The following is a 497,412-nucleotide window of genomic DNA, read 5'->3' as shown; positions in this document are numbered from 1 at the left end:
CATCAACCGCCACAGAGTATAAAACGTTTGCTTTCTCGCATAATTGGTGATAAATGTCACCTGATAGCTCATTAATCCGCTGTGACGCTATGTTCACTGGTCTAAAGTTACTATATTGACTCAATATTGACTACCTGCAGCTGAAACTGCCCTTCTGCAGTCTACAGTCTGTAGGGGCCCTAGGCAGAACATTTTCTTTTTGTTTTCACATTTTGTAAAAGTAAAATAAATCGATGCCGGTGAGCTCCTGACGGTGTTTTCTCCGGTAAGGGGGGGGGGGTGTTGGCCTCTTTCAGTCTTGGGCCCCAGGCAGCTGCCTGGCTTGCCTGGTCGTAAGCTGCGCCTCTGCCCTTCTGTAAACGGCTTTCCAGCTTTTGCTATCAACTCACTCACGGCATAACTGGCCTGCACTGCCGCCTCCAATGCCTGTGTCTGTTTTTGGCAGATTTTACCGCGCAGCCTCTCCCATCACTCCCACACTTCCGCTCAGTAATGGCGCTTCAGGTTGCATTCTTTAAGAACAGCAATTTGCTCCTTACAGATTAAACAGGTGTCATTTCCATAATCTGTTGTCCACTTCTCTTGAAACTGTCTGTGCTCTTGATCACCTTTCCTCTCAGCTTTAGAAAGAGACATTTTCAGTAATCACAGTTTTCTCCACTTCTAAAGTACTCAGCAATATAACAGTGACTGTTTGTTTCATAGCACGCTGAGCTGTTCGCTGTGGCTGATTTGCATATTACCCGCACACTGTGCTGTCTGTTGCACAGATTCGTGCTCATATTGTTGCATCTCACTGAGAGTATATGAAGTGATCTATTTTTGACATGTTCTATAGAAAACTATTTAATTAGACTACTCAAGACAAATTAGTCCAATGGAGAAAAAATATATACACTTTTTAATTGGGCGGGGGGATACGAAATTGCTCCCGTGGGCGTGGAGCTTTAGACCCCTGCCTTAAATTGAAACAATTATGAAAATAGTAGAGAAGCCTACATCCTAGAGTATAACCACAAAGCCTGACAATGATCACATACTGATTATATACAGTCCATACATTTTTGTCTGAACTATTGTTTCTTATGGAGATGTGTGTGCATTAATAAAACATCTGTTATTGTTTTGATATTAGGCACCCAAAATGTCAGTATGGTTAACTAGGCATTAAGCACCACCCCAGAGCAAGCAAAACCTTGATTTCATGATCTTCTACCCTTGGTTCAGGTGAATGCCAATATGGATATTTATATACCAGAGTATATTGTATTATTAAATTATGTGTGATTTTTCAAGTGGTAAATACATCATAAAATAACATTCCAGTTAGTTTGTGATATCCACTTGCAGCTTCATGTGGAACAGAATTATTGGTTTCACTCTGCACTTTTCCAAACATAGTTCATTCTCATGCAGCTTATTTGACTGGAAGCTCTGTCTAAAGAAGACATTTTTTTTCTTAAATTTATAATATTTTACATGCTGTAGTCTTGATCTGCCTTTCATTAACGTGGCAATTTAATTGTATAACTGCAGATGAAACGGAACTGTGATTGTTCGGAAACGGATTGAAACAGAACGGAAAGATTGTGCATTTCAAAGGAAAACTTCCTTTTAGACATTCATTAGTGACCTCTAAAGAATATTATTGTGATTGAGTATGTCACTTCCATAAAGACAAAAGCTAAACTGGAGTGGCTGAAGAATAAGAAAGTAATTGTCTGAGTGACCCAGTCAAAATCCTAACTTGAATCCTATTGAAAATCTGTGAAAAGACTTGAAATCTGCTGTCCATAAGCAATCTCTTAGCAACTAGAGAGAACTTGAACAAATCTGCCAAAAAGAATATACAAAAATTGAACCAAGCTGGTGTGCAAAGTTGGTAGAGACTTATCCAAAGAGACTTGTATCTGTAATTGTTGCTTTAGGTGCTTTCACAAAATTATAATAATTTTATTATTATTTATTGGCAGACACCATTATCCAGGGCAACTTATAGGTTACACAAGCATTACAAAAGTGCATTTCAATCCAAAATTCAAATTAATCATGAATACTTGTAAAGTACAATTTTAGAAATACAAAAGTGCAGAAGTACTGTTAATAAAAAAATACAAAGATCAAAGAGGTGCAGTCATGATGCAGTGAATTCCTATAAAAGAGCTAAGGAAGGGGGCATAGGAGACATCACAGTAAACAACAGGATATATAAAAATGTATAAGTAAGCAGCAGCATAATGAAGCATAGATATATGAAGTGCAAATTTACAGGATTGCTGAAGACTTCAGGATAATAAAATGCTATATTACAAGTTCATTCTGCAGGTGTGTCTTGAGTAATCGCCAGAAGATGGTCTGGGCTGTGCTGTCCTGACCTCAGTGGGAAGGTCATTCCACCATTTAGGGGCCAGGGATGAAAAGGAGCGGCTCTGGAGGAAGGGGAAAGTCTTGAACTGGATGTGACCCTAGGTGGTGTACCGTGCCTTTTGGCCATGGGCCTCGCACCAATACATTCACATGTCACACACCACCCCAGCAGTGCACATGCATTGCATATACCTCAAAAAAGTAAATGACTTAATCCAAGTACCAGAAAACGAATGCTCATGACAATCTCTACACTTGCACAGCAGAGCATCACTTGTGCTCTTGTCTGTCATATTAAATATCCATGGATAAGCCTAGCAAGACATGCAAATAATTAGCATATATTCAGTTATAACCAGGGGTTAAATTGGGCCAGAGCCCACCAGAGCCAGGCTCATGCAGCCTCCATGTTCAGAGTAAAAAACAGATGAATGAAAGATTATTTCCAATTATAGAGATCTTGCTATTTTAAGTCTTTAGCTAACAAAAAATGTTAGCTACTGTCCCACATTTAGCAGGGTTTTAGCAGACATGGATAATATCAGTTCATCCAAAATTGGGGCATGTATTACTAAGTATTAATTAATGGGGAAATGATTTGCGATAGATAATTTATTTTCTGCTGCGTAGCTTTGATTCCACTGAAAAGAAACATATTCAATCTGTTCTGGCTGATCCAATGCACAAGAACATGGGGGTGGTATAGTCATATAGAAAGGATGTTACTATGGACATTAATATGGTCTATCTTCAGCCCTAGAGATCTTATGTTTTTTTACCCAACCACAGACTGTGATTTCATGAATATCTAGCCAATCCAAAGGACCCTCTGTCAGCCCTAGGACTCAGCTGATAACGCAGGTGTCAAGTGAGGCATTGGTCAGAGGCACTGCTGAGAGTGCAAGGACAGAGAGAGAAACAGACTTTTACAATGTAGCTAATAAACAATATGCATTTGCTATGAACCACAATGTTTTTAATAGCTATGGATTCAGAACAACTTCAACTAAAAGTAATATGTATGTATAATGTACTTATAAGGCAGTATTTTGTCAGGTATCGTCAAAACCAAACATTCAAGCCAATAAACAATATTTGCTTTGTTGATGTAGAGCTGGAGGTGGTGGAATTGGTCCTTTTTCCCTTTTCAAAAATAGCATATTTTTCTGTAAAACTTTACCTTGTAAAAGGCAAAGCTAACAGGTCCACAATAACATCGATGGATTCTCCACAAGTCACCATATCCCTGATGTAAATTAGTAAAGCTAGCTAGTTAGCACTCACACATTCAACAAATCGGAAAGTTTCTGTTCAAATATAACGCCAACCTCTGGTGCATTGGTCTACAACACAAACTCATTGAAGGCCACAAATTTGAAAATAAAACTCCACCCACACATCAAAATATGATCATCTACACTCACCTAAAGGATTATTAGGAACACCTGTTCAATTTCTCATTAATGCAATTATCTAACCAACCAATCACATGGCAGTTGCTTCAATGCATTTAGGGGTGTGGTCCTGGTCAAGACAATCTCCTGAACTCCAAACTGAATGTCTGAATGGGAAAGAAAGGTGATTTAAGCAATTTTGAGCGTGGCATGGTTGTTGGTGCCAGACGGGCCGGTCTGAGTATTTCACAATCTGCTCAGTTACTGGGATTTTCACGCACAACCATTTCTAGGGTTTACAAAGAATGGCGTGAAAATGGAAAAACATCCAGTATGCGGCAGTCCTGTGGGCGAAAATGCCTTGTTGATGCTAGAGGTCAGAGGAGAATGGGCCGACTGATTCAAGCTGATAGAAGAGCAACTTTGACTGAAATAACCACTCGTTACAACCGAGGTATGCAGCAAAGCATTTGTGAAGCCACAACACGTACAACCTTGAGGCGGATGGGCTACAACAGCAGAAGACCCCACTGGGTACCACTCATCTCCACTACAAATAGGAAAAAGAGGCTACAATTTGCACAAGCTCACCAAAATTGGACAGTTGAAGACTGGAAAAATGTTGCCTGGTCTGATGAGTCTCGATTTCTGTTGAGACATTCAGATGGTAGAGTCAGAATTTGGCGTAAACAGAATGAGAACATGGATCCATCATGCCTTGTTACCACTGTGCAGGCTGGTGGTGGTGGTGTAATGGTGTGGGGGATGTTTTCTTGGCACACTTTAGGCCCCTTAGTGCCAATTGGGCATCGTTTAAATGCCACGGCCTACCTGAGCATTGTTTCTGACCATGTCCATCCCTTTATGACCACCATGTACCCATCCTCTGATGGCTACTTCCAGCAGGATAATGCACCATGTCACAAAGGTCGAATCATTTCAAATTGGTTTCTTGAACATGACAATGAGTTCACTGTACTAAACTGGCCCCCACAGTCACCAGATCTCAAGCCAATAGAGCATCTTTGGGATGTGGTGGAAAGGGAGCTTGGTGCCCTGGATGTGCATCCCACAAATCTCCATCAACTGCAAGATGCTATCCTATCAATATGGGCCAACATTTCTAAAGAATGCTTTCAGCACCTTGTTGAATCAATGCCACGTAGAATTAAGGCAGTTCTGAAGGCGAAAGGGGGTCAAACACAGTATTAGTATGGTGTTCCTAATAATCCTTTAGGTGAGTGTAGGTATACAGTCACTCCAAGGTTACATTTCTGTGTGTCATTTGGTTTGAGGATGGTGTACTGTAAATATAATAAATCAATACTTTCGCACCGTAACCCTGCCTTGTGTTTCCTGAGCCCTGTCTTTAGAGCCCCAGCAGTGCAGGCAAAACGCCCCACACTACCACAACCCTTTCCTTGATACAATCTAATTTAAAACTGGACTACCCCCGAGACACATTTGTATTTAGCACTTTAATGTTGGCCAAAAGACAGCTAATATAGTGTAGCAAGAGCCTCAGAGGTTTCACATATAGCTCCAAACGGCCTGAACAACTCTTCAATCTGCATCAAACTGTAGGTGTGAAAGTCCCCAAAGATGTTATCCAAACCCAGAGGTTTTGATGTAGCCTACAATTGTTGTACAACCACTGACATCACATGACACTTAGGAAAAATAAAAATGGTTAAAAGTCAACTACATGGTAGAGTTTGCTTGCTCTTTAAGTATTGTAATTATCATTCAAGTCATAAAACACTTTAAAAATACTTTTTCTTCTAATTGTCCAAAAACAAGTAAACAATACAGTAAAGAGTTACATTAATTAATCATGTGTGCAGTGGGTAGATCCAACATATTCAACATCCAACGTAATCAATATCACCTCTACCATTCATAAAATTAATGTATTAATAATTAATGGCATTTGAACCGCGACTTTATCGTACTAACAATGGCAAACAAATAAAGAAGATGAAAATGAATGCATATATAATGAATATAATGTTAATGTATTTCCGTTTAAAGGCTGCTATAAAATCCCATCTCATCTCAAAGTATCCCAGTCATATGGTCCCAGCACCACTGAAGGTAGCTGCTGCAGGGAAGACAAATCCAGTGCTATGTAGATGTAGTCTTTTTTGCTTTCCAGTAGGTATTTAGAGAAGCCATGATTGTGAAATTTAAAAGATACTAAAATTATAGAATTGAACAGAAAATTCACAAATTCACTCCGTACTAGTTCCCATTTAAGTATTACACATTTGCAGAGAGAAATATTGTTTCTTAATTAGGGTAATGTGCACAGCAAACAAGATTTTACTGTTCTTATTCAATAATCAGACCAAGTTAACAGCTGATAACATAAATTAAAATGTGATTTTAATTAATTCAAAATCAAAAAATACAAATGAATATGTAGCAATACAAATAAGTTATAATTCTTTATTTGTTATTTTTGTTTCTGTAGACAATCATTATATTATTATATATTATATATTATTTTGTATCTTACATTGACCGTTAGAGCCTTAGATACATGTGTAAAATGACTTAATACTGCTATTACTGTAAGGAAAATATAATTATATATATGTTTAATAATAATTCAGATATAAAAAGCACTTGTATTATTTGTATTGGGAAGCATTAGCAATTGAAATGCAGATGTGAGGACAAAACTATTCTGGTCTAGTTTAAACTGTCTATTGTAGTGTAAAACTGAGGCATTGGCAAGCCATTCAGATCAATCTGTAGTGATTGCACACTGCAGAGCAAGATCTGCAAGGTTGTGACACTGAGATAAAAATGTGAACTATCTGTTGTAGCTGAAACAAATCAGCTCTTATTGTCAAGAAAGGCAATAATATGAAGAAGTGAAATGCAAAACGACAGAAAATGTGAATGTGTCACAATGACTGGCTGCATAACAATGGATTAGATGATCATTAGATTTGCAAACTGTGATTTATAATGTTTTCATGTACAATTTGAGAAACAGGTTCATGTTAACGACTTTCCTATCCTCTCTGATGTTCCATTGTGAGGGTGTGGTCAGAAGTTCTCTCGGTAGGTTCAGGTAAAGACACATCATTTTACTGCTGTAAAAAGCTAGTGGCTCCTCTGAAAATAAAAATAAAAAACTGATCTATACTGATACACCTTGTACTAAGTGTTGCAGAAACACATTGGGGTATTTAACTCATTATTTTCCTTATTATTACATTATTATGAATGGCTTTTATTAGCTTTAAACACAAATTTGTAATAAAAGCAAATTCCCTTTTGAATTAATTCTCCCAGATGAAAAAAATATGATGCTACTATGCAGAAATGGGTTGGGACATCAACAAATTAAGAAAGACATCAGGAATGGCTGCCTGTAAAATCTGAACGTGATCAAGCTGTGTTTTTACAAGCTCAGCTCAAGATGAACAAGTTATTTTGTTTCTGAGTCATGTGGTTCACACAGAGGAGGTGTGGAGTGGCATCAAGGGAGATCTGATGGATTATAACAGGTTTTTTAATGAATAGGAGGATATTCTCTGAGACATAAAATAGATAAAATCTCATTGGAATATAGGGTCTGGAATGTCCAAGTAATCTGCTGCCAAGATATAAATATATATATACACTCCCATCACTCAAAAGCAGCTTTGATTTTTAAAAACTGGATTCAATTTAATTTGGAAATATTGATTTTTTTTACTTTTCTATTCTCATTGCAGGGGTGTTTTAATCTGCCATTGGAGAACGGGGAGGAGAACAGCCTACTTAAAGGGCAGGTGTGTGGCGTTGGGAGAGAGAGGGTGGGGGAATGAGATGATTTCCCTTCCGCCTGACTGCCGCATACTTTACATTTGTTGTTATTGTTGTTGTTGTTGTTTGATTGTGTCTTTATCAGCTGGTAATCAGTGAGTGCCTTCATTTTGTTCTTGCTCCTTTTTCTCTATGTTTTTGTATTAGGGGTGTAGGAGTAGGAGTGTATATTTATTTTATTTTTTTGTTTCGGATAGTTTATTTAGCGGTGTTTGGGTTTAGTGAGAATTGTTTTGTTTGTTAATTTTGGCATTACTCACCCCTGATGATATGCTTATTCTTTTATAATAAAGACAGTTAAACTGAATTGGCTGGTGTGCCTGTGTATATGTGTTGCGGAGGCTGGAAGCAGGGATAGAAGGAAAGGTATTTGTCTATTATGTTGCGATCTTCCTAGAGGAACTGTAACACCATCATCAAAATAACTTCACTAACTATAACCAAACTAATTTCATAGTACAGTCAAGTTGCACACATATACAAAATGTGTGAATGTCTTAATGAGTTACAGTTATATAAAACACAACATTACCTTGAGGCCATATAACCAGATAATCTTAACCCATTTACTCTATACAGTAGAGTATCATCAGTTTGATTTAAGTTTGAAGATCAGCCTGCCTAATCTAACTGCTGCATGAATCAGTGTTACTGAACTACTCAATGTGACCCCAGAATATAAAAGCAAGTCTCAATGCACTACCTGCAACATTAACTAAACAGACCAGTTATTTGCTAAACAAGAAAAACTGGATGTGTTAAAGGACAAAAAGGGTAATTATTTCTGGTAAGATTTTGAAACAATGTATGCTATACATGCAATGTCTCATAATGTGAATAATTAATAAATTAATATAAACAAGTATATTACCAGGTTTCATTTCTGATAATTATTATTTTTAAGATGTTAAAGTGAAAACCATAGGATGCTAATTTAAACACAAAACAAACAAAAACAATGTAATTATGTCTCATATAGCCCTTCATATATAATAATGTACCATATATATTCAGCACCCCAGTAGTACTCTGTTTGGATTAGCTGTGTCACTAATGCTGTAGGAATGCAGCTCGCAAAGAAATAGAAACAGAGAGGTTATGCTGTACCTGCCCTAATGAAGGAAGTGTTATCTGTTAAATTGGAAGAGAGAAACCTAGGACAAACTTGTTTCTCACTTACTCCTGTCGTTTTCAAGCTTACCTTTCTTTGCAGCTTGGGTGATGTACATACTTTGCTAAACAAAATATGTAAATGGTGTTTAAAATAAAGTATGACCTGGAAAGTGTTTTGTTATTCAAACTTATTTGTTCTGTTTTCACATGAAAAAAACAACAACAAAAGGAGTAAAGATCCTAGGCACACCTGCTGTGAGGTTTGTTTTCTTGATTGTTTTGTATTATCGTACATTCTGTAAATTCTGTTTTACTGAAAACAAGGCAAGACATTGCTTGTATCTTCTGTGGATACTGACTGCTTTCAATATCCTTAGGGACTACCGTTGTGGTTAACAGAGTTGTGCATTTTAACTCCTTGACTGGAACCCATTGGAATGAATAACCATTAAGTAATTCCATGTCAAATCACCCAACATGAACAAAACATGGTACATGTGTGCACACTGTAACAAAGAATTATGAAAATTCAGACGGCATTTTGTGCAGTGGCATTTATATAGCTACTGTAAACGTGAAATGTGTTACATTATCTTCCTGTCCCATTACATTCAATGTATTACATATCGTATGCAAGTATTAACCCCCAGCTAAACTAGTATTGCTGCTGTAAAGTGGGTTTTAATAAAGGCATCACCCAAGTGAATAAAATAAATATACAAACAAAAATAAATAAAATGTGGTTGCCCAGATGTGTTTAATTTGGACTTCATTTCAGGTATAAAAAGGAAATAACATGCGTTAATGTGTTCAGACATACATCTGCCCACAAATGCATTATTACCTTTAATCTCAATCAAATTTACACCTTGCTTAAATGTGGGAGAGGCACCAGAGCATTACAAATTAAATTAAATTCAGAGCAGCAGTTTGTATACATATTGCAAAACAACTTCTTCCTGTGGAATTGTAACATGGTGCTGGGAGGGGTACAGAATGGCCACCCATACATACTACTTCACCCCAGAAGGCTTGGGGAATGAATCAGTGGGGATCACTTGACTCACAGGAATCCCCTGACTGGCCCGGCTGCTGCATAAAGGCAAGAAGCCGGCGTGCCCTTCTTGTTGGGAAGTAGGAGCTGGGTGACCTACAGGCATACAGACCCACAGACCTACAGGCCCACAGACATGCCAACCTACTGACCACCAGCAATTTGAGTTATGCTTCAGAGGAGCTAGGGTTTTTCCTTGGTTTTCTTTTGCTTTCTTCCCTGCATTGTAAAATAAATACACCATCATTTTGCACCATATTCCCTGCCTTGCGTGTTTGTTTCCCTAGACCCTGCCTATTCAAAGAGCCTGGCACCATGGCAACCCCCCACGGTGTTACACATTGCTTAATTGAAAATAGGCCTACTGATAAGAATGGCTGCCCAGTAAACATAGCAGTTATATACACTACAAAATGGTTCAAGTAAATACTTCTTTGTAAGTTTTATTTCAGGATTTAAAATAAAGACCTTTATTGTTCCTGATTATTTCCCAAAACATTCCCAAATATCCCCAAATATTCAGGCCAAGCTTTCATGACAATGTAACAACATTCTGGCTGTGAAATCTGTTGAAAAATTGTCTAAATGTGCTTATTTTGGTTCACTACTTGTTTCTAATCTGGCATTATGACACTCCATTATATTAGCATCTTAAACAAAACATACAAAGTGTAAAACTGAAGCAGGTGGAAGATTAAAGGCAAAGTTTTATTTTATTTATTTTACATGGATAACAATATTTAGGCTAAGTTTCAACAACTATTTTGGTTTATGTTGTGGTCTCAGCCCACTATATGCTTTTCACTTTGATTCTTTTGATTACCTTAATTATAGTGACATGATCACTTTGCACCTTTTTAATTTGTGTTTTCCATCTACAGTCCCTATTCATTGCAAAGCAGATCATTTGCATAATTGGACTATTGAAAGCCTGTGTCACCAGTGACAGTGAGGGCACTCTTGAAACAGTGCAGGTGAGAGAATGCACAGAGCTGAGGTAGTGAGAGAAACTGAAGAAAAATAAGAAATAGTATGCATTAAATCCTCACTGCCTCCTTTTGCCTGCCCTGCTCTTTGGTTGATTGTGTGTCTGTTTCTCTGTGCATTTATGTATTTGAATTCTTTATTTTCATTGCTTTTAATAATGGAAATAAACTAATTTAAATATCATCCGTCTTGTTGCTTTCTCCCACAATGCCACTCCCCTCATTCACTCCCCTCGCCGAGGTCCTGGGTGCTACGATATCCATAATGCATGCTTCAATGGACACATTATGTATTACATAATGGCATTATACTTGAAAGCCAACTAATTATTACAATGCATTAAGAAATTACATTTTACGTTACATTTCCCTGAAACCAAGATCCAAGACTAATAATCTTTCCACTGGTCAATACAAAAAGCCTTTGGCAAAAGAAAGAGTAGGCAATTTTTTGTTGTTGTTTGGTTTTGAACATTCTTACTATTTAAATGCCCTTATTTCAGTAAACTTACATGGTTTAATTATGTACATAGTGTTATATTTATATAAAGAATTACAAGGATAACATCTGTATAAAATTAAATCTACACATTTAATAAAATGAAGATATAAGAGAAGGTAGAGTGATCAAAATGTGTATTCTAAACAGAGGCATTCTACAAAAGCACCAAAAGTTGTAAGACAATGTACAGATCTAATGCTCACAGGCAACCCATTCCATCACAGTTGGCCTGGAGAGGAGAAAGAGCAAGCCCAGGTAGTTGGATACCTGAGGGAAGGCATGATTAATCATGCAGATTTTATTTTTTTTCTTGAGAAGGCAAGAGGGGATTTAGACAGTAACTAGAGACTGGAGGTAGGTGGGAGCAACAAGATGGAGAGAGCAATGTCTAAGGCTAGTATCTTGAATTTGATAGCAATAGGAAGGCAGTGCAGAGCTAGAAAAGGGTGGTGTAGGGAGAATTGAAGACAAGAAGTAAGATGTTAACTCAACTTTAATTGCTTAGTTGGACCCTTTCAATTGTTTTAGGAGTTAAACAAGTGGAGCTAGTTCAGGTAGGGATTAATTAAGTAACTGAGAGCTCAGCTGGAACAAGAAACAGAAGACAGAACAGTACTCCACTGCTGTAGCCGTTTAGCTATCTATACAACATTTTGTATTAACTAACTAACTAATATTGTTATGTGAATGAATCAGTTATGGTGTGGATTAGAGTGAGAGAAGAAGGATGACATAGGCAGAGGAGTCTCTACTTAAATTAAAACAAGTAGATCTTTAATCCCTGATTTAATAAACCAATACAAACCGTCTCTGTGGCCCAAATTGAAAATAATAACTTCCAAACCATACACTACTTTACAAACTCAGCTAACAAGGTGAGGTTACTGAAGACAGTTTATTGTCAAAAGTCATACACCATGGTAATGGGAAGACGGAGCACAGCAATGAGACACAAGGTACTTATACTGCATCAGCATGGTCTCTCCCAGGCAGAAATTTCAAGGCAGGGGTTTACAGATGTGCTGGCCAAGCTCTTTTGAAGAAGCACAAAGAAACGGCAACATCGAGGACTGTAGACACAGTGGTCGGCCAAGGAATCTTACTACAGCAGATGAAAGACGCATCATGCTTACTTCCCTTCGCAATCGGAAGATTTGTTCGCCGAAGGGCTGGAGAGCAGTACACAAATGAGTGTCTACAGGCAACAGTGAAGCATGGTGGAGGTTCCTTGCAAGTTTGGGTCTGCAATTCTGCAAATGGATTTGGTCAGAATGAATGGTCTCCTCAATGCTGAGAAGTACAGGCAGATACTTATCCATCATGCAATACCATCAGGGAGGCATCTGATTGGCCCCAAATTTATTCTGTAGCATGACAACGACCCCAAACATATAGCGGAAGTCACTAACATCTACCATCAGCATAAAGAACAAGGAGTCCTGGAAGTGATGGTATGGCCCCCACAGAGCCCTGATCTCAACATCGAGTCTGTCTGGGATCACATGAAGAGAGAGAAGTAACTGGGGCTGCCTAAATCCACAGAAGAACTGTGGTTAGTTCTCCAAGATGTTTGGGTCAACCTACCTGCCGAGTTCCTTTAAAAACTGTATGCAAGTGTACATAGAAGAATTGATGCTGTTTTGAAGGCAAAGGGTGGTCACACCAAATATTTATTTGATGTAGATTTTTCTTCTGTTCACTCACTTTGCATTTTGTTAATTGATAAATATAATCTATTAACATGTCTTTTTGAAAGCATTCTTACTTTACAGCATTTTTCCCCACCTCCCTAAAACATTTGCACAGTCTTCAATATTATCTGTAGCAGTATTCTGCTTTTCTACTAACCCAGGTTAGGTATTACTGCTGTCTTTGCAGCTCCGAATATCCTTCATACAGTACAGACATGGAGTTAAAGCCACAGGCACTTGATGAATGTGTAGGAGCTCCAGACACTTCTATTGTGGAAAGCAACAGAATATGATGAAATTACATAGAGAAAAGGACTAAAGAACATACAACATATTGCACAACAATGCTATTCAACAAAATACTTATTTCTAGACCTTTGTATTACCAAAAGCTATCAAACATATAGGCCTACACCATATTACCAAACAACAACCAAACACCATTATCATACAAAATGGTTGTAGGTCTTCTGCATAGATGGAGCAACTTTACATAAGTTGCATATTACATGCAAATAATTGGTTTTCTCAGATAAAGACTTAGGTACTGATACAGTTCAGGAAGGAGAGATATACAGACGTGCTCAAATTTGTTGGTACCCCTCCACAAAAAAACTAAGAATGCACAATTTCCTCTGAAATAACTAAATAAAAGTAATTGGCATCTACCATTGTTCATTCCATATTTAATAGAATAAAGACTGTGCTTTTGTTTTTCTACATAATATTGTAAATAAATGAAAATGGCATGGACAAAAATGATGGGACCTTCAACCTAATATTTTCTTGCACAAACTTTAGAGGCACATCACTGCAATCAAACATTTTCTGCAGCTCTCAATGAGACCTGTGTTTAACAGGTAGTTTGGCCCACTCTTCCTGACCAAACTACTCCAGCTGTCTCAGGTTTAATGGGTGCCTTCTCCAGACTGCAAGTTTTAGCTCTTTCCATGGATGTTCGATAGGATTCAGAACAGTCCAATGTTTTGTTCTTGTCCATTCTTGGTGCGCTTTTAGCTGTGTGTTTTGGGTCATTATCCTGTTGGAGGACTCATGACCTGTGACTGAGACAGAGCTTTCTGACACTGGGCAGTACGTTTCTCTCCAGAATGCCTTGATAGTCTTGAGATTTAATTGTGCCCTGCACAGATTCAAGGCACCCTGTGACAGGCGCAGCAAAGCCGCCCCCCAAAACATAACCGAACCTCCTCCATGTTTCACTGTAGGTATGGTGTTCTTTTCTTTGAAAGCTTCATTTTTTTCTTCATCTTCGACCATAGAGCTGATGTGACTTTCCAAAAAGCTCCAGTTTTTATCTGTCCAAAGGACATTCTCCCAGAAGGATTGTGGCTTGTCAGTATGCATTTATCAAATTCCAGTCTGGCTTTTAGATTTTTCTTTCAAAAGTGGAGTATTCTTCCATGGAGGTCACTTTCGCTCAAAAAACGATGGATGGTGCAAATCATCTGACATACCTTCACCTTGGAGTTCAGCTTGTATCTCTTTGGCAGTTATTCTTGGTTATTTTTCTGCCATTCACACTCCTTCTGTTCAGTCTGGGGTCGATTTTGCTTGGAGATGGTCTTGTAGCCTTTAACTTTACCAAGCTTGTCTATTATTGTCTATCAGTCATCTCTCTCCTTTGCTTTCTCTGGTCCATGTTCAGTGTGGTACACACAATGATACCAAACAGCACAGTGACTACTTTCCTCCTTTTAAATAGGCTGAATGACTGATTACAAGATTGGAGACATGTGTGATACTAATTAAAGAAACTAATTTGTTTGGAATATCACTATAATCCAATTATTCATTATCTTTTCTAAGGGGTAACAACAAATAATTATATAGCTTTTAATTTCATCACTTTTTAGGAGGAATTAAGTATTATTTCAATGAGCTATAAAGGTACCAACAAATCTGAGCATGTCTGTATATATTGTCATTGCTATCAATGGAATTAGACAACCTCTCTTTAAAGATCTGAATCAGTACCAAAATCTTTATCTGAGAAAAACAAATATTTGTATGTAGTATGAAAGCTTAAAAATAATATGCAGATAAAAGTTCGATTTTATAAATAAAAAAATCTAAAATCAAAGATCAAGATACAGCCAGTGGTAATAATGTTTGTTGTGTAACACATTTAATTATTTTTCTTTACTTTTTTTTTTTTTGGGGGGGGGGGGGGTAATTAGTTGCTTTCTAATACTTAAAAATAGCTCACCTGGTATGTCATAAAATTAACTTTACTTCGGTTAATGTTATATAAAGGTTTCACAAGAGTTTCCACTCGATCCAAACTTGGCTCTGTTTATAAGAAACGTTATCCTCCATCAGCTGCTGTTTTCAACAACCAACTAAAGACTACACATGATGCAGAAAGGGATATTTCTATAACCTAACAGCTAACCTTTTTTCATAGCAGTGTGAAGCACAAGGCATTGACTACTGGAACGGAGCTTAGTTGGTGTCTTCCTCCCTTCCTCTAGATGTCTCTGCAGTGTAGGTGCCTGGGTGCTTTCAGGACATCTCCGCTTGAACGCTTCCCCATGTCGTTTTGCTTGGGATACTCTGAGCTCGGCAGATTGCCTTGAATGCATCCCTTACTTCTCCCTCAACTACTAACCAGCGACTCCTACCTGAGATACACCTGGGCACCTCAGTGGGGCCAGTCAGCGCTCAGTGCGCATGCGCCGTCTTCTCAAGGGACAACACTGTCATGGCGGAGACGAGCTACAGTGGGAAGTGAATCAGGAAGAGATGGCGCTCAAGACGGGTTAAAACGGATATTTAAACAAGTTCGCCGGCGTTCACGGAGCCGTCAGCGGTTGCTTGACCTCTGGGAAGCACTGTCGGATATACAACAGGACTTGCGCCTGTTTTCGGTTTCGTAGTTTTCCACCTAATCGACCGCTGGTTTTACCTGTATCGGCTACTGTAATAATATACTGCTGTTCCAGAAGAAGGGAAAGTCACCTACTTTTCTGTGTTATTTTGTTTCGAAGATACTGGGGATCGTCTAATTTCAAGGCTATCAACACATTTCACCAGGTCGATGCAATCCGAGTGGTCCTGGATGCTGTGTTGCTAACTTACACCGGAAGATATCTTTTAAGTTTTTTTGTTTTGGCTCTTAAGTTTCACCTGCTGTTGAGGAGTTGCGCCGGCCGACAGAAATGCCCCCCGAGTTCCCTCGCCGCTGACAGCCCGCAGCCGCGCTTTTGCCCCCAGGAGGAAATACGGATCATTTCTGATGTACCTACGCGCCTGCTGCTAATTGAATGGGGAGCGAAAAAAAGAAGAAACAATATCTGGGTCATTTATTGTATGATTAGCAACGAATACAGAAGCAACACTTTTATTTACAAATCCACGCCCTAAACTGAACAGGTATCTTACCTGTAGACGGCACTTTCCCTGAGTTTGCAATGGCCAGCGAGGAAAAACCGGTTCCTGGACAGCCTGCGGGAGACGGGGCAGCCAGGGACGAAGCAGCGGCCAGTTTAGCCCTGAACCCCGGCATCCCAATCCGGGGAATCAAAATGAAATTTGCAGTGCTGGCAGGCCTGGTGGAAGTTAGGGAAGTGTCTAACCGGGATATTGTGGAGACAGTCTTCAATCTGGTAAGCTGATTACTTTAAATAGGCCTTACTAGTACTACAGGTAGGCTAAGATTGCTTTTCTCATTGACTTGCACACGAACGCAGAAATATTTATTAAGTGTATTAATATGTACATTTAACATCAACGGCTTTAGCCAAAGTAATATTTGAATGAAACTACAATAATCACTTATTAAAGGTTCATTTAATCAAAAGTGTGTTTAAAAAGACGAGTATAGCCCATATAGCATTCACTCATTGTGCCTAATCAACAAATTATTAAGTCAAATAAATGAAAGATACTTTCACAAAAAAATAGTTTACATAAAGTATGTTATAACATTTTTACAGCATGTTACATTCTGGTAACTAAAAATAAACTTTAGATTTTTAAGGTTACTTTAAAAAAGCCACCTGGAGAAATGGGACAGGGCAAGGCTTGATATATTAGTGTCATCTGATTTTAGAGAAACATTTTATTTGTGTAATTACTTGGGCTAGAAAAATAGTAAGCTTAATATTTCTATTGTAATATTTGTATTAAACTATTCTATTCATGATGTGTATATATATTATATACAATTCAAAGATCCCTTAATTCACTAAAATATCTTTATATGTACATATGCAAGCATGTGTGTGTGTGTATAAGCAGAGGGCAGTGATCTATAGATGTAGTTATATCTTTGCAGAGTGTTAAATACATCCTTCATCATTTTTGTAATACACAAGTTTAGAGTATGTTGGAGAAGGAAAGCTTAACTTTAGTATCAGGATGTAGCATTTCCTGTTTCATGAACCTCTCAATTAGCAGAGCCAGTAAAATACTTTTAAAGTTCTCCATGTGATTTTCATTTTATTTCTCCCTGATCTTTTCTTTTCTTTTGAACTGGACTGATGTAGTTGTGTTCCTCTGCTCATCATGGCTGTGGTGTAGTACTTTATCATGCAAGCATGTTGTCAGGCTTTGCTCTCTATCAATGAAACGAACCTGGAAGTAAAATAGAAGCTCTTGAAGGCTGCTGTAAAGAGGAGAAACTCGTAAAACTGCTTTGTCACTGTAACGGCACAATGGTTTACACAACCTGGTGCTCAAATGATCCCAGGTGGCCATGCTTAGAACAACTGCAGATAAGATGGCATGCTGTTAAAATGTAACAATGTATTGATCACTTTAGAGAAGTGGGAAAAAGGCTTTCATTATATTATTAAAGTAATTTGTTCATTAGTTAGTTATCAGTGTCAGCTTCACTATAGTACTTTCCTTTTATAGGAAAAATACTGTTTACATTTTTTTTTTTTATTTTTTATTAACTGAACCATAAAATGTGATGGTTTGAACTTTTAACCCTCCAATGCTACATAATACACTTAAAAAGGCTTACATTTTGTATTTGCAAGCTATTACTCAGAGGTAACAGGTTAATAAACCAATGACAGACTGACATTTGGTCATAAGCCTTTATTTTGGTGTAAGTTGTGTGAGTAAGAGGACTCTGGAAGCCCTGACATGCAATAAAAGGCTCTGGATGTTACTTCTAGGACACATACCTAGAACTGAGTTCCTAAAATATTTTTTTGAAAAAGTATTAGATTTTTGCTAGGGGTGCACTGATATAGATTTTCCAGGACGATATCCGATATTTTCCCTGCCATATAAGCCGATACTGATACCGATATTGCAGGAATGTGGTACATGTGCAAGTACACGGAAAGCTCTACATTCAGGATACTCGCAAGCTCTTCCCACAACAGGCAATCGTGGACAAACAATATAATTGAAAAAAGATAGATCAACAACTTTTATTTGTTATTTAAAATTAAAACATCTTCGCTATATTCTGCTCAGAGTGAATTTGCTGTTATAATGCTGGTTGATGCTAACAGTGTTGGTATAGTAGGCTTACTCAATGACACGCATCGTTGTCATGGAATCTAATAAAGATTGATCAAAAGATGAAGGTCCTGCCATAATATAACCATTTACTCTTTTTAAATATAGGGGGTCCTCACAATCCGTTGATTTTGTTTTTACGCAAGAGTCTTCGTTAATGAAAATAGGATGTTTTTTTGTTAATCTTCGTTTTTCGACACCTGACCTCGCAGCGTCAGCATCGGCTTTTGACGTCGGTGCTGCAGAGACCGCTGATCTGCAGTGTTTAGCTTCGGTGTTGTACTGGTAGGATTTTTCTTCTCTTCAGTCATTTCCACATATGCATTATGCTCATTGGGGTGACGTACCTTCAGATGATGGATTACATTTGTTGTATTAATGTTCTTTGGGCTCTTTCCTCCACACGAGACAGTTGCTGTGGATGTGCTGCAAATGGCTGTTTTATCGTCGTCTTCAGACACTTTGAAAACTTCCACACTGCTGACATTTTAGAGAAGTTACTGGCTCTCAGGGCCAATGCATGTGGCATCATTTACTGAACAGTTTATGCGTCACAATATCGGTTTAAAATATCGGTCATAATAATGATAGTTAATTTCACAAGCCTTTATCAGACATGGTGGTTGATCCGTCGGTGCACTCCTAATTTTTGCAATATAGCCTAGACCTGTTTAAATAAAATTAAACAAACAATGGTTTAATGTTTGCAATAGAAGGTTAAGATTAGGGCTGTCTTAGAAGGTTTGAAGGTTTGTTCGGTAACCAGATTCGTCACTTGACAATCCCATCCATTTTTTTCTCTCTTTTTAACAGAAACTGAACAATGTTTCAATACTAAACCACACTTCAGATGTCCCTCTTAGCCTATCTAAATAAAAATATTTGATTTGTATAATGCCAGTTTCTTTTAAAAGTTGTTGAACCAGACCATTATGTAAAAAAACAAGGGTTAAATTAAAATGCTTACTGTACAAGTGTGAAAGTTGTTGTGGTATGGTAAGTATGAAACACAAAATATACACTTAAACTAATCAATTTAATCAATTGACCCTATGTACACATTGTTAACAAACTTAGTTATAGGCAATGCATATTTTACTCTCCATCAGGTGTCTGGATGCGATAAGATGCTAGGTGGAGTCAGTGCTCTCATCACAAGCAATTTAATACATCTCAAATACGGCATCCCTTTTCAGGAAACTGCTCCTGTATGTTACTTGCCAAATCCTCTATCATCTGGGCTTCTGTATACCTTGCTAGGTTGATATTCTGAAACTCTTTTCTGGAAATACAATCAACTTGCAGATGCACTCCTTTATAAAATCCTCTTTGGTGAAAGATTTTCCAAACTCTGCAATCAGTTGTGGTAAATATGTATTACCTCTAAAAAAAGAAAAAAGAAAAAAAAAGTAGGATTTTCAATCTAATCTATACACTAGTAGCTAATGTGACATAATCAGTAAGTTATGTAAATTAGCACCAGTAAAGCTCGAACCGTCCTTTGGTAATGTTTTCCAAAGGTAGCAATTGAGCATTCAGCACAGCCTCTGTTAAGATGTATAAATAAAACAAAGACTATAGCAGTTAATTTTATTATCCAAGCTTTCAAATTGAACCAGCTTCTATATTTATAATTTTCCCTTCAGTAATGTTTATCACTTATGCATCCCTATTTGTCCCATTATAATTCTATGAAATATACTATTATAAACATTCTTAATTCAGTTAAATTCCCTTTGGCTAATATTTGAAAGTAATATTTACTGGTCTACAATAGTTTCCTGTAGTACACTATAGGATTCATATGGATTGTCTGTGACCAAGCTCTGATCTTCCATTGCCAGCATGGTTTAATTGGCAGGAGTATCTGGATTCCACATTAGATCAGATTAACATTTTACCCATGTGGTGGGTCGTTCTTCCAGGTCATGGCTTAGCTCCATTGATGGTGTATTAAACCATAGGAGGGATCTGAACTGCACTGTCATACAACTTGGATTAGTGTTCAGATTATTGTATTCTACTGATGTTTTATGAATCCACTAATTACAACATTTATATATTTAAAGGATTTTATCTGGTTAATGACAAAACAAAATGCTTGCTCTGTGAAATCCCCCAGGTACTCTATCAACTTTTGTTTAAGTGAATAATAGTCACCACCTGCTGCTCTTCATGTGGAACAAACAATATAGATGTAAGCAGGTTATTTTTTCACCTCATTCTGTGGCCTTATAAACAGTTTCATCTGTATATGTCACAAGAGTGCTTCTCTGGTGCAGTCTGTCTCCGTAATGTTGTGTGATATGAAGGTGATTCAGTGAATTTTAATTTGTCATCATTTCACAGCAGTGTCCCAAGTTTTGGTATCTCCCCAAGTAACTGAAGTATGACCTTTTGTTTCAAATGTACTTTGTTCCCAAGTACCAGTATTTATATTTTCAAAGTCCAGAATTTGACTAAGAAGACCACAGTAAGAACCTAGGCAAAGTTGAGCTAACCTAAGTAATATTAAGGGATGTCTTTAAGTAGTCGTAGTCTTGGTCAATTGCATGTGATTACATATACTATACAAGTACAAAATTCTATCATTCAGAAATGCACTGTGAATTTATTTTTACTACCATACTTGTTTGTTCACCAGAATGATGGAGATAAAAAAAAAAAACTGAATTCTACCTAGAAATGTGCCTTCCAAATATTTTTTATATTACATCTAGTTATTTCAGAGATATATGTATTACGTATTTCAGTCTTAGCCTTTTATTGTGTAATGGGACATAGGGAAGAGTTCTGTTTTCTGCTTTGAAGTTCTTACTGTAAAATATTAAATTGAACTATCAAAAAAAAAAAAAAGAAATGCTAATTCAAATAAATATTAGGGGTGAGAGTAGTTGAACAGTCGACCATTCTTTAACGATGGCAACTATCCACAATTTAATCTGATGGTTACAAGAATTATAATCTTATTTTAAAGCCTATATTGTTGATTGGCTCTCTATGTAAGAGTAATTGACTAGAGTGGGATTTGTTATTTCATGACTGTGATTGGCTAATCTAGTACGTACCTCGGCTAACAATGGAAAAAATTGTTAATGAAAACAATGTTCAGGGTTGTGCTGATACACGATATTATAGTATAAGCACACTGGAAGGCGCTGCTAACTTTTTAAAAATAATATTTAAAATAATGATTTGTCACTCAAATACCAAGTATAACAAACATGTGCTTTCAGTTTTGTTGTGTGAGGAAAATTCAAAATAATAAAACTGATTTTGTAGGGCACTACGTAAACACGCATAAAACAAAAAATTTCAGAATTGTGCTAGTTCCCCTTTAAGATGTTTAAATAGTACCATTCTGCTCTTGGTACATCAGTGAATGTTTTTACCCTTTGTTTCTGTGCCAGTATTTGCTTCTCGGGGAAGGAAAAAAATCCCCTAATTTATATTTTTTCTTAATGTGCTTGGGGGTTAAACTGCTCTGGTTCACTTTGACAGTTGGAAGCAAAATTTGAGATATATTTTGCTGCTTGTGCTCATGGACAGTATTGCCCAGTATTTCAGAATATTTACAATCTCCACAGCCCAGATCTGGGAAAGCACAGTTGGCAGCAGATAAGCATAAGAATAAGAATTCGATTTTTTGAGAATTTGGAAGTTAAATTTCCCGATTACAGATATACCTGCCGATATATATATATATATATATATATATATATATATATATATTATTATTATTTTTTTTTAATTTTTGTTAGCGTGCAAAACAGACATTTTCTAGTATGGATCCCTTACATCTCTCCCTGTCACAGAGAAATTGTCAAATATGCACTGCAGTAAAAAAAAAAAAATGTATTTAATAATGCCCTTGAAAGTGTAACTTGTTTAATACATATGTTAAACGTATTGCAATTCGAATCACATTTGCCTTTAACTATTTTACTGTTTCTATTTCTTGTGTTAATATGATGCATCTTTCAGCTCAGGGTAGGCACTTTATTAATAGGTTTCACCACATTTACCATCTTCTTAGTAGACACCTTAAACAAAATCCCCAGTACTCACATAACTGCTTCTAAGTGTTTTTATTATGTTTGTTAAAGATGCTGTTTATGTCAAATGTATTTTAGAAGGTTAAACAATTTACTATGCTGATCACACATTTATGTTGTGTCCTGAGTGAATACAAGTGTGTATGTATATGTATATATAAAATGAGTTCCATTCAGATGTAGACATGCCAGCAATGTGGCTGTGTGGACAAGGCTTTATTAGGCTGCATACACCAAAAGAGGGGGATGCGATTAATAAAAATCTTCATTGATGATTTCAACATTTGTGATTTATTCCATTCATTTGATTAGTTGATTGATTTAATTTAGGGCTGTGCGATATGACGATATATATCGTATGACGATAGAAAAACGTCTATAGTTTCATATTATGCTCTATCGTTTATATCGTGGTGTTGCAAATCCCACTCTTTACGGTAATATTTTTCGTCATTAGGGCGCTTTGCATTCTTCCCGGTTCTTCCACGCATGTCAGATGCGGCAAGAGATGTGCATCAGAAACACAAACAGACCTGGAGGAGAGTGAACTGAGACAGAATAACCAAAATAGACAAAAGAAACTTTAATGCGCAAGCGCACACGTTCCGCCCTGCTCTCGTTGCCGGGCTAAACTCGATCTACAGGCACCCCCGACAATACGTGATCACTCCCCCCACCCCTGCTAGTTTAGACAGATATAATTTGTATAAAAATTAAAGAATAATTTGCGTTTTATTAAATTGCAAAGCAATGCAAACAAAGTTTCATTAGATGGTGAAGTGGTACAACAGCTTTTATTATTAATAATAATAATAATATGAACTATTTTGCATTAACACATGTTGTACCGAAAAGTAGAATCGAGACGCAGTGCATGTCTTGTGGGATTACTATTACTTGTGTTATTGTTGTTATGTGACAGTAAATCATGTGTGTGTATATATGCGTGTGTATATATGTATCCCATAACATAACACACGTAATAGTAATCACACACCACTTGCGCTGTAATATGTTGCATTCTGCATATATTTACTAAGACAGCCTGCATGTAGTATTTGTTATTTTTGTATATTTAATAATTAATGAAATACTTGTTTGAATGTCTTTGGTCTTATTTTGTAGCTTGATTGGATAAAAACAAGAAATATCGAGATGTATATCGTGTATCGACCAAACTTCTAAAATTATCGAGAATTACTTTTAAGTCATATCGCCCAGCCCTAATTTAATTGAATCATTGTAGCACTACTTTAAAATAATTGTTATATATTCTTGTTGAATCGTCTCCCATGCATCTTCCAAGACTTACCAAAGATCTACTTTGCTAAGATTATTTATGTATGCCACCTTTGTGTTTTTGAGGATTATCTTGATGTACAATTATTTGGACCAATAAGTCTTGCACCACTGGTGGGAGTGATTTAATTTGTCTGTACCTTGTTACAGTCACTATACTATACATTTTCAATAATTTTCCAACACCCCAGAAGAAGTACCTCCAAATTTCACTTGTATCTCATCCAAAGCTAAATTGTTGCCTCCTAGTAATCCTATACATACATTGCCATTGTTCACATCCCATCTTTGATTAGATCCAAATACTGTAATTGAGACATTGACTCGTATGTCTAAAGCACCATCCTATTTCTTTGTTGGTCACTGAGAATGGCCTTTTGGCTGAAACATGTTTGTTTGTCCCTTTGTTTTGTGCAGTCTCTAAATTTTTTTTGTATTTAAAATAATTGTACAATGAGTGCTGACATGTTGTCACTTTTTAAAACGTATTATTGTATACTTTAGTCTTCAGTTTGTTTTCATACTGCAACACCAATTTCAAAACAGGTCTTTGTACTGCTGATGGATGGAACACGACACCTGAGCCTTCTGCCAGTTTTGTTCTCAATGCAATACTCGTCATCTTTGTATTCTCTATGGAGAGTATCTTCTTGTGTTGCTTATTATTTTTTAGTCAGCTTGTAGTCCTGGGTTTGTCAATTACATATGTTTTTCTGTACATGTTGATTATGCTTTCAATGCTACTCCTTGAATATTGAGTGATTTTACTGGGCCATGTTAATATTTCTTGTTATAATAATTGACATCACTACTGGAGGCTCTGAGTAAATTGTTGTTGCTCACAACATCTTACAACATACAACAAGACCTCTGCACAACACTGGGGTAGTTTATCAGACTGTGATATCAAAATTATTCCCTGAAGAGTTTAAAGTTGTTTTTAAAAAAAAAAAAAAAAAAATCTGGAGAACTTTTTTTTTTTTTTATACCTACTGACTTAATCTAGGCACCAACAAAGCAATATTAGGTATTGCTTTCCTCGTAACTTCTGTCATGTTTGTAATGCAAAATTCATAGTTTTAAGATGGTGTTTCTTACTTCTTGTTTTTATTTTCTGTATGGCTTTGCTTTTTATCTAGCCCTACACTTTCTGTAACAAAAAGCACCTACTATGGGTGTATTTTACCCCCAAAAAGTTAAAATTAGAAAACAAGGGATTATAACGAGAGTTTGTAGCTACTGAAAGAATTAGTTGAAATGGTATAGGCCTACGTCCTATTAAAATATATTTTGTACATTAGCATAGAGAAAAGTATTTATTCCCTTTAATGTTATCAGGAAGTATGTATAATATTTGATATTTGTTTTATTCGGGATTACTTCTGGAAATAGACTGAAAGCTGAATTTATTTATTTTTGTTTTTTTGATAGAGCATGGGAATTCTTTGATCTTGAATTGTCACTATCTTTGTCCTTATACTTCCTTTCTACTATTTTTCATGGTGAAGAACTTCCTTGAGGCAGCTTGTCAGAAGAGAAATGAGGTGTCTTAAACTAGAGCAAATCTAACGGCTTTAAATAGAACATTTAGATCATTCCCTACTTCAATGCAACTGCTTCTACTTTCTTAATCCTAAAACTCGCCTTCTTTAAACGTTTTTATGTTAAAGATTTAAGAAAAACTATTTTCTTCTATTCCTTTATTGCCTACTTCTTTAGTTCTTTGTTTTTCATTTTGTGCTAAATAATTCAATTCACAGCATTTTAATAGACTTTCTAGCACTTCTACTGTCATGAATTGCTGCTTATGAATTAATTACCTCCCCATTGTGAATATAACTTTCATTTTTTATGTAAAAGTATAATTCCTCTCCAATTGTTTTTTGTGACAACCCAAAAGGTACAGTTCCTTATCATGCTCAGGGTACATTGGAATGCAATTATTTATATTCTAAATTGTATAATAGTGTCGCTGTACTTGGACTGCCACTGGTAGTCAAATAGGTGCACTTATAGTATTATTTCTGCATGCTGACAAATGTGCTGGCAGTCCTTTTATGATTTCAAGAATGGCCTCACTTGAATAGTTTGTACTTTCCTAAGAGGGATGAGCAATCTTCAGCAGGGCAGTTTGTTATTTTATGTTTACATTTTGCTGGTTTTACATAATGAGAAGAAATGGTTACAGCCAGTAAAATGAAGTCATATAAAACCATATTTTTATGTTAGTTAGTGAAATTATTTAAAATTAGTACATTTGCCTGAGAAAAGTGCAACGTTGATAGGTTCTAAAGTGGTTCAAAAAGGCATCTGCAAGATCTTTCTAATATTTTAGTTTTCTCTATTTTTAAGGGTGGACAAATCATTACTATGTGTGGTAGTCCAATGGGCTATCAAAAGGTAAACTATGGTAGCCCACCACAGATCTTGGTATCATGCACTTTGCAGTTGATAAACATGTCCATTTAATGCTCCATTAAACAAAATCTAGACAGATAGAACTTTAAGGTGGTAAATGATTCAGAAATACACAAACACTCCAGGTAAATAAAATAGTTTAGGTAATTTTTTTGTGTGTTTTAAACATTCCACATTTAAAGTGTCATTTACACTTGGGCTTTGGGACTTTACAGTTTGGTAGTCTGGTCCCATTTTTTGGTAGTCCCAGGTGTCTGGATTTTAGTGAGTTACTTGTTTATATAAGCTCACAATAGAAGATGGACTTTTCAAGATTGATGCATTGGACCCAGTATATCTACATATGCAGATGTTTAAGAGTTTTTAAAAATTAGAAACCATTGTTTGGTTTTTCCCTGTTTTAGATTTTTTTTTTATTTTCTAGTACAATTTGTACATTAATTTGAAATGAATTATGTAATTCTGAAGTACTATAAATCTGAAGGATTCATGGAAAAAAAAGGCTTTCTAGAACTTATTGTCCCTACAGTACATGTATTTTGTACCCACTTTTATGCATTGGTCATATAAAGGAATCTTTTTTTAGCATTATTTAAAACTAGTACTCTTCACTTCATTCACAATCCATTGAGAATTTTAAATTATTTTGTAGCATTTTGAAGAGAACTAACACATTTTGATTCAAACTATTGCATAGTTAAACTTTTAAATGCTAGAAGCAACACCACAGTACTTCCTGCTATTGTGGTTCTTGGCTACAATTGTTTTCTGTGGTTCTGAGCAAATGCATTCAACTTTGTTCAGATAAATCACATTTATTGTATTCATATTTTTGTGGAGCAAGCAAAATATTTTTTTTTAAATATAGATGTAAAGTACATATATGGTCTGATTTTTACTTATTAACACTTTTTTTTTTTAATCCACCTTGCACCCATACAATCTTAAATTAAAATCTTTAGTTACTGCTAAATGCACCTTCCATCAGTGACTTGTCAATATAACCTCTACTCTTCTGCATGTTTTTATACTTTTCAAATGTGCAGTATGTTATAAATTACCCATTGTAGTTCACTATTAATCGTCTCAATGGTGTTATCTTTGCTTCTCAGGTCTAGTGTGAAGAGAAAACAACAGTCCAGTTAACAATGTGATATTTTCTCAAAGTGAAATAGCTGGTGTAGCTGGCATACTCACATTTGAATGCAGTTGCTTCTCAATTATTTGCTTGCATTGTTCTGACCAACTGGCTTTGATATCACTTGAATGGGGCTGATGTAGTGTGAGTGTTTTTTTACTTCCCTTATTTGCAACTAATTTGGCTTATTTTGCCAGTTCACTTGTTTATAGATTGTGAAGAAATTTACTTGCATGTTTTTGGATTTCAGAGGGTGGTTATTCCTTGTAACAGACATGGCTTTGTATCTGCTTAGGCCTAGATTGTGGAGTGCTGGCTAGAATAATGTTGGCTTCAGCAACTGAAACCTCTGTGATTTTTTTTTTTTTGTCTTGTGATATTAACTGTTTTTGAAAATAATTAGACCACTCAGAACTATTGGAACATTTGCCACAAAAAATAAATAAAAGTTAGGCTAGACATTGTATGAGTTTTATACATTTTATAGTTTTCCCACTACAGTAAATGTAAGTGTTAAATAATCTTTTGTATATTCACTTATTTTCTTTCTAATTGGTTTAAAACTTCTCGTTGGCAGTCTTATGTAGTGCCACATTGATATTATCGCTTGAATTGTTTATACAGTTTGTGAATTTTGTTGATGTTGTTTACAGTATGGTTAAATATCTTATGAAATGTGTTGATAATCTGATTTGAGATGGTGGAAAGGCAAAAATAAGTGTAAAGTGTGTACAGAAAGGTCCTAGATTTCTTTAAATGGAAGTTGACCATTAGCTTCAAAATGTTTTCATGCTGCATGCAAATTAATTAGGCTTTTAGGGATCCATTAGAGCTCTTATTTCTGACACTTTATGACCTTTGTATTTATTCTCTGCATTTACTCTGAGCTTCAGGTAATTATTCCCATGAGTAAAGTCTGTCCAGTCTGTGTGATAGCTACTCTCCAATATTAAATGTATGGCAATTAATATATCAAATGTATTTTAATGTGTTGAACTAGTTTTATGCCATTAAGACATCAAAATGAGCATTTCTTAGTGTGTCAGAAAACTTAGCTCTTAATATATTTGCCTCTGACATTAAATTTAACACGGATACTTTATGCTTCTCCTCTTTATAAACTGACAACATGTATTTACCATTTTAATTAGCCTACGTATCTGCCCAAGACATTTTATTGAACACCTGAATAGATTTCACTTGAAATAGGATATTTAAATGTTCTAGGCCTTATTTGAATACATTATTTCAAAATCAAGAGCTTGTTCTCCTGGAACATGAAACAGGTTCATGCAGATGATTGTTAGCCTGAAAACAAAATCTGTGGTTGATAAGTTGTTTTAAGTAGTTTTTCATATCTAGTGCAAACAGCAAATGAAAAACACACAAACAAATCGCACAACTTTGTTTAGGTGAAAAGTAGATATTAAGTGCTTTATTGTTGAAAAACTAATTTGTAGTGTTCTGTTGTTCAATTACATTTTAAAACGTATGTTATTTTGTATTAAGTACAATATTACCCATCTGGCCTGTATAAGGTTACCTTTGTTTTGTTTTAATATCCTTTAATTTTACATACTTTTAGATATTCAATATTACTTGAACTTACCAATAAGGTATTGATCAGGCAAATCATATAGCTTACTTACAATTTCCTTCTAGGATAGATAAAATCTTAATTTTAAATTCACCTTTATATTTTCTATAACTTTTGTTTACATTAATTTATTCAGCCATTCTGTTGGCTGAATGAGCTAAATGTATTTTAATTTGCAGACATTCTCCTGGAACATATACCACTAGTGTTACACACTAGTAAACATTTGAACATGTAATCCTCTATTATATTCTTGTGTTTTTTAATTATTAAATGCCTTATCAAAAGATGTCTGTATGAAAAAAAAGATGATCAACCAGCTACATTCTGTGCGTGTGTGTGTTTTTATGACTACAAAGCATGTAACAAAATGGCATCTAAAAAAAAACTTTGTGATCAAATGATTAATTATTAAATGTTATGGATTCACTATTGAAACTGTCATTTATTTCTTCATTTTGTATGCCTGCTAACAATGTATTTTAACATCTGTATTATAGATTTTGTTTTTTGGAACTGTTGCCAAGTGAACACCCTCAGTGTAAGAACAACCAATTTGTGTGCATTGAAAAGCATTGTAGGTGAACAGTATGGGTCTTATTGAAATTTGTCATCTTGTATATATGAACGCTAATTTCAATTTCGACTAATTTCAACTCCACCTCTAACCACAGTTCTGATTTTGATCAAGAACAATCATTTTACTGCAGCCATCGTTTAACCTGTTCAGAGCCATACTGGAGATGCATCATAACCGGAGAACAGATAACTATATGCAAGTTTTATTTACCATGTGTTCAGCTAACCGCAGATTATCATGTAACAGACAGGAAATGTGGTCTCCTTGACTGAGTTTCCTGATCACAGTGCTACTTTTAAAGACGAGACCTAAACATTTGCTTCCAGATTTTGTAGCTTACTATTCCATTGAAGCCTTCCAAAAGGGATGTTTACATCTACCTTCCTGTATACCTCTCATCTGATCATGTAAAAATCATGAATGTTTTAATGACTGGGGTCACTTTATCGTGGAATTGCCCTGTAACAACACTACACAGAGCAACATTATGTTTTACGAATAATTTTGTTTTTCAAAAAACACAATCTTTATTTACAAAATCTCAAAATCTTGCAAGAGTAATCCATAGTTTTTCAGTTATCCAGGAATTAAGTTATATTCTGGAACATTTATAAAGGCTTCCAAAGGTCACCTGTTGCCACAGGGTATAATTGGAGGTTGCACACATTAGCAAATACAGTGAGGGAAAAAAGTATTTGATCCCCTGCTGATTTTGTACGTTTGCCCACTGACAAAGAAATGATCAGTCTATAATTTTAATGGTAGGTGTATTTTAACAGTGAGAGACAGAATAACAACAAAAAAATCCAGAAAAATGCATTTCAAAAAAGTTATAAATTGATTTGCATGTTAATGAGGGAAATATGTATTTGATCCCCATCAATCGGCAAGATTTCTGGCTCCCAGGTGTCTTTTATACAGGTAACGAGCTGAGATTAGGGACACTCTCTTAAAGGGAGTGCTCCTAATCTCAGCTCGTTACCTGTATAAAAGACACCTGTCCACAGAAGCAATCAATCAATCAGATTCCAAACTCTCCACCATGGCCAAGACCAAAGAGCTGTCCAAGGATGTCAGGGACAAGATTGTAGACCTACACAAGGCTGGAATGGGCTACAAGACCATCGCCAAGCAGCTTGGTGAGAAGGTGACAACAGTTGGTGCGATTATTCGCAAATGGAAGAAACACAAAATAACTGCCAGTCTCCCTCGGTCTGGAGCTCCATGCAAGATCTTACCTCATGGAGTTTCAATGATCATGAGAACGGTGAGGAATCAGCCCAGAACTACACGGGAGGATCTTGTTAATGATCTCAAGGCAGCTGGGACCATAGTCACCAAGAAAACAATTCGTAACACTATGCTGTAAAGGACTGAAATCCTGCAGCGCCCGCAAGGTCCCCCTGCTCAAGAGAGCACAAGTACAGGCCCGTCTGAAGTTTGACAATGAACATCTGAATGATTCAGAGGAGAACTGGGTGAAAGTGTTGTGGTCAGATGAGACCAAAATTGAGCTCTTTGGCATCAACTCAACTCGCCGTGTTTGGAGGAGGAGGAATGACCCCAAGAAAACCATCCCCACCGTCAAACATGGAGGTGGAAAGATTATGCTTTGGGGGTGTTTTTCTGCTAAGGGGACAGGACAACTGCACCGCATCAAAGGGACGATGGACGGGGCCATGTACCGTCAAATCTTGGGTGAGAACCTCCTTCCCTCAGCCAGGGCATTGAAAATGGGTCGTGGATGTATTCCAGCATGACAATGACCCAAAACACACAGCCAAGGCAAAAATGGAGTGGCTCAAGAAGAAGCACATTAAGGTCCTGGAGTGGCCTAGCCAGTCTCCAGACCTTAATCCCATAGAAAATCTGTGGAGGGAGCTGAAGGTTCGAGTTGCCAAACATCAGCCTCGAAACCTTAATGACTTGGAGAGGATCTGCAAAGAGGAGTGGGACAAAATCCCTCCTGAGATGTGTGCAAACCTGGTGGCCAACTACAAGAAACATCTGACCTCTGTGATTGCCAACAAGGGTTTTGCCACCAAGTACTAAGTCGAAGGGGTCAAATACTTATTTACATGCATATCAATTTATAACTTTTTTGAAATGTGTTTTTGTGGATTTTTTTGTTGTTATTCTGTCTCTCACTGTTAAAACACACCTACCATTAAAATTATAGACTGATCATTTCTTTGTCAGTGGGCAAACATACAAAATCAGCAGTGGATCAAATACTTTTTTCCCTCACTGTACATGACTATGATTCATCAACATGGTCAAAGTCTGAGAGATGTCCAAAAGTTGCAGCCAAAGGGTTATTAACCTCCACATTGAACTCCTGGCAGAATTTCAAGGAAAGCCTCTTCTGACCACACAACACAAAAATAAGTGGTATGAATTTCCCTTCTCATTTACTGCTTCTCAATGACAGACATGCTCATCAGTGTTATGCTTTGGCACAGAAAATGTGAAACTCTTGTTGAAAAGAACATTCCCTTGTGAAAAATGGAAGCAGATGTATTTTGCTTTGGGGTTGTTGGATATTCTGGTCCTGGTGGTTTTGTTAGAATGGAGGGAACAATGGATTCAGGCATGAACCAGGACATTTTTTGGCCTAAAAGCTGGATCTCTCTACTACGAAGCTCAAGCTAGGTTGACAATGCACATGTTAAAAAATGGTTAAGTGAACACACAATCAACGTTCTTGTACAGCCATTGCAATCTTCACACCTAAATCCGATCTTATATTTGTGGTAATAAATTGCTCATGAGAAGTAGTTAACATTATAAAAGACAATGGGAGAATCATGCAGTATGTGATTTTATTTACAGTATTCCGAATATTGGCACTATTTGAATATGTCCTATTTAACATTTCATGACATTTTTAACCATAAAAGATTCTATTAATGAATGAATGAATGATTGTAAGTGATGTAAAAACCATCAAAGGTCTTATACATATTTTCATTGTATTTTTAGTACTGGGGTAAAATTGGCACCATCCAGATTTAAAGGATTTAAGGAAAATATTGTTAATGCGTTTCATTTCTGGGACAACTTGTATATTGCAATTACTGTTTTTTTTTTTTTTTCTATTTAAAATTCTCCTTGAAATTGGAATTACTGTTTCACATTTGAACTATGAATCTCTCAATCTTCATATTTAAAGTGGAGTCTTGCATCTGGCTTATTGTTTTTTAATTGTGGGTGCTAAATAACACAACTGTAGATATAGGCTTGTGTCTTAAAGGTTTAGATTAAGCACACTTTTTTTTTCAGACTTCATAATAATGTAATTTGTTAATTCTATTTAGTGAAACATCTACCACATGTGAAATGAGGATTGGACTGACATTAATGTGATTCACAGGAAAAAGAAGATGCCACTAATATTTAACTGCAAACCTTGCTAAGATGTCATATCTCATTTGTAAACTGTAGATTACAAAACACAATGGAAAGTGTGCTTATCCTGAAACAAATGCATCCTAAAAAGCATAAACATGGGCACACAAAGTATTAGATTTCTGAAATGTTTTCTATTCTATTCTGTCCACACACTTTTTATTCTCAGTTGTGTGATGTTCAGCACACATCTTCATTTTATGAACTATATTTAATTACAGTAAGAGTAATACACCGGGAACTGTCAAGTCTTGTTTTTTTAATATATATCGGTATTTGGTTAGTTTTCTGCCACAAAGGCGAGGGGCTAGTTATTTAAACCTAGATAACTAGCCCCTCCCCCCTCCCCAAACAAAAACAAAATAAATCTGAGCTTTCCGTCTCTTCAATTGTTTTCTTATGTGGAGGAGGCAACCTCACAATTTATTGCTTTAGGCTTTGAGCTCTGGAGCCATGGTAACAACTGTACTGGGGATGCGGTAGTGTTTATTTGTAATAGTTGCCTTTATTACATCCACATCTCATACAGACAATTCTGTTTGCCTCACAGCAACTCTCCTTCCCTTGTTCCTTCAGCACATGCATTATCCCAACCTTCTTCTCATTGCTTAATTAATACACAAGCTTGTGGAAGCCAGAAGCAAATTGATATGGTACGATCAAAATGCAATTCATAAGGATACACAAACAGATTAATATGCTAAAATAATATATTGGTTACTGAATAATCAACAATATGAGTAGATCTGATGCCCGTTTGGCAAAATTCCAACACACCATTTGACCTTGTGGACGGCTTGTAGAAACAACAGGAAGGTTTTGTTTTGAATGTAACCATGTTTACCTCAACCCCTGAAAGTCAATGAGGCTTAAATATTATGTGAACCAAGTGTCTGTCTGCTACAGACTTCTCTAGACACAAAGAAAAACAGCTACATACGCCCTGTATAAGCCAAATTGATTGTTTTCAATAAAGTTCAATATAGTTGCTGATCAATACTGGAAATTATCACAATGTGAAAGATCTATTCATAACTTGTTAATGCTCTGAGTACTATAGTATGAGATTGCCACTCATCCAGCATTTGCTTTCAAGCGTAACACCAGTAAGATGTAACCTACTATTATCTAGCACAACAACATGATAAAAATGTCCCTAGAGCCCGTGTCGAGTGTACGCTCGAGGGGAAGACACAGGCTGAGCATGCAAAATCTAAACCAGTGACAAAGGAAGTGTTAAGGAATTATAAAACCCAAAAGGTTTTTTTGTTTTGTTTGTTTTCTATATTACATACTTGAGGAATTTTTTATCGAAGTAGTTTTTTCTGAGTAGCTCCACAAGAAGCATGTCTTTGGGATGTGGGAGGAACCCAGAAAAAAACCTGTGCTACCGTAGGGAGTACATGCCATCTCCATACAGGCACACAGACAAAGGCTGAAATTGAAGCTTGGTCCCAGTAGCTGTCAGGCAACAGTGCAAATTCTTAAGATTTTCATTCTTTTAAGTTTCCTCTTCACTGCTCTTCTACAGTGGATTGCATAAGTATTCACCCCCCGTGGACTTTTTCACATTGTTATATTACAATCTTGAATGAAAACTGATTTTAATTGTGGTTCTCTCCATTTGAAACCACATACGTAACACCTTAAGGTGCAAAATATTCTTAATATTAATATTGTAAAAATAAATGTGTTCATTGCATAATTATTCACCCCCTTGAGTCAATAGTACAAGGTCTCTTGCAAACTGAACCAGGTTTTCCTATATTTTGACTTCATCCGTTTTGCCCTCAATTTCCCCAGTCCCTGCCAATGAAATGCATCCCCATACCATTATTCTACCACCACCATGCTTTACCGTGGTATTCTCTGGGAGATGAGTAAAAAGTATTTAGGCCAAAAAGTTCAATTTTGGTCTCATCTGTCCACAGAACCTTTTGCCACATCTTTGCTGTGTCTTCCATATGCCTTATGGCAAAAACCTAATGGGATTTGATGCAGTGGATTTTCAGTAATGGCTTGCCATATAGCCCAGCTTTGTATTACCATTGGCTTCTTGGTGGCTTCTCTGACCACTGACCTCCTTGCCCGGGTTGCAAACTTTTGGTGGATGGCCTGGTTGTCATATTCTTTCAATTTTTTAAAAATAATGGTTTTAACTGTGTTTGGAGGATGTTCAAAGTTTGGGATATATTTTATATGCTTTTCCAGGACTTTTTCTTGGACTTTTTTTGAAAGCTCCTTGGTCTTCATGGTGTGGTTGTTTGGCAGTGCTCTGGGGCCTTCCAGAAACAGGTGTGTTTAATCTGAGATCTATTCAACTTCTGAATTGGCAATTGTCTGCACCACATCTTTAGCGTTGTAAATGTCTATGTCCATGTACGTGCACTGTTCAGGGAGTGGCTACTCCACACTGGCCACTCCACATGGGGACTTTATATCTTTCTACATTTATTTCAGTTATCTTACGTGGGAACATATCACTTCAATCAGATGGAATCTAAAAGTGTTATGATGTACAGGAGATGTTGGTTGGTCATTGCACCACTTGGGGGCGAAGGTGTAGAAGGAACATGGGCTCTGAAGGAAGGAGAGTGTGTGCCAGAAGATTCACTGTTCCCCCTCTCCAAAGACCGGAGTGGTCTTGAGGCAGTGTAAGAAGAGATGAGACTCTGGAGGTAGCTAACTGTACTCGTGTCAAGACAATGGTAGGCTGGAACCAGTCTTGAACTTGATACAAGCTGTGATCTGGGGCCAATTGAGAGAGCAGTTTAGTGGCGTAATATCTGTGAATTGAGGCAGAGAGAACAAGAGTGTGGTAGATTCTAGAGGAATAGAGAGAGGGAAGGGGCCCAGAGAGCTCAGAACTGATCCAGACCATGTCACTTGGTAGGTGTGTCCAGTGAGGAGGAGATTTCACTTTTTTATATTTGTCTTATGTTTTCCCCGTCACTGAAATTTGCATTGAAACCTAAATCAAACATTTGGTAGCTAACAGTACTACTGATATTACACAGATACATGGGGATAAGTTAAAACTAAATACAAATGTAAACAAACAAATTGTTTGCAAAAAAAATAACTTTTTATGAACAACACAGTTTTAGTACATTTAATTCCATAGATGAATGACCAACATTTGCTTCACAATAAATTTTAACAGCCATACCATTACCTGAATAATGTATAAGGTAGGTTGGCATGCCTTGTCCCCCCCCCCACAGAAAAAAAAAGTCAATTTTCCATGCAGGAAAATACACTACTAAAATTCCATCAGACAACACATTTTAATGATATTGTAGTCACATCCTCTAATGCTGCTGTGCTCTCATCCTATGTGTACTAGCAAATTGCACTGTATAAACAGGGAGTTATAAATACCATCACTTTTGTTTCATTTTATAACTGTGGTGTTTATTACTAGAGGAGAGAATACATTTTAATTTTCTTTCTAATTGTGGCATGACATTACTGCACATTAAAATAAAGGTCACTTTACCACCTAAATATAGAAATATTCCTCGAGGCTAAGTTAAAGATTCATTGGAGATAGACCTCTTAAAATTATTAGTTATTGGTTATTAGTTGTCATGAAACAAATATTATGAACTGCACCATAATGGCAATGTTTGACTGCTGTACTAACAAAATAAGTACTGTGTTTTGTAATACATGTTTTATTACTTTGTGCGCCATATTAAATTGTGTTTTTGTATTGGAGCAAAATATACTCCCTGTGTCATATGTTTTAATGTTTTAATTTGGTATAATCAACCGAGAGATTAAAATCACCTGCATTTGAAAGGTCACGAATGTGTGTTCCTATCTATTTAGTCTGCTGTTGATATTTGTGCATGTCTCTTCCCCTTGTTTTTGTTTTTGTTTTTGTTTTGCACAACATCCTTTAGACCAGAATACTCAAAGCTATGCCTAGCACTCTGTGTGGCCAGGAGCATGTTTGAGTTTAGTTTTGCATATGATGGCAGCAATTATTCTTATTAGTTTAATTCAGCCTTCTATATTGTATATTTAGTATGGTTTAAATGTTCCTGGAAGCCTTTGATAAAATGTATTTTGTTTCCGGCAAGAAAATTTGGTTTGCAAATGCAGAACAGAAGAAAAGACCCTTGATGATAATTTTAAAATGAATGAGACACTTAATACTTGAACCTGCAGTATACATTTGAGAAGGGGAAAAGCAAACTTGTCGGAAATTCTGAGGCTTTTGCTTTTTGATTACAAACCATCTCAATCGTATCTCATTACTGGGGCATACTTTAACTTCCTGACATGCAGTAACACCCTTCCTTCTCAGATTAGGCTCTTTGGGATCATTACAAAGCCAAGAATTGGGTTTATGCAGAACAAAGGTCATAATCGCTGTTTTCGCATTGTGGGTAGATATCTGAAATCAATGTAATGACAGATGTGTTTGAAATATATTGGTTAACAACAACTGGGTAGACTGATTCAGTTTCAAAGCTCATGCGTTATGGAAAATGTAAGATTTTATTATCTTTGTAATATTATGGGTAGGCTGGCTCTGCAGATTTACTTCTTTTATTGTGTGTTCCAATGTAATAAGTTATTGGTAGTACAGTACTTTTGTTATAATGTTGGACATGACCTTATTTGGGGTCAATTACAAATTGAATTGAAAATCTGTAAATTCCAGTTTAATTTTGGAATTAGAAGTACAATTGAAAAACATTGAATAGTTATGAAAAATAGTTAAAAAAAAAAGTCTTATTCTATATTAATCCATTTTAGTTCCAAACAATTCCACATATTATTGGGGAAAAAACGCATACATTTCACCCAGTTTTAATCAATTTAATTTAACTGAATTGAATAAATCTGTTGCATATATATATTCATTAAGTACTAAAGAAAGACTGTTACATTTGCAAAGCATTGTATTTTCCATTTTGAAATATTGCGAACATGGTCTTCCAGGTGAAACCTTAATAATGTGAAGTTAACACACCTGTACATGGACAAGGTAAACCTGGCATCACATTTGCAGTATTGTGTGTGTATTCACATCTGCAGTATTGTGTGTATACATGTAGCATTGTTGGTCTTTTTTCCCTTTTAGTATTTCTTGGATGTCATTTATAATAGAAGCATACAATAATACTACTGTATTATTAATTATGTTAATGGAAACAGATGCAATAAAAGGCAAAAGATGTGCATTGTTGTTGTTGTCGTTATTATCAGGCTTTTCAGCAATCCCATTTTTTCAAGGTGACTTGCCTGTTTTAACGATCAGTAATTTTCAACGTTCTACACATACACAATTTTACAAAGGTAACGAATTCTCTATGAAAATGCATCTACGCAATACAGTGAATAAAACTGAGGTATAAAATATTAGAATTTTCTACAGGTATAATATAAATGGATGTATCTTAGCAAGCATTGAAAGGTTGTGAGACAATATGCAGTTCTAACTCATTGCATCACTATATAGCCTACAAATCATAAGAATACAAGTTATTTTATTTAACTACTTTTTATTTAATTAAATGGAACTGAATATGCATGGCTTGAATGGGAATTTAACAGTTGAATTTAGGTGGAACTGGAATTGGATTGAAACAAGGAACTCACCCAGACTCCAAATGTGAGATACATTAGACTTAAATATTCAAGGACCTGCAAAACAGAGATCCTTATTGAACTTAAAGGTTTTATTGCTAAAATATTAAAATGCAAGTTCATTATTATATACAGTGTTAGATAAAAAAAAAAAAAAATATCCATGCCTTTGTCATTCATGGAATAATTTAATTTGATACATTTTGTTTAATTAGATTAATGATGTATATTACTATTATTTTTCACCCATCTTTTGATGGTGTGTTTGAACATCTATATAAATAAATAATTAGAATGGCAAACAGTCAATACCAACTGACAATGACCTGCACAAGACTAATACGTGATGAAAACACATTTCAATATCGCTTGAAAACTGTTGAAATGTTACTTTCACAGTAACTTTCCTGTGTTCAGAAGCTGGCTTAAATTGTGTCTTAGTTTTTAAACATCACAGACATCATAGTACTGGTATATGGTATTTCACAATATAGATTATTATGTGTTATTAGGAACAAGGATTATAGTGAAATCAATAGAGAGATTGATAGAAGAAAGGAAACCTTTTTTTTTTTTTTTTATGGAGATGAACCCTATATAAAAAGTTTTTACTGAACTTTAATTGCCAGCCCCTTTCACAACTAGACATTACAATTGTGTGTAAAACCAAACAATAGAAGTATACAAAATGGCCAAGAAAAGCACCAGTCTTAAAACAATTGAACATTTTAAATTAAATTATTACTTTAAGGCCTGGCTCCAAGGCTTGCAAGAAAGGACAATACTGAAGCACAGACAGAGAAAATAACATTCGGTGTTCTTGTGTATAACAGTTATGTCCTTTCTGATTAAAATGTACACCAAAGACCTTGTTGAAAGCTGTTTTTAATTTCCTGTCTTTGGAGATCGTTCTGAATTCAATTTACTTTCATTTACTGTAGTAGCCTACATCAGATGTGCTCCTTTAAAGTACATCAGCTTCCTTTTTGTCAATTTGATGAATACAGATTGAAAGAACAAAATAATTCTCCCATGGGAACCTTTGACCTGCACTATATAATAATTAGCTTTTTCAGCGGATGTTAATAGTTTGTCAATATGAAACTAGTGATAAATACACTAAACACCACTGCTGATACCAATGGATTTAAAGGTCAATTAAGGTACATTTTTGTTTTCATCTCATGAAACATGAAAGAGTGGATTAACAGTACAGAGATGGCATTTAGGGCCAGCCATTATGAGACTATGATACTTTATTTGCAAAAAGAAATGTTACGAAGAATGAGGATCTAAAATAGGTAGGCTACTGCATTTTTATTTATTATTTTTTAATTATGCAAAATATCAGATTTAAAACCTTCTGTCTTGTATGTTTCATTTGATAATTTAAATATTTACAGTTAACACTGAAGTTTTTCAGTAAACCGATGATAAGTAACACTCAAATTAGAAAGATTGGGGATAAGTGTTTTTGCTGTGTCTTTGTATTTAAGGACATCAGAATACACATGATACATTTATCTGCTTAATGTCAGGGGTTTTGGATCAGGGATACAACTATTATAAAAACACATTTTGTTAGTATTCATCCAAAGAGTATAAGACTTTCTTAATACATTTGGAATGCAGGGATATAAGGGAAGAATATACACATTAATCAATCTGGGTTGTCTTCAATGGAAATCAATCCTAAATAATCTCTTGACATAATGGTAAAACATTAGTCAATCATAATACTGCCTGTTGAGTTGGTATGTGGTGTGTGTATGTGTATACATATAATAATATTGTGGCACTGTGGGATGATAGTGCAAAGTGTAGGTTTATTCACAGACAGTGTGCTATGCTCGAAAACAGAAGTCCATACATAATATAAGACTAACACTAAATCCCAATCTGTTTTAACTTTTTGCTTATAGGAAAGGCATTGTCAGAATGCTGCTCATTAGAGACTTTTCCATTTGTTTACCCCCAGCAGACAATAGACATGTAACATCATAGGATGCAGTTACATTTTTCTTAATTGGGGGAAATTGCTACCACAGGCGGAATTAAGGGAAATGCTTTGTAAGCACACATAATTTATATCAGTTTCGTTTCTCACTGCTTTAACAATATGCTCTTTTACTTTCATGAACATGTATCAAGAAACATTAAATATAAGGTCAATATTTTCAGTGGCTGTCATGGAATTCTGCATCTAAATTTGAATCACAGGATCGTCGAATGCTAAAAGGTGTGAAAAATGCTAAATTACATAAAATAGCAAGTTTCATACAAATCTAAGTGTCTAAGTTATGCCCAGGGGCAAGTTGTTGTAATTTTAGATTTAAACCAACTAATCTTGGAACAATAAACCAAAGGAATATATTTGTGAAGTAGAAACAGGAAAAAAAGCTCTTTAAAAGTGTTTACTGTTATAACCGAATCTGTGGTCGAGAAAGCAATAAAGTGAGGTCACATATTGAGGATTATTTAGGGAGCCCATACCTTGCCGAGAAATAAAGTTTAACCTTAGTGACTCTGAGGACATTTGTTTTCTTGAATGGAGCAGGTAGCTGAATTCTGGCTAGTAAAGCTCATTTGTCAAGAATGAACTCCACTCTATAATTCCACATGAAACAATAGGTTTGCTTATTTTCTTGTGCGGTTAATAGATTAGCACATAACAGTACAGCTAGCTTTTCAAACCGAACAGAAACCATACCTTATTTATACAGTCTGTGTGTAGTACATTATTAATGTATAGCCTTCTCAGGGTGAACATTTAGTGTTGTCTTACTGTGAGGGATCTAATGACTACTAAAACAAAAGATCATGTTTAAAGGGGCCACTGTGACGGGCCCATTTGAAGAATGCTTTGTTGGAGGGTTGAAGTTCAAAAGCCAGCTCTCTTAAACTTCTTAGTATATTTTTCTGTGAAATTGAAAGCTATATTTCTTATAGAAAAGTTGGTTTGATGCTGACTAATTGCAGTGCAGTCTGTTGTATTATAACATTCCTGACATAATTGGCCTTGAAGAAGGTGGATGAAAAATGGAGGCATTAAACAGCCATTACAGCATACTGGAGGTAAATACTATACTGCTGGCAAGCCATACCTTGTTTCATCTTTGTCCATAAATACTTTTTTGAAACTTTATAAAATGGCTGTTGAATTACAGATGCACTTGTTGGTAATTACTTTTCTACTAAAAAGTGTAATTTTAGAACTAGTTACACATTTTTGTTCTTCAATTACTGGCTCTGAAACAAAACCAAAATAATAAGTCTTGTAACTTTTGGAGTACAATTACTTACCAGCATAAATTAAGATTATATTAATAGATGTTTGAAATGTAAAATGTGTAGTCTAATAGAATCAATACCCTGTTGCATGAGTTTTTATCAGTTTAAGCATATGTGGATTTGGAATGAGAGTGCTTAAAGGTTTTTAGGCTACTAAATGGATTCTGCTGCTGAGCTACAATTTGTCATACTCTTAGAAAGATACTACTTTTTTGTTGTATTCTATGGCAATTGTGTTTGATTATTATAGTATTTATAACAGGAGGGAGAACACACACTTGGGAGTACAAAGACAAAAATAATGTATTTATTGAAAAACAACGTTTCGGCACTGCCTTCATATTATTGTAGTATTATGTATGGTATTTTTTGTTTAATTAAGAATATATTTAATCTATAAGCATAGCATAATGGGTACCAATTCTTTGAGAAGTGGTCTCTAAATTTTGTACAGAGGTTATACAACACTGAATTTTATATTTTAGGTATATATATTTAATTAGCTAGGGTTACCAGTGGAATCTTTCTCCTTGGAAACTTGTCTCTGCATGGCAGTTAAGCCCTATGGATAGGGCCCTGCCTTTTCTTATGCTGCATTTAATTCCTCTCAGTGCAAGTTCATTTTGTTGTCTTATTAATTAATATTAATATGATTTAATGATTTACTTGTACTGGTGTGTTGAGCGTTAGCAGCTTTGGACATTTATTTAGTCATGCATCCCTTTATTATAATGTCAAATTCTGTATTACTTAAAATGTCTAAAACATTTTAATGTTTCAGTTTACTAGTAGGAACACATCATTTATCAAGAAAATAGGAGAAGAAGAAGAAAAAAAAAACGTAACCCTGTCTGCTTTCATAGATTGAGGTTGTTCTGTAAAAACGTGACTATAAGAAGAAACACTTCTTACACTGACAAATATTTTTGCCTTTTGGGAAAATCAATCCAAAATTCATTAATACTGCTGTTTTCATTTGTATATGGTAAGTATTTGTCCACTTTTGATTTACCGTCCACATCAAATCCTAAAATGGAATGTAATGGGAGGACTTCCAGATCCAATAACACTCTTGTGCTGTGATGAATATCCTTACTGCCATCAGAAAGTAATTTACTGTTTGAATAAAATGTGGATTCCTTTTGCATTGATCCGAGCTGTAGTAATTATTCTGTAGTCTGTTTTTCAGAAACATGGAAGGTTTTCACAGTTTTACTTGATTTATAAATATATAGTTATAAATAAAGATGGACTCTCTTCATGGCTTTCGAAGCATTGAATCAGATCCACCAGTCCCTTGCCATGGGTCACAGTCACAATCAGGGTGACTTGAGATTTTAATCTTTACACATCTGTAAGGTCCTTTAACACTACAGTGTTTAGTGAATTGTGCTTTATCTTTTCCACGAATCCTGCCACATAAAAAGGAGGTATTTTGAATAATATTCAGCAAAAGAATACCCCCACCATGTGCCCCATCATGTAGCCTAATACTTTACTCAGGTTGCAACGTGGTGTGTTATGTACAGGCATCTTTGTTGTATTGGTTCTGTCAGGTGGTCTTTAAAACTTAAATTTGTGCTTGGGCAATGTTTATCATTTTTAAACTGTTGCAAACGACTGGTCTGCTTATGGAAAATTATTTGCCCAGATCCTGCTGGCAAGAGCTATAATGTTGGGATTTTAAGTGAAGCTGATTTTGGCAGTAAACCTCCAATCATTTAATTGTATGCTTTGATCATGTAATTCACATTATTGGAAACCAATTCAGTTACCTTATTATAATTTAATACATCATCTTTACCAGTTGACCTGCTGTAGAAATTGCTCCAGCATCTGTACGTTTGTTCAGAAATGCACGTAGTTTGGGATTATCTAATATTAAAGAAACAAATGCCTCAGCATTTTCTTTCCCTTTACACTTTTACTGGTGAGTGCTGTCTCATAGCTTTCAGTCTCCATTTTTTATTTTATTTTATTTCATTTCTTTACTTTTTTTCTGATGATAAATGTTGGTCTATTGCCGACTTTTTCTTGTGATCCAAAGATAAATGAATAATTAATTACTGAAACAAGATTTAATATATATGTATATTCACTTAGTGGGGCAATTTTCAAATACCTATGTAGATTGGGCTGAAAAACAAAACTTAAAAAAGTTTAAAATTTTTAGAAACATTTTCATGTTTAGGACTTTAATTTGGCATTCAAATATTAGCACATCATTTGTTATCGATTTTTCTTATAAAGTTTACCAAGTCCCTATATAAAATCTCATAACCGACACTTATTACAAAATACAATTAAATCTGATGCTGCTGCATGAAAGTGTTACAAAATTTATTTCTGGAATGGTTCTTTTTATTCTCTATAATGTGCCGTATATTTTGTATATATAAAAACATTTATTTAATTTTTATTTTAGATGTTCTATCATAACTGACATCCATCAATCATTTTATGGTATAATTTTTTTTTTTTTGGAAAAACACCATTTTTGTTCTGTGCACAGACTTTAGATATATATAAAGTACTGTAGATACTGTAGAGCATTATATTTTAAATTTTCCTGTTATATTTTGCATAAGTGATATTTTTCATATGAATGTCAGTTATGAATGCCTGTTGTTGGCTATGACATCATGGTGTTGGTGATGACAATTAGTTTTTTTTAGATAGGTCTTGGAAATCAAACAACCATATGTTACAAGATTAAGGTAAATATCTCATTCCTATAATGCATAGAAATAAATACAACAATGTTTGCATAATAGTTTGATTTACATGAGGTTTATGAGCTGTAATTTTAAATATACTGCTGGTATGTCCAAGAACCTGCAGTTCATTAATCCTGAAATGAATTAAACTGCTGTTGAATGGGAGTCTTATATGTTTAGGGCAGAACCAAAGATGGAAAGGGAAGTCTAAGAGACCTCCCATACCAGCCTTCTGGTTATGCTATCAAATTGTTTCAGATCAACTGGGCAAAGGAAAAGACCATGTTGACCATTATCATTCAGTGGCAAATAATAAGACACAGTACCTCTTTTCAATGAAACATAATATATCAGATGTAAGGGTTCCATGATACGCATCTCCATCCTAACACACAACATACCATTGGCCTACAAGATCATCAGCTAGCTCTTCAATGGGTGTGATTGTCTGCTGCTGCTTCTCCATCTCTGTTCTCTATCTATCACTTCACTAACTGGTACTTCCTTTTACTTCTTTCTCTTTGGTTTGCTAAGTATGCACTATGTCTCTTTTTCTCTTCTCTCTGTACTTTCTACACTTCTCTACATTGCTAGCTTTACATTTCATGGCCTCTAAAATGAAAAAACAAAAAACAAAAAAAAAAAAAAGATTAATTTAATTACCTGTGTCTGTGGTGTTTATTGACACAAGGCCTTCATCTTTCACCTCATTCAGAAAACGGATGCTATGTTTTTACACAAAAATTCCTTAGGATTTTGGTTATGAGATTTTATGTGGAAAATGTTGGGACACACATTAAGGGTTTAATACAAATAAAATAAAACAAGTTTTATTTTTACAAGTTTCAGATTAATAACGTATTTTAAAGTATTTTCTAGAATTAGATGCAAAATCCTGCATTACTAAGGTTTAAATATGTAAAATGAACCTCTGAAGATCTAAATTCTAGTTTTGGGATGGGTCAGTTATGTGGTATAAAACTTAAAAAGGTAAAATATAAATAAACATATGATGAATGTTTTACTGTGCAGAATAGAGTAAAAACTTATGTTTACAAAAATATGTAAAATATCCTTAATATGTACTGTGAAATGAGACATTAGGACAGCAATCTACATAGTTATTTGAAAATTGCTTATTGTGTACAAAACAGTAGGAATGCTGCTCTTTCCATGAAATTGACTAGGTGAATCGAGATGAAAGCAGTGATTCCTTATTGATGGAACCTGTTAAATCCCTTCAATCAGTGTAGCTGAATGGGTGGAGACAGGTTAAAGAAGGATTTATAAGCTTTGACACAGTTGAGACATGTATTGTTTATATGTGACATTCAGAGGGTAAATGGGCACTAAAGATGTAAGTGCCTTTGAACAGGGTATAGTAGTGTGTAGGGTATTGAGTGTGTCAAGAACTGCAGTGCCACTGAGTTTTTCATGCTCAACACCACCCAAAGGACATCCGGCCAATGGTAGGCCAGTGGTTTAAAATGATGAAAGGGGCCAAAGGAGGCTGACACAAATTGTGCAGAGCAACAGATGGTCTACAGTTAGTCAACTGACAGTCCTGTACAACAGTGGGGAACTGAGAAACTCCTAAAACTCATCATACCTTGACACGAATAGGGTGTGGGTGCGACCTAACAGAGTTACAGCAAATCACAAGAAACTGCAGATGCAGTGAGCTAAGGAAAGAAAACGCTCTACACTGAAGGATTCGAAAAACATTGCCTGGTCTGATGAATGCCAGTTCCAATGGCTAGGATTGTCCAGAAATGATTCCACGAACATGACAGTGAATTCAGCTCAGCCTGCTCAGTCACCAGATCTCAGTCAAGTTGAGCATCTGTGCGATGAGGTGGAAGAGCTATTTGGAGTAGAGATCCACTACCAGCCAACTTGACACAACTGTAGGAAGCATTGGAGTCAACGTGGGCCAGCATCCATGTGGAATGCTTTCAACACCTTGTAGAATCCATGCCCCAATGAATTGAGACTATTAAGGGGGTGCAACTCAATATTACGAAGGTGTTTTGTACATTATGTTTATGCATTTATGTATGTGTGTGTGTGTGTGTGTGTGTATATATATATATATATATATATATATATATATATATATATATATATATATATATATATATATATATATATATATATATATATATATATATATGTTTCAGTAATTAATGGGAATAATTGTTATGGGATGTTATTACAAAAGAGTAAAAAATAAATTAAACGGGAGTATCATGTGTTATTCTAATATGGCCATTACTAATTATGAGAAAAATAGTCATCACATGGTTTCAACTGCAGTCTAACCCTCAAGTGATTTCAGGAGGTTGTCTAAGTGTGACGGATTTGTGATTCGCAAAAGTTGTCACAATCATAAATCACCAGATCCCTCAGCTTGCAGCCGCACACATCCATTAGAGAATAGGATTGTAATCACATTGTAGAAATGCAAATTTCCAAAAGGTGCGCTCTTTTCTAGAGCCAGTGATTTATTAGCTTTCACAGCAGGTGTTTGAAGGGGCAGGGGCTCTAATAGATATGTGGGGAAAAACTCATTTTCAGCAGGCACATCATTCACATGGTTTTATTTCATTGTATTTTTTTATGTTGTCAGTGTATGACCTGGTCATTTGTTTTCCACTTCATGTGTTAATTCCTCAAACAAATGAAAAAATGTCTTAAGAATGTAAAGGTGGAGAATTTAAAGAATTGTGAAAGCATACTTGGTGCTAATCTGTGTGTTTTGTCAAGTACAGTTTAGCCATGTCATTAACTTCTAGGGGGGTACAATAGCTATAATCATTACTTTTATATCTCCTTGTAAGCTTGTGTTTTGAGGTAAATTGATTTTATTCCTCCGTCTTTCATTTTAATGAGAACATTTGTCATCACATGGGAAAATAATTATTTATGTTCTAGGCAGTGATCAAATTGATCAAACTCCTTCATTTATGCAGTTTCTACATGTCAATTTTCTGCCTATCTAGACGTGATTTTCAGTATCAGTATTGTTTTCTTTGATTTAGTTTTTCTAAGCTAAATAAATAATAACCATATGAATACCTTGTAAAACCATACATTTTGCCTACACTTTACCACTTTATATGTAGCCTAATATATATATAATATAATTTTTTGTTTTAATATAAATGTAAGACATTGCTTACAAGAATATGGATACAATCTGATTTTGATGATGCTGTTTGCCAGTCTTACTTGTCATTTGCATAAGATGATGCATTCTCTGTAAACTGCAATTTAATATTTATAACTGTTACCCCAGGATTAAGAAAGGAGGTCACTTTAAATGCAAATTAAAGCAGTTGTGAATAGTATGAATTCTAAATAAAATTAGACCAAATTCATTATTATTATTGTTATAACAGTTCACCATGAATCATGAATTACAGGAGTTACATTTCATAGTCTTCGTAATTTCAGGCTCCACGTTTCTCAAAAGACCACCCCCCTATTAAGATCTCCAGTCCAAAGGATCCTATTTATCAGCCCTGTTTCACCTTAGTACTACTGCCTTGGTGATCATTTTCCAAAAGATAAACTATTATGAAATGAGGAAAACTGAAGGTGATTTAAGTGTTTTGTGTGAAATCAGCATCAATGCAGTGCATTGACTCAACAGCATGCTATACTATATAATTCCTTCTATATTTTTTCAGATGTGTTTTCATATATGAAAAGGAAGATTTTTGGCCTCAATGCTCATTTAGGTCAGCAGTCTGAGATAGCTCAAGGCCAGTGAGTTGGGGATTGTCCAAGTCTGCTGATCTCTGTAGCATTTGACTCACATTTTGTAAGCTGCAGTACATTGTTGGGTATTGATGGTTTAAGAAGTTTCCCTAAATACAATAATGTAAAAAGTATGCTGGAAGCTAAAATATATATAATATATACCGTTTTTTTTCAAACTACAGAATAACAGTGTAACAGGCTATAAGGATATTGTTGTGCTGCTGCTGAATGAAGGCCTCCCAAAGATTTTTCCCTCACTAGTTTAGATCTACAGCATCTGTTTTATAGATCGTAGCTAAGCATCTGATCTCATCCTGTCATACCATCTTCATTTTGGCTTTCTTGGTAATTTTCGTTTCTTTCATTATCCTAATATTAATATATATTTTTTCTTCCTGATATCACAAGTTTTGGATATTCACCATGTTTTCATAGAAGACTAAAACAAAACAAAGAAACATAGTAAATATGATATCAATATACATAATGTTCATGAGGAAAAAAGGCCTCCTCACTCAGATTTGTCATGTTCAACCAAAACTCAATTTGAGCACCACAATGTCCAAATGCTTTATTTAGCTGATGCAGAAAGCTTACTGGCATGACCCCTGATTTATTGATTTGCAAAATCATCTAAACACAGAAACTGACATTTCCATATTGGGTTTAATATGCATGTATAGTGTCCTCAGCAATGGAAATTTAAGTTCAACCCATGTTGTCAGTGCAAACAATCTAATCACAAAGGCCTTAGTATGGAGCCTTGTGGAATACCTGAGGACACCACCGCAGTATCATACCTAAATCTATCCAGTGAGACAAATTACAAATTAATTTCTCTCAGAAAAAGAAGAACTACCAAATCAGCTTTTTAACCAAGCAAAGAGGGTTTTATTCAAGGTGTCAAAAGCAGCACTATGATTGAAAAGAACAAAAACAGATAGAGCACTTGTGCACAAAAAAAATGATAGAGAGGAAAGTAGCAGAAAAGTAAGCATGATCAGCCTACCTCAAATTACAGAAAATGAGTGTCTTTTAGAGTAGTATAGGAGAAAAGAAGGCCCAGACTGATTACAAGACTACATCAGAAGTTGAATATGAGACCAAATGGCTACTAATGTTAAATAAGATGAAACCATTGTTGAGAGTTGGAGCGTTGTGGAATCCAGACTTTATTACAAATTCTGCTGCCATTTTTGAATGTTGGGAATCAATGCACTTATTAAAATCACCTACATTAGAATCATGTTCAATGTAATCAATTTCAGTTAAACAAAGGATATCAAGTTTACTGTCAGTAATAAATGTGATTACTAACAGAACCAAATTATTGGTTACATATTACATATTAGTGAAATACTGTAAAGACATTGCTTAACATACAATAAGTAAAATGTAGTAAACGCTTCATTCACAATTTTCTCTTATGTCACAGCCTTATGTGGTTTCTTCACTGCACCATCACAAGGAGTAACAGGGACTCTGGACAGGCTTTTTTATTCAGCACCTTTAGCTTGTGGATCACAATCAAAATAAATAAATAATGTTCTCGTCACGGAGGAGTCTTCAAACTCCCAGGGAGAGTTCAGAAAAAATAAATGAACACAAGAAACTTAACAAAACTGGCATGAGACATCTCTGTCATGCTCCAATGCATAACACTGTCTGAGGTGTTGTGGGAGCTCCTCAACAGGGAAACAACAGGGAGGTTAAATAAGGTGAGGCACAGCTGTGGTGAGAGCACTGATTGCCACCTGAATCAGCGTCCCACCTGCATCTGAATACCTGGAGCAAAGCACCTGAATGAGATGCAGCTGCCAAAGCTGATGAGAAGCAACCCACCCCCCACCAATAGCTGTGCCTTGACAGGGCTGACCTGTCACAATTGTATTTTAAAGCATATAATCAAATCTAAATTGTGAAAACCCAAATTGGAAAATGGTATTGGTACAACAAGTAAGCTGCAAATAAGTGATGTATGGTAGAATGACAAGGGTAATCAAATTAAATTATAGTTTTACAGCTGGTTTCACAGACTTCAGTTAGCATTATTAACTATTAACAAATAGCTGTGATATGTACAGTTACGCTCTCCTAACCCAGTTCTGTGTTTGTATTTTCTAGCTTGTAGGTGGCCAGTTTGACCTTGAGATGAATTTCATCATTCAAGAGGTGGACAGTATCTCTTGCATGGTGGAGCTTCTGGATAAATGTGATCAGACCTGCCAGGCTGAAGTATGGAGCATCTTTACTGCCATTCTAAAGAAGAGCATTCGCAACCTGCAGGCCTGCACTGAAATAGGTCTCATAGAGCAGGTGCTGATGAGGATTGATAAAACTGACAGTATGATAGCAGGTAAGTCTCCATCTGTAATTGCAGGTTTGAAGCGAAATAAATGTTTTCTTATTATGATCATGTTTCTCCTCGTAATCATCACACCATGACATTGCCACTAATACAATGGTGTGTAATGTGTATACTTTGCCATTTTTATTTTTAAAAGAGAGGAAATTAGCTTATAGGAGCCAAATTTGTGATTAAAATAAAAGAGGGAAAACCTAAATCAAAGGAGGATCTTTCCTGGCTGATTTAAAAAGGCCTACACATGACTTGACCACCTCCAACATGAAGCCCAAGTAAAAATAATTTGTGGTTGCATCAGCCCAAAACTGACTTGCAACCAGGAAATTAAGACTTACAGGTTTAACCTATATTCTCATTTAATTGTTAGTAGGGTTAGTTTAGTTAATTTCAGGAACCACTTCACTGACAGTAAAGTCCCTATTTTTTATTGGAAAAGCACAATATTATAACTTTCTTGTGACTTGACAGTTCTCAATTACAAAAAATGGAACAAAGTTGTTTCCTTTTTCACTTCACTCTTCACTTAGCATTGTATGTGCAGCTGATATGTGAAAGTAAGTTTTCCGGAATAACTAAAGTAAATGTATATTTGTTTCTAATTCTACCAGTTAAATGGAGCTTGCATAAAAAAACATTAAAAATAGAGCTTCTGTTGCTTAAATCTGTTGCTGTTTGAATTGGTGAGATGTGTTGCAATACCAATTATGTGAAGGAAAGCAAGCTTGAATGAGATGGAAAAAAACAGTAATCATTTAAGCAAAAGATGATATAAACAGGTGGCATGACCAGTGTTTTATTTTTATTTTCCTAAAAACGTATTGGTTCCAACTTTATTTCTATCCCAATAGAGAAGCTCGCTTTGAATAATTGTTGGTGCATCAGTTGCTGGATAGGTTTCTGTATAATAATGCTGTTAAATCATAACTTGTATGTTTTTTGTTTTACAGACTTGCTTGTTGACATGCTGGGAGTATTGGCCAGCTACAGTGTAACAGTCAAGGAGCTGAAGCTCTTCTTTAGCAAGCTTCAAGGAGAGAAAGGACAATGGGTACTTTTGTATTTTATTTATTTTTTACTTAAATACTACATAAGTTTTTATAATGATTGATTTATATTTCTACTTGTACAGTATCTTGTTTTCTGCATTATTTTTTAAACTTCTTACAAAGAAGTTTTGGGGAACAGAGGGAATACAGGATGATGCTTATATTATCAAGAATTATCTACCATTTAATTCAGCACATTGAATTGAATTGTAAATTAATTGGTCACAGTTTTTTTTTGTTAATATCAATTCATGTTTTAAAATGAAAATGCTGTCAAATTAATGTCTGTGTGTATGTGTCTTGTGTAAAATACTGTAATGAAAAAGTCAGGATTATTTTTTGTTTTGCTTTCTTACTTTGAGACAGTGAGTAAATGAAATGTAGGCACTTCAGTTTGATTAACATATTGGTATCAGAGATGTTTTCAGCATTTCATGGGGGATAAGTATTTAAACAAAGTAAGGGTTTCACAAGCCAGATCAGTGAATTACGGTACGTCATACTTTATCCAAACAATACCCAGCAAGGACAATTCTGCTTTTTAAAGATCCTAATGTTTGTGCTGTTTATATTTCTTCTTCAGCCTCCACATGCTGTGAAACTACTGTCAGTTCTAAAGTATATGCCTCAGAAAAATGGTCTGGATTCCTTCTTCAGCTTTCCAGGAAAAAGTGCAGCAGTAAGTATGTGTTTGTGGAAAACATGTTTTTTCCCCAGTGTTTTGATCTCTTAAGGTTGTGAACAGTGAACAAAAGGCATCCTTTTAGGCTACAAGATTATTGTTTACTGCCTACTACTTCATCTAAATACTTTTTCTAGATCCCAATGAATGGCTCCAACAGTACTTGGTAGAATATGGTATATCGATCATTCTCATTCTCTATTAATACAAAATAATTGCTTCTATTATAAATGTCTCTAAGACATTTCTTGTGAGGCCTTCCTTCCAAAAAAACGTTTTAATCTTAACTAAGGTTACAAAAAAAAAAGTTCAGTTAAATAGGTCTTGTTTATGTCCCCTTTTTAAGCAATGTTTATCTCCTAATAACAATACCACTGTATTGGATGAGAAGTGTTTCTGTTTATTCTACTTAAAAGGGGAATCGTGTTTTACCCCTTTCACTTTTTTTTATATGGAACTTGTTTCCAGTGTTAATTACAGGCACTATTAATACTTTAGCTTGAAAGGTAGCTTCTTAGAAATTTAATTGTACCTTCTCAATACATATAATTGATTGGCTATTGACAGAATTCATTTAGCATTTGTGGTGGACAAGGTTACAGTAATTCTTAGGAAATCAAAATTAGTCCAGTTGCTTCTCCTAACCATTGTTTTTAACATTTAAACCTGGAGCTCTTCCACTGCTGTAAAGAAGATAATTGGGAAAAGGGAGGGACCTTTTTGTCATACTCTTGCCTTTGCATTACTAGCACTTTTATTAGCACGTTTATTTTGATTTCCCTTAGCTCTTAACTTTGACTTAACATATTGTCTACGAAGTAAGACCTTATGTATTGTTTACTGTATATCTCGTATACACTAAATCAATTCTAAATTTGTAAAATGTATTATACCTTGAACTGCACTGTATTACAGTGTATTATTGCACTTTGTATTGCTCTTATATTTTGTAAGTCACCCTGGACAAGGGCATCTGGTAGGAAATAAAAAACATTAACATTCTTAACATTACTTCCCTTGTTTTAAATTCTACGCTTTTGATAATATAACCTAGCATTTTGTTTCTATTGTTTGGATGGTGAAAAACTCCTAGGTCTTACTCATGCGTTACTTCTAGTTCTATTCCTCCCGTGGTGTAATAATAGTGGACATTTTTATTACCTGCATGTAATACCTTGCACCTGCCAGGTGTCAGCCCACCACTGAATATTATCTAAGTCTCTTTGAATATGCTAAATCACATATGTGGGACAAGTCTCCTGGCTCAAATATGCTACCTATTTTGTTGTCTTTTACAATCTTAGAACTTTTGCTAAATAGGGCCTATATTATATAAAGTGTAACATTAGTATTAGTTTGTTCTGTACAACACAATAGTTATTTTTTTCTGTACAAGGAATGAAAGGGAAAAAAATGAAACTACAAATAGTCTATCCTTTGTTTTTGTTTTTTTCGTGGCTGCTTTACAGCCACAGGAGCTGTACCAGCTGTTTTGTTTCCAGAGCCACTGTGCCATAGTGTCACCTCTTTCTAAGTGAACCTGGGTTTGAGTTGGGAATACTCATTACCATGTTGAAACAGATTTCTGGTTCAGGAGGCTGCACAGTAGATATCCTGTGGTCTTTCAGGCAGTTCCAAAAATACCCTTATTCACATTGTGGATTTGCACAGCAGGATTGCTTTTATTTGTCAGACACTCTTACAAGCTTAGAAGCAATCATGCTGCTCGTGTGGCAAAGCTAGTAAATCTGTACCAGTCAGAAGATTTGATAATATTTGATCATATATTTAGCATATTGAATGACTATTATTATTAATGATTTACATTTTCTTGACCATAAATATAGTAAGAAAAATAGACATGCGTTTTGGACACTGGAAAAAAAAAAATCAATGGGGCTTGTTTGAATAGTGTAATTTCTTGTGGGGGGCTTCAATATTTTAGTAGCTCTGAATAGTATTTCTTCATTTATAGTTCAACAATTTAAGTTATTAACTATACAGGAATACCAGGATGTGCAAAAAGGAAGGAGGTGCATTTAGCATTTCAACTTTGCCAGTTTGAATAGGTCTTGTTTAACCACGTATATATACAATATAGTTGTAGGGATTACCTTGTTATCATTGTTCTTGCCAGAATTATTTTCTGAATTGTGTTATGTCCATTATACCAGTGATGACAGGGTAACATTTCTTTTTTCCAGAAGACTAAATATTGTAACTAATTTGCCTTTGCATTGATAATATGGATGGGAGTAGTTTGTGCACCTCAGATTGTTTCTGACACTTGTTTCTTACAGGCTATCGCTCTGCCTCCCATTGCAAAGTGGCCCTACCAGAATGGCTTTACCTTCCACACCTGGCTGCGGATGGATCCAATCAACAACATCAATGTTGATAAGGATAAACCTTACTTGTACTGGTAAGTCACATGGGATAACTTACAGGAAAGCAAGACATTATTTCCTTTAGGAAACACTGGGAAGAATTTGCATACAATGACTGCAGAAAATGTGTTAGCATTTTGAAATTGTACCATGTAGAACTATTGTTATTTAGGCTAGATTAATAAGGATTTCCCTTTGGCGTTTCCTTGCTCTCCTCTAAATTTAACCAAACCCAGCGTACAGTATGTCATAGAGTGATATTCATGGCTCTGACAGCTCAGTCTATAACAATTTGCATACCCAGATATCATTAATTATATTGTACTCTGTTAAAACTTTTATGTATGTCACCTTAAATAAATTCATTATTTTAACAACAAATGCATCTCTTGAGCCCTCTCAGATATGTTAATAAAATACTTAAAAATACCCATTCACACAGCACATAATTCTATGATCTATGATGGTATAATATCAAAAACCCGTCACAAAACCAAAAGGATCATGTGAGTACAACTTGGAAACCTGTTTGTCAACAGATTGTTCTCACTATTGGTAACCAAACTAAATCTACATTTTGCTGAATTTGTTTAGTTTCTACTTTCAATTTAATAGTTTGCATAATTCTAAAAATGACAAATGTGTGCAGTGTTTTTAACTCATCAAGTGATAATGCATGTTTGGCCCAAGAACTACAGAGAATCGTGAATCAGCCAATGAAAAAACATGGGTCAATCCCAAATACTCGAGTAAATGAACAAATTATGAAAACATGGGAAAAACACTACCATTTCCACATATAAATCCGCATTTCAGCTGCAAATGCTACTGAGATAATCATATATATACTTAAATTGGCCGCATTATAAAAGTGCAAGATAACTGGTCAGTTTGTGGGTTTCAAGGTAAAGTAAGTTGATGATGGACGTTTCATGGTTAGCAATGTTGTATTTCAGGTCAATGGCAATGCGTAATGGTGTTTTAATTTTTTTCCCCCTATTATCATTATGCTCTCTGTATATTTGTGGGTCTGTTGTACACTGTTCAGTACTGTACATCGTGTTGTAATCCTAACTTTATGAAATACTTAAATTCACGGCTTGCAAAAACAGCACCGGAGCTATATGTAGAGCTAATTTACATATTAATTTACACCTTTGCCCTTAATTTGCATGACGTGGGGTTAAGCAGCAGCTCGTCCCATGTACAATAAACTAATACCATGTAAATAAGAGAGGGAGAGGGTCATTTCATCTTTGACTCAAGCATATTGTCTCGAATAAGGTTAAACACACATGTAGATGATATACTACCGGTCAAAAGTTTTAGAACACCTCCAGATTTTATTTAAATTTTCGCAGTTTAATGTCTCGGTGTACTCTGAAATTAAAGTATAGAACAAATAAACAATTGTAGATGAAAAAGAAATGGGATCATGATGTTTAACAAGATTGAACCCCTTAAGCTGACAACCCCCTCTGGTACCCTTAAAAGGGCACCAAATCTGTGTGCTTCTCTTTAATCCCATGTGTGCTCTTCACTGCTGTTATTTGCCAAGTGTTTGGTATCCCATGAAAGCTGAGACTCTCAGCTTTCTAGTGATGTGAAGCATTTTCTGATGTGAAAATGGAGGGGTGAGGGGATACTTGGTCTGAGTAGGAATACAAAATCTCAGAAAATATTGACAATTATGATATATTCTGTAACCAGACAGTCTACTGATCAAAACAAGACAATACATGTTTTGGTAAAAGCAACACACACCTGTAGAGAGCTCAAAATGTCAAGATGGAATACTCTGTACTAATACACAACGATTTTACATAATTGGATCTGAGCTTCTATGTATTTGATACAACATCAAATAATATATACCGAATTAATTGTTAGGTTGTTCTGAACAAAACAAGCCTATTTGCAAAATCTGATCTGTGACTATCTGAATGAGACACCCCCCCGAGCAGACTGCACGTTAACCCCCCGTGCTCTGAATGTCGGCGGGCGACACGCAAACTGTAAATCGGATGTGTTTGAGAATAAAACGCGCTGGTAGCCAAGAGAATAAGCTTTTAAACAATGTGTGTATTGTAGGAATACAGTGTTACTCCTATGCACAGGAGATGCTCGTAACACTGCCAGATAATGCTTAAGAGGGTGTAGTAACACAGTATATAACTCTGAAATGTACATTATGTTTAACCCTCTGGCAGTTTACCACTTCCCTTTGTACCAATTCAGGTTATTCACTAGACTTGAACTGCTTACATTTCTATAAAAACTGGAAAAATGGGGGTGTTCGAAAACTTTTGACCAGTAGTGTATGTGGATGTGGATCATATTTTAGAGCAATATCCCCACTATATTAATGTTATCATAACTCTTTATTAGTGATGCATTAATCCTTATTACATCTTTCTTCATTTAAAGCTAGCTAAATGTCTCGATTTATTTCATTTATTAATATTGTTAATTGTATATTTGTTCATATCATATCAGTTTGTTGCTTTAGCTTTCAATACCTTATATATTCATTACAAAATAGGCAACACAGTAGGATCAAAGATAACTGTACTTGAGAAAATAACTTTGAAAACTGTAGAGGTATTGTAGATTAAGAGATCAATATGTTTTGTCGTGTTAACAGGATACTCTCCCTTACATTTGCTATGCAGTAATATGGCATACTGAATTTCAATCCATGCTGACTGTAAAATGTTATACATTGTTAACTCTGTTGCTGTATCGGCAATTCAAAGTGCTGCTTCAGTGCCTATTTGGAGGTGCAGAAATGTCCCTAGGTGCTTATGAGGCATGCACCACAGTATACAGATTAAAGCACACTGATTGTGGATCATATTATTTTCTTCTCTTGTATTCTGTTCTCTGTCTGTTTTCAGATTATAATGAATTCATATCAATATCCAGTTTATGCATGGTGGGAAGTGTATAGTTGTATGAAAATTCTAACCATTCATCTTCATTGTGAAATAGAAATTCTCTCCCATAGTCTGGTTCTGTGCGTTACACTGTTTATTATATTTTTGTAGAGATGGCAGGATTTCCCCATTTTTAAAGTAGATGCATACTAATTCTCAGATTTGCTTTTCAGGATATTTTGATACCTTGAGCTGAAACTGCTTTTTGTTTTGTTCTGTTTTTTTGTAGTTTTCGCACAAATAAAGGGTTGGGATACTCTGCACATTTTGTTGGAGGTTGCTTGATCATAACCTCATTAAAATCAAAAGCAAAGGGATTCCAGCACTGTGTGAAGTACGATTTCAAACCACAGAAGGTATGTGGTGTGTGTATGTATATATGTGTGTGTGTGTGTGTGTGTGTGTGTGTGTATGTGAATCAATTTGAGAAGTGTTAAATATTAAGGAGTCAATGTTTGTCCCTGTATCAACTAACGGTTCCTAGTTCTACTTGTGCATTAACAGTTTTCCTTAAGTTGTAATAAGTAATGGCCCTATAGAGACATACTTTAATCACAAGAAAAGACTGATCTTGGACCTACTGTTGAGAGTGATATGTGAATGTGCTGTTTGAAATAATGGATTCATTTTGTATTTCAGTGGTACATGGTGACAATAGTGCATATCTACAATCGCTGGAAAAACAGTGAGATCAGTTGCTATGTCAATGGGGAACTTGCATCATATGGAGAAATCACTTGGCTGGTCAATACTAGTGATGTAAGTGATATTTTGCTGTAATATACAGGAAAAAAAAGATTGAGCTATTGATAACCATGCATGCATTCAAATGTGTGTCCTAGGTAATACATACTTTGTCACATACTATCATTGCAACATGTTTGTTAGGAATTAAGGGAGACTTTTTTTTCTGTTCTTTTTTCACTATTTCTCAGTCTTCCAGCACCAAGATGCAGATATAGCCTCTGCATCAAGCTACCTGTACAGCATTTATGCATTTAAGCTAATTGTACAGCAATTAACAATCACCACATTGCATTTAGCTTCATCTAAATTTCTCAGTCTATATGCATATATTATACTGTCAGAAAATCATTGCTGTACAATATGTAACCCTGACATTATATGCATGTTATATAAAGCGAAATACATGTCACATTTGTATGAAAGAAAATATCTATTACATTTTACTTTTAAATTTTATTCTACTCAGTCAATTTCTCCTGTGGAAAAAATGACCATATGAAGAAACACTTTATTCAGTACAAAAATGGTAAAAAGTTAAAAAATATCTTTCTTTTGTGACAATTGAGAAATAATTAATCAACAAAATGCTTAGTTTTCCAAATATAAACTATATACTCATCCAGAACCCTTGTGAGAGTATTGGCTCACATCAGGGTTCTGGATGAGTGTATAGTTTGTGTAGAGGACTGCAAAACGTTGTGTGCAACTAGTAATATACTCTGCTTCACAAGTTGGCAGATTTAGCTTTTTTGTTTATTTACTGTGACAGGATCAAGACTATTGTAGCATTTGTATGGCTAATAAACCACTTTGTTGATCTGCTTTGGTGAATATCAGTTCACATATGAATAATACAGTTTTGTTTAGGGTTGATTCATTTTGTAAATTGTCATGTTTATACATTTGAATGATTAATCTTTTAAATAACTTGAATGCTTTGTGGCAAATGTCACACAGTATGCTACAGTTTGATAATTGATGATACATTTATAAAATCATGTAGCCAGTGTAAAACCATATTTTATGAAAACGTGGAAACTAAATGAAGCTGAAGCTAAAAACAGGAATTCTTACACAGCCCTTACTCAATATCTCTATAGAAACCACATTTTGTTAAGTTGGTGAAAGGCAGTTTCATTGACAGGAAAGATACATATGCTGCATTTGAGAGGGAAACTACATGTAAGGCAGCAATCATGATGTTCCCAGCTGATTGCTCAATTCATTATCACTAAGAACCATCTCAATTACATAAATTTGCTCCTTCCTTAATCACCTTTGCAGTCATCTGGGTGTAATGGTAGAAGATAATATAATGAATTACTGGTAGCTTACACCCAAAGGGAAACAGTTTTGTGCATTATTGGTTTGTCTTTGCTGCAACTTGAGTCATTATTATTAAGTCACCTGAGTGTTACTGTATTTGTACTCCATATTCCTACTCCTTAATAGTGTTGTTGTGTCCACGGCTGCAGGAAAAACAGAAAACACAGCAACACCTTAATTTTAGAAACCATGGCAGTTTCCCTTTAAGATACAAAGGTTTCATTCCCCCCAGGTGTATATTTTCAATGTTGTTTTTTTAAGTGGAAAATTGCATTGGCTCTGACTATATATATTATTATTATAAGTCAGAAAATATGAATTTATTTTATGTTTTATACATTTCTTTCTTAAAAGTCAGTGTGCTAATAGAGGGAAAAGTCTTACTCATTTGAATGACAGTTAGTTACAAGAAAGCTGTATTACTTTTTACTGAGGGAAGAAGTTAACTTTTAAGTAAACAGACTCTAATAATGGTGTCGGAACATGTGGGTTAGACAGTGCCCTGAAGCAGCACTGATGTTCATGACTGGTATTATTGTTCACCATGCCTTGATGTTAAAGACAAATCTGGAAATGAAGATGCCACTAGTTTGGCTTTGATGACAAGTAACAAAGACCCACATGACTAACTTGAATTTGTATAACAAAGCCGATCTTTGGCTTTCTGATTTCTCAGATCCCCTAAACTATATTTGCCTTTTGCAATATAAACTTCTGTATTTACGTGATATTCCCATTATACATCTCTTTTGTTCACAGACATTTGATAAGTGTTTCCTGGGGTCCTCTGAGACTGCAGATGCTAACCGGGTGTTCTGTGGTCAGATGGGGGCAGTGTACCTCTTCAGTGAAGCTCTCAGTGCAGCCCAGATACTTGCAATCTATCAGCTGGGTCCTGGATACAAGGTACTGCTGGAGTGGAATGTAGTGTTTGATGGATTATAATATTAAGACACTTGAATCCCCACCTGGAGAGGGTTCTGATTATCTGTATAAAATACCTTCTCTAGGGTGTAAATAAGCAGATTGGATATTTATAATGTATTAAAATTATTGACTGTGTGTTAATTCAAAAGTACCTTTTAAAAAAACTGGGAGAAATTAATTATTAAGACAAGCTACAGGAAAACAGTCAAACAAAATGTTTACTTTAAAGCCTGAATATATAATATAACAACAAAATATTAGAATCTACCTAGAAACCTTTTTTCCATTATACAGGATACAGGATGTGGCTTTAGAATTTGCTATATACAGCTATGCTGTACTTATCTATATTTTTGTTACTTGGCCTTGGTTTTGGTTTTGGTCACTTTGCATTTATTCTGTCATTTCTTTCATTATACTCTTCAATATCCTGACTTTTCTTTACAAATCAGAAACATAAATGGGTCACAATGACATTTAAATAATGCGACTGGGTGTCTAGATAATGCAGGGCTACAGTTGGACTGTATAACACTCATTTTCATTGCAGGAAAATGTGGAAACTACTACACAAATATAATCAATGTTGTTTGCATTTTTACAGTCATTCATCAGGCAGAGGTTATTTACAAAACTGTGTCCGTGGCACGTTGCCTCTTTCAAGCCTGTTAAATCTATGATTTTAAAAGTATTGCTAGTGGGTGATTATTGTGTATTAGAAGTCTGTAGCACACATGGATAACATTCTTTTGTCTGTCGTTTGACCCTGATCAGCACCTGTCTGTATGGATTTTATTTTAATGGATGATAAAGCTTGCTTTTACATAATTGAGCTGTAGAACTTCCTTGGAGATTAAGTAAATGACAGATTTGATTTGCTTGCATGATCACTTACTTTCTCTTTGAACATGTCAGTGGTGTTTTAAGATATCCATGTGCATTTTTGAAAGCTGCTGCTGGTCAGTGTCATAAGAGGACAGTGTAAAAACCTATTAATACTTGTCAACTTTTTGAGTGCATTATGTTTTTTGGGGTTGTGCTGCAGCTTGGTTTGACCACATGTACTATACTGCTGAGTTTTGTCTTAATTCTTGCCAAACAAAGTAGTACTAAACCTCTTGATTTTCAGATACATTTTTATCATTTTTATCTTTTGGTATTTTGTGTGGCTAATCATATTTTATTACGAAATAAACATATTGTACAAAGACTAATTGCTGCTTTTGAAGGCCATTTAAGGCTGCTTTACATTTTCCGATGTTACTCGATTGTTCATAATATGGCTTCCTTAAATTACAACACATCCTTTATGAACCACTGTTTTGCACTCTGCAGGATTACAGGGTGATCGATTCTCTTTTCTGTACATAACCATGAAAACAGAATAAAAGCATTTAATTAATGATTTGCACCTATTGAAAAATACGTTTGTTTACATGCTACCTCTGTCAAAAATGATTTCATATTGCCACATTGCCATACTCTCTGCCTAACCTTACATTAATAACTCAGAGTTAAATAACATTTACCTTTTCTCATTTTAGGGGACATTTAAGTACAAGGCAGAGAGTGACCTTCTCTTTGCTGAACACCACAAGATGTTGCTGTATGATGGGAAGCTGTCCAGCTCCATTGCATTCATGTACAACCCCAGAGCTACAGATGCGCAGCTCTGCCTGGAGTCTTCCCCCAAGGACAACCCTTCCATTTTTGTTCACTCACCTCATGCCCTTATGCTGCAGGTACAGTTTGTCTTATGTGTTCCTTATTTTACTTTATTTTACTTTACTTTATCCTCTTATTGTGTTGAAATACTTTAGGTTTATTAGTCTGAATAGACAGGCTGTTATTGCTTGAAGCAGTGGCTTAAATACATTGCTGCAGTAAATGACTAACCAATCATCTTCCCTTCATAATCAATAGCAATTTACTAAGTCAATTGATGATGAAAAATGTTTTGGATTATGACTTTATTAATCTTAAGGGAAACACATAGGCTGAGTTGGAGTCTAATTCCTTTGGAGTCTAAATTTATTTTAATGTGTTTACTATTGAAAGTCAGGGGAAATTTGCAAAAATGACTGTGGAAATCCCGCAGCTGCTTTGAAAGTGTAAACTTCCATTAGTAGTCTCCTACAGTCTGCAACATCTTATGGTATATTTATAGTAAAGGCAGAAGTGTACGGTGTCAATGTTTTTCTTGTTAGGTTCTATGAATTTTATGGTACATATTATTAATTGTGTGCAAATTAAATGCAAGATGATTGATTCTGCAGTTTCACTAACTCCTGAATACTACAGAGACCAAAACAATTTAGTTATCCCACCTGTCAGGTGAACATTTGGAGCCCTAATTTAAAAACAAATTGTTTCTCGCACATTGTGGTTACTACCCTCAAGAGCCTCTTCCAGCTCCCACAACTTTGATTTATCTGTTCAAACTTATTAAATGTGTGAATTCAACACAAGTAAATGCTTGATGAAGGTCATAGCACCAAAATATTACTGCTATTCTGGTCTGTAAATTAAGCCTCAGCTACTTAAATTAGAAAGTTATTTTATTTAGAAAATGCAACTAAATGAAGGGACTCTATCTGAAGGAGTGTAAAGGACCAAATAATAACTTTGAACTCAAGAAACAATGTACAGCAAATGTATTCTTCCTTTGGGTACAAATACCACATTTTGTAAATATAATTGTTAATCTAAAGAATTGCACCCTTCTTGTTTTCAGTAGGCTAACTGAGAAAAATATAAATGCTGAGTTTTTAGAGTTAGCCACGATTTATGGTGTATTATCTTGAACTATTTAACTAATGGAGTTCTTTATGCTTAGTAAACATTTCTTCTTATTTATACTTTTTCCATGATTTAATTAATTCTAAATTAATTTCATTACTTATTTGCTAAGTTCATATCATTTTATGCTCCTTTGTTATGCTTTATTATAAACTCTAAAATCTAATGTTCATGTAATTAAGAGCAAGTGTCGGAAATATACAATCTCTGCCCAGTCCTGACTGACAGGTCTTTTGGGGAATAGTGTTACACAATACAAATGACAACACATTTCTTCACCGATCAGCCATAACATTATGACCACTGACAGGTGACGTGAATAACACTGATAATCTCGTTATCATAGCACCTGTCAGTGAGTGGGATATATTAGGCAGCAAGTGAACATTTTGTCCTCAAAGTTGATATGTTAGAAGCAGGTAAAATGGGCAAGCGTAAGGATCTGAGCGACTTTGACAGGGGCCAAATTGTGATGGCTAGACGACTGGGTCAGAGCATCTCCAAAACTGCAGCTCTTGTGGGGTGTTCCCGGTCTGCAGTGGTCAGTACCTATCAAAAGTGGTCCAAGGAAGGAAAAGAGGTGAACCAGTGACAGGGTCATGGGTGGCCAAGGCTCATTGATGCACGTGGGGAGCGAAGGCTGGCCTGTGTGGTCAGATCCAACAGACGAGCTACTGTAGTTCAAATTGCTGAAAAAGTTCATGCTGGTTCTGATAGAAAGGTGTCAGAACACACAGTGCAGCGCAGTTTGTTGCGTATGGGGCTGCGTAGCTGCAGACCAGTCAGGGTGCCCATGCTGACCCCTGTCCACTGCCGAAAGCACCTACAATGGGCACGTGAGCATCAGAACTGGACAACGGAGCAATGGAAGAAGGTGGCCTGGTCTGATGAATCAAGGTGTTAACTTGGCCTCCAAATTCCCCAGATCTCAATCCAATCAAGCATCTGTGGGATGTGCTGGACAAACAAGTCCGATCCCCACCTCGCAACTTACAGGACTTAAAGGATCTGCTGCTAACGTCTTGGTGCCAGATACCACAGCACACCTTCAGAGGTCTAGTGGAGTTCATGCCTCGATGGGTCAGGGCTGTTTTGGCGGCAAAAGGGGGACCTAATACAACAAACAATAATTGGCAGGTCGTCATAATGTTATGGCTGATCGGTGTATATATGTTAAAGATATCTGAATATTCAAATTTAAACTGAAGAACATGTAAGGTTATGTACAGGTATTTACACAATGTGAGATTGAAAATTAATTCGTTGTATACGAAACATATTTGTAAACCTTTAATGACTTTTTACAGAAGACTTCCAGTAGCCACACAAAGTAGTGTGCAGCTGAAACATGAGATTCGGACATTTCAATTTTTTTTAGTTGTTTTAAGGATGAATAATTTATTCTTGGAATGCATGTTTGAAGACAAAACTAATTAATACAGAAGTTAAATAATACATATTTCGTTTTTGTGTTTGAAAATCTCTCTAACCATTTGGTCTTCGTATTGATTAAATCTACTATGTTAAAGTGGCTTTAGTACTACGGATCTACAGAAAACGAGATTCATCCCGTAAATCACATTTACATATAACGCACATAGCATGACATTTTCCACATCAGGTTAGAGTTGAACTAATTTAATATAATAACAATCATACAAAACATATTTGTACATTTTGTTGTATACAAACTTTTGTAATTTTTATTTTGCACTTATTCTGTACTGGTACATTATTAGCGACTATCATTTAATAAATCATTAAGGACGGGTCTGATCTCGACTGTCTTTCAACAGGATGTCAAGGCAGTGGTCACACATTCTGTTCAGAGTGCTATCCATTCAATTGGAGGAGTGCAGGTTCTCTTTCCTTTGTTTGCACAACTCGACTATCTCCAGCATGCTACTGATGAAGTGGACACCACTGTATGGTAGGAACTTGTTTTACTAGTCACACAATACAGTGAGGCAGCTTGTCCTCCTATCTTCACTAACCAGTGTTTTTAAAACATATTGTCAGACAGCTTGGTTCAGAGTAGGGTCATTAGCTAGAGGTGAATGTTCGATTTATTTGTTATTCTTTTCCATCCATTATCAATATGCAATGCAAGTCTCTCTTTTAACTTTTAATGAGCATATATAAACCCTGTGAGGTTCTATAACACTTGATATTACATTTTCAAGATCCTCACTATTTAACTTGTTTTTTTTTTTTAATTAAAAAATTCTGTTCTAACATCAGAAATGGACCCTTGTTAAGTGTTCATGCTTTTCACTACCACTGAACACCTCTTCCTGCTGAAACACATTTGAAAAGGTCCTGGGGGAACTCTTTATTAATGATAGGACATAAAATTCACAGTTCACATTGAATACATTCCCCTTAATGGCACAAATTGGACACTAGAAAGATATTTTTAATTTACTGCTTAAATAAAATTGTCATGCACAAGATTGTATTTATATGGTGCCATACATAATTTTTGAGTGTTCAGTAATGCACATAACACCTGGTTATTATATTGTCTTTAATTGCAATGTAGTAACATGCTGGGTCAGTTCTCTGGCAAACCAGGCACCAAATTGCTTTTGACTCATCACCCTTCTTTTTTAATACATAAAATCAGTAGGCTTCCTAAGTGTAAGGTAATATTTTATATAATCTCACTGGGTTCATATCAGTCTTTTAAAACAGCATTAATGAGGAAAACAGTTTCTCATAACACTGTTTAAAATGTTGCACTCTATTTTACATGCAGTATCTACATGTTTTTTAAAGGAAGTTGGGAAGTTCAGGGGAAACTGAAAAACTATTTATATTGCCCATTTTAAACTTAAATTGTAATGTAAATAAATAAGACTGAACAGTTCCACAATTTGTATGTAAGCACAGATGTTTCTGACTGAATTATATTAAAACGTTTGATTCTTTGAAGAACGACACTCTTTAAAAGACATACTGTGGAATAAAATGCAGGCCTCTCTATAGAGTTCTGCGAGATGGACTGCACAGCCAGTTACAATCTCTTCTAAAGCTCCAGCACATAACAGTATATGCTATTGTTGTGTATCACTTAAAAAGCAGCTGATTGTTTATTCTTTAAACACTTCAGAGATCCAGTTGCACTGATAACGTTCTTCTTCCTGTTGTCCCCCAGCTGCACTCTGCTGTCCTTTGTGATGGAGCTGCTGAAGAACTCGGTGGCTATGCAAGAGCAAGTCCTTTCCTGCAAGGGCTTTCTAGTGATTGGGTATAGTCTGGAGAAGGTAAGCAACGTCAGGACACCCTAGTCTTTTACAGTACTAAGATGCTTAACTTCTGCTTATTCATCTAGGTGCGTAAAACTGTAAGAAACATTCCCAAACTCTCCAATTACACAAATAACAAATAACTTTAAATAAGATTTAACTTCCCCTTTTACGCCTTACTGCCATTACTTTGGGCTATTCTCCTCAGAACAATGAGCTTCTTCATATAACTCCTTCTCTACACCCAGGCAAGCCTTTTTTCCTTCCTAAATCTTTTTATGAATAAGACTTTACAGTGTATAGTGATTTCCAAAAGTCGTTTAGAATAGATCTGCCATTGACTTAGTTTAAAAAAAAAAAAGATAAGTAGTGTGCTGTTGCTTTCCTCAAAAACTCACTCTGTTCAAGATATTACCTTTTTACCTCCCTCCCCCTTTTGTGTAACAGCCTGGAGTGAGTAGTGGTAATGTGGACAGATATAGCTGCAGCAACAGTGCTGTAAGTAGGACAGCCTTGGGAGTAGCCTGTCCCAGACATCACCAAGAATTCTCAACAGGCCTCATCATAATACACAGCAATTACAGTAAAGCAAATCGCTTCAGACAGGTCCTATTGCAGTATGCAATCCTAGCCCTGTACTGCTATTTAATAGGCATATATACCTTTTTTATTTTCTTACATTTTCATGTTTGGTCATCAGTTGGATACAGATTAGCTATTAATCTCATGTTTGAATTGTTAGGAATACATTTGTTTCATGCAGGTTTATCACCAAGTTTGCAGTATAGCCTTTTCATCCGTTTCCAATTATTTTCTATATGTAACCCGTTTAGTTTTAATAAAGTAGTCTGGTAAGTTGTGTAATTGGTTGGATGTGGCTCTTTACTAAAATGTATAAAGGGATATTATTTGCCCTATTTGACTTATTTATTTTCATGGTAGACTGAATGTGATGTTTCTTATTAATGAGTTATTAAATCTCTGTGTATTTGCTGATGAATATATATTACTGAAATACAGTAAGTGTGTGATAGGGGCAAGATAGTATCTTGTATATTGAAAATATTTTTAAATCACTATACAATCACTCACAGAGAGGGTTTTACTAAACATCCAAGCAAAAAATAATCTGCGGTGTAATAATCACTATATATTAAATAATCCACTTTATGAAATAAAATTATACATATATCTCTTGGTCAATAATATCATGTAGATAGTAGTGGATTTTGACAATGCAGGAGCATACACGATTCACTACAGGCAGAATGGCGGCCAGACACAGTACCTAGTGGTTTATGGAAATATATTGGATAAATTAATTACTTGAATGTTCAGTATAAGATATGTAGTATCAAAATTGCATATCACAGAAACACTAGTTTGATATTTAATCATATGAAAATAAAGCACAAAGAAGAAACAACTGAGGATGACCATAGGCAATCTCGCGCCACATCCTTCATTAGCAGTAGTGCCCGATCCTGTGGCCTTGACAGACCAAAGCAGATACACAGTAGGGCTGGGATGATGGATCAGTGCATCAAATCATTTCAAAAGCATCGATGGCAAAATAAAATCCTGGCAGAGCGAAAGGCAAAAATCTGGGAATTAGTAATTTAGTCTACTAAACATTACAGTGCCCTATGCAATTATAGTACTGTCTTAAAATACAAGATTGAAAGGCACACCCCAAAGCATTACACACATGTATGTTTTAGAATGTAATTTTCCTTCATCAGTAACTGAATAGACAGTATGTGAGACAGCAACTTAAAAATAAGACGTTTAAAATGCAGTGAGATATCAGGATTTTTTATTACCAACAACCAAACTCAAAAGTGAAGGGGAAAGGGAAGGGAAATTACTGACCTGGTCATGGATTTAATGACATCAGTCCAGTGAATATCATTGAGTGGTCTGGATTTTAAAAATCTGATCGCCATCCTTGCTATGAAACACCCCATCGAAAGACATTCTATAAATTAATTACGCTGAATCACTACCAGGCAAAAGAGAATCTCTGACAGACTTTAACTTGGTGTAACTCTCTGTCCATTTCAACTGCCGTGTGGAGGAGCATGGCACAGGATGCATTTCTTACAGTAACCTGCTCAAGTAACATACCTCAACACTGGGAACTCGAGTCAAAAGTGCTTGTGACAAGGACATTTAAACTAGACGAAAACTGCTGCAAATTTAGCGGAAGCTATCAGTAAGATAAATGCAGAATTTAGTGTGGCATCAAAGTAGTTTCTTGTGAGCATGACAATGCTGCAAATATGAGCAGGGCAGTGCCAGTACTTCTTACTGTAAATACTGCGTCACTTTTGAATGTTGTGCCTAGTATTCACATTAATTGTCCAGGGCGCAACATTAACCTCTGCATCCAGAATAGCTTGGAGAGTGGCAGCAGCAAAATCCCAATGTCAAGACGCTCAGAAGGTAAGACGTGAAATAGATATGATACTATTAAAATTCAACTCCTTAATATCCAAAATATAAAAATAATGCTACTGGGGCAGCCCTATTACAACAGCTCTTGATTAAAATGATTCCTCAAGATATCATCCCTCTAAGCTTTTTAGAGGGAGAGGGCTTCCACAAACTGATGGACTTTGTTGAGGCAGGGTAAAGTGTGACCTACAGAGTGCTGACAAGGTAGCTATTACTACAGACTTTTGGACCACTCTCACAACTGAGTCATACATGACTGTCACTTGCCACTTCGTCAAGGATTGGGAAATGAAGAGTGCTGTGCTGCAGACACAAGCTCTGATGACAGGCACACAGCAGAGAACACAACTGCCCATCTCAGGACAGCCAAGGAAGGGAGGGACGTATTGGAGAACGCAAGCAAAAACTTTTGCTTAATTTAAGTAATTTTTTCACTCAGATTTCAGTTGAAATTACTTACATTAACTTTTGACAGTTTCATAAAAAATGTTTTATTGTGCAATAGGCTGAATGTAGCCTGGTTACTTACGAACATCTCATTCCAAAATCATGGGCATTAATGTGCCCCCCCCTTTGCTGCTATAACAGCCTCCACTCTTCTGGGACGACTCTTCACTAGATGTTGGAACATTGCTGTGGGGATTTGCTTCCGTTCAGCCATAAGAGCATTAGTGAGGTCGGGCACTGATGTTGGACGATCAGGCCTGGCTCACAGTCGGCGTTCCAGTTCATCCCAAAGGTGTTCGATGGGTTTCAGGTCAGAGCTCTGTGCAAGCCAGTCGAGTTCTTCCACACCGATCTCGACAAACCATTTCTGTATGGACCTCGCTTTGTGCACGGGGGCATTGTCATGCTGAAACAGGAAAGGACCTTCACCAAACAGTTTCCACAATGTTGGAAGCAGAGAATCGTCTAGAATGTCATCGTATGCTTTAGCGTTAATATGTCCCTTCAGTGGAACTAAAGGGCCGAACCCAAACCATGAAAACCAGCCCCAGACCATTACTCCTCCTCCACCAAACTTTACAGTTGGCACTGCATTCAGGCAGGTAGTGTTCTCCTGGCATCCGCCAAACCTAGATTGGTCAGTTGGATTTCCAGGTGTTGAAGCCTCTATGCGTTTCCAATGGTGGTGAGCGTTACACCACTGCAGCCGACGCTTGGCATTGCGCATGGTAATCTTAGGCTTGTGTGCGGCTGTTTGGCTTTGGAAACCCATTTCATGATGCTCTTGTGTTGATGTTGCTTCCTGTGGTAGTTTAGAACTCTGTAGTGATTGTTACAACCAAGGAAACACTGGGAAAAGGTTTTGAATGTAAAATTAATACGTTTTATATTTTATTATATTCTTCACTTATTTGTTTGTAGAAACTTTATACATTAAATGTCTGCAATATTAATAATAATACGCAGAGAAAAGTGAAGCGCTTGAAACAAACTCAGTCTCGCTGACGGGGCAACATTGAAACCTGTCTGCTCAGAAACCTGCCTAGCCTTCTTCATCACAGGTGCAGAGAGTGGCTTGCCTTCACTGCATTTTCTTTGAACCACTCAATTGTCTAACTCTTTAGTAAGCAATGATGAATATGTGGAATCCAAAGATTTTTTTTTTTTAAGCCATGGGATGTACATTTGTTGATTATTGAAAGGGAAGTGCATATTCAAGAGATTTCAGGTAATTTCACATGGTTGAGGGCAACAGCCTGTGCCACGGCATGCACTACGCACTATTTACTATCCAGTCACTATGTAAATTTAGGATTTTTTCCAAAATGTTAATATATGATACCCTATACTTACAAAATATATAAATAAATTGTTCTGTACAGTTGTAGTTGAAAGTAATCAAATCAAGATTACTTTAGTTTAATAAACTATTTGTTTGTCAAGGATATATTTTCAATTAAAAAAATAAACAGTATTCAACCTAGAGAAAACTAATGAAACGGTACATAACATTGTTTCAAGTAAAGGGTATGAGTACGTAAATACACAACATTTTATGGCATTCTGCACATTGATTTAACATGTCTATCTTTGATGAAATTCTGAATTTGAAATATATTGCACTATTCTAAATGTTTCTTAGTCTAGGGTTTTTTGATATTTGTTAAGATGTCAATTCTCTGTCTTTGCAGTCCTCCAAAACCCATGTCACCCGACCAGTGCTGGATTTATTCCTGGCCTTTGCCAGGTACCTGAGTAACTTGCAGAATGGTGTGCTTTTGCTCAAGCAGCTCTGTGATCACATACTATTCAACCCTGCAATCTGGATTTATGCTCCGGCCAAGGTACAGTTACTTTATTTTGTCCATCTGATTTTATTTATTAGCTTTCAAATTGTCCTGAGATTTACATTGTCTGTAGTGATTTTTTCTAAACATTGGTCTCTGCCTAATGTTTCTATTGTCTTTCACTATAACTTTGTCTAGTTTAGTTATTTGTTGCTCATTTGTCTTCTTTTCATTAAATACAAATGATATTTGTAGGGAACAGTTGTGGAGTACATAATGTAAGTTGTTTAATCCCAAACCCTGTGCCTAATGTTGGTTTGGGCTGAATATATATGGCCTTATATTTAATATGCTTATGCCTGATGTACATACACCTGTAGAGGTTGCTTCCTGCTGCTGTACCACACAGAATATATTCTGTTATAATGTTGTTCTGTCTCTGTATGTGACAGATCCACTTCTCATAAATATTCAGTCTTCAGCAGTTATGAATGTATGTTCAAAAGCACAGCATCTGCGAACACTTTTCTTCCCCCTCTCACCTTGGTGGTTTATACAGGTGCAGCTAACACTGTATACTTACCTGTCCACCGAGTTCATCAGTACTGTTACCATCTACAATGCAATCCGGAGAGTTGGGACTGTTCTGCAGATCATGCACACCCTGAAGTACTACTACTGGGTTGTGAATCCACAGGACCGCAGCGGAGTGACACCCAAGGCATTAGGTGAGGGGTGCCTTAATGCACAACATATTGTTCTCCACTCTCACCATTACAGACCATTGAACTGGAAGATATATGTTTCCTATAGCAAATAAAAGCAGTCCTCACACTGCATCATCTTTTCTAATTTAGATTTTCATAATTTTCCAGGTGAAAAACACAACCCTGTTTTTTTCTATATTAACAGCCAAGTTACTGGGCACCTTCAGTCTTCTATGTTATTACACAAATAATCGTGTAAAGTTTCAAACATTTTATCATCCTCATAATACAAAACTTTAAGAAGTAATCTCTGAAGGATATATTTTAGCCATTAGACCAATTCTGTTTCATGCAATTGAAAACTGATTGAACATTTACAGTCAGCTGATTTATTGATTTATTCTTTTGTTTTACATTAAAAGTGGTTCACCATGGCAGTCTCAATGACTCATCTCATTCTTTTCAGATGGGCCAAGACCTAACCAGAAGGAGATCCTTTCTTTGCGAGCATTTCTGTTGCTGTTTGTCAAACAGTTAATAATGAAGGTACGTTTAAAACATTTCCACAACGAAATAAGCTTGGCACTCATCTTCTTTACCTGCTTAAACTTTAGACTATCTATTGCTGGTAATAATGAGCATTTTCTTGTAAGATTATATCTGTACCAATAGCAAAACTATTTTAAACAGCAATTGGCTTTTTTTCTTGTATTTCCACATGATTTGCTTAAGCTTATTGCGTATCATTTATTTCTGTATTGTTTTTAATCATTTTTTGGCCCAGAGGGCAATGGTTTTATTTATTAATTATTAAATAATCTGTAAAGGGTCAATGGTAACACTTTTCCAGGACTATTCCATTAGAAAAAAAGTCATATTTGTGTCCCCTACCTTTTTTAATGTTTTAAAATAATAAAGGTCATAATAATGAATAGATAAACCTAACCCCAGGCATCCTTATAATTTAGTCATACAAATTTAATTAAAGTCAAATGTTTTGTAATTTAGTTTAGGCCCTCCCAAAACGAAGGTGTTTATACTTAAGCTTCCTGTATTTCTACATCTCAGGTATCCAGTTGGGCACCAAAGAGAAAAGCTTCTGAAGCATTAGATATTATTTAAATCTGAATTTAAACTAACTAAAACATAAAGCTGCTACCCAAAAAAAATATAAAATAAAAAATGGCCTTGGCTTCTTCTGGTGCCAGAAGACTGGACTTTCTTCCAGATCATTGCAGAATATTTAATTTCCTTCAAGTGCACCAATAACTGATGTAAAGTGATTTATGAAATTCATGTATCCTTCCCTCTGCCTTTTGTTGTTATAAAACGTACATTTACATTTCAGACTCTGACTAAACATTTGTATTTATGCTGGTCCAAAGGCTGCAGGAGCAAATAACAATGCATTCATTTTTCTCACGCAGAGGCTCCAGTGATCTTCAGAACATGCTAGGGGTGCCAGACATTCTCTCAGAGTAACGTTAGCTGCTCTGACAGCTGACAAATGAAAACATTGAAAACCACAAAACAGAATTTTTACTTGGATAGCAGTGCCATTCAGTCATTTTCTACCCCCCCCCCAACTTTGTGCCCTGGGCGGGTGTCCCACTTACCCCTCCCTAGTTAGGGCCTTGCATGCAGCTTGATGTAACGTATTGGAAATGGAATTGAACCTCTTACTTCCAAAAAAACAAAATAAATCAGCGATGTTAAATATAGAAAAAAGCCAGATATATTACTTACACAGTTGTAATGACAGGTAGAGAAGTATTAGCACTCTATTTTCATAACCCTGTTATAATTTTTCCTCTGAGCTAGCTGGGCCCCCATTACTCATTGAGTAACAGTTTGCTTGTAGTTGGACCGAATGGAATTCATTTTGTTTTCTAGGGTTCAATATGATATAACAAATATATTTGCCTGTGAATTTGCTCAATTTGTATGTTTTTAGTTTTATGTTGTTTACATCTAACATCAATTATTATATAATGTTCTGTAACAATAACTTTAATCTCTATCATCTCAGTACTATTCCAGTTTCTGAATTTTGTCCTTTGCTGTTCACATCTTTCCTGGTGGACTGTGGTCAGTCACCAGGGTCACACTGTAAAGAGCAGTACTGTGGTCTTTTTTGTCTTGACATTCTCTAGACTCCTCAGACTGTTTGTTATCAACACCATACAGAGCTCAGTCAGAAAGCCATTGATTCCTTTTCATGTACAGGATTTAAAAACAGACCTGTTCATATCTCACATTAGAGATGTATTTATAACTATTAGTGCATTGTGACAATGAATGCCATTCCTTCCAGTTTTAAAGAATAAATTGGATTGATTTTCATTTTTTTTTTTTTACATTAGGATTATGGGGTGAAGGAAGATGAACTCCAGAGTATTCTCAACTACCTTCTTACAATGCACGAGGTAAACATAATAAGCATTTTGGCATCATTATAGTCCTAGAATATATGGATTAAAACAAATGATCAAAAACGTATTGCATTTTCCGAATGAACAGTTTTCCTTATCCTTTAGGTCCCACTGTGAAGAAGAGTGTCTTTTGAAAAAGGAGACTATTATCCCTTTTAATTCACTATGAAAGCTTTTTTCAATGAAGATATTAGATGTACTGTGGAATCCTATGTTCTCTACTTTTATACCACTAGGTGGCACCCTTGCCAAGCACCTGCAGTTTTATGGTGTTATAGTTCGGACACCTATAGTATTATGGTTCGCACATTCTACTGAAACTGCAGCATAAACTGGACACACCATGCAATATACCACAGAGCAAATGTGTTATTGGAAACTTCATTTAAATATTCCAAACTTAATAAGGTGCTTTAATTTGCCACTAGAACGGTTTTGGAGATATTTCCAAACACAAATCATCACTATATTAAAGCATATGTTTCTGTTTCTGTTTTACCCTCTTGATTTAGGTTATCAGTGTAAAGTATATTCTTAAATAACAAATTAATACATTTGTATCTTAACTACATTTTTTAAGTTGAAATTGCTCTTATAGAGAATTTTATATGTAAAAAAAATATTTACGTGATGAAATGTATGAAGTTATTTGAATTCAAGGCAATGTATTACAATTTAAAATCAGACCAAGTTGCATACAATTCCACTTTCTAAATTGCTGTTTATTCTTTTTACAAAGCAGCTTCAGTTTAAACAACTGTTATATGAATTTTGTGTGTATGGTAATAAAATATAAACTGTAATAAATGTGTAGATCAACAAGGTAAGTTTATAGTAATCAACGTTGAACATGAGTGTGGATGGTAGTCTCAACAATCAATCATGTTTAATAATTAATGCAGTGTACTTCTAGTGTGTCATTTACTTCTCATTTATGCTTATGATGCATGAACATTAAATGAGTTTATCCTAAACTGGGTTTGTTCCTGTATTTTGTGTTATGAAGAAATTGTCAAGTGAAGGCTAATTATACTCATATTAGCAGTGTGTTTATCATATCAGTAATAATGGTAATGGGTTACTGTTGGGTTTATTTTTATAGGATGACAATTTAATGGATGTGCTGCAGCTGCTTGTCGCATTGATGTCGGAGCATCCCGGCTCCATGGTCCCTGCCTTTGATCAGCGCAATGGAGTACGGTAAGGTTTCCTGAGGAAAACTACAGCTTCATGTAAATATAAATGTACCTGCCTTGATGTTAAAATACATTGATATCAGTCATGTAAAACTAAAGGCAACTGTTCCAAAAGCCAATAAACTGGTTTATTTGGTTAATTTAATATTCCTTTTTGCCGTTTGGGAGTTAAAGGTCTGGTTTTAGCTGTTTAGGTTTCTGCGATAATTTCTTCTGTGATTTATTTACCCCCCCTTTCAAATCTAATATTCCAAGATCCATAATCGTATTTGTTTTTCTGACCAGGGGATTTGAACTATATATTGTTACAGTGATCTAACAATGTTTGTGGGAATCATCCAATCTGTTATTGACATAATACTGATTGGACCATAAAGTCTAATCTACTCCCACTGTCTTCAGGTTAGGAAGGACTGCAGTTTTCTAAGAATTACAGTAATCAAATATATTTTTGTTTTGTTTTTACATTTCTCTGCCTTCAGTTTTAGTTTTTTGTTCTTGGTACAACATATTAATTTTCTTTCTTTTTTGTATGTTACCATATGTGAAACTTAAATATACATAATCTTCATTTATCATTACTCTTTAAGGCATGTTTAAAACTTGTTTTTAGTTTTGAAGAGTACAGTGCTCTTAATATATGAAACTCTAGAAACATGTTTAATTTCTCCAATTGATAAACTTAACTGGCATTTTTAAATTTAATTATATAAAATTACACTGTTTTTATTGAACCATATATAATATCATGGTAATTGTTAAAAACATATGTGGTGATCAATGGTTAATATCCTTGTATGCATTACTTGACTGCAAACATTTATATACACCTAGTGTATTCTACTATTACAATTAGTAATAAATGTAATCTACCTTTAAATAGATGTCAAAAAATCTTGCATCAGCATAGATGTGTATATATATATCTTTTTTTTTTTTTTTCCAAAATATGTCTTAATGGGTTCTTTGCTTCTTTCATGACAGAGTTGTTTATAAGCTCCTTGCATCTAAGAGTGAAGGGATCCGAGTACAGGCATTGAAAGTCATGGGTTACTTTCTGAAACATTTGCCTCCAAAGTGAGTACTGTTGTTTTTGTAGCTATTATTTATTCAGTGATTCAACTGATAGTCACAGTCAGTCAGTTATTTAGAAGTCTCAGATTAGTGCCGTTCGTATATGTAGTAACACTAATAATTCATGAATTGATTGAATATGTGGTTAAATGCACAGAAGGTACACTGCAGTATTTCTCAGGTACTACTTAAAAATTAATATATATTAATTTATATATATATATATATATATATATATAAGACTGACAGATGTATGGTAGTATGATGCACTATAAAAAAAAAAAAAAAACTATGGAAATCTTTTCCATGTTAATGAAAATTAATCTACACAAAGCTCTTTATTGGTTTGCAAAGCAATGAAAGACATGGTTGGAAGAAAACATTTGATTGAAAACAAGTAATGTTTTGTCCTTTTTATTCCTATTTGATCTTCTAGCTTTGATCAATATTTTTCAGGCAATAAAAGGTTGAGCAAGCTTTGAAAAAATACTGAAACACCTGTAACAGCTAAAGGGCATGCGGTGGAGAGGGGTTACAGCAGCTTCTTGGTTGGCTGAAATACTCTCTCCAATGTTGTAACTCACCTTAAGGAACTTTTATCACTTAAAAAATTAGAGTAAAATATTCACTTTTTTTATTCATGCAAATTTACAATGCAAAAACGCAAGGGGGAAAAAGATAATTTGGGTTTAGTATGGAGAGAGAGAATAAATATAAAACATTTAATTGTAGAGATGCCGGACCTCTAATGTAGGAGACTTAGGGATAGGTGGGTTCATCATCTCTCTCCCTCTCCCCCTCTTTCTTTTTTTTTATATCAGGTTACTTATGCTGAGTAGATGCTTTTTTTGGATTGAAATGTCTAACTTGTTGTTTTGTCGTTGCAGGAGAAAGGCAGAAGTCATGCTGGGACATGGCCTATTTTCCCTGCTCTCTGAGCGCCTGATGCTCCAAACAAACTTATTCTCCATGACTACATATAATGTCCTCTTTGAGGTAAAACAGGGCTGTTTCTTTTCTAGCTTTGTCACTTTCTTAGATTAGCTTAATATTTTGCAGACTAGGCAACATACTTTCCAACTTAACCCCCCGGCCTTCCCCCCAAAATGTAACACCTGACTTTGCTGGTAAGATACTATATGACTATGGATGCATCTGTCTTGCATTTTATAGTGTTTGGAATTGTTATTAATGAATTCTAATTTAATATTATTTTATTATGATTAGTAGTATTTTGCATTTAGTCTTGTTTTGAAATTTTGCATTAAATTGATCTGTGTTAACACATTAGTAGCGTCTTATTTTCTGATCACTTTTCAGATCAGGTGTTCTATAATAATATGTTAACAAAACAGTGTTTCTATTACATAAAACAGATTTACAATTTGATACATTTTTGTTTATTTATTAAATTATTTAATACTTCTCCAGATCCTCACAGAGCAGATCTGTACACAAGTAATTCACAAACAACACCCGGATCCTGACTCAACTGTGAAGATACAGAACCCACGTGAGTGCTCTTGAAATTCAACAGACACATTCACAGTGGCTGATACATTCATACTAAAAAGGCCACAATTTCATAGGTACTATTATTGAGCATGGAAAACTATACATATACCACTGGCTTTGTGCTAAAGTTTGTCCATTGTAAAATAAATGTGGATGCATTTTCCAAGCATTTACCTCTTTTACACACAGTAATGATTATCCCTAGAACAGAGTCTAAATTGCTCTTTAAGCCAGAATGCTGCAAACAGCTTTAAGAATCTGAACTTAGACAAGAAACCCATGTGAAATTTTAGGGCAAGCCACCTGGTTAGCTGGACAATCCGCCTGTTCATTCTTTAAATCTGGCAGCGTGAAAGAGAATGGATTCGGAGTGTACCGTTAGTTATGATTGCTTCAAGGAGGGAAGAAAAAATATAAGGCTTGTTCATTATTATTCTTTGCAAAGCGGGTTATTATGATGGAAATTTAATCCTTGTCTGTGTACCATGATGGAGTACACGTCTAAATCTACATGTACTCTATCTATAGGTTCCTTTTATTGAATGTTCAAATCTAATCAATTCTCAAAATAGTACTGTACTTAAATTTCACATTTCAACATATCAAAGAAAATGGTAAGGATGAGAAACGTTTTCTATGTAATGCCCTTGAATACACATTCTACTATAGATATATTTTAGAGTTGTAAATATGTGTATTGTTACAGATATTCTATGCCAATTCTTTGGACTGTTTATCTTGACAATTATTATGAATTATATTACAGAATATTAAAAAATATATAATTTCCATCCTGATGTGACTTATTTTATTTTACAAGTTGTGGAAATAAATGGAAAGTTCGCATATTTTGCTTCTAAAACAAGCAGTGATTTTAAATGTTGAAACCAGCTTTTCCAAAGACTGTTTACCATAGGCTCACATAATTTTGGGCATATTTCATAACAGGCAAAAAATACTTTGTGCCTATTTAATTTGATATTGTAGGACCATCTCATGTAGCGGTTATTTTCTTTATTCAGATTTTCAGTACACACTGAATTGTGCATTGTTTCCCTCAATTAATTTTTATGATCTATACATTCTGGTGTAAAATGTATATTTTTGTATGTGGTATGAACAGATATTTATGCTTACAACCTAGAATAGATATGAATTTAGATATTAAAAAAGAACAATAAACTATCCTACAAATATCTTTTACATCTGTATTTTAAGAGTATTCTCTTCATGGGGATAACATGTTTGGAAAAAGTTGCCAAACTATGGAAAATGTGAGCAGTTTTTTATTCAAAAATTAGGGTATACTATTGAAGTGTCTCGTTTATTTCTTCTTTGCTTCAAGACTCTTGATTTAATCTGTACTGAAGCCTCACAGTGTCTCTGATTGCAGTCTTAAGTAATGTCAGACTAAATTAAAATGCCAAAAAAACAAAACAAGGAAATACTGTTTCCCTTGAATTATCTTTGAAAAACACATACCAAATGTGGAATGGAAAAAGTCTAAATGCATAAAAAGGTAATTTCCTACTAGTAAGGTTCGGTGACTCATAATTAGAATGACTAAGGCTTAGAAAAAACAAGAATTAAAGAAAGCTGAAAGAAGCAAAATACAAGCCTTCTTTTCAGACAAATGGACACTGACATTGTCTAAATAATGGATCTAAACATGCAGTCTCTTTGGTTTAAAGTAACTGAATATTCCAGGAAGTAAAGAGTGGTTATTGAAATGGAAACAATAGCACATTTATGATAAATATATATATTTTTCTCCCCCAATTGCAATCCCAGGTGTGTTTACGTTATTTTAATATACATTCTGAAACATTCATTCTCAGATGCTTTTCTCTGTATGATTTTGAAATGTAGACTTTTTATTTTTTAGCATTTTTGACATCATTTTTAATTTTAGAGAGATTATTCCAGGATCATGAACAAGCCAGTATTAAAATATAGGGTTAATCTTTATGAATTTTAGGGATGATCAGTGGAACAGTTTGAATAAAATACCTTCATACTCTTAACTGTATATGCCTATTAAATGTCTATGAAACCAGAATAGATTTACATTATACTGCAAAGCAACTGCTATATTAGTATGTTAAATAAGTGCAAGGTTGTACAGATTAGCAATAGAAAAGGAAAACAACCTAAAGATACAAACATGTTCATAAAATGAAAAGGTATTAATTCCAGTAAAGTAGTAGTTTGTTGCGCTGCAGCCTTTTGTCATTAGACTTCTGCAGGGAGAGAGACTGGAAAGTGTTTAATTGGTATGGCGGGATCTTTCATCAGTACATCAAGTTACACAATCCTTGTGGTGACGTTTGGTGACTGCTATGGTGGTGCTGGTAACTCATAAGAGTCAGTTTTCTCAGTACAAGCATTGTGGAATTGACTACACAATCATGGGCTGCAACCCAGAAAGCTGACTGATTTTCTTATGTTTAAGCCAGAGCATCAGGTATGTTGAGAGTGGCTTTCAGTAGACCACATTAGAGGAGCGTTGTTCTCTTTGCTGTTGATATTGCCTTCAGTGGAGGAAGGGTGACTGTTTAAGTGATCACATCCTTCTATGTATTTTTGTCCAACATGTGTTTTAATGAACAGTAACATTCACACTTGCAGACCAGACTAGACTAATCACTACCTAATGTAGAAGAAATAGAATAACCAGGACAGAGAGGACTGCATGGTCACCTGATTTCACCAGCATTGAAAGTTATTGGGAATCTCCTGAAATATCTTATCATAGCTGATCACTGCCTTGTGTGATGAGTGGTGGAGAATTCTGTAATTCCATATGCACTCCTTTTTCATCACAATCATATCTGTCATGCTTTGCTGAAGATTCATGCAACAGTATAACTAACCTACATGCTTTCTGAGATTCTCTGTATTTGTGCTGGCTGGAAATTGTCAAAGCTGTGTTTGCTGTAGTAAGGAGTGGAAGGTTAATTATTTTGTATTTTTATATTATAATTGTTTGTATACTTAATTTATTCTTGCTAATAATTTTACATTTAAAAATATTGCGTATGTATGTACAAATAAATACTCTCTCCATGTGTAGTTTCATATATGCACATATATGTATGCAAAGAGAAGTAAATATTATTTATTAAAATTGTAATAGAATTATATACTTTTATCAACACAAAAACTCTTGATTTAGTATTGGTTGGATGCAATGAGATCTCAAATAATTAAATACATAATTTTCCTTTTATTACAGAAATCCTGAAAGTGATAGCTTCTCTTCTGAAGCATTCCCCTCAGTGTGCAGATAGCATGGAGGTGCGCCGAGTCTTCCTGTCAGACATGATCAAACTTTTCAACAACAGCCGAGATAACAGGAGGTAAGGACAAATGCAGGTACAATTTACACCAAACTGTAGTTTTCTATCAGTCTTCTTAAAATATATAAGTATTAGGTTTAGAAAATATGTATTTATATTGTATTAAATATATATGTTTTTTAACTTTTCATGCAAGGTCCTTATGCTGCAAGCTCAGTGTTTGTGCTGTAAATAATAATAATTAAAAAAAATATATATATATATATATATATATATATATATATATATATATATATCTCAAATTTATAAAATAAAGCTCGGGTGGTGATTGTGTCCTGGTGGGTCTCTTCTCGCTGTGTTTTGTAGGAGCTTGCTTCAGTGCTCAGTGTGGCAGGAATGGATGCTCTCGCTATGCTACATCAATCCAAAGACCTCTGAGGAGCAGAAGATTACAGAAATGGTCTACGCCATCTTTAGGATTCTCCTCTACCATGCCATCAAGTATGAGTGGGGAGGTTGGCGTGTCTGGGTGGATACACTTTCTATAACTCATTCCAAGGTATTTTTTAAACATTTTACTCTAGAATATAATATCAGTTTGAATTGTCTCTGTTTGAAAAAAAAATCTATATTAAATCCAAGGATTAGGTTAAAATTGTAAAAATAACAAATAAATGGAATAGAGGAAAGTATAATACGTATCCTACTTCTTGTAATATTAGTAATAATACATAATTTTTTGGTCTATCTTTTGTTATATAGGATTGTTTTATCTACTGAACTTAGTTTAAAATAGGCTGCATTGCATAATTCTGCATCGTTTTCATCAATAAATAAACAAATGTGTGTCTTTATATACAATTTTTATGAAAAAAAAATATCTACTAGTGTATTGAAATATTGCGGGTGTTTTGTTAAGGATTTTTACTTTACTCAAGTATGAATGAAAGTGCAGTTTCAGTGAGGTGATAATAGCTTGGGGCCACAAGAGGGCATAGCTGATCTTTGTGGCAGTGTGTTCAGAGGTCACTCTGCTTCCCACTTCCCTCACAGTCACACTCTTTATTATTTGAGTCCAATATAACAGATTACAATTTTCACCCATAAATTGAGCTTGCTCCTTATTTTGTAAAGTATTGGAATGACTATAAAAAAAGAATCACAATGTTCAAATCTGTACCCTGTCATGGTTTAATGTATTGTTTGAAGCCACTTTATACTGTTTTTAAACAGTTCTCTTTGGGTTTCTTCAGGTGATTGTTTCTGCAGTTGTATCGGGTATTTAGAGCCTGGTGATGCAACTTTTAAGTTTATTTAATCATTTATATTTGTTTCTTAGATCATGGAAAGAAATAAATACTATATTATAGTTTTTATCTTTTATACTATTATATATTTTACAGTTTTTTTCAGTGTCATTTAATTACAAAATGGAATCTTTTTTTTGTTAATAGCATGAATAAAAATTACAAAAACAAAGTCCAAAAAATATATAAAATTTTCTCAAAACACACTTAGAGAGAGCAGCCTTTTGTCTTAATTTTTCGGCTGCTTTTGTAGAACATGACAGAAAATAGTTCAACCAAGTACAGGAATGCAATCAACAGTCTAGTAAGTGTAAAGAAATTGATCACACTTTTCAGCCCCAGACAGGCTGTAATTGCTTTTTTCCTATAATTGTACAAGATTAATGCTGTTTCTGCTTTGCACTGTTTACAATACCCCAGTACTAATCTAAAAACACTGTTCTTCAACAAGGAACGAGACTTGCAGCATTCGATAGGTGCACCAGTGCTACACATCAAGATACATGCATCTGCTATAAAAAAGCTGAGGAAACTCAATTGCAATTTTATTGTCCAGTTTGATAGATTTCCTGCCACCTTTGTGGTAGCCAAGCTGTTTGTCACTGTAATCCACTCCTCCCAAAGCTGTAGGTCTATGAGACGTTTTTTTGTGTAGATCGGTGAGAACTCTACATTTCCTTTCTTGTTTTTAGCTGAAGCCATTTATAAGGTGCATTTAATATAAATTTAAATGTAGCTTTTATAGTCTGGAAACTATAGTGATAACATAGAACTATATCAAAGAAATAAATGAAAAGGGCAAAGTAAAGTACATAATTATGTTTAGGTAGGCATTTGGAATATATTTTAAGAATATGTAATGACTAGATCTTAGGTATGTTGGGAAACAAATCTATAGTTTACCCCTAGAAAGCAAATTAATGAATTATGTCTTTTAGCAGTTATAAAGTTTTTTTTTTTAAGAAGAGTCCTCTCCATAAAAAATTTCTCCTCAGGTTTTTAATGTACAATGTCAATGTGACGACTTCTCACATAACAATACTTGCAGTCACTGTACTTAAATATCAAACAAGCTCATGTTTTGTTTAATTTTTTAGGAAAAATGTTCTCAATAAACCTTTTTCAACCAACAAAACTAAAGACGAACAAAATATAATTTACTTAAAATGTATATATATAGCTCTGGAAAAAATTTAGACCACTTAACATTGATTTCTGAACTTGGAGTGGTCTCTTAATTTTTTCCAGAGCTATATATATATATATATATAAATAAAATAATATCTAAAATGATTTTGTAGCCGCACTCGCAATTGTAAGGTATTTAATAGGAAAATGTCATTATTTATTTTTGCCTTATTTGGGCTAGAACCTCAGTGAAGACACTGCAGTACACGGATGCTTTTAAGTAATATACACACATGCAATTTCACTTTAGTAAAAATGTATTTTAAAATCAAAAGCTAATGGTGTAATTAAAAAAAATAAAAATAAACGGTTCTCTAGGCTATTTAGTTCAGTGAGTAGTTCTGTCAGGAACATCTCCTGCTATTCCTTGTTCTGTCTGACTGTGCTGTAGCCTCATAAACTGCACATTTTTGTCATACTGTAAATTTAAGGCACCCTGGTTTCAGCGTTGTTTTTTTCAAGTTCTTAAACTTGCTTGAGTTCTTAGCATGCTGGCCCATGCTGTGTGCTGTGTGCAGACAGATGTTTCTGCTTGTGGGCATGCTGACACGACAGCCTCTCCCCTCTGCCAGTCCAGCATGCTGTATTCCCAAGGTGTCCTTGTTCACCTAGATTTGCTGTTCAAGCAAATACAGGGACAATAGCTTTTGGTAGAATTTAGTTATCATGGAGATCATACTGTGGGATTTTGATGTTGGTACACATTCCAAGAGGCTTGCCTGTATGTTATACATCACTCTGTGTTTAGACCTTAGGCTGTATCCTGTTTTTTTTTCTTCTTCTTATACAAAGACTTTTAATAAATAATGAATCAGCAGTTACGATGTTGTATTCCTACTATTAATGTGTAGGAAATATGTTGGTAAATGTCAGTGTGTGTGGACTAAAAATAGATTGCCTTGTATTCTTAGATGTTAGTAGCTCCCATTTATGCCATATTCTAAAGCCCTAGCCTTAAAAACAAGCATTAACAGTGGGGACTAGCAAATTATCCTGGTAAATGTATATATCTCCAGCTTAAAAGTTGTTTGGCTGGTGTTAATACTTTTCAAATGATCTATTACATAGTTGATTTCATCAGATCTCGATTTGTTCTGTATTGCTGCTCAGATAATTTTTTGGAGCAAACCAAACCTTTATTGTGCTTCGTGGCACACTGTGTAGTTTTTTAGTTTCATTTTCAGCTAGAGCACTTCTGCACAAATGTCCACATGGACTTCTTAACATCTTAACTAGCTTTCAAGATAATGATGTCTTACACAAAGTCCTCATCCATTACAAGCGGGGATGGATATGTTATGAAAGAAGATCCACCGACTTCTGCAAGGTTTATATTCTTGACAATAGGCTAAAGTTACCTAACTCTTGTAGAGATTTAAAATTTAAAAAGTATTCCATTAATGTAACTGTGACCCATCTGTTTCTGGCTATAACTAATTGTCACTTTTCTTAGAAAAGGTTTGAGCAATTTTTGTAGATAGTTTTGTAGAGTCCATAAATTAATTTGATTGAATGTTCAAGTTCCCCTTTCCCATTTCTTCCCTTTAAGCACCCTTCCTAAAGATGGGAATTGTGTAGATTTTCTCAGTTTTTTTCTGGACTAGGTCCTTAACTTTTTCAACTGCCATACTATGTCAGGTTCCAGGGGAAGGGAAAAAAAGTAGAATAAAAAAAAAAAAAAAAAAATGCTGGGCGGACTGCATCGATTTTTAGAGAAATTGTGTTAACTAATCCAATTATACTTCTTATTCCCTTTTTGTTTTGTGGTTTCACTGTATCTATTGATCTGAAATAGGGCTTGTGCTTTCCAACCTTGCTGAATGTCTGGAATCAGCGGCAAACCACCCTTGTTGCAAAGAATGTGGCTTTGGTAACTGATCTATGTTATGGGAAAGATAGCCTTCACTGATTAGAGTAAGACATGGAGGAATAAGCGCAAATATTTTATGACAGATCCTACATCTGTTTCTCTTTGTTTGCCTGTATTTGGAACAGAAGTGTCTCTGATTTGGACCAACAGTGTTAACAGTGTAGATGCTTGGGCAACTGTTATTGGCATACTGAAATATTTTGTTCACAAGGAAATAAACCAATTAAGTATTTATTTCAGCTTTCATATTTCATGATGCATCATTTTTATGTGAAGATTATTTTTTAATCAAATGCATTTTTTCTCTCGTTAATGTCACTTTTATCAGATTTGACCTAAGTTCCTAAGCCACCTAGTACTGATAATTTGATTTGATTTTTAAGCTGCCATCATTTTTTTCTGCACAAATAAATGTACATCTGTGCAGCAGCTACATTTGTAGGAAATTTGTATAGTCTATGATAAATAGATCAACACTGTGATATTTTTTAAGAATTCATCCCACTGTTTTGTAAATGTTGAATGTCAAATTAAGTTTAAATTAATGACACTTCAATTGCTGTGGTTGTTAACTTGAAGAAAAAAAAAGTATTTAACTAGTGGTGCATTTACAAGCTTTATGTACAGAGCAAACAGCTATGGATTAGCAATCAACTGATTTGGAAGATTAATGATGTTCCTTGTAACAAGCTAATTTAGAACAATATCTGCTAATTAATTGCAAATTATCAGGTTTTCTGTTACAATTGCAAATGCCTTTAGGAAAATGGTAAACTGCACATAAGTACATTTTCTTACCTTGGTTTGACTTCCTGTCTTCAGACCCCATTTGATTAATGTACCACTTACAAATGAAAAGAACAAATGCAGTATAACCAGATGGGCTTTCATGTTGGTACTTTGCAAATGCAAGAAAAATCATCTCGTGTTCTACTCTCATCTGAGATCTAAATTATATTATTTCCAAATTATATCCCTATCATTAGTCCTGCCATGCTTGTAGACCAGTTGGTTGTAAGCCATACCTCTTTCATGTAGAGTTCTGTAAAATCAGTGTGTTGATTAGTATCATTGTTCAGTTTCATGGTAAATGACTTGTCCCATTTGCGCCTACATTAAATGCACATATATACTTACATTTGCATATATATTTATTTTAATTCTATAGAAAGTATAAACACTCCACATGCTGTAATATACATTTTTGAACATCTATAAACAAGTTATTCCAAACTTCAGACAGCAATATACAGTAACATGTATTTATAGCACTGACTTAAAATGGCTTACTATAATATATTGTTAAACCATATCTTTTACTGACTGAAATGGCACAGCATGAAAATTCTGTTGAAGCTACTAAAAGATGATCTAATTATATTCAACTCACTGTTCAATTAAAAAAATAATCCACAAATTAGTAGATTCATTTGAACATCTACAGATGTGCCAAACCTATTACCATATTGTATTTATGTAAAAGTTCAGAAAGGTATAGTAAGGAATTTCCATCTCATGTTTGCTGATCGTTTGTGTTAATGACACACACTCTTGGGTTGATCATTTATAAAGCTGTCTGTAATAATTTGCATTGAATCACATTTGAGGTATTATGTACATTTGTTTAGGCTACTAATTTTATCTAAATCTCTATTTATTGTTTTAAGGTTACATTTGAACAACACAAAGAGAACCTGGCACGGATGTTCAGGGAGTACCAAAGATTGGGGGAGGAAAGTGGAGGACAGGACATCATTAGAACTGTTTCTAAAGCCAGCAGTGATGCAGAAGGCCTGACCACGGTCAATGGCGAAGAGCTGAAAAGCACTCTGAATTCACCTGAAGTCACCGGACTCCAGGATGTTGAAGAAGTAACTCCTACTGCGACTGATCTCAGCATTGTAAACACAGAGGAGGGTGCTATTACTGCTGATGCAAGTACACCTGAAGAAAAAGTGAAAGACAATACTGAGGATCAGGTTATAGTGACTGATCTATTTACCAAATCACATCTTAAAGAGTATCCCCATACAGCCAGTCAGGTACCTGTTGATGTTCCTGTAGCAGAAAGTTCAGAGATCTCCACAGTAAAATTCAAAAGCTCAGCAGAAGCCACATCTGAAGACATGCCAGCAGATGAAGCTAAAGCTGAAGATAGTAATGAAACTACTGCTGAAGACAATTCAAGGGCAGAATCTGCACCTGAGGCAAAAGAAGAGGTAGCTCAAAACAAGGATGATCCTTTGATTGAACCTGCTGCTAGCAATGAATCTTCTGCTGAAGAGGGAAATGAAGCTACAACAAAAGACATTCATATTGATGAAGCCAGCACAGCAGAAACTTTGGAATTCCAGGCTTCCACTGAGACTTCTGTGGATCTGGAAGTTTCTAAAGATGCAGAAGCAGGCACCTCGCAGCACAATGAAAAAGCTACTGATGTTTCACCTGTAAAAGATCAAGTCATGGCTGTAGATGAAAGCCCAGCAACTACAACAACAGCAGAGCAGGAGAATGAAGACGAGAAACAGGAGCTCAAGGTACATAAAGATGGTGAGGAGTCTCAATCCAAAGAGGAACCAATATCTGAAACAACCGAGCCTGCAGTGCCGGAGGGCCAGGATAGCTCACCGCTAGAAGTGGATAAGGCTGCTGAAAAGCTGGGGACATCCAGCACTGAAGTGGTGACGGCAAGCAGCAATGCTGATAAAGACCCAGCCGAGAGTGCTAGCAAGACTACAGTCAAGACCAAAGAGATTAAGATTGCGAGGTTGGATGTGTCTAGCGTGGCTTCAGACACAGAAAGACTGGAATTGAAAGAGCAACCGTCTTTGGTAAGATGCATGATCCTGGTTTAATTTAATTTTTGATTTGTGAATGAGGGAAACATATATATATATATTTGTTTGACCTGATCTATCTAGTCTTGACAGCATCTATTGGCACCTTAACAAATAATAAACTACCCCCGGTGATAGCTAATGCTCAGACATCAGAGTTAAGAATATTCTTTTAATGATGAACATACAGTAGTATGTATAGGCTATAATATTTGCACTTCTGAGATTTTTTGTTTTGATTTTTGTACGTTCTCAGCACAGCCATATTCCATGATTTTTCAAATCTGACTATTTAAAATGTCTTTGTTTATACATTTGTGAACATGTTGAATAAGGAAATATGGGTTTATATATATAGGATACCATATGTTGTTTTTTTTGTTTATTATTCTTTTTCAAAGGATTTCAGTCAAGGACAGTCCGCCGCCTCTGGTTCTGCGGGCCCAGGGCGAGAGGGTTCCTCGGGAAGATCCACCATGTTCCGCATCCCTGAATTCCAGTGGTCTCATATGCACCAGCGCCTGCTCACCGATCTGCTCTTCTCAATTGAGACTGATGTGCAGATGTGGAGGAGGTGAGCAATTATCAAATGAGAAGCATTGTAGTTACAATTTCAATCAGTACAAGATGATCACATTTCTGTTGGGCCAACAATTTTGTTAGATTTTAACACTATTTGATTATGATCCGTTTGTGATTTTAGGACTAAAGCATAATGGTAAATAAGCAACTGCATTTGTTTTTGTTTTGGGGACTAATATTGTTTCCCTATTTGTTGTTAAATTGTGATTAAATGAAATGAAAAGGAAAGGCAAGCTTCAACCAGTGAAGAGCTCAAATAAAAGCTGATTGCTTAATTTCCATTGATGCATCTTTTAAATTAGTAGTTATTTGATTAGTTATTTGATGAGTAGTTATTTATTGTTTAGTTTTTATTTCTGTTTCCATTTCTTTGTCCCCTTGATCCCTATACTCTATACCCTATACTCCCTTAGTCTTGTGTGGTGTTATTCTTTAAAATAAACTGTGAATTGTCCCGTAGTACAACAATCACTTACTACATAATTGAATGAGAAGTAAACAAAAGACATGATGTGAATGTATTCAAAGCTGTGTCTTAATGCAACCTGCAAGATGGGAAAGCTTAATGTATCCCTCCCCTTTTATGTAATTGGTCTTGGGGTCTGTGATGGCTCTAATGTTCCTACTGCCATGCCTTATTTTCAGCCATTCCACAAAGACAGTGATGGACTTCGTAAACAGCAGTGAGAACGTCATCTTTGTGCACAACACTGTCCACCTGGTCTCCCAAGTTGTCGACAACATCATCATGGCCTGCGGTGGCATCCTGCCCCTGCTTTCTGCGGCCACCTCCTCCACTGTAAGTGCTTGATGAATCTTGTAGACTTCGCTTGGGTTTCTATTTTTGTTGGATTCATGCTCCAAGCCATCATGAATGTAACCTCCTTGAAACCTGGGTGATCAGTGTGTGCGTCTTTTACAGTTATTCTCCAAGGATTCAATTCTTCATTATGTTGCTTTCAGCTTCATTTATACGATTACCACTACCATCTGTTAGGTGTGTTCCTCCCAGTCTTGCTCAGCTGTTATAGAGGGTGGACCAAAATATGATATATTTTTTTTGTATCCTTCCAAGAAAATGATTAATAATCTCTTGTATCATCGGGGGCTCCTTTGTTTCCTTTGCAGCATGAACTGGAGAATATCGAGCCGTCGCAGGGTCTCTCCATCGAGGCTTCAGTAACCTTCCTCCAGAGACTGATTAGCCTTGTAGATGTGCTGATTTTCGCCAGCTCTCTCAGCTTCACCGAGATTGAGGCGGAAAAGAACATGTCTTCAGGGGGGATTCTGAGACAGTGTCTTAGACTGGGTAAACCACTTAAAACACCACTCTATACAGGGGCTCCATTACAAATTTCTCTCCCTCAGATTGATCCATTGATTAAAAAACAAACAAACATAAAGAAACAGTCCTAGAGCCTTGTTTTCATTTTTTTCTTTCTATCTTGTTATTATAACCCTTATCACAAAACTGATATAAAATAGTTGGTATGGTTAGCCATTTCACATTAATGGTCTTGGATTTAGCCTTGGGCTTGTTAGGTTATATCCCATTACATTAAAGCTGCAATGACAGCAGTGAGGGTTGCTGAACTGAATAAGAGTTTCAAACAGCTGCATTATTCATTTTATTCAGGCTTTCTTCATTCCCTAACGTCAGCTAGACCATGAATTACAATGTGATAAATAAACAAGCAAACCTGATTGCTTCCATTTATGTAATGGTGAATGTAGTGTTTATTCCTTTATTTGTTTCTATTATTTTTTTCCCTTAAATACTCGTTAGGAAAAAGAGGTAAACAGAATGGTTTCAAGTGTGCTTACATGTTAAATGGAAGCCATGTTACCTTTAAATTTGTATTAGGCCATTATAGTAGTGAGATGGAGTGAAACGGATGTCTGACCTGACTCTGCTTTTAGAAAGCTGGTTTTATGAAATTAATATTTTATGAGGTATGCTCTCCCTTGTGCTGCTGTGTAATCTGATTGCTGGCTTGTAACAAGGTTTCTCTTGCTTCTCTTTATAAATGGATATATGAATGCTCTAATGGAAAAAGCTAGTCCATTCCAGCCAGAATAATTCTCATAATCTAAATGTTGCAGGGTTTACATTTGTCAGTTGTTAGATGCAGGGATAAAAAAAAAACAAAAAAACGTGTGCTTAAATATGGCATGTGATATATCAGATTAAGAACTCTTTGCTGTTGCCATGGCAGGAAACAACAAGAAGTTATTAAACACAAAAAGGATACAAGATATACAGAGTACTTTATTATGTCAGGCTGCACTCACCTTTTTATTGTGTTCAATTATTGAAATCCCAACCTATTGATACTAATGTGCTGCTCCTGCTATGCCTTGTAAGGCTTTGGAAATCATATTAAAGCCACTTATGCTATTGTTTGTGTAGCTTTGTGGTGGTGCAGTTATCGTAGTATAGAGTGGAATATGTGATCTCTCTCTCCTTGTTTCTGGCAGTGTGTGCGATGGCTGTCCGCAACTGCTTGGAATGTCAGCAGCACTCCCTCTTTCAACCTGGCTTGGAGAACACCAGGGGACAGAAAGCTATGCAAGGACTATTGGGAACTGGGAAATTTGCCCCTGCACAGGCAAGTCTGATACCAAGTCATTATGTGTCATCCATGTTTCTTAATACATTCGAATGCCTCCCATATTAAAATGGGCAACCTTGACAGAGAGGTAATATATATGTGACACAAATCCCAGCAGAAAATGGATAAGACACAAACTGTGCAGAATTTTACATCTTTACCTATTGTGCCATGCCAGCTGCAGATGCTAATGTTGCAGGCTCATATATTTGTACTACAGATAAAAACAACAGCAACAGCTGTCAGTCAGTATTGTAGGGGCACTTGTGAATCTTACAGAAATCGTGGGGCATATGAATATCTTGAAAACCCAGCTGATTCTTTAACATAGAAGTGTCAGAGTAAGTGAATTACTATCGTTTCCAGAAGGAAGATACCATTTAATTGTATATTTAGACTCACAAGCAATGGTAAGTGTGCAGTAATGATATACAGACAATAAAAGTTGTGATGCAAGCAAAAATCATCAGGAAACGGAGGGAAACCAGTGAAAGAGAAAACACTCACATTTTGTTTAATATTGAAAGAAACATTTGGGGACATATTGTGTCAAAGTGAGGATTGCAGCTCAAAGACCTTTATTCAGACCACAAAATGTATAGTCACATATCATGACATTATGTGTCATGCAATACCATTATAAAGGCTAAATCTGTAAATTCAAGAAAACAAATATTTTTAAATTGTTGATACAGCATAAGCAGTCCTGGTAGAATCCCAGAGTAACTGTGATTGCTAGCATATTGGGATATTTGTTATGATAAAAGTTTGCATTAAAATATCCCATGTTGCATTTATGTTAGCATATTTTATATAAATCTGTAGTTTATGATTTTTATTTTTATCCGTGTTGCCATTCAAAAAAATATTCTAGACATTCCAATACTTTGTTCTGCCAGTTTGCATGTACATATACTGTATAAACATTGTATTTTATTTCATCTATTTCTTAAACCCTTACACACATTAATTGATCCCATTTTTCTTACAAGCACATTCATATTTGTTTCATAACCAGGCCATGTATTTAGATGAAACAGCCTTTGGGACTGTTGGAGAGTTAACATGCATCATTTAAGCCACCTTCTTTGGCCTGTTACGGTAAACCCAGAATAGGGCTTTGGGGGCCGTTCTTCTCTGAAAAGCTCATTTTCCACAGCAGAAGTGAACAGAAGAGGAATACGATCATTGATTAGGTTTTGTAGTTTGCTTTAATGGGATTGCTGCACTTAGTGAATTGTAAGTATTATCCGTTCAGAGAACATGCATCTTAGGACCATTTTCACAAAGGGCAAAGAATGTCTATGCAAGAAAAAAAAATCCTTTGTTGCTTTCTTATATTGCAAAGCATTATTGCATTAGCCTAGATCCTATTGCATTACTGAGTTTCTGTTGTTCTTAATCTGAGAGCAATTATTTATAACCACTACATTTTATTTGATATGGTGATTTCCAGTAAAAAACATATTTATTTAATAACATAGTTTAAACAGTTTGTTTTTTATCAAAGACATCAATTAAATTTGATTTAAAAATAGAAAATATTGTATCAATGTAGGCTACATCAACACTATTTATACACTTTTAAAAGCTTGATGCTTATTATAACAACTATCTGTACACTGCACATTTATCTAAGGAGTGTCTGCCATAAGTTAATATGTTTATTCTGCATAAATAAGCCACCAGTTTATTTCAGTAGGTGATATGCTTTACCATGCAACCAAAACAAATAAATATTAAATATTAATTAAACGTATTAAATATGAATGTGATTTATTCACAGTGGTCTCCATGTATATTCATACCAATGAACAATTGAAACAGTATTTAACAGAAGAAATGCAAGTGTGCAATCTGTTTTTGCTCAACTAAAATATATACATACATACTATAGACTAACAACACTGTGCAGAGCAGCATCATATAAAAGGAGGTTACACACAGGCACAATGCATAAGTAGCATTCATCATCATGGTCACAGAGCTGTCTGTCATTGACCTCCAGAAGTTGGGTGATTTTTTTTTTAATGTATTACATAAAGCTTAACATACCGGTTTCCATGATCAAGAAGTTAAAGGCTACTGGAAAAGTCACTACCTTGCCAGGACGAGGTTGCAAGAAAATATTACCAAAACATGCTGTGAGAGATAAAAATCATCAGGCAAACCCAAAGCCAAGGGCAGTGGTTGGAGATCTCCAAGAGAGTGTCTGGCATCATTAGGATACAATACTTCAAAAAACGAATCAATGTTGGCTCCATAAATCTGGTCTTAATGGCAGAGTTACAAGGAAAACGCCTCTTCTGACAGTGTAACACAAACAGAAGCGGTAAGAACTTGTCAAATTGCATCTCAGTGACACTTTGGACTGTGCTTTATGGTCAAATGAAACCGAAATGGAGCTTTATGTAGACTGGCATTATATTTAGCACTGAAAAGGTGAAGCTCATGTTGAGAACATCATACCCTCTGTGAAATGTGGAGGTAGATTAGGGTTGTTTTACATCTTCTGGTCCTTATTCGCTCTTTGCAATTGTTGGAAAAATCGATTCAAGCATGAACCAGCAGATTTGGACAAAAACCTGGTTCCCTCTGATAAGAAGCTGCAGTTCGGAGGAAAATGGACATTCCAGCATGATGATGATGATGATGATTCAAAGGATGCATCCAAGTCTATAAAGAAATGCTTAAGTGAACGCAAGATCAATGTTCTTGAATGACTGTGGCAATCTTAAAACCGAAATCCAATAGAACATCTGTATTTTAAACCCAACATTACAGTTCATAAGCAAATACTAAGAAATCAGAGGAAGCTGAATACAATTTGCCAGTAGGAGTGGTCAAAACTCTGTAAAAGATTACAGTATTCTTGGTGTCATCAAAGTCATTGTATTTTTTGAAAACATATGATGTTGCTCTGTGCAGTGTTATACATTTCCTTTTTCATACATATTTTCATGTATTTGAGGAAAAAAATATTTCTTCTGTTAAAGTCTCTTTTTGTTACAATTTATCAAAGGTATGACTATATTTGCCACTGTATTTTAAATCATTTTCCTTTGAATATCTTTGAATTGATAAAATATGTAAAATAAACTAACCAATTGAAGACAGTATGTAATGGGTTTAATGCTCTTTTCACGGTTCTGTTTTGATTGGTTAATTCTTGGCATTATTAAAGAAGAAATGTATTTATTTACATAGTGTTAGGTCTTTAAAGGCAACTTGGACATGTCATGGAAATGTAAAGGACATTTGAAGAATCTGAAACATTTTATTTGTGTTATATTGTGAGCATGAAATTTCTCCCTATTTTACATTGACACTGTTGGAATATAAGTTGTTAAAAGTTTGCTTTTAAATGTTCTTCACCTTGGTTTTTTTCCAGAGTCCAGTTGATGTTGTAACTGGAGGGATTTCTTCAATAAGGGACCTTGATCGGCTGCTTCAGGACATGGACATAAACCGACTTCGAGCTGTGGTTTTCAGAGACATTGTGAGTTAACCAAGGCAAAGCAAGAAATAATGAATTCAGCATTAGTGTTTTAACATTTAATTTTATAATGCACATAGGTCCCTGCAATAAGTCTTTCAAAAACTTAATGCAAATCTCTCTTTTTCAATAGAAAAAACGTTTTCATTAAAATGATTAACTGAAACTAAAAACACATTTACTTCCTGGACAATATGAGCCAAACAATGACATGACATTTCCACAAAGCCTTTTACATCCTGAATTTTAAACTGGTTATAATTCATAATTATTTGTATCTTTCCTTAATCCTTTTAGTTTAAATAGAAGACAGCTATGAAAATGCAATAAAGTGATCACGCTTTTTCCAGAACACATGTGCAAAAACATTGCGCTCTATGGAAATAATTTCCAACATATTTAAATATAAAGTTTGTATTTAGAATAATGGACTGTTACATTATTTTTCGAGCCTTTTTTTGATCAAACTCATACTTTTTTTCCTTTGATAGCTCACATAGCTCAGTAATTGTTCAAAACTGGAATCTCATAAGCATTAAAAAGATTATTTTATTAATCTTTTGCTAAAGTCCTTTCACACTGGGTGTGTCATATCATACCATGAAACTTTTTTAATATGCAGTCCAAAGCATATTTTAGTTTTATTATCTGGATGCCTTGTTGTGAAATTCAGAAGTAATGAAGAAAATAACTGAAGATTGTATACATTTTTTCTTTAAAAGAATAACCAAAAAGCAAAGAGTGGGTAGACACTAAGGCAAGGCATTCTCTGGAAATAAAGATTTGCAAATTCAGTTTCTGTAGCAACATGGGGTAATAAAGAGAAAGAGAAATGTCAGTAGTCGGGTAATTTATGTTTCTTAGTAACGTTATTTTAGTTATTATTTGTACATAATTTTCTTATTTTTTAAACTATTACTGTTATAGGTGATTGTAGACCCTGTAGTACCGTACAGCAGCTCTGAAAATGCTCGGCTCTGCTCATACTTCACATGGAGAGAACAAGTGGAGATAGGACAATCATTATTTAAAATGCATTTTTGACAATAGAGGAATTGATGTTGGCACTGATTTCGCTCAAAATATTTTCTCATTTTAATAAAACCTGGTAGATTTTATTTTTTTTGTATCGTTCGCTATACATTGATTGGTCAGATAAATGTAGATTTTTACATGACTCAGCTAATGTGAAAGCTTCCGTTGGAAATATTGTATTATAAAAAGACTAAACATATTTAAATATACAGTGAGGGAAAAAAGTATTTGATCCCCTGCTGATTTTGTACGTTTGCCCACTGACAAAGAAATGATCAGTCTATAATTTTAATGGTAGGTGTATTTTAACAGTGAGAGACAGAATAACAACAAAAAAATCCAGAAAAACGCATTTCAAAAAAGTTATACATTGATTTGCATGTTAATGAGGGAAATAAGTATTTGATCCCCTATCAATCAGCAAGATTTCTGGCTCCCAGGTGTCTTTTATACAGGTAACGAGCTGAGATTAGGAGCACTCTCTTAAAGGGAGTGCTCCTAATCTCAGCTCGTTACCTGTATAAAAGACACCTGTCCACAGAAGCAATCAATCAATCAGATTCCAAACTCTCCACCATGGCCAAGACCAAAGAGCTGTCCAAGGATGTCAGGGACAAGATTGTAGACCTACACAAGGCTGGAATGGGCTACAAGACCATCGCCAAGCAGCTTGGTGAGAAGGTGACAACAGTTGGTGCGATTATTCGCAAATGGAAGAAACACAAAATAACTGTCAGTCTCCCTCGGTCTGGGGCTCCATGCAAGATCTCACCTTGTGGATTTTCAATGATCATGAGAACGGTGAGGAATCAGCCCAGAACTACACGGGAGGATCTTGTTAATGATCTCAAGGCAGCTGGGACCATAGTCACCAAGAAAACAATTGGTAACACACTAAGCCGTGAAGGACTGAAATCCTGCAGCGCCCGCAAGGTCCCCCTGCTCAAGAAAGCACATGTACAGGCCCGTCTGAAGTTTGCCAATGAACATCTGAATGATTCAGAGGAGAACTGGGTGAAAGTGTTGTGGTCTGATGAGACCAAAATCGTGCTCTTTGGCATCATCTCAACTCGCCGTGTTTGGAGGAGGAGGAATGACCCCAAGAACACCATCCCCACCGTCAAACATGGAGGTGGAAACATTATGCTTTGGGGGTGTTTTTCTGCTAAGGGGACAGGACAACTGCACCGCATCAAAGTGACGATGGAGGGGGCCATGTACCGTCAAATCTTGGGTGAGAACCTCCTTCCCTCAGCCAGGGCATTGAAAATGGGTCGTGGATGGGTATTCCAGCATGACAATGACCCAAAACACACAGCCAAGGCAACAAAGGAGTGGTTCAAGAAGAAGCACATTAAGGTCCTGGAGTGGCCTAGCCAGTCTCCAGACCTTAATCCCAGAGAAAATCTGTGGAGGGAACTGAAGGTTCGAGTTGCCAAACGTCAGCCTCGAAACCTTAATGACTTGGAGAGGATCTGCAAAGAGGAGTGGGACAAAATCCCTCCTGAGATGTGTGCAAACCTGGTGGCCAACTACAAGAAACGTCTGACCTCTGTGATTGCCAACAAGGGTTTTGCCACCAAGTACTAAGTCGAAGGGGTCAAATACTTATTTCCCTCATTAACATGCAAATCAATTTATAACTTTTTTGAAATGCGTTTTTCTGGATGTTTTTGTTGTTATTCTGTCTCTCACTGTTACAATACACCTACCATTAAAATTATAGACTGATCATTTCTTTGTCAGTGGGCAAACGTACAAAATCAGCAGGGGATCAAATACTTTTTTTCCTCACTGTATGTAGCTCCAGTGTAAAAGGAACTTTAGTATGTGGTGAATGAAATGTAATTTAATGACTCATTTTCTCATTCTAAGGAAGGACTTACCCTGAATTAGAATATTTCTTTGACAAAAAGTTGCAAATAAAAGCCAAATACAGTCCATACAGTTGTTTGAAATATTAATGATACAGCAAATTTTTTAATTCACATTTTATTTAAATGTGATATTGTATACTGTGGCTTCATTGTTTCACTTCCATGTTTATTCTAGGAGGACAGCAAGCAAGCACAGTTTCTTGCTCTGGCAGTAGTGTACTTTATTTCAGTCCTGATGGTGTCCAAGTACAGGGACATTTTGGAACCACAGAATGAAAGAAAGCAATCTCAGCACAATAAGTCAGTCAAGAATGGAAGTGATGCAGCAACATCTACAGGTACCTGTTTTCTCCTGTCTAATGAATTAGCAGAGCAGATTAATGATTGTTTTATGGCAAGTAAAACTATTCTAAACTTGTAGACTACAGCAATTATATAATACTGTATTAAAGAGCCACGGCCTGTTTTCAGTTTCATAGGAGATTGCAACATTTCCAAATAATGAATCTTTATACTTATGAAAGCATTTACCATATAGGGTGTTGTTTAACCTTAATATGTGACTATGAACAGAAGAGTTTATTCTACAATTTTATTGAATTACTATGGTACATTTTGAATTGTGGGATTTCAAGTGCTTTAGAATGTTTGCTGAAAATCTGTACAAATGTGATTTCCATTCACTTCAGAACTCAACAAGGATGGTTGTGTGGACAGTGCCCAGGCTGTGAGTGACCTTGAAAATGGTGCCTCTTCTCGAAGGAGAGACTCTGGCATTGGAGAGGAACAGGCATCCATTGCTGCCTCTGAGGTGGAGTCTGGGGCCTCAGCCAGGGCAGAGGGTGGTGTTTCGGGGCCAGATGCTATCAGTGAGGTGCTTTCAACACTCTCCTCCGAAGTAAAGAGGAACCAGGAGACGACCGATCAGGACAGCAAGATATCAGCCACACAGGGGAAAAATGTGAATGTGAAGGACATCCTGCGCAGCCTGGTCACGCCAACAGATGATATCATAGTGGACCCCAGCCTTATCCCTCCAGCGTTCTTGGGAGCAGTAGGAGATGGTGTCAAGGACCAGTCTGTGCAGTTCCAGTCCTTTGACAGGTGAGCCTTTCATCGCCTTTTTGTGCAGTCACTGAAGGGCCACTTGTGCAACAAATCATATCATTGTCAATACAGTGTATGGTACTTTATTGTTCCAATAGCTTTGAACCGTTCATTGAATTATGCTATATGATGAATATGAAAAGTTTTAATTCATTTTCATATTCTTCCTAGAATGACTAAAGCGCAGAACTGTGCTGTAGGTTCAAGTTGATGCTGACCTTCATAACCAAACGCACACAGTACTTAATAAACAAATAAACAACCAAAAAATTTCAATAAAAGTGGCTTGGTTTTGCATTTCCGCTGGGGATGAAATGTACCAAGTAGGGGTTGCTGCAGGAAGCAATTTCTTCTCAGCTTGTCACTATTATTTACGGGCATACTTTTTCATCTCATCCTCTGTGGATTGAGAGTTTTTTTTTTCCTCTGAAAGACTCTCCTCAAGTTCGAAGTATAAATTCCGTTCCCTTGGGAAATACCACAGCAGTTAGAGTTTAGTGGGAAACTGTGTATCAGCAGACATGACTATGTGCTATAGGATGGGCAGGGTCTGGTTTACATTTAAAGTATTGTTCTATGGCAGACACAAAGCACTGTGAGCTAACATGCTTTCAGAAAAAGGCACCTTGTTAAAAGTTCTCATGTTGTGGAAGGGGAACTCACTCTAATATCTCTGGGAATTTCAAGGCATCCCTCTGATCCTGTATTTATCTCAGGAATGCTTTGTCAGAAATCAAAACGCTCCTCATATCTAAGGATTATCAATCCTGGCTTGCCAGTCTCTGCTGGAAAGTATATAGTAACAGCTATGAAAAGGAAGCCTGCTGGGTCTGCCAGCACTGCAGCCCTATCCAAAGATGAAGGTGTGTGACTTCATTCCCATGCCAAAGTCTGCCTCTTATCTGTAGAAGGATCCACACGCCCAAGTTAAAAGGTGCCAAGTTATCTTGATGGCTCTGGTTTCTTGTCTAGTGTAAAGGCAAAGGACTCGCTTTGCTTTCCCTGTACAGCCTCTGAGGGTCAGAAATGCAGGCTGTACTTTGAAAAACAGCAGTATTAAAAGGCTCCTGAAGAGTGTAAAGCCACTCTTCTCTCTCCTAATCACTGACAATACGTGTCCTTGCACTTAAAATGTACAGATAAAATGTACTTTTATAATAATATCCAGGTATATAACTTACCCTAATCAATGGGCTGCAGTGCGGCTGAATTCATATTGATGCTGAAAGGTCTAATTGCTCACAATTTCTGAAATAAGTCCTTTTCATTATAGCCTATATCTGATTTATTTCAGCCAGCTAACATGCATACTGTCTACATGAAGCTTATTTACCATTTGATTCTGATTCCTTTCCAATTATGATGCTACAGTTGGTTTCATTGGACTTGTACGATGTTATTGTTTGCATATTTTTTGATGCCATATAATAAATAAATAATATGCGTTTGGGTTTGAGCATCAAATTTGCTACCCTAACAGGATATCTGCGTTGCCACGGATACCCCTGATTGACACGAATTGCATAATTTCTGTATCCGGAATAATATCACCAATTTATCAAAGATACATGGTACACGGTTTCTAGGGATCATATAGAGATAGAGGTTTTCCTCATATTTCATAATATTAATATTTCTATTTTAACAAGGGTTTGACAAACTTAAGCATGAAATTGACATTTATGTTCAAACATAACTGTAATGTAACTTATTTAATAAATAAATATAGATATCAACCTGGGATAAATATGGTTTGGGAAAATAACTTATTGAAAGGACATTACATTCACATCACAGAAAGGAACTATTACTTGAAAATACATTTTATTTGATTTAATCTTATATTTAAAGACCAATGATTTCAAATATTTGAGAATTAAACTTAATTTATACTTTATATTTGGGGATGCAAAGACATCAAATACTATATCAGGATAAGTTGCAATTACCCTTGTATATAATGCATTTTAATATTAAGGACAAGTTTATTTATAATTCTTCTTATCAGAAATTCTCCTCAACCAACAGGCAGTATTTCCACATAACTTCGTTATAGTTAATGTTTTCATTTTGCAACAACAACTATATTAGTCTCAGGTCCGATATTAACAATGTTCATATAAAAAGGATATCTTTAAATTCAACTGAATGAACATTATGTATTTGATTATTTAATTACTTATAAAGGATAGAGAGGTTTCCCATGCACTAGTCTTTTTCATTTGGTGGAACCCTGGAGCTAAAGATTATTATATTATGTTTTTGAGGAAGTGCTCATGACTGAAAATAGCAATAGCATTTCCACAATACCAATGTCTGCCTTACTAGTTAGACACATATCAAGGTACATACAGATACATAATTGCAAACTTGATGGAGACATTTTATTTTTGAAGTTTGGATTTATTTAAAACAATGTGTTTCTGTCAGTGTAAATGATGGCAGTGTTTGGTAAATGATATCTTAAACAAAAATGATTCTCTGAATTAGTTTGGCACTTGTCTTAGCTGGTAGCATCATTGCTGCTAGCTGGCTTCAGAAAGCTTTTTGTGCTTGCCCTCTTTGATTTAGCAGTGCAATAATTGGTAAAAGGAAGTAAAAAGCTATCTCATAATGAATCAAAGTAAAGTGGAATCAAAACAAAGGAGAGGGAGTCTAGAAAGAGAATCATTCTAAATGTCTGCAGACCAGGCCTTACAAAGACAGATCACATTGCTCAGGATTTGACAGAAAAGTCCCACCTTTAGACTTTTTAACAGGTTAGTGTCTGGACATGAAATGTGGTGTTAATAAATCATTCATGTAATCAGGGCCAAGTCCATGTAAGACCTTGTACTACAGGAGGAGGATCTTACAATCAATAGATGGCAAAAGTAGAAGTCAGTCCAAGAACTAAATCAGTGGGGGAGGTGTTGGTTAGGATAGGCGACTAGCAGTGCATAAACAGCCATACCTGCAACTTCAGCATTACAAAAATGTAGAAAGGATCAAATCTGATGTGTACCATGCATTGTCCCAAAAAATAGTTAAATATTGTATTCAGAGACGTATTAATTTCCTACAATGTCCCTAATCTATTAAGGCCTCCAAAAAAAATAATACATAATTGTCATTAATCTCCCTCTGTTCACCTCCCCACTGAGTGGCTGATGTGTGGTGAGCATACTGGTGCACTGTGGCTGTCGTCACATCATCCAGGTGGGTGCTAGACATTGGTGGGGGTGGAGGTGGGACCCCATAACAATGTAAAGCGCTTTGGGTAACTAGATAAAGTGCTATAGAAGTGTAATTATTATTATTACTTGTTCAGGGCATTGCCACAAACCTCCTTGTACTGGAAGTTTATTTATGTATTGATTCGTGAGAGCCTCTTGCTCCCAGAAATCCTTGACCTGGCTGAGTTCCTCCCATCAGGTTGTTAACAGGGTTGGACATTTTCCACAGTAACAATTTTGTGAAGGGCTTTTCATAGTTATAGAACTGTATAATTTTTACATTTGCTTCTACATTTTTATAAATCTTTCCTAATGAGCAGACAAAAAAGATTTATGAATTGTTGGATGGGTTCCTGTCCTTAGTAGTTAAAATTTGACACTTATGCATAACATAATATTTTGAGAGAGTTCTTCCTTCTGATCAGTGTTGGGAAAGAACTGAATTCAGTTCCTTCCACTGTCAGACTGTTGATATATTTGGAACAGCATTGGTTAAGCTTCTAAATAATTCAGTGACCAATGACCAGAAGCCAAATCTATTGATGCATTGGTAGTTCATTTAACAGATTACTTGATGGCTGATTAATTGATACTAGCATTTTGCCCACTGTTATATCTAGCTAAGTGTAGCTAATGATGTATTGAATAATTTAGAGAAATAAGGAGAGAACAGATGGACTAGCCCCCTGCCCTCACCCCCACTCCTATATCTTGTACAATAAGTATGACACATGGTCACTTGAAAGATAACCAATCCACTGAATATCTCTCCGATTACCTTGGTATTTGAAATCTACTGCAGTGTGTATCTCACACATTTCTTGCTTTCTTCAACACTTAGGTATAATAAATGTATAGTTTTCTTGGTAACATGATACTGTTTGCATATTTCTACATTGTGTTTTTGTCAATTTAAATTTAAAAGAAAAACTATACATTCTTGCAGTTTAAAATGCTTTTAATTAAGCAAATATCCTTAAGTAGGTTAAGTAACCTTGCGCTTGATAAAAAAAAAAAAAGAAACAACAACAAAAAAAGGAGTCGTGTAGTAATAAATAAAATAAAAAACACAAGCTATTGTATTAAGTTCCATTGTACAATTAATATATTTCTGTATACGTAAAGAATGTGCATTAGAGCAATAACTTAATGATGATGTCTTAAGCTTCTCTTTTATGGGCTAACGCTTATTGTAATATACCTTACCAAGAGCATTGTAAAAGTGCGATTCCATTGTTAAGTGGGGTTAAAAGCATTTTAAAAGTCTAAAGCAGACATTCAGCAGGGCTTTTTTAAAATGTAAGTATTTAAAACCATTGTGGGAATTATGTCTTGATTTCTTTGTAGCAAACCCTGCAGATCATGTAATTAAGTAAATATCCAGATGAATGAACCACATTTTCAGCTTATGGGTAATGCTGGGTAATTAAAATTAAGCACTGTTCAGGGAGTGCACAGTGCTTTGGCGGTAAGCTTTACCTAATTAGTAGGATTCTTGCATCTTTTATGGGTAAAAAAAAAAAGCTCATTAAAACAGTCTCTAATATCATCTTAATGAGATAGGTTAAACATTTGTTGTTTAGCACTTCAACTGCAAAACAGAAGGTCATAAATGAAAATGGGTAATTTGAATGTGTGCTGTTTTTATGTACTATATAACTGTAAAGATCAATCTGTTGTTGTTAGCATTCCTTTAAGCTCTATTTCCCCTGTCTGATTTCAACTTGAATGTGTCAAATCTTCTGTTAAGTCATTGTGGTCTTAACAGTATTACTTCAGCTCCTGCTGTTTTCTGTGTATAATAATTTTAGATTTTTTTAAGATTAAGATCATTATGCAATGTTATCACCATTTCAGGAGATGTGAATCAATTGTGCTATTTTCTTTTAAAATTTGGCACTTAGATACATTTAGGGTGTTCTACATTTTACCTTCTCAATGCCTCAAGGCATAAACTTTTATTTTGTTTAACATTGTTACAAAACAGCAATGTGTTTTCTAACAGTTTTCTAAATCACTTCAAGTGATGAATACTCTGCATATTTGGCATCACAAGATAATAACCTCAGACATTATCTTAAATAATGTATTAAAATAAAGTCTGTACATTGCTTTATCTACTCTATATTGATATCAGTACCAGTCCTTACAGTACCAGTCCAGCCATAAAAAATAATGTATTAAAACATCAAACTAAATCAACCTTTTCCCCCTCAAAATTGAACACCAAGATTGAGAGATTCTCCTTTACACTTTAATTTTGGAAAATATACCTAATAGTATTTTCAAGAATTCCCGACCCAAAACTCACCCGTTGGTTAAGTAAAGCTTAAAGGAATTGAAAAGAAAAACGTGAGTCAGACTTCAGTGAAAAGTTTTGAGTAATGATTGAAACTAGTGTTGCAGAATGCTCATTGATTTGAAAGAAGATTGATGCAACAATTAAGGAAAATTGTATGCTAGGAAAATGTTGCAATTATTGCTTCCACTGCCTTAAATAGGGTTTCAGTTTTATTTTGCAAGCTTGCTGTATCATGTCTGAAATTAAATTGAATGTTCAACAGTCAAATGGAGTTTTAGAATCTCAATGTGCTTAACTATGTTCTGATTGCAGAAAGGTGAGTTTGAGTATACATTGGTATCCATAAAGGCCCTGTCTCAGCATCTTTTCAAAATAATAAATGTATGTATTTATTTATTTATAACATTATTTTTTAAAGAGATGCACATTACAAGGAAATAAAAAGATCTCTCAAGAAACAAGACAACTTATGAAGAAAATAAGATGAAATACAGACAAGACCCAAAATCAAACGTTAATTACTTTGATCTGTCCATAAGGAAACGTATTACTGAAGATTAAAGAAACCATCAGAAATAGTGGAAACATCAAAAATGTAAAAACAATTAAGAAGGAATCAAATCATTGCATTGAAAAATTATGATGGTAAAACCATCAAAGAACAGAGATCCGATTTTCACGTGTGGAAGAATTCTAAATAAAACTATTTAATAGTGATGCCAACAGTACAGAAATCGTCGTTGTCTTAATGAACACAAGTGAAATACCAGATATAATTCCACATGAAACAGGCTATGCCATATAGAAGTTGAAAAATGGAAAAGCATCTGGAGATGATGGTATCACAGTGAAAATTCCAAAAGAAGCTGAAGAAGAAATGCAGAAGATTCTCGCAAGACTTTTCACAAAGTATCACAGAAATAAAAATACAAAATCCAGATAAATAGAATAATACAACTGTACTTTTCCTTCATAAAAAAGGAGACAGAAGAGCTGAAGACTCTGCTAACACACAACATTGCCACAACGTTTTAGTAACGTAATATAACGTTATATTACCTATAGTTCTAACTATAGGCCCATTAGCCTTCTTCAGAAAGATATTTACACATCACCTTCTAGACACACTGGACTTCAGCCAACCAAGAGAACAAGCTGATGCTGAAGTGGATTTAACACGATGGATCATGTACAAGTTATATGAGATGTATTGGAAAGATGCAAAGAATATGAGCTTCCTCTGAGCCTAGGCTTTGTTGGCTACAAGAAAGCATTTGATTCAGTATATACAAACTCAGTCATCAGAGCTTTAAGAAATCAACACATAACATAAGAAAGTTTACAAATGAGAGGAGGCCATTCGCTCCCCAAGCTGTGGAGTTTGTTCCAGGTTGTGACAACTCTCTGTGTGATGTCTCCTGTTTTCTGTCTTGAATACCTTTAAGCCCAATTTCCATTTGTGTCCCCGGGTGCGTGTGTCCCTGCTGATCTGGAAAAGCTCCTCTGGTTTGATGTGGTCGATGCCTTTCATGATTTTGAAGACTTGAATCAAGTCCCCACATAGTCTCCTCTGTTCCAGGGTGAAAAGGTTCAGGTCCCTCAGTCTCTCAGTAGGACATTCCCTTCAGTCCTGGAATAAGTCTGGTTGGTCTCCTCTGAACTGCCTCTAGAGCAGCGATATCTTTCTTCAAGTGTGGAGCTCAGAACTGTACACAGTATCCAGATGAGCTCTAACTAGTGCATTGTACAGTCTGTACATTACTTCCCTTGTTTTAAATTCTACACTTTTGACAAATATACCCTAGCATTCTGTTTGCCTTTTTTTTTGCTTCCCCACATTGTTTAGATGGAGAAAGTGAAGAGTCCACATAGACTCCTAGGTCTTTCTCATGCGTTACTTCATCTCGTTCTATTCCTTGCATAGTGTAATCATAGTGGACATTTGTATTGCCTGCATTGTATTACTTTGCACATGTTCAATTTCATCTGCCAGGTGTCGGTCCACAACTGAATATTATCCAAGTCCCTCTGAATAGCCTGTGCTGCCGAGATTGTATCTGCTGAGCCACCTATTTTAGTATCATCTGTAAATTTGACAAGTTTGCTAACTATCCCAGAGTCCAGATCATGAATATAGATTAGAAAAAGCACAGGCCCTAGTACTGATCCCTGTGGAACTCCACTAACAACCTCACTCCAGTTAGAAGCGACTCCTCTAATCAACACCCTCTGTTTCCTATACATCAACCAGTTCATAATCCATCTACTTACATTACCATGAATGCCTACAGCTTCCAATTTGAGGATCAGTCTTTGGTGTGGAACCTTATCAAAAGCTTTCTTAAAATCTAAGTAAAATATTGTATGCTTTCATGTGATCTACAGCAGCAATTACATTGAGGAAAACTTTATGTAGTGCCTTGCAAAAGTATTCAGACCCCTGATCAATTACTGATTCATATTACTGAATTACAAATGGTACACTGAAATTTTGTTCAGTTTGAAAATGTATTTTAAAACATTGTGTATTTACATATACCATTAATCATTTTTACACCTAAAGTAAATGTTAGCAAATGCTTAATTACACTCTTCTTATGAGTAACTAACATGTAGTTAATGAGTACCTACTAGGTTAATAAACTGTAATTAAGGAGACCTATTGTAAACTGTTACCCATTGGTTTTATGTTGTGAAATATTTGTAAGAAACTGAAATGCGTTGCTTGTACAAGTATTCAACCCCTGTGCTGTGGAAGCTCCCAGTTTACACAGGTGAAAGAAATTGCCCTAACAAGGACACAGTTGCCTTATTGGCCTCCACCTGTGTGGTGCATGTTTGAGTTTTTGTATTACTATTTCCTTTCATAAGAAAGATTATAATCAATCTGTACTTCTTCAATTTCAGATGTACTCGCTGCATAATTCCACAGATGTGACAGAATGTAACGATAGTTTGCGAATGCAACCCCAATTATCTGAAAAAAGAAGCACTGCCCAAGGGGGAGGGGTTTCGGCGCACTTCCTTAGGAAACCCCTTAAAAACGGCACTCTATCAAAGCTGCCCTTGGCCCCTGCGCTCGTCACTCAGAACAGGTCCTTCCCCCCTTCCTGTTCTATAAAACTTGATATCAGCGCAGGTTCGTCCTCTTTTGCCGGGAGCAGGACTTCCGCACCACCTTGCAATCCTTGGGCAGTGCTTCTGACTTGAAAGATAACCACCCTTTTCCATATTACATACTTAATATCAAGGTTATTAAGGACTCCACTTCTGTAGTCTTTGTTTTCATACCTCCATTCTTTACATATGGTATAGACCAGTGGTTCTCAATCCTTGTCCTGGAGGAACACCTACCCTGCTGGTTTTTGTTCCAACTGAGCTCTCAAAAAAGAATGAGCTGTTATGTACCTAAATACAGAAAGCAAGTCATGGAGACCACAATGTTCAGTATTGTTTAAGTGTAGCTCAAAACATGTTTTTTCTCTCAAAGAATAATGTGAGTGCACACTGACTAGTTAATTTCTCAGGTACATTGGTTGTTTTTTCCTGATTGCAGTTTTAAATATGTCCTTTAAATTTAAATTACATATTCATAAATGCTTAAAATTCAATCAGATTTAATTTTATAAAACACATGGATTTACAATGCTAATTACTGCTTTATAGGTGGATGGACACTGCAGAAATAATGGTATGCACACTGGTATTCCAAATGGGACACATTGCTTAATGTTTTTCTTCTCTGTTTCCTGTCATGTCATACCGTTACTTTAAAAACTGATCCTTAATAGTTAGCCACAATTCAGCTAAATATCGATACATTCAGTTTACTGTATACTTTTTATATGGGTGCATCACTAGTTTGTGCTGCATGCTGAAAAATAAAAAGTTAATCTGTTTCCATGCTTAGAAGAAATTCCTTTTGCCCTTAGCTGAATCTACCACCAGAAAATGTAATTGAATACTACTAACTTATTTAGTCGGTTAATGGATCTGAAAAAGTGTATTTTCCTAATATTGCAAAATAGTTCTAGCTAAAATGTATGACAGATTATTTAAAGTTCTAGCAATGTTTAGACTGTAGGTCTATGTGTTCATCTCCGCTTACTACCATGCTCTCAATTCCTTGCCATTAATGAATTAATTAATCTTTCACATTACTATCACATTAAGGTAACAATAAAACAAATTGTTTGCAATTCATGTAAAACCCATACTTTTTATACTAAGCTCATTCACTTTAAAAGGAAAATTATTTTTGTAGGATAATTTTGAATTAGCTTTTCTCATGTGTTATACAGTGCATTATAGTTATACAGTTACAATGGTGACATTTAAGACATTTCTCTCATCATGTTGGTTTTTGCTTGATTCATGTATTTATTTATTTATTTAAAATAAGGACATTTTACTGTTACTGCTTTGTTCATAACCTTTATAAACTTTTACCATCCAGACCATCAAAACGAGTCAAAGCAATGAGGGAAGAGTTCAGGCAACTTCAATTAAACTTGGATTGTATTTATCTATTTAATAATCATTAAATGTTGAAATCTCAGAATGACATGAAGCAAACAGTACATAATGATCAATATTGAATTATTATTGTAAGTTCCTTATTATATATCTTGATTAATTTCTGCGAGTGCATGCATAGTGAAGAATTAACTTGCACTGTAATAAGCTGTTATTCTAATGGTACACCAGTGTAAGTGGAATGAACTCCAATGAATTGTAGCCAGATTGTTTACTACTTTGATATTCTACTGCTAAACTACATAGTATGCTTTATCAAGTTGGAATTCAGTGCACGGTGTGCTTAATGAATCTGTACAATACATTATAGAGACAAACAAGGAGGCATAGGGAATGGTAAAACATCACAGAGAATCTTATACATGCCAGCTGAAATAGAGATTGATTGGGGATGCATTTTGCTCTACGTTTCTATTGTGGAAAAATAAAGTATTCGCCCCAACTTTGAATCTCATGGCATGATCCATCAGTAACGTAGGGAATGCTTAGCTAGCAGGCGCTGCTCGACTAAACAGACTCCACATACACAAGTAGCCCACCGGTTTAATGGTGTTAACTAGGGTTGTTCACATTTCCTGAGGATCTGTAGTGTTCAGAAGAAGAGAAGTTAGAACCAGAAGGTTAATGGCAACTTTAATATACGTGACGGCATAAAAATAATAAAAAATCATGGAATGTTTTATTTTTGCCGTCTCAAATATGTTAGTTACTTACTTATGTGTATTAAAAAATGCGCTTTTAGTTTATCTTTTGATCCCATCAGATCAGATACTTTAGAAGACTTGGGTCGTACACTGTTGTAACTGAAGCCTCCGCCATCTTTCAATGAGTTTTTATTTTTTATTTTTGAATAGCTGTACCCCACGTAGATCTAACTAATCAACATTGACATTTATTGCTAAAAAATTATATTTGACGACATTACCGATTAGTTGTGGATTTCATCACTGTATTTGTCAACAGTGTATTTCCTGCAGTGATATAATTTAATGAGGAGTGTCCATGCATCTACCAATATGTTAACACACCATGTCACAAAGCTGTGAATTGTCTTAAATATGCTGACATTATTCTAGTAGCCATTAAGGCCAAAGCTTGACTCTAAATGCTGTGAAATATACAGCAACGAGATTTTGTGTTTCGTTTGTTGCTTAAATATATTTAATAACCTATTATATATATATATATATATATATATGTATTGGTTTGTTTTCCCAGGAGTGTTGTGGTTGCACCAAAAAAGGCAGGTACAGCGTCTCCTGCCACCACTGCCTCTGCTGCCTCCCCAGCCACTGCCAGTGGGACACCTGTCAACAACGTCAGTGTGGTCTCCACAGATGATGCTTCCCACAGTGCAGCAACAGAGTCTGCTGCTGGTGAGTAAAGTATACAATGGCCGAGCGTTTGACCCAATATGAAACCATTTTGTACTTTGTAGGTACTTAATGTTGAATCTTGAGTCTAGCGTTGAAGATTTCACTAGAAGCTTTACATCTAATAGAAGTATAAAATAAGTAGAACTGGCTTCAAAGTCTGACTACTGGAAAGTTTTTAGTTGATGGTGTACCAACAAAACCTGCTTCCCAAAGTTCATACTCTATTATTTGGGAACTTTTGGTTGTTGTTGATCATCAACAATGCTATTTGTGATGACCATCTTGACTTCCATTTAAATAATCAAACCATCATGGATCTTCTTGAGTGCCTCCTTGCTAGATCAGACTAAAGATCTAAGGTTGAAATAGTCTTAAGGAGAAATTGTACAGTATTACCTACATTTACATACATATTCTATCAGTTATGTTATGCGAAGCTTGTACTCTAAACTAGGGGTATCCAACTTTTTGCCTTGAGGGCCAGGTAAGGCAATCAGGCAGTAAATGATGCACCGCACCATAGTATATTACACCATGTAGAACCCCAATTCCGAAAAAGTTTGGAGAGTATGGAAAAATGCAAAAAACAAACAAAAAAAAAGTAATTTGAAAATTCAATTCACCCTGTACTATATTGAAAACACATTATTTGATGTTTTACTTTGTGAATTTAATTTATTTTTGAAAATATACACTCATTTAAAATCTGATGACTGCAACACACTCCAAAAGTTGGGACAGTCGACTGTTTACCACTGTGTAACATCACCTTTTCTTTTAATAACACTTATTAAGTGTTTGGGCACTGAAGACACCAGTTGGTTAAGTTTAGCAAGCGGAATTTTCCCCCATTCATCCATTATGCATTTCTTCAGCTGCGCAACTGTATGGGGCCTTCGTTGCCTTATTTTGCGCTTCATAATGCACCAGACATTCTCAATCGGAGACGGATCAGGACTGCAGGCAGGCCATGCTAGCACTCTGCTTACGGTACCATGCGCTTGTAATCCAGGCAGAATGTGGTTTGGCGTTGTCCTGCTGGAAAATGCAGGGACGTCCCTGGAAAAGACGACATCTGAATGGCAGCATAATGTGTACATATCTTTCTGCATTAATGGTGCCCTCATGCAAGTTACCCATGCCATGGGCACTGACACACCCCCATACCATGACAGACGCTGGCTTTTGGACCTGACGCCGATAACGGCTTGGATGGTCCTTTTCCTCTTTGGCCCGGAGAACACGACAACTGTTTTGTCCAAAACCTATTTGAAATGTGACGTCTGAGGGATCGGAGATCACGCACATTCAGAAGTGGTTTTCGGCCTTGCCCTTTACGCACCGAGATTTGACCGGATTCCTTGAATCTTTTAATTATATTGTGCACTGTAGAAGGTGAAATGCCCAAAATCCTACCGATTTGTCTTTGTGGAATGTTGTTCTCAAAGTGTTGGATTATTCGCTGATGCATCTGTTGGCAGATTGACGAGCCTCGACCCATCCTTGCTCTTGAAGGACTAGGCCTTTTTTGGAGGCTCCTTATATACTGTGATAACACGATTGCCTCACCTGTTTCACATCACCTTCTTATTTCAACTTGACACATCGCTATTAGTCCTAAATTGCCCCTGTCTCAACTTTTTTGGAATGTGTTGCATGCATCAATTTCAAAATAAACGTTTACCTTCAAAGAACTATGCAGTTGATTAGGTAAAACATCAAATACCTTGTCTTCATACGTTTTTTGTTTAAATACAAGTCAAAGTACATTTTTTTATTTTATTCACATTTTCCATACTGTCCCAACTTTTTCGGAATTGGCGGTTGTACACACTGCCAAAATAAATAAATCCCTGCATAATATAGCCTGACCCGACATACATATTGTTAACAAATTTACATTTTACTCACCATCAAGTGTCTGGATGCGATAAGAAGCTGAGTGGTGTCCCTACTCTCGTCATTGAATATAATAAAATAAAAAACTGCATCGCCTTTGAGACAACTGCTCCTATATGTTACTCGCAAAATCCTCTGTCCTCCGGGCTTCTGTATTGCATGCTAGGCTGATATTCTGAATCTTCTGCTTCTTTTCTGGACATACAATGTTAATAAAATCCCCTTCGGTGAAAGGTTTTGTGGCACTTCATAGCTCGCATATGTTAATTTCTCCAGAGTTTCATTAACTCCAACTGCAGCTCCAACTCTTTTGGCTTTTGCATGCTTTCTGTTCCACTGTATTTCTTATACAACGCTTTGTGTTTCGTTTTGTAGTGTTTTTTGAGATTGAATTCTTTCATCCTGCCAGTGCTTCTTGGCAAATTAAGCAAACACATTTAGCTTTGTTCTGTTCAAAAATATTCACAGAGCCATTGGTCGTCTTTTTTACGGCCGCCATTAACAAACTAACTTGATTAAATGAAAAAAAAAAAAAAAAGCGCAATTTTGGATTATGCATGGTGCATGGGGAGGGGGGAGTGCAGAGGAAGTAGGAAGTAGGAAGTTGCTGAAAGAGTTTGAAAGGGAAACAGATTTTTTTATATTTTGTATTATTAATTTTCATTGTCCTTGTCACCTTGTCACTTGCATCCACTCAGTGATTGATTTTAGGATTTGCCATTTTTAATTATAACAAGTAATTGCTCTGTAATTGGTCCTGATGAAGACTGCTTGCGGGCCGTGTTTTACCCATATGCCGTAGTTTGGACAAGCCTGCTCTAAACATTGTCTCCTGGTAATTTAATTCCTTTGTCATGACACTTTGAGTAGTGTTTATGTGATTTCTAGATGCAATTTGATCCACTTTGTAGGTGGAGAAAGGGGAGAAAGTTAAAGGATTTCTGCTACTTCGTACAGAGCCTGACTATATGACCAAGCAGCAGAAATCTTTACCCAGTTTCTGATTTAATCAATATGACCCAGAAAGTCATATTAAGTTCTTGACAAAAATTAAACGGTAGAACTTACTGCCACAAAGTTAAGGATATATATTATATAATTATTATTTTTTTATTATTATTTTTTTTAAATGTTTTTCAGGGTAAGTGGAGTAGAGTCCCATTTGATCATCCATTTTTTAACTCAGGCTTCCTGTATCTTTTCAGACTTCACTGCAAACCCAACCTTTACAATAAACCCTAATGGTAAATTAAATTTTGAGTGGAAAACTTGTAACCATGTATCTCAAGCTATAAGTAAACACATTAAAACAAAAAAAAAAAAACACATAGTTACTCTGCTGACTTGAAGGGGAGCTCAGGTTATGTCTGTATGGGTTAAGACAAAATGTTTAAAGAGATTCAGTGTGTATGATTAATGTACTCAGCCCTTTAAGGCTCAGTCACTCTTTCATAAAAAAAACACAACTATATACCAAGGATATATACCAATCCTACACCAGCCTTTCACACTATTTAAGTCTGGGAGGTTACCATGTAGGAGTTGAGTTTGTGGTACAGTAAATGTTTAAGCAATTTTGCTTTGTTTAAATTCAATTCGGAAGGAAACGGTGCACTCCAGTTTAAACTTTCAAGTTACTGTATTTTGATATTACATTATAGCTAAGTGATGTAAAGATGACCAAAAATAGAGACTTAAAAATGTGGACGGTTATTGATTTGTTGAAGAAAGATTTCTGAGCTGTTTTAAGCACTGAAAATGTATGTATTTCCTAAAACCACAGCAGAAGTTTTGACCTTTATTATCCTGAGCCACTCAGATATTGGACCCTCGTGTATCTCTGTAAACAATGGCTGACAGTGGGTAAATACTGGACAGATAATCTATTTGCATTTCCTTTCAAGTCCTTGTAAATGTCTGTAAAACCGTCACTCTGAAGGAGACAGTTTATCAGGGGAGAGATGAACAGAGATAAGTTAATTTACTTCTACATGTTTGAAGTGGCTACTTCATTTACACCCAGGATAGGTTCCAAAAGCCACACACATTTGTGCTTCAGTATGGTATGAAAGTGAAAGGCACTATATACATGCTAGATTATTTTGTTATTTATTTATTTTTACCCCTCAGATACTGAAATGTATTTTCACAATGTTTCTAAGTTTATAAAGGTATGTTTTATGTTTTCTAATACAAAATACATTTTTGGTAGAAGGAAAAATGTTTTTCAATAGCTCAGTAGGAATCAGATCATATAAACCTGCATTCTCCTCAAATATTATATTATGAATGTACATATTTTATAATATGTTTGACGGGTATATTTTAAATATTTTTTAACACGTGCATTCACAAACATTAATACAAAAAATAGATATAAGCAGATTTTTGATGGCGATTCTAACTCTTTCAGGGATGAAAAGTGTCTTGTTGCAAATCAGGAAATTGAATGTATTCAGAAAAATATGAAAATAAGATGAATAAACTGCTTCAGTTCTTCATTCTTCGTGAGTCTGCTGTTGAAATCTTATATAGGCTTTACTCCCCTCTTTGCAGTCTTCCTTAAAGGATGCAAAGAAAGTTATAGACAATCAATCATTTTGACATTGTGAAACTTAGTATGTATTAACAAAATGTCCTCGTCATCCATGGTGTCCAGTTATCTTTGATCATTGACACATCATGCATAGAAGAAAATACTGTAGTCAGATATAGCTCATATGAATATGTACATTTGAACTTGAAATCTGATTGAGTTCTGTGTTTTCAATGGTTTTCAACTACATGGATAGTTTCTTAATGTGCAGTGATTTTACAATATACTATTAATTTATGTAATAAACTGCATATCATATTAATATTGCTGTACTGTATGTCCTAGGTCAGTATACATATTTTGAATTGTAGATTATTAACTGAAGAAAATGTCTTCTTTAATTTCATATAGGAAGTGGATCTGCAAGTGCAAACTTACCATCTGTCCCCACAGTGTCCCCCATCATTCAGGATTCAGCTTCAAATATGAGGTAATCTTGGATGACCGTTTTGTCGATATCACCATCTTTCTGTTTGGGTTATAATTTCTAGAGCACCTGGATTTACTCTCTAAGGGCTCAATTAATATTTTTAGTAATTTAATTACATTTGCTTTGGTCAAATTAATATCACATGGCCAATGTATTTCAATATTTATATGTTAAAATTACAATACATTTGAGATAACACATGTCACTTAGGCATTGTGTGTAGTATATGTATTATCTATATTAGATTTAATTGGGGGCACTGCATATCTTTATTGGTCTGTATTTTGGAGACAGTTTGAGAGAAGCCCATGTATTTATTTTCATGTACAAAGACTGAATTTTGCAGTGAGCTCTTACAAAAGCTCCTATCCTTGTTTTTCATTTATGCCATTTCTAGTGACCTAAATGTTTCAGGCTTGAATTTGTTTTAAAATTGCTCAGTGGTTTTTAAAAAAGGAAACAAACATTAAAAAAAAAAAAAAATGTTTTCTTTGTTGTTTTTTTGTTCCAGCATTTCTGAAAGGCTTGAACATGCCCTGGAAAAGGCTGCCCCTCTGTTGAGAGAGATCTTTGTTGACTTCGCTCCTTTCCTGTCTCGTACCCTTCTGGGCAGCCATGGACAAGAGCTGCTCATAGAGGGTACAAGTAAGTCATCCATTTTGTTTCATACACTCACCGAGTTGACAGGAATATTATTATCCTAAATTGATTTAAAACTAATTAGTTTGTTGTATATCCAGGTGAAGTTATTTGGATACTCTAACGATTTCCTCTACTACCACAAGTTACATGAAGATAAATAAAGGCATAGCACTGCAGTATGACCAATCTGAGCTCATCTCTGGAAATATGCTTAGGTTAAGCATATAATCACTGAACTTCACTGAGTTGTTTTAGAGTCATGTCTCAAAGACTGTCCTTAATGAATGAAGGAGTTATTTGAGCATAGCCTCTTAATATTTTGAAGCACTGTGGTAATCACATTTAAGCTGTAAACCATCTAAAGTATCTTTTAACTAACTGATTACAGTTCTGCAAAGGTTTTATAGAGAAAGGGGTTAGGGGTCATGCTACTAATAAGAGTGTTTTGGATGTCTGCTGCCACCAAACAAAATGGAAACTTGATTGATAGCTGGGGGCCTGAAGAGAGAGAGTAACTGAGAAAGCAAAGGTCATGGAGCCATTTCCCCTCTCTGCATATATAATAACCCCTTGCTCTGAAATGGCAACATGCAGATATTATGGATCAATAAGACATATGCTCTGCACATTTATAGCTGTAATACAAGGCACAAATATGTATTAGTTTACAGTACAACTTTGTTGGTTCATTAAAGTCATCAATACTTCTGTGTCCACAGATGCTGCAGAATTAATCTGGTATTTCATCTTGTTTGTGTGTGTATGAATTTCATGTGAAATGCTGATAAGAATGCAATTGGATATTGACACAGAACATTACAGATAAAGTGAAATAAAAACCATGAAGCTGATTGTTGTTGTTGTTGCTAATACCGCTTTAATTTACATTAGTGTATGTTTTAAGTTAAATGTTAAGTCTTGCACTTGCAACACATCAATTTAGAATTTTACTCTTGAGAAATATGGTTTAGATACAAAATGGTTTTCCCTTTTGTGTCACATTTATTTATATGCTTTTTCAACACTGTTTGAAAAAGCCACTCAATTTACATTAACATTAGGAATATGTTATTAAGGTTACTTAGCTAAATAGAAGTTTATAGACCAACATATAAAATGTAATATTATTATATACTTATACTTTGTGTTTAAAGGTAATAATTAGCATACTTCATCAAATTGGACCTAAATGAAATGTCAAGTACAATATAACTATCATTAACAACTGTGAAGATGATTTAAAAAAAGATAAAATATAAATTAAATAAGTCTCAAGTGCTATGACTATTTGGAACTTACTCAGCAATGGGAGATTTCAAATTGAAACCCTACCCTTTGTTATACAATAAGCAAATGCAGATTCCTGCAGTGGCTCAATTCAATCTGAATATTTTTTTATATTAATAAGTTTATTAATCTTGTATGGTGATATTCAATCAGTTGGGATTGAATAATTAACGGGGTGGCCTTTTGTTTCAGGTTTGGTTTGCATGAAATCGAGCAGTTCGGTGGTGGAGCTCGTGATGCTTCTGTGTTCTCAGGCAAGTCTCATTTTTACAGCCTTTTATAAACCGTATAGGAGTATCTTCATTGTGTTCACTGATTAATACCATTACTTACACACCAGCAGTAAGGTATGTGACTTATTGCTCTCACGTTATTTCCAATAAATAGAGAAGAATTACCCTGCTTATCTTTTGTGGACACTTTCAGCCCAGACCTTGGCTGTCAATACAACCCCACTTATTAGTTAAAAAAATGTAAAATAAGGCATTTTTAATGAGAGGGATATTGGTGCAGAGGTCAAGGGTTTCTGACCCATTTAAAAACCTTTGACCTTCATTTGCGGCCCTTATGGTTTACTTGCCTGACGAATAAGGATAATGCAAAATTAATGTTTTTTTGCATCGATTTGTTCGTTTTTTGTGGCGATGTTGCCAAATTTATTTAGGTAATGCTGATGGACAGTTCATGAATACAAATGAAAGAATCATAGCAGGTGTGAAAAATCAATGCTACATGTTGTCAATAACCTGCTATAAGAACTATGGCTTTAGGAGATCACATCTAATGGGTGTTACATTGGAGTACTGAAATGAATTAGGGTTGCAGTGGTGCACAATATGCTTCCATGCATGTGCGAAAAATAAAAACCTTTTTGTAGATGTTGTTGTGCTTACATAGACAATATATGAGGAACTAAAATACAAATAAGGAAGATGCTAAAATTTTAAAAAGATACAGAATTGATTAATTACACTTCACCTCCTTTTGCCAGAGTATTTTATCAGTTTTATTTTTAATGAAAACCATGCTTTCTCCTGTTTTTTCTCCCCCATTTATTTCACATTATTCACTACACTTATTCTCCAAAGGTAATATAGAGAGATTACACATCAGTTTCAGTGTCATTTGCTGCATATATTTGGGGAGCTGGGGCACAGGAAAGAACTGAACCTTAGCATCCAGAAGGGAGAATAAATGACATGGTCTAATGCACCTATTTGTCATATCTGTCAGGGTGTTGTTTAATGCTAATCTAATCAAACAGAGAATCTGGCAATTGCTGCTCAGTCCCAGGCACAAACTACTCCAAAAAAACAGACTGAAGTTCCTGAGAAAAAAGGGAAAAAAGGACGGGAAATATAGTGTTGATTGCTTTAATAAATCATCAAACAAAATTCTCTTACAGCCAATGCAAATGTAATTTTATTGTGGGGGAAGTGCTCCACCTTAAATTAAAAATGGATAGGGCCTAAATGAGTCTGTATTTATCGAGGGATAAATTATATACAGACAGTTGTGCTGTGATAATTACATTTTATGATTTGCCTGTGCATTCTTTGAGTGAGTCAGAAGAGAAAGGCACTGTTATGATTTATGTAATTATGAAGTGAAGTTACTTCTGGTAGGAAGAAAGTGTAAGCGATACAGAATAAGACATCAAATGGACATGTTGCAGATATAGGGAGGAGACATGGATGAATATGATTGATTTTTTTCAAGTAAGATAGGGTGGGACGTGATCCTATCTCCAAAATTTTAATTAATTTCCTTCCTGAGATGGAGTGCATCTGGTGTCAAAGATCAAAGGATCAGGTCAAAAAACGTTTTTAATCATTGCAAATATGAAAGATGTAAGCACGGACACTTCAGGCTGTTATTGAGAATTGAATTCTAAACCACAGTTTGATAGTCTTGCCTTCTAAAAGAACATGTGGCCTCTTACAATTAAAGATCAATTTTGATCATGAACATTAACTGCAGGATAGCTTATTTCAGCCCACTTGCTCACTATTGTATTGATTCCTGTATCTAAACTTCTACATTATGATATAAGAATCTCTTCTCAGTAGCACTGGACTCAAGGTTAAAGACTTTTGAGTTTGGATCTCCTTGTCATGGATTGTTGCATCAAGTGGAGTAATAAAAGTGATAGGCTTGCTTAAAGTGTAGATTATAATAAGCTTATATAACATGGAAGAAGAATGTTTGACAGAATTCATTGATATTGTCTCTGTCATTCAAATGCAGCTTTCATAAGAATTCTTTAGGATTTGCTGGAGATCATGTATTGAGATTAATGGAAGTTGCTTATTCCTGTCAGGTGTCTTTCAACATTTGTAAAACCTGTTTTTTGTTCAATACAGTTGTAATAGGAATTTTGTCTTCTCATACTGTCTCAGTGTCTTAGAAAATGTTAACATGTGGAAAAACATGTATTACTCTCCCAAGATAAGTTTACAGAGAACAAGGGTCTTTTTATAATGTAGAATAGATGTCTTGTATCATTAAGAGGAAAAAAAAAAAAAGATATCAAATCCATGCTGAATTTAAAAATACATGACATGTTCACATCATTTCTCACTCCCATATTTATGAAACTACCTTTGTAATTGTGTCCAATTGATTTCATATACCCCAATTAACACTAGTCTTGGAATTCCCCATCTAAATCGACATTTTATAGTCCAGGATTTTAATCTGGGTCTACAAAACTTGCCATGTAAGTATACATTTTTGTTATTCAATTAAAAAAACTAGGCAAAACGTGGCTGCCTTGAAAGGTGAGACAATGCCAGATGTTTTTTTCAAAAACAGGTCTATGCTGTCAAAAGCAGCTCACAACAAACCATGTCTCAAATTGAGCACTGTGCTATCATATATTTTCTATGTGAAACATTATGAATGATAATGTAATATATACATTTACACATTTAACACTTAAGAAATTGCTATTTAATTTATTATGTAGCAAATGTTATCATATTTAAAACAATAAGGAGATTGTCTCTGTCTCTGTTAGTTCAAGGCATGCTTTGAAAATGCTTTTAATTAAAATGTTTAACTGTGTAACTCTGCTTTTATGTTTGAATATAAATTTTCGCCTTAAAAACTAACATTGTTTAATTTAATATTTATTTATTAATTATAGGTATTCCCCCAAATTTAGATATTGAACATTTCACAATGAGAATGTCTTTCCAAAAATAGGGAGCTTTAAGTTTTATATCTAAGCATCATACTTTACAGGTAGTTCTAAATGACGTTGCCTTCAAAGTGAACTCCGTTATTAGACATGAATATCATTTGTGAAAGCCATCATCTTACCATTCAAGGCCACTTTATGAAAGCTGCTTTCTTGGCCTGCCCTGATTCAGTCTGACATCTTTTCCAATAACACCACCTCAATTCTAGGTTTAAAGCTAAATTTATAGCCTTGCATTCTGAAGTACATCATTTAAAAAAGGTTTCAACCCAAAACATCTAATAAATAAATAATGTGTATGACTACTCAGTAGTAGAATTTCCAGACTAGAAATCATTTCATCGGATACTCCACAGTCCACTATCTGAAAGTGCTGTCAGATAAATCTTATAGTAGCTGCATTTGTGTCCTGTAAATCACATGTTATTGTCTGAGCCTTCTGCCAGGTAATCTATTCTTTTCCCATTTATCAGAAATGCATCTAGTGAATAGAAAAAGGGTTGAATGTAGTAACATAAAGACTACCTTAATTAAAAAGACATCTGCTTTAACACTGCCAATAAGAAGGAGAGAAAAGTCAGATTTCAAACCACCACTTAGGATCTTATATTTGTTTAAGCGTTTAGGAAGGTGCTTAAAATAACTGGATACTCACGCCCCCCCCAACATTCGGACACAATTCTGCAGTTATATCAAAATGGTGGTTTGTTTTTAGGTTGTTCATAAAATTGACATTAGTAAGAGCTGTGCCAGTGGGAAATAGGTTGAATTTTAATTTGTAATATCAAAAGAAACAACAGGTGTTGGCTTATTTTGTTTATAATGATGATTATGAAAAAAGTACTTTAGGAAAAAAAAAACTGTTAGGCTTAATTTTATCAGGCTGTGCATTATCATAGAAGCTGTTTGAATTTTGATATGATATTGTCCTGCCTATAGTCCCTAACAGGTGTAGACTATTAATGCTTTCATTATTGTTTTCCCTAAGATACAGTAACCTCCAAATGGACTTGTACCAATGATGAAGTGTGTTTAAGTGAGAAAATACAAATGAGTACACTTGCATTACTATCACCATTTTATGTGTCAGTAGTTTGTCAAATATTGTGATTTTATTAATCTTCATCTTTTGTCTTTGATAAGATGGAGGAGGCTCTTCCTGTAGTCTTTTAATAGGTTCATCAACTTCTCAGGAGGGGTATTTGATCTCTCCAGCTCCTCTGTATCGTGTGGTTAATGCTTGTGGACTGCTTTTTAAATTTTATTTCTCACGTGGTCTACTGAATTGACGTCTGGACATTCTGTTGTCAATCACGAACATATCTTTTTTTTAACCATTTGGTCGTAGACTTCAATGTGTGGTTTGGATGTGGTAGTGGTAACAAATTGAAATTCCAGCATGATGATAATCTATAGCACACATCCGGGTTTAAGACTACATTCGTGTAGGAAAGTCATATTTTCTTTGTTGTCTGTACTTAAAATGCATATGGTGTTACTGTAAATATTTGTTAATGGTTTTAAAGTTGAAACCGCGTTATGTTTTGGCAAATAGGAGCATGGTCCACTTTGTTACTTAGTCAACACTATTATACGTAGATTAAGTAATATGAACTGTTAACTATTAAATATATTGAAAATGTTTTGGAGAAGGGAGTTTTTACTTCTAGAAAAGGTTAAAATGAAGCTAAAAACGAATCAATGGATTTAAACTGTGAATGTTATAACTTCAAGACTTGCAGACAAGAATGTTTTTATGCAATGCAGATTGCAGTGAAAGTAAAAAAAAAATGCAGTAAATGCACTCAGCTTTGTTTTTCGACATTCAGAACTATTTTTGCTTTAACGGGTTATATTCACATTATATTGGATTGTGTTATATTGGGGTAGACGTGTGTTAGATACTTAAAGAAATAACAGACCTCTCTTAGTTTTCTATTATTTTGATAATAATAATGTCAACCAGGTATGTGTAATCTGCTATTGAAAACATTTACTGTGGTTTGAGCATGCCAAGAGCTGCATGCAAAACTCGTGAAAGAAGCTCAGTAACCTTTTGGAGTGAGGAATGTGGTGAAACTCGGGTCGAATAGTTTAATCTCCTTTACACAGCAAGAATGACATCCTGCAGTTTAAAAAAACACATGTACAAGGTTCAAGATCAGTGCTATGTAAGTGTTTTGGGGCTTTTTTGGAAGTAAAGGGGCACAAGCAGAGCTACCCTGCGTCTCAGTTGTCTAGTCTAAAGGATAACATCATGCTGATTTCACAGCAATTTCTTTGAACAATATTCTCCAGTGTGGCAAATCAAAAACAAAGTAATATCAACTGGCACTTAATTCTGCAAGCTCCCTACCGATGGGAGCTATGCAGTGAAATGAAACTCTTCCTGACAGGAAGTGGGCCAAGGAGTACAGGGACCTCCTAAAATAAAGTGTGTTTTAATTTGGTACCCAACTGTTTTACAGTTTGGCCGCTTAGCTGAAGACATAAAGGAAGAGTGAAAATTGCTATTATTCATAAACAGTTTTAATAGTTTTGAAAACCCAAAAAGTTTAGAATCTGCCAGACACAATTAATAACAAATACAGTTTTTAAAACTGCTTCAGCTAATTGGCCTAGTAATGCATTTTTGTTTCTATTTTGTAGTAGTTTACCAGTTTACCAGTGTCCATAACTAATCCTATAAACAAGAATTATAAATAGGAATTACATACCAATACAGAACAAATACCAATTTGTTGAAATATAATGTTTCATGAAAAGATATAGAATTTTATAGAAAATACAGATAATAAAAAACAGATTTGTATATCAGTCAACATGTTTTTGGTTAGACTCGAATATAAACATTTATTTTCAAAATGGGCTTGTCTTTTGATAGTGCTCAACATGAAGTTTTTTCAAAATAGTATAAATAAATATGAAGAGCATACTAAACATATATAATGATACTGAAGTGCCACAGGCAATGGTTAATTAAATCAAATCAATTTATATATTTACCTTATTTATAAATGTTTGTTTCCCTTTAAAAATGTATTTATGTGTAGTAATTATCATTTCAATACACAGGAGAACATTTCTTTGAAATGCTTGTTTTTTTTTTACTAGATAACATCTCAGCTTGTGCAAGTAGTGCCCAGTTAAAAGGTATGCCAATCACATCAGCAATTATAATTCTGCTATCATGTCATTGTGGTATGGCAAGCAAATTAAGTAATTTGGCATAATTTCTTACAAATGTCTTTTCCACAAACAAGAGTAAATATTTTACACTAAATTAATCTCCACTAGATGTTTCACTCATTATTTTTTTAAATCGTTCATTTCATGTATTTCTATTTTGAGATTTAAAAATGTTCAATATAGTATGCACTGAAAAATTAAGATGTGCAGTGGCCTCCACAACACTGCACAGAGAAACATTAGATATTTACAAATAATAACAATACTTTGATCACATTTGATCACATTTATTAGCATCCCTGCGATCAGTATTTTGTGTATCCTTTGACTTTGAGCTTCTTAGCAGTGGAAACAGGTTTTTGGCCCAGAAGACCGAATTGCTTGAATGCATTTTCCCTCCATTCTAAAAAGGGCACCAGCAGCAGAACATGTAAAACAACCCTAAAGCAAAACAGATCTGCTACTATATTTCACGGAGAGGATGATGTTCTTCTCAACATGAACTTCACCTTTTAGGTGCCAAACATAACATTGTCTGTAAAGTTGCATTTTTATTTCATCTGACCATAAAATTCTGTCCCAAGTTTCACTTTAAAATACAAAAAAAGAAGAGATGTTTAAAAATAACTATTTAAGAGATATCAACAGTTTTGAATGGAATACACCTATTTAGAAGCTCAGCAAAACTACATGGCAATACAACAAAACAACAACAAAAACGTTCTCTAAATTCCTCAATATATTTACCAATACAACCTTAATACATTTGCTGCATTGTTCTTATACCATATTGATTGTAAACACGTGTTCATTCTTGTTTGCTGAGAAATTGGATGGTCGGGTTTGCTGTGTTGAATACATCTAGGACTACTACTTTTGTGTATTCCTTAATCTTTAATGTGGGTTGAAAAGGGGATTCTGACATGTATGTTGACCAGCTGAAATAAACATCTACATCCTACTCTTTATCTTCTGCATTCCAGATCGCTGTCATCACGGTCTACAACACTAAACAATTTGCTTAATTACGTTATTTCGGTCTTAGAAGTTTGAAAAATCTTAAAAATGTCCGCGTTTGAATCCCTTAAAACCGCACTCATTTACTGCACACATTCAAGCACACCCATCTCTAGGAGACTTTTTTTTTTAACAACACAACATTTTTTGTATTGGTTAATATTAACAATAAACCTATCTGCTATTGGTTAAGACAAATTGTTGCTATGTAAAATAGTCCAATAAGAACTTTTTTAGGGCTAAAGTGTTGGCCAAAGTGTTGATTTATAATTATTGATAGTTTTTTTTTTTTTCCATTAATGCTGGGTGGGCTTGCGTCTTTTTAAATCTGTATTTCAGCTGCTCTCTTGGTGCTGTAAGCATCTCTGAGTCTTTTTAAGAACTAATGGAAGTCAGAACAGGAATTTGCACACAATGGGAATTGGTGAAAAATATCATAACAAAGCTGCCAATAGACCTCTGTGTGCTGTCACTCAGACAAGTCCTCCTTCTTGTCTGCTTTATCTGTATATTACACAGACACTTTTCATCTTTTGCTGTAGCCCAATGGCTCACATGCGACCTCGTAACTTCGGAAGCGATGCTACCTTTCATTTCTTTGAATTTAAAAATAACTTCCAAAAGGGACTATGGGATACAGAGTACTCAAGCTGTCGTGAGGGAAGACTACAGACAGAGCCCAGTGAAGCCACTTCTGAGGTTCATAGCCTATACACATACAAGGGCATTGCAGGGACAGAAAGCATTCAAGAGCAGAGAGCCTCCAAGGGGCCCTGCGACTCAACAGAATGCACATAATACCGGGACCAAAGACCTTTATATGCTGACCTCTACCTGAGAGGAGCCTGTGACTTTACTGAAAAACATTATTGTAAAAGTAAGACCAGGAGCAAGGCCCATCACAGGGACCATGTTCAGCTGGTAACTTCAGGAGCATGGAACTTGAAGGGGTCCTGAGACTTGACTGAAACAAAAGTATTTGACCAGGAACAAGGGCCCTTCAACGCTCAAGCTCAACTGGAGACAAATATCATTAGGAGCATGGAACCCAAAGGGGACCCTGAGACTCAACTGAATAAAACACATAACAAAGATCAGGGGCTACCACAGGATTGGTGATTGGTGACCTCAACTGGTGACTGAAATGGAAGTATACAACCAGGAGCAGGGCTCATCTGGAGATCAATAAATCAGGAGCAGGGAACCTGAAGGGGCCTTATGACTCAACTGAAATAAAACCTATGACTGGGAGTAGGAGGCCTTGGCCCAAGCACAACTAGATATCAATGATATCAGAAGCTGGAAAAGGGCCTGGAATTCAACTGAATTATGACGCATGACCAGGAGCAGGGGCCGAGCTCAAATTAAACCACATAGGTTTAAATTGGTGGGCTGCACCAGGGATCCATCTGGGATCCGCAACTTCAGGAGTAGAATAACGCCCATAAGAGACTAAACTGGAACACTGAAGACACGCTCAAGAGCACGGACCATCATAGGGCTAGAGCTCAAATTGAAATTAACAAATTCAGGCACAGGAACCCATTAGAGAGCCCTATGACAAAGTCTGCTGCAGCACTAAGGTCCTTTCTGGCTTGAGACATGTCATGGTTATCGAGCAGACCCTCAGCCAGGTGTATAGAGTACAGTGCCACCAGGTTGCTGGTGTTAATAAAGTTAACCTGTCAGCCTGGACCCCGGTCAATTAGGCCTTTTGTAGGAGCCCCTCTGTAGCTTTGCACTGCCTATTGGTGCATGCCATTTCCTGTGGCGCAGCTGGCACCAGTGGAAGGGACACTGTAGCAGTGATGGATGAATCAACCAATGGAAAGCCTGCCAGGCTGGCTGCCTCTGCAACTTGCACACGGGAGAACAGCTCATCAGCATGTACTGGCTTGTCCCATGTAGTCTTGAGCTCTTTAAGAAATTTGGGAAACATGGGGCAAGGTACATTGGTGTCGGTGGGGCTGCTACCATGGCTCCCCCATGGCTCTGGGCAGGACAGGCCTATGGTCAGCTTTATTATGAGCTTTTCCCCTCACCAGTTCCCATTGCATACACAATGTCCCAGAGTTCTGTTTGGGAACGATTTTTGACTTGAAAGATAACTGTGGTTTGATCCTTGTGTTTTAAAAAAACATGCCATTATTTGCAAAACATGTTGTTACTCTGTGCATTGTTTTTAGTATTAAAATTGTACATATTTGAATTTAGTTCTTTTAAATCATCTTTTGTTATTTTATAAATGCATGTGTAGGCCACTGTCAATTATTCTGTGGTGGAATCTGTTAAAATAACTCCTGCCAAAACTCTATAGTTAAGTCAAAACTATTAATTCAGTTCTAACATGCATATCAGCTAACACATTTTTAGTTTTTGTTTTTGCTTAATTTTTTTGGTATTAGGCATATAGTGTTTGGAACATTAGAGGCAGGTTATGTTCCATTATGTTTTAACATTGAAATGTAAAGAATAGGTAAAGAATACAAATACAAAGTTTAGTATCACGATATTCGATATTACCACAATACCACACTCTTAGAACTAATGTTAAATTTAACACATTCTGTGTTTGTTCATCATAACTTGTTCAAATTTACCAAATTACAACACAATAATATGTATTTTTAACACAATACTGTGTTTTTCACACACAGACTTGTGCTTTGGTAACACAAACACAGAATGTTAAATTTAAGTACACCTGAAAATAAACCTTAAACAGTAATCAAACAAATTGAGTTCCTGGTAATTTAGAAATGATATTTCTCACCATATTCCTTTAAAACAACAAATCTTAACATGTTTTATTGTTTTGTTTAATTTTAATTTTCAAGAAATAGTGTGTAAGTCTATCTTCTTGTAGATTGCACAATAAATAACTTTCTTATGCTGATAACACATCAGTTGAGAAAGCAAATTGCACAATTTGCAATTAAGTGAGCTAACTCATAATTTCAGATGCAAAATAATAGTCAGTAAATTCACAAATTAAATGGGGGGGTCTAGTCTTCATACTTTTCACTTTATTTGAAAGCTACTGTATTTACAAACAATTAAAACCGCTGTGATTACTTTCTTACAAGTTGAGGAACATTTTGGTTGTTGGCTTCAATTTGTAAAACTGCACGCACAGTGAATCATTTCAGGATCGCCTTCCAGTAGTACTGTGTGGTACTGGTACTGGAAGTCCACAATATAAGAACTTCAACATATAGGTATCGTGGTGCGCCGTTAGTACCAGTACTGCACCACCACTAATATATATATATATATATATATATATATATATATATATATATATATATATATATATATTCTTTCTATTTATTCCATTTCAACTTAAAATAAATAACAAGCAAATGTAAAAGGTTAAAAGTAGTTCAAATTGTTTTCTAGTATTGATCTTTTGTTTTCCAACAGAAAAAGCACTGTTTTTCTCACCATAACCTAAGAGATTATTCCTGGTTGGTTTAGTGCAATTGTTAACTTTAAATCTAACATGAAAATAATTATCTCCTTTTCTGTGGCCTTCACGGTAGTGAACAGGCTTTCCCCTGGAGCTATCTTCTGTGAACAGACCCTCCCTCCTTGCCAAACTGTGTAGATTCCCTGTGGATTTGACATCATGCCTTTCAGGGCAGCAGCTGCCATTTGTCTTGGGGGCTGGAGTTGCCAAACAGTCTGACCGTGGACTAATAGGACACATTTACACAACTCCCATGTACAAAAATTGCAGAAAGGGTTTAATGACAGTCATCTTTCGTGAGCATGTAAAGTGAGGGAAAAAAGTATTTGATCCCCTGCTGATTTTGTATGTTTGCCCACTGACAAAGAAATGATCAGTCTATAATTTTAATGGTAGGTGTATTTTAACAGTGAGAGACAGAATAACAACAAAAAAATCCAGAAAAACGCATTTCAAAAAAGTTATAAATTGATTTGCATGTTAATGAGGGAAATAAGTATTTGATCCCTTCGACTTAGTACTTGGTGGCAAAACCCTTGTTGGCAATCACAGAGGTCAGACGTTTCTTGTAGTTGGCCACCAGGTTTGCACACATCTCAGGAGGGATTTTGTCCCACTCCTCTTTGCAGATCCTCTCCAAGTCATTAAGGTTTCGAGGCTGACGTTTGGCAACTCGAACCTTCAGCTCCCTCCACAGATTTTCTCTGGGATTAAGGTCTGGAGACTGGCTAGGCCACTCCAGGACATTAATGTGCTTCTTCTTGAGCCACTCCTTTGTTGCCTTGGCTGTGTGTTTTGGGTCATTGTCATGCTGGAATTCCCATCCACGACCCATTTTCAATGCCCTGGCTGAGGGAAGGAGGTTCTCACCCAAGATTTGAGGGTACATGGCCCCGTCCATCGTCCCTTTGATGCGGTGCAGTTGTCCTGTCACCCCCAAAGCATAATGTTTCCACCTCCATGTTTGACGGTGGGGATGGTGTTCTTGGGGTCATTCCTCCTCCTCCAAACACGGCGAGTTGAGTTGATACCCAAGAGCTCGATTTTGGTCTCATCTGACGACAACACTTTCACCCAGTTCTCCTCTGAATCATTTAGATGTTCATTGGCAAACTTCAGACGGGCCTGTACATGTGCTTTCTTAAGCAGGGGGACCTTGCGGGTGCTGCAGGATTTCATTCCTTCACGGCGTAGTGTGTTACCAATTGTTTTCTTGGTGACTATGGTCCCAGCTGCCTTGAGATCATTAACAAGATCTTCCCGTGTAGTTCTGGGCTGATTCCTCACCGATCTCATGATCATTGAAACTCCACGAGGTGAGATCTTGCATGGAGCCCCAGATTGAGGGAGACTGACAGTTATTTTGTGTTTCTTCCATTTGCGAATAATCGCACCAAGTGTTGTCACCTTCTCACCAAGCTGCTTGGCGATGGTCTTGTAGCCCATTCCAGCCTTGTGTAGGTCTACAATCTTGTCCCTGACATCCTTGGACAGCTCTTTGGTCTTGGCCATGGTGGAGAGTTTGGAATCGGATTGATTGATTGCTTCTGTGGACAGGTGTCTTTTATACAGGTAACGAGCTGAGATTAGGAGCACTCCCTTTAAGAGAGTGCTCCTAATCTCAGCTCGTTACCTGTATAAAAGACACCTGGGAGCCAGAAATCTTGCTGATTGATAGGGGATCAAATACTTATTTCCCTCATTAACATGCAAATCAATGTATAACTTTTTTGAAATGCGTTTTTCTGGATTTTTTTGTTGTTATTCTGTCTCTCACTGTTAAAATACACCTACCATTAACATTATAGACTGATCATTTCTTTGTCAGTGGGCCAACGTACAAAATCAGCAGGGGATCAAATACTTTTTTCCCTCACTGTAGCTTCGTAGAGCATAGCAACTTTTTATCGCCAACTGTGAAACTCAAATGCCTTGAACATAACTTGACTCTTCAAGCCTTGAATGCCACCAGTGTGCACCATGTTTTATTATTATGACCCCAATGTTTTACATTATTTTTAAAACTGTGTTTCAATCCTCCAGCCCCAAGAGGCTGATATATAGCTCCCCCTTAAGCCACCTAATGATTATTCATCCATCCTGTTGTGTTACTTTAATGATCACAATTAGTCATTCTATTACATGTATTAGCACATTGCGTAACATAATGACATTTATGGTTAACATTAATTTAATCATGATTTTGTTAACATGTTTTATTCAGTGGTATAGTATGTGTAAATAAATTATCAGGAACACATATGTATCTTGTCATCAGAAGAGCTTTTTAAGGGATTTCTGCTTTCAATCACTCATCCCTTATATATAAATTACATATCAATTTAATGATAATCAATTATGGAAAAAACATTTAATCTGTACAACATATAATTATACCATCAGAAAGTTGTGAGATTGTTGAAACTATTTTTAAATTGATCTTGGTTAAAAACGCATATAATTTCAAACAACTTAGTCCTATTTGTCAATAGAAAAGAACTCAGTTTCAGATTAAATGTGTCCCTCTTCTAGTAGTGCAATTGAGAAATGTTTGCACACGTTATATATATTTTTTATCTTAAATTATATTTTGAGATCTATAAATGACAATGTTGGGCTTGACATAGACAGTTCTGCTTCCGAGATGACAGATACTCTTTTTCCATAATTTCATAAGTTTTTATTCTTTGTGACATCAATAACACCATATGCACCTTCAGTAGTCAGGCATTTCTTTTTTTCTGCAGGCCTATTCAGTACTTTACAGCAGTTTTTTTTTTATTTATTTAACTCACAATCCCCGTATTTAGGAAGGTGAATTATCACAAGGCTTAGATGAGGATCCTTTGTGATGTTGCACCCAAGGTAAGGAACTGGTGGTTTGTTTCTTTTTGTGATGGCTAAGATGTATAAAAGCATTACCTTACATTCTGTTTGCAAAGAATAATCCTAACGATCCATTAAGGATCTTAAATATTTGTAATGGTTGATTTTCTCATTTTCAAGTTATGAGATCTATTTTTATGTTTCTAAAAATGTGTAAGTGGTAAAGGTGAATTATTTTAAGAACATAAGAAAGTTTACAAAATGAGAGGAGGCCATTTGACCCATCGTGCTCGTTTGGTGTCCATTAATAACTAAGTGATTCAAGGATCCTATCCAGTCTATTTTTAAATGTCAAATTTTCAGATTCAACTTTTAAAGATTGATTTTCAGATTCATTTTCAAGATTGAATCAAGTCCCCACGTAGTCTCCTCTGTTCCAGGGTGAAAAGGTTCAGTTCCTCAGTCTCTCAGTAGGACATTCCCTTCAGACCTGGAATAAGTCTGGTTGCTCTCCTCTGAACCTCTAGAGCAGCGATATCTTTCTTGAAGTGTGGAGCCCAGAACTGTACACAGTATCCAGATGAGCTCTAACTAGCGCATTGTACAGTCTGAACATCACTGCCCTTGTTCTCAATTCTACACTTGTGACAATATACCCTAACATTCGGTTTGCCTTTTTTTTTGCTTCCCCACATTGCTTGGATGGAGAAAGTGAGGAGTCCACGTAGACTTCTAGGTCTTTCTCATGTGTTACTTCATCTAATTCTATTCCTCCCATATGCCTACAGCTTCCAATTTGAGGATCAGTCTTTGGTGTGGAACCTTATCAAAAGCTTTTTGAAAATCTAAGTATATCATATCATATGCTTTCACATGATCTACAGCTGCAGTTGCGTGTTCGAAAAATTCTAATAAATTAGTAAGACATGATCTGCCTCGTCTAAACCCATGTTGACTATCTCCAAGAATATGGTTTTTACAACCCCAATTCCGAAAAAGTTTGGACAGTATGGAAAATGCTAATAAAAACAAAGAGGAGTGATTTGTAAATGTACTTTGACTTTTATTTAAACAAAAAATGTTAAGGTATTTGATGTTTTACCTGATCAACTGCATAGTTCTTTGAAGGTAAACGTTTATTTTGAAATTGATGCATGCAACACATTCGAAAAAAGTTGCGACAGGGGCAATTTAGGACTAATAGCGATGTGTCAAGTTGAAATAAGAAGGTGATGTGAAACAGGTGAGGCAATCGTGTAATCACGGTATATAAGGAGCCTCCAAAAAAGGCCTAGTCCTTCAAGAGCAAGGATGGGTCGAGGCTCGTCAATCTGCCAACAGATGCATCTGCGAATAATCCAACACTTTGAGAACAACATTCCACAAAGACAAATTGGTAGGATTTTGGGCATTTCACCTTCTACAGTGCACAATATAATTAAAAGATTCAAGGAATCCGGTCAAATCTCGGTGCGTAAAGGGCAAGGCCGAAAACCACTTCTGAATGTGCGTGATCTCCGATCCCTCAGACGTCACTGTCTTAAAAACCTTCATGAGTCTGTAATGGATATCCTGACATGGGCTCAGGAATACTTTGGTAAACCTTTGTCAGTCAACACCATTCGCCACTATTATTATTATTATTATTATTATTTTTATTTATTGGCAGACGCGCTTATCCAGGGGCGACTTACAACATAAGTGCAAAAATACAGAGAAGTACAAGGCATCAATCATTACAAGTTCAACTTAGCTAAAACATAGCAATTCAAAATACATTTTACAGATTCCAATTTACAATTTTCACAAGTACAGTAAGAGACTTCCTACATCCTGGACGGTGAAAGCTAAGTGCTGTCAAGATGTAGGGTTACAGGCTAGGGCTACGGGAAAGGGAGCAAGGAGGAAAACAATCAGCAAGGAGGAAAACAATCAAACAAACAAATCACTGCATCCACAGATGCAAGTTAAGGCTTTACTATGCAAAGCAGAAGTCATACATCAACACTGTCCAGAAGCGCTGCCGACTGCTCTGGACTCGGTCTCATCTGAGATGGACAGTAGCACAGTGGAATCGTGTTTTGTGGTCCGACAAGTCAACATTTCAAATAGGTTTTGGACAAAACAGCCATCGTGTTCTCCGGGCCAAAGAGAGAGCACCATCCATGCTGTTATCAGCGTCAGATCCAAAAGCCAGCGTCTGTCATGGTATGGGGGTGTGTCAGTGCCCATGGCATGGGTAACTTGCTCATCTGTGAGGGCACCATTAATGCAGAAAGATATGTACACATTATGGAGCAACATATGCTGCCATCCAGATGTCATCTTTTCCAGGGACGTCCCTGCATTTTCCAGCAGGACAACGCCAAACCACATTCTGCCTGGATTACAAGCGCATGGTAGCATAAGCAGAGAGTGCGGGTGCTAGCATGGCCTGCCTGCAGTCCTGACCTGTCTCTGACTGAGAATGTGTGCTGCATTATGAAGCGCATAATATAGCAACGAAGGCCCCGTACAGTTGCGCAGCTGAAGAAATGCATAACAGCTGAATGGGGGAAAATCCCGCTTGCTAAACTTAACCAACTGGTGTCTTCAGTGCCCAAACGCTTAATAAGTGTTACTTAAAAGAAAGGTGATGTTACATAGTGGTAAACAGTCGACTGTCCCAACTTTTGGAGTGTGTTGCAGTCATCAGATTTGAAATGAGTGTATATTTTCAAAAATAAATTAAATTCACAAAGTAAAACATCAAATAATGTGTTAATAATGTGTTTTCAATATAGTACACAATGAACTGAATTTTCAAATGACTATTTTTATTTTTTGCATTTCCCATACTGTCCCAACTTTTTGGGAATTGGGGTTCTATTAAGATGCTCCTCTATTTTCTGTCTAATAATTTTTTCCAACATTTTACAAGTGATGCAGGTGAGACTGATTGGTCTGTAATTTCCTGGCTCAGTTTTGTCCTCTTTCTTGTGGATTGGTATGACATTTGCTGTCTTCCAGTCAGTTGGCACATCCCCTGTTCTAAGTGTCATTTGGAATATTTGAGTTAGCGGCCTATAAATAATTTCCCTCATTTCTTTAAGTACTGTTGGAAATATACCATCTGGCCCAGGTGATTGGTTTGTTTTTACTTCTGCTAGTCCCTTTAGTACCTCCTCCTCATTTATCCTGATCTCTCTTAGGGTTTGACTGGACTGGTTGTTAACCTGTGGCATGTTATCCGTTTTGTCGTCTTTTCATTAACCTCATTTTGTTATTGCATGTTTTTATTGTTTTTCTTATACTATTTCTTAAAATGTATCACATATGTGATACAAGTCAGTGAGTTGACAACTGATTTTATAATCAGTGGACTGTAGCAATTATTCATGGAGAATCTTATTTTTGAACAAATATTTTCTGTAATTACTAGAATTATCACTGACTAGTATTTTTTTTGCAACACTATACAGCTCTTGAAAATATTAAAAGACATCTGCAATTGTTTCTTAAATCAGCATCTCTACATGTATGGCAGCCATTCCATTCCATTCATATTTTTATTTGGAATTTGGGAGAAATGTTGTCAGTAGTTTATAGAATAAAATAAAAATGTCTACAGTCATTAAGGTCAATGCTTGCCCTATGTCCTTTTAAATAAATTGTAAACAGCTTTATTATGTATTTTTCTGTGGTCTCAACACTTCTGGTAATGAACTGCATACTTGTACAAAAATGTTTATTAACTGAATTGAAATGACCAGTGTCTAAGTTTATCATATATATACATACATATATATATATGTATGTATGTATGTATGTATGTATGTATGTATGTATGTATGTATGTATGTATGTATGTATATATATACATTAAATGCATCCTTCATTCTAAATTAGTCTGTCATGCAGTGATAACTGGTAGAACCCTGTAACTTTTGGTAGAGGAGGGGTGAGTACTGAGATCTAATTTTAAGATAGGATAGATCAATGGCTATCATAATTGCTTTGTTAAATATGGTATTTCCTTCCATTCTCTGGAGAGTTAAACATCCACTATTTGGTTCAGTTCAGGAGAGGCCTTGATTATGGCCCCACTTCCTGGGTTGTTTGTGTAGAGTCAAGGCTGGACAAGCAGTTCAAGTGACATATCCCCAGGCTCATCAGTCAGGCCTTGTATTCAATGAAAGGGTCAGTTTAATTGGCCATGAGAAACCTTTTCCTTCCCCAGTTGAAACTTGGGGAACTTGTTCTATTCTTGTTGAGCCTACACATTGATTTTGGTGTAAACATGATCAAAGTTAATAAAGCTAAACTGAACATGAAGTACATCCAAGAAGGAGGGGTTTTAATGCTAAGTTGATAAGCTTAGACACTGGTCATTTCAATTCAGTTAATAAACATTTTTGTACAAGTATGCAGTTCATTACCAGAAGTGTTGAGACCACAGAAAAATGCATAATAAAGCTGTTTACAGTTTATTTAAAAGGGCATATGGCAAACATAATGACTGTAGACCTTTTGCTAGATGGCCATATGAATACAGTGCCATTCATCCTGCAGCAGATTTTCTTCAGCATGATAAGTTGCTCACTGCAGTCTCTTGAGGGCTCTGAGTAGGCCATGTTTTCTGTGCTATTCTTTTTGAACCACATCAGGAAACCTTGAAGCAGGTGCATATGTGTGTATGTATTTATTATTTATTTATTAGGAGACACCCTTTCCCAGGGTTACCGTTTTTACAAGAAACACATTCAAAATACTGCAAATGCACTATAAACAATCAGTGCAAAATGCATTAACCATACATCCTAGTACAAATGATCTAACAAGTGCTTGTGAGTGTGTATATACAGTGAGGGGGAAAAAGTATTTGATCCCCTGCTGATTTTGTATGTTTGCCCACTGACAAAGAAATGATCAGTCTATAATATTAATGGTAGGTGTGTTTTAACGGTGAGAGACAGAATAACAACAAAAAAATCCAGAAAAACGCATTTCAAAAAAGTTATAAATCGATTTGCATGTTAATGAGGGAAATAAGTATTTGACCCCTTCGACTTAGTACTTGGTGGCAAAACCCTTGTTGGCAATCACAGAGGTCAGACGTTTCTTGTAGTTGGCCACCAGGTTTGCACACATCTCAGGAGGGATTTTGTCCCACTCCTCTTTGCAGATCCTCTCCAAGTCATTAAGGTTTCGAGGCTGACGTTTGGCAACTCGAACCTTCAGCTCCCTCCACAGATTTTCTATGGGATTAAGGTCTGGAGACTGGCTAGGCCACTCCAGGACCTTAATATGCTTCTTCTTGAGCCACTCCTTTGTTGCCTTGGCTGTGTGTTTTGGGTTATTGTCATGCTGGAATACCCATCCATGACCCATTTTCAATGCCCTGGCTGAGGGAAGGAGGTTCTCACCCAAGATTTGACAGTACATGGCCCCGTCCATCGTCCCTTTGATGCGGTGCAGTTGTCCTGTCACCCCCAAAGCATAATGTTTCCACCTCCATGTTTGACGGTGGGGATGGTGTTCTTGGGGTCATTCCTCCTCCTCCAAACACGGCGAGTTGAGTTGATACCCAAGAGCTCGATTTTGGTCTCATCTGACCACAACACTTTCACCCAGTTCTCCTCTGAATCATTCAGATGTTCATTGGCAAACTTCAGACGGGCCTGTACATGTGCTTTCTTAAGCAGGGAGACCTTGCGGGTGCTGCAGGATTTCAGTCCTTCACGGCGTAGTGTGTTACCAATTGTTTTCTTGGTGACTATGGTCCCAGCTGCCTTGAGATCATTAACAAGATCCTCCCGTGTAGTTCTGGGCTGATTCCTCACCGTTCTCATGAACATTGTAACTCCACGAGGTGAGATCTTGCATGGAGCCCCAGATCGAGGGAGACTGACAGTTATTTTGTGTTTCTTCCATTTGCGAATAATCACACCAAGTGTTGTCACCTTCTCACCAAGCTGCTTGGCGATGGTCTTGTAGCCCATTCCAGCCTTGTATAGGTCTACAATCTTGTCCCTGACATCCTTGGACAGCTCTTGGCCTGGTCTTGGCCATGGTGGAGCATTTGGAATCTGATTGATTGATTGCTTCTGTGGACAGGTGTCTTTTATACAGGTAACGAGCTGAGATCCCTTTAAGAGAGTGCTCCTAATCTCAGCTCGTTACCTGTATAAAAGACACCTGGGAGCCAGAAATCTTGCTGATTGATAGGGGATCAAATACTTATTTCTCTCATTAACATGCATATCAATTTATAACTTTTTTGAAATGCTTTTTTCTGGATTTTTTTGTTGTTATTCTGTCTCTCACTGTTAAAATACACCTACCATTAAAATTATAGACTGATCATTTCTTTGTCAGTGGGCAAACGTACAAAATCAGCAGGGGATCAAATACTTTTTTCCCTCACTGTAGCTTCGTAGAGCATAGCAACTTTTTATCGCCAACTGTGAAACTCAAATGCCTTGAACACAACTTGACTCTTCAAGCCTTGAATGCCACCAGTGTGCACCATGTTTTATTATTATTAGCAGGGGATCAAATTAGCCTATTAATCCATTGCTGGATGAAGTCCTCTCCAAGATGTTTCCACTTTCGATCTACAGTTTCTCGTTTTCACTTCTTCATCTTCTATGTGGTTGTCTTGTAGGTCTTTTTTTATCTCTTGGGTATATCTCATTCAGTAACTTCCTTTGTCCATTTTTGATCTGTTGATCTTGCAGTGTGTCTAGCCCATTGCCATTTTAACATTTTCACTGTATCAATTATGTCACATATTTTGGTTTCTTCTTTTTATTCCATGCATACATATTTCTATGCTCCTTTATGTCATCTGCAGTTTCTGTATACTTTTTTCATTAAGTGACCAGGTTTTACATTCATAAGTGAGCACTGGTAGTATGCATTGATCAAATATTTTTTTCCTGAGGCAAGATTTCCTTACAGCAGTGTGCTGTTTCTTTCAAATGCACTCCATCCCATTTTTCTTCCAGTATCCGTTGATCTACTTACATTTTCTTAGACTTTTGTTTTACTCGGGTTACATATTGATATATACATGTATATTAATATTTGTATATGTATATCAATATCTATTATATAGATATCGACATATAGATATATGATAGACATATACATATATTCTAGGACGGTGTGGGTTGTGCTGGTATCGGGTTGTGGCTCTGGCTTGCTGTGTGGCTAAATCGTTTTAGAGGATTATTCATGGTCGTTGTTGGTGTTTGGTCCGTAGACGTTTTCCATGGGAGTTCGTCAGCCAGAAATGTTGTATTCCTTGTTTTCAGATCAGTTATTTCTCATCTCTCCTCTCTTTTACTCTTAGCTCTCCTATGCCCCCTCCTTGCATTTCCCCTCAGGTACTTTGCTGCAAGTGTTGTTGGTGACCAGCTTTTATGGCGGGGCTTGATCTAGTGCAGGTGTGTGTGCTTTTCTCGGTGTGACAGGTCTGACACATTGAACCCTTAATTTAACTTATATTTTCCTATTAATTATTTTAAACAGTAGAGCTTTTAAGCATAAGATTGTATAAGGAATTTATCTTATTAAGCACCAACCTTTTATCAGTTACACAATGTAAAAAGTCAAATGTAAGCAAATTATTAGTTAAATTAAGGGTCTAATTATGTAATTGAGCACTCAGAACTTTGGAGCAAAAATAAGCAGTGTAGGGGTTCCTGCAGGTCCAGGGTTGGGAACCCCTGCTGTAGTACCTCCCCTCGTGTACTATTCCTGGTATTCTGTCACCCTATATAGATTACATGTACACTTGAATACATGCACAGTATATTTCTTACTATAGATTTTTGTTGAGTTTATTGCTTTTAAATAAGCAGACAAATTCACAAGACACTAGACAATATTAAACTGTAAACTGTTTAAAACCTATTTAATAAATTAGAAGCTTGCTATGGTTTCTGGTCTGGGTGCTCACGTTTGTGCAAGGACACATCTTGACTAGTTAAACACAATTGCAGAGAGAGTGACTTTAGCCCAGATCCGTCTCCTGTTGTCAATGCAAATGTCCCTTTTCTCGTACTTCCGAAGGCACTTTTTGTTTATCATATCCCTGCTTAATGTATAAACATGAGCTTCCGTTCAGCTAAAGCAATGACAAGTGAAGAGTTAAACGCATCAGTTCAATTTCCCAAACATGCAACTTCTGGAAATGGAACCTCTCTTGCCACTTGAGATGTTAACAAAAGTTTTTTGTCTTGTTTATTTTAATTTTATTATCCATGTTTTGTTTTTCTTTGTTTTCCTTTGTTTTCCTCAAATCTATGCTACATATTTGAGCCTGTGTGAAATAAGCCACCTGCCATAATTCTATAACTTATTATAAACCTGGAGGAAATTATCGGCATTTACATATTACTTATTATAGGTATGGAATTATTGGCTGTGCTGATTCCTCTTTACAGCATTGTCTGTTCAGAATACTGAATTATTTGTTGAGGCTATATTGTTGCATTAGCTGTGCGCTTGAGGTTTTTAATGTATTTTCCTCCAGCCCCTTGGGACAAAGAGAGGTTAGAACTTCATACGTTCTGTGTATCACATTGTTTTATTATTCTACTGATGGCTGTGTATAAAGTGATGAAATATTGAACCGATCATGAAAGACGATGACCATTAAGCTCCTTTTTCACAACTATTAAAACTCACTTTAGGCTTCTCTCAGATGTGGTTTATTAAATTGTTTAGACTAACACCTTTTTCAGTGATGGTCTGTGAACAGCAGAAATGCTGAGTTATATCATGATAAATGCATTTTTCTCTTTTGGTTCTGGCAACTTCTATTTTCACCACTTAAAAAGCTAACACTTGCAATAGAGAACCTCTGAACTGTAGTGCACTCCTGGACATGATTTTACTCTGCTGGCGGATAGCTAATTGCAATGTTTGTTTCTGTACTTTTTAACATGGGATCAGTTTTCAAAATGATCCACGAGTCCTAGTTCACAATTTCCATCGGTGGGAAATTACAGAAATGGTCTCGATGCAGGATAGGACATCATTTAATTTATTTCAGTTCAAACAGAAATACATTCTCTTTTCAAATGATAATTTTAACATAATGGGCAGTATCCTTTGACAGAATGGAATTTAATTTAATTCCTTCACAATTTGAGGAAAAAAATGTGAGATGTAACAGATGAGGCTATGATATTGATTTAATTAGTTATGGGGTCATTGACTCAGTTTGTTTGATTCTGTTAGTTGCTCAGTAAAATATCTTTAAGGACACGCTTTTTAAATGAAAGCCTTTAAATAATAATGACAAATCAAATATAATCATCATTTTCTATAATACTGTTTTGAAATCATGGTTGCTAAGCAGTGGTGCTTGCTACTGTAGCACTGTACTGGCTCAGCTTTGCTATAGGTACACAAACACATCTTCACAGATCTGTTTTGGGGCTGGTTGCAAGTGCCTGGCCACTGACCAGAATCTCCTCACAATGGCGTGTCTGGGTCCCTCAGCCAAGTACACTGGGGGTGTGTTGACATTTTTGCTCTATCACTTGGGACTACAGGCCACAGCTGGTGTCTTTTGCTGTTCGACCTCCAGGCAGCAGGACCCATCCTGCTCTCGGTGAAAAGACAACACATTTAAAGAGCCAGAAAGATAATATGATCTTGCTAGCAATAAAGGATGTGTGATAGTGATAGATTTAATTTATTCTAGTACTAGTCCATCTAGTGATTGCCTCAATATAGGTAAGATTAAATGGGTCTACGCCTTCATAACATGACAATTTTAAACCTAAATGACACATTTCACATGTCAACCGCTTTTGATATTCAGTAATCTAATAATTTAATATGTCTTTAACACTCTGTTTTTTTGTTAAAATGTGTGTTACAGATGTGTCACCACAATAGTTAAAACAAAGGATTATAATAATTTCAGGGGGGTGAAAGCCACTGTAGTTTGTCTGGGTTCACTCCTTTATGGATGGAAGACAAATGTAATGTTTAAAGAACATAATTATATTCAGTTATATCTAGACTATTGCATGGAATGGGTGCAATTGACCAGAAGCAATTGATTGCAGAAAGTCTGAACTTGCAGTTGCAGAGCTGTTTCCATTGTTATCATCCACTGCTCCACCACATTTTCTCATAAAGGGTTACATTGAGTTGATTATATGTGATTATGAATAAAATCTAATATTTCAGTTGTTCTGACTGGAAAAGTTCTGAATTGTATTTAAAATTGAATGTTCAAAGTTAAAATCTACTCAGTTGTAAAAGATGTCAGTGCCAATATTATATTGAAACACTAATTAACTCTCTCTCAGATACTGTTCTCTATGCATACAATGGTTTCGATCCACCATTATACATCATTTAGCAGACCATTCTCTTATCAAAAATACATTTGGAAGGGAGCCTCCTTTGTTCGGGAAACTGGCAATTTGTTTAATCTGCCTTTGTGCAATTTATATTTTGCAGGAGTGGCAGAACTCTATCCAGAAGAACGCTGGCCTGGCCTTTATTGAACTCGTCAATGAGGGGAGGTAATTATAATTTGGGTTTTTGACCTTCTTTAGGCACCTTTTCATTATTCTGTTCGCTCTGAATCTATAAATTGCCCAAGGCCTTGAAAGTTTGTGCCCATATTGAATAAAAATCAATGATTTTTGGAAAGATGATCTGGGACTCCATTCCCAGAGTTCAAGTCTTCATCAATACCTGTGTGTTCCCTGGGGACTCAGGCAGAATGATAGAGCAGGTGACAGGGCCGTGATCCTTGACTCCCTGTGACATTCACAAAATCTTTAGGTCTTGGCTTTAGCATCAGGGAATCATATATATAGACATACACACGCAATTTTGTGATTCCCTGATGCTAAAGCCATAAATTATGTATACATTTTTATGAATGCAGAAACAAACATGTATGGTCATGCAATTTTTATCTTGATTTTGTTTTTATATCTACTTTTAGATCGTTATCTTGTTTTGTGATTTGCTGTAAATTCTTTAATGATGATCAAATAACAGAAAAACGTGGACAAAAAAGTAAGCATTATATACCTTAAACTACATCTTGAAAGAGGATATGTACAGATTTAACCTTAGATATCTGAATTTAACATATTCCTCTGATATCCGCAGATATATGATTGGAACGCACTTCTTTAATATTGTGATTTGCTACGTTTTGTGTTACAAGATCCTGGTCCCTGGGAAGAGAAAAAGAGCAAAGTGGGCTCAGTAAAGGAGGGTAGTAAAATGTTAATGATGGAGTGATCTTGCAGGAGCAGTGGCTGGGAGTATGGGGCTTTGGCTGCTACCAGCCCTGCTCCCTTGCGCCAGCAAAGAGAAACAAGAGTGTTGGGTTACAGTGCAGAGACCTTGCATGTTATTGTTTCACTTTGCACGGTCCTGACCTGTCTCGACCTCGGGTGGAAATTTGCTGTTCTGGATTTGGCCCTTGATTAATCTTTTATTAGTACAGATAACACTGTGATTTTGCACACATGTAGAGGAGTAGCTAAGGTCTTCTCCTGTCAGATGCATATCATTAACAAATCAATTAGTGTTGCTGAAGTGTAAGTGGTTTTTCTAAAGTTGACTATTTTTACGGTAGTTTGTTTTTATTTGTTGTCTCCAAATGGTTTGTATTAAGTGATTTTCTTAAAAAAAAAAAAAAATTACATAATCTAGTTTTGCTTTCTGAAGAAATTAACATATTTAAATAAAACATTTCTTTACTGTGCCTTTCACAAGTTATATAGCAAATCAGAGTGATCTAGCAACACTTTCTACAATTATTTTGTACTCATTTAACCACCCTTAAACATCGATAATAGCCAAATGTTTGTATGAAAATTTCAAAATGAAGATGTAAATAGCTCAAGTCAACCCCTTAGTTTTGTCACCAACATCTCAACATTTGTTAAGTGGCTGCACAGGTACCTCAGCTACCCAGGAAACATCATAACATCATAGATTATTAAAAGAAAAAATAAGAAAATAAAATTAAAGCCCCTGTAAAATCATATTTAAGCTTAAGATCATGGAATGTATGAAGGCTAGTTTTGTCAAATTAAACTTAAAGTTTATATATACATTTATGAGTTCATTGAGGAAAATTAAAAGGAACATTTCGTATGAGAAGTTAATAATTATGGAAGATAATTTGAGAATTTGTAAGTATTTCTATAAACTGACAAATAGAAATGTAGGTCTGTCATTATAGGGCAAAAATGGAAATTGCACTGTCTGAGGGGAACACAGCACTATATCAGATCCTGTAATCTGTAAGGGAAGACCAGGACATCAATATATAAGAGTGTCTGGAGAGAGTTCTACCAAACATTTGTTTTTAAATAGCTCCAAACACATACTGTACAAGGATTAGCCTTGAGTGAAAACCATTGTTATAATAGATTTATAATAGATTTAAAATATTACAAGAAAACAAATAATGGCTAGAAAGTTTTAGGGCAATCCAAACAAAAGTTAAGTATAATAAACTGAGTGATACAGGAATGTTTTATGTCCACCCTTTAATGTTTGTTAGTTACAGTAGGGTTTACAATGCTTTTGAGTGGTGTTAAAATAGCTGTTATGTTTATTATGCCCTTATACTGTATTATCACTATAGTTCAAAAATATTTGAAAATTGTTCACAGTTATCGGCACATTTTCTAAAATATTTATTTAAAAAATGTAAAGTAAAAATATTCAACAATGTTTAGAGCTCTGACATCTGTGCTGTTTTGTACAAATCATATTCATCTTAATATAATTGTGTTGTGTTTAATATATTAATCCTGAGTTGTAGCCATTTTTGCAGTTCTCAAATGCCTGGTTTTTTTCAGCAGATGACTATGGAGTAAATAATTATTTCCCAAAATTCCTTTCTCGGGCTGAGCACCTGGCATTTAAGCCCTTCAGCAGACTATCCTGCTTTTGGCCACTCTAGCATGTTACGCTATTAATTATTTAAACCTCTGCACATGTTTGTTTTTACTGCCCTCTAAAATGACAGTATACACTGAATCATTATTTTTCTAATCATTTTAATTGGAAGGTGTGAAAAACAGGAATAGAATAAAATATAGAAGAAATAACAATTTAGTCATCAAATAAATATGTAAATATAGGGTGAAAGGCTGTAGTCAGTGGAGGAGGGTCCCTCATTCAAGGATAGAAGATGTCAGAGTCAACCATGTAGACTTCTTTCACATACCAGTTTGATGATATCTACACTGTATAACTGTACACAATTGAAGGGTGTTTCAGTCCACATGCAGGCCCTCAAAATAACTTTCTGTATTGCTGTTAGCTTTACAATCCCTCCAAAAATGTTTTTTAATTGGGATTCATCACTAAGGAGTAAACCAGTACATAGCTACACATGATTACCAGATTTGTATAGTAGGTGCTGACTGACCGCTAAGTGCACACATGGTACAGAGAATCAGACATTATATGGTATGGGTCCCCAATTATTTTTCGTTGACCAGATTCAAAGAATGACATGACCCAACCCATCCCCCGACACAATGCCTTGGGAGGGCCAGCCTTCGTTTCTTTTCTTCCCCACCCTATCATATACAATTTCAAGAAAGGCACTCACCTTTTGGGTACCTTAAAAGACACGGCTCTCGTCCTTCCAGTTCTTTACTTCCTTGTGCAGTATCAGGTCTTTGTGTGCCACTGACATATCCTCCAATTTGGCCCTGAGGAGTTGACGCTGAAGACTAGAGGCTCCTGAATGAAATTAACACAGCTCATGACTGTATTCATGGTTTCCTGCATCGCTTCAGTTTTGCACAGGATGGACTGGTGAATTATACAATGGATGGACATGATCGCTGGTTTACAGCAAGTGAGCAGGTTAGCTATGCTGCTCTGAGAGCCGAATAGAGAACCACAGATGACTGAGTTAATTTTGCGAACATGCAAATTGTCCTTTGTAAAATAAAAAGTGCTTAGTTATTCAAAAACTTCACCAGTAGCAAATAAATCAGACTTAAGAGCTCCTCCATCAAGACTGGCTATCAAAAAGCACAGTTAACAATGGGATTTGTTTGACCAGCTTTATAATACTATGTTTTTTTTTTTCTTCATGATTTATCACTTCTTCCAGCATATATATAGCACTTGATTTTAAAAGCTCAGTTTCAGGGAAAGGTTTTTTGTGTTTTGCAAGACTCCATGCAATACGAAGGGATGCTGCTGAAGCATTTTCTTGGGTGGATATGGTTTTATGGATTGCAAGGACACAGTTGTGGCATAAAGAAATTAAACTTTCTTTTTTTGTTTTGTTGAAGCTGCCATGCTTTGATTCAAAATGTTGATAAACATTTGCAGTTTAGCATTATCATTTCAGCAGAACAAAGCACAAATTCTATTCACTCCGAATTGAACAGTATGTTTTTGCTGTCTTTGCACTTAGATGTATAAATGTACTCATTGAGTTGACTTAGTTTGCTTTTGAACTCTTCAGATAAACTGCAGGTGACTGATAGTGTAAACTCATTCTTTATTGTTTTTCTCGTTACCTGAATAATGTTTTTTTCTAATGAAATGTGGATATGGTTGCAAGGAGAGTTGTTATATTTTAAATCTGTATCCTCTTTGTTTTATAATTTCTTCTTAATTTGTATTGCTTTTTTGTAATTTCACTCTGCAATATGCCAAGAATCTGCCCCCCTTGAAAAAATCGAAGCAGCATGCGAGTCACTGGCCACATTCCAGCCACAAATGAACCATTCAATGCCCCCCTATTGGGGACCCCTGTTATATGGGGCTACATAGGATTTATGTTTAAAAGGATAATAAGTGAATTGATTCCAAATGATTGGCCACAGTATATTATTATATAGGATACAAGATCTCCTATAGTTGGTCTAGACAATTGAGTTCAATTGTGAATAATATTGCTTTCAATTGGAACCCCTGGGCTGAACTGATGCTAATGTACAAAAAAGAAGAGAACACTGCAAGTCTCTCTATGATTACCACACATAGAATTATTAACATTAGTAAATCTGTACTTGATAGTAGCAGTGTAGTCTGTATATAGAATTTCTCAGGAATTGTACATAGTAGTGCATAGAACTGAGCTACCCCAGTCAGGCTTCAGTACCACTATACCTTCTTCAGGATTTCATTGTTTTTTTCTTTTGAAGGTTGCTGAGCCACACAATGAAAGATCATCTGGTGAGAGTGGCCAATGAGGCAGAGTTCATCCTCAGCAGACAGAGAGCGGAGGACATCCACAAGCATGCTGAGTTTGAGGTATGTCCTGTCAGGACAGAAAAGACCATACCTGCTCAATCACTCTTGTTTATTCACACCATTGTCATTCTGTTTTAAAGGTTTGGCCACACGTGCAACATTTGTTGAAAGCAACCAGATGAATATTGTTGTTCCGTGTTGCCTTGCATTTTGGGGGTGTTCAAACGAGACGAATTTGCGGTTGATGAAGTGATACAAAACAATGGCAAAGCACATTTATGTCACTATAGGTTGACATATAACATAATGTGAATGAAAGTTGCTGACTCTGCTAAACTGCAAACATATTTTTTAATCACAAATGTATATTTGAAAGAAGGGGAATCTGCTTACATGGGCAGTGGTGTTTCAATAAATTAAAGAAAAGCTGCTGCACAAAATAAGATAAAATCACAGATATGGCCTGCCAAGGGCAACATTTCTTTAGCTGTATTTCTTAGGCAATTATCTAAATAGGAAAGGCTTTTCTAAAGAGTAATGTAAATATTTGTCCACCTGGTATTGGCTAAAGTGGACCTTTCGTCTGGAATTCTGTGAGAAAAAAAAAGTTGTATTATTACTGTTATTTTATGTTATTATAGGTCTTTATTAATTAAGGTGTTGGTTGTTTCATTTCCACTAAATCTGAAAAATATAATAGACATTTTAGAGAAAATTCTGAAAGTATATATGTTTTTCATAGTATTACACATATTTCTCTAACATAAAGATAATATTGAAACAGAGCTTAGTTAGCTTAGTTAATTTTGTGTTATGGAAATAGCATAAATACACATTTCATCATGGAATGAAACAATATGCATTATTCTTATTTAATTCATAGAACATTTATAAACAGTGTATTTTATATTTAAACACATAGATTCAAATTGGCAGAATTGTTCGACTCTTTTAAAAAAGACCATTTTACTGCTGCTTTGCTACTGTGAACACCATAGAGAACATTATAGTGATACTGGTAGAGAGGGAAATATATTTTCTGTGGCTGTTATGTAAGCAGCTTTTCACTCGGCTTTTCTACTTGTCTCCTTATCTTGCAGTTTACAGAATCTTGTTTTCTTATTACCAATGCCTGTGTGAATAACATTACCAGCGAGTGTAGTCCGCTAGCTGACCGAAGAAAGATATAAAAAAGAACCTGTAGATGTGAGATTTTTTCAGTCTGCTGTGAGAGGTCATAACACATACTGTGCTTGTCTCCAGTAGAGGGAGGATCTTCTAACTGGCCTTTATTGGTCGTTTCCTTTAAAATAACTCGGGTTTAGCCAGAAATACAGCTCAAAGGCAGCCACACTGGACTAATAAAATCTATCAATGATTTTAAGTATCTCCCATGAGGATATGCTTTTTTCCTGTTCACTGCCTCTGTGAAATGAATTACTTCTATCTCTTTTATTATTGAAACAACTTTAAGCATTTCAGGTGTAGTCTGCTCCACTAGGAAATTTATTTTCTGACCTTGCCCTTGAAGCCTCCCTCTCTGGTGCATGTTGGAGTCCATGGCATTGTGATTTTGGTAGCAATCCCTGCAATTACAGCCTACATTTTTAAAAGTTCTATAGATTAAATATAATGTACATTTTGCTACAACAAAGCCACCAAGTTGTCAATTTAAGTGCCTCCCCCCAACCTTCACCACCTCTACAAATTCACAAATACATCCTATTATGTTAGTATAAGCTCTATTTGCAAGGACTAGGACATGCCTGCTAATTTCAGTGAATAATTTCCTCTCCTACAAAGGTCTGTTGATTATTCTCCCACTGGGGTTGTATATTGTCATTGACAGGAATATAGCCGAGGCGCCTGTGCATCCGTATGTGAAGTTGTGTTCAATCCGCAGACCTCGCCAAACACTAAAACTGTAGACAGCGCATAAAATGGGGACTGGAAGTCTAGTTAAAAGTAGTGTCTCTGTTTTTAAATAAATGGTTTCCGCTTCAGGTATCAATGATTGTGTTTGTGTGATTTTATAAAACCGGTGAAAAATCTAAGAAGTGATTGTTTATTTTTGTGTATATATAGGTAGTTAATCATGAATTGATAAAATCATAAACCACTGATCTAACTACATGTTAGAAGGGCCATGTGTTTATTAGGTTTTGCTCTGGGCAAACCCCCAATGCCTTATGTATATGTAGTTGCCTCTGCCTGTATACAGTGATGTTGTAACCAGTCTGCGTGTCATTCTGTCACGGCAGAACAGAAGACTAGTTCCTTCATTATGTTGCTGGTTCAGGCAAGGAGATGAAATGCACATCTGTTCAGTTCGTTGCCCAATAATAATTACTAGTAAATAGGCCTGACTATTTATTTTATTTATTTATTTGTGTTTATTTGTTTGTTTAAATGCTAAATGTATGCAGAACCTTCATGCATGACATGGCATGCTTGATTAGGTGAACACTCCTTCAGTGCAGACAGAGCACCATCACAGACTTGCATGTGTGTGGAGGCCGGGCCTGTCATCTGAAACATTGACGAAACAGGCAGTACAGACAGTTGAACACAAATGAAAAGCACCAGAAATGAGCATATTTTGCCTCTGGTTGTTATGAAACTGCTTGTATGTCATTTCTGGTTTATTGTATTTTTTCCTGGGAAAGTCATATTCTCTCAGCTGTATTTTGAAGGGAGCTGTAGGGGATGTTTTGTCTTTGGAATCTAGAATGGTTTAGGCTGTGTGTTAGCATGCATGCATAGACACACTATAATTCACTTTCTTAGAATTGAGATTTCCAGAATACAGTTACACTGTCACTGCCATAGACAAATTAAGTGTGTGTATATATATATATATATATATATATATATATATATATATATAATGGAATATATTCCATATAACAATGGAAAACATTAAGAGACCACTCCAAGTTCAGAAATCAATGTTAAGTGATCTCTTATTTTTTTCCAGAGCTGTATATATAAGTGTAGATAATACACTGCAATTTCCATCAGGCATATAATAAGTGAAAGCACAAGTATATAGTTGGCACTGTGTACAGTAGTGTTTGGAATAAAAAGAACAGCTACTACAAAGAATAAGATAAAATCACAATGACACATGGACTGCCAAAGGCAGAATTTCTTTAGCTGTATTTCTTATTGCATTATCTACATATGAAAGGCTTTCCTAAAGAGTAAAGTACATATTTAGCCCCCTGGTATTGGCTAAAGTGAAACATGTCACCTGGAATTCTGAGACAAATTTTAAATAGTTGAATGAAGGTTGTCTAGTAATATTATCACAATATTGTGACTAATATTTTGCTTCAAAATGCCAGTGTCAACAGGATACCTCACTATATCCATGTTTTATGGTATTCAATGAAGACAGAATTGAAACAAGTGGTCACTGTTTTCACAAGGTTATTTAAATATAAAGACGTTTTTGTGTTTAATTCAAAGGAGCTGGGGAAAGCCTTAACAATGCATACAGTATTCTATATCGATTCAGAGGTGACTTAAAGATATTCTAACTAAAGAAGGCAAATTGTATTCCATGTTCTCAAATCCAAAATTTTCCTGATTTTCCTTAAACATTCTAGTCACATTACAAGTTTACCCAAGCTACATTTTTAGCTAGCCTGTATGTCCCCTGAAAAAACCCAATTCAAAATAAAATGAAATTAACCAAAAATGAACCATTCCAGAATGTGTGTGTGTGTGTGTGTGTATGTATATAGTGCCTGTAGAAAGTATACACAACCTTGAACTTTGCTTGCATTTTGATGTCAGTGCCTCAAGTTGCTTGCATTTAAAAAAGGATTTTGTTTTCATTCATCTACACACCTTACTCCACAATGTTAGAGGAAATACCTTTTCATATATATATGATCTAATAATATAAAATAATTATATTTATATTAAGAATACAAAACTGAAACTGAAACATAATTGGATAAGCCTCAACCCTCCTGAGTTAATACTTGGTGGAAACACCTTTGGCAGCCATTACAGCTGTGAGTCTACCTGAGGGATACCTAGATTTGGCAATTTGACCATTCTTCTTTACAAAACTCTGTCAATTTCCTTGGGGAGCCTTGATGGACTGCATTCTTTGAGTCCTGTCATAAATATTTGATAGGATTTGGGTAGGGGCTCTGACTGGGCCACTCAAGGACATTTACCTTTTTGTTCTTTAGCCACACCAGTGTAGTGTTTCCTGTTTGCTTCAGGTCGTTGTCATGCTGAAAGCTGAACTTCTGTCCCAGTTTCTTGAAGAGAGCAGCATGTTTTCCTTAAGGACTTTTCTATACTTTGCTCCATTCATTTCCCCTTCTAGTCTGACAAGATCCCCAGTCCCTGCCAATGAGACTTTTTGCCACATGTCTGCAGAATCTCCTGAGTTTTGTTTGGATACTTCACATGGGATTCAAGGTGGGCCCTCCTAAGTAATGGCTTCCTGCTTGCTACCCTAACATAAAGGCCAGATTTGTGGAGTGCCTGGGATATTGTTGTTGATCATAAAAGTCTGTAGCTCTTGCAAAGTTGCCATTTTGGTAACTTTGGTTTTCTCTCTGATCATACTCCTTGATGCTCGACCATCCAGACTGGAGGGAGGACCTGATATAAGCAGGGTCTTCGTGGTGCCATACACCTGCAATTTCTTAATAATGGTCTTGATCATGCTACGAGGGATGTTCATAGCTTTTGATATTTTTCTATACCAATCCTTGATCTGTACATTTCAACAACTTTGTCCCAAGTTTTTTTGAATGTGTCTTGGTGCTCATGGATGAGTCTTTGCTTTGAAATGCACTATCCACATAGGGAACCTACAACAACTGCTGAATTGATCCTGATATTAAGGGTTCACTAAAATGTATCTCAGGTGGAGAACACTTAATTTGGTTTGTGAATTTGAAGTCTTTTTAGGATTGATATTACAAGGAGGCAGACACTTATCCAACCAAGTTTATTTTTGCTTTTTAATACATTTTCTAAAAATTTCTAGAATATTTTTTTCACTTGTAAGTTGTATTGTAGCATGTGTAAATACTATAAGAATAATAACAAAAGGATTTTACTGCATTTTAAATACAGGCTATAAAGCATCAAAAGGTTACAATTTAAAAAGGGGATGTAGACTTTCTATAGGCACTGTAGATATAAATGTATCCCTCCTCTCTTTAACAGTCTGTCCTGCACACAATCTGTTCTGCTTTAATCAGATACCCAACATGGCCAGTACAAAGTATGTTTTAGAATTGAATTCCCCACTTAAATCAAGTTGCTCTGCTGTGACCTCTGAAGAAGTAACCCTCTGATAAGTGCACCACTGATATTGCTGTATTGATTTTCTTCCTTTTCTGTTTTTCCTGTGCTTTTTGAGCTACTGGTTTCATTTTGCAGCACAACAATAAAAATACCAGGCAAAGAATATCCCATGGGTAAAATTGTTTTGCTGTCTCCAATTCTTTTTTCATATATACAGCATTTATAGACACTAAAAATGTGGCCAAAACAGTATCTGAAGTATACTATTTCAATCAGTGCCTCTATTCCTGCACTGGATAAGGACCTTGCATTGAGTAAATACAGCATTTAATATTTATTTTATGCCATGTACAGATATATTTGTATACAATACATAACTTATCTAGTTAAAAGTTATATACTTTTCATGTGCAGTCAATATTTTGTGTTTGTTGTCCTTTTCCCTCCACAGAGTAGTGATGTTCTTCTTTTATGTATTTGTCTGTTTGTTTATTTATGGAATAAAATGTGGGGTACAGTCACTATCTTAATATTTTTGTGCTCTTACACTTACAATTTTAAAGGGACATTATCAAATAGTAGCACATGGCAAGTTAACCCGAATGCTTTATATGGAGTGTTGCCTGCTTAGCCCTTTTTCACTTCTCCTCCAAAGTCAATGGCCATTTATTGCTTGTATTCTTCTAGGAATTTGTAAAAGCCATTGAAGTCTCAAAACTCCTTTTATTTTTATATGGCATTTTACCACATGACTTGGCTTCCTTAAAACCTTCATTAACTGTCTGAAATGTGTATTAATGATCAGACCAAACGTCATTATTTGTTTTAAGTGGATGAGTGCTACCATGTAACTTTGCTTGAACACTGTGTATACTCTACTTTGCAAGGCTTGCAGTTTTGTTATTACCATGCAGTTTGGCATTGTGCTATTCCTTTACAAAATCTAACATACATGTAGCACAGTTCAGTGAAGGTAGTCTGTTCTATAATATATAACACATCACTTTGTGAAGTCAAATGTATACCACTATACAAAAGTCAGAAATTTGACATGTATTGTACCCTGATGCATAAGGACACTAATACACCTTTATGAAAAATGTATATAATAGATATATATTAATATAGAGTATTCTAATATTTATTTGCAAACCACTAAAATGGTTAGTTTGTGTGTAGTAGTAGAATGATTTGTGATGCTCCTTTCAAAGACCTTCCATCATCTAGGTTGCTTGGATTATTTTTTTCTTATGATTTGTCCATGCAGTCCCATACAACTTTAATTATATTAGGATCTTGGCTTTGAGTAGGCCATTTCAAGGATTGATATATTCCAGCTTCCTCTTTCTTTTGCACGTAAGTTTTTCTTTTCTAGCAGAGTGTAAATGCTTAATCTTTTCTATCTTTACAACAGAGAAAACAGAGAACCTAGCTTTATATAGGATGGAAACCAAAAGCTTAACGTGAATACATCTTTTAAATGTGCGACTGTCATTAGAAATGAGTGAAAGTATGAACTTAGTTTATTGTTTAAATGCATGTCTGCATGAGGCTGCTGAATGCACTGTTTTTGAATATCTAGTAGACTGTTAGTTCTAGACTCAAACTGAAAAATATAAAATAAACAGTTGCAACCTGATAGGTGCTACATGAACACTTTGTTTGCCATTCTGCTTTCTTTAATGTTTTGCTTATACACTTGCTTTAAAGTACCACCTTGGATAACAACAATCATCTTAAAATGCCTATGCAGTTGCAATTTATCTGAGACACTAAAGCTAAAGGCAGTAGTGTGTCCTGTTAAAGTTAGCGGTATTGGGGATCAAACAGTTTCCCTGTGAACATTAGCCCGGGTAATGGAATTTCTAGTAATGCACGGTTCTCGGGATGCTTTCAGTGAAATGCGAGACAGTAGGAAGTGAATTATTAAATAGATAAAAATAAATTTATGTTTGCTCCCTGTCAGAGTTCATATCCACAAGAAACCTTGATAGAGGACCAGAATGATTTAGACAAGTTTGCTTTGGAGATTCATAACATATGCTTGCTGGACAGAATTGAGTTATCTCTGCTCCTGAGAGTAAGTTATTATAGCAGGAGCTGACAGAGATGAAGATAACTGAGGGAAATCCAATTACCTTTTAGTGTTTTCTTTCTAATAGGATCCTTAATGTGAAAAAGATCTTCAGATGATGCTCCTGTGTAGCACTGTGCGATCTGCTTTGATACCTGCTATTAAGCAGAAAGAGAGAAAAAAATCGAACTCTTCTTTTATAGGCCTTCATTAGGATGAAATGTGGTGTTTTTTAGGGCACAAGGGCAGATTACATGGCCTTGATATAGATGAGTGAGGTAATTTCTTTCCTAGATTTGTTTTTAATATGATATAATTAGATAGATTAAAGTCAATCTGTAGATGAATACAAATAGTGACCTCTGTAACGAGCATTTAGTATCGTCGTCCTCCTTTGTTTAGTAAGGTGATATGAAAACCACCTTACATTGTAGACAATTTTTTTAAGGTTGGTGCTGACTTGTGTATCATGCTATAAAACAATGCTATATAGCGGAAACATCACTAAAATGAAACTATATTAACCCTGGTGTGGTACCATGGGGTCTCTGTGACCCCACCCCAATGGTACTGTCAATGTAACTTTTTTTTCATGGTACCAGAGCAGGGTTAAACAACATTAAGTACACCTCAGTCATGTAATTTCCATAATGAGACCTATTCCTGATCAATATTATAAATAAATAAATACAATTATAAATCTATGTGTATTTGCTTGGATACTGGGTGCGAAGGAATGCCCTAAAGATCCTTGGTATGTTAATGTATTGAGGGTTGACCTTGGATTAGGTGACATGTTCTTCAGGCATTCCACCTCACACTAGAAACGGGTGTCAGCTTGACTCCTCTCGCATCAAGACTGACACTTTACTCATGCCAAATGTAATTGCTATCGTGGAATACTGCTTTTCTTATGGCCAGAGGAAATGGACGTTTACAATGCATGAACCTCAGTAACATACGTGTAGTTCTGCCTTAAGTTATTTTTATGTTGTGGTTAAAAAAAAGATAGAATAAAGCAGTTGACTTGAAGTGCTAGAATGTTGCAGTCGGCTGGCTATGTAAAGTAAAGTGCTTGGAGCGGAAGTGTACGGGCCAGTGATGTAATATAGCAATAATTCATTTGACATGAGTCTAGGCTCTGCACTGCATAATTCATGATGTTGTGTTGCTTGCGGTCATCACACCCAGGTTAATACTGTGTAACTATTCATTGCCCAGTGCATAGCAGAATTGATATGTCTGGCAGTTATTCAGGAAATTAAAACCTTTTACATTAGACATTTTTGAGTGTTTCAAAAATTAAGAGTTTTGTAAGAAACTCCAATTTTAAAATCTTATGTATGTATAACCTCTGTTTTGTGTACAACCCTGGTCTGACACTTAATGAGACTTTAATTGACCTGTAGCTGATGTCTGTGTGGATCAGTGTGAGCAAACTTGTTTACATTATTAATGTAATTGTAGGCTCAATAGCCTGCCAGGAAACAAGTCAATTAGAAACATGCAGCTACAACATAAATATACTGCGACATGAAAGATCTTATTCAATTATGAGGGAAAAGGACATTGTTTAAAATGTACTACTCAAATATGTGTATATAACTTGATAAAAGTGGATGTAATGGTGTTATTATAATAAGACAAAACACGTTTTTATATTTAAATGATAAATCATATATTATAAAGGTTCATTGATCATTTATAAAATGAATTATTAATGATTCCTAAATATTTTATGAACTATTTACTAATCATGTATTAATGATACTGTAGGATAAAGTGTTACCTTACAATCTAATCATGGGAGGTTTTGTGACCATGTCATATGAATGTCATGTGATGTGTAACATTAATCAGATCAACATGGTTGGCAAATTTATCTCCTTGTTCCTTTTAATGCACTATTTTTTTTACTGTGAATCTGGGAAGATGACATATAATCTTCCATTTAAATCAAAATGAAACACTCCCACCCAGTTTGTCCAGTTTTTTTTTTAGAATACATTTGAAGGAAGTGAAAATTTGTATACTTTAACAAGATTGGCTGTGGTGAGTTACATTTCCTTTAAGTCCTTATCCAAATGTTTAAATTTAGTGAGATGGCAATTTGGCAATATCCAAAATAAGATTGTGCCTACATATTTATAATGTCAATCTGCATTTCATATTGAGAAACAATTTAAAATGCCTCCTGACAGTTGTCGATTTATATATAAATAAATCAAAAGCACTCACGAGACTATGCAGCAGAACCTAATTGTTTAAGAGCTGAGTTAAAATGTATCTCTGCAGAGAAAGCTTTAAAGGAATCAGTACAGACCCACTCTCAAGTTTGTTCAAATTACATTTCTGCAACAAAAACATGGCTCCTGTTGACCAATCAAATATTAGCACTTCTCTATTTTTGTTATATAATACACTCATTTAACTTCTTGTAGTGCAAGAACTGTGTAGTGCAACTACTCTCAATTTCTAAATAAAACTGATTGGTCGTAATTGTTTGATGGCAATATTGTTTTGTTTTTCAAATATTTTGGGAAGATCTAAAAATATCTTCTTCTCCAAAACCCATTGCGCACGCTATATTTTTTTTCAAAAAACTGTAGGTGATTGTTTGATTTGTATGGTTGCCATACTGACTGATATGACTGATAATTCAATCTCCTCTTCTCTGAAAGTACAAAGTGTATGAAACACAAACTTGACATACTTTGCATTCTATGGTACTGATTAAAGTTTGTTAAAATGACTGTTGAAAGTTTGTAGAGTGTAACATCTCAAAGTGGACTGGCAAAAATGGAAAAATACGATCCAGTGGCCATACTGATTTTAAAAAGTTACATTTTCTATAATCACATGCCAAAATTATTCATATTGCAGATGTAAATGATGGCTTGGCCCCTAGTAACTGATACATGCAGAAATGTTTTTCTTCTTATATTTTATATAAACACCAATGGTATTTAGTTAAAGGGGAACTCCACCATTCTATGTACCAGAAATCGGAGATCAAGAAATAGGTCATGACACCACGTGAGTGCTAACTCTGCAGCTGCTTTGCTTGAAGTCAATGGCAAAAATCAAAACATTTTATTCGAGGCTACAGCGTAGTGCGCAGTCCTGTAGCCTACACAGGTTTTTTAATGACTACAAAAAGATATTTCTACCAATGGATCTTTTAGAGAAATAGGCTGAATAATTTTTGTGACTTTTCAGATTTCCCCATTCACTTCCATCAAAGCAGCTCCAGAGTTAGCACCCCTGTGACATCATGGCCTATTACTCGATCTCTGATTTCTGGTACATAGAATGAGCTAGACATGAAAAACTCGCTGCACAGAATGTTTCTACTTGTAGAATAACCTGAGAAAATATGGATTTTCGGTGGAGTTATATATTTAATATTTTTGGGCGGGCTGGAAGTGATCTGTTATCTGTATTAAATTAAGAAGACAAAGAAGAGATATAAATAGATGCAGATGAAACTCACATGAAATTCTTGGTTGTAATGAAGGCTGTTTTTCTTAGTTTGGTTTGAGATGGAAAATTCAGCACTTAGAGGAGTAAACAACCTTGCCCCTCACCCCCTTGTCTAAGAATCGGAGATTGCTGTAGATCGGGTCCAGTACTGTGGGGATTGTTAATGTAAAGGAGCAGCAGCCAGCATGTAGTTCTCCCTCACACCCCCTTCCCAGTGTGTAATGAAGTCCCCAGATAGTTCTAGAAAGTGAGAGAATTTTACAGTATACATCATTTTACTAGGATCTTTGACAGTGAAGAAGAGAGTAGATATATAATTATTTATTTTTCTTCCCCTGTTATTTTTCATAACAGGGCCTTTATTTTTAGAATCTGATGTAGTCTGCTGTGCTGAAATGTATCTGGGGAGAACAATACTAATAAAAAAACCTGCTATGGTCAAAATGATGGCTCAGCAGATGCAATGTGTTCCTTTATGCTATATTTTTTTCCAGCTTAAGTGGTAATTATAAAAAGTAATTATTTATAGCCTACTTAAAGCAGCCTGAACAAATTCATGTTTTTCTTTGGACCTTATATATATGATGTGTGTGTGTATATGTATATATATATGTGTGTGTTATATATATATATATATATATATATATATATATATATATATATACACACACAAATTATTGGTTGAGAGAGAGATGCATACACACACTCTTGCCTCCATGTTTATTCATTACCTTCATAAATTGTAACAAAAAAATTGGGGGGGGGGGCCTCAAATAAAATAACTATGTAAAACTGTAATATTAATAACACTGCACTGAGCAACATATATATATATATATATATTTTTACAGATAATGCCGTGTTTGCTTACACCTGTGAGCATCGCAAAATAGAATCCCACAGAATTAATCAACTTTCTGTTGCGTTGAGGATAATAGGAAGTTTCTGGAACTTTTATAGAAGCTTCCAAAGGTAACCTTTTTCTATGGGGTATAAAAAGAGCATTTACACAGAAAAACAATCCATTAGTAGCATTCATGATCATGGTGTCCTTTTTAGAATACAAGGAAATTTGAATTCAAGCATTTGCCCATGTGCCAGGATATTTTGACCAAACACCTTGTTCCCTGTGCTAAGAAGCTTATGGACATTCCAGCGTGATAATGGTACAAAGCCCTCATTCAAGTCTACAAAATCAACATTCTCAAATGAGATTATTTCAGTTTCTCAACATTCTCAAATGACCGTCTCGTCAACGATCGCTGTAACATTCTTCCATGCATCCATTTTTAGAATTATATCTCTGAATGAAGCCAGAGATGCATCATAAATAATGGGGAAACCAGACACCACAATAATACATTTCTTGTCCATGTTTTAAGCTAGCGAGTAGAAAAGAGAAGGGACTTCAAGATGCAGAGAACATCTATCCTGCCATTGGTAGTCGCCGAACTCTGACAATGCCCGCTCGCTGGTAAAGACAATTTCTCAACTCTCAACTATCGCTGCCTCTGGGAGATTTTATCTCAGAGCGTAGATCCACCCACTGTCGCCGAGATTCGCTGGCTCTTGTTGGAAATGAATCGGAGCGTGTTGCTTTGTGTAGCGCTGGCAAGCAGGCTGTGTCCACGTAGGGTTAGTGTCATTAAAGCCAAAGGAGCATACACAAACAACTGATTGTGGGGATGCCCATACATTAGATTTTTATACACGTATATACAGTATGTGTGTTTTTTTCATGTTAAATGTGGTACGTGCATTAAAAATACCATCCCTTCCTACATTTACAATAAATGGGAATTTTAACTGTGTCCTAACAGACTTTCAGTAATCACTTGTGAGCAGTGGCAGCTTTTGAGTAACATATTAATAGAGTAAGAATATAGAGCTGTCTTGAATTTTCTGTTAGAACTCCCTTTTCAATTAAGAGCATTTACAATGCATTTTGTCTCTTTAGAGTTAAAAAGGTCCTTTCAGATTCTGATGTCATTGTGATTATTTCAGTTTGGAAAAGTATTGTGCACTTTCTCAAAGACAGTTTTTAAGAGGGACAGTACTGTTTTGCCATGGTGTAGCACAGTGAGCTGTTTTTAGTTAGGGCTTTTTCAACATGGATTACAATTTAATTTCCCTATTGGAACTATTTATAAGTGTGAGAGTAAAGTTCACCAATCTTGTAGCTATTTAATAATTACTTTGAGTACACCTGCTTTCTATATTGGATTAGGAAATCCATGTAAAAAAGGATCAAAGTCTTGAAAGAGCTTGGATAGACTCTACACATCAATACTACTATCCCAGACAGGACTCACCAATTATCTTGTGTTCCCCCAATGTTTGGAATCACTAATTGTGCGAATGCATCACGGCTCGTCGCTATGACTCCCTCCACCTCACGTGGGGAGGGTGAGGAAGCGAGACCATGATCCCCCAAAAACTGATCAAAATGTAAAATGGCACCTAGTTAAGAAAGGTTTGCTGATGTTTCAAGTCTATTGATGGGCATAACAATGAACACTTTTTTCTTACTAAATCATTGTGTATTAAGTTAAGCGACACTCTACATGGGTTTGTTTATTTCGGGCTACTACAGTTGCTGCATTTACAGATGTTTAGTTTATTTAGCAGGAGATCTTCAATATTAATTTAAAAAATAATTTTCTAGTGAGAGTAGGCCCCACCATCTCGGAATTATCATCCACCGTTGCACATAGGATGTATAACAGAAGTGCATTCCTATGATAAAGAATTGGGAACAATTGGGGTCATCATACATACAGTTGCTAAACATGCATGACTCCCAACAGTCACAGCTGATGACAAAGACATGCCCTTGGAGTTCAAAAACAAAACCCATACATTATTTTCCTAGTCCATCTCTAATTTGCCACTTCTCCTGTTTGTCAGTCTGTCCTCCTTCAATGCATCCTTTAATTTCCACAGCTTTATTTACACACTCATTGAAGTTGTTTCTGCATTCTTTCATGATTAGGTAATCCTAATTGAGAGTCTGTTTACAGTTATGGAACATTAGAAAACAATTTAGTTTCAACAACTAGGTCAGGTTTCAGATCTAGTGGGCATTATTTCAGCTTAGATGCCAGCTGGAATGTTGAAATGCTAAACTGTCACTTATATTTTGAATCAATCCTTGCATATACCAGCTTTACCATTAAAAAGGGAAAATATAAAAACAAAGAAAACATGCAAACAAAAAACAGCCAACATAAATGTCAATAACACACAAAATGTAATGCATTTGGATATCTCAATATAAGAGTGAATACATCTGACATCCTCACCTAGTGGAAATTATCCATTTAATGTTCAGGGGAATTCTACAGCTTGTCTATCTTGACTGGGATATGGGGAAACTGAGCTTTACTGGGTTTTGTGTTTCACGAGTCATTCCTACAATTAGCAAAAAGTGAAAGCTGTAAAATAAACATGGTTGTCCCCGTGCCTTTTCACAGATGTAATATTCTACACAAGAATGGTTGTCATCGGTGGGGGGGGGGGCAGAGGTGTGAAGTGTTAAATGTGAAAGGAACTGTTTTTGTGTGCTATAGAGATGTGTGAAATTATGAGTCTTAGGGTCAGCACCATGACAAAAGCTCCCAGGTATGCAAGCACATTCCTGTTTACATTAATGTTTTGCAGCATTAGTAGTATTTTCAAAAGCATTATTGTGCACAACATCTGCTTTAAGACCTTTATCATTAGTTTATAATTTATTTTACATTTTACAAATAACATCACATAATCATGTTTCCAATGTCACTTGATTCAGCATTGCTAGCTTTTCCTTCACCATGTTGATATCTCTTAATCTTCCAATGCTAACTTTGCTTCATGGTCATTACTACGAAAATGATTCTAATAACTTAACATTGACACTTAACATTGTCCCTTTTTAAAAAAGAAGTAGTTAGCATGACCATCTGCTTTTGAATATACTTTACAAAGCTCTATATTAGAAGGAAAATAATATGTGGGGCAGAAATATATTGAGGACTAATGCCTAAGATTTTTGACTGCCTATACACTGTATACATTTTGTTTGTTACACATACAATTTTGAAGACTTGTATTTCTCACTTAAAAATAAAAAAAGGGTCTATGCTCCAATTTTGTATCTCGTTCTGTAAAAATGACAGTTTAATACATATGATTTTCAACTTGCTTGACCTTGAAGTCATTGCAACTCAGAATTTTATTCTGAACATGGACTAATAGGACAGATGAATGCATTTTTGGGAAAAACGCTGCTTGGGGGAGATGAAGAAGCTGCCATTTCGGCATTGTGACCAGTCCATTAAGACAAGGAGTAGAAGAGATACTTTGATAAGTGTTCTGCCTGTGTTAACCTTGATGGCTGTTATCGAGGGGATGATGCTATATCTGTTTCATTGGATTAGATTCTTTCCATGCAGAGGAAAATCAATACTTGGAGGCGTTGGGTGACAGGGGCATCATTTCAGAATTGAAGTGGCTGTCAGACATTGTCATTCTGTGACTTTTGTTCGCCATTGTACTTTTAAGCCTTCATTTTTCTTAGTCGTCTTTCTTTCTCTCCTGGTGCCTTTGTCTGAATTCCCTCAGTGGCATTTTATGTTCTGATTTTAAACTTGAGGGCAAAGATCAAGTGCAAGAATGAAGAATCTCGAACTGGAAGATTCAGCTTCCCTGTTGTTTTCACCCTCCCTCCACCAACCAAATATCCTTATTTGCAGTGAATTTGCATCAGTTAAAACACTACAAGGACACTTTTTTTTCCAGACAGTTTTCCCTTTTAAATAAAATCCTTTGGGACCAGGTGTCCAATGACTTGAGAAATTAGAGACGAGTGGAAGGCAATAGCTGGTGTGTTTTATACGACAATGTCATGAAAGTGCAAATCAAGCTCTTTAATAAGATTCATACTGTTTTGTTCCACAGCTAGACATAACTTTACAAGGAGACCTGCTCAGTTCTTCATGTGAAGTATGTAAAAGCCTTTTCTTTGTGTGACAAATATGCAGGCTATATATGCTGTACAGCCTTCTGCAGAAATATATCAAACTGTTAACCATTTCTAAGTAATGTGCTGTTTTCACATGCTTATTACACTGCTTGACCCCTGACCTGCGGAAAAAGGTGCGTGGACACCCCAGTGGCTCATTTGACAGTCTTTGGATGGGTGCTCCATCTAGTATTAGGTTTATTAACAGCACATTTATTATCATGATCACCTTAGGCTTAGGATCAGTACTGTTAATGTATTAAAATTAGAACCATTGTTTCATAATGGCATTGTAAATTATAATATTATATCCATAGCATTTTTTTAAATTATTATTATTTAAAGCATCATGCAATACTTTTGTCTGATACCATAATTCCACAATTATGCACTTTGGTTACGATATTTAAAATGTTGTTTACATTTTTTTATTTAATCCTTAAAGAAGAAAAAAGAAAAACAACAGAACTTAATTAAAAAACAGGAAAAAAAAGCTAATGGAAAAAATATCATACACGTAGTATTAGTCTCTTTACAAGTACTAGTTTGCTCAGCAGAGTATAGCAGCTTTAAGACCTGCAGAATGGTTCATTGATCACTTGGCTGACTGTTTTTCTAACTGTTGACTTTGCTGCGTGTATAGGCTCCATATTAAATGTATATTGTAAGTTTGCAGTCTGTATTTAAACACATGAAGATTTTATTTGGAACAAATAATGAAAGGTGCCATGCACTGACATGCAAGCCTGCATATTACCAAAACTGCACTTGGCTCTGCATATCAATGAAATGCATGCTGATGTAGTTTTTATTTCTAAATTAATTGAGTGATATTACCATTTAAACCATACTTCACAGGAAGTATATAGGCTATATATTTTTTTTACTTAATTGTCACTCCAAATGTTTTGTGTTTAACGAAGATGTTATGTTTTCTGATAGAGAGTCTGGAATGCAGCTATATGACTGAAAGACCTTTTTAACTAGGCCTACATTTTAATTGCAATTTTTAAATTACAAAATAGGCTATGGGTGTGAGAAGGACAGTATTATCTAGCAACAGAGAACTCATTATTTATGCAGATATTCTGTTATTTTTGGTGAACGTAAAGAATATTCTTATGTTATTCATATTTTTAGTCTTTCTTCAGCACTGGTCCATTAATATAAGCTCATTAAACTGTGTGTTGGGGTTGTATGGGTATAATGTGTTGTGTGGTTGGTTGGAGTGTATATTATACTGGAAAGTCTACATTTAGGACTTTATATTTTACGATATATATTTGTAAATGTATTGAAATTACAAAATTAAGCTTTATTTTGAATTGCAGTCTTAGTACAGTAAAATGCTTAGTGACACTTCAATCTGCTTTCCCTCTCACCTTGACTTTGTTTCCTGCTTAAAAACGAATAATCTTGCCTTTCTTGAAAAAGGCTTCATTGATTTCTGTTTTAAGAAAGAAAGTTTACAAACGAGAGGAGGCCATTCAACCCTTCGTTTTCCTGCACATTTAAATGTATACCACATTAGTATCCAAATTTGTTTATGGAACAATGCAAGATGTTTTCACTAGCGCAATGCTGTCTGTATTGTGGATTCCATTTATCAGAATTTGTATTCAAATTGTAGATTGATAATCAGACTTGGGACCCTTGCACTTTAAGAACATAAGTACTCAATGCAATTATACAGCGATTCTGCAGCTTTGGAGAAACACAGTTTTTTAGTGTGTTTAGCTCCTGTCTCACATGCTAGCAGTACCAGATCCTAGAGATGGAGATTAATGGTAACAACATCCACTCAGGCAGTCCTCTCTGGTGATGCAAATCTTTAAATGGGTTAAAAGATTTAGCTGGTATTTCTATAAAATATTTTTGTTTGATTTCCATTTTGTCATGCTTTAAGGTCAAACTTGACTTTAATGTTCCACAAAGAGACAGAGATTGATAATTAGAAAAGAATAGCCTTCTAATGTGATTTATACCTATGGATTTTCTGTCAGATATGAAAAGTTGCTGTTCAAATTGGAGAGGAGGTTCCATTATAAAGCACTTTAGAGTGTCTACTGCTAACTTTATTGAACAGGTTTAATTTGTATAACTATGCATACTTACTAATGTACCATATATATCTTATGTGAAGCATTATGTTTATTTATTTATGTCCTGTAAATTAAATATAGAACATGTTTTTATTTTGGTTTAGTTGCTTCTTTACACTTCTTATTGTGAAATTGTAAATATTACACCTTTGGGAGGATTAACATTAAATTGGTCATAATAAAAAGTTTAACATGATTGTTTTTGATCAGGAAAGCCTTCTTTTGGTTCTTTACTATTTTCCAAAATTCAACGTATTTGTGTCTTTGTTTGTATTTATGGATGTATGGATGCCCATATGTTTGAGTACAATTTTGCCCACACTAGTTATGTTGGAAAATGGTATACATTTTTTAAGAGTTATTATTTGTATTGTTGTAGCACAGTGGTCCAAAAGGACTGCTTTGTCTGTTAGTTTTCCTTCCAAACACAGATTTCCCTGCAAGACGTGCATGGTTGACATTTTTAGGTTTAGTGTTTTAACTTGTCCTAATAATTCCAACTCCTGTATGTTCAAGTGCTTTTTTAATCCTTTTTTATTTAGTGAGGGTTAATTTACATTTTTGAACTTACACTTTATTTCTGTCTTTTTTTGTTATTTTGACAGTCGCAGAGTGCCCAGTATGCAGCAGAGAGGCGTGATGAAGAGAAAATGTGTGATCACTTGATTAGAGCAGCGAAATATCGGGACCATGTGACAGCAACCCAACTGGTCCAGAAGATCATCAACATTTTGACTGACAAGCATGGTGCCTGGGGGACCTCTGCTCTCAGGTAATACACACACACATTAGACTTTGCACTTTACATCTCCTGTTTGGCTTTGTGATGCTTTAGAAAGTGTCTATTACCTACACTTTCCTCTTATGTTACCTTTCAAGTTAAGTATACTGATTTTGACAACGGTAGGATCAAACGATTAACACATCCCCCGTCTTATGAATTGGGATATTTTACAGTTATCACTGTGTTGAATTAGTGTTCAACAAACTCTAAAAATATGTAGTCCTAATTGATAAATAAGTACAGTTTAAGGAAGAGTTTAGTAAACTAAAATAATTCCCACATAACATTTCAAATTATCAATACTGTTTGACTACAACTATATAACACATTATTTAACATTGAATGGTTTTAAATGCTTAAAATTGGATGTCTCCCATGACAGTGTGTTCAGCTCTGATCATTGATTGCTGTAGAGAAGCTTTGTGTTTTCAATTCAATGTAAACTCTGAGGTTGTCAGGGACATAGCACTCATCAAAATGTAATCTGTCCTTATCCTAAAGAGGTTAATTCTCCCAACTACTTTCTCATCTGTGGTTATTGTCCCTTCCAACAGAGACATGCAATGTAATTATATTTATAACAAGTTTAATTAGTGGGCTAATCAAATTTCTGCTAACGTAAGACCTGTTTGCACAAAATGTGTGTGATGTGAACATTTTAGGTGCATCTTAGTGAATGGGGAGAAATAGTTAAGTCCTTATTGTACTGAAAACACTGGACCCTCTGGATGACATGCAACTATCATTACTGAAAACATATTTATATATTTTCCTTGGTGTACTGGAGTCTGTCACTTTGTAGTAAATATGTATAGGATTGAAGTCTGGCAATTCCCTACATGTTTTTTGAAGCTTATTTTTCCTTTTTTTGGGCTGTTTTGAATCAGATTTATTTATGTATCAAAACGTATCTGTCACTATCTATGAACATATATATATATATATATATATATATATATATATATATATATATATTATATATATTAATCTCACAAGATTCCTAAGGTTGGCCTACTTTGATAAAGCGTTTTAGCCTGTCCATAGCATCCTGCGTTAGAAGTATGCATGGCTATTGAATACCGATTAAAAGCTTTCCAGTAATTAAATAAATTGGGGCGGGGAACACAGGCTGTTTGTCTTTGGCTTTAAATCACCTAATATGGTGTTATTAATTACTAAATCATCAGACGAACTTATAATTTATGTATTTATTTTTCATCCATATAGGTTAGAATACTTATACTGGAAGTATAACAGAATCCTTAAGAATATATATTTATTTATGTTTTTTTAACGTGGTTTTCTACTTCAAACTAGGTTAGGACTCCATACATTTATTTTCCTTTTTTGTCTGTCCACATGCACTTGCACACGGCCATATAATCTGCTGTGAGATCCAGCTCCAAAGCTCCAATACTTTCCCATTAATGTCATTTATTTTGTTTTGATATTGATGGCTTTCCTAATGCCATACGATCAGCAGGCTGCAATACTGGCAGACGGCCTGGGATCGGCAGTGGTTTTAATAAATCACAATCAGACCTGTGCCATTACATCAATATTTTTCGTCAATTACCGAGAAGGTCAGGTGCTGCATTCAGCAATGGAGCCCCAGCATGTGGCATTTGAGAAACATCTGGTACTGCAACATAACTGCAAACATGGGAGGTAGAGGGGAGGGAAAGAATGGGAATTAGAGACTGAGAGAGATGAAAACACACACACACACAAATCCAATTCTTTTTCATCAAACAAAATTAAATCTGCAACTGCAAGGGTATCAGCACAATGATTATGACCTTTTGAAAAAGTGTAAAATTTGCAAGCCCTTATAGCGTTTCATAAAGACATATTCCCTAAAGTTTCCATTCAATAAAAACTGAAAATGAAAATATTATTTTCTCAGAAGCTGATGGGAATTGTTGTTTCCTCACAGCAGGCATCTAATATCTTTTGACATCCAGTGACCTGTCTGAATGCAATTTGTGTCTTAATATCAGGCTTACACCAGCTTTTGCCTCAAGAGAGTAGAGGTGTTAGGTGCTGTTTTTTTTTTCTGTGCTTTCCATTGGATTGTTGAAAGTCCTGGGGGTTTCTTTCTGGCAAACAAAGGAAATATTCTTCTCGCAGTGCTCTGATAACAGCATGCCCTTTACTGTCATTGCTTTTCTTCAAATGCAGCATGATTGGTGGAAATGCAAGGGACAGCCATAGTACCTGTTCATCCATACATTACTGTCACCCAGACTTGAGACTTAGGTGAAAATAGAAATTACCTGATCCAAAAAATTCTAATAAACAAGATGATTTCCACAAATGAGCCAAGTGGCAGAAGTATTTATTTGGGGGGGGGGAGTGCAGTCTATGCAGCAGGCATTGTGTTTATTTGGGTCAGGAGACAAATCATCTTTCATGTATATGACACATTGTAAAGTGGCTGAATGTAAGAAAGATGAGAAGAGATGATGGAGAATGCCGGATTGAAGTCTCCGAGGACACACTCCCCTTTCCTCATATCGTCCTTCATTGCATTCTAATAGGCTGACTAATGTACCATGGAAATTCACTCTCAGTATTAAGAAAGAAGGTGGCTCATACCTTGTCAGAGCAAAACAGGGCAAGCTGGACTGGGAATATAAAATAATCAGTAGAACTAATACAAATACAGAGTCATTTTGTTTCTCCCCCCAACACACAATTCCTTCTGAAGACGCATTTTAATATTGCAATCCCCCAGTTATGTTGCAAGTGACGAGCATGCTTTTAAGTGCACCCAACCCCCCCCCCAACAAACACACACACACTTTTCCTTTAAGCAGCTCATTTTCAGCAGCTTCAGTGTGTTCTAATGGATGCCCTTAGGCTAGAGGCTTCCCAGCCAGAGGGACATTCATCTTTTTGTGTGTCACAGGCTTGCCGGAAAAATCTTTGTGATGCGCTCTCCAATTTTTCTTCAGTAAATCAAATCTTCCTTCTTTCAGAAAGATGAATGCTCAGAGGTTGTGGTGTTATAAAAAAAAATCAATGCTGGCAAAATTGAAACAGTATGCCTCCGTATTGATTGGCCTTGTGAAATCGAAACTAACAGCTTTGTAACTGTTCCAGTGGACAGTTAGCTGACCTGTAATGGACAAACTATCAATATTAGCATTACTATTTTATCTTGTAGTATGTCATTTTAGAACCAAACAGCCAGAAAGAAAAAAAGGGAGCTGAACTGTTAGTTTATATCAACACTCTTTAGTTGTCTTATATTCCCTCTAATTGTAAAACAGATCAGATTTTCAGATAAATTATTGTATTAATTATTCAGGAGAACACTGATTTTGGCTTCTGTTTTAAAACACCTGATATACATGTTTTCTTTTAGTTGAATCTCAGTCATACAAAATACTTTTTAAGTCTAAATGAACAGTAAACCAAGAACATTTGAGGTTTCAGAAATGTTTGTCATACACACACTTAGTTTATTAGTCCCAAATATTATTATTTGTGATACATTTATTTGATTATAACACTTTTTCAAATTATATTAAGGATTCATATTGAGGAAATTTGCTTTTTGAAAAAAGGACTCCCATTAGTAGTGCAAACTTTAAAGTATTAGAATTCAAGCGTTTATCACAGTACACAATAAAGGTCAATTTTCTGACCTATGTATAAATGTTTCTTTTAATTCAAGTACTTTCTGCATCCTTTCTGGCTTTTGAAATCTATTGCTGTAGATTAAACCATGACCATGTTTGGCATGTGATTCCCTCAGTATTTGTAATTATTTATTTTATACAGCCAAGATGGAAATTAAATTCCAGTGCCCACTATAGAGACAATTGAACTGCCACCCACCTCATCATCATCTTAACACACTGCACACACCTACTGTTTTAATTGTAATCTATTTTAAAGCTGTCGTTATTAACCATTTTTTTCAGAGTTGGTAGAAGCTATATATCACTGTTCCTATGGTTCATTATACGTGGACCATTCAAAAAGGTATAACCAGTATAGCTACTTTTTGTTTTAGTGTATTAAATACTTTGCACAAATCTCAGAAGCGAGAAAACATCAGCTCTATTAGCCCTAAACCTATAGTCAAGCTCTAGAATGATGTTGAATTAATGTGTTGTGTATTACTAGTAATACTATTACTATTAAGTAGAACTTAGATAAGGAAGTCTTAACAATACCCAGAAGGAATTTCTTTGAATGCTCTTAAAGGAAACTAAATTTTAAATAAAATTCCTTCTGTATCAGGCTTATTTGTATAATTAAGTGTAATACCCCTTGTCCTTTCTGTATATGTTTCCATCTGTAGCTCAGGTTGGATTGATTTGAAAACCTGCACATGCCTATTTTAATTTTGCTTTTCATTATATCTTACTGAATTAGTTATTCTACACTGCTGATTTATTCTGTATAGTTAATTTGTTTCCAAGTGTCTTAAATTATACCAGTTGTTATACCGCTCTGTGATAGCCTTTGTCTTAGTTATTATATGTATTGTTCAATTGTTCAAGTGAAGATCCTATTCGTTATGGCACTGCAGTCGCAACATATAGCTATTTTCACAGAAAACAATTAAAATAAAGTTAATTGTTAAAAACCTTATACATGCAATGTACTGACAACCATTAAAAAATAAACAAAAAATATTAGAAGCTCCTGGTAATTCAACAAAAAATAAGAATGTGGAATCAAAACAGACTGCATTTGACATTTAGATAGCTTGCCGTTATTTGTGTTACTGTACATGGTCAATATAAATAATGTGATACAGTTCGATATGTTTACTGTGCGTCAGTAGTAACTTTGCCTGTTAATGAAAACGTGAAACAAAACCCATATCTGTCCATTTTAAAGAATGCAAATGTCTATTCTGCATCAAATCTGAGACATTCTGCATATCCTCAGCTTGTATGGATACCAAACATTTATATCTCACTTTTGTTTGTAATTGGTATTATTCTTAACATAGAGACAGCAAACCTAAGAGTAAAATAAATGATATTTTTTGTACTTTACTCCGTTAAAGTTAAGATGTTTGCTGTGCATGTCTTTATTTCCGATGATAGTGAAAAATGTAATTGCATACTTTATTTATAACGTCTTCAATACAATTCACAAGCAGATGCAGAAAAGATTTTCTTGAGGTAAACAGAACTGAGACATCTGTAGACATAAGCGTTCTGTTGATATTCCGATCCTACTTTGGTTTTGTCCCAAAGTGAATTGTTTTTCACTAAACAAAAGCTTGATTTCATAAAGCAGTTGACCATTAATCTATTTTAATTCTTTGTAAACATATATGAACTACATAGAAGGCTTACATGCTTTTTTCTGTTCTGTCCTGTCCAGCGTTTAGTTCTAAATGGACCAGCCAGCATAGCAGGAATTTCAAGTAGTGTTCTTTAAACAGTTTTAAAACGAAAATCTTTAAGGCATTTATCATTTGCGGCGTCTCTTAAACAAAGGAAGACATGTGAAAAGGGGCATTATTAAATCCTAAGGGAGCATGTAAAGTTTGACAGGAGAGCATTACATAATTGATATAAAAAAGAATTCTAATGTGCCTTTATACAGTACAGGGGCTTACAGAATTTCATAAGAAACTCCTTTAATGAAAACATTTACCTTTAGAAGTATAAACAACACAGTTACTAAGATTGTAAGGAATACCAACAAAGTGTCAAACTGGGACATATTAAAGAGCCCTGAACAGCTGAAGCTTTCCATATGTTGCTGTAATTTATATTGCTTTAAATCTTCTTTCAAGGATTCCTCAGCCCAGCGCACAACCCCCCAAAAGATTAGCTCTTTTACATTTGCTATGAAAGTTAAGTGTTTTCGTCATTTTATAGATTTTCATTAAATTGTACTCATAATTTACAAGCACCTATATTTGTTGGAATCTTAAACATTAGTCCCTTCACACATTTTGTATATGCGATAGTGTTTTACTCAAACAACTAAGTAACAAGAGGTCCTCTAATAAATGTTCTTCAACCTACTTATCAGTCCTTTTTATTCTTTCTTGACTGTATGAGTGCTGCAGCTGTGGGCAGACCTTTATTACTTTGTACTTCGATTTGTAATGGGATCCATGTTGTAAAGTGTAAAAAGGAATGCCTTAGTGTGTAGACTCATTACATTGTTAAATGCACGGCCTTTGTTACGAGTTACAGATTTATGAGTTTCATATACCTTTAAGAAAGTATGGCCTTGGCAAGAGCAAGGTCACAATAAGGTCCTGATCAATATCTGAGTGAGCAAGCTATTTTGGAAGTTTTTAAGGGTTCAATTGTTTTTATTTTTATTTTTTTCTGAGGACATGGTATCTGGGGAGTATCGATTGTCAGGGTCCAGTAGTTAGTCAAAGGCTATCTCCTTTGACTAACCCCTTAGCGTGGTGTCATCCTCTCTCATGTGATAGATTGTTACAATCCCAGCCACTGTAATTACACACTAGCCGAGCAGGTCATTTATTTCTGCACTTTCACCATTTACCAAAAATCTCTTTTATCTTTGGAATACAGCACTTTCTTTTGCAGTGAAAGCAGAAAATGGTACATAAAATACATTGTCCCGAGATAGAGAAACAAATCCTCTCTTGCAGGACCTAAACTATGTATGTATGTATGTATGTATGTATGTATGTGTGTGTGTGTGTGTATACTTGAACCATACTGTATAAGTTTAAATAAGCTTAAGCCTACTTCTCAGTGTTCATTTAAATGGAAAAAATCTAAGAAAAGCCAGAACCCTTTATTTAGCAAAGCATTACTAGTGTTACTTTTTTGTTATGGAGGATATAGAAACTAGTTTTCTGTTACATTTTGAATTCAGTATATCTGACCATAGCAACACTATTTGGATTCTGCTTGTTTTTGCTTTGTTTTTACCTAAAACTATTGGACATTTATGGATTTAATCTCTGCCTATTGTATATAATTAGCTTTATAACATGTCTTGCTGTGAAGTGCTGGGACTGATAGTTTGCTGCTTTAAGGGAATGAGGCCTCAGAAAGGACTCAGCATGGGTGTATGATCATAAGAAAGGTAGCTAAAGAGGGGATGCCATGTGTGTTCTAGTAGTTAATGACTTAATAATGATAATATTATTTAAATACCCACACTTTGCATAAACAAGTATGTCCTATTTTCTGTCTGAAATACATTTATGCATGTGTCTATCTGTCCTGGAATTCCTTGTCCTTGCTTGATACCTGTATCACCTGCCCATAAGGTCTTCACTTTTGAACAATAAATCTATATCAATAAATACATCTTTTGACCTCTAAGTATATAAGATATATTTCAGTCCCAGAACTATCTTTATCTTTTATCTTTATTTATTTATCTTTTTAATCTCCGTCCAGAGTAGATATTTTTTGTATGTATGTATGTATGTATATATATATATATATATATATATATTTATATATATATATACTGAAGGCAGGAATCAAAACCTCTTTATTTTAGTTCAAGGTTCATGTCGTACAGACAAAAGTGACCATAAGCCTTTGCCAACATTTGTGCTTTTTGAAGTTTAGAAGTTTCGAATTTTTGGGGAAAGTTAGGGATGTCACTATTGATGACTTAGTTCCTATTATTGCTAAACCTTTGTAATGAAGTCGCTGATTAATGAAACTTGAGTGGCAGTAAGATAATATCGCTGTTGTCTACACTACTGACCCAATAACTAAATTAACCCACGGCCTTAAGTTACAGTTTGTTTGTCTGGCATGAATTAAAAAATCGCATTACCAGACTATGTAGATTAGTCACATTGTTTTGCAGGGCTAAAGGAAGGAATGTAGCGGGTAATGTAACGAGTAATATAATGCACTGCATTTTAAATGAACTAATATGTAAGACTAATATTACTTTGAATAACGACTAATATATTCCTTTTAATCAGTAATGACCCCTGCATTGTTGATAACAGCTGCAGTAATGTAACAGATGTTACAATATCTTGCAATAAATAATTTGTCAAATAATACAGTTTTTGTTTATATTGATGACATGGAGATCTTTCAGTGTTAATACTTATCTCCTGTTTGTAAACCTGTTATTTACCGAATCTGTTTGAAGAGATGATGAGGATGTTTCTCATGGACTTGAGATCATAAACATCACAGAAAAGATGTCCACATTCAGCTTGGTGTGTTGTCATTAATGCATTTCAAGACTAGTGAAAGTGCTGTAGTTATGTTGGGACCAAATAACAATGCAGACATTCAGAAAATAACTGTGTAGGCTATATCAAATGCAACCATTTCTTCAAGAGGGCTGTGTTGTCTATACCTCCCAAGTTATTATTATTGATTTCTTAGCAGATGCCCTTATCCAGACTTACTATTGTTAAAATATATCACGTTATTTTTGCGTACAATTATCCATGTGTACAGCTGTTTTTTACAGGAGCAATCTAGGTAAAGTACCTTGCTCAAGGGTACAAGAACAGTGTTTGCACACCTGGGATTGAGCCCACAACCCTCTGCTCCAGAGTCCTAACCACACTGCTGCCCATGGGTCAGTAAAGTTATAGTCTTCATTGCTAAAGTCAATGCAATATATTAAACAAAAAAATACTATGTTTTGTACTTTAAAATTGCCATCAGGCTATTTACAAATGTTGTCAGAAGAATATAATTTTAAATTGATTAGTATTAGTAATAAAATCTCCTTTAAAAAATAATCCAGATATTTTCTATGTGCTAGATAATGAATGCATATAAATAATGGAGTCGTGATGTGTTCAGTCTTGCATCACAAATATATGACAGGTTTGCTAGATTAACCTGTCATGTATACATACAAAGAACAGGGGATTAGAATATAGGATTAAAGGAGCACAGCTGCAGTGAGTGACAGTAAGAGGTACAATGTAATCTTCACGGAGGCCTTAAGTCCATTCACAAAGTAATCAAGGTACACAGTGCTTAGGGAGACAGTCTTACTATTTCTGTAAAATGAGGAAGTTTTGTTTATTTATTGTTTACTTGCACAAATCGTTTTTTTCTCAAAAGAAGTGTTAAAAATATATTTTTATGTTTTTCATAAAATAGCACATGTTAGCAGATGTTAGCATGATTTAGTGTATTTCAACATTATAAATGGCATAGCTTTGGTATTATAAATCTGACCTTTAAGATTAACTGATTTAGCTGTGTGTCACTCCCTTCCTTAGCTGACCTTGAGGTTTTAGATTTGTATCTTTATTTCAGATGTAGATTAACAAATGACTGGTTTGTTTTGCAAATAATTTTTTCTCATATTTATCAGATCATTCATGATCATCTCTCAGGTGTATAGGTCAAACACATCAGTGATGCCAAAAGGTGTACATTTAGAATGTGTGTGGTACATTTTCATTATTACCCTATTTATTATGCTGATCCCCTAACATTACATTCAACGTGTTCTAAATATTAGAAGTAAAAGCTTTATATATAAATATATTGATACATTTTTTGAGTTTTTCTTTTAATATTTAACTTAAACATTTTCTCCTTGCAAATTGCGACTGGAAATGGGATATAATTAGCATCTCATTTCCAGCCCCTTTGTCATGAAATTTACACTGACTTTAATTGCTGTTAATTGGAGGGTGCATCTTACTAAGCCGTAGGTAATTAGGAATCTATTTGCATTTTTCATCTCACAGACTTGTGTGGCACATAGAATGGGGCTTTATCTGCTGTCTTCCCCCTGGGGACCCTCTAATCCCCTGGAGTCACTAATATTATGGAGATGTGATTTCTACTCCTTCATTTTATTTCGCAATTCCCGATTGCTCATAAAAGAATTATCTCTGATTAATTAGAAAGACCGTAGCTTAAGTACGTTTTGCTTAAAGATGTCATTCGCCAGGCCCTAACTGTGGGATATTATAAACATGTATAACCAAGCTTGCAGTGCTCTTCTGTTCAGGTTATTGTTATTGCCAGTGAGCTGTTTGCTCTGGTAGTTTTCTTTTAGCACAGAAACTAGAAATGTAGGGCTCCCTGCTCACCACTGAGAAGCCTCTAATGATGTCTGGGTATGAACCAGCCTAAATTGGTGTGCCTGCACTAAAATTCACCCAAGCCAAGAAGGTTTTTTTCTAACAAGTTTAGTTAAATCAATGGTGATTTAGTTCTCTTGAGGGTCTGATTCCATTTTATGGTATTGCTGGGAATCTATTTGCCGGGTCACCTTAAACTATTTGTCTGGCTGTAACAGTCTGCCCTGTTCATTCTGGAGAGCTTTATCTTGTTAGAGTAAAGCATTAACACAAAGTCTGTGCTGTAATTAATTTATTGAAATAAACATTTTGTGCAGTGGTAAAATTGTAAAGAGCTGTACTCACAGATAAACTATGACTTGGAGACTTAATTTTCCATAAAGGTTGGTCATTTTGTGCAGAAAATCTCCTTTTTTTATTAGTGCATGTCTTGTTAACATGATGATGTTCATGTATTTATTCAAGCTAAAATAGACAACAATAATTTACAACAACGTAGCTTATAGAAAAATATCCAAAATAAAAAAGACTTAAAAAATATATAGGAATAAAATGCACGTCAAAGAAGGTGTTGTCATTGGAGTTCGAACTGGGCGGTGTTAGCCGAAAGAGGAAGAGCACCTCAAGTGAGATCAACAGGAGCAACCCTAGCAAGGGGAAGAGGAGGAGCTGCTGACATCCTCCGGGCTGAGAGAGAAGTCGCTGAGGTCCTCCGGGCTGATCGAGGAGGAGCTTCTGATATCCTCTGAGTCTGAGAGAGAGGGAATACCTGAGCTCGACTGGGAGGAACAATAGCCAGCATGGCTCTGCCAAACACTCTCCCTTGTGTTGATACCCTTACTTGTGGCGGACATTTGGCCATGGAATGGCCATCCTCTTGTTGATTTCCTGAGCCCTGCCTTTCAGTGCCCCAGCATTGTGTCCAACCCCACACAGTGCCACAATATATATGTATGTATGTATGTGCTTCTATATGACTGGAAAATGATCTAATAGCAGGGTCCTCTTTTTGTGCAGGCTATTTCAATATATATATATATATATATATATATATATATATATATATGTATATATTTGTATATATATATTTGTATATATTTATATATGTGTATATGTACTTTATGAGCAACAAGAAGAAGACCTACATGTGTCACATTTACAAGAGAATTTGGAGGAGCTAGCACCTCAGAGGAAGATGAAAATATCTCTCAGGAAACAAGATAACTAATGAAGAAAGGATAAATTAAATCAGACAAATGCCCAAATTACATTGAGCTGTGCAAAACCATAAGGAAATGTATTATTGAAGATGTAAGAATGTTTAATTGCAACCTATTTAAAATATCGAACATCAAAAATATTAAACAATGCCTCAGAATAGGAAGGAATTAAATTATCGCCCAACCATGAGAACAAGCAGGATTCAGAAGTGGATATAACATGATAGACCATATACACATTGTACGAGAAGTTTTGGAGAGATGCAGAGAATCTGAGCTTCCTCTGTGCCTGGGCTTTGTTGACTATGAGAAAGCATAGTCAGAGCTCTAAGAAATCAACACATCTATATAACTTATTCAATATATCTACAACAATGCTACATCAACAATGCGACTCCACCAAGACACTGACCAGATCAAGATTTGTAAAGGAGTACATCAAACGACACTATCTTTTCAAAACTCTTTACGAGTGTTCAGGATTTTTGACTTTGGAATCAAGTTAAATGGAACTCATTTTAAGACTTATTTGATGACATTGTCATATTTGCAAAAAAAAGACCTGCAGCTTCAATTTCAAGAACTCTCAGATGGAAGCAACAAAACTGGACTAAAAATGAGTAAAACAAAATTCATGTTTAACAGATCAACTAATACTCGAAGAAGACAAAATGTATGTCTGTCTTGGACAACACATCAGCACAGATGGAGATCTCATGGAAGAAATCAAAAGAAGAGTAAAAATGTGTTGGAGTGCATTTGGGAGAAACCACACACTGCTGAAAGGAAATCTACCCACTTGCCTCAGGAGAAAAATATTTGATCAATGCATACTACCAGTGCTCACTTATGGATGTAATCCCTGGTAACGTAATGCAAAAATGATACAGAAACTTGTGGACAACACAAAGGAATATGGACAGATGTATGCTGGGAAGTTCAAGAAGAGATTGAAAAATAGTGAATCAGAGAACAAACCAACATAATTGAGTTATAATGGCAATGGGCTGGACACAGAAGAACATGTTGATCAAAGATGGAAGTTAGTGAATGGATCCCAAGAGATGAAAAAAGACCTAGAAGATGACCACATAGAAGATGGGAAAATGAAACCATACGCTTTGCATTCATGACATGGAAAAGAGAAGCTGCAGATCGAAGCAAGTGGGAACATCTTGGGGAGGCCTTCATGCAGCAGTGGATCGATATAGGGTGATGGTGAAGATATGTATATATATTTTGTGTGTTTGTATGTATGTATTAATGTATTTATATAATTGCTTTGCAGGTTTAAAGTGTTAAGGCCAGAATACATATCTATGGTAAACAAGCATATTGTAATCTAACCCACAAAAGTAAAGCTTGATATACAGTCTTAATTATCAGTTTAATTGGATTTTCAGACCAAACAGATGATCAGCAAGGTCTCAAACATTTTTCAGGAAACACAAATATGCCACAGAACACTTAATCTCTGTCCAGTTTTAGGCTATATACCAAGATTAAGCCCACTTTTAATGTGAAATACAAACGTATTTCAACATTCAAGATGCTAACGGTTGTGAATCATATACTGTAATACATGTATATAGAATTGTGGATGAGAAAGCTTAATCATATGGCCTCGTTTTTTTTTCCATAGTAAGACATTTGTTGAGTCTCATTTTAATTTAGGGCAGGGATATGTTAGATCTCTGCCATAACTTAACAAAGAGGAGCTTACATCCAGAGTTAAATGAAAACTTCCAATTTTTTTATTTATTCTGTTTTTATAAACACATGGTTTATGCAAATCCAGAATAATCTTCCTGCTACCAGTAATGTTAAAGCAATTTAACTGAAGAACACCATTCGGTAACATTAATGAAAAAGGAAAAAGAGAAATCTCCTATGCATACTTGATATCAATGACTGTAACTGAATTAATTCAGCAGGACTGTTATAAATGACTGTTTGTCCTTTACAAAGTACCTTCCATTCGAATGATATATGAAATAATGTGTGTTTTGCATGTCCTGTTTGTAATGATAAAGGTCATATAGTATAATTTACATAATCTTCAGCCAGAAATGAACCCCATAATAATATCATCTGTATAACTTATACATTATCTGAGTTGCAAATCTATCATTATTCATGAAAGTTAATTTTATAGTGAGTGTAAATGATCTGTCTTGAAACTGTTCTTTTTATCATTCTATAAAATACTATGAAGCAAAGGCTACACAAATAGCATTAAAAAAAATGGTAAACACTGATGCATTTGCTCTGAGTCTCAGTATATCCGATTGGATCTTGATGGATGGCAATCATTTGTCTTTGTCAGAAAAAGATGAACATTTCAGACATTGAAATAAGACTATCAAACTTTCTATGCTGGCACAGAGATTCTATTAATGTGCTTTTACAGTGTTTTGTTTAGCTTTAGGGGACAGGTAAAGCATGTTTTGGCTAGGACATAAAAGCTAGAATCTACCTTTTTGTTTTCCCCCTTAACCCATTATTTGAGCCCATATGGGAATACATAAATAAAATGAAATCCATTCTTCAAGCTTTGTACGCATTGTTTGGGCTTAATTTCTTAAATATTTCCCAGGATATAGCGCTTCTGCATTCTTTCTACATTGTTGTGGTATCATTCACTAGACTATTTTGCTTCAGTTAATGATTTTCAACTGTACGGAAACAATTCAGATGAGCTTGTGCTCAGTTTCAGACCTTTCAGATTAAGCCGTATTATTATTAATATTCTTAAACCTTGAAACAAAATATATCATTGTATCATCATGTAATAGAAGGTAAAGTATAGACAGAATTCTGTAATGTATGTGCAAAGGATTACATGTTAAGTAGAATCTTAAATAGTTTTGCAAAACACAGTGATGAACAGATGAATTTAAGAGGAAGACAAGCACATTGAGAAGAACCACTCACAAATACATTTGGATCTTAATTCTTATATAAAAATGAACACATTTAATTTACTTTTGTAAAACAAGTATGGTGTTTAATACATTCCCTATTCTATGTACAGTATAACTCAATGCAATGATTTTAACATAGACTATGTAAGGGAAAACAGCTGAGAGTTCTAACGACATCTTTGTTATTATTAACAGTGAAAATTCAACCCCTTGTCACCTGCTTGTCTGTGTTCAAAATGCACATTTTAACATATTGGATATCCAGACCATTATTATTTCTAATTATCTTGCTTTGAACATTTGCTTCAACAAACATAAATAACACTTTCTTATGGATCATAAAGCTTAATGAAAGACATTGCAGTGAACCATTTCAGACAGCTTAGCATGGTTAAAGCTTTCACATTAGTCATTTTTTTTATAAACCAAGGTCTCTTTTTTTTTTTTTTTTTTAACCTGAAATGTTTCCTGTTTTCTATGTTCCAGTGCCTAATTTATAGCATATTTGCTGTATTAAGGCTTTCACAGAATTATATCTGCTATACAACAAGTCTAACAGCTAAGTAGTCGTTCAGGACTTCAGGTTCTAGGTTGCCTGGTGAAAAATCTAGAGTCTTTCACTGCAGCCTCATACTTTTGTATTTAGCACTCCATTAATCTGCAACAACTAACCTTTAGGGCAAAACACTCACAATAATTAAATATCTTGTTTATTATGTCACACTGCCATGCCAATGGACATGGGAAAAGCTGCTGTTTGACACAATAAGAAAATATATGGTTTCAAGAGCCAACGAGTGTCTTCTAGTTTCAGTAAATTAATGTTGTTAACTAAATATTTCTTAAATATATGTAATTTATATATTTAATGTAGCCTGTCTGTCTGATCATACCATTTTTAAAACTTGTTTTAATCATAAAGTTGATGGTGCCTAATTAAGATTCTTTTGACGCTAATTATCAATGCTTGTGTTTATCACCCAACATAAAATTACATGAGACTTCTAACGTGCATCAGTACTGGACAGCCGAAAACATAATTATACTTAACTGCTTCACATGGCAGAATTTGTTGCATTTTTATGTGCAAATGTGTTTTGCATTAGTTAGTTTTTTTAGGAATTCAGAAATGTACGTGTTAAAACAATCAAAAAATTCCTGGCCAAATTAGGCTGGTCTGCAGAAATGTATATGAGTGAAATAATTACTAATTACACAAGTGGTTTGTAAGTGAACCTGCTTGGTGGCCTTTGTAATTTTAATTGTTGTTATCTTGAAGAATGGCAGTGCATAATTCTACCGAGAATGAATGAGAAATTAATAATTTATTGTCCTTAGAAAAATACTCGGCATGCACAGTTTCAGAAGGATTGATGGCAGGAGAGGTTAACAAATTTTAGCAGCTTTCATTTGGCTTCTATTGTCGTATGTTTGTGGTGCTTGGTGAAATAAGCGTTGTAGAATATTTCTTGCTCAAGGACTAATTACTTGTGCTGATTGCCATGCTGATGAATAGATCCTTTTTGTATCGTTCCCCGAAGACGAGAAGCTGCCCGTGATTCACGGCTGCATCTCGCCAGATATTTGATAATAATTCTAATAGATGAATATAGGAAGCCAAAATGATGAAGTGCCTATTTGGGTTTTGAGACTATCGCAGTCAAACATGTAGCAACCATTGTAATTTGAGGAAAATCTGCTTCTGCACAGACCTGACTAGATGGAGGATTTTAATTTTCTCTCCAAGACGTTACTCTTAGTAAAAGTAAAAAAAAATAAAAAAATAAGTGGAGACAAAAAATAAAATAATGTGTATATTTAAAAATGTTTATTATTATGAATATTCAGTGTTTGTTGAATTTTCCTCTTGCTTTGTTTGCAGTACAGACGCATCATACGTGATGTTTTCCTTTTTTATACACTCAGCGGATTAAAAAAATATTGATTACAAACTTTCAATTTTAGGTGTGCTCCAGAGAATGAATCCTTTTCTGTAATGCGTTGGCCCCATCTGTTTTTTTCTTACAATACTTTTGCACATCTGCATTCTTTCATTGGTAATAAAAAATTGTGTAGTGCTACAGGTTTGAAATATTGTTCCAATAATGTTGACTATTGAATACACAACTCTACGGCTGCCTTGTTGGAAATGTTGCTTTTCCATAATGAAATATTTAATAGTAATGTGATCCCATATGTGTAGTTGTAAATCAGTTCTTTAAAATCCCCATGAAAGTAACTGGGAGTGGTAGTGTTCCGTTATATTTCCAAACCCTATAAAAAGAGTATTTAGATAAATCTTATTGATCGTGTTCATTAATCCTGAACTACAGGGTTTTTATTTTATTTTATTGTATTTATTTCCTAATTTGACCCCTACCACCTCCCCTCTTCAAGGCCCCAATGTTATAATTCCTGTTGGGGTTAAAGATTTGTTTTAAGCCCTTGGCAAGAATGTAGCAAGAGAGACCCCTTTTTCTTTCTCCGTCTTTGGTTCTTCATTTTTACAGCAAAAAAACCTCACAATGCAGCCTAGTTCAAATCTGGTATCATAAAAGAACACACGTAAGAACCGAAATACAATTTTATGTAAAATAATTTGTACTTTTTTTTTTTTTTTTTTTAAGGTCTTCATAGGTATTAACATCCCTTGTCCTCATTTCCCAGATTATTGTCTGGAACATTATAACTCCTTATTACTCCTGCATATTTTTTTTTCATTATGAATAGTGAGATTAACATGCTTTTGGACATTCAGTGAAATATGCTGACATAAACAAAGAGGCGTGTATCAAGAGGGTGCTTAAATGGCTATTATGTTGATTTATAAATCTCGGGTGTTTAGGCCCTGTTGTACTATAAAACTTATTCTCACTTCGACAAAGCAAAATGGACTTAAAGAGTTATATTTCACATCTCTGTTGTAAATCAGCCCTCAGAAGAAAGCTATCAGATTATGGTAAAACCATTTAGTGTGCACCAACCAAAATACAACTGTGTATGTGTCCTGTAAGGATACAAAACATAACATATTTTCATATATGTGAGAGTAGTTGGGAGCCATTTTAATTCATTATATACATAGTGCTCAAATCACTACCTATGGGTGAAGCAATGTCTACCTCTACATAGCAAATCTCTTCTCATCAAATTTAGATTTCCACCATTAATGTTGTTTTCTATTTGTAATTAAATGCTGAAACGCATGCATGTGAAAGGAGAAATAAAGCATTCAGTGTAATTTACTTTGACGAATAAATTGCTGTCCTCTTCAGCTGAAATGTGTTCTTTTAAATAAGCAAGGGGGAAAAAGTAATGGAAGGAAAATGCATTTCCCTATGTTGTGTTATGCCTCAGGGGCTAAATGTAATGAATATTTTAAAAGATTATTTTAATTAAATTCCTGCACGTCTAAATAGAGTAATATTTTATTATTGCACATATATCCATGGCTACAGTGCCGTTCATTAAAAGTTAACACTTTCTGGGCCTGCAGTGCCGCAGAATGATTTACTGACCTTGTGTGGTAAAAGGCGCAAATTGGGAAGAAAAATGATGGAAGGCCCAGACATTGATTAATATTGGTAATGCTATCCCATATTTATAATGGCCTTTTCCCTATTCTGGTTTATAAGTGCAGTCACAGCTAAAGGTGCCCTGCTGAGGCTGAAATGAGGCTGAAATCGGAGCACACGCCACTAGAGTGTGGGGAAACTGATCACTCTGTCAGCAGTTCATTTCAAAATGATGTATTTAGTGCTCATTTCACCTTCCTAGGAAAAAAAGCTAAAGGAGTTCCTAGGTCTGGAAGGTGATATTGTTATTTTCAAGGACATACCTAAGTTTAGGATTGTGTATAAGAGGAAAGAGGGAGCAAACAAGGAAGGCTTTATGCGGCACTTGTGTGCTAGCATGCTGTGTGATAATTGCTAACATATGTGCTACCTCTGTTTCATTGCAGCCGTCCTCGTGAGTTCTGGCGCCTTGACTACTGGGAAGATGACTTGCGGCGCCGGCGACGCTTTGTGCGGAACCCCTTTGGATCCATGCACTCTGAAGCCACACTCAAAGCAGCGGTCGAACACGGTCAGTTTCTTCAGAAGTGTTCTGAGCCTGTGGCAGCAGGTACATGGCAATAAAAATTAGAACTACAGTTGCCATAAAATTTTTATTGTGCCACAAGACACAGTAAAAAGGGCCCTCATTTAAATAGTTCACACAGTTCATTTTCAGACAGCCCTATGTTAATAAAGATTGCACTCTGCAGCCCCCTGTTTTACTTCAGTATTTATTTTTTAATTATTATTTTAAATCATGCACATGAAAATAATGAGTTAGAAAATATTGAATTTATGTATCCCTTTTTTTTCTGCATGTCAGTGCTGAGAATTCTTGGTAAGTAACATGACTAATGTCTCAATCAGGCTATCTAGTAGATTTTGTTTATCTAATAATATCTGATACAATTATTTTAAACATCTATTTGGAAGTATGTAGGACATTTGTTTGGGTTCTGGTTTCTATTTCTCTATCATATTTTCCTTTCAGCATTTACATAAATGCTGAATACTTTTTCACAACCAGAAATAATCTGGTAAGAACTTAACAAGGAGTGTATTTAAAAAAAGAATGGATACTTGGTGGTAGAATTTTATGCAAAGAAATGTTTTATAAGAAGCCAGTTAGTATTAGCGATTTGTTTTCTATTGACTACATTGTGTAGCTTTGCTGAGACTTTTCATTTGTACACCCTTCTTTTTTCATGTTATATGCTTTTGTAATAAATACATAGATAGCTCACAACGTGAGAGAGAAATTCTGAAATTGAGTTATTCACATTTTAAGAATACTGGGAGATATTATATAAGTAGGAAGTGCTGTATGTTGTTCATAAGGAGATCAAAGGCTGAATAAGTCAAAATATATAAATATGTACAACACCGGAAATGTGTTAACCTCACTATATGTAATGCACTAAGACTTCAGGTTTTCTTTGACTTTAGTTAATCTGGTGAAACAATCTATATAAATATTTGAGCAATTAAACAATCATCTATCCTTGCATGAAAAATATATTGTTTCAGGATATGATAGCTTCAGTAAACCACTGAAAATGGCTTAATCGATACAATATCTGTTCAATTCAAGTTACAGCAAGATGATCAACAGCATTGATTACACCTCTGTTGCATAATGATTTTTAAATTGATCTTATTTTTGTTCTTTTGTTTCTTGTGCAGTGAAAGACAAATAACCAAATCCTAATTTACATTTAATATTATTTTATATTTTATTTAGTATACATTGACACCCATTGAATTTAGATTCAATTAAGATACTCACTCCCAGGGATTACGCTTTAATATAAATCTGAACACCAAGACTTCAAAAAAATCCTTACTTTGCACTTATAATTAAAAACTAGATACATAAAGTTTATAACGGCTCAGCCAAAGAAAAACAGAATCCTTTGTTGCTGCTAAAATCGCATTGTCTCTTCCCTATCCAGACCAGTATATGCAATCAGCAACATTTTGGCTTCAGTTTTCCAGCTTAACCTATTGCACTCTTCCTTAAAGGGCCATTTCTGGGAGAAATGTCTACAATATGTCACAAGATAGCACACCAAATGTGACATCAGTCCTCAAGATAAATGACCAGCATGACAGAAGTCAATAAGAATGTGATCTAAAAGCAATAACTGTACCAAATCCCAGAATCCTTAGAGACCAGCAGCAGACGTAATGGTTGTAATGTGCAGCTGGAGGATGATCCTGAGGGCTGATTTTTCACAAGGTAGCATACTGCCTTTGTTTCATAAATATGTACAGTTTATCTGGAATGAAGCTCTTGCTCTAGGTAGAAACTTATCAAAGGCTTTATTTAAGTAGTTTAAAATATATATAAATGTGCATTGAGCCTACTAATGAAGTGTCTTAACCACAAATCATACTCCTTTATTATAATCCCCTTTGCTGTCAAACCATAGATAAAAAAAAAAAATCCCCCGTGACCTATTTTCTTAATATAATTAATAACAAATATATCAAGGTTTTTGTCATGTGATTAAAGTTGTACATTATATCCCCAATTTCTTTGTTTAAAACTCAATGAAAAGTTTGTTTTTGTAATAAATGAATGAAGCATTTCCACTTCCCCATCATCCACACAGTTACCAGTTCCTTGAATTGATTGTTTTGCTTTACACTTCATGGGCATCAAAAGCACATAATGTTGTGTTCAACTCAAAGACGAAATGGCTTGACCTCTTGAGTGAAGAATAAAATAATTACTAGATACTCTCTTTTAACATTGTATGAACTTTGAGGTTTCCATAATTAAAATCTTATGTGTTTTTTTTTTCCACTTCATTCAAAGTTTTCTAGTCTCTTTCTGTTTTTTTTTTCCTCTCTCCTTTCGTCCACTCTACACTTGGTCCTAGATTGCTGAGCAGATGACGAGGAGTTTCAAATTTTCAATTAGAGCAGAAAGGTCATATCTGGCTGTAATTATTTTCATCAGACGAACATAGGAAGTGGAAACTTTGACTCCTTTGCAAAAAACAAACCGATTAAGTACATGATGGAGTTGGCATTTAACATTATTTCAAGCTACTGGCAAAAGTAGTTCGGGCCTTTTTAAAAATGTAGTTTGTAAAAGCTTTTGCTTTACACAAAAACAAATGTTATGGATGGAACTAGATTCATACACATCAAGAGTGGCCTTTAATAAACTGTTCTGTTCCATTTTTCCCCTTTTGGTGCTTTCCAATATCCATTTGTAATAAAGTTCAAGGGCAATTATTGCTGGAACAGCTTTCTAAAAACATGTGCAAAATGCTCCTGTTTTAGGACATGCGCCCAAGTACAATTGTGATCATTCATAGCTGGCCAAGAACTTCAGAACAATTTACACTAAAGACCCCAGAGCAAGGCATTTCTGTGGAGGCTAGTTATATATTTATGGCTGGAAAGAGCCATCTTTTCTAGGGATTGATTTGGTCTGGATGAGGGCCTGTGGTGCAGAGGTGGCAGAGTAAATACCTGAAGACTAATGTCTCTGTTCTGACGATCAATACCAGCCTCATGACTACACTCCTGGCTACACTCTTGTTAAAAACAAATTTGTTAATTCTGACAATTTAATTGCCCTGCCTAAGTCTGCCTTTAGTAGCATATAAATGAGTATTTGAGCCACTCAGTAAGAAACATGACTTTAAATAGTGTCATGTAACAAGTATTATTTACATTTGTGCCTGGCGTTAAGAAGAATGATTTTGTTAACTAGGTTTGATATGCCTATTTTGGAATGCAATATCTGGAAAAAGGAATTTAAATTAAAATACTATGTTTTCATTATGAAAATGTGTGTATATATGTTTTCATACATTGTAATGTAAGAACATATTTCATTTTATCTGTGCTGAGCTGATAAGTGCTAGTGAATGTGGTTCCATATACATACACACACATACATGTATGTGTGCATATATATATATATATATATATATATATATATGAGAGAGTGAGAGAGACGTGGATATATAGATATAGATATCGCTAGATGGATATATAGATATCGATAGATGGATATATAGATATAGATATCAACTCAGCACAGATCAAATACTAAATGTTCAAAACGTATAACTTTTTTTTTTTTGACATTCATTGGACAATAAAGAATAATGGGCAACTCTTGCATTTATTCAGGAAGAATGTTGTTGTTATACTACTCCAGACCTAAAATATTTGAGATTTACAAATTTAAAACTTTTTTAAAAGCTTAATCACATTCATTATGTTTTTAACTTATTATTTGTATCCACAGAAGGATGCAGTTTATACTGCATATTACATTTACATTTTCGCCTATTGAGACATATATATTTTTTTTAATATCTAGGTTTGCAGAATGTTTGTTGCTATTTATAACTTATTTGCAGTAATAAGGGACTAAACAATTAAATACAAAATAAATAAATAATGGATGTTATTGTAATTCCAGTAATCTGATACAATGATGTATTGCATTATTGCTATAGTTATCTCTAGAATAATGTTTAGTAACAATTCTGCATTGATAAAATGTATGACACTCCACATACAAAATAGTTTTTTTTTCCTGTTTGAGCTTGGAATGTTGGTACTGGCTTTGAGTAACTGCGGTACATATAATAGATTTTACTCCACTTGTAGGGAGACACAAGTTGTGTGAAGTGAAGGAGGAGCATCATGAATGACACTGATTCCAAGTCATTTTAATCTCATGCCAGTCAGTCACATGCTCAGGAACACATTAAGAATACTTTAAATGCACAGAGCTTTGTATTGGTCTGTATATCAGGTTTTATTACATTCTAATAACATTCATATAACTACTAGGATTATATTTATTTAATAAGTGTGAATGTATGCATTTAAAATGACATTAACAGAGACATTAACTTAAACACATTTTTACACATTAAACTAAATCAGTCTAGAGAGATGCAGAACACCCAAACCTGAATATTTGCACGAATGTTTACCAGATGATGCTTTTGTCATTAGTGCAGGTGAAAGGTCATGAGAAGGATATTTTGACAGGAAATACAAAAGATCTCTTTTTTTCCTCTCAGTTTGAATAGTGTTTCTTTTAATGGCTTAATAGTGCCATGTTTATGTTTATATATATATATATATATATATATAGAAAGACAAACATGTAATAGCTTACCTGCCCAAAAAGCAAACATTGTATTAAAATTGCAGTTCTGATTTGAGAATAATTGTACAACTGAAAAGTAACACAAGTTTACAGTCCCAAGCACTGAATACCCCTCAGCAATGACATCGTTAAAAATGAAACAAGCTATACAATATTGCTGTGGAAGAACAATTAACAAGATTTTTTATCTGTTGTGTGTAGTGTTTGAATGATTTTACATGTTCAATCTTTCAAATAAACACAACCCAAAACCTCCCACATTTCCTAGGTTCTGAGTAAGAAAAGCAATATATCTGATATTGTCACAGATTTCTCCTAAGCTGTTTACAATATTTTCATCATATATATATATATATATATATATATATATATATATAATAATAGTAATGTTCACTTAAAAAATATACAAAATAAATTGTGTATCTGTGGGTGCATATATATGTATGTTTATGTATGGTATATCTAGTGTGTGTGTGTTTGTGCATTATTTACAGCAAATACAATTGAATATTTTTAAATATGATGCATTTTTATATCAAGTCCCAGACCTTGTCACAGTTGTGAATACTAACGCATGTGGTGTGTATTAGGAAGCTGGTAGTAATTTCACTGCTGCTAACTAAAAATCCTCAAGGGGGAGTTAATTACAGGAAGACCATTCTAAATATCAGCAAGCTGCATATTTTCCATGACAAGAGATTTTTCAGCCTGAGTCTAACAGTTTTGGAATCTATTTATAAAGTGGCTTTCTACCTTATGAACCTACCTTATTCAAGAAGTAATATTGTTCTAGAATCAAAAATGCTGAATAGGTGAATTCTAGCTGTGTCCACTTGATTGTGTTTTTACTTTGTCTAATTGCAGGTCTTTGGTGTTTAAAGGTCTTATCAGGGAGTAGCAATAGTATACCATGTCCTTAACTTTATTTATTTAAATGAAGAATCACTTATGCCTTTACAGTAGATTTATTTAAAAGACCAGTTTAGTGGATTTCCCTGTACCACTAGGGAATGCAGTCTTCTATAAATGTTTGCAGATTACCATTTTTCTTAAATAATCCATTTGGAACCTCAAGTCATGTACAGTAGAAATCAAAAACATAATGAGCAGAGAACTTTCCTTGCTTTGTTGTGATATGTTTGGCACATGTTACTGGATATTGGTTTGGCCAGAAATATTGTATTTATTTAAAATTTGTTTTTGATGTCTTAAAGGGACACAGGCAATTGAGTTTTTAACAGCACGTTCCTTCTGTGTTAGACTGGAAACTATCAAGTTGATGCCTACAAAAGTAAAACTTTGCAGTTATTAATAATATATATGCACGCACACACACACACACAAACATGCATAATTTGCATGTTAGTTTAGAGTTTGCAAACACAAATATCGTGAAATTTGTGTTTCAAAATTATACATACAGTTACACATATTCCAAGAATTAAAGCTGTACAGGGAAGATTCGAGTCAGTGTATTTGTGTGTGTGTGTGTGTGTGTGTATATATATATATGTAACATAACCTCTCTCTCTCTCTCTCTCTCTCTCTCTCTCTCTCTCATAAATATATATATAACCATATATAACAACCATCACCTGTAGCATGCATATATATATATATATATATGCATGCATCCATCATAATCAGAAGTAAGGGTGTATTACACTGATTATTTAAACAGTTATGTGTTATTTAAATGTTTAATTTTTTAGAACATGTATTTTGAGTGCTATAGTATTGTCATTTGGAGATTACTGTAAAATAATTCAGCAGTCTTCTAAAGAGAAAATGCTGTCTTGAGTTTCTTAAATTCTCTTTCCATATCCTCATATGTTGTTTTTAGAACAAAAATTAGAAAATTAAGAAAGTTAATTTCACTGATGCTGGTCTTCTGTCAAGCATAGAGTGTTCTTGAAGATTATAAATATATTTTCTGAATGCTGAAGAATTGTTTGTCCTTTACTTCCTTAACGTGAGCTAACCGTTTCCTATCATATTGTAAATACTGCCCTATCAAGCATGGCAGATTTGATGTGCTTTGATGGTAAGAATAAACTCGTATATAGGTAGGCTACGTAATGCATTTATACTAATGCTAAAAACTTGTCAATGTATTATAACCAAAAATACATGGTGTACATGTTAAATTGATTAGTAACGTTTAATAAACCTTTTAAAACCCCGTCAGCAATGTTTCTATAAAACAAATCTATTTTTCCTGCATTTTAAAAGACAGACAATAATTGATAAATTCCATTCTTTATGTTGCTTTAACCTATATAGAGTAGAGCATATTGGATCCAACAATCTTATTATTTTAAAGCACCGATGATATCCTGGGGGATTCCATACCTGTGTGTGTGTGTATATATATATATATATATATAGAAAGACAAACATGTAATAGCTTACCTGCCCAAAAAGCAAACATTGTATTAAAATTGCAGTTCTGATTTGAGAATAATTGTACAACTGAAAAGTAACACAAGTTTACAGTCCCAAGCACTGAATACCCCTCAGCAATGACATCGTTAAAAATGAAACAAGCTATACAATATTGCTGTGGAAGAACAATTAACAAGATTTTTTATCTGTTGTGTGTAGTGTTTGAATGATTTTACATGTTCAATCTTTCAAATAAACACAACCCAAAACCTCCCACATTTCCTAGGTTCTGAGTAAGAAAAGCAATATATCTGATATTGTCACAGATTTCTCCTAAGCTGTTTACAATATTTTCATCATATATATATATATATATATATATATATATATATATATATATATATATATATATGATAATAGTAATGTTCACTTAAAAAATATACAAAATTAATTGTGTATCTGTTGGTGCATATATATGTATGTTTATGTATGGTATATCTAGTGTGTGTGTGTTTGTGCATTATTTACAGCAAATACAATTGAATATTTTTAAATATGATGCATTTTTATATCAAGTATATATATATATATATATATATATATATATATATATATATATATATAGATAGATATATTTGATGTGTTAATGTATTTAGTTTTAGGGCAATATGTGCAATGCATTAAATGTATTCCCAAAACCTGTAAACTAAATATTAAATACCTTAGATTCCGATTGTAGTTAAATGTATAAACAGTTTGCGATTGATGTAATTTTCAAATCAGTTTTAGCCCACGGGTAGCCTAAAATTACTTTAAAAATTACCTATATCGCAAACTGTATGTAATGATAGTTATTGATGATACCTCAACATTTTAAATTACTTTTAAAATATTGAGGTGTTACCACCTACCTATGTTTGAGACGAAAAACATACTTGAGCGTGTTATAACTAGTTGTTTTAAGTACAGGGATTCAGATGCAGATGTTGTTCTGCTGTTTCAGCTCCTGAGGAGGATGTCCTTGTGAAAGGCAAACAGTCCATCAGAAGCCAGGCTTTGGGAAATCAAAACTCAGAAAGTGAGATTCTCCTGGATGGGGACGATGATACCGTATCATCCATAGATGAAAAGGATTTGGAAAACTTAACAGGTAAATACGTTCACGTATTTTAACTCCTTGTTACATGACATCCGCCCATCTGCTCTTACTTCTGCTTTGCATCGTTTCTGATAGGGCGATATCATATACCCAGGCATATATCAATAATAGTGTCAGTATTGTAGTAGCTTTGCATACATAATTGCTTTAATGTGTTTGTCTTTGTATGTTTTGATAATATTTGCATAGATCGTGGCCAGCCAATGTTTGATGCATTTTTTAGATATGAAATATCTTATTCGATTAAAGAGGTAGTCTTACTTACTAAGTAAAGTAGTAGTAATAATGTTTCTTTATTAAAGTAATTACACATTTAATAAGACTTGTTAAAATGACTTCGTTAGTTATACAATGTCACACCTGTCGCGGCTCTGAAGTCACACTACAGGAACCCAGAAAGCGGAACTTGATTTCCATTTCGGCCGGCCAGTCACAAACATGTACGACCATTTCATGTGCGCTTGGCAACGTTGTTCAGATGTCACTGCAAACCTGCCCTATTAACTGTTTCTATCAGGAAATCTATTAGCAAATCAGCTTCAAATATTTAAATATTTAAATTAAGAACTTTTATCAAATATATTCGATTATTTAAATTCAAATGAATGCATTAGATGTCCGTATTATCAGTAAATATTATGTTAAACTACCCCAGGAGTAAATCTATTTCAAGACTGTTTATATACGATATTTTCCTCTGTACTATTAAAACTTATAAACAAACAAACAAACAAACAGTCATTGTTAACACTACTGTTACAATGTATCATTATAATCGTTCGCAAGCCTGGAAACGCCCCATGAGCGGCTTAATAACAATATGATCCGCCGCTATTCAGCGCCTGTAATCAAATGTGCACTGTAATAGAGGTGCGCGAGCAGTGTAATTATAAAATCCTGACAATGACAATAGGATTAAAGAGTAATCCCCACTAATAAAGTGCTGTGGTTCAGAAATGAAGTGGAAATTGTCAGGGGTCTCCGGCAGGACCCCCAACGTCCCAACTCCTGCAGCTGTCTGCTCCGGGTGTAATTGAATGTCTGAGAGTGATTGAAAAAATGTTATTTCTCCTCTGGATTACATGCTAATGCACAGAGGGCAAAGGGAGACAGCAAAAGAACATATAGCTGCTTATTTCTTCCATTTGTGGGGGCTGTGCTTGGGGAAATCAAAGCGGTGCTGCAGCTATCGGATGCCCATCTGCAGATACAATGCATTTCTACTGTGGGGATAGAGGGCAAAGCCTGCCGTGAGCTCCCTAGAGCGGCTTTCTCATTGTCATACTGGCATACATTAAGATTGATGAAAGATTAAACACCATCTCACCGCAATCAATGGAAATGACAATTTATTTGATTTTTTTAAGCGATTACTTGCTTATTGATTACGTAGACGAGCGAACTTGTTTTTATTTAATTTGTAAGAAATTCCCACGATAATCTGAATCCGTCTACATTTTAATAACATTATTATTATTATTATTATTAATAGTAGTAGTATTAATCATAGTATTAGTATTATTCATAATAATAATGAAGCGTTGTTTATTTTAATAACATTTGGGATAGCATGTCTGTTGGTTCTTTCAGTTCACTTTGTGTGCTGTACTAAAATGGTAATCTTTGATGTGGATTGTTGTATTTAAAAAAATATATAAAACAACAACAACACACAGATGGACAGAGCCCCCTGCAGTTGAGCTGCTCGCTCCCACTGTCCCTAACATACCAAAGAATAGTCTAGCGACGTGAAAATCGCATATTAGACTACATATGAGAAATTTAATTTTGCGTATAAATATTCATTTTGAATTATTTTAGGAAGTGCGTCAGTTTCTGTACATTGTGGCAAACCTGTCAACGTAATATATGTATGTATTATGTATGCATGTGTTTATATGTGTGGTTACGTTATATGCCTTTTTTTAAGTGAACAGTATTAACAGTATTATCCCAGAGTTGTCTTATTTACAAAATCTCCAGAACAGGCCTTATTCTTACTATATAGAAGTTCTCTTTACTATAGATATATATGCACACACACACACACACACATATACATACATACATACACGAGTGTGTGATAATATAGTTTGTTTTTCCCCAACATCACTCTTGTCATCTCTCAGGTCCAGTTAACCTCAGCACCGCGGCTCAGCTGGTTGCTCCAGCTGTAGTGGTTAAAGGGACCTTGTCTATCACGGCCTCTGAAATGTACTTTGAAGTGGATGAAGAAGAGTCCAGCTTTAAGAAAATCGATCCAAAGGTAAGAGAGGGGTTTAAACTCATTGATCTACAAAACCTCTATATGTCACACCGATATATCCTGTGCAAAAGGAGCATTTCAAATATATGATGCAACACTGCTACCCCTTTCAATAAATAAATAAATAAAATACTGTAATACTCACACTACCATAACGTGAATTAGCTTCGTTTCACAAGCATAACCTGTTGTACAATAAAATGTCATATGTATTTGTATTAGATGATCGTTCACTGCAAGTATAGCCTATGGTAAGCGGCAGGGTCTTGAAACACACACGCTGGTGTATAGAAGCAGACATCATGTTAATGTGTACCAATTGTTGTATAGTTTGTAAACGTTTCAGCTCTGTAAAAATAAAACGCATGGTCTTGGTCAAAAGAAGAAGCACGCATTCAACAGTACATTTAAAATAATATTTTTGTTGAAGCAATTAGTCTTTAAATATTTATGTTTACCACCTGCTTTGCGTGTTATTTATACAATATGCGTAACTCCGCAGCTTAGTTTGACTATTAGTCACAGACTTGTCTGTGGGGGTATAGGTAGCTTAATTCATGAAGCACTTCGACAGAAAGTCGGTTTGCATGCTCTGACTACTCGGGCTATTTCTAGTTATAGGCTATAATGTGTTTAAAAGCACTTAATATCCATATAGTATTATATATTTATATATTTCACATAATGTATCTCGAATTGTATTCCATCAAATCATTAACGAAGGTGATATTCTAATATTTCACATTAAACCTGTTCATCCTCGTATTTGCATGTGCAAATCGTAGTGCACATACATACATGTGTTTTACATGGGAAGAAAGGTTTTGACATTAACAAATGTTACAAGATTTGATGATTGCGTTGATTCATCCTAAATATATTCGTGTGATATGTTTTTAAGTAGAATTTGCAAAGTAGTTACATCTCAGGTAGAAAACTTATGCGGACAATATTGGGGTACTATATACTGGTGCTTTTTTGAAGTAGTTTCGAAAACCTTTTTACAATAAATATCTGCACGTTATTAACTATGGTTTAAAATCAAAATATGATCTTAACTGGTTATGGTGGGTTTACATTTATTATATGTTCTTATTTGAATGACAGTCGATATGATCAAACGTTATTGTGCTGTTTCAATAATAAACTTAAGGAAATTGTATTTTTTTTTATCAGCTAGAGTAAGTGTTCAAAAAATACGATTCAATAAATAATTGTAGTTATTGCATTGTTTATTCAGCCCACCGTTAATATTTTCACATTCGGTGTTTTAGACAACGGTCGGTATTGTGGACAAGTATATTTCTTATGCTTTTATCTGTGGTTGAACGACCTGGATTTTTGGGCCTACAATACTTTTTTTGGTCTTAAGTACATCTCAAATGTTTATTTAGATTTTTGTCTAAGGGCTTGGTTATATATTAGAAAAAAAAAGTAAAAATAAGCAATATTGCAACTTTGTGTTATTATTTAATTCTAAAATGTTGATAACCTTTACATTATTAATTGCTCCAAGTAATAGTAGTTAGTAGTACTTACAAACAAAACAATACATGATGTACTGCAAAGTAGTAATAACAACTGAGCAGAAATTGTAACAATAAGTCTAATAAAAATGTCTTGTTCTTATTACTATTACTACTAATAATGATAGGCTAATATATTAAAATGACGCATATGCAAATATTAGTTACATTTCAAAATACATTAATTCAAATCTAAAGCGTTCAGTTTTTAATTGTATAAGATACATATATACTTTTCTCAGAAAGTTACACTTAACACTGCACAATTTAAAATCGTTCAACCAACCAGTTTATTCATATTTCAACAATGTTAATAATTTCCGTTCAATTAAAGACAAAGACAAATATCAATGTAATTTCTTTTTATTACTTTTTACATTTAAATTTTGAGGGCACATAATCAAATTTTGAACTTGGCACTCTACATTTTTAAACATTTTTTTTTTTTTTGCATGAAAGATTCTGTGCATATATTTAAATAAAAGTTTCTTCACTTTGTGAAAACATTCAAAAAAACAACAAAAAGAATACATTTACTTGAAAATGTACCTTGACTTTCTTTCTTCCAAAGTCCCATTTGCTTCCTTGTTAAAAAAGTAGTTTTTTGTTCACATTAGTCGGAGAAAGGGTGATCACTTTTTCACTTACAGTGAAGTGATCAAAAGCGTTCTTTAGTACTAACAATAGCCTAATCATTCTTTTGTTTCTGTATTGCTCTATAACTTGTCCAAACTTTTAGCATTCGTGAGAATTTCTCTCGCTAGTCTCCAAGTCTGTTTTGCTGCTGCTTCAAGGGCCGAGTGAGGTTTTCCCTGAAACAGGTCCAAGTTTGGTAAGAAGTAGTGGGGGCATCTGCGACATTGCAAACATGAGATAAGCTGAAGAAGAATTCCGTTGAGCCGGTCCCCCAGGCAGGACTCGTCCCAGTCCGTTTCTCTCGGGTGCTTCTCGCATTCGTACAGTAGCAAGGTTTTCATGTGGTAATTATTGAGCGGCTGCCCGGGCAATTCGAGATGCCGGTCGCGCAGAGTCTTTAGGATGGAGAGGCACTTCTTCCTGCAGCCGGCCATCAGGAGCCTGTTCTCGGCTTCGCTGAACTGCAGGACCCAGGCGTCGCTCTCAGCCGAGCTCTGTTTGCCGGTTAACGAGTAGCACTCTTTAGAAAGTAGGTTGAAGCCCTCGGCTTTGACTTCTGCTACCCGGTTGGGACCCGGCCAGGGGATATGAGGCATGGGCCACTGCGCTGCGCTTCTAGGCCAAATCCCCGTGCATTTGAAAGCTGGTGTAATCTGAACGACATATCTCTCCCGAATCCTCAGTTTGACTTCACTGGTATCAGCTACCATCTTTACAACGTCTCGGTAGCTACATTTGTCCACTGCTTGGGCCACAAGAGTCTGAAACCTTGATCTTATTTTTCTGGCGGAGAGGTAGCCAGAGGCGGTAATGAACTCGACCCAAAGAGACATGCTTCTTTTGCGCCCATCGCTCAGCTTTAACACCGCGCACCCAGGCAGCGAGCCATCATCCACAAAGTTGAACACCCCCATCTGATTGAGGTAGAGGACCACCTCGAACTCGTTCGGGGAAATGACCTCCATCCCTTCATAGCGCGCTTCAATTTCGCTCAATGAGCTGATGAAACGGGGCTCCTGCACTTCCACCTCCTTCAGGACGTCCGATACCACCTTGCACACCTCCCGTATAGTCTTAGCGATGGCAGCTTTCCGAGTCTGGCATCTCTCGTTATAGTATTTGTTGAGCTGATAGACAAGCTTGGCTTGTGCAGCTATCATGTTTGGGCAAAGGTCCGGGCTGTACACCGGAGTTTCGCAGTACGTTGACGGATCCAATGCTTACCGGTTTAGCCAGAGGCAAACACTTTAGAGGAATGGGGAGAAGAAGAACAACAAAACAACAAACTTTGTGGTCAACGACTGATGCAGTTGGGTTGCATGAAGGATGAGTGCGAGGAAGAAATCAAATACTAAGTATAGAGCAGAGCAGTCTATTGAAAGGTTAGATGTGACGGAGTGGATGGAGTCCTTCTTTGGACTCTCAGGTGCAGCCGGTGAAAAGCCGTCCGTGAGCAGTCATTTGTTATTCCTTTAGCCAGGGGATCGGCGCCGGTGCTGTCCAGACTCAGTTGTGTGCGCTGGGCTTGTGTAGTTTATGAATGGTCCCCAGGCTGCAGCGGAGGGGCTGGCCTTCCCGTCCTGCAATCACAGACACAGCTGTCAGCCACAGCGGCCAATCACAGCTGCAGCCACCGAGCACATTGGACTGGAGAAACACTTTCCTCTTCAACATCCTGTGCAAACCCTTGGCTTGGCCAGGTTGGTAAAAAAAAAAAAAAAAGACAAACGTTATTTACAGCTAGATACCTACTGCTCTACTTATCATTTCACGTACGTAAGCTTATTTCAGTATGGAAAACCCGAAATACACACGCTATACTCGAATGTACAAGTTGTCTGATTTATTTTGCTTTTGTTTTTCTGGTCGCTGTTTATTATATTGCACCTTAACGTAAAAACAATGGGATTACACACAAAAAAGAAAGAAAATTATAGATCTACATTTTAGGCAAGTCCACTCTTCTTCTTTTTTCTTTTCTTTTTTACTATATGTAATGCTATTAATGTTCGTTACTACTGAATCAAGATTGTATTGATCTACATATAATGCCTCATGTTTCTGCTTGTCATTATTTCTTTTGTTTTTACTTAATGCCGCGTATTGTTTGTATTGCAATGATTGGAAGGATTGTTCCTTCTAAACATACATGTATGTGTGTATGATTGTATGTATTTCTGGGTGTGTGTGAGAAGCAAAGGTATTATATAGAGTTGCGACATTATTTTGTTAGATATGTAGCAACACTAAGAATATCAGCTTATTGATGGACAGCTATATGTGGTTCTTCAGTTTTATTTGTAATGTATTCATTTTGATGATGCCTTTATCCAGGGAGACTACAGTTATTAATAATACAATATACATATTAGTGCGAGTGTAATGTCTACAATATAGTCCGTTTCCAATGCAATATTTACAACAGGATACTTTCATTAAAAATAATTAATTATCAACAATACAAGTAGTAAAAGTAGTACTTGATTACATTTATTGTCCTACAAAGCCAAACCGAAAGAAAATGATGAGAGAAAAGTGTCAATAATAATAAATAATAAAAAAGAATAAATACAATAAGAATAAATAATGATAATAAAGATTCTATACACGTCCGGGTTCTACAGCATCCAGACAAGGTTTTACGGGCAAAAGGTTTTGGTCTGATACTGGTTTGCCCCTTTTTCTTCAGAAAACGAGACTCTTGTAGACTATAGTCGCAAAAAACAAAACATCCAAAAAAACACGTTTAAATAATGAATGAATAAATGTTAAATAATTAGCCTATCTGATTTTTTATATTTATGTTTTTAAGACATGAAAGGCAAATAATTCCTCCTGGTAATTTTTTTTGTTTTGTTTTGTTTTTTTCATTACTAATACGCAAATAAAAGTCTAATCAACGCTTTATTTGACTATTTTCAGTTATTTTCCATGCATGGTTCGCACTTTGTGATTTGCTTCTTCAACCGCTTACGTTTCCTTTTTATAATGTATTGTTTTAAGTAGGCTATCACTGCCCCTTGTTGTTTATACTGTTTTAAAAGCGAAAACAGATCAAATGGACAATTGTGAGTTATTAATCAGTGTTTTTCTAATTATTATTATTATTATTATTATTATTATTATTATTATTATTATTATTATTAAGAAGAAGAAGAATATAAAATAATGATGGAACATTATATTTTTCCCAGTTTTACATACCTTAAACACCAAGATAACTTTTTGCTGCTTTAGGCTATTCAAGCTTGTATCGCCTGCATTTATAATCGCATAGGTGCGACTCTGAAACATACATGTTTCTTAGACAATGAGAGGAAAAACAATGCTGATAATATGTCCATTTCACATTGTCAATATAAATCGAGGTGAAAAGCCAATTTCAATTTGCGGGCCAAGAAGTGTAAGAAAACAGACTTGCCTCGCACGAACGTCATTCAAAGCCTGTGTATCATTTGACGCACATTACATCCTTAATGCGTATGTTGCCACAACATATTTTACAAGGAAATATGTTGTTTTTTGTTTAGTTTTTTGCAATATGGTGCATTTTTGTTTGTTGTATGTGATGTCTATCCTCGAGTAGATGTGAAACAGGTTGTTTAAATGAAGTTAAACGAACTCATAAGCACCAGCTGAACATCTACCGTGCCCAATTTATTTTCCGAGGCTAAAGAACCATTTTACAATTTAGTTTCTGTCGTTTTAATAGGCTGTAGTTTTAATATATATTTTTTCAGTATCATTGAACATTCAGTCAGCACTGCGTTTTAAATTGCTTTTCTGAAATATGTACGTAGTCATGTTGCTAGTGATAAGATAATAGTGATGACAATAATAATACTGTTAGTAGTAGTGATACATGTACAACATTACAGTGCACATATTAAACCATTCAATAGATAATTCTACATGGCTGACGTAGAATGGTTAATTACATGTGTAGCCTAATGCATTTCAACTGTTACTTGTGCCATATACGTTTTAATACGAGATCAATTACCAAAAGAAAGTGCCACTCGACAAACACAAGAGATACCTCCGATAAAATATGTGTACGCGGGCCATTTATTCAAAATGACAATATGAATCATTTAAAGGGGCTGTATCGAGGGTTGTAACTGAAGAGCCCTTATCACCTCTAACTTCATGTTAGACGGCTTAAGAGCCTATCAGCGTCTCATTGAGGCTGCCTTGAAGGGAAGCGGATGGGGGGGAGGTTGCAGCAAATAGTGTCGTACGTGGTAAAAGAATATAGGAAAAAACATTGTCGTTCAATCAAAACCACTTGAAACGCTTGCAACCAATTGATCTATTTTCAGCCCCCATACGGCCTCTTGTCGTACTTGAGTTAATGAGACGGAGGTCTGGTGGTGCTTGGCAGTAAATTCATTAGGGAGTCTGTTGGACATTCTCTTTAACTAAAGCACAGTATGTTTGTTTGGTTAAGTCCCTGTTAACAGGTTCATGCTCTTACTAGGCGCTATTGTTCTTTCTTAGCCTCCTAGTGAAGCTTTCATAGAAAGAAAGGACCCCCATCTTAACTTGCATTTAAACAACCATTATTCAATCTTTTGACAATGCAAATTATAACGCCCAATTAGATATTTAATGAACTAGTTAGACTAGTTGGAAAAAAATAGAATGCACTCATTACAAACAATATTTAGACCGTTAAAGAGACTTAATGCCTCTTCAGAATGGCTGCTGCATATTACAGGGGAGATGGCTCCTTGCATTATTTGTTATGTATTGTTTATTTGATATATATCCCACACACAAAACAAAAAAAACTATAATAGACCGAATAGACGTTTCTTTATCTTTTTTTTTTTTTTTTTTGGGGGGGGGGCATTATTATTCTATTGCAATTCTATTAATTATTAATTAATAATGTTAGAGATGCATTGTATGGTAGCAATGTTAGTGCATCTGTACACTATTCTGTGTCTCTGCTGGTGTCTGCTGTGAGTGTGTTTCATAGATTTGAACAGTTTCACACATTATAAGCGACCAGAAGAGAGTCTTCCATGTACTTCAGTCAGAATGATTTGTTGGCGTGCTATGCCATTTTTTTGCACATTCCTCAAGACTTCTTTAACATTCTCAAATCAAGTGCTTTGTTAAACACTGTTTCCTTTTATAGAAGTACAGTATGGGAAAATAACGAATGCCCAGCCATATCCTGTCATTTCCATACATTCTTGCACTGGTGATGAAACTCAAACTGCTGCAGGGAAGTGCAGATCTGAAAACAAATGGCTCAGTGGTGCATGTTGGGTTTTCTTAATATAAACCCAACTTAATAGCACTCCTAAATGTTCCCGTGAATCGGACTGTCCTAATCTTATATACTATCCATATAAATGGTAATGTCTATGATGTGTCTATCAATTTGTATGAGGCATGTTTTAAATTGCAGTTCTTTTTTATTATTATTCCGCATTAGATTTAAAATCAATTTGTTGTAGGAACAAAGTAAAACAAATGGTGGTGTTGATCTTTTAATGACCTTAAACAAAAATTGTTTAAGGAAGCCAGAACTAAAGTACACAAACTGAAAGCCTGATTTCCTTCAGTTTAAATTCTAGCCTCAAGGAGCTTCACATCCTTCGATTTGTGTTCAAATCAAGGTACAAAATTATAATTAGTTCTTACATGTTTGTGTTAATATAACATTTTAATGAAGCTGGCTTATAGCAGCATACATATATGGAATTCAGATGTCCTAATGTGTGTACATATGATTGAATATCTAGATTTTGCCACTTCAGAATATGCTGACCAGGGAAAGTTTCAAATCTTTGCTCCACTGCCTGATGTTCTCCATTTTATCAATGCTAACTAAACGTTAAACGTGAAGTGAAATTAAATGGATTTGATACATTCTTCTTTTATAAACATTTCCTTTTTCTAGTTTTACTAACTAAACTTTAATAAAATATTTTCTGTAGAAGTATTAGAACATTTTACTCTGGAGCATAAATCTCTCATTAAGTTAATATTGTTGCAATGAATAGGTAACTGTGATGTGGTTGTAGTGGGCCTACTGAACTAGTATTTAGCAAGAGAAGAAAAAGAAAGAAAAGCAGGACCTTTCACGTACTGTTCATGTCTTCGCTCACCTTTTCCACAATATAGTTTTAAAGATATGTAATGAATGTCTTATTTTACTTTGCAAAGTAAATTTAACAATAATAAATAAAAGCTTGACAGGAAAATATGTATTATTCCTATTGTATATACTGAGAATGCTTTATCTGCTTTTTAGAAACACTAGTGTTAGTATTTCTGTATATATGTTGTTTGCTTCTTCTGAAATGTGTTGTAGTGTGATTGCATCACTCCTGAGATTAACATACAGGCTGAATGCACAGGAAATTAAATGTTTAATGCTACTTTATAAGAACATAATTTGAGCCATGAAGATACATCTAGGATCAAGTTTATTTAAAATGTTACATTATCCTAAGTATTACATTCTGATTATAGTATTACTATTGAAATTAAAAATAATTTCTTCATGTATCACTCAATGGAAAGCTAAGAAATACTTTATATGTTTATGGTGATTAGCACTTCTTTCTCAAAGCATTTTTGGATATAATACAAGTAATAATTTCAAATTAATAATAATGTGTTTCACTTAGATTAAAATATGTATACATCTTTAATTATAATTAAATGATGGTATCCAAACATTCTATAGTACAGAAGTTCCTAAATGTTTCTGAGTTGAGCAGGAAACTTGATATCAGACTCCTGGGTAATTCAGACAATATTTTATCATGTCATGTGACACCAAGTCTTTTTTTAAAGTTGTAGTTTTGTAATGATGCAATGTTTATCATTATGGTAATCATTCACATCAACATATAATTTAAGAATAAACCATGGAACACTCATTAAGCTCTTAGTAAGAGCTAGAGAAGTGGATTAACCTTCTGTCTAAAGGTAATCTCTTTGCTGCCCTGTAGCTGATCTGCTAACTATCAAGTGCAAAGTCTCAATCTGTATTTATTGTTGTCACCATCATGACAACAGAATATTTTTATTTTTTACTGAATAAGAAATATATTCTTTATATTTATATATACAGCACATATCAAAAGGTTGTAAATGGCTAGTTATGTACAAAGGACTTGTGGCTGATGAAAATTTTGTTCCTGATGTTCCTTAATTTGCAAATCATACTGTTATGTGGAAGTCACTTAAGTGGTTTTGGTTCTCTTAAATTTCTCACAGGATGTAGATGTTTATATCTGTGTATAGTGAAAACCCTGGACATGGCTTTCAGACAACTATTTTTGCACATGCTAGTGGCAGAATGACATACAAAAAGTAAATATTGTGTTTAAAGAATATATAGACAATGTATAACATTGTCAAAATCTTGTCAAATGAAGAAGTTGTAAATCCTGTACAGGTAAACCGCCAATGATTGGGGTCGTATCCCATACTGTTACAGATGTAGTGGGAGAAATGTCTCCAGCAGCATTTAACATGTAACATTTTGTGACCATGAACCGAGAGTCGAGTCTCGTACTGGGTTCACTGGTTCAAATAATCTGTGACCACTGGGTCCAGTGACCACACCGCAAAAACACACAACCATACAGCCTGAAGACCTGGTCATAGCGCATAAAGCACACCCTAGATTGACATATCCTTTTCGTGTCCCTCCTGACAATTTGTGCTTGGTAGTGAGTACGAACTGAACCAGTGCCCTGCTTAGGTCCAATAGCCCAGTAAACACATTGGAAGGAAACTGGCAAAACGGAGAAATGTCCAGAATATCGGTCCGTGTTTCCTCTCTCAAATCCACATGCTTCTGCGTCTCAATCCCAATGATACAACGTTCTTGCTGTCATTCTCTGTTGTGTGTGTGTGAAAGGGTACATGCCAGCATTTCCCATTCAAAGCCACATGGGGTGCAACAGGAAAAAAGCAGGCAAACGCTGCCTGTATTTTGATGGTATTTCAGCGTGAATGGGGCTATACATATCAGTGTTGTCCTTTATTCCATTAGATACAGCATCATGAGACTGCATGGACTTTCACTCTTGGTGTATTTTCTATGAAGTATATTCAATACTGCGGTCATATCGATATAATTTACTCCATATTTTTTAATAGCCTCTCTCTCAAATACCTTTTTATCTGCCACTGTTAAAGTAGTCTTATACTGAATTCTGATCCCCTGGTAGGATCTGCAGCAGAAAATCAAAGCAAGTTTGTAATTTGCTCTGGATTGTAAATCATGGTAACTTTTTAAATATCCTCTGTTATAGTTGTGGAGACGGCATTAACTTTTTCAACAAAAGACTTCCTATTTTTTTTATAAAAAAGAATCTTTGGATGGTTGTTTATTTTTTCCCAAATAATGCATCTTCATTTTGCAAAGCTGCTTCAATGAATATGTTTAATAAAATTAGCTTTTCTGCACCTTGGCAAATAAGTCATGATTGGATAAAAAGATTCTCATACACATCAGTTGCAATGGATTTACACAATTTTAATTGTGATTAATTTAATGTTTTAATAAATGTAGGGTTGGTTTAACCAACCCACATTAGCACCAGTCATGGACTACCCAATGTTATTTTAGGTCTGCTAATTGAGGTCTGTGAAACCATCCAATGAATGTATTAATTTACACAGTATTGTGTTAACTACAGACTTACCACAATTCTTTTGAATTTCACTCATTTGAATTAGTTCATAGAGCACTCCTACTTTTTCTAATTCTTTCTCTTCATTGCCAGTGGCACTATATGGGTTTATAAAACCCCACTTCTATGCTGTATTTATCACATTGAACTCTTGACACACTGTATTATTAGTGGTATTTGTTAATTAGATCTTTCTTGAGATGGATCTTTTTTCCTGGTGTATTGTATTCTCATTTAATTTTGCTACACTTTCTCTCAAAGTAATTATGTTAAATCAAAATAGCCTTTGTTTGTTTGTTTTGAAGTACATCAGTAACAGTACTACACCCTGAGAAGTAAAACATCTTCTAATGCATCCAGCATCTCATTCATGTATTATAACAGGGACTTTGAACTCTTATGACAGGTATCATAGACCTTGGTTAGCACTAGTATAGGATTACCTAATGGCTTTTAAGGTAGTCCATGACTAGTGTGAATTTGGGTCTGTGACACTAGCCCTTCATCTGTCACAAGGGATGAACTTAAGGTAAAGATTAGGTTATTTACCAACAGACAGAACCTTATAAGAGCATATTTACAAACCAATTATTTTTACTACACGTTTACCAATGCAGTGATTTAAGCCTGAATAACAGCCTGTTCACGAGGCACTGGGGTTTAGGATATAGGGTAGACCAAATGTTTGTTCCTGCAAAGTTTGTCACATTTGGATAGTGCAAAAGAATTTAGCCTAGATTTAGGAAATATCTACACATATGACGTAGGCCCTATTTAACAGATAAATGCATAGCTATGCATACTGTGTCACTGAACTGCTGCTGTAAGTTTGGAAAACTTGATTTTGGAGTTAGGTGTCAATCATTTGGGGACATCTCTTCCCCTTCTTCCATCTTCCAGTGTGCACTGCATATTATTATTATTATTATTATTATTATTATTATTATTATTATTATTATTATTATTATTATTATTATTACCAGCAATGTGTATTTTCACCTCTCCCATTTCTTGACCTGCCTCCCTGGTAGTTCCTGTAGTATGTATAGTTAACCATGTAATTCATATACTGTTTAGACCTGTTTTTCAAATTTTCACTAAAATGCTAATTCTAGCAAGTGCTAATGGTATATTAACTTGGTACAGCTGTATGTTAATGAGGACATTCCCCTGAAGTTCAGCACATACCCAGGGTTAACGCTTACTCGTTGGCTTATGGCTAAAAAACACAATTCAAACTCGGTTGTATGATCACAGTTGAGCAAAGTTAGTTTTCCCCACAGGTGCACAGAATGTATGTGTACTTATTGTATGATAAATGGTACTGCAGTTACATTAGGGTTAGGGTATTTGTTGTATCTCATAGTCTGGTATCCAAAGTGAAAAACTACGATTCAATTTGATATGAAGCATGTGCGTTCCCTTGACTGAGTTTAATACAGCTTGGTCTTAAGAATCATATTCAAATATGTAATCATTAATTGAGACCTTTTTTGATAGATTTTCTTGGAAGTTATGTATAACTAGTACCTTTCTACTTATTTTTAAGAAATTATATTTTCCTTCAAAATGAAATGCTTTGTAGGAAATGAATTGCATAAGTTTTAAGTTTTCATAACACTTACATTAATCCTGTGTTTGACCTCAGTATTGACATTCAGTATTATCTTTGTTTAACCAAAATGTTCTTGTTTTTGTTTTAAACTGTCCCAGCGTTCCTTGTGAAATCTTATATATGGATCCTACTGTACAATTCATGTAATTTATACAACATATTTCTGAGAGAAATTCTTAGTACTAACGTTTGTGATGTGGTATGCTTGTATTGGAATCACCAAAGAAGCTGAATAAGAATGCATTAATGATATAATGAGTTGGAAATGTAAATAATAAAACACTTACAAAATGTTTGGTTAAATGAAATATTTAAAGCCATCTGTGCCCCCCCACTGACAAAAAAAAAATAAATGGGGGGGAAATTTCAGCCTTCTGAAGCAAGTCTTGGATGCAAAACAGCTGTTTGGGGCCTGTGACTATTAACAATCTTTTTTCTTCCCCATTCTGTTTCTTTTCTTAAAACATCCCTGTATTATCTGTGGATCCTAAAGAGCTTTTTTTATTGAATAGAAAAAAGGCTTGCTGGAGACTGCTCTGTGGTTTGCAGTGAGTCGTCTTTGATCTATGTCTGTATGACTTCTTTCCAGTGATCCCCTTGATGGGGCTGGACACTGTCCATACCCTTTCACTGCACTATCTGATAAGCCCCCTGACGGAGCTGACGAGCTACCAGATCATTCAGCCTGGTCTGTTGGGAGATTCATGCAAATACTTTAAAAGCTGCCATTTATTATCACCTTGCTTAGGATTTGCCTGGCGTTTGGTTGGAATTTTTGACTTCTCAGGCTTCACTGACAACCAGTACTTGTAATAAAAAAATGGTATGACTGCAAGGATGATTTAATTCATACAGTATGTTTTATATTTCTTTATCAGAGGTTTCCAGTGAGCTGTCTTCATTTTGGCAAAGTTAAGAATTTTTTAACTTGTTTTTTAAGTTGGAAAATGGTATCTGTGTTTTTTCACCTCCAGGTGTTTTTCCTTGTTTGTGGAAATTACAGAGATCATGTCAATAGGGCCACTCTATGTGACTGATGTATATTAATTAGTTTTGCATTGAAAGTCAGGCTAACTGAGGAGCTGTAACTGACTGTTAGCAGCTGGGATCTTTGAGAAGTAAAAAAGCCACATTTAAGTATACTTTCTTAATAGGAACACTAGATAAAGTTAACTTCTCTCAGGAGTTTACATAAATATCGTGTTACCTAGAATCTAACCTAAAATCCTGTAGTAAAACTGTTGTTTATGTGGGTGATGTTGATTGTTTCTGGTTGTCTATATTGTATGTATTAATTTGCTTATAATATAAAAACAAAAAGTCAATTTGCCAATACCTTTAGCACCGCAAAACACTGTTTTAGTATCTAGCTGAGCTTGTACTTGTTTCAGGTTTTTATTCCAATCCAATATGCAGATTGTATTCAATTGCATTTCTGTTTAACTAAAAAGTGTCCTAGACTCTTTGCTATTTCAAAATGCAATCCCACCATTTGTACGCTTTTTACCCAGCTGCTTCAGCTATAGGAGGTCGTGCAAGAAATTACCTAGTAGTACTAATTGTCTGGCAGGACAGTGCATCTGCTTAGCAGATCTGATGAAGTCATGTAGCAGATATGCTTAGTCCTTATTTTAAACATATTGTGCTTTAGTGTTTATAGACAGATGATTACTTTCCATATTACATGCAATATCATGTTGCATCTCAATTGGAGTTGTATATTATATACTCAGAAAGATACTGTCAAGGAAAGGTGATGGTTTATCGTAACTTGCCAAAATCTTGCTTTAAGTAAAGCCTGTTGATTTAAATTGAAATATCTGAAATCCCTAACAATAATAATAATAATAATAATAAAAAGATATCTATACATCTTTCCAGTTGATGCACAGCAGGATATATTCACATATACGTACTCATGGATGCATACACTGGGGTTTAAAGTTGTGGGGAAATAATATCAAGATTTGTAATCTTCCTTCAGCCCTTTAAACACCTGATCTTCTTTTTCTTTCCTTCTTCATTTTATTTTTTCTGTATTTCATGTTTAATGTTATAGTTTTATTTTAAATGGATAGTAATCTTATGCATCAACCACATATTTATTTATAGTTTTTCTGTCTTACCTAAAGTAAGGTTTCAGTAAGATGTCCAGAAGATGCCATGATATTGACCAGCACGGTATTCACACAAAGTAATGCATTTGTCTACAGAATAGAATATCTGCTATTACACTGATGTTGCAGTTTAGTAAATAGAATATATGATTCTGAAAATGTAGCATAATTGGCCCTTTGGCCCAGTTAAATACACAGATTGGGAAATACACTCTAACAATAACATTGATTTGTGTAATAGTAAAATATAATTTAATTAAGCTGTATCAAAATATGACTTTATACAACATTTCAAAATGTGGACACTTTAATGCTGGGAAAATACAATGATGTGGTCTTTTCAACAAACATTGTATATATTGGTTAAAAAATCACAGACAGATAATAACATTTATAACAACAACATAACTATTTTCAATAAAAAGTAAAAACCAATCTGGAAGACTAACTTTAAGTATAGTTAAAGAATGAGGATTTTTTTTTTTGCGATTTCTGTAAAAACCCAATAAAACACCTATAGTCAAAGATCAATAGAATGGTTTGGCCAAATACGTCATATAATTTCGTAGCAGAGCAGGAAAATCCTACGCGAACAAGCAAGCAAGACTTCAAAGGAAAAGAGCCAAACGTGAAAACGTATTCTTAATATCGGACACGTATATGAATACATACGCTATATCAAAGTCATAAACTTTGTTCTATGACAACGTTCAGTGGATGCTGTTCAATACATAACTGTATTGTTTACAAATCGAGAGGCAAAACCCATCTGACAGTAGGAAGGAGACTCTTACAATGAGAACTTTATCATACTTACTGACAGGCACTGTGGCAGTTCCGTCAGAATGTAGGCATGCTTTACACCTTCAGGGACTGCCTTTTTTTTTTTTTAAAGGAAATATAAATGCAACAGAAGAGCTAAACTTAAAGAACTAAATGTATGAAATCTAGTGGTTAAACGCTCAATTGAAAAAAAAATGTTTGAACTTATCTGCTTCTACAAAAACTGTTTGCATGCTGTATTAAAAGACAAAAACATACATAGCAAGTCCAAATTTAGCTGTGGTGGTTGGTCAGGATAAATTAAATACATCTGCGATTCATGATCACCTTTATTGCACTTGATATCCCTTATATTATTTAGTCTATATAGGAAGACTAATCATTTTGTCCTTGAGTGCAGATTTGAATGAAAAAAGTGAGGTTAGGTTTCATGTTTTTCAATGTTATTTATGGCCAATCTTCTGTTTTGAAATTGTACATATAACAGGTAGCCAGCTTCTAGACCATTCACCAGATTTGTGTATGTGTGTGTGTTTGAGGATTTATGGTGAGGGCCACTAAAGAATGTTGAGCTATGTGTTCTAGGGCTTGCTGTGGTTGATAACACCCTTGTTGGTGTGAAAAGTGGGATGCAGATTATGACAGTTACAGCTTTCTGTTTTGTTTAACTTGTCAGTAGATTGCCTGTCTCACACTGAGGGGCCAATAGTGTATACAGCTGGGCTGGATTCAGCATTAACGGGTGAGGTTAAACTTTTATGGCTAGGCCCAATCTTGCTCTAATTGGTAAGAGGAGAGGGAAGGGGGGGTGGGGGAGAAAAATTTACTGTTTTGTTGGGCAGTTCCGTATCGTTAGGTTGTCCTGAAAGCATCAAGCAGGGGCTGCCCCTTTCTTGTCAGAGCCGACCTTAGACTTGAGCTGACAATCAAAGAGGGCAGTGACGGGAGCCAGTGTGAAGAGGTTATTGATTTTTCAGTTAGCCCTAAGTAGTTTGTACTATGGATAACAGGAGGATGAAGAAGGTATGTCATTATCAATGAGCTCAAGGAGAGTAGCCACAATCCTCGCTCATATTTCCTTCAGCATTGACAGAGTGCATCCGAGCATGGTCAATAAATCGTTCAACCACTCAGTGACAAGCCCTCGCAAAAGGATGGAGAGGGTAGCCTTGTGTCTTTTTACTTCCTCCCTCTGTTCTTTTCATTTGCAAGGCCACCACATTATTAGAACTGGAAGAAATTAAACATGTTTACATTTGTATTTACATCTAATTATTAGCTTCATGAAGCAATTTTAACAAGTGTCACATTTAATATAAATGTAGGACAAGCATACAAAATCAAACTTGCAGATGCAACACGTGTATGCCTTTTTCCGCCACTGATTTTGTGGTTCCTATGCTTTATTAGAATTTTCTCCAGTTTTCCATTTTTTAACCACATTCTTTGCACCTTTTTTCTGTTTTTTTTTTTTTAATTCAGCAATGTTTGTGATGTTACACAGAACGGAAGCCTTTGTCTAGATCAAAACCTAGCTGTAGAATGCCTTTTCTTCCTTGCTTTTTTGTCATATAAATCAACTATAACTGAAACCCTTGTTCTTCTATATATGACATCTAACCACATCAATAACTTTGCATATGAGAAGACTTGTCTTTTAATGAGGTTATCCTAAATCAGATGAATGTAATAGAGGGTGCTTTGATCATAACTATCTCACAGCATTTAATAAAAGAAAATGTAAGTGTAGAAAAAAAAAATGCATTGTTTTCTGAACTTTGAGGGTTTATTACAAGTAAACCCCATAGACGTGTTTGCTTTTACATTTTGTTGAGTGATTATTGTGCTGGAAACCTGATTTCCATTACATTAAACTGTTATTTGGCATCCGACATGGTTTATAATTATTTTAAATTATTGTAGCTATTCTCCAGAAGTGATGATGTTTACTGTAGCAAGGTAAAGAATATATTATGTTTTGCATGCCAAAACAATATGTATTTGTTTCCATTGGTAATGGTGAGCTTCACAGTTTGGGAGGATGTGAGATTTTCCCCTAATTTAGATGGTTGTTCTGTAACATTTCCATTAAAGCAACAAGAATACCAAGAAGACTGAATCTCAAAAAGCAGAAGTTGACGTGCAGAGTTCTTTTCAGCAAACAGTTAACATGATTTTGTATATTATATTTTTAGGTATATAAAGTGGAATTTAGCTAACTAACCAATTGAATGCCCTGTTTCATGTATAGGGTAATTCATTTTTCTTTTTGTTTGTTTTTGTTTTGTTTTTCTGCATTTGCAAATGGGGGGTGGGGTTGACAGTCTTTGTTATTTCAGAAATGTAAAATAGGGCTAGGGAACGCAACAAATTAAATTTTCATGAAAGAAAAGCTTAATCAGCAGTGACAGGCTAGGGGAAAGATGATTGCCACTTGGTCATTGCGGGGAAGCACTTAGACTTGGTGTCAGTGGTTCTGCTAATGATGACTAATGTCTTTCTTGGAACAAGTGCATGCTCCAGCACAGTGCTGCCTCAGCCTGTCGAGGGGAGAGATGTGACTGTATGCAAGAGCACAACAATCAAAGTTTGCACACATGAAACAAAGGACAGCTTATTGGCTTCTCAATGGAGTACTAAGCAATTACAGCCAATTCTACCTGAGGTGGTTACCATGTCAGTGAGGAAAGCAGAGATAATGCTTCATTTAACAAAAAAAAAAATCCTTTATGGTTTAATTTGTACTAAGAGTTTACATTTCAGCAGTTTGACATGACAATTTTGAGATTAATGGTTGAGAGGTGTCATCTGAGATTATTTTCAGAACAATACCTGATTTGTGTTATTTCTTCATTGTATGTTTAGGCTAGCTCACTTTTCTGTTTTATAAGAAATTGAGTAAAGGAAGTCTTAGCCCATACATTCTAAGCTGATAATGACTCCTCTTTTGTATTAAATATTATGTCCAGTTAGTCAGTCTTTTCTGGCCCCGGGAGGGAGCCGAAGTCACAAAATAAAGGAAAATGTGCCTCCAGGTATTAGTTTCAACTAAGTCTTATGAGTCTTTTATATCCATCAGTTACTAACATCTAAATAATTTGAATGCCATTTTTTAATGTTAGATGTCTTTTATATTCTTGTGTTGCACACATAGTATTTATCCTATATATCTTTAATCAGGGATCTCTTTCTTGTATCAGAAGAATGCTGATACAGATTAATAAGTCTTTGTTTCTTACATGCTTCATTAATGTTCATGTTCATTAAGTTAGAGATCAGTAGGGTCTCCAGATGATGAAAATGACTGCTTCAGATTCTACTGAAAATATTAGCATTGTGACATCAAAGCAGGAGAGATCATATACTAAGCAAAAATTGTATCCAGATTCACAAATTACTTCATCCCTTGCGTTTTAGGATGTACAATGATGATAAATGCAATATGAAATAAAGCTGAAAATGTTTAGATTTTTATTTTTTTTTCCTTTCTGCCAAACAACTGATTCTCTCTTGCACAAAGATGCTGTTTTGATAAACTGCCCTATGTTCTTTGAGGGGTGAAAAACAGACAGCCAAGCCTGTTTATTCTTTGAGCGTGATCAGAGCTAGCCACCATCTTTTCAGTGCTGTAATAGTAATTATGACTAATGAACCATCCAGTCTGGATGAAATGGCACATCCATAGGGAATGTGGCCACTCAGTTGTGACTCTGCTTTAGATGACAATGAGATTAAGGGATATTTAAACCCATTTTTCTTTTTTACTTTTTCCGTAATAGAAAAGTAATTAAGTGGCAAATATAGTGACATTGTTGGGTACTGCTCAGATATTTTCTACAATACCTACACAAATCTGGTGTTTTAGCATCACTGGGCATCAACTGAAAATGTGAAATAAATTCACACATGCAGACACACACACACATCCACACATCCAGATTTATTCATACATGATAAATTGTAACAAATACATGATTTAACAGAAGAAATGAATTGTGCATTTTTTTTTCTCAAATTAATTTATGTAAAATGTTTTAAATAGCAGCACTGCACAGAGCAACATGTGTTTCAAATAATGTTGTGTATTTAAAAAAAAAAAATCAAATGTCAGATTTATTCACATCCCCACAATCAGTAATGTCTGCATCCTCCTTTGAGTTTGATGGCACTGAAAAGATGTTTCCTATAGTACATGCTTTGTATCATCATGTTGGAATGTCAATTTTCCACCATGTTAGAGCTTCTTAGCAGAGGGAACCAGGTTTTATGGTATTTAATATTTAATATTTTCTTCCATCCCCTTCCTATCAAGATAGCTACTGTTCCAGTAGCCTTGAACTTCTTAATCATGGACGGTATAATGGAAACTGTTAGATTCAGCTTTTTGTGAATGTTTTAGTAGCTATCACCCAATGACCCTTTGCCTGCATTTGTTTTGACAATTCTGTGACTTTGACCATAACAATGAATGCTACTAATTGATTGTTTCTGTTTGCAACCTTTTAGACCCATGTGAAACAGACTTTTGGAAGGTTCTATACATGTTCCAGAACCTTCCTATTCACTCAACAGAAAGTAGTTTTTTTGAGATACTTACAATTGTGAATATATGTGATATTTGAGTTTTTCGAAAAACATGCCATTATTTGCAAAACATATTATGTCTTGGGGATGCCTTCATCGAGCAGTGTTATTAGTATTATTATTATTATTATTATTATTATTATTATTATTACTCGATTTCTTAGCAGACACCCTTATTAATATACAGAGAGAGACAGTACCATATAGTGATGCATACATACATACAAATGTATACATATATATCCATATTATAGACCCTTGCCCAACATGGGTTTTACGAACGTATTCACGGGATTTACATCACCATCATGTGTACTCATACAAACTATAAGAACTAAATCCAATAGCGTTTTTTGATGGTTAAAGAAATGCCAGGTTCAGTGAGTAAATATTCAATACAAATGGATAGATTAACATTTTTCATCATTACATTATTTGCCCAGCAATATTTTGAAATTGTCTACTAATGGTTCAGTAACACCAATAAGCTATTTTATTTGTAAAATCAGGCATTGAAAACAATTGAAAGAAATGGAATTGAAATCAGTTAAATGTTTGCTTGAGCAATTTACATCATATTGACTTGCTCCTGTTTGTTTCACTAAACAGTTTGAGCAATACAAGTTAAACATACATTTAAATTAAATGTATGAAATTGTTACCTGGCCTTCACTGTGTCTGAAGACCGGAAAGTTCCACCTTTCAGTAGTACTGTTCATTTGTATCCAGGCAGTGAGTGTCACTTCGTCTGAACAGGAAGTAATGGAAATACAGCCGTGCTGAATCAGTGTTTAAAATGCAAGAAAAATATTGAATGTGTTCAAAGCTTGTGTCTGGTAGTCATTATAAATGTAAATGCCAAAGTATGTCCAGTAAGCTTTGAAACATGAGATTTGTTTTCTTCTCTTTAAATATGCCACTTTTTTTTTTTTTCTGTTTTCATCTTTTTGGTCTACGGTGGTGTAAACCTCCTAAACCTGTCAGATTAATTGAGCTAATGACAAAATTTCAACAGCATGTTTTAAAACTAGCTTACTTATCCTAATACAAAACAGGCACTCTTCAGAGAAAACACAGTAACACAAATAAATATTAGAAATAATCTTTGCGGAATAACAAAAATCCTACCAAAAAATATGATTCTTTTTCAAAAAATTATTTTAATTTTATGAAAAAAAACTGCACACTTTTTTTATTTAACTTGTGTATTTTCATTCAAGATGATGTTTAGATCAACTGGCCTAGTAATGGTGCTAAAGCAGCCTTTTATGAGTTTGTAATTTAAAACCGTGCATTAGCACATCTACAACCCTGGGATTCCAGTGCTGAGTCTCTGCAACTTTAGTTACATATTACATTTCATGTTGACAATCATGAAAGAGTAGTAAGTTCATTTTTTTGTTATTATTCAGTCAACCGATTGTGGATGATTTACGCTGGTCACTCCTCTGCTTGTTACTCTTTGAGGTCATTTGTGGCATTTAAGAAAAATGCAAATCAGAGACCCTATATAAAATCTTCTGGTCGGTAGTCCAGTGATAAAATGAGAGGAAACATCTTTGCACAGACAGAATGATCTTCAGATAGAGATAGATCAACAGTCTTTTGGTATGCCATTTACAAATGACACTTTTGCATTCAAAATACTTTTTAGATCTCCAGGTTAAAGTCAAGATAGTAGAGAGTATTTATTAGAAACATTACCTGTTTAAGGAAACAATTCATTACATGTTGGGGATCTGATGGGTTCAGTTTAGTCACCTTTAAATCCCCAAATCCCTGTGGATTTTCTTTCAGGGAAATCTTTCTCCTCCTAGTCTCTATGCCTGAAGCCCTACCCAGTGAAAAGGGTCAATTTTTTCCCCATCCCGCTTCCAATCCAATTAAGGCTGCAATAATAGGAGGATTAGGGAAAGTTTACTTCTTAGCAGCCCTGCATCTCCCATGAAATAGTATGTCGACGGCAAAAGGGAATTTGGAGAAAGCGGAGAAAATTAAGGAGATAATGGTCAGTAATCTTAACTTGTCTGATGTTTGCGATGCTCACAATGCAGCGGAGATTTGGAGAAAAGTGGGAACAATACTTCAGAGTCTTTAACCACTTTGCACCAGAACTTCGGCTGTCTCTTCAATTTTCTCTGCACCATTCATTATTTGCATTTTACATAAAAGTAACCCTGTCTTTCACTTCAAATCCAGATGAACTAAGTTTGGTTGGCTGGCTTGACAAACTGGTTTGCTGATTTCTTTTGATTTGCTTTCTGTACAATGAAGGAAAAAAAAGCATTCCCACCTATACAACTTAAAAACAACTAAGTACCTAGCAGCTGAAAGCAAACTTTATACTTTGGTGACTTTATATGCTGTATAGGTGTTTTAGTATTTTCATCCGGAATGATTTTATTTTATGTTATTGATGCAGTCTTTCAGTTATTGATGATTCAATTTTTAGGAGGTGTCAAAGTACGTAAACTCTTAAATAGACGAAAGCACCATTCCTGTGTATTTGTATCTTATTGGTTTTAAAATGTTAATCGCCATTCAAAGCAGAAGGTGAAAGAAAGTAGGAGCCTGCCCAATTTGCGTATGTCTGACAAATTTCACGCTCGTCTTCTCCTCACTAATGTCACCTTATCCTGCTTTTATTCTAATCTATACCAAAGTAACCCGTATTGGCCCAAAGGTTAAAACTCCTTCAATCTAAACTTTCAGATGAGAGAAATGCATGCAGTGAATGGGTAGGGGGAGACCATCTAGTAGCTGAGATCCCTATCTTTTTTAAATAAATAAATCCCACTTTATCATGTTTCAGAAGCACTAATTTGATTCAGTGGATATGTTGAATTACCTTCAATAGTTATTTATGTATTTTTATGTAAACCAATAAAAGGAACTCCTGTTCAGTTTATGAAACAATCTCATACCATTATTTTTCATCTAGTTTGCTATCTTATTAGCAAGGTCTCTCCAGAGCCTGTTCTTCTTATCCCAACACAAAGGCTTCCAGTGGGCTAAATGTTTAATGAGTCAATGCATTAAAGGCTTCACTTCTCTTCCAATTAACCCCAAGACCATTCTGGCATTTTTGTAAATCCACAGAAGACTTTTGTTCAGGCTTAAAAAGCTAAGCTGCAAGTGGGCTGCCGAGAAAGTAAAAAGACTAACCTGTTAGCAAACAGTGCTGTGGAAGAAAAGTGGGTTTAATCCTTATTAGGGTAAATTTATACTAAATGTCCCCATTCTTTATAGAATGCACAACACCCTGCAATGATTACTACTCTTGATTGTTATTTGTTTTTTACATTAAATGTATAAATATAACATGGAAAGTATTAACAAACATGGTTTAAGAAGCTAGAAAGTATTGAGAGGCATCACTAATCTGTTTTTAAATGTTATAAATGAGTTGTTTATGTTTAGATTTTTGTTATTAGATATTATAAGATGGGTTGATTTGACTTTATTATCAACATTAAACTGATTCCATAAGTGATTAACATTGAAAGAGTATGTTTGTCATTGTTATATACTTGTTTTTATTTTAACTGATATTTTCCAAGTTACATCTCATTCCTCTTAAAAAACCGAATGTTATGTTTTTACACTACATTTTTGGAATTACAGGTCTTTTGATTTTGACCACAAATGGCATTCTTTCTATCATTCGTAACAGTCTACACTGCATTCAGTGTATGATTTATTAAAATGCATTGCCTCACAATATTTTTGCTAATATCTGCATGGAGAGAAGGGGAAGAAATTACTTTTCCTTTGTATGATTTAAACCAACAACAAATCCCTGTTAATTGGATACAGAATGTGCACAAAGGGATCTGTGCTCTGGAGCTTGTGTCACTATTTCTTCAAGCTGATTCTGGCAGCAGTAGAGCAGAACTCAGGCCACATCAGTGCGAGTCCTCATTAGGCAGCAGATTTGTCTGAATCCTCATTAAATTGATGAACTCATTTACTGATGGGGGTTGACATCTGCAGGTGTACAAGGAGATGAGAGATGCAAAGCTATTTGTGGATAGTGTAGTGTTTAATAATGAAAGAATATGTGGCATAACCTTCTATTAATTATTAATTGTATTATTAATACCTTATTATTGTTATTTGGTTGTTGTTTTTGTTATGTATAATCATAGTATCAACACAAAAGTTCAGTGTGATTTTCACATTCAAATGGTTTGATGTCCTTCTGTCTCCTTAGGGACAAAAGCAGTGTTTAATCATTTTCAGTAGGCATTTGTGCCAACCATTGCTTGTCTGTGAAACATTCTTCAAGTAGAGCTACATGCAGAAGGACAGAGAAATTCAATTTCCAAAGTCACTTGTGGTCCTGCTTGAACTTGTACAGGTGACATTTAAGTTTTATTTAGCTAATTTGACTTGCATAAATCATAGAAGTTGGTATGCAATAATACTGTTAAAAAAAAAAAAAAAAGGAAAGTTTACAAAATCCTCCTAAAACCATTTGGTTTAGTGGAATGCTGTAGCTTTATATTAGAAGCTTCATGACAATCTGTTGGGTCAACACATTTCATGAAGACACGGTTTCATTAGTATTATTTTTTAAATGTGAGCCTTGGTGGTGATGGAATCAGTGTCTGTGCTGTAAGATTACCGGTCTGAGTGAGTACATTAGTAATGCTGTTGTTTTTACACAGGCACAAGTATACCCGACAGGCCTTACTGTGTATGTATATTAGGATTATTTTTGTTTTTAGCCTTGGCTTTCAAATATATTTTATGGATAATTTGTGAACAATTCTTAGAAATGAGGGGTATTACAACTGTTGAAAAATAATGGAAATCCCAATTTCTGTATTTGTAAAGAAAAATGTATAGCAAACAGTTCTTATATGAGTTAAATATTTCACACACCTGTGAGGTTGGTGCAGATATACATACACAAATGCTTACTCATATCTGCATTCGTGCACCCTGTTTTGGGAGTGTGCTAGGGGGTTGTGAAGCAGAAGAAATGACCTACAGATAGGTATGCGTTTTAATACTAACTCTGTCAGGTTTAGATTATTGTCATCTCTTCTTCATGTTGGATTTTGATTGATTATGCTTTTTCCTTATGCTCATTAATTTCATCACCTTATCTTTCATACCACTTAATTTTAGCAGAAAGGTAATAATAAAACCTTCATCCATTATCCTTTTACTCATCTAGTCATGTGGAAATGGTTAATAACAGGATACAAATTGAACTTCAATCACCTAATTTTATCCAAAGGCATATTAAACCAAATTCAGTATGAGCATTTTTTATGGAAAGGATAAGCCTCTTTGTGTTGTAAGTGGTGACACATTGAATTAAGCATTTTAATGTCTGCTTATTGCAGTTCTATAAGCAGTGTGTTATCTATTATACTAAAGCACTAGTTGTTTTTTGACTGCAGGGCAACATGAGTCTTATCAGCCTAAACACACAGACAGCTCATCTGCACAACAGTAAATGCTATTCAATAGGTCGTTTATCTTTTATACTTAGTGCTAAGATAATTTGTGTGTAACCTGTTATAGATTTTACTAACCCTTTTTCTGTATTGAAAACATTCCTGATACAGAAGAATATTCAAATAGGATGTACAATAAAAACTGAACAAGTTCAGTAGTGCTCAACAAAAACATTTTAGCTTCCTAAATATTTAGTATTTTGCACCTAATAGTCTCTCCAGAACCTTAGGGATATACATTCAGAACAAATTCAGTGGTATCAGGTTAGAAATGTAATAGTCTTCATGAACTACTGACAAAAATGCTGAGATTCTGTTCTCTTCTTACTTTGTTATATATATATATATATATATATATATATATATATATATATATATATAATGTGTGTATATACAAATGTTTTCTTTGAAGCTGTCCCCTCTGAATGTGTCATTTTGTACTTTATACTTTACAAATAAATTGAAGCTTACATCTGTGTTGTACCATTCTACTATTCTGTATTTGCTAATAGAAAATTAGACACATTCATTTGAGATTTTGAAACATACAGTGTTAATATATAGTTGTTTTCACAAAACTTTATTAGGCTGATATCATTCATATATTTGTGGGGGGTCTAAATTTGTAACACGGAGGTCTGAACCCTTATGGAGGGATTACAGTTCTTTTTTCTAATTTGTTTCCCATACAAATATTTAACAATCTGTTAAATTAAAATGTTTGAATTGCTTAAGTGATTTGACTGCTTTTTCTATTGCGTAACAGAATAAATGTTTGATGCATCCTAACAATGTTTTGTTAAGAAAACTATGGGCCAGATAAATACAAAATATTCATGCTGAGAGCCGCTTGCGGGGGCATTAGCGACATTTCTGCGAAAGGATATCATGCTGCTAAACTTTCGTGGTATGAAATGTAACATGATTTGCGCTGCCAAATGCCATTCTCGCAGCTCTTTTCTTGACTTTGGACCCAACCGCTAGTTGTTAGTTTAAAAACAAGTGTAAATTGGGTCCAATCATGTTTTTATGTAGTCAGGGTAACATTGGCTTGCACGTGGAGGTCTGTATGACCCTCCAAGGATATGCCTCCACAGACCTTCACTGACCCACCGCCAAACCGGTTATGCTGGATGATGTTGCAGGCAGCATAACATTCACCACAGCGTCTTCAAACTCTTTCACGTCTGTCACATGTGCTCAGTGTGAACCTCCTCTCATCTGTGAAGAGAACAGGGCACCAATGGCGGACCTGCCAATTCTGCACAAAGGAGCAGATACCGGTCCTGCTGCTGGGTTGATGCCCTTCTATGGCCCTGTCGAGCTCTCCTCGTGTAATGGCCCATCTCTTGGTATCTCCTCCATGCTCTTGAGACTGTACTGGGAGACACAGCAAACCTTGCGACGGCACGTATGGATGTGCCATCCTGGAGGAGCTGGACTACCTGTGCAACCTGAATGGGCTGCAGGTATCGCCTCATGCTACCAGTAGTGACAAGGACACTAGCAAACGCAAAACTAGAGAAGAATCAGTCAGGAAGGATAAGGAGAGAGCAATTGTCTGTGGCCACCATTTGCAAAACCATTCCCTTTTAGGGGGTTGTCTTGCTGTTGCCTCTCCAGTGCACTTTCATTTGCACCAAAACAGGTGACACTGATTCACAATCGCTTAGGCTTCCTAACTGGACAGATTGATATCCCTAAAGTTCAATTGACTTGGTTTTATACTGTGATGATTAATTCCCTTAATTTTTTTGAGCAGTGTATTAGCAAGTGGTCAACGTTTTGCCTGTAACCCAGCCACAATATACAAAATGGAAGTGATAACATTGTTTCCACTGTACTATTTTGTACTGTAATATATAGCTGTGTAACTTAATCACGTATTTAACATGTATGTTTAAACCTTTAACACTGGTTTCTACATTACTTCTTTTGTCAATATGGCAATTACAAAGTACAAATGTTCTTTGGAGAAAATATCACGAGTGTACAGGTTCAATCCTGCCCCTTGTGACACCAAGCAAAAAAAGCTTCTACTTTAATTGCCTCTTTGCTAACAGTAGATTACTAATATAGCAGAGGTTTCAAAATAAATGAAAATGGCATTGAGTGATATTAAAATTATGTATTTTGCAGTGATCTACACATCAGTTTCAAAGATGATAATAATAAATCACATTACAATAAAGGCTTTATAACACAATACCGTGTCCACAGCAGGGATTAAATCAAAACTGTGACACATACAATAGAAAATCACACAGTTGTACACAGTTGTACACAGTTGCGGCTTAACTGCTAGTTTCTTCTAATCCTAAATGTAACCACTGTGATGTACAATGTTGTAGTTTAGCTGGTGGGTCAAAGTATTTATTTAATCTGCACCGCTACACATAAGTGGACGCTGAATAAAATATTTGCATTGATTATTATCAATTATAATAATAATTATTATTATTCGTATATAAGCAAACCGCATCGATCCACACACTAATAGATAACACCTAGATAAGGGCATCTGACAATAAATAAATAACAACAACAACTACGTAACTGTAATCAAAGGCAACATGGGTTTTATTTAATTATTTGTTCATATACTCATATTTGTAAACATTACGAAGTACAGGCTTGTAGTTAGAACGTTTGGCATTCGCAGGTTGCATGCATTTTCAATTTAATGTGGCTCTTATTTTTCCTCAATTAAACAAATATCAGTGAAAAAGTCTTACATCCACTTTTCTGAACCAGACTTTCTTTAGTGAAATAAGATTACAAAAGTGCAGTTTCATTATCTGAGATTACATATGCACATAGAAGATTGTCCACTGAGTAATCAAAAATAGAAATTAGATTTTGTTAGCAATTGAATTGCTGATCGAACATTTGTTGACAACTGAATCAGACTATGCATGTTTATCTCATGCCTATCAGTAATTAAAGACATTTAATAAAATGTTTAAAAGTAAAATGTTTTGCAAATAGCATAAGTTTATTTAATGACAGGATACAGGTAAAGGTTTTCGGTTTAAATGTTTATTTTGCCAAAACTCTAAAGATTAGATCATATTCATTAAGTTTCCAGATATGATTGAATGTTTCATGTCATGTTTCAATTAGAAACATTAGTCTTTTTACAGTAATTAATTTAGTTTGAAAACAAGTGTAAATTGGGTCCAATCATGTTTTTACGTAGTACCTGTTTCTTGTCAGAATTAAGACTGTATTGTTTCACTCCCTAGAATCTGAAAATGCATTCATTATGTTGACTCACTATCATCCAAGGCCTGTTGTGTTCAAATCCCAACACAATCAATGCTATCTGCAATTTAAAGAGCACTGGTGCTGATATGCAAACTAAAAGCACTATTTACCTTCAGACCAGGGCAGTGATGGAGAATGATAAACCCTGACAATGTGTATTGTATCTCAGTCCACCTACACCTACCAATATGTCTGTATATTATAAGATAGTACTTAACAGAGCTTCCTTTTCAAATGCTGCTGTCTTTTTAAGGGGTTTTAAAAGCAAGTGTGTTACCTCATTGTACAAAGTATTGTAAAGATTTTTTGATTAAGCTTGGAGTTTGCCTGCCAAACTGTTTGTATGCAATTTAATCTACATTCAGATGAAAGACGCCCCTGAAGGGAATGTTGTGTACTGACCTGCTGTACTTCACAGTTTCTCCTTAGGGGAAATATATGTACATAATAACACTAGTCAAAATAACAATGATTGTGCCAGTGTAATCTGTAAGGGCTTTATTGGCACCAGTAGGTGGATTGATAAGATTGTTTATACTTCTGCATGTCACATGTAAGCTTTTTCATCTTCCAACCAGGGTTATGAGGAAGGTAGTAGAGCAGAGAGTAATCCCTACCAGATACAGGCAGCTGAAATTATTTACAAGGCAGGGGCTCTGAGGTGCATCAGTCCAGCACAAATATTATATTACAAAATAAGAATTTCAGATTGTCATAAATCTGTCTGTGCTGAGCGGAGCTGAATAAAACTCTTTCATGTCAACAGCAACATCAATTTGCTAGCCAGTACTTCATGTATCAAAAAGCATTCTTAAGGGAGCCTCTGAAAATATCAATATTGTTGGTTAATATAAATGAAATTAATTTTTAAACCTGGGCGAAAGGTTGACACCTGAAAAATTGCATTACTTTGCAGAATAGAAATTTCTGTCTTCAAGTGAAATTCCAGGTCAAAAGGCCAAGTAATTTTCACAATCTTCAGTGAAATATGGACTTCATTCTCACCTAGTCTCAGGGCTATAAAACGAGTTGATATATCATCTGAGTGAGTTTATCATCTCCATCAGTGAATAGAGGAGAAAACAACATGAATGCTTAATTTTATTCTTTCAAGGTCTTTAATGTTGATTAAATGATTAAGATATTATTTGTATCTCATTTTCTTCTATTTTTGAAAATAGTTTTGACAGTGCAAGCATGATTTATTTTGTATTTATTTTTGCCATTCAGAATATATTGGTTTTCAAACAGCAGTATCTCTTGAACCATTTTTTTTGTTTTTTGCATTTATATATTGAAGCATAACAAAAATCAAATTACCTTAAGCTTTGACTTTAACTCTTTGAGACATATCAAAATAAAATTGAACAGGACAAACAGAGATGTTAACAGATAACATTACAAACACACTACAAACACTACAATTACTAACTACACTGTAAGATAGAACTTGTCAACAAGGTCTACATTTTTTATTTTTTATTTCACATTCAGTGTTTCCCCCAGAAATTTGCATAGGCATGGAGGTCTGTCACTGGGGGGGGTGATATCGGATCGTCGACCGGGGTGATGATAGTGGATCATCGACTGGGGGCAGCACCTGGTCATAGCATATGAGAGCGGGGAGGGGTGGTTAGCTATAGCGAATGAAGGCGGGGGGTGGAGGAGGTTGAGTTTTTTAATTGAAATTGTATCAAGGATTGAATTTGCGTGAATTAAGGCAGAAAATCACTTGATTGCTGCAAATGTTATATTCACACTTAGAATGGTAACAATCATTATGTTTACATGACATGAATATTTCAGAAAACAATTGTATTTGGATAACTGAATCAGAAAATTGGTTTTCTGAAAAGTACAATTTCCTCTGTTTACATGACAAGCTAATTAAAAGATCTGAAAGATTCACAGGTCTCTTTCAGAAAACATAGGGCACTCTCACAGACGCAGTGGAATGTCACTTTGTACATGTACGGTACAGTATCACCATTTTCAGAAATTATTTTTACATTACATATATTTTGTTGACAATATAATCAGAAATTTCTAGGGTCCCCCCCCCACATTTTCAGAAAAACATTTTCATTACTTTTGATATTGGAAATAAAAAAAATATTGGAATTCTCATGCACACATTAATACACGGTTACTTGCACTGTGCAGAAATGACTTTCAGAAAATCTTCAGTATTACATTGTAAGCGCATCAAGTTCAACATTACAGCACATAGTCTAGATTCTTCCCTTTACGGTTTAAAACTCAGTGTGTTGCAATTCCCACAAGAACATAAAGCTCAATAGTTCACTAGTGTGCAATGAGAATTTTTATGAGCGCCTTCTGTCCACCATCACAAAGGATACTTTAATAAAATAAAATGCAAATTAATAATTTAGTGTTTGTGAGACTACACAATGCATTAAATAATTAAATCCTTTTTGTTCTTATTGACTTTAAATTTGAGATTTAGATTTTAAAAGGAAAAAGGTGATAATGCAATACTTAGACAGTTATTGTAATGTGGTTTCCATGACAACTAGCTCAGTACCTCTGTAAACTAGTACTTCTGTCTTGGGTACTGTCAGTAAGAAGAGAGCCAGAGACCTGCAAAGTCCCATAGATGGGCAGCTTCCACCTAATCCAGATTTAATTGAACTCCAGAGACTTTGAAGTGAAGCTGCCGAGCAGGCAGATACTATTCCAGGGAGAGATGAGGGCCTTGCTTAGCTAGACCACAGCTGCTTCCCACTACTGTCACCTTCTTTTAATGAGTACTTTAAGGAACTGTTATCATGAACCCTTGTGGCATGCTTACCTTATTTGAATATTTTTGATTAATGCCGTCTTCAGCACAGCGACAGGGCAAGTGCCCCTCTCTGGTTGTCCCTTAACACCTTCATAATTAAGCTTTGAAATGAAAAGGCAAAAACTGAGGCAACAAAGAAACAAAGTGGGTTAGGGCTAAAGATAGGATTAGTTTGAATTGTGCAGGCAGACTAAGCATCTGTGTCTGTCAAGCAGGATGACAGGCATTGTAACAAGTTACTCTGACAACCGCTTGCTCCATGGAGAGATTAGACTGAGTTCATCTGCAGGTTTTTGTTTAGCTTTAGCTGACAAAATGATACTTAACCTCTTATATAGGCAGCCCTTTGCTTTCAGAATTACTGAATATCAGATTAATGGAAGGTTTAGCACAAGGGAGAAACAACACCTTCCATTTATCCTATTGTAGTTTTTGCATTGACCTGCATTATGATTTCTCTTCAACATTTTGGGGGTTTATCATTCTCACAAAATGTGTATGACCCTGAAATCACAACCAATCACAATAAATTAATGATTTTAGTGGAATCTCTTTAAGTAGTAGCTTGTTTTGCTTCATATTTTGTTAACTATTTATTCATTAGCACTGCATCCTATGAATATGTATGCCCTGTGAACTTTTCAACAAGAAACTTTTTTTTTTAAGGTATTGTTTGAAAATGGTTATTAATAGTAGGATATAGATACATGGATTTATTTTATTTAATTTTAAAGTTGGCAGAACCAGTTGATTGATTTATTTATATTCATATCATTACAGATGCTAACATTGACTTATTGACTAATTTGACAGTTATTTTTGATGTATTATCCTTCAGAAACATAACATAGGGAAAAATAAAACTTGACAAATGCTTTTCCAACCATGCATATGCTATATGAAAATATTTAATTTAAAATATTACATTTTCATGAACTATTCAACATGTAGATGTATGTGAATGGATTGAATGCATTGTTTTTTTGTTTTGTTTTTTCATGGATTGTTTGGGCATTTTCTATTGTGATTTGATTCATTTAACTATTAATTAACTGAAAACTTGCTCCAATAGTCATCTTCCTCCACGCCTACAACTGTATTTTCGTTGAATAGAGTTCATTTTCTGATTAGAAAATATTTGTTTATTCATTTTGGCAGATCAATAATATACATTAATCCTTCTATTCACACAATTGAATTATCAGAGTTTGATAAATTAACTGAAATGTCCTTTCTGCCCTTCAGATTCTAGCCTACACTGAAGGACTCCATGGAAAATGGCTGTTCACAGAGATCCGAGCTATCTTCTCCAGGCGCTATCTGCTGCAAAACACTGCCCTGGAAATATTCATGGCCAACAGAAGTAAGGATTCTTATTTTATTTGTTATTTGTATTATTTATCATCTTGTTCATTCTTTGTTCCTCTCGAAGCTGTTAAATCGTAATCCACCTAAAAGAAAAGACTTGATTCCTTAAAACTGAATAATATCCCTAAATCAGGTAACATAAATGAAATCACTACAACCAAACACATTGGTATTTCTCAGTTATCCAAATGCATGTTGAGGGTGTGTGACCTTATTTACTGCACTCTTTTAATAGTTGGAGATTTTTGTGCTCAATCTGTTTCTGAACAAAATACATTTTCCAATATATTTGATGTATTTTTCTTCTATTAAAAATATGATATGTAAAAACAAAACAATAACAGGAATACTTATATCATGGTTCCAATCAGGACTGATCTTTAGTTAGTATTGTGATTTTAATTTACACTGGTTTTAGAAAACAAATTGTCATGCATGAAGAAGATGGAAATAAAACATCTGATGATTATAAACTGTAGTCTGCAACAGATTATCTTACTTTCCAAAACCACTTTTTCTTTCTCTACAGCTGCTGTCATGTTCAACTTACCAGACCAGGCTACAGTCAAAAAGGTCATCCACTGCCTGCCCCGGGTGGGAGTTGGGACGAATTTCGGGTTACAACAGACCAGGTAAACAGTCATAGGGATTTTCTTAGAGGCAATTCTCACTTATCCTTGTGAATATGGCTTTTGAGAGCTCTTTCTTTCTAGTTTCTACAGCTTTAGGATAAGACGGAGAGGAATAGGAAGTGCTATTCCTCACAGTGCATGCACTTACTCTTCATTGAATTAATCTGTGTTTTGTTTTACGTCATGGATGTTGAAATCAAATGCTTGGCAGCAGATCTCTTCATTTCATGCTGGACACCTTTCATTCCAAGTATTAGACTTTGCTCACATGTCTGATACTACTTTCATTAGTCCCAACTTGCAGCTATAACATGGAACACAAAGGGGAATTAGGCACATGCAGTAGAGCATATTCATCATGGTTTGTTGATGTTGAAAGGTTAGGGGTGACTTTATGCAGTTCCCTATTCCTAATGTACTGTAATTACCTTCACACAAACAATGTTCAATTTGTTTATTTATTTCTCTCTCCTGATGTAAATAATTCCAAGGCTTAACTGCCTTCAGGGTACAATTAGTTAATTGTGTAACAATGCACCATATCCTATACTGTGAAGTTTGGCATGTACTGGCATATCTGTAATAAATCTAAATCTAAGGTGTATGAATTCCTGAAGAATATTATAAACATTATAAAAAATATTGTTGTTGTATTAACAGTTTTTACAATTAAGTGATATTTAAATCCTGGACATCCTATACAATTATACATATAACTATCTAGTTTTAACCCCCTAGTTTAAGTACTAGGCCGATGATTGGCTCATGGAGGTGTGCTCTGTGAGGACAACACAGCTGTTAATTGGCTGTGGATTCGGCAAACATTTATATTGGTCTATTTTACTAATCAACAAACTGTGCTGACCAGTAGCAGAGAGGTTTGGTGTTAATAATAACCAGTAAAAATAGTAAAACAAACCGTTTTCATGTATAAACAATGTTGAGAAGAGGTAAGAGATGTTTGATTTAGAAAGTGTTTTTTGAGTGTTTTGAAGGTTTTATGGCTTCTGATGCTGATAAAATTTTAACAGTAATGACAGGTATTTGAAAGAGGAGGATGAAGAAGGGGTAAAGATAAGGAGGTGGAGGATGTAGATTTGAGGGAAGAGTACAGATGAAAATGTTCCTTTTATTGAGATGGTTAGCAAAAATGTCAGAATCCCGTTTTGGACCCAAATTCCATAATTGACGGAACAGAAAATAGCTAACATTTAGAAATACACAGAAGTGAGTTGTCTGAGTTTTATTCTGCGCTGTGCTCTGCTGTTTTTTTTATCTGTTGTTTTCAGTGGATAGGCAAGAGCACATTGCTACGAATTGAACAGATATGTGCTGGAAATACAGGAATATACATTTAAACAGAACATGCTGGGGAGTTGTAAATAAGATTAGTGTTCATGGGCATGGTTGATTTTGAAATGTTATTAGTTAAAATGACATCTGTATGACATGCGTTTCTTTACTAATACACATTTCTATAGTCATTCCAAATATATATTAATAATAGAATGAAAACTTAAATTTCTAATTATATATTTTTTTTAATGTCAAATTATGTAATTTTCTGTGTGATACAAAGTACTGTAATTGATGCTTTCACCATTTCACAGATTTTTTTGTTGCATTTTTTAAAATGGAGAATAAAGAGGGCTGTAGTTAGAATATATTTTTGCATTATTGTCCTCATTCTTACAGTGTCAGACCCATAAATCATTGGCTATAATAACTATTGGATATCCAGAACACGCCTACAATATTTGAATCTGTAAAGCTGCAAATGCAGTGCTCTACTCACAGAAATAACACTGTGTGACAATATCCAGTGCTCAGTTTGCATGTTTTTTCCCCCCTCTTTTTTTTTTTTTTTTTTTCATCTCTATTGCACCATATGAATTCAAACAGGAAAAGAGTTAAGAGCATGGTCAAAACTTCAGAAAGATCCTAATGACTGTAATCTTGCACCGTGACAGTGATTAATACCTTAATTTGCTATTGTTTTAATTGGATTGCAAGTAATTTGTTTTAGGCCTTTCATACATCATGCCCCAGGAGCTAGAGTTTACACTTGGAGCAGCTAGACCCAAATTCCCTGTTCACATGAAAAAGGAACATTCCTGTTTTTTTTCCACTTCTTTCTTTATAATTTCCTGCACAAAACTAAATACATACAAACAGATCTGTGACCTAGGAAGCCCTCCATTCCTTTTCATCTAATTTTTAAATGTATTTTAAATAAATGAACTCACACAGATTATTATTATACAAAATATAATTGATGATGATGATTATTTGAATTGATTAATTGTAATGATCTGTGTCTGCCGTCTAAGTATACATCATAAAAACATAAAGGTATGAGTTTATACTAAAAAATATTTAATTATTTAATTATTAGAAGTTATTGGAATTAGATAGTGTTTCAATTGTGTTATCAAATAAATAGAAAGAAAATTTGAAATTCCCTGATTTTAAAAGGTCTTAGTTTGGAAAATTATTTTAGTTGTATTTATTGTGGTCTATTTGTATGTCTGCCTATTGTAAATTTGTGCACCCCACATAATTGCATTTGAATGCATTTATGTTTCACAATGAAATTGACCCTGTTTGGTTAAACATCAAGAATGAGTGACATCTATCATTTAACCATTGATGAGTCTGGGAAAGGTAATCTGTGCTTTTGACCTAATTAAAAACATTATACATCTGATTACTTTTTCTCAGGCGGATCTCTCTGGCCAGCCCAAAACAACTCTTTAAAGCCTCCAATATGACTCAGCGCTGGCAGAGGAGGGAGATTTCTAACTTTGAGTATCTCATCTTTCTTAACACTATATCTGGTAAGTTACTATGAGGCTGTTACATTTGAATGAAACATTTTACGTGTATTCTTATGAAAAGACCATGTAGCCCGATCAATTTGCATTGTGTTTTAGTTATCTGAAAACTACTTCATCCCCTTAGTCTATTAAACATTAATTGCAGGCTTAGTATGTGTAGTATATATGTTATATGTGTAGTATATATGCATATTGTCTATTTTTAAAATCTAGACACATTCATACACATTGTGTAGTCTAGTTATACATTTATGTAATTCCACAATCTTCACAAAAGTCTCTAAAAGTCTCTCTCTAAAATAACTCCACTCCCATTCACATACATGGGGTAGATATTAACTTTTAAATTATGACCAACTCATTCTTTAAACATACTTTTAAAATGGCAAATAATCTGCTGTCAAATTTGTGTTATGACAGAATTTTGTGGAATATACAATAATTGTAAAAGCAATCAGATGTCGGTGCATAACTGATCAGTGGTCAATACATTAATTATATAATTGTATGATGAAACTCGTACAGTATTTAAGTTTAAAATAAAAAGGGGCAAAAAAAGTACAGAATTTCCCTCAGAATCATTTTGGTGATTTTATCCTTTAGCTTAGTTGTATTACTGTCTTATATCTGGGCAGTTATGGTGTTATATATTTTCTTTCAATTGTTTTTATAAAGTCATTGCTAGTGAATGCAAGTAGAAAAGGACTTGTTTTGCTTCCTAACCACTACACTTCCCAATGGTGTGTCATAATATGAAGTTCATATTCTTTTACTAACAGCCAGGAGAGTTGCAGACTGACCCACTATTTGTGTTATTTTTGCCAGGCCGGACTTACAACGACTTAAATCAATATCCTGTTTTCCCCTGGGTCATCACCAATTATGAATCAGAGGAACTGGATCTGACATTGCCCAGCAACTTTAGAGACCTGTCCAAGGTAATTTTGCATCGAAATATCCCTACAACTGCCAAAAGAAAAGATAATCATTAACCTCAGTGATTCCTTGTTGCTTACACTTTTCCTCAACAGCTGTAAGACATGTTTTGTAACGCAGGCCAGTTTAGGGTGTTGACTGTCCAGACAACAGTGAGTTACACAGAAGAGCGAGCTACCACCACATGTCCTAATTATTTATTATATGCTATATACATACATACATAAACTTTACATACATTTTCATATAGAGAATGTTCTGCAAAAAGATGATTATATTTCAGAAATCTCTAAATACAATAACTTATTTATCCTAATTAATAAGTGAGTACTTGTAGTCAAATGTAAATGTATGTTTTGCATATATATATATATATATATATATATATATACACACAGTGATCCAGAAACACTACAAACACTACTTAAACGAAATGTTGATACATACAAATATTACACCATGTTGATTATAAAATACCTTTGGAATCATTTGGATTTCTTTTAATTTTTTTGAATATCTTTGTTGTGTAAACACATCAAAAGCATTTACACAACAAAGATATTCAAAAAAACTAAAAGAAATAGTAGTGTTTGTTAAATTGTTCATTATTCTATCATTTTCAGCAATTTTTATCTTAGTTTCTATAAAAGATCTACAAGGTTTCAACGTTAGCCTGAAATTTGCTATTAATTTGTCAAAAGACATGTTGGAATGTTCAGTTTGAATTTATAATATGTTTTGGATGTGCTGTGAAAATGTATTGTGCATTTTGGATTTCAGGGCCACTGTACACAAGTAATCTAAAAATAAAGATACTGATTTGGTATTTCATATACTGTAGAGGTTTCCCCCACCCGCTGTGTGCGTGCGCGTGTGTTTGTATATATAATATATAGTGACAGTGTACAAGGAGTGGTACATGAGGGGAGGTATTATAGGACTATTCTTTTTCCCCTTGTACACATCAACATCACACACCTGTCAGTCAGAGACGAGCACACACACCTGCACTTCAATTACATTGTATTGTATTGTATTGAATTGTACTAAATTACATTAATTACATTATATTTTAGAATTTGTGTTTTTTATCCTGTTAAAATTAAATGCTGTATGAACATATTGAAATGTCTAGCACCATGTGGACAATATTTTAAATGAATCAAAGGGTATGCACATTTTTCAATAAGCATTTGTGGAATCTTGCAAAAATAATTTGAATTGTAGCAGTGGTGTAGTTTTTTTTTCAGAGTTTAGGTGGACAAAGATTTTCACGTCCTCCGAGGATCGGGTGGTGGTGGTTGTGGAGTTATCTAGCCGGGGAGGCTGTGGGTATGCATCCCCTTCGCGTATGGAGCTGAGCTTACATTATTAGTGGGAACAGTTTAACACTGGGAAGGATACATCCCCCCTAAATCTACACCTATGAATAATTTTTCCGACTCTGAATCTGCTTTGTACCTTATCCACAAAAGGAAAATTTAAAAGTTTATGGTTTTGATATTATTTTTAATATATTTGTATGTAATCCAGCTATGCATACACTCAATGTATTTGCCTTATATTTTTATAGAAGTGTTATACATAACTTTTTTAAAATATAAAACAATGCCACATAATTTTCGCAATTAAGAAATAGACATCAAATGTAAACATTAAATGTTTCTTTCACCTTAATTGGTCTTTTAGATTGAGACCTTGAGCAAAATCAATACACTCATTAATTGTATGCATATATTTTAAATTGTTTATCAGTAGAAAAGGTTTTTATTCTGAATCTTATTTTATTCAATTTGTGTATAACACTAACAATTATTTGGCATTATTGTAACTTACTGTTGCCTACATAGAATATGAGTGCTGTGTAAATTAAACAATTTGTTTTACATTGCACATATAGTAAGCAACTTGAAAGATTGTAATAATCATAATTTATGTGTAATACATTTATCTGTGGGAGGATGCTGGATTAGTATGCTATGGAAGGGCTGTCCGTGTGCTACAAAATTGTAGAATGAATCATTATGTAAGTGCATTTGAAAAGCATAATGGAAATATATTTGAATGGAATCCAAATACTTACAAACTTAAAATGACTGAGAACTCTGAAAGCATACTTAGTCTTACTAAAACTTTTATCCACAAGAAATCGGTAAATGTTTGGCAGTAATTCAGAATGACAAAAAAGTAACACGCACACCAAAAAATGTATATGGTGCCAAGTCAAAAATAGATCAGTCAAAATATAGAACTCACACACTTTATAAAACTCCAAAAACTATTTATTATAATCTCTAATCTTATTGTTCTGATGAAGGCTGACAGACCAATATGTTAAACGTTATAGATTACAACAAATAGTTTTTTGGAGTTTTAATTAATATGCGAGTTCTATATTTTGAGTAATTTAGAATGAGCCAGGTTATTTTTAAATGTGGGCTCTTCAAGTAGAACTTGCAAAACCATACAATAATAATAATTCCCAGCAGTCACAGCATTTTACCTACACTGCAGTTTAACATACTGCTCCCTTTGTTTTAAATACAATGAAATATCGTCCTAGGTTATTTGACGCCCTAAACAACCACATGAACCTTATATTTTTCACATTATTTAAATAAAACAAAAGAATATTAGAAAAAATGTTTTTATCTTATATGTCAAGTTTTGAAGTTAGACAAAAATGACTAAATACAGCAGTCTCTCAAAATACACAAATACATACATACAAATAGGGCTGTGCCGGTAAATAGTATACTGCCTCCCCATGGTGATTTTTTGTCAATTTTTTTTATGTGGCAATTATGTGGTCATTGCACTGTGACGCTAGAAATCATGGTTTGAATCCTGCTGTGGCTGTTCCATAAGTTAGATTTCTCATAGCCTATTAAACAGGCAAATAAATGTGGTCATTTTTTTCCTGTAATAGTCATATATTTATCATTTTGGGCTATTTTTGGTTTGTTTCATTATTGACTATTGCTATGATAGGAAGTTTGTTTGCATTGCTCTTCTCTCAAAAATGATCCATTCGGATTTAATGTCAGAATGAACCATTTGCTGGCACCCTGACACTATTCCCCCTGGGTCTTGCTCCTTTTCTCTCTGCGATCTGCCATTTCCACTGTTTCACTGCATTGCCATAGCAACATGTAAACACTTCATTTTAATTATGAATTTAAAGCATAAATGTCTCGAATACAAAAACTCGAATACCAAATATTAAAATAATAATTTCAATTTAATAATTATCCCAGCTGTAATACATACAGTGAGGGAAAAAAGTATTTGATCCCCTGCTGATTTTTTACGTTTGCCCACTGACAAAGAAATGATCAGTCTATAATTTTAATGGTAGGTGTATTTTAACAGTGAGAGACAGAATAACAACAAAAAAATCCAGAAAAATGCATTTTAAAAAACTTATACATTGATTTGCATGTTAATGAGGGAAATAAGTATTTGACCCCTTTGACTTAGTACTTGGTGGCAAAACCCTTGTTGGCAATCACAGAGGTCCGACGTTTCTTGTAGTTGGCCACCAGGTTTGCACACATCTCAGGAGGGATTTTGTCCCACTCCTCTTTGCAGATCCTCTCCAAGTCATTAAGGTTTCGAGGCTGACGTTTGGCAACTCGAACCTTCAGTTCCCTCCACAGATTTTCTCTGGGATTAAGGTCTGGAGACTGGCTAGGCCACTCCAGGACCTTAATGTGCTTCTTCTTGAGCCACTCCTTTGTTGCCTTGGCTGTGTGTTTTGGGTCATTGTCATGCTGGAATACCCATCCACGACCCATTTTCAATGCCCTGGCTGAGGGAAGGAGGTTCTCACCCAAGATTTGACGGTACATGGCCCCGTCCATCGTCCCTTTGATGCGGTGCAGTTGTCCTGTCCCCTTAGCAGAAAAACACCCCCAAAGCATAATGTTTCCACCTCCATGTTTGACGGTGGGGATGGTGTTCTTGGGGTCATTCCTCCTCCTCCAAACACGGCGAGTTGAGTTGATACCCAAGAGCTCGATTTTGGTCTCATCTGACGACAACACTTTCACCCAGTTCTCCTCTGAATCATTCAGATGTTCGTTGGCAAACTTCAGACGGGCCTGTACATGTGCTTTCTTAAGCAGGGGGACCTTGCGGGTGCTGCAGGATTTCAGTCCTTCATGGCGTAGTGTGTTACCAATTGTTTTCTTGGTGACTATGGTCCCAGCTGCCTATAGATCATTAACAAGATCCTCCCGTGTAGTTCTGGGCTGATTCCTCACCGTTCTCATGATCATTGAAACTCCACGAGGTGAGATCTTGCATGGAGCCCCAGACCGAGGGAGACTGACAGTTATTTTGTGTTTCTTCCATTTGCGAATAATCCCACCAACTGCTGTCACCTTCTCACCAAGCTGCTTGGCGATGGTCTTGTAGCCCATTCCAGCCTTGTGTAGGTCTACAATCTTGTCCCTGACATCCTTGGACAGCTCTTTGTTCTTGGCCATGATGGAGAGTTTGGAATCTGATTGATTGATTGCTTCTGTGGACAGGTGTCTTTTATACAGGTAACGAGCTGAGATTAGGAGCAGTCCCTTTAAGAGAGTGCCCCTAATCTCAGCTCGTTACCTGTATAAAAGACACCTGGGAGCCAGAAATCTTGCTGATTGATAGGGGATCAAATACTTAATTCCCTCATTAACATGCAAATCAATTTATAACTTTTTTGAAATGCGTTTTTCTGGATTTGTTTGTTGTTATTCTGTCTCTCACTGTTAAAATACACCTACCATTAAAATTATAGACTGATCATTTCTTTGTCAGTGGGCAAACGTACAAAATCAGCAGGGGATCAAATACTTTTTTCCCCTGACTGTATATATATATATATATATATATATATATGTGCATTTATGCATTTTTCAGTTTTTCATTTGCAGAATGTTTTGCAAAGATAATCATTTAGGACCTGGACCAAATCAAAACATTTACATGTCTACAAATTGTAAATTAGAAACCTGTAGCTAATCACAGTTTATTTTTTGATTAGAGACCACTTTCTACTACCTGTATTGTGTTTTGATTTATTTATTTATTACGTTTTGCTAATTATAAAGACCATACTAAAGGTTTAGAATCTTAGCAAAATAGATTCAAATAATTGTTTGTCACACACATATATAACATGAATGTGCATACATGTTTTTTGTTATTTATCTGTAGATATATACTGTAACTACTTGAACACATTTTAATGTTTAAATACATAAAAGCACACTTTAGTGCATGTATTAATACAGGATACTACATCATAGCCTGATTATTAGGTTGAAATACTTAGTTTTCATTTAGCTACAAGCACCTTCACTTACTACTTACTACTAGGTTAATTGATGTGTTGTGTTGTGATATCACATACAATCCATAGTTGGTAGCTATATTTGAGTGGTGCATTTCATTTGAAGCAGAATTGTGGAGACAAAAGTCCCTCTTATTGGTGTTAGCATGCCTTTAAAAGATCTTTAAAGATTTGTTGTGTAACTGAAAGGACAAATTACTGAGGCAGAGTTCAACCCCGCCTTCAGATTCCTCAGATCCACGTCCCTCTATGTTAAATGGGCACTTCGCTTTTGATGTGGAGTTACTCCCTGCTGTGCTTATTCAACACCATCAACCCTTTCCAAGTCACCACCATATTATTAGCCATTAGAAAACACTAGAGAAATTATCCTGTTTACAAACCAAATCACACTTGACATTCAATGAAGAGATGCTCCCCAGTGTAATGCCTTTTACACAGCTGGTCAGTCAAGAAGCAGAGGGTATGTTCGCTTTCAAAAGTGAGACAGACTGCAAGCATTAAAGTGGCACAAAGTTATCTTTCATCCATGTCGTTCATCCCCCCCCCACCCTCCACACAACACACACACAACACACACGCACACACACGCACACACACACACGCACACACACGCACACACACGCACGCACACGCACGCACAACACACAGTTTTGTAAGCAATCTTATATCGACCAGTAGTTGCCTCTTCTCTTTGCCTTCAGTTCAACGTTACCCTTGTGCTGTGTAATTTTTTTTTTTTTTTTTTTTTTTTTTTAGTTTATTTGTGCTTCACATTGCCTACTAGTTTGAAACATGACAGCAATAGCTACTGCTTCACCCTTTTCTGGAGTTCTGACAGCCAAAGCTCTGTGCTCAGTCAAGCTTTCACGCCCAAGGGAGAAAATGAGAGGGAGGGTTGCCTTTTGGTTTGCCATAGTTTTTTTTTAGAGCTAGCAGATCTCAGCAATCTTTATTACATCTGTTATATTCATATTGTTGACACAAGTAATATCAGTGTATGACCACTGAACCATGCTTGTCTGCTTTATTTGGAAAGAGCTTTTTTTTCTTCTTCTTTTTTTATGAAATTCAGAGGGTAATTGATATTTCATTTTGTTTCTTTTTAATTCGCCTTTGCTGTCTCTAAGCATTGGTGCAGTATTCTGTTTGATAGAAACAGGTCATGTGAGACCAATGACATTGGGAACTGTAACTGCTATGAACATGGTTTGACATACTGTCGTCACACAATATAGTATTGCTGTACAAATTTATGTTCTATGTTGGAGTGATTATGCCCTCCCGGGTTTTCTTATCTTAAACTTTAACCTCAGCGTGACATCGGAAGCAGGAACAGATAACATTGCAGTCAAGATGAGTACTGGCTAGACTTATATAAAATAAACACTCTTTATATATAGAATCAAGTTTTATATTGTACAATTGTATTATTTGACCAGTTAGGTGATTCCTTGATTTAATGATGTGGTGTCCTTTCAACTTTTTTTTTGTTAAACAAAATATATATATATTTTAGAATTATTGTACAGTATTCTTATAAAGAGAAAGAAATACCCGCACACTTACTACAGCTCCAAAAGAATCCCTGGTCGATCGAAACGTTGTTTGCGCTAAAAACCTGTGAAGCATGGGCTAAATAAATACTTTTTATTTTTTGGAACTGTAGTAAGTGTGCGAGTATTTTTTTTATTCTATATGATCTTTTTCGATACCCAGCACCATCTAAGATATTTAGATGTGCATGTGATTAATATTTTTTCTACAATATATTTATTTAAAAAAAAATTCTAAACAGTACATTAATAAATAAATAAATAAATACAAATAAATATGTAATTTAAACCTAGAGGTGTAGGATGTAATAGGGGCTTTTTATTGTATTATTTTTAAATATTTGATTTTAATTGTCCACTTAACATGTCGTAATGTATTATTTAGTTATACATTAATTAATACATTGTATCAGTGGTTTACTCAAATGTTTACAATTTAATACAAAACATGTTTTTACTTAGTACAAAACTCCTCAGTCTATAGAGTTTTGATTATTTATTTTATTCATGGTAACGTTTTTCATTATGTCCTGTAGTCTTTTCATGGAAGAATACCGTTCACATCATTTTTACAGATTAAAAAATAAATGTACTAATCATATAAATATCACATTTTCTTTTTGGCTTAGGTAACTTTGATTTAATTGTGTGTACTTGCCGCTCAACCTGTGGTTATTCAAAACTGCCTTAATGTGATTCTTCAAAGGCATCAATTGTCTAAAGCAGATTAGTTTGCTTCTTGTGTATTTTGACTGTCACATCAGGGCTACCTCAACATCCAGTCCAATAAAGGTGAAAGTGCAGGGGTTATCTTGTGCCTTTCATGTATATTTCTGTGTTCTGTGTACCTCATTTCCCTTGCCAATAAAAATGTACGGATAAAGTTAGGGCCATCAAGACTTGCATCAGACAACTTGCATGGTCGTAAATTATAAAGTCAGATGGTACACTGATACCGGGTCAAGGAAAGCTTTAGTGCACATCTACATTAATATATCTGTAATCCAGAATTTAGTGTTGTATTTTGAAACCTGTGTCTGTAACAGCAATGAAACGTGACCTATTCATCATCAGGGGCAGAGTGATGTAGACTTCAGGCAGTAACAGGGTTAATTTTAGTTTGAAGTTCACTAAACAGACAAAATTACCTTTGTTTGGACTATAACATCTTAGACCAACAGTATAATGCATGGTTCTTAATACACGTTGTTTTTTTATTTTATTCTCTAAATGAAGTAAGACCAGTTTCAATATTTAACTATTATGTTGTGATGTTGTTTTTTTGTTTTTTTTCGGTATGCTATTGGCTGATTCATGCATGTACATTTATTTTATTTAATAAAACAGAAACTCAGTGTAGCCCTTTAAATGAGAGAATTCAAGCCTATTCCACAAAACCCTTACTTCACTTCAGTTAACAATGAGTAAAGGCCATGAGGAGAACACTGCAGAAATGCTTCATATTATTCCTGTTCCCAGAAAGAAAAATAAGTGTTCAAATTTTGAAAAATAAACATGATTGAACATTGTTCGATTCATTCTAGTTATTTTATTTATGAATACATTATTTTATTTAGTTGTTTTCTCAGTAGTAGAACAGAGACAACACAAATACAAATATCCTTGTTTATTTGCGCTCCTCCACAATAATAATATTATTGTACAGTTGCAAGTTACAAAAATATATGTTGTATCCTGTGCAATGGCAGTTTTAAAATTATAGATGAATAGTGCTTCAAATGTGCTTTGTAATGGCTTTACAGCTAATTAAAACATTTAAGCACCTCATTTATTCGACCAGTTGTCAGAGAAATATTGGCTGGCACTGGCAGAACATATTAGCCAAATACATTGTCTTCACTTTATCATAAACCTGCTGGGGATGCTTTGATGTACAGCACTGTCATGGTAGATCTATTGTATGAAGGTATCCTTAACATAGTGCGCTGTACCATTAATTTATAGCAGTAAACAATGTATAGCACTCTGGCCATGGTGAAGTAGATTTTTTTTTTTTTTTTTTTTTTTTTTTTAATGAGGTGGATGTTATTACTGCAATAAATCAGCCCAATCGTGTAATGTATAATTCAATGTGTGTATTCCCACTGTAGCTGCACTGAGTAAGCCAATAGTGTGTCATTGTCAATGGCACAGTCTTGCTGCGAGCCTGTACAGTCTCCCTCTTCGTTGAGTGCCAAGCTGATGTGCTTCTAACAACAGAGAAAAGCACAGGGAAGAGACGATGCTTTGCTAGCTCCCCTGCTGTGAGCCTCAATTGTTAGAATTGCAGCAGAAATCAATACTGTATCTGCCTTCTGGAAAGGTTTCTCAGTGACATAGCTGTTATATGAAAGGGATGGAATCAATTCAAATTGAGTTGGACTTTATTTTCAGAAGAACAGCATTGTGTTACCATTGATCTGGTAGGGCGAGTCATTGGGAGAGTAATAAAAATTGAACTGGATAAAAATGATTTCTATAAATGAGTAAATAAATAATGGCCCAGGTCCATGAAGTATTGCTTTTTGGAGATCGATAGAAAGTTAATGCAATTTATCTGCTTCTGTGTAACCAAGCACGCTTAAGCTACCATATTACAAACCAGTATATATGCTGAAAATAAATAAAACTCAAGCCGTTATTGATATTCCAACCTTTTCAACATACAGTATTTGTTTTGTCTGACATGTTTGCTGCTATATTTTTTCAAGAATCTCCCTGCTTAAAATTAATTATAATAGATTGATTTGGTATATATGTGTGTGTGTGTATATGTACATATCATATATATATATCAAATATCATCACCATCAGCCTATATCCATCTACTACTGGATGAAGGCCTCCCCAAGATGTTTCCACTTCCTTCAATCTACAGCTTCTCTTTTCCATGTCACGCCTCCAAAGTTTATGATTTAATCTTTCCCATCTTATACGTGGTTGTCTTCTAGGTCATCTCTTGTCACCCTTTCAGTTACTTCCTTTGTCAATCTTTGATCTGTTCTTCTTGCAATGTGTCTGGCCCATTGCCATTTTAACATTTTCACATTTTGGTTTGTTCTTGGATCCATTATGTTTTATTATATATACACCGATCAGCCATAACATTATGACCACTTGCCTAATATTGTGTAGGTCCCCTTTTTTGCCGCCAAAACAGCCCTGACCCGTCGAGGCATGGACTCCACTAGACCTCTGAAGGTGTGCTGTAGTATCTGGCACCAAGACGTTAGCAGCAGATCCTTTAAGTCCTGTAAGTTGCGAGGTGGGGCCTCCATGGATCGGACTTGTTTGTCCAGCACATCCCACAGATGCTTGATTGAGCATCTGGGGAATTTGGAGGCCAAGTCAACACCTTGAACTCGTGATTCATCAGACCAGGCCACCTTCCTCCATTGCTCCGTTGTCCAGTTCTGATGCTCACATGCCCATTGTAGGCATTTTCGGCAGTGGACAGGGGTCAGCATGAGCACCCTGACCGGTCTGCGACTACGCAGCCCCATAGGCAACAAACTGTGTGTTCTGACACCTTTCTATCAGAACCAGCATTAACTTTTTCAGCAATTTGAGCTACAGTAGCTCGTCTGTTGGATCGGACCACACGGGCCAGCCTTCGCTCCCCACGTGCATCAATGAGCCTCGGCCGCCCATGACCCAGTCGCCAGTTCACCGCTTTTCCTTCCTTGGACCACTTTTGATAGGTACTGACCACTGCAGACCGGGAACACCTCACAAGAGCTGCAGTTTTGGAGATGCTCTGACCCAATCGTCTAGCCATCACAATTTGGCCCTTGTCAAAGTCGCTCAGATCCTTACACTTGCTGCCTAATCTATCCCACCCACTGACAGGTGCCATGATAAAGAGATTATCAGTGTTATTCACTTTACCTGTCAGTGGTCATAATGTTATGGCTGATCGGTGTGTATATCTATATCTATCTATATATATATATATATATATATATATATATATATATATATATATATATATATTGTGTGTGTGTGTATGTATCCAGGTTAACCTATATATTTTTTTTTTGTGATAAACTTGTTACTTCATTGGTGTATCCTGAGAATGTACTACAATGTAACAGACAGATTGGTAACGAGCTAATGTAAACATTTTGTGTGTCTTTTGTGCCTACCTGTAGCCCATTGGTGCCCTCAACCCCAAGAGAGCAGCCTTCTTCTCTGAGCGCTTTGAGTCCTGGGAGGATGATCAAGTCCCGAAGTTCCACTATGGCACCCATTACTCTACCTCCAGCTTCTCCCTCATGTGGCTACTTAGAATTGTGAGTCCTGCACATTACTAATCACATTCCTCTTGATAAATGTTATATATTATGACATACCATATACTCTATATTATATAAAGTTTGTTTAATTATAACTTGATTAATTGTGTAACTCTGTTTTTTGCATCACCTTTGCATGGTAAAAAGAATAATATAAAATCTGTAATGTTTAAGAAGACTCCATTTATATTACAAAGAGTCTCTGGATGCAATGGAGTGAATGGAAACATATAAGAACAAGACCCTTATACCATGCTTTAAACCTGATCATTACAACATTACAAATGAACAAACTGTGAACAAGTATAGTAAGCACTGGAAAAACCAAATACACTTTATGTACAATAGATAAATACTATGTATGATATGAGCTATAACTAGACAAGTAGGCAAGTAAACCCTGCTTTACAATGTACAAACAAAAAAAGAAAACAGCTGCATGAAACCTGTGATAATTGCTGTCGACAAATTAGATATACTTGGCACTTATTAGTCTCATAGCTGTAACATTATTTGGAGCTCAGAATGCAAACCTATCATTTTGGGGATCATTTAAAAACAGTTGATTATCATTGCCTTATCTACTGGTCTTACATTAATCAGACCCTGAAATGTGCTACAAGGGAACAACCAGCAAGGGTGGCAAACTTGTTAGTGTCCAGGTCCATATTTGTTTACTTTTTCTCTGAATGTAACACGTGTGTTTCCACAAGATTTGGGGTGATTCAAGGCTGTGTTGGAGATCCCCAAGACAAAGGATTTCAGATCAGTCGTTAAGTGTGTGACCCCCTTTTCTTAAATGATTATCTTGTGAGCGCACAAAAGATTCGGTGCAAGCTGGTTGTTAAGTGTGAGCTGCCCACTGTTCTCAAAATCGGGTCAGATTTAAAAATGTGTGTATTGTGAGCCTAGCTTAATAATAATAAAATGTATATTTCGGTTCAATATGTGGCTTTTGAGAATAATCATGGCTATTTACTTGAGAGTCAGTTCATAGTACTAATAATAGCATAATAGGACCATTTTGGAGAAGATTTGACATAAACAAAGGGGAAGATTTAGACTCTTCACATTTAAAGCTGTTAGTGTAAAGCATTTTTTAATTTCTCATATAGTATAGCCAGTATTTAGTGTCCTCCTGAATTAGGCTATTAGAAGCAATAATTGTGTGAGCTTTTTGTTAACTATTTTTAGATTGTCTAAATGTAGGCATATCTTTACATTTTATCTGCAAATAATATATAATTGAGAAAATGTTGTTTAGTGGCCAGGTTTATTTGTCATTTTTTGGAGAAGCTGCATTAAGATATCTACACAAAACTATTTGGTAAAAGCTTTTATCTGAATTCAGCTACAAAAGGTCTGGAGCAAAATAGTGATTCAGCTATGTATAATTAAGTCTGTGCCCTCATCATGAGTTAATTTGATTAATGCCCACTAGAAATATAGGGTTTATCTGCATGCTAACTTATGTTCCCTGTAAAACGTGTGCGGTGCATCAATTGCTTTGTTTCATATGTTATGACCAAGTAACTTAGCAAGCTTGAAATTTCCATGATGAATTTATCTTCTGAAATTTAAATGCATAAAAACCTCTAATATTCAATACCATTATATACTTAATTTAAGGCAATCTAATGTAGTTTAAATGAAGTTGAAATTTAATGCAGTCATTTTTTTTTAAAAACAATCTAAATATTGACCCATGTTCATACTTATGACAGCTAACAGTTCAAGATTCAAAAGATTCAAGACCCTTTCAGGAATATGTTGTGGTGCATTAGCACATATTATAGCTATAGAGATCTCCCCGACTGATGTCTGTTTAACATCATTTTTGGAATACTGATAGAAATTGGTGGCTAATGCATCCCTGGTTGAATCCCAAGTGCTGTAATTGATCTGGTAAACTAGAGGTTAGACTGACCGCAGTGGAACAGAGATTGAACTAATTCAATTGATCCTTACTTGTTTTGTTTAAGATGTGGTAAAAACTAAATAATAACATCAGTCATTCTAAATATATAGAATTTATTGTTAAATGTAATATAATAAAGATAATCCCCAATATAAAGTTCACCTTAGTTATGCAATAATGAAAGCAAATGGAGATTTAATGTTTTAAGATTTAAGAGCCTTTTTTAAGATACACATGATATGGAAATGCACTCTTTTACAGTTGAATGTTTCTGTTGATTTAAAAGGGATATGTTTGTGTCCTTTATTCCTCAGATGAACCATTATTTCATAATGACGGTTATTGATCTCAGTGATTTGTCCAAACAAGATTAAACATGATTAGTCATTAACGAATTAGCTACTTTAAAATGTTGTGATAACTGATAAAGTATAATCCCAGTATTTTCTCAAGGGGAAGCATGAGCAACACCAAATGTAATTATTTAAATTAAATAGTAGACCAATGCACTATGCATTAACGACAAATGCCAACAAATATGTAAATTAGAATATTTGTTTTTGTTTTTTGAGAAGATTTTGTAATGAACACACTGGGCAAAGCAGATAATTCTTTGTAAACTTAACATACCTTGAAAATAAATTATCATATGTCTTAGATTTTAACATTTGCAGATGTTGTGGAAAATTCCATGTACTGTGCACACAGACAATGAACAGTGAAACGAGCATTAATTCAGTGGAAAGCAATTTTTAATAGTGTTTGCACAATACAAAATGTGAAATTCAGAACAAATATATGTCAAATTAACATGTGTATTAGATGGTACTGTGAATGGAAATCAGGAGTGGAATACTTAGGAACCCAAACAAAACATTTCATTCACAGTTTATTTAATTCTACTTTCAGGAACCATTCACCACATTTTTCTTGAACCTGCAAGGAGGAAAGTTCGACCATGCAGACAGGACTTTTTCTTCAGTGTCCAGAGCCTGGAGGAACTCCCAGAGAGACACTTCAGATGTGAAGGTAAAAATCTAACAAAGCACATATGTGTACTGTAATGTACAGTGAAACCTGGTATACTTAAATTGGGTAATGTTATATCTTAAATGTGTTAAAAACAAGTTTACTGCTGTAAAAAAACTCATGGCTTCTATCGACCAGTAGATTTTCAGCAAATTTTGCATGTTTTGCTCTATGTTTGGCATCATGCAATTTGATACATTCTTTAAGTGCATAATGTACTCATAGTATATATATATATATATATATATATATATATATATATATATATATATATAGTATATTTTGTGTACTATTGTGTCATGATTTTTAGGCCATTGATGTTTGGTCCTTGTAGCTATATTAATTATAATTGAGAATTGTCTTCAAATTCTGTCATAATTTATTACCGATTCCTTGTTAGCTTAAGCATTATTTAGAGACAGCCATGTAATTCGAGTTTCATTTAGATATAGTTTTCTCATATCTACTGAAACACAAATGGTAGCACACGATGATGTTTTACTGAATTGTTACAATTGTATGTTAATGAGGACACACCCCTAAAATGTACAAGACACCAATGAACTGATCAATCGGGTCTGCCAAAGTGTTATATTAATGAAGCTGAAGGCAGATGTCTAGTTCACATAACACTTCCCCTTATAAACCTATATGAAAAAATTCTTGCAATATTAAAATGACCCCCCCAGCTCCATACATAGAGGAATTGTACAGTTTCTCTCAACACTTTTTCCCTACAGCTTTGGTATAAATGTCAGCCTTCTCTATGAGCATATAGTAAATAATAAAATAGTGTTACAAATCAGGACCCTGCAAGACTCACTCAATGATGATGTGCTGCACAGCTACAAGTAATGTGTACAGGTTACCTGAAATTACAAACTAACTTGTTTACCTTTACACATACAAACATTTTAATTTATGCAGTGCAGTGCAGCTGCAGAATAAATACCTGTGAATAACTGTAATGCAAAAATGCGGCTTTTGAGAAATGATTCATTTGAATTGTCTGCACAGATACATTGTGTATCAGCAGGTATCGCACTTTAATAAGAAAGTTGAAGCATATGTGTGGTCACAACCAATAGTTGTCATGCTACCATGAAAGCCTCAGGGTTTGTGATCAAAGCATCAGACTAATCCTGATTTTTTTCTTCACTCGGGTATAACCTTTACTTGAACCTTTCTAGAATTGTTGCTTATAGGAAGGGTTTTGGAGCCACTAGTGAAACCATTTCAACTCACAGCTATAGTCTGTTGAGTCCTTCAAAGGCTGAGTAGAGAGTTTAACAAGTGTCAGTCCCTTTTAAAATATTCATTTTAATGCGGCAGCATTTTGTTGTCAGGTTTGATTTTGTTCGTTATTTATGTATTGGTTCATTGCTGATTGGTTTCATAAAATATTAAACATGTGGTTTACATTCTGAGTAACACTTGATTGCTAAACACGCCAACAGTTCAGCTTTGACTCAGTGTGCCCTGTCACAATAGATAAACGTAAATGGTTAATTTAAAATCAAAACAAAAAAGGTTACAAATGAACTCATGAATTCTGAGTTTCTACCTATGTGATTACAGGATTTTGAGAAACTGAATGTTAGTTACACCTTAATTCCAATTGCCTTTTTTATAAAATTAATTTAGATTAAATAAGAAACTGCAAAAACATGCATGTTCAATTTTGAAACCTCAGATATGTTTTAGTAGTTTTCCCATAAGTGATGAAAATGCATTTAAAACATTTTAAATAGATATTTTTAATAGCCATACAGTTACCTGCACAATTAAAAAGAAAGAAACAACACACACAAAAAAACATGTTGTGCCCAAGTGAAAGGAGTGATAATAGGTTAAATCCTCCTTGATCCAGTCTGTCTCTGCCTTGGCTACTCCAACCCGACCTTGCCCACAAGCTGCTGACCTCTGCTATTGCCGCCAGTTGCCTGAAAGGCTGTGGCCGCTGGAAGTACCCCTAAGGGGGGTAAAGACCGTTGCTCCACTGACCCATGGCAGGACAGGATTGCCATCACAGGCACTGGCCTCTGACATGGTATTGCAGGGCCACTGCACATAATAGTCCACAGATCAGCCCTGTATTTTTCTGCTTGTTAAGTGGCATGCAGTTGTGTGCTTGTTAGAAAGCAGACATTTTATATTATTTTTTATCTATTTTGCAATCTAAGTTTTGCAACTCCTATTGGGGACTCATGATCCTCATTCTATCGCCCCCTTTTTTTCTGTGGTTACATCAGCTAAATGTTTTATATCAGAGAGAGATATTTTACTGAATTTATGCCTTCATGATAAATCAGTTTTAAGGAAAGGAAAAAAAAATATATATATAATATATATATATATATATATATATATATATATATATTTTTTTTTTTTTTTTTTTTTTTTCTTTGTCTTTTTGTGTACAGTTTAAAACATATATATTTAGTTATTTCCTTCACAATGTTTTAATTGTGTAAGTTACTTTTTAATAACAGGCAGACAGTGAAAAAGAACTAAAGTACTAATTTGCTATTCAGTAAACCCTATAGAAATAGCTCTATGTCCAGTTCCATACCTTAGACATTGTCAATCACTAAACAACTGTAACTGTTGAGTTAGGTGTTGATAGCTGCTATGCTTGTCCTAAACTCCTAACAAGTATATAGAACACTTTTACTGAAACATTGTGTACATAAAAATGTTATTGTGGTATTATTGAGTCTCAAAGGATATATTTGATTTTATCACCATCCCCATATGAACTGAAATATCAAAACAATCATACATGCATTGTATGTGATATATTGGGTCTTTGTACAGTGAAGTGGACAGCAACATTTGAGTTTCTCAACACCACAGGGTATTCTGTCACCCTTTAAACAGAATACAAATTGCTAGACTGGTGTTTTGTCTTTTGTCAGATCATTCCTGATGTCAGCTTGTCATTATCTATTTAGTTCATTGTTCTTCAGGATTGTCAATCAGCAGTTACACTCACGAGAGTCACTTTAAAGAATTATTACAATACCCTAAAATCTGAAATCTATTTTTTTTTAATTATGTTGTAGCTCTAAAATACTCTTGTAGTGTTTTGACATTCATTATGCCTGTAAATGTATTTATCTACTGCATTAAAATGTCAGTTAATGCATTTCTGAACTTGCTTTGGGAATTGCGAGGCTGTGTAGCAAACAAAGGCCCCAAAGTATTTACTGAATAAATAGAAAATATATGTAAATAATTTGTGAAGTCACAGCTCCACTAAGTACCTATATATGATCAATTTGGTTAACAATGGACCATTTACCACTTATATTGTTATTATTCTGTATGCTTACTTTAGTTTTCTTGTTTCTGTGGTTTCATGTGACAGAATGTCTTATAATATACCTTTGATTTTAGAAAAACAGCAAATTAAATGTGTTTATGAAGAATTGTCATTGTTTAGCTACTGTTTTCTGAATGGATTGTGTGGAGAGAATGTTTTACATTTTATATGAAATGCTGCAGTACATTAATATTACATTTCTACATTACTTGCTAGGTTTAATGGACCTGTGATAATGTGAAAATACAAATTCTTTAAAGACACATGCAGTGCTAGCAGTTGATTCTGTCTTCACTTGGAATAACTACAATCTGAGTAGTGTGTTTTTGGCAGCAGCAACGATCCATTTTTGTGATCTGTTTTATTTCAAGTGCTGTATAAGGTGACATTTCCAAATCCATTAAGTATGGATAATTTTGGGTTATTGTAAATAGTGACATCTTAAATATGATTGTAAAACAGTTTATGTATATGTAATTTAATGCATTGTACACATGTTCAAGAATGTGTGTTTGTTTGCATAGTAAGATTATATATAACTTACATATGATATGAAAATATATATTCTGACCTTTGCATGTCTTGGAAAAAAAAAAAAAAAAAAACAGCCCAGCTATTCTGTTTTGATTGCTTTTACTGGGGTGACATTTCATCGCATACAACAAATGAAGAGTTTGAAATGCAATTTTCATGAGTAATGATACATTTCAAGAGGTGCTGCTTTTTCTGTGGAACGATGGTGGGGTTACTGAAGATTAAAGCAACTGACTCCTACTGATATGAGCTAAATGAATTATGAATTCACTTCTGTGAAGATTTTTTTTTTTTTTTCCCTAAATTACAAGTTTAAAAACCGTACATGTTTTCAAGTGCAGGGCATGTTTGTTCAATGTTCTTTAATTATTAACACAAGCAAATCAAACCACACAAGAGCAGCAATCGTATAAAATGATTCAGTTATGGCTGCAAATTATTTGTGTATTTTCAGTCAATTGCTCAGTACTCTCTGTTACTTCACAACAATTGACATGCATGAAAACAGATGGTTATAAAAAATAAAAAAACACTGAACAAATGACAATTACATTTAGAAATGATGCACATTGTTTGTTGGTGTATCAATCCTAAACAATAAAAGCAGAATGGTAAAAGAATGCCCATTTGTAATATGATATGTACAAAATTCTGACTGTGTTCTTCTTTGCATGCAGGAATTGATCCCTGAATTTTATTATCTTCCGGAGATGTTTGTCAACTCTAATAATTACAATCTGGGAGTGATGGATGATGGGACAGTGGTGTCTGATGTCGAACTTCCACCGTGGGCTAAAACCCCAGAAGAGTTTGTTCGCATAAATAGACTGGTAAGATAACAGTCATCTGTTGTGTGTGTCAGTGAGCTGCTCTGTCAGAACCCTCTCTAGTTAACAGGAAATTCTAATTTAAAGAGACATTGTTTTTTTCCTGTCTAGCTAAGTTACTCTCCTGATATCTCAACCTCCTGTGTCCAAAATGCCCAGGACTTTTCATTTCTCTGAGAGAGAAAAAAAAAAAATAGTTGTTATGGTTTCTTATCTCTCTAACAACATGCTTTTATTTAATACTTGTTTTGATGTTTTCTTTTAAATGCATTGCCTTTTTTTATTTTTTTAACTGTTTCTACATTGTAAGTAACCATCCATTGTGCACAGTTCTTAATGTTTTAAAATATCTAATTTGTGGTTTGCATTGTGTCCAAGCAAATTCAATTAATTATATTGATACCTTTTGTGGCTCAGTTCAATTCCAATATCTATTGCACTATTGACTGATCACATCCCAGACTTTGAAGGAAACAGTCAAGATCACATATGAAAGGTTTTTTAAAGGACTTTGCTTTACTTCAGTCATGCTATTCCTTTTAATGTTGTAATTAACATACTTTGAATTTGTAGTATTAATACATTTTTTTCTTCCACTAAAAGTGTTTACACTCTTATCTAGAACTGTAGCATTCTTTAATATTTAATTTAACAACTATACAGATGTTAGTCTCATATATTCTCAGTACACTATAATTAAGCTGAAAATTTCATAAGCTATGACATTTAAATGAATGTCTTCGATGTATTGTTGCAGTATACTTGGATTCTCAATTAATTAGTTGTATTTATCCAGATTAAACATAGGACTCTATGCTTGCTTTTAACACAATTATTAAAAGCAAAAGTACAATATTTTGATGTAGCATATATGCTATATTGTAAAATGTAAAAGAGCCAGTGCTGTACAGTTTAGCTCACATACCTGGTTATTGAAAGGAAATGAAGACAGCAGGAGGATTTTTTCTCTCAACCTACCACACTAAAAAAACAAAAAACATCAATTTTTATCCACTATATTCATTTTCTCTGGGCAACGCTTACATTTCTTTCTGTGTAGCTTTATCCAGCAAATTGAATGTGATAATCACAGCTCATGAAATGCATACTACTTTGATCTGTGACCTTTTTGTGGTGCTAATCAGAATCCTGATATTATTGCCCCATGCTCATTAATCATATTTCCGGCAGAACCTTGTGCAGCCAGACGGCTCAGGCCCCTCTTTGCAGCCTCAAGTTGGCAGCCTCCCCCTGTTTAGTACCTTGCTTGTGTTGCGATACTTTGGCTTCATATGACCAGTGCTGCATCAAGCTGTGTGCTACAATTGATATCAGATGGCCCTTAGGATGAACAGGGATATAGTATTGCAGCTGTCTGTCTTTCAAAACCAGTGCTGTGCTGTGAACAGATGATATATAGGACAGGCTATAATTACAGATGGTACAGTAGTAGGTCAGAGCAGTGAAGCCTAGCATTAATTAGCTGGAAATGTTGTATTTCTCTGTCACTTTAGCGGTCTCTGGCTGTATACACTTAAGAACACATTTCTGTAACATCAAAATGCATTGCATTCTATAGACTAAGGTACAGAAATACAGTACCTTGAAAATGAAAATAGCAGAATAAGTAAAACCATTGTTTTATATGTTTGCCATTTTCTTTTGTTTTCCTGTGATTCTCGCCTGGAGAGCCGAATGTTTTCTCCATTAATTCCTAGATTATAGCTTACTCTCTGCACAGGCAATTACTTCCAATCAAAACAGTCTATACACTTAGGTTACAACGCAAATCAATACTCTGGCCTTTTTGCACACTTTCTACTCTGTGCAAAAACAGTATATTGATCTGCGCACAACAGTGAATCAAGCAGACTACCCAAAACAAGTACAATAAAATTGTGTTGTTCAGGGATTGTGTGGACTTAACATGAATTCAAATTCAAACACAATTTTTGTATTTATTTATTTAGATAACTTCTGGCATCTTACATTTCATTATCTCCATATAGACTACAAATGAATATTGGCTCAGGTTTGGCAGCATTGTATTCACTTTCAGCCTAAACCCAAATAACCCATAAAATATTCTTAACATATTTGTTTGAATACCATACATTCCAACACTTACCTCTGAATTCTGAATAGCATTATTTACAGATCCCATGTAGTTATAATATGAAACTCAATTGTTTTAAGTTAAAATGTTACTCTGAAGCCTTTTCTGCTCATACTGTTTTGAAGACTAAGAGATGAGCGTTAGATATCATGTATAGCAAGCCTAGTTCTATCTTTCTCATAATTTATTTGTATCACAGTGAACACATTGGCGCGTTCCTGGGCCGTGATTTGTTATGAAAACTGCCACAACATATACAGTGCATGTGTTTCTTCCAATGGAGTGGTATGGCACTGTGCTGCTCCTCTGTGCCACATTGATCATGTGTTTCCCAGGTTTTCACAGGCAGATGTTGCTGATGTTGCTGGCACTGTCAATGTTAATGCTTGTGTCATACCAGGTTAAAATGCTGATATCCTTGCAGGAAGAAAGGAGCTGCCAGTGGGCTTCAGTCATACAAGCCTTTCAATGAATTTTAAGTTTAAATAGAAGTGACTGTTGGTTTATCTCAGATACAGTAGCTAAGTGATATATGCTATACAGAGGGATGTTTTCTGCCATACATTCTAGCTCCTGGTGTTTTCCATGCGTTTCAGAGTTCAAAGGTCCTGATGTGTACATTCTTTAGCGAATATGTATGCTGCATGGACAGTTGAAACAGTGTTATTCTGCGGTTACTTTAGTTCATTACATATTAATGTATACTATATAGACTATACATGATACTTGGATCACGTAGTTATTAATGGACACCAAACGAGCACAATTGGGACAAATGACCTCCATCTCATTTGTATGTTCTTCTAAGTCCAAGTCATAGTTTGTGAAACATTTATTCAGCCTAAATAAAACTGTAAAGACTCGTTCCTCTCAATTGATATTCTATTTTCATTTATTTATTTATTTTGTAAATATACTTGTGTTACCTTGGCCTACAGAGATATACCTGGGCGTTAGTGGTGACTGGCAAAGTTGGCTCAGCAGTGTGGAGTTGTGGTTAGGGCTCTGGACTTAACAGTAGGGTCATGGGTTCAAATCGTAGGTGAAATACTGCTGTAGTACCCTTGAGCAAGTTACTTTAGCCAGATTACTCCAGTAAATTCCTAGTTGTATAAATGTCTACCAATGTTATTCACATTGGATACAAATATAATTAAAATTGACCTCTACAAAATAATAATAATAATATTAATTTTAGAATAATCTTATAATATGATGTTTTTCTGTCATTAAATTCCAGTTGCTGAGGGTGCACATTTGCTTTAGATACAGGTTGACAATATTCTTGAACTGCCACTATTTGGAGTTAGATGAATTGCTTTCAAATATATTTTGATGTGTGTGTTCAACATGTGTATGTTTGTGTGTGTTTTCAACATTTGTATGTTTGTGTGTGTGTTTTCATACATTAAACAGGAGCAGTGAAATGATAGAATTGGAAAAGAAAAATACATCAAAGAATACTTTCCCTTTTCTCAGTGCAGGGATTGTCTTTACCTCAGAGACCTCTGTGTAGAAACATCCAACTAGACTTGCATCTCAGTAGTCTGCTGGCTCACATATCTCTTCATTAATACAGCACAGATAAAATCTACAGCATAAAACATCAATCCCTTGTCATGTACAAACTGCTTAAAGACTGTAGTTCTCATTATCTGTAACATTAGACCTGATTGTGTAACAGACTGAACTGGACAGTGAACTCCCAAACTGTTTTCCTAAGTTTTAAACAATATGAACAATGACAGTACTGTACCTTATTCACTGTGCATGGTGGATGTTATTTTAATTATGCTACTGGACAATTTGATCGGTACTAAGATAACTGGTTGACTTTCAAATATATTTAAAAACTCCCACTTTAGCAATCATAGAAACAGCAGTGAATTATATGAATTACATAACATAATAACTACATGTTCTGCTTTGATGGAGTTTAGTGTTTTTTCACCGTTAAATAATGTTATGCTTGCTTAGAAGATTGGCGTAAAAAAATATTATTAAAAATTATTATTAAACCTAATAATAGTATTAGTAGTAATAATAATAGTAATCATCATCATCATAATAATTATAAAATCAGTCCACCCTTGTATTATTTAATTTGAATAAGCCATTAATTTGACCAAATTCCTTCACAAAATGTATTTGATATGTAGTTCTGTTCTCGTTGCCAGGCAGTAGCATGGACTGATAATTAAAAGGGGTCCTTGAGGTGCTAGGTTTCCTTATGACTGATAACTGGCATTATCGGGGTGTCATCTGGTTCCTGAAGCAGAATGAGAAATTTGTAATGAGACCCTGGCCTCCAAATTGGAGAGATACACGGGAAGAATTAATGGGGTGTTTCATTCTTTATCACATCTACCGCTAATGGTGTGCAAGTAATGCAGCCAGAATGGAAGCAGCAGGAATAAAAAGAAGACTGAATCTGATGTATATTTTATTTCCTTTCAATGATTAACAGTTAATTAAATAGGGAGCTGTAAACTACATTAACTCCTGAACATTAAGAAAGCTTCATCTTTCTTTATTGTAGTGCTTCTTATATTGCCAATAAAGCTAAAGATGTTATATTATAGGTAACATTTATAAAAAAAAATCTGTAAAGTTAGATACACATGCACACATGTAATTAGATTTTTAAACAGTTCAAGCTATGTAGTTTTTAGCACATCTTATTTTTGACCATTCGGTGTTTCTTGTTCATCACCTATTCACCTTTTTCAGATCATTGCAATTGTATTTGGCCAGATTAGTACCTTGAATTGTAGTGGTTTATTGCAGTAGGTGAGGTATTTTATAGTTTAAATTATGTCAGCATAGTAAACTTACATGAACTTCTGATTGCATCCATTTTCTATTTATACTTTCACAGAGCTATAATTTAAAAAGATCTGTATGACTGACATACTGTATCTCTCCAATGGAATGTGTAAGGTTTTCCATCACATATGCAGATCTGTCCTCTTACACTGGCAACAAATAGTGCTTGTTCACTAATCATGTGAGTTCAGGTCAAGGAACAGAAAGTTTCACAACTGTATTGAAGAATAATGTAATGAAATATTTTACAAGTTACTCTAACTTCAGTCAAATTAAATGATTTCATATGATTTACCTGTCATATTACACTGTTATCTTACTTTTTATACTTTCTTTGGATTAAGTGAAAAATGTATCCTTGGTTTTAACTGCCAAAAACATATTAAAATCTCTTAGTTTGTTACACAGAAACATTGACTTATGATTGATCTCCACTTATAAACAAAGTGGATTATTTACTGTCTATTGCCAAAGCATTATGTTTGCATAAATTAGGGATTTGAAGGTTTATCTGTAAATCATTCATTTGTGGTAAGTAACATTTTTCTCTTCATGTTCTGTGACACATAAAGGTCACTTCTGATGTTTTTTACATAAGGGTCAATGCAAAGGTTAAGAACTTGATCCTTCAACGTAGATAACAAGCAGTTTCTACACACTTGCTTGCTCTAAAACATTCCAGCATATATTAAGTTGCTTAGTTGGTTTAACTCAAGACCAATTTGTGGTAAAGTATTAAATAAGGAACTTTAGAGTTAAATATGATCTTCATTTACAGTGACCTCCAAATGTATTTCTGCCCAATTTTTTTTTATAAACAACATGATTTAACAGAAGAAATGCAAATGTTTTTTTCGTCAAATGAATGAAAATATGTAATTACACCAACTGCACTGCACAGTGCAACATCATATGTTTAATTGCATGTTAAAAAAAAAAAAGACGACGACAATAATCACATTTATTCACACCTGTAACAATATAAAATTCTGCAAAAATAACCCTGCATCAACTTTCTGTTGAGTGGAAGTTAATTGAAAGCTTCTGGAACTTTTATAGGAGCTTCCAAAGGTCACCTGTTTCCATGGGATATAAAAGAAGGTTGCACACACAAGCATTAGTAGGATTCATTGTTATTGTCAAAAGCTGTCAGAAAATTGCAGATAACAGGTTATTGACCTCCACAAATTGGGTGATGGCTATACAAAAATAAATAAATAAAATAATCTGAAACTACCAGTTATTATTATTATTATTATTATCATTATTATTATTATTATTATTATTATTATTATTATTATTATTATTGTCATTATTGTCATTATTTATTTATTTATTTATTTATTTATTAGCAGACACCCTTATCCAGGGCGACTTAAAAATAAGCGCAATACAATGTGCAAAAATAGACTGCAGTTCAAGGCATAAAACATTTTACAAATTCCAATTTACACAAGTATATACAATATATGAGGTCTTACATCCTGGATTGTAAAAGCCGAGTGCAGATATGATGTCACAGTCAAGGGCCAAGGGGAAGGGAGCATAGGGGAAATCAAAATAACAATACTGTACTAGTAACGCAAGGCAAGTAGTATGATAAAACATTGTAAAGTGCAATGTAACAGGAGAATGTCCAGGGGTGTCACGGAGAGTGTCAAAGGGTAGCAGCCTCTGGAGAACATGAGGTCTAGCTGGAGGCCTGCCCTGTGAGAGGGATGAGATGGGGACAGAGAGATGTGAAGGAGAGGAAGAAAGTGGGAGGGGTTGGAGAGGTGGATGTTGAAGTCTCCCAGGAGGATAGTAGGTGAGGACAGCAAGGGGAGGGAGGTGAGAGGGAGAGGTGAGTTCCACTGCGTGGAATACAAAGCTTTTAGTCGTAATAGAGGAGAGAAGGGAGACAGAGAAGGGGAGAGCAGGAGCCCTGTTCCTCCTCCCCTCCTGGTAAGGCGGGTGGAGTGGGACAGGACAAATAGAGAGAATAAGGGCAGCAGGGTTGGTTGAATTCTCAGGGGAGGTCCATGTCTCAGTGAGAGCCAGGAAATCCAGAGAGTGGTGGGAGGCAAAAGCAGAGATGAAGTCGGCCTTATTGGATGCTGACTGGAAGTTCCACAGGCCTCCAGAGAGGGGATTACAGGGGAGGGAGGAGGAGGGGAGAGACAGGGAGATGAGGTTAGAGGGATTAGGGAAGCAATGCCGTGCAGGTGAACGCCATGAGGAAGGAGAGAGCAGAAGTGGAATCAGAGAGATTGTCATGGCTGCCTGGTGTTGCTGTGCGGTGTCTCCTCGCAGTCTTCTCCTCACTGGAGTCCCACAGCTAGAGTCCCTGCCCTTTGTAAGCGTGGCCCTTTTGAGTCCCACAGGTAGACTCTAGAGATGCACCGATCTGATAATCCGTATCAGTATCTGTCCGATACAGGCCAAAAACACAGGATCGTATATCGGAAATAATAGATGTTGTAATCCGATATGATCCACTGACAAATCTAGCCTTAAACATCGCCTTTAAGGGGAACTCCACCGAAAATCCATATTTTCTCAGGTTATTCTATTAGTAGAAACATATTCTGTGCAGTGAGATTTCCATGTCCAGCTCATTCTATGTACCAGAAATCAGAGATTGAGAAATATACCGTAACGTCACCAGGGTCCTAACTCTGGAGCTGCTTTCCTGAGAGTCAATGCGGGAAATCAGAGAAGTCACGAAAATCATTAAAAAATTATATTTTATGCACATTCGATTGGACCCATCACCCTATTTTTCCGAAATAATCATCGGTTTGTAGTCATAAAAAGTGTATTACACCACCCAGAACTGTCGCTATTATTTAACATGATTATTTTATTCCAGGCACTGCCGTGTCTACAGCGCAGTGCAAACTGCGCATGCGCGTTCTCCACAGAGCCTGCACTGCGCTGGAGCCGCCCCCCCCGCCCCGAATAAAATAATCATGTCAAATAATAGAGACATTTTTGTCCTCAGGAAACCTCAGTCACATTCGAGAAAGGTTCCTGCAGTTTAAGCATGTAGAAAAATAATTACTTTTAACACTTTTCATAGTCTTAATTACTGACTTTTTAGTGACCTGGATCAAAGTGTTCTAGGATTATAATAGTTGCATTGACAAATTCCATATAAGCACAATCGGTGGAATTTTGCAGATCTGCGCATATCTGTGGAAATCTGCGCCTCAAGAATGGCTTCCTCACAGAGACGAAAAGTGTATAATATGTGCAGTGCAATTAAAATACTAATCTACAGCTGGTGTGTTAACCCACCTAAAAGCCAAACACCCTTTTCCGAAACTAGCAATGACAGAAAAGGGAAGAGGAGCAACAAACAAATTCATATTATTAAGTTCCACACACACACACACAGCTATTGCTATTTATTTTGTATTCACTGGAACTCGAGCGCACAGGTGTGTTTCTGAACGCAGACCGGCAGTCTATATGTTGAGTGTGTTTGGAATCGTGGAAAAGTAAATCGTTTAGTTAAGTAAATTGTATAAATTAGTTACATAGATAGATAGATACATTTTGTATTTCGCTGTTATGACCAGAAAACATTGCCACAAGGACGCTAATGTTAAGGCATTTTCGGTGCAGCTCACATTGCTAAACTGTTAAGCTATTGAATGAAAAATAAATTAAAACAAATTGAAGATCTTGTATGACTTGGGACTAACACTGGAGATGCTATTTATGTTAATGTTAAGTTGAGTTACATTCTACATTGAAAGGTATATTTTTTATATTTTTACTAGAAATGCTTTTATTTGTGTATATATATATATATATAAATATAATAATAATAATTATATATATATATATACATACAGAGAGAGAGAGAGAGAGGTTTGAGTTATTTATAGTAATCTTTTAATCCAGTGTATGGCACTAGAAATATATATATATATTGTGTTAACACTAGCAGCGCCGAGCCGGTCAATTTTACCGATTTGGTTTTTAATATTTGAATTACTCTGTGTTCCTAAATACACTGCGCATACCCGTTTGTGACTTTTCCTAAATATATGTATTAAACATGGCTACCGCGTTTTAGCTGGATAAATGCGAAAATAAATAAGTTATAAACACATTTGCCTAGAATAGCCAAAATCTGGTTATTTTGACCGGTCATTTAAATACATAATAACTCAAATATAACACATAATCCTGCCTTCCCTTTACACTAGAGTCAATCTGGCGCTCCAGTGGTGATCTCTACCTGTCTACAGTCTTTCGTGTGCTTGAAAAACACGCATTGTACAGCATTACAGGTGTTTTCTTAAAGCTGTATTCAGATTGAGATGATAAAGTGATTACCTGCAAATACACATGGATTTGAAATGGAGATTGAAGAGAGCTTGTTTTGGAAATGCCGTGTATATGAACATGACTGATTCAGGGGCATCAGTGATACTGGCAATGACAGATAATTAGTGGTTTGTGCCAGTGTTGTGAAAACACTGCAAGTGAAACGCAGGTCCAAATGGCACCGAGTGCTTTTACTCCACTGATCAAAACGCAATGCTACTGCACAGTACAGAGTGCAATACCGCAGCACATCCACCAAAATAATGATTCACGGACATTATCAACAGAGGAGCATTTATTGCGATGCTGTATGTTAATGGAGCAAAAGTATTCACCTGGAGAGGCTGTCAAAATGCAGTGTGAGGTTCGAGCTCATGCAGGGAAAGTGCAGAAACGTGTCCTGTGTGGACTGTACGAGCTGTCAGGTATGCAAGCTAAATATATAGTAAATAGTTTATTGAAAAACAAAACTACAGTGAATACAAGCACTGTATGTTGAAAACAAAGTTTACACGGTGTTGAAAATGTTTACTTTAGTGTACAGTTATGTTTTGATAAATCCAAGTTATTTTTGAACTATAAAATATTGCTTTTGAGAATTATTTCAATATTTACATTTGCACTTTGCACCGTTTTTTAGCTTTTTGCTTGTTGTAGACTATATAGTTATTGATGTTTTGACTGCAGTGTGCGCATTTAAAAAAGAAAAGTGTGTTGTTATTTATTGCAATAATATTAATGTTTTATGATCATATTTCAATTTAAATACTACATTTGTGCTATGCAAATGTTGAATTTGAAGTTCATGAATACAACTTCTGAGTTTTATACTATGGTTTGCCTTTGATTGTCATATCACAGCTGTTAAAGAGCTATCGGCGCTTGAAGGTAGTTCGAAATGTTGACGCTTCTAGTGTTAACTAAATGTTGTGATTTGAATTTTGCAGTTGTACTTTCAGTGATATTTCAGTATTCATTTTGAATGTTTAAATGCTGCTTAAATATATATTTTTTCATTTAAAAGTTTCACTAAATAAAAGGAAGCAGCATTATTGCATAAGTCATGTTGTTGTGGGCTTTGTATTTTTTCCTTTAAGAAAATAGAGAATTTGTTTCATATTGCATCCATACATATGGCATATTAACAGCTTAGTAGTAAACAACAATATCGGATCAGTATCGGTATCGGATCGGAAAAGAAAAACTGGTATCGAGCCAACCCTAGTAGAGTACCTGCCCTTTTTGTAAGCGTGGCCCTTCGGAAGGTGGGCACTGAGGCTGCTGGTGCTGACTGCTGGCGTGGAGGACCAGGGGGGCTGTTAAATAGACGACCTATAACTAATTAGCAGAGAGCACACCTGAATTGCGTTGGATTACACTGCTCTGTCCAGATCCCGCAAGTCACGCCCTAGTACAGCGTCGGCCAAACTAAGTGCTTGGAATGTCTGGAATGCTAAACTCTACGTAACTGCCTGTTCTGATTGCAGAAAAGGTGAAGCTAATTGCACAACAACACTGTACAATCTCTCTACAATAGTATGTGCAATGTAGCCGTTTCTGGTTACAGAAACTGCGTCAATATATAGTACAAACTGTGCTAAGTAAGACAGTAACTAACAAACAGTAGCAGCCCTTACGAATATAAGTGCAGTAAAATACAATTAAATAACGTAAACAACCAGTACTTGGCAGCGCTTGGGCGTTACGAGTTTCCACTATAGTGCCCATAATCAAGAAGTTCAAAGCTACTTTCCAGGTAGTGGATACGATAAAATATTACCATTACCATTGCTGTGAGAAATGTGGTTAAGGAGGCAAACTCAAAGCCAAGGGAAAAGGCCAAAAGTTGCAGACCTCCAAGAGAGTGTCTTGCATCATAAGGATACAATCAAACTGCATCTCGATGACACTTGGGACCATGATTTTTGTGCAAATATGTTGCAGACATGCTTATCAGTGTTATTTTTGGCACTGAAAGGGTGAAGCTCATATTGAGAAGAACATCATCCCCTATGTGAAATTTACAGGTGGATGTGTTTTGCTTTAGGGTTGTTTTACATCTTCTAGCACTGGTGCCCTTGTTTCAATGGCAGGAAAGATGGATTCGAGGATGTACCAGGAGATTTTGACCAAAAAGCCAGTTCCCTCTGTTAAGAAGCTCAAGCTTGGTGGAAAATGGACATTCCATTGCATGATAATCCAAAGCATGCATCCAAGTCTACAAATAAATGGTAAAATAAACACGAAATCAGTGTTATTGAATAGCCATTGCAATCTCCAGACCTAAACCTGATACAATATTTGTGGTTTGAACAAAAAAAAAAAAAAGAAATCTGAGGGAGCTGGAGAAATTCTGTAAGGAGTGGTCAAAAATTTCTCCTGAGGAGTGCCAGAACCTACAGGCAGACTACAGGAAGCTTTTTCTCAGTGAAATAAAGGGAGGATGCACAAATACCCACTGTGAATAAATATGATCATTGTGTTTTTTGGAAAATACGACATTATTTGTAAAATATGATGTTGTTTTGTGCAGTGTTTTTTTTATTTTTTATTGAACTTTTACATTTATTTGAGCGGGAAAAATTATTGGACTTTTGTATTTCTTCTGTTAAATCATGTTTATTGTTACAATTTATCAAGGCTATGAATACATTTGGAGGTCAATGTTAAAGTGACATTAAGTGCTTAACGTTTTTATCAGATCCATGAGCTCTAAATGCAATATTTCTCTTTGAAAGGTTTCCGCTTGTTATTTCAATATAGATTATTATTCCAGTATAGGTTGATTACATACATAGGAAAGAAGTTAACCCTCTATTGCATATTGTAACAATCCAGTTGCTACATATTACACATAAAAAGGCTTCAGTTCTGTAGGTGCTACTCCAAGGTAACAGACTAATAAACCTATGGCTTTAAGATTTTTTGTGTAAATCATCTGAGTAAAAGGGCCCTTGAAAGCCCTGAGGCACAATAAACGTGAAAGTTATTTTAGGGGCTTTCGTGTATAGTAGCTTCTTTCAAATGTGTTCGGTTGAGTGATAATTGTGTTCATTTTGCAGAAAAAATTAAAATGTAGACAATGTGTAAAGCGATGTATTATAATTGATTCATCAATTGCACAATATTACTTTCAGGACACAGAAATATGTCTAGATACCTAGAAATATTTATGGGATTTTTTTTCTTTTTCCAGTATATATCCAGTATATGCGTGCAATAGAGGGGTTTTCTCAGACTTGTAGGTTTTAGGTTAGTTCATTTTAAAGTATTTGATTCTTAATGTAACTTTTCTGAAGATATTTTAGATACATTGGATGTTATTTATGTGTAGTATAATTTGCTTTACATTCACATACTTTTTGGAAGACATACTTTCCATTGCACAGACTTTTAGGCAGCAGTGTGGAGTAGTGTTAAGGGCTCTGATATGATGCATTGTAACAACTGTAAATCATCCTGGATTAGGGTGTCTGCTAAGAAATATAATAATAAAATATTTTTTTACTTTTGGCACTCCTGCTGTAGCAGGCATACAAATGAATTAAAGTACTTTGATCATAATGCATGTGTGGCTAGTCACATGCATCACAGTGTGTAGTTTGTTTGTGAAAATGTAATACTATTTAAACTTTCACATACTGATTTTATGATACAAGGCTGTCAGCACTTACTGTTCACTTGGCTAGGAGGCCTGTCTGTCCAAGTTTTATTAATTCACACAGATCATTTCAATATGAATACTACAAATCTAATCCCCTATAAAACCACAATGTCAAAATATTATAGGTATGGGTGTTTTTTTTTGCAGCTGATCTGTTCAAAATGTAAAATACTCCCTTCATGTCACTGTGATGAGGATGTCCTATAGTGTTGTTTTCAAATACAATCTCATTAAAAGCACATCACAGGCATTTTATATTTGAATTCTGTTAAGAACTTGATATTTTAAAATGGTAGATTTCTGGAGATATAAATATGAAATATTTAATCCTACTTGCACAACAAAACATAATTTAATGAAAAGATATCTGCATCCATTAATAAGGTAGAAATATCAATTTGAAAAAACAATGAGAAAAAAGCACCCATTCAGAAGCTCCTGAATGTGTTAAATAGGCAGTGGTCTAAAAGAGCAGAAAGAAAGTCTTTAAGTAGCAGTAGTCACCACAGCAGCCAAATAGATTCTTTGAGCACAATCTCAAGTGTCAGGTGTGCATCTTGACAGATTTATTGGCCATTAAAGATCTCTTCAAATAGATTTCTCCTGTAAACTGCAGTGTCTTTTTTCATGAGGTGTTTACACTCCTCAAGTATCTTACGTTTAGAGACCTGGGATTTAGATTCAAAGGTTTTTTCATCCAAACACATTAGCTGTACATTGCAGCTGCTTTGGCGTATTTACAATAGCTGGAATTAATGGCTGAGCCATTATTGCAAAGTCAAGGCTACATTGAAGTTTAATTACATTATTTAAAGGTCCTAAAGTTTTCTTAATTTTAATAATGCAGTATTCAGTGAAATGGTTTATATGTTCACTACATGTTAATGATACCTGACATAGACTCTTTATGAACAGCCCAATGTTTAAAAACTGGGCATTAATTGGGCACTTAAAATAAGTGTAACAGACTTTAAGTTGTTGTGCCACACACTAATTTAATAAATACTAGGCATTGATATTACTGTATAGCAATGTTGTAACATTAATGGTAAAAAAATATAATATGAATGTTTATTTAAAAAAAAACACCAAATCATTATAATCAGCAAACTAAATTATAATTGCTACAGCAAACATATTACAAATGATATTTACATATTACATATTGCAAATTATATTGTAAACTACTCACACTGCCCTTGTAAGAAAGCTTTGCATGCAAATGAAACAGAAAACCTTTCCTTGTCTTCAATAGTTCCTTATGAATCCAGTTTGAATCCAAAGTTTAGTTTTCCCATTAGCGGCTTGTAACCCTGAATTTTGTGCACAGATACTGTACTTGTGATGTAATATCTTACATGATTAGCCTTTATAATTTAACACTATAGAAGCGCAGGGCTGTTCAGTTTGCTCGATTTAATTTGAATTACTCTGTGTTCTTGAATACACTGTGCAGACCCGTTCCTGACTTTTCCTACATACATGTATAAAATATGCCTATGGCGTTTTAGCTGCATACATGCAAATCAAGTTCAAGTCACAATCTCTACCTCACCTGTCAACAGTCTTCATGTGCTTGAAAAACACACACATTGTATACTAGCATTACAAGTATAAAACTGTAGTCAGATTGAGTGGACACAGAGAGCGATTACCCCACAAATAAACAATTGTTTCATCTGTGTTTTGACTGTGCAGTGTACCTGTTTAGAAAAAAAAAAGTGCTTTGATGTTATTTATACCAATCATTTTTATGTTTTATGTTAATATTTCCATTTAAATACCCTTCTCCATTTGTGATAGTTTTATTAATCATTATTATACTATAGTTTTGGCTCTTGTAGTTAGTTTGAAATGTTGGTGCTTCTAGTTTTAACCATATAATTGCCAGTCATTATAATGGAAATTTGTATTTGTTTAAATCTGCTCAATTAAATAGAGAACATTTTGAGTTACAGACTTACTCACAATGTTAGTTGACAAAGTGACTAGGGATTTAAGGCTTGTCACCATATTATTTTTGTACAAAGTAACTGATAAATTATCTTTTAAAAAATATACTGTGACGACTTTGGTGTAATTTATTTTGTTGTACAATACCGTTACATATAGTGTGCCTTCCAGATTTATATATACCCATGTTCCAATGTAACAAAAACAGTTTTAGTAAAGAAAAGTGTACAATGTTTTTAGTTTTTTAGCTTTGTATAAATACATGCACACATGAAACAGTCAGTCAGTCAGTCACTTTTATTTATATAGCACATTTAAAAACAATGACAGTTGGCCAAAGTGCTGTACAAAATCAACAATTACAAAAAGACAACATGAAAAACACAATAACAATAAAAGAGTACCACTAAACCTGCATATTTCCATAAGCTACAGAAAACAAATGATTTTTAAGAAGAGATTTAAAACCATTAAAAGTTGGAGAAAACCTTATATGGGAACGTAATTGAGTCTGCAGTCGTGGGGCTTCAATGGAGAAGGCACGGTCACCCTTCAGTTTTAGGTGTGACCTGGGAACAGTCAGCTGCAGACTATTTGATGACTGAAGAGGTCTAGAGGTGTGATGGTAAGAGAGGAGATCCGCTATATATTGAGGAACCAAACCATACAGACCCATATAAACAAACAATACAATTTTAAATTGAAATCTGTATTTGACAGGAAGCCAATGGAGAGAGGCCAACACTGGAGATATACTATCCCTCTTTTCAGTCCCAGTTAAGTCTAGCAGCAGCGTTCTGAACTAACTGAAGACGTGACAGTGAAGACTGTGAAATTCCCAGATTGCATGCATTCAGATTTCATGGTGGCCTTTACACCTCTGTCCTCGGGAGCCAAAACGTCTTACCACGTTATAGCGAACACAGGTTCTAAACTTTGCTAAATGCAACCACGTGGGCTCACTTTCATCATACATCAATAGTTTGGACTGTGTGGACTGCTTAGGAAGATGCAAATTTGACATAAAATGACAGAAAACTCTTTAAATTAAAACAATTTGTAAGGATGTGTGAAAAATGATTTTGGTATTTTAGGATAAGAAGTTTGAAAACATTTTGGAGATTTTTACTTTTTACTAAAATGCTAAAAAATGTAATCAGTAGATTTAAACAGGCAACGTTATAACTTTAAGATGCAGTGAAGTTCAGAGTGATAGTTTTCTTACATCAGATCTCGTTACATTAGGGAATGTGTGTATTATTATTGTTGTTGTTTTTTTTGTTGTTGTTTGTTTTTAATAGTAATACAGCCTGTAGATAAAGGTCCTCTGTGTATCTATAAAGACTAAACACAAAGCTTGGTAAAGTCAATTTGAGAATACTCCCTGTCCTGCCATAATGGCTCCCTATAAAAGAGCATTTGTGTTTTCATTTTTTTCTCGTCTTTCAACTGATGTTTGCATGCTGAGAAGGCAATTTGATAAAATAAAATAAAATCTTCTATTTTGTGTATTAATGTACTTATTTATTTGTTTTAAACAAAAGAAAAAACACATTAGATATCTATATTCCTTAAAGGAAATCTTAACTCTTAACTTTAATTTAACCCCTGTCCTTTAAAATGTGGGGGAGTGGGGTGGGGGTGTCTTTGTAGTTTCTGGTTAATATCAGTTGTTTCTTGCCGAAAAAATATTTTCATGAGCAGGGCAGACATGTTTACTGTGTACACTATTTTTTATGAGTTCTTCCTTCCTTTGTGATGTAATCTTAACTTTTTTGCATGCCTGAGAAAATGCATGAGCTAATGCAGCTGGCACTCTTCATTTTCTCTAACTCTGAATCCTTATATTTCTCAGTGCTGATGAAATTCACATCAATAGTTTCACACAACTAACTTTTGAGAAAATCTTTGGAAGTCTGTGATGTTTACCCTTAATATGGCCTTCCTCACAAATTATGCACAGTGAAACACAGTAAGATAAATATGGTTTCTGTACTTAAGGGCCTTATTTTAACAGCTCAACATCGCGGTTTGAAAAGGACAACAGTTTTAAGAGATGCATCATTACAATGAATAACCTTAGATCTGTTTAACAATTCTGGAATTAATTAAATATGCATTTCCTGTGAACCTTCCAAACAGTTATTTGTGAGGCCACATGAAGTTTATTATGTGCTGTATGTATCAATGGATACATAAATTCATTGAGGAGAATTGTCACAATTGCTCTGTTTTCCAAGCTAATGATGAAAAACATACAGAATGTGTCTGGTAATTAAACAGCTTTACCATGTGATCCTGAAATCATAAACAAAAATGACCAGTGATTAAATAATGTTTTACTGCTTCTCTCACAAAAGAGCTCAGAAAAAGGGTTAATTTAAGAACCAAATTGATCTTTTATAAAAGAAGCATATACAAATATCATACTTTTGCATTTCATTTTCATTGTACTATGTTTCTGTGATAAAGTATTTTTGATTGAAATTGTTTCAAACATATTCCTGAGGCTTTCTCATGAAAACCTCAGTTAAAATAAAATGTCAAGTAAGAAATGTATTCATATTTTCAGCTATTACGTGTTTTGAGTATGGATAGACTTATCTTATAGCCCTGATGTACAGTAACCCCGCCATAAAATAATATCAGAGTAAATTATTTGACATCATAGATTTGTTAAAACACAGAGAAGTAGTTATATCTTTGTGTTAATGGTTACAGCCTTTAACAGATTAAGGATTTAAACTTAGTTGTCAAAACAGTTCATTAAAACTATTGGCTGAAGTGTAAAGCTGTCAAATAAGTCACGCTTTCACATAAACATTTAACAGAGGGTTAAGCAAGCATGCTAAGATGACCACTGTGCAATTATTCTGCTATGTGCCATCATAGCCTTCTATGTGATAATTGGGATTGCATCTGTTTACCCAACCAGACCTTTTTTGTGTTTATAACAAAACAATTGATAGACATGTTTTCTCTCTCTCCATTTCAAACCAAATGTTAATTGTTTTAAAATCTCTTTGACTTTTAAGCCAGACAGTGAATTAAACACAGATTGAAGTCTGTGCATTCATCAGAAGTAAAATGTTTTAGTAGTAAAGCTGAAACTTGAAACAGGGATACATTTATACCAAAGTGCAGACCTTATAAGCTGTGTCGCGTTGTTTAATTTTAGGTGTAAGTTCCCTTGCCACTTAACATTTCTAAGGTTGCTACATGTTTGACACATTGATGTGACAAAGTTCTGTTAAGGATTGATGCTATATCTGTGTTTGCGTAAGATTTCCAGGAGTCTATTGTAAATCATTTAAAGTTAGGCATTTTATTTTAGTTTGGGGTTGAACTTCTGCCTGTTTTTTGGGGTGATTCAGCATAGAACGTAATTGATTCTGCTTTCTTCATGTGACTCATGGGAAGATTATACTGGTATAGTTTTAAACTTTTCTAAACATTCTTGCATCTCTTCTGCATCAGTATCTAAATCTCTTATTGTTGTAAAATCACTTAAATATGATTTTCCATTCTTCTTATCTGTTTTGTTAAAACATAAAGTTGCTCATTTGAGTATTTGATCACTCACTTATTTACAGTACATTTTGTGACAGTTCTCAGCTTTCTCCGTGCTGTGCTTTTAGCCACTACTGCTGCCCCTCACATTCTAGATCTTTCTATTACAGCTCCAAAAGGAATAACAGAACACATTTCTGATTCACTGCAGTGTATGGTGTAGTTTTGCCACTGAGTCCTCAGTCCATTTGGATGATGCTGTTTGTTTTTATCATTGACTTTTGCCATACTTGCTTTCATAGAGGTTGCGAGACACCAGCAGATCAGGCATTGAAGTAGTTCAGCTCTGTAGCTTTTATTTTATTTGAATCCAAAGAACCAGGGGAGGACCTTACTTACAATGAAGCTGCTTTTCATTAGTGCCACTGAATACCTGCAATGAGGGAAAAGAGTTCCTTTTACACACAAACATATGAGAAGCCCTGGCTTCTTGGCACTGATTGCTCGTGGCAGACCATCAGCTGAACAGCCACGGCCTCTCTATCCAGTTAAGTGGTTTAAAATCAGAGTTAATTACTACAGTCATTTATTCTAATCACCTTCCTCCTATAGCTGGCCACATTCTGTCATGCGGTGGCATCATTTGAACCTGTCAGATTTTTTTTTTTTTTTTAAACCACTGTAGACTACTTGAGACTCATTAGAGTGGCCTATCCATTCTGCAAAAGCTCTCTAACCATCTCTTGTTTTTTTTTTCCCTCTTGTAGACCAATTAACTCTTTCTCTACATTGCTAGCTGTTGTTTAAACCAAAACCTGTTTCCTTTTCTCTTTATCACATTAAAAGACAGGAGCTGTAGAAATACAAATACAGATCTTCAGTTCAACAGTCATGTACATCTTTTAAACCCGCTATATTAATTATTTCATTCAGTTTTATTAAATAGAGCGAAATAGAGCAAAATTATTAAATTCAAAATATCATGTGGACTTTCACGTGGACAGTGCTTTACAGTTCTATTTTTAAATCATGTATGTTTTCCCCTCAATGCAGTACTTCATTTAGTTACATACAAATAATTCAAAAGACGACCACAAGCTTATGCATTATAAACACTATACCAACGTCATGTATTTGTCTTATAATTTGTGAGAAAAAAAATGTTTGCTCAATTTATCCTTATTTCCCAGTCTTTGCATGATCATTCCTCACACACCACTGTCTGAAGCACTTGTCTGTGCTTTCTCTAATGAACCAACACCTGTCTGCCAAATGAAAAGCCAAAATGACAACAAACCTGCTTTATAATGCAGATGTGAACAGTATAATGTGTTTTTTGGCTTTATTTTTGCCTTGAACCCATCCTTCCTTACAGTGTGGAATGTCTGATTAAATATTAACATTCAATGTTCCATTAGATTTTGGCTTTGAATTGGCAATTTCCTATCCTAGTCAGATTGAGACAGTCGAGCTGTATTTGTTGTTGGCTACTTCTCTAAGAACTTCACCAATATAACCCTTTAGAAACAGACAGGAACACTCTGAGCAAAATAGTGAGCCTCTGTGGACTCCATACTTTAGCATTAGTACTTCAAACGTAATGTATATCACCTACTGACTTAAGCCGTCATCACCCTTACTAGAGAATAATAATAACATAAAAATATATCCAATACTAATTTATATAACGTATGTATGAGTTATTACAAAATGTTTTTGTGGGGAAATTATTGAAAATGTTGTTCAGCATTGCACTATTTGTTTATATTTATTTATAGTGAAATGCATTCATTTAATCTTTGTAGTTACCATGTTAAGTAATGTAGAAAATAGTGGTTTGTTTCTCATTTTGTTTTTTAGGTAATTGTCTTTTTTTGTTTTACTCCTAGCTTTTCCAATTCTTATTCATAAGCATTCCATAAGGATTTTAAATTGTACGTCAAGGTAAGGTTTAATGTTTAGTCTAAGCCTTTAATAAAGTCTTGGATTACAAAAAATCGAATTAAAAATCAGTCTTCCTATGGGTTCTTAGTCTTACAGTAACTCCACAACTTCATATTTCAAATATTTGGAATATTTTTTTATTATTTATTTATTTATTTTTCTTTCTATGGAGACCTGGCTCATCCTTTGAATTGTCAGTGCTTCGGGTTGCTTAGTGCCTTAATTCTTTGCTCTAAGCATCTCAGCTTCCATAAGGAAAAGTCAGATTTTCAAGAGTTGTCCACCATTATTGAGAGCCAGGGTCCTGGAGGAAGTATGACACTTTTGTTTTAATTTAAATTACAATTTAAATTAAATGTAAATTGTTTTGTTTAAATTATACAAGAGAATTACACTTATGTTTCTATAACATTGATTTAATATGAATGTAATATATATTATTGCATAATTGCAATATGTTCATTCAAAAAAAAAAATTATAACTTGTTTTGTTCCTTTCTTTTTTTAATTTATATACATATACACATTATATATACACATAAAATTAGCAAATGCAATGCTATATCTTATCCTCTACTGTTGCTTTTATTTCTTACATCATCCCTCAGTTCGCTCACAGTTTTAGGGCCTGCTCAAAGTTAATGTGCCACACTTACCACAAACTGACAATCTGTTCCTTTGGTAAGGCAAGCTAATAGGCCCTTTAATCAGATACTTGTCAGTAGAAAGAGAAATCAAGATTAAAGGCGGATGCATGGTTAAGGCCTGAGTGGTAGAAGTAAAGGGTTTGAAATATGACGAGGGCAGCAATGATCTTGAGAGCTGTCTGATGATCTGATTGCATCTCAGTTACTAGTAGCAAATCAGTTTACCAGTTTGCATGTGTAAGGAGTGAGCTCAGACAAGCTGAAGAAGAAAAAGAGTATTGTTTCTTTCAAGTTTCGAATTTCAGATATGGACAGGTTGTTTTTTGTTATGTTATTTCTTAAGATTTTTTTTTTCTGCAGTGGCATGGTTAGTCTTATAATCACAGGTCACACTGCCATATGTTGTTCCACTCTTTAATTTGACTTATACATGCAAAGTCTTTGAATTCTGTTTCTCCAGCTCAACAAACATCATATTCTTCTGCAATAAAACTCAGATTTCTGAAAACCAGATGAAAAGGGAACTACGAAATTATGTTGACAGTGTAAAATCACAACATAAATAAAAATTTTGAAAAAGCCAAAAGGGATCATTATTCTGTATTGTAACTGGGAGGAGCAAAAAGATAAACATTAGAACAATAATTCCCAACCTGTGGCTAATGCAGGTGGGCTGCCAAACTAATGAAAAGTAAAATAAGAATAATGGATGGATATCAATATCAGACACTGTATCTGTTATTTATGATTTATTAATAGCTCTATTGGGATTTAATTGATGTAATGTGTAAGAGAATATGTACTATATCTGTAATTTAGTATTTATCATAGCGTTATTTGTTTTTTAGCATAGCTTATGATATATTGTGGCCTTAATTGGTGACTATAAGTAGTGATTTCTAACAAAAAATTAGATCAGATTTTTTTTCGATGAGCAATTGTCAGTGACTTATTGTACATGATGAATTGTAAGACATTAGTTGTTTAACATCTGCCATGCAACACCAACCCTTTCATTAAGGGAGTTGATATTGGTCGCAGACCCCTGTGTCTATGAATATGCTTATAGATCCCCTTGTTTTATGATTAACTACTTTAATTGAGAACCGGCAGACTCTCACACCGAACATATTGTATTCTGGCTACCTAGGTTTATTATTTTGTATGATGTCCTGATTGTAATCTTGTTGTGAGCAATATCATCAAATTGTATTGTTGTGTTCTTGTATCAGCATTCTGACTATTAACATGGGGTTATGAATATTAACATGAGTTATGCATATGCCCACTTCAATAGGCTATAGCAGTGCTATTTAAGTTAAGGAACCATAGAAATGCTTGTAGTTTGGACATTTCCTCTCATTTGATCGCTCAAATAAATGTCACATTGAAAGCGAACGGTTTGTCATATGTTTAACATATGTTATAAATGCACAACGGATATGTCAGAACGGATCGAAGGAATGTATAGTGGGGAGGGGAGGAGGTGGATGTGGGAAGGGGGGCCGCAACAAAAGTTGCGATGTACAAGTGGACCTAGAAGTTGAAAATTCAATCCACTTGAATTCAAAGTTTTGTCTCAGGCTCACCTCTGAGAACCTGATCCACACAGAGACTACAGTATGTGAACTAAAATGCAACGAATCAGCATTTCCAATCTCAATCCCAATTTCACACAAAGAATCTTCCCAGACTGTCAATTATAATATGACACCTCTCTGACTTTAAAGGTAGAAGCATTTATCTCAATCCACACAGCTTCATTTCTCTTATATTTCTTTCCTACTCATTCTACCACATGAATCTTATTTTTTTAAGGGGCTCTCTGGTTTAGTTTAAATCAAAGTCATTTAATGCACCCAATTTTTTAGAGCTCTAATCTAAAGATTTTTAGAGCATCCTAAAGCCGACTCTCACAGTGTTTTGAGTTTTGATCAGTAATTCCATCACAGATCGTGTCTGTGGACAAAATAAAAAAGCAGAGCAAATACAAAAAGAGATACACATGCATTTCTCTCTATGAGAAAACATTTAAAGCAAATTATAATTATGAGTGAGAAAATATTTAAAATATTTAAATACATAGAAACATTGGACTAATGCGATTAAATTAATCCTCTTTTTATTGCACTAGACTGATTGTGTTTATTAAAATTGTAGGCTTTGCACTCTGTGACAGTCCAATCCTTACTATTTTCATAGAATAATAAAGACTTTAAGAGTAATCATTAATGTTTTGTGTACTCAGGAATTATATATACTATTTTTTATATTATCAATCTTGACTGCATTAAAATACTAATCAAGACACAACATATCTGAAAATTACTAGGTTTCATTATTAAAAAAACAACAACATAAAAACCCTGAACAACCCAGAAGAAATACGCACATTTTTAGTTTTTCTCACTTTTGTGGTTTGCACTATAGATACCTTTGAATGTTTTTGTATAATATATATATACACACACACACACTCTTCCTTTCTAGATGTCTAAGTTATTCTTATTTTATCTTAGAAGTAAAATAATAAAGGAAATGTGGCCATATAACCTTTTGTATGGGTCTATTGTAACATTTAAAAGTTTCCACATGCAAGAAATCCTCTGTTATAAAGAAAAAAAGAAAATCCCTATAATTACCACTTCCAGACATTCCTTCAAGTTAGAAGTACCGCCAAGTTTCCTTAAGTTAAGTCTAGCTCTTAGAGGGTTAAGGTATTGCACTACAAGACAGGAAATCTGGCAGCTTTTGCAGAAACTGGCTGTAATGCAGGCGCACAAACAATTTGTCAGTCTTTTCAAATATGAACAGTTTTTGTCAAAGTGGCTGCTTTAGCTCTGTTTTAACCGAGGAAGCCCTTTCCCTTCTTATTCCTTACATCTTAGAAGAGAAACATGATCCAGGCATTCTGTCACATTCGTTTAATTCAAAGCATGTTTTGATTGGAACAAAGATCACACTGGAAGAAATTTAAGAATGTAAAAAAAGAAAAGAGGACCAAAATTATATCCTCTTATTAATGTCTAAAAATAAAACTACTTTTAATTAGGCACTAAAAGCCAGACATCTTCACTGTACATTACCTAGGTCATATATCAGTTCTCAAAGAGGAGAGCAAACTAATATCTGAAACCATAGCATTGCACATGCAAACATTGAAATAAAAAAATAGTAATAACAAACTGTGGTTTCAAAGCAAATACCTATGCGCACATCTGTCTTCTGAAAGAATTAGACTCATTACCTGCAGGAAGCTAAGAAAAAAAATGACAACAACAATAAAAAAATAACTGTGATTTGGAGAAATATTGCCCTTGCCAAGCATTAAAATATGCTGTGCCTAACTCATTCATGACTTATTGTAATGATCCCCAGTGGAAAAAATAAAAAATACAAAGCTTGTTAATTGGTGCATAAATAACCCCTTTTTTCTGCTTGTTTTTTGCTCAGTCGTTTTTTTTTCTCATTCTCTCTGTTATGGATTTCTTATAGTATTACAGATATCTTTAATGTGTTTTTGTGCTATGAGATAATTTGCTGCATGTAGATTTTCTGTGAATAGCACCCTGTGTTTCAATACCTGTTTTAGTATTTTAGACAGCAGTATCCTGTGTTGAAATTGTATGGCAAGGACCCATACCACCAAAACATTAATGCAGTATGTCACAAAGCTGGAAACGTAATACATTTCTGACCTCAATCCTATCGAACACCTCTGGGATGCAAATAAGAAAATTACCAACTTTTAGAACTACCCTCTACCCACTAGCCATGCAACAAAGTATTGATATATCATATATTTGTATCATATATTATATTCTGATAAAAAAAAAAGTTAAAAGTAGTATGTAACCACCTAAGAAGAAGGAACTTTACTTATGAGAATACAAGTTTCGCCCACGATGAATTAATGCATAATGCACACATTTGCAAAGCCTAACAAAAGCAATTGATCCCTATCTGTTGATTTAACATCTAATAATTACCATCAACATTGTGTTCTGTACCTTAGTTTTTTAACATAATGTCACAAAATCCTCCTACATATCAGTACAGTTTTGTTTAAAGCCCAATGAGAACAGTGATTACGCAAGTTTGAATTAAATAAATATGGGTTGAAGCACTGACAAACATGACCTGTGAACCCCTGCTAATACCTCCCATTGAAAACTTAATGGTGAGATGGTGAGAATCACATGCATTACAAATTTGTTTAATTTCACAATGGATACATTTTTCCATTAGAAATGATAAGTAGGTAAACATAGTATACATACCAAATAACTGAAGCACTAATCATATGATAGATTTATTGTAGTGCAAATGTTTATAATGTTGGGTGTATCTTCTTGTCGTATCGTCCATCGTCTTTTAATGTGCCTTTTTCCTTTTTCCCCATTTGCTGCTTTATCTTTGTAGACACAATTAAGTAGATTAATTGATGAAAGATTTTTTTTAATCTATCAAAGCCCATGGGCATGATTAATCGGTTAATCTTTATCAGCCTGAAAATCGGCCCGTGCCGGCGTATTGCTAGAGGACTAGAAGGCCAATTATCGACCCTAAATTCCGCCCACACTTCAGCAAAAAAAAAAAAAAAGTTCTTATTGGACTAATTTACATAGCAACAAAATGTCTTAACCAATAACAGAGAGGTTTGTTGTTAATATTAACCAATAAAAAAGCTTTTATAATAGATTTTTTTGTATTTGACTGAAAATAGAAAAACGTCTCCTAGAGGAGATGGGGAAAAATGGCTTTAGAGTGTGCCTTTAAGGGAGTCAGAAGAGGAATGTTTTGAAGATTGTACTGCTTCTGAGACTGATAAAACTTAATTAAGCAAATTGTTTAGTATTGTAAACTTTTAATCTGGGCAAAATGTTCACTATTGTAGACAGTGATGACAGATTTGGAAGAGGGAGAGGCAGAAGAGGAGGAGGATATAGATGCGAGGGGAGGTGGCGGTACAGATGAAGACATTTCTAGACGTGTACTACTTTGCCTGCAAGATTTTGTCCACTAAAACAAACACGTTTGAGGTTGTCGTGTGTTGTTCTGGCGCTTTGTTGTTGCTGCAGTTGTGCTAATGTAGCCTACACATTGCCGGGTTAATTTTGAAAACATTGTTTTGAGATTAAAAATGGCATCTGTATAAAATGTTTCTGTGCTAATGCACATTTCTGTATTCATTCAAAAAATGAATAATAGAAGGAATGAAAATAGTGATATAGGTTTCATATGATCATTATAATTATGAATGTAAAATTAAGTGTCTTGACGCATAGTGCGGGTTAAAACCTTAATAGATTGGTTTAATTTGGTTTAATCTGTTTCTGTAAGTTTCCTCACTTCCATATTGAATTTCATGCCACAACTCACATAACGCCAAAACAACCATGAAGACCAAAGAGTTTTTTAAACACAGCAGGGAAAAAGTGTTAGAGAAACACAGATCAAGAGGTCACAAGAAAATGTCAAAGTCACTGAATACAGTGAACACCGTCCAAGTGGAATGTACTTTATACCACCCAGACACTACCCAGATCAGGCCGTCGTTCCAAAATGATAGTTTTAAGTCAGAGATGGGAGTTAGTGTTCATACATTAATAATAACCCCCCTTACAAAAAGCTGGCCTGTGTGAACAAGTAGCAAGTTAGCAACCATTACTGAAAAAGACCCATCTTAAATCTTGTATGGGGGTTTTGACAAAGCATGTAAATGATACTGCAGACATGTGGCAGAAGGATTTCTGGTTAGAAGAGACAAATTTAGCTTTTTGGTCTATACAAAGCATTACATCTGGCACAAGCCCAACACAGCACATCACCCAGTGAGCACCATCCCAACTGTCAAGCGTGGTGCTGGCAGCATCATGTTATTGGGATGCTTGTCATCAGCAAGGACTTGGAAGCTTGTCAAGACTGATAAGAAAATGGATGGTGCAAAGTACAGGCAAATGCTTCAGGATAACCTGCTTGCATCAGCCATGAATCAAAACAGTCATATTTCAGCAGGACAGTAACCCAAAGTACAAAGCCAAAGCCAAAGCCACACTGTAATGTTTTAAAATTAAGAGAGTGAATGTCCTTGAGTGGCACAGTCAAAGTTCAAACTTGAATCCAATAGAGAACTTATGGCTAGACTTGAAGATTGCAGGTCATCAACAATCTCCGATGAGTGAGTTTTACATTTTAATTTAAAAATGTTTACATTATTTGTAATTAATCAAAATGTTTTTTTGGTGGGTTTTTTTTAGTAGTGGTTGAAAACCTTTGCAAGGTGATAATGAAATCCCCTTTATTTCAATAATTTTCAATGCAAACCAGTGACAATTCACATTCCATAATACTAAACAAACATCAAACACTTAAAACTACATTCAGTGGAATGTGTCAAATTAGTACATAGGAATTCTAAAATACTCTCACAATTTGATTAGATATAGATGTACCAGCTGTTCACAAATTATTTAAAAGCATGTAGGCCCAATAGAATCTCAGTTCAGCCTTTTCTAAAACTGATAAACACAAAAATACATAAAGAGAAAGTCATGTTCTAAACATTGTACAGTTTTTGTATGACTGTGTTTGTCTTCTAACACTATTACAAGTTCTGCAAAGTTGCAGTTTGTTAGCTATTATACTGGGCAGGCAATGGGTGGCAAAACTCATCTCATGTTGTTGCCTTACAAGAATAATAAAGCAATCTAATGAATCTCTCAATATTGAATCTGAGGATCTATGCTAAGGTTGTAAAAGAAACTAATAGGACATGCAAGTTAACCCATTTTCACTGTTTTGCAGTGGTACACTATTTCCCATTAATAAAATTGATTGATAGAATTGATGTCTGTAGTTGATTTGTAGTAAAACTGAGTAATTGCAAAGAAAAAAAAACATTGCTTCTTCTACATGAGAATGATATATTGATTTCCTATTCATTATTGTTTTCACTGAATTCAGTTGCTGCTTTGAGATTACAACATAGAGTTAATTCCCCCATTGGAACTAGAAATAAATTGCTTTGCTGCTTTTGAATAGTTGATAAGGTCAATCCTCAGAGACCAGATGCACAGAGCTGGATGTAATCGTACATTGATTCATGTCATGGTGTCTTCTCTGCACTCTTTATGGACATTGAAGTCCTTCCATAAATTCTGATTAACATAAAAGGTGGCCCTCCCAAAGAGAAATGAAATGGCACTGGTGTTCTTTGTTTCATGAAGTTGATTGGCATTTGATCTCAGTAGACATTTAATGGAAAAATCTGACAAGATGAACATTACTTTTGAAATGAGGGAGCAGGACACAAAAAAGATTAATCTCTATGTTTTGTGAAATTTAATGTAAAATTTTAAAACCATCTGAATCTGCAAAATGGGAACAGATTTCAGAGAAAGATTTCCTTTTTTTATACAAAAACAGAAACCTTAGCAAACTTGATCTCATTTTTCTAAGTGCCTGAAATTTCCTGTGTAAAAGAGCCATGCTTGCAAACTCATTTTAGTTTTCAACAAAAAAATGTAATATGTCAGCAGACCTTTAAATAACACTTATAAAATTAGTTTACAATCATTGTACTGGTTTAATGTTGGCAGAACTAGCTGAATAATTTTAGAGTTTAAACATGTTAAGTAATAGATGTTTAGAACAAGTACATATTATACATGTTTTTACAAACTAAAATAGCACACAATGGGTATACAAAAAAGTTCTGAATGTAATGTGACAAGCTGAGCAAAATTAGTCTTAAAGAAGCTCAGTTTCAGACAGTAATACTGATAAGATATTTTCACTTGTTTTATTGTATTATGTATAATTATTTATGTATTAGCATGACCCTTATTCAAGATGCTACTAACTGCTAATAAAAAGACTGTGTTTAAAAAGTAAATGTAAAATATATTTAAATACTACACAAGACATTTCAAAGCATACTTATTTGTGAGCTTTTGTTACGGTCAGTGTTTTTATTGATACCATGTAGCCTCTTGTAAACACATAAAAGACCTTTTACAATTTAACACCAGCATCTTGACAGCAAGAAAATGTCATCCTCGACAGCAGACACTTACTGGATCTTGACTTTTCTTGATTGAAAGTTCTAATTAAGTGAATCGAGAGAATTAACTGAAATTACCTGTCAGAAAGTCACATTTAAATGACTGATGAGATGCTGTAGCAGTAAACATTTAAATGATATAAATTGCTGTTTAAGTGTATGGTTTAATGTTTGTCATGCATTAATGTGACATGAGCCTGCAATGACAATCAAGCCAATCATGCTGCTCGTTCTAATTTGAACACATTTAGGGCCTTTGTGGAGGCAGCCCTTTGCAAATTAAGACAATTGCTATTTTTATGTGCACGCATAAATGCTTTTCTCCTTTGCCAGTTAATGAAGAGAGAAACCTATTTTGGCTTCTGATGACAAAAGAGTTTTAACAAACACACACATCTGTCTGTCTGATAATCTCTTTCTCATCTATATCAATCCAGTTGTAGTTGAAAGTATTTTTACCCTTCCTTAGACACAATGGTTTTTGATTCATTTAGTTTAAAATGCAGTTCATTAACTATAACATTGATTTCTATAGGTTAAACACCACCTATCTTAAATCAGTTAATTTGATTGGAGTATTTCTGAACGCTGAATCACAGTTCTTTCATTTAAATGTTGTTTTTAAACTAAACAAGTCACTGATTAACATGTCATTTTTTGTTGTGTGAGTACATTAGACTACTGCTATATGTACAATATTTTAGTCTGGTAAAGGTCTGAAAGAAAATATTTGATTGTTTAATAGCACAAAATATGACCTCTGACTAAAAGACAGAACTATTGATAAATAAATGTCCAGAAACGGGTGGATATGGAGCTGTAAGTCTCTATATAATGCTTCACAACATAAAACAACAGTTGTTTGATACTTACAACCGACTGAAAGAATGGACCTAGTATATTTTTGTTTAACTTTGCTATCCCCCAAAAAATGCAGTTATGCAGAGAGAATTGAGTAAGTTGATTAATTGGTAGTAAGATACTGGCTTATGGTTTTCCAAAGCTAATAGAACAATAATTTGCTAACCATAGTCAGTAAATACAGTAATTATCATTAAGTACCGATTCAAGTTTATTCACTTTTGATTAATACTAACTTTGATTTTAACTTTGTTTTATTCAGGCCCTTGAGAGTGAGTTTGTTTCCTGTCAGCTCCACCAGTGGATAGACCTGATTTTTGGGTACAAGCAGCAAGGACCAGAGGCCATCCGAGCCCTCAATGTCTTCTACTATCTGACCTACGAAGGCGCCGTCAACTTGAGCTCCATCTCTGATCCAGTGCTTAGGGAGGTGAGGAACAGCAGAACCAAATTTAAACCCTCCTGTTTTTTGTGCCTTTTTAGTGTCTATTCAAATAAGCAGCTCAGTAATGAGGGCAAGTGCAATATAGGTACTCCTTACAGAAAGAATGACAATCATACATGCATACTTACACTGAATAAAATACTTATACAGATAGATATTCAAGAACATTCTTTCTGAAGTTATGTACCTCTGTATATCCATATTTTATGGTGTAAGTTAAAGATGGTGTCACTATTTTACTTTCAGTGTGACATCTAAGATGTAATGTAACATATTTAATCTTTTTGTTTAATGGTACATGTGGTACATTCTTTGTATTATGAATGATTTAAGTGATTCTTCTTTTAACTCAACCTTTTATTCTATAAACATTTATCTGTGTAGAACTTCCTGGACTCTAACTGAATTACTATATTTTCTTGAAACATTAATTATTATATTTTCATTATTAAATAAAAAACATGTGCAGGTCACTATAATGTCTTGCAAAATTAAGATTTCACACAATGATGAGCATTTTAAATAATTATTGCATGTAAAGGGGTTTTAGAAGGTGTAGAAGTTTTGAGTAATAATAACCACTGAATTCATCCATAACAGTGTACTCACTATGTGTTCTTTACTTCATACAATATGGTTTGATTGAAATGTGCATTCTGCCATTCTTTCCTCATGTTTTATCTTATTTTAATATTCTTAGCTCAGGTCACATTCTGGAAAGTAAATGTTAAATATAAACAAATTTGATCAAACAAAGCCCAATGAATTAAAGCTTTATCTCTTCGGCACATTTGGGTGCAATATTCTGTAAATAAGGTTCCATTCTCTGCTTTATCTCGAGGACTGAGAAACTTGCAGATAAAAGTATACCCTTGGCTAATCCTTATTACATCATATTACACAAACTGCCAGCTGATTACTTGATTCTTTGAATGAAAGGAGTCTTGTCCTTTTGATCATTGGAGTGTTTTCTGTAGCATTGCTCTCAGTTCTCATTGATTATTCAGGCGCATTGCTTCATGAGGATCTACTGTCGGCCTGGAAGCTACATTAACTCTGTTAAACAACAGAATTGGAGAATGTTATACAAAAAATAATTAAAAAATGTTGGCAACCAGTAACTCGGCTTTGACACCATGAATCTATCATGATAAGCATACTGCAAACAGGAACAGTCTGCAATAGAAAGTGCATGGCTTTTCACTAAAACAATGTCACTGAACTGTAAATCAGGGGTGCTAAGTATTTTAGGCATTCAGGCAGGCTCTTTGCAGATTGTATACACAGCCTCTGCAACAATCATGGATAACTGAAAATCTGGGCTGCATCTGATCACACAGGCGAAAGCCATGTCTGATTTGCTTCTGGTCTTGAATTTTACGAAGTAATATTTCGTAATTAGGTATGAGCAGCAGCATCTCTTTGGCTTAGCACTTTAAGTATATAACATTTAAAAAAAGACTTGTATCTTGTTTTTTTATATATATATATATATATATATATATTCAGCTTAATTCCTGATAAATAGCAAAACCTTCAGTTTTACACAAAACACTTGACTTTCTGCAAAGATTATTAAGATAGACTGTAGAGTCTGGACACTATTCAGTCATTATCAGTGAACAGTTGGTATGTCTAGACACATTTAGTTTTGTTCTCCCTGTCCTTCATGCTCAGTGACTGTAGCACCTACAGAGGAGAGGCCAGGTTAAGATTTATGAATGCATTCAGGTAATTCACACAGAGAGGCAGATCCTTAGTGCAGCATGCAGATTCATTATCAAGGCTTAGGTAATTTCCTTGCCCAGCCATTAATGTAACATGTTTTCAGAATGAAATTGGATATATAATTTGAAGGGCCCACATCCAGTTTGTGGAAAAATATTTAGCAGTGAGCACATATATGTTTATGGGTATTTTTCTAATTATTTAAACATATTTGTCTGGTTTCCCAGACTGTGATTAGCACTAGTCCCAGACTATGTAATATTTTAGGAAAACAAGTTGAGGGCTAGAGCTTATCTGAGTCTGTGAAACCAGCCCCATATCAGATATTTTCCAGAAAGCATTGTACCGTTTTGTTTAACACTCCTTAACTAATTGAAAATAAACTGAATGCTTTAAAGCATGTTGTCTAGAAGAAACGCTTTCACCTCATTATTCCTATTTCAGAAATGTCTTAAATGCTGCAAATGGACATACTCTTCTGTAAAAGGATGCATTCCTTAAAATTAATCTTTCATGGTATGGAATACTGCTTTAATTTCCAGTAGAAATCTGTAAATGAGCAGGGTATCTACTCCCTAGCCAAGTAAGCACAATACAGTAGAAGAAGAATATAAAGTATACTTCCTGTATGTGTCCTACATATCACCCATTATGATATAAATCTTAAGATCTTGCCATGCTGGGTACTTTGTTAGTATTAATTACTTACATTCACAAAATGAATAGCCTTCAGTTGTGTCCAAGTGGGTATTTGTGTGGGAAGGAAGAAAGAAGAAAAGGAAAGAAGTGGTTTGAAATAAGGCAGGGCTGGTCTTCCAGAGTATGTTACTGAGTGACGTTTGTTTCTGTTGGTCCTGTCTACTGTGACGGGCTGGTTTCTGTCAGGTTGGCAGCTGGGATTATGTTGTGGCAGCCTGGCAGCTGCAGCAGTGGAGCTGCCCCAGAGACCGTGCTGGCCCGCGCAAGGCTGTGGGTTTGGAATGTCTCACACTAGATTAGGGTCGTTACAGGGCTCTGACGAGGAAACCAATTCATGTTTTCACAGACGGTGATTACTTCCTGTTTTACATCTATGGCAGCCACAAAATTAGGCTTAATAAGAGTGCTTCTAATAACTGCTACAACCAAGCAATGATTCCTCATTTCTCCCCCCTAAATACTCTTCTAGTAGCTGCCTATCAGAAATATGATAAAAATAAGTAATTTATTACAATTCTAAAGTATAATTATTTTAATGTTTTATCTGTATATTTTTTTCACATCAGTTGTCTATGAAAATAATGGTGTCATTAATGGTGAATACTAACTGGCTGATGCAGTGCAATTCTTCAGCAAAAGGTTGGAGGTTATTTTTTGGAATCCAGTCCATATTTCTGTGGCTGGCAGATCCCGGCACAGTTCTTGGGTGTCACGAGCGGGTGCTAAGAGTGGCTCCAGCACACAAGAGCACCCTGGATAAACAGCACAACAAACAAACAAATCCCTGTACTTGCAGAACTGGGTGTTGACTCTATAATGCTATAATGGCACTTGAGCTTTAATTGCAATATAAAATAGAAATGTTGTATTTTAGTCAAATTAAGACCTACCACACCAAGGGTATGCCCATTTTGATTGAAGGGTCGAAACTATACAAACTGTATGGTGTAAACCATGCCAGTCTAAACTTTGTATAAAGGAAAAACATAGTTAATGTAATTATGTAAATTGTTTAATAAACTAAAAATATATACAATAATGAGATGAATGTCACACACATCCATATTGTAGCATTTATATATTTAGTGTTGATAATTTGTGTAATTAAATGGTAATAACTTATTCCCAGTGAAGAGGAGGAATTACAGATTGGTATACTCAGAGTTATTAGGGGGCCCTCAGGTGTCTGCTCTACCCTTTGTTTGTACAAAATCACCTGACAAGACTGTCTTATTATATCAATTTGCTCCCTTCTATATTACCGAGTGAGACTGAACATAGCACCATAGCACATGCAATAGATTGGGGGAAAAAAATGGACAAGTTGTAAGTTCCTTTGACATATTAGTCTTCACTAAAGTTGCTATCACATGTGCAGAACAATATTCTCAATACTAATTAATGTAATTAAGGCTGGGATTAAATCAAAACTTTCAACCACCCGCTCATCGAAAACTACAGAACTGTACTCAGTTGCGGCTTCATTTTTAGTAAGATGCCACTTTCTTCTGATCGTAAATGTAACCACTATGATGTACCGGTTTGTAGTTTGCTATTAGCGGGTGTGTCAAAGTTTTGATTTAATCTGGCCCTTAGTTAATTTTAAATATGTTCATAATATATCATATACAATTTGTTATAATTGTATACACGACCTGATTAAAATAAAGCATGACGCACATTATTAGGGTAAGGATGGTTTCCCCATGCAGGATTACTTTATTCCCAATTGGTTTGCAGTTGTTTAGTGATGCATCCTATAGCATTCACCCAGTAATACATTTGAGACTGGTTTTATTTCTGGGACCTGTTTTTTTCACATTCCAGTTGTTATATTTTATAATCAGTTGCAATACACCTTTCCTATTTACAAAACCCTGCCTCTGCCAAAGAAAACTGGAACATCAAAAGTCTGAAATTATACCACATTAGCTGACATTTCTAATGTGGCTGCTATGGCTTTCTCTTGAGTAGTATTTGACACTGCCTTGAAATGTAATTGTGTGTGTGAGAGTATATGTATGGATGGATGTATATACACACATACATATACTCAACACAATAGCCATAGCATGTCAGCTAACTTCAGATCTCTCTCTCTCTCTCTCGATATTATGCAATATGGTTGTTAATAAACTAAATTAATAGCCAAACTTTAATTTGAAACTATCTAGGTCAGTGGTAGAGTGAGGGAAAAAAGAATTACTTGCTTTCTGGTATAGAATTCAAATGGTCCTTATCTGTTTACTAGATTTAGGTATTAGGTGTTTGTTAGCATTACAGTTAGTGAATGCATAAAGGTCTATGTAGACATGAACTTTCATAGTCTCTCACAGTCCAGTCAGCACAGAAGGTGTAGGTATTCATAATTTAAATTTACAGAATATAGAATAGCACTTCATCAGATATGGGCCAGTGGTTCCAGAGATATGGCCTCAGTAGCACAGATAATCAGGTTAGTAATATGAAGAGGTAGGACACTATGACCTATTTTCACAGCATTTGGAATTACATGTTGTAATAAATGTCAGCTCAAAATTTAATCAAATTTGGTTGAGTGATTCTGAAGATCTACCCTACATTAGCTTAAGCAAACTGTCCAGAAAGAATTGAATTGTAAGTCACTGTGACCTTGATTTCAGCATTCATGAGCCATGTTTTGTTTTGTTCATGTAAATAGTCATCATACAGGCATCTGCGATTCTTAGTATACATTTAAAACTTTGTTCTGTGCTGGTTAGTTTCAATTCACCCAAACTGGTAAAAGAAAATGACACAATCCTTGAAGTACTTAATTGGAGAAAATGTCTTATTGCATATTCCATCATGTTTCATAATGCTGACTAAAGTTATTGTATTAAACTGGAGACAAGCTGCAGAGGAATGAATAATGATCTTAGTTGTTTCAGTCTTGCAACAAAGCGCTTGCAAAAAATGATAATTTGCATTATGTCTGTGCCTTAAGATTCAAAGTACTCAAAATTTAATTTACTGTATAACATTGCTGATATTAGTCCTCATATTCAATGTTTGGCATAGTGCAGGGAATACAATTTTTTTATGCTGTGTTTCAGTCAAAGCATTATAACTGCTCTTCTGATCAAGCCCTTCTCAAGTTATTTCTTAACTATTGACAAAATGAATGTTCTTGAGAGACAAAGGCAGAGTCAAAGTCATGCCCCATTTCCACTCGCCATGTTTAGGTGCACCTCGGCCTGCAGTTTCAGTCCAGGCAATTTTACGGTTGCTCAGCTGCACCTCCACCTGTGCCCAAACTAGTTTCAGGAGGCACAGTTTTGTACATTGCACATGCTGAGTCCCAAGCAGGTCTAGGCATAAGTCTAGGCATAAGGCATAAGCTTACAATAATGGCAGCCACGGGCAATGTGATAGAAGCTTTCCCCAAGAAAGAATGTGTGTGTTTACCTTGGGGAAGATAATACAATAAAGCATTTATTAATTTATGGTCACAAAGTGCCATACAGGATCAATTGTTTGGAGCACTAAAAAGCAGCACAAATCCTGCTGGAGAAAAGACAGCATTGGACTGCAATACAGTACCATGAGAAAATACATTCACTTTTTTTATATATATATATATATATATATATATATATATATATATATATATATGTGAATGCAAACATGAAAGACTGTAATACTATCTGTTAGATGTTACAAAAACATTTCACTACAAAGTTTATTGCATTTTAATGTTTGAGTTATGAATAGTTTTCAGCCTCCAATTTTTGAACACTAAATCCCAGAATGCCGAGTGTCCCAGAATGCGTTTTGACCTTTGGTGTCTCACATTCACTTCCTGGGCCAGCTGTACCTAATGAAAATGCAATTCAAACGCAGGCAGCTATGTTTAGGTGTATGGGTACAGCACGGACATGCTACGGTGCACCTAAGTGTAGACTGTCTAAAGGTATCAGAAAGATAATATGCTTAGTAACAGATTTGCTTTAGGTACATTGTTTCCAAAAACTAGAGGATTTCTACATTACATGTAAGCACTAATCTATTACAAAAAAACAAACAAAAAACAAAACCGTAACATATTTGTTTAAATATTTGCAGGTTTATATTGTATGATATTGCCTGTGGAGAGCCTCTAATTTAAGTATTTATTTTTGTGAAAGCCTTAATACTTTGAACTCTGGGCTAACAATACATAATAGAAAATTTGCATAACTTTTTTCAAAGAAAACCTGCCTTGTTTGTGTTTGTGTCAGTGAATTATTTTTAATTGGGTAATAACAGTTCCAAGGATTGTCATCTGTTTATGATTGGTTTGCACCTGAATTGACATCAAATAAAGCATTGAGCATTACAGGCCATTGTTCCCTGCAGCTGTTTGAGAGCTTGATCAAAGATATGTAGCAGAAACTGTAGTGTAGTTTCTGATGCTCGGATATCAAGGTGGAATGAGGCCCAATGTCTGGGAGGGAGAGACGTGGGAGATTTGAGCATACCTGTTAAAGATTAGTCCTTTTTTTCTTGAGTAGGATCTATGACAAATGCAGGAAAGACTGCTGGTGGGGAGTTGGAAACAAAGCCAAGTAGGAGGGTTATTGACTGTAACAGACCGTTTCTGTTTAGTATCAGAGAATTTGGATAAGGAGATTTTACAGTGTTTCTCATGGAAATACCATTTACAGTCTTCTACAATGACCTCATACTCAGGGCCTGTGCCAATCTATGCTCAAACGGCAAGTGAGGGACTGCGCTCACATGTGTACTCGCACAAACACACACACACACTCACACACTTACACACGCACCCACCCTGAGAAACATTACATTGACTGTGATGTGATCCAGAGCTTGTGAACTAACATTTTCAGGTGACATTTATAGTCCTATAGCTTGTAATTAGCACCTCTTAACATGTGAATTTGCCTTTACGTTTATTTCCAGGCTGTGGAAGCTCAGATACGAAGTTTTGGACAAACCCCTTGTCAGCTGCTAATAGAGCCACATCCCCCAAGGAGTTCTGCCATGCAGGTGGTGAGTCATGTTACAAAGATGGGCAGTTAGCCCTTTAAATAAATACTAACTCGTTTTTCTACAAGTTTTTTTTGATGCGTTGTACAGTTTTTGCAAAGTAATCTAACCTGAGTTGTGCCAGAATTAGACTCAATATCCAAAGGGGCAATACATTCCAGCCCTGCCTAGTTAAATGTTATGTTTGACTTGTATTATGTACTGATGACTTGTGCTGCTTTGCTTTACATTAGATGCAAGGTTTTCTTTTCTTTTCCTATCCCAGCCTTAAGAACTTTATATTATTTATTTATTTATTTTAAGTGCTTTCCTTTTTTATCATCTGAGAGCTTTGGGATGGATTAGTGTTTGGAAAGGAGCCAAGCAAAACTCCCAGTGGATACCTTAGGTTGTGTTTGCCATCAGGAAAAATGAGGCAAAGGTGCTTGCTTTTAACTAGAGCAGTGTGAGAATCTGAAAGGGAGGCACTGATACAGACCGGCAAAGGCCCTATTAGTGCAATGGCCCACTGGTGCTGACAGCGTATCCCCCCACCCTCCTTAGCATTATTCACACCACATTCACGCACATGTCATAGAGGAAATAAGACGGGAACTAATCTAGCAGCAGGATATAAAAAGGACTTTCTCTGAGGGTGTTAGTGTTTTGTTTTGTTTTGTTTTTTTCAAAAAAAATATTGATTTATGTACTAAATTAAAATAAACTATTTATTTAATAAATATTATATCTCCAGATATGCACTTGTACGTCTGGTTTCCTTACACCTTCTTAATTTTGATTTCTTTTGGAAAAGGCATTATTTGTATTTATTATATGAATAGAAAATGCATTAAATCAATGTAAATTACATACTACTGAATTTAAAAAATGAAATGAAAAAATATATATTCCAACTGAACAAATCTAATTTCAAAAATAACCGTCTCAGAATAAATAAAGTAAATCATGACAATAATAAAACACTTTGATGTGTAAACTATTTTAATATAAACATTATGCCAGGACTATGTGGAAATGGAACACCATGATCCTTACAGGCACTTACATATTTTGATATTCAAGTGGTTAAAGGTGTCTTGTATTTAAGATTTTTTTTTGTCTCGCTCTGGCAGGTGTGACTTTAGAATTTGACAGAACTGCCTGACTTTCACAGACTTTACCCAGCTACATAAACTAAAAGCAGATGATTTTTTTTATATATATATATATAAATGCTGGCCTGCACTCTCTGCCCTACTCTTGCAGTCTAGTCAACCCCTGGCATCCGTTCATGCTCCTGGTAATGACATTGTCAAAATGGCTAGTAACCTGTCAAACAAAAGCATTCACCATACCGTTTTTTCAGCATTTAAGCACATATTTATTCTGTTCTTACAAGTATGCTTCAAATAGATCCAAATGTATCTCCAGAATGTCATTAAAGAAACTTTATTTCTCAACTTTCACTTTATTTAAGGTGAAAGACCATGTCATTTACATTTTTTTTTTTTTTGAGTAAGTATAGTGCAAATATATTCAGGCATTAGCCAGATGTGATGGAAAACTGATGCATTTGATATGTGAGAAATCAGTCATGACCAAAAGAGTAAGATAAACATATGTTAGAATGAACTTTCTCGTCTAAGGTAATATTAAGTTATCTTATACTAGTTCTCAGTGTTCTGACCCCATTTGTCTTTGATTTCTATTTCTATTTCAAATATATGAGAAGAATTATTAAGTTATAATACGCCCAAATGGCTAGTTTGTTCCCTGTATAATACACATCCAACAAGCCATCTCTCTCATAACATTTAACATCATAATGCACTTTATGATCAAATAAGTTGATCTATTATTTTATGTATTTAATTTAGATAAGTAAATGTATATATGTGTATATATATATATATATATATATATAGAGAGAGAGAGAGAGAGAGAGAGTGAGAGTGAGAGTGAGTCTAGAGATAACAGTTCACAGTTCACACTTTTTACCTGCCCATGCATTCATATATATATATATATATATATATATATATATATATAACATTTGTTAAGTGCTTATTAAACAAAATCATACATAAGCAAAATTTGTATTTCACTTAAAAAATAAATATGATCATCCTGTCTACACACTTGTTACAATTCTGGCAGTGTGGATTTTAAATAAATAAGAGTGCATAACTGTTGAAAGCTGTATCACAGCTTGTTTTTAAATTTCAACTTTGAGATTAACCATTTCCATACAAATTAGCTTTTGGTCTTTGTTCTGATACCTGAGGTGCAAAACACATTTAAATTAATTATTTAGGTATCGCTAACTATTAAAATAATAATGAATTCTAATTGACTGTAATGCTTTCTATTTCCAAAAAGGATAAAATAACTTTGAAACAAAAAGAAAAATAGGTTCACATTTTTGTAGAATATTTGACGTCTACATCATGCTGTTTATAGTGCATAAACAGTAATTTACAGCAGGTGTAGCAATTAGCAGCCACATGCGCAATGCCTATTTTGTCTGGGTGTGTAGCTGCTGCTGAATTCCCTGGTGCTTTCGCAGCATCAGATCTGTGGATTTAATTGAGGCCATGTTAGATGAGGCATTACTGACACCTTTAATTGAATGAGTATTTTGGAAGGTTTAACCCATAATATTGATTGGCCTTAAGCCACTTGCACAGAAGGCCAGTAGTAGCTGATGAGCAAAACTTCTATTCGTGCTTTAGGCTTGAAACATTTACAGCACACAAGGACATTTAATATTTATGTATTATTTTTGGTTTGCGCATTGATTGGGGTCATTAATACAATATTCACTTTCATTGTATAACAGCATTGTATTGTTTACTTCCATCTGTATACATTTTCATTCAACAATGAATCTGTTTTTCCACAAACAAGCTGCCTGTTTTTTTTCAGCCCTACAAGTTATTTTTTACATTGTACAAAAATTATTAAACCTTTTAATGTATTGGCCATTGCATTTCGCCTTAACTTCTTAAGCAAATACAACCACATCAGTCTCTTTACCAATTTTATTCCACATAATGGAGAATTAATTAAATTATTATGTTAATGATTTTGTTTTATACAGAAGGGGTATTGTTACTATTCGATTTACAATTAAGTATTAAACTATTACAAATGGTCAGATGGGAAGAAATTCCACTTATTCTTGACTGGAAATTATATTGTGCTATTGTTCACTTTAAGCACAATGCAGTGATATATTGTTTGCTAGAATTACCCTATCCTATAACTATAGATGTCATAGATAATATACTATGCAACGAAAAATGGTAGATAAATGTGCACATTTTTTCAATTCTGTTTAGGATGTGAAATGTCAGTATTAACCCTATATTCAGGGAGACAGGGTTATAAGTTCAGAGTGCATAAATACATTTGTATCCCACATTTACATTAAATTAGTATTGCTAAAACAAACTCTTTCATTGGACATTTAATTAACTTTTTATTTTGGAAAAAAAAAAGTCTATGGTAGTGGATTTAAATGTAAATATTGAACTGAGCTTACTCACCTCTTTCCTGAAGGGAAAAAAAATGCATTTAGAATCCTTGCTCTCTTTCAACTGCATTATTTTTCTGCTCATCTCAACTCTTACCCTTGGCTTGGCTATGCTTTTTTTTGCTGTTGCTTCCTAACTTGAAATGTTTCTTCCCTGTGCTTCTCTTCCCCTTCCTTCCGTGTTGATCACCGCCTCCGTTTATTGGTTGTCATTCCCTTGTTGTGGGCCATTCAACAGTATCTCCTCCTGCAGACCCCCCTGATGTTCACGGAGCAAATGCAGCAGGATGTCATCATGGTGCTCAAGTTCCCGTCCAACTCTCCGGTTGCTCATGTTGCGGCCAACACCCAGCCTGGCCTGTCTGCTGCTGCAATCATCACCGTCACCGCAAACCGGCTCTTCGCTGTCAACAAGTGGCACGGACTTACTGGTAAGACAGGAGCATTTTCAGTCCAATCAGAAGTCCATTTGACCTACTCTCATTTGTTGGCTTTCTAATGCATCTTGTCACTTCCAACTTAATCACAGTGCTAAAGGGGAGTCATAAATCTCCAGCTCATGAGAGCTTTTCTGCAGAAGGTTTTACAGGTATCTTTACATTATCAACTGATAACATACATGGGTCAATATTATACAGACTCAGTGAAAAAGTGCTATGGAAAGATACAAGTCACAACTTACTTCTGTAAAACTTGCTAGAGTCAATGTCTTTGAATTCCAGTTTGAAGAACTTCCACAACCTCTTTCCTCCAGATCTAGTGATGTCTCCAGTCAACTAGTGACTTCCTCCTAATTCCCAAACTGAAGGAGCATGTGTGTCATTTAATCTTATGCAGGCAACATTTGTTAGTGTGTTTGTGTGTGTGTGTGTGTGTGTGTGTGTGTGTGTGTATATATATATATATATATATATATATATATAAACAGATTATCCAGTCAAGGAATGATGGACCGCAGCTCCCATCTAAAAACAGTCCACATTCACCGCTGTCACAAAAAACTATTTATTGGAAAAAGTGAAAATCATGATGCTTATGCGTTTCAACTTATCTTCCTCAGAGCATCACGATCCATCCATCTTTCTTTGACTGGATAATCTGTTTTATATAAACTCCCTGGGATAAGGCACCCTGCATTTAAGGTTTATTAAAACTATTGTAGCGCCAGCAATTTTTGAAACTTATATATATATACACATATAACACCAACATATGAGTTATATATTTTCACAGATTAGTGGAAACAGGGCACTTATATGTGAGATGTATTTTGATTTAGGAATACTTTTCTTAACAATCTACAGTTAATACAGTTAAAGTTGCAGTGGCAGTTAAAGTTAAAATTAATTAATTGGAAATAGTTTCATGGTATATATTTATTTCAGTATTTAATTACAATATGTACATATATTTAATTTACAGGAATTTATAATGACATACACTTACAATATGAATTTCAAATATAAATTTTTGATATTATTGATAACAAAATATGTATCTTCTATAGTGAAGGAAAAACACCACAATGGCAGCCCCCCTAGTGAAATACATAGCATCATATTGTAAATCAGTCAATATCCTGGACAACAAAGTTATTTGTTTTATAACATTTAAATAATTAATATTTTTAACCTTACAAGAAATTCAAGAAAATTGCTTTTCTATATTTGGTTATCTTCCACCTCAGTGGAAGCCATAGTAAAGTATAATGCAGAGAATGTAATTGAAGAATAAGGTAGTGTAGTTCAAGATGAAAGACTGTACTGTCACCAACACCAGTGCTATATATTTTTTTTAAATCCTAAAAGGTTTTCTGATCATACAGTAGTGTATCCTTATTGATGTGCTTGACATTTCTTATATATGCCAACATAAATATCGCTCTTCCCATAGCCATAATACTGGCATATTTATTTTCTTCCTCTCCCTCTCTTCTTTTTCAGGCCATCAAGGCTCTGTCCAGGAGCAGCCGTACCAGCTGCCTGTGGAAATCGATCCTCTGATAGGTCTGTCACTTGTCTCTCTTCCTCTGCGATTCATTACACTTGGTGTGGTGGCCCTGAGGTGTAGATTACTGTTGTTTTTCACTTGCATACTCCCCGAATGGAATTTCCTTCATAAACCATTTGCATGCAAATTGGAATGCAATGAGCTGTGGCTATGCCAGTATTTCATCAACTCCCCCTCGTTGGGCTGCCTAATTTGAACAGGGATAGGACGCGTGTCAGTGAAAATTAATATGGATGCTGTAATAATGTGTGATTGAGAATGCCCATGAAGTACTGTCAGGACAATACGGGATCTTTTCATCACTCAGACTTGTTGATGAGTAGAAGAAGGGAGCTGCAGTGATGAATTGGTACTGTTCTAATGTAGCAGCGCCAATGCTGGCGAGCATTTTCATAATAACAGCAGGGCTCCTTGCAATTGTGTGAGGTGAAAAATAAAAGCATGAGCTCCCAGAATTTTGTCATTAAGGATTTCAATATTTCCCCTTTTATGGGCCTGCTGTTCAAACGAATATCTTAAACACATAATCGCTAAACATTTCTGCAAATGAAATTAAGTATGTAGCTACATTAACATCTTATTTTATTTTGTAATAATTTTCCTGTTGCTGGTATGTAAGTTTGCAATACCGTTGCGTGAGTTTACATGCAGTATTTTTAACCTGTGAAATGATGATGCACGTGCATGTTTGGCACGAAAACTCCTGCATAAACAACAGCATGTGCAGTCATTTTCCTGCAAAAACAGCACGAGAGCTGAACTTAGAGCTAATTTGCATAATAACTCACTCCTTTGCCCTTAATTTGCATCACATCGGGTTAACAGCTACTAGTCCTGAGTGCAATAAACTAAAATAATGTAAACCCTGAGAGGCAGAGGGTAATTTCAGCTTTGACTCAAGCATATTGTCTCGAGTGAGGTTAAACCACACATGTAAACTCCGCCATTGAGGGTTATATATAATAACTGGGAAAATTTTGGGGAGACCTTAGATCACCAAGCCTGATGATGATGAGAGAGGTGTGTGTGTGTGTGTGTATATATATATATATATATATATATATATATATATATATATATATATATATATATATTATTTATTTTTTTTGTAAGGTATGACCCTTATACTAACCATTTTCCTACTCTTCACATGGTAATTTGCTCTCAGATTATGTATATATCATTTGTAAACATTTAGATGAGTCTGTTTCAGTATATTCTGTCCAATACTCAAGGAAACACCAGAAAAAAATGCTTTTGCTTATTATCCATCAGCTTATACTGAAAATGGTCCCTGTGTTGTATATGGCATTTTGTTTTATATTTTTTATATGTTAGTTTTGTCTTTTTTAGGTCAAATTTGATACTGAAAACCAGTAAAATAAATCTCTTGAACCAGAGAAAATGTACAGGTGCATGTTTGCATTCAGTGACCTTTTATATATACGGTTTACATTTTACATGACTACTTATATATCCCATGGCCAGCATATTGTTGATAATTCATTAAAATCTTCACTTAAGATAAACGGCTGTTCTGTTTCATTTCGAGATCAGGCCTCTGCACCTGCTATTCTGAGTTAGTCCAGAAGAATATGTAAGAAATACCAGACATGTACAGCACTATCTCGAATTTGAACCAGTTATTTCATGTCATAACCCTCACTGCTGACAAACCCTCTTGGCAGTTTAGGCCTAAATCAAATGTATTGCATCTGGAGCATTTTCGGTAAAACCCCAATACTTATTTGCACAAGAATAGGGGGACATTTTGAAAACAATATAGTGTGTGTGTACGTGTATATGTATGTGTATATATATATATATAGTAATACAATTTATATATGTTTTGCATTACAGTTTATTTTGAAATACAAAATAATGTAGCTAATAGTATATTCATATATGGAAAGAATTTCAACCATCACCTGCAGCCTGACTCTCTGTCAACCTGCTAACATTCATTTCTCTCTGTGTGCCTCTCTAGCCAGTAACGTAGGCACCCACAGAAGGCAAATCACTGACCTTTTGGACCAGAGCATTCAGATCCATTCCCAGTGCTTTGTGATCACTGCTGACAACCGATTCATCCTGGTCTGTGGGTTCTGGGACAAGAGCTTCCGCGTCTACTCCACTGACTCAGGTAATTGCATTACTCTGCTTCATGTTCAGAAGGAGGAGACACCAGAGACGGAGGTCAGGGTCACAAATGAGGCTGTGTGGGTTACAACTTCATATGCTGTTTTCATTTTCAAACCACTTGTACCATTCTTCAGATCTACATAGCCCCAATTCAATTTCAAGGCTTGGGCTTTCAAGAAGGATGGAGGAAAACAGTGATTCTTGGCTGTAGCCTTGATATTCTTTGTTTATATGTCTGATGGTATATGTATATTAAATGGTCAAAACCAAATGTAACTCACTGTAATTATTTACAGCTAACAGCTGTTGTGCTGTCACAGATGCTTTAATCCCTCACATTATGGGGCAGTGTTAACCTGTAATATAGAGTTAATTAGAATAAGCTCTCGTCACCCTCCGTTTATTGTTCTCATTGATTGAATTAGTGTGTGCAGTGGACGTTTAAAGATATTCTCTTGTGTTGAAATCAAGTTCATTTGTCCACTGTTAAGTGTACATCTGTAATTGCTTGCAAATTGCTTATTCAAAGCTGAAGGAGAGACTTCTTTATACATATTTGTCCATACTAATTTCTTATTTTTAAACACTCCAATTATATATCATAATTTTTCATATATATACATATATATATGTGTATGTTTATATATAAACACACACATATGTATATGTAGATTTAATTGGTAGTCGAACTTGGAGTATAAGTATACTCAGCATGACTCAGGACATCACAATACAGTTAATCTGATCAGTATCAGGCCTTCATGTTTTAGTGTAGTATGAGAACTGACAACTTTTTGAGAGCTTTGAGGAACAAATATTTACAATTCTTTTGAATACCTGTAAAAACATCAGCTTTTTTGATATTGCCTTATGGATATGTTAATAGATGTTGCATTCTTTTCACAACATAATGAAACAGTTTTTACCCTGTCAAATTAGTTTTGCAGCAATTTGTCATGTGTTGAAACAAGGTAGGTATCGTTATATCACCTCAGTCTCAATATTTCTATGGTGTTTCTCTTATGCGTCATGTACAGATTTACCTTGCGCAGTGTCACTGAGGACAAACAGTAAACACATCTGAAAAACACTTTTTGTTTCTCAATGGGATTTGCTTACACGAAGCTGTTCATCCTTAAATGTCTCATAACAGTTAAAGTATCTGAATGGCTATTCAATGTATTCCACAATGAATTGTGTGGTTTAATATTTTTAAATATTAATTAATGCATTTATTTATTTATCTTGTACAGCATTACAAGTTGTCATATGTGTTGTTAAAGTTATGTGGTTAGTCTTTTTATATTTTATTTTTTTTTAGGTCAAATTCGATACTGAAAACCTTTTTTTTTTTTTTACTCTTGAACCAGAGAAAATGTATGAAAATGCACATGTTTGCATTTGACTCCATAGAAATCAAGGTCAATAGTGTTGGTTTTAAAATTCCAATTGGGTAGCATTTTTTTAAATATTATTCATTATATTTTGTTGAATATTTTTATGGTTATTAAATTAGTAATGTGGAAAGTATTCTCTTAGTAAAGTTGTGTGTTTTTTGTCTCCACTGGATTTTCATCATTGGTACACTGATTATGGGATACATGTTGATTATTTCAAATGCAGTGGGGGAATAAATCAATGGATATTCTAATATCCATTTTGAATTAAAAATACTTTACATTACATTACATTTACATTATAAATGGTAATATTTTAGTCATATACATTGCCTATAGAAAGTCTATATCCCCTTTCAAAATGTTCACCTTTATTGTCTTATAACCAGGAATTACAATGCATTAAAATCATTTGTATTTAATTTATCTACACATCTGAAAAATATTTCAGACATTTCTAGAAAATCAATTAAAAATAAAAACTGAAACATCTTGGTTGGATAGGTGTGTCATAACAATCCTAAATTAGCTCAAATGAAATCAGTCCCTTCAAAATCACACACCAACTTCAGTGTGTTCATATTGCAGTGGTTCACACGATTTCAGGAAAAACTCAGCAGTTCCTGTAGTAGGTTCCCTCTGCTTTTTATTGCATTTCAAAACATACTCGACTATGAGCACCAAGGAGCTTTCAAAAGGACTCTGGGACAAATCTGTTGAAAGGGACAAATCAGGGGATGAGTATTAAAAAATATCAAAGACCTTGACTATCTTTTGGAGCATGGTCAAGACATTTATTAAGAAGTGGAAGGTGTATGGCACCACGAAAACCCTGCCTAGATCAGGCCGTCCCTCCAAATTGGATGACCAAGGAAGAAGGACACAGAGAGGCTACCAAGAGGCCAATGGCAACTTTGCAAGAGCTACAGGCTTTTATGGCCAAGACTGCTGAAAGTGCATGTGACAACAATATCTGGTGTATATGGTATTCAAGAATGCACACCTTGAATCCAGTTTACAAAAACACACTAAGGAGATTCTGTAGCCATGTGGTAAAAGTTTTGGTGTCTGAAGAAACTAAAATGTAACGTTTTAGCCTAAATACAAAGCATTATGTTTGGCGCAAACCCAACACAGTGTGTCGCCCAAAGAACATCATCCCTACAGTGAAGCATGGCGGTGGCAGCACCATGTTATGTGGATATTTCTCATGGGCAGGGACTTGTCAGAATAGAAGGGAAAATGAATGGAACCAAGTACAGAAAAGTCTTTGAGGCAAACCAGCTGTTCTCTGCAAAAACGCTGAAACTGGAAGTTCACCTTTCAGCATGACAATGACTGGAAGCACACAGCCAAAACTACACTGGAGTGGCTAAGGACCAAAATGATGGGGGTTTCTGCTGAATTGTCGACCAGGGAGGGGGCAGGGGTGGAGGGGTATTCATACATTTAATGCATATTGAATTTTTCATGTCACAAGGAGATGCCCCAGCTATGCTTAGCAGTTCCGGAGCACAGACAGTTTCAAATTGTGAGGTGCTCTGGCACAAATTTAGCACGGGCAGTAGCTCATTGGCCAAAAATGGCACTTTTAATGCATTGGGCTTGCAGAGGGGGGACACTTTGGGGCATGAGGACAGGAGGGTCAGGTGCTTAACAGCCCTGCCCCCATGCACATCACTGTAGAGCCCTATCCCAACAGACTCACAGTAGTAATTGCTGCAAAAAAATTGCTTATCCAATTTTGATATTTAAGTTTTGTATTTTTAATATATATATATATATATATATATATATATATTTTTTTTTTTTTTTATTTTTTTTTTTTTTTTTTTTGCACAGTAAAAACTTCTGTACCCTTAACAGTGTACAGTGTACAACTTTTTGTATTTATATATGGGCTGTTTAATCAACCAGTGCTACTTTGTTTTCACAATTATTCAGATTTGGTATAATTTATTGTCTGAGCATTAAAGGGTTAAATGATGTCAAATGTAACAAAACGTGAGATCTTTGCATAGTTACAGAGTATGGAGAGTTACAAACCACTAGAGGGAAATCTTAAATCTATCTTTGGGATTAAATAAACCCGAAGGTAAAACTGTATATAAAGGAAAGGTTTTTGGTTTCTTTTGAAAGCTAAGGTTTGCCCCCAAAGGGAGAGCAAATAGACTATTACAGGAAACATTACAGTAGAGCTTCACTGAGAAGACAAAAAATCAAAAGAAATGATTGCATCTTGAAATGTTGATTTAATTGTTGACAGTTGACCAACCATCGTAGTTAAATATGAACGTCCTTTGAATCTTTATGGACCATTTACGAAAAATACAATAATGACATCCACCAACAACAACAACAAAAAAATCCATGTTAATGTCTAGTTGTTTTATAAATCACACTAATGATGATAATAATAATAATAATAATAATAATAATAATAATAATAATAATAATAATAAATACATTTATTTTGACTGATTTTATAGATGGAAACAGTAGAAAATGATTCCCTTGCCTTTTAACATGCAATATTCTTACATGAGTTTGGGGTGGTGGTGTGCGGTGTGTGGAAGAACGGTTAGCATTATGAATATCAGGTTTATTCCCATGACAAAATGTACCAGATATTCACATAAATTAAAGATTGTAATTTCTTAAAATAACATTGTTTACATTCAAAGTAGTACTTCCACTTGAAAGTATTATTGTGCATGGCAGCAGCAATATGTGCACAGACTACTGAGTAATGAACTAATGCCCATAAATGAATCAATCAAAGATTGTAATCAAGTGACATGACATGTTTGTATTCGTCATTGATAACTACTAGTAGTTGACAAAAGATTAAAGTATTATAGTCAAAACAAACTAAGAACTAGTCTACTGTAGTGTAATATTATTGTTTTTATTTAAAAAATGTTGCATGAAGTGTTTTATTTGTTTTTCATAAAATATTTACAGCATTTGTTTAAGTATGTACACTGGTTAAATGTTAGAGAACCTTTGAAATTCAAAACTCATATTATACTTGTCAAGAACTTAATAATGTTTTTATTATGTAGGAAAATTGACGCAGATAGTCTTTGGACATCGTGATGTGGTGACATGCTTGGCGCGGTCTGAATCCTACATTGGAGGAGATTGCTACGTGCTCTCAGGCTCACGAGACGCCACCCTTCTGCTCTGGTATTGGAATGGCAAAAACAGCAGCATTGGAGAGAGCCCCGGCAGTAAGTACAGAGATTGTACAGCACAACAGTGTCTATGGCTGAGCGGGGGGCAAGAGGACCCTGTGTACAGTGCCTTTCACAGACTCCTTCCTCTAGCCCCCTAGTTATACATGTAGGTGCTTTATGTTTCCAAATGTGGGAGGACAAATCATTAAACAAAACTATAGAAGTGATTGTATTTGTACAAATCATTTATTTTCTAGACACAGATTGAATTTGGGAAATGTTTTTCATGAAATAGGTTTTTCCTTCACGTTTAACCTTGTGACATTTATTTTTCAAATGCCAGTACAAGGAGGGCTAAAAGGCACTGAGAGACAGTAAATGTGCCCTGGTATGAAATGTTCGCTACCAATGATGGTAATTTAACTAAAAAAAGGGCTCTGGGGTCAATAAAATTGAAAAATGTTAAGGTCTGCCCTTACTTAAGGTAATATATGGCTACAAACATGATCAAAGAACAGCAGACACAATGCTTCTGTGTGCTTTATCTTCCTAATTTTCAAGGCTATACGACATTGAGTATTTACAAATTTACTTAAATGTATTACAAATTGAGACTTTATAAATAATGCACAGCAGTGATTTTCTGAAGGATGCATATTATATATAAATTGTGTGTATTTATGTGTATATATGTATGAATATATATATATATATATATATATAAATTGTGTGTATTTATGTGTATATATATGAATATATAATACATTCATTATTTTTTAGAATAATGAGCTGATTCACTGATTTCTCTAAATCTCTCCATACAACAATTCTCAGTGATTTTTAAAGACAAATAATAAAAGCAAACTGAATTATAAAGGAAAGGAAAACATATTTCTTAAAAATGGAGCACACACATTACAGAAATTTTATCTCTAACTGCAAACTTGTATAATATGTGTACTAGTATTTAGTATTAAGTTATTTTACATGTTATATGTATAACTTACAGGACTATACACTAAAATTGATTGACCTCCAAAATAATTGTGCACTGAAGCGTACACACACATAAGGAAATAATACATACATACAAACATACAAATACACACACACACACATATATATATATATATATATATATATATATATATATATATATATATATATATATATATATATATATATGTATTTATGAATGCATTATTGTTATTTTAAAATTATTTTCATTTATGTTAATAATTTAACTGAGAAGAATAAATAAATCACCAGACTCATTTCAGGAAGAACAAGTAATGCAAATTAAGAGAATGAAATGAAAATATTTTACAAGGTGTCTTCTGTGTCTGATATGAATGTCGTTTGTAGTGATGGATGTAACATGAAAAGGGGAATATGATGCAGTACTTATCTCCTGCAGTCAGTTGAATGTATTTTTTTTAGGGCACAAATACTCAAATTTGTTTCAGGGAATATGTATGGAACCGATTATTATTGCAATATGTTATACCAAGGAACATTATCAAGTGAAAAGAAAAGTAGTACATTTTAGAAAATTAGTGTCAGTATCTCAGAAATGTTTGCACAAACAACACTATTCTGAGAATATGTATCATTTTAATGTATCATTTTACATTTGAAATTTAAATTGGTACTTATAATTGTTGTTTTTGCTCATTTGTTGAACATATTTCCATTATCCTTTTCCTGTTATTAAATTGAAAAGAAAAAGGATCACAGGAGTCAAACATTACTAATCAATTGTGTGTTTGTATATGTTTAAATATGACACAAATGCACATGCTTATTTTAATATTTTTGTTACCTAAATTTGAACAATCCAAAATATAATTTATACAATTGTACCACAAACTGGCATTTTATACACTTAGTGTAAGGTTTTCAATATAGAAAGAAAATTAAACAAATGTTCTCAGAGGTTTACATTTTTGTTGCCATTAAAACAGTATGTAAATATAATAAGATTAATGTATATTTGTAGTAAACCTAGTCATTAAACAGTGATTTTGTTTTAATAGTATTTAACTTGAGTAAAAATAATGTATTGTCTTAACTTACCATTCTTTCATACTGACCTGGATAATCACATTTAAATATGTTGAATTAATTCACATCTTTCAAGACGCAAACAAAATTATCATCAGTGATGAATGATGTATTTTTTTCTTGAAACGGTAGGTCACACACTCAAACCTTTTCATTGTACACAAGGAGTGTGTATATGTGCTTTGCCAATAGCCCTGTTGTTGATTCAGATGACAGAACCCAATCTTGTAGTGGAATTCGAATCACGTCAGTTCTGTAGAATAGCAGAACAATGTGATGCTCCATTGCCATAAACCACAGGAAGGTCTGTTAGCCATAGGGCTTAGAAACACAGTTCTGCTTCCTTTCTTCCTTTTCCAAATACAGTACTTTAAAGTGGCCCCTTTCCCTGTTTGCATAATGCATTTGTAACGTCCCACGCACTTAATAAGCCTTAAACAGATGACTTCCTTGGTCCATTCTGCAGCAGACAGGAGAGATCCTGATGAAGTTTATATTAGCGATTGTTTTGATTGCATGCTGACATTGATTAGACTCATTCTCCTCTCCAACATCCAACTTAGTTCTGGCAGGTATCCTTCATTTTCTGCCCTACGTAAACATTGTGCTGCAGCCAAGGGTGCACTCTGGTGAGGTTGGTAGGCAGAGAGTACAGTATTTAAATAGAGGGTGGAGGGCAAACAGAGTGAGATAAACCAGACTAGACTACCATCTAGTGGTAAGAATGGGAATAGACAATTGTGATTATTATAGCTTTTGAAGGCTTTACACTTTGAAATAGGTTTCTTGATTCATAAATACATACCTGCAGTAGAAAGTACCAGAAAATATCAAGAAAATGGTGACAACCTGATCATAATAATTTAAATATAAAAATCTGCAGCTGTGTGTCAACTGCTTAAGTGTGAAATGTATGTTTTTTTTTTAATTTTAAACTTCCTTTGTAACTCAATAGGAACACAATTTGTAATGGCAAATGTTTTGATGAGATCCAATTATATGTTTTGCCATAAGAATAAATAAACATTTAATACTACATTATAGAGCAATGGAATTGGATGCCTCTTTATGAAAACAATAAGAAAAAATATTATTTTCAAGGTGCTCATGTAGTTAAACAGGAAGAACGGTCAGAATCCGGTGGACTCGTATTCCAAGTGAATGATACTCTCTTCACTCCTCTCAAAGACTTGAGCTATAGAGATGTATATTAAATTGTAATCAGATGTTAGCTTAATTGAAACCAAATGTTAGCCAAATGGCTAAATGTTAAATGATACATCAGTATATCAGTTTTATTGATCTTTTTTGTAGAAATCAGACTACACATTTTAATCCCAGGAATTGTTACATGAATAAAAGTTCAACATGTTTAACAGATTTTAGTTATCTTAATTAAATCAATATTTTTATTTTATTTATGTTATGCTACCTATGGTAGATGCCCACCTCTACCATGAATTTGTCATTGATCTGCGCAAGAGAAAGCTACATTGTGTATTTATCACAAATGGTAGCACTGAGCACAGGTTCAAATAATTAAGACAGATTTATCTGGTGAACTTCAGCCCCTTTCCTCCTCCCTGAAAAGTGTCTTACAGAATGGGAGTCCTTCATGGAAGAAACAGCAGTTTATAGTTGTAGAAAAGTTAATGTGATGGAAGACACATTGGCTAATTTGGAAGACAGTCTAATTGGTCGTTGATTCACAGTTTGTCAGAATTCATTGGTGCTGCCTGGTTCCTGCCATGGAAAAAGATCACTGATGGATAAGTGGAAAGGGTCAATTTCACCTCTACAGAAGTACAGTCATGTCTTGTAAATCACCCTTTGTAGCACAGTAGAACATTCCCGATTTTTTTCCCGCAACAATTCACTGCATTCTGTTCTTATGCGCTCAGATTCTGTAACCTCTTAATAAAGTTACACAATATATTAATGTTAGTGTTCCAAATGCAATACATAAATAAAACCTTATATTTAGCTTTTGAAAAATTGATCAATTGCTTTTGTTTATGAGCTTTGTAAGATGTTTGGATTTCCCATTATTAAATAATTAATTCCCAAGTACAATACAGGGAAAAAAATCCTATTCTCTGCAAATAAGATTTTCAGTTCAGATTTCTCATCCTGCATTTTTTTCACGAGAGTCAATACAATCAGCCAAGAGCAAAATACATCTCACAGCCACTCACACTCTGTGTCTGTTGCCGACAGAGGGTAAAACTCAGAGTTTCTCCATTTTAACAAGACCCCTGGTGCACAGCTAGATCCAGTGATAAACAAACCCAGTCTGATAATGAACTTCTAATGAACTCACTACTGGATCTGAGAAAGTAGTTTCATGGCAATCTTTTCCTCACATAAAAGCAGCAGAGGTTTAGAGGGAAATCCCAGTTAAACGAAACAATAGTCAGTCAAGTTACTACTGGCTGTTATAAAGCAGAACCAAGTGTTGGGGAGATCAATATTTCCAATGTACCTTAAGAAAACCTCCTGCCACTTCAAATTTTTTTTCAACCAACTAGACAATAATATTTTGCACATATTTCTTTTTTTTTTTTTTTCGAATATGTAGAAGTTTGGTGAGGAAAATTTTAAATTCATAGTCCGATACATTTAACTTTTGTCAAAATCTTGGTATCACTTCAGTAAAGTATATTAGTTAATGTATCAGTGCTTTTCTATATACTTATGCATTTATGTTCTGTTTATACAGATTATAAGTTTATAAGGTTTATATATATGTTTATAAGGCAACAGTGGGGTTAGGACTCTGGACTCTGGTTAGGATTGTTCTAGTAAAAACCTAGCTTTATTAATGGCTAGGGGGGTAAATGGATAATTGTACATTAAAAATAATGTCACATATTGTAACAATTGTAAGTTGCCCTGGATATGAACGTCAGCTAAGAAATTTAATAATAATTAACACAACACGTTTTTATAGTTTTATTTTGAAATACAAACAGAAACAAAATTAAAATAATAGCAAAAAATTTAATCTAAATTAAATAAATATATATATGAGCACTAAAAATCCAATACCTTATTTATATTAACTTTTTATTTATTAAGCCAACTGATATGTTTATATTTGTGTTTAGTACTTAATTGCAAATCTTTAGATTCAGATATCAAATGAAATGTTGCAAACTTAAGTATATAGTATATTTAAAGAAATTTGCTTTTTGACAGGTCTTCCAAAACAAGTGAATCATGGCCTGTGCCTGTTAAGACCGCTAGATCTTGTGTCTCGTCTAAACACTGCATTCTTCCAAAATTACCTTAGCTATGTCATGCATCTGGTTTTGTTTTGGGGTTTGGGGTGTGTGGTGGTGGAGGGGGGCCTTGTTAATGACAAGTGCTACAGAAAGAATGTAGAAGCAGAATTAAATGTGTACACTATGTGGTCTGTTGCAAGAACTGATTTTGTTTGCTATTTTGTGAGCCAACGCTACAAATTGCTTTGATTGTATCTGTCTGTGGCAGGACTGAGGTTAGGAGCTTGCCAAGACTACAATCCACCCTGTCCATTTCTGGTCAAAACATGCAGCCCAAGGCATTTGAAGCTTTCGTTTTTCTAAGGCATGCTGAATTAGAAGTAGGAACCCTAAGGGTACTACTGCTCTTCACGACCCAAACCTGCTGACACCCAGCAAGAAACAGCACTGTGGGAAATAGCTAACAGCCATCAAGCCAAGTCAAAATAATTGTCTTCAAAGAGGCAACTCTGATATATATCCTAACTACAGGAATCAAATGCCACTGACAGACAAGCTTCAGTCACACCTTTATATATACACATAAGAACTTCTTCAGAAAGACTAGTCTGTTTAGGATTTGGGGGTATATACCTTTTGCACTTTGTTTCACATGTTTTCTTTATTTTTAATGGAAATTAAATTTAGCATTTTAAAATTGGATTAGTGCTAACATAATGTCAGCTACAGTGATAGATGTAAGATTTGTAACGATACAATAAGAGACAAATTGATTAATTCCTACTTCCAGCAGGTTTGCATATAGTTAATTTCCAAGAGTAAAACAAATTTATTTTTATTTAGCAAATGTCATTACATGATCTTGATCAGCTTAATCAATATAAAAGTGAATTTAAAATGTGTTTAACATATATATATTTTTAAAAGTGTTTTTTTTAGGAAGTAAATTAATACTGCAAAAGCAAGCATGCTTATATAAGTAGATAAAAGTTAAATTAACTTTCTATAGAAAAACCTACAACTCACAGGTAAACTAAAACATGTATCTGTCTATAGTCCAGAGGATTACCAGTAAGTGTGTTCCATCACTGAAATATTATTTCTGCAGAAATATTTTAATTTGTTTTGCAAAATTCAGTAATAAGTGATTCCTGTTGTACTCCCTCTGGTGGTTTTGAAAATAACATTTCTGTTTTGTAAAATAGATAGCAACTACTGTTACGTAAATTGGCTTTACTTACTGTCTATACAAAATGTGTATATGTATTAAAGGCTGTGTGTTTTTCTTAATAATAATGCTCACTATAAATTTGCTGTTTGTTTTCAGCCGAGTTTGTCACTCCTAGAGCCATACTGACGGGACATGACTGTGAGATCACCTGTGCCACAGTTTGTGCAGAGTTGGGCTTGGTCATCAGTGGCTCCAAAGGTAATTGTAGACAAAACGTATTTATTATTTGGCATTTATTTAGTCTGTTTATCATCAAAACTATTCTTTTGTTAATTTGTTTTTTTTAGTTTTCAGAAGTGATTCAAAAGTATACCTATTTCAATTAATGAATCTGTTGCCACCAATGAAAAGTATAGTATATATCTGTGTCTAGTGTTTTTCAAAATCAAAATGTTATTTTGTTGTGAACGTTACACAATGCTTTTACCAAACTCTATTCTTCCCAACAAGAGAGATTAGAATTGTCATAACCCTCTTTAACTAAATCTTGTCTCTCCTGTCTTTTTCCCAGAGGGCCCTTGCCTGATTCATTCCATGAATGGAGACCTTTTGCGAACACTGGAGAGTCCAGCAGGCTGTGTGTGCCCTAAACTAATCCAGTCATCCACAGAAGGGCACTGCGTGGTATATTATGTCAAGGGCCACTTCTGCGTCTTCAGTGTGAACGGAAAGCTGCTGGGCCACATGGAAGTTGATGAAAATATCAAGGTGGGTATTCTTTTCCTGATAAAAAGTTATGGAAATAAAAAGCTTTCAGTCTTCAAGATGAAAATCTCTATCAAATCTATCCTGATAGAAATTTAGATTTAGAAAGTAGTCAAAAATGTGAGTCACAGTTGTTTGACAGAATATCTCAAAACATTGAAATATTGTCCCTATATTTGTCCTTGTCAAGTTGTATTAATGATGATGTCGGGTAAAGCCTGGTTAGTGTCAGAGGTCATATATCCTTGATATTCACTGACATTTATGAACAGGTTTATGAAGATTTACTATTTTTTGCTTAAGTACTTCCAAAAGAAGTTATTTCTTTCTATTACAAAGCAGTTCATTACCCAAAACAACGTAATGGTATAACTATGACTCGATTATAGAATGCAATGTATTAACAATTAAACAAGAAGGCCTGAACTATTCCCTTTTGTATCCCATTCAGCTTGTGTGCTTTTAGACAGATTTATTTCTGGTTTCTCTTCAGTGATTTATTAAAGCAGGAATGATCCCTGTAGTATTTCATGTGCTCCTGGCAGACTTACCCATTGTTGCCTGAGGCACTAAACACTGTTTTCAGGCTGGCCAGCAGGCACACAGATATATCTTCAAACAGCAGCCTCTCTATTGGACTTTAGACTGAAAAAGTCTGGAGTCCCCCCCCCCCATGAGCCTCTGTACTTCATCATTCAGGCCGACAGTGGTATGATTAAAGCCTGGCATTTAGATTGAAGTCTACCTGCCCAAAGGCAATGGGAGATACCCTGACACTGCTGGAAAAGGAACTTGTAGGTCAGAATGGAACTCCTCTGGGTCCATGCTAGTGGGGCGGAAAGCTCTTTGATTTGCGTTTCATATGTCAGGGCGCACTGCAAAATTGCAGGATGTTGACATGGGTTACCATTTACAATCATCAAGCACAAGAGGACAGATTTCTTATTCATCTCCGAATAGTGCTAGGAAATTACAGAGCGTCTTCCGGTTTGCCTGGGAAAATGCCAGGACCTAATCAGAGGCTCACACCTGCTTTTTATTTTAAAAGCTGTGCTGTCTGCAAGACATTCTGCACTTTTGCATTATAAAATGTTGGATTTCTGGTTAAGGAGTGGTTTTATTTGCAGAATCATTTGTTTTCAATAAGCAGCCACTCTGCCGTAGTCTGAAAGTGGGATGCCAATGGAGTTTAGAACTGTATTGTACATATTATTTGTACACTGTTGTTTTCTTACAGTACATGCATAATAAATAATTCACAGCTCTGGAAAAATATTAGACCACTTAACACTGACTTCTGAACTTGGAGTGGTCTCTTAATTTTTTCCAGAGCTGTATATTATATATTCTGGGATTTGGTTTAACATAACATATCCTAGGCATCAGGATCGTAACTCATTCTTGTCGTCGAACCTGTAATACATATATTACAGTAATACAATATATATTACGAGTAATACACTTTCCTTGGTCCTTGGTTGAGTTGGTTGATACGCTGAGGTGCATGTCCTGCTACTCTCCATATATTTACTGAAGTTACTGCCCTTTTGGGAAAGGTAACCATTGGTTAAAAAAAAAAAAAGGGGCAAACTTCACTCTTGTTGAATTTTGACATATTGGGCAGAAGTCGGTTTCCTCATTGACACCCAGCTGTGGATTTATTCACATTGTTTTCATGCACTATATATGGTTACAGAATATGACGTTCTCTCTAGACTTGCATGACTGTATTGTTATGTCAAGTTTCTTGCATATGTGTATGTGTTCAGGACCTCATTCTACTTAAAAGAGGGGTTAACATAAAAACCTACCTCCTCCACTTTTGAGAGGAGATTAATTTGGAAGTTTGGAGCCAAACTGACAGATTACATAGTTCAAATATATTGAAATTGAAGTAACCATTTTAACAGATTCTGCATGTATGTAATGAATATAATTAATGACACCATAAATTAGGCCTTCACCTTTGCCAGACATTAAGAGATTTTTTATTTTATTTTTCATCTTTCTTTCATGGAATTAGAACCGTATGTGGGGTTATCTGGCATTCTGCTCATGTGTGACATTGCTTAATATCAGAGCATTCTTTTTGATATTTGATTCAGAGAGGCCATGTTTTTGACAACTCAGAGAAGGGATTTTTCAGAGTTTGCAGCCTTGTTAGACAGCCCCACAGAAATGTTATGATTTATGTCCCTGACCCTCCCACCTGGGCTATCCCAGTGCTATACCAGTGCTATACCAGTGCTATACCAGTGCTATACCAGGTTTCCAGATCCCCACTGAACTCTGTGGGATGCAGCTCCGGAGTTTGAGAGAGATCATTGGCCTGCTGCAGCGGAAAGGGAAGGAAATGCAAGCCGAACATCTCACAGAAGTGGTTGGTCCAGCCTGTTCAGCAATACAGTAGGATGACAAGACAGAGAGAGCATGCTGGCTGTAAATGTCATCTACAAACAAAGAAGCCATGTTGTCACATTAACACAGTATATACTAGTTTGTTGTGCAAAATGCAAAAAGGAAGATTATTCATTTGGTTGACTTCAACATAGTGGATTAACTAAGGAGAAGCCAGAATCTTTCTTCTTATTTTTAAATATACTTTAAAATAATTAAATGAATGCAACAAAGAACGTGTTTTATTATGTTTTTACCAATGTGCCAATGTTTTTGTGTGTGTGTGTGTAATTTTCAGTCTTATGCTTATGTTATGTCAAAGTAAGTTGTGTTCATGGCTGTTTATTGGAGAACTGCTTCATGACAGAAACTTTATTAAACGTGTTTAAAAAACAACTCCCAGCAATCTTCAGGGATACAAAGTGCAAGCTGAGTTCCTGCATGTGAAGGTTTACAACACATGTGTATGTGTGTTATCTTATACAGTGTATTACTTTACGCTTGTTTCTCTTGGGACTCTTAAATTGTAATAAAGTCCTCATGGCACCAAGCAAACCAGAATAAATCACCTTTCTGTAATGTTTCTCCATTGGAAGCCCCATTGTTGCAAGAGATCCACTGCTGGCTTGTCTTTAATGTCAATGCAGAATGCAGACACGACTGAAAACCTTTTACGTTTTAGAGCTTCAATGTTATACTTTTAGCCCAATCTTGATGTGAAATATTAAAAGCCTTTTCTCACTGGACTCGCTGTTGGAGACACTAATATGAAATGATTACCAGACATCTTGGCTCTATAGCTGCGCCTGGTGAACAGGTGTGATAGTAGCCCAATTCCATTGTTTCAATATTACAGGTCATGGGCATTAGCTTGGGCTGTGCAAGATGACCTGACTTGCTGAAAAGGGCCCCCTACTGGGATGAGATTAAATAAAGTCCCCAAACGCAGTGGAGAGTAACCCTGCACTGAGATGAGGCCTGATCTCCAAGGCTTGGTGTAGTGCATCCCCCGGGGAACCTGAGATATCGAGCAAACCTCCAACAAATAGGAACAATAAGAGCTTTAAGATGCTAAAGCCTATAATGTGGCCATAGCTACCTTCTGACTTGGACAGAAAAACAAATCCTAGAAGAGATCAAAGTGCTGCTGCGTAGCGGAAGGTTCGACTTATTTTATCCCCCAACCAAGAAGACCAAATTAAAGGCATGCCACTGATGAAGAGGTGTTGTTTGTGTCCCCCAGGCCATGCTGCTGAGCCGCGATGGGCAGTACCTACTTTCAGGAGGGGATGGAGGAGTTCTAACAGTCTGGCAGGTCCATGACCTCAAACAGCTCTTCACCTACCCAGGCTGTGATGCTGCGATCAGGTCAATGGCCATGTCACATGACCAAAGGTAAACTGCTCCTCTGACATCAACATGCCTGCTAAAGTAACAGCTAAAATATCACCTTCTCATTATATGTATTTATGCATTTTGATCTTCTTGTATGCTTTAATGATTATATTCAAAGGATGTTTGTTTGCATCACCATGAAGTATCTACATTTATCTTAATATAACATTATAAATGTGTGAATAGCAGTCGTGCCAAATGAAAACTTGATTATTATGACTAACAGACAAATGTATGTGTTTGTGTCTGTACAAACTTAGCCGTGAAGAGAATTAACTATTTTCCCCTTCTTTCTTCTAGGTGTATAATTACTGGCATGGCCTCCGGAAGCATAGTACTTTTTTACAATGATTTTAATCGATGGCATCATGAATATCAAACAAGATACTGAATTAGACACTCAGTGTTGGGGTTAGCTATAGAAGATTGCTTTGAGACTCTGTGGACATAAATCTGTGATCCTGCCATTTGTTATTAAAGGCAATACATATTATTCCTGAATGTAACTTAAATACTGTCAAATGAAGCAAACTATTTTTAAATGGTCATTGCTATATTTTGTAGATCTTACGGACTTTCATATAATATAAAACTTAGGGCTGGGTTCTATAGTTATGAAAAAAGATCTATTTTTAGCTGTAAAAGTCTATTTTCATCTCTGTGCAAGGAAAATAAGGGTTTGAGTGGTCAATAGTTAGATACTTATATTTACATCAGCTGTCTTTAAACTATTGCTTATATTTCTGTACCTTGGGGGGGAGTGGGTCCAAATTGTGTGATCTGTAGACAGAGAAAAATCTTGGCTTGATCACATATATTTTTCATAAGCGTTGTGCTACTTTAACAGACTGTAATGCTACTGACAATGCCTGGAAAATAGCAATATTCTGTTCATGATGGTTTGCAACACTGTATCCTCATTTTCATAATCTTGGACTAAGCACTGTTAGAGAACCACAAACTGGCAACTGACAAGGGATTTCTTATTTTTTACATATCTTTTTATGCTCAAAACAGTAAACTTTTTTTTTCTTTTTTTATATATATATATATATATATATATATATATATATATATATACATACACACACACGAAAAGCCTAGGATATATATATTTGTATGCATGATTTGTACCTCAGATAATTGATGTCAAGCTATGGAATATACATCATTGTTTCTTAAACAAATTTAAATAACTCTATTGGTGTTTGTAGGAGACAAAGTCAAGAACTGCAACTGTGTGAGATTCTGTGGAGTTTACTCCAGTGTTTATGGATCTGTCTTTTAGGTGTTTTATTTAAATTATATATACATACATATACATATACATATACATATATATGTATATGCACACACATATATTAGGAAAAAGTTAATTAAAAATGTTGCACTGTTGATTATATTTTAAGTCAATGTAACCTATTTATAAAAGGTTCAATGCTTTTCAGACTGATAATAAATAATAAGTGGTTCTTTTTGTTGCAGTATCTGCCTTTCAGCAATGGCTCTTACAGATGCTGTTTTTTTCTTATTGGTACTACCAAGTCCATAGTAACAGATCTCCATGGAAGGATTTGGTAGCTGTTTTAAGAAGCAATGAAGTATATGAAGTAAACGTTTATATTCTTTCAGCAAGGCTCGTGGTCAGAATGATATATATAAAAAAAAAAAATTGTGAAATGTGTGCATCTGCTTTAGAATGTCTGTATCCCTACTGTGAGGAATCATTAATGTTGTAAGTCACAAATATGACTGAGAAACATTCCATACTTATTTCCCCGCTAATTTTTATATAATCTCCCCCGTGTGAAAAAGTAATCAAGAATCTGTCTAAAAATACAACTGCATCAAAACTATGACAACTGTATTTTTATGTAACACTCAATATTTTGGTAATTGATTTGGAATGAGGTATTTTGATGTGTGATGAGTTTGAACAATAAAATGAAATTTGTAACTGGAAAACAAAAGGTGTTAATTTTTAAATGATTTGTTATGAAGGGATGCATTGTGTCATCTTTAGGTTGATATGAATGGGAGACGATCAATTAACAAAAGGTCAATATAACTACAAAAAAAATAAAACTGCTTCTAAAAGGAAAATATAAATTATTTTCTATTACAAGAGTGAATGTGGACCACTCTGCAGTTATATATCTTTAAGTTTTAACTATGGCATATTGGTAACCCAACAGAAACCAAAAATGGTTTCTGAAGACTCTGCAGGTCTTAGTAGTTACAGAGCAAACACTCTCAAAATGCATTATACAGCTTTATAATTAAACCAAACAAAGACTCAAACCTTGATTTGAAGTGTGGTTATGATTGTGATGACAACTGGAAGCCTAATATATCTGGCTACTGAAAGTCACCAGGACTGAGTTGCATGTCTCAATAAGTGTCTAAGAGGCACCTTACTATAAACTAGATGATAGATTTTTTTTCATACTGCAAAGCCCCGATTATAAATTCTGATTATAATACTGACATTCAGCATGTTACACACACATATTTGGCATTAATAAAATCTTGATACAATTTTAATTATGAATATCTATCCTTAAAATCCTCACACAGATGACACAATAGGTTATCAGCTTTAAGATAAAGGTATAATCAAGTTTCTCAAAGGGGACACACAATATCTTACATTTATCCAGACACTTAGAAAGACTATAGCAAAATCTAAATAATATTTAAGAATGTCAATGTAAAGTCAGAACTAAAGAACAAATAACCATTTGGGTGGGAATACAATACCCGATAGTTTAACACAATTAACAAGTCACTTTCAAATGAGAGAATTTTATTGCATGATTTCAGTTTTTATTGTTCTAATACATAATAAAATATTGTTAAAACCAATGGGACACATGTAACCCTATACAGAAATGAAGACTGTTCAACCAAGTTCTAAAATAATGTCTAGATTGTGTAAAAAAAAAATCAACATTAATCCAAACCATCCAAAAATGTCCTGAACTCAGGACACCCGAGTAAACTGTTTGTACAAGTCTGCAATTTAAGATTCAAGGTTGAAATGTAATATTTCTAAAACAAAATATGTTATGAAAGGAGGTTTATTCTAGGAGCTAGGCTATTTCAGGTGTCATCAGGTGTCAACCAGAGGTTGTAGTCTGAGCAGCAAATGCAACATGCAGCTTACATCAGTCATTCAAGCAATAGTGTTAGTTAATTCAAAGTTAATAGTTTAAACGTTCTACCCCATAATTCTAATTCAAAACATACAACAGGGAAAATAAAATTAAAGGAATCTTCAGATAAACCTCCTTTGTCTGTCTTTGTACAAATAAATAATTTGTGTTTTAACAGAGTCTATTGAGACATTTAATGTACACTCTAATCTAACAATGGTTTCAAAGAGGTATTTATACATTTCTAGTGGTTGTGTAACAGCAGAAACAATTTCTTTCTTTCATCTATGATTTTGTTTCATTTTTAATTAGCATAACATAGCAATCCATCAGACATCCATCTTACACAAATGAAAGGCAAATGGTATTTGTGGTTTGGAGAAAATGCTTAAATTAAGATGTGGGCACAGGTCCGATTCAGTGCTGTAGTTACAGTTGTGCTCTTTTGTAATACATGCAACTTTAGAGTACAAAATAATGCCAGCTTCAAAGCTTCTCTCGTATTTTTAGTTAATAAATATCTCTTGTTAAGCCACGGTTTCTAAATACACAGAATCTAGATTATCTTTAGCCCTACAACTAAAATCCATCACACACACCCCCATATATACACACGTGTGTGTGTGTGTGTGTGTGTGTGTGTGTATATATATATTTCTCACACACACACAATTATATTATATATATATATATACACACACACACACACACACACATATACACACACATATATGTATGCACCAACACAAGCATGTATGCACCAGCCAGGGGAATATATATTTTTAACAGAACAAAAATATCACCTGAAATAATTAATATCACCTCTCTGGAACGATATTCAACTGTAGTTTTTCCCCCCCAACCTTATACACACACTCACAAATATTAAATCCATAACATATGTAAATGTGTGTGCATATATGTATATACATATACACACATACATAACTTTATGTACCTACACACATACACAAAAAAACAAAACAATACTGCTTACAATAAAGCAACCAAAAAAAACAAAGATGAAGCACACCATTACAGGGTTGCCAGCTTCAGCAGTAGAAGTTTTATTCAAAACATCTAACCCCTACATGCAAGAAGCAGATCTGGAAGAAGACAAAGTGAGTAATTCAGCTCACTACTAGCTTGCGCCCGACAGTTTCCAGGGGGTTCCTCCGGCTCTCAGGGCTCCTCTGCCCCAGGCCCATACTCCATGCCAAGGGGGACGGGTGGCTGGGTGACAGAGGAGCAGGGCGGTGATGCTGGCGTTGGTTGCTGCGCTGGTTCTGTAAGGGCAAGGGGACAGGTGGCAGGAGCAGCGCTGGGCATCTTGGGGTCCTCGGGCTGGGTGGGTGGAAGTGTCTTCCCAGACTTAACCACACCGGTATCTTGACAGCGCTTGTTGAGCAGAATCTGCTTCTCCTTATCTAGAGCTGTGTTCTGGAGAGACGCCACAAGAGGGTAGGAGAGGTTTAAAATAATTGTTCAAAAGTCAGTCATTCTAAAGGGTGAAAGAAGCAAGATTCAGTAGAGAAAGAGAAACTCCAGGGTCAATCTACAGTAGAAAGATGATATCACTGGGATTCTTTCCATATCTTGGAACTCAAAGGGAGTCCTGAACTCACAAACGCCCAGAAGGAAGAATAACTGTCAGCATTTTGCCAAAAGCAAGTTTTTCTGCCCATTTATCAGTGGGATCAGAGACTGGTTTCTGAGAGTACTGACAATAGGTCTGACTCCTCTTGTGAGACTATATGGTGACATGCAAGGTTAGGAACTGTTCCAATGATTTGTGGAAGTGGTGTTAAGTTTCTTATTAAATGATTAAGCCAATGATGGGAACACCAAAAAATGAAGGGTGGCTGTTCTGATTTTTTTTTTTTTTTTATAACACAGTAGACTGACCCACAAACAAAGCAAACAATACTTTCATTGTTAAGCATACAATTTAAGGGGAAAATGGGAAATGCCAATTCTAAACAGTACAGAACTTAAAATCACCATGTTTATATTGCATGAAAAGTTACTATTCATTTTAAAGAAATATGTTTAAATGTCTTTAAATACTGTTGCTTCACAAATATGTAATAATTGCACTTAAAATAGTCTCACTAGTCTAATTGTGTGTTCACTTGTATTCCCCTTTTATCTATATGGAAGACATTGACAGGATAGATAGACTGACATCAGAGTAAGAAATAAGGTCAACAGCAATGTTTAGTATTGGCAGAAGATAATACTGGAACATCTGTTACACAGTTACACAATTAGGGAATATCCCCAGTGCTGGTAAGCCCGGAGGCCTACAATAGATTCTAACTATATCCTCCCAGTATGTGATATAAGAGTACCAGAAAGAAAAAAGGCTGGTATAAGAATGCCTCTCTATAGATAGACATTGTAACATATAATTTAATGTGTAGCAAGGTCACAAAATAATGATTTCTGCCTTAAATTGTCTTCACAGCCACTTTGCATTAGCAATGTGAGCCAATGCTCCTTAAGCATACAATGTAGTTATCTGCTTTAGAGCATACAGTCTAACTTGACCAAGAATTGTTTAAATAACCTAACACATACGGGTAATACGTATTGATCTAAAGTGTAAGCTTTGAATACATTACTCATTTTCCCCTTTAGAAAGTTCTGTTATTGAAACAGCAGCAGAAAACAAAGCATTGCAGTGATTGTTAGTACATACCATTGCCTTGGAGCTAATCAGAGGATAGCAATGCAGGCATTGGAAGGGGGGAGAGGGAGGAAGCAGAGGGACAGAAACTAGTCTTACTCAAAGCAGAACAGATACAGTTCAAACATTGCACATACAGTTATATACAAACTTCTCGGGACAGTTGGGTGTTTGAACCCCCTTAAATAGTAATGGAACACAGGGATTCTCTAGAACCAATTACTTCTACAGCTTAAGCCACATACGACATTACATTTGCTTCCATCTCCATCCTTGTAACATACATGTTTTGTAATGCAATTCCAACCCTTACTGCCAGATGGCACCACAGCTTTTCTTGTCTTCTAAGATTACCTCAATAATATCAAATAATTAATGTATATACCATTAAACTGTACAATTGCCTTTATAAGAGGCTGATAAGTCAGCTTCAGAATATAAAAAGAGCAAGGTTTACACTCACTGACTCACTAAACTGTAGCCTTTTGAAATTTCGAATATGGCAATATAATAGCCCTTCACAAGATTATTTTCAATACCAAATGCTGCTGTTATGTGCAGAATCATTCATTCAAGTCATTCATCTGCTTATCATAGTCAACCACATGTCCAGATTTGTTTTGTTTGTTCTTTACGATCTCTTAAAAAGAATGGTGAGAGAAATGCTAGAAATGTTTTAGAGCTAAACTGAGTGGCACAGAATAAGAGGAGCAACAATGACCCTCCACTGACATACATTCTTAAAATAAGAAAATAAACAATTTCCTCTGAAATATCGGAAATCTGTTCTAGTGCTATCAGGTAAATCTATAATATTAATTGATGAGGTCACTGTCACAATTCGTACTAAAGTATTTTTTAAATTCATTAACAGAGAGTGTACATGCATACCAGTCATAAAGGAGAAATATTACAGATTTCCCATCTGGGAGTTAAAGGTGACCATTGGTTCTCAGAGTTACTTTTTTCTGGTTCAGTATAACAAAAGGGTGTTAGAGGGAGGCAAATGTAATCCTTTGACTAAAAGGAGATTTCAGCAGGGGCAAAGACATTTCTGCAACCTAGCATACGCAAATTAAACCGCCCAGCCAAAAACAAAGAGAAAAACACAGAAGCAACAATTTAACAGAAAACAATAATTCATAATAATTCATATTAAGTCAAATCAAACAGCATGGAAGAGTGTGAATGAAGCCGAGATAAGCCCTGGTGACCGAGATTAGAAACCTTGCATTGAAAGAGAGGGAACCAAAAGGCTGTGGTGTGTTGTGACAGGTAGAAAAGGGGCAAGCCATGCACATTGGAGACTGCTGGAGAGTTAAGAGGTTCAGATCATTTCATTATTAAGTTATTATTATAATTGCCATGACGAAAGGCCGTTGTGTACCAAAGGTTCAGCTCCGGTTTTTTCCTGCAGTCTTGGGAGTGTGGGGGAGAGAGGAAGCTGCAATTCTCCCTTTACAGTTCAAACTGTCAAATGAAATTTACAACAATAATGAACTCCCATTGTGATTGTTAACTCACTGAATCAACTTCAACCACTATGGCCCCTCAATCGCATCTCCAGACCTCTATCTGACTGAGAGGATTCATGTGAATCCATCATCTACTATACTGTAATATGCAGCTCTTTCAGCACCTGGAAACGTCTGCTTGCTAACTCACACTGCCAGAAAGAGATCCTTTTCAATGTTGAAGCTTAGCAATTTGAAAGGTACTGTTTCTAAGGGGACATGTCTGCTTGTGTATATGTAATGCACTGGAACAAAAAATATGGCATAATTCAAAAAGGCACAAAGACAAATAAAATAACTACTTAAAAAAATGACATGAATGTGACAACAGCTATATTGGTTGTAAAGAAAGGGACAGACTGAACTATGAAGCCCCCCACAGCCTTGGGCAACTGCCATGAAAGTGTTGGGGTATAAGAAAGTGTGTTGTCCTCAGTATCCCCACTTACAAGGAGATAGACAGATAATGCTAGATCACGAATCTTCACGCAAATTAAGCACAGAAAGAGGATGTTAAAAGGATGACATATCTGTCCCTGTGCCTTTACACACTTTCAAATAAAATGTCCTCTTCATGTTAGGACAGGTCACGTATTGCAGAGGATGTTGCATTGTTCTTATGCATAATGTTTGTGATCTAGCTTATACAATATTTGTATTGGAAGGGAAGTTGTAAAATCTGTATCATCCATAATAGGAGTGTTCTCTAAAATACACCTCAGTTTCAATTGCACTTTTCCATTGCCAGGTAAATAAACCCTTTCAAAAGTGAAGTTGCCATTTTCTCATAAAACCAATGTTGTTGTCCAGTATACTGGAAAGCAGAACTCAGTAAGCAGAAGTACATTTTCTAAAAATGTGTATGCAGTTATTCTCAACATCACCAATGTCATCTGTATCAGTAATACATATAATACGCATCTATTAGATGGACCAGCTACCTAAAAAAATATAACCTGTATTAAATTATATCCTAATCTTTACTGAAGGAACTTACAACTGATGTGCAAATCATCTAATGTCATTAAGCTTGCAATGGCCTTTTAAAAGGACATTAGCAGGAAGGTCATTACATAAAGCATTATGTGTTGCATCTATCAAGAAGACATTTTCCAGTATAATGGGAGAAATATCCATTTAAATGAAGCTATGCAGCCGAACCAGTTAACTATTTTTGTTAAATCTACTTGAGAATGCTTCATCATCTATATAATGAAAAGGAAAATAAACAATTACTTTCTGATCAGTTGTCTGTAACTGTAATGAGAACCTGGTATCCAAAAAAAAACCTGAATTGTTAAGGATCTTTTACGGCATGGAAATGTTTCTTGCAAATGTATGTTTACAAGTTTCATGTGCTTACCATGATGACTGAAACGCCAGCTGTAGTGATAGTCTGCTTTGGTGCTGCATTAAAGTGCTTCTTTAGTTTACCTGTGACTTCCACCTTCATGTTGTTCTCCATTGCAGCATCATCCTTAAAAGTGACAAAGACAGCTGAGCACATCTAAATTTCTTGAGAGACCATTTTAATTCATTAACAGTTCATGTATATATACTGTATATATATATATATATATATATATATATATATATATATATATATATATATGTCTTTATTCATAATGAACATATGAGTAACATTAAAGGAATTCCTACTTTTCCATCATGGGTATTTGACAAGTCCTGCATAAGGTATTTAATTGTTTCTCAAGAGTTGGAACAATTCCTGTCTTTAACACTGTCTTCCACAGGTAAATCTTCCCATTTTTGGAGAAAGGTAAAATGCAATGTACACTCAGAACATAAAATACATGGATAATAACATACAGCTGGTGTTACACTTTTTAATTTAGTTTATATTGATGACAGGAGTGAAAAGTATCATTTCATAACATTATTTGTCATTTAGCGACTTACATTTGTACCCATTTATACAGCCGGGCATTTTACTGGAGCAATCTAAGTGAAGTACCTGCTCAAGGGTACAACAGCACTGCCCTACCCGGGATTTGAACCTTCCAGTTATGAGTCCAGAGTCCTAACCACTACTCTGCTGTATCCTTCTTTAGGTTCTTGCAAGAGACCAATACACATACTTACAGCTACCCAAGGGTGAGCCAGAACCTGCTCTGCTGTATACCTTGCCTCTACATTCACCTGCAACATTCTGCCTATCAGCTCCTGAAAACAAATTAAGGCAATTGTCACAAACAGACAGGATACGCAACAGTCTGGTGCATTAACCGGCTTCAATTCCAGCATATACCCGGTTAGAATCCCACAATAGGACCTTACTCAAGATCCTGTAAAATATTGTATAGGATCCTTCAAGATTGTATAGAATGCTTCAAGGTCCTGTATGATCTTGTAAGAAGTCAATGAGAACAAGACCACATTCTCATGCTGGTCAATCAGCCTATCAGTCCATTGCCTGAGAGACAGCACTCCAGCTCTTGTCGTTAACTGTACACGAGATCTCTACAGAATCCAGTCTGCAAGATGTAGGAACACAGAAGCATCCTACACAAGGGAAACTACCGTATATAATCCTACTGGTTCTTGCAGTACATTGACAAGATCCTACACATGTTTTTCCACAATGTTTTAAGATCCTGTGCAAGATCCTACAAAATCTTCTACAGGATCTAACAAGTTATTGTACAAAATCCTGCAGGTTCCTGAGTAAGATCATGCTGTAATATCCTACAGGATCCAGTTCAAGATGGCTACCAGGGAAATCCATTTCAAGGTTAGTCCTGAAATGTCCTACAGTATTCAGATTCCAAGTAAAGATACTAAGTGTTTAGGTTTGATATATGATTGGTATAGGATTGTAATAGAATGTTTAATAGGGTAACATTCATGGTCGAATTGTGACTATGATGGTGTTGCTCTATAGGACATTGATCACGATCTTGTTTCAGAAAATAACATTAAAGAGGGTCCTGTTTCAGAAAATAACATTAATCAGGACACTGTACTTCTATAGAAAGTTGACCAGGATGCTGTTCCTGTATGGGAATCCTAAAAGGGTCTTGAGAATTTTAAATATTTTGAAAGGATCCTGTCAAGTTCAAGACAAAAAACAGCAAAAATATAGGCACAAACAACTTAGGTATTTATGTATGCATTGCAATGTACTGTATACATTTTGAGCAATTAGGCTATGAAGCACAGATTTAATAAAGATTATTGTTTTGCACTACATATTGATATTTGCTAATCCAGTCTTTTTCAAATTATGCTATTTGAAGCTGTACACAGCTGAAGAAATTGAATATATTATATGTCCAGAAATCATCAAGATGTTACGCACTTTTGCAGAGTCCGTGATGTTGTCCCAGTAGGGAGAAGGAAAGTCTAGACGCCCCAGAAGAATCTGGTCAAAAAGGTCTTCTTGAAGATTGTTCTCACTGCAGGGACACAGTAGCAGGTGATAATCTCTCTCTCTCTCTCTCTCTCTCTCTCTCTCTCTCTCTCTCTCTCACACACACACACACACGCAAATGCACATTAAAGCTTCAGGCACTCACAACTAATTTCTACTTAATATTCAGGGAAATACAATTCTGAATATAAAATCACAAAAAGAGAAACTACTCTGAATATCTGTAAAAACCTCTAATAATGAGAAGGGTAATTAACATTATTTTCACCTTAATTTAATTACTAAAACTTTGTGATATAATAACATATACACAAACACCCACACTGGCCTATGAAATTATAAACCCTGTCATTAAATGGGTATTGGCATTTTTCAAATCTGCATATATAAAACAGATAATCACATGATCATGTCAGCTTGCCCAATTAATTGTGGAAAAGCAAAAAATGGCTCAGACTGGCTATTTTTCCAAGCCTTTCTGCTTCATAGATGTCTCTTCATCTCCCCTGTTTGTATTTGACAATTACTACACAAAGCTCATCACTATGTCCACCTATGGCAAGCCAAATTATAATTTAGAGATATCTCTAAAAGCATTTAAAGATATCTTCAAATATTTAAAGATATCTCTAAATGATTTGCAGATATCTCTAAATGATTTAGAGATAACTAAATAAGGTGCTTTTTAAAGATATCTCTAAATGCTTTGCAGATATCTCTAAATGATTTGCAGATATCTGCAAATCATTTACAGATATGTTCAAATAACATCCTGTTCATTTAGAGATATCTGCAAATCATTTAGAGATATCTTCAAATGACTTCCTGTATTTTGGCTGAGATTATCACTTCCTGTTTCCTTATTCAGTTACATAGAAATTAATGAACAAGTTAACAGGAAGTGATAATCTTGGGCTACATACAAGAAGTCATTTGAAGATATCTCTAAATGATTTGCAGATATCTTTAAATGATTTAGAGATATCTGCAAATAATTTAGAGATATCTTCAAATCATTTAGAGATATCTCTAAATGTACTTTTAAATGAGATATCTTTAAATGATTTGCAGATATCTTTAAATGATTTAGAGATATCTTGAAATATTTGAAGATATCTTTAAATGATTTAGAGATATCTCTAAATTATAATTTGGCTTGCCATAGACCACCATGCTTCTTCAGGTGAGATGAGACAAAATATGTAGGCTCCACATCTGAGCATGCCATCTGCTGTTTTTGTATTTTAGACCTTCCAAATGTCTTTCTTATGCATAAAAGGAACTGTTCAAATTAAAACATAAAACTGGCTATCTTTTTTTGGAAATACAAATGAGTATGAAACAAGACTGACCTTCGAAATGGAGGGAAGCCACAAAGCAGTATATATGTAATGACACCAGCAGCCCAAATATCCACCTTCAGACCATAGCTGTTGGAAGGCAAAAGTTATCAGGAATCAGAATGTTATAATGTCCAGAAACACATTATTCATAAACTAGAGTACCCAATACAAAATGCCAGCTGAGTTATTTAAATAATTATAGTGTATGGAAGTTTATCATATTAATTATGGTTACTGAATAGTAAGCTGTAATGTAAACCGGGTATCCAACTTCAATTAATACTTTTCACGAATACCTAAAGCAGGATTTTATATTAGTTTGATTGACAACACCAATGATTTCCCTGCTAATTTAATCAAGGCTTTCTGATTCCTAACATTCTGTAGATAACATGATAGAAGCTGGTTAATACAACTTGATATCCACCTACTATTCCACCTACTAATCCAAATTAGCCATGACAGGCTAGTTTTTGATCCTTGACACCCAAAATGAAGCAACTATTGAAAAATCCATTGATAGAGTCAAGATTGTAGATGGTAGAGCAAGTTGTACAATGCATACTTATATTGAGGCACAAGCTAATTTCCAGATGAGTCTTAAAACTGCCTTCAAATGCAATTTCCCACAAGAAGATATTTTAGCAAGACCCACAGTTCTATTCTTACCCAGTTTCTGCAATGATCTCTGGAGCCACATAAGTGGGTGTTCCACACACCGTGTGCAGAGGGCCTTCCACTACTGTGGCCAAACCAAAATCTCCAAGTTTTAGAGACTTGGATCCATCTGCATACTCACACACCTGCAGGGACACAAAGACATACAGGAGCATGGCTTGATAGTGTAGAAAACCAATTCAAAATCCAAATACAAAAAATGAATAGAATAATGAAGCTTCAAATTAATTTCATTTATAAAACCTACATAAACTACTCCACCATTTTCTTATTAGTATTAAGGTTATGTGCATTTGAATGGCTATTTCTCATTCCTATGCCATCCAGTCTGTAGAATCAGATAAAAGTGTGTGGCAAAGCCCAGCTCACAGCCACACAGATATCAGTCAAATGGGCCCCTTGAAAGAGGGCTCAAGATGACACCACACCTCTAATCAAGTGCACCACCAGGTGTTCAGGCCATGGCATTAGTGTCTACAATCCAGTGTGACAGATGCTGAGAGAAACGCAGTCTTCAATGACACCAGCTTCAGATCAGCTGAGTGCAGTGGCTCAAACAGGGCCTTGGAAAGTGCTTCCAGCACTACATCAAGGCACCAAGCAGGCAAAGAAAGAGTGCAGGAGGCCAAAGCCTGTGTGCCCATTTTAGAAACTGCAAGGCCAGGAAATTTGACCCAGATGATTCGCCATCGATTTGGGCATGATGCACACAGATGGCTTGCCCTCGTCCCACAGCTCCTGTAGGAAATGCAAAATGACCCCAATGGGGCAGATGACTGGAGGCTGAGATAGCAGATCTGCCCGAAGGAGACGCTGCCACGGCTCTCTGCTCAAGAGGGAGATCAGAGCCATGAAGCAGTGTCTGTGAAGCGATCGTGAGATGAGAAGAGAAGATTTTCAGAACTCTGATTCCCAAGGGGATGAATATTGAATATTGACTTGAGTTGAGTTGAGTCCGTCCTTGCTCAAGGGAGTTGAATACTTCCTATACGCACTGTATGTACATACACATATACATATTCATTGCCTATAGGTGCCTATATATTAATAACATTAATGTTAAAATGTAATATCTATACATAACAAAATGTAAAGGTTTCCTTTTACATACCAGGAGGTTTTCAGGCTTGATATCCCTGTGCACAATGTTTAAGCAGTGTAGGTATTTGAGGGCACTGGCCAAATTGAAAACCATGGCACTGGCATCTCTCTCTGTGTACTTTGTTGAGGAAGTGATGGCGTCAAAGAGGTCACCACCCTGAGGAAATAAGACTTTTATTGTGATAGACAGCCAAGCCACTTCACGTGACAGTGAATTTAAACAATATTTAAAAAATGTATTATAAAATAATACAAACAGACTGCAATAATATAGTTTAAAAAAATAATACAATTTTAACTTTGACATTTTGTCTTTAATATCTTTAATATTGATAAGATGAACAGCTTATGTAAGGATAGAAGCAATGAAAACAATTCCAAATTGACTATGTAATCTGAAGAGCAGTGCAACTTACAAAAAATACATGAAAAATAATGATCATTTATAAAGGATACTGAAAAGTTTCTTGTGCATTGAATTATTTAGTGCTCTGAATCATTCAGATGTTCATTGGCAAACTTCAGACGGGCCTGTACATGTGCTTTCTTGAGCAGGGGGACCTTGCAGGCACTGCAGGATTTCAGTCATTCATGGCGTAGTGTGTTGCCAATTGTTTTCTTGGTGACTATGGTCCCAGCTGCCTTGAGATCATTAACAAGATCCTCCCGTGTAGTTCTGGGCTGATTCCTCACCGTTCTCATGATCATTGAAACTCCACGAGGTGAGATCTTGCATGGAGCCCCAGACCGAGGGAGACTGACAGTTATTTTGTGTTTCTTCCATTTGCGAATAATCGCACCAACTGTTGTCACCTTCTCACCAAGCTGCTTGGCGATGGTCTTGTAGCCCATTCCAGCCTTGTGTAGGTCTACAATCTTGTCCCGCACATCCTTGGACAGCTCTTTGGTCTTGGCCATGGTGGAGAGTTTGGAATCTGATTGATTGATTGCTTCTGTGGACAGGTGTCTTTTATACAGGTAACGAGCTGAGATTAGCAGCACTCCCTTTAAGAGAGTGCTCCTAATCTCAGCTCGTTACCTGTATAAAAGACACCTGGGAGATAGAAATCTTGCTGATTGATAGGGGATCAAATACTTATTTCCCTCATTACCATGCAAATCAATTTATAACTTTTTTGAAATGCATTTTTCTGGATTTTTTTTTTGTTATTCTGTCTCTCACTGTTAAAATACACCTACCATTAAAATTATAGACTGATCATTTCTTTGTCAGTGGGCAAATTTACAAAATCTGCAGGAGATCAAATACTTTTTTCCTTCACTGTATACCTCATGAAAAATCACAATGGTGTTCTCCATTTCCCATTTAGTGAATAGATTTCTGCATGTATTTTTCGGAGACATGTAACAATGCTTCCCACACTTTTCCAGCCTAAAGCATATTTACTTAACATACAATCTGATGCAGGACAACAACCCACCTGCCTGTTCAACTGCCTGCCCAACTCATAATTATGATAAAAACAAAGTCAGCAAATAGGACAATTTGAGTTTCCTGACACATTCTACCCAGAATGCCATTATCTTAAAAATGTGCAATTCCTATTAAATAGCACTGTATACCACTTAGCTGTAGTGCTTTAATAAACAACAGTCCTACTTCTTATTCACAGCAAACATCTCACTGCCTCACCTTCACCAGCTCCATGACCAGGTACAGTTCAGCTGCCGTGTCGACCTCCTCGATCAGCATGATGATGTTGGGGTGCTTCACTCTGCGCAGCACTGCCACTTCATTCTCTATCAGGTGCTCCTGCTCATAAACATATTATGTTAAAATGCACAACATTTTCCAATAATGACATGGCAACATCTACAGTGTATTATCAGATCATGAAAAAGGTTGTAGTAGAAATAAAATGCTTTTATTATCATTTGATTATTATTAGATATTTATCTGAATATGGTGTTAACATTAATGAGCAACCTCATCTTACAATAAAAAGTTTGTGTATAATAATAATAATAATAATTATGAACAGTAGATTTGTTTGGTTATAAAATGGAATACAATTATTTTTGGTAGAAATACCATATCAAAAAGTACAATTAGGGATGGATTAATTGAAAACTTTGACCCATCCGCTAATAGAAAACTACAAACTGGTAGTAGTTAGTAAAGGTAGTAATAGTAGTACAGTTCTGTAGTATTCTATTAGCGGGTGGGTCAAAGTTTGATTTAATTCCGCCCCCCCAAGCAATAATGTACCTTCCCACTGCATTTGGCTTTGTCAATTATCTTCAGAGCATACTCCTTTCCTGTAGAACTGCAAACAAAGTGCAAGTTAATACAAACAAGAAAAGTAGCCAAATTAAAAAGCCTGGTTTCATTAGAAATATGCAGAAAGAAAGATAACTGAAAAAGAGTGTCAGAAGTCTTCTTTTTAAAAGTGAAAATTTCACCGTAATCGAGGAGAATCTACAAGAAGTTCGTTTTTTTTTCTATAATGAACTCGATAGACTATACATCCCTAGACTTATTCAAATTTTTAAAATGATTTCCCTGTTCAAGAGATTAAAACAACTTCCTTTAGGAAACTCAAATCAATCAGTACACAATATTTAATCTTGTACACTCTCTTTCAATTAAAGGAGAAAGTAAAAGAGTACTAGTGAAAATATTGTTTAAAAGAATTCCCTCAAATTTCACAAAATATTTGAAAACCCTATGTAACAACTTTTTGATATAAAACATGAAGCCCTTAACTGAAACACAGTTGCAATTCATCAAAAGGACACCTATAAGCCTTATATTTCTAGTTTGCTTCAGTGGCTAAATCTGATTAAACAGGTTTCATGTACAGCTGCTACAAGCAGATTCTGTATCTTTTAGCATCGCTTGCCATTTCTGTAATCAATTATGCAGTGAATGTGATCATACTGATATTAAACAAAGGAGCTTCACCTACCGCTCTACGCATTCTTTCACAACAGCAAAGTTTCCATCTCCAATCACCTTCCCAATCTTATATTTATCCAAGATTATGGAAGCAGGCAAACATTTGTTCCCATTAACTGCTGGAGAAAGAATTTTGTTAAAATGTGACAAGAGCAGTCAGCTTCACAGCTTCTCAGGATGATGGACTACAAAAGTGTCTTCCCAATGAACATTGGACCACAGACATTTTCTAACTCTGCCTTGATATTGCATTCATTCACACCTGGACCTGAATTATTTTTGTATTGCAGCTGACAAGATATTACCTGGGATAGGGCTAATGACCTTTAAGTATACAGAACAGTAGAATAATAGGGTATATGTGTTAATTCTATCATTTAAGTAACTTTTAAAAAGTAAATCACAATCATGGCTACTGTACATACCTATCATTTACCATTCATAATGATGTATTAATCATTAACGTAAGATAAACTGTGACTTTATCATTGTAATAATACCAAATAAAGAAAACGAATATGATATGAGCCTTTATTGGATGTTTTTTGGATGTTTTTTGCGCTGTTCCCCATTAATTGTCCTTTAGAAACAGTGGTTCTTGCCCCTCAAATTGTTGTTCTGCTTTACATTGACAGTTTGAGGGAGGGGGAGTAAATATATCATCTCCAAATTAGAAATTTAGTTCCACAGTCAGCAAAGCCAGAAACCCTGAGTGAGAATGTTACTGACTGTTATTCTTCCAGTTATTCTAATCTCACACATGCCTCTGCCCCGCAAAGTGACCGTTGTGTAATAATGCATTTAAATATTCTAGGAGCAATTAAAAGCTGGGTGTTTTGGCAGTTTGCTTGTAGAACTGCCCTGTAAAATGTGCAACCTTCACCCAGCCTCTTGGGCTGGTTTAAGCAACAAGATTAAAAAACTGGACTGGTTCTGAAGCATAGGGAGGAACCATGTTACTGGATAGCTACCTTCGGGGCTCAGGCAATTGGTCTGATCAGCAGATCCATTCACATTGGACGCAGAACCATAATGCGCAGAAATCTGTAAAGAGAAGCAAACATTTACAGATTTCAAAATATATATATATATTTATGCATATTACTTCAAAGCTATAGAACACTTACTCTTAAGGACACTTATTGATAAATAATTAATAATTTGATTGTTCACATTTATGTAGTGAGACAAGTTTTCAGAATTGTTTTAAAAATTCAGTTCCATAAATAAATACAATCCTGAAAACTCCATATGATGTAGATGTCCTTGTAAAACTACCAAACACTGAGAATCATAGTCTAAGATTCAAATATATATGAGCTTCTGGATTTTATATACAAAGCTGTAGAAACACCACAATATTAAGCATCTTTGCGCGTCGCTGTAGTGCATAAGTCAGATCAATCATATTCTATCATATAAGCAGATTTTAACACTGTAGAATTGGACATTTATCAAATAATGACTGATGTAAAGAAATTCAAAAAGTTGGAAAAAAAAATGGAAATATATAATCTGTTATTAATTTGCACTGATGTGTTGATTAAGCAGCAGCAGCAGTAGCAGCAGCTAAGGACATTTATTTAGTAATGCATCCCTTTATTATTAATTTGTCATATTCATTATTATTTCTAAGAATAAATAATTTACATGTTATCTTTCAAGTTGGAAGCACTGTCGAAGGGGTAGGGGTTTCTGCACACTTCCTTAGGAACCCGATTGAAAAACGTCACTATCAAAGTTGCCATTGGCCCTTGGGCACGTCACTCAGAACAGGTCCAAGTTGGACCTGTTCCCACTTCCTGTTCTATAAAACTTGACGTCTGCCATCTGCTGGTGTCTAATGGTTACTACATAAACAAAAAGGTCAAGGTGTAAAATCATTTTACACAAGGAGAGTAGAGCAGGTACAAAATATATTTTGTCACAACTGATTTAAAACCATATGTCCATTTCAGTGGATGCCATGTAATACAAACATTCATACTGCATGTTCACCCTGGACAAAGGCATCTGCTAATAAATAAATAATAATAATAATGTTAGGTCTATGTTGTCCTTTAGGTCTATTCTAAGCAGTTTGTTCATATAAAATCTGTATATTGCAGTTTTGTCAATACATAGGCTCATTTAATAAGTGTGTCTTCTCTCACCAGAATTTTTCATTGGAAAATATTATTATATAAAATTCATATTATTCGCATCATTTGTATTAGTAGTAGTTAAGTTTGTTAACCTTCTTCCTCCACTGACCATCTAGCCACAGGGTCAGCTAGTAGAGGAGGTAGTAAAAGAGATTCCATCGCAGTCAAGGGACAGTGATAGTGACAGTGACAGTGACACTGATGGTGAATGGCAGCCATGCACACAGGTAGAGGGATCAGTGACAGTGAAACAGATGACAATGATGATGATGATGAGTTGTAGCAGCGAAAGGGAAACAGAAACCCAACACAATATGGAAAAATGGAGACAAAGATTTTGAAGTCTTACCTACATATCTAGGAGAGCACACAATTAATGTATTGGGTACAGAGCCATTTCACTTCTTTATGTACCTGTTTTCTGATACCCTGATTGATGAAATTGTACACAACACAAACTTGTATGCTCTCCAGAAAGGGAAGGAATATATGTCCCTAACAAACCAGGAATTAACATGTTTCCTTGAGATGAACCTGGTAATATCCTGTCATTGAATGAAAGGCTTAGTTTTGACTTGATTGCAAATGCTATCTCTGTACACAGATTTCAAGAGATTCTCTAATACCTTCATTTTGTAGACAATTATTCACAAGAGTCAAAATCCGGCCCGTCTTAGACAAACTGGAAACATAATTTAGTCAAGAGTTTCAGTCTGTTGATGAACAAATCATTCCCTTCAAGGGCCACCATTCCATCAAAAAGTACATTCCCAAGAAACCCAAGCCCTGGTGTTTGAAGGTGCGGGTGAGAGTAGGGACATCTGGGTACATTCAAAAGTTTGAGGTGTATCAGGATCAAGTGGAGGAAGAGATCAGTGCATTGGGCATGAGTGCTCATGTGATTTTTTGCTTGTGTAATGATATACAAAACACAAATCACAAGGTCTTCTTTAGTAACCTGTTTTGTTCCATCCCTCTTCTCCAGAGGTTACATGAACAGGGCATATATAAAAAAAGGCACATGCAGCACTAACAGGCTAATGGGAACACAAACAAAAGAGAAGAGCGAGAATCATCTGAAGGCAGAAGGAAGAGATGCATCATCAACCGTGACTAAAATATCACCAATACACAATGGCTAGATAATTCAGTGATACATGTTGCATCACTCCACCTCCTGTGAAGTGCAGGGCAGTGTCAAAGGCATCCCTTGAAATCAGATTCAGTGTAGGCAAACACTAGCCAAAGCTAACAGATGCAATAATGCAAATAGATCCCATGATGCATTTTGTACCTGCAAAACATAGTACATCTGCATGAAGTGACTTGAGCCATTGTGTCCTAGGTGCTTTCACTACCAGTGATATAATCAGCCAAATTCAACAAATACTGCTAACTTGAAGTGCATGAAGCACTCTCAGCAGAAAAAAAAGATAGTTTCAATATTGAAGATATTTTGTTATGAAAGCATGCACGTGTCATTTTTATTTGGTTTAAACTTTGAGTTCAGTTTTGTTTCTATCAAATAATAATTCATAAATATGAAAAAGTGTAATAAAAACCAGTTTGAATGTTACCAGGCCTTTAGTTTTGCACTTTGCATTTGTTTTCCTGCAGAAATAAAACATGAAAAATGTTAATTCTAAATATTCTGTTCCAAGCAATTGTTTATCTTGGGGATGCATGTTGTTCACTCAAATTGACGTGTTTAATTTCTTAAGTTTTAAACTAAAAAAGGCCTATAAAGTCCAATAAAAACTAGTACAATAATAAATATTGTGGAATGTTATCATAATTCATGCAGGAAAGGGTTAATAGATACAACCAGCATGCAACAGTAAGTATATGTATGACTACATCACAAAGAGTTGATGAATTTGCAGTTTTATGGGTATTGCATCTGTGGAAAAGACACATGGCAAAATACAATAAACATTAGACAAGGCTAGAACAATGTCTATGTGACTGATTTTTTGCATCCACTAGCCTGTAATACGATATCAATCTGTATCAATCAGCGGAGTCCTTGACCTCATTCCGGCGCTTACTCAAGATGCATCTTTTCTGACAGTACTTGTAATAATAGTCCTTTTATCCCCGTTAGATAGCACTTCACAGAGTTTTATTATGCTTCTTGCGTTCTTGATTGTTTTCCTCCTTGCTCCCTTTCCCATAACCCCTGACTGTGACCCTACATCTTGACAGCACCGTCCAGGATAAGGGCCTCACTTACTGTACTTGTGTAAATTGTAAATTGGAATTTGTAAAATGTATTATCTTGAATTGCTATGTTTTAGTTAAATTGAATTTGTAATGATTGATGCCTTGTACTTACTGTATTTTTGCACTTATGTTGTAAGTCGCCCTGGATAAGGGCGTCTGCCAAGAAATAAAAAAAAAAAAATAATAAAAAAAAAAAAATAATAATAATAATAATAATAATAATAATCTGTATAATTATGAGAATCATTGACAATATCATAAAAATGATTTTAATTTTTTTGTTTTTCAAAATTTCAAGTTATACGTTTAAGTCTTCATGTTTCTAAGTCAGGATCTGAAAAGGTGCTGAAATAGGCAGCCTTGGTGGCTTCATAACAGCTGATAACACTGAGTTAAGAGAGCCAAGAAAATCGAGAAATGAAGCTTACTGTTTGGATAACACGATTTATCTAAGAACCAAATAATTTACTCAATTGTCATTAATTCATCAACATTATTTGATATTACTTTTAAAAGAAAATACTTTCGCGACATTCAGATATCCAAATTAATGTATTTTTTTGGGTTTTTAGATTCCATTCTGTTCTACTAGATGTCATTAGATCTTGGGAGCCTAAGAGGATTGCATCTGGTATGAAGTGGGAGAAAGAACTCAGAAAATAGAAGAGATCTATACTGTCAAACACATGACTGCTGGTTTAATATATGGTACTATTTTTAATTTTGTTTATGCTTTTGTTTTTTAAGAAGGGAACACATTAAGGCAGCTTGTTTGGTGGCTGGAAGTGATGACCACTGATACAGCCTTAAAGGGCTCATCTTTCATATTAACAGTCCCCGTGAGTCGTCACTTCTGCTAAAGCAGGAACACATTTAAAACAGTTCTGGGGGAAAAAACAAGGATATTTGAACCAGCAATATGTTCTATACGCTTCTGAGGGTTATATCAGCTTTTTATTTACAGAGATGAATAAACACATCCATGACATTTGTAGAGAAGATATTGGCAATGTTTCCAACTCTCAACAAGAGTAAAATGATTACATGATTTATTATTCGATTATTAAACTTTGGGCAGGATTAAATCAAAGCATTAGCGCATGTCTGCGAATGGAAATCGCGCTGCTAAAATATCGCGGTATTAAATCTGACCCCATTTGCGCCGCAACACGACCTTCTCGCAGCTCCTTTCTGGCCCAATGTGAGAGAATAAAACACAGCTTTTACACAGCCGCTACTACAGCACTACACACTGCACTGCTTTCATGTGTAGTTAGATGCTACTCTCTTCTAATTTTTAAAGTAAATCCCATGATGTACAGTTGTGTAGTTTGCTATAGTTAAAGTTGTAGTTAATCGCGCCCAACAATGCAGTGACTGGTTACATTTTCGCTGCATTAAATATGTGGAGAAAACGCGCAGACAACGCGCTCAGCTGCTCCGCGTCACTGAAATCACTGCGCAGCGCGATAATCATACAGTGCATGTTGCGCCCGACATGCACACTAACGAAATGTTGCGTATTATTCGTGCACAGAGAAAATATATTGATATTGAATGTCATTTTATATTGAGTTTTGTTCAGCAGTGCTCGTTTTGGTTTCATGACTTGTTTAACTCGTTTATTCTGCTCTTGCTTTCTTCCTTTCATGTCTTAATTGATTCCTTCTGATCAGATCTTTCGTGGGAAAAGTGCCGAGTGTATCGTGTCTCTCTGGCCGCTCGGCGCTTCTCACTGACTCTTACAGCGGCTGGACTGGTGTTTCTGCAGACGCGCAATTTGATGGTAATATTTTTAGGGAGGCTGACAGAAAATGTAACTGGATAGGGTCCAGCGACGCCCGTGGGCTGTATGTATATTTGGGAATGAAGGCGGCTTTTAAGACACGAACACTACATCGAATTACCCTGTCAGCAGCTGTATAATTGCTATTATGAAGATGTGCACAAAAAGGTAAAGCATCTGGGACTCTGGGTGAATATTGTTACAGGCACGTATGGTTGTATAACTTGCAAGCCAGTACACATTGGTGCAAAAACCAATTCACACCCACATATATATGTATATATATGTATTCTAGAAAAATATGGAATAATCTGAACAATCAATTATCTAGTGGCAGGTGGCCAACGTTATGCCTTTATCATAGACACAGCAACCTATATAACACGGAGATGATAATGATACACTGCTGTACTGCTCTGCACCGTTACATGGACACACAATATGGAAAGAAGGTTGCAATGTTAGTAGCAATTGCCGCTAATTGGTCGATTGAATTGGCACAAGAACCCGTAAAACTATTCAATGTAATGTTTCGTAGGTTTTCGAAGGGGAGATATGGCCAATTTCATATATAAATAAGTTATATATATAGAGAGAGATGGCGCATTCAATCCAATTGCGTCATGCGTCTGTGATCTGTGATTAGTAATGAATGATTGACTGATGTTACATTATTACAGGTTTCGTTATGCTGTTGCGTAAATGTTATATATATATATATATATATATATATATATAGAGAGAGAGAGAGAGAGAGAGAGAGAGAGAGATAGATAGATAGATAGATAGATAGATAGATAGATAGATAGATCATATCGCCATCTATACAAGAGAAAGTGGATTATTATGACAATTAAAGTTATAATGGCAGACATCGATGCCTGAAGCTGTTGAAGACGATGCCAGCCCTACACTTTCAGATCCATCGGAACTTTCTAGACCTTCCGATCACCTTTTAATAAGACGTTATCGGGTTGATAGACACAGCATATCGTTATTGTGTCACCTGCTGAAGGATACATTGAATAATAGATTTGCACGCAACCATCCTCTCACCGTGGAGACAATTACGTGCCGCGTTGGACTATATGCTACCGGCTCCTTTCAAACTACAGGAGGGGACACTGGGAGCGCCAACCACTGTCAGCACCGCTGTGACAGCTGGCACTGTGGACAAGCAGTGATGTACATTATATATATATACAACTGACATATGCACAGTTATATTACATTGTCATATTACAACGTGTACTGTAAACAGTATCTGTGTATGGATCAGTGGCGTAGCCAGGAAAATGAGGGCGAGGCATAATGAGGGATTCACGGCGGGGGTCTGGGGGTCCTCCGCCACAAAATGTACAAAATTAAACCCCTGAAATGAGCGATTCTGAGTCGAACAACTTATATCAATATCTCCATGAAATATATATTTGCTTCACAACCACATACCACAATGGGACACATCCAGTGAACAATCACACATCAGCCGACATTATACCGGCAAACTAGGGGCCGCATTGAATCCAATCTTTGACCCCCGCAAATACAAAACTACAGAAGTGGACTCAGTGCGGCTTCATTCTTCAGTTGATCGTTTATTCTAATAATGAAAGCGGCCCTGAATGAGAGACTTGCATTGTTCTGGTTCACATCACATTGATCCACCGTCTATAGATAACGCCTGGATAAGGTTGTCAGGAAGACATTAAAAAATGAAAATACACAGCTGTCATCAAGGGCGGCTTTTGTTTTTATTATTGTATTATTTTCTTCTACTCATATTTGTAGCCGCTACACAGTACAGGTGTGTAATTGCGTTTCAAAACTTGGCCCACCCGCTAATAGCAAACTGCACACCTGTACATCACAGAGGTTACATTTCTGATGAGAAGAAAGTGTCATCTTAGTGCAAATGCAGCCGCAGCGGAGTACAGTTTGTAGTTGCTATTCGCACAGTCACAGTTTGATTTCTCTGCTTTATTGACGCGTCGCTCTTCTCGCATCTACTTTGTTTGCCAAAGTTTTAATTTATATACCAGTCTGGCATGTTTGTTTATTTGGAAGATGCAATCATTTTGAATTGTCACCTTCATACAAATGCTGCAAATATTGATTAGAAAGCTTCATACATCTGCAAAAATATTAATTAAAAAAATATAATTTATATAAAGGGGTATACTTGCCTGATTTAAAAGAAGATAAAATACTTGATATAATTATATATATTTTAATAGTATTACTATTATTTGGGAATGGACAATTTTCTATTAGAAGCCGGGGGGAAATCTTACCTTGAGGCTCCGAAGGCTGGAAGGACTAGTTGGAGAGGAGCTGGAGGATTTGTTTGACTTGGGTGTAGACATCTGGCTGGCAGGGATCCCATTGACTGGTAGAGAGAGGAGATCATAATAAATATATGTAAATGTCATTGCACATTGTTTTCCATCAATGTTGACTTTCCAATCAGAAGAATTCCTTATCCTCCAGTTGTATAAGAAAGATTTAACTCCCAAAGGCTTTTTTCTTGACATTTACTTTTGTCGTGAAAAGATTCCAAACTGTGCTCTTAAGTCCCGCTTAATTTATTTAATTCCTCCAAAGCAGAATTTTCTAATGCACCTCATCTTTACCCACATTAAGGAATAAAATATACCGCAAGGCTAGGAATTACTTCTGGGAAATCACAGACACAAGGGCTAACATAGCATGACAAAACAACAAAGTGACCTTGTATGTGAAGGAAAGCAGTGCTACAGAAACTCACATGATACATAAGAAACAGCTGGAAAAAATATATTATTAAAAATCGTCTGTAAAACATTACATTGTACCGAAATCTCAACACTGTAAAAAAACAACCACAAATAAATAAATACATCATGTACAAAATTAAATGCAAAAAAAAACATTTAAACTTAAATCTGATCTTTAAATATAAATACAGACCATATATATATATATATATATATATATATATATACACACACACTCACCTAAAGGATTATTAGGAACACCATACTAATACTGTGTTTGACCCCCTTTCGCCTTCAGAACTGCCTTAATTCTACGTGGCATTGATTCAACAAGGTGCTGAAAGCATTCTTTAGAAATGTTGGCCCATATTGATAGGATAGCATCTTGCAGTTGATGGAGATTTGTGGGATGCACATCCAGGGCACGAAGCTCCCGTTCCACCACATCCCAAAGATGCTCTATTGGGTTGAGATCTGGTGACTGTGGGGGCCAGTTTAGTACAGTGAACTCATTGTCATGTTCAAGAAACCCATTTGAAATGATTCGACCTTTGTGACATGGTGCATTATCCTGCTGCAAGTAGCCATCAGAGGATGGGTACATGGTGGTCATAAAGGGATGGACATGGTCAGAAACAATGCTCAGGTAGGCCGTGGCATTTAAACAATGCCCAATTGGCACTAAGGGGCCTAAAGTGTGCCAAGAAAACATCCCCCACACCATTACACCACCACCACCAGCCTGCACAGTGGTAACAAGGCATGATGGATCCATGTTCTCATTCTGTTTACGCCAAATTCTGACTCTACCATCTGAATGTCTCAACAGAAATCGAGACTCATCAGACCAGGCAACATTTTTCCAGTCTTCAACTGTCCAATTTTGGTGAGCTTGTGCAAATTGTAGCCTCTTTTTCCTATTTGTAGTGGAGATGAGTGGTACCCGGTGGGGTCTCCTGCTGTTGTAGCCCATCCGCCTCAAGGTTGTACGTGTTGTGGCTTCACAAATGCTTTGCTGCATACCTCGGTTGTAACGAGTGGTTATTTCAGTCAAAGTTGCTCTTCTATCAGCTTGAATCAGTCGGCCCATTCTCCTCTGACCTCTAGCATCAACAAGGCATGTTCGCCCACAGGACTGCCGCATACTGGATGTTTTTCCCTTTTCACACCATTCTTTGTAAACCCTAGAAATGGTTGTGCGTGAAAATCCCAGTAACTGAGCAGATTGTGAAATACTCAGACCGGCCCGTCTGGCACCAACAACCATGCCACGCTCAAAATTGCTTAAATCACCTTTCTTTCCCATTCAGACATTCAGTTTGGAGTTCAGGAGATTGTCTTGACCAGGACCACACCCCTAAATGCATTGAAGCAACTGCCATGTGATTGGTTGATTAGATAATTGCATTAATGAGAAATTGAACAGGTGTTCCTAATAATCCTTTAGGTGAGTGTATATATATATATATATATATATATATATATATATATATATATACTTAATTTGTCAATAATCCATAGCTATTAAGAGTACAATATTACTTTGAATAAGACTGATATTGGAGGGCTATGTAGGGCTAACTGGAGAAATATGTATTTAATTGAGTAACAGAATAAAGATCACATTTATATGAATTATACGCCAGATGTTCTGTTGCAATTTCTGTACTCAGACTTCATTTGTTCATTTGTAGCATACACCCAAGTGTTTGTGAAGATCTTTACTCAGCACACACTGAATTAAAAATAAATAAATAAGAATACTTTCTGTAACTGAACATTTTAATGACTACAGTAAACCCCAAAGTAAGATGCCACTTTCTTCTAATCATAAATTTAACAGCTATGATGTACAGGTTTGTAGTTTGCTATGAGCGGGTTGGTCAAAGTTTTTATTTAATCCGGCCCCTAGTCTCATCCAAGTTAATTTATTGCAGATGACGGAGCTATTCCCGTAGGGTTTCCATTTCCCAGTATATTGTTCTCTTTCTTTCTCTTCATATTCAAATAATATAATCTTGTTATAGCTTGTGGCAAGTCCATATAATCTTCACAAGACAGTGTAAACATTGCAGCATTTATTTATGTATTTATTTATTGTTCTGAGCAGCAATTACACTCAAGGATGAAAGGTAGTCCGGAATTCCACAGATTAGATTTTGTTAAGGCTGAAAACCCTCCAGCTGATAAACACTATCAAATACATAAGTGTGGTTAGCGTGTAAGGACTAAGTAATGTTAATTAAGGATTCAGTATTAAACACTGATATCTCAAGTTGAAGTTTGACAAACCCTTGCACTTGAACAAATTAAACATTCACAATCAACAACTCAAAATGTAATTACACATGTAATTCCAAAATGATTCATACTTAAAATTCTCAAGAAATAATCTCCACACAAAGACATCAAATACATGCAGCCGTTTAATTCCCTTGATTTTCATGTTATTTACACTGCTGCTAAGAAAGAGTATGCTGATTTATTTTCCTATCAAATATAGGTCAAACTAAATTATATTGTCATATTAGATTTCTGTTTACTTCTGTGGGCTTGATAACTAATCAAGGACTGTATTATGGAAATGGGAAGTGGAAATTCTATTCTATTCACATTTCCTCCAGTATGACCAATTATGCATAAGCATAATTAAATCTGAAAACATGCACATGATTCTTAAGTATAGACAGACTGGATTTTCTTGCTTTCCTTAAACAGAAAAAGGATATACAGAAATCCCTTGGATAGTAAAAAATAGTTTTAGAAAATATGCCATAGCTGTACCAAAATCATTGTCTAGAATTATTTTTGTACAGCTATGGTAACTGGTGGGTTGAGTTCCCAACCAAAGGAAGACACCAGTAGAGTATGTTTCTTCCAGTCAGAATGAGGCCAATCACCTTAGCAGTATATATTCCCTAGTGAGAGGTTTGTTTAAAACAGTTTAAATCCCACCCTGGTTATACCAGCATGCATAACCGGGGGATTTAAATTGCCTTCACAGGCCCTATTCTTGAGGCCTCAATCTTTCTAAGACAGAATCAAAGCAAATTGTCATTCTAAATGTGTTTTTCCTTTATACTGTTCTTTAAATTAATGTGCAAAATGCAGTCATTTCTGTGGATGTGGCAGGTCAATGGCACAGAAAATGTTGTGTTAATTTAAAGTTTCTTTGATCCATATAGAGCACATTCTTTTTAAAGTTTTAAATACCCTTTAAATGTTGCATGGCACTCCTGGAAGGGAACATATACATTTTCTTCATTTCATACTACAGAAAATGATGAGTCGTAACTGAACATGAATTGTGTGGTCCGAAGTCGGAAAAGCTAAGAATATGTGTCATTTCAGCCATTACAGACACCCAAGTATTACTCCACTAGAGGGGGACATTATGCTGACAATGCCTTTTTGTATGTTTTCTAAATTTGATTTTAATACATTAAATATATTCATAGCATGCCATAGTTGCCAAAAATAAACCCCCCAAATATCTGAAGTTAGAAACTCTGGGACAAGCCTGGAGGTCCTACGTAACATGCTCTCAATATAATTGAGGGCATTTCTTACTGTCAAATTGGAAACCCAAACAGTAGAGAACACATAAAGAAAAAAATAAATCAATAGTTCCTTTTCACTACGTCTTTGGTGTACAAGCTTCCCAGCACAGTCTTTAGCAAACTGAAACAGGGTTTTCTTTAGTATTTGCTTGTACTTTGTTCCATGCATTTTTACTTCAATCCTAACCAATCCTTCCATTCTCTGCTGAGAAGAAGCATCCATAGCGTGATGTTTCCACCACCAGGCTTGACTGTTGGGATGGATTTGACTGTGAGATGTGCTGTGTTGGGTCTGCACCAAACGGAACACTTGGCATTTAGACCAAAAAAGTTCAAATTTAGTCTCATCATTTTTGCAGGATCACTCAGGTGCTTTGTTGCAAGCTCCATGCATGCTTTGAAATAGATAATGTTTTGTAATGGCTTCCTTGCTACCCTGCCATACAGGCTAGTTTTGTGAAGTGTTCTGGATATTGTTTAGAGATGCACATTTTCATTGAACAGTGTAGCTCTTTCAAAGTTGTTGTTGCCTTCACAGTGGCATCCCTCTCTTTAGATTCCTCCATGCCTGGCTGCTTAGTTTGCAGGGACAGCCTGATCTAGAGGGGACTTTCATTTCTTGATTGAGTAGACTCTGCTCACAGGGATGTTCAGAGACTTTGACATTTTTCTGTACCCTTCTCCTGACCTGTGCTTTTCAATAATTTTATCCCTAACTTGCTTTGAAAGCTCTATGCTCTTCATGATTGAGTTTTTTCTTGAAATTCATTACGTGACCAATGAACCTCACAGAGACAGGTGTTTTTATTCAGAAATCATGAAAAACACTTTTAATGCACGCAGACAGGGGCCATTCAACTAATTGTGTGGCTTGTTAAGGTCAATTTATGCACCTTAATGTAATTACATTTGCTACATCAAAAGGTTTGAATACTTATGTAAAACACAACTTTTCCATTTTTATTCAATAAAAACTCTTTATTTACTTTTCTTTTTGTTATAGCTTTGAATAAGTGGAGTATGTACAGCACATTCTTTCTGATTTTAAAAGAGTCATGAATACAAGCTTTAAAGCAAAGAAATGTAAGAACTGTGAGAGGGTCTGAATACTTTTGCAAGGCACTGTATATAGTGGTGTATGTGTGTATACAGTTCAATGTCAAAACGTTCTAGAAATTAGTACTTAGATTAATAACATTGTATCTTGGTAATATAATATTCAAGACTGTTAGTTTCTCTATATGGTTTTCTTGTGTCCTATTACTTTCAATAATAATAGTTTCCAGAGCTCATACATATTCAGCAAGTGGGATTTATAAAGGTAAACTATTTCCATTTGAGCATGCTACCACCATTTTCTTTATAATTACTAACAGAGAATTGGCATATTGTCAAGCTATCAAATGAATTTTACACTTCACTGAACATGTATCAGTACAAGTCAATACATTTCATCAGTACATCTGTAAGTTAAATGGGTCTTTAGAAGACTGCATTGATTTGGGTAAATGGTACTGTGGGATAATGCTGATGTTTTGGAATATCTGATTGTGACAACTGTAAAATGCCCTAGGTAAGGGTGTCTGCTAATAAATAATTACAAATAAACTATTTTTAAATTATTAAATTTAGTAGTAAGAGAATGGTAGGATAGTTTATCTCTCTCTCTCTCTCTCTCTATATATATATATATATATATATATATATATATATATATATATATATATATATATATATATAACTATTAGATAATCCATTGAAGTTCCCATATTTAAAGAACATGAACAGTTCCTGTAAATTGTAAAGTTAGTGATGGGGTTACTGTATTATTCATAATCGAAAATAGTCATAGAATTTCTAGTATTGATCAGCAACTATATTTAGCTTTTCTAAATTGTATATCTGCCTTTCTTTCTGTGTCTTGAGCAGTCTGTGGCAGAAAGACACTTAGTTCTCAAACACGGATTCTATTGTTACTTATGATGAGTGAGACAAAATCCAGCACATCTCTCTCCTCCAATTTAAAGTTTTCCTCCTCCACAAAAGCCAGTAATAACAAACAAAACTACTACCTACATTCAAAACCTGTTCCTATGACCTGTCATAGGGTGAACTCTATTGTAAGTCTGAACATGCCTGTATATACATGTATATACAAACACTCAGGAGATGCCATGTGGCAAAATGTTTTGTGGTCTTACAAAACTAAAATGGAACTCTTTGGCCTAAATGCAATGCTATATGTTTGGCACAAACCCAACACACCCCTTCACCCAAAGAACACCATCCCTACTGTGAAGCATGATGGTGGTAGCCATGTATGGTGATTTATCTCAGCTCATGTATTACAATCAATAAATGCCTACATGTATATGAAACAAACATAATTACAACACTAAAACATCAAATATGATTCTGAAATATCTCAGAGTATGTGTATCACACCAAAAATACACCGATCAGCCATAACATTATGACCACCTGCCTAATATTGTGTAGGTCCCCCTTTTGCCACCAAAACAGCCGTGACCCATCGAGGCATGGACTCCACTAGACCTCTGAAGGTGTGCTGTGGTATCTGGCACCAAGACGTTAGCAGCAGATCCTTTAAGTCCTGTAAGTTGCGAGGTGGGGCCTCCATGGATCGGACTTGTTTGTCCAGCACATCCCACAGATGCTCGATTGGATTGAGATCTGGAGAATTTGGAGGCCAAGTCAACACCTTGAACTCGTGATTCATCAGACCAGGCCACCTTCTTCCATTGCTCCGTGGTCCAGTTCTGATGCTCATGTGCCCATTGTAGGCGCTTTCGGCAGTGGACAGGGGTCAGCATGGGCACCCTGACTGGTCTGCGGCTACGCAGCCCCATATGCAACAAACTGCGATGCACTGTGTGTTCTGACACCTTTCTATCAGAACCAGCATTAACTTTTTCAGCAATTTGAGCTACAGTAGCTCGTCTGTTGGATCGGACCACATGGTCCAGCCTTCGCTCCCCACTTGCATCAATGAGCCTCGGCCGCCCATGACCCTGTCACTGGTTCACTGCTTTTCCTTCCTTGGACCACTTTTGATAGGTACTGACCACTGCAGACCGGGAACACCCCACAAGAGCTGCAGTTTTGGAGATGCTCTGACCCAGTCGTCTAGCCATCACAATTTGGCCCTTGTCAAAGTCGCTCAGATCCTTACGCTTGCCCATTTTTCCTGCTTCTAACACATCAACTTTGAGGACAAAATGTTCACTTGCTGCCTAATATATCCCACCCACTGACAGGTGCCATGATAACGAGATTATCAGTGTTATTCACGTCACCTGTCAGTGGTCATAATGTTATTGCTGATCGGTGTAGATTTAGATTACATTGCTTATAAAACAAGTGCCTAATGCAAAACTTCAAAAAAAAAATTAAATGTTCTGCCAGTTAAACACTCTAGCTAAGACATCTGCATATAACTGTTCTAGAAGAGCAGATGAAAGAGGCTCACCTGGGGATTTGATTGGAGAATAACCTGTGGAATAATGTCCACCTCTTCTTACTGCATTCAATCGGGTAATACAGAGATAGGGTAGAAGACAGCAGGAGAAAGAAAGATAACAATATAATGAAAACCATTGAGAGGGTTACAACATTGTTAAGGGTTCACTCAACCTGCTTTTTTTCATGAGACTTCTTTATATATTTTTCTGTATCTTCTGCCCAAGACTGTGTTTAACTAAGTGACCTAATATTTAACCTCTAAACCCCTCATTCTGGTAATATTATGTATTATAGTAACAAGGGATAAATCTCCCAGGATGGCATTTGATATTTTTAGGTCATCAAATCAATCTGACATTCTTCAACAATCTACAACTTCTAAAGGGTGAGCAGACAACAGTTACCCTTTATTTGAAGCTATGTTTAACCATCACAATATGCTATACAGAATAATACATTTGACAGCAACAACTGAGGTCAAATGCTAATACAAAGATATCAGATTTTAAATATTAATTTGGTTATACATATTTGCATAAGCAAGTAGTGATGTACAGTTTCCCTTTCTTAGTAGGCCATTAATGTCTCAAATCTTTAAAATATGCTGTTGGAAGACAGAAAAAATAGTATATAGAGTCTGAGTCGCGACCCACCCGTGGAGGTTCCCCAGGAGGTTAAAAATGGGCCGCCAAAACAAAATGTAGATTATCATTTTTCTCTCTGGTTTTCTCTGAAAAAACAATAATATATACTATCTGCAGTACACCTGATAGCCACATGAGGCAATACACCACAGGCATGGCTATTTAGTGAGCGGCCAACTGGTCCGTCCCGGACCAAAAACTCAGTGACAGCAAGGTGTCCCGATCACCAGTGTCGTCCGTCACCGAGTCTAGACCCAAAACTGATAAGCACAGACATTCCAGCTGACACAAAACAACATATGCCCCGTTTCCACCGGCTGAGCGTCCGGACGCGCTGTGAGTGCGGGGAGGGTGAGCTCTAGAGCTCCCCCTGCTGGCTTCTCAATGGACCAATTCCAAACAGTCATGGACTCCGCTTCTTCCTTGAAGATTATGGACCTATGAGACACCTTAATTAGTGGTGATCTGAATGATAAGAACTTAATTCCAGTTTTTTTTAACCTCCTGGGGAACCTCCACTGAGGACACGATTCACTATCAGAAGTGAAGATGTGCGCTTGGCTTGAGACACAGGGAGGAGATCAGAGACATTGTGTCGGAAGATATAATCTCAAGTGCCGATCGGAGACAATGGGCCGGATTAAATCAAAACTTTGACCCACCCGCTAATAGCAAACTGCACTTAAATGCCTTAAAAAAAAAAAACTTGTGTGAAATCCACCTTAAAAGAGTGGTACAAGAAATGAAATTGGGTGACACTGAACTAGGCCTATATCAGTTCGTTATTTTCCATCACTTGTTTATTGATAGCTATGCCATTTATAAATGCATATACTTGTGAAATTAGCATAATTCTGGATTAGCGTCTCATCGGAATATCCAGTGCTAAATAAAGCTAGCATTTGGATGCTTTTGCCTTTCACAATGACTTATAAATGTGATATGGGATTTTCCGTTTTAACAAATAAAGACAAAGTACAGAAATAGACTGAACTCTGTGCCTGATATGCTCATTGCCCTCTCATTCTATATACCTGACTGGACTGTGATATTGACAAAAATCAATCAGATCAACTGTTCCATCAGTTCTGGAAATCGATTGAAGTATTTAGACAGGGCTGCCAGTGCGCAGGTCTGCGCAGCCACACAGGACATGTGTCGAAGGTTACAAACCTGTCAAAACTAAGTTCGTGTCAAGCGTTTAGGATCTCTAGCTGCATGTTTTAAATCCTCATATTGCTTTTTTATTACTTGTTCCACTTTATTGGCTAACCTGCTTGTTGTCTTGCTTACTTTGTTTTGTCTGTATGTTTACACTGTGCTGCTTGTATTTGTCATTGTGGTGTGCATGTTTGAGTTGCTACTGCATACTGCCCGTTATCTTTTTGCTGTGTCTGTTTTGACTCTTGCTTGACTCGTAGTGCTCTGTGAATGATAAGAGTCTGATTTTAAATGTTCCCAAATTTTCAACTTCACATCACTGGGGAGTTTGTTACAGATTGTGACGACTCTCTGTGTGAAGAAGTGTCTCCTGTTTTCCGTTTTGAATGACTTGAAGCCCAATTTCCATTTGTGTCCCTGGGTGCGTGTGTCCCTGCTGATCTGGAAAAGCTCCTCTGGTTTGATGTGGTCGATGCTTTTCATGATTTTGAAGACTTGAATCAAGTCCTCACGTAGTCTCCTCTGTTCCAGGGTGAAAAGGTTCAGTTCCTCAGTCTCTCAGTAGGACATTCCCTTCAGACCTGGAATAAGTCTGGTTGCTCTCCTCTGAACTGTCTCTAGAGCAGCGATATCTTTCTTGAAGTGTGGAGCCCAGAACTGTACACAGTATCCAGATGAGCTCTAACTAGTGCATTGTACAGTCTGAACATTACTGCCCTTGTTTTAAATTCTACACTTTTGACAATATACCATTGTTTGCCTTTTTTATTGCTTCCCCACATTGTTTGGATGGAGAAAGTGAGGAGTCCACATAGACTCCTAGGTCTTTCTCATGCGTTACTTAATCTACATCTGTACCTCCCATAGTGTAATTATAGTGGATATTTTTGTTACCTGCATGTATTACCTTGCACTTGTCCACATTGAATTTCATCTGCCAGGTGTCGGCCTACAGCTAGTCCATCTGAATAGCCTGTGCTGCCAAGATTGTATCTGCTGAGCCACCTATTTTAGTATCATCTGCAAATTTGACAAGTTTGCTAACTATCCCAGAGTCCAGATCATTAATATAGATTAGAAAAAGCAAAGGCCCTAGTACTGATCCCTGTGGAACTCCACTAACAACCTCACTCCAGTTAGAAGCGACTCCTCTAATCGACACCCTCTGTTTCCTATACATCAACCAGTTCATAATCCATCTACTTACATTACCCTGAATGCCTACAGCTTCCAATCTGAGGATCAGTCTTTGGTGTGGAACCTTATCAAAAGCTTTTTGTAGCTCTCTTGTTAAAAAGGTTGGAGACCCCTGGTTAAGATTAAATCGACATAACGTGCATATACTCTCCCAATCAGTAACATTGCTCTGAGGCAGGATGTTGAACTGATCTCAATGACTTATTTGTTGCACACAGTAATTCAGCAATAGGATTATTTTTAGCAAATGTGTAGGAATAATTAATACGTGAATGTATTTCAATTTAGCAGCAATTTTAACATGCTGTTCTGTTTAAAATTGTCCCAGAATTGTGTGGCCAGGTAGCAACCCTACTTAATGAAGAAAGAATGAACGCTCTGGTGATATGATAACAATATTCTCCTTAATGAGAAATTGGGGCATATAAACTTTTGTCAATGCTTTTTTGTGTAGTCATTGTTACTTGGGTCGTGAAGGTTTGCCATTCTAAAAATGTGGGTCACCGGAAAAAAAAGTTTGAAAACCACTGATATAGAGGATGTAGCTCCCTTCTCCCCTTCAGAACACTATCATTCGGAAATTGAACCATGATCTCATGCTTCTGTCATGTGTGGTAGATACTTGCATATCAATACCAAGGAAGTGCAGAAAAATATTTAGTTCCCCTAAGCAAATTAGCTTAATTTTAAGGTCACACAGCACAAATCACACATAGGCAAGGACTTCAGGACAAAAAACACAGATGATAATGAAGAGAAAACCAGGTAAAGGATGGGAAGAATGCATATTATAGTATATTAGGTATTCAAGGAATATGGATTTAAATCACCCATTGCACATAAATGCATATTTACCTAATGTAATGTAACATATCACTCAGCAAAACAGTGACTCCAAACAGACCATCAATAGGGAAGGTCTTGCTATTAATTGTATTTGCATTTATTGGAGGCCAATGCCTGTTCTATTGAAAGGATTCTTTTAAAACAGGTTTTAAGATGAGTAGAGGTACTAGATCTGCTGAACATTCCAATGGCTTTTCTGACTGTTTTTCTCAGGGCCTGTTCCTCTACCTGAGCCAGGGGACTTGCTACGTCGCGAGGGTCCAGGGCTCTTGGATCCCGACTGCCGTCCAGGAGTGGCAGAGTGTGAGTATGGAGACTTGATCACCCGACACTCTGCAGAAACAATGGAATTTCACTCAGGCAGAGTCACAACTCCCTGCACCAACTCATATCCATACATTGCAGCTCTCTCTTTTCAATTTGTTTCAAGAGAGTGCTTTCACTATATCTAAATGTATTGTTGCTGTTCAGTCTAAGGTCTATGCAGGGCTAAAGAGTAGGGAAAAAGTGGAATGGAGAAGGAATGGACAACTGTATGTACAGAAAGAAAAACAATGGATGAGGTTATGAGGTAAATGGTAGTGTTGGGGTGCATGGCAATACATGGGGACTATCAAATATAATTAAATCACAGAAATATGATACAGTAAAAAGAACTGTGAACAGAATCTGCAGGCTTACCAGTGAAGCATGTATTTAGTTGTATGTACTTCCTTGACCCAATAAGATGTGTGTGTGTGGGAGTGCGCTGTGTTTTGTGTGTGGAAAAAATAAATAAATCAGCAAATCCAGACAAACTCCATGTACACTGTGAATAATTAAAAATGGATACTTAGCTAATGAATTAATATAATGATATACTGTAAAACCACATTGTTAGACATTTTAGTAACTAGTCTCCTTTAAAGCAGTACAACCAGAAAAAAATATAAAGTTACTACTTAATAACAAATAATCTAATTTCAGTATAATTGCAGTGACAATGAATGGTTTGAAAGAGCAAACTAAAATATTAATACAAGTTCCTTAAACATCAGAACTAACATTGATATGAAAATATGTTGTAATTATTTTGATGTCAGGTACCAGTGAGCTAAAGAAACTTTAGTGTAATTCACAATATCCATTTCCATCTAGTATTACAAAAAATAATAACAGGGCTTCTATGTTTTGCATTTGCTGTTGGTAAATTTGACCTGTAATTAGGACCTCAAGCCCCAAAATGTCAAAATAGTGTCTATAGTAAACAAGGAAACAATTCTGATGTATTACAATAAATACATTATTTTAAACACAGAATTCACCCTGCGTAATTAGTGGAAATGTGAATTCACTTTCTAGAAAAGCAACTAATTGTAATCGTATTCTTGTATTAACCAAGGGGATTGAAAGCAACAACAGTGACCTGCAAGACATTGTTATCCACCTTTTTTCACACAAATGAACCAGAAGCTTTTATTATACAGAACAGGCATAGCTCTGAACTACACTGTACTGCCCAGCAGGTGCCACAATAGTAAAAAATAATGGCTATTAGAGGAATTTATCCAAATGTACTATACTAGTACTTGGGACATAAATCATTGGAACCCTACTGACACCTGTAAAATGAATCCTGTATTCAACATTTTTCAAGAAGCAAACTAAACAAAATTAATCGACAAATCTTTAACTTTCCAGATTATAAATGTCCTTTTAATTCATGACAGCATCTTGACCTTTTTAATACTACAACACACCTCAAGCAGGTTAATGAAAATTCAGTTTTGCTTCACTCTGACAGATTTATATCTGGAATGCTTGTTTTAATTGCTGTCTTACACAAAACATGACAATAAAGAAAGGAAAGATGGCAGAAGCCATTATTTTGCCTTTACAAATATTTTCAAAGATTTCCAGTTGAAACATTCTGTACACAATACTATTTAATTCAAGCTCATTTAAATGTTTGCATATTAGTATCTCAATATTATACTTATGTCACTAGGGTCATTGGAGATCCTGAGAATTTTAGTTTTTCTAAAACTAATATTCTTTAACACCAGAAGGTTTTGTGATTATGTTTAATCTCTAGCTGCTTTTCATCCAGAGAAAGAAATATCACCCAATAACTCACTCTGTCATTCAAAATGATAAAAACCTCCTAGGTGAAAATAAATATTACATTAAACTCTATTTAAATGATATAAAGCAAAATAAAATGGACTTACTCAAATCCAAATATCCCAAACATCCTCACACACAAGCAGGCATTTTAACCATAGGTACAGTGTTATCACATTTTACTTCTAAGTAGAAATTCTGAATACATGTGAGGTGTAAAAAAAAGCAGTTAGCAGGGTATTCTGAAACTACGCCGAAGTTCTTATTCTGCACTGCAGGAGAATGTATAAATGGCTGAAAAGGTCATCAAAGCAATTCATGTTTTAATGCTTACTCTCCAAACTGAAGCTTCCGAACAAAGTAGTCTGCTCTGACAAACACTCCCTGAATCTTCAATAAAGGAGACTCCTATACACTCTTATACAACTTTGTACAGTAATAGTTCTATTTACCTAAATTGTTTTAAAACTTGTTTCCCCACTTGATCTAGGTATAACAGTGCTTCCTTTAGCAGGTTCTACCCACAGTGTTCCTTTGTTCAGTCCTAAATGGCTCTGTACCAACATATATATATATATATATATATATATACACACACATACACACACATACATATACATATATATGTATATATATACATATATATATATATATATATATATATATATATATATATATATATATATATATATATACGTATATGTATATATATGTATATACGTATATGTATGTATATATGTATATATACACTCACCTAAAGGATTATTAGGAACACCTGTTCAATTTCTCATTAATGCAATTATCTAACCAACCAATCACATGGCAGTTGCTTCAATGCATTTAGGGGTGTGGTCCTGGTCAAGACAATCTCCTGAACTCCAAACTGAATGTCTGAATGGGAAAGAAAGGTGATTTAAGCAATTTTGAGCGTGGCATGGTTGTTGGTGCCAGACGGGCCGGTCTGAGTATTTCACAATCTGCTCAGTTACTGGGATTTTCACGCACAACCATTTCTAGGGTTTACAAAGAATGGTGTGAAAAGGGAAAAACATCCAGTATGCGGCAGTCCTGTGGGCGAACATGCCTTGTTGATGCTAGAGGTCAGAGGAGAATGGGCCGACTGATTCAAGCTGATAGAAGAGCAACTTTGACTGAAATAACCACTCGTTACAACCGAGGTATGCAGCAAAGCATCTGTGAAGCCACAACACGTACAACCTTGAGGCGGATGGGCTACAACAGCAGAAGACCCCACCGGGTACCACTCATCTCCACTACAAATAGGAAAAAGAGGCTACAATTTGCACAAGCTCACCAAAATTGGACAGTTGAAGACTGGAAAAATGTTGCCTGGTCTGATGAGTCTCTATTTCTGTTGAGATATTCAGATGGTAGAGTCAGAATTTGGCGTAAACAGAATGAGAACATGGATCCATCATGCCTTGTTACCACTGTGCAGGCTGGTGGTGGTGGTGTAATGGTGTGGGGGATGTTTTCTTGGCACACTTTAGGCCCCTTAGTGCCAATTGGGCATCGTTTAAATGCCACGACCTACCGGAGCATTGTTTCTGACCATGTCCATCCCTTTATGACCACCATGTACCCATCCTCTGATGGCTACTTCCAGCAGGATAATGCACCATGTCACAAAGGTCGAATCATTTCTAATTGGTTTCTTGAACATGACAATGAGTTCACTGTACTAAACTGGCCCCCACAGTCACCAGATCTCAACCCAATAGAGCATCTTTGGGATGTGGTGGAACGGGAGCTTCGTGCCCTGGATGTGCATCCCACAAATCTCCATCAACTGCAAGATGCTATCCTATCAATATGGGCCAAGATTTCTAAAGAATGCTTTCAGCACCTTGTTGAATCAATGCCACGTAGAATTAAGGCAGTTCTGAAGGCGAAAGGGGGTCAAACACAGTATTAGTATGGTGTTCCTTATAATCCTTTAGGTGAGTGTATATACGTATATATATATATACGTATACGTATATGTATATGTATATATATATGCAGCACTGTAGAGTAGTAGTTAGGGCTCTGGACTCATAACTGGAAAGGTTGTGGGTTCAAGTCCCAGGTGGGGCAGTGCTGTTGTACTCTTGAGCAAGGTACTTCACTTAGATTGCTCCAGTAAAATGCCCGGCTTTATAAATGGGTACAAATGTAAGTTGCCCTGGATAAGAGCGTCTGCTAAATGACAAATAATGTAATGTATATATATAAAAAACAAGATTAAATTTGAATTTTCCAATTTCATGTATGTTAAAATTGAATAAACCTACCAGTCACAAAGGCTGCAGAAGTCTTACCACTGTGATCCAAAACAAAGTCATCCTGAGCATAGCGGTACTTCTCTGGTCCACAGGCAATAAACACGTCATCATCTCCAAAGAAGTCCTGCAGACATGTTATCTGACAAAAACAAAATAACAGAATGAGTATGTTACATTTTTAAATTTCTGATCAAACATGGTGCACCAAAAAAGGCTTAAACATATAAGCATAAAATAGTGTTGAATGAGAAAGAAATACAATTTGTTAGTTCTGCAGAAGCCATACATAACCCCAGTAGGACTCATCTGAGAAATAGTGGTGTATCTCCATTGTGCACTTTTAAGAGATACTGAAAAATAATAATACAATTTAAAATGAATCCATGTGGTTAACTTATATTTGCATAAAACAACTAATATGAAGTATATAGTTTAGGTGAGCAAAAACACATTAACACGATTCTTTAGAGAGATGGTTAAAATCATCAGGAGACTGAACATAAATTAAAATAACTTGCACTGAAGAACATACTACAAATACTATGGAATTATTGACCAGTCTTCAACAGAAAATTGAATATTCATTTAAGTTACACAGCAGAGATGTCTTCTCTAGTGAGACAAATGAAATATTGCACAAATCTGTTAACTGTGATCTATATGCAAATTAAATGAACCCCAAACTTGATAGTATTTTCCTGACACAAAAATGAATCTGCTGAAATTTGCAAAAGGGAACCTATTAACCTAGCCCCGAAAATTTCACCTGGTTAATTATAATCACTTGTTAGACATATGTTGTCTAATGGATATTCCTGGTATGAAATCTAATAGTTTCACAGACATTTCATTATATTTTTATGTTTTAGAATAAGAAGCAGTCAAAATCTTCATCAATCAGTCACCAGTTGGTATTACATACGGTTCAATGCAGAACTGTTTTGTAAAATGTTGGGTCCCATATTTCCTGCAAAATGGTTCAAATAACTCCTCCTACATGTTATTCAGTTGTAGTTTTTGCTCCACTGCATTTACAACTGTGCATTAACCTCAAGCCAAAATGTTCTGATATTTGATTTGTTGTATTGTCGTAGAGCTGTAGATATTTGCATACACTTTACATAACACACATGATTATATATATATATATATATATATATATATATATATATATATATATATATATATATATATAAGCTACTGTTTTCTAATTCTAAACATAAACACATATATCCTAAAGCACTATGAAATTAACTCTGATGATTATACTAAAGTGAAATGTTTCTTTTGCAAGCTACTCAAATGTGAAAACAATAGAATCACAGATTTGTTTCTATAAATCAGTTACAGGCTTTAACTTATCATATGTGCTACTGTTCCCATGACCAACAGATAAAGCAATGAAAACTAAGTCTCCTTAACATGAAATCTGGACATCCAAATTAACAAACTGCAGAAATCCACCCACAGCGAATAAGCTGACGCACACCTAAGTAAATCATGCTGGTAAAGACTACACTGTGCGTCAATTCAGTTGCCTAGGAGATGCGCAATCACTGTACTTTTGACAATCCCTTTTCAGACACTTTAGCCCAAACAGTGAAATGTATCTGCTGGGGCAGCAGATCTGGGTAATTACATACTGACAATAGATTGTCTTGTTTAGTCCAGTGATATATGTTCATCTCTTTTAAAGATAATATGTCCAAAGGATAATTCTCAGGCAAATTTCACCAATGTCAGGATGAGAATCCCGCTAGACAAACTGGCTGAAGAGATCACGGTTTACCTCCCCACTTATCATACAGAAGCACCATGAGATCTGGACAATTTGCAGACCAGATGGAACCACTAGCAGTACTTACACTTTCTTCTAACAATGAAATGGCCAATGTCACGGCATTCGCATTTCATCCTGTTCTGCAGGCAGATGGAATTATTGCTGGTAACTGCCTGTTGTTTCACAAGTGGACCAAAAAAGAAAGAAATATAAGAAAAAAAAATATTTCCCAAGGAGAACATCATACAACTGCTTCCTGTGTAATTACTCATACGAACAGTTATTACAATGTACTTAATGTGTAACAATGATTAACGGTATATGTAAGCACACAATTGTAACTGTTTGTAACTACATTTTTTTCTTAAATGTAAATGTGATTACATATATACAACTGTCTCCAAAGGTAGCCTCCTGGTGGGTATCCTTACCAAATGCCTCAATGGGCGGAGATCTTGAGGCTTGAAAATTGGGACCAGTTTTATATGTGATCACATGTGTATTTAAGAAAAAAACTTAGTTACAAATGTAGTTACAAGTGTGTACTTACATATACTGTTAATCATTTTGTACACATTAACTACATTGTAATAATGCATAGTTACAATGTTCTTATGAGTAACTACAATGTAAATACACTGTAACTGGGAGACTTACTGTAAAGTGTTACCTCCCAATCATATATAATAAAAAGGCATATATGTTTCAGGCACATTAGGAATCCTGGACAGAGATAAAGTAGACAAACAAAAATAATCACACATAAAATAATTGGCACCAATAATACAAAAATAGAGTATAAGAACAAATCACAGAATATATGCTCCACTGCAAATTCAAATCCACTGCAAAGTAGAAACATATTCTGTGGAGTGAGTTTTTCATGTCCATCTATTCTATGTCACACTTAGCCAACTATGTTATAGATAGATTGTTAAGTAATATGAACAGTTAACTATTAGTTTAAAAACATTTTGGAGATGGGAGTTTTTACTTTTAAAAAGGTTACAATTAAGCTACAAAATGTAAAGTAATCAACAGATTTTAACTGCCAATGATATTACATTAAGACTTACAGACGAGACTGTTTTTATGTAACTATAATATTTCAAAACAGATTTAATGTTTTAATGACTACTTCATGATGAACAACGTAAATATTGAGATAAATGTTAATATAAAGATTTATTCTAATTGAGTAATATTTCTCTGAGAACTTTGGAAAACAAATGCAGCAACTAGACTATGCATTCTGCAGTAGTCATTAAAGTCAAATCTGCTCAGAATGGTTACTGTTCACAATTCTTAGTTGGTCCACCTCTGGGAGATATCCCCATTATGGTACATAATTGTGAGCAGTTTTGTGTTTTCCTCTGTCAGCAATTTATTATATTCACTTTCAGATCGGTTTCTGATAAATTGATGACTGCTATTAACTCTATTAATGCATTGCATGTGCAAATTTGGCATTAAACATAATGTTTAATGTATCGGCAGATGGATTTAATTTCCCAACAGAACCTACATTATTTAAAATGCCCCATTTAAAACACCAAGTCAGAGTTTCTGACATTTTCATAGCATTGGAATTGCAGCATCATCGTTCCTTAGACCGTTGTCAGGACTGACATTCCACTGACCTAAAATACTCTGCGCAACTGCACAGACTGCAAATACCTAGCTAAACAGCCGACAAATCTTAACTGCTGTTGAGAGTATGACTTAATTGTCGACATGCGAGTGAAGGTCACATTGACATATCAGAAGCTATACAATTGTAACTTGTATTGTTTGTTGTTTTCAGCGGTACCTACAGTAGTAAGTGTGAAGTGGCATGAGAAGCAGCACTTTTTATTAACATTTCATGTATGGAGGCTGAAAGGTCTCAAAAATAGTTTTTTCATGCATTCTCAAGATGTGTTTTTCATAGCTTTGTTATGCAAACACTGTGCTGCTTCAATGTATTATTATATATATGCGTGTGTGTGTGTGTGTGTGTGTGATATATATATATATATATATATATATATATATATATATATATTGTGCATGTTTAAATGACTTTGTTGTAATGTGTTTAGGTGCCTAATTCGCCCACCCCCCATCCCCTCCAAATTCGGCAATTCCGTCCATGTTCTCTGCAATGCAGATTTCATAGGGCCTTACAAATTAGTTAAATTTGGTGATAAAGAGCTCAAGTTGAAAGAAAACCTGAAAACATTGTGGATCTCAAAGAAGAGAATATTGCTTCACTGACTTAGAGGAAAAAGTAATTTCTCAAGAGAAGGGGGAATAAAAAAAAATTGAATTGTAAAAGACAAGGCAGCTGCATTGTCAAATTTGCCATAGCTCACAGGGCCTGTGCCTCATAAGACCACTCAGGATCTGTTGAGCATTAAAGCAGAACAAACAGACAATGTATTGATTGATTTAATTCCACACCAAGCAGTTTATAACATTAGGTGTTTAACAGTACAATTAATTTTATCAATACCACTTAATCATGGTTCAATTGTCCCATCATAAGAAATAGAGAGAAAAGTGCTGCAGATACAGTATGTATGTGCTGACTTCACACTTATGGAAATAAACTTGATTTGGCTCTTAAAGGAATAGGATTATTTTCAATGCCAGATGGAATGCCATTTGCATTAGGCAATGCATAAATAAAAGGAAAACCTCAGTGTCAGCTATTTCAGTCCGGTTTACTAGCAGGCATTTGAAATGTCCTTCAACAACCTTACACATAAAACAGATCAATAATATTTATTTTAATAACCATATATTGGTTTTAGTAGAGACATATTAAGAAAACTACTGTATAAAAGATGCACAGCAGTCAGATTAATACATTGATCTAATGAGAAGCCTTCCGATTGTCTAGGAGTTACAAATATCCCTCTTTCATAATATCTGAGGCATTACACATGTTGATCGCTCATCTTCTGAGAGTTATATGTAAATTAAAAGCTGACCTTAAGGGAAGGAGGATTAATGACAGTCATTGTGCTGTACTGTACTTTATATATTTATTAATAAAAATGGAAAGCTGACACATATATATCCCAAATGTTTTTTTCCTTTTTTTCTTTGTAAGCCTTCATGGATACCTTTAATTGTTTACATATAATGCATTTAGAGTAGTTACAATCTATATCTGAATTGAAAACACCAAAAATAGTGGGAGTTACTGCTGTCTGAGAAGAAGAAAAAAGAATAAATTACCATTTATTAAGGAACACTTAATAGCCAGTTTTGGGCCGCCACTTCCTGCAGTAGGAGACGCACTGAATACAAATGAAGCAAAGGCTCTCTGCAGGATAATTTAGCAAGATGCTTAGAAGGTTTTGGGTTGCCATGGCAGCAAGACTGCAGCTAGCATTCTTAAACTGCTCAAGGTATACAGGCCATTCGCATATAACAGACAATAAAATAATTTAAAAGCCATTATGACTAATTTCATCAGATGTTTCTTTTCACATCAGCTTCTCTTTGTTGTGGCTGTGCATCTAGTATTTGAGTTAGGCTTAAAGGAAAACTAGTATACAGTTACAGTATCATTTTTTCACATTATTATAACTGTGCAATCATAACTACACTGAAAAGAAGCATGCATTTTACCCACAGTTACTGTCCTTTATTAGCTACAAAATCAGCTATAAACATTATTGCATCAGAATTCTAAAACACAAAAATATTATTATTAGTTAATTGTGCACTCTTTTCCCCCCCACATCTGTTTTGTATCTATTCTGTAAACTGGATAACAATAACAATAAGCAATTACAAATATATTTTAGTAAACATAATTGTAAAATGAAATAAGGTGTATGTAATGCACCCATCACAATTTTACTGTCACTAAATAGTATTTGAATTTTAAAAACATTTGTATTCGTAAGTATACTATCTGGCATACTATTTCCAAGTATAGGGCTAAGCATATTTATATTTAGTTTTCTGTCATTGCAAAATCACTTATAAGAAAAGCAGGAATCATTTTTGCGATTTGCACAATTTCAACATCTACTATTAAGCAGCAAACTGAATGCTGACGCTTAATACCGCACTTCATGCACAGCTGATAGGCATTGGCACATGTGTGCAATTGTTGACATCTGTGCTGCAGTAATCACGGACTGGAACGCCTTTGCATTGAGAAGCATGTCGCCAACTCACATTCCTAGCATACTTCAAATGTTGCCTTTGAAACTCAATAAATTAATAATGCTTGATATTCTCAACAATAAGAATAAGTCACCTGTGAGTACAGATAGCATACAGCATGATTTTCACACTGATACTTCATAACAAGGCTTTACAAATGAAATGCAATTCCAGCATTTAATTGCTGCATAATACAATGTAAAATGTAATTATAAAATTACAATTTGTATTTATTGCAAAGGCTTAAGTTATCTTTGTTATCGTGGTATTTAATGAAAAAACTTTTATTTTTGCATATACCATAGGCTCATACAATTCTCAAAATTGTTACATACCTATCTTATACTGGACAACAATATAATCGCAACTGCCAAATTCTCTAAAACAACGTTGAAGGCGGCTTATGGGACATAAATTAACATTCAATTCTCTGGCAACAGCTCCTGTGGAAATTCCTGCAGTCAGCATGCCAATGGCACACTCCCTCAAAAGTTGAGACATCTGTGGCATTGTGTTGTGTGACAAAACTGCACACTTTAGAGTGGCCTTTTATTGCCCCAGCACAAGGCGCACCTGTGTAATGATCATGCTGTTTAATCAGCTTCTTGATATGCCACACCTGTCAGGTGGATGGAATATCTTGGCAAAGATGAAATGCTCACTAACAGGGATGTAAACAAATGTGTGCACACAATTTGAGAGAAATAAGCTTTTTGTTCATACAGAACATTTCTGGGATCTTTTATTTCATCTCATGAAACATGGGACCAACACTTTACATGTTGCATTTATATTTGTGTTCAGTGGATTTTGTATAAAATGTAGGTAACCAAGGCACATGGCAAGTGAGGGTGACCACATCTTTGGAAATGGCTTTGTAGGTAATGCTGAAGCTGTATAACTATAAGATTATGCAGAATTCAGTTTATATACCAATGAAGCTGATGAGTTGAGAGTTGCAGTAGAAAGTTAATGAAAAAGTTTTATCCTATATCTTGGGTTGCCTATATTAATATTAAAATTGATAAATAATTAATATTATTATATTAACTATATGTATTATGCTGAAACACAACAGATGACATGCATGATAACACTTTGATTAAATACGATATAAAATAATATGATATGGGCACTGTGCAGTTGATTTTCTTTTTCAGAACCTTTGCACATGCTCTGTGTTACTTTGAAGCCATAATGCCATCAATGTGATGTCATATTCCCAGGACTGCAGAACATACATCAAAAATAAAAATAAATGTAGCCACATTCTGCTATTATTTTTATGTACACAAGAATTAGAAACAGCAAGTTCCTTAATCAGAATGTAGTCACAATACAGATTACTGAGGAATATATGCTATGTAGGTTTATCATGAACACTTTAGGAAATACTTGATGACAAGTTATAGAAAAGGATCTGCTGCAATTGCTGTAATAACCACTTGAAGCAATGTTTGTTTCCTTTCATATTCAGTGTCAGCCTACTGGTCAAGAAAATTTGTTATTGTGGAAATGTATCACAGTGATGTATCACAGTAACATTGCATGTACACAGCCATTAAGAGGTTATTCCTAAACCCATACACTAGTAATCACATTGGGAATAGGAGTCCTTAAAATACAGTTAAATGAGTGACACCAAGTTAAGCTGTTGTCACAGGCAGAACCCATTTCAATTAAACCAATAACTTCAGGCAATACTCCCACAGAGCTGAACAAAATAATTTAACATTGAACTGGCCTGCAGCAACAATCAGAAAATTGAATGAAAGATGAAAACAATAACAGGGTGCTTGGTTTTCAAAATGAAAATTGGCAGAAGCAGAGGTAGCAAGATAAAATAAGGGAAGATTCTATATTTTGAAAAGCTGCACACATCATGGCAAGATGAGTCAGACATACTTAGTATTTAGACATTTTTTGTGTTCTAGTCTGTTCTCTCTTACATTGAAAATGTTTCCCAGTTATAACTACAAAGTAATTATTTTAGTACAAGTCCATGTTATCTCATTGTCAAGCTGATATACTGATGAGACAATACAACTCTTACACCATTTGTGCACCATCAATTATTCTATCCTATATGTCAGGAATCTGGTAGGAATCAAAGACAACCCAGTTACAATAAAGGGCATAAACATAAGCAAAAACAGTTAAATATGCAGATACATTTCAAATAATTCTACTGTAGTTTACTTCAAATACTGATATAGGAGTTTTACTATCACTATAGCAGAAAACAGTCAAGTGAAGCAAACATATATATGTATATAGTATATAAAATGTATATGTTTTCATTGTTGTTCATGGTGATATTTTCCCATCTCACAAATAAGTGTTTTTTAAAATGTTTCCAATAGGGCCATGTACACAATAAGCTAACCACTGTACTGCATTGCCCACACTGCCACACTAACCTCTCTGAAAGTAGATTTGAGTTGTCAGAATGTAAATTACTAGAGGAATTTTACTAACAAGTTAAAATGATAAAGTATTTGAAGTAGAGGTCAGTCAAGAACTTTGATTAGGCTAATTAGGTCCCTCCAAGTAGAGTAAATACAGTCAAATAGATCATCTTTAATGAAGTGAAATATTAGGACCTTTTTTTTTATTTAGTATTTTCTCAAAAAAGGATTATATTCAAGGATATCACAAAGTTTAAGATTTATGTACTACAAACAGGATAGCTAGCTCTTGGACAAAGGAACATACTGGTTCCCTTAGGATTGAAAACAGGTGTTGGGTATAGTTTGCACAAATGTTACTATAGTTGCCAGGTCAGTGTTCATTTCTCACAGTGCTTAGCACTTATCAAGATCTCCCTAAAAAAGACTTTTTAAATGTGAAGTGGGGATTGTCAATCACTTAGCTAATATCATAGCTTATGACACCCAGGATAAGCAAAAGACAAAATAAATAAATAAATAAAACAAGCTCTAAATACAAAAAGAAATCCAGAAAATTAAGTGGAACAGACCAGTATGCTATTTCTTTTCAGAAATGAGTAACTCAGATTTAATTTAGTTTCAGTCCTAAACATTTAACTATTTATTTTGTAATTGAATTCTACAGTAGTCAGCCTTCATGCAATACTAAAATTCCCTTAGTGAACTTAATAGGATATTCTCAGATTTACGGCTGTAGTAGCTGTTTTCTATTGCTGAAGTCACAATTAAGAAGCCTTCACAAAATCACAATTGCATTTTAAATTACTTCTGGGTTTCCTTCTAATCCCACTCTGACAGTGGGGTAAATGGCAGCTACTGAAGCAGTAATGGACAATTAACTGGATAAAGGCTCATCAAATGCTTTCAAACCAGTATTGGATTCAATTTGTCAAAAATGTTTTAAATTAAAATTCTGTGTTTTTAATGGCCTTAGAAAGCAATCATCAAAAGGAGCTGGTCTATGTAATCAAAGACACACACACAAAAAAGTATATATTTTGTGGACTCGTGGCAACATCTACCACCAACTTGCTGAAGGAGCTTGGAATCCATGGCCAAGGCTTACACCAATCAATAAAACAATGTCAGAAGCCGCTGAAAGGAGCAGCCAGTGGCCCTGGTTAAAGAGGAAAGATCCAGCTGGGCCCAAAAGTGAGCGGGGAGGCAAATGTAGAGGGGGGTGGTTCTGGGACACCAGAATTCACTGTTGAGCCTCCTGGAGATGTCATGGGCTCATCAATTAAATATCTATGAGGGAAGGTGCCCACTTGAAAACCTCAGTGACTAATCTGCCCTATTCCCCATCACAGTCTCAAGAACACCAAGCAAGTTTCCGGTCAGTGCTCAATCCGTAATTGGCACAAGGGATTTAAAACATCATATCCTATGCAATAGCATCCAGAAATTTGAGTGCACTGTCTGGGTAGCCGTTTTGTATACCTTTCCTAACTTTCACTCTAGCAGGGTAGATGTAGCATACAAAGACAAACAAATGTCTCCCATGGCAGAAATACACTGTCATGTTGTATTTTGCTGAAGCGTAAAATCAAATGGATTGCAGTCTGGCTTTGCATTGTGCCTCTGGGTGACGATTATTCAGTGCTGTCTGCAAGGAACATCCGTGAAAGAATCATTCTCTTAGCTGAGCAAGAAAAATTGTAAATAATATATAGAACAGAAGAGATTGAGATGGATATTAAAATGCTTACTAATAGGAAACAGGATTTTATTACCATGACAGAATACATATAAATGTAGATGGATGCAATGGCATAACATTAAAATTAGACAATTCTGAAATTTGCTAAAAGATTAATAATGTATGGCTAATGCACAGCATGAAAATAAAAATATACTTACAGTTCATGTTGATCTAAAACAAAGATCTAGTAAAGTCTGTGCTGAAACTCTTTACTTAAATATATTACAAAACAAAATAAAGAAATACATTGATTAACATGTTTTGTATTACTGAAAATGTTGCCCTGATATAAAAAGTCCAGATATGATACAGGATTCCTGTTCAGTTACCAGTAAAACAAATTACCTCAGTAATAATACTGATATCTCCAGTATAATTTGATTGTAATGGAGCAGATAATTGTTTTTGTATACAATATTATGCCCATAGAATAATATTGTGAAGAAAGACATCACATTGTACAGGGACGGCACAGATTCCTGTCTTTCAAACATCAAGTCTAGGGCTTTATGATTGCAAGAGTTCAATTTGAATATAGAGTATCGGAAAGGGAAACGTAAATGTGAACCCTGATGCATTGTCTAGAACTTAAGTTGAATTAATAGAACATCCTAACTCCAGTATGTGTGTTCTGGTACAAGCTCATATTCAGCCTTCCATGGAATTTCCCATCACTGATGAAGTTATTTGGCAAGCTCAACAAAATGAGCCTGATGTCCAGAAACTATATCATGAAATTCTAGAAAAAGGGGACATTATGGATAATACTTCTGCTTCATCTTTCTTTACTATCATTGAAGATAAAGTGTACAGGAAATCTTCAACTTTTTGCAAAGCGTTTACACCGACAGATCTTGTTGACTATTCACGTTAGATCAATGAGTGGACATTTAGACTGATTTAAGACTTACAAACATATCCAAGCAGTGGCCTCTTGGCCAAAAATGTGTGCTGACATAATGAACTCCATGAGGAAATGTTAGGAGCAGTCCTTATGGGACCATTTCCACAAAGTTCCCAGAAAAATGTTTACTTGCTTGTCTTTGTGGGCTGAACTGCTACTCAAAGTGGGCTGAACTGTTTCCTCTCCGTAAAGCATCTGCTGATATTATCTCTTGCATTTTGATCAAGGAGATCTTTACACAGTGGAGAACCTATGAATATCTTCTTTCAGATTATCTATTTTGCCGATTTTCATATTGCCTTATTTTCTGCTTTTCATGAATTCACAGATTTCTCTCCGGTTAAATCTGAGTAGACCTCTTCACAGCCTCATGGTTGTTTTACTGGAGGGCCAAGACATATCTCCTGTTGTTCAATAAATAGGACCTGTTCACTATCACATAATTTTGGAAGAGACTGGTGAAGATCTATGGACCGCACATGTTTCTTAGATTAAACCCGGTTTTCCTATTGCAGCTGAACTTGATGCCCTTGAATGACAGAAGGTTTTGGACATATTTGCAGAGGATAGCGATTCTCAAATTGTGGTAATGGTGCCCAGCCTTCCCATTAAAGGCACATCATGTTCTGGCTTTCTTCAAAGTAGAGGGGGTGTGACGGTCCACTAAGGGGTCTGTCACTCTACGAATGCATCTTGTTCCAGGGGACAAAGATAGTTAAATGAGCAAAGTTAAATTAACTAAAATAAATTAGTAAGAAAGCATGGCATTACATTGTGTGTATATCTATATCTACCAAAGTCTGGGTGTGGAGATCTGCATTGATCGATTGCTCAAAACAACATATTATTATTTTTTTTTTAAGTTTGATATTACTGCCTTAAATGGTAATGGTGTAGCAGACACACCTAGAGAGACATCTAAAGAGCAAAAAAGCATGGTGTTAAATGGATGTAAAGAAAACCAATGTTTTAATGAACTCAACAATTCTGCAATAATGTAAGGAGTAAGCAACTTCATTTAAAAGACAAGGAAGATGGAATTGTGAGTTTTAAAGTGCTATTATACTGAAAAGTTCCTGAACTGTATGAATAGAAGAAGGGGTCATCGTTTGGAAACAAAGTCTTGTGAAGAGGAAAAGTCTTAAGCCCATTCACACTGAAATACCAGCAAAATGCAGGCAATGTCTACCTGCTTTTTTCCTGTTGCACCCCATTCACTCTGGCTTTGATTGCCGGCAAATTGCAGGATGTACCCATTCACACAGAAAACTGAGATTGCCGGCAAGAGCGCTGTAGCCTTGGGAACGAGATGCTACAGAAGCCTGTGGGTTTGGGAGAGGAGACACGGACTGATATTCTGGATGTCTTTGTAAAAGTTTGATCATTTCCCCATTTTGCCCGTTTCCTTCCATTGTGTTTACTGGGCTAATGGTTCTAACCAGGGTGCCGGTTCGGTTTGGACTCACTACCAAGAAGAAATAGTCAAGAGGGAAATGCCAATGATATGTCAATCTATGGTGTGTTTGACCAGGTCATCAGGTTGTATGGTTGTGTGTTTTTATGGTGTGGTCATTGGACCCAGCGATCACAGATCAATTGAACCAGTGAACCCAGTATGAGACTCGACTCTCAGTTCTTGCTCACGTAACGAGAAGCATTGCGTGGGGTCTTGACTTATACTGCATCAAAGTTAAATCAACTAAAATAAATGAGAAAAAAAACATGACATTACATTGTGTGTATATCTACCAAAAGTCTGGCTTAGCAGATCTGTTTTTCATTACAGTCACGAGTTCTTGGTCAAAGGTGGCTTAACCATGTTTCCATTGCGGTCAAAACGCAAAAATGCGGACCTATTCTGATTTGTTATTGCTATCCTTTTGTTATGTTTCTTTTGTTTGTTTACCCTGTTATTTGGTGATTATACTCAAGTATAGTGAATCTCTGAGCCCAGGAAAAAAGTGTATGTCATCTAAATAGTAGTGTTATTTATTATAGTGTTTGAATTGTTTGTTTAGCTATTATATTTTGTAAGTCGCCCTGGATAAGGGCATCTGCTAAGAAATAAATAATAATAATAATAATAATAATAATAATAATAATATGTTCAATGTGTGCGATTCTTTCATGGATATTGCAATCATATCATGCAAATATGGACTGACAGAACTCTGGGGGACAGGGCACATAAAACCAGAAGGAAAAATAATTAACTGGATAATTAACATACAAATCTATGTACTTATATCTATTACAGGTACTATTGATATTTTCCCTGCATATTTATGCTGTCTAGGCCTGTTAATTCTATACCATGTACTCTTGACTGAATAATTTTCATAATGTGGAGCTAGTCAGCAAAGGGTTACAATGTTAACTGACACTTAGACAATGGTTGTCCGTCTCCCACTAATGTTTTGATTAATAGCTGATTTTCCTCAGAAGAGCCATGAAATGACCTCACTGACCAAGTCCAAGTAAGCTTCTTAGCTTAAATTATATTGTATTTCCTTGTGGCACTGACCACAGTCACGCGGCTGTTTCACGGTCGTATTTGGCTGCCTGCAGTGGGCTTAAGCCTTTACCTCAACAGGCCCAACTAAAGGATGTTTGCCTTTATAAAGTCATATACAGATGTACAAGAGATACTGAAATCCCATTAAGGTTTTTATAACAATTTGAGCTTTTTTGGGTAATTTTTTTTTTTATTATTATTAATCCTCTTCTAATACTTCATAGACAAAAAGTTTTTGCCTTGGAGGATGTATTATACCCAGCCTCCCATGACTACAGCACAGGCAGTGCCAGACAGCCTGTCATCAGAGTCTGACGTTCATGTAGAGTTCAAATCAGGTAACATTACAAAAGATTAAAGATACAGATACTGTGAGATATATATATATATATATATATATGTGTGTGTGTGTGTGTGTGTGTGTGTGTGTGTGAAATAACAGTTTAACAGAAAATACCTGTCAGGCAAGATGTTATTATGTATTGTTTTGTGTTATCATCATAATAAATTATTTGTTTCAATGTTCCCTATTCAATTAGGTGAATGAAATAATATTTGTGTACTTTTCTCATCCTTGTGTATAATTCACAGTGCAGGTACATGTAGACTATGAGCTGGATTACATCACTGATACGTGGACTCCAGCATCTTCGGGTTTTTGTTTCATAGACCCCTGACCCCACCCTTACGTTCTATCCTCCAACTACAGCAACCAAGGTTTACACCCAGCTGGTAACCACACAATTACACGATTGACTATAAATACCACTCTACAATCATCACAAGCTTATCATCCTGGTTAGCTGATTTTTATATAGCCTAGCTGTGTTAACATACACCGATCAGCCATAACATTATGACCACTGAAAGGTGACGTGAATAACACTGATAATCTTGTTATCATGGCACCTGTCACAGTGGGTGGGATATAATAGGCAGTAAGTTAACATTTTGTCCTCAAAGTTGATGTGTTAGAAGCAGGAAAAATGGGCAAGCGTAAGGATCTGAGCGACTTTGACAAGGGCCAAATTGTGATGGCTAGACGACTGGGTCAGAGCATCTCCAAAACTGCAGCTCTGGTGGGGTGTTCCTGGTCTGCAGTGGTCAGTACCTATCAAAAGTGGTCCAAGGAAGGAAAAGCAGTGAACCAGTGACAGGGTCATTGGCGGCCAAGGCTCATTGATGCATGTGGGGAGTGAAGGCTGGCCCGTGTGGTCCGATCCAACAGACGAGCTACTGTAGCTCAAATTGCTGAAAAAGTGAATGCTGTTTCTGATAGAAAGGTGTCAGAACACACAGTGCATCACAGTTTGTTGTGTATGGGGCTGCGTAGCCGCAGACCAGTCAGGGTGCCCATGCTGACCCTTGTCCACTGCCGAAAGCGCCTACAATGAGCATCAGAACTGGACCACGGAGCAATGGAAGAAGGTGGCCTGGTCTGATGAATCTTTTTCTTTTACATCACGTGGATGGCCGGGTGTGTGTGCGTCGCTTACCTGGAGAACACATGGCACCAGGATGCACTATGGGAAGAAGGCAAGCCGGCGGAGGCCGTGTGATGCTTTGGGCAATGTTCTGCTGGGAAACCTTGGGTCCTGCCATTCATGTGGATGTTACTTTGACACGTACCACCTACCTAAACATTGTTGCAGACCACGTATACCCTTTCATGGACATGGCTATTTCGGCTATTACCCTAATTCAATGAAATAGTCAGGACAAATGCTACATGTTTATTCATGCCTATCAAAGTATGAATTATGAAAGCAATTTCATGTAGTTAAGATATCCACCCCTCAGACACAAACAGTGCAATAATTAAAATGCAGGTGTTCTCCAAAGAAAACAAAAAGTACATTTTCATTGCTATATTCGCTTTATATATTCCTTAAAATAGAAAGCATAATTAATGCCTAAATAACACCTAACAGCGGGTAGCGAGAGTACTGTTAGACAAAGTAAAACACAGTGCAATTTGACAGTCCAATTGCTATAATAATACAAGAGACTTAATATTAGCTTGGCTTTCAAAAGTCTCAATTTAGTGATGATAATTAGGGGTGAGGAAGCTCCTTGCTTTCTTGAATTGAGATGTGAGAATTTTTTGAAGAAAAGTGAATAGTTCATTTTTATATGTACAGGCAGGGACAGTCTGCCTTACATTAGCTTGTGGTAAATTTGCAATCAATGCAGCATGCCGTAGAATCCATTAGGCCTGCCAGATTGAGCTAACAGAACACCGAGTGATGGAAGAAAACAACTTAACAAACATTATTATTAATTAATTGTGTTTTCTTGTCTATTTTTTTTGTTTGGATTTTTTTTGTGAGATTCGTAATAAAAGGTGCATACATATTTTAGTTACTTAATTCCATGTACTCTTGTCTACAGTTTGTAGAACATTGTACAGATGGGTATCATTCAGCACAAAAACTGCCTTATATAAAAAGAGAATCCTTTGTATTGTACACACAACCACAGATGTCAACCCTATATCCAAGTGCCTTGTTTATGGTTTTGTTTTGTTTTTAAAGTGACTTAAGTAACGTTTTTTTCATTTCATTTTTTTTTTTTCCTGTGTTTCATGTGTTTTAGTTAGACTTAACTAAGAGGTAAGTTTTGCTTTCTGTTTTGGTCAGTATTTTGTTTTTGGTTCACACACACTGTTAATAAACTTTTACATGAAACTGTTCAGTTCAGGGAACTATGTCATCAGGTGGCATAGTCTCAATGGTCCTATAATCAATTTTTTCTTGCTCAATAGTAAACTGTTTCCATAATAGACACATTTGAACTACTAATTGAATTACACTTGTGCATATAGCTAAAAAAAAAAAAAAAGACATGCCAGACTTGTTAGTTCTGAAATGCTTACAATGTAAGCTTCTATTAGTAATCTCTACAGTGGACACACATATTTGAAACCATTTTGGTAGTACAATTTATGCTAATTATTGTTCATTCTAACCCAGTCTGGTGCTAGGCAACCTGAAATGTTCAAGTTGTTAACTTTACTTAGGTTTGTAATTCCTGATAGGAATATCTCTCCAAATCAGTAATATATTCAGATTACTATAGATTACTCTGAAAATCCTTAATTTAAAAAATAAATAATTATTCGGCAGAAATACTAATTGTTGTACCTGTTCAACTGTGTAAAATCTAATCATGGAAGGTTTTGTGGCAAGTTTTGTATATATATATATATATATATATATATATATATATATATATATATATATATATATATATATATACGAAATGACTGGGTTACAGCATTTGGGCTCAACCTCTGTAGCTTTTCTTGTTAAGTTCCACTTAGCGTCACTGTTCATACTATACTTTAATTTGTATGGTGTTAGCACTGGGTTGTATATGGCATATGCTGTTTTTTCAGTGCTGTACGAATAGTACGAATAGATGGCATTAGCTGTTATGGTGTGTGCTTGTAAAAAGATGCGTGGTAATGTTGTTGTGGTCTTTGTTTTGCTGTAATGTTGTGATACCATCACAAATACCTCTATCTAAAGACCAACTCCTGGACTCCAAGTCCAGTACAGATTTAGCAACATTTTTTTCCTTTTACTATCATCACAAACATGCTGAACAGATTTTATGCTGAAAATAACTACCCAAGTTAGTGTATCTGACTTTAAAATAATATGACAACAGATCTGAAGTAAATTCTAATTGTAACTATATAATTTGCAATTGATTTCAATTAACCTGTAATAATAATTGTTCAACAAAAGTTGAGCATTACTACACATCTGTAATTGTAATTGCAACTTGACCATTTAGTTTCTTAAAGCAACCATTTAAAGAGAAAATAATCCGTTACTGCATCTGCATTGTTTTAGGATTTCATATATAAATAAATAAATTGATACCAGCAGCAGTTTAAGTAAATCAAATCAAATTGTATCTAGTTAACAACAAAAGAAGAACTCTATATTGAGCAAAAGAAAACAAAGTAATTATGCAGAGTACTAAATCATGGTACAATCTTAATACAGATAAAGCTTATTAAATAAGTACATCAAATTTAATTTATAACTCATTTAAATTAATTATTGTAAATCAATTTGTAAAAAGTACAAATCACTCCTGTATTATGGTTCTCAAAATGATTGTATATTATCCTCATGGTTATGAATGATCAGGTTATCTAAGGTTTCACTGCAATGCCAAGTTTTCACGGCTAGTATTTCCCCACACCCCGGTAAACAACATCTGTTGTCCTTAAAGAGCTGTAGTATATATGGCCTACTCATGCAACAGAATACTTTAAAAAAGTTAAGTAATAATTAAAAATTAAGTCTGCCATTAGCTTTCTACAGTGTGTTCACGATTAGTAGCAATGTAGTGCCAGATTTGTTTTTATCTAATTGAATGAAACAAATGTGTTTTTCAATCCGTTGAAAGATGGGTTTAACAAATGCTTATATGTGGTAGTATTGAGAGCTTCTTGATTTGTCATCTTTTCCCAAATAAAATTAAATAACAGTAGCTTAGGAAAAACATAAATTTCCATCATTGACAGTTCAGTGGTGATGAATTATACAGGCACTGAGCCTGACAAATGAGCAGATTGCACACTTAATTTGATAAAAAGCTGACTGAATGATAAATGCAAAATATACATGCAATAGAGATTCATTGTTTATTTTTATTCACAGTTATAGTTGTACTTTTAAAGTTCAAACAAACTATTGATGTACACAGGAAGATGGTCATTTGTAAGACCAGCTGCTTACAGGGCATCAATAGTAAACTACACAGGATATAAGCACTTACCTAAAGTCAGTTCAGGCAGTTATTCTAGGCAAGAAACTGAAATAAATAGTTTAATGATTTTGGAATTTTGAGAGAAAAAAATAATATACATTGCATATAAATTAGGGATGTGTGGTATAAAGGTTTTACAGTTTACCACGGTTTAGATACACTGCAGTATAGATACTGTTCCTGTTGCACTGCACCACGATTATCATAATTACTTTATACAGGCAGTGATTCCCCTACAAATGTAGGTGCCAGTGGATTGTTGACCGGGGGGTCATTGTAGCGAATGAGAGAACGATAGCAGTGAACGAGAGCAGCGTGGATTTTTTATTTTTTTGGTTATTCAAGGGAGGCGGCTCGTGTGCTTGTGGTGCCGGGCCGCCCCCCCACCAGAATAATGTTAGGGGAAACAATTAAAAGGTATGACTCTGTACCATGAGCTCAACTGGTTCAGCATTGATTTAGAAATATAACTGGATTTATAACATATTATATAATCCTATATAGTGCAATAATCGCAGAGCAGTCTCCCTAATTTTGAAAACTCACTGTTGACACTGGACATACATCCATAGTACATGGCTCTCTCACTTCTTGAATCAACTTCCTTCAATGTACCTTCCTGTAAATTGTCAGCACAATGCCACAGAACCCCATGTTTGTGCTCGTGGTGGAAATAACTTTTTAACAAACATCAGGGACCATCTCCACAATATAGTAGACCTATAGAGAATTAAGTTGCATGATTTATACCATGATATACTGGTTACCACTGTATTTTTGCCTATGGTTATCATACCATGGGAATTGTACACCGTCCCATCCCTTTAAATCAAAATTAAGTACAAAATCAAGTTTGTGTAACTATTATTATATTTTTGTGTCTATATGTTAATGTGAGGATACAACAACAATCACATAAGCAATGGTCAAACATGGTATGTATATATAATGTTTCATTAAAGATGGAGTGAATAAGCAACAGATTGTAATGTAGTAAAACTACTAAAAAGCTAAACTGCTTTCCTCCTCTTAGTCTGGAAACCCAGACAATCTTTAAAGCGACTGTACAGACAGAAACTGAACCCAATGGCTGCTGTACCAAAGGCCTTTTATTCTCACCGCTGAGTCTTTTGAATTGTTCAGTCTGCAGGCATAATGGCAGGAAAAATAACCCCAGTGAATTGGTCTCTCTCACTGCAGTTAAACCATCCTTTAACCATCCTGCCACAAAACTAATCCAGCCTTTATTTACACAAAAACAATGGTGGCAAAGGAAAGACTATGGATCCCAAAACACTAATGGTGTTTTATAATATTGTTATAGTAACATTATGTTCTTTTAGTTACAAACATGCAGATTAAATAACAAGAAAATACATTTTACACTGTTGTGCTTGTTGGATTTAAGTAATGTCAATTTCTTGTTTATTTACAACATGCAATACACAAGCTGAAAGAAAAAAGGATTCCATTATGAATTTGTCAGTATTTGTAATGAAAGAAAACCCTTCAAGCTGAGTTTAAAAATATTAGTAAAAAGACAAGTATTTTAAATAAATAACTTCTGTAACTTCTATAACTCCTCAAATGAAAATACCATATAAAATTAAACTTCAAATGTACAAGCAAAACCTGTGGTTTGTGGAAAAATATATTTATACTATGTTAAAAAACAATGGATAATGGATAATAATTAATGTAAAACCAAATAAACATGTATTTATTTTTATGTCAGAAGTCTGACGAAGGATTTTATGGTAATTTGAAAAATATTTAACTAATAGTTTGACAATGTATCCATGCATAATTGGTGGAAAATGTGCCGATACAGATATTTCTGTAAAAACCAATATCGGCCAATAATATCGGTGCTCCAATATATCTGTTGGGCCCTAATTATAAAAATTTAAATATTTATCGTCAATACCAGCATTTTTATTTTTTAGACAAGCATTTTTGTATCACTGAAATGTTAGTAATTAATGTCACATAATTAGTTTACCAGAGACAAAACATTAATTTCCCAATCCGATGTTCACATTGAATTATGTGAAGTCTAACAAACCATTTGCTTTAAAGCCCATCCACAAAGTAACAGAGCAATAAATCTGCAGGCTCCTATGATTTATGGGTTTAAAAAAAAACAAAAACAAAAAAAAAACATTAGAAAAGTCAACAGTACATTTAGGGCAGAATGTGTCCAAACTCGACAAACAAAACAAGTGTTTAAAAAATCTAAAGATGGCACAGTTTGGGTTGAAGATTTGGGTGGCTGCCAGATTGAAGCCCTCTGGCTCACTCAGTCGTGCGTCTGGCTTGAATTTGTACATTGTAAACCATAAACTGTGAAGCAGGAAAAGACACTCTGCTATAGTTGCAAGAATGTGGAGTTTCTTTGTTTCCCTTTTCCCATGGGTAAGGACCATCTCTCTATTCAAGCTATGGACCATCTGTCAATTTGTTAGTTGTAAGGTGTTCAGCAGGCTTAAGCCTGAATGTATCTAAGGAAAAGAAGAGACATTAGGTCCTGCTAGGTCTGCCCTGCCTAGACCTTACTCAGATGACCACATTGTTAACGTTCATTTACATTTAAATTCACACACTTTTTATGTTTTTTTTCTTTCAAAAAACTAAGGAATCACATAGGATGTACCCCTTTCCAGAGTACAAACAATATCCTTAATGAGAATTTTTAAATATATAAATACATTGAATGATCACTACTTTAATGAGTGTATAACAGGGAGGGACCTTGAACTTTCAGTCAACTGCATTGATATGATATTCAAACACAGATGTAATTAATGATCAAACACATCAAACGTTCAAGGTGGAGTATTTGTCAGGCAGAGTCGTAGCACTGTCTATGAAACAAAGTGAGAAATCATCACTTGTTTGAATGTATCTGCTACTCTGTTTGACCAGTTTTCAATCGAACAGCTGACGTTTAAAGGATTTTGATCTATTTTGAACTATTTTAATTCATTCAGGATTTGGCATTATTTTGAGAAAATGTATAATAAATACATTGTTGTGATATTTTATTTTACTTATTAGTGCATGGTGAATCACTACAATTTGGTTAGAAAGCCTATCTGTTTTAAAGCAGAATATAATCTGTGTAAAGCAGTATACAGGCAACATTGGCCAGAAAACAAGTTGTTAATATTAATTAGCAAATATTAAGAGGAGCTGGACATGAAGGGCATCTGGTCTCTCCTGGGAAGAAAGAAATACATTTTTATATTATTATAAAAAAATATTGTTTCCCCCCCATTTCAATTTGGAGTGTGCACTTCCGGCTCTGACCACTATAAGCCTAAGTAGCACAGATAATACTCTGTATTCAACAGACCTCCTTTTTATTGCTTTTACTGCTGGTTCATAGAGTAGACCTTTAAAGTATGTCTTCTCTCATTATATATATATACACTCACCTAAAGGATTATTAGGAACACCTGTTCAATTTCTCATTAATGCAATTATCTAACCAACCAATCACATGGCAGTTGCTTCAATGCATTTAGGGGTGTGGTCCTGGTCAAGACAATCTCCTGAACTCCAAACTGAATGTCTGATTGGGAAAGAAAGGTGATTTAAGCAATTTTGAGCGTGGCATGGTTGTTGGTGCCAGACGGGACGGTCTGAGTATGTCACAATCTGCTCAGTTACTGGGATTTTCATGCACAACCATTTCTAGGCTTTACAAAGAATGGTGTGAAAAGGGAAAAACATCCAGTATGCGGCAGTCCTGTGGGCGAAAATGCCTTGTTGATGCTAGAGGTCAGAGGAGAATGGGCCGACTGATTCAAGCTGATAGAAGAGCAACTTTGACTGAAATAACCACTCGTTACAACCGAGGTATGCAGCAAAGCATTTGTGAAGCCACAACACGTACAACCTTGAGGCGGATGGGCTACAACAGCAGAAGACCCCACCGGGTACCACTCATCTCCACTACAAATAGGAAAAAGAGGCTACAATTTGCACAAGCTCACCAAAATTGGACAGTTGAAGACTGGAAAAATGTTGCCTGGTCTGATGAGTCTCGATTTGTGTTGAGACATTCAGATGGTAGAGTCAGAATTTGGCGTAAACAGAATGAGAACATGGATCCATCATGCCTTGTTACCACTGTGCAGGCTGGTGGTGGTGGTGTAATGGTGTGGGGGATGTTTTCTTGGCACACTTTAGGCCCCTTAGTGCCAATTGGGCATCGTTTAAATGCCACGGCCTACCTGAGCATTGTTTCTGACCATGTCCATCCCTTTATGACCACCATGTACCCATCCTCTGATGGCTACTTCCAGCAGGATAATGCACCATGTCACAAAGGTCAAATCATTTCAAATTGGTTTCTTGAACATGACAATGAGTTCACTGTACTAAACTGGCCCCCACAGTCACCAGATCTCAACCCAATAGAGCATCTTTGGGATGTGGTGGAACGGGAGCTTCGTGCCCTGGATGTGCATCCCACAAATCTCCATCAACTGCAAGATGCTATCCTATCAATATGGGCCAACATTTCTAAAGAATGCTTTCAGCACCTTGTTGAATCAATGCCACGTAGAATTAAGGCAGTTCTGAATGCGAAAGGGGGTCAAACACAGTATTAGTATGGTGTTCCTAATAATCCTTTAGGTGAGTGTATATATATATATATATATATATATATATATTAGCTTCTTGACCTCTTACAAAATGTCTTTGGTTGGTTATACATGTTTCTCCCAGTGATTTCTTCCCAATTCCAACAATTGTAAGTATTCATAAGGTTTTTACGTAATTTAAACAAAAAAAAAGGGAGAAAGAAACAGATCTGTTGTTGACCTAAATGGTATAATCCAGACTTGCCCCTGAAAACAATTGATGGTTGTCTTGGTAACTAGAAGTGCCTCCAGCTGGCTATTTCAATGATCACATTGAACTACTAAGGGCTGAGAGTGCCATAGAAGGGAGATATCAGTGCTTTTTCAAAGTGGAAACTCAAGTATTCATTACTAAATTTAATATTTTCTTTCTTTCTATAGCTCAGACCTACTAGACAAATATAAAACCTTTTTTAAGTAAGTTCTCAAGTCAAAGAAGGCAAAACATTTTAATAAACCCTGCTTACATATTTACAATCATTCACTATATACAAAAGGTCTGTCATCTTCATATATCTAATCTAATGCAGGCTTAACAAACATACTTTAAACTTTAGACGGAAATTAAAAATTACTTTCAAATTAATTATGTCTCTGAACACTTAGAATTTTGACTGAATTAAAAAAAAAATGCTTTTGTATTATAGGTATTGTCCTTAACACTTTAATTTAGTTACATTTTGATAGCATTACAATATCAGCAGTCAGTTCTGCCTATTGCACACCTTACCCTATCAACATGTACCCATGTGCTACAGACAACATGAATAGGCTGAATAATCTCTGCGCTTTATTATGTTAATCCACTTGGCTGGATAGCACATAGGATTTGAAGTCAATCAGTTTTGCAACATGGTCAGAGCACTCTCTCTTTTTATTGTTTTCTTTATTTTTTTACTCAATGTTTGTAGTCTAGACTGCCATATTGCTATATCATTAAGCTTTCACTGTTCCATTTAGCTTTCGAGGAATGAATTTAAAAGCTTTGTTGTAATATATTAAATATACACATGAAGTATTTTGGTGGAATTCAATTTTTTTATTTTAATTGTGATACTGTGAATGATTAAGACTAGTGTAGCACACATTTCAGAAATAAACACTTTTTAATGTTTGAACAACGATATTCTGTTCTGGAAGCACAACACTGTTCTATGAGACTGTAAGAAAGATTACAGTCCTTACCTGCAAGAGACAGGTGAGGACAACGAATACACATCCTCCAAAACATTCAATGGAAGATAGTCAGTTTCTTTTCATACTTTGATGTACGCATATAATACAAATAGATCTTATTAGCTGACTGACAAAGTTACTACTGTTAACAGTGCATGCTCATATGCAATGCAACCCATTATGATTGCTGTCGAATTTACCATATTCTGAAGCTCCAGACCCCAGCTGTACCCGACCATGAGCATGCTACTTCCTGGGGAAGCCCCACCTGTAATTTGTTGAGTACAGAGTATAACCTGTATAATGCAAATCTATCTACTGTTGAGATCTAGTCTACATATAAAACTATGGAATCTGACTGCACTGGTTTATCCCAACTATTTCCATAGAGGCAGCAGCACAATTAAGCTATGAAAATACCAACACAGTGGGACTACTAAGCAAGAAGTAGTGTCAGTGTATGTCAACACTGCCTTGACATGTGTGTGAGCCTTAGTTTCCAATAGCTTTGTTAATCAAACAACAAATAAAACCCCAAAGCAAAAAATGATGCCCTGTTATTATGGTACTATTGAATACATTATAACATGTATGGAGTGAAGACAGTTGTACTCCGTACACAAAAGTGATGAGGAACAACATCAAGATTGAGCCATTGCTTTATGGGTCATTCTCCAAAAACATGTACCACTGAGGGTGATCACCAACTTGGCAATAGATCCAAAACACAAAACTTGAATACATTTCTTAACACACATTTTTGGCATGCATAGAAAATGAAGAAATATATATGATAGTTTTAATAGTCTTATCCTTACCATTTTCGTGTAATTAATAATCTGGTAACAAAAAGTTGCAGTTTAGTTAGACATTTTCTCACATGCTTAATTGATAAATTTGGCTTCTTTTGCAAATAAAGAGGGCCAGGCAGTTGACAACAGAAAGAAAAAAGGAAGAAAATGTCTAAAAGAAATTCAGGCAATACATTTAATTTATTTCAACATTTATTGGATCGACATTAATTAATTCATTCATTTATTTACTTTGAAAGTCTTCTTCATCAAGTCTATATTTTTATATTTAATGTAATAACATGATTATTGTTTTATCAAAGGAATCCCTAGGAATTAAACAAAAGTAAAAACTAGGTAATTACTTAGCAATAAACTCTATAGAGTACTGGTAGTACAGCAAGGAGTTAACACACTCTACAGACATTTGTTTTAATAAGCCTATATAAAAAAAGAAAAAAAAAGTCATAAATCAAGATGTTGATTTAATTTCGATCTGCATAAAGGTAAGGGGCTCATAAATATAATTCTTATAAAACAAATCCGAAGGTTGCAATGAAATTAGTTTCCAGAAATGTCAGTTACGAGTCATCCCCCCACCTTCTCTATTTTAATTTCAAGATAATAATAACATCAGTCAGGAAGAATTAACCAGATTTTAAACTATTTATATTGCATGAATGTGTGCATGGGACTTCCATTTCCTGATTCTAGAATATATGCATTCTTACTATACATCTATCGGAATTTTGTTTATTATTATTATTATTATTATTATTATTATTATTATTATTATTATTATTATTAGTTTTCACAAGAAGCATATCCAAGCATTACAAAGTGCAGTAAATCCAATCAAATTTTTGAGTCACATTCTAGAAAACATTGCATTAGATTAACAAAATGTATATTTTGTGCAGATACAAAATTAACAGTGTACAACTACGCTGTCAGTAGTATATTTTTAATGCAATGGTGTGCCTCTTACACTCAGCAATCCTTTATATTTTTATAATGTAAAATATGCATTTATGAAACCAATTAATTTGATTATGTAGATCTTTCTGTTGAATAGACATTAACAGTCATTCACAGAGAACAATGTTTTCAAATGCAACAAATCAAATTGGAGCAAAATGTAAAGTGCTTTATCTTCTGCAGCACAGCTTCCTTACCAGCACCTGACAGCTGCACTGTAAATCCCCAGGACTCAGAAGTCTAATTATCCAGTAATGGTCAGACCCAGCAGGAATCTGTCAATTCCCAAGACTCAGACTTTAAGACCTGTGATTTGACTGTCAAATAGCAGATGGCAGGCTGCAATTTTGTCCTCTTCATTCACACTACTAGCCAACTTCTCTTCTTCAGCAGCTAAGCCATCATTTAAATATTGAAGGCAATACTTTTATATTTTTTATATATGACTAAAGCAGATTTTAGAGCTTCAATATATTCAGCTAACTCACTTTTTAAAAGGTTCTTATACAATGTAATATACATTATCATTATACAATTGAAAAATGCCTCTTACACCCTGCAGGCTTTGAAAGGACAAATATTCCTGATGCACAGAAAATGCCCTTGTATAAAGATGTGCATACCTATAATTCTTCCTTTTAAGGTAATCTGCAATGTGACAGATACCAAAAGATTCCATCATAATATTACAGCTGAATTTACAGACTACTGAGATTTTGCATTGCTAAATTGGAAACTGTTCCTTTTTTTCCCCCTTGTCACACAACGTCCCGATTAGAATAGATTTAATTAATTAGGCCTATATTTCACTGTGGTACAAATATTTTCCAAGAAGATCTTTGCATTACAACTAAAGAAAGATATGTGGTACATAGTGGGAAGTGTTCTCTTTTAAAACAAAGTAAAAGGAGTTTATCCATTACAGAACACCGTATTTTGTTGTACCTGAATTAATGCAAAGTTTAAATAAGATGTATACTTTCTAACATTGCATGTATTCAGATGAAGATATAAAGACAATATAAAGACAACAACAACATAGTGTAAATAACAACATTAACATGAATGGTGATTATGCAGAACAATACACACAACCCCACCTGCAGAGTGACAAACTGCTAGGTTTGTACATTCTACCTTACATCATCATTGTAATCATCATTACAAGCTCATTTGCTGAGTCCAGTTACAATTGTTACTCAACAACAATGTAAAAGCCTAATATTAATACAAATAAACAATTTAACTACTAACTAACTACTACTAATATTATTATTATTATTATTATTAATAATAATAATAATAATAATAATATTGTAATTATATACTGCCAAACAACTACTACAGAAGAACAACAATAATGTACACCATAATCAAAATACTTTTAAATTGCATAAACAAAAAAGCAAAATACTACTACAGAAGGCATCTACAGTTATTATCAAATAATGCAGGGGCAGGGTTATGTACATCATTTCCAGTTTTTTCATGTCACGGTGTACACATGACATTATTGCTTCGTAGAGTGAAGCTTACCAAGAAAAATGTATAGTTTGCATTTATACCTGCCGAACTCTATAAGGACTTCTGTTTCCTCTCCTTCACATCCGAATTAATCAGACCATTTATGAAATACAATTTAGGAAATTGCAGGAAAATAAGAAAGTTAAAGTCTATGTAGTATAAATTATGTAAGCAAACCAGTTACCCAAAGAGTGAAAAAAGTAATATGCTTAAGAATAAAATATAACACCATAATACAGTTTACCACCCGGTTTGGGTTTAATTAACTTTGAAATGTTCTTATAAATCGCAAGCCAGTCTCCAAATCACCCAAAATATGGCCAATGGTCATGAACAAAATTATGTAAATTAATGAAATTACAATGGTTAAATGCAAAACATATTTGAGAGAATCCATGGTGCTCAATTAAAAAAAAAAGTCAATGTGAATCCTCTTCCCTATTCAACCAAGGATTTTATTAAGATTCTTATTATCCTTTTAAATTGTTGTCCAAAGCAGATCAGAACTGTTAAGTGGGAATTTAGAGGACACACCCAGCAACACAATAAAATAAAGTACAAGTTTCCCAGGTAGGGTTGGTTCCTCCGAGTGCCATATACATGAATTGCTGTGACTATATTATTTTCAACCTCCGCCATTTCTAACAACCCGGTCCGTTTCAAATTTACAAGTTCTTGGTCAAAGGTGGCTTAACCTTTTGTGTTGTGGTCTGAAAATGCGCCTATATTCTGATTAGTCAGTTAGCTGAGCACTGCGTGGACAATGAAAACACGTGACGTGTCATTTGCCGGCTAGGACTAGGACCCTTGCCAGAAAATTGCCGGCAAATATTTACACAGACCTTGCTGGAAACAAAATTGCCTGCAATTGTTTCAGTGTGAATGGAGTTATAGATTGCAGTTATAAAAACACTTTACATGCCATGATCTTTAAATTTTAACAGTCCAACAGTCATACCTTTTGTTATCCAAATCCTATAGAAAACTGTTATGTTCATGTCATGTAATTTAGTATTCTGAACCACCTGATGTTGTGATGTCTTTAGATGACTTCTTTATAAATCCCAGTGTTACTCAAGCTATAATGACTCTATAGATACAAGTGATTGTTTTAATTAAAGTCCAAATGTAAAAATTGTTTGCGAGTGTTGTCAGTTCCAGTATATATATAAAAATAATAATCGAGTGAAGGTGCTCAATTCTATTAAATTAGGAATTCACATTTTAATGAAGAACGTTTGTGCAAGTGACAGATCCAGGTTTTCACATAAAATCATGTTTAATTTGCAGGCTAGCAACCGCTTCAAATTGGATATGTATCCATTGCAGCTGGCAATAAAAAACTAGGTGACAACTGAAACCAGCTTCTTGTAAATTTCACAATGATTGTAACTGATGATCATTTGTTTTAAAGCTGTGTTTACGTGCCTTTAGAATTATTGCTCCCATCATTATATGATATGCCTTGTGTGACTTGATATGTTTCTAGTACTCCAATGCTTATTCCTAATGCAGTTTTCATAACAGAATAACAGCAAAATAAAAAAAAAAAAAACACATTTCAAAAAAGTTATAAATTGATTTGCATGTTAATGAGGGAAATAAGTATTTGATCCCCTATCAATCAGCAAGATTTCTGGCTCCCAGGTGTCTTTTATACAGGTAACGAGCTGAGATTAGAAGCACTCTCTTAAAGGGAGTGCTCCTAATCTCAGCTCGTTACCTGTATAAAAGACACCTGTCCACAGAAGCAATCAATCAATCAGATTCCAAACTCTCCACCATGGCCAAGACCAAAGAGCTGTCCAAGGATGTCAGGGACAAGATTGTAGACCTACACAAGGCTGGAATGGGCTACAAGACCATCGCCAAGCAGCTTGGTGAGAAGGCGACAACAGTTGGTGCGATTATTCGCAAATGGAAGAAACACAAAATAACTGTCAGTCTCCCTCGCTCTGGGGCTCCATGCAAGATCTCACCTCGTGGAGTTTCAATGATCATGAGAACGGTGAGGAATCAGCCCAGAACTACACAGGAGGATCTTGTTAATGATCTCAAGGCAGCTGGGACCATAGTCACCAAGAAAACAATTGGTAACACACTACGCCGTGAAGGACTGAAATCCTGCAGCGCCCGCAAGGTCCCCCTGCTCAAGAAAGCACATGTACAGGCCCGTCTGAAGTTTGCCAATGAACATCTGAATGATTCAGAGGAGAACTGGGTGAAAGTGTTGTGGTCAGATGAGACCAAAATCGAGCTCTTTGGCATCAACTCAACTTGCCGTGTTTGGAGGAGGAGGAATGACCCCAAGAACACCATCCCCACCATCAAACATGGAGGTGGAAACATTATGCTTTGGGGGTGTTTTTCTGCTAAGGGGACAGGACAACTGCACCGCATCAAAGGGACGATGGACGGGGCCATGTACCGTCAAATCTTGGGTGAGAATCTCCTTCCCTCAGCCAGGGCATTGAAAATGGGTCGTGGATCGGTATTCCAGCATGACAATGACCCAAAACACACAGCCAAGGCAACAAAGGAGTGACTCAAGAAGAAGCACATTAAGGTCCTGGAGTGGCCTAGCCAGTCTCCAGACCTTAATCCCATAGAAAATCTGTGGAGGGAGCGGAAGGTTTGAGTTGCCAAACGTCAGCCTCGAAACCTTAATGACTTGGAGAGGATCTGCAAAGAGGAGTGGGACAAAATCCCCCCTGAGATGTGTGCAAACCTGGTGGCCAACTACAAGAAACGTCTGACTTCTGTGATTGCCAACAAGGGTTTTGCCACCAAGTACTAAGTCGAAGGGGTCAAATACTTATTTCCCTCATTAACATGCAAATCAATTTATAACTTTTTTGAAATGCATTTTTCTGGATTTGTTTGTTGTTATTCTGTCTCTCACTGTTAAAATACACCTACCATTAAAATTATAGACTGATCATTTCTTTGTCAGTGGGCAAACGTACAAAATCAGCAGGGGATCAAATACTTTTTTCCCCCACTGTAATGCCAGAGTGCCAACCCAACAGAAGGAAGGCTCAACATTGAACCTGCAGAGCTTCATCCTGTAAGGTGCTGTAGTGTCTGGTGAGGTAAGTGTGCCAAGCAGAGCTCATGAGCACTAGCGAACCAGTTTACAAAAAACATAGTACCCCAGTTAAGCAATTTAACTATTTAACTTATCTATAATACCAAAGGAAAGCACACAGAAAAAAACATTGTTTTTGTTCTTTAATGAACACAGATATAAAATCAGTATGCCAGCAATAGTGCTGTATTAACTAAAAAAAAGTTACCAATTTTAGTTAATAAAAGTAATTAAAATAAGACAGTTGGGAGTTATGAAAAATGGTGAAAAGAACAGCAACTGCAGCTCAAAAGCAAGATCAATAAAAAAAAAGATTAATAATATCATACATTTCATTACTCAGGAACTTCCCTCACAAAGCTGGAAAAATTAAGTGGGGTTTGGAGAAGAAGCAAAGGAAAGCTTTAACAAATTCTCAGAATATTGAACATGCATGACATATTTCCCATACTGATTACTTTCTCAAAATGAAAGAACTAGGAATTCTGTTAAAATATACAAAGCAAAATAAAACCTCTTATGTACTAAGCACCTTAGTTCTGCAATGTCAAATTTTAGCAAGAACTTATGGAAACATGAAAGAAAGAACTGAGGATCAAAGCCAGAACTGACTGTAGGAATTGTGGCAGCTCCAATAAGAAGCAGAAAGATTGAGCAGGGATCGGGTACAGCAACTTCTGCAGAAAATCTTCTAATCTCAATTACTCAACAACTACAGCACATGCCCAAACTATACAGTTAAAAGACACATCACGCCTGCAGCATACATTTTTTTTAGGTACTACATATCCTTAGTTAGAATGAAGAAAAAGATCGCTCACTAGAAAATATGTATTGGCAAAGCAATTTGTTACCATCTACATCTTACAACCATTCAAAGTTTAGCTTTTGTCCAGCAGTGGATCAACATAGGCTGATGGTGATCATGATGATGATTATATATATAGTGGCAGTGTGGGGGTATTGCACACAATGCCGGCGCTCTAAAATACGAGGTTCAGGAAACCGGCAGGTGAATGTTGCGAAAAAACAAAAACACCTAGCTCCTCTCAAGCCTAAACTAACACATTTTTGGGGCAAACTAATAACAGTTTGGGGCAGTGCCTGACCTTACGACCAGTAGTGAGGTGCAATGCCGAGGGCTGGCGAGAAAAGGCGAACTACTTTATCACTGTATGTAAATGTATGACCTACAACTATTTATTGTCATCTTTCACATTAAATATACATTTTATTAATTTTAAACAATCTTATAATGTTCTCCAGTATTGACACAGAAATCTGTGCAGAATCAACACAGCACAGCGCATCTCTGAAAAGTTGCTGTGGGAAGAGGTGAACGAAAACTTATTATCAATGAAGCAGTGAACAGCATTGTCAACACCATAGATACAGAATTCTAGATCGATCGGTTTAGCATTGTCAATGCTTTTTTAAATAATGACATCAGTTATTTTAAGAAATAATGTAAATCTATGATGCACAATAAAGCTGTAACTCTGGGATAGTTAACCTATATTTATGTTTCTTTGTAATAAACTTGTTACTTCTTCATCCGTGTATACTGAGAATTTATAGAACCACTACAATTCAAACAGAACAATAGGTGCATACAATATGGTATTCAGGCTGTTTTTGTATGAGGCCTAAGTGATGCAGTTACTCACTGAAGATAACGCATTAAAGGATTTCCATGAACACAGAAGCCAAAAGAAAATTGTTCCTTTCTGACAAGTACAAAAACAGTAGATCATGTATCTAGTCACTAAATTGAGACAGCTATTTAAATCAAAGTAAATTCGGGGACGTCTGGTCACCCTTTTTCCCCGGTTGGAGCTGTCCCTGGAAATGTCCCAATTTTTCTTTAAAAAAAAAAAACACACCCACCAAAGAGATGGAGTTATTTCTCAGTCAAAGTTATTTTGTCAATCTGATAGGCTGTGAACTCGATACATGGGCATAAGACTTGGATCATAAACAGTAGGCTATCAATGCGATATACTTTGGCTGTAGGGTTGCCCTATTGATACGCATCATTTTTCTCATGCCAAAACCACGCCCTGTTTCTGCTAGGGGCGTGTTCTAGCCTTATAGGTCCACATCATTGGTCAACAGCTTGAGAGTGCTGATTGGATAGACTCTGAGAGACTCAGCAGACAGTGAGAGCAAGCTTGAGACTCACAGTACAGTAGTGACGGCCAGTTCGACTCTTTTTAATGACTCGATTAATCTGATTCAGTTCAGTTTTGTTAATCAATTCAATTAGTTCATTCCATTCACTGATTCAGTGACACGAAAACAAGAAATGCAGACCGAAACAGGATTCTTAGAAAGATTTATTTAAACCGGAAAGAATGAGGCATACAAACTACACCTCACAAAAGCGAGGAAAAAACTGGTTCACTGGGTTAAATTAAATATAGTTGTGACAAATATATATTTAGAGTCCTGGAGATAACAACAGTTGGAAACATTAACCTGATTTATCCAACACATCTAAATGTAATCGTTAAATATATATATTAGTTAAATGCATTTGAGTAAATCATTGTTTTTTTATACCCTTACATGTAACTATTGTGCATCAGAAAGCATTTTTCATACACTATCAAAATCATCAAAGATGGATGCCTGTAGGGATTTACAAATAATTACAACAATATTATACATGCTTTCATATTACTATTTCTTAAAATTATCATCATAAGAGTCCAAATCAATATATAACTTTGTAAAGTATCAAAAGTTGCATAACAGTAACATATATTTACATTTATTAGCATATCATAACATTAATGTGACAATGAGTTTAATGTTAAAGTAGTGTTAATTTTCCATTTAAAAATAGATATTCCTTCCACCAGTTAGCCCTGAAAAATCATACATTAGTAAATTCATGTTATTGACCTTATACTTTTGATTTTCAGATCAATATGAAGTAGCCTACATCTGACCTACAACTATAGCCTTCTAAACAGTTTACTTAACAGAATACCCAGAATAGTCTACTGATATCTCAAGCTTAACGAGTCAGCAACCAGTAAATACTTTTATCCTATAACAATTAGGTTACTCTTGTCAGGTCACGTTGTAAAACTGATCTTGGCACTTTGATTTTCATGGACAGAACCTAAGAAGTGTTAATACATCTTTTCAAATATTTCAATTGTGTATTTTCAGTAAGCTCGAGTTTTGTTTGTAATTCCCTGGTAAAATATGATAAACTGAAACTTTAAAGTGAAAATAATGTTAAATACTGATTTTGGCTTTTTTTTGTAACAAAAAGGGCAGAGCAAAAAATAACAGAACAACTACATATACCTAGGAAAGTCTCAGCTCTATTTTAACTCAATGTCTTTTGTAGAAGTCGGAAACAAAGTGTCTAGGATGAAACTTGACTATTTCCCAATTAATGCAGAACAAGGCTTTCTAGCCATCTTTCAGAAAGAAAAAAAAACAAGTCAGCAGCTGAACATTTGTTGGCAATGATGCATTCATAACAAAATCATAACTTATATGTCATACATAGAAGATCAAATATATATTGGGCCAAATATTCGGAGGGGTTTGTATGGCGCAAACGGCTATCATGCAGAAATGCGCATTTGCTATATTCAAAACCCTTGTTTTGTGCGGCACAATCCATTCTTTAATTGTATGCAATGCACAAAATGGGGGGAGTGGCTGAAATTATGCATGATTTCTGCTATATTCGTAGCTGTGCACTGCGCAAAATAACGAGTTGAAAAGGATGTTGTTAACTCCGCACATAGCACTGTTTCAGAGGACATCTCCAGTTCAGTGGACAGCGACATTCCAGCGCACAGTCAACAATCGGAAGGGTGGGGCTGTATGTTTTTATATATGGTTGTATGTCTGCTGCATCAGAAGTATTTTTTTCCCTGAATGGCAATACACACAAAACAGTTAGTAGCATGCAATGTGATCATGGACAGTAATGCTGCACTGTAAACCTGGCAAACAGCTATGCTGACAGGCAACGATATGCTGCAGGGTGTAACAACCTCACAATTCGCCCCCCCTCATATGTTCTCCACATGAGTATATGTAACCATGAGTGTATTAACTGATCATAGATGATGAGAAGGTACTAAAGGGACTAGCAGAATTAAAAACAAACAAATCACCTGGGCCAGATGGTACATGTCCTACAGTACTTAAAGAAATGAGGGAAATTACTTATAGGCTGATAACTAAAATATTCCAAATGACACTTAGAACAGGGGATGTGCCATTTAATTGGAAAACTGCAAATGGCATACCTAGCCACAAGAAAGGGGACAAAACTGAGACTGGAAATTACAGACCAATCAGTCTCACCTTTCTGTGAGTAATACACCTGTATCATTTTGGAAATAAATATTAGACAGGAAATAGAGGAGAATCTCAATGAAAAACATATTCTTGGTGATAGTCAACATGGGTTTAGATAAGGCAGATCATTATTATTTTTATTTCTTGGCAGACTCCCTTATCCAGGTTCTTATCATGTCTTACTAATCTATTAGAGCTGTAGATCACATGAAAGCATAGGATATGATATACTTAGATTTTCAGAAAGCTTTTGACAAGGTTCCACAACAAAGACTAATCTTAAAATTGGAAGCTATAGGTCTTCAGGGTACTCCATATAGATGGATTATGAACTGGTTGAAACAGGGTGTCGATAACAGGATTTGCTTCTAATTGGAGTGAGGTTGTTAGTGGAGTTCCACAGGGATCAGTACTAGGGCCTGTGCTTTTTCTAATCTATATTAATGATCTAAATTAATGATACTTAGCAAACTTGTCAAATTTGCAGATGATACTAAAATAGGCGGCTCAGTAGATACAATCTTGGCAGCATAGGCTATTCAACGGGACTTGGATAATATTCAGTTGTGGGCCGACACCTGGCAGATGAAATTCAATTTGGACAAGTGTAAGGTATTACAAACATGTAATACAAATGTCCACTGTAATTACACTATGGGAGGAAAATAACTGGAAGAAGTCACCCATTAGGAAGACCTAGGAGTCTATGTGGACTCCTCACTTTCTCCATCCAAACAATGTGGGGAAGCAATAAAAAAGGCAAACAGAATGTTAGGGTATATTGTCAAAAGTGTAGAATTTAAAACAAGGACAATGTTAAGACTAGTTGCACTAGTTAGAGCTCATCTGGATACTGTGGGCAGTTCTGGGCTCCACACTTCAAGAAAGATATCGCTGCTCTAGAGGCAGTTCAGAGGAGAGCAACTAGACTTATTCCAGGTTTGAAGGGAATGTCCTACTGAGAGACTGAGGGAACTGAACCTTTTCACCCTGGAACAAAGAAAAAGTTCCACCCACTACGTGGGACTTGATTATTAAATAACTAAATCATCCATTAACTTTGTCGGAAGCACACTGTAAGCACTGTATTTTCAAAAGATAAAAATAAACTGAGTAAGTAAGGTAATTAATTTATGTAAATCACAAAGGATATTGTGGCTACACACCACTACATTAGGTGCTAGACAAACAGCAGTAGTAATTTACATAATTGCATTATGTTTGATTGCTACATGCATACAAACAATTATGGGTATTGGGTAATATTTATTACTACTACGTCCACAGTATTGTGTTTGTACTACAATACTACCTCGTTGTATGCCTTGTACAGGACAATGGTATAAAAGGTGCACTATATTACCGAGGAGGTATGCATTCAGGATGTGTCCAGACTCTAATGCACTGCACAGTCTGGACTGATGCCAGATACATGCATCGTGAGCCCCCCTATATATGTGTGTGTGTGTGTGTGCGTGATGGTAAGGGCACATGTAATTGCTAAAGCCGTCTCTCTCATATATATATATATATATATATATATATATATATATATACACACACTGCTAAAAAAAAAATTAAGGGTACACTTAAAATTGATTTCTGAACTTGGAGTGTTCCCTTAATTTTTTTAGCAGTATATATATGTACAATATATGTACAAATAATAGAATGTTTAAAATATCACAAACGAGTGCAGAAACATGGCACCCACCTCTGTCCAGCACACTGCCTTCATTCATCCACCTGCAGAGTCCTGTTAATTCTGTGACTCAATTAGCATATGGTAATGACTCTCTAATTGGAAACATGAGATGCAAATGTATTCTTTAGAGGTCATTAAACATGCACATAGCACAATCAAATTTGAATTGCATGAAAGCCCTAATTAGACTTAATATACACATTTGTGGGTGATATTTGCGGCGCGCATTCTTACATTAATTCCACTGTGAGGATGCGTACCTATACCCAGTATAGACGTTTTACATGGAGACTTTTTGTACCCATGTGCAGTACAATTGCTTATTGTCAGCATAATTAAGGAGTATGACATGTCACAGCCGGACACAGATGCAGGCCCTTGAGGAATCATTATGGGTGATTTAGGTAAATAGTAAGCTGTGCTCAATAGGTTTCAACAGTAAATTGAACAACTTGTTGTCCATGTTATTTTACATTATTGGTGATATTCACATCACGTGCTGCAATGCAATTCTGAAGGTGCACAACAGAACATCAGCACAGTACGCAGGTGGGTTTGTGTGGCGCAAGCAGGTTTGCGAGGTACAGGAAGAAAATGCTATATTCCAAAAATGTTGCGCCATGTTTGAATCTCTCTTTTATTGACCAAGTCGCATTTTTCTAGCACGGCACATTTTCTGGAAATTGTACTCATTTTTTATATTGGGCCCATGTACGATACATCCATTACCAATGGTGCATTTAATATACCAACCAATGTACTGAAAAAGTGAGCATTAAACCCATTAGTCTTAAATAAGACTGAAAATGTATAACCATATATAACTTATATGTAAAAGAAATATGAAATAGTGAGTAAGACATGCTGACAAAAATGTCCACGTATTCTTAAGCTATGTAAGACAAGAGCACAATGGACTCAATTCATGGAAAAAGGTTCAGCTAGATTTAAAGCACCTGCATAGCTCACACAAAATGTCTGACATTCATGCCTTTGTCTACTAAATCATCTCTGAAACAGAATTATTCAAGCAACACTTCTAATAGTCAGCACACCATCTGAACGAGGCTCTGTTGGGAAGAAATGCCTCAACGGATATAGCTCATTATTTTGATGAGTCATTTCTTTGGCCTGTCTGTGAAGATCTTTGCTGCCTGACAGGAAAAAAAGGGTCAATTGTATTTTGTGTGATACAGACGTTTGATGAATTGACCTGAAAGGAACTGAATTTTTGCTTACAAATGCAGTATTATTGTTTCTCTGGCTGACATGTACATTGCTGTATTTAACCCACAAAATGTATTTATATATATACCCCATAATTCACAGCAGAATCCTATTAAGGATGAGCCTTTTTTTGATACCTAGCCAGTGATATTCCTGGCTGAGCTGCTGTGAAATTAGAATCTTTACAATTTTTTTACCATCTGTAAAATATATAGAATTATTTCACATTAACATTACATTCACTGAAATATTACAAGGAGAATAAGCACTGTTTTACTGGATAATCTGACAAAGCTGAAAATACACATTCATCCCCCAAAGTTACATCTTAATTGGTTATAAGACCAATGATGTTTGTTTGAGATGATGTAGGTCTAGACAGATTTTCATATAAACTCAATGTTAAAATGGGAAGAACAATCCATTTTGACCAAGAAAAATATATATTTATGAACAATATACAAAAAAATCTGAAATTTAAGATGGAGGAGCACAACCTAAACAGAAGCGCCCCTATTCAAAGCCATTGTGAAAATCCAGTAAACAGTAAACGCTTAAGTTAACCATAAAATAAATTAGATAGCATGGATTTTATTTCGATACACATGTTGACAAGAATGAAGCTCTGGGCAGTGTTGCCAGAAATAAAAATACACTAGTACTGTAGCTCAAAATAAAAACAATTATGATGAATTGAGCAAAGTATACTGAGGAAAACCTGCTGCCCTCTGCAAGAAAACTGAAACTGGGATGGAAGTTCACCTTTTATCAGGACAATGACCGTAGAACACAAAGAAAACTACACTGGATTGTCTAAGGAAAGAAAAGATGGAGTCAGAGACCCGACTGGGATGGAGATGTATATATTCACACAAAAAATTGTTTCCCCCTTAACAGTGTGGAGTATGGTGTGTGGCTCAATGGAAAAACAATTATTGTTTAAATGCAAGAGGGAGTGACAATTTATTTTTTCGAAAACGTCAAGGTGTTGCAGACTTTCTATATGCAATGTATTTTTTCTATAGAACCCATTGAAACTCATCTTACCTGTTTGCCATCCAGAGTGTAAAGTCTCTTCACAATCCCAGAGTCAAGTTTGATAGCCTCAGTGATATCTGTCAACACCTGATCAAAGGAGTGGGCGGTCTTCTTGTTGAGAAGGATCCTCACGGCTTTGCGTGGCTTCACCCCACTGCGGATGACAGTCACCAGTTTCGGCTTGATGAAGTCTTTACTCTCCCTCATTTCACTCTTCAGGGAGCTCAGGGAGGAGAGGGAGCGTGCTGCCCCTGCCTTGATGTTCACTGACCAGTTGGGGTTCACATTCTTCATGTAGTCAACCTTGCGGAAGGGTTCGTTAGAGGCACACACATAGCTTTCACCTGCATGGGCAGAAAAATAAGGTCTTACTTTTGTACACTCAATCTAGAATTCATTCCTCATAAGATACCATGGCTGGGAGACAACAAAACTGTTATTGCTTTATTGCTAGTTACAAATGAATACTCTCATAGATGTAATGTGTACAACATAATACTGAAACTTACTTTAAACTTACATTTTATTTTTGATGTTTGTTTTGTCCTATGCATGTTTGCTCATATGCATTTTGTTCTTATGGTTATCCATCTATACACACAGACATCACAAACATGTTTAATTACATAAAAATATAATACAATAAAAAAAATGTTATTTGTCAAACTGAAGATTTTAAAGCTATCCTAACTGCCCACACATATATTCTATGCTTAGCTCTTTCTATCTAGCAATATGTATAAGCTACATGTATGCATTATTTATCAGGGGGGTATATTGAGCATGATTATGTTTTGAATTAGCTATGCACTGTGTGATAGAGCTTGATAGTCTCTCCTTTGGTAAAGTTGTTAATCAAATTTACTCAACAATTGTGTATAATAATGATCTTCTCAAACATCACCCCTATGTCCAGATGTGCAATGAGTTTGAATGTGTGTGTAGACCAGTGTACTGCACTTGTTGTCCCGAGTGATCTCAGAGATCCCAGGAGGGGGAGGCAGAAGATATATGTAATATATAAGCAACAAAATAATGTTATACAATTTAATCATATTATTATTGATAATAATAATAATAATAATAATAATAATAATAATAATAATAATGGGGATGCTGTGTGTGCATCTCATCAATATATACTGTTAGAAAAACACCTAGACATTTAAAAAGGTTTTTGCAACTATGAGAATGGTTATTGTAATGTTATAATTGTCTTTTCCTCAATCCATGACAGTCAACTGTAAAGTGGTCTATAAAAAGTGGGCTTCAAATTTGATTGGTTTTATTTTGATAAAACAATTTGAAACCAATCCCGTTTCACACCAGGAAAAAGGAAACCTGTGAAACGTTTGGTTTTGAAGTCAAAATGGGCTTGTTTTGATAGGTGAAATATTTGTCTGGTCTCTTTTTTTTTCTTTTGATATGGTACTAGTAAAACTTTAGCATCAACATTCACGACACAATAAACTTTGATTTAGTCTAGCTCCTATGTGTCCATCACCCTGTCAATCATCTGTTTATTGGGTTGTTACAATGGATGATTATTTTTTACCTCCCTTCTTTCTTTAAAAATATCATAATGAATGTTTATTCCAAACATTCTAATGTTAGTTAATTATAATCTTTTTTTTTTTTTAACAATATTTTAAAAATAATAATCTCAATTACAATGCCGCAAAACACTAACTTTAGAATGAAGAAAATCAACAAACAGCCTAAGGGACTACAGAACCTTATTTTAGGGTTTTGAGGTGTTATGCTCTTTTCAGGAGAGCATTATATCATTAACCTTTCATTAAAACTTGTATTTTTCTATGTACTCAGGTCCTGTTTTATCAGCTTGGAGGATCTTTTAATAATTTGATATTTTGTGGTTATATGTTGGATGCAGATACGAGGGATAGTGGATATAAAATCACAATATAGTTAATTACTGCTACAGTACAAGATGTGGGTGTTTGCATAGCATCTCAGTACACCGTTTCCCAGTTTACTCTACAAGAACCACAAAAAGTGCAATACCCACAGGACATTATGATGATTGATTAGGACTCTGACCCTGGGATAAATCATTGATACAAAAAACACGCATTAATCAAGGTGTTTTGAAGGGTTTAACCATGTAATTAAGCTTGCTGCAAATGGTATATATTACATATCAAGGACCATTACCCTGAATTGTAATAGACTTCAGTAGGACTGCTTACACTACTGTATGCATTTCATTGCTGAATGCTGCAAATGGTTGCAAGTTATCTGTAGAAAATATATCTCAACTACAAAGTTTCATAGATGCAGCAGGATCTTTTATGTTAAAGAATTCACATTTTGCTTTGCCTTAGCTGGGTAGGGTAGAGCAGGAGTGGAGTTTGTCAATTATAACAAAATTGAAGATTCCAGCATCATCACAATAATTATACATGTATAATTAATACATATTTACAGGTTAAGCTTAGTATTATTAGATTAAATATTACTCATTATCAGTAAACATGACACCAGTCAATGTTTTTTTTTTAAGATATTGTGAAGCTTCAAGAGGATTAGAGAAAATATCAGTAACACTTTAAATAATGATAAAAAATATTACTTCAACCTATGCCTTTCCACTGGCATTAAATCTCTAACCTTTAACATGTATTAATTTATGACTTTTTCAACATAGGCTTATCAAATGTTTTTATTGGGTGGTGGGGAGTTTATTAGTATATTCAGTATTGATGAGGTTCTTGCTTTGTGTTCTACATCTGCATGATGTCAGTCATCTGGGTAATAGTTATTCAATACCATTGGTACAAAATTAAATCTACCATCAAGCTATTTAACTCTTAACTGAGCAGCTTTGCAAACATCCTATGAAATCAACCAATTACACATGACCCTGAAACATCTGAGCTACATGGTATTCTATCTGCTGTCTGCTGGATTTGTACTTAGTGTCTAGTCATCAGTGTAATCAATAATGTATGCCTAACATTTTTGTTTGGTAGGGCACGGGTAGCTCAGCTAAAGACATTCAATTATTAACAATATGTAACAAGAGATGAGAAAATAGACTGACTAGGCTAGGCTAGGCACCAATTAAGTATACTATAACTTATTGATTAATCCATTTTATTATTTCATGATTGTAGTAAATACCAAATACCATTTAACATAAATGCAATACTTGAGTACCCATACAATGTATCTGAAAGTCCAACATACAGGAATACCAGGAAAATACTAGTTTATGTTGTTGGTATGCATAGGCCAGTAAATGTCAGATTGTATTTGTCAGTCCTTATCATTGGCCAGTGTTTAGACTGTCAAAAGAATAATCAAGAAAATACATTTGTATATTTTTTGATATTATAGTCATCTTATTTTTTATCATTGTGGGCTATTTTTGTTTTGTTTCAATATTTAGTATTGTTATGATAGGAAGTGTTTGTATACACGGAGTCACTGCAAATCATTACAAAGTTATTCTGAGTGATCACCTTCATCCTATGGTGAAACATTTCTATCCTAATGGGAGTGGTCTCTTCCAGGATGACAATGCCCCAATCCACAGGGCACGAGGGGGCACTGAATGGTTTGATGAGTATGAAAATGATGTGAATCATATGCTATGCCCTTTGCAGTCACCAGATCTCAACCCAATTGAACACCTATGGGAGATTTTGGAGCGACGTGTTTGACAGCGCTCTCCACCACCATCATCAAAACACCAAATGAGGGAATATCTTTTGGAAGAATGGTGTTCCATCCCTCCAGTAGAGTCCAGAGACTCTAGAATCTGTGCCAAGAGCATTGAAGCTGTTCTGGCGGCTCGTGGTGCCCAATACCTTACCGAGACACTTTAGGTTGGTTTTTCCTTTAAGTTGTCTCCCATCTTTGGCCAGTGATTCCCAACCCTGGTCCTGGAGGACCCCCTACCCTTCTGGTTTTGGTTCCAACCAAGCTCTTAATTTAAGAATTGCATTTAAAACAAATAGTGAAACATTCAAACTCCTACGTGATCGAGTCAAAAGTCAAAATTTTGGTATTTTTGGCAGGAACCTCTACACAAAACATAACTGAAAACACACATTTGTAGTACTTAAAAACAACAACAATTAAATGGATTAATTTACATATTCTTTTAAATATTTATTTGAATCTAAAAAGTGTATTTCAAATGCGAATTTACAAGTCAGGATTTTTATTTTACAACACTTAAAACAATTTGCAATGAAATGTACACATAGTTTTAAATCTTTATTTTATTCTGTTTGTGTTGGGTGTGTGTGTGTGTTAATATTACCTTTACTTTGTATTTGTGTAGTTCTACTGTTTGACTGAACAATAAAACAGAAGAGCCTTTGTACTTCTTACGAATTTCGGAAACAACGCCACACTTGTGATACCAGGCACCATGATAAATTCTTCAACGGTATATCGATTCTAAAAATCTGTCACCGGCACAGCCATACATGTCACAGAACAATAGCAGAACAGCGGAACTAATGCCTCATTTCCACTGCAGAAATGTTCAACTGCATCCATCCCAGTCTCTGATCTTTTTGCAAAAGCAGGCCACTATCGGAAGTCATTTACCTGCTGTAGAAGGTCCTATTATATATGTTTTATGTATTCATTTATTAGCAGATGCCTTTATCAAGGAAGACTTACAGTTTATACAAGAAGCATTTTAAAGCATTATAGTTCAATGATGTAAGAATTGCAGATATTATACAGTTAAGTCTTGGGTATACAGTGAAGGAAAAAAGTATTTGATCTCCTGCTGATTTTGTACATTTGCCCACTGACAAAGAAATGGTCAGTCTATAATTTTAATGGTAGGTGTATTTTAACAGTGAGAGACAGAATAACAAAAAAAAAACCCCAGAAAAACGCATTTCAAAAAAGTTATAAATTGATTTGCATGGTAATGAGGGAAATAAGTATTTGATCCCCTATCAATCAGCAAGATTTCTGGCTCCCAGGTGTCTTTTATACAGGTAACGAGCTGAGATTAGGAGCACTCTCTTAAAGGGACTGCTCCTAATCTCAGCTCGTTACCTGTATAAAAGACACCTGTCCACAGAAGCAATCAATCAATCAGATTCCAAACTCTCCACCATGGCCAAGACCAAAGAGCTGTCCAAGGATGTCAGGGACAAGATTGTAGACCTACACAAGACTGGAATGGGCTACAAGACCATCGCCAAGCAGCTTGGTGAGAAGGTGACAACAGTTGGTGCGATTATTCGCAAATGGAAGAAACACAAAATAACTGTCAGTCTCCCTCGCTCTGGGGCTCCATGCAAGATCTCACCTCGTGGAGTTTCAATGATCATGAGAACGGTGAGGAATCAGCCCAGAACTACACGGGAGGATCTTGTTAATGATCTCAAGGCAGCTGGGACCATAGTCACCAAGAAAACAATTGGTAACACTACACCATAAAATCTGAAATCCTGCAGCGCCCGCAAGGTCCCCCTGCTCAAGAAAGCACATGTACAGGCCCGTCTGAAGTTTGCCAATGAACATCTGAATGATTCAGAGGAGAACTGGGTGAAAGTGTTGTGGTCAGATGAGACCAAAATCGAGCTCTTTGGCATCAACTCAACTTGCCGTGTTTGGAGGAGGAGGAATGACCCCAAGAACACCATCCCCACCGTCAAACATGGAGGTGGAAACATTATGCTTTGGGGGTGTTTTTCTGCTAAGGGGACAGGACAACTGCACCACATCAAAGGGACGATGGACAGGGCCATGTACCGTCAAATCTTGGGTGAGAACCTCCTTCCCTCAGCCAGGGCATTGAAAATGGGTCGTGGATGGGTATTCCAGCATGACAATAACCCAAAACACACAGCCAAGGCAACAAAGGAGTGGCTCAAGAAGAAGCACATTAAGGTCCTGGAGTGGCCTAGCCAGACCTTAATCCCATAGAAAATCTGTGGAGGGAGCTGAAACCTTAATGACTTGGAGAGGATCTGCAAAGAGGAGTGGGACAAAATCCCTCCTGAGATGTGTGCAAACCTGGTGGCCAACTACAAGAAACGTCTGACCTCTGTGATTGCCAACAAGGGTTTTGCCACCAAGTACTAAGTCGAAGGGGTCAAATACTTATTTCCCTCATTAACATGCAAATCAATGTATAACTTTTTTGAAATGCATTTTTCTGGATTTTTTTGTTGTTATTCTGTCTCTCACTGTTAAAATACACCTACCATTAAAATTATAGACTGATAATTTCTTTGTCAGTGGGCAAACTTACAAAATCCGCAGGGGATCAAATACTTTTTTCCCGTCACTGTATATATGTGAATTACGGGACAAAATCCAAGGAAAAAATATGAATATGGGTTTTCTTTTTGGTCCAAAGCAGAAAATGCACACTCCTACTACCGAGCCTTACTTCAGACATAAGTAGAAGAACATCAACCATGTTGCTAGATGTCTTCATGCATCAATGAAGTATTGTACTTGTACTACAGAAGATTGCACTTGCAAAATATCAAGTTGGACAGCACCCTGTCACTCATCTGTGCACGATGTGGTCATAGAATTAGTCCACCATGGCTGAAAACCCACTCAATAGGTGCACTTGTTGCTGGTACAGCTAATGCCCTCACTGCCACACTAAAGAGTGATGGCAGAGTTTTCCTAATCATAGCCCAGAACAGGAGGCTGTTTTGTCCTTCACACATTGCGAGGTACTGGCTGAGCTCAGAGGGCAGGGGATACATTTTGATACATATTTTAAGCAACTTTAGCACTTTATTACTCCCATGCACCTGTGCTGTAGTCCCGTTCTTCTAAAAGTTAGCATTTTGTTAGCTTTTCCTTGCTGTTGGTAAGTTTGTGCTTCAAGACCTATAATAGCTAAATGTATTGAAAGAGGGTAACTTCCACAACAAAACGTATAAGATGGCCTAAGACTGTGTTGAACGTAGACCTAATTTGAACGATTTGTCTGAATCTCTATGGGGAGAAATGAATGGGATTTTTGCATTAGGTACCTACAAAGTGACGACACCCCTTTGGCTCTCGATTGTCTTTGGTGATTGTCTTTGGTAACATAAAAAGTACAATAACAACATAAAAATGAGAAAAGAGTGCCAAGTAGAACACCTGCAAGTCAGTGATTGCCAAGTCTAAGTCAAGTCTAAGTAATTTCAAGTCGAGTCCCAAGTCACTTGACTCAAGTCTACACCTCTGCCATCTAGTATGTCTATGACCAGAACTGGCGACCCTGCTGGAGAGCGATGGTTGTACAGGTGGGTATTGGAACTGCCGCCCCTGCTGGAGAGTGTTAGGTGTCCCGGGGAGTATAGGAACTTCCACCCCTGTTTGTCTCCAACTGTCATATGTGGTTGTACACAGAAACAAAAATACATGCAAAATAAAACTCAACTAACTAACTAAATAACTACTCAAAAATCAAAAACTTCTCACCCAGAGTGTCATCACAGTAATCATGGGAGGTGTATCCAACCTCAGGCGATGTCAGGAAAATTACTTGTTCTCTAAAGACAGGCAGAACAACACAACATTCCCCACGGCAACCGCACTGACTGCTTTGCGCTGCTTTTTTATATACTGTCTGGCTTTGCCACCCCCCAACTAATGCCAGAGCAGTGGATTCTGGACAATGCATATACTACACTTCCCCATATTCCCATGATTACACTTTTTCCCTTATTAGCAGATTCTACCATTAAAGAATAGGAACATGTCTCAGGTCAAAAAGCAGTAAGAGCAATATTTATTTGGAAGTATAACTGATCCAAAATAAGCTCAATAATGTAAGCTATGCTCTTTTGTTCCACTGATTTTATAACACCCTGTGAATTTTATCTGACAGCATCTGTTTCTTAGTTTCAGATACACTGCATCCCATACTCTGCTCCTCTCCCACATTTGAGATAGCTGTAAGGATTCAATAGACAGTTCCCTTAAATTCAAATGTTATGTTTTTTCAGTAAGACAAAGAAAACAGTACTGGTATTGTTTGCCATTGGTACAGTGCCCAGTCCACTCAATTAAGATGTCTTTGAGTTCTATCACAGCAGTGCTGTACACATTTATCAGAACAGCCAGACATTTACCAGTTTCCACAAGGTAGAGAGCATTAGGCTTTTGTTCTGATTGCAGAGCTGTAAGCCGAAACCATATAATTAGGCTGTGTTAAATTAATATGCTTATGTTGTAGATATGTACTTTAAGGAGAAGTTCAGCAACCGATTAATTTGCTGCAGGTACAATTTGCTGTTGAGTTGGATAAACATAGTAGTTATTTTATGGTTATAATCTAAGATAAATCAGTAAAAGGTTTTCACCCATTAAAACAAAAAACGAATATTTTGATTATGTTAAAGCATTTACATTTTCCAGATAAAAACTTGGTCCTTGACTTGACTTGAACAGCAGTTTCTTTCAATTTGACTTGTTATTATTGATCTTTTGCTTTGTTGTTGTGTGCTTAGTCTACCATAATGCCTTAATATTGTTTGAATGAACCTCGTACTACCTGACATCTGTTTGCATTTTACAAATATTGTAATTGAGGATAAGAGCTTTGAATGCTTACAGTATTGTTTTCCTTTTTGAGTATTTGCATTAACTAACACAATGAATTAGAAAAAAAAGGCTACTCAGCTCATGTTTGTATAATTTATTGAATGAACCGTTTTTGTTTTTGTGATTGGAGGATTTCTGTTTATTATATAATGCAGTGTTTTGAAAGGTTTTGTTCTGTGGGCGTCACCAATTCCTGTTCTTGGGTCATCATGAGAGCAGGAGATTCACTGAAAATACAGGTTTAGAAAGTCAATTGATCTAGGTTTTTGAGTAAAAATAAGAAAAAGTAACAAGAGAGCTATAGATTTTCTGGGAAATGCCATGTCAAAATCAAAATCTCCCAAGAACGTTATCTAGACTTCCTCTTAAACAATGCCCGACTTTGTTATTCTTCCTGCTTGGCTTGCCATTCTGTTTCGAGAAAGGAAGTACATATGGTTAAATTTGATTCTCAAAAACAATAGCCCAGCATCTCCCCCCCACCATTCTGTAGCTTTCCATTCCAAAAGACCCTGTATAAGTTGTTTTATAGCCTTTATAAATAATTGCCTTTGGGGAAAAGGTATACTTTATAGAATTTTCCAGAGAAAATTAAAATATTTGTCTTTGGCACACATCCAGCATTTCAACACAAGTATCTGCTGTGAACTCTGCATTACATTGTATATGACTGCCTTTTTTTAGGCGAGAACAACGTAATGATTAATTTGTTTGGTCATGTTTCATTTTTAAAAACATTTTCCAAATGCAACTCTCCAAATATTTAATAAGCATACAATCTTGTCATTGTACCATTATGAACTAAATAAGAATGGGCCATCTGTAAAGGACAAAGGCAGGCGGGGCATTTTAGAATGTATTACTCAGATGGTTAAACTACCAATTTGCCTTGCTATCTGTCAGGCTTTCGTGTCTGTTGGGTCATTTTTATTGACAGGGAAGAGTAAATGACATGTCCAGTTGTTTATTAACTTTAAAGCATTGCATTTCACTAACTGGTTAGAAACTACCATCAACTCAGCAGACTCATCAGCACTCATTGTAATTCTGTGCAGACTTTGACCAATTTAAGCAATCGTTTTCTGAGAAACTTATTTCGGTGCATTGGAGGAATATGTGTTGATACCGATATTTCTGTAAAAGGTCAACATAGGTCGATAATATCAGTGGTCCGATATATCTGTCGGGCCCTAATATTGTGTGACACTGTACAAGGTGTGGTTCAGGACGGGAGGTGTATTAGGACCTGGGAGCTACCGCAAAGGAACCTGCCCAGAAACCACACGCCTGTGGGGCATGCAGCCATGACAGGTTGCAGGTCAGAAGAAATGGAGAGCTGCTGGCAATGGCAGCCTGTAAAACGACCCCGGCTCCCTTCAGAGAGTGCAGAGTACCCGAGGGGAAGCAAGGAGGGCTATTGGAATGCTAAGAGCAAGGAGTAGAGAGAAAGAGAGAATAAAAATAGCAAAATGATCAACCTGGATTTTGACAAATGCTTGTGTGAGACCCCGAACTAGGAACCCAACTTGGATCAGCATACAGCGATTACCGTGTTTGACCCCCGCTTCACTATAATGACTACGAGACCATCTCTCCCTTCACTTCACTGAAGTGTGTAACCCAGGAAACCGAGTAATGGCCCAGGAATAATTAGGGCTGCCACAAAGGGGTTAGCTGGGCTAGGTGTTATTTTCATTGCACAACCTTTGTCAAGGCTTCCCTGTAGATTTTCATTTTCCGCAGATTCCTGCATATCACCGTGTGACACCCCACACTGTGTCACAAGTGTTATATAAACAATAGCAGATGTGTTTATATTTCTGACCAAATTAACTTTTAATATGCAAGAAAGTTGTTACAATGCAAAATTGTAGAAAACATTTTTAACAAACATAACATGTTGCCATCTTGTCACTGGTAATTCTTCTCCCATTCAAAATGATGTGAGAGTATTTCTAATTTGCATTTTTCTGCATTATTGCCTACTGCTTCAGTTACAGATGTACTAACATATTATGCTCTCCTTTAGACACTCTCACTATCAACAACTGCTTCGCCATTTTGACAAGTATCTAAAAAGCAAATATTCAGCATCTAAATTCAAACAGAGCCTTATTATGGCCACCTTCAGGATTGGATGGTTCTTGGCAAATGCTGCTTTGTTTTATTCCATTTTGTTTAAAATGATGCATTTTAAATTTACTAATAGTAATTTAAGCCTACCTTTTACTAATCTGATCTCCTCTTATTTAGCCCTCCTCTACTGATCTCTGCATCTCAGTTCCACTGGAACCTACCACACTATCCACCTCCTCCCTTGCTAAGAATCTTAGAGTCAACCTGTCACATCTGTTCAGACTTTACCTGTAATACAACAGCTTATTCTCCCAAGCTGTTTAGCACTATTTAGTGCTATTACGCACTTTATTTAGTGATGCTTCCCATGTACTTACTGTTAGTACATCTATTGTTTTACTGCAACTTCTCCGATGCCCCCCTTCCATTAGCACATGTCAAGGATTTAACGGTATTATATCTGCACTTGTTACCTCATTGAATTAGGATCTATTCTTATGTTTGTTTGTATTGATTGTACATGTCTGTATGGATATGGCTTATAGCAAGATAATTTGAGGTTCCATCCATGACAAAACTCGAACCCTGGTCTCCAGCACGACAGTGCTCATACCTCTCAGTGAGCCTTCAGAATAGCTACAATATGATAATGCTAGTACATAGATAAGATAAGATAGATAAGATAAGATCGAATTAAGGCTGTCACAATTCATCAAGTAACTCGAGTAATTAGATTACAAAAAATCCTCGATTTAGAATTTCCTGGCACAAGCTCACGGCACCGCTCTACATGTCAGCACTACAGCGGTCAAACACACACCACAACACTTGGTACAGTGCAGTAAATTACTTAATTTTACATTTATCATATGAAACCTATATATCACAAGAAATGCAAGACATTGAAGTTTTTCATTCTTTCTATAATTCGTTTAATTTTGGAATGAATTCAGAAATGTGCATTAGCTAAGAAACCTATGGTATACTCAAGACAACGTTGTTTTCAAAATTAACCCAGCTTACACACACATACAAACACGCACACACACACGAATCTCCGCAGGAAGCGCACCTGTGTAGAAGTTCTTCACAACTACAGGCAAAACAAAAACAAAAACTAAAAACTAAAAATCGGGCCGTTAGGTTTGCTGTGTTGAATACATCTCTGACTATTCATTTGTTGTATTTCTTATTCTTAGCAGCTTTCTTTTGTGTTAATTCTGTAGTTTGGGTTGAAAATGGGATTCTGACATTTAGGTTGACCAGCTGAAATAAACTAGAAACCCCTCTCCCAAATCGCTGTCATAATTGTCTATAATATTGAACAATATCCCCAATTAAAAATGTACAATACAAAAATGGTTTGCTTAATTAAGTTGTATCAGTTTCAGAAGCAGTACAATGTTCAAAACATTCCTCATTTGACTGCATTAAAAATGCTCTCATTCAGTGATCACTTTTAGCACACCGCCATTTTTCCCCATCTCCTAAAACTGACAGGTTATCATTTCATTTGTTTACCAATACAACAAATCTGTTTGTTTTAAAAGCTTTTTGATTGGTTAACACTCACAACAAACCTATTTGATATTGGCTAAGAAACAGTAAAGCACAAAAATGTGTGCTTAACACATATTAATACTTTGCTTTTATATTGAAAAAAAAAGAATAATGTTAAAAAGCAGTATTTTGCTAATAGATCTGCAGGCAGCCAAATATATCTTTATGGAGAGGGCATATTGTAAGATACTTTTGTGTTAGAGCCACAACAAGACTTGAATCCTGGTGTCCCACACCATAATGCAGCAATCTAGCCACACCAATAATTGGTCATAATCTCTTAGAGAGCCCTTAAAAATTGTTACAATATGGTAATTAGTTTAAACAAAGATAAAAAACATAAAGGAGGCTGACATATTCTGGGCTCAATAATTGTCACTTTATCCAGTATTGTCACCACACCATATGAGGTATGACGACATTCATTTCTTATAGGTATCTACCAACATAACAATTTTGGTGAGTTTCAGTTTAGTAGTTTTCATTTCATGTTCATTTGAAATTCATGGTAAAAAGTAATAATTGATTTGCTCAAGGTGACCATCCTGTTCCTTATTTTATTAATCAAATTGCCTTGCTCAAACTTGATAGAGGAATTAGCCACGGTCATGTGTGCAAAATTTCACTTCACTCCACCCAACTTTTTCAGAGAAGAAGGTAATTTAATATTTTTCACCAATCTAATATGGCTACCAAACCAAGTGACTGATAAACTTGTCTTGTCAAATATTAATATAGGTTTCACATCTGTCCCATTAGCGGTTTCTGAAAAAGATGATTGAATATTATCTAATAATTCTCATTTCATCCAATATTGGCACCATACCAGATGAGGTATGACATCCATTTTTCTTGTGGTAAATCTTCCTATAGGTATCTACCACCATCCCAATGTGAGTTTCTGTTTAGAAGTTTCCATTTCATGGTCATTTGCAATTTATGGGCAAAAAATATATAATTTGATTTACTCATGGTGACCATCCTGTTTTATGAATCAACTTGAACCTAGGATCATCAGTATAACCCTGCTTTGTTTTATTTTTGTGAATATGTGGATAATGTGGATTAAAAATACAAACATTTTTCAAAACATCACAAAAAAAAATCATAAGTCACATTCAGAATACACAAAGACTCTCAGGAGTTCTGCAGTAAAGACACGCATACCGGCACAAGCGGAAATGGTCAGGAAGTGCTCAACCTCTGAATAACCCTGTTCTTTCAGTAAGAAACATCTAGGGCTACAGAAAATCACATGCACAGTGCATAGTATTTAATACATAGCTCAGATCTCTTTCCAGGTTTCCTTTAATCTGTCACTATACCTGGAGTATCTAAGCACAAGTCAAACATCATTTATACATTTGCCTCACATTTTGTGCATTTTAAATAAAATCATTTGATAGATTATTTAAATTCCATGATTTAAAATAACACATAAGATTTTTATGCTGTAAAGTTATGTAAAAAAAGCCTATAAAATAAACAGACATTGTTTTAAATAACATTTAAAACACTTAATAAGGGGTTGTCGAACAAAATCTCTCTAATCCATCTTCAATAACAGTGAAAGGAAACAGCATCTTAGTATGCTTTAATATGTTTTGAAGGCATGCTTATTTATTTTATAAACTGATAAGAATAACATTCTATCAATTCAGTAATGTTAAACTGTGCCATTTTTCTATTAAGAATTTAATACCTGTGTAAAGTGCAACAACTTGCTATTTTTTACAGCTTAATAAATATCAAACTTTGTGTTCTAGTTCTGTGGTTTACATACCCGGAGAAAAATACTCAAGACACTGACATCACAGAATCCATGGTTGTCATGTATATCCCTTACATCTAGCTGTCGAATACTTTGTTTTGATGATCTAACCCGAGAAGTCCTTGATGGGATTGAGGAGGAATAGGATATTGAGGAAACATGTCAGTTTGTCAAGGACTTCCTTGCAGCAGCAAACACCAGAGAAAGCAGCAGAACTGAACTCAACCAGCTAGAGGAGTTAAAAATGCAATATTGTGAGTTGTAGTTTGCTCAAGAGCAAGCAAGGGAGCATCTTGAAATACAAATGAAGACCTTGACCGACAAGCTAAAGGTGGTAAACATTGGTTCCTCATCCGGTCCAGATGTCTGAAGTGACATCTTCATTTTGAAAGAAGAGGTATCACAGATGAAGACCTCATTGAAAGGTTGAATGAAACCACCGGTATGGAGACAGAAGAAAAAGTGGCAATGCTAAAACCACCCAAGATATGGAGTTTCAAACTGAAGTTGGCATTATTGCTCACACAACCCAACCCAGACAAACTCAAGCACCCTGGGGCCGGTTGTAATTGCAGGCTCAGAAAACAGGATCGGATCCGGGATCACTGGATCCGGATCATGAAAAAGCATTGTACGAAGCAGATTGTGATCTGGCTCTGCTGATCTGATTTTTTGATCCGATTATTAAGCAGCGTGGGCAGTGACTCAGCAGTTTCCTATGGACATAAACCGGCTCATCAGGCTTTGTGTAGCTGTTTGAACATCTACTGCTCTAATGACTCAATGACAATCATAAACCTTTCAGAAAACTATACTGTGCTGTATTTCTGATGAGTTTATCAATTTATTTATTTATTATTAAGCTTAGTTGTTCACTACGTTTCCCAATGCAAGTTAATGTCAGTGTGCTTATGCCGTCGTACATTGGATCCGACAATTATGTAGCCCGTCATCCGAAAAGGACATTGGATAAATTAAAACCGCACCAAGTACACGACCTTCCCAGGTTATTGCATTGGTGTGCGTTTCTTTAACTCCTCAACAACAAAATTATTATTATTATTATTAGCCAATAATCAATTTTATGTATAACACACTCTTCTCATACCCAGAGAGCTACAGCAAGCAGTCAAAACAGACAAGATCAAACAGGCAACATAGCAGTAGCAACTCAAGAGTATTTAAAAAAACGTGCAACTAAAGAGAGATCCTAAAAGATTAAAAAAAGGTGAATTTCTAGAAATCTCAAAGCTATGGACTATAAGGGTGCTTCTCAAAGCATTGCACAGCTGTGGAGCTGCTACAGTCGGTTCTGTTACCCGTCATCCTGGGGTTGCAGGCTTGGTGCTTGAGAAATAAGAGCTTTTACATGATTACTTACAAAAATGAAAATAAATAAAAACACAACAATATCGCACACAAACTACACCTTAAAGACACAAAAGCAGAATGCACGGTTCATCATTATACTGTTTATTTTAAAGTGCAAATCTTTGTAAATAATGTAAGTCACATTTGTGTTGTTTATCTGTGCTAAACCAGTCTTGTCTACACCGATAATGTTACCTACTACTTGCTGAAAGCTTCCGGTTGTGAATAACTTCAGCGCTAAACACAGCTTCAAACGCGTGGGTGTGCATGACTGCGCTCCAATGTTGGTCCCACTACAGGATGGGTTATGTCTGTGAGGTTTAATATGCTTCATGGTGTTAATACGTACCGCTTTCAAACACCTTCCTCACCAAAAACCTCTAAAGGATTTTCCCTGTCTTTAAATACTCACTCACTGCGTGTTTGACGTCTGTGAACCAAAATGAAGTATACGGAGTTCCTCCATTTTAAAAAGTCGGATCAAGCTCTGATCCTGGTCAAAAGCAGGATCAGTATTGAGCTCGGATATGAGCTCAGATTGAGCTCTGATCCATTTAGTACAACACAACTGGGATCAAGATCAAGATCAGATCCCGGATCCGGGATTGCAGAATGAAATCCCATTTTCTGGAGTGAAGTGGATTTTCACCTGCAACAAGATGTAAATTTGGATGCCAGGCTCCAGGTTCCTATTTTAATCTCTAATGAGTCTAATGGGCTAAGGAACCAATTATAGGATACAACGTCATTGAGCAAGTAGTCACATAATGGCTGGGAGTGGAACAGAGTTCCAAATGAGCCGACAAAACTAATGAGTGCAGCATTCATGCTGGGGCCTGAAGAAACAAAATCCTTGATACAAGTTATACAAGTGGTGAACACAGGGTTGTCAGAACTGGGACAAATAATGTCCTTCTCCCACTCAGACCCAGTTTATTGTCGGGTGCATGCAGGACAGTTGGAGAAGCCCTAGGCAATGTTGTTTGTCCTGGATGAAAACCTCCATTGCCCTGATGGACTGAGACTCAATTAGGTAATAATTACTCTGGGCTAGCTATTCTGGAGGAATGAACAGTTGTTAAAAACACAAGTCACAATATGACTGTAGATAAGAGACTAACATTGGGACACCTCCAGCCTGTGAAAGCAGTCTATCTGGCCCCAGTGAGACATGTGGAGGCAAGGCTTGACCTAAACAATAGAGGGCTTCATGGAGACTCCATCATCAGACCACAGAGATATTCTGCAGACCTATATCCAGAAGGAGTCAACACAGATGCCAGCAGTAATGAGACGATTCAAGGTTGGGACCCTTCAGTGATCTTATATCAACTTTGTGAAAAGCAGCATTGATAAAGACAATACTGAGACTTGATTGCAATGCTTTCGAGCGAGACGACCAGGACATAGAGTGCATACCATCTCTGAGAATGCATATCAATTTAAAAGACACACCAGTACAGAATACATACGTGTATTCCAAAACCATAACACAAGGTAAAATAATACTTGCTAGATCTTTTAAATCAAGGGTGGATCAAGAGATCAAGGTAATCATATTAATCACCAGTGGTCTGTGTGAGAAAGAAAGATGGAGGGCACAGACTTTTCTGTGATTCCAATGAATTGAACAGGAGGACCTATGCAGATTGGCTCCCAATTCCATGAATAGACCTGGTGGATAGTTTGAGCAGAAGTTCCTGTTTTCCTATCCTTGATAAAGGCAAGGCCTACTATCAAGGGTTCTTGGATTAAAAAAGTTGCCCCCTCACAGCTTTCATCACATCTTGGGGTTTGTATGAATGGGTGATAATTCCTTCTGGCCTTTTATTTCAGCACCAGCAGAGTTTCAAAGAAATATGGAATAATGTTTGACTGGTCTCAGAATAAATCTGCCAGCCTTACTTGGATGACAATGTGGTCCACATTAAATCCTTTGAAGACCATGTCAGACATGTATAGATGGTTCTTCAACGTTATCAACAACTAAGCTCACAGCCAAGAAATGCGAACTGTGGCCCCCCCTAAATACACCACTGGGTGCAATGCTGTGTCACCGGTAGGCTGTAAGGATGGTGGTGATCGCGTATGGTTCAAGGACATTGACTCCTCCTGAGAAGAATTATCATTTACATTCAGGGAAATTGGAATTCCCGGCTTTAACTTGTGTCTATTGATTTTCTTCATTTGGAAACCTGCAAGTAAGGCTATTAGTACATATTGGTCATAATGGACCATTTCACCAGGTTTGCCCAAGCCAACCCAAATACAAACAAAATGGCCAAAACCGTGGTAGAAAAGTTCTCTGGAGATTTTGTTTTCCAAACACAATTCATATCACAAAAACTGTGCCTTTGCTGGAACTCTGTGAAGGGAATGTGATAGTACTGTACATGTATGACCTTGTAGAATGTCGGGATGACATTTCTTTTGAGGGGAATAGTGTGGCACTTATGTGTGGAAACTGACATGAGAACTCTTTTCATTTCAGACCAACTTTTTGATTAAAGTTGTCTGTATCTGTGTTTTTAGTCTCAAATAAATGTAAGATCATGCCATGTTTGGTAATTAAATGTTATAAAGCCTGCCCACAAAAAACAATAGATCAATAATCAAACACAGTAGTATAACTATGCTGATACTGAATAATTGTAGGAGCTTAAGTAAAAGGGGGATGCCTACAGGAATATTTTACCCCTAAGCTTGTGCTTGATTCATATGTACCTACCACATTTTGTATAATGCCATGACCATAAATTTAGAAACATCAAGGAAAGTAATTCCAGTAAATAAGATTAGGCATTCTTAGAGACTAAAGTCAAAGTCCCAAGGTAAAGCATCAACATTAAAACCATTCAAGGACCAAGAACTATTAGTAAGTAGGCTACATGTTTACCCATCAGGTGAACACAAATGCAGCAGAATTGCATGAGAAGAAACACATCTTATCAAATTTTCTTATTTTAAGATAAAAATAACATGATCTTATAATAATTTTAAAATCTTTACACAGTCACGATCCTCATGAATATACAGTGCCTTGAAAGATAATTAGACCATTCATATTGTGTACTATTTTGTGAAATTACAAAATGGTGCATACACATTCTATTCAAAACTTGAATGCTAAAACTAAATGGTAAATGTCAGCAAAAACAAAAAAGACAAATGTTGATTGTATAAGTATTCAGACCTCTTAACTGACTATTTGGTCAAAGTACCTTTAGCAGCAATAACAGCTGCAAGTCAATATCCTGCACAACCTTTTAACACAAAGTTGTTCCTTTTTACATCACCCCAATTTATAACACCACCCTTGCATATCAGCCATATTCTCTTTTGAACAGTTTTGCACCAATATTGTTTCATTATATACCACCACCTTTATAACACCAAGCCACCTAATGCCAGATATAATGCCTTTTGCAGACTTGGTGGTATAAAAAGGGAGGACTGAATTGTAAGATTAAATGTAATGATTTGTATGATTCTGGGTCAGAAAAAGGATTACAAAATGATGTGGTGTAGGCTACTACATTTAGACAACAGCACATTTGTGGTGCTCTGTATTTCTGTAAAAAGATTAAAATCTACCTTCCAGCACTGATCTCCTGTAGCTCCTCCAAGCATAAGCAATGAAGTCAACCTCTTTGCAAAAGGGAGCTTGCAAAGCACTGACCTAAATCAATCTGAATCTGTATGTGGACAAGGCAGGAATGAAATACAAACTCTTCAGCAGAAGTAGCAGACAATTAATTGCAGTAATACAAATACAACATCCAATCAGCTAATATAATCCTATCCAGCTTTATAATTCCATCAAGCAGAGTTTTTGAGGTAACAGATTAATAGAATATAATCACTCTATTTTAAGTTATTATCACTCACCACTGACAGTGTGTATGAAAAACATTTGAAATGCCCCTGTTAAACAAGAGATAAAGCCCTTTAAAAATATGCTGATGGGAAAATGACAGATTCTCCAAGGATCGGTAACTTGCATATTTTATTTCTTTTTGGTATTTTGCAATAATTGCCATTCGTTTATACTAAATTATTTATATCAGAAGGTAACTTAAGTGTCTACATTTTACAATTAGAAAAAATAAAAATCATTTAGTAAACGTATCATGAACATACAAACCTATTTAATTTGAGATATACTACATAATATACTATAATACATATTACTAAATGCAAGGATTGAAACAAGAGTCCCACTCTAAAGCAGTTTGGGGCATCAACTTTTACAAGCTGCAGGTTTTTGTAGTGTAACATTAAGCTTGCAAGGAAAGACATGCACAGTTACAATTATATCAAACATTTGCTTTTCTTCTGTATTGGTGCAATTGTTACAAGAACCTGCAACTTGTAAAAACTGGAAGAGATATAACTGCCATGCAGTGAGAGTCTTATCTCCATCCCCGATACATAATAGGGCTAATCTTGTTGAAATACTAACAGATAGTAAGTCACATGCTATACATAGGATGGATTCGTGAAGGTTTCCATGACTGATAGAAGATATTTTGGATGACAATGAAGTGCTTGGGCTTCTACCAACATAAATAAGGTACAATACCTTGGTGTACCACACAGTGGTTCAATTAGTACTGAAAACATTTAATGGCCTGTTTGAACTCTATATCAAAAAACATACAGATATTTACATACATTTTGACCTGCTCTCTTTTGCATTGTGTTTGTTGTACACTGTATCACCAGATCTATAGACATGTTCAAATAATTTGAGAATTCAGTTTTCTATGCATGCCATAATATCTGGGTTGTTTATTATTTGACACAAAAATTGTGACAGAGGGGTCCTTACAGTCTTCACATCGAAAGTATAACAACTTCTCACAACCTTTCTTTGGCAAAATGTATATTCATGTTTAGATATTGCTCTGATATTTACAAAAATACAAATTAAAATATAAAAAAAGAAAAGTAACCTAATGGCTTGAATTGAATTTGATTAATCAAATACCTAAGCATATTCTCTGATATGGACTTGGTAAAACTTAACATTAGGATTGTTTAGCCTATGCCTTATACTGTATCAAGATATCCTACATAAAAACAATAGAGTTTCTTTCAGGTTTTTTTTTTATATATATAGATAAGTGTTATCCAAACAAATTACAATTTAGCACTTTCTATGACATTTTTTAAAATCAGAATATCAAAAATATAACATGAAATACATAATAAATATAAGTGATACATGCTTTGAGAAACTTGGTCTTACAAATAATACTTACAAGTATTAAATGATCAAGGATTTTAAGCCAAGAACAAAAATGGTAAAAAACTAAATCTATTAGAAATGGAAAGTGTGCTATTTTGTATTAGTCTTAGCCTCATTCTACAGCAAAACTCAATTTATGCTCTCTTACAATGTCCATCCCTCAGTATTGTATTTATTATTATTACTATTATTATTATTATTATTATTATTATTATTATTATTATTTCTTGGCAGACACCCTTATCCAGGGCAGTACAAGGCATCAATCATTACAAATTCAATTTAAAACATAGCAATTCAAAATACATTTTACAAATTCCAAATTACAATTTACACAAGTACAGTAAGTGAGGTCCTACATCCTGGACGGTGAAAGCTAAGTGCTGTCAAAATGTAGGGTCACAGTCAGGGGTTATGGGAAAGGGTGCAAGGAGGAAAACAAATCAAGAATGCAAGCAGCATAATAAAACTCTGTGAAGTGTTATCTAGCAGGGATAAAAGGAGTCGAGTCTGAAAAGATGTGTCTTGAGTTTACAAACTAAGTCAAGGCAAGAAAGTATTGACCTGATTGTAATGTGTGTGCAAGGTATGCCACCCATAACAAGTCATGATATAATGCATTTAAATTCAAACATCAGAAAATGCCATCACATTGATACAAGCAAATGTCTTTCTTCAGTTCCTCAGAATGTGGGTGTGTGAGAATTCTGCACTGATTAGATGAGCACACTTGTTATGTGTCCCACTCCCATGAGTTTAAGAAGAGAGGATATCTTTGAACATTTTAATGAAAGTAAGCAGGCCTGCATTTGTTGATTTCAAAGATGTGTGGAACAGCCGTTCATTTATTCGATCAACTTTTTAACAAATAATTTCGTCAGAGGCTATAAACTTAGTACCACGTACATACACACACACACACACAAATAAATAAATATATACATAAATACGACAGCATGGGTTAATCTAAGTATTGAAACTAAATGCAAAACCCTTAAAAGACACCAGAAAATAACTCGGATAAAATGGGTACAGAAACATTAAAATGACACCAGCTGACAGTTTGACTTAAAGGTAGAGTTAGAGTTTGTTTAGTTAGACCTACAATACAGGAGGTCAGTAGGTGACTAAATGTCATGAGCATAAAAAACAATCTAGTCTATAGCATCTTCTGGGATTCAGTGTCTGAAGAATAACTGAAAATGTGACAATTTTAATCACAAAGACAAAGCTATATCCACTCACAGTGAAGCTAAAAGCATTATTTACTTGCACATTTTCACAGAAACGTTTGTGAAAACACCAACTTATCACCTTGGAGGTTAAACGTAAAATTATTGTTAGTGTTGATTATATCTATGTTGATTTACAAGTCATCAGCTCATTATAATTGAGAATAATAATAAACTAGCCTACATTACCTCCCAAGTAATACAAAATCTAATCTAAAAACGTGCAATATGTCCTTACCTTCAACCAACTCCTCCATGCTTGTTAGCTTTCTTGACCCATCCACAGTGTATATGCTCCTGACTCCCTGAGGCAGGTTCACATTGTCCGAAAGAGACCTGGTCAGCTCCATGAGGAGAGCATCGAAGGACCTGAACCGGTCACTGGACACCGCATACACCAAACCCTTGAAATATTTGTCTCCATTTCTGTAAAAGCGGACTTTCTTGGCTTTCTTCTCGGAGCTGAGTGCCTGCAGAGTGCGGGTGCGATAGAAGCTGCAGTGCGCGCTGTGAGCCGGGCTGGGGATCAGACCGTTCCCCCTGGACCCGGACTGAGAGCCGGAGCCGGAGCCGGGCCCCCGGGACGAGCGGTGCGCTTTGTCCCGCTCCTCGAAGTGCTCCAATTCGATACTTCTGTTGAGCGCCATCACCGACGTCTGTGATACAAAATATGATTATCTGAGTACCAAACCAATACCCGACTTCACTAGCAATCGTCTCGTTTCTCTGATGCAGACGACGAAACAATGCCCCGTCAATCAGTTGTAATCACTGGAGCCGTGTGACACACGTCCTTTGCCGTGCTGGGCTTGTGTTGTACTACTGCAGACAGCTGAATGCCGTCTGGGCATAGTGTTTTTGTTACACTGTAGCTACATACGAGGAATAGCATGCTACATCCAACCTGGGTTACTCAGTATCAGCAACGCCATAAACAATACTGAAGGGCCACGAGTGTTAATCAAACAGTAGGTTACAACCCTTTCTCAATAGGTAAAACATATCGAGTCTTTTAGATCATGAATGGTAACAACAATCAGATTAAAAAACGCGTGAAGTCCGAATTCAGTGCGAGTTTATTGGCGTTGAGGACGCTGTCCTGGCTGATAAAGGTTGTTTTATTTTCGGTCAAGCACAGATGAATCCTCAGAACAATCAATTTAATCCCAGCAGTTCCTTGCGATATTTTCGTGTAGAAAAATCCAAAAATAAACTATAAAAATGTGATATATTAGTAGTGTACTGCATTCAACTCCAGATACACTATTTAAAATATATATATTATGTCTAACATAGACGCATGTCTTCTGGAAGAAAGGAAAAAACAAACAAAAAAAAAAAACCTCTATCCTCTTCTTACATCCTTCATTTGCGACCTCCCAGCTCCAAACTACAGCAGCACCAGCTGCATTGACAAGCGCAGTGCGAGCCAGAGAGAAAGGGTTGCTGGGTCCTAGTGCGCCTTCAAAATGCGTTGTCTGTAATCCACCCTTCGGCTCGGGGGTCTCAAATGCAGGAGGACCCTACTGTCTGCTTACTATCATTTCAATTGAAATCAATTTCGAAAATAATCTTTTTTTTGTTGTTGTTGTTGTTGTTGTAGATGACAACATATTTGGATTCAAGCTGCACTGCCTACATAAAGATACAGCCTTGTGAGAACTATTACATGTTCAGATAATTAATCAAACCAGTTAAGTAACTGGGAGATGTGTTGGAATACAAACAGAAGACAGTGCAGTCCTGTAAAAAAATTAGGCTGCAACCTCTACCAGGTTTGCACATCTGGATTGTGAATCATTTGCCAATTTTTCTAGAATAAAATGTTTAAGCTCTGTCAAGTTGAATGGGGATTGTTGCTGCATAGCAATCTTCAAGTCTTGCCACACATTCTCAATAAGATTCAAGTCTGGGACTTCACTTGGCCATTCTAGGACATTCACTTTCTTTTTTAAGCCACTCCAGTGATGTTTTGGATCTGTGTTTGGGGTCATTGTCCTGCTGAAAGGTAAATCTCTGTCCCAGTCTTTTGCAGAATGAAACAGGTTTTCCTCAAGGGTTTACCTGTGTTTATCTCTATCCATCTATTTTTTATCAGACCGCAGAATCTTTTGCAAATTCCTAGTTGGATTACATGGATGGCCTGCTCTAAGCAAATTCTGGGAGCTGTTGTATACCTTCCACTACTTAATGATCAAATTGATTGTGCTCCAAAGGATATTCAATGTCTTTGAAATCTTTTTATTCAGGGGAGGCGATCTGTACCTTTTCACAACTTTATCCCAGAGTTGTTCTGAAAGCTTCTTGGTCTTCATGGTAGTATCTTTGCATTGAATGCACTACCCAACTGTGTGAAACTACACTACACAACAAAATGTGAAAAAGTCCAAGGGGGGTGAATATTTCCTATAGCCACTGTATATGTGTACATGCCTCCCCATACTTGTTATACTTGCTTAATTCTATACTTTTCCATGTAGATTGTTACTGCACACTTCCTTTAGAATACAATGAGTTAGTGTTCATTTAGTTTGTATTTGCTTTTAGTCTTAGGCTCAGACTAAATCAAGCCTTAACTTGTATCAAGTCTATGTTTAATTTATTTTTAGCAATGTTCTACTATTTATAAATAAAAACAAGGTAGTAAGTTTGATATATGTGATTCTAGGTCAAAGTTTTCTTTAGGGCATAGTCTAATTGAAGTACATGTAACAGCAAATGCTAAGGAACTACAACTAATATGTGGGTTTTAATTTATGGGTAAAGTCTTTCTCGTACTACAGTCACTTGAAATGGAGAGAGATTTGCAAGTAATTTGTTAGTTTAGACCTCTAAAATTGTTTACCAAAATAAAATATAATACAATGTTTTTATAGATTTTATAATAGACAACTGGGTCAGAGCATCTCCAAAACTGCAGCTCTTGTGGGGTGTTCCCGGTCTGCAGTGGTCAGTACCTATCAAAAGTGGTCCAAGGAAGGAAAAGCAGTGAACCGGCGACAGGGTCATGGGCGGCCGAGGCTCATTGATGCACGTGGGGAGCGAAGGCTGGCCCGTGTGGTCCGATCCAACAGACAAGCTACTGTAGCTCAAATTGCTGAAAAAGTGAATGCTGGTTCTGATAGAAAGGTGTCAGAACACACAGTGCATCGCAGTTTGTTGCGTATGGGGCTGCGTAGCCGCAGACCAGTCAGGGTGCCCATGCTGACCCCTGTCCACTGCCGAAAGCGCCTACAATGGGCACGTGAGCATCGGAACTGGACCACAGAGCAATGGAAGAAGGTGGCCTGGTCTGATGAATCACGAGTTCAAGGTGTTGACTTGGCCTCCAAATTCCCCAGATCTCAATCCAATCGAGCATCTGTGGGATGTGCTGGACAAACAAGTCCAATCCATAGAGGCCCCACCTCGCAAACAGGACTTAAAGAATTTGCTGCTAACGTCTTGGTTACCTCCTTCTTACTGCTTGCCAACATGTCAGTGATATGGATTGTTATAATATAATAATTATATTTTCTTGCCATCTTAAAAGAATCCTAGCAACTAAAAACACAGGTAAAATAAAAGTGTTATCTCTTACACAGTAGGAGCCAATACAAGCTTTTATATATTGAATATTGAATTATGTATGTTTTTTATTGTCTGTTCTTCATTGAGAATCAACTACACCTCTAGCTTCCAGCATTTGAGCCACCCACGAATCATGTCTGCAATCTTGTATGTGTAAATGGTAATGCCCATACAGTACATCATTGACACAGCTATCACAGTATTATGAAAACTGTGTCAATGATGTACTGTATGGGCTCAGCACAGTGTATTCCTGCTGTGTGAATATGTCACAAATGAATGTTGTAAATTGAATCCTGCTTCACTTTCACATATCCAAAATTTAAGCCCACTAAGCACAGCTGCATTAACTGGTTAATTCTGTGTCCAGGCTCCCACATTAAAGAGAAAAGAAGTTAACTACTCTAATTGTCATATGTTTTAACACCCAGAAATAAGTTAAAGAATGGTTGTGCGCACCCAGTTATCAAAATAGCAACTTGCACATTATTTTATTTTACAGTTTAAAACAGGCAGGTACAAACAATCAACAGTAAATGTGCATTTTAACACTTCCCTTTTGATTTTCCCGCTTTTGTTACCCAATCATGCTTTAACAAGTTACATAAAGATGTATACAATATATATTTTGTTTATGTTTATTTCAGTGCTGTGTTCATTCTCCATATTCATAAATGCAATGGGAATTAGTTTCTTCTTCACAATGAACATCAGAGTTTCAACCAAAAGGTCAATTACATAAAGCCATATATTCTATCAGGAATGGGATGCAGGGAAGTTTTACCCAAACATGCAGTCAGAAAAGTGATTCAGACTAATTTAAAACCAAGAACAATGATTGGAGAATGTTGAACTAACATAACTTTGCATACTCCAGTCCGAGTGAATAGTAAATGTATCCTTAGATGTCAATACAATTATGTTTTAAATGCAGCAGATACCAAGGAATTATTTGTTAATAATGCCACTTCTTTGAATCTCAGCACTCTTTTAATGGTGACATTATGGTCTTGGTACTCAGGTGAAAAGTGATCATCCATAGGGCATTGAAATCTTAAAAAAAAAAAAAACGAAAGATAACAACAAGCATCAAGAAGTATCAAGTGGACACCCATGTGCAGTCACCTAATGTTAATGCAAAGCTTTAACTTTCAATTTGTAAAAGCCTCTCCTAATTGGAAGGGATTTAGTGAATTAGCAGAGGATTTATCAGCAACAGACCCAATACTTTAAGAAGGACTATTGGATTGAATTTCACCTTTTTGTGATTTGTCCGCTGGACATTTTCCAGTAGTGCATCTGCAGGGAACAAGCCTCTGGTGAGCACAAGGTCAGGATTATGAGTGTAGGACTGTTTATTACGTGCACCCTGGAATGTGTGCTTCCAAAAATACCAACAACTTTTGTCAGTTGCCTCAGCTTTACTAATCTCATTTGCATTTGGTTTTGTTACATAAAGTTTATATATAACACTGCAATATAATTAATCTTTAAACACCTTTTTGAAGAAGGCAGCATACATCCTGTGATATATACTCAGCAAAAAAAGACATGTCCCTTTTTCAGGACACTGTATTTTAAAGATAATTTTGTAAAAATCCAAATAACTTTACAGATCTTTATTGTAAAGGGTTTAAACAATGTTTTCCATGTTTGTTCAAAGAACCATAAACAATTAATGAACATGCAACTGTGGAACAGTCGTTAAGACACTAATAGCTTACAGACGGTAGGCAATTAAAGTCACAGTTATAAAAACTTAGGACACTAAAGAGAACTTTCTACTGACTCTGAAAAACACCAAAAGAGAGATGCCCAGGGTCCCTGCTCATCTGCGTGAACGTGCCTTAGGCATGTTGCAAGGAGGCATGAGGACCGCAGATGTGGCCAGGACAATAATTTGCAATGTCCATACTGTGACACGCCTAAGACAGTGCTACAGGGAGACAGGAAGGACAGCTGATTGTCCTCGCAGTGGCAGACCACGTGTAACAACACCTGCACAGGATCGGTACATCCGAATATCACACCTGCGGGACAGGTACCGGATGGAACAACAACTGCCTGAGTTACACCGGGAAAGCACAATCCCTCCATCAGTGCTCAGACTGTCCGCAATAGGCTGAGAGGGCTGGACTGAGGGCTTGTAGGCCTGTTGTAAGGCAGGTCCTTATCAGACATCACCGGCAACAACGTCGCCTAGGGGCACAAACCCACCTTTGCTGGACGTGATTTCCTACAAGACAGGAATGTCAGTGTTCTGCCATGGCCAGGGAAGAGCCCGGATCTCAATGCCATTGAGCACATCTGGGACCTGTTGGATCGGAGGGTGAAGGCTAGGGCCATTCCCCCCAGAAATGTCTGGGAACTTGCAAGTGCCTTGGTGGAAGAGTGAGGTAACATCTCACAGCAAGAACTGGCAAATCTGGTGCAGTCCATGAGGAGGAGATGCACTGCAGGACTTAATGCAGCTGGTGGCCACACCACATACTGATTGTTACTTTTGATTTTGATCCCCCCCTTTGTTCAGGGACACATTATTCCATTTCTGTTAGTCACATGTCTGTGAAACTTGTTCAGTTTATGTCTTAAGATGTAAACCACTCTTCCTTGTTGATTCTATATTATAACTAACTTTTAAAATGATATGTTGCAAAAGGGGGAGGGGTTTAAGCCTGTTACCATGTAACCTCAACAAACGCATCTTTGTCACTCCACACGTCACACAAACAGCCACTTCCTGTATCCCATTTGTATATATTGGGCTGCATGGGGTAGCTCTTCCATTTTTGCCAAAAGTAACAACTCCTGAGCGATCTTGCAGCTGCTTTTGGGTAACATTCTCTTTTACAGATAACTGGGGCTGCATTCAAAACCTTGTTATATAGTAATGAACGACTGGAAACCAACTGCATTGATGTTTTTATCATCCCTGTTACCATTGCCAGAACATGGCATCTCTTTCTTGTAGCATGCATACACAAACAACACCAGCATCGTATCTTAGCAACCCAAGCACGACACTCATTCACATAGGAAGACTGAAAACAGAACACGGAACACTTAATAATAACTCCACTGCCGGAGTTCAGGTATGGTAGGAGGCAACAAAGTCCTGCAGGTGGCCGGGATGCTGTCGAACACGTTAAGGCCGGGCCACAGGCACAGCTGGTGCAGGGCCCCTGTTGTCTGCCAGGGTACCTGAGAGGAATGGCCAAAACTCAGTTCCCTGGTGGCCAAACAGTGGTGGTTGGGAGTCTGGAGGCAACACTTTGCGTAGCCGGCTAGCATGCCACCGAGACCCATCCTGGAGCTGAAAAATAGCCGATCCCAGTTGGCGACTGACCTGACGCGGAGAGGACCAGAAAGATTGTAGCTTGTCGCCGCGGTGAGGCTGCTTACTCAGTCCGAGAACTGTATGGCAGGAGGTCTCACTCTATGGGCCTTGTCAAACCTCTGCTTCATGTTGTGTTGGCACTGGCGGTGGATGCAGCCTGTCCATCGGCAGTAGTAGCTCTCACCCTATCATTAACAAAGCTGGGGAAACCCCTGTGGTGGTGTGCTGTGTTGCCCTGTAGTGCAATAGAGTTTGTAGCAAAGCCATTTGAAATGCACAACCTTGAGCTAGGTGTGCTCTAATGCCGTTTTTGAGGGTCTGATTGAACCTCTTGACCCCCCCATTGGCCTGAGGGTGGTAGACAGCTGTCCAAATATGTTTGATCTCCCTGTCATGGGAGGAAAGTAGAGAATTCCACAGAAATAAACTGTGGGCCATTATCTGTGGTAATTATCTGAGGCAGTCCCCAGTGAGAGATGAGTGTGTCCAGGATGTGCATTATAGCCTGGGACATAACTGAGCCCACAGGAAAACTACAAGGAAGCGCTGGTGATGGGGAATGCCATGGATTTCCTCACAGATATCAAGCTGCAGGTGTTTCCAGGGTCTAGATGGCCAGGTGAGTGGCTTCAGTGGTGGTGGAGCAGGCTGGCCAGTTTTCCCACTGACCTTGACCAGTGCCTCAATATCATGATCAATACCAGGCCACCACACAAGGTCCCGACACCTCTGCTTCAGCCTGACGATGCCCAGGCTCTCATGCACGTAGAGCACTTGGCACCACCGTGCAATGACCCCGGACCACACAGGTGTCGTTTCAGCAAGACAACTCCTTGATTCTGACAAATGGTGCCAGGTCGTCGGGCACCCAGTGTGGCCAGCCATCTGCGATGTAGGAGCGCAGAGTGCAGAGAAGGGGGTCCGCTGCTGATGCTTGCTGGAGCTCATGAAGGGAGACTGCATCCTGGAGAGAAGCATGTAGCAACTGGATCAGGTCCTGTTCCATTTCCACAGGTTGGGCAGCAGGGTCAGGAACAGCGACTGATCTGGACAGCAGATCCACCACCACGTTGTCCCGGCCTGGAGAAGGACGCTCTGTTCAGTTGTGCCAGTGCGCTCTGACAGTTGTCAACTGTTGGCGATGGTCTTGTAGCCCATTCCAGCCTTGTGTATGTCTACAATCTTGTCCCTGACATCCTTGGACAGCTCTTTGGTCTTGGCCATGGTGGAGAGTTTGGAATCTGATTGATTGATGGCTTCTGTGGACAGGTGTCTTTTATACAGGTAACGAGCTGAGATTAGGAGCACTCCCTTTAAGAGAGTGCTCCTAATCTCAGCTCGTTACCTGTATAAAAGACACCTGGGAGCCAGAAATCTTGCTGATTGATAGGGATCAAATACTTATTTCACTCATTAACATGCAAATCAATTTATAACTTTTTTGAAATGCATTTTTCTGGATTGTTTGATTGTTATTCTGTCTCTCACTGTTAAAATAAACCTACCATTAAAATTATAGACTGATCATTTCTTTGTCAGTGGGCAAACGTACAAAATCAGCAGGGGATCAAATACTTTTTTCCCTCACTGTATATACAACAGTCAGATGGTATGGCAACTGTACCTGTACAACATCCGCTTGACAGCTTGAGCAGATGCATGCCCGCTCTACAGCTCTGTAGAACCGAACAAAAGTGTGTGGCGAAGCCCAGCCCCCAGTTGCACAGATGTCAATCAAGGAGGCACCTAGGAAAAGGCCCCATGATGATGCCACACCTCTACCCGAGTGTGCCACCAAGTGCTCAGGCACTAGGACGCCAGCTGACTCATAGGCCATAAGCCATTGTGTCTACGATCTAGTGCATTGGGTGCTGTTTTCACAATACCTGGCACTGTGTCCATGCTCTATAGGGGACAAACAGTTGGTCTGAGTGTCTGACCTTGTAGACCATGTAGCACCGAAGCGCCCTCACAGGGCACAGCAGGTGCAGCCAAGTCTCCTCCTCTGAAGAGAAGGGAGGAGGATGGAAAGCCATCAACTCTACCAGCCTGTTGACATGGAAGGGAGATATCACCACAAAAGCATACACAAGATGGGTGTACTGATAGGGCATGTAATTGACTCGCATGTTTGGTAGTTGCAATGGCAAAACACGCCAGCTTCAGCTCAGTTGAAGGTGCCTCCAGTACTACATCAATGCACCAATGCAATATGTAAGGAAGGGGTGCAGGGAGGTTGAAGCCTGGTAATAAATGGGACTCGCCATCAATCTGGACATGGTACATGGTCACCAGGTACACAATGAGCATGGACAGAGACTTGTCCTCGTCCAACAGCTCCTGCAATGCGGCAGGTGACCAGATCCTGCCCCTTGTCCTGACACCATGACTGGAAAGTCTGCCAGTGGTAGGAGTACTGCAACCTCGTAGAGCAGGGATGTCAAAGATACGGCCCGCAGGCCGGATGCGGCCTGCCAGCACGTTTCATCCGGCCTGAGATGTTTTGGGTAAATAAACAAATAAACAACAAAAAACATTTGCATACAGTTATTATCAACTATGTGTAATAAGTAAGAGGTTTCTATATGATACATTAACACTAGAAGCGCCGACATTTCAAACTACCTACAAGCGCCAAAGCTGGTCTTTGTAACCGATAGCTCAGGCAAACCATCGTATAGAAAACTCAGAAGTTTTATTCATGAATATCAAATCCAACATTTACATAGCACAAATAGAGTATTTGAAATATGACCATAAAACATTAACATTATTGCTATAAATAACATCAATACACACTACAGTCAAAACATCAATAACTATATAGCCTACAATAAGCAAAAAGCTAAAAAACGGCATACAATAAGAGAATGAAACAAGTGCAAACGTAAATATTGGAATAATGCTCAAAAGCAATATTTTATAGTTCAAAAATAACTATTGCATTTATCATAACATAATTGTACACTAAAGTAAACATTTTCAACACCGTGTAAACTTTGTTTTCAACATGCAGTGCTTGTATTCTATGTAGCTTTGTATTTCAATAAACTATTTACTATATATTTAGCTTGCATACCTGACAGCTCGTACAGTCCACACAGGACACGTTTCTGCACTTTCCCTGCATGAGCTCGTACCTCACACTGCATTTTGACAACCCTCTCCAGGTGACGCTTTTACTCTACGAACATATAGCATTGCAATAAATGCTCCTGCGCTGATAATGTCCGTGAATCATTATTTTGGTGGATGTGCTGCGCTATTGCACTCTGTACTATGTGCAGTAGCAATCGAGTATTGATCAGTGGAGTAAAAGCACTCGGTGCCATTTGGACCTGGCGTTTCACTCGCAATGTGTTCACAGCACTGGCACAAACCCACGAATGATCTGTCATTGACAGTGTCACTGATGCCCTGAATCAGTCATGTTCACATACACAGCATGTCCAAAACGAGCTCTCTTCAGTCTCCGTTTCGAATCCTAAGGGGAAGCTGCCACGGATGTCTGCACAGTAGTGTGACCAACTCTCAAAAAAACAGTCTGTGAATCCACCTGGGGGCGATTAACAATACTGTCACTTGTTCTTGCCTGATCTTCTCTATGACTGCCGGCAGAAAAGGGAACTGGGGAAACGCATAGAGGAGACCACGCGGCAGTGGCGGTTGTTGACCATTTTAGCTGGGGGGGCATGGCTAGAGCAAGTTGTGATTTTGAGGGGGCCATCATCATCCTCGCGGTTAGCCGAATTAACTTAGGGTGCTGACAGTGTTTTGTCTGCGGTGCTAGTGAGGGGGTGGGGGTGGGGGGGTTAACAGTCTTTTGGCCACGGTGCTAGCCGGGGGGGATCTGAAAATGTGCGGGTTGGGGGGGCAGCGGGGGGGCAAGCACTACAGTCTTACTTGCCCCCCTGTAGATCCGTCCGCCCCTGCCATGCAGCCACATGTGAACCAGCGTGTTGATCCCCAGCATTCCAGAGCGGTCTCAGATGGCAAGTGGTCTTTCTTGTGGCAAAGAGGTCCATCTCTGCCCTGCCGTTGTGGCTCCAGATTTGGACCACTAGTGGATGAAGACACCACTCCGAGGTCAGGGGACCCCCTCTGGAGAGGAGATCCGCCTCTATGTTGGACAGAACAGAATAACTGCTCTGAGGGAGCTGAGCTGAGGCTGCATTCAAAGTAGCAAATTATGTGCCAGGCAAAATAGCCTGGGCAACAGAAGATCCCCCTGCCTGTTGATGTAGGTGACCACTGTGCTGTCCATCCATACCAGCACATTTCTGTCCCATGGGACCAGCAGGAAGTGCTCAAGACTGAGGAAACATCACCTGGAGCTCCAGCTTGTTGATGTGGAGAGTTAGGGCTCTGTCCACCATCCCCAGACTCCCTGTCCATTGCAAACCACCCCTCAATCCTAGTTGGAGGCATCTGTTGTTAGCACCACTCTGTGGTAAATTGACCTGATGGGCACCACGAGGGTGAAATTTGGAGGGTACCACCATCAGAGAGCCTGAGTGACTGTCACTCTGCAAGAGCGATCGTGTCGCAGGTGCATCTTGAGCAATACCTTGAGGTGGCAGTACAGATCCAAGAAGTTGTTGCTGACTGCTTTCACCAGGGTTCAGGGGGTGCAGGAGGCAGCACTGGCAGCTTTTCCATGGTTGGACCATCACTGGCATGGTCTTGCTGCCGGCAATATCAATGGAGCCCCAAGACCACTCCTGCCCCAACAGGCAGTGCTGGTTGATGGAGTCCCTGTTGTGCAGAGCCTATGCAGCAAGGCCCCTGTCCGAAATACAGAAAGCCAACCACAATAATAACTGAGTGAAAGCGAACAGTTATATACACTCACCTAAAGGATTATTAGGAACACCATACTAATACTGTGTTTGACCCCCTTTCGCCTTCAGAACTGCCTTAATTCTACGTGGCATTGATTCAACAAGGTGCTGAAAGCATTCTTTAGAAATGTTGGCCCATATTGATAGGATAGCATCTTGCAGTTGATGGAGATTTGTGGGATGCACATCCAGGGCACGAAGCTCCCGTTCCACCACATCCCAAAGATGCTCTATTGGGTTGAGATCTGGTGACTGTGGGGGCCAGTTTAGTACAGTGAACTCATTGTCATGTTCAAGAAACCAATTTGAAATGATTCGACCTTTGTGACATGGTGCATTATCCTACTGGAAGTAGCCATCAGAGGATGGGTACATGGTGGTCATAAAGGGATGGACATGGTCAGAAACAATGCTCAGGTAGGCCGTGGTATTTAAACGATGCCCAATTGGCACTAAGGGGCCTAAAGTGTGCCAAGAAAACATCCCCCACACCATTACACCACCACCACCAGCCTGCACAGTGGTAACAAGGCATGATGGATCCATGTTCTCATTCTGTTTACGCCAAATTCTGAATCTGAATGTCTCAACAGAAATCGAGACTCATCAGACCAGGCAACATTTTTCCAGTCTTCAACTGTCCAATTTTGGTGAGCTTGTGCAAATTGTAGCCTCTTTTTCCTATTTGTAGCGGAGATGAGTGGTACCCGGTGGGGTCTTCTGCTGTTGTAGCCCATCCGCCTCAAGGTTGTACGTGTTGTGGCTTCACAAATGCTTTGCTGCATACCTCGGTTGTAACGAGTGGTTATTTCAGTCAAAGTTGCTCTTCTATCAGCTTGAATCAGTCGGCCCATTCTCCTCTGACCTCTAGCATCAACAAGGCATTTTCACCCACAGGACTGCCGCATACTGGATGTTTTTCCCTTTTCACACCATTCTTTGTAAACCCTAGAAATGGTTGTGCGTGAAAATCCCAGTAACTGAGCAGATTGTGAAATACTCAGACCGGCCCGTCTGGCACCAACAACCATGCCACGCTCAAAATTGCTTAAATCACCTTTCTTTCCCATTCAGACATTCAGTTTGGAGTTCAGGAGATTGTCTTGACCAGGACCACACCCCTAAATGCATTGAAGCAACTGCCATGTGATTGGTTGGTTAGATAATTGCATTAATGAGAAATTGAACAGGTGTTCCTAATAATCCTTTAGGTGAGTGTAAGTTTATGATCTTATTCAAAAAGTAAAGGAAAGAATGAGAGCTCTTTCTCACGTCAGTAGAGGTCCAAGATGAATGACAAAAGAGGAAAAGTTACTCCACGCAGCCCAATATATACAAACAGGAAACAGGTAGGTGCTGCTTATATGGTATGTGGAGAGGCATATAGCAGAGGCGTCATCCGACCAATTTACACAAATGTGATGCTTCTGAGATTTTTTGTTAAGTATAGTCACCCATGTTATATTTCAGAAAGATAACCAAGTATGTCAGCCAAGTACGGATTAAAAGAACCTTGACCCCTGGCCACAAAACTGTTCAGGGACCCCATTGCCCCACTCTCCCACCCCATCTCCTCCAGACTGAATGTAGACCAAGGCTACATTGCACGGTCATGCGAGCACCCACACACATGCAAGATTATGATTATTACATGCTGTCAAGACACCTGTAGATAGGTCATCATACCTATCTATCAACAAGTATGCCTATTCCAACTGTCATGTTCTCTCAGAAGAGAAAACAAACTAGAAAATAACAATGCCTCTAGAAATTCAGCACCATGGACGTCATCAAAGATTCAGCATCAAGGAATCATGGACAGCTAAAATGGTAGAGTTTACGTGTGTTTTGACCTTCATTTTTTTTGCTTGCTTTTCTCTTGGCAACAACCGATTTATGATGATCACCCCCTCCCTCTGTCGGTACCATGCAAAAACCTGTTATTATCATTAGTCAGTTCATATCATCACAAAACATACCAATACAATTTCCTGATTTAGCTAACTTGCAAATAATATTATATTATACTCTCACTGGCTCAATATCAGTATTCTAATTTAAAACAAAAATCCCTTTGTAGTATGTGCATTTCCACAGCAGTCCAGGGCCCCTGGGCTTGTGCCCCATAGACCCATCTGTTAATCCATGCCTGATGTCAGCTCTCCTGGTAATTTTGCATGAAGTCGGGCACTATTTTCATTGTAGTGTATGTAACTGTGATGTAGTGCAATGTAAAATACACAAAATTGAGAATAAATCATATTGTAAATACAGTACTGTGCAGAAGTTTTAGGTAGGTGTACAAAAATGCTGTAAAGTAAGAATTCTTTCAAAAATAGACGTTAATAGATTATATTTATCAATTAACAAAATGCAAAGTGAGTGAACAGAAGAAAAATCTACATCAATATTTGGTGTGACCACTCTTTGCCTTCAAAACAGCATCAATTCTTCTAGGTACACTTGCACACAGTTTTTGAAGGAACTCGGCAGGTAGGTTGGCCCAAACATCTTGGAGAACTAACCACAGTTCTTCTGTGGATTTAGGCAGCCTCAGTTGCTTCTCTCTCTTCATGTAATCCCAGACAGACTCGATGATGTTGAGATCAGGGCTCTGTGGATGCCATACCATCACTTCCAGGACTCCTTGTTCTTCTTTACGCTGAAGATAGTTCTTAATGACTTTCACTGTATGTTTGGGGTCGTTGTCATGCTGCAGAATAAAATTGGGATCAATCAGATGCCTCCCTGATGGTATTGCATGATGGATAAGTATCTCCCTGTACTTCTCAGCACTGAGGAGACCATTCATTCTGATCAAATCCCCAACTCCATTTGCAGAAATGCAGCCCCAGACATGCAAGGCACCTCCACCATGCTTCACTGTTGCCTGCACTCATTCGTGCACTGCTCTCCAACCCTTCAGCGAACAAACTGCCTTCTACTACAGCCAAATATTTCAAATTTTGACTCATCAGTCCAGAGCACCTGCTGCCATTTTTCTGCACCCCAGTTCTTGTGTTTTCGTGCATAGTTGAGTCGCTCTGCCTTATTGCCATGTCGGAGGTATGGCTTTTTGGCCACAAGTCTTCCACATCTGGAAACCCCTGTCTGCCTTGACATTTCTGCCTGGGAGAGACCTTGCTGATGCAGTATAACTACCTTGTGTCTTGTTGCTGTGCTCAGTCTTGCCATGGTGTATGACTTTTGACAGTAAACTTTCTTCAGCAACCTCACCTTGTTAGCTGAGTTTGGCTGTTCCTCGCCCAGTTTTTTTTCCACCTACACAGCTGTTTCTGTTTCAATTAATGATTGTGTTTCAACCTACATATTGAATTGATGATCATTAGCACCTGTTAGGTATAATTGTTTAATCATACACCTGACTATATGCCTACAAAATCCCTGACTTTGTGCAAGTGTACCTGGAAGAACTGATGCTCTTTTGAAGGCAAAGGGTGGTCACACCAAATATGGATTTGCTGTAGATTTTTCTTCTGTTCACTCACTTTGCAATTAGTTAATTGTTAAATATAATATATTAACATGTCTATTTTTAAAAGCATTCTTACTTTACAGCATTTTTTCACATCTGCCTAAAACTTGTATATATACACATTCAAATCTTAAAGCTAAAGCTGTAAAGCATATTTTTGTATCTAAAATAAAAAGCAATGTGTTGTCACAAGCATTAGAGAGAGGTCCGTTGGAGCTGATTGGTGTCTCATAAAATGTATTTACAGTATACTATAAAATGGGTATTGCTTTCCTGCTTTGCTTGTTTTCAAGTTTATATTTTACGTCAGTGTTTTCACATACACCAGTGGTTCCCAAACCGGTCCTGGGGGACCCCCTACCCTGCTGTTTTTTGTTCCAACCGAGCTCTCAATTACTTAATTGAACCTTAATTGAATTAACAATCTGCTTAGATTTTATTTTTTAAATTGTGTAAGAAAATTGTTGTTTCTTAAATACGTTTTTTAATATAATTCTATACTTAACTTAAAACCCCTACTGTTTAAAATAATTAAAAGTCTCTAAATTAAGAAAATTATTAGTTCAATTAAGGGTTCAATCAAGTAATTGAGAGCTCGGTTGGAACAAAAACCAGCAGGGTAGGGGGTCCCCCAGGACCGGTTTGGGAACCACTGACATACACCATGTTCATGTCAATATATATATTTTTGTAATGTATACAGTGAGGGAAAAAATTATTAGATCCCCTGCTGATTTTGTACATTTGCCACTGACAAAGAAATGATCAGTATATAATTTTAATGGTAGGTGTATTTTAACAGTGAGAGACAGAATAACAAAAAAAAATCCAGAAAAACGCATTTCAAAAAAGTTATAAATTGATTTGCATGTTAATGAGGGAAATAAGTATTTGATCCCCTATCAATCAGCAAGATTTCTGGCTCCCAGGTGTCTTTTATACAGGTAACGAGCTGAGATTAGGAGCACTCTCTTAAAGGGAGTGCTCCTAATCTCAGCTCGTTACCTGTATAAAAGACACCTGTCCACAGAAGCAATCAATCAATCAGATTCCAAACTCTCTACTATGGCCAAGACCAAAGAGCTGTCCAAGGATGTCAGGGACAAGATTGTAGACCTACACAAGGCTGGAATGGGCTACAAGACCATCGCCAAGCAGCTTGGTGAGAAGGTGACAACAGTTGGTGCGATTATTCGCAAATGGAAGAAACACAAAATAACTGTCAGTCTCCCTCAGTCTGGGGCTCCATGCAAGATCTCACCTCGTGGAGTTTCAATGATCATGAGAACGGTGAGGAATCAGCCCAGAACTACACGGGAGGATCTTGTTAATGATCTCAAGGCAGCTGGGACCATAGTCACCAAGAAAACAATTGGTAACACACTATGCCGTGAAGGACTGAAATCCTGCAGCGCCCGCAAGGTCCCCCTGCTCAAGAAAGCACATGTACAGGCCCGTCTGAAGTTTGCCAGTGAACATCTGAATGATTCAGAGGAGAACTGGGTGAAAGTGTTGTGGTCAGATGAGACCAAAATCGAGCTCTTTGGCATCAACTCAACTCGCCGTGTTTGGAGGAGGAGGAATGACCCCAAGAACACCATCCCCACCGTCAAACATGGGGGAAACATTATGCTTTGGGGGTGTTTTTCTGCTAAGGGGACAGGACAACTGCACCGCATCAAAGGGACGATGGACGGGGCCATGTACCGTCAAATCTTGGGTGAGAACCTCCTTCCCTCAGCCAAGAAAATGGGTCTTGGATGGGTATTCCAGCATGGCAATGACCCAAAACACACAGCCAAGGCAACAAAGGAGTGACTCAAGAAGAAGCACATTAAGATCCTGGAGTGGCCTAGCCAGTCTCCAGACCTTAATCCCATAGACAATCTGTAGAGGGAGCTGAAGGTTCGAGATGCCAAATGTCAGCCTCGAAACCTTAATGACTTGGAGAGGATCTGCAAAGAGGAGTGGGACAAAATCCCTCCTGAGATGTGTGCAAACCTGGTGGCCAACTACAAGAAACGTCTGACCTCTGTGATTGCCAACAAGGGTTTTGCCACCAAGTACTAAGTTGAAGGGATCAAATACTTATTTCCCTCATTAACATGCAAATCAATTTATACGTTTTTTGAAATGTGTCATTTCTTTGTCAGTGGGCAAACGTACAAAATCAGCAGGGGATCAAATACTTTTTTCCCTCACTGTATGTATATGTAATGAATATGTAACGACTCAAATAGCTGTGGGGAAAAAATAAATAAAACACTTTCCTTTCTACACTTGACTCTTCAGCAATGAATGAATAATACAATTAAGAACATGCATCATTTTTATTTGTTGATTACCATATTGGTCAGGGAAAAAAATAAAACTGTTTTTTTGTCAAATTAGAGTATACCCACCTGTTCAGTCATCACTATAGCACAGTATCATAGGCATTTCAGTGGTTATAACACCAGAGACAGTCAGGGGCAGACTGAGACCAAAAATCAGCCTTGGAGTTTGACCCACTGTGAGGAGTGGGGGGGCAGTGGCTGGCAAAGTGCGGTCAAGGTTGGGGGAGGTCCCGCATAGTTTTACTATTGATGTATATATTGTTTTCCCCCATTTATTATAAACTTAATTTACTTATTTAATTTCCTTTTCATTGTTTATTGCCTTTGTTTATTATTTCTTGCAAATATTTGTTTCCTTGGTTTATTGCTTTATCACCTGAACATTTGTATTATTGAGCTTTAGCACTGAACAAACGCACTTGGAGCTGGGGAGGGGCATTGCCTTAGCAATAGCATTCCACAGCACTTCCACATCTGAGTCCTCTCTTCAGTAATTGAGCTTTCACAGTTAAAAAGGGAGCAACTGGGGCACACAGGGAAGCATTCAATTTTAGATTTCTGGAATACTGGGGTACCAGAGTACTGGATGTTCCTGTCAGGTTATACGTTTGTCAGGTTTAAACACAGAGTATTAAAGCCTGGAAGCTTCCAAGACAGTTTTTATTTATTTATAGTGAAGAAAGGATAGTCTGTAATGGATATCCAATGTTATACTTCATGAAGCAGACATTTGTATGTTTTTAAATTGCATTGAATTTCTTTTACTGTTTTTCTCTGAGCTGGTTTTGATGGGTCTAAATCTGAATGATTAGTTTTGTACGTATATATATATATATACACACAGTATATATAAGTAAAGTGTTATAAAACTGAAGAATGTTGATCTGTATATCCAAGCACAATCAATGGAGGAATCAATTACATTTAAATATAACTTTATTGGAGTAACATAACATTTGGTCCAACTGACTAAGAAACTCTAAAGTAATCCTTTCATATACTAATTGAAATCACCCTGTAGCAACAGACACACTTGGTGTTCTTTAAATGCTGAAGGGGTCTTGGCAATGGCATGCTTTACACTATGCATGTTGCATACAGATGTGAAGCTGTTATCTGAAGCTGAACTAATTTCACATCAAATATAAACTGAGCAGTTTTAACACATTTTAATGAATAATACAACACCAGAACTTGGACATAATTACTTTCAGATTGAAACAGATTGCTTAATACATTTTGTGATGTACAATTTATACAGCTCCCTCAGATTTTAGTTTCTTGCTCGTTAACTGCTTTTTTGAGGACACATGTTCTATTAGTTTTAGCTCTGGAGATTGTGAATTGAGAATTTTGGTTTTGTGTTCATTTGACTTTTTCTTTGTAGACTTGGATGGATGCTTTGGATCTGGAATGTCTGGAATGTCCATTTTCAAACAACCTTGAGCTTCTTAGCAGAGAGAAGCAGGTTTTTGGCTAAAATGTCCTGGTACAAGCTTGAATCCATCTTCCCTCAATTCTAACAAGGACACTAGGACCAGAAACTGTAAAACAACCTCAAAGCAGCAGCAAGGCTTTTTAAATGGTCAGAGACATCAATCTATGTTTCAGAGTTTTCAACTGAAACGCATTGTTCTGGAAGACACCTCAATGGAACCTCTTCCACCTCCAGGGAGACAGCACTCTAATGTAAGGACTAGTTCTTTGTTCCATGCATAATCATTCAGTTTGCTTTTTCTTTTTCTAAATCAATGTAGAAAATTACCCACACCCGCTGTTAACTATTCAAATCTCTGACTTCCCCATACAATTGGCTAGGGTGAAAGGCATCCTTTAGCTGACTGCTAATTGTTTAAAAGGGTAAATGAGGTTAATTCAAGCATGGATTTAGTACTGCTCATGGATTTGAACATTTTTGAATGAATGAAATTAAAGTTCAAGATTATTTGATCTTAAACAGTAACTATTAGAGTTTCTACAAATACTGTGTTATATATAAACTTTGTTTAAGAAATGAATTACCCTGTTTTGTATCTTTAAAGCATTCCCTTTGTTCCACTGATTGCAAGTGACAGACTTCTTGTTAAACAAGTCATGGTGAGGGACTGGTGTTGGATTTGCCCAATGACACAGGATTCATCTCTTTTTCTGGCAGTTTTATTTCCATATGAATATCCATATGATGTATATATCTTGAAATATGTTAATTTAAAACAAAAAATATAATCTAAACTGTGTTTTTCATTAACCCCTTGTGCAGATACCCATATTCAAAAAAGTTACACTATACAGTTTATGCATTTTAACTTTTATAAATGAAACAATATTAATTTAATGAATATAGTGAATTGATAAATAGTGATAAATACTTAAACAATATGAAAATTTTAAGCAAATATGAATAGAACACTATCCTAAATAATTGGACATCTATTTTACCAACCAATGTATAGGCAATTATAACAATATAATAAATACTATATACAAATGTACACAAATCTGTCATAGTGTAACAAAACAAAACAAATGAAAAACAAAATGGTGTAGTATGGCTACATAAAAAAGATTATCAGACCAAATCAAATGCCTTCAGAGCAAAACTTATGTTTTTGATGCAGAGCTGAGTCATATGGCAAGCCACATTATCATTTAGAGATATCTTTCATTCACTTAAAGATATCTTCAAATATGTTGAGATATCTCTAAATCAATTAAAGATATATGCAAATAATTCAAGAGATCTTCAAATAATTCCAAGATTATCACTTCCTGTTAACTCGTTAATTAATTTCTATGTAACTGAATGAGGAAATAGGAAGTGATAATCTCAGCCAAAATACAGGAAGTCATTTGAAGATATCTTGAAATGATTTGTAGATATCTCTAAATTAACAGGAAATCATTTGAAGATATCTCAAAATGATTTAAATAAATCTCTAAATGAATAGGAAGTCATTTGCATATATCTAAATTATTTGCAGATCTCTAAATCAGTTACAGATATCTTCAAATCATTTCGAGATATCTGCAAATCACTTAGCAATATCTTTAAAAAGCACCTTATTTAGATATCTCTAAATCAGGGGTTCCCAAAGTGCAGCCCGGGGGCTAAATGCAGCCTTAGAGGATGTTTGGTGTGCCCCCCCTAAGCCAACCTTCAACCACCCCTTTCTGAACCTTTACTCTATTGTTACAGTTTCTAAACATTTTCTGTTATAAATTGCACATGTAATTTGGGGGAAATAATTAAACAACAATTTAAGTTCATAAAAAGGTCTGAATTGGGACATATTTTCTACTGTGCCCCCCCATCCCATGCAACCTCCGAAAATTGGCCCTCCATCACCAGAGATTGGGAACCCCTGCTCTAAATGGTTTGCAGATATCTCTAAATCATTAACATATATGATTTAGAGATTTCTCTAAATATTTGAAGATATCTTGAAATGCATTTAGAGATATCTCTAAATGATAACTTGGCTTGCCATAGTGTTGATGAATTGAATGCAAATGCCAAAATAGGTTTTTCTCATATTGAAATATCTGACTTCCAGTATAGAAAACACTGCACCAATAAGGAAGTGGAAAGCTGCACATGACTGCCATCTGCTGTTGAACAATTTATTTCCTCTAAAAATTGTTATGGTCCAACATTGACACAGGTCTACCAGTCTCCCATGTACCTGTATTTCAAATGATAGAATTAGACGACTGTTAGAATGTCTTAGTTAATTATACTTTTAACATTTTATATTTCAGACCAATCTTTGATTGATAAACAAGACACAGAATCACTGATGGATTAATGTAATTGTGTATACTCACATATGTAGTAATAATTAGTAATATATGTAGTAATAATTATCCCCTTTTGAGTAAAATTGTTAGAGATATTTGCAAGGTATGACTGTGCTTTGACCGTTTAAATAATGGTTTAAAATTTGGACAGCAGTCCAGTGGAATCAATTTAAAGATACCAGCTTGCATTTGTGCAGTGTCTTCCAAGGCTTCTATCTAATGTTGATTGTAGCGCCTACAGAAAAAAACTGGGATCTGAAGCGAGTGCCTGTGGTTGACTGTTCTTCAGTAGCTACATGGTACTTGAGACAGAAAACAGCCTTGTGGACATATCCTCTGGACAGTAGCGCACTGGCAATCTGCAGCACCGGGAATAATTGGGGGTGGGGTATACATATTTAATTGTTTAATTTACTGTATTTTTAAGGGGAATAACAAAAGCAGACAGAACTAAACTGGTGGAAGTTGTAGCAGTGAAATACTATGACTCTCTGGTATTGTCAACTGCTGTAAAAACATCTATAAAAAAGAATATTAAAAAGACAAACAAAACAGGCTGATTGACAATAAGCACTATTACAACATGCTATAGAAGTAGGAACATACAATCATACATCACATATAGACTAAATTAATTCAAAATGTGTAAAATTAGATTAACTCAGTGACAGTATTTGAATTGTAGTGATATTATAGTGATATCGAGCCACACTAAGAGGCCTGGGCCTTTTAGTGATGTGGTAAGATTGCTGCATTGTGGCACAGAAGACCAGGGTATGAGTCTCCATTCCACCCTGGCCCAAACCCTAATAATATAAAGGTATAGGCCTATATGATGATGAATGAAAACTGTAAGGACTAATATATGGAAATGTATTTGAAGAGTTCGTTTAAATTAATAATTTAAATTGCTGTGATAGAGCAGTGTGTATTTTATAATATCATATTATAGCTTTAATGGCTATGTAAAGGATGGAGCACTTACTATATTTCTACACTACGTATGTTTCTATTCGCTAGGCATAGTTATAAGTGTTTCCATATATTGGACCTTACAGTTTTCATTAGAACTCTTGAAAGACACAATAGGGCTTCAATGGTAGAATTTGGATGGAAAACAGAGACGTGCAGAGGGGAAGGCAGTGGCCGTTATTAGCCACTGCTGATTTGCCTGACAATTCATCCACAGCCCTGCACTATAGTCTAACCGCCCCCCCACCCCTCGTTTGAGTCTCTGCACTGCCGTGCTATTGCATGGTCTTTGGAATTAAAATAAATTTACACCGATCAGCCATAACATTATGACCACAGACAGGTGAAGTGAATAACACTGATAATCTCGTTATCATGGCACCTGTCAGTGGGTGGGATATATTAGGCAGCAAGTGAACATTTTGTCCTCAAAGTTGATGTGTTAGAAGCAGGAAAAATGGGCAAACGTAAGGATCTGAGCGACTTTGACAAGGGCCAAATTGTGATGGCTAGACGACTGGGTCAGAGCATCTCCAAAACTGCAGCTCTTGTGGGGTGTTCCCAGTCTGCAGCGGTCAGTACCTATCAAAAGTGGTCCACGGAAGGAAAAGCGGTGAACCGGTGACAGGGTCATGGGCGGCCAAGGCTCATTGATGCACGTGGGGAGCGAAGGCTGGCCCGTGTGGTCCGATCCAACAGTCGAACTACTGTAGCTCAAATTGCTGAAAAAGTGAATGCTGGTTCTGATAGAAAGGTGTCAGAACACACAGTGCATCGCAGTTTGTTGCGTATGGGGCTGCGTGGCCGCAGACGAAGAGGCGAAACTGAGACCAGTAAGGCTAAAGCAATATGGGTTTCTGGAGGTGCCAAGCTGGAGGGTTAAAATATGCAGTGTGCGGCCCCTGGGAGCTAAGATAAATAAGGCTGAAGCAGGTGTACTGCGGTTTCTGGAGGCGGTGCCCAGTTTCCATACAGAGCGCAAAACAGGCTACATGAACCTGTCCTCATTCTATTACGTTGTCTTAAATACACTACATATACCAGAAATAAATACACAAATGTATAAATAAAGGCTCCGTCAAGACGTCACATATTTAAAATGTAGCCTATCAATTTGCCTCTCAATGGGATCAAATGAAGCAACAAATGCAGCGCTGTATACAGAACTGAGAGAATAAGGCTAAAGCAAGTGAATAGCGGCTTCTGGAAGTGCGGAGCCCGTGGGCTAAAGCATGACGTTTGCGCACCTGGAAGCTGTAAGATATAAGGTTTAAGCAAGGGCATATCGGCTTCTGGAGGCGTGGAGCATGCGGGTTAAAGCATGCCTTGTGTGCCACCTGGAAGCTGCGAGATGTAAGGCTGAAGCAAGTGAATGCCATTTTCTGGGGGGCTGGGAAATTATAGAATAAAGCAGCGTTTTTATGCCTCTAGACTACAATGGGGGGCTATATTGTGAAGTTTCAATGCATATGCCTTTGTTTCCGGGAGCTACAGGGGCGGCCCCCACTCACCTCGATTGCATAACATTTTCTTCTACTAGGTGCTTCAATGCATGTAGAATCGCGGGGATCGGGTGACAGTATCGGTGTTAAAAATGGAACGGTTAAAAGCACAGCTTGCTGAAATGCAGTAGAGGTTTGAAGCACAGAAGCAGAAGTATCGAGAACAGGCCAATGCATTACATCAAACCAGGGCTGAGCAAAAGGAAGCAATGTCCTTATCCAAAGTTGTGATTCCAGAAGCAATCTCCTGCAGTTTATACCGAGAGATAGAACAATTCAAGGCTTTTGTGCTTTTCCTAGCAAGCCAGATATGTCAGTTGAGGAATGGATTATTTCAAGTCTGCACTTGTTGTGTGTTGCGTGTACCTAGGGAGGATTAGGCAGATATGATAAAGGTACATGTTAAAGATCAAGCTAAATACACCATCAAGTTCATGATGTCTGCTGATACACAGGATATTGATAAGATTTTTCATCTCCTGCAAAATGTATATGGTGATAAAGTTCCCCTTGGTACCAGACTAAGAGAGTTCTATGACAGAAAACAAATCCCAGGGGAGACAATAAAAGCATTTGCATATGATTTACAGGAAACATTGCACAAAGTCCAGCACAGAAATCCAAAATGTGTCCCTGAGGCTGATGCTGTCCTAAAAGAGCAGCTTGTACTTGGCTTGCGAGATGACTCTTTGAGAAGAGAAATGAAAGGGAAGTTTAAGGATAACACAAGTCCGACATTTAATGAGCTTATGCAGGCAGCCATCTCATGGTTAGAGGAAGAAGAGGTTCCAGTAGATGTACTTCCGAAAAGCAACCTCAAAGCCCGGTGGGTAGGCAGTGTGAATATGGCAATGCAGAAGGGGTCTCCACCACTTTATGTCTTGAGAGTTTGAATGAGGCCTTACATAAATTAGCACTGCAACAAGAATAGATACTGAAATGGGCACGTGCTGAGAAAAAAGATAAGGATCAGAGTTCAACTGCACTTAAGGTTATGCCTCTCAAGGATAGCCAGTGCCGCTATATATGCTTTATGTGCAACAAACCAGGACACATCAGTAAGAGGTGTCCTTTAAACAAAAATGCAGGACTATGGGCAGAACAGAGGGAACCATTGTCATAGAGGAACAACCGTGTGAGGAGAGAGTGGCCTCTTTGGTGCTGTCAGTTAATTGAAATCAAGCTGTAGGATGGTTAAGGTGTTGGAGATGTAACACAGGACTTTTGTAAAAAAAAAACTTTTTGTGACAGTTTGTCAATTGAAGTATTCATTATAGGTGTCAAGACTAACTGTTTACTCTACAGGTTCTGAGGTTACCACAGTTAATTAATCTTTCTTAGAAGCACTATGAAAATTGAGTTTCCATTAACATGTTTTCTCCCAGAGTGACAGAGACTTTGGCTATACTACCACAGTGACACACAAAATACTCACTGGTGATGCAGCACCTATTAAACTGAGACAGCTGGTTTCACCACATGTCTTTCAAGAATCATGTACAGGATCTAGTAGCACAAGGCATATTGCAAGAGAGTCACAGTCCATGGACATCCCCTGCAGACATTGTAATAAAGAAAGATGGTGGGGTTTGATTCTGGTGTGATTATCGCAGGCTGATCAAGGTAACTTGTAAAGACGCCTACCCCTTACCTAGAATAGATGAGTCTTTGGATGTGTTGGGGAAAGCTGCAGTTTTCTCAGGGCTGGATCTAACCTCTAGTTATTTTCAAGTTGCAGTTGAACCTTGTGATCAGGAGAAGACTGCAGTAATGACACTGTTTAATTTGTTTGAATGGACCTGAATGCCATTCAGACTATGTAATGCACCAGCCACTTTCCAATAGCTGATGGAGAGTCTCCTGAGAGATTATATTTTTGAGATCCTAGAAAAACTGGATCTTGTGCTTACCTGGTTGGGAGGTCATGGCTTGAAACTCAAAGCAAGTAAATGCTGTATCCTTTAACCAGAGGTGAAGTTCCTGGGATTTGAAGTGTCTGGAAAGGGTGTCCAGGTGAATGAGCAGAAGACACGTGTGCTGGAAGAATGGCCTGTTCCAAGAAACACATGAGAAGTGAGAAGTGACCAATTTGGTGCCCTAGGCAAAATTTTAGCTGGTGCCCCTTGCATCGCAGCCAATTCTACCACCGATCATTGTGGTCATACACTCACACAGAAACTGCATAGCTTTATGTCTTTGAGATTTTCTTTATATTAGAAACAAAACAAAAAACACAACATAAAAACATTATTAAATAATCAAGTGACATAAAACGAATTATAAATAAAATATAAATAAGAGTATTGCACGAAGAAACTATATTACAGACACCTTAGTGCAATATGCATAATGTAGCATTGTTCTACAGCCTTACTCGCCTTATCTTTCTTGCAGCAAAGTGACATAAAACAAATTATAAATAAGTGGATGGTTCGTGTAGCACACTTGAAAGAAAAAGTGTATTTCTCAAAATTATGTTATAGGTAATGGAGGTTGATGAAAGAGTTAAATAGCGTTCAAAAGGTGTGATCGTTGTGGGGCATCGGTAAGAATGCACAATTCTCATTCATTCCGAACAGTGTCCCTTATTGCATCACTAGCACTGTATCCAAAACGGTGTCTTCAGCAATTGTAATATTAAGTTTGATGAATATGTAGTGTGGTTCTGCAAAGAAATAACAATAACATAAATCAGTCATATAATAATCAATATAACCAATAATTATGCAAAGAATTATAATACAAATATACACAGTTCTGACAGCAGAGCTAATACACTCAAATGACTTTACATGCAGCATAAATGCAAACCTATGAATCTATGCTATCTTACTACAGCTAGATGCTGAGAAATTACCTTAACCAAGGTTAAATCTTATAAACGTATAACCGTTATACATATTGATAATACACTGTCTTCAATTCAATAAACATGTAAACTATAGATAACGGTAATAAATAATATATTATAAATCAACGCAGTTTGCATTACGACCGCATGGTGACGCAGTAGATGATTACTCAGCTGGCTAACAGACTAGCATCACTATTCTCAATGTGTAGTGGTCTATTCTGCCTATGCCATGGGCCAGCCCTGGAAGTGAGGCAGGAATTGGGATTCTTGAGTTAGTACAGATGCTTTATCCCAAAGTTTGCTCACATTGCTGAACACCTTCACCAGCTTATTGGCCAGTCTAAGAAGGAAAAGAGGGAATCAGTGAAGCCATTAATGTGGAATGAAGCTTGTCAAGCTGGCTATGACACCATGAGAACAAAATGTATGTCGCCTCCCATATTAGCATAACTGGACTTTAGCTCGACTTTCATTTTGACCACTGATGCAAGTTCCACAGGTTTGAGAGCAGTGTTCAGTCAAAAGCAAGGGGGAGTTGAGCATGTGATTTGCGTGGTTTGCAAGGATCATAACAAAATTACAAATACTACAGTTCATTAAAATTAGAGTTACTAGCACTTAAGTGGGCTGTAACTAGCAAGTTTAAAGACTACCTACTTCACTCCAAGTTTGTAGTATTTGGGACAATGACGTGACGCATGCATTTTGGTGTCCCAAGCATATTACAAATATTAGATATATTTATTTTTTATTAAAACTGCATAATATAACGCAACACTCCTATTTTTTTCACTGATATGAGTATTTTTCACGGGTATTTAAAATTTTAAGATCTATTTATCTCCAATCATCCAAAATATCATACCGGATAACTGTCCACACTTAAAATGAAAATTCAGAAATGTTACAAAAATACATAAAACTATAAAACCTTAGATCTAACAGTTGGGCACAATTATGTGAGTGTTTGCATTAAGGAACCTTGTATACAAAACCAGGAACACAAAAATCATATACCAAAGTGGATATATCATATAACTGGTATATATATTATTTTATACCTAAGTGGATATATCCACGTTACATTTTTTCAGGTATGTTTTTTTATTCCTGTTGTATGATATATCCGCTTTGGAATATGATTTTTTATTCCTGATACATGCAATTTGGTATATGATTTATATTTACGCGCCATTTGATATATCCATTTTAGTATATGATTTTTTGTTTTCATGATATACGATATATCCACTTTGGTATACGAGATATCCATTTTGGTATATGCTTTCTTTTTTCTGCTTTATGATATGTCCACTTTGGTATATGATATAACATTTTTGGTATATGATTATTTTTTTCTGTAATTTTTTAATTGAACGGCCCCTCATGGTTTTGCAGCCTCATTGGATGTGTGTCATTTGTGCTCAAGAGGAACATGCCAAAATATGAGGTTTAACATGTGCATCAAGAAACGAAACTACTCTTTTTCCTCGATGAGAATAAAAATCCCATTGTTGTAGCAGCTGGACTATAGCTCAGGTTATACAGCTGAAATGCATCCACACAAGTTGTGCCCAGTGGTAACATTGTCAGATCCAAACACCTTTCACTTGTACAATCCCATATCACGGCAAACCTACAGAGCACTGCACCCAGGACAAGCGATCAGCTTTTGGTTTCAGATGTGCACCAATGACAACATGATACAAGCATACATCTTAAGTGCATGACACAGGTACACAAAAGTCATTTGTCATACACAGACCTTTGAGTGATGGCCCAATTATGGTCATGCATGTTCAAGAACAACATACACTATGAACACTACAGATGCCAGTAGTATTGGACCTCACACTGCACCCCCCACAGTGAATGTTGTGCTGACCTCCCCCACAGTTAGTTGTCATCCGAATAGGAGTTTGGGACTAATGCTTCTGAATAGTCTTGTGAATTGTGGAGAGCCCGATGAACCCAAATGGTTCTGTCTCTCTGTCTCTCCCTCTTACTCCTCCACATGAGATCCAGCAGAAACTCTAAAAACAGATACAACACGGCTTTCACTATGCCATTTCCACAACGTCAAGGGATCTTCACTTCACAGGATTTTCTCAATAACTGAATGCTTGGCATAAGGAAAGCCATTTAGGGCTCTTGAACCACTGTGATGACTCAATGTTGAGATGACGCAATGCCCTGTATCGCATGGTGACCGTTATGTGTACATCATAATGGACAGACGCAACAAAGATCTCTCTATGTCAGAGGCTGAGCAGCAGCTGAGGGTGGTAGTATGAATTAAGTAGTAGTTTGAATCATAAAGAGCATGAACATTATAAAATATACAGATCTGATTGCTTTTATTTTTCATATACTGTAGGCCTTGCTAAGATATGCTGAATACAAAAGCAAAAATATGCCATTGCAGTACACATAATATCCGCTTGATGGTGCAGGAGTGTAAGTTTTAAATGTTCAAATGAAACTTGCACTAATGAACCATCTAGTGGGTATTTTGTGTCATGGTTTCTCTTTATAACCAGAAGTAAAAACTAAAAAAAAATGAAATATGCTGTTTTACTTTCAAATACATTGATACATTACAGAAATTAAGAATGGAAACTCTAGTGTGAACGCAAATGGTGATTTTAAATGAAGGCAATAAATGTACATTAAAATCCTACTAGATTTGAATGTGACGTTTTCACTTCAGTATCAGTGTTCCCAGGTAATGAAATGACAGAAGTTCAAATCTCCTTTTGCACCCTTCACCCCCCTTTCTTTCGTGGGTTGAAAAATGCAGCACAAACCTGCCTGCCTGCCTGCCTGCCAGCCTGACTGACCATATAAATGATGGTTACTGTGATAATGTCCCCTGTAGGTGAAAAGATCCCTTTGCTTCAGGAGCTCCCTGTGCCCACACATGATTGAGCCTGTATGTTGTCTTGCCTTCCTTGCTATCTGCTTCACACCTGCTTCTCATATATGTAGTCTAGCAGCACTGATTGGGATTGGGTGAGCAGGTCTGTAGGGCATGAGGAGGCCGGCATTGCCCTAATCTTCACAGGTGTGTCCGTTTGACGCAATGCCCTGTATCAAAATATGCAGCAAACCAATAAACCAATAAGGAAAACAATAAATCAAACTTGATTATGTAATAGGAAAACAAGAGAACAAGCAATACGTAAATTGAAAGAAAGTAATTGAAGGGAATATAGAAATAAGTTCAAATAATTAAATAAACAAATGAACATATAAATGAGCCTTTGTCACTTCTGTGACACTAGCAACTCTTTATTAACTGACTATGCAAAATTATTTAAAAAATATATCATTGGCAGTTAGATATATTGCATGCGACACACCTACACACCACACTTCCCCTACTCACCACCAGAGGTCATCATCCCCTGAGTTCTAGTACCAGGCTAGACATTCCACTCTCCCTCGTACACGTAGCAGCAGTGATTAGCTGCTGTCTATCACAGCAGTCAGTGGTTGTCTCGACCCCCCTATCCTGACTATATATACCACTTGATACACTACATCCGACGCAAAATTTTGTTTGCTCTGAAGTAACATTTCCTAGCCTTGTTTTCTGAATACTGACATGACTAATCCTCCCAACCTGTGTTGTGTGACTGATTAGGATTTTTGGATCTCCTTCTCGGTCGTGGTTGCCTGATATCTGAAACTGTGCCTGCTATATGACTACGAACTCCAGATACCCCTGTTTGATTTGTTTGCCTGTTATTCTATCTCCTATTGATTCTCCCTCCTTTACTATCTGCTTTAGATTTCGCCCCACACTTGGGTTTAGACCAGAGGTTAAATTGGGCCAGGGCTCACCGGCATTATCCTTCAGGAAAAGTCTATGGGCATAAATACGTTAATAAATCTCTTATAATCTCTCTTTAAAATAACAACCATTACAATGATAACCATACATAAACAAAACAACCTATGTTTTTGTTTTTAATGTTCCTAGATCTCACAGTGATAAAATAAGGAAGATATGGTTTAGGCGACAATAACAAAAAGAAAGTTGGTAAAACATTTATTTGCAGAGCGCAAACAGACAACATGCAAAATAGGCTGACATTAAATTAAAGAATAGTTTCTAACTGTCTAAGCATTGTTTTTCTATTCAATGATAAGGAGAAATTAATAACTTGAATAATTTCATTCAGAATTACGAAGTTTGCTCCATGTAACCGCATTTTTCAAAGTAACATTAGCATAGCTACCTACAATTTTCTGATAGATTAAGAAAAAATCAGATAGCAGCTATGTTACAAACTAGCTGCTGTTCAGCACGAGGGTGAACAATTTGATAGTTACAGTAACTAAAGTGTAAACAATCCTAAATCAGAGAAGAATTTTACGTTTACACTTACTTAGCTGGTGAAAACTCCAGAAAGTCAGAGGTCCGAAGCAACCGAGTGGTCCGGACCTCTGAACAGTGGTCTGGACCTCAGAAACTGTATGCATATGAACACTTTAATACTTTTTGATTTTGTTTTTCTGTTTTTTTTTTTATATATATATATACACTCACCTAAAGGATTATTAGGAACACCTGTTCAATTTCTCATTAATGCAATTATCTAACCAACCAATCACATGGCAGTTGCTTCAATGCATTTAGGGGTGTGGTCCTGGTCAAGACAATCTCCTGAACTCCAAACTGAATGTCTGAATGGGAAAGAAAGGTTATTTAAGCAATTTTGAGCGTGGCATGGTTGTTGGTGCCAGACGGGCCAGTCTGAGTATTTCACAATCTGCTCAGTTACTGGGATTTTCACGCACAACCATTTCTAGGGTTTACAAAGAATGGTGTGAAAAGGGAAAAACATCCAGTATGCGGCAATCCTGTGGGCGAAAATGCCTTGTTGATGCTAGAGGTCAGAGGAGAATGGGCCGACTGATTCAAGCTGATAGAAGAGCAACTTTGACTGAAATAACCACTCGTTACAACCGAGGTATGCAGCAAAGCATTTGTGAAGCCACAACACGTACAACCTTGAGGCGGATGGGCTACAACAGCAGAAGACCCCACCGGGTACCACTCATCTCCACTACAAATAGGAAAAAGAGGCTACAATTTGCACAAGCTCACCAAAATTGGACAGTTGAAGATTGGAAAAATGTTGCCTGGTCTGATGAGTCTCGATTTCTGTTGAGACATTCAGATGGTAGAGTCAGAATTTGGCATAAACAGAATGAGAACATGGATCCATCATGCCTTGTTACCACTGTGCAGGCTGGTGGTGGTGGTGTAATGGTGTGGGGGATGTTTTCTTGGCACACTTTAGGCCCCTTAGTGCCAATTGGGCATCGTTTAAATGCCACGGCCTACCTGAGCATTGTTTCTGACCATGTCCATCCCTTTATGACCACCATGTACCCATCCTCTGATGGCTACTTCCAGCAGGATAATGCACCATGTCACAAAGGTCGAATCATTTCAAATTGGTTTCTTGAACATGACAATGAGTTCACTGTACTAAACTGGCCCCCACAGTCACCAGATCTCAAGCCAATAGAGCATCTTTGGGATGTGGTGGAACGGGAGCTTCATGCCCTGGATGTGCATCCCACAAATGTCCATCAACTGCAAGATGCTATCCTATCAATATGGGCCAACATTTCTAAAGAATGCTTTCAGCACCTTGTTGAATCAATGCCACGTAGAATTAAGGCAGTTCTGAAGGCGAAAGGGGGTCAAACACAGTATTAGTATGGTGTTCCTAATAATCCTTTAGGTGAGTGTATATATATATATATATATATATATATATATATATATATATATAAGACATAACTATATAGGCTACTTAGTGATTAACATACTGTGCCTTAATACTGAAGGGGCAACTGGAGCACAAATGTCAGAAAATCTAAGATGTTTTATGCCAAGCAAGACTGGAGGTACACAGGAACAAAACAAGACAAATGGCAAAATAAAACAAAACAAAAATAACTTGAATAACAAAATACACACTCCATATATAGAGAGTGGAAACACAAACAAAACATGCAAACAAACAAGTTTTTTTTGTCAGCTTAGAATTAGGGTTTTAAGCAGAACCTCCCAGAGCCCATCCACTCACTCCAACTTGTAACACTCTATCCTCCGCAAACTGACCCCTTTTATATAATGGTGACGCCCCTCCCACTAGATCATACCATTATCTACCAGGGATACGGTATGTTTTTCACAGTAAAACCCCTCATGAACACTATTACAGATAACAGGATTTTGTACAGGTACATGTCAATCTATTCCAAATGAATTAATGGCAAGGAGTAAAATGGTAGATATAATTTCACGTTTACTTTTTACAGATACATTATTACCGACTCCCCCTTTCAATACACATCACTTCTCTTTCCAATAATAATAATTATAATAGTAATATTGTATGTTTATGATTATTATGATTGTAGTTTGTATATGTGTATAAGTCGACAACATATTTTACAGTAAACAGGTTTTTGGCAGTGTGTCCAAGAAAACAAACAAACAAAAAAAAACATCCCAGTTTGCGCTACGTGATCTGGACCACTCCGTAGACCACAGTGCCGAGGTCCAGACCTCTGAACAGTGGTCCATACCACTTGGTCGCTGTGGTCCGGACCTCGGACCACAAAATGCTACAACCCCTACTGCTCCGCTGTGTCAGTCGCTGCTGTAAACTGATTCACAAAACTACGAGTTTGCGTGTTTAGAACATCTCTGAAGAAAAATAAAAATAAAAAAACGATTCTGGAACATAGGTGAAAATCGTGTCAAAGCATTCATTTCGACAAAAATAATATTTGTATTCAATGAAATATAGGGACCCACTCTCTCACTCTGGGTGTGTACTCTGTACACCCCACCAACACTCTCACAAGGCAGCACCTGTTCCACAACCTGTGAAATGCACTGTAGATTTAATTAATTAATTAACTAAACAATGAGTGTGCTTAATTTAAATTACACTTTTTTTTCTATTTGGGATCAGGTACTTATTATTATTAGGCTCTAGATTTAATACTATTATTATTATTTTACTATTTAAATTGTTAAAACACTATTGTTTACTTATGTCTGAACTGTCAATGAAATTAGATGTTTGTCTCCTCTATCAGTTTATCTGGATCTCTCTCTCTCTCTGTCCCTCTGGCTTTCTGTCTCTATCAGTTTTTGTTTTTTTTGTGTGACAATGACACTACACACACAGCACAGCAAAATCACTCATGTGCATCAAATCTGAGAGAAAAAAAAACAGTTAAACATTGTCAGAAGTCATTGGACACTGGCACACACTCACACTAACACACATGCACCGCTTGTGAAAAGCTTCCAATTCAGTTAACAAAATGCTAGTCCAAAAGTCCTAATTCAACTTAACTGAAAATAACTGTACATTTTTGTTAATTTGTAACAACAAACACAGCACTTATTTTAAAATTATTATTAATTGTGATGTATAAATACATAATCAAATAAATAAATACAATATAGGCTACATACATCTTGGATGAAGGTGCTTATTAATCAATCAATTAAATATTATCATTAATAAGAATTAATACATAAATACATAATCAATCAAATTAATAAGCATACATGTGCAGGTGTATGTCAATTGTATTCGATTGATCATGTTTATATTTATAGTCCACATTATTCCTTACCTGTTGGATGTAAGGTAACCACTGCCAATCCAGAACTCTTCTCCTTCTCCACTGTCTTCTGAGGAGGATGCAGTTCGGACACAACTCACAACTTGACTATATTGATATCAATATTGATTCCATTAGAACTTATTAAATTAATCTTGCAAACAGTTTCAATAATAACCTTTTCTTTTTACTGCAATTAACATATTTAAATCACATAATCTTAGCATTCCCCTTTTAGTCAATAATAATAGAATAAACAAAATCATGCACTTATCCAGGCTCATTCATATTTATCAGTCTGTTATCTAGACACGCACACCTAGTTATAGTCTTGAATTACAACAGGCCTAAACACTTGTTTTAAACATTCTATTTCAATCACCCTTTCTAACACTTTCCTTCCTATCAATGGCAATGTTTTACTCCTTTTAATTCAAATTATGTATCATTTATTTTGCTTTAACAAAACATAGTTCAATAAACAAAATAATATTTGTCTAGCCCTCTTTAATAATACCTCCCTTGCACTGTACTCTAAACACTTCCACATACATAAAGTATTAGCATTCAATACATTCAACCACGTTGCTTATCATTATATGCAAACTCCACTTCCTGTTTTATAATTGTTTACTACCTACTACCTATTAGACTGTTATAAAATAAAACTGTCACACCTTAATGATACCAAATTAGAAATCAATAACACCACACGATTATGTAATATCAATTGAAGTTACAGGTTACCTGTAAATAATAATAGAAAGGTTTATAAAACTATATAGCCACGCACACAATACTAGCAATGCAGTCACCCCAATGTTTCACGTCTAATACTGTTTCGAATTGTGTGTATGGGGTGTCCCTTTTCCTTTATATCCAACTTTCCATGTGCCACAATAATATTTATAATAATACAAAAATAGCAAGAACAAAATAAACAACCTTACTCCGTGTGAGAGGTCGGTGGGACGAGGTGCATCAATCAGGAACTGTGCCCGTTGTTGCTTTACAAATTATGTTTGTTAATGAAGAGATACTCAGTCCAAGCCTACTGTACAACTGGGATGTCAGCCCTGGTCTTCGCGTCACCACGGGTGACAAAGGGAGTAACAATTAAGGGCTGATTGGGCTTAATTATGCTTTTGTGTATGATTTCATTAATTATGATTTTCTTTGTAGCTCTTTTGGAGGCCCAATGGTTATTGTTTTACGTATGGATTGTATTTTTATTTTGTTTTGAAACTGATATATTTGGTTAAATTGTTTAATTGCACTGCTGTTTGTTTGACCCCTTGTTTCCCGTGAGTTAAAGCTCGGGTCTGCAATCCTGAGAGGCGGCAGTAGCGGCTTGTTTTGAACGCAGAGCCGCCCTCGCTGCAGAGCGTCTCCAGAGCCACGCCCCCTCACCACACATGCGCACACAGAGCGGAGTCTCGGCGCCAGCAGGAGAGACGTGCGGGTGGAGTCGATCGCAACAGCTTCAGATTAGCGCCTGTCTCATTCACAGGTCAGACATTACAATAATAACCAACGTGAACATCTTATTTACGGTTATTATGTTTTTAAAAATAGCAGCTGCTGCTCGCCTTCCATTCCCGCGCTCGCTCTGCACAGCGTCAAGAAACCCGCGCTGATGACGTGTGATTGTCTGCGCAAATATAGATTGACAGACAGGAAGGACATCCTATCATTACATTCGGACCGAATGCAATGATTGGTCGATCCTTTTTTAGTCCTGTCCCTTCCACATAAGATTATATATATATATAATTTAGACCAATTAAATTATTGATTGCTATCAGGATGTGAAGAGACTTTCAACCAGTATAACAAAAAATGTTTCTGGAAAAGATTGCATACCCTACCTTTAAAAGGGGGCTGAGACCAGGGTTTGCCAACCATACATTTTAGGTTTTACTGACATGACTGACTTAGTTGGACTGATTTTACTGGCATGCCATATTTTGCAATGCAATTGTGAACTTTGAATAATTTTGAATAAAGTCCACTATATGCTTCCATAGTGTTCTTGTAACTCTATTCTTATTACACACATTTTCAATTGTGACCATGAAGTTTACAATACCTGTTTGTGATTTGATTTCAAATAAATTTCAAATTAAGTCAGTCAATATGTTTATGTTTTGCATCCATCCACTATTTGATGTAAACATCTGGCATCAGACATAATGCATAATGCTGATAATAAAAAAAAAAAGTACTTGGACTAAAATTAAATTGACTAAAACTAAACTAAAGTGACAGTTTTCATTGACTAATATTAACTAAAACTAATGAAAGATGAAATGACTAAAATGTGACTAAAACTGATAAGCTTTTTAGTTAGAAGAGTAAGACTAAAACTAAATCTAAAATACCTGTCAAAATTAACTCTGCACCACACGCAGTATGCATTTTTACAGTTATCTTTTGTTCAGAAGATTTTTGTTCAAATTGTCAGACTACATTTTTTGGTAACATTAGCTATCATTAGCTATGTTAATTGCGTAGTCGATTGGTTAATACTTTTGATTGTCAAGCACATTGACCTATCCACGCTCTTCATAAAATTGTAGTTGAAAAAATGTTCATAACTATGAGTCAAGTTTGATGGCAGTCAGAAATTTTGCGATGTAAATAGTAAGAACATTAGAACATGAGAACATAAGAAAGTTTACAGACGAGAGGAGGCCATTTGACCCATCGTGCTCGTTTGGTGTCCATTAATAACTGAGTGATCTAAGGATCCTATCCAGTCTGACTTTAAATGTTCCCAAATTTTCAGCTTCTACTACAATGCTGGGGAGTTTGTTACAGATTGTGACGCCTCTCTGTGTGAAGAAGTGTCTCCTGTTTTCCGTTTTGAATGACTTGAAGCCCAATTTCCATTTGTGTCCCCGGGTGCGTGTGTCCCTGCTGATCTAGAAAAGCTCCTCTGGTTTGATGTGGTCAATGCCTTTCATGATTTTGAAGACTTGGATCAAGTCTCCACGTAATCTCCTCTGTTCCAGGGTGAAAAGGTTCAGGTCCCTCAGTCTCTCAGTAGGACATTCCCTTCAGACCTGGAATACGTCTGGTTGCTCTCCTCTGAACTGCCTCTAGAGCAGCAATATCTTTCTTGAAGTGTGGAGTCCAGAACTGTCCACAGTATCCAGATGAGGTCTAACTAGCACATTGTACAGTCTGAACATTACTGCCCTTGTTTTAAATTCTACACTTTTGACAATATACCCTAACATTGTGTTTGCCTTTTTTATTGCTTCCCCACATTGTTTGGATGGAGAAAGTGAGGAGTCCACGTAGACTCCTAGGTCTTTCTCATGCCTTACTTCATCTAGTTCTATTCCTCCCATAGTGTAATTATAGTGGACATTTTTGTTACCTGCATGTATTACCTTGCACTTGTCCACATTGAATTTCATCTGCCAGGTGTCGGCCCACAATTGAATATTATCTAAGTCCCTTTGAATAGCCTGTACTGCCGAGATTGTATCTGCTGAGCCACCTATTTTTGTATCATCTGCAAATTTGACAAGTTTGCTAAGTATTCCAGAGTCCAGATTATTAATATAGATTAGAAAAAGCAAAGGCCCTAGTACTGATCCATGTGGAACTCCTCTAATCGACACCCTCTGTTTCCTATACACTCACCTAAAGGATTATTAGGAACACCTGTTCAATTTCTCATTAATGCAATTATCTAACCAACCAATCACATGGCAGTTGCTTCAACAACACAGGGGTGTGGTTCTAGTCAAGACAATCTCCTGAACTCCAAACTGAATGTCTGAATGGGAAAGAAAGGTGATTAAGCAATTTTGAGCGTGGCATGGTTGTTGGTGCCAGACGGGCCGGTCTGAGTATTTCACAATCTGCTCAGTTACTGGGATTTTCACGCACAACCATTTCTAGGGTTTACAAAGAATGGTGTGAAAAGGGAAAAACATCCAGTATGCGGCAGTCCTGTGGGCGAAAATGCCTTGTTGATGCTAGAGGTCAGAGGATAATGGGCCGACTGATTCAAGCTGATAGAAGAGCAACTTTGACTGAAATAACCACTCGTTACAACCGAGGTATGCAGCAAAGCATTTGTGAAGCCACAACACGTACAACCTTGAGGCGGATGGGCTACAACAGCAGAAGACCCCACCGGGTACCACTCATCTGCACTACAAATAGGAAAAAGAGGCTACAATTTGCACAAGCTCACCAAAATTAGACAGTTGAAGACTGGAAAAATGTTGCCTGGTCTGATGAGTCTCGATTTCTGTTGAGACATTCAGATGGTAGAGTCAGAATTTGGCGTAAACAGAATGAGAACATGGATCCATCATGCCTTGTTACCACTGTGCAGGCTGGTGGTGGTGGTGTAATGGTGTGGGGGATGTTTTCTTGGCACACTTTAGGCCCCTTAGTGCCAATTGGGCATCGTTTAAATGCCACGGCCTACCTGAGCATTGTTTCTGACCATGTCCATCCCTTTATGACCACCATGTACCCATCCTCTGATGGCTACTTCCAGCAGGATAATGCACCATGTCACAAAGGTCCAATCATTTCAAATTGGTTTCTTGAACATGACAATGAGTTCACTGTACTAAAATGGCCCCCACAGTCACCAGATCTCAACCCAATAGAGCATCTTTGGGATGTGGTGGAACGGGAGCTTCGTGCCCTGGATGTGCATCTCACAAATCTCCATCAACTGCAAGATGCTATCCTATCAATATGGGCCAACATTTCTAAAGAATGCTTTCAGCACCTTGTTGAATCAATGCCACGTAGAATTAAGGCAGTTCTGAAGGCGAAAGGGGGTCAAACACAGTATTAGTATGGTGTTCCTAATAATCCTTTAGGTGAGTGTACATCAACCAGTTCATAATCCATCTACTTACATTACCCTGAATGCCTACAGCTTCCAATTTGAGGATCAGTCTTTGTTCTGGAACCTTATCAAAAGCTTTTTGAAAATCTAAGTATATCATATCATATGCTTTCACATGATCTACAGCTGCAGTTGCTTGTTCGAAAAATTCCTATAGATTCGTAAGACATGATCTGCCTCGTCTCGTCATTGACTATCTCCAAGAATATTGTTTTCATTAAGATGCTCCTCTATTTTCTGTCTAATAATTTTCTCCAACATTTTACAAGTGATGCAGGTGAGACTGATTGGTCTGTAATTTCCTGGTTCAGTTGTGTCCCCTTTCTTGTGGATTGGTATGACATTTGCTGTCTTCCAGTCAGTTGACACATCCCCTGTTCTAAGTGTCTTTTGGAATATTTTAGTTAGCGGCCTATAAATAATTTCCCTAATTTCTTTAAGTATTGTTGGAAATATACCATCTGGTCCAGGTGATTTGTTTGTTTTTAATTCTGTTAGTCCCTTTAGTACCTCCTCCTCATTTATCCTGATCTCTCTTAGGGTTTGACTGGATTGATTGTTAACCTGTGGCATGTTATCAATTTTTTATTTTGTAAAAACCTCTGTGAAATACTCATTTAGAACATTTGCCACATCTTGTTAGTTTTCCAAGATACTTCAATTTTTGCACTTTATTTGTTTCACTTCCTCCTTTATTGACCTCTTGCTGTTGTAGTATTGAAAAAAGCTCATTGCATTAGTTTTAGCTCCAAGAGCTATATTTCTTTCTATTTCCCACTTTGCTTTCCTGATCCCTCTCTTAACAGCTATTTGCAGCTCAACATATTCTTTGTATTTTGTTTCATCTCAATCCCTTTTGTATGTGCTATACAACATTTTGGCCAATGTTTTTTGGTCCTCAATTTGCTAAGTTTTGGTACAAATTTCTCCTGAGTCTCAAGTATATTCTTAAAATATAGCCATCCATTTTCAACTGAATTTGTATCCAGTGTGCTCCAGTCTAACTCTTCTAAGTGCCATCTCATACCTTCAAGGTTTGCTTTTCTGAAATTATAGACCATTGTTTTAGACTTGGTCCTTGTTTTTTGAAAGAATGCCTCAAAGCTAACCATAGTTTGCCATTGGTGCTCTAACTAGTGTTCCTCTGACTCTATCATTTGTGGAAGGACTTACCATACAGTTTCATGACTTAAACTTGCCAAGATTGTCTTATTCAATTATTTATTTATTTTAAATTAAGTTGTACCTTAAGTAAATTTCTTATTGTCCCTCATATTCAATCACTATCAGAAACTCTCATGCTGAAAGTGGCAGCAAATTTGTCTCACACATAACACATTTTCCTTTCTCAGCCTTTTAAGACTTTTCAACTCTCAAACCCTCTTCAACTGCATGGTTAACATTGCTTTGTCATCCCAACAGCTGTTCTTTCTCCTATTTCTAATTTCTTATTAGAAATATATTCAGGTTTTTTATCAATATTTTAACTAATTAATTAAAATATTTACTATTTAATAATTTAATATTTAATAAGCCTTTTCATTGATTTCAATAATGATTCCCAGGTACCTCAGGAAAATAAATTTGCAAGAAATGTGTCCAGAGACTGCATGGGCACTAAGACTCTGTCCGCCTGTGTGGCTCATAGGTCTTTCTTGTTTCAGCTTCCTCTTATTGAAGTCCAATCTACACCGGTACAGATTAATTAGAACTGTTTCCAAAGCCAGATTGAACTGATCAATAGTTAATTTCTTACCTACTTAGTGTATTTAGGGAGTTTGTGTTATTTCTGGGGATTTCAAAACTCTTCATTGTGGAACTTATAGTTAATAAATGACCACATTTTTAATTTCCTGAAGCACCTGGTTATCTATTTATCCATATCTAGGAAACCTTCACCGATTTTTTTGCAGTTTCCTCAGATTCCAATTTTAAAAATGTGCTCTAATTCAATTTTCAACATTTTATTTTTTATTTCTGGTTTGTAATCCGTCAGAAAGTGTACGCCCATAAAACCCTGAACAACAAGGCCACCCATAACCCCCCCCCTCTATCCTCTGAAGGCTCTGCCCCCGAAACTCTCCTCTCTATTTAAGAACCCGCGATGCTTTTAGGCAATACCGCTTTAACACTCAGCATCTGAAACATCCAGCTTCTTCAAAATGGCCAGCAACATCAACGTGAAACCCTGCAAGAAGCAAACCTGGGCATGGGTTCCTGCACTCACCGATTTGAAGATTGAGCGCACCTGGGGGCTGTTCTGTGGGGCTCAACGGGGTTACCGCTTTAAAAGGGAGCCCGGTTATGTCCGAGTGGAGCTTTTGGCTTTGGGAGAGAAGGAGGGCACGTTGGAACCTTTTGAGACCGTAATTGAATACTCTTATGAGGACTGGTTGAAGGTGATGGTCTGGAGAGATCTGGGTCTTGTGGATAAGGCTCTAGAAGAGCTGCAAGAGGGTCCAAGAGAACCCGAAACGGGCTCTCTGACTCAGGGTTTTGAAAGTTGTGAATGGGAAAGCTTGCAGATTTCTGGAAGAGTGGTGAGGAGTCTTTCGATAACTACAGACCGCAAGGTGTTGTTTAGCAGGACCCTGATTACAAACCCTATTGAAGGGGTTGTGGAGGAGCCAGAAAAACAGGTTACCGAAATCATGTTTGACGGCTTGGACTGGCCGTTCCTGTATAAATGACGGTTTTGACATCTTGATCAAATGTTCGGAACTGGATTCTGTTAGAAGGAGTATGCTGGATTATGGATTATATATTCCCCTTGAAGGACGACGACGACGACGATAAAACAGACGACCTGTGGGGGTATGGAGGGGGGGCTGGCGCCTCAGGGGCCACTCTCTTCTAAGAGGGCGGTTTGTCGTGACGTAGTGAAGAGATAGTATAAAAGGCGCAACACTTCATTCATGGTTTAAAATTGAAGAGAATGTCTTACCCAAAAGCTGTGGACGTCGACAGGCTCTACAGACCTCTTCAAACCCGGGATCTCCCCTGGTTCTATTCCCCAGATTTTGTATACACTCCGGAACCCTCTGAATGTGGCTACCCTCCAAGCCCTCAACCCCCGGTCCCTCAGGACGAAACAGCCTGCTGTGCGATGGATGTCCAAATGAGTCTCGGTGAGCCCCTGGAGGGCCCCGATTTTGCTGAACTCTCTACCGTCTGCGTGTCTCAGGAGGGGGCCGGTCCAATGGATGTAGAAACACCCCACAAACCATCAGGCAACCCAGTGAGCATCGAACTGTCCCGGGTGCGTGATGAAGAGGATGGATTTATGCCCGGGGTTCATGTCGAAGTAAGCAGAGTTGTTAAAAGCACCCTGGTGTATATTCTGAATGCTCTCATCGACCGAGCCCTGAAAGAAGTCTGTCTGGGTTGTGAAGTGAATCACCCCAGTCAGTTGAGACACAGCTGTTTGTTTGAACCAGACGGCTACTATTTCCAGTTCTATTTTGACGTGTTTTACAGAAGACTGAACAAACCGTGGCTGAAACCTGCGCTAATCAAGGTACTGTCTTACTCCCACCTACATGCCACCCCCGGGCAAGTCCAGAAAATCATAGATGAGATTTTGCTGGAGCTGAAAAAGGAGCCGTTTATAATAGAAAAACTTGGTCAGCTGCTCAACGACCTGGATGAGCTGAGTAGAAAAACAGCTGGCAAGTTAAAAGCGTATTTCTTCCATAAATAAGTTAAAGCTGAGAACGGCGACGAAGAATTCAACATCTACGCCACCGATTCAGACTCTGACCTGAACTAAGGGACTTTGAATATGGGGAATGTTCTGGACTGCTTCTGCAACTGGTTCTGTCATCAACACTCTGCGGCTAACCTGAGAGCTCTATTACACCATGTGCTTGACAAAAAAGTAGCCAACGCAAGCCTTTTCTCTACAGATTTAACCATTGATGAGGACCAACTTTCAAACCTGGAAAAGTTAATGGTTGCTGTAACAAAGAATGGGGGGTACGAACACTGGGATGAAGCGCTCAAGGGGTCCAAGAATGATATTAGGCAATTTCATCAACATCTGTATGACATTTTACTGAGCATGTTTAATACACCTCTGTTTACTTTTAAAATAGCCCGTATTGTTGTTTTATTTACTTATGTAACTGGGGTGTGTGCCTACAAGATAAAGAAGCAGGTCTTTGTTGATATAGATCAAGTAACCAATCATCTGATTTATTTTTGTCTGGACCGTAGAATTTTTTTTTGTGTATGTTATACTTTTCTCAAATGTCTAAAAAGGGGTATCTGCTCTCCTGAAGTTGAATAAAAAACCTTGTATAAAAACTTTGAGCATAGTGTTGGTCTGTGTTGTTATTTGACAGAATGACTCAGCAAGCTCCCCAAATGCAGGAACTGTACTACAACCCAGCCAAGATCAGGGGTTTGGCAGGTAAGAAGGGTTTTCAAAGAGGACTCGCGGAGGCAGGGGTGAAGGCTAATGATGTGGTTGTTTCAGAATGGTTAAGGGAACAAGACGCCTATACCTTACATAAACCTCTCAGGATTAACTTTAAAAGAAACCGCGTATATGCGACTGACATAGACTCACAATGGCAAATGGATCTAGTCGATATGTCAAATTTATCAAAACATAACAATGGTCACAAATTTATTTTGATGTGTATCGACGTGTTATCGAAATATGCCTGGGCTCACATTCTACACAATAAAACAGGTAGGGCGGTGACAAGGGCCTTTGAGGATATATTGGGCCAGGGCCGGTGTCCTAAAAAACTGCAGAAAAGAGTTTCTCAACAGAGAATTTCAGAATCTACTGAAGAGACACAAAATACATAATTTCACCACCGGTAATGAGCTTAAGGCATCGGTGGTGGAGAGGTTTAACTGCACCATAAAAACCAAAATGTGGAGATATTTTACAGCGGTCAACACGTTCAAGTATTTTGATAAAGTTCAGGATTTTATCGAGCCTTACAACCAAGGGTATCACACCAGTATTAAAATGAAGCCTATAGATGTTGATAAGAGTAATTCTTTTAAGGTCTATAAAAATGTATATGGACCATTTATTAAGAAGGGAAAAACTACTTATAAGTTCAACATCGGTGATGTGGTGCGCGTTTCAAAGCTACGGAGTCCTTTTGCCAAAGGTTATGAACAAACATTTTCTGACTAATATTTTACAGTTACCAAGCAGTTGGCTAGAGACCCCCCGTGTACGTTTTACGAAGCCAAGTTACAAAAAATTATTGTGGGTAAAGACTGAGTATACAGAGTTGAAAAGATATTAGCTGAAAAAACCCAGAACCGTAAAAAATATGTGTTGGTGAAATGGCGAGGATGGCCTGAAAAGTTCAATAGCTGGGTCCCGGAGCGACAGGTTTTCGATATTCAATCCTTATAACAACATGACCGCGGGTGTGGTGGGGGCATTACTTTTGATACTCAAGATGGAATCAGGATGCTTCTACATGACTCTACCCAGTAACGCCTCTCTCGATATATATCCTAAAAATGAAATATCCAGTTACACTGTACAATTTGGAAAATCTATAGATCTAAGGGGCTCGTGGGAAGTGGGGTTGGCGGAAATACAGTATCCTTACACTTGGTCTATTTTACAAGATACGGATGCCACCTTCTCCATTTTTGATGATGTTAAAAAGAGTCAATGGACATTCACGATACAAGGAGGTTATTATGACAACGTGGATAAAATATTAGATGAGATGAATAAACAGTTCTCAGAAGGCAACCCCGACCTCAAGCTATATTACAACCCTATTAAAAACAGAGTGTACAAGGTGTCAAAACTGGGTGTTAGCATTCAAACCAGCGGCCACCTGGGCCATATATTAGGGTTCTATTCTGACACAGAGAGCATGTTCTCAGAAGTGGTGGCCCCCTTCCCGGCCGACATCAGGGGTGGCTTTTACACTCTTTATGTGTATACGGATATCATAGCCCACCAGAGGGTCGGGGATAGTTATGTCCCCCTTTTGAGAAATGTACTTATTAAAGGTAAAAACAATGACAAGGTCAAAATTACTTATGACAAGCCACACTACGTACCGGTCTCAAAGACACACTTTGACAACATCACGATTGAAGTAAAATCGGATCAGAATATCAACGTGCCCTTACGCTTCGGTAAAGTTATTGTCAAACTACATTTTCGACCACTGAAACAGTGCATACATTATTAAAATGGATACCTCGAGGGGATATGTCGATCCTAGCGCCTATGTGAATTATTACAAGATGCAAGCAGGGAATGGCTTGCCTGGTTTTGTAGGAGCCCCCACAATGTATGGAGCCTGTTCTAGGTGGTCTCTTTCGTGGTCTCTTTAGAATGGCCGTACCCCTGCTCAAGAGAGGCTTTGCTATAGCCAGACCCCACTTGAAATCAGCGGCTAAAAACATTGTTAGTGACATGTTCACCAATGTTATGAACCGGGCAGCTAGCCATGAGCATCAGGAGGGTTCAGGTCTCATGGTAATGGCGAGGAGTGGGGGTAAAAGAAGAAACAGCAGGTGTCCGCCAGGGCAACGAAGATCCCTGGCTAACAAAAAACGAAGAATCACTCATTCTCCAACATATCGTGGAAACACTCGGAGAAGGAAGCAGCACAAGAAAAAACCTGCAAGAAGAAAGTCTCAAAGAAAGACAAATAGAGCCTCAGGATACATCTTTTAAACATGTCTTTTGTCCACAGTCTATCGGAAGAATGCGTCAAATCAGAACTGGATCTGTTTACAGTTCCATACACCCAAACAAGTATAGATAAGAGCATATATGTAGAGATTCCACCTCTTTCAGCAATTTCAGACACGGCCCCTCTGGAGTTTTTCATAGCATGGCGAGGATTATATTGATTTGAATAACATAGTTATTTTAATGAACTGTAAAGTGGCTGATGAGGATGGCGATGCAATCGAGAAGATGACCAATGTTGGGGTCATCAATTACCCGGTGGCCACCATGTTTTCACAGGTGGATGTGACCCTGGGAGATCGACTTATTAGTCAAAGCAGCAATACTTACCCCTATAGAGCCATGATGGAGTGTATCCTTAATTATAGTCAGGAGACCCGGCCTTTTCTTCATAGACACCCCGGAAGCTATGGACGACAAGGATCCAGAGGGACTCAATCAGGGTTTGCAAAAAAGAGCAGCCTTTTCAACAGAAGGGCAGACCTTTGAGCTAATGGGGCATATTCATGCAGACATATTTTTTCAAGAAAAACTCATGCTCAACGGGGTAGACATTAAAATTAAAATGATCCGTAGTAAAAATGCTTTCTGTCTGATGACCCCTGATACTGAAAAATATAAACTGACCATATTATCGGCCTCGCTGTTTGTGAAAAAACGGGTCGCCATCTCAAGGATCAACCTCACAGCTTCAACCTGACCCCTGACGAAGAGTGTGGACAACATTTTTCGCTGGTGAAGACAGGCAATATGCGTTTCCTATAAAGCTGCACTCATGTTTGTAAACATTAAGTTCTCACTGAAGGAATTTCCTGACATGGGGCTTCCGAGCGGCTTGATTAAAGTTCTATTTGCTTTATCTCGACGACTTCTCCACTTATTTCCGAGACGGGTTCTACAACTTGGCGTCATGAATGAGGATCTGAACTTGACTCCACTCCCGGGACCAAAACAAGGGTGAGTATCTTTAAAATTACCACCCTGTATATTTAGATTTGATCTCAGGATTGTTTGAGGCTATCAGATTGTAATTTAAAGAGAACCTGTGGAGAGGTAGAGGTAAAACAAATAGAATGGTTGACTGTACAGCGGAGGTTCACAGTAGGGTGAACTCCAAGTAAGACAGATCTGCGGGGAGAGATACCAAAGGAACCTAAAGGTACGACGAGGCCTGCTGAGCTTGATGTTAAACAAGGAAATCCTAGTACACAAGAGCCAGAGTTAGTGGCAGTCAAAACCAGACGGAACCTGAGGTACATAAAGTCCAGCGATATAGCCCCATCGTTGGCAAGATAGGATTGGCATAATGGCATTATAATACATGTCTGTATGTGAATTCCTACAAGTTTTAAAATGTTAAACTTAAAATGGTAAAGACAGAGTGGGATCCTGACTGGACCCCCAGGTAAAAACAAGATAAAAACCGACAAAGTTTCTATAATTCTTTGTCTGAATAATATGAATTTAGAGAAGAAATTGATCATAATGGATCAAGAAAACACCAAAGTAGTGAAATAATTGAAAGATTATTTTACATCTTATTTTTAATAATAACAATATAATAAATAAAAAAATGCTAAGGGCTGTTTGAGACAAAACACGCCGCTAATCTAATATCTGAATTATCTTTGGATTTCAATCTGTATGTGCTTTGTGTGTTTATGTATATATATATATATATATATAGTCTGAAGGTTATGTAAGGTAAATGTCTGTTTTGTATGCATTGTATTTTTAATATTGTGCACAGTCCAGAATAAGACTGAGAACGAAAGTAACCAATAATTTCAGAATCATATTTACAATTACGCAGTTATTGATGTTTTAACAACAGATTAATGAGGATTTAAACATTTAACTGTATACAGAGTGCATAAGGCATCAGAAATAAGAAATAAATAATATATTCTATTATAAGAATAATGTTAAAGTAAACAAAATATACACTAAATACATACACTCACCTAAAGGATTATTAGGAACACCATACTAATACTGTATTTGACCCCCTTTCGCCTTCAGAACTGCCTTAATTCTACGTGGCATTGATTCAACAAGGTGCTGAAAGCATTCTTTGGAAATGTTGGCCCATAGGATAGCATCTTGCAGTTGATGGAGATTTGTGGGATGCACATCCAGGGCACGAAGCTCCCGTTGCACCACATCCCAAAGATGCTCTATTGGGTTGAGATCTGGTGACTGTGGGGGCCAGTTTAGTACAGTGAACTCATTGTCATGTTCAAGAAACCAATTTGAAATGATTGGACCTTTGTGACATGGTGCATTATCCTGCTGGAAGTAGCCATCAGAGGATGGGTACATGGTGGTCATAAAGGGATGGACATGGTCAGAAACAATGCTCAGGTAGGCCGTGGCATTTAAACGATGCCCAATTGGCACTAAGGGGCCTAAAGTGTACCAAGAAAACATCCCCCACACCATTACACCACCACCACCAGCCTGCACAGTGGTAACAAGGCATGATGGATCCATGTTCTCATTCTGTTTACGCCAAATTCTGACTCTACCATCTGAATGTCTCAACAGAAATCGAGACTCATCAGACCAGGCAACATTTTTCCAGTCTTCAACTGTTCAATTTTGGTGAGCTTGTGCAAATTGTAGCCTCTTTTTCCTATTTGTAGTGGAGATGAGTGGTACCCGGTGGGGTCTTCTGCTGTTGTAGCCCATCCGCCTCAAGGTTGTACGTGTTGTGGCTTCACAAATGCTTTGCTGCATACCTCGGTTGTAACGAGTGTTTCAGTCAAAAGTTGCTCTTCTATCAGCTTGAATCAGTCGGCCCATTCTCCTCTGACCCCTAAGGACAAGGATTTGTTTGTTAAAAATCATATTATGGACAAATTCTGTAAAGTCAAATTAAAGGAAAACTAAAGGCTGGAATCCACAGGAGCAGCACTCTGATTTAAAATCCATAGCAGGAGAATGTAAACAGTATAGTGACATATTATAGTCTTATTTTTTGAAAATATTTGGTTATTGGTACACAGCATAAAATACCTGAAATAAAAGTAAAAATTAGACCTTGGATTTAAGATGAGTGAATTAGTTAAAGGGTAAGAATTTTAAAGGATACTATAGAAATATAAAATTATGAGCATTGAATAAGTGAGCTAAAATTAGTATTGCATAATTTAAAGGAGAAAATGAAACATAAAAATACTATTAGATTGAGTTTTACAAACCAGAAATAAAAAAATTAAATGTTGAAAATTGAATTAGAGCTAATTTTTGAATTGGGAATCTGAGGAAACAGTGAAATTTGGTGAAGATATGAATACATAGATAACCAGATACTCCAGGAAATTAAAGGTGTGGTCATTTGGTAGCTGTAAGTTCCACAATGAAGAGTTTTTGAAATCCCCCGATATAAGATCCCTAAATACAAGGTGTAGGTAAGAAATGAACTATTGATCAGTTCAATCTGGCTTTGGGAACAGTTATTCTAATCCTGTACCGGTGTAGATTGGACTTCAATAGGAGGAAGTGACACAATAAAGACATATATGAGCCACGCAGGTGGACAGTCTTAGTGCCCACGCAGGGTCTTCATTGGGGAAATCATTGACTGAACACTTTTTTTGAAAATTTGTTTTCCTGAGGTATCAGGGAAACATTATTGAAATCAATTAAAAGGCATATTTTCTAAAATATATTTTATCATCTTAATTTATTAACTCAAATAATGGAGCGAAATATGTGTATAAATAGTAATAATATAAATTGATCAAATATAACTTGTATTGTCTAGTAAGAAATTAGGAAAAGGAGAAAGAACAGCTGTTAGGATACAGAGTGATGTTTTAAAAGGGTCTGAGCGATGTTGATGAAGGTTTGAGGACATTGACGAGAGGTTTAAGAGTTAATAAGGCTTGGGAAGCTTGAAAAAAGGAGTTTGATATGTGTGAAAGAAATGTGCTGCCACTTTCAGCACAAGAGTTTTGATGGTGATTGAATGGAATTTGAGGGAAAATAAGGACGTTACTGAAGGGATAACAATGTAAAATAAATAAATAATTGAATGAGATATAGTTTAAAATCTAAAGTCATGAAACTGTATGGAAATAGTCCTTTCACAAACAGAAATACCCTATCAATCAGGAAGGTATTCACCCCCGTTCACACAGTGAAAGTGTCTATGAGGTCAGCTCCCCACTGAGAGAGATAAGAGAGTTGCCTTGTAACTAAATACAAGTGTTCTACTACAAACCAAGCAACATTGTCAACAGACAGTAATGTCCTGGGAAATCAAGGATAGTTACATTACTAATGCTAATAATACTGATGTTGATACAGATTAATAGAAAAATAACTACTATTACAGTAAGGGAAAAAAATATTTGATCCCCTGCTGATTTTGTATATTTTCCCACTGACAAATAAATTATCAGTCTATAATGTTAATGATAGGTGTATTTTAACAGTGAGAGACAGAATAACAACAAAAAAATCCAGAAAAACGCATTTCAAAAAAGTTATAAATTGATTTGCATGTTAATGAGGGAAATAAGTATTTGATCCCCTATCAATCAGCAAGATTTCTGGCTCCCAGGTGTCTCTTAAAGGGAGTGCTCCTAATCTCAGCTCTTTACCTGTATAAAAGACACCTGTCCACAAAAGCAATCAATCAATCAGATTCCAAACTCTCCACCATGGCCAAGACCAAAGAGCTGTCCAAGGATGTCAGGGACAAGATTGTAGACGTACACAAGGCTGGAATGGGCTACAAGACCATCGCCAAGCAGCTTGGTGAGAAGGTGACAACAGTTGGTGCGATTATTCGCAAATGGAAGAAACACAAAATAACTGTCAGTCTCCCTCGGTCTGGGGCTCCATGCAAGATCTCACCTTGTGGAGTTTCAATGATCATGAGAATTGTGAGGAATCAGCCCAGAACTACACGGGAGGATCTTGTTAATGATCTCAAGGCAGCTGGAACCATAGTCACCAAGAAAACAATTGGTAACACACTAAACTGTGAAGGACTGAAATCCTGCAGCGCCCGCAAGGTCCCCCTGCTCAAGAAAGCACATGTACAGGCCCGTCTGAAGTTTGCCAATGAACATCTGAATGATTCAGAGGAGAACTGGGTGAAAGTGTTGTGGTCACATGAGGCCAAAATCGAGCTCTTTGGCATCAACTCAACTCGCCGTGTTTGGAGGAGGAGGAATGACCCCAAGAACACCATCCCCACCGTCAAACATAGAGGTGGAAACATTATGCTTTGGGGGTGTTTTTCTGCTAAGGGGACAGGACAACTGCACCGCATCAAAGGGACGATGGACGGGGCCATGTACCGTCAAATCTTGGGTGAGAACCTCCTTCCCTCAGCCAGGGCATTGAAAATGGGTTGTGGATGGGTATTCCAGCATGACAATGACCCAAGACACACAGCCAAGGCAACAAAGGAGTGGCTCAAGAAGAAGCACATTAAGGTCCTGGAGTGGCCTAGCCAGTCTCCAGACCTTAATCCCACAGAAAATCTGTGGAGGGAGCTGTAGGTTCGAGTTGCCAAACGTCAGCCTCGAAACCTTAATGACTTGGAGAGGATCTGCAAAGAGGAGTGGGACAAAATCCTTCCTGAGATGTGTGCAAACCTGGTGGCCAACTACAAGAAACGTCTGACCTGTGTGATTGCCAACAAGGGTTTTGCCACCAAGTACTAAGTCGAAGGGGTCAAATACTTATTTCCCTCATTAACATGCAAATCAATTTATAACTTTTTAGATTTTTTTTTCTGGATTTTTTTGTTGTTATTCTGTCTCTCACTGTTAAAATACATCTACCATTAAAATTATAGACTGATCATTTATTTGTCACTGGGCAAACGTACAAAATCAGCAGGGGATCAAATACTTTTTTCCTGTATCTGTCTTCACAGGAACCAGCAACAATGAATTTCCCTCACATTTAGTCCACAGGTTCTCTACCCACATGCCATGACACAGCAAAGTGCATAGTCTCCCCTCTCACATTGGCCTCCGCTCTTAGTGCTGCGGCCCATAATCCGTCCTCATGGCCACTGATGCCAGTGTGTGTGGACGGACAGGAGGGAGGGGGATGGTGGAAGCATACGATGCTTACCATACTCTGGTAAAAGTTATAAACTAACTAACTCTGCTGATTCCAATTGACAACAGGAGGGTGGCGATGTCCAGGAATAGACAGACAGATTATTAACAATTCATTTCTGATCGATTTCAGGTGCTGAAAATAACATAATTTTATCTTTCAGGAAAAGTTGGAGAAAGGCCTGAAGAAACAATATGGAAAGAGATTGAAAAGAAACATGAATAGTCATACAACTCCAACCTCTTTTAAATCTAAGCGCAATTGAAGGATACAGAGTCTGGTGGGCATTTCATTAACTATCCTTTCCATAGTTTAATAGAGTGACTACTGGATTGAAAGAATTGTGCTGTTTGGATGTGTGACTGAAATGTGAAATGATATGTGATGTTTCAATGTGATGTAAGTGGGTACACACTGAATAATGCTACTATGGTATATTGTATTATAGTATATGGGAATTAGAGCAGCGCCAATTTGGTTCTAACTTTTGGGAAATTATAGATGATAATGTTTATGCAAAGATGTGTACAGCAGTCATTACAAGGTTTAGTAGAATAAGGATGGAATTATATAATATATTATTAAAGATGAAGGTTTATTCAAAGTAAATTTATATATTGAGACAATGAATGTCCATTAATGGGTAAAATACAAATCAAGACACTGGCAATGTTGGAAGGAAATATTAGAGAAATAAATAATAATAATGAAAATATGAATAATAGGAGTTGTTCCTAATGAAACTATGGAAATAATTTCAAATGATGGTTTATTTGTAAAGAATGAATTGAGAAACAAAGATTAATAACTGCCATAATTTACCTAACAACTATTAACTATGTTGTTGAAAGAGCTGCTGTAATAATTATTAAAATGGTCTCAGATATTTAAGTTAGATAGAAGGAAAGAGATAAGCACATTGCTTTGAAAGTTTGACAGCTCCACACAAAAGATTATTTACACTAGGAAGTAAAGTTGATTCAGTAACACAGGAGAGATGATGCTGCTGACGACAGCTGAGTGCTGTACTGAAATAATCTGTGATAAATTGATACCAAGATTAATATTATTTTGAATTGTCCCTATACTGGAAACCTTATAGATTGTATGAATGTCAGCTACTGTACGTGTGATAGAGATGCCTTTTATAAGGAGGATCTCTGATGTTGTGCGAACCACACATTGTGTCTTCAGATGACGATCTAATCCACATGGCAGATATGCACATTATGAATTGTGTCCTGAAGGAACCGATGTCTGACCCGTAGTGGCAGAGGTGCTTATGGAGAAGACGCTGGTGTTCTCGTTGAGACACAGTAGGCCGAGGGCATGGCTTTAAAGACAGCCACACAGCATCTTGAACAGACCGATGTTGAGGTCCACAACACTGAAGTGATGGTTGACTTAATGGAGAAATAAGTTAAAATACTGAAATTAAAGTATTGAAAAACATTTCTAGACTGAGACAATTCCTCTCATTACATGACAGAGAAATTGATACACGCATTTGTTACATCTAGATTGGATTACTGCACTGCCATTCTGTCAGGCAGCACAAACAGAGCTATTTCTGCACTTCAGTTAGTCCAAAATGCTGCTGCAAGAATTCTAACTAAAACAAAAAAAAAAGAACACATCACTGGCTTCTCTTCACTGGCTGCCCGTGCGCTACAGGATAGACTTTAAAGTTCTTTTACTTACATTTAAAGCACTAAAGGGACTGGCACCTCCCTACTTAAAAGATCTCCTTATGGAATACACTCCAGGTCGGCCATTGAGATCCCAGGAAGCCGTTACATAGCGCTCCCTAAAATACACAAGAAAACCGCAGGTGGTAGAGCATTCAGTTAAAGGGCCCCGAAACTGTGGAACGATCTTCTAGCCAATATAAGAGATGCCCCCTCTGTCTTAGCCTTTAAATCACAGCTGAAGACTCATCTGTTTAGTCTCTGTTTTTCTAGCCCATAGTGCCGCCGGTGTGCCATGGACATGCAATTGCACAACTGTCTTTGGAAATGTCCTGCACTGCATGACCAGTATCTGAGCACAACTGTCTTCTTTGTCTTCCAGCAACAGCCCCTTCTGAGGGTCCGATGAGGCACCTTGTCCCCCCACCATGGAAGTCTAACTTGGCACAACCCTCGTCCGGGGCACCCCACCACGGAGGGCCAACGGGGCATCCACACCCAAGGTCTGACGAGCCATCGCCACCCAAAGGCTGTTGATGGTCCAACCCCCCCACCCCCGATGCCCTGCGAGATGCCTCCTCCAGAGGGAAGACCACAGCCAGCAGCACCGATCAAGAGCTTTCTGATCTCCTTGCTGCTGTAATAACTATACTGCCTGGAGGGGAGGCAACCATTAGGCCTAGGCCCTAAGCCGTGGACCCCCAGAGATTCATTTTCTCCTACATGCCATCCATAGGAGTTTTTTGTTTTTCTCTGCCTAAATGGTTTATTTACTTTATTCTAGATAATGTAAAATGTGTACAGGTCTATATTTATTTTACGTTATTGTATTTATGAATTATTTTATTTTGCTGTACGTTTGTTGTATATTTACCAGTCTGTAAAGCGCTCTGTGGCTACCCTGCAAAGGGCGCTATACAAATAAAAATTGATTGATTGATTTATTGATATTTACATTGAAACCAACCAGACCCGATACATTTGCTTATTTTACAATTTGCTTATTGTAAAGAGCTGAGTTGTCTAATGACATTAGCTAGCAGACGTTGGCTTTTGAACAGACTGTGGGGGACAACATTTAAAATACTGTACAAAGAGGATTATATTAGATATTGTATTAAGTCACTCCCTTGTTTGTCTATATTTTCTGATAATTATCATTATTATTGCTTCCTTTTTGTTATATGATATTCAGTCACTCCCTCATTTGTATATATTTTCTGATTATCATTTTTTTTTTTGTTTAACTTTCATACCTGTTGCTTGGCGATTCTGCTGCTACTGTCTCTGGAGTTTCCCGCTTGTTGGGACGTTCAAATGTCAGTGACGTCAGTGAAAGCAGGTCTGGGCACAGGCGTGTGGTAGCGGGAGCTGCTCGATTGCAAAACTGACCCTGGACCCACGGCCACCGTAACTTCATGCTACAGCGGTAACCCTCCCTCCAAATGAGGAAGAGGAAGTAGAGAAGCGAGGGCTGAGACAATCCACATGCAAATCTGGGACACTGCCTCTGCTGATTGGACATTATTCACCTTTTCTTTAGAATCCCATGATGGGAAACCACCTCCTGGGATGGATACTCCCTCTGCTGGAGCCTGAGTCCAAGAACCTTTATTCTATTATAGATATTGAAGAATATTGCTGAAAATATGTTTTGAATTGTTTTTAAAGTATTGCACTTTACATTTATTTGATGGTTTTGGTGATTTTGTTTAGTTGTTTTCTCTTGTGCATTGGCCATCTATTTTCTTCAAATACATTAGATTATTGAAAAAAACAAACAGTTTTTTATTTGTTTTATTTTTTGAAATTCTCAGGATACACCGGTGAAGAAGTAACAAGTTTATTACAAAAAAATAAATATAGGTTAGCCTAGAGCTCTGCTCTAACATGAAGTGAAGAACTAAGTATGTGAGGTTTTTTTATAACTTCAGAGATAGACAATAGGTTGCAGTGTTATCCATCAGAAGTGACTAGACCTTGTTAAAATCCAATTGTACATGCCTAATAAAGACAAAGACCTAAGTTTGTTACTATTGTTGAAGTGTTAGATGTTTATCAAATACATTGTTTTAAGTCCTTAACCATACCTGTGCCCCCAAAAAACAAAACATTTATACTGTTAGTGCTGATTGAAATCACCTGAAGACAACAGCTGTATATGCTGATTGCTCCAAGAAACCAATAATTAAAGTATCCCCCAGAAAGGAGTACAAAGTACAAACTAATGATTGCATTATAGACAAAACAGAGTTAACATGAAACCATTAAAAATAAACATAATATAAACAAAATAATAAAAGTAAATTGTCCCACTACTATATTATGAGTAAATCAATAAATTAACTGAAAACCTGAAAAATAATCAAATAGTGATTCATTCAGGACTGACAGTGAAATAATACAATTCAATAAAACAAGTTTTTTTTAAAAAATGATGTTGATGGATCAAATACTAAAGCTTCTCTAAATTCAACAGGAGAAAAATCATACTGTGATTGGAGAGGTCTTATGTCCCAAGGCTCTGTGAGAGCTTCTCCTACTGAGAAAATAAATACTTCTGCCAGGTCTTTGAAGTTTTTGAACAAAGGAACATAGAAGGAGTCCCTGTTCTGTGAAAAAAGCCAATCTATGCTTTTTCAAGAAGTAAAGTTGCCTGTGAAGGAGATTTCAAAATACAAGGTCTGTTACAAACACACACTGTTGATGTGGTCAGTAAAATAAAATAAAGCTTTTAAATTTTGTCAATGGTGCTTATTCTAAACATCATAATTTCTTTCATAGGATTGTTCATATAAATGTAATGTATTCAATTGATATATTTTCATATGGCATTAATAACTTTTGCTTAACCCTCTATTTTTAAATGCATTTTTTCTTATTAAAGAGGAATATAAAATGTAATTATACAAGTGAAAATACTAAAATGCAAATAAAGATGACATCCTTTGACATGCATCACTATCTCAAACGTGAAAGTCAGAGCATTTATCAATGGATTCTAATTCGTAGATTTCAGCATAAAGATATACAGTATAAGAGAAGGCAGAAACCAGTGAAAAAACAAACAATATTTTTATATGTGTTGCTTTCTCTGTATTTCACCTCCATTTAATATTACAAATTCCCTATGGATCTTTTTGTTAGTAAGAAGAATGAAAACTCTCATAGAAACAAATAATATGCACAAGATAATTATTTAAAGTAATGCATAACTGCAATGGTGGAGCAACGATCACCTGGGTTCACATGCAGGTTTTGATTTTGCTCCTCCTATACACACACAAACATTCATAAACTTGTATAGATATATTAGGCAATGGAATCACATGTTGTACATTGAAACTAACATACACCACTCAGCCATAACATCATGACCACTGACAGGTGAAGTGAATAACACTGATAATCTCGTTATCATGGCACCTGTCAGTGGGTGGGATATATTAGGCAGCAAGTGAACATTTTGTCCTCAAAATTGATGTGTTAGAAGCAGGAAAAATGGGCAAGCGTAAGGATCTGAGCGACTTTGACAAGGGCCAAATTGTGATGGCTAGATGACTGGGTCAGAGCATCTCCAAAACTGCAGCTCATGTGGGGTGTTTCCGGTCTGCAGCGGTCAGTATCTATCAAAAGTGGTCCAAGGAAGGAAAAGCGGTGAACCGGTGACAGGGTCATGGGCGGCCAAGGCTCATTGATGCACGTGGGGAGCGAAGGCTGGCCCATGTGGTCCGATCCAACAGATGAGCTACTGTAGCTCAAATTGCTGAAAAAGTTAATGCTGGTTCTGATAGAAAGGTGTCAGAACACACAGTGCATCGCAGTTTGTTGCGTATGGGGCTGCGTAGCTGCAGACCAGTCAGGGTGCCCATGCTGACCCCTGTCCACTGCCAAAAGCGCCTACAATGGGCACGTGAGCATCAGAACTGGACCACAGACCAATGGAAGAAGGTGGCCTGGTCTGATGAATCACGAGTTCAAGGTGTTGACTTGGCCTCCAAATTCCCCAGATCTCAATCCAATCGAGCATCTGTGGGATGTGCTGGACAAACAAGTCCGATCCATGGAGGCCCCACCTCGCAACTTACAGGACTTAAAGGATCTGCTGCTAACGTCTTGGTGCCGGATACCACAGCACACCTTCAGAGGTCTAGTGGAGTCCATGCCTCGACGGGTCAGGGCTGTTTTGGTACCTAAACAATATTAGGCAGGTGGTCATAATGTTATGACTGATCGGTGTATATAAGATATAATACAAGAAAATGATGGAAGTGATGAGTGTTTTTTTACAAGATGATAATAATAATAATAATATTAGCAGCCATTAAAAAAAAAAAAAATGTGGAATGATAACTTTGATTTTGATGTAGACCAATATTGTAAAAATCAGAGAAGGGTTATTGAATGGGGGAAAAATGGCACATACTTATGAATGTCTACAAAGCTTTTGTACCTTATCTACTGATCAAAATGAAGATATTCACAACTAAATATTAACTTGAATGGGTATAGACAGCTTTTGAAAACATTCCTAAAATTTTTCTATAACCATAATTTGAAGAAGAAATAAATGGCACAAAGTAAAAAAAAAAAAAAAACACTTATAAAATATTTATATACATTAACAAAAAAACAAATGCAAACCTTCCATACATTATGATTACATTTACAAGTTTAATACATTACAGCTGTACTCATTACTTCCTAATTGTTATTTCTATAGGTTGATTTATGTAAATGTCATTTCAGGTGAAAAAGCCCTTGAGGACACATGAGAATTGCAGACTGATGAGTGCACCAGGCAGCAAGGTTGTTCTCTTTATTATCTTTTTAATACAGCTTAGTTCACCCAATCAGTGACCAGATTTCTGATGTGTATAATTATGCAAATAGACTGTATTCACTTATTTTTCTCTTAAACTTCTTGATGTGTCTTCAACTACTCATATCTCAGGGGATTTATTCTTAACAATTTGTTTTCATGAAACCATAGATGTTTAAGTATTGCAATGAAAAATAGGTTTGGAATGTCGAAAAATTGCAATCTGAGTGTAAAATGACTCACTAGCCTTAATTTACTGTGCTGGCAGTGCTGCTGCTCATACCTTGTTAATCACTTATTACACAAAAACAAATACTAGTTTATGAGAGGAGAGATCCTGCACTGCATTTAAAAGAGAGACCAAAGTCATCAAAAATTACCTTTATTATATTTAAAAAATCAGGTCTTGATGTGCAAAAGGTGCTCATGTGAGTTAAAACCAAGCATTTATTTAACTATTGAAAAATAAATATGAACATATAAATATACAAATACTCAAAACACTTCATTAGATTCATATTTTGATAGACTCTCAGGCCTCTGGGAAGTGGTCTGACTATCAGATGTTCTATTTGAGTCTTGCCTCATTAGTTGCAACAGCTCAGGCATATAAAAGAGTGCTCAGCAGACCACAGGAGCTGCTAACAGTCTCAGCAGGTTTGCATATTTGGCAGTACAGTTTATGAAAAATCACATATCAAATTGCAATTATGGGTGATGTATTGGGTCCCTGAAGTGTTTTAGGAAAGCTGTGCATGGTAATTCAAATTTAGTGAAACAATATGTATATGGGTGTATAATCTATTACTACTGTATATAACCCAAAAAGTTACAAAAACTGATGCTGTGGTACTCACTGCAAAATACCCAGATACCAGGAAGTTGTTCAAGTAATAATACCAATAATACCTGCATTCAGTTGGTAACAAAGAGTATCTTTTGTGCTCAATACAAAAATAAATACATTGTAATACATGTTTCTTCTCTTTGAGCCTTTTCATTAATACAAAATAATGTAATTATGCTAAATAAAACAGTATTGACCACAATGTACAATCTTTTTCAATGCTGAAAGTCAATCGTCTGGATGCTGAATGTTGGATGAATTTATTTGCCACTGCGTTGAGGTCCATCTTCATAGATAGACGTTTGTGACCATGAAGTCACATGGTTCAGTCTGGCGTCTCCCATGGTACAGCTGAAACCCTTTATAACGTGGTGCCTGGGGTCCAAAGCGTTACATTGCAATATAAGCAGGATCACGTTAACAAATGTTGGCATATTTTCAGCATTTAAACTTCGTACATGTACTCAATTCATCTAAGAATTATGGGTAATAATTGCACAACTGAATTCTAAGCAAAATCATGCTAAAACAAAATTATATGCAATTGCATTCTTTAAAACTTTTTAATGATACAGTGTACCATCAAGTTTGTTTCAAAAACATAAACACCATAAACACATTCCGTCGCAAACAAGCTCCTACACGTGCTTTCAACAATGTCAACAAACAATAAACTGTTAATCGTGTTTTTAAATTAAAGAACGTTTGAAGAAATGTAAAATATAATGTGCTCTGTATCCTTTACACTACTAGGCATTTATAACAGTAAACTATTGCACATTTTACCTTTTTTTATGTAGTTGATTGTTTCTCAATAAGGCATTTTAGCTGTAAAATTTTAAGGGAATCTACATTTAATGTTTCAAGAAACCTATGTCCAGTTTGCAAACCAGCGAGTGACAACTCTCTGAAGTCTGGCCTTTTCAAAACGGCCTGTGGGCAGGATGAGCCTTCCACATCAGATTACTCTAACATTGTCTCTCATAGGCGTATTAGGCTGTCACTCTTGAAAAGCACAGGCCTGTAGCTTTCAAATTATACAAAATATGGGCATTTCCTTATAAGTAGCTCTCTGCTATAGGCTTTGGAAAGATTCTCCGTCTTTTTGTCAGTGACACACAAGAGGGGAGAGGGGGGCTGCGTTCCACATCAGATTACTCTAACACTGTCTCTCATAGGTGCAAATGGATGTCAGTCTTGAACTTGAAAAATGTGCCTCTTTCGGTGAAGTCATGTACTGTGATGTGTTTTTGTTTAGGATGACTAATAACAGACCTGTTCCCTTGAAACTGTTGTAGTTTGAAGGTAGGTCTTATTCCTTTGAAGGGATGAAAAGAACCTTTTCCGATGTGCAAGTGGAGAGTGGGATTGTAAGCGCAATCTTAATCAGTTTGACCAGCTCTGGTAGTAGTGCTCGTAAATGTTCGCCTGCAGTTGTACTCAAATGTAGAGAGGTGAATGCCAAGTTCTCTTGCAAAGTCAATAAGCATATCACAATGTAGTTGCAGTCGACCAGCATCAAAGTCAGCCTTATAGAACTCTGCAAAAAGATTGCTGTCATATGTCCCAGTGACAAACTTTTCAATGCTTGTCATGTCTTCCTACACAACAGACTTGAACCTGCTGCACAGTGCACTTGTAACACAGTCTATAACACTGTTCTAACTTTGTTGGTAGGGTTCTTCAGAATACTGTTATTAATGCAATACAGATTTATCATCAAACCTGCAAGGTGCCTTTCTAAGTTTAATTAACAGTTAGTTCTGCTTGATGAAACTGCATGTGACTTCCCTGCAAGGCAGTTTTGACAATTTCAACACATGCTAAATGAGTAAAAGGAACTGGAGAGTATGTGCAACATTTTTAGAGATCTCTAGCACATCCACTTGTTTTCCTTCCAGTGTTACTTTTATCATTAATTAAGATCTTCAAGGAACTCTGTTAATTCCCTGTAGTTGGAGACCACTGGTAGCAGTGAGGATGCTCAGAGTGTCCATTTTGTTGGATATAATGGGCACAGACTCACTTCATCTTGCTCACCTGTCTGAAGCCTTTCAAATCAAGCAATTTGTTTTGGAGAGATCATTACTTACTGTCATCAGATTTCAACAAATATCAACACACTGTAGTACATCTTGCACCACCAAGTTCAGACTGGAAGAAATATACTTCATGGTTTCCAATATGGAATTCTTTAACAGAAAATATTTTTTTGTAAACATGTCAAAATAAGACTACATTAATTAGATAGTTTCATATCACATAGTTACAAGTTCATAAGCCATTAATGTATTCAATTAATTAAGTATTTACAAATCAGACTTGCAAATCTTAATTGTAGAAATGCTACACAGTGCGTTTTGATTCTGTAGCATGTTGCTGTTTCACAAAAAAGAAAAGAAAAAAGTTTAACAAAAACTCACATACCAGGAAGCACAGCACATTTAATGTATGTAAAATAAAATATCTTAATTAATCTGATATATGTATAATTTTGTTGTTGGAAGTCCTGAAAATCTAGAAGTCTGTTACATTCAGAAAATACATTATGTGCTTAATATATACAGAACATTTTCACAACCCTCATTTGAAACCGTAGGAGTGTATACTTGACTTATACACTCCTACTAACACATGAGTACATATAAACCAATCACTTTAGGGACTATGTTACATCCCCTTTAAATGATGAAAGACTATATACACTAACGTTCAAAAGTTTGGGGTCAGTTATAAATGTCCTTGTTTTCCATGAAAACATACATGAAATGAGTTTAAATAGGAAATATAGCAAAATGAGTAGGAAATATAGTCATTGACAAGGTTAGAAATAATTATTTTTAATTGAAATAATAATTGTGTCCTTCAAACTTTGCTTTCGTCAAAAAATCTTCCATTTGCAGCAATTACAGCCTTACAGACCTTTAGCATACTAGTTGTCAATTTGTTGAGGTAATCTGAAGAGATTTTACCCCATGCTTCTTGAAGCACCTCCCACAAGTTGGTTTGGCTTGATGGGCACTTCTTACATACCATACTGTCAAGCTGCTCCCACAACAGCTCAATAGGGTTGCGATCTGGTGACTGTGCTGGCCACTCCATTATAGACAGAATACCAGCTGACTGCTTCTTCCCTAAATAGTTCTTGCATAGTTTGGAGCTGTGCTTTGGGTCATTGTCCTGTTGTAGGAGGAAATTGGGTCCAATCAAGCACCATCCACAGGGTATGGCATGGCATTGCAAAATGGAGTGATAGCCTTCCTTCTTTAAGATCCCTTTTATCCTGTACAAATCTCCCACTTTACCACCACCAAAGCACCCCCAGACCATCACATTGCCTCCACCATGCTTCACAGATGGCATCAAGGACTCCTCCAGCATCTTTTCATTTGGTCTATGTCTCCCAAATGTTCATCTTTGTGATCCGATTCATCTGTCCATAACTCTTTTTTCCAATCTTCCTCTGTCCAGTGTCTGTGTTCTTTTGCCCATCTTAATCTTTTCTTTTATTGGCCAGTCTGAGTTTCTTTGAAACTTTGCCTAGAAGACCAGCATCCCGGAGTTGCCTCTTCACTGTTGACGTGGAGACTGGTGTTTTGCGGGTACTATTTAATTAAGTTGTCAGTTGAGGACCTGTGAGGCGTCTGTTTCTCAAACTAGACACTCTAATGTATTTGTCCTCTTTCTCAGTTGTGCACCGGGGCCTCCCACTCCTCTTTCTATTCTGGTTAGAGTCAGTTTGCACTGTTCTGTGAAGGGAGTAGTACACAGCATTGTACGAGATCTTCAGTTTCTTGACAATTTCTCACATGGAATAGCCTTCATTTCTCAGAACAAGAATAGACTGACAAGTTTCAGAAGAAAGTTATTTGTTTCTGGCCATTTTGAGCTTGTAATCGAACCCACAATTGCTGATGCTCCAGATACTCAACTAGTTTAAAGAAGGCCAGTTGTATTGCTTCTTTAATCATTTCTGCTGTGCTATTATAATTGAAAAAGGGTTTTCTAATAATCAGTTAGCCTTTTGAAATGATAAACTTGGATTAGCAAATACAACGTGCCACTGGAACACAGGACTGATGGTTGCTGATAATGGACCTCTGTACGCCTATGTAGATATCCATTACAAATCAGCCGTTTTCAGTTACAATAGTCAGTTACAACATTAACAATGTCTACACTGTATTTATGATCAATTTGATGTTATTTTAATGGACAAAAAAATTGGATTTCTTTCGAAAAAAAGGACATTTCTAAGTGACCCCAAACGTTTGAACGGTAGTGTATATTGTAGCCTATGTACATTGGTATTTATTTGTAATTATTTGAAGTGTACAACTGTAATGTTTTTTGTAGCTTGATTTTTAAAGGGAGACAAGATTATGAAGTTAGTCATCAGCTGTTTGGCAGAAATAAAATGTATGGAAACGACAGTTTGTTAGAATCCTCAAGCAGCTTGCTGAGCAATAGCTATAAACCTAAAGGTCTAACAGGATCTGTGAACAATATGGAAAACTATGAGAACATGGCAAAGCTTCAGGACAAGGGATCTTGTGAATGCCAAGGGATTAAGGATGACAGTGTTGAGTTCCAGGCTTCCTTGGAAACTAATCAGACATCACTGCAATCAAGCCATTGTGCTCCTGAACACAACCCCTCAATTAAAGAAACCTGTGAAGGCTCTACCGATTTTATCAGTGTGGGCGCAAACAGCACCTCCATCTCATTTGGAGATTTTCATTATTTAACACAAAATATCCAATTTAATGAAACTATGAAAAATGAAGCTACATTGGATACAGCAAAACCAATAGTGAAAATGATTCCTTTAAGGATTGTAAGGACCATAAAATACAATTTTCTTCAGAAGAAGAAAGCCATCATGTTGATTCTAAGGGCACTACTCCTGCAGATGACCAAAGTCTCTGTTGTAATGTAATGTAATGTTGTAATTCTTAACATCCTCAGAGTTTTATCAGGCAAAGAGGAATGTATTTTACCAGGGGAAGGACATCTGGTGGAACATCAGTGTAAGAGTGAGAGTGATTGGAAAAATAGAAAGAGAATTTTCAGATTTAAGAAGACCAGCCAAGGAACTTGCCCCAAGAGTATCACATATGTCAGATATTCAAACCAGTTCTCTTACTAGCTGTGATGAGAACAGTAGTGGACAAGTAAGAAGAAAGTCACTTAAAAAAGCTATCCAACAGAGTGGAAAGAAGAGGATCATCACAGGAAGACCTGTATCTGTTTGCATTCAGCCTACAAGCCCAATAAGTACACAACCATTCTCTCTCTCTCTCTCTCTCTCTCTCTCTCTATATATATATATATATATATATATATATATATATATATATATATATATATATTAATTGTAATCTCTCCTATATTCTTATTATTTTGTTCAGGAAAGCAATATTGGTTGCATTTCAGTCCTTCAGTTTTGACATTGAAAAACATATTCTGGTATCTGACTCAATGTCCTTGAGCAATAACCCATACCTCACCTTTATACCATTATTTTCTTAATTTCTACAATGTATTGATTGCTTGATTTTCTGTAATTTCAATTAAAATAATGATTGTGTGGAATGTTTGTGGTACCATTTTGATAATTTGCCTAATTAGAATAAAATCTTATTATAGTAATCTTTAAAATTACCCAAATTAGCTTAATTTGTATAGTAATTCAGTGAGATTCCAAACATAACATATCATATGTTTATTGATTTGAAGTGGTAAAGACTTGAATCTAATAAGACATGAAATGCTTGAAAAGTTTCTATTATGTTTATCTATATGCCTACAATATTCCACAACCAATTAAAACAATTAAAAGTGGGCTGAAATATTTTATTGTTGTACTTTGTCAAATGAATGTACTAAATATAAGCAACGGGGTATATTACTAATTCACAGAATTGTGTGTGTGTGTTGAAAAGGGGGCATTTGGAGGTGATATTTTTCCCCCCTCTGGAGTCAGGACCTTGACTATACCTTGACCAAGAAATTTGGCCACTGACAAAAAATTATTGAATTGAATTGAACCGACTGGAAGAAGGGATGAGTTTAAGGTCATAAATAACATCACAAAGGTTGGCACCATTTTACATGACTATGTAAAGTAAATAACACACACTACATGTAACTAATCCATACTACTTGTTAAGTGTATGTAAGCTTGTGCTGTAATTACATAATCTATACTAGTATTTAATCTTTAACTATACATAAACTACATGGTCAATTCACTCTTGTTATTGTGTAATTACAGTGTAAGTAAACTGTAATAAGTGTACTGTATTACAAAGTGTTTCCGAATGATATATTTTAGAGTCTCTTTTCCAAACTAACCTTCAGCTCAGCCTTCTTCCATGTGGCTGCTGCGGCAGCTATCTGTTCTTCTTCTTCAATACAAACTTTTTCCAACTTCATAGCTACTTTTTTTAGTGTATGTTGTACGTGTTTGTTACCAGAGGTGCTGGGAGGGGTTTTTGGGGTTTCCCTACTAATTGGGGTGTTTATTTATTATGTTTCTTTTATTATGGAGTGTTGTGGGTTTATATTTTCACTTGTCTTATTGCTTTTGTTATATTTGTACTTGTTATATTATTTGTTAATTTTCACTTGATTTGCTTTGGTTTTTTCAATTAATTATATTTTCACTTGAAGGCAACATTCTTCACAAACTCCAGACACTAATTAAGGACACACCCATCTGATTGGGTGGTGTCCCCCACTCCTTCAACTAGCACACCTGTTTTCATCTATCTCCTGACCCTTAATGAGGAGAACCTGCTTTAAAAGAGGAGTGCAGAGAGCCGTAAAGGTACGCCTGGGACTGAGAAGGAAGGAGGAGGACAGCACTGTGGGGAGAAAGGCAGGAAGGCATGCAGCAATTGGGAACATTTAAAGGCTAGGAAGACAGCCTTAAGGAACAGAGGAAGCTGCTGACTGGAACAGGGGGAATTGTTCACGGCAAGATAAGTACTCTGATGTCTTATGGGAAAACTCTCCTTGGTTTTGAATGAGATTTTTGGCTGATGATTGCTGTGTGAGTGTGTGTGGTTTCACTCACCCGGCCTCAATGGCACGTCCCTCCTGAATTCCCACTCCTTGTTTCTCTCTCCCCTCCCAGGATTGGTGGCACTACAGAGCCTGGTCCAGTGGCTGACACAGTGGAAGGGGGACCCCATACTGCCAAGCCTCCTAGAGATCCACCTGCTATGAACTTGAATGGACATTTGCGACTAAGACTCCTTTCTGCACATTTGCACCGTAATTCCGGGACTTTGACTTTTGGGGGGGGCCAAGACAGGCTTAGTTTTTAGTGTAGCTTTAGTGCCTGTCTTTTAATTATTTTTTTTTTTAAGATTGCTAGCGGAATCGCCTACTATTAAAGGTGGTTTTAATCATTTTTATTGTTAGTAATAGGGCCTCTAACCCGGCAGACTTCATGCCCCGCCTGGCACCCATTGTAATAAACTTGTGTGTAACACTGAATTTTGACTCTGTGGTGTGTGCATTGGGATCTTGCCTTTAGCAAGATCCCAATGCACACACCACAGAGTCAAAATTCAGTGTGGGGAGAGGGGGGAATAGTGAGGCCCTCTCCTCGCTGGAATAAAATAGGGGTGGCGTGGTCACGTGATGGTGGCAATTGTCCCCCCCCTTTGTCATCGTCACACTTTGTGCTGCCTTTGGTTCAGCACATGCTCTAATGGCAGCTTCACCTTCAGTTTGTCGATCCATGAGACTCTCCTTGACTCTGAGGACTTTGATTAAGGCTTTAATGTGACAGTGTTATTATTCAATTTCTAACAAACAATCTGGTTCTCTGCTTCAGATATTATGTTTCAAACAAGCCCATCATGTTCTTGATCAATGGTCTTCAGTAGTGATATAGGGTGCTTTAGGGGAAAGGGGGCTGCGGGGAATTTGACCTTTGACCTTAAACTTGATGTAAAAAACAACGTCACTGAATAATTAGCATATTCGAGGGTGGAGTTGACAGGGCATTGACATTAGCATATTAGAGGGTGGAGTTGACAGGGCACCACAGGAATATACAGGGTGTTGGGGGCCTTGAACTGTTTTTCAAACCCTCCAAAAGAGTTCTATGTATGCCCTCCTGTTTCTTTAGTAAAATAGATATGTGTCCCTATGCGACAGCTTGCGAGGCTATCTCTTCAACAGGGTCAAAGAGGTTATCACTTTCAAATGGACAAGGGTTATATTGGTCTGATGCTTTTTGAGCTATGGTGATGGTGAGGAGATATCTACACCTTTTGTAACCTCGGGTCATTGAAGAATTATAATATTTGTGGGTGGAGTTGACAGGGCACTGAAGACCAGGGCAGAGTCTGGGATGTCTACGCCTTTTGTAACCTCGGGTCAGTGAAGAATTAGTATATTTGTGGGTGGGGTTGACAGGGCACAACCAGAGGGCTGAGTTTCAGGGTATTTATTGATGTTGAGCTTGAGAACAGGGGTCTGTTTACAGTTTGAGAACAGGCTCTGTTTACATTTGAGGTGATGTGACAGGGCCCCTTTATAGCGGAATGTGGCGAGAGATAGCGTTCTGCAGAAGCAGTGGGGGCTGTGGGTAGTGACTGTGGGAACAAGTAATTTTCCACAAACAGATTGTATTCGGAACATCTTGAGAACATAATATTAAAATAAATAATAAATAACAACATATATAAAGAATGAAAAATAAATCCTTTCCTTCGAGAGAAAATAAAGAAAGAAAGAAAAGCAAAACTGTATTAAATAAGTAATTTCTTCACACGGAGCTACTTAGTAATAATGAGAAATATCTTGAGATCTCGAACTGTTTTAGAAGTGGTCTTCTCACCAAAAGATGGTGTAAATCATATGTGTCCAGATACCCTGAACATAGATGAAATGACAAGAAATGGAAAACCAAATAAATAATATAAAGCAATATAATCTACTACTACACATAATACAATGAATTTCAACAGTTACAGACAATATCAAACACCCTATTTAAAGAAAAGGTTAATATAAGCTTGAATAAATACAATGATCATGATATATGTGCGTGTGTGCGTGTGTGCGTGTGTGTGCGTGTGTGTGTGTGAATACAGGACTCCCCTGTCCTATGCGCAAGCTGGTGCTCTTATCTCAATGTCTAGTCACTAGTATTTATAAATAACTGAACATAATAAATGTAAAACAAGCTTCTATCTGAAATGATGTTTGAAACCTGTGACTATAAGGCTATTAACATATAAACATTAATCTTAACCATTAGGTTGTACGAAGATATAAAATCATGATGCCCATATAGCTTTTTTTGGAATCAGGATACACGATACAGCCACTGTGTGTTAAAAGATAAGAAAATAAGATTCAGGTTCGTGAACGAAAAGGGTGATGTGAAATACGCTGACGTCACATACGAGCACAAAGCGTGCAATTTAAATGCGGGTCCTTGTGTGAGAGTCCATTTGGTCAACACGCTGTTTCGCTCTGGTCCAACAACCCCAACTTATTGCTAGTCCTGCTTCAACAGATCAAGGTCCTGACTATGCCGCTAACCACGTTGTAAATAACTATTGTGTTGACACATTTGAAGATCTTCAGCAGGCATTAAACAATGTGCAACAAAATGGGTGTGGAGGGTTGTCACAATGGTGAAGCCGCGGGGGATGACAATGGGTTTAGTCATGAGGATAGCGATGTTCAAAATATCAACAAAGAGGCTGTCGATATTCGGGGGAGTAACGATAGAACAAATACTTGCGATGGTGGTGGTGGTGGTGGTGGTGGTGATTGTCATAATATCGATGCTGATAATAATGCTGGGGTTGTAGAGATCATAGACAGGCCAGCCTTCCGTAATTTCGAAATTGTTCACCGATTTAACTTTGCAGAATTATTCAACAGCGACAATTATGCCGAGATATTCGTCACAATGCATGATATTATACAAAGTATACTTGACCGGATTTCCGAACGCGTTAGACCCCAGGATGTGGTACAGTTTGAGCTGAGAGCAGACTCATTATTCTATCTAAAATTGAAAATCTACTTCAGAGTCAAGCCTCCATCTTGGCCGATGAAAGTCTGGTCTTGGCCATTAATGTTGTTCGTAACCCTGAGGGTGGTGCTCGCAGGAGACTGTCGAGTTGTCTGAAGAATGAAATAATTCATAAGAAACTCGGACAAATAGTGGCTGAAGGTAATACAGATAAAAATATATGCTTTGCATATAGTATAATACGCCTGCTCAAACCTAATATAGCTGCAGACCAGGTTCTGCATGAAGCTTTGCAAATGCATCAGGCCGCAGGTCTATCTGAACATGAAACGGTGGCTTTTTCAGATATCCACAAATTTGAGGAGCTGACGGATCTTAAGATTATAGTCTGGAACCGTTGTTAGACAAATTATGTGTTTGTACCATTTCAAACTCACTCAGAATTTCACCCCCAGACGTATTTATTTTCTTTCACGAAAATCATTACTACAGAGTTAGAAATTTGAAGGCTTTTTTGGGATGTTCATACATCTGTGATTTTTGCTACAAGGGCTTTAACAATGTAATGTGTGTTACCATCTGCAATGTCGAAAGGGTGAAGCTCCCACAGTGCAGTGTAAGGATTTTTTAAGGATCTATTGATCCGCTTTCTGTTTTTCTGAACACAAAATACCTAAAGGGGGTACAGGTCAAAGCATCAGCCCTTGCGATAAAACTGTCTTACAGACAGTGTTACAGACAGTACACTTTTAAAGAGGATAAACTCCACAAGTGTGCCGCTCTGAGGTGTCATCTCTGTAACGCCGACTTAACACCCAAGACCGACCACCAATGTTTCATCCAGTCTGTTAAACCGGCACCCCTACATAACAAGTATGTCTTTTATGACTTTGAGTGTAGGCAGGAAGGAGGTGTTCATATAGTGAATTATATTCACTGTATAGACATGCTGGATCGTGAGTGGGCTGCAGCCGGTGAGTTGTGTGTTGCAGGTTTCTTTAAAAAATATCGCTGTCCAAAGTATAAAGATTACACATTCATAGCTCATAATGCTAGGGGGTATGACTCTTATATCTTGATGAAAAATTTGGTAGAAAATGGTGTAACTCCCCACATCATAGCACAGTGTTGTAAAATAATGTGTTTCGCAGACAATGATTTCAACCAACATTACACAGACTCGCTCAACTTCTTACCCATGAAATTGAGCGCTTTACCCAAAGCGCTGGGTTTTGAAAAGGGTTGGTTCTGCCACTTTTTTAACACGGTCGAAACACAGAATTATAGATTATAGAGGAGCCTACCCAGCACCCTTTTATTATGGGGTTGAAACCATGATGACTCAGGAGAGAATAGACTTCTTCAATTGGGATGACACAGTTAAGGAAGGCATTTCTGATTTCAGAAAGGGCATGGCTGCCTATTGTAAAAATGATGTGGTGATCCTTAAAGAAGCTTGTGTCAGGTTTAGACATGAAGTAATTAAGACTGCGGGTCTTGACCCTTTGCAGTGTACAACAATAGCTTCTCTCTGTATGAAAATGTTTCGAGACAATTTCTTGCAGAAAAACACCATAGCCATTACAACTCCAGACAATTACAGGAGCAGACAAAATAGTTTTTCTACGGCCTCCATCCAGTGGTTGGAATATATGGCCGACAATCATAGCATCTTGATCAGACACGCTTTGAATTATGGCAAGGTTAGAATGGGTCCCTACTTTCTGGACGGATTTTCGGATGTGGATGGTGTGCGTACGGCTTATGAGTTTGCTGGCTGTATTTACCATGGGTGTCCTCAGTGCTTTGATGCGAATACTTTTAATCCTGTCACTCATCAAATCTGCGGAGATATGCACTTTGATTTCTTACAAAGAATCGAGACTCTAAAAAAGACCTACGGTTTAACTGTGAAAGACATGAGTGGGCGGCTATGAAAAAGCAGGACAGTAGTGTTCGGACGTTCCTGAAAACCTTTGATTTTCCTGAATGTCTTGAACCGAGGGATGCTGTTTTCGGAGGACGCACTAACGCAATCTGTTTACATTACGAGACGAAGGCTGAGAAGAGAATAGATTACTATGATTTCACCAGCCTGTACCCCTTTGACACCCCACCATCATCTATTGCGACTTTCTCAATCTCCAGCAATACTTTGGCTTGATCAAAGTAATGATGTATCCGCCCAGGGGTCTTTTCTTACCGGTTTTGCCTTATAGAGCTTCAGGAAAATTGATGTTTCCGCTATGTAGAACGTGCGTTGAAACTGAAAACCAGATGGTGGAATGCCCACATGCGGATGATGAGAGGTCATTGACAGGGGTGTGGTGTAGTGTGGAGCTTAATAAAGGGATTGAGAAAGGATACAGAGTCGGTAAAGTGTACGAGGTTTGGCATTTTTCTGAAAAATCTGACACACTTTTTGCTGATTACATCATGACACACCTTAAAGTGAAGCAGGAGGCTTCCGGCTACCCTTCATGGTGTACTGATGAAACCAGTAAAGAGAGCTATATTCAGAAATATCTTGAAAAAGAGGGCATCAGATTGGATTCGAGCAACATAACTGTAAACCCTGCGAAGAGACAGATATCAAAACTGATTCTAAATAGCCTGTGGGGTACATTTGGAGAGTGGCCTAATAGAATAAACACAACCTTGATTAAAGATCTGTCGCAGTTTCTTCAATTTCTGTTTTCCAAAGAGCACGATGTTTCACATTTTAGCTTTGTAAATGACAGAGTAGCTCAGGTGCAGTGGCGACACCCTCAAGATTTCCCAACCAAGCTGGGGAATGTCAATGTTTTTATAGCTGTTTTTACAACGGCTTATGCTAGATTAGAATTGTATAGTTTAATGTATCGTCTGCAGGAGCGAACTTTATATCACGATACAGACTCTGTAGTCTTTGTCAGCAGACCAGGTGATTGGATGCCGCCACTTGGAGATTATCTGGGCAAGTTAACAAATGAGCTAGACCCCCAAGATCACATTGTAGAGTTTGTTTCAGGGGGTCCAAAGACTTATGCTTATAAAACAGCTTCAGGAAAGAGCTGTATGAAGGTGAGAGGTATAACTTTGAATCACACTAACAAGAAACTGATCAATATCAAGTCTCTAATGACTTTGGTTCAAAATTATGTTGTAGACCAAGACGCTCAACCTCAAGAGGTGATTACTTCCGGAAATCAGATCGTACAAAATAATAAGCTCTACACTCTTGAAAAGAGGCCACTACAGAAAAGGTTTCGGGTAGTGTACAACAAAAGAGTTATTTTACCGGACTATAATACGTTACCCTATGGATATTGACGGGGGTTTCGATAACAGACTGCAACACCCCTTTTCATGTATTATATTGGGTCCTTCCAATTCTGGTAAAAGCTTTTTTCTTATAAGACTTTTAGAGAATTCGGCAATGGCTATAACACAAACTCTCGAGAACATAGTTTGGTGTTACTCATGTTGGCAGCCTCTATACGATGAGCTAATGGTTAAAATTAAAAATCTAAAATTTGTGGAAGGTGTCCCTGTGTTGCTTTGTGACGATGATTTGTTACCCAGCGACAAATGTAATTTAATAGTGATCGACGATCTCATGGAAACGGCTAGTGACAATAGCAAAGTGGAGAAAGCTTTTACAAAATATACTCAACATAGAAATTTGAGCATCGTCTATCTAGTTCAAAATGTACTTTTTTAAGGTAAAAAGATTTGAACGATCAATTTAAATGCTAATTATATTATTCTTTTTTCAAAAATCCTAGAGATAAGCTGCAGGTGAATACGTTGGCCCGGCAAATGTACCCCAGATATCTAAATTCTTTTTGGAATCGTTCGAAGATGCGACTAAAAAAACGTATGGATACTTGCTAGTGGATTTAAAAGCACAAACTCGACTTGCTGCACTCAGATTGTCCTGTAGTCTACGTGCTAAAGAGAAGAAATAAAAAATAGAATGTCGGCTGGGATAAGAAGAAACCTACTGCTTTTAAATACATTATTTGAGGGTAATCCTCATCAGAGGAAAGCTTTGTTGTTGGCCGCCCCTTCTGATCTGATGAAATAACCTTAAACATTCTGCAGGGCAACATACCCTTAACAGCTTTTCAACTGATTAAACTAAAAAACAAAAGTCTGTTATTAAGGTCCTCACTAACAAGAAGTTATCCATTAAAAATAAGAGAAAGACTATTAATCAGAAAGGTGATTTTATCTGACCCCTCTTGAGCATAGCCGTGCCTTTCTTAACCAGCCTTCTAGCTTCCAGATCTGTATAGTAGCGATGGAATAACCCCCAAACATTTTCTTGGTACCTCAAGAACAACTTGAACCAAAAAACCCACCTGGGAGCCAGAAATCTTGCTGATTGATAGGGGATCAAATACTTATTTCCCTCATTAACATGCAAATCAATTTATAACTTTTTTTAATATTGCATTGTGATGACATCTGCACCACAAAGACAATTCAAGTTATGAAAGGAAAAAGAAGACAGTGCATAAACATGCAAACAAAGTGCAATGTTCATGAGTCAAGGCCTGTGTGCATGGTTGTAAAAACACACACTCAGAATTATCTGTGTGGGTGGACAGCACTATGTACTAAGGCGCAGGCTAGTGTCGGTGTATTCTTGAGGAAAAAAAAGTGGAAATAAGTTATGCTGCAAAACACCAGGTGTCAGAGAAACATATACTCGGGGAGCAGGCCTATCAGTTGTCTGAACAAGTGTAGGTAAAGGAAGGTTTGGCCAGCGCTATACCACCTGAGGGGCTCAGGAAATAATGACATGAAACAGTCCTATTTAAGCAAGCGTGGAAGGGAAAAAATATGACAGTGTATGCACAAGGGAGACGTATAAGCAGAAGCACTATAAACTGAGCACGAGGATTTGGTGGTGGCAGAAAATGTTTTGAAGATAAGAGATAAGTCCCAGCATTCAGTTCAGGGAACCAGGGTTACACTAATATTATTTTGTATGTATTTTATATGTAGTCAGTTCAGTCTTACCCACACTAAAATGGATTCACTTTGATAGTGTCACTGCCACCACCATGTAGTCAGGATATTACAACCCATTAGGAATGAGGTGCTCAGTTATTGAAAAAAGGACAGAAAAATAACTTGGCTTTGGAAGAAAATACAGTAAAAAGGTCAGGGTTTTAAATTATACTGTTAAAAATAAGCATACACATTCAACAATCAAACACAGATATAAAATACATTTCCTCCTATAAAAAACATTTACATATTACACCTATCATAATTTTTCACACACCCTTGTAGAAATGTATAGGAAAGATAGAAACATAATAAACTAATATATTACTTGTTTGAGACATTCTAACATACTCATTCAGGATCCAGTATGTGAAGAAGGCGTCTGGTGGCTTGAGTTTCCACAAAGCCCTTTTGAATGCATTTAAGGTGCATCATTTTATGCATGTAGCTTCCCATGTTTACCTATTTCTGCCATCACAAACAATGCTACTTCAAGTAAAGCTGACATTTTCTATTAAAATCCTTCTGAATACTGAGCACAGTTCCATTTACGTGACTCAAACATTGTAATATGTGACACACTTGCAATTCCCGTTTAGCTAATGAAACAGGGCTCATATGGTATATGAGCACGTAACAAGTAATTTAGCTACTCATTAAACAGGTCAGTACAGTGTTAAGTCATGTTGTAAAACAAGGTTATCTTTCGAGTCAGAAGCACTGCCCAAGGGGGAGGGGTTTTCAGCGCGCATCGCTGCAACACATCGAAGACTTTGTCTATCAAAGCTGCCATTGGCCCTTGTGTCTGTCACTCAAATAGGACCCTTCCGCTTCCTGTTTGTATAACAGGTGACGTCTGCACAAGGACTTCCTCTTTTTGCCCTTCGCCTTGGTTCGTCAAGACGTGTAAGTGAGCCTCTGTGTTTGTCCAAACCAGAAATCTGCGTTTTTTGGTTGGCTGGCAGTACATACTGTGCTTTCCTTCCACCGATTCGCTACAGTTGTGTGTTGTTGTGCTATTTTAATTTTATTTAAATTAGCCACGCTGTTTTGTTCCGTCCGCGCCGTGGAAGTCCATTGGCGCCTCGGTTCATCTCGGCTTTCACATGACTACTAGTCGTTTAATATTAATATTATTATTATTATTATTCAGGCTAGTTCGCTGTGTTGGTTTTGTGTCCACAGGACTTTTTCCTCCACAGTGAGAGCACACGCAGCGGCAGTAATAGCCGAGGCCGGCTGCCCGGCCTAAGCCTCGGTCTGTTGTAAGAGAGCTCGCCCGCGAGAGGTGCTCCTCCGCCGCCTTGCGCCCGCACTACAGCCCGTGGTGCGACTAGGCTTGTACAGCCCGCGCGGCGGTGTGCAGTGCTTTGTTCGGCACACTTCGGCGGTGCTTGGTGTTACTCCTCGGGACCTCCCGTGTTGTTGCCACAAAAGAAAAGGCACAACTTGGTAGAAGTGTTCCCTGTTTTTTTAACCCAGCGTACCACTGCAGTAGCGTGTGGTCGTCGTGTAGTGCCCCTCCCCCACTGTGTTGTGCTGTGTTGCCAGTGGAGACGCGCTTACAGTAGCAAGTCCTGCTAGTTGCTCCACTATCGCGAGAGCTCCTCGGCTGCTGGTGTGCCTTCGGTGCACGAGCACGTCGCAGTGCATGAGCATGGTACTGATGGTATGGAGAGACCACGTTCCTTCTCCTCCCATCCCCGCCACGTGTGGCCACCGCACGCTACCGGCTTGGAGTGGTGACGTGATCTGCCCCCTCTGTCTGGGACCGGACCAGGGGAGCGGAGCAACTGTGGGCCACGCTCAGTCACGTCCTGGAAGCCAGCGTCACTGCCGTGTTGTCAGGCTCTCCACTTCTCCAAGCGAGGGTGGGGCTTTGGTGGATTCTGCTTTCCACCTAGCCCTTAGCCCCTCTGTCACCTCTGTCAGGCCAGTGACTGCTGGGGCTTCTGTCCCACCGCTGGCTGTGACAATTAAGGGACAGAGAGGGAGGCCCGTGGAGAGGCGTCCCCAGGCCCCCTCCCCCTCCTCTCCCTCACCATCAGTCTCCCCTCCACCGAGACGCCGGAGCAGGGGCCCGAGTGCTACAGACAGGGGGCGAGATGCTGCTATCCTGGCTCTCAACACCAGGATGGACCAGATCTGTGCCCTACTGGCTGCGCAGGTGGCCCGGCCCAGGGTGAATTCCACCATCTCGGCATTGGTGTCTTTGCCCCCCTCTCTGTGACGCCAAGGGACCTGTCCTGTCTTAACAGGCAGGGTGACAGAGGCAATGCTCCGCCGAGCATATGAGGCTGGAGCCCAGGCGGCCCGCCTCCGCAATACAGAGTCCCTGCTGACCCTCTACATTGCCCAGCTGCCGGAGGCCCCCGATGCGAGGCCCTCGGGGGCCCCACAGCCTACTGGAGAGTTGGCTGCGGCGACAGACGTCCTAGTGACGGTCATGCACCATGGGGCATGTGCGAATGGCCGTTCCCTGGCAGCCATTGTGGTGGCATGCCGTCAACTCTGGCTTTCCCAGGTGAGACGAGTCCCGGCCGCAGACAGGACTCAGCTGATGGATGCCCCCATCTCGCCCGGGTTCACATTTGGTCCGTCCGTGGAGAGCATGTTGGCACACTCCCTTCAGGAGAGAGAGCAGTCGCTACAGCTAGCCCGAGTGTACCCCCAAGCAGCACCTCTGGGCCAGGCCCGCAGACAAACTGCAGGGGCTAGAAGGCCAGCCCCCAGGCAGCAGCAGCCCCACCCTCCTGCTGACCTGCGCCAGCGACTCACCAGCAGGCAGACGCCTACCCAGGGCCGCCGCGGTAGAGCCAGGCCTAATGCCAGGAACGACGGCAAGAGGACGGGCAACGGACCTCCGCCCCCTCCACCTCCCGCGCCACGGCCCTGAAGCGTTCCAGCAGCCTCTGGCCCACCCCCCAGCAACTCTCCAATTGGCACCTCCGCACCCGGGACTCCTGGGTGCTCCAAATTATAACAGTTGGCTACTCCCTACAGTTCCAGACTGTGCCCCCTCCGGGGCTGCATGAGGGATTCTATTCCCCATACTTCCTTGTGCCCAATAAAGATGGCGGTTCCGCCCTATCTTGGATCTGAGATACCTGAATCACCGCCTCAAGGTGTTGCATTTCAAGATGTTCACCCTGCGTGCCATGTCTCAGGCTATCAAGCCTGGAGACTGGCTCACCTTGGTGGATTTGAAAGATGCCTACTTTCACATCCCCATTGTGCAGGCACACAGGAAGTTTATCCGCTTCGCCTTCGAAGGCCAAGCGTTTGAGTTTGCTGTTCTCCCTTTCAGCCTGTCTCTAGCCCCTCGCACTTTCTCCAAGTGCATGGACGCAGTGCTGGCCCCCTTGCGTTGCCAGGGGGTCCGCGTCCTAAATTATCTAGACGATTGGCTGGTCTGTTCGAACTCCAGGGAACAGGTTCAGAGTCACACGAGCCTGATCCTCAACTGCCTCTCCGAGTTGGGCCTTCGGGTCAACAGAGAGAAGAGCTGTGTTGTGCCAACTCAGCAGGTGCAGTTCCATTGCCATTCTGTCCACGCTGGTACCAGAGAGAGTTGCCTCCATACGCGCGTGTCTCTCCCTCTTCCGGTTGAGAGCCTGCATCAGGGTGTCCCTTTGCCAGAGGCTGCTGGGCCTTCTATCGGCTGTGTCCCAAACCCTCCTCCTCGGCCTTCTTCATCTAAGGCCTCTGCAGTGGTGGTTCGGGTCCCATGGGATGCATCCTCGCCGCGACAGAGCACGTCAAGTGACAATTACTCAAGCGTGCTGGAAGGCACTCCGTTGGTGGCGGAGCCCTTCGAATTTAACCCTCGGTGTGCCCTTGGGGCCAATTTGCCACCGAGTGGTGTTGACAACAGACACCTCCAAGCAAGGTTGGGGAGCTGTCTGCAATGGACAGGGAGTCCGGGGCAGTTGGACTGTGCCCGTCAGGGCCCTCCATATCAACGCTCTGGAATTACGAGCTGTGCTCCTCGGTCTCCGTCACTTCATGCTGGCCCTTCGGGGCAGTCATGTTTTAGTGCGGAAAGACAACACAGTGGTGGTTGCCTACATCAACAGGCAGGGAGGTCTCCGGTCGCACACACTATATCAGCTAGTGCATCATCTGCTTCTACGGACACAGCCTCAGCTGCGCTCCATCAGAGCAGCCCATCTCCCGGGCATCTCCAACACGGCGGAGGACCTCCTATCTCAGGGAGGCCCCCCGGTGTTGGAATGGCGCCTCCACCCACTGGTGATTCAGCAGCTGGTGAGCTGCTACGGCAGGGCAGAGGTGGATCTCTTCGCTTCGGCAGAGTCCACACATTGCCACCTATGGTTCTCCGTTCGGGACCAGTCAGGGACCCTGGGGATCGACAGGTGTCGAGCTGTCTCCTCTACGCATTCCCTCCGTTCCCTCTTCTCCTAGTGGTTCTGGAAAAGATCAGGGAGGAACGAGTGACAGTTCTGCTGGTAGCGCCTCGCTGGCCCCGCAGACTGTGGTTTGCGGACCTGGTCTCCCTCTTGGTCGGAGAACCTTGGCAGCTTCCCCTGCGGGCAGACTTGCTGTCTCAGGTGCAGGGCACACTGTGGCATCCCAACCCGGGCCTGCTCCAGCTCTGGGCCTGGCCCCTGAGCGAGATCGCCCGATGGCTTGGGGTCTGTCAGACGCGGTAGTGGCTACTATTCAGTCGGCGAGAGCTCCTTCTACGAGGTCGCAGTACTCCTACCGCTGGCGGACTTTTCAAACTTGGTGTCAGGAGAAGTCTCTTGACCCAGTTTATTGCCATATAGGTGTCATTCTGCAATTCCTGCAGGAGCTGTTGGACCAGGGCAAGTCACCATCCATGCTCAAGGTTTATTTAGCCGCCATCTCCTCATGTCATGTCAGGATTGATGGCGAGCCTCCGGGCCCTAATTTTTTAGCGGCGCAGTTTCTGAAAGGTGCACGCAGGCTGAGGCCTACCCACGCTCCTTCTTTGCCCGCATGGCGCCTTGATGTAGTGCTGGACGCGCTCCCGAAAGTGCTGTCTCCTTTCCATATCAACAGGCCTATTGAGTTGATGGCTTTCCATCCTCCTCCCTTCTCTTCGGAGGAGGAGAGTAGGCTACACCTGTTGTGCCAGCTGCAGGCTCTCAGGTGCTATTTGGAGCGCACCTAGGACATTCGACGCTCGGACCAATTGTTTGTGTCCTACAGAGCACAGACGCGGGGCCAGGCGCTTTCAAAGCAGGGCCTCTCGCACTGGATTGTGGACACCATTACCACGGCTTATGAGTCAACTGGAGCCCCGGTGCCTGAACACCTGGTGGCCCACTCAACTCGAGGTGTAGCCACGTAGTGGGCCCTTTTTCAAGACGCCCAACTGGCAGACATCTGTGCGGCTGCGAGTTTGGTCTCGCCGCACACCTTTGTTCAGTTCTATAGGCTGGACGTGACGGGCCCAGTTCCTTCTATTGGGAATCCGGTGTTGGCTTCAGTTGAGTCGCAGTAGCCTGTTAGGCACTGGCTATCCCTGTCTGCCCCTGTTGAGCATGCTTGGGAAAAGCAATGCAGAACCGTTATCCCTTCCTACTGGACTATGACTTGTATACAGTTCATTCTGCAGGTGGGAGTGCATGTGTTTTTTACACCTGTACCCCGCCATTGTACATAGTTCCTTTGTCAGCAGGCCTTGGCCCCACCCTAGCTATACTAGCTGTACTGAGGGCCGCTGCCGCTGTATTCAGCGGCAGGCTTTGAGTTTGCTCTTGTGCCCCGCTGTGTATATAGTTCATTTATTGACATCAGTAGAGCATCTGTTGCCGCTAGCTGCGGCAGTGGGTAACCTGCTCCTGTGTCCTGCGTGTGGTGCATGAACTGGCTCCTGTGCCCCGCAGTGTATATAGTTCTTTAGAATAGACAGTTGAGCTTGTCCGCTCCTTATTAAGTTGAGCGTGGACAAGTACTCCTGTTGTTAGCGAGGGCACTCGTGCTTTGCTATGTATAAAGTTCCTTTGCCAGCAGTCTGTGGCCCCCCCCTAGATGTGCTGGAGGCCACTGCTGCGGTGTCCAGCGGAAGGCACTTGAGTTGGTTCTTGTTGGTCCGCTGTGTGTATAGTTCCATTATTCATAATTGAACTATCCAGCAGTGGCTATCTAATCTGGTTAGCCTGCTGTATGTTGAGCACGGGCTACGAGACTGCGCCCTGTGCTTATATGGTATGGTCTGGGTATTGGCCCCGCTCCTAGCCCTGCTAGTAGAGCAGGAGGCCGCTTCACGGTAGGCACAAGGTCTTGTGGCCCGTGGATACACCATTGCTTATTTCTTTCCAGTTCAACATGACTGCGGTCTTCGCGTCTGGGCAGCCCAGATGTGGCCCAAGGGGCCCCTGTGGTTCTATCAAAGAGTTGGTACGGCTCCTAGTAGGTTCGCCTCGGGACAGGCTCTCTTACCAGCTCGCTGCCTCCTCCCTTGAGACGGTTTGGTTATACTGTAACCCCTCCCCCTTGGGCAGTGTTTCTGACTCGAAAGATAACGATAGGTTGTGTATGCAACCCCGGTTATCTGAGAAAAGAAGCACTGCCCAAGGGTTGCAAGGTCGTGTGGAAGTTCGAGCTCCTGGAAAAAAGAGGAAGTCCTTGTGCAGACGTCACCTTTTATACAAACAGGAAGCGGAAGGGTCCTGTTTGAGTGACAGGCACAAGGGCCAATGGCAGCTTTGATAGACAAAAGTCTTCAATGCGTTCCAGCGATGCGCGCTGAAAACCCCTCCCCTTTGGGCAGTGCTTCTTTTCTCAGATAACCGAGGTTGCATACACAACCTATCGCTTTCTGGTGTAGTGGGCTTAACAAACTACTGTGCTGGAGTGGTGTAGGTGTGGTTCCTATGGTGCACGATTCAAATCCCGAGCAGGGAACTCCGGTTTCACTTGTTACTAGCATTTTTTCTGGCACATGTTTCTAATTAGTATATTTTGTGCAGGATTTTGTTTTTATTTCATGACAACACAACACAATAAAATATATCAGGCTTTTAACGACGCATTTTTAGAACGATTCGCAGGAGCAATATAGTTTCAGTTCATATCCAGTTCTGTTGTACTGCAAGGGTACCCATAAGAACTACAAATGGTCTTGTACTGCACATTTTTTTAAACACGCCCCCACCACCCCCCCGGGGTGGCAGCAATACACTTCCGTAATAATAATAAAACACTGTGTATCACATAACTGACCGTTAATGTATACTGTATGTGCTATAACCCAACAATAAAATAAATAATATTAAAAAGTGCATGCAACAGACCTTTTAAATATACACTATCTCTTAATGGGCAATAATTAATAGAGTGTTCCTTCAAACATTAACCCTGATCATAAAACATAAAATAGTTAACATACCTAAGCCAGACACCAGCACAAAAACACAGAGAAGAGGAATGAAAATCAGGAATACGAACTTTAGATATTGAATTAATTCCTTCTAAAGTTCTCTTCCACAGCACGCCTCCGTTGCTTCTGTCTGAAACCAGCACAACACATGGTGTGCCAAACCCGTTTGTATGCAACATTCATCAACAGCATAAGTTTTTCTTCAGCTTCATTCAGTCACTAGGGCAACAGTAATCTCTGTCTCGCTCCCTGCGTCTGTTTATCACATTTCTCTCCTTTTATCACATAACAATTAATACTTTCTGTGCGAGGAGGAACAGGAGGAGCACTGCCAGAGCCCTACAAAATGACCTCCAGCGGGCTACTGGTGTGCATGTTTCTGACTAAACTCTCAGAAACAGACTCCATGAGGGTGGCATGAGGGCCCGACATCCTCTAGTGGGACCTTTGCTCACAGCCCAGCACCGTGCAGCTTGATTGGCATTCACCAGAGAACACCAGAATTGGCAGGTCCACCATTGGCGCCTCGTTCTCTTCAAAGATGAGCGAAGGTTCACATTGAGCACATGTGACAGACGTGAAAGAGTCTAGAGACGCTGTGGTGAATGTTATGCTGCCTGCAATATCATCCAGCATGACCGGTTTGGCAGTGGGTCAGTGATGGTCTGGGGAGGCATATCCTTGGAGGGTCGCACAGACCTCCACGTGCTAGCCAACGTTACCCTGACTGCTGTTAGGTATTGGGATGAAATCCTCAGACCCATCGTCAGACCTGCTGGTGCAGTGGGCCCTGGGTTCCTCCTGGCCCGGTCTCATGTGGCCAGAGTGGCCAGAGTGTGTGGCCAGAGTGTGTGGCCAGAGTGTGACTAAGGCATTGATGCCATTGACTGGCCCTCACGTTTCCCAGACCTGAATCAAATTGAGAACCTTTGGGATGTTATGTATCAGTGCATCCGATGCTGCTAAGTAGCGCCACAGACTGTCCAGTAGCTCACTGATGCCCTGATCCAGGTCTGGGAGGAGATCCCCCAGGACACCATCTGCTGTCTCACCAGGAGCATGCCCAGACATTGTCGGGAGTGCATACAGGCACATGGGGGCCATACACACTACTGTGTCACATTATGAGTTTCTGTGATGAAATTCATGCAAGTTGGAACAGCCTGTGATTTCAATTGTTTAATTTGATTTTTGGTGTGAGTTTAATCCAGCCCTCAATTGGTTGGTGATTTTGGTTTCCATTGACTGTTGTTATGACATTTTGTTCTCAATGAATTATACAATGTACAGTAAAGATTTTGATCTTTAATATATTTTGTTCATCGATATCCGATGTGTGATTTAAGTGTTTTGTCCCTTAATATTTTTGAGCAGTATATATATATATGAGTATTTTGTCTACATAAAACATGCATTCCCTGCTGGATTTTCACTCAGTAGAACTGGAAATCTTTGAGACTTCTCTGATAGCCTTGTGTCAATAACTTGCTCACAAATCAAGTGAAATTCTGTGAAAGTGGAAAAGTGTTATATAGATCTGAATTTTCAAATGTCATTACACAATATGATAGTACCAAAAAAAGATATGTGTTGCTTTGGTGACTTCTTTCTCATAGTGTATGACATGTGGGTCTTTTTTCCACATTTGAGCTAAGAAATTTTGAAACTATTAAAAACTACCCGTGCTGCATAGAGAGTCTGTAGACCCTCCAAACCAGAGATGATTAACACTATATCTATGGAATATGAATACCTTATAAAATTATATCACACAGCCCAGACATACAAGAGTAGCAGCTAGAAAATAAAGAGGGGCTGCTTCAGACAAAAAGTTTTGTGCATAAACATACAGAACATAGATCTACATTGGAAAGTGAAACTAAACTTTATCCTAGGAGTGCACAAATCTAAAACTTGAAGGAAGAAGCTGGAATATATGAGGGAAAAACAATACTTAATGTATTTCTCACACAGCTACCTTGATTGTGGGTAATGTGGCCTAATAAAGTAAGATGCAGCAGATAACAAAATACATTGGGGATAGCATGTCCATGGTATACTGGTAGCACTTTGGGTCATGATGAAAAGAAAAACAGAGATTAAAAAGATTAAGCTTCAGCTTTGATTTAAAGGCTGATACAGAGGGGGCATCTCTAACTTAGGCTGGGAGATCATTACACAACTTTGGGGTCCTATAACTAAATGCTCTGTCACCTTTAGTTTTCTTGTGTATTTTTGGAACCACCAGATAAGTTTGAACATACAGACTAAACCATACTTTTAATAAGCATGCAGTTAAAAGGGTAGACCATCACAAGTCATTTCCACTAGTCTCAACAAAATGCCAGGTGAAAAATGCCAACCCAAGATAGGAATGGAAAAAAGGCAAGAAAAGGAAGACAAAAAAGACAAAAACAAGAGTGAAAAAGAAGTAAGAAATGTAAAAAAAAAGAAGCTATAGAGAAAAGTCTCAGCCATTGAGTAATTTATACAGTGGATTCAAGCTATCAAACAAAAATGAAAAAAGCCTTCCAGGCAGAGTAGACATTTTTATTGGAGCCACAAAGCTTAAACCTGATTTTCTCCGGAAGAAAATACATCACATATCATACCCAGTGAGTAAAATTGTATGGGGCAGGTTGCTTCTAATGTAACAGGAACTGATGTGATTGGGAACCTGAAAAACAATCA

General features: G+C 36.4%; 3 protein-coding genes across 8 annotated transcripts; 1 reads left to right on the top strand and 2 right to left on the bottom strand.

The window, feature by feature from the left end:
- The first annotated feature begins 15,615 nt into the window (after nucleotides 1-15,615).
- lrba (LPS-responsive vesicle trafficking, beach and anchor containing) lies at nucleotides 15,616-313,281 on the top strand. 3 transcript variants are annotated; one of them, XM_066718460.1, is made up of 56 exons: nucleotides 15,616-16,555; nucleotides 50,425-50,656; nucleotides 51,613-51,713; nucleotides 52,295-52,390; nucleotides 54,694-54,815; nucleotides 57,946-58,072; nucleotides 58,356-58,475; nucleotides 60,549-60,695; nucleotides 62,261-62,458; nucleotides 65,312-65,445; nucleotides 66,673-66,781; nucleotides 71,359-71,511; nucleotides 72,014-72,182; nucleotides 72,628-72,707; nucleotides 74,525-74,587; nucleotides 75,696-75,793; nucleotides 76,774-76,866; nucleotides 77,751-77,859; nucleotides 78,295-78,376; nucleotides 81,614-81,737; nucleotides 82,044-82,236; nucleotides 87,710-88,873; nucleotides 89,281-89,453; nucleotides 90,107-90,260; nucleotides 90,590-90,770; nucleotides 91,940-92,070; nucleotides 95,465-95,572; nucleotides 98,657-98,819; nucleotides 99,171-99,585; nucleotides 110,860-111,017; nucleotides 115,864-115,942; nucleotides 116,454-116,587; nucleotides 118,064-118,125; nucleotides 142,045-142,109; nucleotides 146,742-146,850; nucleotides 165,340-165,506; nucleotides 183,636-183,760; nucleotides 191,772-191,918; nucleotides 194,057-194,193; nucleotides 226,913-227,030; nucleotides 227,565-227,667; nucleotides 230,389-230,504; nucleotides 231,330-231,442; nucleotides 242,489-242,629; nucleotides 245,460-245,579; nucleotides 250,116-250,268; nucleotides 280,434-280,601; nucleotides 287,967-288,053; nucleotides 291,821-291,998; nucleotides 293,511-293,573; nucleotides 295,565-295,720; nucleotides 300,182-300,349; nucleotides 306,911-307,012; nucleotides 307,326-307,522; nucleotides 311,160-311,311; nucleotides 311,612-313,281. In XM_066718460.1, exons 1-56 carry the CDS (start codon nucleotides 16,361-16,363, stop codon nucleotides 311,700-311,702), a joined length of 8,643 nt encoding a protein of 2,880 aa, XP_066574557.1. In that variant the 5' UTR covers nucleotides 15,616-16,360; the 3' UTR covers nucleotides 311,703-313,281. The 3 variants fall into 3 exon arrangements, with proteins under 3 accessions (XP_066574557.1, XP_066574554.1, XP_066574555.1); XM_066718457.1 differs by having other exon boundaries at nucleotides 287,967-288,056; nucleotides 291,806-291,998; XM_066718458.1 differs by having other exon boundaries at nucleotides 15,618-16,555; nucleotides 287,967-288,056.
- On the bottom strand, nucleotides 196,067-197,937 carry mab21l2 (mab-21-like 2). The gene has a single exon (XM_066718456.1). It carries the CDS (start codon nucleotides 197,513-197,515, stop codon nucleotides 196,436-196,438), a length of 1,080 nt encoding a protein of 359 aa, XP_066574553.1. The 5' UTR covers nucleotides 197,516-197,937; the 3' UTR covers nucleotides 196,067-196,435.
- Nucleotides 313,282-314,100: 819 nt separating the features above from the next.
- On the bottom strand, nucleotides 314,101-414,327 carry dclk2a (doublecortin-like kinase 2a). 4 transcript variants are annotated; one of them, XR_010821186.1, is made up of 18 exons: nucleotides 413,166-414,327; nucleotides 391,117-391,451; nucleotides 352,297-352,426; nucleotides 348,128-348,232; nucleotides 344,059-344,109; nucleotides 336,547-336,641; nucleotides 329,074-329,146; nucleotides 328,113-328,221; nucleotides 327,413-327,470; nucleotides 326,837-326,956; nucleotides 325,193-325,339; nucleotides 324,073-324,206; nucleotides 323,413-323,490; nucleotides 321,989-322,085; nucleotides 320,773-320,853; nucleotides 320,033-320,146; nucleotides 318,543-318,625; nucleotides 315,818-315,906 (listed from the first exon to the last, which is right to left on the bottom strand). XR_010821186.1 is itself a non-coding variant. In XM_066718453.1 (17 exons), the coding sequence occupies exons 1-17, from the start codon at nucleotides 413,572-413,574 to the stop codon at nucleotides 315,649-315,651; spliced, it is 2,394 nt and encodes a 797-aa protein (XP_066574550.1). In that variant the 5' UTR covers nucleotides 413,575-414,326; the 3' UTR covers nucleotides 314,101-315,648. The 4 variants fall into 4 exon arrangements, 3 of the variants coding, with proteins under 3 accessions (XP_066574550.1, XP_066574551.1, XP_066574552.1); XM_066718453.1 differs by lacking the exon at nucleotides 318,543-318,625 and having other exon boundaries at nucleotides 314,101-315,906; nucleotides 413,166-414,326; XM_066718454.1 differs by lacking the exon at nucleotides 318,543-318,625 and having other exon boundaries at nucleotides 314,101-315,906; nucleotides 328,113-328,218; nucleotides 413,166-414,326.
- Between the last annotated feature and the right edge of the window lie 83,085 nt (nucleotides 414,328-497,412).

The sequence above is a fragment of the Amia ocellicauda genome, chromosome 12 (genome assembly GCF_036373705.1).
Source record: "Amia ocellicauda isolate fAmiCal2 chromosome 12, fAmiCal2.hap1, whole genome shotgun sequence".
Classification (NCBI taxonomy): Eukaryota; Metazoa; Chordata; class Actinopteri; order Amiiformes; family Amiidae; genus Amia; species Amia ocellicauda.
This window is presented reverse-complemented; position numbering and strand designations above follow the sequence as displayed.

Coding starts and splice junctions, on each gene's coding strand:
- dclk2a (XM_066718453.1), bottom strand. CDS start 413,574: ATGGCGCTCAACAGAAGTATCGAATTGGAGCACTTCGAGGAGCGGGAC. Junction 344,110..348,127: donor TAGCAAGTCCCCTGGCTCAG/GTAGAGGAACAG, acceptor GATTGAATGCAG/TAAGAAGAGGTGGACATTAT. Junction 315,907..320,032: donor CTGGCGTTTCAGTCATCATG/GTAAGCACATGA, acceptor GCGTCTCTCCAG/AACACAGCTCTAGATAAGGA.
- lrba (XM_066718457.1), top strand. CDS start 16,361: ATGGCCAGCGAGGAAAAACCGGTTCCTGGACAGCCTGCGGGAGACGGG. Junction 90,771..91,939: donor GAGACAGTGTCTTAGACTGG/GTAAACCACTTA, acceptor TGTTTCTGGCAG/TGTGTGCGATGGCTGTCCGC. Junction 300,350..306,910: donor CATTGGAGAGAGCCCCGGCA/GTAAGTACAGAG, acceptor GTTTGTTTTCAG/CCGAGTTTGTCACTCCTAGA.
- mab21l2 (XM_066718456.1), bottom strand. CDS start 197,515: ATGATAGCTGCACAAGCCAAGCTTGTCTATCAGCTCAACAAATACTAT.